Genomic DNA, 438,373 nt, shown 5'->3' on the forward strand with positions numbered 1-438,373 from the left:
TTCCAAGGCACTTTATTATTTTATAACAGCCAATATCTGAAATTCCTCGCAGTCACGCTGTTTGGCCGATGCTTCTTCCTTCCAAGTAGTAATAGAACTCACATACACTATGCACTGTAGAGCATCTTGGTCATGTAGGCTGCCTCATTATTTTCAGAGGCGGCGCAATAACAGCATTTTTTCGCGAGAGCTGGAACCATATAATGTTGCAGCGGCGGTCAGTATTGAGTGAGAAATGTGGTAACACTGTTCGTCTAAGTCCTTTTTTGATGAGCCTATTATCGGGTCGATCTGTTGATGTTCAATTATAAATTGATCTATAATTTCGATTGACTGAGAGGAAAAAGATTTCTCTTAATGAGGAGATGTCAGAGCCGAGCCAATCATCCGTTGTCTGGGACTATTTTCTTCGCTGCACAAATAAGTGTGCGTATCTTGCCTCCCACAAGGTAATGATACACATCCAGGGCACTTAAACAAAATTATTCTATACGAATCTTCCCGTGATCTTAGTCTTCTAAAACAACAACTATCGGCAGACGACCTAGATGCATATAATCGGTCTAGTTACTGGTCTGAAGTAAAAAAACAGATGCAAATTTCAGAAGTTTCATGCAAAAAAATATACTTTAAGGCTGGGCTTTAGGAACAATTTTCCGCCGCTGATACGCTGCAGTCAGCGCCGTAACCGGTATCAGCACAAACAAACTTTGGAACCATACATTACCTCCTGTCATCATTTAAGTCGAAGCTATCACTCTATTCATAACTTAACGTTTTAAGAGTTTAAAATATTGGTTCCAAAATAAAACCAAAAAACGAAAGGCTTCTATCATTATGAAAATAATTTAATATTGGAATAAGAAAGTCATTAATTTGTTCAGAGTTTACTCACTTTATTTTTGTTATTTAAATAGAATAAACCTAAATTATAATAATTTTTTATTATATATATTTTACAATTATGTTATACTTAAATGTACATAAAAATATTTTAGAATGTTTTTAGCACTATTTAAAAGAAAATCAACTAAAATATGCAGAATTATTTAGTACTAAATTAAAAATATTTTTATTCGCTTAAACATAAAATAAAATATAAGTGACTACGTGTTACTCTTTGTGATGAGTGCCTAAACAAGTGTCTCTTATGACTAAAAGTTACAAAACATATTGTATACATTTTTATTATTATTTATTTTTTGATGTATGTACATATATAGCTCTTTATTATGATTGCTATTCAATTTAATTAAAGTTCAACAAATTATGTTCGTAAATTTTCTTTTCATCATCATAAACTCTTGCAAGTCACTGACAATATCTTCAAACAGTCGTTTTGCCGACATGAGCCCTCCTATCAAATATGACGATGGTATACTTATTATAGATAGTTCAATCAGCTAAAAGTCGACAGAACCTCTTCTCAAACTCAAGTTTATAGCGAGATGCACGAAAATCTGGAGTTTTTACACAACTAATTTGATTGAAATGTGTGATTAAAAACTAAACATTTTAAAGTTACTTCAAAACATTTTTTTAGTTGATCGTAGTTGCCACATTTTTTTGTCAGATTGTGGAATTCACGAAACTTACCCTACAAGAATACTGACTATCATATGACTATCATCTGATTGTCAGCAATGTCAACCTAACGATCAGCGCCTCATACAAACTTTCTATCACAAACTTAAGGGGACTTGCGCAAATGTGATGTAAACAACTGTGTACGTGTGAGTTTTTGTCTCCTTCTTATACACCAACATGGCCTACTGATTAAGTATAAAGCCGTACTGCTCACTCTCATTCCTTTTCCTGGATCAGTGCTGACACTCTAACTATCAAAAAGTGTCATAAATGATAGTTTACTGTAGATATCAAGTTTGACTGTTATACTATCATAAATGATCATTGTTATATTCCGCCAAAAACGAAACAATGCTTTTTGCTTTTTATTTACTTTATTTCATTACGTTTTTAATTTTGTACGTGATAAAAGCATACGTGTTTCTTATTTGTTTAAAATAAATATACAATTTATTTAAATTAAAATAACAATGCTAGGCCAAAGATAATAAATAAATAAGAGCCACCAGTCTCCTACGAGTGGCAAGTAACTCGCTGGAAATCAAAAAAATTGATGTCTAATGTTTTCTGTGAGGGACATTTTTAATTGTCTCTCATTTATCCATGCCGTGTAGGAACCTTGTGCAACTGTGATTTTTGGAAAGAGAATTAAATAATTAATTAAATACAGTCGGAAAAATAAACACAAATACTCCACGAAAATGTATAGAAGACATTTATAAACATCTTGTCTCAAAAAAAAAAAGTAGCGACTACCTCAGAAAATATCGAGCAAATGCATACAAAGTAACGAGTGACTGTTCTTATTATATTTATCCTCTTTGGTTAGATTACCAATGGTCTCAATGGAGATTTTTACGAGTTTATAAAAGGAAATTGAAAAATATGTTGCGCACCAATTTGTTTAAAATAATTCGCGATTCACGAGTTGCTTTTAAAATTATATTATATTTACCTATGTGGTCTTCATTTAAGTTCTGTCTTGCGCGGTCTTTTCCTTTGATGGTTGCTATGGTGATTTACTAAGAGCGCTCACGATCTGGTGCATTTTCATGCAAATGTATAACTTTGTTACCTCAGTTAATCTTGAATCGCCTTATTATAATAAGTTATGGATCTAACGAGTACTATACATATGTCCCTAGTTGACACATGTCATTAATCCAATACAACACCTCGGAGCTGTTGTGTTTTGAAAAATGAGCTTCGATCACGGATCGTAAAACATCATACGGGTCATACTATTTAAGGGAAGCGTGATAAAGTTATTATGAATGGATTTGTCCTTTTGGAATCAGTCCAGTTGAAATCAATACCAGTCTTCACAACGATTCCGAAAACTAAAATTTCCTTTTTTGGATTATTTTCCATTTTCTTTATGTGTAGATACTTTTAGGGGTTGAAAAAAAAAAATAATTCAAATACAATTATTTTCTATATAAGTAAACATCTGTACAAATTTTCTAATTAAATAGTTATGTAAGTTTATTTCGGCTTTTTATTTTCTATTTTTCTTAATTTTAGTTTAATATATTTTTCAGTATTTTTTTTAGCAAACAACTAGTTGTAACTGAATTAAGTTCACGCTGAAAATTTGGACTATAATGGACTTTGTCAAATGCGTTTTTGAAATACAACGCACTTTATAGGTTAAAAAGTAATTTATAATTAGGCTGCCCCTATTCGTCGGCAAAGTTCAGTATAAATAAATTCAAGTTTTTTGCTGCTCATCTTTATTTTGGATATCTCCGGATGAATAGCCACTTACAATTACTTTTTCAATAAATAATTTATTGTTATAACATCTAATATAATAATGTTTAGTATATAAAGTTATATTTTTATAAATATATTATATTGTAAAAATTATATTTGTAAAGTTGTACCTAATTGTATATTCATCATTATAATTTCGTATATTAGAACGGAGCGAAAACAATATTATCGTAGTCTAGATTGTAAATAAAACTTTAATTGTTTATATAATAGGCTTTTTATTTTTTTCTAACAAATTTTTACTCTAATATACGCTCTTTGATCGAATTCATATTTATATATTATTTGAGGTATGTTTTAAAATTTGAGCTACATGAATACCCCTTATGCACCACCGCCTTTTTATGATTAAAAACTACATACCTACATACACATGTACACACGCATAAAGGAGCTGGAAAACTTTCGATGACACTGTCAATTGTATTTATAATTTTTCTCCGCTTTTTAGCTGTTTCCAGAATGTGCGTTGACATATATAATCGGCGCTGAATATTAACGCATGTAGGCAAAACAAATTGAATTGAAAAAATCTCCCAATGCGATGATCTGTATGGGCACTCTGTTATGATTACACGGAGGAAGTAATTTGTTATGTAAATTGTCTATACAGCAACAACTTCATAAATTTTCTAATAGGCAAAAATTTTTCTAAGCGAACGAATGGTTCAATTAGGTGGCAAGGCACGCCTACATAATATTGGCATTCCAAGCCATACACATTTGGGCTTGACTCACATTAGAGCACGAGTTCATTACTAACATATTTCTCAATTTTGTAGCATTATTTGTGGATAAACTTGAGAATCATATCGTTCTCAACAAAAAAGGCATTTTTTATATATCGAAAAATGTTGTTTTTCAATTTGAGAAAAAGATGTTTCTCAACTTATACTGAAGTGTGATTCCCTGTTTGGACTCATATGTAAGATTCCAATATTGCAGTATTTTCATGCTCCATTAATGCTTCATTAATACTACCAGTGGTGCCACCTTGAAATACATTTTTGTTACAAACTTCACCTCAACTCGATATCTAAGGGATATCAACTAGAAAAAAGTATTAGATACAGATTTAAGAAATAGAAAATTTCTCTAAGATTGGTGATTAATTTAAGAATGAAGTTGCAAATTAACTAGAAAACTATAAATTTTACAAATTTTTTTAAATGTTACGCAATGATTGGAGAATGGTTTTGGATATCAGCTTGAGAACCATGCTTATACAAAACAGCTGCACCAATCCGATTTACGGACGTTTTAGACAGGTCGATCATCCAGTATATACTTTGACATTGAAGCGAAAATTTCCATATTAATTTGGTGGGACAGAAAAGAACAAAAAAACGGCCAGAAAAAGGACTCTTGTAAAAAAGCCCTGACAGGAAACAAAGTTAATGGCTATTGGTGCCCCATCATAGAGCCACAGTAATAACTATGCCATCAATTTTTTTTCTCTCAAATCCATAACCTTCTGATTTCTCATTTTGACTTGAATTTATTTAGCCATTATTTTCTATATTGTATAAGCAGTTAGGTGATGTTATCAAAAATCGATGGTAATATATATGTATGGTTGTGCATATGGCATGGTTATGACTAGGGCTAAGCTAAGCTACGCCTTTCACTTAAATTACGAAGCAAAAATATACATAATTTATCGATAGTCTGCATCGATAGTAATTAGTATTGGCTCCCACGCTAATTTTCCAGATCGAATATACGGATAACCATCCATGCAACGAAAGATTGAAGTTTGCTCAACAAATCATCAGGACGTTCAAGCCTAGTTCAGAGAGAAGGACTTTAAGCGTCAGGCAATATTAAAATAAAACCTCAAAATTTTGGGTAGACGAGTATATATTACAAACACGTTACACACCAGCTTTTAAGGACCTATGTGAAGCGGTAGCAAAGTACTTTGGTGAGAAATTTTTTTTGGCAAATATAAGGTGGAAACGAATTCACGCTTTGTCGAATGCTATTGGAAAAAACTCTGAGCATAGTTAAGGATTTATCACCATAGTTAGTTGCTACCGAGGGCCATGGCTAAATGTAGGAAGACGTCGTTGGTGAGATAACTTTTTACTGTGGTGATTATTTGTCTCAAGAGCAAACTGTAGCTTCAAAAAATTATATTCACCTCATACCTGCCAAAAATTTCCATTCCAAGGTACTTCGCTACAGATTGACACAGACCCCAACAAACAAATATCAATTTAGTACTTTTCCAGCATTTGGTACATGACTTAACAACGTGTTCTCACTACAACTGTTTTTCATATTACCCGTGACCGATTTAAATTTAGACGCTATGACTTATCCCGCCGATGTTTTGGCATAACTACATATCAAAAGTTTGCAAAAGCTCTTAGTTATCACAAAATGGCAATGGTGAGATTGATGAAGCACGAGCTCCAGACATCGCGCTTCATCCAGAAACATCGTTATTTTGATATTTGAATAGCAATTTCGCAAAACAGCGGTTAACAGGAATATAATAAATCCAATCGGAGCTTTAATTAACAGCCTAAAAATTGATGCATATTTAGAAAAAATTTAAATGCTGCTTAGAAAACAGTTTCGCGTACGATCGACTGAAGGTTTTGCAAAGCATCGAAGATATGTAAGTGGCTTACCTCTGTTGATAATAGAGAAAACAATTTTATAGAAATAACTCTATTCGTAATCCAGCCCAGCATTTGCCTCGATCAATCGTTACATGCCACTCTCAAAAATAACTCGCACCCTTTACTTTATATTTTCTCTCTTTCCATTGTTTCAATTCTCACTCAATGCTGCGGCTCCTTATTGTAGTCCACATAAACTCGAACTACTTCACCAGAATATTTACGTTGTGATGGCATAAAATAGAAATCTGGCGTATCAGAGCCACCGCTCGCATTCAAACGTGGATCTTCACGTGATCTTGATCCCTCACGGTAATGCCGTGCATTGCGTTCATCACGCCCATGCGACGCGCCGTGATTTGTGGATCGTTGTGCACGGCGGTCTTGCGTATAATAACCAGATGGCTGCATATTATGGTGATGATGCTGTTGTTGCGCTTGCTGACGTGGCAACGAATATGCACGTTCGGCATAAGAGCTACGCGTATATGGAACACCACGCTCTGTACTACGATCGCGTTCATAACGATCATAATGCGCATTCTCGTTAGATGCTACAGCAATATTGCTACTACTACGCGGCGCTCGTCCATTGCTGCGATAGTCATGTGTGCCACTTTCATAGCGATTGCGGTTACGTGATTGATGACCACCACCACCACCACCGGCACTATGGCTATTTGTGCCTTCGTAGTAAAGTTGTGATTTGCTGGTGGGTGAATGTGACATGGGTAGTGTAGTTTGTTGACTACCTGAATTGTTTGAGGAACGACTGCGTGATTTTTCTTTACCAGAACCGGTGGCAGTTGTCGAGGTTGTGATGTTCTTCTCTTCGGTCTCGCCATACGGATCGAAGGCGTAATTCGTGTTTGAAGTGAATTCTTTCCAAGGAGAATTGTGTATGAGTTTTTGCTGAAATATTATTGAAAAAAATTGAATATTAATTATTGCTTATAAACTTGGATGGAGCGAGTGAGTCCATTAAACCAGTCAGCATAACCGTTTTTTGTACATATAAAGATTTCAAAAATCTTTTGCGATGAAATTAATTTTTTAAGATTATAGGCATACGAAGGCCGTTTGAAATATGTTAAAAGTTGGCTTTATTTATGCATTGAGTTGAGCTATAAAATAAGGGCATTAAAGGGTTAAAGCCAACATTTGGGAATTATAAGGATAATAGGTTTCAATATTTCAAGGAAGATGGTATACCAGTCATACACTTTGCTTGTTGCTATTTTGTAACATGCCCTATAATTGGTTAATTTATTTTTATATATATGGTTTTGAAAAGTATTATTTTTCATCACAACGTACATTAAGACATCTAAATTAATACAAAAATGATAAACAATACTTAAAAAAAAAAAATAAAAAAAATAAATGTAAGGCGCGATAACCTCCGAAGAGATTTTAGGCCGAACTTCTCTTTCAATTTGCGTCGTGCTCCTTTTTAAGTTTTCCTACAAATTGGCGGGACGGGACCTACTTGTTTTATGCTGACTTCGAACGGCATTTGCGAGGCAGATAAGTTTTCACTGAGAGCTTTTCATAGCAGAATACAATCGGAGTACTTGCCAAACACTGCCGAGGGGCGACCCCGTTTACAAATATTTTCTTCTAATTGAAAAATTTATTTCTAAAATTTTGATGTTGCTTTGCTCGGGGTGTGAACCCCGAACATTCGGTGTGGTAGGCGGAGCACCCACCATCACACCACGGTGGCCGCCAACAATACTTAGATTCGATTTTAATAAATTAAATTTTTTTGAGTTAACGCTAGAGTTCTAAAGACCTACTCAAGCTGAAAGTTGGGCTAAAGTACGTGGATGGGCGGTGGGATTCCGCTATCCATTCTAACCTATTTGGAGTGGGCGCTGCTATTGCAATTGCTTCTAGAACTAATATCCTCTACATTTTTATTTTTCAAGTAGTACATCTAAAAACCTCAAAGCAACAAGTAGCAAGGGAGGTCAAGTTTCCTCCCACCCTCTGCTTCCAAATCAGTAGAGATCTTTTTTGGTGTTCCCGATTGGCGTCAGTTATCGCGAATTAGGAATAGCAGGCCTTTTTACGAAATGATCAAAATAGTTTAGGCGGTTAAGCACCAATTAATGATGATGGCGACCATCGGGGCCCCATCGGGTTAGGGGGCTTAAAATATGTCTATACGGCAAAGGACAATGAACATTGATAACACACTCCCAAATCTTCGAGGAGTGCCATTATCTCTGGAACAGCAGCAACGAGCATCGGGGTTTGTATCTGCTGCTAGAATTATTTTACCCAGCACTCGGTTAAAGAGATATACTAGGTCGGGAGTCCAAGGAAAATTGCAGTTTCAACAGTGGGGACCATAGGGAGAGGGGTTTAGAGGCGTTGGTTTCACATTGCAATTTAAGTGATGGTTAGTATCATGTGGGGACACATTGCAAGCAGGACTTACATTTTGTATGTCGGTATTTCATTCCTCCCCCTAACGGGGAGTACTCTCGCCTCATTGTTTATGTGGTGTTCTGGGGACATAAGAAGACAGCCCGTAGCGGTTTTGAGGGCAGTGTTTTGGTACGCCTGTATTTTCTTCCAGTGAGTAACCTTTAGGCTTGGCGATCATATCGGGGACGCGTAGCATGCAATCGGCCGGGAAATTGCTTTGTAAGTGGTAATGAACGTTTCTTTGCCTTTACACCAAATGCTGCCGGCAATAGATTTGAGGATTTTATTACGGCTCTGGACTTTGGGTACAAAATTGCGGTTGCGTGCTCTCCAAAATGTAGATCCTGATCGAACGTCAACCCAAAATTGTTGGGTGTAAGACAGTCGGCAGCGTAATGCCATCGACGTGGATGTTCAATATGGTCGACATTTGGCGCGTCCATCCTGTATATAAGGTCGCCGATGATTTGGTTAGATATCTGCCTTATCAAATACTCTTTCCTTGTCCCCTTTGGGCTAATAAGTTTTCGTGTATTTGTTCAAGACCAATAATATTTGGTAACTGGGACACATAGATAGAGTTCTAACTAATTTTGGAAAAGTGAGCAGCGGCGTTGTCTCGTACTCCATCTTCTGGTTATGTACGTCATCATTTTTGCATCATTCTGGATTTTTTGCAGGCTATTTCCTCATCATCTCGGGGTAGTTTTGGGGCTATATGTGGATTACAACGAGACTATTTGGAATAATATATGGATGATTTCGTGATAATTTTCGGATTGTTTTTGGATTCGTAACCGGGCGATTTTGGATCTATTCCGGGACTAGTTATTCCAGGTTATTTTCGGGATACACCAAAAACTATAATCATTTAGGGATGTTTTCAGATTAAAAATAAAATAAATATAAGGCGCGATAATCTCCGAAGACATTTTAGGCCGCGATTCTCTGCCAATTTGCGTTGCCGCCACCACATTAATTCAGGATTATATCGGGATTGTGTTTGCAATGGCCGAGGGCCATTCCGAGATGGTCTATGGATGGACTATTCCGGATGATTTTCGTAATACATCCAAAACTATTAGGGTCAGCTTGAGACCGTGTTCGGAAATGAGACTATTTCTAGATTACTTCAGGATTATTTCGAGATTGTGCTCGGAATTGTTTAAGGACTATTTCTAGACTACTTATGAACTATTTAAGGACCGTTTGGGGATTATTTTAGGAACATTTTCGGGGTTATTTCATATTTTTTAAGAGAATTTTATGATTATTTCCAAATTATATTCTGATAGTTTCGAGATTGTTTTAGGACTAATTCGGAGAGTTTTGGAAATCTTTTCGAAGTCTGTCGGAGAACCATGTCGGAAGGATTTCTGCAGGACTTTTTTGAGGTATCGCCGGATAAATTCGAGATAGTTATCGAAACTATTTTAGAAACATTTAGGGACAATTTCGTAAAAAAAAGTGTTGTTGGAGATATTGGGCCCCACCCTTTAAACAAATCAAGTTTTTCCTTCCCTCTGTGCATCTTTGCAGGTTTATCTATTTTGCGATTTTGTGCGCTGTAATTTTGGTACTGTTTCAAGATTATTTTCTGGACTGCTTCGGAATTGTTTCCAGGATGGTGTCGGGGCTATACGCAATAATTTTCATCTTGTGGACGCGGTCGCGGTTATAGGCTGGTATAATTTGTATTCTTCTTTCAGACATAGAAAAATACCTGTCATCTGACATTTTGAAATGGAACTTTCAAAATAACTGTTATATACCGTATTCATAAGCAAAATAGCAAAAAACAAATGCTGACTGGTTTACTGTTACTAAGCATATACACATAAAAAGAAAAAAAGTTAGAAAGTTAGCAGAGAAGGAATGAGAATAAGGTGATGCAAATAAAAAAAAATGAACGTTATATATCGTCAAATTAAAAATAAATATAAAACAAAATCTTTCTTATAATTTTATATCTATTTAAAATTTGAAAAAGTGAAAGGATAAAGAGGAAAAAATGCTAGAGAAATGCGTGCAGTTAGTTATAATGTAAAGGGTTTTAAATTGATTTTTTGTTTTTAATTACCAATGCAAATTTGTAAGTACGGGGCGTTGGGACAATTATCGTTTTAATTGCGCTAGGTATTGCTCAAATCCTTCAGGGTACATAAGTAGGTACATTTATTTTTTTATTACTTTTTTTGGTGGGTTCTCTTAAAGAACATACTAATGCACTAATTTTCAGGTAAATTCATTACTAGTATTTTAATTATTATTTTTTTAAATTTTGGTACGATATTTTCATTTAGTGTTTTTTTGGTTTTTGTTTTGCGTCAATAAAGCTCAAAGTTCACTAGAGGGTTGATAGTAGCGTTGGTGTAGCCGTTGCTGGTAAATTCGCCATTCATCGGGTATTACGTAAACAAGCTTTAAATTTAATTACATAATGAATTTTGTTATTAATAAATATGTAATGGGTTCTACTGTATGCATATGGGGGTATGTTCAGTGTCAAGTGCTTCTTATGATGGCATGTGAAGGTATATTTATTACGATTCTCGATTCTTCGACTTTTTCAAAAACCGCGTTTAGTGTTTTTAAAAAATGTGAATTAACTCTTACTAAAATAAAAGAAAGTGGATAAACCGAATTAAGGACCTGGACAAGTTGATATAGGCCTTACGCCATTGTCATAACAATACTTTTACTTATCCACATCAATTGGTTCTTTATGGTATGGTTATGGCTAGGACGTTATGGTATGACACCATTGACCAATTACATTGTTTTCCATAAGGTTGGTTGGATCAACTGTTTTATATGGATATGGATACGTCAACTTTACCAGGACTTTTATATTTTGAAATATATGACGTAGCGTTAGCACAGCCTAATAATATTGACGTTCCATTCTAATAATCAATGAAACTTTCACTATGTCAATATCATCATCGTTAACAAAAAGTTGGTCTTGTGGCGAATGTTGTCGAGTATCCCACATAACTATGCGCCTCCAAAACGAGCAGAGATAACGATAGGTGTATGTAAGTATGAAAGAAAAGAGATATCTACAGGGACAACGTATATGAGCAAAAGCAAATGGATGGCCTAAGAACCGTAACACTGTCAGACTATAAAATGCTGCGTACTGGCAATCAGTTCAATTTGAAGAGTTGGCTTGTTCAATCAAACGAGCCGATAGTACTGGAAGAGGTCCATAGAAGATCCACAAATCTCAAAACACTGCCCTCAGAAAAAAGTTTAATATTGAAATATCAAAAACCTAAACGTTTCGATTATCCACAGATAGATCATTGGCGCAGAACGAAAAATGAGATATCTGCAACGAATGAAAAAAAGTGGTATGAACGAATTACGGCTTAATTCCACCGAAATTTCTATCGATTTAAAAAAGTGGGAAAAATAATTTTACTCGCAAAGTGCGAAAGCACTCATAGCCAAAGCAAATGCATTAGAATCAAGCTCGCAATGGGTTGTGTCTATATTGTAGTCTGCTATATCCCACCTTCTTCTGATCCTTCGGTATATATGGATCATATCTCCCTGCTGAAAATTGTTAATTAAATGTTGAAGCCCATTGATTCGATGATAGTCATGGGGCACTTTAATCTCCCGCATATATTATGGACCATATCTGACGATGATATTGTACCTATTTCTTCAAAGCTGTCAAACAACGAATTTTTATCCGACATGACTGAACTTTGCCTTAAACAGATAAATATAATTCCTAATATGTTCGGGAGGACCCTTGAATTGGTATTTGTTGACGATACATCAAAATGCACTCTTAGCAGAGGTGAACCTGTAACTGTACCTGAAGACTCTTACCATCCTTCCCTGGAAATAGCATACGAATTCGAAACAACTTCTCTGAGCAGCGCTGTATCTAAATACGACTCTAGTTGCAGATTTGACTTTGCGAAGGCTAATTTAAGCAAACTTAATCAAACCTTATCTACAGTGGTTTGGCCCAAATACGGTGGAGATATTGACCAAAATGTTTCTGACTTTTATACCATCATTTACGGTATTTTAGAAAAACACGTACCTATGCGAAAACGTGTGTCTACCGAACCAGTCCTTCTTCAAATTATTCAAAAGGTCGGGCTCTCACTCCGATTACTTGCAGTACTCTATTTTGCGTCTTAAATATTTTGAATTAAACAAAAAGTGCTATAATACGTACATCTGCAAGATGAAAAGGAAAATAACTTGCAATCCGAAAGCCTTCTATGGTTTCGTGAACTCTGAACGAAGGGTTAAAGAGTTTCCATCTGCTTTAAAATACCAGGAAGATTTGTCTAGATACGACCAAGTTATTGCTAATTTCTTTGCACAATTTTTCAAGTCCAACTATTCCGCTGAACTTAACTCTTTTTCAAATGAATATCCATTTCAACTTAACTCACTTAACACAGTTAATATTCCAGCAATACCTCCTCATGAAGTTTTTTCATATTTAACGTCTTTGAGCGAATCTTACAAGTACGGTCCTGATTTAATTCCCACTTGCTTTCTTAAAAAATGTGCTGAACACATTTATCAGCCCCTAACTGATTTATTCAATCTGTCCCTAAAACGTGGAATTTTTCCTTCTGTTTGGAAGGAATCTTTTCTCATACGCCTCCACAAAAGTGGCAGTAGTTCATGTGTAGAAAACTATCGAGGAATTGCCCAGTTGTCGGTCATCCCAAAGTTGTTTGAAGCTATAGTTACCAACCAGCTAACTTTTGCCATTTCTACTTTGATTTCAGAACAGCAACATGGATTCTGTAAAGGCAAATCTACCATTACTAATCTACTTGTATTCACAACTCATTTTTCTATTGGATTTAGAGAAAATCTTCACACCGATTATACCGATTTCAGTAAAGCATTTGGCAATGTATCCCACTCCTTACTTATCTACAAGCTTAATCGGCTTGGTTTCCAACCTGGTCTCACCCAGTGGATCTCGTCGTATCTCTGCGGTCGAAAGCAAAAAGTTATTTTTAAAAATACTCTTTCTAATGTCATTGATGTTCCCTCTGGCGTCCCACAGGGCAGTCATCTAGGTCCAATTCTGTTCTTGCTATTTATTAATGATATTTGTATCACAATAAAATATTCCAAAATCTTAATGTATGCCGATGATGTAAAACTTTTTAGGTCTTATGCGTCTATCGAAAGACTTCCCTTGCTTCAAGCGGATTTAAACTGACTAGTTACCTGGTGCAACGTGAATTCAATGCCGCTGAACATCAATAAATGTAAATTTATGTCCCTCTCTCGGAGATCTTTGCCTGCAACCTATTATGTAATTAATAATTTTGTGTTCTATCAGTAAACTATTTTGTGGACTTGGGAGTCACGATAGATACTAAACTTAGTTTCAACTTTCATATTAATGGTACTGTCAATAAGGCTAGAGGTGTTCTTTCATTCGTAACACGGTGGTCCAAAGAGTTAGTGACCCTTATGTAACTGAAGCACTTTTCACCACTTTAGTTAGACCAATACTAGAATACGGATCAATAGTCTGGAATCCTAAATATCGAGTTCATACAGATAGACTTGAATCAGTACAAAAGCAATTTCTACTTTTCTCTTTAAGAAATTTTCAGGGGGACTCTGCGTATAATCTTCCTCCTTATACTTGTCGGTTGAAGCTTATCAATCTCTTCAAGGCGTAGAGAAATGCCAGGCGCAATATTTATGGCTAAACTACTGAATGGATTGATTTCTTGCCCAATTCTCTTAAACGAAGTAAACTTTAACGTCCCATCACGAGTGTCAAGACAATACAAACCTCTTCTTTTGAGGCAGTGTAGAACTGATTTCGAATTAAATGAACCTTTTCGGTGTTTGTGTCATGATTCCGGATTCAACGGATGCACTTCTTACCATAAAGAAAACTGTCCTATCCTATCTTAACTTGTAACAAAAAGAAACAAAAACAAGGAAGGACGGGACTGTCTTCGGCTCTGCCGAAGACTTCATACTTTTCATGAATGGGGATGAACAATAATCTTATCCCGTTCGTAATCTCCAAATAGTCGGATGTATAAGATAAGAAATATATAGTGAACAGATGTACATACCTAAACGATTTTTAAGATAAATATAAAATAAAAAGTGGCAAAAACCCCCTTATCTGAACGATCGGTTGTATGGGATATATTATATATAGTCCGATCGAAATGATTTTTACAGAAAATCTTCTATGATATACTAGAATATATATCACCAAGTTTCACGTTTTTGTATTGGAAACTAAGAGAGAAATGACCAAAAATGTTTCTATCTGAACGATCGGTTGTATGGGATAGGTTGATCCTATATACTGTGACGAATATGAGTGACACGAGGTGATACTCACATCCCTAGTCTGATGCTAAGTAAATGAAGTCACAACAGCAATAAAGCAGACAGTCCTTTGTATCTACATAAACGAATAAAACATTATGTCTACACATATGTACGTACACGCAGCCGAGAAGAGATGCTCCCAAAAGTATGCAATTGTAATTGTTGAAGTGTCGCTCACGCATATGAGAAGCTATATACGTGTATCTATAGTTATAATTATATGGCGGCAACTAAGTAAATTCTGGAAGCTCCTAGAAGATGCCACGAGGAAATCAAAGAGTATAAAAGTACCAGCGGTAAAGGCGCTATAATCAGTTTCGATTAAGACGATATCTAGCGAGCAATAGCAGTATTATTTTGAAAGTCAGTTTCATTTAAGCTATCAGTTTGGTTATTAAGCCAGCTAGTTGCAAAGTATAAGTGTTATTGTGAAGTACTTTAATAAAGGCCATTTTTCCATTATTCAATATTGGAGTTATTTATTCAACAGTTTAGTGATACGAACTTAGCAAAAAGGCAAATAAGAGGATTTGCAAGCAAATTCGCTACAATTGGTGTCAGAAGAGGAATTGTTGAATAAATTCCAGAGAACAACAAGGACATGGCAAAGTTAAGTGAATCCCGCAACTGAAGAAGGAGTTGGAGAACCGTGGATTGAATACAACCGGCATTAAACTCGAACTTCAGGCACGACTACGAGAGGCAATGGAATTAGAAGGAATTGATGTTGAAGAGTATGTCTTTCATCTTGATGGCGAGGAGACAACAAAAATTGAAGAGAAAAAGGAAATATCGCAGACAATTACCAACACAGACTTGAACATGATATTGGCTGCAATAACTGCTCAAACATCGACAGTAACATCCAAGATGGAAGCGCAAGAGGCACGTATAACAGAAATGTCATCACAAATATGGCATCTCAGCTGGAATCGCAGGAGAATCGTATAACAGCGAAGATTGAAGCACAGGAGGCACGCAAATGTCACCTCAATTGGAAGAGCAGAAGACATATATGGCATCCTAGCTGGAATCACATGAGACACGTATTTTATAAATGTCGGCACAGATTACATCAAAGATGGAAACACAACTGAAAGAGCAAGAGGCGCGTATATCATCAAAACTCGAAGCGCGTATGGACGAGAAAATAACGCAGTTTGAAGAAAAATTCGAGGCAGAGGTGGATGCGTTGAGAGGTCGTATACAGGAATTGCAACTTAATCGGCCGGCTGCTTCAGCGAGTTATACGAAGGTAAAAACTCCATCTTTTGACGGTTCTGTTCCTTTCCAGGTCTTCAAGCTACAGTTTGAGAAGACCGCAGCAGTGAACAACTGGAATGCGGAAGATAAAGTTGCTGCACTGATCGTGGCATTGAAGGGGCCAGCAGCGGAAATCCTACAGACGATTCCCGAAGGAGAGCGGAACAATTATGAAGCATTGATGGCTGCTGTAGAACGACGTTATGGAAGCGAGCATAGAAAACAGATATTCCAAATTGAGTTGCAAAACCGCTACCAAAAAGCAAATGATACATTGCAGGAGTTTGCTTCAGATATTGAAAGATTGGCTCATCTTGCAAATGCGGACGCACCCGTGGAATACATTTGCTGAAACGGTATCGCATGCACTGACCCAGGAAACAGCCTCACTTTTGAGTAAGCCAGCGTACAAAGGTCATCGCGTGGATGTGGAAAGGCCAGACTAGGTAGACGCAATTTTGGAAGCATTGAAGGATACGCAGCAGAAGAATAATGATGCAGTCAAATGCTTTAAGTGTGGGAAGCCAGGGCATATTGCGCGTTTTTGCAACACCAACCCTAACAGTTCCACCAATGTGGGTGGTCGTAAACGCAGAGCAGAAGGTGATGAGCCAATCTCCAAGACCACTCAATCGTTAAACTAAATCGAGTCAGCCGCAAGTGGTGAGAGCTGGCTCACGCAATTGAATGCCCCATAATCTCTATCTCGCAGATTGGAAGAAGATCGATCAATCTTACTGTTGGAGGACATGTGGACGGAAGGGAACGTTTACTGACTGTAGATACGGGTGCATCTCATTCCATCATTCGAGCGGATTTAGTCAACAAAAAGATAAGACCATTGCTTGGAGCAAGATTACGTACAGCCACGGGAGAGGACATCCAGGTAATTGGAGAAGTAGAATGTGAAGTAGCAATTGGGAACGTCACAGTACTACACAATTTTATAGTGTCAGATATTGTTGATGAAATCATAATTGGAGTGGACTTCTTAATCAACCCAGGCATGAAGATCGACATGCAATGCAAGACGATGCGATATAAGAACATGGATGTACCACTTAATTTCTGCTACGAGAGAGGCTACAGCAGTAAACGAGTACTGGTGGAAGAGAGTCAGCAAATACCACCAAAATCCGAAGCAGTCATCTGGGCAAAGGTTGATGGAGATTGTGGGACAAACAAATTGTGGGTTGTCGAAGCAGCAAACAAATCAGCACCGAGCATACTTGTAGGAAAAACCCTGGCTATGACAAAACAAGATGGACGTATTCCGGTAAGAATACTCAATGAGTTCAAGTCACCATCACCGCTAAAGAGGTTGAGGACGCCATTGGTCGCGCTAAACCATCCAAAGCAGTGGGCCCAGACGGCATAGCCATGCCGATGCTTAAAAGCCTAGGGAAAGAGGGTTTCAAATATTTAGCGCAGGTCTTCAACCTGTCTCTTTCCACCTTTGTCATACCCGAGAAATGGAGAATGGCCAAGGTGGTCCCGCTACTAAAGCCTGGTAAACCAGCTAACATAGGAGAGTCGTATCGTCCGATATCTCTCCTATCGCCAGTAGCAAAGACGCTCGAAGCCATTTTGCTCCCTTATTTCCAAGCAAATTTGCAACTAGCCTCCCATCAGCATGGCTTCAGAAAACTCCATAGCACTACCTCCGCGCTAAATGCCATTAGTACCCAGATAAATTGCGGTTTAAATCAAAACCCCCACCATAGAACAGTACTCGTAGCGCTAGACCTATCAAAAGCTTTTGATACGGTCAACCACGGCTCGTTACTGCAAGACCTGGAAGGGTCTACCCTTCCCCCATGTCTTAAAAGGTGGACCGCAAATTATCTGGGTGGTCGGCAGGCATCGGTGCTATTTAGAAACGAAACATCAAAGCCAAGGAGAATTAAACAAGGGGTGCCACAGGGTGGTGTCCTATCCCCACTTTTGTTTAATTTCTACATATCTAAACTACCTTCACCACCGGAAGGAGTCACAATCGTTTCCTACGCCGATGACTGCACAGTAATGGCCACAGGCCCAGGCCCACAGATCGATGAGCTATGCAATAAAATAAACGGCTACCTCCCTGATCTCTCCAGTTTTTTCGCCTCGCGAAACCTGGCATTATCACCGACTAAATCTTCCGCGACCTTATTTACAACATGGACGTCCCAAATGTCGACCATTTTGAACATCCACGTCGATGGCTCTACGCTACCGACTGTCCTACACCCCAAAATCTTGGGTGTGACGTTTGATCAGGATCTACATTTTGGTGAGCACGCAGCCGCAATTGTTCCGAGAATTCAGAGCCGTAACAAAATCCTCAAATCCCTTGCTGGCAGTACCTGGGGAAAAGATAAAGAAACGCTCATGACTACATACAAAGCAATTAGCCAGCCGATTACGTGCTACGCGTCACCCATATGGTCGCCAAGCCTAAAAATTACCCACTGGAAGAAGCTACAGGCCTGCCAAAATACTGCTCTCAGAATTGCAACGGGCTGTCTTCTTATGTCCCCAGAACACCATCTACATAATGAGGCGAGAATACTCCCCATCAGGGAAAGAAACGAGATGCTGACCAAACAGTTCCTGTTGAATACCCAGAAACCTGGGCATCCCAACAGACATCTGATTGACGAGCCAGCACCGCCTAGGGGCTTAAGGAGTCATCTCCGTAAGCATTTTGAGGAAATACGGCATCTGAGAACACAGCCGTATGAAGCGAAAAAACACAAGCAGGTCCTTGGTGTACTCCACATACAGGCGTCGGACCTTTATGCCGGGAATTGCCCGGTGAACCCAGTACTCAAAGTAAAGTATCCAAAACTTGCGGAAGAGGAACGCATACTCCCCAGGGAAACGCGTGTCACTCTGGCTCAACTTCGTTCTGGATACTGTAACAGGTTAAACTCTTACATATCCAGAATCAACCCCGACATACAAAATGTATGCCCCGCTTGCAATGTGTCCCCACATGACACCAACCATCTCTTTAATTGTAATGTGGAACCAACGCCTCTAACACCCCTTTCCCTATGGTCCACCCCTGTTGAAACAGCAAGTTTCCTTGGACTCCCGTTAGAGGATATTGATGACAGTTTGTGATCGGTCGCGTCTGTTAGGTGGGGCGAAGCACTGCTACAACAACAACAACAACAGTTCAAGTCACCACTCAAACTGACCAAAGGAGCTATTTTGGGAAGATGCCAAGAGGCTGAATTAATTATTAACTGTGAACAGCTCCAGGAATACGTTTCACCTAGTAACACTGGTCTTTCAAATGACATCACGGAATGGACGGAGGGGCTAGAGGAAGATTATGAGAGTAATGCAAAGCAACTGCTCCTAAAGTACGCAAATATATTTGATCAGGATGGTTCCAAACCAGGCCGCACCAATATTGTGAAACATCAAATTGACACTGGAGACGCGAAGCCGATACGTCAAGCTCCACGTAGTGTTCCACTAGCGAAGCGGGAAGTGGTGAGTCAAATTATACAAGAAATGAGCGACAGCGGCGTCATCGAACCATCAGCTAGTCCCTGGAGCTCACCGGTAGTACTTGTAAAGAAGAAGGATGGAAAAATGAGATTTTGCGTGGACTACCGGAAGTTGAATGACGTTACGAAAAAGGATAGCTACCCATTGCCAAGAATTGACGACACTCTGGGCTCGCTATCTGGTGCGGAATGATTTTCCACACTGGACTTGAAAAGCGGCTACTGGCAAGTGGAGGTGAAGGAGGAAGAAAAAGAGAAAACAGCCTTCAGCGTCGGAGATGGTCTTTGGCAATTTACAGTAATGCCCTTTGGACTATGTATTGCACCAGCTACTTTCGAGAGACTCATGGATCAGGTATTGAAAGGACTACATTGGAAAACATGCTTGGTGTACCTGGACGACATCATCGTATTGGGCAAGAATTTTGATGAACATCTTAAAAACTTAGATGAAGTTTTCCAGAGAATAGCTGGCGCTGGTCTGAAGTTAAGTCCCAAAAAGTGTGCGCTGTTTAAAAAGGGAGTAAATTATTTGGGTCACAAGGTAGCGACAGAAGGTATCCGTACAGCGAATGAAAAGATAGAGGGAGTAAAAGATTGGCCAAGACCACAGAATCTGCATGAATTGAGAAGTTTCCATGGGCTGTGCACATATTACCGCCGATTTGTACCAAATTTTTCCAGCGTAGCCCATAGCCTCCATGAGCTTACAAGAAAAAACAAAGTTTTTGAATGGAAGAAGGAGCAAGAAGTGGCTTTCCAAACATTGAAGGAGCGTTTGTGCACTGCCCCAATGTTAGCATATCCGATTCCAGGAGCAACATTTATCCTAGATACAGCTGCGAGTGGATATGCTATAGGAGGCGTTTTATCACAACTGGTCGATGGACAGGAGAAGGTAGTTGCATATTACAGCCGTTCGATTGGAAAACCAGAGAGGAACTACTGTGTTACGCGGAGAGAGCTGTTGGCATTGGTAGAGTGCATTAAACATTTTCACAAATACCTCTACGGCCAGCGATTCCGTGTCAGGACAGATCACACAGCGTTGAAATGGCTTCTGCAGTTCCGTAATCCGGAAGGACAATTGGCACGGTGGATCGAGTGACTTCAAAGCTATGACTTTTCCATTGAGCATCGAAAAGGTAGTACCCATGGAAATGCCGATGCAATGTCACGAAGACCATGTAGTTTGGAATGCAAGCACTGTTCAAAGGCCGAGGCTAAAGAAGACATTATAGATGTCCGGCTAATGACTATAACATGTAAGGATGAATGCGACAAGGAACAACTAAGAAAGTGTCAGCTAGAAGATACAGATCAGTCAAATGTTATGCAAGGGCTCGAACGAAACGAACGACCAAGAAGAGAGGAGATGTCAGCAGAGAGTCCCATTGCGTAGTCATATTGGGCACAGTAGAACAGTTTAGAACTGATATCCGGTTGCTTTCATCGAGTATGGGAGAGTGAGGATGGTCAATGCAAGAAGAAACTGATAGTTGTTCCCAGAAAGAGGATTCCTGACGTGCTCAGCGAGCTGCACAATGGTCCAAGTGGAGGTCATCTTGGAATCACGAAGACACTCGAGAAAATTAAGCAGAGATTCTATTGGGTTGGTTGCCGTCGGTCGGTCACCGAGTGGATTGCCAACTGCGAGGTATGCAACAGAGCGAAAGGGCCCAAAACCCGAAGTCATGGCCAGATGAAGCAGTATATTTCAGGTGCACCATTTGAAAGGATCGCCATGGATGTCGCAGGTCCATTTCCTACTAGCAACCGCGGAAACAAATACGTACTGGTGGTTATGGATTATTTCAGTAAATGGCCAGAGGTATACCCAATCCCAAATCAAGAAGCGGAAACGGTAGAAAAAGTGTTTATAAACAATTGGGTTGCAAGGTATGGTGTACCAATGGAGTTACATTCTGATCAAGGCAGGAATTTCGAATCAGCTGTATTCCAGGAAATGTGTAAATCATTGGTCATTCGAAAAACACGGACAACTGCATTGCATCCTCAATCCGATGGTATGGTAGAACGATTCAATAGAACATTGGAGGAGCACTTAAGGAAAGTAGTAGGCTAGTACCATAAAGAGTGGGATACCCGCATACCATTATTCTTGATGGCTTACCGATCAGTCGTGCATGAGACAACGGGCCAAACCCCTGCAAAAGTAATTTTTGGCAATGACCTTAGACTGCCAGCTGATTTCAAGTTTGGGATAGATGCCAATGCGGAGAGGAATGTTAAGAAATCCACTAGTGATTTGGAAGAAGAGCTGAGAGAGATACACGATCTTGTAAGGCAACGATCAAAAATTATGAGTGACAAGATGAAAGCGAGGTACGATAAAGCAATTAATTCGGAATGGTTTCAGGAAGGAGATTTGGTGCTTTTATACAACCCACAACGAAAAAAAGGTTTGTCCCCGAAATTGCAGTGTAATTGGGAAGGCCTATACAAAGTTGTAATGAAGTTGAGAAGCTATATACGTGCATCTGTAGTTATAATTATATGGCGGCAACTAAGTAAGCTGGAAGCGCCTAGAAGATGCCACGAGGAAATCAAAGAGTATAAAAGTACCAGCGGTAGAGGCGCTATAATCAGTTTCGATTAAGACGATATCTAGCGAGCAATAGCAGTATTATTTGGAAAGTCAGTTTCATTTAAGCTATCAGTTTGGTTATTAAGCCAGCTAGTTGCAAAGTATAAGTGTTATTGTGAAGTACTTTAATAAAGGCCATTTTTCCATTATTCAATATTGGAGTTATTTATTCAACAGTTTAGTGATACGAACTTAGCAAAAAGGCAAATAAGAGGATTTGCAAGCAAATTCGCTACAATACATATAGCTCCGATTAAAGTGATTTTTTCAGAAAATCTTTTATAATATATTAGAATAAATATCACCAAGTTTAACGTTTTTATATTGGAAATTAAGGGAGAAATGGCCAAAAATCGTTCTATCTGAACGATCGGTTGTATGGGATATAATTATATATGGCGGTGCAGTGAAATAACTCCCTAATGCAATAACTACCAACAAAAAAATGAAATAATTCCCAAATATTTTCCATACAAATTGCGACTTATTTCATTATGAAAAGCTCCCAATTCATTGGGACTTATTTTATAATTTTTGCTGGTAATTATTTCATAATGAAATAACTCCCAAATGAAATAATCACCAATAAAATTTCTTTGGGAGTTATTTCATAATTTTTTGAGATTGGGAGCTTGTTCTTTTTATTTTTTACTTTTAATAAATTATGTTAATTTCATAAAAAAAATGCGATTTTTTAAAATAAATTAAATAAAAATAAAAATAATAGACACCGAAAGGAGAGAAAAAGCGCGCTACACCTTAGAAAGCCTTAGAGTTTTGCAAAAAAGAGGAAACACAATAAACAAAAAAGAAGATACAGACAATATCGCCGCCGCGTACCTATTATTTTGTAATTTAGTTTTTAGTATGACAAGTTTACCGCATGTAGGTGGATCGATTTTTCCATTCAATTAACTTTACACAATTTTTTAATATTAAAATATTTTTAAATGCTTAAATGTTTTAGTGAAAATTATGTGTTTCGTTTAATTCCAATTTTGTAAGTAAGAAAATACTTCTTGTACAAACAATATTTAAGTGCAATATTTTAAATTTTAATTCTATATGTATCTGATTGTCTTCTTTGTTGTTTTTTGTTTTATTAAATAAATACAGTGTCACGCTCCTGAAGATGCCAAGGAAAATTGGCGAAACGTCAAGCTGAAAGGTGGAATAATCTTTGTTTTATTTGCACCCAACACTATAGATCTGCCTAGCTTAAAATATACATAAATACATAAATAAATTACGTTTACTTCGACGACACTATTCAAGTTTTCTTGTAATTGTAACTTTTATATATGTACATAATAGTTTGCTGTATTTTTCAAATCTCATTGTAACTGATTATATAGTATAAAGATACCATTTCAAATTTTGATTTGGGATTTATTTCCCTTTTTTGGGACTTATTTCATTAGGGAGTTATTTCATTTTTTTTGGGACTTGTGGTTTCATTATGAAATAAATGGAAAATATTGGGAGTTATTTCATTTCCTTCTTTGGGAGTTATTTCATTTATTAAAGATGGTAGTTATTTCATTTTCATTGGGACTTATTTCATGGGAGTTATTTCATTTGGGAGTTATTTCACTGCACCTATATGGCTCCGATCAAAGTGATTTTTTTAGGATACTTTCTATGATATATTAGAATATACATCACCGAGATTCACGTTTATACTTTCTTAATTGCGGCAGGAATGACCAAAATCGTCTTATCTGAACGATCGGTTGTATGGGAGATATATGTTATAGTGGTCCGATCTTACCGGATCCGACAAATGTCTAATATAATACAAAAATACATCCTGTTGCCAAATTTCATTGAGATATCTCAAAATTTGAGGTACTAGTATGCGTTCAAACAGACAGACGGACGGACAGACGGACATGGCTATATCAATTCATTTCGTCGCCCTGATCAATTCGGTATACTTAATGGGGAGTATATCTTCTATATTTCTCAACTTTACAAACATCGGACCAAAGTTAATATACCATTTCATATTCATGAAAGGTATAAAAAAATGTCGAGTTCTTCTTCTTATACAAAAGGTGAAATTTGTCAACTTGGTATGTCAGATGGCGCTAGTGTCACTTGATTTGCCGTTCTCCATAAAAGGACGTGCAATCTACCCATCATGCATAAGATTGCGTTGAAAAAGTTCATTATAACGCGGCCTTAAGAATAATAAACAAAAGGGTTAAAATAACAGATTTTAGTCATCTTAAGAATAACATAGGGCACCTGGTCATGATAATAAAAGAGTGAGCGCCATGAGCATATGCTTCTCTTCAAGATTACATGATGCATTTGTGTAATATTGACAATCTTTCGCTATTGAATTGACTAATGAAATCGGTTTTTTTTATAGAAAAATTAGTATGATTGATCAGGAATCTGTAATTTTTACGGTATATAGTTGGCCTCAAAACAGTTTCCCTTTTGTTGAAATTACTAAACAAATTTGCGCTCTAAATAAAAAATTCGGTTAAATTCTACCGAAAGATTTTTAAACCAAAAACAACAAACCCAATTTTTACGCGGTTTTATTTAGCTTGACTTGACAGGCTGGCTGGTTAGTTGGCTGGCTGGCACGAATTTTGTAATTGAAATTTAAGTAATTTCCCGATAAGCTACAAGCTTGAAACTTGGAATATAGTTCAGCACCCGATGACAATGCAATAATAAGAAAAAAATCGCCGCTAGGTGGGGCAAGGATCGAGATATTCAAAAAATGTATTAGTGGTTCGAGTTGGTCCATATTTGGAACACATAATACATACATGAATAGAAAGCGTCCTATGATGCCCGATTTGGCTCATATTTGGAACAAATATTACATACAGTCCGGTAGAAGTGACATCAAAATATTTTGGAGTTGGAGGAGGGACCAGCATACATGGCCCAGAGTCGAGTAAAGTCTTTGGAAGGATTATGTATTGAGGACTTAGATTGTAGCAAATTGTCAGGAAAGAGAAGGACTAATAATGAAATGAACTTAATAGAATGAGAAATAATAGGCAATTAAATAAAAAAGATTAAAAACCTGGAAATAAAATAATTTAAAAAAATTTTTAAGCTAAACGGTTTTATTGAAAACAATACTTATATAACGTACTAAAAGCTAGAAAATAATTAGGTAGGTATAGGTACTAGTCAAAACACTCCTCATCAATCTATGGCGTTGATCAGGCAATTAAATAAAAGCGTTGGACGCGTCAAACTATTTATTATTTTATTTAATATTACTATCGTATTTTTTTCGCTGTGCGGAGGAAAACGGAGGAAACATGGTCCCATAAATTCTTTAGTAAACTGTCGCTTGGAGAGCTCAGTAATGGAAGCCAAAGCACCATCCATGGCTAAAAAGGAGCGCGACCTACCTACTGTGGTAGATGACCTTATTTCGATCTGTTTATCGTATTGGCATAAACGTCACTGTTGGTCATATTTTCGAATTTCTTGCTTCCGAAATTTTGCGAAAGTTTTTGTTTGGGTTAGGGCACACGATTACTGGCAGCGGGAATTTTTCTTCTCAACTAACCAAAGAAACATTTCAAAGATTAACTCAATAAACAATTTCGAAAAAAAAAAAAATGGCTAACTGGATAAAAAACAACCGTTAAATGGTATTTAAAACGTTTACTTTGAAGAAAAACATACGTATATCTTGAAAAAATAAACAGGAAACCGGATTGAAAAAACCGAATCGATTATCCTAGCAACTAAATAAACATGCATGTATAAAGCTTCAAACACAATGCCCTGACGCCGCGAAATAAGCGCGACAAACATCGCCTTGTCAAAAATAGAGTCCCCATAATTACATGAAGGTGAACACAATGAACGCCGAGAGCGAAATTTACGCGACGTCATTTTGCGACGATAGATTTATTTCTATCGTCGCCGCCGGGCGTTGACGACAAACATCCCAAGGATTGTTGCTGTTCAATTTTTTAAGTATAAAAAAAGAAAACATAATATCCAAAAACAAATTTTTTTTCTTTACATATAATTTTTAATTTAATTTCTTAACATTTTTGTTTTATTTTGTTAATTTCTTAACATTTTGGGCGTATTTTAGTAGTCAAGTGCTAAAGCAGAGAATTAAAAAAGTTTTTGTTGTTTTCACCTTTATTTCTAAATAATGGCCACTCTGAATAAACAGCGTCAATTTCGCCCGGCATTGTGTTTCAAGCATAAGGTGTTCGATATCTTTAAAAAAATACGATATTTGTGTTTCTATGCAGGATTTGGTTATACTATGTATGTACGTATGTGAGCATGTAATTTGTAACTTAGTGCTGTCACATAAAACGTTATGCATAACTGTTTTTTTCTTCTAAACATATGAAGTGCATAAAACAAAAATAATAAAATAATGAACAATAAATATCGCTCAACTTACTTTTTGTGTTTTGGTTTTACGCGAAGTCTTGCAAATCGTGCAAATCGCTTGTACTATTGCAATAAATACCAAAGCAGCTATTACACCAAGCACTATGTACAAACGCACTTCGGACAGCTCAAAGAATGAAAGTACAGTTTCGTTATCGTTGCTGCTTGTTTTATCTGAAATTAAGGAAATAATTTAATTAATGAAATAATAATGCTGTTGGAAACCTAGTGTAAAAAAAAAACAGTGTTCGTATTTGCACATAAACGTGCCGGGAATAAAGTCTCACTGAACTCAATGCTCATACACATGAGCTGTGCAATATTGAAATAATATTGAGCATACAACTCGTGTGTGTGATATATGAACTAAAGCACATGCGCACGAGTGTGCTCTTTGTTTAAAAATTGCATGCACACGCTCCGGTGTGTGAAGTTCAATTCAATACACTCGCTCATGTAAATGTGCCAAGGCCATGAGTATGCTCAGATTACAAAATAAGTTAAAAAAGCGTAGCTTGACGTATTTGAGGGAGATACTAATTCTAAATACCTTAAAGATGAAAATACCATATAAATATTTTATATACAAAGCATAAACGTGTGCATGTACTTTATTCGAGCCAGCATACACATGAGCTGTGTGCTAAAACTTTTGTCTAATAGCGTACAGCTCATGTACATGAGCGGAAAATATATAAATGCGCTGTGCGTGTGTGCGTAAATACGAACCATGGCAAAAAACGCAACATATGTATGTACATTAACCTGTGTCGATTCGTATGGACGAAAGTTAACCGATATAGCGCCATCGATTTTTCGATAGGATTTGGGCTCAGGAAAATAAGTTCCACTACGCATGCCCAAAAAAATAATTTTCGAGATTGCGAAAAAAAATGGCGACAGGGTAAATTTTTCCACTAAAACATTCCCCAAAACCCAAAAAAATTTTTTTTTTTTTTCAAAAAACTGTTGTAAAAACGTTGGCGATAACAGTTTTTTGAAAAAAAAAATTTTTTTTTTGGGTTTTGGGAAGTATTTTGGTCGAAAAATTGACCCTTTCGCCATTTTTTTTTTTCGCAGGCTCAAAATTATTTTTTTAGGTATGCGTAGTGGAACTTTTTTTCCTGTGCCCGAATTCTATCGAAAAATTGATGGCGCGATATCGGTTAATAAATCCACCCAGTCTAATGTACATAGCTTATTAGCTACTCTCATATTGCATCGATTTTAATAGATTTTCATTAATTGAAATTAAACTGGGAAACGAATTAATGGAGAACGATCTATCTCAGAGTTTGTTTCATGTTTGAGTACATTCTATTAGAATATTTTCGAGATTTCGAGAACTAACATAAATATCTTTGATACTCATGCTACTTAATAATAAATTTTACCTATATGCGCCATCATCACTTACATTCCAATGCTTCAAAATCCAAAAATTGTGGATCAACTGTTAATGATCCCACTTTTCCAGTAGCAATTTTATCTTGTAGCGCTGCCTTTACAATATCGCCACTATTCGCCGATTCACTATTTTCCGCTCCAACTGTATTTGTTGCTAATCCATGTCCTTTCTCATAATCGGCCTTATCGAACAGGGCTTGCAATTTGGCTACCATTGTTGTCCCTTGTCTGTGAAATAGAAAATGATATGCAAAATTTTTTAAAATATTCGGATTATTTTTATGATTCTTTGTGTAAAAATAATTTTTAGGTCTCTCATTACATTCTCGTGCATATTTTCCCTTACCTGTTCTTTCAGTTTAAGGAACCACTATCAAATGCCAAATTTGTATTTCACCCATTTCGGTTCCCATACCCATTCTTCTGATTTTCGAACGCCTAATCAGTTATAGGTAGGCTCTCTATAGGTTCGATTTGATGTCCCAAAGTTTAGAGACGTACATCTCGATGAGTGATGTACTGATATGATGATTTCCACCTTTCACTATTAATCTACTGCTTAACTTCAATGGGGGGGGGGGGGGGCTGTATAATCTATTTGGGCTGTCATTTCAGTGTAAACCTACTGCTACAACAACAACAACCTCGCCAACGACCAAGTTAGAGTACACGTAGCTGATCCGATTGATATAAACCTCGCCGTTGGATTAATAGAGTTTTATTGCTTCAACCGAAAAAATAAATATGAGAGAAGTAACAGAAGCTTAGAGAGCAAATCAGTGAGAACCGAATTAAGGTCTTAACAAGCCTTCCGCTACGTTTGCATCGGAAACTATTTTTTGATCCCTCTAACCTTTGAGTCTGTGAATTTAAGTCACCTTAATCCGCTGGGTTAATTATAAATCTAAAAGCTTCTAATGAATACCGCATAGTACTCTATTAACGGAGTAATGGCTACAGGGAGTATATGCCGTGTGTATGCGGATCTGCAGCATTGCTACATTTTCCTTACATCGGAAGGAGGACGGACTCTAGCACGCATCACGCTACGTAAAAAGTAACCGTCCTAACTAGTCCAAGCGCCATTGTCACCGCTTTTTCACTGCATCGCTACTGACCTTCTATATCTCCGACCGCATTTTCTGATTTTGAGGGTTTTTCGGCTGCTTATAACATTTGTGATTTCATTCTTTTAGTTTATGACTTGACCTCTCTATGCTTTCTCTGACTTTTATGAATATGTTGTAGTTATAGCGATAAGGACACTCTCCGACGTCCTTGGGGAGTGTTATCGATGTTGATGGTCCTTTACCGGAAGCGGATTCGGATCCGGTACGTTCCGGTAACAAACAATATTAAGGTACTGAACCGAACATCTCGGGAACGATTTAGTATGACCACATTCAAAGACATACTGCCCTCCTACCCCCTACATCCATGAGGAGCTTGGGGTCACCAGAGCCTCGGCTGTTAAAGAAACAGGACTCACCACAGGTAGGTTGATAATTGTATTGGAGAAGCTATTTATTGCGCTGGCAACGCCTTGAAAGCGTTATGCTACATAACCTATGGAATCAATTTGGTATTTTAGTCGCCTCTTACGTCAGGCATATCTCCCACGGGTATTCTCTAAGCCCCCTAACACACTGGGTTACTGTCTCTTCAACTATCTTTGTTATCTCTGATTGTTCCCACCATAGCCTGATTCACGTACCATGACTACGGTTTTACACGACCAAGGTATGCTATTTTATGATTCTCCTGCCATAAAATAAACGCATTTAAGGAGTAGAGCGCATAGAAAATCAAAATGCCGTTTCCACATAAAAGGAATATTCCTTATACTCACTTTTCAAAGCCAACAATCTCCGTCTTATAATATCCAGGTATGCTATTTAAAACGCCGTTGAAAGAATCCGAAATGGTCGCTGCCAAGTTGTTAAACTCCACTGAGCCCGGTTTAGGTGCCTCAAAAGATTCAGCTAAATTCATAAGTTTGACGCCTACAGAATAAACGAGTCTATTTGGTGCTGGTGTTGCTGTATTCAAAATATTTTCAAGTTCTGTAAAGAAAAATGGAATTTTGTTATACTAAAACCCCAAAAAAATGCATTCAAATTGCCTTTGCCACAAGATTTAATGCAGACGCGTGTGGCTGAAACCACCGGTGTACGTTCATGTTTGGCCATTTTTTTGTTGACTGCATGAAAAGCGCCACCCAACACAGGGAAGAACAAATAGAGACAATGCTCATCAGTGAATGAAAGATCCTGAAATATGTATGCAAATTTGATATTTTATAAAAAATAAAAACAAGTTAATCCCTCTCGTAAGCCTAACTTATTTACCTGCTCATCATTGCTCACACGTTTACGATCGAATTCCAAAATTGTCACTCCATATTCGATACGTCCCGTTGGTGTGCCAATAATATCTTGACGTACATCCAATTTTGGTGCACCATAACCATTAATCCATGTATCCATTAGGAAGGGACGTCCATTACGATCAACCCAACCGATTATGGCATCGGTCTGTGACATTTTCTCATCATTACTAAAACCAATGCCAGTCCATGTTTTGGTGTTGGATGTTTCAATATGCCAACGCATTACGTCGCCACGTCCAACTGTCTCCCAATGAGCATAATATTCGCAAGTATGATTTTCAGGCTTACAATCGCTTGGATATTTCCAATGACCCATGCAATCATTGTCCAGTAAATTGGTGGATGCCTCCGTCACGCCATCTTTAGTGATGGCTTTTTCTTTTTCTGAAATTAAAATAATCAATACATTGTGCAATGTTTTCTTGTCGATAGTAGGAAAGTGTGAGGAGGATGTTTTTTCAACTCAGAACTTTTAATATTGTTTGGCTTACATAGCGTTAATTTTTTTAATTTTGAAATTATGCACTTAGAAGCTTTTTTGAAAAGTTAAGGAAATTTAAAAAATGCTTCGTCATAAATATATAAGGCAAACATGTGTGTAGTGTAGCTCAAAATACATGGAAATGGACGCATTTGGCTAAACATTTTAACCCATTGACTGCCTAGTTGTCGTTTTGTGCACTTTTTTGTAGAAGTCTGTATAAAATATATTGTAGCCATCTTTGGAAAGTGTAAATGCTATGTAAACTTTATATTTGATTTATGGTCATGTCCGTGATGCCGACGGCGAGTAATGAATGAGGTGTTTGAGCTTTACCCAAATATGAAAATAGTGTAGCGAATAAAAGCCCAAAAGCTTCGCTGGCTTAGGTTACGTTATGCAAATGGATAAAGACGCTATGGCCAAAAATGTATTTACATCGACACTGAAGTTTAGGAAGAGAGGAAGGAATAGTCCATCACTAAGTTGAGGGAGGAAGGTGGAGGGAGACCTGACCTCCTTGAAGTCAGTTATCGCATAACAGGTGACTTGTTAGGAAACGCCCAAAATCGTCAATTAATCGCCAATTAATGATGATGATGATGAAACTTTAATTCACAAAAAAATCTAAATTTTAATATAGAATTTTTTATTAAAGAAGAAAGAAAAGTTATAGATTTTGTCAAACCTAAATGCATAGCGAAATTTCAAGAGGGATCTTTTTTGAAGTAAACTTGTCACTTGCGTCACCTCATCACCATCATCATCATTAATTGGCGCTTAACCGCTTAAGCAGTTTTGGCCGTTTCGTAACAAGTCACGCCAGCTATTCTTGTTTACGATAACTGACGCCCATTGGGAGCGCCTAGGGAGGTCAAATCTTCTACCAACTCAGTGGAGGTCTTCCTCTTTCTTTGTTCCCAAAATTCTGTGTTGACTGAAATATTTTCTTGGCCGAAGCGTCTTCGTCCATTCGCATGACATGGTTCAGCCAGCGAAGGCTTTGGGTTTTTATTCGCTGAACTATAGTCAGATCTGCATAAAGCTCATCGCTATACCTCCTTCGATATTCGCCGTCGACAAATATAACATCATAATCACTAAGAACCACTTTTACCATCTTCTGTTAATTCTAACTGACACTTTATTTGACAGAAATCGCTCGGTGATCTGTGATCTGTAGCGTTAACCGGAAATGCTTAAAACGACAAGAAGGGGGAGGATACTCTATATAGATATGCATTTATCAGAAAATTAAAATGTATTGAAACGAACGTGATGATTACTCGCTTATTCGCTTTCGATTCGTGTCACTGAATTGCCAAATAACTAAACTCAAACATTTCGGTTTAATGTCTTGTAAATATTTGGTGCGATACCTCACATTTGGCGTGGCATGTTACAACCGTCTATACCAGGGATTTGAATTCCTTAGCACAATTGTGCTTTCATTTTGTGTGATAATAAGCAATCACTTTCGAGTTTTGGAGATCCATGGTCTAAACGTGTCTTGCATCAAATTCTCTATTACAATGTTTAAGTTTATCAAATTCTCGTTTAACCTTTTGTGAATGTGGGAGTGGAGGATGAATCAGTTCTTCAATAAATCAATTTAAAATCAACTAAACATCTTTGATATTACCGTTTTAAAGGGAGAAATCCGATTTAAATAAAAATAAATGTAAGGCGCGATAAACTCCGAAGAGATTTTAGGCCGAGCTTCTCTTCCAATTTGTGTCATGCTCCTCTTAATTTTTCCTACAAATTGGCGGGACCTACTTGTTTTATGCCGACTCCGAACAGCATCTGCAAGGCAGATGAGTTTTCACTGAGAGCTTTTCATGGCAGAAATACGCTCGGAGTGCTTGCCGAACTCTGCCGAGGGGCGACCCCGCTTAGAGAAATTTTCTTCTAATTGAAAAAAACTTGTTTCTAAAAATTTGATGTTCCCTTGCTCGGGGCGTAAACCCAGGATCTTCGGTGTGGATGGCGAAGCACGCTACCATCACACCACGGCTGCCGAGAAATCCGATTTGGCGACAAATAATTCGCTAATTCGTTTTAACCCTCTAGCGACCATTTAAATAAATTTGACTCATACCTTTCCCAGAAAAAATTTAAAAAAGGGCCGTCCAAGAAATAGCCATACGGTTAAGCGTTTTTTTAAATTATTCTTCTTAAGACTGCCCTAAAAATATGAAATATCCATATATTCCACCATCTTTCATTACTCGGTTAACAAATTTTAAATGTGTAGAAATAAAGTGAAAGTAAGTACTCATGTAATTCCTACGCTCTGAGTTGGAATTTCACAACCCACGTTATTTGTCATCACTTCCGTGCTAAATATGTATATTACTTTTTGAGAAACTTACCAAAGAAATTTAATTGCGTAACACCTCGTTGCATTTTATGCCCATGATATTTAAGCTCATCGGGTTGATAGAAATCTTTTACGGAAGCAGCTTCCGTTTCGATACCAGAAACTGGAAAATGTACATATTGACCTGGTTCTTGACCCTTTGCCCATATAATATGCGTCAACGCATCATCCAAAGTGTGATCGGTGGGTTCGCTGGCAACGAGTTTCTTGCGGAATATAATTGTCGTCACACCATTCTCTTCATAACCCGTACCAAGTGACAAATCCGATTTTCCACCATAAAATTCATCTTTACGTGGCGTTGAACGATCGCGTGTATAATAATCACCCACACGGCTAGCCATACCGCGCGCCGTACCTATAACTATGTCTGTGCAATCCATGGGATTGAAATCAAATTTTGGTGTATACGGATTCAGTCTTAATTTTTGTTCTATGGAGTTAAAAAGAAGGAGAGAAATGTTTTCAAGGTGAATTGAAATTTTCAACATTTAAGATAACAAAGCAGTGCTGGCTGGAGTGCTGAGTGCAAGGTGCATTCGGCAAAGTTTAGGGGGTGTAAGCGTAGGGTACATATAAATTATGTGTTTATATAATTACCGCTTTTTCTGTCAACTTGCTTAGCATGCGGCTCTGGTGATGGTTCAGGCTCTGGTGTTGGCATAGAAAAAGGTTTTGGCTCAGCAGATGGGATTGGGTATGATTTCGGATGTGGCTCAGGTTCTGGATGTGGTTCGGGTTCCGGTTCTGGTTGCGGTTCCGGCTCTGGTTCAGGATGTGGCTCTGGCTCGGGTTCCGGTTCTGGATGCGGTTCAGGTTCCGGTTCTAGATAAGGTTCGGGTTCTGGTTCTGGATGTGGTTCGGGTTCCGGTTCTGGATGTGGCTCAGATTTCGGTTCTGGCGTTGGCTCCGGTTCAGGGCTGGGCTCAGGTTCTGTTTCTGGGTGCGGCTCTGGTTGTGGTTCCGGTTCCGGTACCGGGGTCGGGGTCGGCTTCGGTTTAGGTGATGGCACTGCTTTTCGGCTCGGTTTGAACGACTTACGTACGTATTCGGTAGTTGTTTCTATTGTTGTATTATATATATGTAATTACAAAGTGGAATGTAAAGAAAGTTTTTGTTGTGGCAATTAAGAAAGAGTATGTGAAAAGTGTTAAAATAAAAAAATATATAAAATACTTAAATAATCAAAACTTGAAAATATTTACATAAACTTGTAGTGAGTGCTTCAATATTCAAATAGCATATATTAACTACTGATAAAGTTGACACATACCTGACGCTTGACGTCGTCTGCGTCCCATCGAGGAACTAACACGATAAGAGACGTCCGTCGTCACCGATGTAACACCTTCCATATTTTCTAGCATATCATCTGCTTTATGTTTAGCAACGCGTTTAGATTTTGTTGCAGTTCTGGAGATTGGTTTTGGTGAGGGTTCGGGTACTGGCTCGGGCTCAGGTTCGGGCACAGGTTCCGGTTCCGGTTCCGGATGAGGTTCTGGTTCTGGTTCGGGTTCTGGATGTGGTTCCGGCTCGGGTGAAGGCTCTGGTTCTGGACTTGGTTCAGGTTCAGGACTTGGTTCAGGTTCAGGACTTGGTTCAGGTACCCTCAGAGGCTCACCGCCTGCTAATGTTGTTTTTGTATCACCAGCATCACGTATGAGCGGAAAATTTTTACACTCAGCATTGAGTGAATTAGGACGCCAGCCCAAGCCTACCCACGAAGTGCTATTTACCTTAAGTACTATTTCAATCTCCTTCTGTTCTTCCAACAAACGCCAATACATATGATAATCTGGTGATAATTGCTTCATCGAATAGACAGTCATGTCTAGCTCGGTCGTGCGATATGGCGATTTTTTGTTACAGCCAATGCCATGCCAGCCAAAATTACAATAACACTGTTTACGCGGCAGTGATGTGCCGTCAATATCGATACATTTGCCTTGATTACCACAATCTTGATTATTGGAACATTCATCTTTGTACTGGCACTGTGGTCCATAAAAGTTTTTGTCACACTTGCAACGTGAAGGGAAATATTTACCATTGCCCGAGCAAGTCTCACGGAAATCTTTGCGATTCTTTATGTCGACATCGGCACACGACCAAAAACGATAACCAGCTGACCATTCATCCGCTTGACGCAGCAAACGTAGCGTGCAATTTGGGCATTCAAAATCTTGTGGTATGTTTACGTAATGTGATTGTGCCCTGAAATAAAGAGAAATTTCGAGTTTTTGGAATAGGTGGCAACACTTTTTTAAACCACTCATGTTAGGTGGCAACGTTTTTTATAGGAACAAGCAGTCTAATTTTAGCTTTTTTGGTCATCGGTCATTGGTCACGCTCTACAAGTCGCTCATCATACTTGCACTGATGTATGGCTTGGAATCATGAACGGTGTGGAGAGAAAATGAGTTGGAAGATTTATGATCCTGTCCGTGTAGGCTTCGGAGCTTTGTTGTTCATTACCTCAACATGACTAAGCCATAAAAGTCGTGGGGTTAAATTTGCTGCACCATAGACCATAATTCTTCCAGAGATATTTTCTCTCGAATACGTGAAAGGTCACCCCATATTATTTTGACACTGTCCATGGATCCGAGCTACAAATGAAAGCAGGTGCAGTAGCTGAAATTTGTTTGTCTAAAGACGGCTTAACTTCTAGCTGTCCACTGCGGCTCTAGTAGCACCTTTTGGCAACAATGATTTTTCTTCGAACCTCGAGGCTAACATTGTTTTCGCTGTTAACTCTGTAATAAAAATATGCGAATCACAGGTTCCCACACTCGCAAGTAGGAGAAAAGTTCCCTCCATAACTCGAGTTAGTCATATATGTCGGTTACCGGGTCATCATTATTCCTTCTTAAGGAATTTGCCTCGGTCTTCAAACCTTCCATCTCCGTTGGATTAACTAGTATAATTGTTACAGAATCCTCGCTTTCAGGCGTTGCAGTCTTAAGTTCAATTCTTCTAAATATTAGTCACGAAATAGAGGAAGGAATGTGCCCTGACTGCTAGGTTAATGCTCATTAGGTCGACGATTTTTTTAAAAAGTTTCTATTTGGGACTTAAGGTTTAACTAATTTAATCAGTTTATCGATATCACGTAATGGATTTTTAATGTTTTAGTCCCTTTTAGAATTCCCTATTCCGACTGCAGAGTCTCAGCCTGACTTTTTTTTTGAGAAATATGCCATATATTAGATTGTCTTGGAAGAACGCTCTATCTCAGAAACGGCTTTAAAAACGCCCTATCTGAATACATAATGGCGTTTTCTAGAAATAAATTCGAACTGGAAGCCGAGTTAGCTCCCAAACCTGACATGCGAAGCTCAATTTTTAATTTTCAAAAAGTTGGAGAGTCAAATGCTTACAAAATATGGAATTTAGTGCTAAGGCATATCCAACCTTTTAAATCTGTTGGCAGTGTTGCCCATAAAAAAAGGACCCGAAAATGTTCCACTGAAGTTAACTGCAGATAGCAATCATTTCCGAAAAAGACCCGAAAAAAGTTCTGCTTACATAAAACATGAAATTTAACCTCACCTACCCGTGGCAAATCCCGTTTCTTTAACAGCCGATGCGCTGGCGACCCCAAGTTCCTCATGGATCTAGGGTGTGGGAGGGTGGTATGGCTCGGGACTATAAACATCGATAACAAGGCTTTCGGGGAGTGTCCTTATCGCTACAACACCACCAACATGAAACGCAGAATGAATATAATATCCGTATACCCAAGAGGACAATTGCCGGGGTCTGGTAGAGATTAGTACGCAGAAAGAATCTTCCGGATAGGATTCAAAGAAAACGACGTGTAGCCCTTGCGAGCTTCCATTGGTCATGGACTCCCACTTCGCTTTGTTTCACGGGCTGTATATAAGAGCACGACTTGCAGAATCCGGATAATTTGCAGAAATTCCTACCACACACAATCCAGAAATAACAAAATCTCGAGAAGACAATATCCCGACTAGGCAAAATCTCGACTACTCCAAATCCGGACAACACACTCCATACAAATTTACCAAAGTTTCGTTATTACACATTACACTTACACAGAAAGGTGCTATGTGCAGAAATACTGGGGATCGCGTAGCCGAAGTTGGATCCGATAAGCGTTATTTTTTTGAGTGCATAGCTGGTGTTGGATCTTGTTAGCGACGATGTGTATAGTTGTAGTTTTTTTGATTTCCCAATTTACATGTTTGTCGGAATTTAGGTTCGAGAGTTGGTTGTGTCGGGATTATGAGTTTCGGGATTTTGTAAGTCGGGATTATGTTATACCCCGCTGCTTATTACTTCTTTATTCTTAAATACTGAATTGAGTAAAACAAAGTTAACTTTAAGGTTCATCTGTTCGACAAAACAATTTTTGTGAACAAAATTTGTGTTAATAGGGCAGATAAATTTTAAAGTTAGTAAGGTTAGATTGAATTGGCCGAGAAAACGGCCTTGTATGCTATTGGTAAGAAAATACAAAACTCCATATAGGTAGCTACGTAAGAAAGGATAAAGAAATAGAGTGGAAGGATATAAAAACTTTTCCACATTCAATAAATTACAGCACAACTTACGTCACATCTGTGCGCACAAATTCCGATTGATTGACATGCGGCGTTAGATCCAACACAGGACGGTCTAATGCGTCGAGCAAATGCAGCCGGAAGCCACCCTAAAAGTAAAAGAAGAAAAAATAAATGCACAAATTAGTGTCATTGCGCAAAACTTTATTTTCAACAGATGCTTACATATATTTTTATATGTAAACTTTACAATTTTTCTCTAATATCAATAACATAGACCATTGTATAAAGCAATATGAACAAAGCTCGCTAATTAAATACATATGATCATATTTATATTTTTTATATTTACTAAATTTTTTTTATATTCTTAAAATAATTCTTATGCCCCGCAAAAGTGCAAGCAACTCCCTAATTAAAAAAACACACAACGTTACTATTATAATAAGCATAGTTGGGCATAATGCACTAAATTTGATCAGGCAAGTCAATAAAACATTACTATTATGGCCTGGCCGGTAAAACTGGAGCTTTATTCACTTAGGCCCGTTTTTTAAGTATTTGGTTAAGCTAAGCTTAAACTAAGTTAAACTACTGAGCAGTTCTTCAGTCACAGTTGGAGGCGGCCTTTGGGGTATGCTCTTTTGTACGGCAACATTGGTTTTTAAACGGTTTTATTTAGGTTGACTCTGTGTGGCGGCCGGCCTGCAGGCCGTTTTGAACGAAATTTGTAATTGAAATTTAAGTAACTTCCCGATAAGCTAGAAGCTTGAAACTTGGAATATAGTTCACAGCCCGATGACAATGCAATAATAAGAAAAAACTACGATAGGTGGCGCATGGCCCGCGATATTAAAAAAATCATATTTGTGGTCCGATTTGGCTCATATTTGGAACAAATATTACATACAGTCTGGTAGAAGTGACATCAAAATACTTTGGAGTTCGAGGAGGGACAAGCATACGTATTGAGGACTTAGATTGTACTAAATTGTCAGGAAAGAGTCATTGTAATAATGAGTCACTAAATGAACTAATTAGAATGAAAAATTATAAGCATTTAAATAAGGACTAAAAACTTAAATAATTAAAAAAATGTTCAAGTTAAACGGTTTTATTGAAAACAATAATAGCATTAAGTAATAATAATACTAAAAGCTAGAAAATAATTACGTAGGTCCTAGGTACTGGTCATTACATTCCTCATCAATCTAGGGCGTTGATCAGACGATTAAATAAAAGCGTTGGGCGCTTGAAATTTCTAAAATTGTGAAGCGTAGCATAACCTGATTAAGGTCTAGTTGGTCTGACTTATACATATATGAATAAATGATTTGTAGAGATATGGGCGCTTGACTATCAATAGCAGTTTGATGCGCCCAAAGCTTTTATTTAATTGCAATTATTTTCTAGATTTTAGTATTATTATTATTTAATGTAAGTATTATTTTCAATAAAACCGTTTAACTTAAAAACATTTTTTTAATTATTTTATTTATTATCTAGATAATTTGTAGATACGGCAACAGTTGGATTTTGTTTACCCAACAAACATGGAAAAAATATTTCTCCAGCGAATTATATATCTAGTTTCGAAGGTAATATCCAATATCATTATTTAATTATTCTTAAACCAGATAGTTCTCGAGTTAATATACACCTTCATTCTCCAATCACTATCCAACCTTGGAGAAATTTTTTAAAGTTTTGAGTTCTCGAGTTGATTATCATTATCAAATTATTATCTAACCTTTGAGAGATTTTGGGATATGTACAGTTTTTAAATGAATATCCAACATATTTCTCCAGTTGATATCCTACATTGGATATCGAGTTGGATACCACCAAAACAAGCAGCTGTTTACTGTGAGAAATAATAATAAGCGTAATTAATCAAAAATAAATTATACATATTTTATTTTATTTTCGTGTAGTATACTGTAGTATAGAATCTTACATTTGAGTCCAGTTAGAGAACCACAAGTGGGAATTAAATGTTTTCAACTTAAATAATAAAAGTTTTTGCTTTATAAAAAATTCCCTCTTTTGCTGAGTACGCTATGATTCTCGAGTTGGGCCCCTGTTTCGAAACAACTCGTGAGGTTTTAGAAGTATGCCTTGTTATCAACATGAGCTCTAACGGTACCCAAGCTCAAATGCTTGTTGGGTATATTCGACGCCATTTCGAACGAACGTGAATAACTGATAGGTTAAATAGGATTTAACCCTGCCAGAAGGACCGCTTAAGCTCAGCTTAACCTTCAGTTAAATTACACTGAAAAACTGAAGAATAAGTTTAAGCGTAGTTTAACTGACAAACTGAGTTGAACTTATACTGAAAAACCGGACTTTACAGTGGGTAAAATTTTGATCAGGAATCCTATTGAAACAAATGTCAGATTTTAAAGCCAAATTAATAGGACTTTTTACTCTCACTAAGTTTTTAGTTTCAGTGCAATATGCCCAACTCAGATTATTACATACATGTTTTGTAAATCAGATTCTAACGTGCTAAATTCAAATTAAACACCCCGGGCATGCAAGCGTGTCGTAGTGATGTTGATTTTTTTTGCGTTTATTTTACTCATTAATTTTTATTTAATGATTTCTGCGCATGCTTAGCGCACGAAAAATTCACACTGTTTTATTATATAAGCATCAACGGCAAAGTACCATTCTAGAGTTTTAAGTAACGTTAGTTTAAGCAGTTAGGTAAGTATATTCTTTGAGCACTGAAAGGTTCGACATTGAAATACAGTAAAAACTAGATACAATAAATTTCCCATGTAGCTTTGTACACAAATAAGAAGTGCAGGGCAAAGAAACATAAAAGGTTTGGAAACAAGTTTTTTCTATTAGACAAACGTTTTTCTAAGCGCGGTCGCCCCTCGGCAGTGATTTGGCAAACACTCCGAGTGTTTTTCTGCCATGAAAAGCTTCCCAGTGAAAACTCATCTGCCTTGTAGATGCCCTTCGGAGTTGGCGTAACACAGGTAGGTCGCGTCCCGCAGATTTGTAGGAAAAATTAAAAGGAGCACGCCGGATATTGGAAGCGAAGCTCCACCTAAACTCCTTTCGGAGGCATATCGCGCCTTGCATTTATTTAATTGGATGTTTTTTGGGAATGCCATTCTAAAAACCTTTCGTATTTTTATTAATAAGCGAGTTAATCTTTAGGTAATGTTAGGTTGAACTGGCGAGTCAATAGAGACCTCACGTAGACTGAATGTGTCCATAGTGTTACCGGAATTTGTTTGACGAGCAAACGTAAGCGCACCAATCAGATGCCACAGTATAACTCCGTTCTCTTGGCAAATACTATAACTTCTCTAGGACCTAGGTTAATTGCTGCCTTGAGATTTTAGTTAGAATAGCCGGCAACTCTGCCGGCCCTAATAGCAGGAGCCTTGACCTCGCGAGCGCATGAACGTGCTCAACCGTTCCTTCCAACAGCTCTCACTTCCTATATCTGCTGTTACTGACGAGGCCTTACTTGTAAGCATGTTACGCCGGAAGGCAGTGTAAAGTTAGTATACCCATAGTGAGCTTTAAGTGTTGTCTCGTTACAGATATGTGCAACTTTGTGAGTCTAACGTAGACCCACATGATCTTAGAAATTCTGTCCACGCCTTTCCTGCTGGATGGACCATATGCAACTCCTATCTCTTTCTGATTTCTACAAAACGGATTGGGCCGTCTTCCGTCGATTCATCGAGTGCTGTGTTTTTGTCAATTCACCGGCCTCTAAGTTACCTTCCATCCCTTATTACCGGGAACCAGGTATAAATGTATGGTCCTGCCTGAGCGAAGTTTTTCCAATGATTCTTTGCATCCCAGGACAATTCTTTGCGATTGTTGCCTTTATCGCCGCCTGACTATCAATATATATATTGACGCGATTGCAGCTTAATCACGCTTCCTCCTGAATGTCTGCAGCTTCCTGTACGGTTACAATTTTAACCTGATGGCCACTTCTATATCGAAAAAAATATATGTATAATAAAGAAAAAGGAGCGAGGTACGAATGGAAATCATATTGCGTATCTTTGAATGTTTCATGGGAGTGTCTATGAGAGACAGTAGGGCGAAGGTCGAAGAAGGCTGGTAGAGAAAAAAAACTGAAGGGTGAATGAGAATAAGAGAGAATAAAAGAGAATGACGGAAGGTGGATACAAATCAGGAACATTTTTTAAATACATGAAAGCAAATGCTCGGGAAAAAGTAAAAATGATTGATCTGCTAGTATAAAATAATAAAATACCCATTCCACGGTGTCAAAGAACTTAAAATATTTCCTCGGGGAATATCTGCGGTAAAAGGCCATTACAATGATAAGATCTGAAAGTTTGAGGGTAAAAAATCTTTTTAGACGCTGTCGGGATGGTACCGCACTAAGTTCGGCAAAGCACTGCCCACACCCCCCGACTTAAAGGGATGTTTTTGCAGTTAAAACAGTAACACTAAAAACAACAATAAAATAACCTATTTTTCTCATTATCGAAGTTTCGCTGTCATTATATTTTGCATGCATCTTTATTATGATAGTTTTTACAACAAAAAATCTATGATCATAGCAGCAGCTCAAACGTCTGACTTAGTTTTGGTTTCTAACACGCAGTTCTTCTTTATATTTTTCAAGCGAACACTAATGAAACCTTTATGTGAATTTCAAATACACAAAGCCTTTTGATTACATTATTATAAATATTATATAATTATTTTTATGAGAATTTTCGCAATAAGAACGTAGGTACAAAATACATTCAGACTGCGAAGATTATGCACTCAAAAAAAAAAAATTATGATTAATGTTTATAATGTAATGTTTCGACACAAGAGATTAAACCGATTAAGAACACATTCCGGTTTCGGCTTAAGTTTTTTCAATCTATTTCGGTTCAGGACCCCTTCTTTAACATTTATTTCGGTTTCGTTCCGGTTTCGGTTTCAAAGCAAAAGTACCAACTCAAGTTTGTAAACAAAATAATATTTATCTATATATATATAAAAAGAAGTGTACATTTTGATTCTCACTCCATAACTCGAGAACGGCTCGACAGATTGCCATGAAATTTTTAGGAAAGATACAGGAAGGAGAGATGATGGTCATTTGATTTTGAAATCCCAAATCGGTTTAGCCATATATATACAAAAATCAAATTCTGTGTGTGTGTGTTATCGCTATGGAAACGTATTTCCCACACATCAATCATCACCAAATTTTGAATATGGGTTCCTTCGATCAACGGGAAGGTTTTAGGCTAAAAATAATTTCGATATATAAAATGGGCGTGGCACCTCCCATACAAATGGAATCTTTGGTACTGCATACCTTTGAAGGTATACATGCCAAAACATTGATTCAATGAGGAGTTATATGAGGTAAATCCCTAACACCACCAAGAAAATGCGGAATTTGGAGAAAGGGGGCGTGGCACCTCACATACAAATGGAATCTTTAGTAATGCATAACTTTGAAGGTATACATGCCAGAACATTGAAATTCAGTAAGGAGTTATATGAGGTCAATCCCTAACACCACCAAGAAAAGGCGGACTTGGGAAAAAGGGGGCGTGGAACCTCCCATTCATATGGAATCTTTGGTACTGCATAACTTTGAACGTATACATGCCAGAACATTGAAATTCAGTAAGGAGTTATTTGAGGTCAATGCTTAACACCACCAAGAAAATATGGAATTGGGAAAAAGGGGGCGTAGCCCTTCCCATACAAATGGAATATATTATACTGCATATATCTGGATGTCGTAATGGTAGAATAATTAAAATTGGTAAGGAGCTATGTGACGTTAAGTCCTAAAACCTCCAGTAAAATGTGGAATGGGGAAAAACTATGGCTGCCGTACAAGCTTAAGTTATTTAAGCACCTCAAATTTGACTGCATTGTTGAGTTTAGCTGTTATGCCTTTTGGACGTTTAGTTATCTGCCGCTGTTAAAAAAATTGTTTAGCTTCAGTCTATCTACATCTTCTATAAAAATCAAATTCTGTGTGTGTGTTCCCTATGGAAACGTGTTTGCTATACTTCGATCATCACCAAATTTGGCTCGAGGTTCCTTCGATCAAGACGAAAGTTGTTCATATTTCAGAATTAAGAATTTTAATTTTAAATTTAAATGTTTTTGTTTTTTGGCTATGCGAAAGAACTATCTTAGCTCCCAAAAATGATCATGTTAACAAAATCAATGATCGCTTTCAAAATCAATTTCCTGGTGAAGTGACGAAATATAAATCGATCGACACAGTTACAGATGAAGATAAAATTGTGAATTATCCAAATGAATTTCTATACTCCTTAGAACCAAAAGGAATGCCTGCGCATATATCAACTTTGAAAATTGGCTCACCAGTCATGCTTCTTCGGAATGTAATCAAAGCAACTATCATCAGCGATAAAACCAATACAATAATATAAAATAAGATACAAGAATAAAATGTTTTAGCAGAAAATTTCACCAAATATGCGTACAAAATTCAATTCAATTTACCGAACAATAAATTAAATTATCAACAAACAAAACAGAAAAAACAACGCAACATCCATTCGATCTCGGGCGTTACAACGTGCGCCTGGTAAAGCTAGTTGAATAATAAATATGAAGGTATATACATATGTATAAGGAAAACAAGTTTGAGCCGTTGGTCAGGCTAGGCCTAGGTTCAGCTAGCTTGGTCTGATAGGCTCAGGCTGAACAATTAGTGAAAATTTTAAAGTAGAAAATTTGGCAGTTTTCCAGCTTTAAAATGTTCATCTCATACAACTATTTTTATTTAAGCCTTTATTCGCCTGTGACGTTTGTAGTATTAATTGAGATTCAACCACTACTGTGTCTTTCCTTCGCTTTCTTTCCCTTCTTTTCTATCCATATTGTGCTCCTTCCTTTCCTTTTATTTCTGTTTCCTTTCTTCTTCCCATTTATTTATTTACTTTATTCGCCGCTCTCTCCTTTCCTCTCTTTTCCATTTTGTACCTTTCCCTTCCTTTCCTTTAATGCATTTCCTTTCATTTTCTATCCTTTCATTTATTTTATTATATTGTAACGAATTTAGGGAAATTCCACTTATTATACACCTTCTACTAACGTTCGTATCGCTAAATTGAATAAATAACTCCAATATTCAATAATGCAAAATGGTCTTTATTAGACAACTTTGAAAGTACTTCACAAACAGTTGAGTTCACAACCAATAGCGTGCTTAAATCAAACTGATTAGGACTTACTCAGCTTCTGCTGCTTTTATACTCTCTGCCCAAATGTCTAGACGTTTCTTTTTCTAGAATCCTCTGCCTGGTCACGAACCATACGCGCGTATATTTGTAGTGTGTAACCATATGCGTGTGTATATGTGAGCGAAGTAGTAGCTGATGATGACATGCGTTTGTGAGTATCTCTCTGCTGCTTGTATGTATGTGTGTACATGATGATTAATTTGTTAACGTACATACAAGTTTGGCAGCTTGCTTTATTGTTATTGCGGCTTTATTTACTTCGTATCAGATTAGTAATGCGAGTATCACTTAGTGTTACTAATATTCGTCACAATATTTTATTTTTTGTTTGATTCTTTTTATCTCATTTCATTTTATTTTCTTAAAATTTTTTTTTAATTTCTCTTAAAATTATGTTGTATGATTGTGTTTATGCATTTTACTTTATTCTACCTTATTTTATTTTATCTTATTTTATTTATTATACTCAGTTGAGCAGAGCTCACAGAGTATATTAAGTTTGATTGGATAACGGTTGGTTGTACATATATAAAGGAATCGAGATAGATATAGACTTCCATATATCAAAATAATCAGGATCGAAAAAAAATTTGATTGAGCCATGTCCGTCCGTCCGTCCGTCCGTTAACACGATAACTTGAGTAAATTTTGAGGTATCTTGATGAAATTTGGTATGTAGGTTCCTGAGCACTCATCTCAGATCGCTATTTAAAATGAACGATATCGGACTATAACCACGCCCACTTTTAAGATATCGAAAATTTCGAAAAACCGAAAAAGTGCGATAATTCATTACAAAAGACCGATAAAGCAACGAAACTTGGTAGATGAGTTGAACTTATGACGCAAAATATAAAATTAGTAAAATTTTGGACAATGGGCGTGGCACCGCCCACTTTTTAAAGAAGGTAATTTAAAACTTTTGCAAGCTGTAATTTGGCAGGAACGTTACTCTTATTACTGTATATACGCTTAATAAAAATTAGCAAAATCGGAGAAGGACCACGACCACTTTTAAAAAAAAAATTTTTTTAAAGTAAAATTTTAACAAAAAATTTAATATCTTTACAGTATATAAGTAAATTATGTCAAGATTCAACTCCAGTAATGATATGGTGCAACAAAATACAAAAATAAAAGAAAATTTAAAAATGGGCGTGGCTCCGCCCTTTTTCATTTAATTTGTCTAGGATACTTTTAATGCCATAAATCGAACAAAAATTAACCAATCCTTTTGAAATTTGCTAGGGGCATAGATTTTATGGCGTTAACGGTTTTCTGTGAAAATGGGCGAAACCGGTTTATGCCACGCCCAGTTTTTATACACAGTCGTCCGTCTGTCCTTCCGCATGGCCGTTAACACGATAACTTGAGCAAAAATCGATATATCTTTACTAAACTCAGTTCACGGACTTATCTGAACCCACTTTACCTTGGTATGAAAAATGAACGAAATCCGACTATGACCACGCCCACTTTTTCGATATCGAAATTGCGAAAAATGAAAAAAATGCCATAATTCTATACCAAATACGAAAAAAGGGATGAAACATGGTAAGGTAATTGGATTGTTTTATTGACGCGAAATATAACTTTAGCAAAAAAATTTATAAAATGGTTGTGACACCTACCATATTAAGTAGAAGAAAATGAAAAAGTTCTGCAGGGCGAAATAAAACACCCTTAAAATCTTGCCAGGTATTACATATATAAATAAATTAGCGGTATCCAACCGATAATGTTCTGGGTCACCCTAGTCCACATTTTGGTCGATATCTGGAAAACGCCTTCACATATACAACTACCACCACTCCCTTTTAAAACCCTCATTAATACCTTTAATTTGATACCCATATCGTACAAACACATTCTAGAGTCACCCCTGGTCCACCTTTGTGGCGATATTCCGAAAAGGTGTCCACCTATGGAACTAAGGATTACTCCCTTTTAAAATACTCATTAACACCTTTCTTTTGATACCCATATTGTACAAACAAATTCTAGGGTCACCCCTGGTCCACCTTTATGGCGATATCTCGAAACGGCGTCCACCTATGGAACTAAGGATTACTCCCTTTTAAAATACTCATTAACACCTTTCTTTTGATACCCATATTGTACAAACAAATTCTAGGGTCACCCCTGGTCCACCTTTATGGCGATATCTCGAAACGGCGTCCACCTATGGAACTAAGGATTACTCCCTTTTAAAATACTCATTAACACCTTTCTTTTGATACCCATATTGTACAAACAAATTCTAGGGTCACCCCTGGTCCACCTTTATGGCGATATCTCGAAACGGCGTCCAGCTATGGAACTAAGGATTACTCCCTTTTAAAATACTCATTAACACCTTTCGTTTGATGCCCATATTGTGCAAACGCATTCTAGAGTCAACCCTGATCCACCTTTATGGCTATATCCCTAAATGGCGTCCACCTATAGAACTATGGCGCACTCCCTCATAAAATAATCTTTAATGCCTTTCATATGATACACATGTCATACAAACACATTCCAGGGTTTCCCTCGGTTCATTTTCCTACATGGTTATTTTCCTCTTATGTTGTCACCATAGCTCTCAACTGAGTATGTAATGTTCGGTTACACCCGAACTTAACCTTCCTTACTTGTTTTTATTTAATTTTGTATTATAATTTTTTATTTAACCTTAATTTATTTTATAATATTTTATTTTCCTAACTAACAAAGTTGTACACACCAACAAAACAAATAAAAACTCCTACTGTAATATTCCCGTTTGTTTTTGTAAACACTTTGAATAGCAGCAAAGAAAATTTTACCTTTACTTATATTTGCTGACTCTCCCGCTATGCTTCCCACAAAACAAGTATGTACACACTCTTCGTTCATTTGCTAGCGAGATCAAATCTGAGTTCGTTTGCTGGTTTTCTAAACACAACAACAACAGTTTCACAGGTCAAATGTGTGTTTGTTATTTGTGTTAGTGTAATTTTTAAATTAATATCTAAGCGTATAACTTTTTTGAAATATTTTTTATTGGCTTGAACTGCCAAGTGAGAAGACCTATCGATTCATATATAATTGTTTGTACTCAAGAATTATAGTTTTGCTTTAAAAGGGGAGTAAAATTGTCAATTTCCTATTTACATAATAGATTACAATAGAGTTCTGTGTTTCCAGTATCTGGTATTTTTGGCAAAATCGTTTGGAACCGGTTCCGCCTTCTTAAATGGTTCCTTACGTACTAAAATAACGATTTTGTTTTCGGTTTCGCTTACGCAAAATAAAACGGTTTTAAAAGGTTATGCTTACTGTTGCGGTTTCATTCCTTGTTAAGAAATAACTTAAGAAGCATAACAAATTCATGTAAAATCTGGGAAATATTTTGAAAATTATTCGTTCATGGCGGCCCCATTGTGTGCTGGATCCTGGGTTCACGCCCCGGGAAAAGCAACATCAAAATTTTAGAAACAAGGTTTTTTAATTAGAAGAAATTTTTTCTCAGTGAAAACACATCTACCTTGCAGATCCGTTCGGAGTGGCCTTACAACAAGTAGGTCCCGCCCCGCCAATTTGTAGGAAAAATTAAAAGCAGCTCGACGCAAATTGGAAGAGGAGAAGCTCGGCCTAAAATACGTCTTTAGGCTACCTAAGTCATGTATAGAATACAATTTTATTTGAAATACAAACTCGCTAGGAGGGCAATTAAAAAATTAGGGACATGCTACAAAAAACAATAAAAAATAGTATGCATTGGACATATAAAAAACCGAGGCATTTTTCTCAGTGTACTCATTTTAAAATGTAAACGAAGAAGTATACAGCAGCAAACAGTAAAATTTAATGAATGAGAACCAAAAAAAAAAGTGACCTGAACGTGAAAAATTGACGTAATGCTTACGTTAATTAGATGACTACACTAAGGGGAAATTAGGAAATTTTAAAAATCAACCGTGCTTTCAAAAACACTGTCTTGACGATTTTAAATATTCATAAATAAATTCTGCAAGCCAAACAAAAAGGATGTGGGTTTAACACCAGCATGAGATAAATATAATATCAGCATCTCCTATGGATATCAGTACATAGTACAATATTTTCCTTTCAATTTGGAATTTTTTTTCAGAATAGGATTACTTGCCAGATATTTTCCATATTTTCGCCAGATGCTTTTATTTATTTGAAAATGATAAACAATCTTAAATAAATGTGTTACTTGCAAAACTAGTGATCAAAACAAGCAAACGAAAAATTTGTTTGAGCTATTTCCAGACCAAGCAAAGAAGTTGGTTTCAAGACGTTCAAGTTTAAGGGAGTTGCAGATGAACTCTCTGCGAATCACTGGAAATCTGAACAATGTGTCAGAAATCAAGCACTTATATTTTTTTTTAAATCTCTTTAATGGACGAGATATCCTATCATTTGTGAGTCGTTTCACAGCGTCTTGATCAAGAATTTTAATTGAAAAGTTTTGAAAATATATAGGCTATGAGTTTATGTAAAAAATAAAGCCAAAATTTCTTCCGAAATACCTCTTGCGGCAGGCAACCAGCAAGTGCAGCGAATAAAGGAGATTTTTTTATATCTGGGAACTATAAACTTCCAGCGATAACGAGAAAAGTATGAAGCTTTTTCTAAGATAGTCTAAGGTTTCTACTTTTTTCTGCCAAACCCAAAGTCTTCGCTGTGTAGCTAATGTTATGCGAATGACACTGAAGTTTGGAAGCAAAGGAAGGAGGATACCTCCACTGAGTTAGGAGAGGCATGGAGAGAATGACTTTACGTCCCTTGGTGCCCCCAATTGGCATGAGTTATCGCGAAACAGGAATAGCTGGCATGACTTGTTACGAAACGTCCAAAGTCGATTAGGCGGTTAAGCGCCAATTTATGTTGATTATGATCAAAGAATGAATTGTGGGATACAGTTAAACATAAAATTTTGATATAATTTTCACAATTAAAAAAAAATTAAAAGATGAATTTTTTATGAAATTTTAACCAAAACACAATGTTGTTTTTTTTTAATCTTTAGGCAGGTAATGTAGTGAATTACCTATCGCCATTTTGCGACCTTTCATTGCTGTTCGTCGTTGAAGATTCTCTATAACTTCAATTTTCCCTCGTTTGCTTTTTGATGCCGGGAAAATACTTTAGTATTTTTTTTATTGTTACAACACAATACAGATAGTTTATGAAGTACTCACTTTCGTAATCTAATTAAAACAGTAATAACATAGCAAATTAGAAACACATTGAGAAATAAGAAAAAATTGTCAACCACTGATTGCGCTGTCGATAAATATTTTCACATATAATAAACACATTGATGTTAAATAAATAAAGTAAACTTTACTCATCTTATATACATATGTATATATAGATGTTTATAAGTGTAAATCACTAAGTTATATGTCACCCAGCTTATTATTGTCCTCTAAACGATCTAAAAGATCCGGGGTTCAACTCCCGGGCAAAGTAACATCAAAAACTTAGAAAAAAGTTGTTTCATTGAGCATGTCTTGCTAATTAAATATAGATATTAATATTGATATTGTGTGAATATTAGCATCACTAAGCTGTTAGTAAATAATCACGCAACAACAAAAACATGAAGCAGCCACTCTTATGTACATGTACACATTAAACGTAGCAACACTTATGTAAAAGGCGACGAAGAGCTATCTCACATACACAGATGTAGTCATCAGCCGAAGTAGTTACTCACACATACACACGCACATGTCTATAAACTACAAATACACATGTAAAGCATGAGGTACAACTGTTCGCGAAATTATTAGACCTTAGGAGAAATGAGTGAACGAGGAAACCGAGAGTATAAAAGCAGCGCATGCTGAGTAATAACGAATCAGTTTGATTTAAACACGCTATAAGTTCTGAAGTATTAGTGTTATTGTTCTACTCCTAAAATAGTAAAAATAAAGCCCAGTTAGCAATACTGAATACTGGAGCGATTTATTAAACAGTTTAGCGATTCCAATGTTAGCAGAAGGGGTAAAAATAACCAGGATTTACCTAAATTCGTTATAATAATAGTGAACAGCGAAAGTACTGCTCATAAAAGCACTGCTATAAACCTAACGTTACTAAGCTTTTGATAGTGCGCCTATAAGTATTCCACGCAAATAGGATTAATAACATATACATAGTAGTGTGTGCCTAATGGTGTATAAAGTAATATCAACAAAGAGGCAATACTTAGAGACCAATTGCAAAACGAACAGCGAGGCATTCATATGGCTGAGTGGATAAAAGCATTTGTCTTTACACTCGTATAAAGTATGAATGTTGGAAATCTCGAGTTCAATACTCAGCTCCCGAAAAGCTAACTGATGAAAGAGTGAAATTCAGAAACATGTCCTAGTAACCATCTTTGTAAACTCTGTAATTTTCCCCTAATACCAATAACAAGAACAATTGTATGAAGGAATATGAGCATGTCTCACTAATTAAATACAGTTTTTCATTTAGGAAATAGTTTTTCTAATCGGGGTCAACTCGGCAGTGATTTGGCAAATTGGAAGAAAACCTCGGCCTAAACCTTGCCGAAAGTAAATTGCGCCAAGTATTTATTTATTTGTAAACTCTCGATCTTGAGAATATTTCGAGTGAGTTTTCTTTGTTTATCCATATATGTATAATATACTATATTCTAATTATTTTGTTATTCAAGTAATTTCGATATTATTAAGCTTTGCACTTTTTCATATTCTCTAATATAAATTTTATACTTTAGTTAGTCGTTATTGAGTTTTAAGGTTGTTAAGTTGTGGCTACGAATATATTTATTAATTGTTGTCAAATATATATACATATATATATATTTTTTTTCAATAAACATGTATTTTTATAAAATAAATACCAAATCTAGTGCTAATGGCATATTTTTGCTTTTTGTTGTGTTTGTTTTGTATAATGTAAAAGCGGATGATGTTTCGGTTGTTAATTCAGCATTGCCGCCGACTTGTTATACTTGTGAAGGTGCAAATTGTTTGCGTGTCACAAAATTAAATACCACCACAGATTGTACGGATCCTCTGGACTATTGTGTAACAATTTTCAAAGGATGTAAGTTGTGATAAAAGCTGAAGTATACAAAATTGTAGTGTGATTAGCGATAAGCCACGAAAACATCATTTGTGAAAAGTTCCGTAAACGAAGGACCGTGATGCTAACACTGGGTACCTGGAAAATGCCATGAGATATACTCTCCGAGCAAAGCTGGGATATAAGGATTACCATAACAAAAAGTTAAACTTCTTTCAATTACGATCCCCGTAATCATATTCAATCATTCGAAAGAAAAAAAAAAGAAGAGTGTGAGGATTTTCGATGACTGCAAAACTAACTTAAAAGAAATTGAAGTACGATTAAGCTCATCGTAATAGGAGATTAAATGATTATGGCCTTGTCTGTGAGTAGATTGTTTAACTAAAAAAGGAATAAACACTTGGCGCAATATACTCGTATCACCGGAAACATTCATGATTAGCGTCCTTTCAAAATTCCGTCGTGCTACTTTTAAATTTTTACTTACACATTTGCTGGACGGGACCTACACGTTTTATGCCAACTACGAGCAACATTTGCAGGCAGTTGAATTTGCACAGAAAAGCTTTTCATGGCAACAATACACTCAGAGTGTTTTGTGAACTTTTTTTTTGTTAATTGAAAAGAGCTTTATCCAAAGTATTTATCATAACCCTCATATGGAAGCAGAGGACTTTCTATTGATAGTCCCAGGCCACCTGAACCTTAATCAGGTTTTGCTACGCATCACATTTTTAGAAATTTCACGCGCACAACGATTTTTTAATTGTCTGATCAACGCCCTAGATTGATGAGGAGTGTGATAACTAGTACCTAGGACTACCTAATTATTTTCTAGCTTTTGGTATTATTATTACTTAATGTAAGTATTGTTTTTAATAAAATCGTTTAACTAAAACATTTTTTTTTAATTATTTCATTTACAAGTTTTTAGTCTTTATTTAATTGCCCACTATTTCTCATTCTGTTTAGTTCATTTAGTGACTCATTATTACAAGGACTCTTTCCTGACAATTTGTTGCAATCTAAGTCCTCAATACATAATCCTTCCAAATACTACTCGACTCAGCGCCACATATGCTTGTCCCTTCTCGAAATCTAAAGTATTTTGATGTCACTTCTGCCGGACTGTATGTAATATATGTTCCAAATATGAGCCAAATCGGACCACAGATACGATTTTTTTAAACTCTCGATCCTTCCGCCATCTGGCGGCGATTTTTTCATATGTCGCTTGCTATTCATGTATGTAATATGTGTTCCAAATATGAGCCTAAACGGAGCACAGGTACGATTTTTTTGAATATCTCGATACCTGTGCCATCTAGCGGCGGATATTTTTCATATGTAGCTTGCTATTCATGTATGTATTATGTGTTCCAAATATGAGCCAAATCGGACCACAAATACGATTTTTTGAAATATTTCGGTCCATGCGCCACCTATCGGAGTTTTCTTCTTCTCATTATTGCATTGTCATCGGGTTCTGAACTTAATTCCAAGTTTCAAGCTTGTAGCTTATCGGGAAGTTACCTAAATTTTAATTACAGAATTCGTTCACAACGGCCGGACGCTACACAGAGTCAAGCTAAGTAAAACCGTGTAAGAACATAGAAAGCAATGCTTTCTCTTAAAAACAGTTAAGTCAAAAGTTGGGGAAAACTTTACAATAGCGAAGACAGAGGAGGAATTTTGAGAACAAAATCTATCCCCAAAATATATAACGACGGATTGAAAAAAAAAAAACACATTCAACAAAGAGATCTGCCTATAATAACACAATGTCCGAACTGTGGTTCCAGAAAAATGGAATCAAGGATGTAATAGGCCACATCCGGCTCAATAAAAAAATAAATGTAAGGCGCGATAACCTTCGAAGAGATCTAAGGCCGAGCTTCTCTTCAAATTTGCGTCGTGCTCCTCTTGATTTTCCCTACAAATTGGCCGGACGGGACCTACATGTTTTATGCCGACTCCGAACGGCATCTGCAAGGCAGATCAGTTTTCACTGAGAGTTTTTCATGGCAGAAATACACCCGGAGCGCTTGCCAAACACTGCCGATGGGCGACCCCGCCTAGAAAAATTTTGTTCTAATTTAAAAACCTTATTTCTAAAATTTTGATGTTACTTTGCCCGGGGTGCGAACCCAGGGCATACGGTCTGGTAGGCGGAGCACGCTACCATCACACCACGGTGGCCGCCAATCCGGCTCAATACCGGGCAAATAATACCGAAAAAGTTAAAAAAGAATTTTCGCGCGAACTTTCTCGGCTTACTTATGCTATTGCTGAAAAGAGGGGTCAGTGAAAGGCCAAGGATATTCGACATAAAGGCCTTCTGGTTTTTGTTCTAAAATCTTTCGAATTGCTATCCTACGCACTCCTAAATAAAGGGGGTATCTTCCGCTCAATATAATATAAAGCTCCTTCAACTCAATTCACTGAGATAAAGCAGTCTAACAAGTATGAACCCTCCAAAAATCACCCAGAGTGCACTAATGAAGCTGAGTGGATGCACAGAAACCTTTTCAGTAGTTATTTTCATACTTGAGTCTAAATACGACCAAACTCCAAGGCATATACACCTAAATCAGTAATTGGACCAATTCTTGCCAATTGATCTTTGCTATGGTAGAATACATTCTATGTGAGTTACTTGGTTAACATACCAAAAAAAGTGCAACGAATCATCTGTGTCCCGTTTACTTATACGTTTGAGCTATTAATTGTGAATGCTACGCTATGCAGGTATTCAGATAGACAGATAAACTTCGATAACAAAAATCCTGATTGAGCATTAACAAGGGTTATTCATGGTCTTAGCGAGTTGACATAAGGTTTGCCAAATTTTAGCTGGCAAGCTTCGTAGGACAATTGGTCTTATCATAAGACTTATGGAACTTAGGGAACTTCCAAAAACTTAGTCAGAATCGGATGAATATATATTAAGGTAGCGTGTAATTTTGCCTTTCAGAAAATAGTGCTTTTTTTCCAATATATTTCAACTAGGCATCTACCAGGTATAAGATAGTATTACTACATACATATGAATGAGGGAAAAGAAGAGGAAACTAAAAGGAAGAAAGTGTGGCAGGGAAAAATGGAGGGGGGGGGGGGTGTAAGAGAAAGAGGAGAAAGGCATTGTGCGAGGAATGAAGTCACAAATAACTGGGAAACCAGGAAAAGAGAAACGCTGAAAGAAGGATGAAGAGTAAATAGTCGAGTAAATATAAGGAAAAGTTAAAGGGAGAATGAGCAAAAGGGAAGTGGATAACTGAAAGGATAGGAGAAAATGAGGAAAAAAAGTTTAAGAAAAGGAGGACAGTGAACGTGTAGAGAATGAAACGGAGGTATGAGGAAAAGCTGAGGGTGAAGAAAAGAAGGAAGAGGAACAATGAGAGTAAGAACGTTACTCTTAAATTGGTTGCTTTGGAATTAAATTTATATTTAATTTGGAATTAAATTTATATTTGACTGAACTGCTACTAAGCAAGAAATGGTTTGCTAGTCCTTAATATAAAAAATTTAAATATTTATTTTCTCTCGCTATTTAAAGTTACTGTTGTTGCACGCGGCTGTTATGCTGAGTTAACGCCAAGTTTACGCCAGAGATGCGATTCGGACTCTCACCCGGAATGCACGAAATGTATCGGCAATCGCTGCAATAATAAAGGACGTGCCGATTTCAAGTGTATTGAATGTAACTCCAGTTATGTAAGTAAATCATAAATTTCCATATCAATAAAATCTCACTTAACTTTCTTTCTTCCTACTCTTATCTGTAGAACAATAAATGCCTCACCGACGTCATCATTTTGCCGGGTGTTGAATGTCCCATACCAACTGCTCCAAATTCCTATTGTTATGTACGTCAAAATACCGATGGTACAACGGAACGTGGCTGTTTGGTACATCAACGTGAGCAACGGGAGTGCCTCAGTAACGCCCAGTGTTCGATGTGTGTGAGCGATTTTACAGAAGCTTGTAATACATACAAAATCACTACTCGAATCACATCTGGCGTAGATAGTTTATTGCGCAATTATAATGTAAATACCATTATCAAGATTTCTTTGATGTTTATTACGGTCTTGCGGTATGATTGATTCATTGAGTAATTAAAATTGTGATAAAAGGTTTTGGATCAGAGAGAGAGAGAGAGATAGAGAGGATAAAATTTACCTACTTTACCTTTAGAGAAAAAGTACAATAAACTAATTATGCAATATTGTTAAAATATAAAACAGCGAAGTTTATCAATTGTGAAAATATTTATATTCTTATATATGGTAAAGTGTCGAAGATTATGTGTAGGTCTTACAACCTTAGACTAAAAAAGTTGCTTCTATCATTAAAAAGAGAGGACTGTAGACTCATGACGGGTATTCTGACTGGGCACTGCCTTCTGGCGTCACATGCCTTTAAATTAGGCTTGGTCACTGATAGCAGATCTAGGAAGTGCGGGTTGGAGGAGGGAACGATCGAGCACGTTCTGTGCTCGTGCCCTGCACTTGCCAGGCTAAGACTCCAGCTAATAGGAGTGATACAGCTGTCAAATCCAGAAGCAGGAAGTGGCTTAAGTCCCAGGAAGCTTCTAGTATTTGCCAAGAGGACGGAGTTATTATATAACATAGGGCCTGGTTTTTGATAGGGGTTTTGAGTTTGGTCGTTAAAACAAACTTCTGGTAACACTACGGACTCAATCGGTCTATGGAGGTCTTTATGGGGCGGCCAGTTCAACCTAACCTAAACTATATACGGAGACTTAAAAAAAAAAAAAATGAGTGCGTCCTTTGTCATCATCAAAATATAGTTTTTAACTGTATGCAAATAATTAATTACAATAAAATAAATTAAAGGACTGGAATAAGAAAGTCAACAAGGTCAATAATGATCAGTTTAAATTTGAAAAATTTAAGAAATAAGTATTTATTTTCTTAAATTAGGTGTAACATAAATTCGAAACTTAAACGAATGCTATTAATTTTAAATTATGCCCACTGCCACATACCATCTGAACCGGAACATCAGTCATCAGCGGCTCATGATAAAAAGGCAAATTTCAGGCAAATTGAACCATGAATATAATTTTTTCGAACAAACTGATCCCTTCTACTTCCCGGAAAAAATTATCGCAAATTCTTATCTATTTACGAAATTTCAGGCAAATCGAGCCATGAGCAGAATTTGTATGAATGGATTGGTCACTGGTCCACTTCCCGGGAAGAACGCCTCACAGGAACACTCTCCGGGTTGCTGTGAAGCTATCCTGCAAATTTGAATAAAATAGGCGAAGTCGTTTCGGAGTCCATAAGCTGTATACAAATATGCATAGATGGTTGTCTGAAAAAATCGTAAAGATCGGACAAAAAATTTTTTTTTTAAAAACTGCATGAATTCACTTGGGACTAAAAATCGATTTCGACAAAAATATGTCCGATCTGATTTGATATGTCTGAGGATTTTTTCAGACAACCATCTATGCCCAATACGTAAGCTTGCGGTAAAATTTGATGTTGCTAGCTGTTAAAATGAAGCAGAAATGGGGCAGAAATGGCGAAAACCTTCTTATTGAACAATTGATTGTATGGGAGGTATATGCTATAGTGGTCCGATCCGGTCGATTCCTTCAAATGTCAAACCCCCCATAAAAATATGCCTGCTTACCAAATTTCATGAAGATATCTCAAAAATTGAGGGACTAGTTTGCGTTCAAACAAACGGACAGACGGACAGGCGGACGGACAGACGGACATGGTTAAATCAACTCAGCTCGTCCCCTGATCATTTTGGTATACTTAATGGTGGGTCTAACGGAAACATATACATAAAAAATTATTTGGAGCCTTGAAAACGAAAAATAGCGATTTCGACCAAAAAAAGTCCCAAAAACCAAAAAAAAATTTTTTTTAAAAAACTGTTGTTGCCAACGTTTTTATCGCATAATTTTACGTGGGATAGGAACTATGAGACAAATTCGTTTTCATCGGCAACACTTTTGCACGTTTCTGAAAAAACCCTTAAAAAAAAAATTGCGAAAAAATACATTTTTTCACCAAAACACTCCTCAAAACCAAAAAAATATTTTTTTTTTCAAAAAACTGTTATCGCCAAAGTTTTTAGCGGACAATTTTGAGTCGGACAAGGTATACATGAAAATTTTAAAATCAAATAAAAATTTTTTAAGGAGGTCATGAAAAAAACCTTAAAAATCGAAGAAAAAAAGTCAAAAAACTCAAATTTTACAGGCTCGAAAATTATTTTTTGGGTATGCTTAGTGGAACTTTTTTTCCTGAGCCCAAAACCTATCGAAAAATCGATGGCGCGATATAGGTTAATAAATCGACCCAGCTTAATACATGTACATACATACACACATACATAAAACCAAATAATAAACTTTTGTTTAAAAATTTTAACCAAACGTTTAAAATTTTTAGCGAGTATTTTTCAAGAGATGTATCGCGAAACAAGGTCTTAACCACTAATAACATTAAGGCCCAGGTTTTCACTACACGTTCACCTCAGCTTGTCAGTTAAACTACGCTTAAACTTATTCTGCAGTTTTTCAGTCTACTTTAGCTGAAGTTTAAGCTTACCTTAAGCGGCCGATCTGGCAGGGTTAAACTCTAGTTAACCTATCGGTGATTTCCGTTCGTTCGTGGCGTCGAATATACCCAACAAGCATTTGAGCTTGAGTACCATTAGTACTCATGTTGATAACTAGGCATACTTCTAAAATCTCAAGAGTTGTTGCGAAACAGTGGTTGAACTCGGGAATCATAGCATACTCAACAAAAAAGGGAATTTTTTATAAAGAAAAAAATCCTATTACTTAAGTTGAATAAATTTAATTAATAACTTGTGGTTCTTTAAGTGGACTCAAATGTAAGATTCCATACTACAGTTTTTTAACGAAAATAAAATGAAATATGTATAATTTAAAAAATAAATAAATGTGACACGCTTTATTAGATTTTAGGCAGAGCTTCTCTTCCAATTTGAGTCGTGCTCCTTTTAATTTTTCTTAAAAATTGGCCGGACCGGACCTACTTGTTTTATGCGGACTCCGAACGGCATCTGCAAAGCAGATGAGTTTTCACTGAGACCTTTTCATGGCAGAAATACAAACTCAGTGCTTGCGTCTCTTCAATCACACAAACATAATTAGATATTTAAAAAGTTATACATTTTTTTGAAGTGTAAATATCTTTGCTCACGGTATGAAGTATCCTGAATGTAAGAGTAAGGTGTAAGCGTAAGCACAACCTTTGTAAGTGATATACTGCATGGGAATTTATTTAGCATGTAAACGGAGGCGTGGTGTGGGGCATTGGTATGCTATAAGGAGTAACAGATAACATATAGATTGGTTACCGGCATGTAACCATTTTGTTATCGGCGTGTTATAGGAACGTTATCGATTTTGTTACTAATTTTTTTTGTCTTGTTATCGATTTGTTAAAGACGACTCATCGGTGTGCACTGAATAAAAACACAAAGTGTTCACTGGCTAGGTCAAATTATGCGAATGGGCGAAGACGATCCCGTCAAGGAAGTATTCCAGTCGGCACCGCAGTTTGAAAGCAGAGGATGGAGATCTCCACTGAGTTGGGAGAGGCAGGCGGAGGAAGACTTGATCTCCTATGGTGTCCCCAATTGTTGTCAGTTATCGCGAAACAAGGGTACCAGGCGTGACTTGAGAAGAAGCGGCCAAAATCGCGTAGGCATTTAGCGCCAATTAATGATGAGGATGATGTCTCATTTGTTATGATTTATGAAACAGATACCGATGAACCTTCAATTTAAAATCGACTACATATTCACAACCGTCAATAACAAGTCGATATGAAACCAATAAGAATGTGACAAGATGATAACAAATCGACGATAGTATTTCGCTATTAGTAACAAACCGATGATAAAACAATAACTTGATTAAATAGGTTATTACCGATAATAAGCCGATGAAGTTCTCCTAATAAAGCCCAATGTTTGGTTCTGGTAAAGTTTGCTCTATTGTGGTTTACTAGCAATCCCTGGTCGAGCTGTAATTAATTTAAAAATACTAGCTTCCTATAGATACACCTGTATGTTCATATCGAGATTCGTGTGGTTGTTCGCTGTGAAGTGTACGAGCATGCTTGCTTTGAGTGGAACTTTCACCACAGGATATTATATGTCACATATATACATGTTGAATTAGATCGAATGGCGAAAAAACCAGTATTCGCTAGCGTTATTTTATTTTGGAAATATTTTCATTTTTCAGGCTTGATTTACATACATTTTTCTGCGTGTTAGGCCCGGTTTTTCAGTAGTTGGTTAAGCTCAGCTTAAACTAAGTTTGCATAAACTCTAGTCAAATTTAAACTCCAGTTAAACTGATGAGCAGTTTTTCAGTCACTGTTTAAGGCCGCCTTAGGGTAATCCTTTTTGTGCGGCAACATTGGTTTTTTATTATCTAGATAATTTGTAGATACGGCAACAGCTGGATTTTATTTATCCAACAAATATGGAAAAAAATTCTCCAGCGAAATTATGTAGTTCCGGTTTCCAACATTATTATTTAATTATTTTTAAACCATATAGTTCTTGAGTTCATATCGAACTTCATTCTCCAATCACTATCCAACCTTTGAGAAATATTGTAAAATTAAAGTTTTCGAGTTGATCTCCAACGTCATTAATATTTTCCAATTAATATCCTATTTTCGAGAGATCTTTTGAAATGTACAGTTCTCAAATTAATATTCAACAAGTTTCTCCAGTTGATATCATACATTGGATATCGAGTTGAGGTGAAGTTGAAAAAAAATCTCCAAGGTTGTACCACCAAAGCAAATATCTCTTTATTGTGAGAAATAAACACCTAATTGATAGCAGTAATGAGGAATAAAGTATCAGAATAAGTAATCAGAAATAAATTATATAGGCGGCCGCCGTGGTGTGATGGTAGCATGGGTTCATGCCCCGGGCAAAGCAACATCAAAATATTAGGAGCAAGATTTTTCAATTAGAACCCACTTTTTCTGCCCCTCGCACAGTGGCCAATTTGGCTTCGCTAGCGGCATTTAATTAAAATTTTCAAATTTGAAAAACCGTTAATTTTTTTTTAACAATCGATAACAAATACATTCACTAGATTTGTATCGATTTTTAAAAGCTCAGCTTACAGCTGATGAACAGCTGTGAGCTGTCAAAGTCAGCACATGTTTCTGCAAGTGTTTTGCAAAATATTTCCGCCTTTTTGATCATCGTTTTCGTATTCGTGTTAAACTTGCTAATTTTATTATTTTCATTAAAAGTTTTATTATATACTAACGCCAAGGTATGTATTATATAAAAAAACTGTGGTTGTGATCTGTGTATACTTATGTTACTTATAAAACGTAATCGTGTTTAATTGTATTAGCAACTCGCCCATTGTAACGTACACATGTTTTTCGTGGAGTAGAACTTTCAAAATTCACCTAGATTCAGTGTAATTTTAAATTTTCCTATATGCGTAAACCATTGTGTGTCCAAAATGTCCAAAATGAACTGCGAGTACCTGCGAGCCTTCAATTTATTGTACTTTTTAGGCAAAATGTCTGTGTCAAAACGCACCCTTTTTTTAATATGGCATGAAGAAGCGATCCCCACCAAGAAGTTTCTCGCCGTAGAAAATTATGTTTTTGGTACCGTTTTGAGTAAAATTACCTATACTCAGAAGGAGCAGTGCAAAAATGGAAAGAAACTGCGCAATTTTGTTAGTAGGCTTATCCAAAAGTGGAAGGCCTGTGGCAGAAGTAAGGTTTCACATGACCATGCTTGATGGTAAAACTTTCAGCGTCATTTCAGAATCTTCTTCGCAAATATGCGGAATCTGCAAGGCTACACCGAAAAATATGAATGACTTAAATTTGGCGAAGAGCTTTCCAATTAATGTGAACCTCTTTCAATATTGGCTATCCAGTCTCCACGCCTGGATAAGGTTTGTTGAATGTATTTTGCACATATCCTATAGAATACCAATAAAAAAGTGGCAAACTCGTGGTGCTGACAAGGATATTGTTGGACAAAATAAAACAAATATACAGCAGGAGCTACGAGAAGAAATGCATTTGTTGGTCGACATACCAATGGCTGTTACTGGAAATACCAACAACGGAAATACGTCAAGAAGGTTCTTTCAACAACCAGATTTAGCCGCTCGTATAACTGGGGTGAACGGCAATTTAATATATCGATTCAGCGTCGTCTTACGAGCACTTGCATGTGGATACGATATAAACACGGAGGCATTCAGACTTTACGCAATGGAAACTGCCGAAATTTTTGTTACTTTATACCCTTGGTTTTACATGCCCTCGTCTGTTCACAGAATTTTAATTCATGAAGCAGACATAATCAATCATTTTTCGCTTCCAATTGGTATGATGTCCGAGGAAGCGCTTGAAGCCAGAAATAAAGATTTCCGATAATCCGTGAAAATAAGACCAGAAAAAATTGCAGAAAAAATACAATGGAAGATATAATTAACGCTCTTTTTGTTTCTTCCGATCCGTTAATATCTTCATTGTCCAACGGCTCATCAATTTCCTATTCCAGAAATATTAGTTTCGATAAGGAAGTTAAAAGCTTGCTTATAATGCATCATTTTGAAGATGATTTCTCTGAATCTGATACTGAAAAATCTGATTAATATTTCTTTTATAATATGGTTTCTCTTTGAGTTGACTTTTTTTTTCTTATTTTATATATGAATATATGGTGGAAAATGTTTATTGAATTAAAAACAAATTAAAAAATTAAAAATAAAAAATTAAAAAAAAAAAAAAAATTTAATTTTTTTTCCAAAAATTGTTTGATTTTTTTCTGAATTGAGAAAAAAAAAATTTTGAAGATAACTTCTTTACTTTGGAAGCTATGAATAAAATGCCGCTAGCGAAGCCAAATTGGCCACTGTGCCTCGGCAGTGTTTCGCAAGCACTCAGTTTGTATTTCTGCCATGAAAAGGTCTCAGTGAAAAATCATCTGCTTTGCAGATGCCGTTCGGAGTCGGCATAAAACAAGTAGGTCCCGTCCGGCCAATTTGTAAGAAAAATTAAAAGGAGCACGACCCAAATTGCAAGAGAAGCTCTGCCTAAAATCTCTTCGGAAGTTAGCGTGTCACATTTATTTATTTTTTAAATTATACATATTTCATTTTATTTTCGTGAAAAAATGTACTATGGAATCCTACATTTGAGTCCACTTAAATATAAATTAGAATAGAAGAAAGAAAAAATTTAGACAACTGCCAAAGCTCGTTGTGTGGATCCATTTCGGGAGCTGCTAAATTCCTTGTGTGTGACACACTACTGTTTATATTTGATATTTTTAAAAATAAGCAACTAAATGAAATCTATGCATTTGCTACTCCAGAGCAGCAGTGACAAAGAAAATTGTGCCCTGCTATTGCTCCGGCTCTTAACATGAACAAAGCATAGAGCAGAGCCTTAGCATAAACAAGTGATAGCATTTCTTATGCTCTGCTGCGAGCTACGCCATATTTTAGAACGGAGAAAATAGCAGAATAAAAACTCCAAACGAATTTTGTAGCGGAGCGGGAGCCATCAAACAAAATTTAATTTTATAAACTCTATTTAATATTGTTATGCAGAGCTTTGTCTTTTCTCTTGTTTTTGTTGTTAGAGTTGATGTAGTGTTGTGGTGTTGTTGTTCTTGTACTTGTGGCTTTATTCATCAGTCTTTAAATTGTTGTTGTAGCTTCTTATTTTCGTTTTTATTTTTATTTCGTTGGAACACAAACCTCTGTTCCCACGTTGCATTGAAAGTTGTTGTAGACAAGTAGTAGTAGCGATAAAAGATAAAGTTGTGCATAACAATGTCCATAATAGTAAATAGTATTAATTTTTTTTGCTCTTGTTCTACTACAGAGAGCATTTCGTTTGTTGCTTTTATTCTGCTAGTCGCTCTGCTCTGAAATAGAACGTAGAACGTAGCAGAGCCTAAGAAATGTTAAAACTTCATTATGCTACGACTCTGCTCTATGCTCTGTTCATGTTAAAACCTGGAGCAATAGCAAAAAAACAAGAGAAATATAGCATTTTCCACCACTGAACTAATGATTTCCTACTAAGTAGAAATATATATGGTTTGTTATTTACTAAAGCCAATTGTAATTCATGATACTTAAAAGGATTAAAATTGCAATATGCTCTTATACGATAAGAAGGCGATTAGAGTTATCTAACGGTAAGTCCCCAAATATTTTGTATTACAAATAAATTCAATGAATTTCTTATATACAAGGTACAGATAAGTTTTCTTTGTTGACTAGAAAAAAGCATTGGTTTTTTTTATTCTTAACCTTTGATTTCGTAATCGTAATTGATTTCAACACATTAATCAAACCTGCGAGTCTACCTACCGAAACGCTCTTCGTGCTTTCTTATTTTACAAAGTTCTGATAATACAGCAGAGATGCCAATCATATGCCACGCGTCTTAAAATTTTCGCCTAAAGTTTACATCATTAAACGGTTTGGGCAAGGTTTCAAGCTTTTTGGAGAAAATTGGAAACGTTTTCATATACTACTAAACTTTCAAAATTTTTTAAAACAAAACTAAAGGGTCTAAGAAAGCTATAAATATAAAATTGTAGTAACTCCTGGTTTTAGGACAATACCAACAAGTTAAAAAATTTAATAAAATAATTAAAAAAAAATTTAAGTTAAACGGTTTTAATGAAAGCAATACTTACATGAAGTAATAATAATACTAAAAGCTAGAAAATAACTAGGTAGGTCCCAGGTACTAGTCATCACACTCCTCATTAATCTAGGGCATTGATAAGACAATTAAATAAACGCTTTGGGCGCGTGAAATTTCTAAAAATGTGAGGCGTAGCATAACCTGATTATGGTTCAGTTGGTCTTACTTATGACTATCAATAGAAATTGTACGCGTCCAAAGCGTTTATTTAATTGTCTTATCAATGCCCTAGATTGATGAGGAGTGTGATGACTAGTACCTGGGACCTACCTAGTTATTTTCTAGCTTTTAGTATTATTATTACTTCATGTAAGTATTGTTTTCAATAAAACCGTTTAACCTAAAAATGTTTTTTAAATTATTTTATTTTCAACTTTTTAGTCCTTATTTAGTTGCCTATTATTTCTCATTCTATTTAGTTCATTTAGTGACTCATCGTTACAAGAACTCTTTCCTGACAATTTGTTACAATCTAGGTGACATAATCCTTCCAAATACTTTACTCGACTCAGCGCCACGTATGCTTGTCCCCCCTGGAACTCCGAAATATTTTGATGCCACTTCTACCGGACAGTATGGAATATTTGTTCCAAATATGAGCCGAACCACAACTACGATTTTTTTGAATATCTCGATCCTTGCGTCACCTGGCGGCGATTTTTTTCATATGTCGTTTTCTATTCATGTATGCAATATGTGTTCCAAATATGAGAAAATCGGAACAAAAATACGATTTTTTGAAATATTTCGACCCATGCGCCACCTATCGGATTTTTTTTTATATTATTGCAGCGTCATCGGGTTCTGAACTATATTCCAAGTTTCAAGTTGTAGCTTATCGGGAAGTTACTTAAATTTTAATTACAAAATTCGCTCACAACGGTTTAAAAATGGACTCTTTTACACACTCTTGGTTTAAAAAAAAACTAAAAAGTTTTAAAAATCAAAGGCAGTTATACGCACTCTAAGCTATTACCTCTACTTTTCGTTGCAAAAGAAATGAGTATGCAAAGCTGGCATCTGAGATACAATAACTCAAGAAAAGGGTGCTCATCACATCGGCATCATCATAGCGTCCCAGTTGTGTAACATAGGCGTTGCCGTACGTACGGCGACCTCTTTACAAGCCTTTTTCGCAGGTTTTGTCCCAATTCCACATTTTTCTAAAGCGAGCTTTACGGTCATCTAAAATACGCGGAGCCCTTCGAACAGATTCCAAGCAAGACAGAGGGTGGCGCATAAGGAGAAAAGATAACATAGATAACATTAATGAAAATTAAAGAGAGCGGAGAAAAGGTGGAAAGAGAGAAACGAAGAGAGAGAAAGAGAAGAAGTATATAAAGAATAATATAAGGAAATGTAATTTTAATGAAAAAAGATAGGGAGGACGAAAACAAGCCTGTAAAGCAGATAAAGTTAAAACAAGACAAAATAAAAAGGGACTATGTTAGGAAGAGAAAGGGAGAGAAATAAGCGAAGACAGGTGTTAAGTCGGAAAAACGGTGGAGCGGAGGTTGCGGATGATAATATGAAAGAGACGATTAAATCAAGAGGCGGCCCCCTATCATGAACGAAGACTAAAGACATGTATTTGAGAACGACTCCTGTTCTTCTAACAGTGGCAAGATACCCAATTGCACAAGCACTTTTTCGTGGCTCTATTACGATGCCCATTATCAAACCATATGGTGTGATATTTCTCGAAGCATTTATTGTACAATATTGGATGTGTTAAAAAAGAAAGATGACTGTAAAGTGTGCACACAGCAGTACGCCACTTCCAAAGACATGCTAATGTTAAAATGGTGAAGAGTTTACATAGCTTGTGTATAAAGAAGAAGGTAGCCCCTATCATAATTGTTTACACGTTATGAAATCGGCTTCCTCTTCCTATACACACTGCACTTTCTTAACATTTGCCTGTCATTAAAAAGGGCGGCCGGTCACAAAAATTCAACTTAAAACCATGAAAATTAACGGACAAAAGCGGCAAAAACAAGGGCGTCCTGCTACGTACTGCAGACTTCAAGGAACACTTTTGGGCAACATACCCAACTTGTAGACCTAATGCCTTCAGAAATAGCCATCCAATAGGCTTGATAATGGGCATGGTAATAGGGCCATTACAAAGTGCTTGCCGAATTGGGTACCCTGCCACTGCTAGAACAATTAGCGTAAGTATATCGAAGGTTATCAGTTTTCGGAGCAGAAGTTAAGATCTCTGTCTATATGACTTTCAGAAAACAAAAAAAAAAAAAGGACTACAATAGTCTGATAAGCCTCCTTCGGATGTTATTCCAAAATCAAAGTTAAATGGAATGGTTGCGTTATTCTCAAGTGACTTTTCGGGAATTACTTCAATACAGCATTTGTAAAGCGCCATTTTTGGAATCGGCACAGCATCGTAAGAAAAGAAAATTGTGCTTTTAAGTAAATCAATTGCCAGCATTTCGGTTAACTCTGGGATTACTCTGAGTTTAGCTTATTAAAGCTGCAATCTAGAATAAATTATCGCGCATTTTGAATGTTATTCAATCAGTTTAGAGAAACATGGAAAACAAGAGGGGAGAGATGGTTAAAGTCACAAACGATAGAGCAGTCAGCCAAGCGCATCCTCCTGAATATCGCCTGGGAGGGCTCGGGCAAAGGTAAAGTCATATCGTCCCGAAGAATGGAGGAATTGAGAGAGAAGATCCCAATCTCTCAACTCCCGAGGGATGATATCCTCAGGCAGATAGTTTTTGAGAAAAGGTATAAATTAGAATTGGGAGACAAGGGTACATGGAAGGAAAACAGAATTGAGAGAATTCAGCAGCTACAAAAAATAGTGTGGTACACCGATTGCTCGAAGATGCCAGTGGGGATTGAATATGGAGTTTTAGGACCCAAAGCCAAGATATCTATACCCCTGGGAGCATAACCGTATTCGCCATAAACCAGTGCCTGACCTGAACTTTCAGAGCGAATACTTCAATGAAACAACCGCCATACTCAGTGACAGTCAGACCGCACTCAAGCCGATCTCGCCGTTTGAAATAAAATCAGCAATGGTCCTTAATTGCGTTGAAAAGCTAAATCAGCTAGGAGAACACAACGTACTACTGTTGGCCTGGGTTCCTTGCCACAGGGAAGTTGAGGGTAATGAGCAAGTGGATAGCCTGGCCAAAGAGGCAGCAAACACGACCCATTGGTACCGAGCCATTATTGCCAGTAGGCCCGCAGGAAATTGGGGGGCATTTATTAGTAGAAGACAGGGAAACGAGGGAAGAACACTGGCGCAATTTGCCAGGCCTGCGACAATCTAAGTTACTGTTAGGGGGTTACAGCACAACTCGATATAGGGCATTAATAGGCCTCTCGAAAGATAACCTAAGAATCCTAACAGCTATCCTTACAGGACACTGTAGACTGAACTGCCACATGCAGAAGCTAGGCATACTACCGAACAACACATGCCGATTTTGTGATCGATCAGCGGAGACGGCGGATCAAATGCTGGAGTGTGAGGCAATCTCAAGACGCAGGGTTAAGTTTATGGGCCCACCATTGTCAGAGCATTCTCACATTAAATCCCTCAAGCCAGGTGAACTGCTAGGGTTCATCAGAGATGTCGGCTTGGATGAGGTGCTCTGAAGAAGCTGAGGGCACAATAGACCAATGATCACAGTGCGATCCTCAATTAATTATCTACCTTATCTAAAGTCACAAACAATCTAACGATGTAAATCACCAGCTGTACACTTGGGGTACTTTTTAGCCAATACTGCTAATAGTAACATAGGACAAGAATGATATTCAAGTACCTGTCTTATTTTCTGCTCTTGACATACGAAGTGCATATAAAACTATTTAGATAAAAAAAAAAAAAAAAAAATGGAAAAACATGTGTAAGTCCACACCAAAACGAATCTTATCTTTTTTTATGAAGATCATGTACAATTGTTTCGCTTTGTTGTGGAACTCTACAAATGTGTAATAACATTATTAGAGAACTTATTAACAAGCACATTGACAAAAATTACTAGATTTGTTTTGAGTAAATAAACTAGATTTAAAGTAAGTGCTGTACTTACAAAAAATTTATATAGGAAAATTACAACTTAGAAGGGCTTCACTCTATTTTGTTAGTTGTAACTATAATTTATAAAAGGAACTCAATTTAGGCGATCTCAATTGAATTTAAGTTTTCATGGCAATCACATGCAATGTACAGCCTACAAAAAATAGCAATTGCAGTAATTTTCGCAACTGTGCTGTTAATCAATTGGAGCCAGGCAACCCACCAAGCAAGGACTTGCTACTCCTGTGAAGGCATCAATTGTCAAAGAACATCGTTGATGGAAGAGCAAACATGTGTGAATGCCTTGGACCATTGTGTGACTATATATGATAACTGTGAGTGTAATTTTTACTTTTAAATGTATATAGCGAACGTTGAGACACTAAAAATTCGTGAATATTTAGGAGAAATTTACCTATCCTAGGGTTGGTAAGCGCAATAAAAGCTTTATAAGGTCGAAGCTTCCGCAACCAAAATATCAACCTCAGCTATGCGAGGGGAATCCTGTTACAAATATGAATGTATCATACATATATTTAGTAGGCGAGGCTCTGGCGACCCCAAGTTCCTCATGCAACTAAGAAGTGAGGAGGGCAGTATGGCCTAGAAGGTTTAATTTGGTCATATTAATCGTTCCCGAGATGGTCGGACTAGTACCGTAATGGTGCTTTGTTATCGGAACATACCAGATCCATATCCGGTAAAGGATCATCAACATCGATACACTCCCCAAAACCTTCGGAGGTCGTTGTTGTTGTTGTAGCGATAAGGACACTCCTCGAAGGCTTTGGAGGTGTTATCGATGTTGATGGTCTTTTGCTGGATGCAGATCCGGTACGTTCCGGTAACAAGCACCATAAAGGTACTAGCCCGATCATCTCGGGAACGATTTGGTATGACCACATGTAATTTTCCAGGCCATAACGCCCTCCTACTCCCTGGGTCCATCAGGAGTTCGGGGTCGCCAGAGCCTCGGCTGTTAATGAAACAGGATATGCCACGGGTAGGCGAGGTTGAAAATTGTGTTGGAGAAGCTATATATAGCGCTGGCAACCCCTTGAGAGTGTTTCCTCTACACAACCCCTTGAATCAATTTGGTATTTTAGTCGCCTCTTACGACAGGCATACCTACTGCGGATATATTCTAAGCCTCCTAACCCGCTGGGCGGCTTTGTCGTTAATATAACAACAGCAAATATGTAGATCTACTTGATTAACCATTGAATGTCTAAGTACTATGCATGGACCTTGAAAAAGGGAGCCACAATATTTTCAATTTCTTTCAGCTTCAATATTTTTTCTTCAAGCTATTGCTTTTGGCAAGATTTGAAGTGAAAGAGATAAAATGAAATTTGATGATGTTACTGAAGATGACCTAGCTTTGCTTACAATAAAGTGACAGACATAACAAACATCCCATAAGTTAATATCCAGACGGGCGCTTAAGGCTGAATCATGCACCCAACTCTTGGATAATTACTCGTGTCATTTTCCCACCAAAGGCGAGGAGGATCAGCCATTTGTATTCCAAAGACTACACACACATTAGCTTAACATCATTTATGCTCAAAACCTTTGAGAGGCTGATAGATATGTATATAGAGTCCGATATGGATGAAAAACTTATCTCCAAAATACAGCATGCGTACACGAAGGGCATGTCGGTAGATACGGCACTGCATACAGTGGTTATAAACATAGAGAAAGCATCGGTATATAAGGAGTACGCCTAAGAGTCTTCTAAGACATTGCCGGTGCTTTCAACAAAGTCTTTAAAAAGGCAATTATGGAGGTTCTTAAGTACATGGAGAACTAAGCAAATGGATCGGCTGCATATTTAATCACAGTGCGGGATGTATGAGGACAGAAAATCGATGGATAATGCCACAGGGCCAGAAAAGTGATAGCCGCTGCTGTGGACGCTGATCATCATCCAACTGCTCAGGCGGTTCGATGAGGGACCCATGAAACTTACGACGTACGCAGGTGATGTTGCAGTTGTCTTAGCTGGGAAGTGAGATCCTACAATTTGCTCTTTGATGGCTCGAATGCTTCGGGATATACATACCTGGGCATCTAATGTCGTGTTGAACGCCAACGCAGAAAATACCGATATGGTCCCTGCAAGGGCAACCTTGCAAAAATTATCTAGCGTCGAAGCTCAACGTGTAGGCGAGAAGTCTTCTACGGCGCTTTATACACACAAAAACGGGATAGTGAGAAGTATGCATACATATTGGGTCCCTGAGCATATGGGAATAGATGGGAATCAATAAGCGGATGAAACGTCTCAATAAGATTGGCCGAGCTTAAAAGAAGTTGAGAACTTCTCCTAACCAAATAAGCAGGAAAGGCGTGGAAGCAAGCGCGGGTCTGCAAAGTGTCGAAATCATATGGATGTCTTAGAATCTTAGGCTAACAAAGTTACTCTTATCATTGCAATGTGGGGATGGGTATACTGACTGGTTACTGCTTTCTGGCTTCACATGCTTTTAAATTAGGACTAGTCAGTGATAGAAGATGTAGAAAGTGCGGATTTAAGGAGGAAGCGATTGAGTACAATTTGTGTTCGTACCTTGAGCTCGGCAGGCTAAAACTCCAACTATTAGGAGTGACACAGCAATCAGACCTAGAAGCAGTAAGTAGCATAGGTCATGGTTTCTGATTGGGTTTATCAGTTTGGTCGTTGATAAAACTTCTGGTAATACTATGGACTCATTCCAACAGTTTTAACTTAACCTAAGACCAAAAACTAGTTAAAACTTAATTTTTTTCTTAATTTTTATTAAATATTAAAAAAAAACTGTATTTCCATTTCAGCTCGTGTTGTAAAAAAGGGTTGCTCACTTGAAGTGCCCATTGAGTTGCGACGCCACTGTAATGCGAACTCAGTTGAATGTCACAAATGCTATTCGGATCGTTGCAATAATTTAGGCCAACGAAATTATCTTTGCTTGCAATGTGACTCCAATAAGGTAAATATCTTTGTATATATAAAAACGAAAAACAGTTTTAAATACATTTTCTTATACACATCAATTAAAACTTTGAATTTGGTTTTTCAGGACTCAAATTGTTCAAAGAACGTTAGCGCCGTAAAGCCATCTCGTTGCCCCTCGCCATCCGCCCCAACTCTTACTGTTTTGTAAAATATGATGGCAGTGCGACAATACGTGGCTGTGCCACAAATGTCGCTGATCAATTGAACTGTTGGTCAGACGCAAGTTGTATGCTTTGTTTACCAGGCGATTTGAAAGGTTGTAACAATGTGGACTTTGCGCCCACTACACCACCAAAGCGAAGCAGGCCATTATCAGGAAGAAGGTCGCTACTGTGAAGAGTGAGACTGAATAAACTCGCTTTTTAACAAAGGATAATATTTAGTTTAAGAATTATTCTTTTAATATATGTATGTAAAAATATAAAAAAATGTGATTGTATTTAATTGAAATAAATTATTTTAATAACACAAAAAAATGGCAATAAATATTTTGACCTCAGATTGGTAAGGGTTTTAAAACTGGTTGCTGTTTCTTCCATTCCAAGAACTAAAAAAATTTCAATTGCCGAATTTGTATTATGTACTCGAAGAGTGCTTGGCAGCTCACATATATATGTGAGCTAACCGTGGAAAGACATGAATCAATCTCTACTTAAGATGGGATCACGTCCGACTAAGATTGAGAGAATTAAAGAGCACTCTTCCACTTAATGATAAAAAGACGTAGACTACTCGACTAAAACTCCTTTCATCAACTTTTTGAAAACATTTTCTCTCAAGCATGTACCAAATCGCAGGCTGATGATGAAGGGGGTTTTGCCCAAGGATACGGTAGCGCTCAGTCAGTTAAGAGTTAAGTATAAAAGTCCTTTACTCATAAGCAAGTTTTAAGCGGCAGATGACAAAGTCGTCAGTTCAAGCAGGCCAGTAGCGGTGAGATCTATGAGGATGTTAAAACTGTCGGTTGTTGTTGTTGTAAGCGAAAAAAGCTACCCGTAGATTTATGTTTTTTGGCCGGACATAAATCCGGCAGGTTCTGATACTAGCAACATCTGCAACATCTGATATATTACAGAATATCTTCTGGTTTGTGGACTTAAGTTGCTTCTTATGACAGGCATGCCTTACAGCGGTAATATTTTGAGCCCCCAAATCCGCTAGGGCTGACAGTGGAATAGATGAATGGGTGACTATTGTCAAAATGACCTACAAAATGGGTGCAGGGTGAATCGGTGGGAAATTGGCTCATCTCCAAGAAGACCGATTAAGTGATAATGAATACGTGGACGGTGGCTACTGTATAGTGAACCGGTGAGTGGTCGAAACGTGTTAGTAAAGAAGAACAAACTATACGTTACGCTAGTACTCTACTGAGTCCTGGTAAGTAACGATGAGTGAAATCACTTTTTAAAGTATAATTCTGTATAGGACCGACCTAAACCTTGGATAGGTCTTCCGGTTATCCGATAAAGTCAAAATCGAAGTAGTTTAGTTATGCCTTGGCAAAGGTTAGCTAAGGACGATGTGGTTCAAAAATTCACTCCCTTGCCATTCACTCTCATTCCTTCGCGGCGTATAAGCTTCAATAAAACACAACAGTGAGTGAACAGAAAAAACACCATCCCCTCAATCTATAATCTCGCTGACTTCCGCTTGGATAAAGGTGCAGTGATGGGACAGGTCGAACTTGTAGCTGAACTCGAGCCACAGAGAGGATACTCTCATCCACCTTTTCTTATACCTTCAGTTCATCTGTGCGCACTGCCTCTGATGAGTTTCCTGCCCTATACGCCTCCAAGTCAAAATATAGCATGTTTTTAATGCTCCGCTAATTCTCAACCGGTTTCTGTGATATTACTGAGCAAAATTAAGAAGAGGAAGATTCCACTTGTGTGCAAGTTTGGAGGGAGGATGATACCAGTCAATTGCAATAGTCACTGTTCAAACATTACAACGGAAAATCACATCTACCGCACTCCAATTTGTTTGCCAACTCACGTGGAAGCCTCACATATTTGGTCAACTACTTATATCATTGTAGGTACAATATGGTTTTAAAAATATCAAAGTATTCCAAGAAATTTCATCATACACAATTCGAGCCATTTGCGCTTAAATGGCTTGAGTAGTAATGTTCGATTGCTTTTCATCATAAGCATCAGCTCAAGTCCAAAACTCTATGATAAACTGTTAAGAAGTTATGAGTGCACCGGCTTGGACTTAAGCGAAAACCTTTTTTACTCTCTTTTAAACTGGTGGCATTTTTTGATATAGCTGGTGCCTTTAATAATGTTCTTCCGGAGTTAACCAATTCGGCCTTACCGAGCCTGCAAATCGACGCAGACTCAGTTGCTTTATATACAAACAGCTCACCCGCATAAAGATTAGCACGAAGCTAGGTAGAAATACCCGTAATAGGCTGGTAAATAGAGGATCCTTGCAAGAAGGTGTTCTCTCTCCACTAATTGGGGTGAATTCAGTTTACTGATTACTTCACACACGTCTGCAATCTAATGGAGACTGCATTATCAAGTTAGTTGAGCAGGAAACTTGGGACTCAGTGTCCACCAGATAGAAAAAGAGAGCCACGGCTTCGTTGTTCTTATGAAAAAGAGCAAATATGCTATGGTTGGCGCTTCTACATGCGAGTCATCAATGTTAGTTCGGTCTTTCTATGAAAAAGGGCGCACTTGCAATGTTTTGAATCTGAGCAAGTCAGGGCTTGTGTACCTTTTAATTGTTCTCCCTGATCACTGCTTTAGATGATCTCGCGTATATTTCCCAGCTGAAAACAAAGGCGACAGTTGAACTTATTGACTCCACCAAGTGTTCTAACCTAACCTATATTAACTTGACTTGTACACTTCTACGTATGGGCGTCATCCGGTCGCAAATATCCTGTGCCAGATAAACAATTTTGCATGTAATTGCAACGACAACGATTTGAACCAGATAATCCAGTTATAAGGCTGGTTCTATTTGGGGGCCAGATAAACTCACATTCCCAAAGTAGATGTCGCTGCTTGGCCATACACATAAAATGAAACACAACAGCGACATCTCCCTACTACAACTCATGTGTACAAAAATATCACGACCTGTGCTTCTCAAGTCTCCCAATTATCCAGAGCATTTCAGTGAGAACTGAGCGTGATACGGAACCAGAGAACTCACTGGATGATGGCTAATGTAACACCCTTTCATTGCAAATAATAAAAATGTTACGTATACGCACCGGTACTCGTATTTTCAGCTACTATGGATATTATTGCGTGTAGTTGGTTGGTAGTAAATGTAAAAAAATTGGTACATGATAAAATTATATTTTTGCCGCTTAGATCTTTTTAGCGATTATGGCTCGAATTGCTCAATATATGTCACAAAGTGTCACTTCATCGCAATCCTTGAGTACTAGTCGTCGAATGTAATCACTGAAGATAAGGAAGCCACAATAAATTCGTTCAAAGTTGTTCTAATATTTCCTGAAAACTTGAAAAAAAAATATATATATATATACAAGGCGCAATATACCTCCGAAGAGATTAAGGCCGAGCTTTTATTCCAATTTTCGCCGTGCTTCTTTTTAATTTTTGCTACAAATTGGCGACCTACATGCTTTACGCCGACTCCGGACGGCACCTGCCAGACAGATGAATTTTCAATTTAAATTTTTCTGCCTTGAAAAGCTTCTCAGTGAAAACTCATATGTCTTGCAGATGCCGTTAGGAGTCGGCATAAAACAAGGGAGCTGCTTTAGGAAAAATTAAAAGGAGCACGACGCAAATTGGAAGAGAAGTTCGGCCTAAAATATTTTCTGAGGTTATCGCGCCCACATTTATTTATTTACCTTTTAATGACAGAAATACACTCAAAGTATTTGCCGAGTCACTGCCGAGAGACGACCACGCTTAGAAAAACTTTCTTCTAATTAAAAAAAAAAATTTCTAAATTTGTATGTTGCTTTGCCCAGGAGTTGAACCGAGGATCTTGGGTGTTGTAGGCGAAGCACGCTACCACCACACCACGGCGGCCGCATAACTTACTTGAAAGTACTTATCTTATATTACAAATATTACATATATACCTATATTAAATTCGTTATCAAATTAATACAACAAATTATCTATAAATATAGGTGGTAATAAAATTTAAAAGATTGTTACGTTGATAAAGCAATACAAGTCGAATGTAACGAAAATGTTCGGCCACACAAAAAAGACATTTACGGAAGCGAAACTGGGAGCAGTGGTATTAATCATATTCAATGTATTTGTTGGCAGTAGCAATGCCGTCATTAAGTGTCACAAGTGTGACGGCATAAATTGTTTACGCACAAGTTATGCAGCGGCAGAGGAGTGTGAAGATACATTGGATAGTTGCGTAACGGTGTTTGATGGTGGTAAGTTTGAGTTTTGGTGTGAAGAAATTCACGACTGTCACGTCATCTGCGTATCGCTCATATTCATGCCTAGTACTAATGGCAATCATAGATTCAATCATAGCTTTTATCACAGAAACAAAGCAGCGATAGTATGAACCAATGATCCCGGGATTTGTGCTGAATAGCACTAGATGGCGCAGTAAACTGGCTACGTAGACAGTAATGCAAATGCCCTCGCAGTTTAAGCAACAATGTGAATCACCGCTGCAATAATGCGATTAGTCAAGGATGAATCCGGTATGAGTCGCAAAGGAGTATGTGACCAATGCCAACTTTGATCTCTTTGTATGAGTTTAACTGTTCCCTTTAGTTTGAGCATGTCCTATGAATACACTAATTCTACCCATTCATACCCAAAATGGATTGATAGGACCAGTCCACTTTGTACCCATATTGGAACATATGAAGACTAATCCCTTTTCGTATTAAAAAGGACGCAAATAGGGGCCAGTCGCATTTATAACCACAATGGTAGTACAATGATACTTTAATGATAGTGGATACTTTCTTGTGTCAGAAGACACGTATTGAACTCGACAACAAAAATTCGAAGGCAGTAAGAAAAATTTTACCTAGTGCAGTGATAGAATATTTTGCCCGATCCAATCAGAAGATGAGTGAATTTATCACTAATGGTTATGTTAATTTGATGATGGATGATGGCTAATGTAACACCCTTTCATTGCAAATAATAAAAATGTTACGTATACGCACCGGTACTCGTATTTTCAGCTACTATGGATATTATTGCGTGTAGTTGGTTGGTAGTAAATGTAAAAAAATTGGTACATGATAAAATTATATTTTTGCCGCTTAGATCTTTTTAGCGATTATGGCTCGAATTGCTCAATATATGTCACAAAGTGTCACTTCATCGCAATCCTTGAGTACTAGTCGTCGAATGTAATCACTGAAGATAAGGAAGCCACAATAAATTCGTTCAAAGTTGTTCTAATATTTCCTGAAAACTTGAAAAAAAAATATATATATATATACAAGGCGCAATATACCTCCGAAGAGATTAAGGCCGAGCTTTTATTCCAATTTTCGCCGTGCTTCTTTTTAATTTTTGCTACAAATTGGCGACCTACATGCTTTACGCCGACTCCGGACGGCACCTGCCAGACAGATGAATTTTCAATTTAAATTTTTCTGCCTTGAAAAGCTTCTCAGTGAAAACTCATATGTCTTGCAGATGCCGTTAGGAGTCGGCATAAAACAAGGGAGCTGCTTTAGGAAAAATTAAAAGGAGCACGACGCAAATTGGAAGAGAAGTTCGGCCTAAAATATTTTCTGAGGTTATCGCGCCCACATTTATTTATTTACCTTTTAATGACAGAAATACACTCAAAGTATTTGCCGAGTCACTGCCGAGAGACGACCACGCTTAGAAAAACTTTCTTCTAATTAAAAAAAAAAATTTCTAAATTTGTATGTTGCTTTGCCCAGGAGTTGAACCGAGGATCTTGGGTGTTGTAGGCGAAGCACGCTACCACCACACCACGGCGGCCGCATAACTTACTTGAAAGTACTTATCTTATATTACAAATATTACATATATACCTATATTAAATTCGTTATCAAATTAATACAACAAATTATCTATAAATATAGGTGGTAATAAAATTTAAAAGATTGTTACGTTGATAAAGCAATACAAGTCGAATGTAACGAAAATGTTCGGCCACACAAAAAAGACATTTACGGAAGCGAAACTGGGAGCAGTGGTATTAATCATATTCAATGTATTTGTTGGCAGTAGCAATGCCGTCATTAAGTGTCACAAGTGTGACGGCATAAATTGTTTACGCACAAGTTATGCAGCGGCAGAGGAGTGTGAAGATACATTGGATAGTTGCGTAACGGTGTTTGATGGTGGTAAGTTTGAGTTTTGGTGTGAAGAAATTCACGACTGTCACGTCATCTGCGTATCGCTCATATTCATGCCTAGTACTAATGGCAATCATAGATTCAATCATAGCTTTTATCACAGAAACAAAGCAGCGATAGTATGAACCAATGATCCCGGGATTTGTGCTGAATAGCACTAGATGGCGCAGTAAACTGGCTACGTAGACAGTAATGCAAATGCCCTCGCAGTTTAAGCAACAATGTGAATCACCGCTGCAATAATGCGATTAGTCAAGGATGAATCCGGTATGAGTCGCAAAGGAGTATGTGACCAATGCCAACTTTGATCTCTTTGTATGAGTTTAACTGTTCCCTTTAGTTTGAGCATGTCCTATGAATACACTAATTCTACCCATTCATACCCAAAATGGATTGATAGGACCAGTCCACTTTGTACCCATATTGGAACATATGAAGACTAATCCCTTTTCGTATTAAAAAGGACGCAAATAGGGGCCAGTCGCATTTATAACCACAATGGTAGTACAATGATACTTTAATGATAGTGGATACTTTCTTGTGTCAGAAGACACGTATTGAACTCGACAACAAAAATTCGAAGGCAGTAAGAAAAATTTTACCTAGTGCAGTGATAGAATATTTTGCCCGATCCAATCAGAAGATGAGTGAATTTATCACTAATGGTTATGTTAATTTGAAAATGAAAAAAATTCCAAAATAATAACCGTAAAGAAAAAGATAATACAGCAGATAGAGTGAACTACAAAAGTTGATAATGAGGATTCATTGCGGCGATAGCCGTTGTCATGTCTAAAGCATAAGAGATCAGTCGCAGATCACTCTATTTAGGTATTAATCGCATGCTTTTTTTCAGGGACTATACTTATTGATATATGCTGGCAGATGTCGCATTAAGCGAGGGCATTTATATAGCAGCCTATGTAGCAGCTTACTGCGACATTTAGTAGTATATAGCTACACAAATCACAAATTCATTGGTTCATATTGTTGCAGCTAATTGCTATACCGTGGAGAGTACTGCGATTGAGTATGTGATTGCGATGATTGGTGAGCGTTACTGTGAACAGCTGTTTATATCATAGTAGCCATCATCCGGTGGCAAAATCCTGAGACAGATAAATGATTTTTCATGTAAATGCAACAAAAACGATTTGAGCCAGATAAATCTAGATAGAAGTCTGGTTCAATTTGTGAGCCAGATAATTTGTTAATTACTTCTTTTTAGTTTGGCAACGCTGCATTTAATAAACCTACTTTTTCAAAAATAGATGTCACTGCTTAGCCTTTCGCCGTATGAGTTAAATAAAAAACAGCGGCGACATCTGCCTATCACATTTCATTTGCGAAAATTTCACGACATCTGCTTCTCAAGTCTCTCAATGATCCAGAGCATTCCCGTGAGAATTGAGCGTAAGCCGGAGCTGTAAAACTCACTGGAAAACGGCAAGTATGTGGTTGCTCCTCTGTCACTGTGCAGTCACAGTCATGGATATCATTGCGACTGACAGCACTGTAAAACGTGATTGTGAACTGTTGTTTGGATCATATTGCTACTCTATAAGTTTGCAATCACAGCTTCGACTTAAAGTCGCTGCGACTGACAGTACTGTTATTGAGACTGCGATTGTGATTTTTGGTAAGCGTGATTCTATACTGACGTTTGTATCATATTTCTCCTCTATCACTGTGCAATCACAGTCACGGATAACAAATGCAGCGACTGACAACAAACAAATAAATTATCCCACCAATTGACAGCTACCGTTTTAGCACAGGGTTGCTTCGGCCAACTTGCGGTGGAATTACGTAGCAAATGTGAACCAACAATGATCAACTGGGATGACGCCGACTTAGATGAGTACGATGAAGCACCAAAATTTATGCATAGCGATTGTTATAAGTGCGCTGGAGATATGTGCAATAATATCAGCGCTAATGGATTTGAGTGCATTCAATGTGACTCGAGTATGGTAATTGCGCTAAAAATTTGATAATTTTAAGTGTGCCGATACGGTACATACCAATTAATTTAGCAGCATTTTTAGTCACATTTGCTTGACTCGCGTGAATATGTATTTGTAATTGGCTTCACTGCATCAAATTTATCGCCAAAATCAAATTGATTAGATTAGCAGTCCAATATTTTTTCGAATCAAATCTATCGACTGATTGTGCGTGCTCTAAACTGGGCCGATTGTTTTACGTAACTGTGACTGAACAGTGATAGAAGAGCAGTATGATCTAAGGCGCTTTTGATAATCAGGTCACGGTAATATTTTCGAATATGTCGCTGCGATTTGTTATGATTGTTGAGTCGCTGTGACAAAATAACAACTACATTAGAATTTTTCAAGTGTAAGGAGCTTTGGCAAGTGGGTTTAGTTCACCAATTACAACGACAATATAGTACTCACATACATAGATATTTAAATGTGTGCGATGCCGCCTGGCCCCGTGAGTTTGAAAGCTTTTGACCTTCTTGATGGCTCATTGTTTTATATAAAGCTCCAGTATGCTGACCCGCCCGCACTAGGTCATTCAACTTAAATATTTTTCCAAAGTACATAGATCTATGAGTTTGCCCACGGTATTTTAGAAAGGGGAAAATTTATTTGAGAAATCGGAAAAGTTCTTCTCTAATGTCCAGAGGTATATATAGAAGTAGATATATATATATACTATAGAATCAGTTCATCAAAGATCCCTATAATAAACTATCAACTGTCGTGCCCAAATTAAATTTTCTGATTTTTCAGGATTCAAATTGCTTCGACAATGCTGAAATTTTGCAACCAAACAAATGCCCCATCGCTAGATCGGCAAACTCGTATTGCTTTGCTAAGATGGAGAGTAAAAGTGTAGTACGGGGCTGTGCAACAGATTTAAAGCAACAGACAGAATGTTTGAATAATAAGGACTGTTTGTTGTGTCCACCATTGGATATTGGTGGCTGTAATAGTGAGCTTAAATTTTCAAATAATAGTAGTGGCGGAGGCGGTGAAGATGATGGTGGAAATGGAGGAGTTGGGGGTGGAAACGGTGCAGATGGCGGTGATAATGGTAGTGCTGGTGGCGGTGGAAGTGGGGGAAATGGAAGTGGTGGTGGAGGAGGCGGTGAAGGTGATGGTGGGATTGGAGGTAATGGTGGCGGAAATGGAGACAGTGGAAATGAAGATGGTGGTAACGGTGGCAGCGAAACCGATGGAAGTAGTGGCGGAAACGGTGAAGGTAGTGATGACAGCGGTAACAACGGTAGTGGTAAAACGGGAGGTGCCAGTGGTGAAGGCATTGTAAGCCTTGCAAATATTGTCTCAAACTATAAGTTACTTACAACCATTGGTGTCATTCTAATAGCAAATTATTTATCTTAAATAAAATAATTATTTTAAAAAAATCGCCAAGAAAATGTATTTCCTCGGAAGTTTTGAAACGCAAAATTGCATAAAGATACATAAGCAAAAAGAATATAAGTAAACGTAAGACATAAAAAAATATGAAATCACAAAAGAAAGAAATGAAGCTTTGGTTATGATTGGTTCCCGAGGCACAATCAAAAACTGATAGTGGCCATCAACGTGTTAAGTTAACAGTTGTAGCGGAATTAGCAGACTTCGTTTCTCCGTACTTTGCCTATCACAATACTAATAGTTATACTAGTAGACGTATTTATAAATGTTCTACATTCGCCGCTATCTCCCCCTTTCTAACTTTCCCAATCTTGCTCCCACAACCTCCTACATCTTACACGCATTGTAATAATTCCTCTCCGTACCCCTCTCTCTTTATCAATATTTCTTTATATCTCTTTTTTCCATACATTCTTCAATTCCATCTGCTTCATCTAGAGGATCACTGCCTTCTATTAGTCTTGGATGATAACACGAAAGACAATATGCGTCTATGGCCAGGTTTGATCTCTTTTGTTTCAGTATGTCCTATGTAAAGACCAATTGTACCTTTTTATGGCTGAACGGACAGGCCCTTTTTATACTCAGTTGAGCAGAGCTCACAGAGTATATTAAGTTTGATTGGATAACGGTTGGTTGTACAGGTATAAAGGAATCGAGATAGATATAGACTTCCATATATCAAAATCATCAGGATCGAAAAAAATTTGATTGAGCCATGTCCGTCCGTCCGTCCGTCCGTTAACACGATAAGTTGAGTAAATTTTGAGGTATCTTGATGAAATTTGGTATGTAGGTTCCTGAGTAATCATCTCAGATCGCTATTTAAAATGAACGATATCGGACTATAACCACGCCCACTTTTTCGATATCGACAATTTCGAAAAACCGAAAAAGTGCGATAATTCATTACCGAAGACAGATACAGCGACGAAACTTGGTAGGTGGGTTGAACTTATGACGTAGAATAGAAAATTAGTAAAATTTTGGACAATGGGCGTGGCACCGCCCACTTTTAAAAGAAGGTAATTTAACATTTTTGCAAGCTGTAATTTGCCAGTCGTTGAAGATATCATGATGAAGTTTGGCAGCAACGTTACTTCTATTACTATATGTACGCTTAATAAAAATTCGCAAAATCAGAGAACGACCACGCACACTTTTTAAACAAAAATTTTTTTAAAGTCAAATTTTAAAAGAAAAGTTAATATCTTTACAGTATATTAGTAAATTATGTCAAGATTCAACTCCAGTAATGATATGTTGCAACAAAATACAAAAATAAAAGAAAATTTCAAAATGGGCGTGGCTCCGCCCTTTTTCATTTAATTTGTCTAGAATACTTTTATTGCCATAAGTCGAACCAAAAATTCACCAATCCTTTTGAAATTTGGTAGGGGCATAGATTTGATGACGTTAACTGTTTTCTGTGAAAATGGGCGAAATCGGTTGAAGCCACGCCCAGTTTTTATACACAGTCGTCCGTCTGTCCTTCCGCTCGGCCATTAACACGATAACTTGAGCAAAAATCGACATATCTTTACTGAACTTAGTTCACGTACTTACCTGAACTCACTTTATCTTGGTATACAAAATGAACGAAATCCGACTATGACCACGCCCACTTTTTCGATATCGAAAATTACGAAAAATGAAAAAAATGCCATAATTCTATACCAAATACGAAAAAAGGGATGAAACATGGTAATTGGATTGGTTTATTGACGCGAAATATAACTTTAGAAAAAACTTTGTAAAATGGTTGTGACACCTACCATATTAAGTAGAAGAAAATGAAAAAGTTCTGCAGTGCGAAATAAAAAACCCTTGAAATCTTGGCAGGTATTACATATATAAATAAATTAACGGTATCCAACAGATAATGTTCTGGGTCACCTTGGTCCACATTTTGGTCGATATCTGGAAAACGCCTTCACATATACAACTACCACCACTCCCTTTTAAAACTCTCATTAATACCTTTCGTTTGATAACAATATCGTACAAACACATTTTAGAGTCACCCCTGGTCCACCTTTATGGCGATATATCGAAAAGGCGTCCACCTATAGAACTAAGCCCCACGCCCTTTTAAAATACTCATTAACACCTTTCATTTGATACCCATATTGTACAAACACATTCTAGAGTCACCCCTGGTCCACCTTTATGGCGATATCTCGAAAAGGCGTCCACCTATAGAACTAAGCCCACGCCCTTTTAAAATACTCATTAACACCTTTCATTTGATACCCATATAGTACAAACACATTCTAGAGTCACCCCTGGTCCACCTTTATGGCGATATATCGAAAAGGCGACCACCTATACAACTATCACCACTCCCTTTTAAAACCCTCATTAATACCTTTAATTTTATATCCATATCGTACAAACACATTCTAGAGTCACCCCTGGTCCACCTTTATGGCGATATCTCGAAAAGGCGACCACCTATACAACTATCACCACTCCCTTTTAAAACCCTCATTAATACCTTTAATTTTATATCCATATCGTACAAACACATTCTAGAGTCACCCCTGGTCCACCTTTATGGCGATATCTCGAAAAGGCGTCCACCTATAGAACTAAGCCCACGCCCTTTTAAAATACTCATTAACACCTTTCATTTGATACCCATATAGTACAAACACATTCTAGAGTCACCCCTGGTCCACCTTTATGGCGATATATCGAAAAGGCGACCACCTATACAACTATCACCACTCCCTTTTAAAACCCTCATTAATACCTTTAATTTTATATCCATATCGTACAAACACATTCTAGGATCACCCCTGGTCCACCTTTATGGCGATATCTCGAAAAGGCGTCCACCTATAGAACTAAGGCCCACTCAATCTTAAAATACTCTTTCACACCTTCCGTTTGATACACGTGTCATACAAACACATTCCAGGGTTACCCAAGGGTCATTTTCCTACATGGTTATTTTCCCTTATTTTGTCTCCATAGCTCTCAACTGAGTATGTAATGTTCGGTTACACCCGAACTTAGCCTTCCTTACTTGTTTATTTTGTTATTTTGCTTTCAACTAATTTAACAGGTATAAGGCGCCCAATGTATAACGAAATCAACAACAAATACGAGAAACCAAGCCGAAGGCAGTTGATCTACGACTCCAACAATTACACTTCTGGCGGATACAGCACTGCATTCGTGTTCGTACGTATAAATGCTGGGCGTAGTGTAAACAAATTTAACGTATTAATTCTAAAATATTCTGAAAATGGATGGGCTAGTTTTTATTCTCGGTAGCTTTCTTTGTATAGCCAAATGTAAGAATTTGTTTAAAGAAAGTTACAGTCCAATACGCTCAGTAGTATCTGAGATAACCTCATTCCAAATTAAAGACTTTCAATTATTTTATCTTTGAATTCGGTATTATCTACCATTTAAAATTATGAGACTGAGAAAGATTCATTTAAATATATGATTCATGATGACAATTTCACCAGCCATAATCCTTGCCCCTCAAAAAAATTTTAAATTTTCTGCTGAAGGTATGTTCATTTCCTACAAAACTAGCTTTTTAGCACTTCCATTGTTAACTTAAATTGCTTTGTGCTTAACAATTGACGGATTATTTTTGATGCGTGAAAAATGCCATGATATTTGTATTGAAATAATAACTGATAATTATATTTGAATGATAATTTTTTTTTTAAATTTATTGTTTAGTGGCAATAATAACTGTAAATGTTGCTGTTGTATCATGTGTAATATGTCAATAGTTTTCAAAGGCTGATAAGCGTCATGGTAAGTTATCTTCTCTGTGACACTTCATTTCAAGTTTACAAGTGTTTCTTTAATGTTATTTTGTAGGCTACATTGGGCGCTGTGTTTTGATTGTATTCTGCCAACTTAATAAATTTTGTTAGATCGAGAAATAAGCTTTCGGGAAATATTTTCTTATCCATTATTTCTTATTTACTTTGACCAAGTTAGTCTTTAGTTTTTTAAATAGTGACTTCAATACTAAGTGTTACATAAAACTGGGTCGAAAAAGGAAGTAGCAGAGAAAGAAACACCATAACCTAAGGGTTTTATCACTTTTTACCCTTCCTTATTTTTATTTTCGGCTTTTTCGCTTCTTTTCTATCTTTTTCTTTACTTTTCTTTTATTTGCCATATTTTCCTATTTCCTGTCTAGATGTTTCTACGATCCCCGCCGAGCTAGTTCAACGGGCATTGTATGTCATGGTGCTCAAATTAAGTAACCGCTATATAGTTTCACCAGGTTAACAGTCGTTTGGCTATCCAAATACTAGACAACTTATGTAAGTATTGTTTCTTGAAATCTAATCTCCATGTTTGGTATTGCTACTGATACAATACTATTGTTAAGTGTTTCAATAAAATTTCTAATTTAGATTGTATTTAGCATTGAAAATATATCAAATTTAACTTTAAATATTCACGAAATGTATGCACATAAATTAGACAGTTTAAAAAAATAAAGTTTTTCTTTTTGCGGCGAACGAATTTCGTTATCTGTGAAAAACAAGGCTAATATCCCTGCCATTGAACAAACTAATTTAACTAAATGAAAAAACTCCTTAGCATATGAAGTTTTTGGCATATAAATTATTTAGATTTATATTATTATATCAGAAGCTTATCAAATAACCTCACTATACTCCACTAGGCGCAACACATCAGCTTACTATTTGGCCTATATATATGTATATAAATACTGTTGCAAATTTTAGGGAAATTCTTGATTACTTTGCACTTCCTATTATCGCTCAAATCGCTGAACTGTCGAATAAAAAACTCAAATATTCAGTATAGCGAAGTCCTTTATTTATCCTTTATTTATTTAAACTACTATGGTAGTAGTACTAATTAATTAGATTACTCGTGTGTTTCACTTACAACATTTTGAAATCAAACTGATTCCTGTTCCTCAGCTTGCGCTGCTTTTATATTCTTAGCCTCTCTCGCGTGTTACTCCAAGGGCCATGACTTTTCACGAACATCCTTATCGAATATTTGCCTATTTATTGGTCGCATTCGTTCTTTGTAACTGTGTATGTGTTGAAGTAATGCCGTCTTCGCTTTTAGCGATTGATTGCATATATTGTCACTGTTTCTCTTTCTTCTTCGCTCTTAGCTTCGGTTTACATATACACATATGTTGATGAAGAAATAGACAGTGGGGTAACGCTAAATCCAAGCAAGTTGTCCTCCTTGTGAGAAACGCTTTCACGGGGAGACACGCTAGATGGGTAGACATTCTGGCAGCTTAAGAACAACGATTCCAAATACCGTCATAAGAAGTTACGTCTGTGATCGCATCCTTATATATCAAAGCTCAGAGGATTCGCGTACCATGGAAATCATACGCGGAGAAGCACAAGTATCAGCCAACGACAGCTCTGAGAGGAGCCTCTGCTTTTCGCAATATTTTTAGGACCAGCCGCACAAGCGATTAGCGGAACAATCTCGATATTTTAGCGATGGAAAGAAGAAGGTTATGGGAAACAAAAAAGCAGACGGATCAAGAACGCATGAAAGTCCTTAGAGCGCAGCGAAGAAACGTTTATGTTGAGGCAGGAATGTTGGGAAAATAAACAACGAGCAGATCGATAGTGAAATTAATAACATATGTTGAAGCATGGAGCACCAAATGATTTGGAGAGGTAAATTACAACGATATCCAAATGCTTTCTAAGGACGAGTACTTCAAAAAATATTTGCAAAGGATAAAAAGTCTGAAGTTCCTAAGTGCGCCCACGGCGATGCAAACGAGGATGATGCTGAGCATTTGCTCTTCAAATGCTAATGATGGAACCAGAACCGAAAATTACTCGAGGGCTTCCTCGAAACACTAATTTCATATAATCCGCACTCTCACAACTAAAGGCTCTTAAAAAACCATAAACATGAAAAGTCACCCTGAAGTTATGCTAAAGCGGCAGGAATTATGGGGAATGCAAAATAAAACAAAAACTTATGAAATTTTCAAGGCTGATCTACGTAGTCACGATAAAAATGGTTTAGCAAAATTGAGGAAAGATTCCATTTTTATTCCCTATACCTAAATAAATTTGTATAAATAGATAACTGTAAGGCGCGATAACCTTTTAGGCCGAGCTTCTCTTCCAATTTGCGCCCTGTTTCTTTTTTCATTTTCCCTACAAATTTTCGGGATGGGACCTGCAAGGCAGATAATTTTTCACTGGGAAGCATTTCATGGCAGAAATACATTCGGAGTGCCAAACACTGCCGAGGGGCGACCGCGCTTAGAAAAATTGTCTTCTAATTGAAACAACTTTTTTCTAAAAATTTGATTTTGCTTTGCCCGGGGTCTTCCGTGTGGTAGGCGAAGCACGCTACCAACACACCTAGACGGTTATAAATAAATTTGTATACAGCCACACTTACGGGTAAGTATTTGTGTATGCGTTTTAAAGCTGTCGAAATGTCTGAAAAAGTGTATGAAATGCTTATTGTCCTCCATCTGGTAAATATATAATTTATAGGCTGTTTCCTTTAATGCCACGTCTACTCCTAGAATAAGTCTTAACTATCTACATATATTTGTAAACAGTGCGAGTGGGTGTGTGGAAATTGGAATGGGTGTAGGAGTGGTGGTGGTAGAGGGAGTGACAGACAAGGTTAAACTAGTCGTCAAATAAAGGCCTCTGAAGGATGTTGGACTGGAAAACTACATACAAATATTTAAAAAAGAAAATTACAAATTTGCTATATCTCCCAATACATTCACCCCGCGGGGTGTGAGAAAGAACGAAAATTCTTGTAGATACATAAAGTTGAAAGATCGGGCAGAACAAAATTCACTGGATCCATTAGTTGTTATATTAAAAATAAATATATCTATGTATACGTTGGCCTCTGGTATTAGCATAATAGTCAAACTGTGACTATACACTTTCTACAAAAACAAAATGAAAACCAAAAAAAAGTAAACCCTATTGTTGGGGAAGAAAAAATTATTTTTTGTTTCTAGCACGGTCTAAATACTTAAATTAATATGTATTAATTTATAGTAAAATGGTTGAAACTCAACCATTACAGGCGGCTCTATACCGTTTCTTTCCTTTCCTTTACTTACCTTTGCTTTCCTTTTCTTTTCTTTTCTTTTCTTTTCTTTTCTTTTCTTTTCTTTTCTTTTCTTTTCTTTTCTTTTCTTTTCTTTTCTTTTCTTTTCTTTTCTTTTATTTTCTTTTCTTTTCTTTTCTTTTATTTTCTTTTCATTTCTTTTCTTTTCTTTTTTCTTTTCTTTTCTTTTCTTTCCCTTTCCTTCCCTTTCTTTTCTTTTCTTTTCTTTTCTATTCTTTCCTTTCATTTCCTTCTCTTTCCTTTATGTTATTCTATTAACTAAGAAAAAGTAGTACACACATTTGATGCAACCAACAAAACGAGTATATACTCCAACTTGAATATATTCGTTTGTTTTTGTAAACCCTTTGCATATCAGCAAAGAAAATTACACATTTACTCATATTTACACACACAAAAACTAATTCTCGCTCTATACTTTTAACACGTACACACTCTTCGTTCAATTGCTCTGGAGATCAAATCTGAGTTCGTTTGCATGAGGCCTACTGGCTTTCTAATTGGTTCCCTTTTCAAGTTAATATTTTAGCGCTATATATAACATTTTTAAAATTTTTTGAATGGCTTGCACTTTTTTTGAGAAGGTTTGTAGAATGGTTTGGGGAGCGAAGTTTTCAAATAAACCTTTAGATATTTGATGATATTCATTCATAAAGTTTTTTTTCGAAACTTCGGTTATCTTTTGAATGTTTTATGACAGCTTTATTAAAGACGTTCTTTTAAGGGTGTTAGCTATTTTATAGAAATATTAGCCCTGTTTTTTTACACCTACATACATGGACTGCTAAGCGTTAAACTTTATTTACACTTCTACAATTGCTTCGCAGAAAATTAGTACTCCTAAATTTCAATACGCATTATACTCAGATGCAACTGAGATGTGTGCCTGTGTTACCTCAACACTACCTCTACGTATTACCTCTGCAAATGGTGTATGTCCACTATTCACTGCAATCGATTCAGCTATAGGTTATACACTATGGCCAAGAGAGGTGTGTCTCTCCGCTATTCGGCACAACCTGTCATGTAGCTAGTTATTTAACCACTGCCGCTAGATTGGTCTCCATTATCTAAGTGATAATAAGCGTTTTTTTTACCCGCAAATGTAGATGTATATGCGTGTAAAAAATACGGTTATTTATGCCGAAATTGAGCGAATTATCATTTTCAAGGAAAAATTTGATTTTGTAAAAAGTACCAAAAGCACATTCTTGTTCACCTTCATAGTAGGCTAACACTTTTAATTTTTCGCTTGGAGAACTAGCATAGCATTGCTGGTTATCGAAATTAATAAAAAAATAATTTAACTTTTTCAAGGCTTCATTGTGTAATCTAAATTGTGATCTTTATGCGACACCCATTGACCTTCTCTAATCGGGACTTAAATGTTATATCTTTCACCGTTGTCTTAACGATTTTTCGAAAACCCTCTTAGTAAGCACACGTGCATTTATTACTTTGCACTTTTTGGCAAAAACAACTATGCAATAGATTATCTTCATACCAATAATAATTATTATTGTATATTTAACATACATTTTTATTTGAAATTTGCTATCGCGTATTGATAAGCTTACAGACATACATACAATGTGTTAAGGATCATAAATATATAATTATTTATGATGTTAAGAAATTGTCAAACGATTAGCCAACAATAATAAAAAACTACAATCGCGTTGGTTAATTAATATCGCACAATTATTTGGTATAGATTGATACGAGTCTATAAAAGGCACTGACCGTTTGTTTGCCAAAATAGTTAGCCGAAAAATTTCGTACGTATTTAAGCGTGTCGGTGTACGTCGGTGGAATGGGCAAAATGTTGCCTCGGAAAATAGATTTTAGCTTGCTGCTAATAGGACTAATGATTTGTTTTTGTATCACAAATGATATTGGTAGGTTATATACTAACATGAATGTGTACAAGAAATTAGATAAAAGAAAGAAAAATAGATTTATCTATAAAATTATCTATAAATTTTCAATCTATAAATGGGCATTATCTATAATAAATGTAAATAAATTTCAATGTGCTGAAGTGCGATGAGGCTAAGTGTGAAATATAGAAAAAGTATAGCAGCAAAAAAAAAAAAAATTAATTGAATAAATTTCGAAATAAGAAGGAATAAACATACATATGTGCATAAAATATTTGAAGATACCAAGTACTCGAAAAAAAAATAATAATAATATTCGTTGTGTATGAAAAAATTGAGTGCTGCATAAATTCATATCAATGTGCGTGCGAGTTTAAGAGGAAATAAACTGAAAAAAAAAACCCCAAAAGAAATGCGCGAAACATACGCTTGTATTCTTAAGGGCTTTTTAATTTTCACCAACTTTAATTTTTTGGTGAATAGTGAAGCTAGAATTTTATCGATTATATAGATCGATCAGTATTCAATTAAGCAACGCAACAGTATGTATAGGTTTAAAACCAGGGACGGAAAATAATTATACTTTTTTTTTTCGGAGTCGAAAAAGTCCTGGTCAAAAAATTGTCCTAGGTGAAAATGTTTGAGTTCCCAGGTATCCCTATAGCAATATCATATCGAATCATGCATCCTTTTTATTTTTCGAACTTTTTCCATAAAAGTCCACATATAAAAGTAAAATCTGTATTTTTATTTTTGGAGTCCGATAGAACTAGTTAAACTCGGACTTTTAAAAATAAAAGTCCGGAAATAAATGTTAAATAATTGATAACAAAGAAGCCGGACTTTAATTTTGGGCTTAAAAAATAAAAGTCCGGATTTAACTTTTATTTCCGGACTTTTATTTTTTAAAGTCCGAGTTTTATTAGTTCTCTCGGACTCAGACAATAAAAATCCGAAAATAATTTTTATCTTGATCCAAATATATTAAAAGTTCAAAATTAATAGTTTTGCAAGGAATTATATTATAAAAGGAATAACATTTTCCGCCCCTGTTTAAAACTCTATATTTTTGAGTTAACTCATTTTAAATCTTGCAGTGTGATATGTGGCGTGTACTAAAATCACGGAGCGAAAAAGAGAGACTTGCAAGACAAGTACTGAATGGGATAGCGAACAAATTTTGGTCTGGATTAATCTTGTGCAAATGAGCCGCAGTTTGAAAACAATCATTTTGATTTTTTTTGCTAACAGAGTGACAGTTCTGTTCTCTCGGAACATAAATAAAAATTAATCAAAACAAGGCTAGATTCACTTCCAAGAAGATCTAGGCGGAGCTACTCTTTCAATTTTCGTCATACTCCTTTTAATTCTTTCTCCAAATATGTGGAACGGGACCTTCGTGTTTTATATCGACCTTGAAAGGTAGCTGCAAGGTAGATAAATTTTCAGTGAGAGGCTTTTCATGGCAGAAAATACTCGGAGTGTTTGCCAAAACACTTTCGAGGGGCGACCTTGATTGAACAAAAATTTAACTTAAACCCGGGGCCTGAACCAGGGATCGTCGTTGTGGTAGGCGAATCACGCTACTACCACACAGCGAAGGCCGCCAAGATCAAAATAGGTTTGCCGATAAACAAGGCTAAGCATATTAATTTAAAGAGCGTTAATGAAAACCAACAAAAATAATTCAGCAGACAAACACTTAGACCTTAGACTTGTAAGAACTTACCTGACATGAGGGGCTAAACTGATAAATTTTTGAAACATGTTTTTGATTTAAATCTGAGCTAAACAAAAAACCTTGCCATTCTGCAAGTGCGCCACATCAAGTGGGCATTTTTTTAATAACGCTGAATCTTTTGGGTTTGTAGAATTTTTTCGCGTTTTATGACATACAAATTCCAAGTCCCTTAACTCACTAGGTTAGCTCCTTAGACCGCTGGCATATAAAGCTTTGCCGTGGCAGTAGTTCTAGTACCAGAAGCATTTTTGAGTTCAGTGCAATAAATTCTAAAAAGTTTCTCGCTGTTCTGACAGAGAAGAATTTTTGAGTTCAGAGCAACAAATTCTAAGAAGTTCCTGGCTGTTATGACCTGGCAATGACGGGTTTATCTAATGTAACAAATTGCAGGATATGTGGGCTGGTATACGGAAGCATTTTTACGACCAAGCATTTTTAGGCTGACTAAATAAAAGTTATGGGCCTCAGACCTGCTCATTTTGATGTATTTAGTTAAATAACTTAAATATTTTCTACAGTTCCTTGTGAAGTTTAGTTGCAAACAAAAGAAAGTAGAAAAAAACCAGACTCCCTGAAGAAGGCGAGGAAGTGCCGAAACGCGTAGGCTGGTAAATGAATTACTAAATTTTTCCTTTTAATTAACTGGCTGTGAGGTTTAACAAAGTAAATAAAATCTGCAATTTCATTAAAATAAGAAAGTTTCCTTCTTTTTCATACTTCATATATCTTTATTAGGTCAAATGGTAACAACCTTACTGACTGTATTACAGGTTATCTCAGTAATAGTTTATTAATTTTAAAATTAGATTTACTGAGATAAGTAATAAGACTCAATGCGTGCCTTAAACAGTGACTTTGGTATGGCAAAGTCCAAATCAAGGCTTCTGAATAGGCGATTAAATTCTACAAGTCTTTTTAGAAGAGGTGGAAAACTGAAGTAATTCGAACGCAGCACTTCAATGTAGAATTTACTGTGAAAGCGGAGAGCTCTGTTGAAAGTCAACTGACCAAATAGCTCTGAGCAGTCAATGGCACCGGATATTATGTCAAAAATAAACATTACGTTTTGAGCAAAACCCTTGACTTCAAGTGGCAAGGCCTTGATAAGCGTGCACCTATAGTGTAGGGTGGCAAAGTTTTAACAAAATGTAGATGTTGAGGAGCAAAGAGGGCGAAGATTATTAAAGATGATTGGGGCATACTCTAACTTTAAACGCTATAAGGCATATATAGGTCTTTGATATCATTAGAATTTCGTCACAAAAAAGCTAAGTCGGTATAAGCCTTTGGTATGAGAAGGTTTATATGATTACCAAAAGTAAAATATGAGTCAAAAATTACGCAAGATCGCGAAACTCATTAATTAGGGCAAGAGTAACATTTGAAATCGAATACATGAAAAAAAAAACACATTCATTGACCTAGTAAATGTTATGGGACAGTATTTACTAATTATATAATAATCGTAGATTATTTTGGAAGGCCCAATTATTGATAGCACTAAGATCTTCTTGCAGACGCAATGCAATGATGAACAGGATATCCCAGAAAAGAGTTTTAAATTGTCAGCATAAAGCAAATAATTAAAATTTTTCAATAAACATTAAGAAAAAAATAGGACAAAGTATGCTACCCTGTGGTCCATCCGAAGTTTGCTGAGAATTATGAAGACTTTGTTTGCTCGATTTCAACAAAGGTAGGACTTCAGCCGCAACAGAAAGCTCGAGTGAAAGCCCATGTTTTAAAGTTTTCACAGAAGTGATTTGTTCGAAACTGTGTCAAAAGCCTTAGAAAAATGCGGCGTCAACTTGACATCCATCTTTAAATGCCGACACACAAAACTATGAGAAAACAGCCAGGATTTCTGACATTCGAACCTCCTGCAATAAAACTATTCTATTGATAGCGAAGGATAAATTGTCTTTAACTACTTTTTCCAAAAAGTTGGGAACATGTTGACAATTCAGATATTGGCCTGTAATTCTTGACTTCATTTTTATTGCCAGACTTGAAGATAAGGGCAATAGACGCCAGAAAATAATTGGAAAATCCTCATCAAAAAAGGAGGAAAGCTATCAAAGATTAACTCAAATTATTCCTCAAGTGAGCAAATTTTTTCCCTAAAATTGTTATACAACTTTCTGAAGTTCTGCGATTCTCAACACTAAAATTTGGTCTATACATACTAAGAACTTATGGTAGTAATATAAGCAATAAAACCTCTACTGTACTGAAATTCTACTGTACTCAAATAAAACTTTGCATTAGGCTTTTTTCTAATCAGAAGTGAAAGAAACTATAATCTTGTTGTAAAAGTTATACATTTCAAAATTAATTTTATGAGCTTTGACAAAATTATAAGTACTTTTATGATTTTAAAGAAGTAGTAGTTTTACTACTTGGATTTTTTTTACTCAAAGGTCCAGAGTACTGTTATACTCAGTAGCTCAGAAAATACATAGATATATAGATATAAACGTATATGTACGTGCATATAGATATGAGATAAGTGGCTTTGGATGAATATGAATTGGCGATGGAAGCAAATGGGGCCACTGTCCCACCACAAAGTTGAAAAAGTAGAATGAAAAAGTTGTATTTCTCGATATGAAGGAAGTTTTAACTATAGCTGTGAAGTGAAGTATTCTCGAAGCGGAATGAGCCTGTTTGGTTTCGATTTCGACTCCGAACGATGTGGCTCAAAGACACCATCGGGCATTTGAAAGGTAGTCTTCGGCCCTTATAGCAACATATCTACACCACTAGGACAGTTCGCGAGCTTTTTCCAGGCTAACGTTTTTGCCATGGTAACGAGAAGAGAGTTGGAGTTTGGTTAGAATAGCAGCTGCTTATAGGCCTTAACCAATTATGAAAATAAGGTTCCACATAATAAGAAAAAAATCCAGACAGGAGTAGGTGCATTTCAGAGAACAATGCTGGCCTCATGGCACTGAATTGCGACTAGCAAAGGCTTTTCTAGAGGAAGGAAGGGGCTGGATGTTGGGTGGAGTATATCAAAGCCATCTAAAATTAGGTCTAATTAAATGGGGTTACAGAAATAAAATGCTGAACAAACTGTGTCTGTTGAATATCCAGAAACCTGGGAATCCCAACAGACATCTGGTTGAATATGCCATACCCCCCAGGGGCTTAAGAAGTAATCTCCGCGAGCATTATGAGGAAATACGGCACCTGAGAATATTTCCATATGAAGAAAAAAAAAAACACAAACAGGTCCTCAGTGATATCCACAAAAAGGCGTCGGACCTCTATGCCAAGAATTGCCCGGCGAACACAGTTCTTTAAGATAAATATCCTGAACTCGCAGAAGTGGAAAGCACTCATCCTAGGGAGACGCGCGTCACTCTAGCTCAACTTCGATCTGTATACTGTTACAGGTTAAATGCTTACTTATCCAGAATCAACCCAACATACATAATGTATGTCCTCCTCGCAATATGTTCCCACATGAAACCAAGCATCTCTTTAATTGCAATGTGTAACCAAAGCCTCTAACACCCCTCTCACCCTTGTCTTCCACTGTATTGGAAAAAGTTTCCTTGGACCCCCATTAGAGGATATGATGACAATTTGTGGGCGGTCGCGCTATTCGATGGGACAAAGCACTGTTACAGCAACAATTAGGGATGCTCCACCAAAAAAATGATAACAGTCGTACTAACAGGTCAATGCAGACTGAAAGCCCCATGCACAATTTCGATCTACGACCTAGTAGCGCCTGTCGATTCTGCAACAGCGAGAAGGATCCTTACCTAGAAAGATACTATATATCCTCGGATCGAAGAAGGTAGAAACTAGACACCTACACTTCCTAAATAAGCGGCGGCTGCTAGATAGATAAACTTTCGCTGAAAAGTATTTTGGGGTACAAATACAATTGGAGTGTTTTCCAAACCCCGGCCGCTTATAAACACTTTTTGTAAAGCATATAGCTTTTTTCGGAACTTTATCCCAGGAAGTATGGTGCATGCTACCTACATACCATGGCGGTCGTTAAAACCGAATTCCCCAATCATTACCGTTCTAAGGCGGAACGAATTCATCATTTCTTTGTCGGTATCTAGATAAAATTCCTGTTCTGAGAAACGATGAAAAAAAAATATTTCATACATTCTCATACATTTTTGTTTGAAATTGCCTCTCATTTCACCATTTCGCAGAACATTTGAGGACCTGATAAAGGCCACCAATTCTTTGATGCCACACTCCGAGAGCTTTCAGGCAGAACTGTCTTTCACCACTTAAGACCGGAAACATGCAGAAGAGAAGATTCGTCGTTCCCTCTTCTCGCCATCTTTGCATCTCGATAAGGAGGTTCCCGGTTAGTACTGCTACAAGTATGGACATTTTATTCCTACTTAGGTTTAAGACGTGATGAGATCAATTAATATCTAATTTTTGGGTGAGTTTGCTTAGATATCTGACTCACTGGGGTTTGTAGCCATCCTTCGCTGGTTTGATGGTAGATGTACATTATCTTACATGTGGCAAAAGGTATTTTTAAGCGTTATTTGTCAGGAACAACCTGCTTGGCTATGCCGTGGCTCTTGAAATGCAAGTGTTAGTTCGGAAGTGCATGAGTAAGAGCTAAGAGATTTCATAACCACTTGGCTGCCGCTAAAAATAAAAATTTCCTTGCCAAAAGTGTCTTTGCCACTCAAGCCGGGGGTTGCCAGATAGCTGATACTTATACGTGGAAGACACTACAATGATCAGGCATTCTGAAAGAAAGTTGGAGGTATCTATCCTTTGAATTAACCCCTCTTCCAAACCTACAGTTTAACTGAGAATAGTTTATATGGAAACGCGGCCTTCCCCTAGTGCCACAAGATACTTGGGGTTTCCAGAAACTTGTCGAATAAATATGTCTATGATAAATTCATATTTGCAACAGGGTTCACCCCGAGTAGGTAAGCTTGACAATTAGGTTCGGGGGTTGCGCTTAACAGCCCCTCGAATCCCAACTGTTGATTGATTTAAAATTCTAGAGTGCCCTATGGTTTAAGTACTCCAAACGGACACGATTCTCTAAAACGCAGGTCTGACGTTGCCGCTGCTCAGTATTCTCTAAGATCTAAGGGTGAAATGTCAAGAATGATCAGAAGAGCTTCGCTTGGCGATGCTATCCGCAGATACTCAGGTTCGAAACTTGGTACCAGTAAAGCTAGCCGATTAAGAATTGGATATACCGAAAGCATCGCACTGTGTAGTCCTGTAATTTTTCTCTTCCATAGAATTAAATAAAACTTTGCTTGAAATGCCTACAATAAAAGCCGTGTTTTTTTACATGTATATACATCTACACTTGTGGGTAAACAAAACGCTTATCATCACTTAGATAATGTTCAGGAGACCTATCTAGCGGCAATTATTGAAGACTAGCGGCGATGGTAAATAACTCACTACGAGAAGGTTGGTACTGAATAACGGAGATACGAACCTCTGTTGGTCATAGTGCATAACCTATAGCTAAATCGGTTGCGATGAATAGTGAACACACACCCTTCTCAGTCATGGAAGTGGAGAATAGTGTAGATATAAAATGGAGAAATACGTTTCATTTGCAACTGAGTATAATTCAAACTGAAATTTAGCAACAATTTCATAAGTATAGATGAAGTTACAGACTTAGAAGTGCATATAAAATTTAAGTGCATATGTATACACATTAGAGATATACGCCGCCGATAAACACCGCCGCCGCCGCCGCCGCCGATTACCTTGTTTTTCGCACGCCGCTGCCGAATGTCAAACAAATCGGCGAGGCGGTGTCCGGCGCCTTACTATATTTTCTACTCTTTTGAATTCACCAAGTTATTAAAACAAAACACTTAAAGAAAAGTTATACATATATAAAAATTTAAATGCTCACTTCGCATAATTTTTTCAAAAAATTAATAAAGAGCAATGAATTTAAATAAAATGTCCCAAAATATAGAATACATATTCAAAATGTCCTGAAGTTGTTAAAAAACAAGTTACCCGAAAAAGATGCCAAATTTTATATCCCGAGTGGTTGAAAGAATAAGGGAAATCAGTGATACAAAATCCTTTAGTATGCTCCAGTGGTTTAAATTCTCCTTTGAAATGATTTTCAGCTTATACTTAAGTTGCATATACATATCTTCAACATCTATGAGAAGGGTTGGAAAAATCACTTTATTTGCCTGACTATAAAATAGCGTTTCAAATCTTAATTTTGATTTTCACACTTCATCATTCGAGATCCTAGTCTCCCGGTTTGATATTTCCTAAAATTGGTGGCCCTATTCCCAACTAGTACCTTGGAGTGAATCACATTGGATATAGCCTATCAACCGTGTTTAAATGTCACCTAGACGTTACGGCTCCTGTTACAAATGTGAATACGTAAGCACATATATTTAGAGGCTTTGTCCTTCGCAAGAACACTCAAAGTGGTGAAGCAAAAGCTTTCTCAAAACAGTCGAACAGATGACCGGGTATTCTGCTACCCTAAAGGGGATAGTCGAGCTAGTCTGGCAACTTAAGGCGGTCATCCATAATGAGCTCTTATATCGTAAGGCCGAAAAATAAGACTATTGAAGTAAATTTATCGAACACAAACGTATGCAAATTTTGATCTACATTTTAAAACTTTTATCTTTTTAAATTATGTAGATGCGCCAAGGATTATACGATTTTCACCCATGAGTTACACAATGATATCACTTGGACTGCTTATGATGTCGAGGGCGGCATCCTTGGCATAATAGTTACTTCCTAATGTTTCAAGGTGTTTTTGTGGTGTAGCTCGGAAGCATAGCGCGACAAAAACATTCGTCAGAAAGTCTTCGGAGCTACACCTAGAGCTTCTAGGAAATTAACGTCGACGAAGGTATGAATTCGAAGTCGCAGTCCTATAGCTTCTGTGCTGGCATATTGTATAAGGGCTAGGATACGTAGTAGCGACTGGTGGTCGGGACTGCTACTGTTCGCACGAAGGGAATTGTAGCTCCTAGAAATAGCCGAAAAAACTGAAGGCGCCCTTTGGTGCGATCAACAATAAGCCAGCATTGATCCTAATCGTTAAAACTGTGCCACGAGAGTCATGACTTTTAATAGACCATCAATAGCAAGCGTAAGTTGCCTTTGTGCGTAACCAACAAGGAGCCACAAATGATTTAAGAAATCGTGCCGACGACGGGCATTATAGTTAGTCCAGAGCATCTCCTTCAGTGAAACTACGCTACAAAAGTGTTACCATTTTAAGTATTTCTCCCTCTCTCTGCAAGAAAATTTTCTGAACGATCCGCGCGAGATGCAAAAACCGCGAATTTTTCTGAATGGCCGAAACGTCGTATTCCTTAAATACATATAAAGAAAACATTTCCAAATATAATTTTTTAAATTTTCGCTTTACAAGCCTCCCAGATACTCATCCGCATGTTAATCATGTTGTTCGTCAAACATACCATTGACGGCAGAATTATGTTTCCATATTCAGTTGTGGACAATGTGATACTCTGAAGTCCAGCCATTCAATTCAGAGGTTTACGCCGATAACTTTGTCAGCACGCCGGACACGCCGCCACCGCCGGTATATGATAGAGCCTATGCCGCCGCCGCCGATTAAGTGACCGGCGTAAACCTCTAATCCACATGTAACAAAAAGAACTCTTAAAAATACTTCAATTAAATTTGAAAAAAAAACCATTCTGAAACAATTTGTTTGCAAAAAACTTGTAGAAAAAAAAAATTGTTTTGTTTCAGTTGCCGCTGCTGACCTTCAATGCTATCATTGCGACGCTGAGGATTGTGAAGATCCAGAGGTGAAAGCATGCACTGCTACAACAGAAAGTGATCAGTGTTATGTACGTTTGGACAACAACAATGATATTATTGGTATGGGCTGTGCCTCAGTGCTGGGCAATCAAACAGTTGTTTCAAATCTAATCAAAAATAAAGAATTATACGTTTGTTCGACGACAAATTGTAATGGCTTTGAAAATTTGCCAGATGCAAGCGATTGCACCAAATGCGATTCGCAGATAGATGAGAGATGTGCCACTCAACCGCGAGGTGTAAAATCCCATTGCGGTGTTGTGCCATATACGCAATGTTATGAGCGTGTTAATCTCGCAAATGGTACGACCGAACGTGGATGTCTATTTGATTTGGCGAGTGAAGACTTTTTCAAATGTGTGAGTGGCGATGATATAAATTGCAGGATATGCGCGGAGAACGGCTGCAATATAGAGGTGAGTGATATAGAAGTTTTAAAACCAGTTTATGTATGACACTGTTATACTTTCAAACGCAGCTAGAGACATTCAGAACTATTTAATCTTATTAACGGCCAAGCAGGTTTAAATAAAACTTTGCACGCAGATAGCGAAATCTAGAAGGATAACTGGACACTTTTTTTTTCAAAAAAGGGGGATCCCGCGCGCCCTGTGAGCAGTTAGTTTGGAGTAGTTTTTTATTCATTTTGTGACTCAATCACGCCGGAATGGTTGAACAGATTTGAACGAAATTTGACACAGAGATAGAAAATGGCGAACAATAATCTACTTGTTTAAAAAAGTGGGGCCGAAATCTTACACCCCTTGGGAACGGTAACTTTTTAATTACTTTTAGCCGATATAACTTTGAACAGTGATATTAAGTGGAGACAACGCCACGCTTATTTGCCCCAGTCCAATACATTTGGTATCATACAGATAGAGTTCGAAGAAATTTTGGAAAAATGAGAAGGGGCACGTTTCCATACTTTCCCATCGTAGCCACTGGAATTTTTTATGAATTGCTATAACTTTAGAAAGATAATATTTGGTATATTGGTCACATTCATCGAGGTCTACCAACTTTTGGCACCAAGATCGCATAGAGTGAACAAGTAAGGACGCTACTGTTTCGGTTGTAACGAAGACTTCATACCATTCATGAATGGAGCTGAGCAATAGTCTTTTCCCATTCGTAATATCCCATATAGTGAACAGATGTATATACTTAAGCGACACTTTTGAAACAAATAGATGGGTACTTTGTGTGTGGATGCAAAGTTTCACATTTCTTGTGGTCTGCATGAGATAGATATGACCATGAATAAAGTACTTGAACAATATTTGACGTATGCGTAAGTATTTGATGAAATGTGAAACTCCAGGAAAAGCACGCATATTCATAAATAAGTCAGAAGTTAGGAGACACCCAAGCTGGTGGATAACAACCATTCATTTAATTGTCTTACACTGGGCTACATACTGTTGTATTGGGATATGGTCAAATCTTCGTTTATTTCAAAGAAGATTAAGTATCTGATAAAATATTGAAACTCCTATTCGATTTGAATATACATAATTCAAAAATGGTAGACAGTCACGCAAAGCATTCCACTCGTGTAAGAGAATAGTTGGCAAAAGCTGAGGCCTATTGTCAAACCTTATGATGTGGCTCTACACAGCGGTCATAAGGCCCATCCTAGCATACGGAGCGCTAGTGTGCAGGAGCACTTAGGTCGTGTCCTACGGGCGCTCCTAATGTTATCCCTACCCAGCTGCCATAGGACCTCCACATACGCCTGAGAGCAAAAAACTCAACCATCAGAATTAGGGAGCCTAGATGATGGAACAAAAAGCCGTATGGTCCCATTAGTATCTTAAGAATGCTTCCCTGCGTGAATTTGACATTGTAGTATCTTTCACCCATATTGAACTTTACTAGGAACTTCAAGGCGGGGCTTCCCTTAAAAACGGATTGGTCAGCCGACATAGTTTACAAGGAAGGCGTAACCGTAATATAAACTGATGGGCCCAAATTGAGCTGCGGTGTTGGTGCGGCGATTTTCTCCAAGCAGCTAAAAGTCACAATATCCCTCCGTCTTCCAAACCTCACCAATAGAGAAAGACATTCTTACTAATCTGAAGAAAACTGCAATTCGCAAGTGGTATTCTACGTGCACCTATATACTTGGTCTGACCTGTATACTTGGTGTGACTACGAATAGAGAAGAATAGAGTTTCTATTGAATATGTCTAGTAACGAGATATCCAGGATCAAAGCCTCTCTAAGAGGGTACTGGCTGTGTGACCTATACGCGGAAATAATGAGGATACTCTTCAATGAAAGGCGTAGGAGCTGCAGTGAGAACAGTTGTAAGGAGACAGTCACCCCCTTCCTGTGCGATTGTTCAGTCCAAGCGAACAGTAGGTTCCAAAGTTTAGAGAGTTTTGTGCTGCCCGATCTAGGGGTGGCGTCAAAATGCTTCACAGTTGGTCATAACTAGGTTTTTCGATATAACCATATGTCTTGAGTAAACATACACATGGTAACTAAATTATGTCATTGGATCCAGGAGAACGTACATCGAAATGGCAGTTAAAGCGCTACCTGGGCTCTGTCTCTCCGTTCTGGCAGCAGAGTAACCAACCAACCAACACAAAGAGACAGTTAAGCCCTACAGGTTTAATGACTACCTCGGAACTGGTTGAAATGGGATACTTGGTATCCAGGTACAGGTTTAATGACTACCTTGGAACTGGTAATCATAATTTTTGGGAAGAGGAAATACGTTTACTGCTCACCGAGACCATGAGCTTTGTATAACTCCGAACGCGCTTGAATAGAAGAAGGTATTCATATCTTTCAAAAACCATTCCTTTTCTAACAGCTAAATGTCATTCAACATTTCGTTTTTGCTTCATTAAACGCTTTAAATCTCTCTATATTTTTCGTTTTCATGCTTTTTCAGATCATTCCCACTGGTCGCGCTCAATGCCAACGCTGCGTTTCCGTTACAGACAGCAGTTGCAGCAGCTCACCCGCTGCGCTTTCCGTTTGCCCGATTTACGTTGAAAATGATTCGTGCGTCTCTCAATATGACTCGGGTGTAACTCAACGTGGCTGCGCAAGTGAACTTCCTTGTAATACAACCGCAAGAAATTGTCAAATATGTACATCCAGCGGCTGTAATATAGCTGATATACAAGCGCGCTCTCAAGATCTATATGGCATATTCCAGGAGCTACCACTCAACTGTAATACATGCGCAGGAGATGAATGTCAAAGCGGTCGTCAAAATTTGCGTAAATGTCAAGGCAACATCCATCAGGATTGTTTGTCCGTATTCGATTCGAATGGTACGTTAGTGGCACGTGGGTGTCAGGATGCACTCGATACCGACTATTTAATACATTGCGATACGCATCCAGCTTTATGTTTCTCTTGTAAGGCAAATGGTTGTAATAATCTCAATCAGGTACCACAAACAATAGATTGTTTATACTGTGATACGACAACGGACACGTCTTGCGTCAATAATGTACTGGCGTTGAATAAAATGCGCACTTGTGCTGAAGGTTGCCTAACAAAATTGTATGAAAATAAAACGAATCAGAATGTGTTCGAATTGGCACGTACATGCTACGAGGATTTGGAATTGGACGATCGTGAAACATGTACTGAGGAGAATAATTGTGTGAAATGCTCGGACGAGAAGTGTAATAAAATTGTATTACCCGCTGAAGGACGTTTATCGTGTTTGCATTGCGATGGTGATGATTGTGATGATCCCATACCAAAATTATGTAGCTCTTATTGGCCAGCTGATCAGTGTTATATCTATTTTGATCCGGTGACGAATAATGCTATTGATATGGGCTGCAAGAGTAGTTTACCTGAGACTGCGATTTTGAATGATATCCTTCATTATTACGTTTGCGATGGTGATGATTGTAATAGTAACGCGAATTTGCCAGAAGCACATTATTGTTATGCTTGTAATTCGGCTTATGATTTGAATTGCATTACAAATCCAGCATCATTGGAAAAAAATGTCACGCTGTGTCAAACTTATCCACATACTGATTGTTATTCACGTATTACCGGTGGTAAGTAGTTATGAAATAACTGAAGGTCTTCTCTCCGATCTTCTCTCGATCTAGTGATATTCCCAGAAATCATTCCATCGAACATAACAACCGAAATCCAAAACCAGGGCTTTAGTAGTGAGATATGTTTATTTTTGAATTTTTTCGGTCTGTAACAAAAACTGAGTGCGTTTAGTGTGATTTATTGCCTATGGGTTCTTTTAAGCTATTAAATTTGCGACCGAAATAGGTTTCGGGATTGGTAAATCTCTCGTAACAGAAACTTATTTTGCAAAAAATTGCTATTCCTCAAAATTTAATCCAGAAAAATCCCATTACGTCCCAATAGTGCACTTTTGGTGGCATACTGTGGCTATTTGCAGGACCATTTTGAAATCATTACCGGATTGTTCGGGGATGATTTTGTGATCATTCCGGTACTACTTTTAGATCATTTCGTGATCATGTTAGATTTTTTTAAATTGCGTTAGGAACTATTTCTATATCATTTGAATAAGGTGTTGGGAAACATTTCGGAATGATGAAAGTCTACTTTGGGACTACTTTGGGATTATGGTGAGGCTACTTTGAGGTACCAGGGGATCATTTTGGCACCATTCCGGATCCATTTACAGATAATTTTGGGATTAATTATATTAGCGACTATCTCGTGATGAATTCCGACCTATTTTGGAATATTTTGGCAGGGATCAAAAAAATATATATGAGTATGAAAATCTATCGGGCTGGATAAATTCCGAACCATTTTGGAATCTTTTGGCAGGGATCAACAAAATATATATATGAGTATGAAAACCTATCGGGCTGTTTTTATTGCCGGATTTTTATCCTTTATCGTTTGTTATGGACGTGTTTTGGCTTGTTGTCGTTAAAAACTATTAGGGAAGTTATCGGCACATTATTGCTGAATTATCGACATGTAATCGGCTTATTATCAATAAAATATCAATATGTCCTCCTTCCTTTACTTTCCTTTCCTTTCATATCCTTACTTTACCTTTACTTTTTTTATGGTCATAAAATAACAGTTTATACGTAGCATCGCAACTCTGTTGCGTTCGAGTCACACATGATCACCCGAAAAAGTCTTCCGCAGTTCAGAGCAAGCCGAGCAATTGTAATGTTTGCGGATAAGAGAAAATCGAAATCTAGGTTGCAGTGCCCAGTTAGCGGCCCAGATAGAATTTACTGCCAATTAAAACGGCAGCAGGTTGAATTCTCTTCTTTATTCAAAAGTTGTTTTCTTTTATACAAAATTTCTATGAGCTAAAATACTTACTTACACTAATACCTACAAACTAAGTACAACACACATATAGATTCAATTCAGTTCCCTGGGAACTGCATTCTAAGCATAATTAAAATTGGCTGTGGAATGTGCAACGCAAGCATAAATGAATCATGTTAATAATTTGTCTACAGTAAAGGCTTGTCGCGGGCAAGCTCTAAACAGTGGCATACCAAGGCTGAGGTTAACATATGACGCACGGTGTACAAAATATATGTTTGTACAAATGAATGAATGTGTCAATAGAATCTCATGCCGTACCAAAGCGAGCCAAAATATACGTATGTACAACTGTATGAATATGTATGTAAGAGTCAATATATTTTAAGACATTCCATAACGGGTTGAAATATATGTTTGTACAAATGAATTAATAACTTAATGAGTGAATGCTACGCAATCCTCAAATCAACTTTCGACCAGCTAAGCATCGGCTGACTTGTTGATACAGTCTCTTTGTCTTCCATGAAACTGCTGCAACATGGAAGTTCGAATATGTTGGTTCTCATCGTATGCACTACCAAAGTAAATTTAGTCATATTGAATCCTTGATACGATGGATCTCTCGAAACGTTTGCTAGGTTGAAATGAATGCACTTAAAGGTGCTTACGGAACTCAAGTTCAATAAAGCTTCGAGTATTAACTTCACCAGTACTCATTCGGGTCTCGGAACAGTGATGGATTCGATGGTGCTATACTCTAGGCTGCCGATAGTATTTAGCCTTACATAGCTCGAAAATATTCAGAGCGAGGTAAGCACTCCATCTGACTGTATCACTGCACCATTACCGAGTTTAGAGTCTTAACTGTAGTTTGTCTTTACTAGTAATTATAGAATCCTGTAACCACAAGAGCACTGGACAAAATGCTATCCTGCGCTTTGACTTATCTTTGTGTCTCACTTCTAACTTCGGATTAAAGTCGGACACTTTTCAGCTACTCATATCACATGTTAAGCAATAAAAGAGGTTCGTTTTGACTTAGGTGATTTTCCTCCAGGTGGATAATTGATGTTTATTGCAACAATTTTCCGTCATCCCTTGTCAAATTTGGTTTGGAGACAAACCGGTTTCATTCAATGGAATGAAAAATTACACTGATGCTGGGCAACGTTGAAACCGGTATGTCCCCAAACTAAATATACATCAATCAAAGAGGGCTAAATGATAAACGCTGTAACTTATCCACTGTAGAGAGCAAGTTTACATCTAGAGTTTTGGAGACATTGCAGCTTCTTACCTGAAAATTTGTAGATAAAAATTACTTCTTTCTCGCCCAAGCAGAAAACGAATTATATGCTCCTTGAGGTAGTCAAGACTTGTCAATCGAAGGTCAATATTTTCTCTTTCCTGGGTCTCCGGATATCAAAGAGAATATACTTGATGGAGTGCTCAGAAAATTGTTAGCAATGATTATGAGTGTCGTGGAAAAGTCAGTTCGATCACCATTGAGAGATTTTATGAAGAAAGAAATATTATTATAGCAACGAATTTGTTTTGAACCAATTACGATAACAGCAAAGTCTCTATATGCCTATAGCAATGTTTTGATATGGAAGGAAAGAGCTTTCTTCCCAAACACAAAGAATCTGCTGTAAAAGCTATAAAGGATATCACAAAAAAAAATCTCTATGACCTAGGACCCAAGCTCCACTAAAACGCCGATAAAATGCTTCAGAAATTCCATGCATGTTCTGGCTAGAGCCGAGCATCTGCAGACTAACACTTTCTATCTCCTCCTCGTCCCTACAGATTCGACAGAAGTCATACATTTTTATATCAATGCTTTCCATGTGTACTTCCATCAGACAGCGTTCTGTTAATATCCCGATCAGTTGACCTAAGGAGAGACGATTGAGGTTGATAAGGAACCTAGTTCAGTTCTCATCTATGGTAGGCCAAGTTTGTCGAGACACCTCATACACACATTAGGAAGTGTTCGCACGTGGCAACAAGAGGAGCGATGTGCCTTAACTGAATGATCTCGGCCTGTTCAGTTGCCTTCCTTACGAGTTCATCAGCGACGCAGTCCCCAGGTACACGACTGAGTCCCGCGATGTACATCACTCTTGTGGTGCACCGATACGTTATGAAGAAGTTATTGATTTGTTAACGTAAAATTTTAATGTGTTATCGATTTATTACCGAAAATTTATCGAATATTTATCAAAAACCATCGGTTTTTTATCGGAAAGTTATCGATTTGTTATCAAAAAATATCGGTTTGATATCGATAAGTTTTTGATTTGTTAACGAAGTGTTGCTAATTTTTTATCACTTAAAACGTTAACGCTGTACCGCTGACTCAATTGCAACCCGTCGATAAGAAACCAATAGGAAGCGGAAAACTTGTAGATAACAAACCAATAATATACTGATAATTCGACGATAATAATCCGCTATCGATAAGAAGCCTATAATAAAACCATCACTTGTCGGTATCGGTTGCTACCGATAGGAAGTATACGAAGTTCTTCTCAAATAACCAAAAATTATATCTTTCTGGGAATTTACCTCTGTTGTTGTTTAACTTGAGCCCCTGATCGAGTTTTAGTTAACTTAAAAACATGAGTTTTCTAGACTTTTTTTGTGTAGCAAACAAATAACTGCTCATATTAGGCCCTCTGTTTAGAGAGAGCATTGATGTGGAAGCGGTACTATGAAAGAGCAGTAGACTAAGCAGTTACTCTGTTCATATCTTGAAGTGTAGAGAAAGAAACTCAGAGTGCGCATAGTTCGATTTTAAGTCGAACATAAGGGAAGTTCCTATGAAAGACCAAAGATCATGATGATAACATCAAGATTTCAAGCTCTAATATAGCGCGTAAGTTAATGAAAGAGGTACCTTCTTTGCCTGCATTTAAATTTATTCGCGATTTAGGCGGCTATCGGAAGCTCTGTGATCAAGAAATGCAACTTCCTATTCGTGTTATGCGGGGACTCCAGGGTTTGAGGTGCTCCGCTCCCACAAGTGGCGAATTCTGTTTATTTAGCAGGTGAGACTCTGGTAATACTAATTTTCTCACGGAAGGAGGTGGTAGGTTGACCTTGAAGGTTCAGTATGGTCACTCCCCACATGCTAGGGCTAGTACTGTAATGGTACAATTTTCTACAAAGTATCGGATAAATATCCGGCAATGGACCATCAACATCGATAAATCTTTTCAAAATCTTTGCGAATTCGCTAGAATAAGAAGAAAGGTGTTATGCCGACCGTGACTTCTATATGATATGCAACTATAAGTTATCTTCGGCTACATATAAACGCAACCTTCCCGATATCAGGCCACGTCGTGAACGGCATGGTTCTTCTTCCCCAGAAGTGCAAAAGGAATTAGGAAAAGAGAGGAAGAATTCAGTCACAAGTCAGGAAATATAATATCAATAAAAGCGATGAGTATGAACTGGATATTGAGGTAAGTGGAAGGTGAATGAGCTCTGTGAGAGGACGTTAAGAGTTAGCCAGCGCTTGGGAACTTGGAAGAGCGGGCACTTGGCATGAGCTTGCAAGCGACTACACACAGATAGAAGACAGTACGCTGGCAAACTTTGCAGGGATAGAACATCGATACTGCCATTGGTGTCAAGAGGAAGAATCTACGGACGAAGTGAAGGGACAGCCATCTAATGTTTTTCTTTCCTTTATTTATAGGCCGCCGTGGTGTTGTTCACGCATCGGGCAAAGCCACATCAATATTTAAGAAACAAGTTTTTTCAATTCGAAGAAAGTTTTCCTCAGCGGGGTCTCCCCTGGCTGATTTGGAAAGCACTTCGAGTATATTTCTGCCATGAAAAGCCTCGCAGTGAAAATTCATCTGCCGTTCGGAGTCGGCATTAAACATGTGTGTCGCGTGTCGCCAATTTGTAGGAAAAATTAAATGAGCACGACGCCAATTGGAGGAAAAGCTCGACCTAAAATCTCTACGGAAGCTATCACGCTTTACATTAATTAACTATTTAAAAATAGAACGCTTAGACCACCTTGTAGGGCAGGTCGTCGTACGACAAAGCTGCATCACTCAGAAGCGCAAAACGAAGGAGCAGAAGCGAGGGAGAATATAGTGAGAAGTCAGGGAAGATAATATCACTACTAGCGACGATTCTGACGTACAGAGTTGAGGTAGTGAATGAAATAGTGAAACAGATATAGCTATCTCACAGTACCGACACATTAGAAACAGCTCGAAGGCAGTTCGAGCAGCGAGAAAGCCTCCATACTGCAACCGGAATGAGGAGGAAGGAACTATGGAGGAAAGGAAAGCCAGCCATAGACTGAATGCGATAAACCGGCTTAATTAGTAGATATACTCTTCAGAGTCGAGGACTGGCACCAGCGCATTCTCCAAATTGTATAGTAGAGATGAAGAACTAAGTAGAGTTGTGTTGAAATGAAAGCCTCTGGCTAGGTATCGAAAAAGTGTGCCTGGTCTATCTCAGGGTGAATTCAGTACAAGTTGGTGTTATTCCATTAGAAGACTGCTTCTTCTTGCAATTTTGCGAGCAAAATATGGTAGAGCAGGATCTCAGTTAATCCTAGTCAATGCTAATTTTTATACTCAGTTGAGCAGAGCTCACAGAGTATATTAACTTTGATTGGATAACGGTTGGTTGTACAGGTATAAAGGAATCGAGATAGATATAGACTTCCATATATCAAAATCATCAGTATCGAAAAAAAATTTGATTAAGCCATGTCCGTCCGTCCGTCCGTTAACACTATAACTTGAGTAAATTTTGAGATATATTGACGAAATTTGGTACGTAGATTCCTGGGCGCTCATCTCAGATCGCTATTTAAAATGAACGATATCGGACTAAAACCACGCCCACTTTTTCGATATCGAAAATTTCGAAAAATCGAAAAATTGCGATAATTCATTACCAAAGAGGGATAAAGCGATGAAACTCGGTAGGCGCGATGAACATATGACGCAGAATAGAAAATAAGTAAAATTTTGAACAATGGGCGTGGCACCGCCCACTTTTAAAAGAAGGTAATTTAGAAGTTTTGCAAGCTGTAATTTGGCAGTCGTTGAAGGTATCATAATGAAATTTGGCAGGAACGTTACTCCTATTACTATATGTATGCTTAATAAAAACAACAAAATCGGAGAACGACCACGCCCACTTTAAAAAAAATTTTTATTAAAAGTCAAATTTTAACAAAAAATTTAATAATCCTTACAGTATATAAGTAAATTATGTCAACATTCAACTCCAGTAATGATATGGTTCAACAAAATAAAAATATAAAAGAAAATTTCAAAATGGGCGTGGCTCCGCCCATTTACATTTAATTTGTGTAGAATACTTTTAAAGCCATAGGTCGAACAAAAATTTACCAATCCTTGTGAAATTTGGTAGCGGCTTAGATTCTAGGACGATAACTATTTTCTGTGAAAAAGGGCGAAATCGGTTGAAGCCACGCCCAGTTTTTATACACAGTCGACCGTCTGTCCTTCTGCTCGATTAACACGATAACTTGAGCAAAAATCGATATATCTTTACTAAACGCAGATCACATAATTACCTGAACTCACTTTCTATTGGTATAAAAAATGGCCGAAATCTGACTATGATCACGCCCACTTTTTCGATATCGAAAATTACGAAAAATAAAAAAAGTGCCATAATTCTATACCAAATACGAAAAAAGGGTTGAAACATGGTAATTGGGTTGGTTTATTGACGCAAAATATAACTTTAGAAAAAAACTTTCTAAAATAGGTGTGACACCTACCATATTAAGTAAAAAAGATGAAACAGTTCTGCAGGGCGAAATCAAAAGCCCTTGGAATCATGGCAGGAACACTGTTCGTGGTATTACATATATAAATAAATTAGCGGTACCCGACAGATGGTGTTCTGGGTCACCCTTGTCCACATTTTGGTCGATATCTCGAAAACGCCTTCACATATACAACTACCACCACTCCCTTTTAAAATTCTTATTAATACCTTTAATTTGACACTCATATTGTACAAACACATTATAGAGTCACCCCTGGTCCACCTTTATGGCGATATCTCGAAAAGACGTCCACCTATAGAACTAAGGCCCACTCCCTTTTAAAACACTCATTAACACCTTTCGTTTGATACCCATATTGTACAAACGCATTCTAGAGCCACCCCTGGTTCACCTTTATGGCAATATCTCGAAAAGGTGGTGATTTTCCCTTATTTTGTCCCATAGCTCTCAACTGAGTATGTAATGTTCGGTTTCATCCGAACATAGCCTTCCTTACTTGTTTGATTTAACATTCTGTTGTACGGCGAATTAGGTTGAATTCGATTTGTTATCACCGTGTATAGGTCCACCACTTACACCCCTTACAACTTTTTTACCACAATATGCGAAATATCTTACTAAAATCTTCACATCTTTTAAAGTTTTTTACCTTTCATCTTTCCCATAGCTGGTCATACGGAACGTGGCTGCACTGGCGCGCTAAATATTAGCGGTTTCCTCACTTGCCACCAAGGATCACCCGGCCAATTTTGTAGAATTTGCACAGAAAGTTATTGTAATGCAAACTCGTACCCATCTGGACGTCAACGTTGTTACCGTTGCAATTCATTAGATGATCCAAATTGTGAGACAAGGCCACAACGGAGTACAAGTACGGTTTGTCCATTATTTGACGAGGATGATTTTTGTATTAGCAAATGGGTTGATGGCATTGTTTATCGTGGTTGTGGTACTGAGTTCCAATGCGAAGAAAACTCCACCTACAGAACTTGCAGTAGCTGTGAAAATTTCAATTGTAATACCGATCTACTAGAGGGTGATTATCCAATTGGCAATCCTGGTTTATTCCAAGATTTGCCACTTAATTGTTATCAGTGTAATGGTACTCGTGCATGCACCGACACTATGGGTAAAATACAAAAATGTGATGGAAATATTTATCAAACATGCGCAACGGCATTTAGTCGTGTTAACGGCTCTGTAATTGGCCGTGGTTGTAGCGATGCATTTACGGACGAATGCAATGATGGTACGACCAGTTGTTACAATTGCAAATCGAATGGTTGTAATGTAGCTACCGATGAATCGCAATATATCAATTGCATCTTTTGTGATGGACGCACCAATGATGATTGTGTGAATAGTGTGAGTGCAGTGCGTAGTAATCGTAAATGTTATGAGAGTTGTGTTACAACTTTATATAATCGCACGAATGACACATCGTCGGTACGCGAAGTAATACGTACATGCTTAGATGATTTGGATTTGGATGATCGCGAAGCATGCGCTTCGGGTAATGATGAGAATTGTAAAGTTTGCTCTGAGAATAAATGTAACACAGTTGCGATTGGTACGCATCATTCATGCTATCAATGTGTGGGTGATGAATGTCAAGTGCCGGTGGCGAAACGTTGTCATGCTGTCGCTGAATCGGATCAATGTTTCGTACGTTATGATGAGCGGCGCTCAATAGTTGAATTGGGTTGTAAAAGTAATTATGATGCAGACGAATTGAAAGAACTTATTGTGGCGAAACAGCTATGGCTTTGCAATGGTGAGAATTGTAATACGATAGATGCAACACCTGTTGAACAAACATGCATTGTATGCAGTTCTTTAACGAATAAAGAGTGCGCAGTGACACCCAGTTGGGTGCAAGTGACAACGAAATGTTCTAGAACGCCTTACACTCAATGCTACTCCCGGATCTTGGATAGTATGTATTTGATAAAGGATACTTTTGTAGATTTTGATTTTGTTAACTTGAATTATCTTCTCTCTTATTAGGTGGTCACACGGAACGTGGTTGTCTGTCAAGCATTCAAGGTGGTGATTTCTATGATTGCTTAATGGGCACAAACTCTACGAAATGCTTGGCATGCACTGGCAAAACTTGCAATTCGCAGGTAGGTCGTATTGAGCTGTTACTCAGCTTACAGTAGGAGTTAATATATATAAGCTCGTCACAGTATGGGATATCATAACCGTTCTTCGTTCCGTTCATTGATAACGTGGATAATAAATCCCGAATCCTCTATTTTTATAGTGAAACTTATTCTTGCGCTTTCGGATAAGCAGCGATCACATCAATTCTGGTCACTTAGTATATAAAGGAGCCACTAATGTAGCGAGCTGATATAGCGCTACTATCATCTACTATAGATCATCTTTGAAGGGGCATACATAGCTTGTGCCAGCTATAGGCTGATAACAGAATAACAGTCAGAAAATTTAGTCTCCACGATATAACATTCTCTTACGAGTTCAGGTTCATTGACTTCACGGCGACTCGCAATATGATCACTATGAGGTTTCAGCATACAAATTTAAATCAGGCTTGGCTGTCTGTTTATCGAGGAACAGAATCCACGACGCCATGTTTTAAGTCAGTTTTCTGAATGTCTACATTCTACGAGGCCAATTTCCTTGTGGTAGCTCAGAAACGAACATCCATCTAGACTGCGAGGAAAGTGCACGCAATGAAGGAAGGAAAGTTGGCGATATAGAAGCTGTTCACAGAATCGACAGCTGGTGAATAATCCACTCGATGAGGAATGTTGCGCTCTCTGAGAGCGCTATAGTGATATATAGAATTTGTCTGACGACCAAACGGAAAACACAATTAGGTACCAGGACTAATGTTAAAAAAATATCGCTCCGTCCTCTTGAAAAATGCTTACACTTTCCTACAATCAAGATAAATTGCTGTTTCTAGATCCGGTAACTCTGCCGCCCCTAGTATATGTAGTTCTGACCTGACGCAGGACACAAACATAGTCTATTAGGGAACTTCCCACATATGCAGCTACTGTCGAGCTGTAATTAAAAAGCGTGTGATGCTAGAAGGCAATGCCCCGTGGGGGATGCCTACTTAGTAGAAAGAAATGTTTTTTAGCAGAACATCTTCATTCCAACTGTTTCAGATTACTTCATTATACGATTTTTATCCATCTGGAAAAAGTTTCCCTTTTTTTGCCTCAAATACGTGTCTTTCTGTTTTTTTTTTTTCAAAAGAAACTATTTGTAAGTTTGCTATTGATGTTACATTGATCTTTGAGATGGACTTCAACTCGTTGGCCTGGCTTAATTTTTTTAGATTTGATTCAAATACCCGAATGCCTCAGTCTTACTTGCTCGGTTTATAAGTCCAACGTTCGGCCGTATTGATTCTCGACCAGTGAAAGAGGGCAATAGTAACGGCTATCTAAAAGAAGTTATTGGTAGCACAATTTGGCGCATACAACGTTTTTTTGCTATTATCCTCCTTTGTTAATTTGTGCTACTTTTTTCCTTTCCTTTTACAGCAGGCCCTCTCCAAAACTCTTTGGTCTTGCTGAAATATTATTTAATTCTGTCATTTTCGCCCCCTCCGCAGGTCTTCCCAGCTGAACGCCGGAGCTGTCAGCAATGTGATTCAAAAACTGACTTGAATTGTGAGAGCGCACCTGAAGCCAACGCCGTTTGTTTACTATATCATCCCGATGAATATTGTACCGTTAAATTGGTCAATGACATCACGTATCGTGGTTGCAGTCAGGACCTAACTTGCGATGGTTTAGATAAGCAAAGTTGTCGTGAATGTTTTGGCAAGAACGATTGTAACATGGCCGATTTGGCAAGTAAAAATATCGGTGAACCAGGTAGATGGCAAGAACTACCATTGAATTGTTATGATTGTGAAGGAGCAGAATGTGTCAGATCAAATGGAGTATTACGCAAATGTCAGCTGAATAATTTGCAAACATGTCAAACTGTTTTCGGCACTAATGATCGCGTAGTGAGACGTGGTTGTAGTGATGTTGTGGATGAAACTTATGATGACTACTGCAATGAGAATCCAAACAAATGTTTAGGTTGTAAATCGAATGGATGCAATAACGCTACACGCTTGACACAATATATTGAATGTTACAATTGTGATTCGGGGCAAAACCCATACTGTGGCATAGATTTTGAAAGTAAGGGAAATGGTGTTAATAAGACACGCAAGTGTCAAGGACATTGTGCTGTTGCATTGCTTCCACGTAGCAGTGCCCCAAATCCTTCATATGAATTGGCACGCACATGTTTGGATGATTTGGATCTTGATGATCGTGAAGCTTGTTTGTATGGTCAAAATAAATTTTGTACAGCATGTAATCGAGATCTGTGCAATATTAAGATAATACCAGAGAATAGACACAAATGTTATAAATGCGTGGAGGAGGACTGTGCTGATTATGAAGTGCAATTGTGTGCTGCCTATAAAGAAAATGATCAATGTTATATGAGTTTCGATAGTGAGAACTCTTTAATGGGCATGGGTTGTCGCAGCGAGTTTGAGGATGATATTATTGATAAGTTGATTAAGCAAAAGAAATTTATATTCTGCGATGGTGTTGCATGCAACGGACCGGAGACAATACCGACGCCTACAATATGCACAGCTTGTGATTCGCGCATTGATTCTCGTTGCGCGACCAATCCGAATTTGGTGACGGACGTGGAACGTTGCAGAGCGCTGCCTTATACAGATTGTTACACGCGTGTGAAAGAAGGTAGGTCTTAAGGGCAAGTATCGAACGAAGTAGAAACGATGAGCAATAGGTAGCCTAATTAAAACGACATGCAATTACAACGATAACGCAACGTTGACGACAAAGCGGACACGTAGCCATGACAAAGCTATGACGAAAAGTGACGTCAGACTTTCGATGATAAAACTATGTATGCATAGCATAGCAAAATGGAAACGAAACAAGATCGACACGATAAAGATATGACAAAGACAACGAAATTAGAAAAAATTTACAGCAGCAACAGGTAACTAAGTGATAGCGGAGAGATAAGAAGGTAAGTAGCAAAATGTAATGAAATATATAACGAAATGATAAAAAGTGACGGTAAAACAATAATGAGATGGCACCAAAATAATAGAAGATATTGAAAGCACAATGAAATTATAAGAAACTGTAACAAACGACAGCGGGAACAAAGCTAAAAAAAAACGATAGGAAAATTGTGATGGAATTGCGATAGAGCTATATAAGGAATAGGATAACGAACAGATAATAAAAAGAAAAACAATAAATATAGGATAAAAAGTTTTAAATGAAATGCAAGCAATAATAAAGGAAGATATAAATTTGCCCGATATCTAAACAATGAGAAACGATAAAGAAATCATAACGAAAAGATAACGGAAGGATATACACATTTTAAAGAAACGATAACGATAGTGTTATTGATAACGATAGAAAATCATGAAAGATAATAAAACACTATTTAAACGAGATCGAAATAAAAAAAAACGAGAGCCATATGGAAACGTAATAAAGGTTAAACGATATGGTATTAAAATAATAACGAAACTGCAACGAAATTGTAAAACAGGAAAAAATAACTAAGCCAGAGAACGTATAACCAAAGAGAACCGCCAACAAAACGAATAGTGGGAAACAGTAAACCATCAAATCGCGGGTAGGTAATTCACCATTGGGGAAATGTGGCATGAAATTCGTCAATTCCAATGCTAGAAAACCTTTTGTCTTGATATAGTAATCACAATTTAAGAATTTTTTTTAACGTTTTCAATAATTTTTTTGTGGAATTTTAACGAAAACACCGCGTTTTTGGTAATCTTCAAGTAGGTAATATGGAGAGTTACTTACCACCAGTGTGACAATTTCTCGTGTTGTCCGTCTTTGATTATTCTCTATAGATTTACGTCTCTGACTAAGCTATTTAAAATTGCAGTCAACTGATAACGAATAAACAACGAAGAGACATTCAAGTTATGTAAAATATGATAACTTAATGATAAAGAAACGTTAGCAAAACGAAAACGAAATTACAAAAAACGAAAACAAACATAAATAACAAAGGAAATATTAGCGGGAACGAGATAAAAAGGAAACGATAGACAAATGTTAACAAAATGATAACGATACAAACTAATATGCAATAGCAAAACATAACAAGTTGATAACAACGCGACAACAAAAATATAAAAAACTACATCAAATCGAGGTAATAATCTAGTTGAGGGGTCGACTGCTAATACGCTACTAAAAATATCGAGAGGAGTCTCAACGACGCGTCTTGACACCAGTATTAATAATCCGAAGGCGGAAGACCAAAATAAAAGGTCGAAACGTTGGCGATAAAATAAAAAAGGCGTTTTTCTGATTCATTGGACTGTAAACCCGAAACCAAAAAAACAAATTTACAATAAATAAAGAAAACAGTCGGTAGTACAAAAATATGAATAAAAATTTTAACTCGTTCAAAAGATATTAACGAAAAACTGAAAAAAAACCCGCGGGTACCTCCGAAACCGGGGGTGGGATCCATAGTATTTTTGCGCAGAACACCTTTCTGCCACGGTGATGCACAATTTTTTTGTGGGTACAACACAACAACAACCACATGAAAATCGCCAACTTCAACTGCAAATATCTCCGGACAAAGACACCTCTCTCGATATTTTTGGTAGCGTATTAGCAGTCGACCCCTCAGCTAGACTTTTACCCATACCGACAGCGAACACGTTCCTGAGATGATAGCGAAATGACAACGAAATATTTACGAAAGAAACAATAACAATATGATAAGAAGTAGAAAAGAACTATGACATAACTACACATATACGATAAACGAACGATTAAAACAGTAAATAAAATATAAAATAATCACAATGAAATGATAACAAGTAAGGAAGGTTAAGTTCGGGTGTAACCGAACATTACATACTCAGCTGAGAGCTATGGAGACAAAATAAGGGAAAATCACCATGTGGGAAATTGAACCTAGGGTAACCCTGGAATGTGTTTGTATGACGTGTGTATCAAATGGAAGGTATTAAAGAGTATTTTAAAAGGGAGTGGGCCATAGTTCTATAGGTGAACGCCATTTAGGGATATCGCCATAAAGGTGGACCAGGGCTGACTCTAGAATTTGTTTGTACGATGTGGGTATCAAATGAAAGGTGTTAATGAGTATTTTAAAAGGGCGTGGGCTTAGTTCTATAGGTGGACGCCTTTTTTGAGATATCGCCATAAAGGTGGACCAGGGGTGACTCCAGAATTTGTTTGTACGATATGGGTATCAAATGAAAGGTGTTAATGAATATTTTAAAAGAGGGGCCTTAGTTCTGTAGGTGAACGCCTTTTCGAGATATCGGCATAAACGTGGACCAGGGGTGACTCTAGAATGTGTTTGTACGATATGGGTATCAAATGAAAGGTGTTAATGAGGGTTTTAAAGGGGAGTGGTGGTAGTTGTATATGTGAAGGCGTTTTCGAGATATCGATCAAAATGTGGACCATCTGTCGGGTACCGCTAATTTATTTATATATGTAATACCACGCACAGTATTCCTGTCAAGATTCCTAGGGCTTTTGATTTCGCCCTGAAGAACTTTTTCATTTTATTCTACTTAATATGGTAGGTGTCACACCCGTTTTGCACAGTTTTTTTCTAAAGTTATATTTTGCGTTAATAAACCAATCCAATTACCATGTTTCATCCCTTTTTCGTATTTGGTATATAATTATGGCATTTTTTCATTTTTCGTAATTTTCGATATCGAAAAAGTGGGCGCGTTCATAGTCGGATTTCGGCCGTTTTTTATACCAATACAAAGTGAGTTCAGATAAGTACGTGAACTTAGTTTAGTAAAGATATATCGAGTTTTGCTCAAGTTATCGTGTTAACGGCCGAGCGGAAGGACAGACGGTCGACTATGTATAAAAACTGGGCGTGGCTTCAACCGATATCGCCCTTTTTCACAAAAAACAGTTATCGTCAGAATCTAAGCCCCTACCAAATTTCACAAGGATTGGTAAATTTTTGGGCTTAAGTGCAGTATACGGACAATTCCAAAATCAAAAAATGAAGTATGAGGATTGATAGACATGGTCAAGGTGAGTATAACTACACAATTTTTTTTGTGGGCAAATGACAATAACAGGAGTTATTAAGCGTCAAAGTTTATATGAAGCATTTTTTTAAATCTAAATTTCGCTTTAAGTATGGAACCGATTTTCAAAATTTTTTTTCATTATATAGTTAGTAAAATTACCTTTCATTTGATATGCTGTTTGTATTCCTATTCCGTAAAATACTTAAAAAATTCGATGTTTAAAAGTGCTATATTATATGTGTATGTATATTTCGTTAATACGTTGGTATTTAAAGCTTAAATTAATTTTCTATAGCGTTAATCAACAATTTTATTGAAATAAATGTATTCGATATGGCGTTATGGTAAGGCGCCATTAATCGATTTTATTGATTTCTATAAGGTTGGTTGGAAGATTAGCTGGACCTTAACAGATGTTTGGAAAATAACCGTATAGCCTTATTGGCATTTTCAAAACATGGTTGTGGTAATTTTATTAGGCTGTACCTAAAAACGCGCAAAAGAGTGCGTACCGTGGCATGTTGCCACGGTTCAGGCAACCACCCGGACTTGGCATGGCGTAGCCCAGGGTTATTTAAATAAAGGTGGCCGAAGGCCGCCAACTCGGAAAGGTGTTCTGCACATAAAGGAAACAAATACCAGGTGTTCTGCGCAGAATTACTGTTAATTTGCCCAAAATTAAGTTATGCTATACAAGGAACAGGACAGTTGGTATTGCATTGATGGGACTAAGGATATTATATATAATTTTAGATGAAAGCTTAAATTATTTCACATCTACCAAACTATATTTTCATATATTTAATACAGCAATTAAATTTAAAAAAATTAAGTTTATAAAAATTTTGATATGTTTTTAAAAAATTATATTATTTCATTCTTTGCAGTTATATACTTAATATATACATCAAATGAAAGGTATTGGAAATACCTATCCAACGACGTTGATAATCGGTTCAATACTTTAGAAGCAATTTAGATTTAAAAAAGCTTATTATGAACTTTGACCTTTAATAACTTTTATTGTTGTTGTTTGCCCAACAAAAAAAATATATCGTTATGTTTCTTTTATTAATACCTATCGATCTCAATTTTTCGTTTTTTATATCAGCATTGTCCGTATACTGCACTTGTTCCAATTTTTGTTCGACTTATGACATTAAAAGTATCGTAGACAAATTAAATGAAAAAGGGCGGATCCACGCCCATTTTTAAACTTTCTTTTATTTCTTATTTTGTTGAACCATATCATTACTGGAGTTGAATGTTGATATAATTTACTTATATACTGTAAAGATATAAAAATTTTTGTTAAAATTCGACTTAAAAAAAAAAAAAATTCTTTTTTAAAAGTGGGCGTGGTCGTTCACCGAATTTGCTAATTTTTAATAAGCTATATATAGTAATAGGAGTAACCTTCCTGCCAAATTTCATCATTATTATTATTTCATCAAATTACCTTCTTTTAAAAGTGGGCGGTGCCACGCCCATTGTCCAAAATTTTACTAATTTTCTATTTTGCGTCATAAGTTCAACTCACCTACCAAGTTTCATCGCTTTATCCGTCTTTGGTAATGAATTATCGCACTTTTTCGGTTTTTCGAAATTTTCGATATCTAAAAAGTGGGCGCGGTTATGGTCCGATATCGTTCATTTTAATTAGCGATCTGAGATGAGTGCCCAGGAACCTACGTACCAAATTTCATGAAGATACCTCAAAACTTACTCAAGTTATAGTGCTTATGGACGGACGGACATGCCTCAATCAAATTTTTTTTGATACTGATGATTTTGATATATGGAAGTCTATACCTATCTCGATTCCTTTATACCTGTACAACCAACCGTTATCCAATCAAAGTTAATATACTCTGTGAGCTCTGCTCAACTAAGTATAAAAAGAATGCGGAATCGAAGTGCCAACAAAAGAAGACGGTAGAGAATCGATAACAGTAACGAAACAATCGCTAAGCGAAAACGAAGCAAAAATATTACAAAAACGTAAAATAAAAACACAAAGAACTCAATGAAATGAAATCTGAAGGCCATTGTAGCCTATATAACCCAAAACACCATAAAACTCTTAGTAACAAAATTATTCCAGTTCTAAGATCAGAGTTATTCTTTTACTGGTATGTTCAAAATATCGTGAGCTAGTCTGTATAGTATTTCTGAGCTACAAGGGCGTTTAATTTAACACAAAAACAAAATTTTCTTATTCATTTACGAGTTTTCGTACTTTTGGTACCTTCTTCAGGGAGTAAGCTGTATTTAGCTTTAGTTCAGTTGGCTCAATAATTAAATTATGCGCAGAAACTTGGAGAAGCTTTTAGGTAATTTATCTTGAGGTAAAAAGCAGAGTTACTCTTCTTGCTACGAGTTTCGGTGCTATTGTTACCTTCTTTAGGGAGTCTATTATACTGTGCTTATACTATTCCCAATCATATATTTCTTGACCATATTGACATTAAAAATCGACTCTGATAAGCATTGTAGTTGGGGCTATGTCTATTTCCTATACAAAATTTTAAACTGCCCTAAATCTTGGGACAGATAACATCGAACAGAAAAACAGCACAAATAGTTTTTATAAAGGGCGTATCGTCAGTAGTCGACAAACCATCGAGGTAGATATATATTTCGGCAATGAAAAAGCGTTCTAGTTAAATATGACCTGGCTAAGCGGATGCGAAGACAACGACAGTGATTAGTACGTTTCCACAACAGATAGGTGAACGCCACGGAACAGCCGATTCTCGTTTGGAGTTCAGAGCTACAGCTCCGGTAGCACTCTCTTAAATTTTGCGGAAGCTTCTTTTGAAAACATAGCAGGAAATGAAGGAGGAAGGTGATTGTAAAATGGAGACGAAGACAACATTGAAAAGAAAAAGATGAAGAGAAGACTGATGCAATGATAAAGATAAAGACCAAAACGAAGACAAAACACACACACGACTACAAAAACGAAGAAATGAATACAGGACGAAGAGAGACGGAAACAAAAACAAAGATTAATACATAGAGATCAGGAAGATAGAAACAAAGGCCAAGGTTAGAACGCAGACGAAATAATGACGTAGAGTTTATTATAACTATTGCATTTTTCTTATCGCATGATAAATCTACTTTTTCCCTCTCCACAGACGGTCACACTGCACGCGGTTGTCTCTCCACATTAGATGCTGACACTTTCTATCGTTGTCTTGTCGGCAACGATACACTCTGCCAAAGTTGCGTAGGTGATAAATGTAATTCACTTGACGTTTTCCCTGCTAACCGCTGGACATGTCAACAGTGCAACTCAGAAGACGATCCACTCTGTGCCACAGCACCAAATAACAATAAAGTTTGTCCAATGTACAATGAAAGAGAGACTTGTATAACAACTTACAAAAATGGTGTCACGATACGTGGCTGCGCATCGAGTCTAGAATGTGAAGATTCAAGTGACAACTCTACCTGCCGCAGCTGTAATACACGCGGTTGTAATACAATCAATTTAGATCGTATACAAAGTCAAGGACGACCTGGTAGATGGCAAGATGTACCAATTACATGTGGTACATGTGAGGGTGAACAAAATTGCGATGGCATTGGCAACTATCGTGTGTGTACTGGCAATTTATATCAAAGCTGTATGACTATCTTCAATGAGGCTGGCAAAGTAATACAACGTGGTTGCAGCGATGCGCTAGAGGAGGCATATTATAGTTTGTGTGAAACGAATCCTGGGAATTGTTTACGTTGCAACTCAAATGGTTGTAACAATGCGACACAGTTGACGGACTATATTGATTGTTTGTATTGTGATGACACAAACAGGAGTGGTAATTGTGTAGAAAATGTCAATGAAGTGAGGAAGACGCGTAAATGTAATAAATATTGCATGACGGCGCTGTATGCCAAATTTGATGAGCTAAATCCTGCATACGGTATAACGCGCTCTTGTTTTGATGATATGGATTTGGATGACCGGGAAGCTTGCGCCGCTGGTACTATGGAGCATTGTCAAGTTTGTGATAACGAAAAATGTAATATGCAGCTGATACCGTCAACGAGACTCAGCTGTATGGCATGTGAAGCGGGTGATTGCGAAAATCCAAAACCCACCACATGCGCCACCTATCGGGCAGATGACCAATGTTATATGCAATTCGATGAAGATGGTAGCGTTTATGCTATGGGTTGCCGTAGTGAGTTTAGTAATGCCGACGCCTATAATCAGCTATCACAAAAACGCGTGCTTTTCTGTAGTGGTAATGATTGTAATACCAACAATAGCATACCGGAAACACAGACGTGCATTATTTGTAGCTCACGCACAGACATCAAATGTGCTATAAATCCGGCGGAGCTTAATTCGACTACACTATGTGCTCGACGACCATACACCGATTGTTATACGCGTGTTTTACCGAGTGGTGTTACCGAACGTGGCTGCCTTTCGAGTTTGTATGATGATGAGTTCGTTGGCTGTTGGAATGGCACTTCGAGCACATGCCAATCATGTTCAGGTTATCATTGTAATAAACAGCTATATCCTGAAACACGTCTCTCTTGTCATATTTGCGATTCAGCCATAGATCCAAAATGTGCATTCAAACCGAATAATGTTAGCCGTTGTCCACTTTATATGGCCAATGATAGCTGCGTCACCGCATACATCAATGATGTGACATATCGTGGTTGCAGTTCGAGCATACAGTGTGATCCAACACAAACGAACACGTGCGCGCAATGTGATGGTGAAGCTTGTAATACAATAAATTTGGAGCGCAAACAAGATGATAATCATGGTAAATGGCAAGATCTTCCATTAACTTGTCTGTCATGCAGCGGTGACTCTTGCTTAGCCATAAATGTAACATCACTTAAGTGCGAGAATAATAACGAACAAGATTGTATGACCGTTTTCGAGAATAATCGCGTTGTGCGTCGTGGTTGCAGCGATATTGTTGAGGCAGAATTTACGCAACACTGCGAATCAGATTGGACTAATTGTCCGAATTGTAAATCGAATAATTGTAACAATGCTACAGCACATTTACAATACAACACTTGCATTTATTGTGATACGAGTAAGAATCAATCTTGTGTATGGGATCCCACTAGCGCATCGCACAAAGTACGATCGTGTCAAGGTGCTTGTATGACTGTACTTTATCCATCGGATGATAGCAATGATCCTGCTTATGAACTCATACGCACCTGTTTGGACGATAAAGAAGCTATGGACCAATTGACATGCGCCAAAGGTAGAGATGGCTATTGTCAGAGTTGCACAGGCAGCCGTTGTAATACTGCTGAGATACCACGCGATCGTCATCATTGTTATCAATGTGAAGGTGATGATTGTGAGGAGCCGCTATTATTTTCATGTCCACTCTATAAATCGAATGATCATTGTTTCACCACCTTCGATGATAGTAATACCGTTATACAAATGGGTTGTACCAGTTCGTTCCGTAATCAAATGTTGGAAACTATTATTGGTACAAAACGTATTCATGTCTGTGACGGTGTTGGTTGTAATTCGCTTGATTCTTTGCCAATTGCTCATCGTTGCGCTGTTTGTAATTCGAATAACGATTACGCGTGCGCGACCAATGCCGCAGAAACGGGCTCATTTAGCACGTGCAGTCAGTATCCCTACACAGATTGCTATACAAGGATAAACAATAATGGTAAGTAGAAAATAAAGAAAGAGGGTCCTACAAGTAGAAAATGTGAGTGCTCAATTATATTTTTTTTACCGCAGATGGATCTACACTTCGCGGCTGTTTGTCTGATTTACCAACAACGGAATTCGTTAGCTGCGTTTTGGGCAACGACAAGAACTGCAGTACTTGTATTGGAGATGGTTGCAACCGTGAGGTAGGTAGGGGAGGAATTTCGATAGAAAAAAAATGAAGCGTAGTAAGCATCTCATCTCATTTAGCTTATGTTAAAGAAAGCGTTGCTACACCGATCGAAGAAGCTCACTTGAACATAATGAAGCTCCGTTGCGGTAGCACATTAAATAACGTTTACATTAGCTAGAGCTACTAAGAGACTCGTCGCTGGATAAATCTTCCGAAAACGTAAATGTTCTGGCAAGAGCTGGACAGTAAGTCATAAAGTTACACGATGTACTTCTATTGGAATAACGGATGTGATGAGAACGTCACCTGTTGATACACTTTATCCTAAGCGGAAATACCTCTCTTCGCTATTCTTACAAAGAAATAAGCAACATTTGCTGTACTAAGGCCCCAAAACCTTTCTGAACCAAAGATCGGAAACATGACAGGGCATGTGAAAGTAAAAAAATACAAGGAAAATCCCATATTGCAGCTACATGATGCAATGGCTCTTCCGAATATTCATAGAACTTTGAGGTGCCATTGTAAACAGAACTATTTGGGAAACAGGGTTCCATATACTGACCATGACTCTGAGATCTAGTTCACGGATGAATGATAACATCTGGATGATGAGCTGGTATATTTGGGCCGAACTTGAGGAAGCTGGCACCAATGGGATGCTACTCCACTATATTAGAGGCAGAAATCCATGCAATAGAAGTCTACGAAAAGGCTTATCTTCAAGGTGTGACCCCAATATGTTGGACAGACAGGCAGCCTTACGTGCCTTATAGTTTTACATAACTAATTTTAAGCTAGTGGATGAATGAACAGAACTATTTGGAAAACAGGGTTCCATATACTGACCATGACTCTGAGATCTAGTTCATGGATGAATGATAACATCTGGATGATGAGCTGGTATATTTGGGCCGAACTTGAGGAAACTGGCACCAATGGGATGCTACTCCACTATATTAGAGGCAGAAATCCATGCAATAGAAGTCTACGAAAAGGCTTATCTTCAAGGTGTGACCCCAATATGTTGGACAGACAGGCAGCCTTATGTGCCTTATAGTTTTACACAACTTCTTTTAAGCTAGTGGATGAATGAATTGCATGTCCTTAATGATCTAGAAGCCAAAATCAAAGGTTTGTTAGAATAGGTTCCCGGACATGAACCGGCAGACTACCTATACAAGAAGGATGCTTTAGCCTACCTAGCCAAGAAGGATGTCAGAGCCCTTCTGTGGACTCATAAAGCCATATGCTATGAAAACCATAAGTAATTGGGAAAGAAAGCAGCTCAGGCAACACTGGATTGAATGCACATGGCAAACACAGGCCAGATAACAACGCCACTGGGCTTTCGTTTTAACTTCAACCCATCCGTGAAGCTGCCTAAGCCAATACCCTAGATAAGTCCTTCGCTCAAACCCTTTCACGGGCGGAGTGCTTCTACGGAGGCAATTTTCATGAAATCGATAAAAACCGTATGTATATTCAGCGCGAAAAATGCCAAGGTTGGTGTCGTTTTAAGAGCGTCGCTGGTAGAAACCGGTGCTGTCGGTTGTTATGACACATTGATCAAAGTCTGATGGACTACCATCTCATTAAGCTAGTGTAGAAACCTTGGGTAGGGTCCCCGGCTTCGACCGATGACCGCCTACACCAGAACACGGCTACAGAGGCCTTCCCAACCCTATCCTTTTCATTTGGATTTCATAATAATTCCTAGATATTTAATGTTATCAGAAAGTACCAAAGTTACTCCATCAGTCCTGAGCACAGTTTTCAGATAGTTTTCGTATAGTTCTGCACCACAATGGCCAGACAGGTTTCGAAACGGACCAGTCTTGTTTTATTTCCTAGGGTAAATGGGAGAGTGCATTTTTAAATGCACAAAACTGAGCTCATAGGAAACCTAGCAAATAAGTCTTCTGTGAGGGCATTTACATATGCCATGTCACGCCCAAGACTGCATAAAAGGTGTCTCAGACTTCTGAGGAAAAATTTTCACAACAATTCGTCGGATGTGAGGGAAGTTGATCTTTAGCTCGTTCTTCCTTTATATAGGAGAAATAAGGAGATATCTGGTTGGGTGTAGCTGTTCTGATCCTTTACGCGCTGACAGCATTCTCAAACCGCGAGAATATTTTGAAGAGGAAGTATGGGCAATTTCATATACTCCTTATCAACCTAGCGGAATCTATGTGGTGGGAATATCTCTAAATGGTGTGGCTTGTGTTCAAGGAGGGTCATGAAAGATTGTAAGGCAGATTAGCCAAAGTTTGAGTGCCAAAATGTATATTGGCATAAGTGGACCATTTGCTATGGCTGAGGACGACCCCTTGCTATTTGGAGGACTTAATATATTAAGATTTTGCATTAATTTGCTATAAATAATGTGACGAATATTAGCAACACTAAGGGATACATTCATCTCTAAGCCGATGCCAAGAGTGACTTGTATGCACATCCATAAATCAATCATTATGTATCTACATAAACGAATCAATCATTAGCTATCATCCGGTGGCAAAATCCTGAGCCAGATAAATAATTTTGCATGTACAACAACAACGATTTGAGCCAGATAAATCCAGATAGAAGTCTGGTTCAATTTGTGAGCCAAATAATTTGTTAATTACTTCTTTTTAGGTTGGCAACGCGGCCTTTAATATACCTACTTTTTCAAAAATAGATGTCGCTGCTTAGCCTTTCGCCATATGAGTTAAATCAAAAACAGCGGCGACATCTGCTTATCACATTTCACGTGTGCGAAAATTTCACGACATCTGCTTTTCAAGTCTCTCAATGATCCAGAGAATTCCCGTGAGAATTGAGCGTGAACCGGAGCTGCAAAGCTCACTGAAAGACGGCAATTATGTCTACACATATGTACGTACACGCAGCGGAGAAGCAATGCACAAACACATGCAGATATCTTATCTGTGATATGCAATTTTAATTGTGTAAGTGTCGCTCACAAACACACGCGCATGAGCTGTGAGAGAAGCTATAAAAATTGTGCATCTGTGCATCAGATAACCAACTAGTAGATTCTGGAACAGAACCGCCTAGAAATATCAACGAGTAAAACAAACAGTATAAAAGGCGACAATAGTAGAGGCGCGAGAATCAGTTTCGATTAAGCAAGCTATCTGTGGAGCAATAGAAGTGTTATTTTGAAAGTACTTGAATAAAGGCCATTTTGCATTATTAAATATTGGAGTTATTTATTCAACAGTTTAGTGATTGGAACTTAGCAGAAGGTTGCAAATAAGAGGATTTGCAGTACATTCGTTACAATAATATCTCTCTAATATCATTGGGGAAAGGAAGAACATTGAGGCTGATAAAACCCGACTCGTCTTTTACATACTGTCGGCATGTGATAAAGTTGGGATGAGACAATTTCGTTATTTTTAGGGTAGAATTCGAAGCCTGAACTTATTTTAATAGCTGAACTGAAGCTACTACTCTGCTAGTATGGCCGCATTCCAAGAAGTCAGTGTTTGGTAGCAGCTTCATAGTATTCAAGCTGAAGCTGAAGCTGTAACCTAGACTTAGTTGTAGCCGACTTTTGTAAGCCTTAAATGCTTATATGGTGCACATACTGTACTAATTTCAATTAAACATTTTTTTTATGAAAAAAAAACAATGTTTCTATCAATCTTTGGACAACCTTTAGTACTGGGAAAATATATGTATTTTAGAAATTGCGATAATGAATGGATGAATTAATAAATTTTTTTCTCAAATCTCCCAAAGGTTTTCCCCACCGATCGTCAACAGTGCTACACCTGTTCGAGCGATGATGATGATGACTGTGTTAACAACCCCACACGCTTATTACCATGTCCTTACATCTCCGACACAGAAACATGCCGCACCGCATATGGCGGTAATATAACGGTACGTGGTTGCAGATCTGAAGTATTCTGTGACACTAATGAGAGAAGCACATGCCGCGATTGCATCGGTACAGCCTGCAATGGCATCGATCTATCACAACTTGAAGAAGATGATGGTTTTCATGGTGTATGGCAAGATCTACCACTTCGCTGTCATACTTGTGAGGGTGAGCATTGTTTGTATTCACTGGGTCCCGCCTACAATTGCAGCGGCAATCTGGATCAAGATTGTGCTACAGTATTCACTGCAAATGGTGATATTCGGCGACGTGGTTGCGCCGATGATGTTGAAAACTACGAACAACGGTATTGTCGTGAAAACCCGCATCTATGTTTCAAATGTAAATCGAATGAATGTAATGACGCCTGGAATATTACCGAGTATGTGCAATGTAATTACTGTACATCTAAACTGGATGAAGCATGCGCAGTCGATCCAGAGCATGGCATATTTGTGAAACGTCAATGTAAGCAAGAATGTATGGTCGCAATGAAGGAAACACAAATTATACGCTCATGTTTGGACGATAAAGAGCAGAATGAACGTTATATTTGTCGTGTCGACGAAGGTGGCACCCAATGTGCTAGCTGTAATACGGCTGATTGTAATGATTTTGCCTACCCCAAGGATCGTCTGAAGTGTCATGTCTGTAATGATCCATCGTGCAGTACGACTATGTCGCTTTATTGTCACAATTATACCACGAACGATTATTGTTTTGCTAAATATGAAAGTGGCAATGTTGAACTGATGGGTTGCGCTAGTTCGCAGAATAGCATCGAGTTGGCCGAATGGGCTACACAGCGTAAACTGTATGCTTGCCGTGGTAACGATTGTAATGAGCTGCAACAATTACCGAAATCAGGTGGTAGATGTTTGTCATGTAATTCGGCGAACGAAGTTGCGTGCGCGCAAAATCCGTTCAACTATGTGGTGACCGAGTCGTGCCCACCGTTGCAAGATGAGTGCGTTACTTATGTGGATGAAGGTTTGTATGAAGTTCAATTATTTTATTTTTATTTTATTTTAATACATAATTTAACTAATTGGCATTGTCGTGCTGTTGTCTGTGCCATGTTTTAAGGGGTGGCTCTCTAAGGCCCGGGTTTTCAGTAGAAGATCAACTCAGTTTTTCAGTTAAACTACGCTTAAACTTATTCTGCCGTTTATCAGTCTACTTTAACTGAAGTTTAAGCTTACCTTAAGCGGCCGATCTGGCAGGGTTAAACTCTAGTTAACCTATCGGTTATTTGCGTTCGTTCGAAACGGCGTTGAATATACCCAACAAGCATTTGGGTTTGCGTACCTTTAGAGTTCATGTTGATAATTAGACATAGTTCTAAAATCTCAAGAGTTGTTTCGAAACAGCGGCTCAACTCGAGAATCATAGCGTACTCAGCAAAAGAGGGAATTTTTATAAAGCAAAAAATGCTATTACTTAAATTGAAAAAATGTAATTCCCAACTTGTGGTTCTCTAACTGGACTCGAATGTAAGATTCCATACTACAGTATTTTCACGAAAATAAAATAAAATATATATAATTAATTTTTGATTAATTACGCTTCATTACTGCTATCAACCAGGTGTTTTTTCTCAGACTACTTTGAGATTTCATCTCCACCTCAACTCGATATCCAATTTAGGATATCAACTGGAGAAATATGTTGAATATTCATTTGAGAACGGTATATTTCTCAAAATCTCTCAAAGGTTGGATAACAGTTTGATAATGATAATAACGTTGGAGTTCAACTCTGAATTTTACAAAATTTCTCAAAGCTTGGATAGTGATTGGAGAATGAAGTTGGATATCAACCCGAGAACTATATGGTTAAGGAATAATTAAATAATGTAATTGGATATCACTTCCAGAACTTGGTATATATTTCGCTGGAGAATATTTTTCTTTTGTTGTTTATTGGGTAAACAAAATCCAGCTGTTGTCGTATCTACAAATTATCTAGATAATAAAAACCAATGTTGCCGCACAAAAAAGCATACCCCAAAAGCGACCTTAAACTGTGACTGAAAAACTGCTCAGTAGTTTAACTGGAGTTTAAATTTGACTAGAGTTTAAGCAAACTTAGTTTAAGATTAGCTTAACCAACTACTGAAAAACCGGCCCTAAATGAACGAAAAATTATTCAAAATTAGACAGCAAGGTTCCACCGGTTCTGAACGAATTTCGCAAATGTCTAGATCCATTATATGGGGAGTGAAATTTTTTTATCCCATGCTGCGCTTTCGCCTACTTTCTAGCATGGTTCTAACATTCAGGCATAAGGTATACAAGAAAAGTACTTGAACTTCTACACGAGCTTTTAACGAGTTTTTTCGCGATATCTACCCGAATTTTTTCTCTATATTAATCTCTCATTTGAAGTTTCAAAATAAAAAAATTAATACTTGGCACGATTTACCACCAAAGATATTTAGGCCGAACTTCAATTCCAATTTGCGTCGTGATCAGTTTTAATTTTCCCTACAACGGGACGGGACCATGTTATGTGAATGAAAAACAAGTAAGGAAGGCTAAGTTCGGGTGTAACCGAACATAACATACTCAGTTGAGAGCTATGGAGACAAAATAAGGGAAAATCACCATGTAGGAAAATGAACCTAGGGTAACCCTGGAATGTGTTTGTATGACATGCGTATCAAATGGCAGGTATTAAAGAGTATTTTAAGAGGGAGTGGGCCATAGTTCTATAGGTGGACACCTTTTCGAGATATCGCCATAAAGGTGGACCAGGGCTGACTCTAGAATTTGTTTGTACGATATGGGTATCAAATGAAAGGTGTTAATGAGTATTTTAAAAGGGAGTGGGCCTTAATTCTATAGGTGGACGCCTTTTCGGGATATAGTTATAAAGGGGGAACAGGGGTGACTCTAGAATTTGTTTGTACGATATGGGTATCAAATGAAAGGTGTTAATGAGTGTTTTAAAAGGGAGTAGGCCTTAGTTCTATGGGTTGACCCCTTTTCGAGATATTGCCATAAAGGTGGACCAGGGGTGACTCTAGAATTAATTTGTACGATATGGGTATCAAATGAAAGGTGTTAATGAGTATTTTAAAAGTGGGTGGGCCTTAGTTCTATGGGTGGACGCCTTTTCGAGATATCGCCATAAAGGTGGACCAGGGATGACTCTAGAATGCGTTTGTACAATATGGGTATCAAACGAAAGGTGTTAATGAGTATTTTAAAAGGGAGTGGGCCTTAGTTCTATGGGTGGACGCCTTTTCGGGATATCGATATAAAGGTGGACCAGGGGTGGCTCTAGAATTTGTTTGTACATTATGGGTATCAAACGAAAGGTGATAATGAGTATTTTGAAAGGGAGTGGGCCTTAGTTCTATAGGTGGAAGCCTTTTCGATATATCGCCATAAAGGTGGACCAGGGGTGACTCTATAATGTGTTTGTACAATATGGGTGTCAAATTAAAGGTACTAATAAGAATTTTAAAAGGGAGTGGTGGTAGTTGTATATGTGAAGGCGTTTTCGAGATATCGAACAAAATGTGGAACAGGGTGATCAAGAACATCATCTGTCGGGTACCGCTAATTTATTTATATATGTAATACCACCAACAGTATTCCTGCCATGATTCCAAGGGCTTTTGATTTCGCCCTGCAGAACTTTTTCATTTTCTTCTGCTTAATATGGTAGGTGTCACACCTATTTTACAAAGTTTTTTCTAAAGTTATATTTTGCGTCAATAAACCAATCCAATTACCATGTTTCAGCCCTTTTTTCGTATTTGGTATAGAATTATGGCACTTTTTTCATTTTTCGTAATTTTCGATATCGAAAAAGTGGGCGTGGTAATAGTCAGATTTCGGCCATTTTTTATACCAATAGAAAGTGAGTTCAGATAATTATGTGAACTGAGTTTAGTAAAGATATATCGATTTTTGCTCAAGTTATCGTGTTAATCGAGCAGAAGGACAGACGGTCGACTGTGTATAAAAACTGGGCGTGGCTTCAACCGATTTCGCCCTTTTTCACAGAAAATAGTTATCGTCCTAGAATCTAAGCCGCTACCAAATTTCACAAGGATTGGTAAATTTTTGTTCGACTTATGGCATTAAATGTATCCTAGACAAATCAAATGAAAAAGGGCGGAGCCACGCCCATTTTGAAATTTTCTTTTATTTTTGTATTTTGTTGCACCATGTCATTACTGGAGTTGAATGTTGACATAATTTACTTATATAATGTAAAGATAATAAATTTTTTGTAAAAATTTCACTTTAAAAAAATTTTTTTTTTAAAAGTGGGCGTGGTCGTTCTCCGATTTTGCTAAATTTTGTTAAGCATACATATAGTAATAGGAGTAACGTTCCTGCCAAATTTCGTCATGATATCTTCAACGACTGCCAAATTGCAGCTTGCAAAACTTTTAAATTACCTTCTTTTAAAAGTGGGCGCTGCCACGCCCATTGTCCACAGTTTTAATAGTTTTCTATTCTGCGTCATAAGTTCAACTCACCTACCAAGTTTCATCGCTTTATCCCTCTTTGGTAATGAATTATCGCAATTTTTCGAAATATCGAAAAAGTGGGCGTGGTTATAGTCCGATATCGTTCATTTTAAATAGCGATCTGAGATAAGCGCCCAGGAACCTACGTACCAAATTTCGTCAAGATATTTCAAAATTTACTCAAGTTATCGTGTTAACGGACAGACGGACGGACGGACGGACGGACATGGCTTAATCAAATTTTTTTTCGATACTGATGATTTTGATATATGGAAGTCTATATCTATCTCGATTCCTTTATACCTGTACAACCAACCGTTATCCAATCAAAGTTAATATACTCTGTGAGCTCTGCTCAACTGAGTATAATGATGCTCCGGTATTTTTATAAGAAGCAGAGGCAGGTAAAAGACGATATAAATTCCCTTGATGTGACCAATTGGCTTCAGTTAACCCAAGAAAGAAGCGCCATGCGCATCCTGTATGTAATAAGACTTGCTGATTAGCCTTAGGCAGTTTCGTTTCTATTTGCATTTGCTTAAAATCGAGAGAAAAGGGATTTAAAAAAAAAAACAACAACAAAACAAAAGGCAAAGAGTGCATTGCGTAGTGTTTCTACAAATATAGACACTTTTTCATTTAGACCCACTTGCAGAACGGCCAGCTAACTTTTTAACTCAGAGCTAACCTGACACGGTGGGTTAAATCAACACATTTTTGCCAAATTTTCAAATTAATTCTGAGCTAAAAAAATAACTTGCTGTTCTGCAAGTCGGCATGACTCTTAAATTTTTTAACTCTGCTAAGCATAATTTGTAATTTTTTTTTTCAAATATTTTTCTTGTGTTCTTTTAGCGGGTCATACACGCCGTGGCTGCTTGAGCTTACAAACCCAGAATGGGCAGAAGCCATGTGAAGCTGGTAAATGCTCTATCTGCACAGGAAACATTTGTAATAATGAGGTAAGTTGTATTGCAAAAAAGAGGATATTTATTTTTAATGAATTATGAAGTGTCGATAAAGTAAGCGGCAATTACGAGCGAGAGCATAGCGTATGTGGAAAAGGTAACAAGAAAGTAATTACTCAGCTATTCCCTTGTTACTGTCACTTACAATACGTTTCGAAGCATATCTGCAACTTCTTCAGGGAATCTGTTTTTGAAAGTACGAACAGATACGTTTTTATTGACATGTTATAACAAATGTGCATTTTTTCTGAACTTACTGAAAAAGATCAAAAATACTTCGGAAGGCGTTTGTTTTTGTTTTAATTAATATAACGAGAACAGTTCTACGAGTAAAAGTTGATTGTTTAGATTGCAACACATTTGAGCCATTTACAATGAATCTTTCTGCGCATATCTTCACTTTCACAAATAAACATGACATATGCGACGATTATCGCTTTGCTTTGCATTCCACAAAACTTCTGTGTAGTCATCTGCTAAAGTCAAGATCTTTGCAAGGGATAATTTGCTAAGCGATCCTTAATGCATTCTCACTTTTAGGCCATGTCTCTATTGTAAAACACCCAATTCGCGAACAAAACATATAATACTACATTTTCTTGTATTTTTTCAGATCTTCCCCTTCAATCGTCTGGCTTGTCACATTTGTAATTCTAACAGTGATTCAAATTGTGCAGCGAGCCCCAATCACCTACAAATTTGTCCAATTTATTCCGAGAACGATCGTTGCGTTACCATACGCACGGATCATATTGAACGTGGCTGTGAGTCGCACTTCGGCAAATGCAATAACACCCGAGTCAATTGTGAGACATGTGAACAGAATGGCTGTAATATAGCTGAATTTACTGATGCTGCACTTACTACAACAGCAAGTCTATTGACAACATTAATTTTGGCTATGTTGGCTGTGTTAGGATATAGATTTAATTAAATGGATTAAGTCAATGCATAAATGTGGCAAAAAAAAAAAAAAAATTGGCATCAAATGAATTTCAAAAACAATAATAATTTTAATATAACTGATTATGAATATCATAGAGAAAATTTGATTTAAGTTTATTTTATGGTAAATTTAAATTTTAAATTATCAGTTTACTGAAATGTTTTTGAAAAATCTTGAGCGTCTTAGCGCGATAGAATGCAATTTCAAATGTTTACTGTTTTTAAAAGGGATGCTATATAATAACGTCTCTATATGTCATGTATAGATGGACGGTACTCATTATGGAAATGATAGAAAACATGTTAAGTAAATTAAGTATAGTTAGATAAAAATTTATTTAAATTAAAAATAAATAAATACAATAAAACAATCTGTTTTCATTTTTCAAACAATTAAGTTGCATAGAAAAATTGATCGTAGCACCACGAGAGAATCCCAAAAGACATACCGAAGCGAACACCAAATGACCCTCAATCCTGAAAGGACTACAAATCGACTCAGAAGTAATTTTTAAGTGACCCTGGAAGAGTCCCAAAATAGTCAACAAAACTTCACAAAACGACTCTAAACTGACACCGAAGTGATCCCCAAACAAGCCCGGGGAACGCCAAAGGAATCGCCAAAATCTTCTCGAAATTACCACAAAATGATACAGAAGTGATCTCCAAATGATCTCCATTATAATAAGCAAAATTCCAAAATGACTCCCAAATTACTTGGGGGAACCCGATAGCAACCCAAAAATTATACCAAAAATACCTCAAATTGACCCTGAAGTGGTGCTCAAATAACCCCGAAGAACCCCGAAATGGTCACCAAAATCATCCCGAAATTACCTTCAAAATTACCAAAAAACCGAAACATTTTTCAAAATTCATTTTAATACTATCACGTGGTCATACATATTGTAGTATGAACCTAAGTGCCACCTTTGTCAGTGGGTAACGGAATGTCGCACTTTTATCAGACATTAAAAGGGCCCACTTTGGGACTACTTCGAGATTGTTTCGTGAACATTTCGGGATTACATTGGAAACAACTCAGGATTATTTTAATGATTATTTCGAAAGCATCTCGGAACCGGTTCCGAACAAATTCAGGATCACTTCAGTATGACTTAACATAACTTCGAGACAATTTCAAACAAATTTTATGACAGGACCACTTCAGTGTTATTTTATGTAAATTTCGGGACAACTTCTGAATTATTCCGAAACTATTTGGAAACGCTTTAAAACTAGTGCATTATAATTTCGGCGTTACTTTAGGTATAATTTCGGGACAACTTCTAAATGATTTCAAGACTTTTTCGGGAAAAATTGGGACAGTTTTGGAACCAATTAGCGATTATTTTCGTATAATTTGATAAATCATTTCGAAACGATTATTTCTGGATCATTTTTAAACTTATTTCAAAACAATTTCATTGACAGGCATAGTTAGTTACCAGATTACTTCATCGTTTTTCAGGCGGAAGTAGTAGCCGTATCCAAAGCAGTAGAAATACTGGAAAAAAAGAGCTTAAGCTACAACCGTGTCAACTGACAGCCCAACAGCAATTAAAGCAATAATCTCGCATAGCACATCATCTAAAAGTGTGTTAAAATTTAATCAAGCCCTAGAAAGAATCGGAACAGGGAGAAGCATAGATCTATATTGGGTCACAGGGCATATGGGAATCGATTAGAATGAAAAAGTGGATGAACTAGCTTAACCCTTTCGGACCTGTTGGGACAAATATATCCCAGAAAAAGTTTTCTTATAACTAAAATCTTAATTTTCCATTTAAACTCATTAAAAACTGTCCCGTCTGGTATATTGAAGTTCGGTTCTGTGGTCTATGTGTCCCGTTATGTTTATTTGTTGGTATAAATTTGTCCCGTTTAGAGCTTGCCGACATTCTCTAACTTTTAGTAATTAAAAAAAATGTATTATAAACCTGTTTGAAAAGGAAATGTTCAAGCATGTTTTGTGTGATGCAGCCGTCAGATCTAGAAGCAGCAAGTAGCATTGGTCCTAGAAAGTTTCTAGTATTTTCCAAGAGGACGTTGTTATTTTATAACAAAAGTCCTGGTATTTTATAGGGATTTTCAGTTTGGTCGTTAAATTAACTTCTGCTAACACTACGCAATTATTAAGAACCCATTTTCAACAATCCTGAATTGGTTATGAAATAGTTTCTAAATATTTCCGAATATAATTCTAAAATCATCTTAAAAGGACGCAAAAACTCTCTCGTATTGATTTCGAAATAGCCTCGAAATTATCCCGAAGTAGTCCCAAAATAAATAACCCCAAAGTGATCGTGAAATTGTTCCAATGTCTTAAAAGAGTCTCACAATGATTCCGAAAATAATCCTAATGTGTTCCAGAAGTCATACCAAAATGTTCGCGAAACAGCTACGAAATATTCCCAAAACTGTTCAAATAAATATCATCGATCGATTGATCGATGTGCGTTAATACATGACACATCGACAGAGTTGGCACTTAGTTCCATATTTGTCGATATGCACACTCAGCCCTCCTTTTAAATTTAATGATTTCGTATATCCAAATGTCTTATGGAAATAGCGATGAGTTCCATTTTCGTTGTATCACTCTATGTGCCCCAGTTGAAATGGAAAAAAATTAATATTAATCAGAATTTTATCGCAGACCATTCATATATAAGTATTTTCATCCGGTATATAATTCAACTTCTTCTTTACACTTATTTCAAAAACCCTCAGGCATAAAATGGAAAGTTTAAGTTGGAAACTACAAAGGAGAAAGAAGGTATTGAGATACATGCCTCTGGGTTCTTCATCCTGAGTAAAAACAGTTGAGCCCCAAAAGTGCTGTAGCATAGTGTTATCAAAAGAAATAATAAAGTGTATCGTAATGTTTTCTAGTTATTAAATCATATCAATATTCTACATTAAAAAAAAAGGTGGAATATACTTTCTCCCGATAAGCATTGCACCAAATTGACAAGTCATAAAAGTCAACTGTTTTACTAGTTTTAATAGCCATAATGATAGATAGATAATCGCCGATTAATTGCGAGTCTACAATATAATTTTTACTTTACTGATAATAACTAATGACGTTGTTTACTCATATTTACCAACAAAATTATATGAATGTTAATGTTTTTACGCATGTCAACTTTGTATTTTGCGCCAATTTACGTTGATAGAATAATGAGTACTGGAATTTTGTCATGCATGAAATTTGCTTCGGCGATAAGACTTTTGAGTGCAAGTCGATAAGTTTATATAACTAATGGTATACAAAAGAAGGTAATTCCAATCAAAATTTTTGACGTATTTGGAGATTTTTGAGTTTCATAATGTTTGTTGTTTTGCTAGAAGCGTTGCCATACCGTTACTGTTTAAGCAAAATTGTGGTTTTTCGGGATGAAAACTTCCTTCGGATGAAAACGCAATTGTCATCTGAGACAATAATAATAAGCTTTAGCACGATTTATGTGCATACATCTATATCTATTCAGAATACAGCAAAACAGTGTATCTCTAAAGTCTGCAGTGAGTGGCAGGTGTTTAATTTGTTACGTATGCGGGACGCTACATCCATGTCAATGCTACAAGGGCACATAATGTGTATTGGCGGGGCTTGCCCCAAGGTGACCCCTGGTACAATGGGCAAGAGAACTTTCAGAACTAGTAGCTAACCTGCAGAGATACAGGACAATGTTCTCCTTAAAAAATTGTTTAACAATTCACGCTTTAAGCGCTACGCTTGAATTATACAATAAATAAAAATGTGGACTTGTACCAAATTTATCACCATTCAATTTCATAAAAATTGCGTTTAAGTATGCTAAACTCTTTAGAAATTGCGGTGTCTGCTTATAAGGGCCCCACTTTGGGAAATCAATTGACAAACGTGTATGTTTTGTTAACATATTCTGAGTAAACGTACGGACACTTATATGGTTTTGTATACTTCAAACCATGTTTCTTCCACCAAAGCAATTTTCGGGAGCTCGAAAATCTTATTAAAAACCTTATTTTCTAGGCTGATATTTCATATTAAAATATTTCCCCTCTACACTTTTTCCTAATCTTTGTATGCTTCATCTATCTCCATCTTCGTCTCATTCTATCTCTTTCTCAATCTCCTTCTCTCTTTTCTCTTCTCTAAAGTTTTTCTTATTCTTCTTCATATCTCATTGCCAGTCCCAGAGGGTGGTATGTATTTTGTTCCAGTCTCATTCCGAGTCTCAGTCCAGTCCCACTCCGAGTCTCAGTCACAGTCTCAGTCCCAGTCCTAGCCCTAGTCCTAATACCAATCCCAGTCCGTCTCTGGTCTACTTCCCGGAAAAAAGCATCGTAAGTACTAATATATGCAAATTTATATACCAAATTTCAGGCAAATCGAATAGGACGTATGTATGTAAAATAGGACGTAGGTATGTGTGTATTATTAATTCATGTCTTTATTTCGGTTTCGCATGCGTATTTATCAGTTTGCCAAGTTGATGCGAATAAATCGAATATCACAATGAAAATTACTTTAAAGCTCTCAGGAACAGCTTTCATTTGATATCATAATACATACACATTCTAGGGGTATTCGGGTCCATGTTTTGGCCTATATCTCAAGACCCTAGTTACCCAGCGGTGTAAAATTTACTCTGTACTAAAGCACACATCAACAGCTTCAATTTGATACCCATAATGTAAAAACACATTCTAGGTGTATCCGGGTCCATGTTTTGGCCTATATATCGAGACCCTAGTCACCAATAGGTATGAAAACTACCCTGTACTAAAGCACCCATCAACAGCTTCAATTTGATACCATAATGTAAAAAGAATATCTAGGCGTTCACGGGCCCACGTTTTGGCCTATATCTCGAGACACTAGTACCTAGGGGTAGAGAACCCGGCCGACTTTGTTCTTTCCGATAATTGGTTTGCTTCGAGCCTCGTCTTCATTTTACACTCTCTATCCCATCTTCCATTTTGCTTCTATTTTTGTCCATTATTTATTCCATTTATCTCCCTTCTATTTCCAAACCCTTTCCCACTAATACTAATCCTCCCGTTGGCATATCCACAGCCACTGCCACCTTCAATTTTAGTTCCACTCCCACGAGGCCTTATGTATTAAATAGGTACTAGTGCGCTAGTAACTAAAATTTTATAGATTTCTTAAATCGGCAGTTTTGGTTTTATATTTCATATTTAACATATATTTGATAAATAAGCAATCTAAAAAACATTGCTACCAGCTTTAAGGACCCTCGACTAGTAGTATGACTTGTTTCTATACACTTTAAAGCCTTTCGCACTGATATCTGCACCGGTCCGTTAAACCGAAAAAGCGGATAAAAGAGTATTAGAATCAACACGTAAAATTTCTCTCAGAATCGGGACCAACGAAATAGTACCAATAAAAGAACTTAATATAAAAGGTAAATGTTTACACTAGTTCGGAACTACCAATAAACCAACAAGTTCTAAAGTATGGTGGTGAATGTTGGCATCACTATGCTGTTAGTAAATTATCACAACAACAAAAACAGCAAGCAGCCACACTTATGTGCAAGGCAACGAAGAATATTCCACACACATAACCAGCAGCTCGAAGTGAAGAGATATCTCACATACACACATGTAGCCATCAGCTAAATGCAGAAGTTGTTACTCACATATACACACGCATATGGCTAAATAACCAAGTATGCGATACAACTGTTCCATGTTCGTGAAAATCTAGACCTTAGGAGAAATATGCGAACGAGCCAACAAAGAGTATAAAAGCCGCGCAAGCTTAGGAATAACTAATAAGTTTTATTTTAAGCACGCTAATAGGGAGGTTAGGTTAGGTTGAACTGGCCGGTCCATGAGGACTTCACAAAGACTGAGTGAGTCCGTAGTGTTACCAGAAGTTTGTTTTAACGACCAAACTGAAAAACCCTATCAAAAACCAGGACCTATGTTATAAAATAATTCCTTCCTCTTGGCAAATACTAGAAGCTTCCTAGGACTTAAGCCACTTGCTGCTTCTAGATCTATCAGCTGTATCACTCCTAATAGCTGGAGTCTTAGACTGGCAAGTGCAGGGCACGAGCACAGAACGTGCTCGATCGTTTCCTCCTCCAACCCGCACTTCCTACATTTTCTATCACTGACCAAGCCTAATGTAAAGGCATGTGACGCCAGAAGGCAGTGTCCAGTCAGAATACCCGTCATGTGTCTACAGTCCTCTCTTTTTAATGATAGAAGCAACTGTGTTAGTCTAAGGTTGTAAGACCTACACATAATCTTCGACACTTTACAGCCCCGCGCTTTAACCCACTTCCTTCCCGATTGGTCGATCATGTGCACCTCTCGCCTTCGTTTAATCTCGCCCAATCTAATTGGGACGTCTACGGAGCAAGCTTCAAGGCATGCGCCCTTTTTAGCTAGTTCGTCCGCTTTTTCATTCCCATCTATTCCCATATGCCCTGGGACCCAATATAGATGTATGCTTCTCCCTGTCCCGATTCTCTCCAGATACTGCTTACACTCTAACACGCATTTAGATGCTGTGCTATGCGAGATTATTGCCTTAATTGCTGCTTGACTGTCAATATAAAAGTTAAGAATAGCTTAAGCTATTCTTTTCCAGGGATTCTACTGCTTTGGTTACGGCTAATATTTCCGCTTGGAAAACGCTACAGGAATCCGGCAGCCTGTAGGATCTGCTTATTTCCGGATAAGCGCAGTATACCGCAGACCCTACTCCTTCCACTACTGTGGAATCATCGGTGTACACATGTATCGCCTCGTCCGCCATTTGCGCACCCTTGCGCCAACCGTCCACCTCTATTGTGGCCTTAAGATCTCCCTCGAAGCACAGATAGGGATTAAGGTAGTCTGTTCGTCTTGTGATTGATGACGCTATACTACTATGGCCATATGGTCGGCGTTCAAGCTACCCCGAAGCACCGAGCCTGGTTGCGGTCGTTAATTCTTTGTTCTTTGCTACCAGGTCTACAAGTGGAATGTGCAGAATGGCATACAGTGCAGCAGCCGGGGTCGTTTTCAGGGCTCCCGTAAAGCTAAGCATCGATAGTCTGCATACCCCCTCTAATTTTTTGAGGTATGTTGTTTTTTGTGTGGCGTTCCACCAAACAAGAACTCCATAGTATAGAATAGGGCTTACAATCGCTGAGAAAGGGAGGACGATAGGCCCCACGTACACCCCAGCATTCTTTTACATGCATAGAGTGCCGTTGAGGCCTTCTTGATTCTCTCCTCAACGTTGAGTTTCCATGACAGCTTACTGTCTAGGATGATACCTAGATATTTTGTGCAAGGTTTCTCCTGTAAGGTCACCCCTCCTAACTTAGGCCTGGTCCAATTTGGGACCTTGTACCTCTTTGTAAACAAGACTATATCCGTCTTTTCCGCATTGACTTTCAACCCAGGTATGAATATCCCGAAGCGCCCGATCCATCAAAGAACTAGTCGTTGGAAGGCACTTTCCACTTATGACAATTGCAACGTCATCTGCGTAAGCCGTAAGCTTTACGGGTCCCTCATCGAATTGCCTGAGCAGTTGGTTGATGACCAGCGTCCACAGCAGAGGTGATAGCACCCCTCCCTGCGGCGTGCCCCTGTCCACTGATTTCGTGGCCTCGTACAATCCCCATTGTGATGTATCCTTTCTGCAATTTAACATGCAGCCGATCCATCTGATTAAGGCAGGATGTACTTTAATGTAATTAAGACCATCCATAATCGCCCATTTTGCAACATTATTGAAAGCCCCCGCCAATGCCCAAGAAGACTTCTAGAGCATACTCCTTATATTCCAGGGATTTCTCTATGCTTATTACCACCCTATGCAATGCCGCGTCTACCGACTTGCCTTTGGTGTACGCATACTGTGTTGTGGAGAGCAGCTTTTCATCCACGTTGGACTTTATGTACACATTTATCAGCCTCTCAAAAGTTTTGAGCAGAAATGATGTTAAGCTAATGGGTCTATAGTCTTTGGGATATACGTGACCGATCTTCCCCGCCTTTGGTAGAAAAGATACATGAGCAGTTCTCCAAGAGTGCGGTACATGATTCAGTCTTATGCACCCATCGAATATTACTTTAAGACATTCCACGACCGCCCTACTTGAGACTTGTAGCATGGCCGGGAATATACCATCTGGGCCCGACGACTTAAACTTAGAAAACGTCTTCACTGCCCACTCGATCTTGGTATGTGTCACCAAGCCCGGCACTACTAGCTCCGTGATCGAAGTGTGAGTGATGTCTACTGGCTCTTCTAAACCATCTCTCGATGGGAAATGTGTATCGAGAAGCACCTCAAGGGATTTCAGTAGGGATGTATAATTGAATTTGTGAAGTACTACGCCCAAAGTAGTCTAATAAAGACCATTTTCCAATACTGAATATTGGAGTTATTTACTCGACAGTTCAGCGATTCGAACGTTAGCGGAAGCTGTATAATTATCAGGAATTTCCCAAAATTCGTTAAAGTATAAAATGTATCTAGTTCAGAACTATAGAACAGGTAATGCAACGTGGACAATTTCCATCGCCAGTCGAAAACACGTAAAATAGATAAATGGCGGCGAACCAGTAGTTAATTCGAGTACACTAGAACCGCAACAGTTTTGAAGTAGAGATTTTCGCTACCGGGCAAAATATAGATAGATAATAGAGACGTTCGTCTGCCCGATAATATTCCTTTCTGCACTGACTGTATGTAACTGCTTTCCCAATAGGCAGAGTCATTTGCGATATTGTAGCTTCTGCAAATAAACAATAAAAAGCTAAAAACACACATATGGTGTCGTTTTAGTGCCTACAATCGACTTAGATGTTTCGATGTTGATAGAACCGTAGCACAGAGGTTCGTGTCTTCGCTATTAAGCACAACTCGTTATGTAGCAAGTTATTTATTTGCCGCTAGATGGGTCTAACTCTCCTTTGCCCGCCTAGCCTAGAGATACATTTAAGTGAAGCTAATATGGGCGTGTTAAAAATGTTTGTATCTTCTTGCCTCTCTAAAAAAACAAACTAGACGGTACCCCTAAGTATACCAAATGTTAATCAAATTGCAACGTAAATAAGACTTTTTTAATATAGGATAGCCCGCGGTCCACTTACCGGAATAAAAATATATCACTGAACGCCTCATAAATGACTGGGCGCATTTGTATGAAATTTGGTTTAGATCCATTAAAAAATCTGGAAAAATGGGCTCTGCCACTCCCCACGCAATTTAAATTTCATCTTGCTAAAAAAAATCCGAGTGTGTTTGGCTCGAAATATTTATGTTTTAGTATATATCATCAGCTAGAATTTTGGAAAATAGGCAGTGCACGTCTCTTATAGGAAAAAATTTAAATTTGCTTTATTTGACACTGGTACTCAATATTTGGTATGTAGTTTCAATATATGGAAGAAAATTGAGCTAGGAATGTGAGTTTGAGTAGGAGTGGGAGTGGGAGGGGGAGTGGAAAGTGGATTAGGTTTGGGAGTGACAGTGGGAGTAGTAGTAGGAACAGAAGTGGGAGTGGGAGTGGCACTGGGAGAAGGAGTATAAGTGGGGGCTGAAGTAGGAGTAGGAGTGGGAGTGGAAGTAGGTTCGGGAGTGGGAGACAAATGGGATAGCGTGTGGACAATGATAACAAGAGGAATGTAATGTAAAGTAGTACAGAATGAGATAGAAAGGGCACAGGTGAAGGGAGGCTAACTTTTTGAATGGAGGCAAACAAATTTTCGGGCAGAAAAAGGCTACCGAACGCGCTAGTTTGGCAACAAAAAATTTTATGAAGTGTTTTCTATACTTTCTATAAAGAGATAATAAACTTAGTCATTTCTTCATTCCAATCAAATTTAATATCTGACATTGTTGAAAGTGCTTTTTTAGCTGTTTGTTGCATTCAATTGAATGAACGTCACACAAGTTTAATATATAATGACTATTTTGCTTACCTTATGTGGATACGCTAAATGCCAAGTGACATTGAACTTTGCACCTGACAGTATAGACGTGCGTATTGTGCCTGAAATAAAAAATAATAAAAATTTTAACTAAAATAAAATCTTTCTGTTATTGATATTAGAGAAAAATTACAAACTTTACAAACGGAGATGGTTACGCGTGTCTGATATCGTTGCCGAGCTTAAGTACGTCGAAGAAAGCCGCAGGCCTATCAAAAGACATTGTAATTAAAAACGCCGCGGGATGTTTTCTTAAGGTATCATAACACCATTTACACAGTGAGGCGAAAATACTTACCAGAAATGAGAGAAACAAAATGCTGAAAAAACAGTTTCTGTTTAATACACAGAGGCCTGATCAACCTAACAGACATCTGATTGAAGAGACCCTGCCTATCAGTGATATAAGGAGTCATCTCCGCAAGCACAATGAAGAAACCTAGCACACAAGAATCGAGCCAAAGGAACATTAAAAGGCCTCTAGATTCATCCAAAAAGAGTCGTGTGATATTACACCAGCCATCAATTAAATTGCAACGTGGAAATAACGTCTCTAACATCCAAATCCCACCGTGCTGAAATTGCAAGTTTCCTTGGACCTCCGGGAGAGGATATCGTTGAAAGTGTGTGAGAAGAAGAAGAAGGTCACATATTGCCTTGTGTATACATATATTTCTTGTGTTCGTATGTATGTATGTCATACGACTGCCTCTATTTTGATTACATTTTTATAATCACCGTGCTTTGCACACAGAGTATATTAACTTTGATAGGATAACGGTTGGTTGTACAGGTATAAAGGAATCGAGATAGATATGGACTTCCATATATCAAAATCATCAGTATCGAAAAAAAATTTGATTGAGCCATGTCCGTCGGTCCGTCCGTCCGTATGCCCGTTAACACGGTAACTTGAGTAAATTTTGAGGTATCTTGATGAAATGGGTCCCTGGGGACTCATCTCAGATCGTCATTTAAAATGAACGAAATCGGACTACATCCACACCCACTTTTTCGATATCGAAAATTTCGAAAAACCGAAATAGTGCGATAGTTCATTACCAAAGACGGATAAAGCGTTGAAACTAGGTGGGTTCATTTTATGGCGCAAAATAGAAAAATAGTAAAATTTTGGACAATGGGCGTGGCACCGCCCACTTTTAAAAGAAGGTAATTTAAAAGTTTTGCAAGCTGTAATTTGGCAGCCGTTGTAGATATATTGATGAAATTTGGCACGAACGTTACTACTATTACTATGTGTGAGCTAAACAGCAAAATCGGATGACGAACGTGCACACTTTTTAAAAAAAAATTTTTTAAAAGTCAAATTTTAACAAAAAATTTAATATCTTTACAGTATGTAAGTAAATTATGACAACATTAAAATCCAGTATTAATATGGTGCAAAAAAATAAAAAATAAGAGACAATTTCAAAATAGGCGTGGCTCCGCCCTTTTTAATTTAATTTGTCTAGAATACTTTTAATGTCATAAGTCGAACAAACATTTACCATAGATTCTATGACGATAACTGTTTTCTGAGAAAATGGGCGAAATCAGTTGAAGCTACGCCTGGCCTTCCGTTCAGCCATTAACACGATAATCATAAACCATTAACCCAAAAATCGATATATCTTTACTAAACTTAGTTCATGTACTTATCTGAACTCACTTTATTTTGGTAATAAAAATTGGCGAAATCCGACTATGATCACGCCCACTTTTCCGATATCGAAAAAATTCCATAATTCTATACCAAATACGAAAAAAGGGATGAAACATGGTAATTGGACTGGTTTATTTACCCAAAATATAACTTTAGAAAAAACTTTGTAAAATGGGTGTGACACCTACCATATTAAGAAGAATGAATTGAAAAAGTTCTGCAGGGCGAGATAAAAAACCCTTGAAGTCTTGGTAGGAATACTGTTCGTGGTATTATATATATAAATAAATTAGCGGTATCCAACAGATGATGTTCTGGGTCACCCTGGTCCACATTTTGGTCGAAATCTCGAAAACGCTTTCACATATACAACTAAAGGCCACTCCCTTTTAAAATCCTCAATAATAATACCTTTAATTTGATACCCATATCGTACAAACGCATTCTAGAGTCACCCCTGGTCCACCTTTATGGCGTTATTTCGAAAAGGCATCCACCTATAGAACTAAGGCCCACTCCCTTTTAAAATACTCATTAGCGCCTTTCATTTGATACCCATATCGTACAAACGCATTCTAGAGTCACCCCTGGTCCACCTATATGGCGATATCCCGAAATGGCGTCCACCTATAGAACTAAGGCATACTCCCTCTTAAAATACTCTTTAATACCTTCCATTTGATACCCATATCGTACAAACATATTCTAGATTGACCCCTGGTCAACCTTTATGGCGATATCCCGAAATGGCGTCCACCTATAGAACTAAGGCCCACTCCCTTTTAAAATACTCAATTACACGTTTCATTTGATACCCATATCTTACAAACGCATTCTAGAGTCACCCCTGGTCCACCTTTATGGCGATATCCCGAAATGGGGTCCACCTATGGAACTATGGCCCACTCCCTTCTAAAATACTCTTTAATACCTTTCATTTGAAACCCGTATCGTACAAACGCATTCTAGAGTCACCCTGGTCCACCTATATGGCGATATCCCATAATGGCGTCCACCTATAGAACTATGGCCCACTCCCTCTTAAAATACTCTTTAATACCTTCCATTTGATACCCATATCGTACAAACAAATTCTAGAGTCACCCCTGGTCCACCTTTATGGCAACCGTATCGTACAAACGCATTCTAGAGTCACCCCTGGTCCACCTATATGGCGATATCCCGAAATGGCGTCCACCTATAGAACTATGGGCCAATCCCTTTGAAAATACTCATTAACACCTTTCATTTGATACCCATATCGTACAAACGCATTCTAGAGACACCCCTGGTCCACCTATATGGCGATATCCCGAAATGGCGTCCACCTATATAACTATGGCCTACTCCCTTTTAAAATACTCTTTTGTACCTTCCATTTGATACCCATACCGTACAAACAAATTCTAGAGTCACCCCTGGTCCACCTTTATGGCGATATCTCGGAAAGGCGTCCACCTATAGAACTAAGGCCCACTTCCTTTTAAAATACTCACTAACACCTTTCATTTGATACCCATATCGTACAAACGCATTCCAGATTCACCCTGGCCCACCTTTATGGCGATATGCCGAAATGGGGTCCACCTATGGAACTATGGCCCACTCCCATTTAAAAAACTCTTTAATACCTTTCATTTGATACCCATGTCATGCAAATACATTCCAGGGTTACCCTAGGTTAATTTTCCTACATGGTGATTTCCCCTTATTTTGTTTCTAAAGTTCTCAGCTGAGTATGTAATGTTCGGTTACACCCGAACTTAGCCGTCCTTACTTGTTTGTGCTAGATTCCTAATTCGGTCCATTTTCTCTCTTTCCGTGTTTTTGATTTGCTTAGCACAGGGCTACTTTTTTTGCTTAGCTTAATAAACTCTATGTCTGGGCTGATTTCTGGGAAACCTTATTAACGGGTAGTGGGCGAAGTTGGGCCTTTTTGAAAGATATTAGTCTTAGTTCAAAAGGAAAATTGAGAAGCAGAGCAAGAAAATGATAAAGAGGTAAAGAGATAGGCACGGGACAGGGGGAAGGAGAGGTAGAGGGAGCAGGAAATGGACAGATGGGCGGAGAGGTAAAGTAAAAAAGAAGGAAAGGCAAGTCTTTAGAGATTGTATATGGAGATGGTCGGGTGTGAAGAGGGGGGCATGTATAGGGAAAGATAGTGGCAGAATAAAAGGGAGGGATGAATTAAAATGTAGGAGAGAGAAGTCCAGACGTATAAAAGAATACGCACAAAGAGAGTTGGTGGACGAGTGGAGGTATACGAATGAAGTAAGAAAGAAAGAGAAAAAAATGAGAAAAAATCGGGAGAGAAAATGTCTCTCCACTACATGAAGGAAGATACAATATTCGAGTTAAGAAGCATTTTTTCGTATTTTTTTTACATGAAAAAAATACGTTTACGATTACTGCCAATACAGACGATATCGGCTGTATTTAAAAACTTCGAAAGAACACTGTAGGGTTATATTTATATTCAACTTTAAATGTACCTACTTTAAATAAATTGAATTTTTGGTTCTTGTTAATTTTTTATATTTCAATTTTGAAATGATTGTTTCAAAAATTTTCATTCTGATATAAAATCTTAAAAACGAATTATTAGCATACATTTAGGAGTCATTATAATAAAGATATTTTATAAAATAAAATAGTGCGTGTATAATAAATAGTGGTATAATTAACATCTACCACAAACACAAAGAGATGTTTCTGAGTCATTTTCAACATAAGCTTAAAATTTAGAAGCCGCTTCTGCCACTATTTTCTTTCGTACGCAGACCCACTCTAATTTTATAGCAAGCAACATTGCTCAAGTGCAACAGCTTTTTATAACTTTTTCAAGTTTTATTCAAACGGTAGTTGCAACAAATGCAATTTTATGTATATTTCTAATTCTAACTACGAATGGTATTACGTCTGTAGCTACATTTACAGGCTACATACGGATAGTTAAGTGAAGTCAGGTTGAGGCCAACGCAGGCAAACAGCCAAGCACACAAGCAACTGCCGTTTTAGCATTTTTCATGTTTGACTAATCAAGCGTGCCAAGCAGCGCAATCAAAAGCCGATCGGCCGAGTATTCGTCTTATAATAAAATCACCTATACTGAGTTCTGCTTTCAGCCAGTTTTTACATTATAGTTGGCCATTCGTTCATTCAAATGATGAATGCAGTTCTGCGTGAATATCTTTTACATCACCTAACGCCCCATACACGTTCTTGCAGTTAAAACTCAGAGATAAGAATTAAATAAATATGTATGTGTACGGTTGTATGTATGTATGTGAGATGTTTTCATAAAGTATAATTCGAACTTAATTGGACCGTTTGACCGCAGTTGTAGGTATTTAGCTCTCCATAGTGTATGGAAGTTATTGCTCTCATATAAATTCAATTTGTTGTGGCTTTGAGTGGTATGGCTAAAGAATTTAACATAATTTGTAGTTATATACTCGTATATAGGCAGTGTTAAACTGAGCCGAACAACGGGATCTGAAGGATCATGTCTTTTAAGCAGCCCACCGGTTCCAGCTGTTATAAAACTCAAAGACAAGTGTAAACTTATGGTTTTGCAATAATCATATTGGGAGAGGTTTGGAGAGCCTAACTACCTCGTGATATAGAAGAGGCATGCATTATACTGCTGTACTACCATTGCGGTAAGCTACTTAGAGTCCTTTATTCTTGAGACGAAGTGAAGAACTAAGCTCGTGTTATGTAGCGCATAATATCGTCTAGTCCAGCAGAGGAAAGAGGGAACAGACTGCACTGTAGTATTACAACAGGCCTCGAGCTTTATGTACAGATCTATTGAGAGAATTGTTTTTTTTTTTCTTATGTGACATTTACTCATGCTTCAAAGAGATCTCCGAAAATAGTCGGAGTGACCATTCTTTCATTCAAGTACTTAAAATTATTTCATAAAATATCATGAAATCTTGTTTCTTTAAATGAATAATTGCGTTTTCTTTCTCTGAATCAACCCATTTAACACAAACATTTCCGCCACCCACATGAAAAGACGGGTACCCGTGCGTATATGTAACATTTGTATTATTATTTGCTAAGAAGGACATTTGTTGTTATTAAGAATGTTTGTTTTATGTTCAGTTTTTCCCTAACAAAACAAGTAATAATTGAATTGCACAACATTTCCAACAGCTCAAAACGACTATGCACAGCATCAAACCCATGAAAGCCCCAGAGCCTGACGTAATGCTCCCGAAGGCAATTTAGTTAACTGCAAATATCTCTTGCACATGTGCAACAAAAGCCTCAAATCAAGAATTTTCTCAACCAGATGGAAGACCGTGCTGGTTTGTTATTACTTCGAACGGCAAATGGGGAGCTCAACTCCCATCATCCTTTGGCCCGCGTTGTACGCTGTTCACCACAGAAAAACTGATGGATAGCCCCTGAAGCAATGCCTCACTCTACAAGTGCTAAACGCAGTCAAGCAAGCCGAGGAAGCGTCCCACCGAGCAAAACTGGTAGTCTTGGCGGTAACGCTAGACGTGAATAACACTTTTAACTCATCTAGGTTGCTATCGCAGCGGTGCAGCCCAGGGTTCGGTACTAAAACCCGATCCATGGAATAGTACTTCCGTTACTCTTCTTTTATTTGACATAGCAGAAACCAAATTCATTTGATTTCAATTGCTTTCACATGGGAAGTGGTAGATATCATTGCAGCAAGAAGCTGTCAGCTGGCGCTCCTTAAACCTAGTCATTAGCAATGTGAAAATGTGGATGGCTGATCACGTTATTCGGCTGGCAGAAGCAAAAGTGTAGATCGTCATCCCAACACAAATGCGGACCCCATTAACAGAAATATAATTTTTGGGTACTAACAATAGAAAAGCGTGCCTCAACGCAATATCCGCGGTTGAGGCCAAACAGTAAGCTAACTGAGCTGACTAATATAAACACAGGAGGCCGAAGCCATATACAAAGAAACTGCTTTCATTAGCCTCGGATTGTAAAGCGACCGCAAGGAGAGGTCGATTTCTTCCAGGCTTAGTTTTTAGCCCGTTAATCCACAGATTGGAGAACACTTCGCCCAATAACGACATGACCTGCCGAAGTGAAAGCTGGGATACTGTCGCAAGATATGTGAGGCTATACTTCTCAGCTAAAGTAAACATAGCCTAGCTCAGTCACGTGAGAGTTGCCATGGACCTCACGTAGCAGGTACAGCGAACTGCGTGGGCCGTAGGAGGTTAGATTTTAATGAGTAGCCTTTCAAAAGAGGAAGGAAGTCTTACGCTCGAAGTGTGGCCTCGAACATACCTTTAAGTGCATTAACCATTTCCTATCCCACTATGTAACTCGAACAAACAAAAACAAAATTTTTAAATAGCAATTACTCAGTAATATGGAAACGCACTTCGCTCAGCCACGTATCATCGCTAACAAAAACAACAACAACAACGTGCCGTCTTCATCAAAAACGAAACGACAAATGAAAAAGTGATACTGAAAATGGCAGAGTGCCGAAAATAATTTGGTTCCAAATCCAAATATAACAAGAGATGAGGAATATACATCAAATATAAAATCCGATTCAGCTAGATAGTGAACTGAGCAAACCGGTTCCTTGAATGCTTGAAATCGCATATCATTAGCAAGGCCGTGTTTGTGGTCTGTTTTAATGTTACGAATTTATTGAAAAACCAGCATTGCCAGGTGCATACATTTTAGGTCACTTGGACATTTTACGACCTTTTCAAGGTTTGTAACAATCTAGACTAAACATTAATTGATTTTTTATTAAAAAAAATGGAAGGAGTTTATGCTAAAACACCACAAAAACAAGAATAAATATAACAACAAGGACAGACTCTTTTACGGCAAACAGAGTACAGAGCACGGTAACACCGCTTTTAGTACCTCTTCGGACTGTCTTCTTATGTCACCAGAGCACCATCTACACAGTGAGGCGAGAGAACTCAGAGAGAGAGAGAGAGAGAGAGAGAGAGAGAGAAAACTAGCACAATTCGTATTCGCGTTGAAGAAAAAGAAGCAAAGAACGAGAGATAAAAAGGTTTTCAAAATGCGCGTGGTCTCGCCCTTTTTATACCCAGCTGTACTTGTACACAGGGTATTATAACATTGATTGGAAAACGGTTGGTTGTACAGGTATAAAGGAATCGAGATAGATTTAGACTTCCATATATCAAAATCATTAGTACCGAAAAAAAATTTGATTGAGTCATGTCCGTCCGTCCGTCCGTCTGTCCGTTAACCCAATAACTTGAGATGTCTTCACCAAATTTGTTACACGAGCTTATCTGGATTTATAATAGATTGGTATTGAAAATGAGCGAAATCGGATGATAACCGCGCCCACTTTTTATATATATAACATTTTGGAAAACACAAAAAACCTGATTATTTAGTAAATAATATACCTAGAGTGTTGAAATTTGACGTGTGGATTGATATTGAGATTCTTGATAAAAATTTGGAACCTGGCACCGCCCACTTGTGATAAAACCAATTTTACAAATATTATTAATCATAAATCAAAAATCGTTAAACCTATCGTAACAAAATTCGTCAAAGAGGCCAATGCGTTGAAGAAAAATTAACGAAATCGGTTAAGGACCACGACCACTTTTATATAAAAGATTTTTGAAAGGGTCATGGGCAAATAAAGTGAGCTATATCTTTGCAAAAAGGAGCTTTATGTCAATGGTATTTCATTTCGCAAGTGGATTTATAACAATAAATAGAAAAAACTTTAAATTTTAGCAAATGGGCGTGACACCGCTCCTGTTATGACTAAGCAGTTTTCTATGTTTCGGGAGCAATAACTCGAAGAAAAATTAGTTGAGAATAGAACCGTATGTATATGTATTATTGCGAAGCCTTGTAACACTATTAAGCACACAAAACAAACAACAACAGCATTTCAAGTATACAGCTGGGTATGTAATGTTCGGTTTCACCCGAACTTAGACTTCTTTACTTGTTTTACTTAAACTCTCTTTACCATTAATGCTACAAATCGAACAAAAATCGATGAATCCTAGTGAAATTCGGTTCCAAAAATGGGCGAAGTTTGTTTGTACCAGTGAGCTGCAATTATTCATCTTTTAAGGTTATTAGTGGACTAAGCAAAAAATGGGAATTAGTGCGTATGCAAATAAAGAACATCAAGCACTTATATCCTTTTACACACATTTACATAGTCATGCTTCGTAAAATGAATAACCGCTCATAAGCCACGAAGCAGTTCAGTACTCAATTAACTTATTGAGCAAAAAGTCAACTGCGTTATACGAAAACACTAATTGGAATAAGTAAGACTAATAGTGAAATAAAATGAATATAGTCATATCTTCTGACGCTAGCAACACAACGATGTGCACGAAACTAAACTGAATACAGCGCCAAAGTAAAACCGACGGTAAACGAAGTATACAGTGTACTACACACGAAATCAAAGTGATATTGAGTTAAAGCGACTGTGACATCAGTTTATACTCAACAATGTCATATATATATCGCTCATTTGTTGCAACGTCGTCATAACTAAAAAACATGACTTTTGAGTTAATAACCTATATAAACCTACCCAATATCATGATCTATGTTGTATAAAAAAATCTTCGCGATCAGTTAAAAATTTAGCACGTGCTATAAAAATGAAAATATGCCTTTATATGCAAAACATATGGCAGTTAAAATCTTTGAATGGCTCTCCTGGAAAATTGTGCTTTTTGAGTTATGACGACGTTGCAGCAAATGAGCGATATGTATGAGACATATGTGTTACGGGGCACTCATATGTATTTTCTATTTTATGTGGTAATCACTCATAGTATTTGTCTGTACTTGACTAAGTACACATTTAGACACAATTTTTTGACTAAGTGCATTAATTTTATTAGTACTCAAAGCAGATCTCTGGTTTGTACCCAGCAGCTGTTTTCTGTTTTTTTTAACGACCTTTAGCATAACGACTTGAATTTGAGATATTTGGTTCGTTTGAACGATGATAAACCCAAAATGCAATTGGAACAACATTAGCCACCGAAACCGAACCTGTAACTTGCTCTCCACTATTTGAGAGATGGTCCAACGACATCGTTTAGAATGCCCTGTGGATTGTCGTGCAAAGAAGCTTAAGCTGCGCAAAATCTTTGATTTGGTGCGGAAACATGCAAACTATAATTCAAACTTTTCCTTAGAAAACATATCTTCAAGACAACATGCAATTACACACATGCACTTATACATAGCGTATGCATGTTAACAGTCATCAATCTTGCAACATTTGAAGATCATAAAAAATAAACCATTCGTTAGTAACTGGCCTAACGAAGAATGCCAAATACAATTGTACAAATTACAGCAATCAGTTGAAAATATTCGTGCAACAATAAAAGAAACTAAACAAAACGAGGGAAAAGAAGTTTGGTACCCGTAATAAGCGCATTTGAGCCACACAATCTATTTTAGCGAGCTTCAGGTGTTGCCATTCAGCACTCAACAAACTGGTCAATAATTGAGGAAAACGAATATGAAAACAATAAAAACAAGTAAGGAAGGCTAAGTTCGGGTGTAACCGAACATTACATACTCAACTGCCAAATTACAGCTTGCAAAACTTTTAAATTACCTTTTTTTAAAAGTGGGCGGTGCCAAGCACATTGTTCAAGGTTTTACTAATTTTCTATTCTGCGTCATAAGTTCAACCCACCTACCAAGTTTCGTCGCTTTATCCGCCTTTGGTAATGAATTATCACACTTTTTCCGTTTTTCGATATTTTTGATATCGAAAAAGTGGGCGTGGTTATAGTCTGATTTCGTTCATTTTAAATAGCGATCTGAGATGAGTGCGCAGGAACTTACATAACAAATTTAATTAAGATACCACAAAATTTACTCAAGTTATCGTGTTTACGGATAGACGGACGGACATGGCTAAATGAATTTCTTTTTTCGCCCAGATCGTTTTGATATATAGAAGTCTATATCTATCTCGATTAGTTTATGCCGTTACGGGGTACCGCTATGCAAACAAAATTAATATACTCTGTAAGCTCTGCTCAGCTGAGTATAAAAAGTATAAATGTGGTCGTCTATAGAGCAAAAGAAATCCATAGACGGCTGAAAAACTAAGTAGATATGTGTGTCAGTCAAGAACAAACCAAAGTATTTCTATAATTTTGCTTGCAAAAAAAAAACTTAAAACCACTTCTTAACCATTTTCCAAAAAGTGGCTTCCGAAGGATCTTAGTCGGAGATTTTCTCAGAAAATGCTCAACTCTCTCTCTTTTCGTTAGTAATGTCTTTCGCACTTCCATAGTGGTCATAATGCAGAAAGCCCATCTTCGCCGCATGCGTGCTTAAGCCCAATCTCCAGTGCATACCGTTTTAAGTTTAATGTTGTCGGGTCTAGATCTACTCAGAGAACCCCTGGTCTTGATGTTGCATCACTCGTGGTACTCTTCTACTATTGCATTGCTTTGTTCTCGTAAAAAATTCGAATTTTCCTCTTTACTTCACTTAAAGAAATAACAAATTAGACGCTCTTATTCTCCCATTTCCTGCTGCTGAGCCACTACGCTTCAGCTAATCAGCAGGGCTCGAAGAGGGGGGGGGGGGGGGGGAGACAGGGCAATTGCCCTGGGGCCCGGAAGGTTTTTGGGAGCCCGGCAAGGCAAAGAAGTATTGACAGCACTCTAACTAGGATTTCATAGATACATATGTACATATTTTGTTGCTACAAAAAATTGTTTTAAAATTGAAAATCTCTAAAAAACACATTTTATTTCGACTATAACTATGCCCCTATCGGTTTGGTCGTATTGCTTTTTCATTTTTGTAAAAACCCAGCAACATCTGTAAATACAGGCTGATAATAAACTAGAGCGTTAATTTGAAAAAATTAGTACACTTGACTTGTTTTGCGAAGCGCAAATTTGTGCAAACATATGAGTATGCCGTGGATAAGTTTACATAGGTCATTGATTAGTTGAAGAAGTTCAGGGATCAATGGTCGATCATACTTCAAGAATGTAAGGTTCTGGCAGGGAGTATAGGAGTTGTGAATACCTTCGCAGAGAAAAGAAGAAAGATAAGAAAGCGCCAGTTCGATGAATTACCTGGCGAATCACCTGAGTGTGATTCGGAAACTTAATTCAAATAGCAAGTTTTTACGTTCTTTTGGACTGCTTGATTAGTAACATGACAAGACGTTTCGAAGCCATAAATGACATTGCGATTAAATTTAGGTTTTTGTGGAAGTATCAGGATCTGACGGAAGAAGATCTCAGAGAAAAGGCAGCGGCATTCTGCACAATTTATGGCATCGATATTTCTACGGATCTGATAGGTAAAATCATTCATCTCAAAGCCATTCACTTAGCAAATTTGGTATGTGATTCGCTGCCACCATTTCAACTTCTGAACCAATTTCATGACTTGAAGATGGAAGTATTATTTCCTAACATCTGCATAGTATTAAGTATATTTCAGTGTGGTTGAAGGGGAGCGTTCTGTTAGTCTATTGTCTCGCGTAGAAAATTGTTTACGTTCTACTGTGATCCAAAATCGCTTGACAAGCCTTGGAACATTGGCGTTGGAGTCCAGCCTTGACCCGCAGTATTAGTTTTGAATCGGTAATTTCCATATATGCAGATCAAAAGGCACGGAAGATTTTCCATGGCCGATTCAAGCTCTTAAAATGTACATCTTATATATAATATATAATGTTTTCTGCTAAACTATAATTTTAAGGCATACAAATTATATATGTATTGATAGGAAATTTTGAATTTTGAACTGCACTGTTATCCATAAATAAAAAAGTTTTAAAAGTCATTTTAATATAAAAAATTTAACATAAAAGTCACACCACTACACATGCACTTATTCATACTATAGACATGCTGTGTGCGTGTACTTGCTTTTTGTGTACTATGCTGAATCGTGAGCATGGCCGAGGAGTTGCTTTGTACACAATAAAAATTAAACAACGAATTGTCTCGGCTCGGCTCTCTGCGGCCCTGCTCATCAGCCATCTCAATTCTCTAGATTGCTGTTTGAACTGGAATCGAAACAATGGATATATCTACAGTCTGCTGCTGGCATTCACCTACTCGCTTGGAGCTAGAACTTGTGTGGCCCAGCTAGCGTTTTTACTGAGGCCTTGATGTCAGAGATGATGGCACTTTCGCCTGTAACATACCTAATTATGACGGAAGTTTGAATAACGTGGAAATTAGACTCCGCGACCCTGTAAACCGAAGTCCATCTTTGAGCTGCCGGTATAGATGATTTAGACTTTGAGACTCTGTACACCTAAATACATTTGTTGTCAGCTACGATTGTACTTCTTTTCCAATCGTTCCTGTTTGTAATAATCTATCAACGCTGTCATCAAACTTAAGATTGCGAACATAATGATTTATTCCAAAATAAATTGTTCCTACTGGAAGTAGATTTTTATACTCAGCGTGCTTCGCACACAGAGTATATTAACTTTGACTGGATAACGGTTGGTTGTACAGGTATAAAGGAATCGAGATAGATATAGACTTCCATATATCAAAATCATCAGTATCGAAACAAATTTGATTGAACCATGTCCGTCCGTCCGTCCGTCCGTTAGCACGATAACTTGAGTATATATTGAGATATCTTCACCAAATTTGGCGCACGAGCTTATCTGGACCCAGAATAGATTTGTATTGAAAATGAGTGAAATTGGATGATAACCACGCCCACTTTTTATATGTATAAAATTTTGGAAAACACAAAAAACCTGATAATTTAATAAATAATACACCTAGAATGTTAAAATTTGAACTATGGACTGATATTGAGACTCTTGATAAAAATTTGGAAACTCATTTTAAAATGGGCGTGGCACTGCCCACTTGTGATAAAATCAATTTTGCAAATATTATTAATCATAAATCAAAAATCGTTAAGCCTATCGTAACAAACTTCGGCAGAGAGGTTGCCTTTACTATAAGGAATGCTTTGAAGAAAAATTAACGAGATCGGTCGTCGTGGACGAATAAAATAAGCTATATCTTTACAAAAAAGAGCTTTATATCAATGGTATTTCATTTCCCAAGTGGATTTATAACACCAAAAAAGGAAAACTTCAAATTTAAAAAAATGGGCGTGGCACCGCCCCTTTCATGACTAAGCAATTTTCTATGTTTCGGGAGCCATAACTCGAAGAAAAATTAACATATGTAACGTATTTAGCGCAATTCCGCTTATTTGCAACCTTGTACTATCGTTCGTATCGCTAACTTTTGAATAAATAATTCCAATATTCAATAATGCAAAATGGCCTTTATTAGAGTATTTCACAATAACACTTATACTTCGCAACCAATAGCGTGCTTAAATCAAACTGATTACTGCTTACTCAGCTTTAACTCCTTTTATACTCTGTGATATCTCGTTCGCATACTTCTAGGCGTTTCTTCTTCTAGAATTTACTACTTGCTTACAAGCTATAAACTACAGATGCACGTTTACAGCTTCTCATATGCGGGTGTATATGTGAGTAACACTTGCACAAATGATTGCCTACTTTTGTGAGCATCTCAGATATATGCATGTGCATGTGTGAGAAATACTTTGCTGATGATTGAGCATCTCTCCGCTGCTGGCATGTACATATGTGTAGACATAATGATTGATTTGTTTATGTACATACAATTCACTGTTTAGTATCGGCTTAGAGATGATGGTATCCCTTAGTGTTGCTAATATTCGTCACAATATCGTAATGAAATTGTGTACAAATATTTTCCTTATAGCAGAAAATATTTCCAGTAAAAATGGACGGGATCGGTTAAAGACCACGGCGACTTATATAAAACAAGTTTAAAAGGGTGGTAGACTAGAATAATAAGCTATAACTTAGCAAAAAATAGTTTAAATCAATGATATTTCACTTATCAAGTTTTACTGTAAGAGGAAATGGGGAGACATTTTTTTTTTAAACGGGCGGTGCTACGTGTTATGTAGAAAAGTAATTTTTCTGAAATGAAATTCACAATTGAAGCTCACGCTAAGTATATAATGTTCGGTTACACTCGAACTTAGACACCTTTACTTGGTGATATTGTTGTGCGTTTGATGTGTATCATTCCATCATTCAGATTCCCAGAGCTGTATTTGCTCGTGATGAGCAGCAGACCCGTCTTCTACGAATAAAGTCCAAGGCCACATTCCTCTGCCCACCTGCTTCGTTCACATTCCTCCCACGCACCTGCTTCGCCAACGTTCTTTCCAAGATTTCGCTCATCACAGAAGTGAAGTGCCATCGCGACATCGTTGGCATACACCGCTACGTTTACACCATTTGTGTGGAGTTTGGCTTGGATATCCTTAATAGGAATGGGCTAAAACAGAGGTTGGAGCACCCCGCCTTGCGGATTGTCTCTACATATCAGCTAAATAACTATTGCTCCCCCCAGATCAGCTGGTATCTAGCAGTTGAGTAGTAAAGAAGAGATCCAATTCCTTATTAGTTCCTCCACCATTACGCTTTCGAAGGCAGATTTTGTTGCGTTAATTTTCACGTTTTTGAAGGCGCCGACACGCCAAAAAACGCGGTCAGAATAAACTGTGTATTCTAAAATGACCCAAAACTATCAGGCACGTCATATTTGATTTCTCCCGAAGTTGGGCTCTAATATATTTACAATCTTACCCTTTTTTTCTTTTTTTCTCCCGAAGCAGGCGAGGGAAAAGCCTTTTCCACTCCCACTCTTTCTCCCATTCCTTCTACCTCTGCCTCTCTCGCCATCTCCCTATACCTCTACTTCTCCCTCCCAATTTTGTCAAGCGGAAGTTGCCGCAAGTAAGTATGCGGTGGATGAAATGCTATCCAGTGGTACCACGGTTATATAATTTAACATCTACTCGGATAGCCAAGCGGTTATCAAGGCCTTGAGTTCAACTAAAATACGATCAAAGGTAGTCTGGGAGTGCCTCACCTTGCTGGAGATTGCATCGAACTATTTTATTATAACGATTATCCGTGTCCCAGGCCATAGTGCTATTCCGGGAAACTAACAAGCGGATGTCTTAGCCCGCACAATTAAACCACATAAAGATAACTGCAGCGATTTCAGGACTCCAATGGCCACCTGTGATACGGTCCTGCATAGATGGGCCTCGAGTCAGCTCAGCAAACGTTAGGCGGACACCACCTCTTGCAGGGTAGATCTTTCTGACCGCAAGTGGTTGGCAGTAGGTCAGCCGAAATAATTGGGTTGACTAAGGTTCATATATCAATGTGCCATCTTGCTGCAGCTGTATGGTGGTTGATGAGGTGTATTCATCGAGTCAATTTGTGCTTTATTGGACAGCTTTTGCCAGAGCGACGCGAAAGTATTTCGGTCTCGACTCACTTGGCTCTCAGGAGGATTTATTCAAGATTGAGATCGGTCTCATTTGAAGCTTTATTGTTGCTACGCAACGATTATCTAAGTAATTGTAGCTAACTATAGTATCACAACGGACATTCGTGCTGTACAAGTGAGCTTTCCCTACCGGGCCAGCTACCACCTTACCTAACCTAAGCCAACCTAGGTATGTGCATATGCAAATATTTCCTAAAAAATGAAAAATGTATTATAAATAATTTCTTAACAAATTTACATAAAATTCCATAACGCTAAAATGCATGACTGCATAAATAAAATTATTAAACATACAAACACATACATACAAACCAACACAAATGCATACAACTATTCGCATAAATTTTCAAAATATTGCATAGAAACCGCAGCATAAAAAATTACAAATAAAAGCAAACAAATATGTACAACAAACGTAAAGGGGGTTTTACGACTATCAAGAAGAGGAGGTATACGCTCAGACGCACTGTATGATATTGCGTAAATGACCAAATGACACACTGACAAGTAGCCGTAACGTGTTAGCATTCATACATATCTACATAAGTGTGTAAGTTTGTATGCGCTTATGTTGGCTAAACTGGTAGTAGCGCGGCCGCCCATCTGAGGCGCTAATTGAACTCTCATATACTAAGTATGCATGCAACATTATAACAGAAAAAAAAACGCGGTAAACCAGCAACATATGTGGCAGCTGCTTAGTGAAGTATGCAACGCTTTTGTGGTAGCAAAATAAAATCAAAACAAGTAAGCAAATCTAATTTCGGGTGAAACCAAACATTACATACCCAGCTCTACACTTGAAATGTTGTTGTTGTTTGTTTTGTGTGCTTAATAATAGCCGTGTTTTTTAACACGCGTATATCCGTTTACGCTTAAGCTTTATATTGACTGCTAAGAGACAAACTATAAATACACCTCTGAAATTGCTGCGCATAAATTTTGTCCTACTAAATTTCAATACGCATTATACTCAGATGTAACTGAAATATGTGTCTTTGTTTCACCCTGTACACTAATTCTATGTATTATATGTGTGTCCACAATTCATCGCAACTGATTCAGCTATATGTTATACCCTATGGCCATCAGAGCGTTGCGTCTCCGCTTTTCGGTACACCCTGTTGCTGTAGCTAGTTGTTTTACCACAGCCGCTAGATGGGTCTCCTAAGCATTATCTAAGCGAAGATAGGCGTTTTTTAACACGCGCAAACGAAACGTATACGCGCGTGTTAAAAAACACGGCTAATGTTACAAGGCTGCGCAATAATACATATACATATGGTTCTATTCCGAACTAATTTTTGTTTAAAAGAAGCAAAACGGATACAGAGGCCAACACCAATTACCTTGATATGGAGATTTCCCTACTGTTTATTTTAAAATAAAGATATAACAGAACAATAATAAAATTAAAGAAAACAAGTAAGGAAGGCTAAGTTCGGGTGTAACCGAACATTACATACTCAGTTGAGAGCTATGGAGACAAAATAAGGAAAATCACCATGTAGGAAAATGAACCTAGGGTAACCCTGGAATGTGGTTGTATGACATGTGTATCAAATGGAAGGTATTAAAGAGTATTTTAAGAGAGAGTAGGTCATAGTTCTATGGATGGACGCCATTTAGGGATATCGCCATAAAGGTGGACCAGGGCTGACTCTAGAATGTGTTTGTACGATATGGGTATCAAATGAAAGGTGATAATGAGTATTTTAAAAGCGAATGGGCTTTAGTTCTATAGGTGAACGCCTTTTCGAGAAATCGCCATAAAGGTGGACCAGGGGTGACTCTAGAATATGTTTGTACGATATGGGTAGCAAATGAAAGCTGTTAATGAATATTTTGAAAAGCAGTGATCCTTAGTTCCATAGGTGGACGCCGTTTCGAGATATCGCCATAAAGGTGGACCAGGGGTGTCTCTAGTTGTACGAATGGGAATCAAATGAAAGGTGTTACTGAGCATTTTAAGAGGGAGTGGGCATTAGGTCTATAGGTGCACGCCTTTTCGAAATGTCGCCATTAGGGTGGGCCAGGGGTGACTCTAGAATGTGTTTGTATGATATGGGTATCAAATGAAAGATGGTAATGAGAATTTTAAAAGGGAGTAATCCTTAGTTATATAGGTGGACGCCTTTTCGAGATATCGCCATAAAGGTGGACCAATGGTGACTCTAGAATGTTTGTACGATATGGGTATCAAACGAAAGGTGCTACTGAGCATTTTAAGAGGAAGTGGGCATGAGGTCTATAGGTGGACACGCCTTTTCGAGATATCGCCATTAGGGTGAGCCAGGGGTGACTCTAGAATGTTTGTACGATATGGGTATCAAACGAAAGGTGTTACTGAGCATTTTAAGAGGGAGTGGGCATTAGGTCTATAGGTGGACGCCTTTTCGAGATATCGCCATTAGGGTGAGCCAGGGGTGACTCTAGAATGTTTGTACGATATGGGTATCAAACGAAAGGTGTTACTGAGCATTTTAAGAGGGAGTGGGCATTAGGTCTATAGGTGGACGCCTTTTCGAGATATCGCCATTAGGGTGGGCTAGGGGTGACTCTAGAATGTTTGTACGATATGGGTATCAAACGAAAGGTGTTACTGAGCATTTTAAGAGGGAGTGGGCATTAGGTCTATAGGTGGACGCCTTTTAGAGGTATCGCCATTAGGGTGGGCCAGGGGTGACTCTAGAATGTTTGTACGATATGGGTATCAAACGAAAGGTGTTACTGAGCATTTTAAGAGGGAGTGGACATTAGGTATATAGGTGGTCGCCTTTTCGAGATATCGCCATAAAGGTGGACCAAGGGTGACTCTAGAATGTTTTTGTACGATATGGGTATCAAATGAAAGGTGGTAATGAGTATTTTAAAAGGGAGTAATCCTTAGTTCTACAGGTGGACGCCTTTTCGAGATATCGCCATAAAGGTGGACCAAGGGTGACTCTAGAATGTTTGTACGATATGGATATCAAACGAAAGGTGTTACTGAGCATTTTAAGAGGGAGTAGGCATTAGGTCTATAGGTGGACGCCTTTTCGAGATATCGCCATTAGGGTGGGCTAGGGGTGACTCTAGAATGTTTGTACGATATGGGTATCAAACGAAAGGTGTTACTGAGCATTTTAAGAGGGAGTGGGCATTAGGTCTATAGGTGGACGCCTTTTCGAGATATCGCCATTAGGGTGGGCCAGGGTGACTCTAGAATGTGTTTGTACGATATGGGTATCAAATGAAAGGTGGTAATGAGTATTTTAAAAGGGAGTAATCCTTAGTTCTATAGGTGGACGCCTTTTCGAGATATCGCGATAAAGGTGGACCAAGGGTGACTCTACAATGTTTGTGCGATATGGGTATCAAACGAAAGGTGTTACTGAGCATTTTAAGAGGGAGTGGGCATTAGGTCTATATGTGGACGCCTTTTCGAGATATCGCCATTAGGGTGGGCCAGGGGTGACTCTAGAATGTTTGTACGATATGGGTATCAAACGAAAGGTGTTACTGAGCATTTTAAGAGGGAGTGGGCATTAGGTCTATAGGTGGACGCCTTTTCGAGATATCGCCATTAGGGTGGGCCAGGGGTGACTCTAGAATGTTTGTACGATATGGGTATCAAACGAAAGGTGTTACTGAGCATTTTAAGAGGGAGTGGGCATTAGGTCTATAGGTGGACGCCTTTTCGAGATATCGCCATTAGAGTGGCCAGGGTGATTCTAGAATGTGTTTTTACGATATGGATATCAAATTAAAAGTATTAGTGAGGGTTTTAAAAGCGAGTGGCCCTTAGATGTATATGTGAAGGCGTTCTCGCGATATCGACCAAAATGTGGACCAGGTGATCCAGAAAATCATCTGTCGGGTACTGCTAATTTATTTATATATGCAATACCACTAACAGTATTCCTGCCAAGATTCCAACGGCTGTTGATTTCGCCTTGTAGAACTTTTTCATTTTCTTCTACTTAATATGGTAGGTGTCACACCCATTTTACAAAGTGTTTTCCAAAGTTATATTTTGCGTCAATAAACCAATCCAGTTACCATGTTTCATCCCTTTTTTTCGTAGTTGGTATAGAATTATGGCATTTTTTTCATTTTTCGTAATTTTCGATATCGATAAAGTGAGCGTGGTTATGGTCGTATTTCGGCCATTTTTTATACCAAGATAAAGTGAGTTCAGATAAGTACGTGGGCAAAGTTTAGTAAAGATATATCGGTTTTTGCTCAAGTTATTGTGTTAACAGCCGAGCGGAAGGACAGACGGTGGACTGTGTATAAAAACTGGGCGTGGCTTCCACCGATTTCGCCCATTTTCACAGAGAACAGTTACCGCCACAGAATCTATGCTCCTACCAAATTTGAGAAGGATTGGTAAATTTTTGTTCGACTTATGGCATTAAAAGTATTCTAGACAAACTAAATGAAAATGGGCGGAGCCACGCCCATTTTGAAATTTTCTTTTATTTTTGGATTTTGTTGCATCATATCATTACTGGAGTTGAATTTGGCTTAATTTACTTATATACAGTAAAGATATTAACTTTTTTGTTAAAATTTGAATTTAAAAAAATTTTTTTTTAAAAAGTGGGCGTGTTCTTCATCCAATTTTGCTAATTTTTATTTAGCACATATATAGTAATAGTAGTAACGTTCCTGCCAAATTTCATCATGATATCTTCAACGACTGCCAAATTACAGCTTGCAAAACTTTTAAATTACCTTCTTGTAAAAGTGGGCGGTGCCACGCCCATTGTCCAAAATCTTACTAGTTTTCTATTCTGCGTCATAACGTCAATCCATCTACCAAGTTTCATCGCTTTAACCGCCTTTGGCAATGAATTATCGCATTTTTTCGGTTTTTCGAAATTTTCGATATCGAAAAAGTGGGCGTGGTTATAGTCCGATATCGTTAATTTTAAATAGCGATCTGAGATGAGTGCTCAGGAACCTACATACCAAATTTGATCAAGATACCTCAAAATTTACTCAAGTTATCGTGTTAACGGACGGACGGACGGACGGACGGACATGGCTCAATCAAATTTTTTTTCGATCCTGATTATTTTGATATATGGAAGTCTATATCTATCTCGATTCCTTTATATATGTACAACCAACCGTTATCCAATCAAACTTAATATACTCTGTGAGCTCTGCTCAACTGAGTATAAAAAAACTTTTTTAAAAATAAGCTTTTATTATTTTGGTTAATAAAATTAACTAAAAAGTAAACAATAAATTGACTCTAAAGAAATATAACACTTTATAAGTTCATTGTAAGCTTAAACGATAATTAGGCTTTTTCGTCTGCGACAAAAAAATTCTATATTGTACATAATTATATATTTTTAACATTAAAACTTTACACCTAAATTATTAAATCTTACAGTTTATATCACAGTCCTAATTGTTCTAATAAAAGCGTGTTACATTACGATAGCATGAAAATGAGATCCTAAATGTTCTTAATTATACCATCAAAATTTAACACGTTTTTTATTAGAACAATTAGGACTGTGATATAAACTGTAAGATTTAATAATTTAGGTGTAAAGTTTTAATGTTAAAAATATATAATTATGTACAATATAGAATTTTTTGTCGCAGACGAAAAAGCCTAATTATCGTTTAAGCTTACAATGAACTTATAAAGTGTTATATTTCTTTAGAGTCAATTTATTGTTTACTTTTTAGTTAATTTTATTAACCAAAATAATAAAAGCTTATTTTTAAAAAAGTTTTTTTTTTCTTTAATTTTATTTTTTACTTTTTAGTTCGTTTTATTAACAAGTAATAGAAGCTTGTTCTTATAAAAGCTTTAAATATAAGTATAGGGGGTGAAACAAAAACACATATATCAGTTACATCTGCGTATAATGCGTATTGGAATTTATTAGTACACATTTTATGCGCAGCAACTTCAGAGGTGTATTTAAAGTTTAAAGCATTGTAAATATAAGTATTGAAGTCATGAGCCTGGGCATTCGCGCAATTTTAGTGATGTAAATTGCATGGCGCCAGCGTCAATGCGGTGCCAGCTCAATGGTAGCTCATTGACGAAATTACTCCAAGCGAATTTTTGACGCTTCTTAGTAGTGAGTGCGTAGTACATTTTACTTGCGCTATTGAGTGAAACGACTTTTGTGTGTCAGGCACGAGTTTGGTGTTATTGGCGCTACTGGCAATGATGACACTGAGCTGTTGACGGTAGCGCTGGTAGTTCAGATTTTGAATCAGAGAAAGAATTGATGACCCGTGTGAATTATTGTGGCTTTGGCCGTGTAAATTATTATGGTGTATTTGTATATTTTAGATTTAATGCACAATTAATATTTGTGTGTTTGAGCGGCCAAATAATAACAGTAGTATTGCTAAAGTGCTGCTTAGTTGATGGAATGTCGCTAATTTCTTAGCGATGATCAGCAGATTGTCAATATTTCGTTCAACGGACGCGCGAAATTGCCACATCTGCTCAAATTTTCCAAGATTTTCCATTCTTGATTTAACTTAAGCTGTTATGCCAATATTTTTCAGCCAGCTTTTTTCAAATAGGTAATTTTTCCAAAAGCAAAATAAATTACAGAAAAGATTACAGGGTTAAACAGCCTTAAAAATTCAGCTATGTTGGTTATACACAGAAATACAACAGAGGGTTGTGTCACCGCTTTTCGCAAGCGTTGAGATTCACCACGCGTGACACGCGTGATTCACCACGTCCAAATATCACAATCTACGGATAGGTACCAGCGGTTTTGTATGGGACTTAGGCTGTTATGCCAAAGTAAATACAAATCTTTACCGATAACTGTGTTATCGATTAATTTATCGAATTCTAACAAAGTAAAATTGCATTGTCATCGGAGTTATACATGTGTGCAAAATTTCAGCTCAATCGGACACCGGGAAGTGTATCAAATTTAACTTGCAAGATTCCATTACAGACAACAAAAGTGAAACTAAATAAAAGCTTATAAAAATACGATTGGTACAAAACTAATTTGCGCTAAGATTTATCTTATTATTTTTACCTACGACCCTTTTTAAAGTGATTTATATAAAAGTGGGCATGGTCATTAACAAATCTTATCCATTTTTACTCGAAATATTTCCTGCTATAGGGAAAATTTGTTCGAAATTTCGTTACGATATGTAAATTTTTCTTCGAGTTATGGCTCCCGAAACGAAGAAAATTGTTAGTCATTAAAGGGGCGGTGTCACGCCCATTTTTTTAAATTTTAAGTTTTCCTATTTCTTGTTATAAGTCCACTTGGGAAATGAAATACCATTGATATAAAGCTCTTTTTTGCAAAGATGTAGCTTATTTTATTCGTCCACGACCCTTTTAAAAATCTTTTATATAAAAGTGGGCGTGGTCCTTTACCGATTTCGTAATTTTTTCTTCAAAGCATTCCATATAGTAATGGCAACCTCTCTGCCGAATTTTGTTACGATAGGTTTAACGAGTTTTGATTTATGATTAATAATATTTGAAAAATTGATTTTATCACAAGTGGGCGGTGCCACGCCCGTTTTAAAAAATTTTTCTAAATTTTTAACAAGAGTCTCAATATCAGTCCACACGTCAAATTTCAACATTCTTGGTGTATTATTTACTAAATAATCAGCTTTTTTGTATTTTCCAAAGTTTTATATATATAAAAAGTGGGCGTGGTTATCATCCGATTTCGCTCATTTTCAATACCATTATATTCTGGATCCAGATAAGCTCGTGTACCAAATTTGGTGAAGATATCTCAATAATTACTCAAGTTATCGTGTTAACGGAAGACGGGCGGACGGACGGACATGGCTCAATCAAATTTTTGTTCGATACTGATGATTTTGATATATGGAAGTCTCTATCTATCTCGATTCCTTTATACCTGTACGACCAACCGTTATCCAATCAAAGTTATAATACCCTGTGTACAAGTACAGCGGGTATAAAAAATACAATAACAATAACAATAACCGCAACAACATAAAATTCGCGGTAACCACAATATTGTATATTCAAAGAAAAATCGAAAGAAGTGCCACTTTCCATTCAACATATTTAACCGTATATGTCGTCTTGATGCATAGTATACAAACACGTACACACACACATGCAAAGATGCATCCCAGCCATACACTCGAGTTTATGTTTTTAAGTTTTTATGGTATAGTGCAAAATAAACTTGAGAAGGACAAGTATATTTAGTACTTGTCGCATTGTTAACCACTTTTTGTCAAAAAAGGAAATTAATCTTCAGCCGTTAGTTTAAATGCCTCTGCACACACGGCAAACGTGACGATTTAGCTGGGAAATAATGTTTAATTCTGGTGTTACTAATTTGCAATGGAAATACTTGTCAATATTGTAGTGAATACAAGCGCAATCAGACACCAAGTTATAATACTTAGAAGCACACTTTTACCAAGTTGCAAAACGATATCAACGGCTTTTGATGAACGGCCTTTTAACTTTTAAATTTTCTTCTATCAAGTGTGGGCGGGTTAGAACCTTGGTATCGAATGTCATGCTGAACATAAATCCAGTAGATATTGCGGGAAAGACGGCCGCGGCCCGGTTGTTGTCGTTGTTGTAGCGATAAGGACACTCCCCGAAGGCCTTGGGGATGCTATATATTGCGCTACACAACCCCTTGAATCAATTTGATATTTTACTCGCATCTTACGACAGGCATACCTACCGCGGGTATATTCTAAGCCGCCTAACCCGCGACCGGTCGTTGGTCATGCTTCATTATATAGGCTATGGTCTTTCTGACTTCGAGCACGCTAGCCTTCCTAACAGGTTCAACTTTATCACTGACAGGACAGACTATCATATGCCGAGTAATGCTTCCTGTGCAACCTTCACCTCAGTCATTTCTCTGAGAGAGGAATGGGCAAGGGACCAGTTAACTTGTGCACATATGGGTCGAAGTTGGACGGAAAGATTGGTGAGGGGATGGGGGGAGGTCTGTAAGCCGCAAGTTTAAGTTGGCTGAACATTGCAGCGTCTTCGAAGCGGAATCTGCCGCGATTAATAACGCGGTGGATGAAATGCTATCCAATGCTACTACATTTAGAGAGTTTCGATGTGGTCATATTAAATCGTTCCTGAGATGGTCGAACTAGTACCTTAATGGTGCTTGTTACCACAACGTGTAAGATCTGTATCCAGCAAAGAACCATCAACATCGATGGCACTCTTCAAAAACGTATAGGAATGTCTTTAACGCTGCCAAAAAAAAAAACAACAACCATCCATGCTATACGTCTTAATATACTGAAAACTCCACCCTGCTGCTTCTGTATGGAGGACGGGAGGTGAAATCATTGAGTTACTTTGCCGGGCTAGACTTTCTGGGATCTCCAGAGGGTTTATCCAAGTTTGAGATTGGTATCATTCGAAGCTTATAAGTAGCTATAGCTTACGCCACCGTCATTTTTTGTGGAATCACAGCGGAACTTCATGCTGTCCAAGTAAGCATCCCCTACCAGAACAGCTACCACCAAACCTAGCCTATCCTAAGTGTTCGTTCTATCTAGATCATTTTCAATACCAAAGCCATTACGTACAGCCATTATATAATGAATGCTATAATACTCCAATCCGTGTATCAAGTGAAGGAATCCGTTCGGAATTTTCTTTTGTAATAATTTTAGGACTATTTCAGGGCCATAAGATGCTTCGGAATCCTCTTTGATATCTACGATTATTTATGGATAATTTCTATAGCATTTCGGCATCATCCTCCGGAATGTTTGGGATAGTTTTAAAATCGCTTAGCAACCATTTGTTTTTGTTGTGTTGATTTAGCACTTTTTGGTTTGGTGATTCGGCATAATTTTTGGTTTAGTTTAGCTATACTTTCGGGTTTGATTCGCTATCATTTCGAAATTTTTCCTTAATCGTATCAGAATTACTTCTTAATTTTTTGAGGCTTGCTTTTCACGCTAATTTCGACAGTGTTTTCTATATAATATCGGGAATTTGCCTTGTCGTCGAAGAGTCAGCACATGCGGGCATGGCCAGTAACATCATTCTGGACAGACGAACTTTCTAAACTACGTCTATTTGCCAACCACAGTTAGTGTCGGAAAAAAATTATCGTAGTAGGCTAAAAGAAAACACCGTCGGCAACAACGCCACTTCTAAAAGGCCAACAGGCTTAACTGGCTAGATCAAGTTATGCACGAAGGGATAAAAAGCTGTGGGAAAACAGGGGATGTGTCAGACCTACACTGATTGTAGAAAAAAACGTGGAAGAAGATTTGATATTAATTGGTGTTCCAAATGATCATCAGTAAACACAAAGAAGAGATTGCTGGTTCTTTTGGATGATGATGAAGAATGATGTAATTAGATAACGACATTAATATGTAATTAGCTAATAACATTAAAATGTAATTTTAATACCCTTAAAGGCAAAGCGTAAGCGCATTTCCAGCTTTGGCAACCACGACATTGTTGGCAGCCATAAATAGGAAATAGCAAAAGACTTCGTTTATTTGAGAACCAGCATTAACAAAAACAACAATGACAGCTCTGAAATCCAGCGAAAAATCACTCTTGCCAATAAATGCTGGTTTGGATAGGCAGGTAATTGAAAAGTAAAATCCTTACTCGGCAAACGAAAATCATCTTCTACAAGTCCTTTATCGTGCCCGTCCTGCTATATGGCGCAGGAGGAGAGACCATGACAATATCAGTTGAAGCGACTGTTGGAATGTTCAAGAGAAAAGTTCTTCGATAGATTAACGTACCTTTAAGCGTTGGCGACGGCGAGTACCGCAGAAGATTTAATGATGAGCTGAACGAGCTATACGTAGGCATCAACATAGTCCAGCGAATTAAAACGTAGCGGCTACGCTGGCTAGGCCATGTTACGCGAATGAAAGATGATGCCCCGGCTAAGAAAGCATTTATATCGGAAACCGCCTACGGAAGGAGAGGAAGAGGGCGGCCCCCACTCGCTGGAAGCACCAGGTAGAAAACGAATTAAACTCCCTTGGTATGACCAATTGGCGCCAGTTAACCCAGCCAAGAAAAGACGAGCACGCCTTTTAGGACGGCCGTAACCGTTGAAATGGTTAAGCACAAATTAAGTAAGTATATATAATTCCCTTGCCTGTTTTTGTGTATGTGTGTAACTTTTTACAACAAACACTACCCTGCAAAAAATAGAGCGACTAATCCTTAAAGAGAGCGGTCGCCGATTGACTTCGTTTGTCTACATTGGGGCAAAATTGATCCCCTCTAGTCGCTTTTGCGTAAATAGGGGGTTGTATGGTTTCTATTAAAAAAAAAAAATGTAAGGCGCGATAACTTCCGAAGAGATCTAAGGCCGAGCATCTCTTCCAATTTGCGTCGTGCTCCTCTTGATTTTCCCTACAAATTGAATGAATTGGTCGAAACCAGTATTATATTTTTATAGTAAAAACTTTTATTGACAAACGCCTAAAAGTATATTTTATATTATAATGATTTTTTATAGAATGAAAATCTTTGATAGTTAAAAAATTCCAAATAATGAAAATAAAATTATTGAACATAAATGATTGAATTCACAAAGTATATAAAGTTAACAGGTAATATGTATAATATAATAGAAACCATACAGGGGTTTTCAGGTTAAAATCTATGTAGCCCATTTTAAGAAACATAAAAAAGCGTCAACGAAGTAAGTTAAATAACAAAGATAATAGAAGATTGATTCGAATTATTTAAGAAAAATGCGGAACCCTATGCCGAACCTAAATGATTTAGGCCATATATTCCATTATCGTCGACCCATAACAATTTTTGCAAGTTTTAATATTGCCTCCACCTTGCGGCCACCGTGGTGTGATGGTAGCGTGCTCCGCCTATCACGCCGTATGCCCTGGGTTCAACTCCCGGGCAAAGCAACATCAAAATTTTAGAAATAAGATTTTTCAATTAGAAGAAAATTTTTCTAAGCGGGGTCGCCCCTCGGCAGTGTCTGGCAAGCACTCCGATTGTATTTCTGCCATGAAAAGCTCTCAGTGAAAACTCATCTGCCTTGCAGATGCCGTTCGGAGTCGGCATAAAACATGTAGGTCCCGTCCGGCCAATTTGTAGGGAAAAATCAAGAGGAGCTCGGCCTTAGATCTCTTCGGAGGTTATCGCGCCTTACATTTATTTTTTTTTATTTTTAATATTGTCTCGTACCATACGAAAACTAACACTTTTTGATGAGAAAAGAGACTAGTCTTCATTCGCTACCATATGGATACAAAGGTGATTGGTCCTATCATTCCCGCTTGGGTATAAATGGGTGCAATTAGTCTCATCATAGGACATGCTCAAACAGAAGGTAACAGTTCAACTCATACAAAGAGATCAAAACTGGCATTGGTCGCATACTCATTTGCGATTCATCACGGCTTCATGCAAAACTAGTCGCATTTTTTGCAGGGTAATAACAAATATTACGTATACGCATCGGTAGCCGTATTTTCATGTGGTATAGATTAGAGCTGCAAAAGTATCGATATTTATATCGATACAAGGTTCGTGGTGCGATTATCGATATTTTTTTCTAAATATCGAGTACTTTATTCCCATTTCTTATTCCTTTTTCTAGCGGCAGAATTACCAGTGTCTAAAACTTTGGTAAGACAAATAAAACATAAATAAATAAAATTACATACATTATGTCAGATTTGTGTTTATTTTAGATGAATACCTAACAAGTTGGTGGCTCTGAATATTGAAAAATTCTTACAAAAGTTTAATGTGAAAGTTACGTTATTTTTTTCATATTATATACACATATATACATGTATTCCTATACATAGATATACACGCAACAGAAGACATCATTGAGTTTGAAGACGAAAATTGTGCTGCCAAAAAGCTACGAAGTACAAAGTTAAGCATTTGGACCCATTTTGACAAAATCAGTAAGAGTATTGCAAAAAATGTTATACAACTAGTGGTAATACGTCCAATTTGTTTCACCATCTAAAACGATCGCATACAACTGCAAATTTAGATTCACATAGCTCGCCAAATAAGATCAATTTTTATATGAAAAAACATATGAAGATCCATCATCACGTAAAAGGCTTTTGCCAGCACCTTACTGGTGTTTAGCCACCGCAGACGTTCGACCTTTTCCCATAGTGGATGACAAATGGTGTCGTAACTTGCATATACCCTCGCTTCGCTGTCTAAGCTACCATCGCGGACAATGTGTTTTATGAAAGTTTCGAAGTTATGACAACAATATTACATATATATATATATACATGTATATATTATATTTACATAAATGTCTGATATATACCTGATATTGCTTTTAAATTGAGAAAGCACTTTTCATTATAACAAAAAATTCGATATATATCGCGATATATCGATAGCCTCCCTCTTAAATATCGAAAATATCTAGTATGCCGAATATCGATACATTTGCAGCTCTAGTACAGATTTGTAATTGGTTGGTTTTTAACAAAAACAACTTTGTTTATATTTAAATATTTTTGTCCGGGTAAATGAACACATTGGCCGTATGTGCGCAGCGCTGAACTAATGCAGAAATATACACAATACAAACATTTTAAGTGCTTTTTATATTTCTTTGTTACGCGCTTCAGGCGACTAGTTGAAGGCGAGAGTGAAGGCAAAACGTCAAAGTGTTAATAAGACAATTGCAACAGAGGCAATAACAGAAGCCACTGCCGTGTTTATGGCTGGCAACAGCAACAAATGCATATGTATATACATATGTGTGTGTGTGCAGCATAATAAGATGTGATGGATGTCAGCATTTGCAATGGGTAGTGGTAATTATCATTAACATCATTATAAGTCTTACTATTGCGCACGTGTTTTGAATGATCAAAAGCAAACAACATTGCCAGTGCCTTGCGGTATGCAGCCTTCAACGGCCAAAACAAGTTGCGCAGGTGCGATGACGCCTCAACCGCATACCTCATAAATACAGGTTACAGATGTGATGTTTAATCGGAATTGGCTTTATAACAAACCAATGAGACGTCGTTAATAAATCTATATTATGGCGACAACTAATTGATAGCACTCCGATAAGAAATCGATGATTTCCCGATAAATTTACATTTTCGAAAGCACGCTCTTAACAAATTGGCAACACTTCGAAACAAATAGATAACTTTTCGATAACATATCGATGACAAAATTGAAAATTTTTTGGTAAGTAATCGATATCTTTTCTTTAGCAAATCGATTAAATTTAACAAGAAATCGATAAATTCTTCACAAAAAATCGAAATCTTTTTGATAACTATTTTATAATATGTCGATAAAGTTTCGATAAGAAACCAATGAGTCGTCGATAAAAAATCGATAAGTCATCCTATAATCTTTGTTAGCGTTCACTAATTTTTAACACTGCCATAACAAATCGATAACTCGTCTATATGTACAATGAATTAAGCAAGGGTGGCCTTATTGCTTTAAATGTATGAAAACATTTATTTAAAGCAATTTTTAATTTATAATTTGTTTAATAGTTTGGGAAAAATTTAAACCATGTGACATCAGGACGGATAAGGCGACAGCTGTTTCGATTATACCTTGTAAATATCTTCAAAGCCTTTTCTCCCGGGAGTGGGATTTGAATCCGCACTCCTACAATGATTGATTTTTTACAAACGCATTCGTTGTTGTAAACTTCGTCTATACCTTTTCGATAGCACATGTATAACACACCTCAACCACAAAGATACCGGCCAACTCACATTTGTCGACAAGTATTCAGGCAACTGTACAGCTCCCTACTAGTTGACCGAATCTTTCCTTCTTTACAATGCATAGAATTCTTCTTAAACGCTCTTTTACAAAACTATGGGGATAAGTTGGATTTTTCCTGAAGTTAAATATCTTAGATTATCGGAGTGAGCTGACTTGTTGGAAGTCATATGATGAGCAGGGACCTTCAAGAACACTAACTTCATTTTGGTAATGCAGAAAAGTTCTCGGTGAAACTTGTGCTCTGTCTCCTAGAGCGAGTTCATGGATCTACATTTCTGTGACCAGTGTACAGTGATCAGCCATGCACCTCGCTCTCAGTAATAGCGCGGGATATTAGCTTGACATACTTAATAAAACGATGAATTGCAAGAAGAATTTTGCAACAACACCTACTAATGCTCTGGATACAATACTGTAACTACCGTCTTTTTCAGTTTGTATGCCCATTTGCGTGTTTGTCATCATTATGACACAGAGTAGGGCGAGATTGATATTTCGGGGCGCTGCGTGTTGAAATTCGTGTCTGTTTAATCTCACAGTATTACATGCCACCAATGCCTTGACATAAGGGATTATTTGTAGTTCCCTAGAGAAAATGTTCATGCCCTGCTTCACATATTGCGAAACCTTTACTGATGGTTCAAAGGCTACCTATGGGTTAGGCGATGTATTCTTTGTTGAAGACAATTTGAAACACGCTTAAGTCTTCCTGGCTGAGGTATTTGTAGTCCACAAGGCCGTAAACTTTGTGGTGGTAAATAGGTGGAGCGATTAGAGTATATTCATATGTGGTCAACTTTAAGTTACATTATAAACATTGGCTAGCTCTCTAACTTCGAGAATGTTAGTTGCCGCTAAATAATGTTGCGCTTAATATAATCTGAATGCCGGGCTACATTGGAGTCCCATGAAACGATACGGCTGATCACTTGGTCAGGCTAGGCTCTGAACACGCCTCTTATGCCTGCACCCAGTTATAGTACTGCCTCCAGTGGGCATCGAAGTGACGATCAGAAACTTTACGAATATTTTGCAAAGTCGCTGCTTAGAAGCATCGAAAGGTGGAAGGCAGTCAAGAATGATGATACCATCAATCTAAGAAATTTCGGTAGAGTGCCTGCTCTAACTGAGCAGAGATACTTTAAGCAAAATGTGAGGTGGTATGATCACATGATCAGGATACATCACAACTCAAACTCCCCTTCTTGCATGAAGAAAGACTAGACGGACCCGTGCGCATCTTGCGCAACAAATATATAAATCTCATGTCAAATATCAACAGCAATCAGCTGTTCTATCAATCAATCATCTATCAATAAAAACTTACATGCGCTTGCGCTGCCGAATGTGTTAGTTCAAATCAAATATTCACAATAGTGCCATAGTACAAATATATTTCTTTGTGTGCTCACAATCGTTTGTTTTTATAATGCCCAAAGCTCGCCAAAGCACGAATCTCCATCTTTACAACCAAAACTTTATTTATTAGATTACAAATAATATATAAGATGTACATTTTCTGTGGAACTGTTTCGTCGTCGCTAGGAGACGAACAGCTGAAATCTGAACTAAAAACAGTGCAATGGATTGTATGAAGTCTGAACGCTGTGCTAGCTGAAGGTTATAGTAGCGGCGCCTAAACGTTGCCGATGACGGAATTTAACAGTTCTCGAAATGGATCTATACAACCAGCTTTGGCAGTTGTCTAAATTTTTTCTTTCTTCTATTCAAATTTAAATAATGTTTGCATTCAAGAAAATATGTATCATAACAATTATAAAATAAAATAATTATTATTAGGCCTTGTGCTCGAGTGGAACTCGCGATCTTAAAAGGTTTTCTTTGCAAGCTTCCTTTTAGTAATTAATCGTTATTCAATTATTCGAGTTATATGCTATTTTGGAGCCCTGGAGTTATACAAGCCCATGCTTCTACTATCTATTGATGTCACTGGCAATAATAATGATGAATTGAACATCAAGTACTTGTTGCTCGAAAGACGTGTTGTTTATTCCATTGATGAACGCTGCAATAAAATATTCAATTCAACAGCCATTCAATTAATCAGTTGGTCAGTCAATGAGTTAGTCATTCAGAAAATTAGTAATACAAACCGCAATTTGAAATGCGCTAAATAAAGCATGCACATTTAATTATGATTATTTGTGTGTACATTAGGGTGGATCAATTCAAAGATGGATATATTCTCAACAAAGCAATGTTCTAGAACAAAACTTGGAACTGGTTTTTTTTGGTTTTTTTTTTAAGAATTAAGTCCTATGTCCTCTTATTGCTCGATCCCTGATATTTTTATGAAATTGAAATCGGTCATGTTTAATTTTCTTGTTTAAATTTATGGCCATTTTATGTAAGAAATCATGACAGTATGCGTCAAAGTCACTCACATTCACATTCTCCACTATATAATGCCAAACATTTCACAAAGGCAATAAGGTTTAATGTCACTCACTGAAGCGAATGAATGCTCTTATATTATACTAGCAGGGTACCCGGCGTTGCTCTAACTAAGAAGGTGTATTTTAATGCATTCCTTCCCGTTACTCAAGTCAAGCAATCAGTATATAGGGTTTTATTGATCTTCTTCAAAATTTATCTCCCAATTGTTCTCATTCTTAACATTTATAATTTCCATATCTTTCCCTCTTCTTTTTAATCACCCTCTACCTCTCTCCTTCTTTTTTCTTAGATCCCTCATTCCTCTAATTTATCATTCTTTGCTTTATTTTTCAAATTTTATTTTGTCACACACAATTCATATTCACAATCTCATGACTTAATCAAAATATTTTGGCTGTACATTTTTTGTCTGTCATCTCATATAGACAGCTACTTTTACAATGGAATGGATAAAATTTAATAAAAACTTTAAATCACTAAATGCAATCGCTTTAATTTTTTCCGAATACAATGCTATGACCAAACAAAAGATCTGCATTTAAGTACGTACATGGGGTATGAGTAACTTTTGCTGACATACAAAATTTGTCGCACCACCCAGTGACGCACGTTAAGTTGAAAAAAAAGTTAATTTAAAATTCTTAGTTCTGAAATATGAAAAACCTTCGCCTTGATCGAAGGAACCTATACCAAAAATTTGGTGATAATTGAACTATGGGAAATACGTTTCCATAGGGATCACACATACACACAGAACTTGATTTTTATATACTCACTAGAAGACCCGTCAGACGTTGTCCTGCCCTAAATTTGGCCTATCTGCATATATTTTAATAAGCTTTTTCCGTCTGACTCTGCCCTCCCCTTCTTCACTTTTTCTTATTCACTCCACCCTCCGCCTTTTTCGTTTCATCTATCTCCATCTTCGTCTCATTCTTTCTCTTTCTCAATCTCCTTCTCTCTTTTCTCTTCTCTCAATTCCTTCTCATTCTTCTGCATCTCTTATTGCCTGTCCCAGAGGGTGGTATGTATTTTATTCCAGTCCCAGTCCCAGTCCCACTTCGAGAGTCAGTCCCAATCCCACTCCGAGTCTCAGTCCCATTCCTAGTCCTAATCTCAGTCCCAGTCCGTCTCTGGATAATTTATTACTCTGTATTAAAGCACTCATCAACAGCTTTCATTTGATATCCATATTGTATAAACACTGTCTAGGCATTCACTGGCCCACGTTTTGGCCTATAATTCGAGACTCTTAGTCACCCAGGGGTATAAAAATTACCCTCTACTAAAACACACTTCAACAGCTTTCATTTGTTTTCCATATTCTATAAACATATTCTAGGGGTACTCGGGTCCACGTTTCGGCCTATATCTCGAGACCCTGTACGTGGATCGCAACCAAACTATGTAGTAACCACTGCGTGAGGTTGACGCAACTTGTGTGAAAGTTTGAACAAAATGGACCGACGCATCTCTTCAAACACCGGCGACCAACCAGATTTTTATTTTTAACACTTCACTATAATATTAAAACAAAATGCAGATTTTCGTTGCTTTTGAAACTCGGCTTAAAAATTGCACATGGAACAACTAAAGACTCTCCTGAAGTAAAAAAAAGTGTCATAGTACCTCTAAATCGCGGGCCTCCTTAGGAGTCCATTGGCCCCAAACATAGTGACACGTGTCTTTTATATATCAAGATATATAGATGCAATTTGGTTCGCATGAGAAAAATGACTCGTTGCGTTATACATAATGATTTTGTGTCCCAAGGTATATTTTCCAAACTTGGGTCTAAAAATACCAATAGCGCGATGCGTTTTAAGAAAAGGCAACACATAACCTAATTTGGTTACTTGAAACTAGAAGCATTTCCGTAGCATTTACTACAAAGTTTGTTAGTGAAAGACTTCCCAACACACTCGCTCCTCAACACTTCTTGAAGATAGCGCAGCTTCTAGCTTTGTCAGAGAATTGTGAAATCAAAAAAATGGTTCACACTAATGCCATACATACTTATTTGGGTCAAAAACTTTGCTACTAATATAAAGTATGTGTGTATCTTTTTTGCTGGTGGCCAACTGGCCCGCAGCAATGAACCACTTTCCTTTTCGGTGCGAGGACGCAAGCTTAATAATTTTAGTTTTAATTATGATTTTCCGTTTATTATTTAATTCGATAATAAATAATTAATAAATTAATTTACTGAACTAAATTTGGAGTAAGTAATTGCAAAAGCATGTTTAATATGAAATTTGCTACGAATAATAAGGAATGGTCTAGAAAATTGTTAATCTACTCAATTCGCTAATCATGAAATCTGCTTACGACCAACCTTGACCTTGCTTTGTACGAAGAAAGTGTAAACAAAAGCGTTCCAGATTTTTTGATAATTTTGAACATGGTAACGAAAGAGAGATGATGAGTGAAAAAAGTGAATTAAAACAAGTAAGGAAGGCTAAGTTTGGGTCTAACCGAACATTACATACTCAGCTGAGAGCTTTGGAGATAAATCACCATGTACGAAAATGAATCTAGGGTAACCCTGGACTGGAAATGGAAGGAATGGAGAGAATGGAAGGTATTAAAGAGTATTTTAAAAGGGAGTGGACCATAGTTCTATAGAAGGTCGCCATTTCGGGATGTCGCCATAAAGGTAGGCCAGGGGTGACTCTAGAATGTGTTTGTACGGTATGGGAATCAAATGAAAGGTGTTAATAATTATTTAAAAGGGAGTGGGCTTAGTTCTGTAGGCGGACAGCTTTTCGAGATATCGATAAAGGACGACCAGAGGTGACTCCATAACGTGTTTGAACGATGTGGGTAAAGGTACTAGTGAGGGCTTTAAAAGGGAGTGGTCCTTAGTTGTATATGTGAAGGCGTTTTCGAGATATCGATCAAAATGTGGACCAGGCTGGCCCAGAACACCATATGTCGGGTACCGCTAATTTATTTATATATGTAATACCACGATACTGTTCCTGCCAAAATTCCAAGGGCTTTTGATTTCGCCCTGCAGAACTTTTTCATTTTCTTCTACTTAATATGGTAGGTGTGACACCCATTTTACAAAGTTTTTTCCAAAGTTATGTTTTGCGTCAATAAACCAATCATATTACCATGTTTCATCCCTTTTTGATATTTCGTATAGAATTATGGCATTTTTTTAATTTTTCGTAATTTTCGATATCGATAAAGTGGGCGTGGTCATAGTCGGATTTCGGCCATTTTTTATACCGAGATAAGGTGAGTTCAGATAAGTACGTGAGCTAAGTTTAGTAAAGATATATCGATTTTTGCTCAAGTTATTGTTAACGGCCGAACGGAAGGACAGACGGTCAACTGTGTATTTAAACTGGGCGTGGCTTCAACCGATTTGGCCCATTTTCACAAAAAACAGTTATCGTCATAGAATCTTGCCCCTACCAAATTTCACAAGGATTGGTAATTTTTTGTTCGACTTATGGCATTAAAAGTATTCTAGACAAATTAAATGAAAAAGGGCGGAGCCACGCCCATTTTGAAATTTCCTTTTATTTTGTATTTTGTTGCACCATATCATTACTGCAGTTGAATGTTGACATAACTTACTTATATACTGTAAAGAAATCCATTTTTTTTGTTAAAATTTTTTTTTAAAAAGTGGGCGTGTTCGTAATCCGTTTTTTCAAATTTTTATTTAGCACACATACAGGAATTGAAGTAACGTTCCTGCCAAATTTCATCATAATATCTTCAACGACTGCCAAATTACAGCTTGCAAAACTTTGAAATTACCTTCTTTTGAAAGTGGGCGGTGCCACACCCGTTGTTCAAAATTTTACTAATTTTCTATTCTGCGTCATAAGATCAACCCACCGACCAAGTTTCATGTCTTTAACCGTCTTTGGTAATGAATTATTGCACTTTTTCGGTTTTTCGAAATTTCCGATATCGAAAAAGTTGGTGTGGTTATGGTCCGATTTCGTTCATTTTAAACAGCGGTCTGAGATGAGTACCCAGGAACCTACGTACCAAATTTCATCAAGATACCTCAAAATTTACTCAAGTTATCGTGTTTGCGGACGGACGGACATGGCTAAATGAATTTCTTTTTTCGCCCAGATCATTTTGATATATAGAGGTCTATATCTATCTCGATTAGTTTATGCCGTTACGGATTACCGTTATGCGAACAAAATTAATATACTCTGTGAGCTCTCCTCAGCTGAGTATAAAAAGTAGTAGAAGGGATTGTCTGTGGCTATGCCGAAGATTTCATACTTTTCATGAATGGAGCGGAACAATAATCTTATCCAGTTGGTATAATCCAAATAATCGGCTGGATAAGATATGTAGAATATAGTGAACAGATGTACATACGAATAATAGCCGTGTTTTTTACACATATATACGTCTACGTTTTCGGGTATAAAAACGCTTATCCTCACTTATATAATGTTCAGGTGACCCCTCTAGCGGTTGTTGTTAAATAAGTAGCTACAGATCGGCTTGTATCGAAAAGCGGAGACACACACCTCTGTAGGCCATAATGTATAACCTATAGCTGAATCGGTTGCGGTGAATAGTGGACACACACCATTTGAAGAGCTAATACATAGAGGTAGTGTAGAGGTGAAATTAGACACATATTTCAGTTGCATCTGAGTATAATGCGTATGGAAATTTAGGAATACTAATTTTCTGCGCAGCAATTTCAGAAGTTTAGATAAAGTTTAACGCTTAGCAGTCTATATAAAGTTTAAGCGTATATGTATATAGATAAAAAAAAAAAAAAAAACACGGATATGGTGTGTCGTATACGTAAATATTTAATGAAATTTGGGGACAGACACGACTACAATTTTCTTATGCAAACAGTAGGTTTGTATGGGGTATATAATTTATATATGACCGATCCCTATGATTTTTTAAGACAGATCAACCTTCTAACTGGTAGGTTGAGGAAGGTTTTACAAAAAAACCTCTTTTCTGAAAAATCGGCTGTTTTAGGGATATATGTTTTAGTGGTGCGATCCGGTTGATTCTGACAAATGTCTAATCTGACACCAACAGATACCCGTTAACAAAATTTCATCAAGATATCTCAAAAATTGAGGGACTAGTTTGCGTTCAAACATACTGACAGACAGACAGACAGACATGGCTAAATAAACTTAGATTGTCATCGTGATCAAATCGGTATACTTATTATTCTCCTTCGCCATTTTATTTTCATGAAAGGTATTAATATACGCAAGGCAATTTTCGAGCTGGGCAATGTTTGTTAGGTCTCCTAGGAAATATTCTAAATATGTGGGTTGGAATCTTTTGATGTCCCGATGTTTGTCTTTGTTATGTAGTCAGACTACAACGCCTGAAATGATTTATATGTATGTATATGTAACATTTGATACACAGATTGCCAATGGTTTATCAATATTTTATCGAGAACTTATCGGTTTATCGATGTACTATCGAAAAGTTTTCGATTATCTGTAGAAAAAATGTCGATATGTTATGGTTTGCTATCAGAAAGTTTTTCGCTTTTCTATCGAAAAGTTACTGATTTGCTATCGAAAAGTTATCGGTAAATTATGGAAATGTTATCAACGTTTCATCAAAATGTTATGTATTTTTATCGGAGTGCTACTAACTTTTTATCGTGTGTTCGCAACTTATTTTCGGCGTATTATCGATTTTTTTACGATGACTCAAGATTTATTGTAAAACCAGATACCGATAAAACTTCAATATATGTCACATCTGCCACCCATAGATAACAAGCCGATAAGATACTAATTAGAAGCCGATAACTCGGCAGTAACAAGACGATAACAAACCGATAACTCGACAGTTATTATTCGCATTGATGCTAAAATAAAAACTTATCGGTATCGGTTGATACCCAAACCATTTGTTGCTGCTAAAGAAACCTCTGTTGTGGCCTAACTTCAACTCCTGGGTGATCGCTAGTAAGTTTAAAAGCATTAGTTTTCTAGACGTACAACTTCATGCAAACCCATCTATCTTCACTTGTTCCTGGGACTCGCGATAAAAAATACTATTTTATCCAGAGCATCATCTTTCATTCGCATAACATAGCCTAGCCAGCTTAGTTGCTGCGCTTTAATTCGCAGGAATATGTTGATGGCTGGGTAAAGGCCTTTCTAACGGTGGAATAATATAATATATTACCCTTTCTTCTGTGGTTGCATAAAGGACGATAATGAGGAATCTTCGAGTCGAATATCCAAATTTTGCCAGAGCGTGGCGCCAGTGCTTCAGCTTCCCCTGAGTTAGATATCCGCAGGATTTTTCTAGATTTACGTAATCTATTGCTATGCTATGGACATTCGTGTTGTCCAGAAGAGCTTACCCTATCGTGCTAAACACCAACAAAGATAACTATAAAGAAATAGTTTCGATTAATCACTAAAGAGAGTGGTCTGCGATTGATATGTTTTTTCTACATTTACGGTTTAATTAATCCCCTCTAGTCCCTGTGGGCATGGTTGGGATTGATCAGTTTGAAATTTATGTAGCCAGTTTTAAGAAACAATAAAACATGAAGTGTGTAAAATAAAATAAAATTAATGGCATTGAATTTATTATTTTAAAAAAATGTGGAGCCCTTTACCGACTATAATATACTAGTAGCATATGTTCTGCTATCGTGTTTCTCTTATTTTTATTTTTCTCCAATCCAAACACGAAAAAAAAATAAATAAAAATATTGTATTAGAGTTTAAAAAAATTTTAAAATTTATAAAAGTACGCGTAGAAGCAGAACTTGTCCGATAGTACCCATAGACGAAAAAAGAGGACACCTCCAACATTGCCAGTAAGGGTACAAAAAGCATGAGGCAAACAGTACCAGTAATGGTATAAAGATGGTAGAAAAATGATGTGTTCGAAAATACTTGCTCAGTAAAAAACAAGTAAAACTGGTATCTCTCTCTATTGAACATGCTCACATAAAAGGGATAAGTGCAACCCTCATAAACATATCAAAACTGGCAAAACAGTCACATATTCCTTTGCGATTCATCCCAGATTTATCTTAGACTCATTCACATTCTTACAGAGAACCCAACGTATAATAAAGTTCTCTTCTTAGTACGAATATAATGAAAGTCCCGAAGTCATTTACAAAAAATATTTTTTTAGTCATCCTAACGTTTTCCTTTTGATTTTTGCAAATAATTTACTAGAGCATTTAAACCCCCTACACTTAAAAAAAAAACTTTATAAGAACTTAAGTAATGGGATTATTGCGCCCCCATATAGAGGATTGTATATTGCACGTATACGTCTAAGTTTTCTAGTCTACTTATATTTTTTATGCGATAAAGTATATTCACAATACCCTACAGTCCTACAGACAGATACAAATAACGGCGTTTTTTGGATTTTGTTACTTCTATGAACTTTTCTTTAGTATCACAAATGCTATTCTGGTTTACATTTTAAATATAGCCTTTAGTTTTCCTTGTATGCTTAGACAATTATTGCAATCATAAATACCATTATAATACATTCTTCTACAAATATATGCATAAATAATGTCAAACTCTAGTCACAAACATTTGTTATTTGATCAATGCATTCAAATCGAAAACATATTTTATTTTATTTAATTTTATCTTGCCCGATGGTCTATTTGACAGCAAAAAAGCTTTACTAACATTTTTTTTTTAAATTCCAATTGTTGTATTTTACATTATTTATGGGTTTTGATATTTATTTTTCATTTTACCTGCATACCTGCATACTTTGCTCACAACAATAGCTGAACAAGCAACAAGTTTGAACGCCACTTTGTCGTCCATAACTAATAAATAAACAACAGGGCTCCAAAAAAACTTTCAGTTATAGTTCCACCGAGATCAATGCTTGACAAGAATATTTTCAACGAGCAGACACGACGTACATAGGACTAGGAAGATATGAGTCCTAAACGCATGTGATTGAGCGGTTTGAGATCCTGGCTGATAGGAATAACGCACGATAATATCCGGGTTATAAGAGAAAATTTGTGGGCTGAGACAATAAGAATTGTGACTTCTACAGCAATAGATCGGCTAGGTGTTCTAATATGAAGATGAGAAATTGATTGAAAGGCTATACATATATTGGCCTTGAACAAAAAGAGCATCTTGCGGTGAATGAGGGCAAGCCATAGTATTTCTTGTCATAAATAAGAGAATCAATCTAGTAACCAGTCAAGGAAAGTCCGTTTCTACGAACACAAATCACACTCTTTATGTCCCTTATCATACCTGCTCGAAATCATCTAAATAAAATCACATTCGGGATTACAATTTTCCATAGAAATGTCCTACGTATTATTTATCAACCTTTCTATAAGCCCAAAGTCGGATATTGACAGAATTTTTTAAACGGTCTGTACGAGGTTAGCGCAGGTATGAAACTTACTCGGTTATGAGCCTCGACTTTGGCAATGTGTGAAAAGGGAAATCTCTACAGAGTTGGAAAACGCAGATGGGTGTTGACTTGGCCTTGACATTACAATGGTAACAAATTGGTAATACTCCGTTAAAAAAATGATAACTTTCCGATAACAAAATGATAACTTTTTGATAACATATGGAAAAATTTTTGATAAATAATTAATAACTATTAAATAATACGTCGATAACTTTTTGACAACAAATCGATAGTTTTTTGTCGAAATCGTTAAGTTTTCGAAAACAAATTGATAAATAGACGATTTGAAATCGATAACACACCTATTGATAACCTTTTGATAACATATCGATAATTTTTCGATTAACAACCGATAACTTTTCCATAAACAATTGATAGTTTTTCGATAATAAATCGATAACTCGTTATAAAGAAGTTGATAGCTCACCGATAATTTTTGCTATTGAAAGCCTTCCCTTGGCTTCGACAACCGTGACGTTAACTGCATTCTTATTCCACTGCTCTTCCTCATCTTCTTCTTCTGTTTCAACTTTCTTACATTAACTTTGTTTCTTTTTCATTTCAACTGCTCCTTTACTTATGTATCATCGATTTGTTTTTCTGTCTTCGTTAATTTCCATTAACTTATTGGCTGCCTAATTTTGCTCTTACCAAATCTATCACCTACATTGTTCCTACATTACGCCACAGTGTAGTGACTACACTTACGCTTACATTGTGAATGCCCCATGCCGTGGAAAAGATATTTACACATCAATAATTGTTAATCACAGTAAATAATCTGAGCTTAATAAAACATGATGTCTTTCATGACGGAACCCGCAAAATCATTTTTATTTTTCTCCTTTTTTGGAGCCGTGATATGTACAAGTACGTGCTCATGAAAAGAAGAGTTGAAGGAAAAAATCGACATCACTTAGGTTCGCAGATGGTGTACGCGCATATTTAAGCAACTTTGTTAAAGCACATGACTAAACAACAAATTGACATGTTTTGTCTAATTGCAATTGAACGCTTGCAAATGAGCATCAGTCATCCTTATAAAGCGTAAAAATGCAAAAGTAAAAAAACATGATATGTACTCATACAAATAAGTATTTAATGTGCAACAGTAATCATATGCATATAAATATCATCGGGGGATGTGCAAAACCGAGTATCAAGCAACTGCAACAGTGTGTAAGTTAAAATTTTTTGGAGTTGCTAGATTTAACATAGATAATAACATAGATAGATAAGACAAAAACATTACTATACTTGTGATTGAATCATCTTTAGTCACAATCATAAATTTATGCTTCACCTCCTCATGTTTTTTCACGATGTGGAGAAAGCTATTATACTTCCTATTGCAAAAAAAAAAAAAAAAACGAATGCTACGTATGCAGGTGATTATAGGCCTATCAGCATACTGCCTACATTTTCGAAGGTATGTGCAAATTTAATCGCAGCAAAAATTTCATGCTTTATCTAGCAAAATAAATTACTCAGTCTATTGCAATCTGGCTTCTGACCAAACCACAGCTGCTCTACAGCAATGGTTAAAGTACTGAATAATGTAAGAACTAGTTTTGATGCTGGCGACCTAATACTTCTTTGTTTACTGGATTTCTCCAAAGCATTTGATTCTGTGAATCATCAGCTGCTATGTACGAATCTAAAGTATTACTTCGAATTTGAGGATAGCTCAGTCAAGCTTATTGCCAGTTATCTTAAGGATAGGACGCAGAAAGTTAAGTCAGGAAATTCTTTGTCGCAGTCTAAACCTGTATATGATGACGTACCACAAAGGTCGGGTCTTGGTCTACTATTATTTAGTCTCTTTGTGATTGATATTTTTGATGTGTGCCAGTATGTCACTATTCATGCATATGCCGATGACATGCAATTGTATTTGTCACGTCGTATTGGTCTTGTTGAAGATTTATGTGTCAAATTTAGTAACGATCTGTCTGCAATCTCTGTTTGGTTTGGTGAAAATTCGTTGAGTTCGAAATGCATCTAGGTCTTATGTTTTGCCTATATGTCATAGTGTAGTATATTATATTGGCTTTTGTGCGTTGTATATTGGCACTAGTCCACTTAAATTTGTTGACAGAGTAAAAAGTCTAGGTTTTATTGCGAGCTGTAAACTTGCTTGTACTGACCATGTCAACAGGGTGGTTAACAATGTTTATGCCATATTACGGAAGTTAAGATTTTCGGCCCTATTTACACCCGTTGAAACCAGGCGAAAACTTGTGTTGCAGTTAATTATGCCGCTTATAACTTACGCTGAGGCAGTATATGCTAAAATGGACTCAGTGACATACAACAAAGTTGCTGTAGCGTTTATCAATGCAACGAGATACGTTTACGGGATTTGCAGATATGATCACATATCTGTCTGGCGAACGAAAATTCTTGGGTGCAGCCTTGAAAATTATCTAGCCGCTAGGAATTGCATATTTATATACAAATTCTTATTATGGAGGAGACCAAATTACCTGTTCGAAAAGTTGAGACCAGTGAGATCACTGAGACATCAAAGTCTTAGGTTAGGTTACTTAACCTCATCTAGACTATTTTTCATTAGCGCTGTTAGATTATGGAATTCAATCCCAGATAGTGTGAAAGCTGGAATAAAAAGATTCAACTACAAGGCTGTAATACTCAAGTACTTCAAAGCTGTATAAAAACAATGCAAACACATTGTATGGGTGTTTAAGATCCCTGCTTCTCTTTTCTTTCCCCTTTTCTCACTTTGATTTTGCCTATCTTTTCTTTCGTTTAGGTTTAATTTATTCTAAATATGCTACTTGGATTTAAGTTAGGATATACATATTTTTACTATTTTATGTTGAATTACTTAGCTGAAGTAGTTTTAAAAGACTATATCTGGTCTTACTCTGTACTAAGTTGTTAAATAAATAAATATGAATTATAGAAATATTGTTTTAGTTACGATGTCGATTAACTTACTTACTTACTTAATTAGTCATGTAAGCGGATATGACCGTCCAACAAGGCTTACCTATGCAGTATTGTAAAAGCTAGATGCGCGGTTATGCTTTGTCCCCGATGCCATACAATAAGAAATACTAAATAAGCGCGAAATTCCATCACGGATATAAAATAATGAAATTTGAATTAAAATTTTTCAAAATAATTCAAGCGAGAAAGAGAAAAAATAGAAAAACACACCAATGCCTGCCAAAAAGTTTAATGTTCAATTAAAATCTAATGAAAATGAAATCTGAGCTGCGGTAAAACACAAATTTGGTAACTATAGTTCAAAACTAGTTACTCCAAAAGCTGTTACAACTCATATGGTGCTGTCTAAACTAGTTTGCGAACAGCGTGGAAATGTTTTAATATTGATAGGAGGCACCAATGCAAGACAAAATTTAACTAACTTAGTTATTTAATTGCCGCTTAACCGTCTAAACGATAATGACAGTCCAACAAGGCGCGCTTCTTCGCTGTGTTTTATAAACAGTCGACCGTCTGTCCTTCCGTTCGGTCGTTAACACGATAACTTGAGCAAAAATCGATATATCTTTACTAAACTCAGTTCACGTACTTATCTGAACTCAGTTTGTATTGGTGTAAAAAATGGCCGAAATCCGACTAAGACCACGCCCACTTTTTCGATAACGAAAATTACTAAAAATGCCATAACAATATACCAAATACGAGAAAAGGGATGAAACATGGTAATTGGATTGGTTTATTGACGCAAACTATAACTTAAAAAAACACTTTGTAAAATAAGTGTGACACCTACCATATTAAGTAGAAGAAAATGAAAAAGTTTTGCAGGGCGAAATCAAAAGCCCTTGGAATCTTGGCAGGAATACTGTTCGTGGTATTACATATATAAATAAATTAGCGGTATCCAACAGATGATGTTCTGGGTCCCCCTAGTCCACATTTTGGTCGATATCTGGAAAACGCCTTCACATAAACAACTACCACCACTCCCTTTTAAAACCCTCACTAATACTTTTAATTTGATACCCATATCGTACAAACACATTCTAGAGTCACCCCTGGTCCACCTTTATGGCGATATCTCGAAAAGGCGTCCACCTATAGAATTATGGCCCACTCCCTTTTAAAATACTCTTTAATACCTTTCATTTGATACCCATATCGTACAAACACATTCCAGGGTTACCCTCAGTTCATTTTCCTGCATGGTTATTTTCCCTTATATTGTCACCATAGCTCTCAACTGAGTATGTAATGGTCGGTTACACCCGAACTTAACCTTCCTTACTTGTTTAATCTAAGTTAAGCAAGAATATGTCTTTGTATGAGGACATATTTATCGCTGATTTTTGTCCATTTATATAAAGGAAGTGCTTAAATATATATTTTTTTATTTTCCTTTTATTTAAGAACTCCACTATATTCTTCCTTCCTTTTATCATCGTTTGCTTATCTCCGTGACTGCGAATATTTCACGATTTTTTGAGACTATTTAAAGATTATTTTATGGACGGGTTCGGTAGTTTTTTCAGGATCGTATATTGGCATATCGTGCCGACGGGGCCGCGGTTATACCCTACTTTTACGAATATGTGAAAGATGATCAGACATTTAAATCTGTACCAAATTAACGTCTCATTAAGACATGATCCTGAATATGTCAGCCCATTTAAGTTCGAGCAGTGTTGTTGCTCAGAATTTAGTGCACTGCTCCCAAGTATGGTTTTGTGGCAGTATACAATAGACCATATTAGCAGTTTAGAAACAGATACAACTAACTAAGTGTACCCTATTGTACTTTTTTGTATTTATTCTATAAATAATTTGGTCATTGTACACGTATGTATAACCGAACAATTACGTGGGAGTTTTGTCAAAGCCGCGTTAATTTCATTTCGCTGGAACAAGCAGAAACAACTTAAATTTCTTATATTAGAACAAATTTGTTTTTTTAACTATTTGAAAATACGGAAATATCAATATAAGCCCTTAACAAGCTTTATATATCGAAAACTTCCACAGTAATGTTTCGAAGCGGCCACAGTGGTGTTAGGGTAGCATGGTTCGCCTACTACACCGAGGGTCCTAGGTTCAACTCCCGCGCAGAGTAACAATCAAAAATTAAAAAAACAAAAGTTTTTTTCAATTAGAATGTGAAAACTCGTGTGCCGTGCACATACCGTTCGGAGTCGGCGTAAAAACATGTAGGTCTCGTCCCGCCAATTTGTCGGAAAAATGAAAAGAAGCACGACCCAAATTGGAAGATAAGCTCGACCTAAAATCTCTTCGGAGGCTATCGCGCCTTGCATTTATTTATCTAAAATTTGCGCGAGTGCAAACAAACAAGATTTCTTATTGTATAGCTTTAATTACATTTTTTTTTGTTGCTTAGAATTCCAGAAAATTTTACCGCAAAATATTTGCTTACTTTTTAGTCACATGACTCAATTATGTAGGTATAAATAGCGGCCACAAAATTTATCTCGGTGTATTTTATACTTAAAAAGTGGTGCAAAAGTTCTAAAACTACAATGCACTCACGCAATAATTTCGCGATCCTGTGTGTCATTCTTAGCTATTTTGTGTCCTATACGAATGGGCAATTTCGCGTTATAAATGGCGCAATTATTAGAATAGAGCAGAGCGCACATTCAGTGGCAATATTTCGTAATTCCGATTATGTTTGCGCTGGCTCCATAGTCACTATTACTCGGTGTTGGTTGTACATATATAAAGGAATCGAGATAGATATAGACTTCCATATATCAAAATAATCAGGATATAAAAAAAATTTGATTGAGCCATGTCCGTCCGTCCGTCCGTCCATCCGTTAACACGATAACTTTAGTAAGTTTTGAGGTATCTTGATGAAATTTGGTATGTAGGTTCCTGAGCACTCATCTCAGATCGCTATTTAAAATGAACGATATCGGACAATAACCACGCCCACTTTTTCGATATCGAAAATTTCGAAAAACCAAAAAAGTGCGATAATTCATTACAAAAGACAGCTAAAGCGACGAAACTTGGTAGATGAGTTGAAATTATGAGACAGAATAGAAAATTAGTAAAATTTTGGACAATGGGCGTGGCATCGCCCACTTTTAAAAGAAGGTAATTTAAAACTTTTGCAAGCTGTAATTTGGCAGTTGTTGAAGATATCATGATGAAATTTGGCAGGAACGTTACTCCTCTTACTATATGTACGCTTAATAAAAATTAGCAAAATCGGAGAAGGACCACGCCCACTTTTAAAAAAAAATTTCATTAAAGTAAAATTTTAACAAAAAATTTAATATCTTTACTGTATATAAGTAAATTATGTCAACATTCAACTCCAGTAATGATATGGTGCAACAAAATACAAAAATAAAAGAAAATTTCAAAATGGGCGTGGCTCCGCCCTTTTTCATTTAATTTGTCTAGGATACTTTTAACGCCATAAGTCGAACAAAAATTAACCAATCCTTTTGAAATTTGGTAGGGGCATAGATTTTATGACGTTAACTGTTTTCTGTGAAAATGGGCGAAATCGGTTGATGCCACGCCCAGTTTTTATACACAGTCGTCCGTCTGTCCTTCCGCATGGCCGTTAACACGATAACTTGAGTAAATTTTGAGGTATCTTGATGAAATTTGGTACGTAGGTTCCTGGGCACTCATCTCAGATCGCTATTTAAAATTAACGAAATCGGACCGTAACCACGCCCACTTTTTCGATATCGAAAATTACGAAAAATCAAAAAAATGCCATAATTCTATACCAAATACGAAAAGAGGAATGAAACATGGTAATTGGATTGGTTTATTGACGCGAAATATAACTTTAGAAAAAACTTTGTAAAATGGTTGTGACCCCTACCATATTAAGTAGAAGAAAATGAAAAAGTTCTGCAGGGCGAAATAAAGAACCCTTGAAATCTTGGCAGGTATTACATATATAAAAAAATTAGCGGTATCCAACAGATGATGTTCTGGGTCACCCTGGTCCACATTTTGGTCGATATCTGGAAAACGCCTTCACATATACAACTACCTTTAATTTGATACCAATATCGTACAAACACATTCTAGAGTCGCCCCTGGTCCACCTTTATGGCGATATCTCGAAAAGGCGTCCACCTATAGAACTAAGCCCCACGCCCTTTTAAAATACTCATTAACACCTTTCATTTGATAGCCATATTATACAAACGTATTCTAGAGTCACCCCTGGTCCACCTTAATGGCGATATCTCGAAAAGGCGACCACCTATACAACTACCACCTCTCACTTTTAAACCCCTCATTAATACCTTAAATTTGATACCCATATCGTACAAACACATTCTAGAGTCACCCCTGGTCCACCTTTATGGCGATATTTCGAGACGGCGTCCACCTATAGAACTAAGGCCCACTCCCTTTTAAAATACTCATTAACAACTTTCGTTTGATACCCATATTGTAGAACAAATTCTAGGGCACCCCTGGTCCACCTTTATGGAGATATCTCGAAACGGCGTCCACCTATGGAACTAAGGATTACTCCCTTTTAAAATGCTCATTAACACCTTTCATTTGATACCCATATCGTACAAACACATTCTAGAGTCACCCCTGGTCCACCTTTATGGCGATATTTCGAGACGGCGTCCACCTATAGAACTAAGGCCCACTCCCTTTTAAAATACTCATTAACATCTTCGTTTGATACCCAAATTGTAGAACAAATTCTAGGGCACCCCTGGTCCACCTTTATGGAGATATCTCGAAACGGCGTCCACCTACGGAACTAAGGATTACTCCCTTTTAAAATACTCATTAACACCTTTCATTTGATACCCATATCGTACAAACAAATTCTAGAGTCAACCCTGATCCACCTTTATGGCGATATCTCTAAATGGCGTCCACCTATAGAACTATGGTCCACTCCCTCATAAAATACTCTTTAATGCCTTTCATGTGATACACATTTCATACAAACACATTCCAGGGTTTCCCTCGGTTCATTTTCCTACATGGTTATTTTCCCTTATGTTGTCACCATAGCTCTCAACTGAGTATGTAATGTTCGGGTACACCCGAACTTAACCTTCCTTACTTGTTAAACTTAAATATACAATGAAGAGTGTTATTATAAATTGACTGTTGAGTGGAATATCACCATTACTCGACGGAACTCCGAATTTCCGAAACATTTCGTGATAGTTCGTTTTCGAAACAGCAGTTGAGATATGGTGACATTCCACAATCGTAGTCGAAATGCCGATGTTTTCACTTGTTTCATGTACAAATATGTAAATTGTTATGATTACGAATAAATAAATAAATGTTTGATTGTATGCAATGAAAATGGTACGCTTTTAAATGCCTTAATTTGTGAGACGAAACTTTTGCCACGACTCTAAAGTTCCCTCGTGTATGAATAGATTATGAGATATTATGAGATAAAACGAAAATTGCGGACTAATTACTTTGAGGCCCTGGCAAATTCCGTGTAAGTAAAACATGTGATCCAACCAACTCTATGAAAGTCAACGTAATCGGTTACTGAAGTCATAGAGAAATGCCTTATTTGGTTTTCCCCCATACCCATAATATATAAATTTTTGCGTTGGCGAATTTATTCACATGTTGGAGATTATATTTTTAGTATTAAAATTTTTAATATTTTATGAAGTTATCAAAGGCACCAATAACCGATGCCAGTATTCATAAAGATTTGTCTACGAATTGGGCGTTATGAATATGGCAATTTTTTCAGGGCTTTAAAGAGCTGATATTTTAACAAAATAGGATTTTACTTTGGCAAAAGGTGTGGTTTGATGTCGCACTGATCGAACTGTTTTGAAAAGCGGATATATTTTGAGAAAAAAAATAAAAACTTGGTGCGTGTTTCCTCCGAGGCGATGTAAGGCTTAACTTCGCTTCCAATTTACGTTGTGCTTCTTTTTAGTTTTTCCAATGAACACAAGCTTATTTGTTATAACCACATGCGACCTTCTAGGCAATACAGCCTTGTTAATAAAACAGGATTCGCCACGGATAGGTGAGGTTGACAATTGGGTTTGGAGAAGCTATATATTGCGCTGGCAACCTGAAAGGGTTGCGCTACACAACCCCTTGAATCTATTTGGTATTTTAGTCGGCTCTTACGACAGGCATACCTACCGCAGGTATATTCTAACTCCCTAATCCGCTGGGGTATGACAAATTCTTGTTCTTATGCTTTGCTTGCAACAAAAGTTGCAAGTTGGCTACTTTTTCATGTCAGCTGTCGCAAGTGTCGCTCAATCTACTATTCTTCATAACAATACGTGCAATCTGCTCATAATGCATAAGATTGAGTTAAATGCGTCTATAATAAAAACTGCTTATGTGACGGGGCTTTAAATTAGTACAGTTTTTAAACGGCTAATTTCTAACTCTCATACCTTATTTAGTCGGCAATTAAGGATGTTTAATGAAATTTTTTATTTATATGTACGAGAATAGACTTCTATCTCCATTCGATGGATTTTGATATTGCAGAGGTGGTGATATTATTCCACTTTGTTTGTGCTTTCTTCAAGTAGAAGCTTTGGATATTCCGCTTGGCTACTGCTAGTGGTATGCCTATTTCGACACTGGTTATTTCGTCGTTCATCTCCGATGAGCCCCTGCGTGCTAGCTCGTCGGCCTTCTCTTTACCCTCTATCCCCCTAAGACCCGGAACCCAGATAACGCGTAGTTCTAGATTGGTGGATAACTGGGATATGAGTCGCTTACAAACCCACACTAATTTTGAGTTAATGTGTGGCGAGGAAAGCGCTTTTATCGTTGCTTGGCTATCCGAAAGGATACAAGCTTTACCAGCTACATTCAAGCCCTCCAGTGATTTACAGGCTTACCAAATCGCGAGGATTTCTGCTTGAAACACGCTGCAGTGCGATGGGAGTCTGAATGATGCAGACAAATCTAGGGACTCATAGAAGACTCCGGCCCCCACTCCCTATTTCATCTTAGAGCCGTCAGTGTAGATTTGGATGTCGTGGCAGGTAACTATGGAAGACAAATGTAGCACAAAGTATGTAGGAGTTATACTTGATAGTAAGTTGTCGTGGAAACTGCCTGTGGAAGTGAGAGCGAAGCGAGCCTCCGTGGCACTATATGCATTCAAGAGGGTGCTAGAAACACCAAACTCTTTCATTGGGAATTTGCGGCAATTGTCAAATCCATACTTTACTATCTATATCTAATATTGGGCAAATGGAATGTATGGTCCCGTGTCTGAGCTTTGAAGAGCACCTTGGGCCACATTTGACACGGAGGGTTGGTGCCATGCTGAAAGGCAGAACATAGTATACAAGTGCTTACGGATGGTTTAATGAAAGTGGTCCGGTCTTCTGTTTGTTGTTTCGATTCAGAGGAGCCTAAAGCCTGCCAGTGCATTGCAGTGTCTTCCAGGCGGAAATTTCAGCGTGAAGTAAGCAGCAAAAGTTCTGGAGGAAACGTGCTTAAGGTGTAGTTGCGTCAAATATATATTGATAGTCAGGCGGCGATTAAGGCAATAATCTCACACAAAACTTCATCAATAAATGTTCTGGAATGCAAAGAAGCATGATAAAGAGATAGTAAGTAACGAAAAGGTCGATGAGTTTGCAAAGGAGGGTCAAACACTGGCTGAGTCGACGATAGACGTCCCAATCCGTTTGGGACAAATCAAAAAGGGGCAGGAGTTGTATACGATCCATCAAGCAGGAAAGGCGTGGGCATAAGCACGGGTCTGCAATATTTCTAAAACATTTGTGCAAATCCTACGATTTTAGATCCACAAAGTAAATGTAAACAAGTAAATGCGTTGGGTCCTATGGATATCTATGTTCTACACACAAATTGCATTTCCACATATGTTCATGGCAAAAATGCTTTTGTAAGTTTAATGCATTCGACAGGCGTTGTAGGCCACAAACATATTTATAAATGTTTTTGCGGAAGTTAACAACGTGTTGCTTTACCATTTGCTGCTTTAGGTCTGTCTATTGACGCGCCCCTTTCGTTCGTAACCCTCAAGCATTGTTGTTGTACAAGTATAAAAAAAAATCGCATTCAATTTAACTAACACCATTGACACTTGCAATGAATCAGCAACAATAGCCGCAGAGGATTAAAAAATGCAAAGCGTGGTGTCGCACATTTCATCGTGTCGTTTGTGTTTGATGGTAATCTATATATTAATACCCTAACAAAATTTCCATACAAACAATTGACAGGCGGTTTCGCATAGTTAGCATGCGTAAAATCATATAAAAGTGATATTAATCGATTCGTATAGATCAGCCGCAATGCATAGGCCTATTTTTATTAACAAGTATTACTCTATTTGTCTATAATTAATAGAAAAAGTTTTTTTAAAATACAAAAATCTCTCCACATTTGGATATTTACTTTCTTGCACAAAAGCGCGCCAAAGCGTACCAAAAAATCTTAAATATAATTAATTTCTGACCTGCCCATTTTTTGTGGCAAATTTCACTCACACGTAAATACATAAGTCTTTATTTAACAGATTTTTTGTTTTTTATTTTAGTTGTTTACAAAAAAACATGAAATTGCAAATAATGAGTTAACTTTTGTTGACACTAACTAATTTATTTATAACAATTAATGGCAAATTTGCCCCAAAATATTTTTGCATTTACAAATTTTATCCTCATTTTAGATAAAGTACGTCTTATACTGAAAAAAAAAAAAAAAAGTTACAAAAATTTAACATTAAATTTTTATATTGTTTTTTATGCTAATTTATTTTATTTCTTATTTTATTTTATTATATATTCTTTTATTTCAACTTAGGTTATTATTATTTAAATGCAACTTGATTGAATCCGAAAATTTCACGTTGTATATTAAATGAAAAAAAACGTCCCAAAAACGTTTTTGATTTTAGGGCAAAACGGCAACCGGCATCATGGCGGCCGTATTGTGTAGGCAGTATATTACCCACTATCTATATATTAATACCATAACAAAATTTCCATACAAACAATTGACAGGCGGTTTCGCATAGTTAGCATACGTAAAATCATATACAAGTGATATTAATCGTTTCGTATAGATCAGCCGCAGTGCATAGGCCTATTTTTGTTAACAAATATTACTCTATTTGTTTATAATTATTAGAAAAAGTTTTTTGTAAATCCAACAATCTCTCCAAATATCGATATTTACTTCATTGCACAAAAGCGCGCCATCTTTGAACAAATTATGTAAGTGCTTTATCCGAAGATTAGAATCTTCATATTTCCACAATGATCACATTAAAACCCGGAAAAAAGTCTAAGTGCACTTATTGCGTTTTTATATGGAACCGTTTGTTCACTTCATTTAATTTCAAGTAATTTCACCATAATTCTATGTCAATTTCATTTGATTTTACATAAGTTTTATATTTTTGTTTAAGGAGCTCCATACCAAAATGTAATAATTACATGTGAAAAGTTTGTAGAAAATTTAAGAAAATACAATCAAAAAGTACAAAGTCTTAGATAAAATTCAAAATTTTACAGAAAAAGTTAAGCTATATTTCCAACACTTGATGCATAGACTGAGTTGAAAAAAATACACGTTGGTCGAATTTCGACCACAGGCGATACTAGTATGTATAAATATACATACATACAAATTTCATGGTTTATCACCTCAATGAAATTTATATGCAATGAAGTACTTAAGTTTATTATTTATAGCTACAAATTCATTTTTGCTAGGTATCTATGACAGGTTTGCCAATGCAGAGCCTTGAGTTTAAGTACATATATGAAAGGCGATACCAAATCGGATTGGCAAATGTAAAGGCAGATTTGTTTTTTGTTTCTCATTTTATCCTTGTGATTAAATTTACAGAATAACTTCAAATTATTGCGAACCTAAAAGTTCGCGCAAAAACCCAACAATATTACTCAGCTGCTGCTTTTAACAAAAAAAAAAAAAAAAAACGACGTCAGTACCCTTTTACAGTCGTTCAACGAAATACGTTTCTCGTTTTGTAGGTAGTTCTGCTTTCAGAAGTATCACAAGTACTCACAATACTAGTAATTAAACCGGTTTCTGTAACAACACATGCATTAATCCTTATTACACGCGCCCCCACTGTAACAAGCGCTGAAGATGGATGGTGAATGATTGCTTAAATGCGTTTCATTTCGTGGACTATTGTATACCTCGAGTGCGTAAATTTCTCAGACATCTCATAGTGAGTTATCTCTATCTTTGCTATATAAAAATATATCTTCCTTCGAGCAAAAAGGCCGATTTAAGTATTTGCACGATTTTCCTAGTTCAAGGCTTAAAATGGCATATAACTCACCGAGATTTACGTGTAAACATCTTTGCTCATGGTATGTGGAAATGCAGAATGTAAGCGTAAGCTAAGTGTAGTGTGGGACTGGCATTCTGTATGGGGGCTAGATAATTTAAACCTAGGTGTAGTCCTTACACTATACCATAGTACTAATGTGAGAAAAAATACAAGACAATGCAAGGAAAGCAAATATTTGTTATATGTGTGTGGTTTAAACAGGCACTCGATTTGTTATCTTAGTATTATATTATCATCGGAAATCCCTCATTACAACTGCGTGATGTAATGTCCCCTAACCTCAGAGTCTCATGGAACTTTGAAGTGTTCATTATTCGAACACAATTTCGAGATTGGTATGCGCAGTTTCAGATACAAATATATAAAATTCATAGAAGGTTTTTCTTAATTTATCGAAAATATAAATTTAAGTGAGTTATCTAATAATTTGGGAAAAATTTAAACAACGTGACATCAGGACGGACAAAGCGACAGCTGTTTCGATTATAACTTGCAAATCTCTTCAAAAGCCTTTTCTCCTGGGAGTGGGATTTGAACCCGCACTCCTACGATGGTTGAAGTGTTACAAACGCATTCAGCGACGTCATGCCTTAGTTGTTGTAATCCCAATTGCCTTCCTTGCATTTTTTTATTCTTTTAGCACAGTACATGCTTTGGATGTAATCATGTGTTAAAGTTATGCTTGTTGGTAAGGCGGTTTCAAAGATACTGGTTATCTTGCTTTTGTTGTATTTATAAAACTACAAAGAATTAGCAAATATTGTGTAAGCAACCCTACTATCGAATTAACAATAACGACCCTGTTGTCACTCTCACTGGCAACCCAGTTGAAACATGGCGATACGAATCAAATTAACGAAGGACAGTAGTAGTTAACGAGAAAGCGAAGCGTACCAATCGGAGAAACTAAAAACGTAAAATCTCATTCTATTAATTAATTTGAAACATATTATTAAACTCTGTAATTGAATTGTTGAATTAAAAACCAGTTCCTCAAATTTAAGAAACAATCTAAAATGTTTCTATAGTTCAGAAGAAGGGATTATTGCCCAAGAAAAGCAGAGTGTGAGTGATTTTGCAAATTATATGTATGCATATACGTACGTGCAATAAAAAATCTCTGTATAAACTGTGTTGGCATAAAATATGCATGAGCTTATGGAAAATATAAAGTTTTGTACTTATAATTGCTTTGCGACATATAGATATATATATATGTAAAGGTGCATGAACATGAATATGCACGGTCGAAAAGTTTAAGGGGCATATTCGTGGTGAAATCCGTTTGCAACATACGTACATACATACAGGTGCAGAACGTTCGAGAAATTACTGACGTCGGTGTGTTAGTGAATTTCATCATATCTTGTGCGCGCATGTTCGGTAGTGTAATTGCAACGCGAATAGCATTCACACCAACAACAACGTAAATATTAGCGAGTAACGACAAAATTTCAAACGTATAAAAACGAGCAAGAACAAACGAAAATAAGTGCGAGCAAATAAACGGCGAAATCGGTTGAACGAAGCAAAGAACCAGGTGGAAAATAAAAGCGATAAAAAGAAACGACTGAAACGAAACGTGAACGGCAAAATCGTAAACAAAACAATAACGAAAATATGGGTGGAAATCAGAAACCAAAACAAAACAAAGTGCAAAGTGAAATGCAGCAGAACGATCAATATGAGGTATTTAAAATTGCCGATATGAAAATCGATCAATTAAAATCGGTATTATCGCAAAGAAATTTAGCAACGACAGGCTCGCGCGCTGAACTTATGCAGCGTTTGCTTGACAACAATGGTTCTGATGAAATTGAGGTGCAAGTGCCACCGGTGATGTCAAGAGCAAATTCAAATGCAAATGTGAGTGCGGGTTCTAATATTCAAGAGCAAATAAACGAGCTTCGGGGCGCTTTAGATAATATAGTCGCGTTATTGCAACAAAGCGTATCGAATCAAAATGTACAAAACGAACCTTCGCGCGAGTCGGTAACAACTCCCATGACAACAACTAGTTTGCAAAGCGGGAATGGGCGAAAGGAATCTATTAAAGAAATAAGTGAAACAATTCCGGAATTTGATCCGACAAACCCCCAATCGCTTACGGTAGAGCAATTCACAGACCGCGTTAGTAGTGTCGTGCAAGCGTATCAATTTGATGAAAAGTGTGTACTTCTAGCTGTGTATAGTAGATTGCGTGGCGTAGCGCGTATGTGGCTCGATGTCCAACCAAGAGTACACACCTCATGGAACGATTTTTCAAATGATTTAGTGGCAGAATTTGGTGTTCACCTCGATGAGGCTCAGATACATCGGGTGATGGGTGAAAATGTTCGAAAATCAAATGAGCGAATTAACGATTACTGTTTCCGTATTTATGCGCTTGGTAGACAATACCGGCTTAGTGAATCCGTGATAATTAATTACATACGCGCCGGCTTACAACATCGTGAACTACAAATCTCAATCGCCGCGATGAGATTTAAAACTGTCAAAGAAATGCGGGAAGTAATAGAAGACTATCTTTCCAATCGTAACAAAATCAGCGAAGTAAAAACTAGAAATGTGTCGGTAAATGGGCAGGAACAACAAACACAGCAAACAACGAAATCATCAATAAAGTGTTATAACTGCAAAGAGGTAGGTCATATTTCTAGTAAATGTCCCAAGCCGCAGCGGCGCGCTAGGTGTGTAGATTGTAGCAAAGTACATGCTAAAAATGAACCACAAAATTGCGGTAAGCGGGGATATGATGTCCGTCGAACCGAAATGTCAAAATTAGATCAGTGCTTCACAAAACCAATCGAAGTTGGCTCTGAAACTTTTAAGGCATTTATAGACACTGGCAGCCAGTGCAGTATGGTGCGGTCGTCGGTAGCTAAAACACTAAACATGACACTCGACAAGTGTCAAACGCAACTAAATGGCTTTGGGGGCGGTAGTCAAGTTATACAAGAAATGTGCACTTTGAATATAAAAATAGGTAAAGCGAATGTTAATGCTATATTCTACGTGGTTGATGACGTATTGTTACAAACAGACTTTCTAATCGGCCAAGATATATTAATGAATAAATCGGTAAAATTCGAAGTAAACGATGGCAAGTCAATTTTGGCAAGCAAACGCGTGGTAGTAGATGGCAGTAGAAATTTCGACGTTGGACAATTGGTGGCAGATATACAAGACCAGTCAAATCGTTCAAAAGTATACGCGGTTTTAGAAGAATTCGGTGATCTGTTTGCGGAAGGCTTAAACGGCATCGGTAAGACGAATCTAATCGAAATGACCATCGAACTTAACGATAATAAAATCATAGCGCAATCTCCGTATCGTATACCGGCACCAAAAAAAGCACTAGTTACAGAAATGATAAATGAACTCGAAACCAACGACATAATAACTAAATCTGAGTCAGAATATGCTAGTCCTCTCGTGCTGGTTAAGAAAAAAGACGGCGGCGATCGCCTTTGCGTAGATTATCGACGGTTGAATCAACTAATGATAAAAGAAATATTTCCGGTTCCAAATATAGAAGAGCGTTTGTACGAAGCGAAGCAGTATAAATTATTTACGGTCTTAGACTTAAATAGCGGCTACTATCAAATACCAATCGCTACTAGTTCTCGGAAGTTTACGGCCTTTATTACTCCGGACGGGTTATATGAGTTCAAAAGAATGCCTTTTGGCCTCAAAAACGCTCCTATAGCTTTTCAACGATTAATGGCGAAGGTTCAGGATAAGACGAAACCAGGCGATATGCTATTATATATGGACGATATTTTGATAGGTGAAAATTCGGTTGGCGAAATGGTAGATAAGTTGCGACGCGTACTCTCTGCCTTAAGACAAGCCGCGCTTACCTTAAACGCAAAAAAATGTACGTTTTTAAAAACTTCTATAACTTTCCTAGGTCACGAAATCACCCCTGACGGTATAACACCGGGCGAAGTGAAGACACAAGCTATATCAGAATTTGCTATACCAAAGAATGTAAATGACGTTCGCCGTTTCCTCGGACTCAGCGGCTATTTCCGAAAATTTGTCCCTGGCTTTGCATTGATCTCTGAACCGTTACGAACACTTTTGAGGAAGGGCGTCGATTTTCATTGGTCATTAGAGCAAAGCAAGGCATATACCCAACTCCAACGCGCATTAACGTCAAAACCTATACTAACTGCTTATCGAGTGGATGCTGAACACGAACTCCACACAGATGCAAGCTCCATCGGGTTGGCTGGTGTACTGATGCAGCGAGAAGGTGACGACATCAAGCCTGTTGCCTACTATAGCCAAGCAACGTCTCCCAGTGAAAAGAAGTTCCACAGTTTCGAGCTGGAAGCGTTGGCTGTGGTGGAGTCGCTTGAACGTTTCAGGCATTACATATACGGCAAGAGTATCGTCGTAAGAACTGATTGCAATGCAATTCAAACGGCAATGAAGAAAAAGGAGTTGATTCCACGTATAGCGCGTTGGTGGCTCAAGATTCAAGATTATGATATTGACATACAACATAGACCTGGCAGAAGAATGGAGCACGTCGATGCCCTAAGCCGAGCTCCAGTGGAAGAATCGATAGAATCAGATACAGCACATTTACGCATATCCAAAGTAGTTATCGACGAAACCGACTGGCTATTCAGCATGCAACTCCAGGACGACACGCTGCGAGGTATCATCAACGAAATCCAGGCTAAGGGTCTATCATCCGACGGAGACTACGTAATTAAGGATAATAGGCTATTTCGGCGAGTAGACCACAAATCGTTATGGGTCGTCCCTAAGACCCTAAGGTATCGAGTAACGCAAGACGCTCACGACCGTGCTGGACACATGGTGGTGGAGAAGACAATACAACGACTAATGGATCACCTCTGGTTTCCCAGGATGCGCAACTACGTTAAAAACTACTTAAAATCTTGCGTGGAGTGTGCATTCTACAAGCATAAGGGTGGGAAAATGGAAGCCCAGTACCATTTCGACGATATTGAGCCCATCCCATTTAAAACTGTTCACATGGACCACCTCGGACCGTTCCCCAAGAGCACTAAGCGAAATGAACATCTCTTGGTCATCGTCGACGCGTTCACCAAGTTTACTATTCTGCGAGCAGTAAAGAACACGTCCACTAAATGCGTAATTGATATATTGAATGATGTAAGTAGTTTCATAGGCATGCCCGAGCGAGTTGTCACCGATCGCGGAACAGCATTTACCTCGCGTGATTTCAAGAGATACTGCGACGACAACAATGTCAAACATATTCTAACTGCGGTGCGAACGCCTCGAGCAAATGGTCACGCCGAACGAACCAATCGCACCATATTATCGATGCTTCTCCCAACCACAGAAAACGACAGGCACTGGGATGAAAATATCCGCAACGTCCAGTGGTGCATCAATACCATGAACAATTCAACTACGCATTGTACTCCCTATGAGTTACTATATGGGTTTCAACCACGCGATATCCTGAAGAACAAAATCGTCTCTAGCCTACATAACAGCGACTATCTTAGCGACGAGGAACTCCAAAACATTCGAACTACCGCAGCGTCGCGAGTTAACGACCAACGAGCAGCCGCTAAGCTACAATTCGATAGAAAATGTGTAAAACCAACGTGTTTTGAAGAAGGCGATTTAGTACTTGTTCAAAATGAACCTCCTAGCACTGGGTGTTCACGGAAACTCGAGCCTCGCTTTAAAGGCCCGTTCATTGTCACGAAGGTTCTCGACAAAGACCGATACGTGATTGAAGATTTACCAAAATCAAAACGCTCACAAAAACATTATACATCTATCTTTTCTGCCGATAAATTAAAAAGGTGGTGCTCATTACCACCCGAAGAAGGAATCGATGATGAACTTGATCGAGACTCTGATCCTGGTTGCGGTAACGAGGTCGTTCCCATTGAGTCGGATGGCCGACTGTAAGCAACCCTACTATCGAATTAACAATAACGACCCTGTTGTCACTCTCACTGGCAACCCAGTTGAAACATGGCGATACGAATCAAATTAACGAAGGACAGTAGTAGTTAACGAGAAAGCGAAGCGTACCAATCGGAGAAACTAAAAACGTAAAATCTCATTCTATTAATTAATTTGAAATATATTATTAAACTCTGTAATTGAATTGTTGAATTAAAAACCAGTTCCTCAAATTTAAGAAACAATCTAAAATGTTTCTATAATTGTATATTTGTATGAATTAAGCGGGGTTGCCCTTATTGCTTTAAATGTATGAAAACATTTAGTTGAAGCAATTTTTAATTTATAATCTTATAACTTTAAACGAGCAATTCTTGTATATTTGTATATTTGTATGTTTGTATAGCAGAACGATCTCGGGAACGGCTCAACCGATTTAAATGAAATTTGGCACAGAGATAATGTATCACCTTCTAAGACATTCTACCTAGGTCTTGCCACTCAGAATGTTTCACACGGTTGCCACATATTCGAAATTAAAAAAACATTGCATGAGATATGCCGATATGGGTATCAAACGAAAGGTATTTCACTCCGCAATACAATAGGAATTTTTTGAGTAGGGTTGCCATTTAGGTTTGCCACCTTCTCGAAATTAAAACAAAATTTCATGAGATATGCCGATATGGGTATCAAACGAAAGGAATTTCCCTCTGCATTACAATAGCGACATTTTTGGATAGGGTGGCCACCTATTCCAAATTAAAAAAAAATTGCATGAGATATGCCGATATGGGTATCAAACGAAAGGTATTTCACTCTGCAATACAATAGGAATTTTTTGAGTAGGGTTGCCATTTAGGTTTGCCACCTTCTCGAAATTAAAACAAAATTTCATGAGATATGCCGATATGGGTATCAAACGAAAGGTGTTTCACTCCGCATTACAATAGGAACATTTTTGAGTAGGGTTGCCATTTAGGGTTGCCACCTATTCGAAATTAAAAAAAATGCATGAGATATGCCGATATGGATATCAAACGAAAGGTATTTCACTCCGCATTACAATAGGGACATTTTTGAGTAGGGTTAAAATTCAGGGTTGCCACCTATTCAAAATTAAAAAAAAATTGCATGAGATATGCCGATATGGGTATCAAACGAAAGGTATTTCACTCCGCATTACAATAGGGACATTTTCGAGTAGGGTTGCCATTTAGGGTTGCCACCTTCTCGAAATTAAAATAAAATTGCATGAGATATGCCGATATGGGTATCAAACGAAAGGAATTTCCCTCTGCATTACAATAGCGACATTTTTGGATAGGGTGGCCACCTATTCCAAATTAAAAAAAAATTGCATGAGATATGCCGATATGGGTATCAAACGAAAGGTATTTCACTCTGCAATACAATAGGAATTTTTTGAGTAGGGTTGCCATTTTGGTTTGCCACCTTCTCGAAATTAAAACAAAATTTCATGAGATATGCCGATATGGGTATCAAACGAAAGGTGTTTCACTCCGCATTACAATACGAACATTTTTGAGTAGGGTTGCCATTTAGGGTTGCCACCTATTCGAAATTAAAAAAAAATTGCATGAGATATGCCGATATGGGTATCAAACGAAAGGTATTTCACTCCACATTACAATAGGGACATTTATGAGTAGGGTTACCATTTAGGGTTGGGGTAGACGAAATAGTATTCTACTTACTCATATTCTATTAAAGCTTTAAAGGAGAATATTAAAGTTATAAATCTTCGTAAAAAAATCTTACACATGATTCGACTTCATTTTCTTAATTTCACACACGCTAATAAAATTGAAATGCAATATCAAGGCACCGTGGCAAATTCTAGCAAAATATATTTAAATGCATATTTTTGGTAAACATGAAATTAATAATTACAATTTCTCACAGATTACTACTAGAAAAATATCTTACCAAGGTAATTTTCTACCGTTGAACACTAGAGGCATATGTTCAATTCGAAAACGACATCTAACCATTTAACTACTTACCAACAGATGGAGCTTAGGGAAGTAAGTTGACATTTAGTTAAACTAACTGATAGTTGTCATTCGTGAAATTTACAAGTTTTTGGAATGTAATAAAATTGTGAGACTTTCATAGTGTATAACTAAAAAAAATGTTTGAAATTAATAATGCGGCGCATGGAGATACTCGACCTAAATAACTTAGTTCTCGATTTCACTAATTATCATAAGAGTCCCTTATACTATATGCTGGAATTACCCATTTCAAATTTTTCATTCCAGTTCATTTTGCGGTTAGTGTTTGATATGTTTTTGAAATCTATTTTTAAGGAAATAAAACATACATATAAAAAAACAAGTAAGGAAGGCTAAGTTCGTGTGTAATGGAACATAACATACTCAGTTGAGAGCTATGGAGACAAAATAAGGAAAATCACCATGTAGGAAAATGAACCTAGGGTAATCCTGGAATGTGGTTGTATGACATGTGTATCAAATGGAAGGTATTAAAGAGTATTTTAAGAGAGAGTAGGCCATAGTTCTATGGATGGACGCCATTTAGGGATATCGCCATAAAGGTGGACCAGGGCTGACTCTAGAATTTGTTTGTACGATATGGGGATCAAATGAAAGGTGTTACTGACATTTTAAGAGGGAGTGGGCCTTAGGTCTATCGGTGGACGCCTTTTCGAGATATCGCCATTAAGGTGGACCAGGGGTGACTCTAGAATGTTTGTACGATATGGGTATCAAACGAAAAGTGTTACTGAGCATTTTAAGAGGGAGTGGGCATTAGGTCTATAGGTGGACGCCTTTTCGAAATGTCGCCATTAGGGTGTGCCAGGGGTGACTCTAGAATGTGTTTGTATGGTATGGGTATCAAATGAAAGATGGTAATGAGCATTTTAAGAGGGAGTTGGCATTAGGTCTATAGGTGGACGCCTTTTCGAGATATCGCCATTAGGGTGGGCCAGGGGTGACTCTAGAATGTGTTTGAACGATATGGGTATCAAACGAAAGTTGTTACTGAGCATTTTAAGAGGGAGTGGGCATTAGGTCTATAGGTGAACGCCTTTTCGAGATATCGCCATTAGGGTGGGCCAGGGGTGACTCTAGAATGTGTTTGTACGATATGGATATCAAATTAAAGGTATTAATGAGGGTTTTAAAAGCGAGTGGCCCTTAGATGTATATGTGAAGGCGTTCTCGCGATATCGACCAAAATGTGGACCAGGTGATCCAGAAAATTATCTGTCGGGTACTGCTAATTTATTTATATATGCAATACCACTAACAGTATTCCTGCCAAGATTCCAAGGGCTGTTGATTTCGCTTTGTAGAACTTTTTCATTTTCTTCAACTTAATATGGTAGGTGTCACACCTATTTTACAAAGTTTTTTCCAAAGTTATATTTTGCGTCAATAAACCATCCAGTTACCATGTTTCATCCCTTTTTTCGTATTTGGTATAGAATTATGGCATTTTTTTCATTTTTCGTAATTTTCGATATCGATAAAGTGGGCGTAGTTATGGTCGGATTTCGGCCATTTTTTATACCAAGATAAAGTGAGTTCAGATAAGTACGTGGGCTAAGTTTAGTAAAGATATATCGGTTTTTGCTCAAGTTATTGTGTTAACGCCCGAGCGGAAGGACAGACGGTGGACTGTGTATAAAAACTGGGCGTGGCTTCCACCGATTTCGCCCATTTTCACAGAGAACAGTTACCGTCATAGAATCTATGCACCTACCAAATTTGAGAAGGATTGGTAAATTTTTGTTCGACTTATGGCATTAAAAGTATTCTAGACAAACTAAATGAAAATGGGCGGAGCCACGCCCATTTTGAATTTTCTTTTATTTTTGTATTTTGTTGCATCGTATCATTACTGGAGTTGAATTTTGACTTAATTTACTTATATACAGTAAAGATATTATATTTTTTGTTAAAATTTGAATTAAAAAAATTTTTTTTTTAAAAAGTGGGAGTGTTCTTTATCCAATTTTGCTAATTTTTATTGAGCACACATATAGTAATAGCAGTAACGTTACTGCCAAATTTCATCATGATATCTTCAACGACTGCCAAATTACAGCTTGCAAAAATTTTAAATTACCTTCTTTTAAAAGTGGGCGGTGCCACGCCCATTGTCCAAAATTTTACTAATTTTCTATTCTGCGTCATAATTTCAACTCATCTACCAAGTTTCGTCGCTTTATCTGTCTTTTGTAATGAATTATCGCACTTTTTCGGTTTTTCGAAATTTTCGATATCGAAAAAGTGGGCGTGGTTATAGTCCGATATCGTTCATTTTAAATAGCGATCTGAGATGAGTGCTCAGGAATCTACATACCAAATTTCATCAAGATACCTCAAAATTTACTCAAGTTATCGTGTTAACGGACGGACGGACGGACATGGCTCAATCAAATTTTTTTTCGATCCTGATTATTTTGATATATGGAAGTCTATATCTATCTCGATTCCTTTATATATGTACAACCAACCGTTATCCAATCAAACTTAATATACTCTGTGAGCTCTGCTCAACTGAGTATAATAACCGGTCTTTGAAGCATACAATGACAATGAATAACGTAAACAACATTACTTTTATTTACAACTAATATTCATAAACTTAATAAGTAAGTGGCCTGCCATAAAATTTGTAGAGAGTGATAGTTATACAGATGTATAATAAAATAATTTTTTTTTAAATGAAACTAAAACAACAAACAAACAAGAGCAATAGACATGTGTAGATGAAATTACGCTAAATAACCTAATATTAAGCTGTTACAAATCCACCTCAAACCTTACCTACTAAACCACATCAACATTATGTTGAACTCATCAACATTAATTACTTTCATACATATGTACATACAAGGAGGCTTGCTTTGTTGCTTTACATTGTGTGTGTGTGTTTTTGTTGTTGGATGTTTATAAGTAAACTAACAGATTCAATGTTCATTATTGTTTAGTTTGTCATTTTACACCATAGTCCAATTTTTTTCCACACTTCACTGTTCCAATGCACTATTTACATATTTACATAAGGCAAGTAGAAATTGTATTACTATTTGATGCAGAAACAATGCAAAAAATGTTGGGAATGAGAGAATGTAAAATAAAAAAAAAAATTTAAAAACATATGAAAAAGATGAAAAGGTGCTATTTGAAGTAGGTAACCGTAACAAAATTATAACAAAAATTTTGTATTTGTTGTTGCTTTTTTTTTTTTTTTTTTTTTGTTTTATAGTGATGTTGTAAATTGTATTGGAGCGTAGTTATATAAAACGTCAGTCACGTTTGTTATGTTTAATTAATATGTAAGTATTTATAATTTATGACACGCTTAATTGAAAATCATTTTTGTATTATTTTAACACTTCTCAATTACGTCTGTATATTTTAGATAATTATGTTGAAGAATTTGGTTTTGTATGCCAATGTTACTGATTGTTTAAGTTAGTTATGAAGAATCAACTCCTTTGACTCCCTTAAATCTCCTGAACCCGAACTATAACCGACAAGTGAAATTCGATATCCCATGCTGTCAGAAATCAGTAATGTCTATAAAAAGCTCCGCCTTATTCCAAGAGGAACAAATAAGATTAACATAGTATTCATGCCCAAAGAAGGATGGACTTCACAAACAAAGTCAAGTGATCTCAAGCCGATAACTCCTATGCCCTTTCTCTTTAATACACTGGAAATGCTGCTGGATGTGCACAACTAGGAGTATGCATTCAGCATGAGTACCTGTCTTAAAGCTCTACCTCACGGTATCAAACCACAACGTATCTAATTGCATGATCAGTTGCCCAACTATCGCCTTCATATTCCCAACCCTAACACTTCGTAGCGAATCATTGGTATTAAATAAGGTCTTATCTTAGTTAGATACGGAGCCTAACCAAGCTCCTTACTATTTTAAGGATAATTGGAGATGGTTGCAAGGTAACTTCAACTTCCCCGAAAGTCTTGGGGAGTGTTATCAATGTTGATGGTCCTTTGCGGGATATAGATCCGGCACGTTCCGGTAACATAGCACCATTAAGGTACTAGCTCGACCATCTCGGGAACGATTTATATGACCACATCAAACCTTCTAGGCTATTCTGCCCTCCCCACCGCTAGTTCCAATTATCAACTGTTATCTACAAGCGATAGGTATCTGCTTGTCACTATTTATTTCGAGGATACTCCGCATAATTGAGGGATGTTTTCAAGCTTATATTTGACTCTCCGCAGAAGACTCTTCGAAATATTTATGCTTAGGTTAGAAAAAGTCAAGAGGCAGTTTATACTTATGGGCGAACAAAGGGAAAACATTCCTACGAAGAAGACCGCATTACTCCGAGTAAGTATTCTTTATTGTCAAATTCCCCAAAAGTGAACTCATCGCATTAAGAGAAAAGCCAACATGAAATATGAAACCATAGCCGCAACTAATCTACCACTAGGGAGCCGATGCCGAAGGGTAGGAGCTGCATCAAGCGATGCATTATATACAGGTCACAATTGCTAAAGGTTAATTTGTCGACACATCAATACCCGATATCACCACTAAGAGAGAAAAAGGTATTTCTTCAAAGAATTTACTAATTATCGACACAGGAATAGCCTTTAACTTCATATCCTGCAAGCCGTAGTCGGTTCTTTATTGCACATGGGATTTGACCGGCTACTCGTAAATTTCGTGAATTAATACCTTACGAGAAGAACTATCGTATCATATCGGGGAGATTACTGCATAATACGCTACTCCTCCGGAGGTACTTTCTTGGAACCCAGCTACTTTGGAATCTAATAATGAGCACCTTATTATTGATGTAAGAACAAACTGGTTGCCAAGTTATGGCTTATGCCAGTAACATAGCTATAATAGCTACAAAAAAAAATTCAGACCCTATAAGAGCCATTGTAGCCCGATTTATTTTTCACAGCGGGCCGACGTTCAATATCCGGAGGTATTTTAGACATAAATAAACATGGCGAGGTTAGGCCCAGAAGGCCATACCTGCCCTACACGCACCGGAAGTAACCGTGAGTGATGTGGAGTTTAAAACCACAAAGAATAAAGAGGTTATGCTAAATCCTGATTCAAAATACCGTATCCTAATACACCTATAGGGCAAGCTCCAGACGAGTTTTGATGCGATTAGTCTGAATGCAGTCCTACCCTGGAACGACATTTGATTTGGCCATACCATTACTGTGGGAGCCATCCCGAAAAGCATCACGTCCGTTGCAATCTACTCCGACGGTGAAGCAGCGATCAAAGCACTTTTGGGCAGGAACACTTCCTCAAAGTAGGCCCCCCTCGCTTAGCCCTAGTCTAATTCTGGACCTCATACCTCTTAGTATACCAGATCATATCAGTTTTCTACGCATTTCGATACCAATTTTTGAAAATAAAAAAAATTATTCCAGATAAATAAGCGATAGTTTTGCAGTAATAAATGGATAATGAATAAATAACTCGTCTGTAAAAAATAGATAACTTACCGATGCCGTTTGTTGTTGATAGCAAGTTTACATATCAATAATTTTCGATAAATTGGCGATAGCGTTACAGTAATAACCGATAGCAAATCGATAACTCTTCGATAAAAAATCGATTATCTTTGTTGTCGATAGCAAATTCTAAACATAGCTAATCGATGCCTTATCTTTACCTCGTTAATACCACACCTACAGCAAACCTACAACACGTCGAAAAGAAATGGGTAACTGGAGCATAACCAGCCGATAATTAAGCGATAATTTATCTAATTTGCTTCTAAACAAATCTTAAACACGCCATTTGGTTTCGGTTAGGGTTTCGGGTTTGACCTCTAATCTATTTTATTTTCTACCCCAACTTTACTTTTTATTTCCTTTCCCTTCCATTTTTTTTTTTTCCTTTTATTTCTTTTCCTTCCCTGGTCATCGACTTAGCTTAGCAAACGCTGGGCGGGTACTATCTCTTGCAAGACTGCACGGTAATGGCAATTGGTCCTAGCACTTTCATTGTTGAGTTATGGTGCAAAATGGTCAACTATAAACCTAGTCTTTCAAGTCCTCGGCGAGCGTATTTGCAGCGGGCACAAAGCAAATCTCTGCAATATTGGACATTTGCGTTTCCTGTCCTTCCCCCGCCTTGCCTTGCTTTGCCCATAATAGCTCTACCACGTTCATTGTTTCTAAAATTTTGCTATAAGTGACTACACTAACGCTCACATTCTAGATACTGTGACCAAAAATGTTTACACATAAAACCCCGGTTGAAAATAGCTTACTAAACACCGAACTCGAATTGACCACTGTCCGCACTTAATAAAAATTTATATTCATTCATGCGGAAAACAGTTTTGCAGTTAAGGAAAAAGTCATAAAATCAATCCGCTATGCGTTACTAAAGATACAATAACAACTCAACGAACGAAGTCAATAATATTATTGTTGTTGATATTTAGCTATCAACAACTAACTTTATACCACATACACAAGTGCAATGCACCCATGCAACACCATATGAAAGTAAACAAAAAGATGCAAACTTCAACGCAGTAAGATGATGCGGACGGAGTAAACCTCTATATTAACATGTGTGTCAGTATGAACGCATATATGGGCACCTGTATCCCCATGCTCGGTGCTGTAATGCCGGTTTTCCCAAATTATTTCCTTAAAATAGGTAATATAATTTTTTTTCTGCTCATACTACTCTTTCATGCTTTTCAAAGCTTTTTCATGCTTTGCGTACTTTTTTCATTTCACTACTTTTTTTTTTCTGTATCCACTGACACAATATTTTTTCATAACTCTTCTTCATAAGCTGTGAACTTTTTCGATTGTCTTTCTTTAATTTTTTTATATGCATTTATTCTTCGATTTTGTAATCGCTTGCTGAAAAGGCGGCTAAGGCAAGTGAAAGTTTTTCACCTGCCATTATCGGCGTCAATAACTAGTTATTACTTGGCCTTTTGATTTTTTTTTGCTTTGGTCATTTAGTTGCCTGATTGGTTGGCTTGTCTGATGAGATGACGATCGCTTGGTGGGTCTGCTAGCTAGCTGTTGCATTGCTGCTGCAACTTGTTTTGCCTGAGGCCTCTGAATATGTTATGTTATGAAAATTGCGTAAATGGCAAGAAAACCAAAAAGCGCATAAATAATAAAATAAAATTAAATTATAGGTTAAATTCGCTAAAATTGGGAAAAGTAATAACATATTTTGTTATGCATACTCACGTTCACCATATGTATGTATGAGCAAGTAGTCGTGTCACAGAGGCGTTCACGCATAAATATTTATGAATATCGCTAAATAGTATTTGTGACTCGTAATAAAAAGGTATTTGTTACGTATACGCAATGGCCAGCTCCATAAGTTAATTACAGTTATATTGCTCGATTACTCGTACGGATAAGAGAAAACGAGGAAAGAAGTTCACTAAACATTGAAGCGCTGTGTATTCATATACAATATCGATTTTTTTTTTCAAAATCAGATATATGTAATTTGAATCAGATTTTAGACATGGAAAACATCGGTAAAGGCTACCGATCGCCAACTAATTTCTTCGGTCAAGCCTGCCGATTGAAAGGCAATCGTTTAATTATACCTTTCATGAACATGAAATGGTATATTAACTTTGGCCCGATGTTTGTAACGTTGAGAAATATAGAAGATAGACTCACCATTAAGTATACCGAATTGATCAGGGCGACGAACTGAGTTGATATAGCCATGTCCGTCTGTCCGTCCGTCTGTCTGTTTGAAGGCAAACTAGTCCCTCAAATTTTGAGGTATCTCAATGAAATTTGGCAAAAGGATGTATTTTTGTATTATATTACACATTTGTCGGATCCGGTAGTATCGGACCAATATAACATATATCTCCCGTACAACCGATCGTCCAGATAAGACGATTTTGGTCATTCCTGCCGCAATTTAGAAAGTATGAACGTGAAACTCGGTGATATATATTTTAATATATCATAGAAGATTTTCTGAAAAAATCACTTTGATCGGAGCTATATATAATATATAAGCCATACAACCGATCGTTCAGATAGAAAGATTTTTGGCAATTTTTCCTTAGTTTCCAATATAAAAACATTAAACTTGGTGATATTTATTCTAATATATCATAGAAGATTTCCTGTAAAAATCATTTCGATCGGAGCTATATATAATATATATCGCATACAACCGATCGTTCAGAGAATGTGGTTTTTTGCCATTTTTTATTTTATATTTATCTTAAAAATCATTTAGGTATGTACATCTGTTCACTATATATTTCTTATCTTATACATCCGATTATTTGGAGATTACGAACGGGATAAGATTATTGCTCATCCCCATTCATGAAAGGTATGAAGTCTTCGGCACAGCCGAATACAGCCCTGTCCTTACTTGTTTTCAGTTGTATTCACGATTTTATGTATAAACCTCTATGCTCACCGTCTGGAGAAATCCAGAAGGTAAGTGTAAGCGCAAGCGCTTGGAAGTGATATGCTACATGATGAAATACGCTATCAAAAATTTATCGATTTGTATCGAAAAATTATCGATTTGCTATCGGAAGGTTACCCATGTATTATCGAAAAGTTGTAGATTTGCTATGGAGAAACTAGGGATAAGTTTTCGATTTTTCATCGCCGAGTTATTGGTTAAATATGGAAAGGTAATCAATTCGAATTTTATTCATTTATAATCGGCTGACTGTCGAAAAGCGATCCATTTGTTAACGAAAAATCATCGATAGTTTATCGGGATGTTACCCATATGTCATCGAAAAGCTATCGATTTGTTGTCGCATAGCTATCGACGAGCTTTCACTCTGACGACGAAGCTAACGATGAGTTATTGAAAAGCTATCGTTTTGTTATTGGAGTGTTGCCAGTTTTTCATCGGCGTATTATCGATTTGGCATCGACGACTTATCCATTTGTTATGAAAAGTGTACTAATAAAACTTCAATATAAAATCGATGACCTGTCTTTAACCAGTCGATAACAATCCGATAAGAAACCAATAGGAAGTTGATGACATGGCGATAACAAGCCGTTAATAAACCAATAACTCAACGATAACTTCACTTTGTACAATAAACCGATAAATAAAATAATACATAACTTGGTGGTATCGGTTGCTAGAGATAAGAAGCCAACCAAGCTATTCTCAAATAGTTCGAAGTTATTTGTATTTAACTTCACCCACTATGCGAACTTTATAAAATTTTAGAATATTGTTTTTCTTGCTGGATGTTTACATATCGAAACTGAGAAGTTCTTGGTACTCACCCCTATTTTTCCTAGCCCTTAACCGATGATCACCCCTTTTTTACGGCAATTATGAAAAACAGAAGTTCTATAGGAGCACTCCTTCTCCCACCATAGGTATAAACAGTTTTCAGACACATATATCAGACAAGTCACCTCCCAGTAAAACCAGAATGACAAGCCAATTTGCATATGGTACTAGTTCTTTAAAGCATATCTCTTGCGCTACTCTATACCACCGGGGTGCTCAGTACTTTAGAATTATTCTTAAAAGCAAACTTACATAAAAGTTTAAGGTGGAACACAGGGCTAACTTGTATTGCCATCGAAGAGAATTTCGTAAAAATTGTGGTCTTTCTCTCTCTTCTCTTCTATAGAGTTTTGGTCGAATGGACAGCACTAGATACGTCCTCTATGATCAAGAAGATGGAAGCTGTTCAGTGATTGTCATTTGTTGGAATTAGTGAGATCTTTCGCATATCAACTAAACTGGCAGTAAATTCAATGCTAAATCTATACTCCGATTACGCAGCTTGAGCAGAAATAAAGCCTTTAGACGTAGGATATAAGGTTATAAATCATATACACTCCAGCACTGTGATAAGCTACAGGACACTGTTTTCTACCTAGGCTGCTATATTCACCCTCATATTCCCTTAAGGCAGATATAGGGTGTGAACAGGCCTGATTACTATTAAGTACTAGTAAAGTTAAATGTGTACGCATACAGTTGTTCCAGAAAGCCAAGGTCTTTAAAAATAACAAGAACAAACACATGTAGGGCTTGAAGTTAATCTACAACAGAGGTTACTTTGCCAGAAACAAATATTTTCGGGATAGCGGTAAGACCATATAACATATCACTTTCAGAGACTACGCTTACGCTAAAAATTATCTTACATTCTGGATTCTCCCATACCTTGAACAAAGATGTTTACAGATCTAAAAGGAGCCACCATGGTGGAATTCACAAATCGAAAACCTTCGCCGGTTAAGTAGGACTGCTTTCAGTGCAGCTAAAGCCTCTAGCGATGAGCAGAATTGGGAAGTATACAGATAATATCTTTAAAATTATAAGCTTGAGCTAAGGAAAGCCAAAAGATTCTCCTGGCGAGATTTCTGTAGCAGCATGGAAACAGTGTCTGAAGAGGGGAGACTCACGAAAGCACTATTATGTTTAAGTGGAGCCATCCGCACAACTGCAACGGAGGCTATGAATGTAATACTGAAACTACTATCCATAGATATAGTAGGCATAAAATACGCAACATGTGCAGCTATTAGGCTGAGGAAATTGACCACATTGTTTCACTGAAACCATACTGAGATTCACGACAGATTCTGCTTACCAGAATGAACAGATTTCTGCAATCCACATACTAACTTTAATAAGGGATACGAGATCTTAATCCCTGAGAGGGAACAGGGGACCCAAATTGGCCCACTGACAGCATTCAGATCTACACAGATCTAAACTGCATAACAGGGTGGGAGGGGGTGTCTGTTCGGAACGATTGGTCATACACAGATCCTTTCGCCTTCCGGATGACTGTAGCGAATTTCAGGCGGAGCTTGTGGCTATGCAAGACGCTGTGGACTACCTAAGGCAGAAGGCAGTCTCTCAGAGGCACATTTATATTTTCTCATACAGTCAAGCAGTGCTGAAAGCCTTTGACTTTGTCACAACTAATTCTAAAACTGTAGTAGGCTGTCGCAGATCACTTAACGTGATGGCTGAACAGTTGACTCTGCATCTGCTATGGGTTCCGGAACATACCAGGTAACGAGATGGCGGATGAGCTTGCAAGAAAGGGTACCTCCCTTCCACTTTCGCTATCCTGGAAGAGGTTGGGCATGCCACTCCCCACCTGCAAGCTCAAGATAAAGGAGGCTCTACTGATGGAAACGGGAGCAAAGTGGAAGCATCATGATAGATGCCACACGGCAAAACTCACATGGCCGGAATAGATCGCTCCGTTGTGGGTCTTCTCACAGGTCGCGTCTGTGTTGGACCGCATGCGTAAAGGATTGGTGCTCCATTTAATGATTATTTTTTAAGCTGCGGCAATGAAGAAGAGCCTGAAACTCTTCGGCATCTACTTTGCGAATGTCCAGCGCTCGGAGGAAGAAGTCAACCTTTCATGAGCAAGATGTTTCTCGTAGATTTGACTGATATAGCAGAGGTCAAGACACGACGCTTAATTAGCTTCAAAAACTCAACGAAGTGGTTTGATTAGCAGAGTAGGAACAAATCCGTGTGGTTTCACAATGGGCCTATAAAGGCCTAGGTGTGCCGCTCCGATGCGGACGCCAGCCACTTGAACCCAACCTAACCTAACCTAAAATACATATTTTTTTGCTTGTCTCCCATGCACAGGCCGTCAATCTATTGAATATTCGCAACTGAGCAGCGGACTGCGTTCAAGAAAAAATTAAAAACCAAAACAAAATCGTATTTGTGTGACAAATTAACAAAAATTAAGATTATAAGATTTAAAATTTCCATTTCAGTTTTATACATCTGCGACGGCGACACTTTTTCGACCTTTGTGTATTTGCTTGATTTTGTAAATCTTATTTAAATCTCTCGGTTTATTGCTCTTTGACCATAACTTTGCTGTTTGTGATTTTCCACACGTCACAGTTTATCTTCATCCGCATACGTGACTGTGATTGTTTGATTAAATAAAATATATTTATTTAATGGAAGTTGTTAGCAGGTCGTGAACTATTTGCTTATGGTTTTCCTTTTCTAAATAATAAAGACGTGGCGAATGTCATATAAAAGGCTCAAAGTTGAATATCACACATATTTAGAAAAATTGTTGAAAATCCTTATATTAAAAACTAGAAAAAAACATACGATGACTGCCACCGCCATGCTATTAAAATCATGCTGGGCGACTTTAAGGCCAGGATGTGCAAAGAAGGGGTTTTTGGTCCTTCAGTTGGAAAATTTAGCCTCCACGATATAACATCTCGCAATCAATAACATCTACAGATTTCAATAACCTAATCCCCTCCTCCCCCCACGCTTTTATCATAGCTGGTGACTTTAATGCTTGGAGGTATCTTTGGGGCTCAGCCTAGGATAACTCCAAGGACCGCGCGATTGAAGACTCTATTTTAGCTTCCAACTGCTTCGTCCTAAATAACGGATATCCTACTCACTTTTCCACCCATTCCACTTTCACCCACATAGACTTCACTATTTGTTCCTCATCCCTCTCTTCTAAATTGTCTTGGCACCCAAGCGATGACTTTCATGGCAGTGACCATTTCCCTATTCTTACCAAAATCCATACCCATCGCCCATTAACTTATTTCAAACCCAGACCCGTTTTTAAAACTAACCTTGCCGACTGGGAAAAATTTAGCGAATCCTGTGAATCCCTCTCGTCCTCCCTCTCCGTTTCATCCAACATCAACCAGGAAACTTCCAATCTCACAAAATCATTCGTTCCTCAGCGAACCTATCCATTGCTCTAACTACTACAAAACCTATCAGGCTTGCCCCTGTGTGGTGGAATAATGAGCTTTCGTCATTAAGGGATAAAAAACAACAGTCATGGCATGAATTTAAACGCAGTCCCACTTTCTCTAACCTTATTCATTATAAAAAACAGAATGCTCTTTTTCGACGCAATGCTAAAATTGCTAAAGTTCGCTCCTTCCAAGATTTTACAATATTTCTGCATCATCGGACACAAAAAAATATGGTCTGACATTAAGAGACTTACAGGCCTTTCCTCCCGCTCCAATATAACCTCCCTTAATTCCCCTCGGGGCAATCTATTTTATCCTCAGCATATAGCCTTAGAACTTGCCAACCATTTCTCCTCTGTTTCCTCTGACTCTAATTTCCCTCTCGAGTTTGTCGCATCTAAAATGGCCTTGCTTAATTCCAATAGAACTCCTCCTTTTTCCTTATCCCCTTCTGCCAAACATTTCGAAGCCAACTTATCACTATCTGAACTTCAATCAGCTCTCTCAGCAGTCAAAGGCAAAACACCAGGCTTTGACAAAATATCATATCCTATTATTAAACACCTACCCTTATCCCTTCAGTCCCGTCTGTTCGATCATTACAACAACATTTTCAATTCTGGCTACTACCCCCACCTTTGGAAAACTAGTTTCGTGATCCCCATCCCTAAACCTGGAAAGCCCCCTCTTGAAGCTGCCAGCTACCGTCCAATTGCCCTACTCCCATGCTTAGGCAAGTTGATGGAGAAAATGATTGCAACCAAACTCGCTTGGTATGTTCACACAAACAAACTAATTCATCCGAAGTAGGTTGCGTTTAAACAAGGTCAAGGAACAATGGATGCTCTCTTCCCAAGGCCGTCGGTTCTATGTATTGGAGCGACTCGGGATTTTTCCCGACCAAGGACTGCCCCTCGCCGAGGCTAAAAATATGGTCATCTGGAATGCCAGGTTCCAGCATATGAAGATAAACCAAGCTAGCTACTTGGCTGTATCCTAATTAACGAACACGAAAGCAGATTGATCACGTAGTGATCGACGGCAGACGTTTTTCCAGTGACCTGGATGTGCGCACTCTATGAGTTACAAAATGTCGACTCAGACCACTACCTTGTGTCAGCCTAGATACTTGTACGCCTCTGTGCAGCAAAGAAAGTGCGACCAGTGACACAAAGAAAGTTTGCCATCAAAAAGCTGATGATTATTCCACTCGATTCTCATACCTACTCACTGAGAGTAAGAAAGAGAAGGAAAACACGCTAGGCAGAACAGCGTGAGTGCGAGGAGCTTCTGATTATGGCTGATGGGTATGATGCCCGAAAATTCTACCGAAAAATCGCGCGGATGACGGATGCAGGACTTGGTAACTGACGTACAGAGTGTGCTAAAGTTTTACAATGAATACTTCTCTTCCCTGCTAGCTAGCGAGAAATAAAACGAACCCGATACCCCAATCAATCGCCGATGATAGAAAACACGTTCCAGCATCCTACAATGATGAGGTGAGAATAGCAACATCCCAGCTAAAGAAGGAGGAACAAGACGCCAGGTAATGACGAAATACGCGCCGAGATATTCAAACATAGAGACGAAGAGTAGGTAAAGAGCATGCATCAACTTCTATGCAAAATATGCTCGGATGAAAGCATGCCTCCAGATTGGAAAAGCGATCCCGCAGACCCCGCCAATTACCGCGGAATTAGACTGCTTAATATCGCGTATTATGCTCCATCTAACGAAATGTGTGAGAAACTGAAGACCATAGTCAATAAACTGATTGGACCTTATAAGTATGGCTTCAGACCTGTTGAAGCTACTATCAAACCACATTTTCATGATGCACCAGATCCTGGAGAAGACTCACGATAATAGAATCGACATTCATCATCTTTTGTCGATTTCAAAGTAAACTTAGACAGCGCGAATATAAGCTGCTTGTATGGTGCTATGTCTGAATGATAGTTTTCTACAAAGCTAATGAGGTTCTGTCAAATGACGTTGAGCAACAACACCAGCTCCGTAAGGATTGAGAAGGAGCTCTCCGAGCTATTCGAAACTAAACAAGGCTTCAGAGAAGGTGACTCGCTTGCATGTGATTCATTTAAAATAATGCTGGAGAAGATAATTTAGCAGCAGAACAGAACTGTGATGATGGTAAAAGCTATTATAAGAGCGAACAATTACTGGGTATGCTGATCATATAGATAGACAAACGCACTGTGAGTTGTGCCTTCTTTGGATTAGATAAGGAAGCAAAAAAAGTGGGTATTGCGATAAATTAAGACAAGACGACATCCGTGGAGTAATCCAAGAAAGAATTGGCACATTCGCGCAGCCACGTCACTATTCAAGGATACAAATTCGGAATTAAGAAGGAATTGGTCTTTTCGGGAACCAGCCTTAACAGCAAAACCAATGTCAGCTTAGAAATAACTCTTGCCATGAAGTGCTACTTTGGACTGAGTAAGCAATTGAAAAGTAAAGTCCTCTCTCGATGCACAAAAATCACGCGCTACAAGACTGCTCATCATACTTGTCCCAATGTATGGCTCGGAATAATGGACGGTGTTCAGTGAAGACGGAAAGATTCTTAGGGTGTTAAAGAGAAAAGTTCTTGGGAAGATGTATCGTCCTGTCCGTGATGCCGACGGCGAATATCGAAAGAGGTATAGTGATGAGCTGTATGAGCTCAACGCAGATATGATTATAGTGCAGCGAATAAAAACCCAAAGGATTCGCTGGCAAGGTCATTTCATGCGAATAAACAAATACGCTCCAGCCAAAAAAGTACTTCAGTCGACAATGCAGTTTGGAATGAGAGGAAGGAGGATACCTCCACTGCGTTGGGAAATGGATTGAATTAATTCTAAAATAAAGCGTTTTTGAAACAAATCCCAAAACAGGGCATTATTCAATGAAATTAGATGAGATAGGGCGCTCTCGAGATGGCAGCTAAGCTATTTACAAAAACAAAAAAACATTATAGTTGGTTGGAACGTTTCCATACAAATCACAAATTTTAGAAGCCTTACAGCTTTTTAATACTGCTAGCACCAACCAACAACAAATACCCGCCCACCCAATAAATGATTCAAACGCAAACGGTTTTTATTTAAAAGTACCACCCTGCGACACCGAAGTATTTCATGGTGGATACGAAGACTGGCCATCCTTTAGAGATATGTTCACGGCAGTCTATAAAAACCACCCTAAATTATCACCCGCTCAAAAATTATACCATCTACGCCTGAAAACAAAAGGACAAGCTGGGCTTATTGTAAAACAATACCCACTGAGCGATAATAATTTCGAGCTTGCCTGGGAAGCGCTCAGATCTAGGTACGAGAACAAAAGGATACTCGTCGACAACCAACTTAAGACGCTGTTCAACCTACCCACAATATTCGCAGAAAGCGGAGAACAAATACAGAAGATGCAGACAACAATCAACAACTGCATGTCAACCCTTAACACCCAAGGAATCCCGACAACGGACTGGGACCCAATCCTCGTTTACCTCTGCTCATCCAAGCTGCCCAGTGAAAGCCTTTCACTATGGGAACAATCCCTCAGCTCCCGAAAAGAACTCCCACTTTGGGATGATATGAATAAATTTTTGACCAGCAGATACGAGGTAGTAGAGAGAATCAGTACCTATCGACCAGGCAAGGCGAAACCCCAATTTTCGAGTTTTACGCCACGAACGGTGAATCAAAACTCGACCCAATCTAACAATAATAGAACCCATGCATATCACACGGAGTTCAATAAAACGGCTTCGTGTAGATTATGCAATCAATACCACGCAGTCAAATCTTGCGTTAGGTTTAGAAATTTATCGGTATCAGACCGAATCAAATTTGTGAGAGAAAATAGTTATTGCGAAAACTGTTTGTCTACGTCACACCCCAAGAACGAATGTAAAAGTAGTTTCACGTGCGTTTATTGCCAAAAGCGTCATCATTCGCTACTGCATTTGCAGCCCAAACCCCAACAATCACAACCAAACCCCAGAGCTCAAAATGCCCAAGCCGGCACCCCTAGGAGAACGGACGACGAGCGAGCCTCAACGTCAAAAGCCGCCGCAAGAGCCACCTCCTCCCAACAATCTCAAGACAAAAACCCGGTTTCTTCACTCTTCTCGAGTAATCATGGAACCACCCTATTACCCACAGCAATAGTATCAGTATACTTTGCTGGCGAATTTCATAAAATTCGTGCCCTAATAGACCAAGGTTCACAAAAAACTTTTGTATCATCCCGTATACAAAAGGTTCTTGGTCTACCCACAAAAGAGTCGCTCCACCAGATATCTGGAATGGGTGGAACGGTTGTGAAAAATGCCAATAAAGTCTGCCAGATAACATTCTGTTCAGCAGACTTAACCCAAATGATAGACGCACAAGCAATAATTTTGCCCAAACTAACGAAGTTCTTGCCCACAGTCAGAGTTTCAAGCATCGATCTCGAAGAACTGACCCATTTACCGTTAGCCGATCCGCAGTATTCGATACCATCAAAAATCGATGTGGTAATCGGCAGCGATATCACCCCGCAAATCCTCACCGAAGGGCTCCTACGAAATGTGAGTGGAACATTACTTGCCCAAAACACAATATTCGGATGGATATTAAGCGGCCCTGTAGCTGAAAAGGTATCAACCTTCAGCACTCATGTCACGGAATGCACCGATGACCCCATCAATCAACTTTTGAGACAATTTTGGGAACAGGAAGAAGTTCACCAAACCCAACAACGATCAGCAGAGGATGAATACTGCGAAGCACTCTACCGGACAACCACAATTCGTGAGGAAGATGGACGCTACAGAGTAAAACTACCTTTCAAATCGGAATTTCCAGCCAATCTGGCACTCGGTCATTCACGACCCGCAGCACAACAGCAGTATATCAGCATCGAACGAACCCTCGAAAGAAAACCCGAATTAAGAGACAAATATTTTGAAGTCCTTAATGAATATTTAACCATGGATCACATGGAACCCGCCTCCCAACAAGAGATAATTAGAGATGGTAAATATCTATCATTTTATCTACCCCATCATGCTGTCATAAAACCCGACAGCAAAACCACAAAAGTGCGAGTCGTCTTCAACGCATCAAAAATGTCGCATTCTGGCAACTCGTTGAACGACGTCCTTCATACAGGCCCCATTCTACAAAATTACTTAATGCTCGTCATACTTAAATGGCGACTTTATAAGTTTGTTTTTAACGGCGATATTGAGAAAATGTATCGCCAAATACGCATCCATGAAGAAGATAAAGATTTTCATCGAATCGTTTTTCGAAAACACCCAACTCTGCCGATAGAAGATTTTCGACTAAAAACAGTTACCTTTGGTGTAAATTGCGCGCCGTATTTGGCGATTCGAACCCTTCACCAACTCGCCCACGATTGTCAAGACGAATATCCGCTCGCTAAAAACATTTTATTGAATGAAACTTATGTTGACGATATTTTGTCCGGCGGTCATGATATACAGTCCACTTTGAACTCTATGACTCAAGTTATCGAAGCTTTAAAATCGGCAGGGTTCCCTTTGAGGAAGATGTCGGCAAATCACCCTGAAATTTTAAAACCCGTTCCCGACCCTGATTTGCTAGACGTCGACTTCCTTAAATTCCATGATTCGAGTTCCACAAAAACCCTTGGAATTCAGTGGAACGCGCTAACCGACACCTTCACCTACACGTATGATCCACCATCAGCAGAAAACACGACTACAAAAAGGCAGATTTTATCAGCAGTTGCAAAACTGTTTGACCCCGCAGGATGGCTTTCACCAATAATGATTCTTGCCAAAATGTTGCTGCAACAACTCTGGATGGAAGGAACGGATTGGGACGAAGACGTGAAGCCCGGAGCTCTCGAAAAATGGACCTCAATTTATGAAAATTTACCTCATATCAGAGACATTAAAATCCCTAGGTGGGTACAGTATTCCCCCGATAAACTAATCCAGCTGCATGGATTCTCAGATGCTTCAGAAAAAGCATTTTGTGCCTGTATATATTTACGAGTACAAACCCATGAAAATAAGTTTTCATCCCATTTGCTAGCTGCTAAAAGCAAAGTAGCACCCCTCCAAACCGTGAGTCTTCCACGGTTGGAACTCTGTGGAGCAGTTTTACTCTCCAAGTTAGTGAAACAGCTGCGAAGTGAGCTGAATCTACCCCAACACGAACTCATTCTCTGGTGCGATTCTGCCATCGTACTGGCCTGGTTAGAAAAACCACCCCATACCTGGAAAACGTATGTCGCCAACAGAACCTCTGAAATTCTTAAGAACGTCGACAACGCCACTTGGAGGCACGTTTCCAGTAAGGATAACCCAGCGGATTTGGGCACTCGAGGCTGCAAGCCTCAGGATTTAGTCCAATGTCCATTATGGTGGGAAGGACCTAATTGGCTTATCAATCCATCAACTTCGTGGCCAAAGGATATTTCTCACCACCCAACTCCCCCCGAACAACGACATGTGGAAGTATTCCACACCCTGCAGGAAGAAAATATAGATATAATCGACCGTTTTTCGTCATTTTCTCGAGCGCTTAGAGTCGTGGCCTATAGGTTGCGGTTTATCAAGAAAGCAAGGAAACTGAAAGTTCCAGCCACGCTTAACCTCACCCACGCCGAAGTGAATGATGCCAAAATCAAAATCATCATTCAAACTCAACGGAATCATTACGGAGACACGATAGAGCTGCTTCAAACGTCAGGACCCTTACCCAAAAAGAATACCCTTCTGACATTAAACCCCATGCTAGATGACTCAGGAATCATGCGAGTTTCTGGAAGATTAGCATATGCCACCTATAGCTTTAATGAGCGGCACCCAATTATCATACCCGAAAACTCTCGATTTTGTTCTCTTCTGTTAGACTTCCTCCATTCGAACTTGCTGCACGCCGACAAACAGCTGATGATCCGAATGGTACAGCAACAGTACTACATTCCACGATTGAAGCAAAAGGTCAAAAAGCTCGTCTTCCACTGCAAAACCTGCACCATCTATAAACAGCAGATGAAAACGCAGATAATGGCAGCCTTGCCACCCGAGAGGTCAACGTATTCCCTACCCTTTCACACAACAGGAGTCGACTTTGCTGGACCATTTATGGTAAAAACTTCTCCCCTTCGCCGAGCTTCGTATGTCAAAGCTTACGTTTGTGTGTTCGTCTGTTTTTCCACAAAGGCTGTTCATTTAGAAGTGTGCTCTGATCTCACCACGAATGCCTTCAACGCAGCCTTTGCCCGATTCACTGGTCGCCGTGGCCTACCCCATCAGATATTTTCTGACAACGGAAAGACGTTCGTCGGCGCACAACGCGTATTTCAAAGGGAATTCACCACATTTCTCAAGGAAGTCGCTACAGACGTCGCAGAAAAATATGCAACTCACGGATTCTCATGGAAATTCATCCCACCATACGCTCCACACATGGGTGGGCTATGGGAAGCGGCCGTGAAAAGTTTCAAGATACACTTTACGAAAGTAGCAGGAAACCAGAAGTTCTCCTTCGAAGAGCTTACTACCCTCTTAGTACGCATAGAGGCGGTCCTCAACTCCCGACCGCTCTCCCCTATGTCCGAAGATCCAATGGATCCCCTAGTCCTAACCCCAGGGCATTTCCTACGAGGCGCGCCACTCTTATCACTGCCGGAGCCAACTGCAGAGCATCTCACCCTGGTCAACAAATGGCAGAAACTAAAAACGCTTCACCACCAGTTCAGCACACGATGGAAGAACGAGTACCTCAAGGAGCTGCATAAGCGGTACAAATGGAAATGCCCTCAACGCAATATTCAAGTTGGAGATTTAGTCGTGGTAAAGGATGATTTACTACCCCCGAACGAATGGCGTTTGGGACGGGTAATCACTTTACACCCTGGATCGGATAACCATGTTCGAGTTGTGGAACTCAAAACACAAAACGGACTAATAACCCGAAATATTGCCAAACTGTGCGTGCTACCAACTGCCTAGCAGTTCCAACCCTACCTCTGGTACCCTCTGCTTCATGCCCCTAGCAATCTACATATAAGCTACTCTCCCCAACGTATTTTTCTAACCCATTTTTTGAGAAATACGTATTTTTTCTTTTCTTGTCTTTACAGGACCCGCAAATCTATGGGGACCCAGAAATGCCGGCTATGTGGGCAGCGACACGCGCTAAGGCAGTGCCGGGCGTTCCTCGCAATGAAGCCTGAGGAGCGCTACGAGTGCGCGAGGAACCACCGGTACTGCATCAACTGCCTGGCAGTGTCACACAGCACCGGGGCATGTGACTCCCCGTCCAGCTGCCGAAAATGCTCCCTCGGCCATCACACGCTCCTACACAGAGCTCGACGCACGCCCACCAACCAGCGTCGCACTGACAGCGGCCCACAGCGCGCAACAACAGCCCAACATCGCCAACGGGCAACTCAAAGCCGGTCGGCTAGACAGCGCGACGACAAACTTCGTAAATTAGTAGCCGAGGCACGAGCAGCCTTAGATAGGGTTGATGCCGCCCTGAACCCATCAACGCGTCGGGCGGGGGGGGAGCATGTTGAAGACATGATCCAATTTTCGGACTAAGTCCACCCCCCTCCGTCTGGCAACACCCGGCCAGTGCGGCCAAGCGCAGGCAGTGCAGCTCAGCTGTGGCTTGCCAGCCACCACGGCTCTCACTCTCATTGTTTTCAGTTTGTCATTAACTACCAGCCCGTTCGCTACGCATCGTCAACAATATTCGTTTGCTATACTACCGCCCGCCCACCGTCGCGCATCTTTTAATATTTAATTAATTTCCCATTTATTACTTTGTTTGTAATTGAAAGTTTTGAATGGTGAATAAAATACATATTTTAGTTTAACTCCGCGCCTTCTTTCTAAATACCCATAGTGCTGCGTTAGTGCAAAAATAATTCCGTTGGTACGGGAATGCAAATTTACTTGTTGAAAAATTTATATGGGTTTTTTGATGGGACTGTACCTGTTGGTAACAGTGAGTAAGCCAATGAAATATTTTGCCGTTTAGGCTTTTTGATTTGGGTTATATACCCAGGGTCCGGATCTTTAGATCGGAGGGGTATATAAATTTTGGGATTTTAGATTTGGGGTCCGTACGTTAGACGGAGGGAATATATATATGGGAATATATTGGGTAACGAGAGTACTTACTCAGACATTTTTATATGAGCTGTGTGTGACTTGTTGGTTTTGTGTTGTCCTTTAACTTTGGTTGTAATGTGCTCCTCGTTGATATGCTGTGTTGTAATGTTGTACCTCTTTTATGTTGTGTGTCTTTTGTGTAATGGTGTAATTGTAATATATGTCTTTCTTTCTTAATTAAGTTTTAACAAAAAAAAATTTTTTCCAAAATGTATTTTTTCTTTTTCCAAAACCTTTTTCCTTCTGTATATATTAATGAAATTTTTGTTGCACTAAGCACTTTTGTATTTTTTCTTTTGTTTTGCGGGCAAAAATATTTAAAAAATTCCCACTTTCTTTTTTCGTTATTTTCCAAAAAAAACTATTTTTTCCAAATAATTATATTTTTCTTTTCTTTAAAAATTTTTTTTTGTTGTTTTTTTTTTTTTTGACCAAACTTTTTTCCAGCACTTTATTCTTTAGTTTTTCTCCGTTGTTTTCACCAAATTTTGGGTTTTGTTTTAAATAAAATTAAATTTTTATCAATTTACCCTTTTTTGCTCGTATTTCAGATTTTGTTAACTTTTATGTTGTATTTGTATGTAAAATTTTCTCTTTTTGTTTTATTAAATTTTTTGATTTCTCAATTTTTTTTCCTTCACACCTTAATTTTTTGTTTTTTGTGCACATATATGTATGTATATATGTTTTGTCCAATTTATTTGAAATAGTTTTTGGTTAAGCACTTCTATAGTTTTGTGGCCGTACCGAACCGCGTTTTATGTAACAATTGTTTTTGTCTTACTTGTTTTTATTATATTTGTGTTTTTTTCACTTTTTACTTTTTTCTTTTGCCGCTGGTTACCTTTTTTGGCACAAAAGGACCATGTTTATTTTTGCACTAACGCAGCACTATGGGTATTTAGAAAGAAGGCGCGGAGTTAAACTAAAATATGTATTTTATTCACCATTCAAAACTTTCAATTACAAACAAAGTAATAAATGGGAAATTAATTAAATATTAAAAGATGCGCGACGGTGGGCGGGCGGTAGTATAGCAAACGAATATTGTTGACGATGCGTAGCGAACGGGCTGGTAGTTAATGACAAACTGAAAACAATGAGAGTGAGAGCCGTGGTGGCTGGCAAGCCACAGCTGAGCTGCACTGCCTGCGCTTGGCCGCACTGGCCGGGTGTTGCCAGACGGAGGGGGGTGGACTTAGTCCGAAAATTGGATCATGTCTTCAACAATAGTAAAAAGTTTGCTGTACAATATGTATTCAAACATTCAATAAACATATGGATAACACTATCAAGAATGAAAAAGGTAGACAAATGATGATTACTTCAAACCTGGACCAATGATAATTGACCATCTCATGAAATAACATTCGAGTGGGAGCAAAATAAGCAATGTGCGAAAAAAATATATATGTATATAGACAAGCTATGTAATCATTTATTTAAAAGATAACATAAAAATAAATTTAAGCCATACAACAAACCAGACATAAAAAACCAAAATTTGCAGATTTTTTGCATTGAGAATATGCAAACAACCCAACATACATGCATACACACAATTATTTAAGTATTTCTCGTGTACAGAAAAACCAGTAATATTTCCCACGAAACTCGAGCAAAACAGAAATCGCATGCATGATATAAAAAAAAATTAAAAAAAAAGATCTTGAACAAAATGCACAAAAAAAAAAAAAAAAAATTGTTTACGTTGGTCACTTGCTGGTTGTTTGTATGGAAATTATATGCCCAACATATTCTTATAGATAGTCAATTGATCTGATTTATTGAAAAGCGGCATTGTTGTTAGTTACATTTGCTTATGTAAAATCGATTACATAACTTATGTGATTAACTTTGTGACATTACATATGCTTTCGAAATGCATGCATCGCATTTGCGTTAACTGTTTATAGATGAATATAAGCAGTGTGTATGTTTGTATAAATATACTAGCATACCTGACACACTTTGTTCCGCCCGAAAATCGTTTTGCCTAAATTTCAAAAATGAGCCCCGCTTTCTCTATTTACTCTCTATCCAATACATCTCTAATTTATCTTCAATTTTTCTTCTTATTCTTGTCCATCCCTTATTCCCTTAATATTCTTCTCGCTCCAGCTTTCATGCCCACTTCCAATCAGAATTCCACTCCCACTAACATCCCCACTCCTAGTCCCACACCCAGAGCAGTCCCAGTGCCACTCCCATTCGCTCTACCTCTCTGACCTCAATTACCTCATACATGAAACCTCTATAAAAAATATTGAATACATGTTTTACCTGACCGACCGATTTCAACATATTTCCTTTTAAAAAACCAATACCAAACGGTATGCCAATAACGCCAGAAACATTTTTTGAATCGCATTCATCTTTAGACATAAGATATAAATAGATCATTGAGCTGTTCTCCGATGCATACACATTCTAAGTAAATAGAGGCATTTGCCATATTGTAGCTTCCGCAAATAAAAATTAAATTGAATATTCTTCCCGGGTCCACGTTTTGTGCTATATCTCGAGACTCTAGCCTCCCAGCTTTTTAAAAATTATCCTGTACGATAGCACTCATCAACAGCTTTCATTTGATATCCATATTGTATAAACACATTCTAGGGGTACCCTGGTCCACGTTTTGTGTTATATCTCGAGACTCTAGCCTCCCAGTTGTTTAAAAATTATCCTTTACGATAGCACTCATCAACAGCTTTCGTTTGATATCCATATTGTATAAACACATTCTAGGGGTACTCGGGTCCACGTTTTGGCCTATATCTCGAGACCCTAGTCACCCAGGGGTATGAAAATTATCCTCTACTAAATCACTCATCAACAGCTTTCATTTGTTATCCACATTGTATAAACACATTCTAGGGGTAATCGGGTCCACGTTTTGGCCTATATCTCGAGACCCTAGTCAACCAGGGGTATGAAAATTATCCTGTACTATAGCACTCATCAACAGCTTTCATTTGGTATCCATATTGTATAAACACATTCTAGGGGTACCCGGGTCCACGTTTTGTGCTATATCTCGAGACTCTAGCCTCCCAGTTGTTTAAAAATTATCCTGTACGATAGCACTTATCAACAGCTTTCGTTTGATATCCATATTGTATAAACACATTCTAGGGGTACCCGGGTCCACGTTTTGTGCTATATCTCGAGACTCTAGCCTCCCAGTTGTTTAAAAATTATCCTGTACGATAGCACTTATCAACAGCTTTCATTTGATATCCATATTGTATAAACACATTCTAGGGGTACCCGGGTCTACGTTTTGTGCTATATCTCGAGACTCTAGCCTCCCAGTTGTTTAAAAATTATCCTGTACGATAGCACTTATCAACAGCTTTCATTTGATATCCATATTGTATAAACACATTCTAGGGGTACCCTGGTCCACGTTTTGTGTTATATCTCGAGACTCTAGCCTCCCAGTTGTTTAAAAATTATCCTTTACGATAGCACTCATCAACAGCTTTCATTTGATATCCATATTGTATAAACACATTCTAGGGGTACCCGGGTCTACGTTTTGTGCTATATCTCGAGACTCTAGCCTCCCAGTTGTTTAAAAATTATCCTGTACGATAGCACTCATCAACAGCTTTCTTTTGATATCCATATTGTATAAACACATTCTAGGGGTACTCGGGTCCACGTTTTGGCCTATATCTCGAGACCCTAGTCACCCAGGGGTATGAAAATTATCCTCTACTAAATCACTCATCAACAGCTTTCATTTGTTATCCACATTGTATAAACACATTCTAGGGGTAATCGGGCCCACGTTTTGGCCTATATCTCGAGACCCTAGTCAACCAGGGGTATGAAAATTATCCTGTACTATAGCACTCATCAACAGCTTTCATTTGGTATCCATATTGTATAAACACATTCTAGGGGTACCCGGGTCCACGTTTTGTGCTATATCTCGAGACTCTAGCCTCCCAGTTGTTTAAAAATTATCCTGTACGATAGCACTTATCAACAGCTTTCATTTGATATCCATATTGTATAAACACATTCTAGGGGTACCCGGGTCCACGTTTTGTGCTATATCTCGAGACTCTAGCCTCCCAGTTGTTTAAAAATTATCCTTTACGATAGCACTCATCAACAGCTTTCATTTGATATCCATATTGTATAAACACATTCTAGGGGTACCCGGGTCCACGTTTTGTGCTATATCTCGAGACTCTAGCCTCCCAGTTGTTTAAAAATTATCCTCTACTAAATCACTCATCAACAGCTTTCATTTGTTATCCACATTGTATAAACACATTCTAGGGGTAATCGGGTCCACGTTTTGGCCTATATCTCGAGACCCTAGTCACCCAGGGGTATGAAAATTATCCTGTACTATAGCACTCATCAACAGCTTTCATTTGGTATCCATATTGTATAAACACATTCTAGGGGTACCCGGGTCCACGTTTTGTGCTATATCTCGAGACTCTAGCCTCCCAGTTGTTTAAAAATTATCATGTACGATAGCACTCATCAACAGCTTTCATTTGATATCCATATTGTATAAACACATTATAGGGGTACCCGGGTCCACGTTTTGTGCTATATCTCGAGACTCTAGCCTCCCAGTTGTTTAAAAATTAGCCTGTACGATAGCACTCATCAACAGATTTCATTTGATATCCATATTGTATAAACACATTCTAGGGGTACCCGGGTCCACGTTTTGTGCTATATCTCGAGACTCTAGCCTCCCAGTTGTTTAAAAATTTTCCTCTACTAAATCACTCATCAACAGCTTTCATTTGTTATCCACATTGTATAAACACATTCTAGGGGTAATCGGGTCCACGTTTTGACCTATATCTTGAGACCCTAGTCACCCAGGGGTATGAAAATTATCCCGTACTATAGCACTCATCAACAGTTTTCATTTGATATCCATATTGTATAAACACATTCTAGGGGTACCCGGGTCCACGTTTTGTGCTATATCTCGAGACTCTAGCCTCCCAGTTGTTTAAAAATTAGCCTGTACGATTGCACTCATCAACAGATTTCATTTGATATCCATATTGTATAAACACATTCTAGGGGTACCCGGGTCCACGTTTTGTGCTATATCTCGAGACTCTAGCCTCCCAGTTGTTTAAAAATTATCCTCTACTAAATCACTCATCAACAGCTTTCAGTTGTTATCCACATTGTATAAACACATTCTAGGGGTAATCGGGTCCACGTTTTGGCCTATATCTCGAGACCCTAGTCACCCAGGAGTATGAAAATTATCCTGTACTATAGCACTCATCAACAGCTTTCATTTGGTATCCATATTGTATAAACACATTCTAGGGGTACCCGGGTCCACGTTTTGTGCTATATCTCGAGACTCTAGCCTCCCAGTTGTTTAAAAATTATCCTGTACGATAGCACTCATCAACAGCTTTCATTTGATATCCATATTGTATAAACACATTCTAGGGGTACCCGGGTCCACGTTTTGTGCTATATCTCGAGACTCTAGCCTCCCAGTTGTTTAAAGATTAGCCTGTACGATAGCACTCATCAACAGATTTCATTTGATATCCATATTGTATAAACACATTCTAGGGGTACCCGGGTCCACGTTTTGTGCTATATCTCGAGACTCTAGCCTCCCAGTTGTTTAAAAATTAGCCTGTACGATAGCACTCATCAACAGATTTCATTTGATATCCATATTGTATAAACACATTCTAGGGGTACCCGGGTCCACGTTTTGTGCTATATCTCGAGACTCTAGCCTCCCAGTTGTTTAAAAATTAGCCTGTACGATAGCACTCATCAACAGATTTCATTTGATATCCATATTGTATAAACACATTCTAGGGGTACCCGGGTCCACGTTTTGTGCTATATCTCGAGACTCTAGCCTCCCAGTTGTTTAAAAATTATCCTCTACTAAATCACTCATCAACAGCTTTCATTTGTTATCCACATTGTATAAACACATTCTAGGGGTAATCGGGTCCACGTTTTGTGCTATATCTCGAGACTCTAGCCTCCCAGTTGTTTAAAAATTAGCCTGTACGATAGCACTCATCAACAGATTTCATTTGATATCCATATTGTATAAACACATTCTAGGGGTACCCGGGTCCACGTTTTGTGCTATATCTCGAGACTCTAGCCTCCCAGTTGTTTAAAAATTAGCCTGTACGATAGCACTCATCAACAGATTTCATTTGATATCCATATTGTATAAACACATTCTAGGGGTACCCAGGTCCACGTTTTGTGCTATATCTCGAGACTCTAGCCTCCCAGTTGTTTAAAAATTAGCCTGTACCATAGCACTCATCAACAGATTTCATTTGATATCCATATTGTATAAACACATTCTAGGGGTACCCGGGTCCACGTTTTGTGCTATATCTCGAGACTCTAGCCTCCCAGTTGTTTAAAAATTAGCCTGTACGATAGCACTCATCAACAGATTTCATTTGATATCCATATTGTATAAACACATTCTAGGGGTACCCGGGTCCACGTTTTGTGCTATATCTCGAGACTCTAGCCTCCCAGTTATTTAAAAATTATCCTCTACTAAATCACTCATCAACAGCTTTCATTTGTTATCCACATTGTATAAACACATTCTAGGGGTAATCGGGTCCACGTTTTGGCCTATATCTCGAGACCCTAGTCACACAGGGGCATGCAAATTATCCTGTACTAAAGCACTCATCAACAGCTTTCATCTGATATCCATATTGTATAAACACATTGTAGGGGTACCCGGGTCCACGTTTTGGCCTATATCTCGAGACACTAGTCACCCAGTGGTATTAAAATTATCCTCTACTAAATCAATCATCAACAGTTTTCATTTGAAATCCATATTGTATAAACACATTCTAGGGGTACCCGGGTCCACGTTTTGGGCTATATCTCGAGACCCTGGCGTCCCAGTTGTATGAAAATTGTCCTTTATTATAGCACTCATCAACAGCTTTCATTTGATACCCATATTGTATAAACACATTCTAGGGGTAATCGGGTCCACGTTTTGGCCTATATCTCGAGACCCTAGTCACCCAGGGGTATGAAAATTATCCTGTACTATAGCACTCATCAACAGCTTTCATTCGGTATCCATATTGTATAAACACATTGTAGGGGTACCCGGGTCCACATTTTGGCCTATATCTCGAGACACTAGTCACTCAGTGGTATTAAAATTATCCTCTACTAAATCAATCATCAACAGTTTTCATTTGAAATCCATATTGTATAAACACATTCTAGGAGTACCCGGGTCCACGTTTTGATCTCAAGACCCTAGGCACGTAGCGAAAAAAAACGTAGACGTTGGCCGATTCTCAGACCTACCCAATATGCTCACAAAATTTTATGAGAATCGGTTCAGCCGTTTCGGAGGAGTTTAGCCTCTAAAACCGTGACAGAAGAATTTTATATATTAGATTAATCTGCCCAAATAATAAATTTTCAACAAATCGCACCATCCTGTTTCACTTTACGAAATGAAAAGATCCTAAAGTTTATGCTTGTCGAAGAGCAACTCCCATACTGAATTTCATGCAAATCGCTTCTTATATAGGATTTTTCGAATAGGTCGGCCACTGCTTCACTTCCCGGAAAGAAGAAATTCCGCAAATATTCACTTTTTTAAGAGGTATCACTGTACTGAATCTTAACAGAAATTCGCTTTTTATAACCCGGTCCCTGGCCCCTTCCCAGAAAGACGATTCTCAACTATTAACTTTGTCAAAGTGGTACTCCTGTTCAGAATTTCAAGCAAGTCGCACCACAAATTCAATTTTCTGAAATGCGTTGGTTTTTGAACAACATTGCAGAAAGAAAAGTTTCTCAAATATTAAGCCAGTCAAGGAGGTAATTCTGGCCTAAAATTCAAGAAATAGGTCGGCTCCTAGTCTACTTCATGGAATGAAAAGTTTATCAATTATGACGAAAATCGCACCATAAATTTGATTTTATAGAATAGATCGGTCCTTGGCCCACTTTTACAGAAGAAAAGCTTGCCACATAATAAGCTAGTCAAGAAAGTATGTCAATACCACATTTCAAGGAAATAGCACCGTATAAGTTAATTTTTTTATAACAGTCCGACCCCTGGTTCACTTCCTGGAAGGATAGGGAAGGAAAGACTCTAAATTATAGATCTAAAGCATCCTCAAATTCCATTGAACACACACACAAATTTTCATCAAAATGTGTCGTTCAGTCATTTAGATGGAGTTCTGTGACAAAAGTACGTATAGAAGAAATTTATGATTAAGATAGGTCGGCCACTGGTCCACTTCTCTGCATGAAAAGTTCCTCAAATATTATCTTGGTCAAAAAGATCCGCTGTACCGAATTTCAAGCGAATTGACTATAAACAAAAATTTGTTGGGAATAAGTAGGTCCACTTCCCGGAGCAAATTGTGATTTTAAGTCATCCTTAAACTCCCTTGAACAGATACACAAAATTTCTTTAAACTCAGTCGTTCAATCGTTTAGGAGGAGTTCTGTCGCAAACGCACGTACAAAGTAATATATGTATATTAAGATGTATGTTTGTATGAATATTTAAATTAATATTTGAGTTAAAAGCAAACTTTTTAGGCTACTTTATTTTTCTCCAATTTTCTTCTATCTAAGTGTGTCCTACATTAGAGTCTGGAAAAACAAAAATAATCCGATGACCCATCAACATAATGTAAAATGCTAATAGCTTTTCTCTGCCTTTTATAATACATACAGATCGGGAGTGAAGATTAAAAAACTATCGTAAGAAGACGAACGAAGTTTTACAAGCCAGTATGAATACAGTTGAGCACTTAGAGGCTCTCGAAAATGCATTCTAAACTATTTTCTTCCACTACGGAAGTGCTCTGTATAATCGTTATTGTAGCCAAAAAAGCGCTCTCCGGAGGTTTATTTGTGTTTAGAGTCTTTCAACAGTATCTTAGCAAATCAGCCGGGGTATCTCGAGAGCGATTTCATTTGAACACCTCTCACTTTTCGCGTCATCACACTGCATATTTATAAAAGGATTCGCCTCCACCTCCGCCCACTGTAGATTACACATTCATGTCGTACGAATCCCACTAATCTGGCACTTGACGAATACGGAAACTTATCTTAATATATCTGTTTTTATACCTTTCATGAAAATGAAATTATATATTTATATATTAAGTTTGGCGCGAGTCTGAAAATTGGAAGTCCTTACAGGAGAAGAGATAGACCCGCCAATAAGTATACTAAAATGATCTGGATGACGAGCTGAGTTGATTTAGCCATGTTCGTCTGTCTGCCTCTTTGTGTGTCTGTTTAAACACAAATTGGTCTATCAATTTTTGAGTTATCTTGATGAAATTCGGTGAGCGCATATACGTATGTAATACTCCTATATTGCTAATACAATATGCTTGCAATTTATTTTGAACTCGAAATCAAATAAAATAATTTAAAAAAAATTTTGAGATAAACGGTTTTATTAAAAGAATACTTAAATTAAGTACTAATATTACTAAAAGCTATTTGTCGCGTCCCACGCATTTATCTAATTGTCTGATCAACGCCCTAGATTGATGAGGAGTGTGATGGCTAGTACCTAGGACCTGTCTGATTATTTTCTAGCTGTTAGTATTATTATTATTTAATATATGTAAGTAATCTTTTTAGTAACACCGTTTAACTTAAACATTTTTTTTTTATTATTTAATCAAGTTTTAGTGTTTATATAATTGCCTATTATTTCTCATTCTATGCCACATTTTTGTAAGGACTCTTTCCTGAAAATTTCTTACAATCTAACTCTTGAATACATAATCGTTTGCTTGTCCCTCCTCGAACTCCAAAGTATTTTGATGTCACTTCTACCGGACTGTATGTAATATTTGTTTCAAATACAAGCCAAATCGGACCACAAATACGTTTTTTAATATCTCGATCCTCGCGCCACCTAGCGGGATTTTTTTGGGTAATTGTTTACTTTAGCTTACAACTGCTAAAACCCGACCAAAAATATCGGGAGAAATGTCAAAAGACGCTCCTTGCACGCAGGATCACGAATCCGAAGGCGGAAATTCAAAATTTTATTTCGTTTCGGAGATACTTGCAAACAAAATTGAAAATTTTCATGTGGTTGTTGTTGTTTTAATGATTTTTTAGTGCCCACAACAAAAACTGTGGGTAAAAATGTTTTGCGCGGATATAGTTTTGGTCTCGAAGCCGGTGTTGGATCCACGCAGGGTAATTTTTTATAAGCGCGGCCGAACGCCGAATTGCAGAAAGGTGTTCTGCGCAAAAATACTATGGATCCTACCCCCGGTTTCGAAGCGCACCGGGGCCGTTTTTCGGTTTTTTGGAAATAACTTTTGACAGAAATAAAATTTTGAATTTCCGCTCTCGGGTTCGTGGTCTTTTTTTTTCGAAAAGAATATCGCTTCCATATGTAATATGTGTTCAAAATAAGAGCCAAATTGGACCAAAAATACGATTTGAAATATATCGATCAATGTGCCACCTAGCGGAGTTTTTTCTACTTTCTATTGTATTTCTGAACTAAATTCCAAGTTTCAAGCTTGTAGCTTGTCGGGAAGTTACTTAAATTTCAGTTACAAAATTCGTAAACAATGCTCGCTATACAGAGTCAAGCTAAATAAAACCGTCTAAAATAGACAGCCTGTTTATGAGTGTACTCAGCCTGTAGCAGCAATATAGAAGTCTTACATATATGGCTCAACGGGTCGGACCAATCTGTAAGCGCAAATTAAATAACTCAACAAAGCGACTTGAGATAACTTGAAGGCTGACAATGAGAAACGTTTGGTGCAGTAGATTTCCACTTAACTGAGTTTTTAAATTTAAATGTTTTCGGAAATACATTTAGAGTGGTGCCTATGTTCCATAAACTTCGCTGCTATATATAGCAAACATCATTAATTTTAACCCATCAACGTAGAGAGACAGAAACAATCATCCAGTAGGTTTTTTAGCTCAGTACCACTCTCCAAAGTAGATTTATCCAAAGCAGTATGGCCACACAATGGACAAAAAATGAAAAAAATTATCTGGCTCACAAATTGACTTCTACCTGGATTTATCTGGCACAAATCGTTGGTGTTGCATTTACGTGCAAAATTATTTATGTGGCTCAGGATCTTTGCGACCGAATTTATTTACCCATACATATATGATGCACAAGTACTCTAATTGTAGCTGATGGTGGCCTTCACGGGTAACAAACAATTGACTGCACCGCATGCAATTACAAACGAAAGAGCAACTTATAAGTTGAGGAAGGATATAGGACGTAAAAGACCTTTGCAAGCTTTATTCTTAATATTTAGTTATTTTTGAATAAATGAAACACTGGTTTCAAATATGATCCAATTCTGTTAATAAACACGGCTTTAAGTAACAACTTGACTCAAGCGATAGTATCATAATAAGAACAAATATGTCAGACCTGAGTTGCACTTATATTAGATCGGCTTAAAAAATTAAAAAAAAAAAAAAATCTCAATTGCTATTACTGTCTAAAAATAGTATCGATAATCGTAAAAAAACCGTTAGTATTGCATAGCCCTTTTGTTTTTCATAATTTAAAGCACCACCCCAGGCTATTAAGGTAGATATTAGCGTAAATAGATTATGGAAACAGAAAACGGTAGTTTCCGAGAAAAATCAAAAAAAGGCGTTAAACAAACAAATTATAATAAATGGTTATAACAGCAAGTAAGTGCAAATTCATGAAAGTGTACATGCTACATACATACATTTCTTAACATAAATATTTTGTTGTGTGCTACAGTGAGTTAGAAAAAGGTTCGGTGATGAAATAAGAGTAAAAGTATAAATAAAGAGAAATGATATCAAAGAAACCAAGAAGAATGAAACAAAGTAAACAAATAACATTAAGGGATTAGTTTTTGAATATTTCAGTATTATCGCTGGACACTCTCAGGAAGGTTTCGGAATTTCTTTGGTGATAATTTTGAGTTATTTTCAAGATAATAGCTGTGTTTTTATACTCAGCTGAGCAGAGCTCACAGAGTATATTAACTTTGTTCGCATAACGGTAATCCTAATCGAGATAGATATAGACTTCTACATATCAAAATGATCTTGTCGAAAAAAGAAATTCATTTAGCCATGTCCGTCCGCCTGTAAACAAGATAACTTGAGTAAATTTTGAGGTATCTTGATGAAATTTGGTATGTAGGTTCCTGGGTGCTCATCTCAGCTATTTAAAATGAACGAAATCGGCTACAACCACGCCCACTTTTTCGATATCGAAAATTTCGAAAAACCGAAAAAGTGGGATAATTCATTACCAAAGATGGATAAAGCGATGAAACTTGGTAGGTGCGTTGAACTTATGACGCAAAATAGATAATTAGTAAATATTTGTACAATGGGCGTGGCACCGCCTACTTTTAAAAGAAGGTAATTTAAAAATTTTGCAAGCTGTAGTTTGCCAGTCGTTGAAGATATCATGATGTAATTTGGCACGCTCGTTACTCCTATTACTGTATGTATGCTAAATAAAAATTAGCAAAATCGGATGACGAACAAACCCACTTTACAGTATATAAGTATATAAGTAAATTGTGCCAACATACAACTCCAGTGATATGGTGCAAAAAAATACAAAAATAAATGGGCGTAACTCCGCCCTTCTTAATTTAATTGTTCTAGAATACTTTTGATGCCATAAGTCGAACAAAAATTTACCAATCCTTGTGAAATTTGGTAGGAGCATAGATTTTATGACGATAACTGTTTTCTGTGAAAATGGGCGACATTGGTTGAAGCCACGCACAGTTTTTATACGCAGTCGGCCGTCTGTCCTTCCGCTCGGCCCTTAATACGATAACTTGAGCAAAAATCTTTACTAAACTTAGTTCACGTACTTATCTGAACTCCCTTTATCTTGGTATAAAAAATGACTGAAATCCGACTATGACCACGCCCACTTTTTTGGTATCGAAAATTACGAAAAATGAAAAATTCCATAATTCTATACCAAGAATGAAAAAAGGGTGAAACACGGTAATTGGATTGGTTTTTTGACGCAAAATATAACTTCAGAAAAAACTTTGTAAAATGGGTTTGACACCTACCATATTAAGAAGAAAATGAAAAAGTTTTGCAGGGCGAAATCAAACGCTCTTGGAATCTTGGCAGGAGTATTGGTCGTGGTATGACATATATAAATAAATTAGCGTTACCCGACAGATGATGTTCTGGGTCACCCTGGTCCACATTTTGGACGCTATCTCGAAAACGCCTTCACATATACAAGTAAGGCCCACCTATAGCACTAAGGCCCACTCCCTTTTAAAATACTTATTAACACCTTTCATTTGAAACCCATGTCATATAAACACATTCGGGGGTTACCCTAGGTTAATTTTGCTAAATGGTGATTTTCCCTTATTTTGTCTCCAAAGCTCTCAGCTGAGTATGTAATGTTCGTTTACACCCGGACTTAGCCTTCCTTACTTGTTTTACATCTATATACATATACACTTAAACTTTATATGGACTGCTAAGCGTTAAACTGTATCTACACTTCTGATATCCGTGGCACTTGATCTGTCAAAAGCTTTTGACACAGTCAATCAACGCACGCTACTCCAAGACATAAAAGGCACTCACCTTCCCGCTTGTCTAAAAAGATGCACCGCTAATTATCTGACTCGTCAGCAGGTTTCGGTTTAATTTAGGAACGAAATTTCTAATCCTAGAAAAATTAAGCAGGGTGTTCCACAGGGTGGTGTCCTATCCCCGCTTCTGTTAAATTTTTACATTTCAAAACTCCCTTCCCTACCAGAAGCAATTACAATCATTTCCTATGGTAACGACTGCAGGATTATGGCTACAGGACCTGGCCCTTCAACTGATGAATTAGTTTCTAAAATAACAGCTATCTCCCCGATCTTTCCGGTTTCTTCACCTCGCGCAACTTGGCATTATCACCGACAAAATACAAGGCCACCCTGTTTATGAGGAGGAAGGAACAGATGTCGCAAATATTGGACGTACGCGTGGATGGTGTCACATTACCGACTGTCGGTCACCCACAGATCTTAGGGGTAATGTTTGATAATACTCTAACCTTCAAGGCTCATGTCACCGAGATTGTTTCTAAAGTACAAAATCGCAACAAAATCCTCAAATCGCTTGCCAGCAGCACATGGGGAAAGATAAAGAAACGTTGCTAACCACGTACAAAGCAACTGGCCGGCCGCTCATTAGCTACGCGTCACCACTCTGGTCACCTGGTCTTAAAATTACACACTGAAAAAGGCTAGTGAGCTGTCAAAATACTGCAATCAGAACTGCTACCGGATGTTTCTTTATGACCCCCGAACACCGTCTACACAATGAGGCCAAAGCGCTCAATATTAAAGAGCACGAAATGCTGAAGAAGCAGTTCTTGATTAATTGTCACAAACCAGTATATCCTAGCAAACAACTGCTTCATTTAGCACCGCCCCAAGGGAATTAAGGGAACATCTCCTAAAGCACTATGACGAGATTCGGCACCTGTCAACACAGCCGTTTGACCCAGGCAAGCATAAGCAGGCCCTTAGCCAAATCCACACAGAATCGGTAAACGCCTTTGCCAGGACGCGCCCGGTGAACCCCGTTATTAATATGCAATATCCCACCCTTGCAGAAGAATAAAGCACACTACCAAAGGAGACATGAGTCACCCTGGCCAAACTTCGTTCTGGATACTGTAACAGGTTAAATTATGGACATGTACCAGAATCAAACCCTACACACGTAATGCATGTCTTGCATGTGATGCGTCGCCACATGACACCAGCCATCTTTTTACTTGTAATATGGAACCTACGCCTCTAACACCCATCTTCCTATGGTCTGTCCCTGTTGAAACAGACAGTTTCTTTGGACTCCCGTTAGAGGACATTGATGCCTTTTGTGAGTAGTCGTGCCCATTAAATGGGGCGAAGCACAGCTAATACAACAACAACAACAACTTAATGCTACTATTTACCAGAACATACCGGATCTATTTACCGGGAAAAGGACCATCAACATCAATAACACTCCCCAAGGCATTCGGGAGTGTTTACAACAACAACAACAACAACAACAACAATGCTTTATTTCAGGGACGACGGATATTCTGCTATTTCAATATATATATACAGTTTTTATACTCAGCTGAGCAGAGCTCACAGAGTATATTAATTTTGTTCGCATAGTGGTACCAGGTAACGGCATAAACTAATAGAGATAGATATAGACTTCTATATATCAAAATGAGCTGGGTGAAAAAAGAAATTATTTTAGCCATGTACTTCCGTCCGTATATCCGTAAACACGATAGCTTGAGTAAATTTTGAGGTATCTTAATGAAATTTGGTTTGTAAGCTCCTGGGTACTCATCTCAGATCGCTAATTAAAATAAACGAAATCGGACTATAACCACGTCGATATCAACAATTTCGTAAAACCGAAAAAGTGCGATAATTCATTACCAAAGATGGATAAAGCGATGAAACTTGGTAGGTGGGTTGACCTTATGACGCTGAATAGAAAATTAGTAGAATTTTGGACAATGGGCGTGCCACCAACCACTTTTAAAAGAAGGTAATTTAACAATTTTGCAAGCTGTAATTTGGCAGCTGAGTATATAATGTTCGGTTACACCTGAACTTAGCCTTTGCTAAAAAAGTATGTTCTAAAATGCACCAGATATATATTCTCTTCCGCCATATTGACCCATATTGACATGAAACCTTCCAGGACAGAATTTTGCGCCAAAGTAAATTTAAAGGTCCCAAAACTTTTCTCCTGAGCTTTATATATCAGATTGTCCGAAACGATTTGTAAGAACTTAGCCAGCGAATGTTTTACGACTGTTCCGATATCGTCTACTACGAAAATTTCGAAATTAAAACATGGTGAAGTTGTTTTTGTGCAAAGAATGGTGAAGTTGTTAGCCAATTCCGTTTACTTTTAAAACTTATTATTAATGAATGAAAGCATATGCTTTATCCCTTGAGTTCCTACAATCTTAAGTTACTTGTAATTAGTTTTAAGCATACTCTGTAGAAATTTGTTTTGATCTAGATTCAATAGAGGCGTAATAAATAAATAAATAAATAAAATAAATAATCTCCTAATGCAGTTTTGTTAACAAATTGTTTCATCACCCACTGTTTGCATATGTGGCTTAGCCAAAGGTATTTAATGCCAAATATTTGCACATACTCCCATATATGCATATCAAAAGAAGAAAGAAAGCTAAATACCTGCCTATATGAAAGATACCAAAACACAACATACATAAACATACCATGGCAATAAGTAGTGATCGTTACGAGACGCCAATATTGAGCGCCCAAAGCAAATACACTTACGTTTCCGATTATTTGTTATTCGTCTTAACAACAACCATATATTTATAGATTGGCATACAAAACAACCATACATAAATGGTAATACCTACATATTTGGTTATTGGATAATTGAAACTCACCTTTTGGCATGCCACACGGTCCCTTCGTACGTGAATTATCCAAAAAATCCAAATCATATTTGCGCGCAGGTGGATAAGTAAGCGCTACATGAGCCTCGCCCAACTCCAGTATGGAACATACAAATAGGCAGACAAACAATGTTGCAGCGCTAAAAAATACTGCTGAAGATTTTGCTTGCAATAGTTTTACTGTTGACCGTAGTGCGGGTATTGTCGATTTTGGCGAACTGGACAAAACGCCTATTGGCTTAAGACGCTGCCGGCGGTGATTATTATTATGCGCTGCATGCATTGTTGCTGTTTCTGTTATTTAACAGTGTTGCTATTATTTTTTTTATAACTTTTTTGTGGAATTTTTGTAGTTAAATAATTTTAATGAAATTTTAATTTTTTCACAAATTTGTTGCGATTTTATAGCACTGCAATAATATTTTCTCTTAGCACTTTTTACACAAATTTGATTTCTTAAAATGCATTTTTTTATAAATTACATAAAAATTTGGTGAACCTGTTATTCAGAAATTTTATTTATAATTTTTTTTGCTATTATTTATCACTGTTATGTTGTTTATTTTGTATATGTCACGTTCATGTGATCACTTAATTTTCATCTAAATAAGAAAACAATTTTTGAATTTCTCAGTTATAATTTAATTTATTTTTTAGCACTTCATTTGCTTATTTATTTCTTGGTGCAGGTAGATATTTAATTATTTGCTTTAATTTATTTATTTGAAAATTTTTTTTACTGGCTGTCTTCATTCTTAAATCATTAAATGCACTGATATCCAATTTCTTGGACTTAATACAAAGCTTTGATGAAGCCGCAGATTGGCTTTTGTTTTTTTTTCCTTTTGGGGTTTTGTCTGAAAAAAGCAGAAATAAAATATTATTAAAAAGTGAGTTTTATCTATCCATAAATCTTATAAAATAAAGTCGCCAAATACCGCTGTAAGAGCATCAATTCATACAGAATGCTCCGATCTTAAAACGGCTTTTTGCATTTGAAAGCTTAGCTACGTGAGATGGACGTTTTCAATATAATTTGAAGATATATATTATAGGGAATGGCTTTTTGCAAAAATGTTGCAAAAATTAAAAAAGTTTATATTTACACAGCTATAATTTAAGTTGTGTTAATTTTATAAGCTTAAAGGTCGTAGGTAAAGTAAAGTAAAAGTAAAACTTTAAAATACTGAATTTCGTTTTGCATAAAAAATAAAATAATTAAAAGAAAATTTTAAGCTAAACGGGTTTATTGAAAACAATAGTTACATGAAGTAATAATAATACTAAAAGCTAGAAAATAGTTAGGTAGGTTCTGGGTACTAGTCATCACACTTCTCATCAATCTATGGCGTTGATCAGACAATTAAATAAAAGCGTTGGGCGCGTAAAATTTCTAAAAATGTGAGGCGTAGCATAACCTGATTAAGGTTCATTTGGTCTTATATATGATTATCAATAGAAATTTGCCGCGTCCAGCGCTTTTATTTAATTGTCTGATCAACGCCCTATATTGAGGAGGAGTGTGATGACTAGTAACTAGAACCTACCTAATTATTTTCTAGCTTTTAGTATTATTATTACTTCATGTAAGTATTGTTTTCAATAAAACCGTTTAGCTTAGTACTATCCGGATAGTACTATCCGAATAAGCGAATAAAAAATTCGAATATTTATTATTCGGACTATTTGAAATGAATAAATTTATTCGTTTATTCGAATAACGTTTATTAGAATATAATTCGAAAATAATCCCACCACTACTTTCTATACATGTATGTATTATATGTTCCAAATATGGACCAAATCGGACCTCAAATACGATTTTTTTGAATATTTCGATCTTTGCGCCACGTAGCGCCGATTTTTTGTTATAGGTCGCTTTCTTTTCTTGTATGTATTATGTGTTCCAAATATGAACCAAATTGGACAACAAATACGATTTTTGTGAATATCTCAATCCTTGCGCCACCTAGCGGCGAATTTTTTCATAGCTCGCTTTCTATTCTTGTATGTATTATATGCTCCAAATATGAGCCAAATCGGACAACAAATACGATTTTTGTGAATATCTCGATCCTTGCGCCACCTAGCGGCGATTTTTTTCATATGTAACTTTCTATTCTTGTATGTATTATGTGTTCCAAATATGAGCCAAATCGGACCACAAATACGATTTTTGTGAATATCTCGATCCTTGCGCCACCTAGCGGCGACTTTTTCTTATTTTTGTACTGTCGTCGGGTTCTGTACTATACTCCAAATTTCAATTACAAAATCCGTGCCAGTCAACTCAACCTAAATAAAACCGTTTAATAATAAAAAAATATATGATTCACTAATATGAGCGAAGATGTTTAAACAAAAATAACATATGTATTAATAAAAATAATAAAATAACATATTTTCTAAACAAGGCAGTGCGTGTGTTTGTTCGCTGTAAACTGTGCGAGGAAACTTGCTTTGAGTGGGACAGTATCACATAAAACATACATACATACATGTTGAATCAAACCGAATGGTGAAAAAAGCCTGCATTCGCCAACGTTATTTTACTTCAACAGCACATTTATAGGTATATATGAATGTATGTGTGCATGTATTTTCATTTCATATCAGCTTGACATATGCACATATGTATATTTTTATGCATATTGCCAAGTTCATGCAACATTTGTGGTTAAGAATGCGCACATTTCTTGAAAAATACTCTTTCGTTAAAAATTTTAAACATTTCGTTAACATTCTTAAACAACAAAAGTTCTGCCTTCTGGTATGTTTGTATGTACATGCTAATGTTTGTGCACTAAGGAGATTTAATATATCTCTAAACAACTGTGCCGCTTTTATTTAAATTTGCAGGGTCGCATGGCAGCAATCGAAAGAGTGTTCTGTTTCAAAAAAATTCTATTCATTGGTTTATTGGAATGAAGTTTGATATACATGTAGGTAGCCTTTTGCTTAGATTAGTTTTTATTATACTTCTTTTCCGGAAAATGGACCGGGACTGGTACTGGATTGGGCAGGGCCTGTCACTAGGGATAGTGAGTGAGGAAAAAGGCGGAAAGAAAGAAAGAGACGCAGGGAAAGAGAAAAACAGAGGGGGAGGGAGTAAAAGGATAAGCAAAAGCCGAGTAAGTGGGAGGGAGAGTAGGAAGTATGAACTTCTTAACACTTGTGCAGATTGACCAAAGTAAATGTAGAACAATGTCTTACGGGTCTGCTAGTAAAAATACAAAAGTAGAAAGTAAGTCTCTCCTAATCTTCTTCTCCCTATCACTCTCCCTCTCTCCATCTGCCTTCCAGTCTCCCTCTTTCCTTCTCCCTATGCATCTATCTCTCACTCTCCCTCTCTAACTCCTTTTCCTTCTTCCTCTCCTTCTCCCTTTCCTTTTTCTTCTCCATCACCCTCTCTATCTCTATCTTCCTCTCACTCTCCCTACTCCTCTCACTCTCACTGTCGCCCTCTTCTTTTTCCTTGGTTGCTAAATTAATAGTGTATAACATCAAGAACAAAACACATTTTGAACTAACTGCTTGTTGTCCTTTTGTTTTTCATCCTAAACCACAAGGCCGATTTGGATGAAGTTTGGTGTGGTTTCAAGGGGAGTTGAGGATGTTTTAGATTAACAATTTGGCCTGGGAAGTGAACCAGGGACCGACCTATTCAAAAAAATACTTTGGCCAATATAATATTTGAGAAAGTTTTCATTTTTGGAAGTGACTAAGGGGTCGACCAACCTGTTCTAAATAAGATAGTGTGTTCGAATTCAGTGAAACTTTGTGCGTGTGTTCAAGGGGATTTGAGGATACCTTAGATTTAAAATTTGGTTTGGGAAGTGGACCAATTTATGATTGGGGTTGAGTGAAATTTGGTATAGGGGTATTTCCGTTACTAACTCATTATTTGAGAAACTTCTCTTTCCGGAAATTGAAGCTGTTCCAAAAAATTTAAAAATCCGATTGTACAAGTCGTTTTTGTGGGCCAATTCGCTTGCGATTTGGTAAGAGGAAACTCTTTGCATAGCTTAGTATTTGGGAAACCTTTACTTCCGGCAAGCGGACAAGTGGCCGGCCTATTCGAAAAATTTCTATTTATGGTGCGATTTTCTTGTTGGTAGAGGTGCTCCTCCTAGACACACTAAATATTTAGGACCTTTTCTTACTGGCAACTGGACCAGGGGTCAACCTTTATTAAAAAATCGTGTTTATGGTGCCATTTTCTTGACTTTTGGTACAGGGGTACCACCTTGACTAAATTTCTATTTGAGAAACATTTAAAAGCAAGCAACCAAGAGAAGAAAAGAAAAATCGAGGGAGGTTGAGGGAGAGGAACGAACTAAGCGGGAGTAAAAGGGAGAAAAATCGAGAAAATGAAAAGGGAGAAAATACGGAGGAGAGACGGGGATCAAACATGGAGAGGAGAAGGAAGAGGCAGGAGTTTACAAGCAGTTTTTTTCAGAAGCTATAATTTTACAAATGCCACTATTTATTGGTTAAGAAGATTCATCAAAAAAGGAACTATTATTGGGCAGCGCAACGTCACAATTATCTATCTATATCTTATATGTAAAGATCAATGCGATTTTAAAAATTGTACATTTGTTAGTGTCATATAGTTTCATAGTGGTTTTTAGAAATAAAGATATTCCATATTTCGTTCGGAGATTCGATATATGAGGAAATTGAGGTGATAGAGGAGAGAGTGAGAGGGAAACTAGGAGCATCAGTGGCAGTGGTAGTGGGACTAGAAGTGGAAGTGGGAGAGCTTGTACGTGTAGGATTGGGCGTGCCAACTAAGCGATTTTGACGGTTTTATAACAAGACATTCCACATATTCCTATTTCGTGATAGCTGACATCAATTGCGAGCACAAAGGACGACTAAGTGTGCTTCCCACCTGCCTATCCCAACACAGTGAAGGTCTTTGTCTTCTTCTGGTTTAAAACTGTCTATTGAAATCATTTTTTGGTCGGAGCGTCTTCGTCTATTCGCATAAAATAAGGTAGCCCGCGAAGCCTTTGGGCTTTTATTCGCTTCACCGTCATTTATTTCCGCATAAAGCTTATATAGGTCATCACTATAGCTGCTTCGATACTCGCCGTGATTGCGAGCCATACATCAGAACAAGTATGATGAGCGGTCTTGTAGAGCGTGAATTTTGTATGTCGAGAGGGGACTTTACTTTTTAAGTAAGGTAAGACGGCGTGAATCCGGTGATTCTTTCTTGAATGCCAGCAAATACTTCATTTTGTGCTCATTTACCGCAAGACCCATTGTTTTGAATATTTATCTAATCCACAGAAGGCGCCTTTATAAAGGCCTATAATATCAATATCGTTAGCATACGCTAGCAATTTTTTTTGGGTTAAAGAAATTGTAAGAAAAGGGATTGTCTTGTCAGAACCCTCGTTTGGTTTCGAAGTACCCCGCAGTTCCTTCCCAATATTTGCAGAGCTTGTGGTATTGCTAATCGTCACTTAGCAGAGCCATATAATTACCTTGAAGGTAACTTAAACTCAGACATATCAGCATACAAGCAACTTCTTTTGAGCGCTGTCAAAGTCTGCTTTGAAGCCAACAAAAATATGATGTCAGTCGATTCTCTAATCGTGGGCCTTTTCCAAAATTTGGCGCATCGTGACGATTTGGTTGATAGTAAATTTTCTACGTCCGAGGACGTGCTGATACAGATATTGTCACTTCTTCGCTTTGCCAACTGGCACCAATCGTCAAAACATCAATTGAATCTAAATCGCTTTCCACCTGATCCTTCCAGCGGAGCGGGGGCGCCATCTTATTAAGCTTCCATAGGCGGGTTCCGATAAAAATACTTTCTTATTGCTCATAAGGTCCAATCAATTCTTAGACTTTGGGCTTCAGTTTTTCGCACAGTACGCTAGATAGATCCTTAAAAGCCATACTAAATAGGCTGATGCCATGGTAATTAACGCGGTTTGCAGAATTGCCTTCCTTGTCCAGCTATAATTTGCAAATGAGTTAATGTATGCTCTTCACAAATGCTTCCGTTTAGTCCGTTATTATCCGGTGCCTTGTTATTCGTGATCGTCGGGTGGCGGAACGTGTTTTCCATTATCGGCGATTGGGGTAATGAGTTCGTTTTCTCTCTCGCTTCCTCCACAACTGAAGCACACTGTGGGTCAGTCGCCAGGTCGCCATTATCAGTCAATTTTGTTTTTTAGAATTTTCAACCATCAGCCAGATCAAAAGCTCTTCACACTTACGCCATTATATGAAGGCTCAATGATTCATACACTTAATGAAAATTTAGGCCCACTGTGCACCGGGCACTTTGTTCACAAACTAAATATCTGCATACATACATTTTAAAATATTTACATATTTGTTTATGCAAGCGAGCTCTTTTAAGTGTACTTAACTTAATAAGCAAAGTTCACGCATTCCATTCCATTTTGCTGTACTAACATACATACCCAAGGTTATAAAAAAGCTTCTTAAGAAGCGTGTGAAACTGAGCGATCTTAAAATATTTTTCTTTTATTTTACTTTTTTCTACGATAATTTTTAATTAAAAACCAATGTAATTAAATTCAGATACATAATTAATTATTTCAAATTTCAACATTAAAGTTAAGGGCAAATTATGTATAACGCAATCAGTAATTTCTTCTCGCGTTAACCAAAATTCCTATCATATAAGAGCATTCATTCAATGAGTGACACTAAACCTGAATACCTTTATACAATTTTTGGTATTATATAATGGTAACTGTGAATAACTGCGACGCGAATTGTCACGACATCATACATAATCTGGCCCTTAATTGATTTGTGTAACGAATGAAAGACAAAGAAAATTGAAACAACTTTATTACCAGATTAAGCATATCAAAAAAAAAAAAAAAGAAAAACCAAAACCAAAACATTTATCACAAAGAAACTACACCATGAAAATCACATACTTAATTGAATATTTATAAAACACACAAATGTAGCACTTTAAACGTAATTTGTGTACAAAAAAAAATATAAAAATATTTAAAACCGAACTAAATGTCATTGGGTGCAGAAAACAATTACTTAAAACGCTGTCACCGCCACCTCCACACCCACTACCAGATTATGGTAAGTGTCAGCAAATCTGTCGTATGAATTTTCAAAAAAAAAAAAAAAAACGAACAAGCAAAAGAAGTAAGGACGGTACTGTTTTAGGCTGTGCCGAAGACTTCATACCTTTCATGAATGGGGCTGAACAACAATCTTATCCTATTCGTAATCTCCAAATAATGCGCTGTATAAGATTAGAAATATATAGTGAACAGATGTACATACCTAAACGATTTTAAGATAAATATAAAAAAATTGCAAAAAACCCTCTTATCTGAACGATCGGTTGTATGGAATATGTAATATATAAGCTCCGATCGAAATGATTTTTCAGGAAATCTATGATATATTAGAATATACATCACCGAGTTTCACGTTTTTATATTGGAAACTAAGGGAGAAATGGCCAAAAATCTTTCTATCTGAACGATCTGTTGCATGGGATATATACTACATATAGCTCCGATCAAAGTGATTTTTTTAGAAAATCTTCTATGATATATTAATATAAGGAATGACCAAAATCGTCTTATCTTAACGATTGGTTGTATGGGAGATATATGTTATAGTGGTCCGATCCTACCGGATCCGACAAGTGTCTAATATAATACAAAAATACATCCTTGTGCCAAATTTCATTGAGATACCTCAAAATTTGAGGGTCTAGTTTGCGTTCAAACAGACAGACGGATGGACAGACGAACGGACAGACAGACGGACATGGCTATGTCAATTCAGTTCGTCGCCCTGATCAGTTCGGTATAATTATTGGTGAGTATATCTTTTATATTTCTCAACGCTACAAATATCGAACGAAAGGTAATATACCATTTCATGTTCATGAAAGGTATAAAATTGCCAATACTAAACAAAAACATCCAGTAACACATAAATTTTAATATATTTAAACTATTCTAGCAGTTAAACATTGTTTGAATATTACCTATTTTTTATACTCAGTTGAGCAGAGCTCACAGAGTATATTAACTTTGATTGGATAACGGTTGCTTGTACAGGTATAAAGGAATCGAGATGGATATAGACTTCCATATATCAAAATCATCAGGATCGAAAACAAATTTGATTGAGCTATGTCCGTCCGTCCGTCCGTTAACACGATAACTTGAGTAAATTTTGAGGTATCTTGATGAAATTTGGTATGTAGGTTCCTGAGAACTCATCTCAGATCGCTATTTAAAATGAAAGATATCGGACTATAACCACGCCCACTTTTTCGATATCGAAAATTTCGAAAAACGGAAAAAGTGCGATAATTCATTACCAAAGACGGATAAAGCGATGAAACTTGGTAGGCGAGTTGAACTGATGACGCTGAATAGAAAATTAGTAAAATTTTTGACAATGGGCGTGAAACCGCCCACTTTTAAAAGAAGGTAATTTAAAACTTTTGCAAGCTGTAATTTGAAGATATCATGATGAAATTTGGCAGGAACGTTACTCCTATTACCATATGTATGCTTAATAAAAACTAGCAAAATCGGAGAACGACCACACCCACTTTTAAAAAAATTTTTTTTAAGTCCAATTTTAACATAAAATTTAATATCTTTATAGTATATAAGTAAATTATATCAACATTCAACTCCAGTAATGATATGGTGCAACAAAATGCAAAAAACCGTGTGAAATTTGGTAGTGGCTTAGATTCTGGGACAATAACTTATTTCTGTGAAAAAGGGCGAAATCGGCTGAAGCCACGCCCACTTTTTATACACAGTCGGCCGTCTGTCCTTCCGCTCGGCCTTTAACACGATAACTTGAGCACAAATCGATATATCTTTACTAAACTCAGTTCACGTACTTATCTGAACTCACTTTGTATTGGTATAAAAAATGGCTGAAATCCGACTATGACCACGCCCACTTTTTCGATATCGAAAATTATCAAAAACGAAAAGAATGCCATAATTGTATACCAAATACGAAAGAAGGGATGAAACATAGTATTTGGATTGGTTTATTGACGCAAAATATAACTTTAGAAAAAAACTTTGTAAAATGTGTGAGACACCTACCATATTAAGTAGAATGAAATGAAAAAGTTCTGTAGGGCGAAATAAAAAAACCCTTGAAATCTTGGCAGGAATACTGTTCGTGGTATTGCATATATAACTAAATTAGCGGTATCCAACTGATGATGTTCTCGGTCACCCTGGTGCACATTTTGTTCGATATCTGGAAAACGCCTTCACATATACAACTACCACCACTCCCTTTTAAAAGCCTCATTAATACCTTTAATTTGATACCCGTATCGTAGAAACCCATTCTAGACTCACCCCTGGTCCACCTTTATGGCGATATCTCGAAACGGCGTCCACCTATGGAAGTAAGGATGACTCCCTTTTAAAATACTCAGTACCACCTTTTATTTGATACCCATATCATACAAACAAATTCTTGAGTCACCCTTGGTCCACCTTTAAGCCGATATCTCGAAAAGGCGACCACCTATACAACTACCAACACTCCCTTTTAAAACCCTCATTAATACCTTTAATTTGATACCCATATCGTACAAACACATCCTAAAGTCACCCCTAGTCCACCTTTATGGCGATATCTCGAAACGGCGTCCACCTATGGAACTAAGGATCACTCCCTTTTAAAATACTCATTACCACCTTTTATTTGATACCCATATCGTACAAACATATTCTTGAGTCACCCTTGGTCCACCTTTAAGCCGATATCTCGAAAAGGCGACCACCTATACAACTACCAACACTCCCTTTTAAAACCCTCATTAATACCTTTAATTTGATACCCATATCGTACAAACACATCCTAAAGTCACCCCTAGTCCACCTTTATGGCGATATCTCGAAACGGCGTCCACCTATGGAACTAAGGATCACTCCCTTTTAAAATACTCATTACCACCTTTTATTTGATACCCATATCGTACAAACATATTCTAGAGTCACCCCTGGTCCACCTTTATGGCAATATCTTGAAACGGCGTCCACCTATGGAACTAAGGATCACTCCCTTTTAAAATACTAATTAACACCTTTTATTTGAAACCCATATCGTACAAACAAATTCTAGAGTCAACCCTGATCCACCTTTATGGCGATATCCCTAAATGCCGTCCACCTATAGAACTATGGCCCACTCCCTCATAAAATACTCTTTAATACCTTTCATTTGATACACATGTCATACAAACATATTCCAGGATTACCCTCGGTTCATTTACCTACATGGTTATTTTCCCTTATGTTGCCATCATAGCTCTCAACTGAGTATGTAATGTTCGGTTACACCCAAACTTAACCTTCCTTACTTGTTTTAAGTTCATTTTTGGTCTTTCGGATAGTCGTTTGATAATAAATGGGCGTAAGAAATGTTTATGCTTGCCAGTTTATGTTGCATTTAAGACCCAGCTTGCATCAGATTTTAGGTCAAAAACTGAATTCTTAATCGAAAATTAATTTTGATTGTCTTAATGAAGTCGCAGGTGCACTTAAAAACTATTGAGATAGTTGTGACAATTTGGATATTTTTTATGATATTTTTAATAAAGTTTGCCAGATTTCCTAATGCTAGAATCTGGTAATGTATTTCCAGTCGCGACGATGTTTAAAACTTCAATTTGTTGGAGTAGGAGCCTCAAACCTCTGATTGCCAATGCATTATCTTAAGTCGACAAGTATATTTTGTTATCGTGGCAGTAACAACCGTTGTATGAGGTAACTGGTGTAGACACAGATGAATTATATGTTAAACAGGATTGCATTGCTGCACATCGCGGTGAGGAGCTCTACCTCATGTCATTTCCATATTCAACAATATAGCAACGTCCTCCTTATCAGATTCTTGGCATTTGCTATATGGCTGTGATGTCAGCCTTTATATTCACGAAAGCAAATGCAGATAATCATCGGCATGTTTCTTCATAAACATTCAAATCATAATCTTGAAAACGTTTGCATTGACCATTAACTTGTTGTTACACCCATTATTGATTAGTGGTGTGTCTTTTTAATCCAGCTCACAATCTGAATATGGAGTTAGTAAGTAACATCAATATAACCATCCGTTCGCTTCAAGGCAGATGCGCGCATGGAAATACACTTTCTTGGCGAACAGACGCTGCAAATCTCAGTATGCTCTTTTTCGAGTGTGTCGAAGTGGCCTTCCCAAGGCTTCCTCTCTTTCAATGGTGACCTTAGGTGTCACACAGATTGGTTAGTGCATCTTGCACCTATAAACCCAACATATAAAGGAAGGACACCATTTTAAAAATTTTGATGATAACTCTCCGAGTTATAAAAAAAAAAAAATGAGGAGAAAGGGTAATAATTTAATAATGTTTGCTAATTATTTTTATATTTGGCCGGGATTTCATGAATGGATTTTGTTATAAATAGTTGGAATTTAGTAGTGTCTGTATTATTTATTTTTGGTTGTGTAAGTCGGCACTCTATTTAGTAGGATTGATTAAACAGGGATTATGTTGTACATACAAATAATGGTCAAGCACTTTTTTCGCCAATGCGTCGGCTCTGTCTTAAAGCAATTACATATCCCTTCAAAAACTCTATTTTCAAAATAATTGATATGAACGACACATTCTTTATCCCACATAATTGAGATAGCTGATTAAACAATATTTGTTCATGTAATTAATAAGTAATCGAATGTTTGGCATTCGAGAGAAGACTTCTTCAGTAATTTGCGGTAATTGCGGTGGAATTTCTATGAGCTGCATACTGCAATGACAAGTTTCTGAAAAGCTGGTACGGTTTTCTAATTGCTATAAAATATAAAATATTACTACCAAGAGCCGAATTCGACAGCAGATGAAGGAATATACTTCTATTTATCAACTCTTTAATAGATATTTTATCGAAAAATGATTTGTTAAACGACACACTTCTCTAAATAAAATTTTCAATAAATTTGTTTTCATCTAAAAATTTACTTGGTAAACGGGATACTCGCATTGCTCAGCCACTCAAGCAATTTCCTGTTTACACTGAAAATTTACTTTCTAAACAGCATGCTAACATGACCAACTTTTCAATCAATTTCTTGTATGTTCTGAAAATTGGCAACATGAGATTCACTTGATCAACTGTTCAATCAATTTGTTGGTTATTCAGAAAATTGACTTTGTAAACCGTGATTTGGTAAATGGGATCATCGCCTTGCTAAACCATTCATGCAATTTCTTGTTTATACCGAAAAATGATTTCATAAACGGGATGCTAATATTGATCAACTTTTCAATCAATTTCTTGTTCTGCTGAAAATTGACTTGGTAAACGGGATACTCGCATTGCTCAGCCATTCAAGCAATTTCTTATTTATACAGAAAATTAACTTTCTAAATGGGATGCTAATATTGGTCAACTTTTCAATCAATTTCTTGTTTCTGCTGAAAATTAGCAAAGTGAGCTTAAATTGATCAACTTTTCAATCAATTTTTTCGTTATTCGGAAAATGTACTTTGTAACCCGTATACTTAAATGCAAATCCGTTTGTAGTACAATTTTCAATGAGTTTGTAGTTTCTCCTAAAAACTTATTTGAGTAACGGGTTGTGAAAAATTGCAAGCAGCAAGGTTGCTAGATATCCACAGTAAATTTGATTAATTGATTGGGGTGGAAGAAATTTTTAAAAATTCTTTTTAAATCATATTTTCGCGCAACGGAAATTAATCAAACAATTCTTCAGCGTCACAAGTTCTTGAGATCCCTCACATAGAACGTTTAGGCTTTGCAAACTTTTAATAAAATGGCTATTTCTTTCCTCATTGCTGTCTTATCATATAAATCGAAAAATTCATGTATAGCTTGGAAACCTTCATTTATTTATACCTAAATACATCTGGGAGAGATTGGTTCAGCAATTTTGGTTGCATTATGGATTTGAAAAGGATTTGTTTTTTAAGTTGGTATGATCAAGTTTTACAATCAATTAATTCGATTTTATTTATAAAAAAGATGTAAAGTTGATAAACTTTTCAGTCAACTGTTTGTTGGATTTTCTCGTCGTGCCAGAAAAGCATGCAATAAACTTGATACAACGATAAGTTTTGAATCAATTTCTGTGTCAACATCTTTTGTTAACTAAAGCTTTTTTTTAATTAATGGCGCATTAAACTTATTTTAATGACGAAATAAAATTTCATTAATGAAAAATTGATTGTGAAATTGAAAAGTATTAATGAGTGGGTGCACTTTTTGAAAACAATTGTTTATGCAACTCCTCATACAACTGAAATAGATCTAAAAATTGATAAATTTTTAAAAGCTTTTCAATTGAAAAAAAAAATTTTTGAAATATATTAACTGCCTGTGAATTCAATTGTCCTTCCCAAATTGACCAATTAACAAATCGTAATTTACACACATACAAACGAAATTTTTCAAATCGACCAATTTTGCCAATTACAGTTGAAAAACCAAATTGTTGCATGAAACTTAACAGCTTTTAAAGCTTAATTTAACTCAATTAACAATTAGCACGCAACAACAATAAAAAAAATTGTATATAACAAATAAACTCACAAATACACATACATATTAATAAAAGAAAATAAGCCATAAAAGGTTTTGCAGTAGATTAGCCGAGTGAGGAAGAGACGAATATAGTGTAAGAGAATAATTGAAAGCTGAGTTAGAGACCAGAAACTGAAAATAAAACAAAACAAAAAAACTAATAAAAGTGCATAAGTAAGAGTGAAATACCAAAAACAGCGACTACGTCTGGTCAGTGGCATGCATATTACAACAAATTAGAACGAAACTAAATTACTTCACGCCGCATTTAAGTGCTAATCAATACAATTAGAGCAACGAATTACGTAAAAATGCTAAAGAAGTAAACGAACATAACAAAAGCGTAATAAAATATATTACATACGCACATATGTATTTACATATGTACATGGTATGTATCCAAAACAATGGGATCACAACAAATGAAGAATTTTCAGTTTGTGTTTTAATATCTTAGGACGAAAATGTGAGCAATATTGCACTAAAAAAGTCCGCGTAGTTTTCAACTATAAATTAAATATATTTAAGAAGTCATGAGCTTAACACCGGCTTATAATAATTGAATTTCAATTATTATGTTTTCTAAGAGAAACTGAAAAGAAAGAAATATTTACTGGCATATTGCGATGGAACCATTTCGAAACCCGCCAACGTAATAATCATCGGGCAATTTTGTAATGTTATCAATTGAAATTTTATTATTGAAATTCAGTTATTTTAAGCCGTTGTTAAGTTTATGAATTCTTAAATATAAGTATAAACTGAACACACCACACCAACAAATATATATAAATATAAATTAAATATTTTTTTTAACAAAAAATTGCAAATTTATTTCAATTGCATTAAAAAAAAACGAAAAGAAAAAAAACAATCTGGACATTTGGTTGGACCAGCGGCTAAAAAATATCAAACGAAAATCTCCAACTAAGTAAAATAGAAATTCTTTGCATAATCCCTTTAATTTTAGGCACTCTTAACTCACTACCAATCTTTGATGATTACCAATCTTTTCTCGTACCGGAAGATTTGTTTTTTCCTCCAAATGTTTTCTTAATTAATCTCCGTTTAGCGATATGCTTTATTTTAAGTAATTTTTTTACTCAAATTAACCCACTGCTTAAGCTGCTATTTTGTTTACTAAAAAGAAACCGAACATAATCAAAAAATACTTGTGCTTAATGCCAGAACAAATTCTGATTTAATTAGTATTTTTTTCTGCAACGTTTTGTTTTATAGTAAATCTGACTCAATTTCAATTTGATTAATGAAAAATTTTTGTAATAAACAATGTTGTGGAAATTCAAAACAAGCGACTGTATTTACAACCGCTATACTTAGTTGAGTTAAAATCAGTTCGTTATACTTCGACAAGGCACGTTGTATTAATTAAAAAGCAACTAAAATAAAAATGTTAACAGGTTTACAACAACAAAGTATTAAAAATTATATACTTAATATTTTAAGCGAAGAATGTTGTTTAACTGGTTTTGAGTGGCAGCGGTCAAATGCGTTGAAAAAAAAAATTCAATAATATAAAGATATATATATATACATGTATATGTATATACAAATATTTAATACCCACACTTTTATAAAAAATTATGAGTTTGTTAACAGCTTCACACACACAGTGTTAATGATTTTTTTATATATACAAAAGCAGATGACAATTTTAGCACTTTCAAACTAAAGTTAGCTAGCATGAGTATGTCATATATTTAAGGTACTTGAACATTTTTTTTACTATCAGAAAAATCTAAGATTTTCTTTTTTTGTATTTTGTTGGCCTCTGCCTAATTTAAAAAGCGCATTAATGCATCAAAACAATCTTAATCGTGAGTGAAGCACGAGCTTAAAAATACTGAAACTTACGTTATTAGGTAGAAGCTACTATGAGTATTGATCCTCTTAATCTAATGTTAATAAAGATTTCTAAATACAAAACTGATAAGTTTCTGCAGCTACTTTTTTTAAATTTACTATGAGTTAGCCTTTCAGAATAAACAGAACATATGTACGTCCGATGTAGGCAACTAAAATCCAACCAGAAGATAAGAAAAGTGAATTTATAGAACAAAAACTGGTAGATGTTAAGGGAAATCATTTTCTATATTTTTGGTGTTAACAGATTTTGTTTTTTTTTTGCTTCAAATTAATTTTAAAACTATAAAACAACATAATATTTAATCAATCAATCAAGTTCGTTTCTTAAGTCTTTCGTCCTTAATATATTTATCTTCCCAAAATATTAAGTCTACTCAAATTTATGGATTGATTACTTTTTCATTTAATGTATATTACATTTCATAAAGCTTTGAATATTTTTTTGTCGTCTTATGCAAAAACCGCTTAAATTGACATAACCAAAAGCTATGAATGGCATGCGATATATAATCGCCATATTTGGCATAATAATTAGAGATCGTACCCCACCGACTTTTTGTTTTGTTTCGTCTTCTTATGCAAATTTTTAAATGAAAAATATAAATAGTATACAAAAAACCAATTGCTGTAGAAAATCTGCATTAAAAACGCAATTGAGCTAAAAATCTCTAAATCAAGGAAATGAAGGGGCGACGGTCGCTTCTATGCCCAGTTAAAGCATGGCGTGGTAAATACCTGCTGTTCCGTGATAGTATACTGGATTTAACTAGCTATAATCATCGTAGGCTGTTTTTGCTCTGGAGCTATCGAACGGGGATGCTGAAGATGAACTGAAAAGGAAGGCAAATAGCAAAGGTTAAAGGGCTTATTATATTCCCCGTATGCAAGGCTAGAGTTAGAGAAGGATAAAATTCACATAACCGAAATCGTGGCAAAGGCAGTGGGACTAGAACAAGCAGGTGATGGTACCACCGCGAAACTGGTTAATTTCGAAAAAAATTACTACCCATTAGGGTGGAGTGATACCCTATGGATTTTTTTGTTTGTAATCAAGCAATGAAAAGTTGTCTTTATAAGAGTTAGCCAAAACCACCAAATATTATTTTCGTAGTATGGGGTTTTGAGGGGCCCCCGCCCCAAGAAGTTGAGCAAAATAATCGCGATTTTACAAAGTTCATTATTTACATATTTATTATATTTCTTTTTTAATATACATAGCTTTAGTAAAATTACATATCATAACTAAAAACGACAATTTTTAAATGGTGTTTTACAGTTTTTTTGTTGATAATAGTATGTTTCTAATCAAGTGTATAAGTAATAGTTTTACAGGCACATAGAAGGCTATGCAAATCACGAGGCTTTTGGATCAATGAGCACAATAAGAACAAGCGAAGGTAAATCGATGACAGAAAAAAAATTGTACCTACCGTCTTTTTCAAAGTTTAGTTGCGTTGTGGCACCTCAAACATACTATGAGTGAAATACAAATTTTCAACCTTATTTCTGGTCTAGAAAGGCTGCTTTCTGGAGGTCAGTCAAAAGCGATTTCGAAAAAAAATAAATTCACCCCACCCTACTGTCCATATCCTTAAAACTTCCCTTAACCATTGGAAAGCGTTGTTGCGGTTACAACAACAACAGCATTATCCACGACTACTATACTGAAGGCAAGAGCCATAAACTTCAGTACACCAAGCAGAAGCAGAGAAATAGACGCGACTACGGAGAAATAACGACAGATATCACGGCGGCATCTTAAAAGCACCTCTGAAGCCAACACATAGTGGAAAGCCTTCAAGAATTCAATGATAGCGACCATTGATATCGCTCCTTTGTACTAAGCACTCAAGAACAAATATAATATTAACGATATATGTCTAGAGAAGGAGACATTCCAGACCAAAAAGATACAAAGAGAAAAAATTCGACAGAGTACGGCAAAGGAATAGTACAGGATTCATGATAAAGGTGAAGACCATCTCAGAGCCCCAATGACTGACTTAGTTAATAACGCGTTCTGCAATTCTAAAGTGACAGAAATTGACACAACTTTAGACATCTTAATCTGAAAAGTATGACAAGAAAGCCGGTGCAGATTGAGATTTAATACGATAGTTCGGCGCGAGATTGCAGCACTAACGCTATTTTATGCAGGGCTTCTAAAGCGCGTTATGGGCACGTATGTAAAAACTGAGCATTATTCCAAATACCATGATATCACCAGCGCAGTATCTGAAGCTATTCTAGAGATGGTACTGGGATCAATTCCTGGTGATCTTTTTTAGAATCTTAGCTGTGGCGAAACTTTCAATCTTGAAGAATTCGGACACACAGAAGTACATATGGTACTTATAATGTCCTCAAAAGACTGGCTACACACGTGCTACCTCCCTCTTCCATACGCAGTTGGCAGTCGTAACTAAAATGCACACACCACGAAATACTTGGTTCTCAGGCTTACTTTACGAACTGGCATTGGATATAGTTGCACATAAGGCGATCCACCGTTTTCGCCTCATCGTGATCTTAAAATTTCATAAAACATTGAGGATATGGCAATCCTCGCTTTCTGCATGCCAACCTATAAGGCAGTGCCAAGTTCAACCCCCTGTAGTTTGTAGTCATCTATAATTAGCTTCACGGTAGATGTACCCTTTTAACATAAGATTAAATGTTGAAAAGGGTATATCTAAATACTCTTTGTCTGCTTTTTTGCGCCCTGTCTAGCAAATTCGTTTGCAATACAGTTTTCCTCAATATCCCAGTATCCCACGGGCCATGTGAGGTGTTCACGGCTCTCCTGCAGAGATCGGCAATAATTTACTATTGGATCAGATATGAACGAGTAAGATCCAATGGTTTTTTCTTTTTCGAAACCTCCACCTTCCCAACCTCTATCCGGCTGTCGAAGAACTGTGATCCCAGAAATCTGAGCTTACTTCTCTGAAGCGCCGGACATCGGCAGACAAAGTGGCAGATCGAATTCTCTTCCTCCTCATCCTGACAGCTACTGCGGTATTCGCCACCGTCGGAGGATTGGTGCGATAGCACAATGACCTGTGATGACACCCGTAAGGACCCTCACTGTAGATTTGTTCAATTTGAGAAAGAAGCATGTGGCTTTCCTATCCAATCATGGAAGGAACTTGAGACTGCGCAGTCAACCCTTTTGGTCCATAGCAAGTCCGCTGCTCTGTTTTCATATTCCTCGATTCTCCCCAAGACATAACCCAGCGGCGGTCGAACGGAGCTGTCCACCTCACTTATGTCTAAATCGGAACCTTGCCTAGCCATCTCATCCGTGAGTTAATCCCCTTCAATACAGCTGTATCCAGGGACCCAGGAAAGAGAGACATTGCGATGACTCATAGAAGCCTCTGAGGCTCTACATCTCCGCACGATATCCTATTTTATCATGTTGGACTCTAATGCCCTTAACGCGGCTTTGCTGTCAACATATATTGTTACGTCGGTGTGGGAGACCACACTATCTTGAAGCAGCTTTGCTGATCTGTCTATGGCATAGACCTCGGCGTGGAATACGCTGCATGCGTCAGGAAGTCGGAATGATTAGCTTAATTGTAGATGTGTTGAGTACTTCCCAAATCCAGCTCCCTTTCGAGCCGTAGGTGTTGATCGTGATGCCCCTGCTATTGTCTAGACCTAATTATAATTCTTCCCTTCTCAACCTGGAAGTCCAAAACCCCTGTGATGTGGTCGGTTTTTGATGTTAGGTCGGTTATTATTCCGTCTAATTGTTCCTGGCGGCCACCATGGTGTGATGGTACAGTGCTCCGCCTACCACACCGTATGCGCTGGGTTCACACCCCGGGCAAAGTAACATCAACATTTTAGAAATAAGGTTTGTCAATTAGAAGAAAATTTTTCAGCGGGGTCGCCCCTCAGCAGTGTTTGGCAAGCGCTCCGAGTGTATTTCTACCATGAAAAACTCTCAGTGAAAACTCATCTGCCTTGCAGATGCCGTTCGGCCTTAGATCTCTTCGGAGGTTATCGCGCCTTACATTCATTTTTATTTTTATTTAATTGTCCCTTCGTCATATCATCCAGAATCGTCGCGTGTCCATGCTTAGCTGTTTTCCGCCTGTTGGATTATCGTAGTTGTAGAGCTACTCTAGCGGCTTATCCCTGCATCCGGTAGTTAACGTAGTGTAGTTATAGACAAGCCTTAATCCATTTTCTCTAGATTTGGTAAAAAATGTATATACAATTTATCAACTCAACTTTTTGGGATTATACAAAATAGTCTATGCATACCAGCACACATATACAAAAAAATCAAGAAATTCCACAAAAGGCATGACAATGATAAAATTTGTTGGCCTTTTTAACAAGTGACCACCAAAACACAAACGACCGCGGCGGCTAACGCTACCTCATTGTCATCAGTTTTCAGTTAATACTTTACGCCTATTAGCTTGTTTTTATGTCTATATATACGTACGATGCATAAACTATGTAAAATATATGCATTTGGTTAGGCGTGTAATCGTAATAAATGTTGAGTCAGCGCATCAAATGAGTGCCAGACAATGGACGGCTCATATCACCACAACTCAAAACAGCCAACCAAGCCAATCCATAGCCGAGTGATTGTTTGTAAGTTTCCAACTGTTGACGTTATTCTTGAATGCTAAATCCATACTACCAATAAGGTCATATCAACAAATACATTGCTGCAGCGCTGTTACAGTTGCATATGTAAATATTGTTGTTGTTGCAACACGAGCGTCACTGCTACCAGATTATTGACATTGATCCAAATACAAAACGAAGTGAGACTAAATAAGAGGCAATAAAAAAAAGAAAAGTTAAACAAAAATTGTATTGTATGTATATATATTTATGCGTATGCAAAAATTCATGCTTATAAGAAGCTTTGTAAAGCTTAGCAATTTAAGCTGATTTCTAAATTGGCGCTGTAGTATGAATTGTTTTCATGCAAATTAAAATGTTTTCTCGATATTTGTTGGTTTAAGATTTGTTATTGCGTAAATTCCTCACTTCTTTCTTTTCAGCGTTGTTTAAGCTTAATTTATTTATTTTGATTTGTAACTTGTTCGCTTTATAAAGATGCTTGTCATCTACATATAAAGCAAGGTCAGTAGGCGTTTTATGTTGCTTACGCTCGCGTGAAAGTCCATTGAGCTCTTGAATGACCGTTAGCGTGCGTAGACTGGCGAGAAGCTTTTAATTGCGCGTCCAAAGCATGCTACGAAAACAGTAATAATTATAATACTAAGTTGTGTATACTTGTATGTATGTATTTTTGTATGCTAATACGCTCATTGACAGCTATGAGTACTCTAATAAGAGGCGTTATTGTCTCTTTGCTGGTTTTACAAATATAAATGTACTAGTTTTACCCGGCGTTCGCCCGAGATCGAATGAATGTTGCGTTATTTTTTCTGCTTTGTTTGTTGATAATTTAGCTTATTGTTCTGTAAATTGAATTGGATTTTTGCGCATATTTGGTGAAATTTTCCTTTAAAATATTTTATTATTGTGCAAAAATAAATAAATTTTTTGGTGTTCCAACTTTAGAGTAAGCAACATATAGCTGGCCACGGGAAAAGCACAGACTCTCTAAATTAAATCCTGAAACAGTAAGCGATTGTCCTTGTGCTTTGTTGATTGTAATTGCAAAAGCAAAACGTAAAGGAAACTGTAAGCACTTAAAATTGAATGGCAAATCTGTAGGAATCATTGAGCTCCGTGGTATGAGCACATCTTCCCTTTTGCCCTTTACTGCTGGTGATTGTTGCTGCGATTACACTCGGCATTAATTTCTTAACACAAAGTCTGGTTCCATTGCACAATTTTGGTAGGCTAAATTCCGAAGAAGCATGATAGGTGAGCCAATTTTCAAAGCTATTATATGCGCAGGCATTCCAGATGGTTCTAAATAGTTTAGAAATTCAATTAGATAATTCACAATTTGAGCTTCAACTGTAACTGTGTCGATCGATTTATATTTCATCACTTCACCAGGAATTTGGTTTTTAATGAGATCATTGATTTTGGTAATATTCATTTTTGGGAGCTAAGATTGCTCCTTCACATAGCCAATTGTGATTCTTGAAATTGACGGAAATATTTGGAAAAACCATTTTTTCCATGTCTTTAATGCACGATTGCACTTTGCAAAAATTTGATGGGAATGATATCTCATTTGTTGTACGATCGATTGGAAATTTTCCATAACCTGTATCCAAAGGTTGCTTAGCAAATGTCTGAGCAGATGCATCTTTAAGTAAATGAACATGAATGTTTGTTGATAAACTAATTTTCTCCACCTTTCTCCAATGCGGTGACGCTTTAAAGCAAGCATTCAGTTCATCAAGAGGAGTTGATTTCTGAATGAATGGCAGAGTCGCCTGCAAATAAAATAAGAGCGTTTTCCATTGGTTCATTTATTCCTTTTAAATCTCGCAAAGTACGATCTTGGAAAAAAATTATTTTCAAAAGGCTTGTTGTTGCAGCTTCTTATGGGTTACTTATCGGTTTGTTATCGACGGGCTGGCAATGTGCCATCGGTTATTATATTTAATTTTAACTGTTATCTGTTTTATAGCAAACCAATAAGCCATCTTTAACAAATCGATAACACTTCGATAACAAATCGATAATTTTTTCGATAATAAATCGATAACACGTCGATAAGAAACTGATAATAAATCGACAACTTTTTGATATCTAGTTTCAGGTTCGAATCGTAATAAATAATCGATAACTTTTCGATAATAAATCTATAATTTTGCGGAAAAAACCAACAACTCGTCGATAAATAATCTTAAACACATCAATAACATTTTTTTAGTTTTTTTTTTAGATATCGATAACTTTTAAATAATTAAATAATAACTTTTCGATAGCTACATAGTTTCAGGTTCGAATCTAAGTAAATAGTCAATAACTTTTCGATAATAAATCGATAACTTTGCGGAAGAAACCCAACAGATAACTTTTAAATAATTAACCTGTAACTATTCGATAACTAGTTAGGTTCGAATCTAGAGAAATAATCGATAACTTTTCGATAATAAATCGATAACTTTCCGGAAGAAAACCAACAGCTCCTCGATAAAAAATGATTAACTCATCAATGACATATTTTTTAGTTTGATTTGCTATCAAAGTGCATTTTCTAATCTATAACCGCGAAACAAGAACAAAAGACTTAAGAAACGAACCTAATTTAATATTTTGTAACTTTCCGCAGCGTCACAAGTCTCAAGGTAAGAGTAGTTAACACTTTTGAGACGCACATACATACATAAATTTACAAATAGGTAGGTCAGGAAAAAAGAACGGGTGTGCGATGTTGGTGAGGCTTTGAGGAGAACAAGGGTTCCGCGAACTCTCACACAAAACTTGGCGCCCACCCTGAAACAAAGTTTTGCTAAGCGGGGTCGCCTTCAGCAGTGTTTGGCAAGCACTCTTAGTGTATTTCCACATTGAAAAGCTTCTCAATGCATATGCATCTGCCTTGCAGCTGCCGTACGTATTTGGCCTAAAAGTCCCGTAGCGCCAATTTATAGGAAAATTAGGATTGGTCAATGATAGTAGATCTAGAAATTGCGAGTTGTGCCCCGCGATTATCAGGCTAAGAATAAAACTTCTGGTAACACTACTCATTTAGTCTATGTTAGGTTCTCACGGACCAGCTAGTTCAACTTAACCTCATCAGACTTATTCCTTTTGGAAGTCTTACGGAATCGTTGCCCTTGTTAAAAGCAGATAAACTTTGGATGCATCTTGTAGCACTTGCTCGCCGCCACTAACCACGTGCCTAGACTACCCCCTCTCGATCATCTGGCCAGCTTTTGGCGATCACCCACCATTTTCTCATAAAATTAGTATCCGATACCGCCCGCTCTAAACTGCTCCATACAGCTTTTCTTCGCTTCTTTTGACCTCCCAACACTCCAGGTCATATGTGTGTGTGTTAGATCCTAACTCAACATTACCATGATTGTTTTCATTAGCGGTTTATATGACATGTGTTCGACCCTGATTTAACTAAGTATTCCTCTGCCTTTAGTTAAACATTCTTTTTTTGACCTCCGAGGAGAAAAAGGTCGAGGTTTACTTAAAATTTTAATGTTTTATCAAAAATTGGTAGGACACATATTATGTAGTTGTATGATGACTTTGAATGTGTTTTGAAAATATACATTTTTGTGAAAAGCTTTTTGTGGCAGAAATACACTCGGAAGGTTTGGGTAGCATGGCTAGATCACGTCATTTCTGGCGTTGGCGTAATTTTTAAGTGTAGGTAAAGAAATTGCATGTCTGTCTTGCTTTGTTACACCACAACCAAAATCGGCTCGCATCAATAAATAAATAAATGAAGGAAAGGAATTTATAGAAAATTTTCGTAAGCTATTGGCAATTGAAAAATCAAATAGCTTCAACTTACTAAATAAGTGAAGGCATGCGTAAGTGGGCTAAATATCGTTATATTCACCCTTAGTATTATTAAAATATTTTTTACCCAACGATTAAATGCAATTGCACATACACACTATTTTACTGTTAGTTTTTGATTCATTTTCTAGAGTTTTATTAATTTTCTTGTTAATCAATTTTTTTTTGCGTCATCTTTTTTCTTTTTGTTTGCATTTGTGATCAACCAAATGGCAAAACGGCTGTGAGTTGTGTAATCGTACCGGGTACTACTGCTTAATGTATGGTAAAATGTAGCAGCAACAACACGTAAACAAACAAACAGAAAACACTATTTGTTAAAACAACAACAAAAAAATTGATTCAATACTTTAAATGCATGAGCTGCAAATGAAAACAAAGAAATATTCAAGATTTATTTTAGCTGCATACATATATTTTTTACAGCTGACACACAATTACAAAGGCAAGAGCAAATAGCAACAACAGCCACAACAAAAACAAAAACGCAATGCAATGGTATTGTTGCAACAATATCAATTGCACAAAAAGCCACTTTGCTATATGAATTAAATGCACTAAAGTGAAGTGGAAACTTTAATAATGGCTTAAATGAAATTGGATACAAAAAAATTCTTTAATAGTAATGCTACTGAACTTGCATTATTTCAAAAAATTGTAATGGTAATTGAAATGAAACTGTACTTATGCTAAATGATAGCAACAGGATGATGCTTGTAAAATTATACTAAAACATGTGAACAGTTATGCAAATAGAATTACATTACAACTGAATTTTAGTACCTGTGCAATCAAGATTGTTTTGATTTATGGAGATAAAGCGAAACTGTATTTAGAATTAAATGTTTCGAAATAAGTAATGCTAATGAAAGTGCAGTAATCTGAAATATTTCAACGGTAATGCAAATGTAATTGAATTAAAATCAGACGTAATTTTACTTTCACCTCACGTAAATTTTGAAATGTAACTACAATAAAGAAATTAATGCATAAAGCCGACGCAAATACATTGAAATATGATTATAAATTACACAATTCAAAAACATGGTAATGCTAAAGAAAATGAAGTTGTATTAAAAATATTTTTCATATCGGTAATGTTTATGAAATAGCGTTGCGACAAATCTTTTGTTGATTACATTAAAAGCATGAAGCGATATACTAAAAAGTGTTAAGAGTATTGCAAATGGAAGTGCACTGCGATTGAAATGCATTAATAATGTTAATGATATCAATAAAAGACTAAATGTAATGAAAACGAATGTGTGCTGCAAGTAAGAATTGAACGCTAACGCAAATGGTATTGCAGACAAAAGTCAGTTTTGAGTTGTAATTAAAGTCACATTGTAGTAAAAAAGGAATGTAAGACGATAAGGAAACATAATTTGCTTAAAAATCTTTGTAATGGTAATGCACATGGAGTTTCAGTACAAAAAACGTTGAGCAATAGTGTCGTCTTAGAAAAAGTTGCATCGTAATGCAAATGAAATTACACCACAAGTCAAAATTTGGTGCTAGTTTAAATAAAAATGGAATAAATTTAAATTTTCAGTTGTAATTGAGATCGAATTATTGTAAAAGAGGAATGTTTTAAGACAGAAAAAATGTAATTGCTCAGAAATTGGTTGTAGTGTTATTGCAAATAAAAGTTGAGCAATAGTAGAAATCACACTAAAAATTTGCTAATGGAGTTTAATTACAATGAAATTACCGTGATAAGCCAAGTTAAACTAAAAAGGTATTAAATAATTCAAATTAATTTGCACTACAATAAACATTGAATGCTAATGTAAATTAAAGTACAATGAAGCTTAGTTTTTAGTTAGAATTGAAATGGAAACGCAGTAGAAGAAAAATATGTAGGGATAAGAAAAATGAAATTGCACTAGTGTAGTTGTAGTGGTAGGGGGTTAAGATACTTGGCTTGGATATCATACGTGGTTCTAGGCTCTGGATCAGGGACTGGTATCAGTCTTAGACCGGCCATAGTGACGAATTGTCACACGTGATTGGTTGTCACGTCCTGCACGAGGTGCCCCTGCTTCTACTGATAATGGCGGATCTAGAGAGGACAACTCGATAAAACCCGCACCCCTGAGTCATTGTGCCGAGCTCAGGGGAGGGAGGACCCTGTTAAGGGTCAAGATCGGTACTCAATGGTGACGAACCGGATTGTTAGGGACTTGATTTTGACTATGGATAGGAATTGATGACTTTGGGCTGGTAGGTGCAGTATTCTGCCACCTTAGTAGGTCGGGGTGAAACCCTATCGAAATGGCTGGTAGGCTAATGCTGCACCTGCCCACGTCCCGTTAAAACCGTGGCGGGCCTCAAGGTACGTTCCGGCTCCGTCGCCGTTAAGTTGGTGGTGTAGGTGCGGTTGAAGATTTTCCCGCTTTGCGTCCGGTCTGGCTCTGAACGCATTACTCATAAGGTAATGCGTCAACCCTCGCGTGGCCTCCCTGCGCAGCATAGATAACCACGGGACCGTTGAAGGGCGACTACACAATCGGCTCCGGATAGCGGCCTTGAGGGGGGACTTCTTAGAATGGACACGAAGACGAAGAAAAAGGAGGGTAGGAGTGACGGCGAAAGTCGTCATGGTGCGGGGGACGCGACAGGTGCGGAGAGTGCTCCGAAGCAGGTCGCCGCCAGCCGGGAAAGCTCCCGGCGGGTCAAAAGGGCTGATCAGACGGATCAGCGCAGGGGTTTGGTTTCAAACCCCGTAGGTACGGGTAGTTCGGTTAGTGGAGGGGTGTCGAAACCGACACCCAATGTAGGCCCATATGGGGCTGTGACAGGGAAAGGCAGAGGTCCGACGAATGCGACGGAGCAGCCCAGTACTAGTAAGGAAGCCCTGTCGCGAGGAGCTTTCCCAACGGGAGCCCTGGGGTCGAAGCCTGCCGGGAAAGGTAGGCGATCGACGCCGCGTAGGAAAGCTCTGGGTGATCGGCGCTTAGCTGAGAAGATCTTGGAGCGCTACGGCGGAAGGGATGCAGCTCAGATGTCTGAGAAGCATTCCCGGACGCTGGAGTGGGCCAGGAGCGTCGTAGCTTGCGACGACCACACACCGGTGTCGAACGATGCGGGTGAGCAGCAGGGTTTGGGGGCTATGAAGCGGCAAAGGTCGGATGAGCGGAATGCCTCAACGACAAAAAGGGCCCGAGGAGGTGGGGACGCAATTTCGTTTAGCGAAATCGCTAAACGTGCAGGCTCCATCACCCTCGGGGTCCTGGATAGGAGTAGGGAGGATGGTGCCATCTCCCGAGAGGAGTGGCCGTGGGTCGCCAGCGCCATATCAGCGGCCTATATGACCGCTGTTATGGAGAGCCCAGGTACGCGGCCATGCTTCGAATACTCGGGGTGGTATCATGGTTTTAGACTGATTACTTGTGCTGACGAGCGGTCGGCCTGTATCTTTAAGAAAATAATTTCTTTGGTAGGGGAGGTCTGGAGGGGGGCCAGACTCGAGGCCGTGGAACGGAGGGATCTCCCCCTTCGACCGAGGGCTCGGGTGTGGTTGCCTGCCGGGCCATCTCAGCCGGAGAAAATACTCGAACTAATGCGTTACTGCAACCCGAACCTTCCGACGCATAACTGGAGGGTCCTCAGAGTAGAGGAGGCTGTTGGGCCACGTCGGCAAGTGCTGATTCTGCTAAACGCAGAGTCCACCGGTCCTCTCTCTGACACGAGGGGAGTTATCTCCTATGGCCTCGAGCGTGTGGTTCTTAAAATCTACCACGCCGATTCCAGGGGGGATGGTTCCTCTCCCACAGAGACTGTTCGGGAGGTGGAGGCGTCCGCAGGGGAGCCAGTACCCATGGTTTTGGATGCTGACTCCGCTAATTTGGACAGCGAAAGCACTGTTGACGTCCCGTCAATAGCGGGATCTGTCATCAGTGCTAGTCGTCTGGATGATAGGGCCGAGGAGGAGCTCCTGGCCTCCGAGGGCGAATCATCGATGGCGGGATCCGTCATCAGTGTAAGTCGTCTGTTGGGGGAGGAGGAGGACCTCCTAGTCTCCGAGGGCGAAGCCGCCAAGGATGGGGTGCAGAAGAAGAAGAGTGGTGTTGATGGAAATCCGTCAAATCAATCTTCAGCATTCTAAGGCGGCTTCCGCAAACTTGTTGCTCTGTCTTGAGAAAGGCGGAGTGGATATTGTCCTTGTCCAGGAGCCGTGGCTGAGTAGTAACGGCGGAAAAATTTCTGGATTAAGGACGGGAAAATTCAACACCTTGGTGCATGGGGAGGCAGGTAGGCCTAGATCCTGTGTGCTTATTAAAAAGGAATTTAAAGCTTTTATTCTCTCTAATTTCAGCAATGCTGACGTAACCACGGTCTGCCTCGAGCGAGGCAGTAGCGAATTGTGGGTGGTCTCAGCGTATATGCCCCATGGGGACGTAACGGGACCACCGCCTGTGATACTGGGCGAAATCACCGCTGAAGCAAGGCGGAGAGGTGTTGGCGTAATCATAGGTGCCGATGCTAATGCACACCATAGCATATGGGGGAGCTCGGATACGAACACCAGAGGTGAGTCTTTATTTACTTTTATTGTAGATGAGGGACTTTGTATATGTAATAGGGGGAATGACCCGACTTTTATTACTGCGGTAAGGGAGGAGGTCTTGGACCTCACCCTGGTTAGCAGAGAACTGGAAGATCGGATATCTGGATGGAGGGTTCTCAACGAGCACTCTTTCTCTGATCACCGATATATTCAGTTCTCGGTGAATGAAGAACGTCCCGGTAAAATATCTTTTAGGAACCCTAAAAGTACCAACTGGGACCTGTATTGTAGGAAGTTGGGAGAGCTATTGCCTGAGGCGCCTATCGCTGGTTCGGACCTGTCCGAATCTGAAATAGACGATCTGGTGGAAAACTTCACCTTGGCAGGCAATAGCGCCTTTCAACAGTCCTGCCCACTGAAAACTTACAGGGGGAAGGGCAAGCCGCCCTGGTGGTCTGATTCCCTTGACGACCTAAGAGCGTCCAGTAGGCGGCTCTTTAATAGAGCCAGGAGGAGTAGACTACCCTCGGACTGGGAGCTCTATAAGGTGAGTCTGGGGATTTATAAATATGAAATAAGGTTAGCCAAGCGGGATTCATGGCGAAGCTTCTGTGAAAACGTGGAGGGCTGCAATGAATCCGCGAGGCTTAGAAAAATACTCTCTAGGAATCCCGCCCCTCGGGGGTATCTGAGAGATGATGGTGGGGACTGGTCGATGAGTAGCGAGGAGTCCCTGAGACTTTTACTGGACAATCATTTTCCCGATGTCCCAGTTGCGCAGGGATCTTCGCTTGCGTGGTCGGCGGTTGCTGGCCATGCAGAAATGCCTGCCATCCCACTACGGGAAAGTCAAATATCCTGGGCTATAAATTCGTTCAAGCCCTATAAGTCACCCGGTCCGGATGGCATCATTCCTGCGCAACTTCAAAGGTCTTTAGGGATTTCCTGCCGCTGGTTGGCCATCATCTACACTAACTGCCTCAGGCTTAACTATATCCCTAGGTCGTGGCACACGGTTAGGGTCATCTTCATTCCGAAGGCCGGCAGGGGCTCTCATGTAACACCTAAGGATTTCAGGCCAATCAGTCTCTCGTCGTTTCTTCTTAAGACGCTTGAGCGGCTGATTGACCTGTACCTACGAGAAAGGATACCTGGGGGGTTACTGTCGGCTTCACAGCATGCGTACTGCAAAGGCAGATCGACGGAAACGGCTCTCCATTCGATTGTAAAGCAAATAGAGGGGTCTCTAGAACATAAAGAATATGCTCTGGGTGCCTTTCTAGACATCGAGGGGGCTTTTAACAATGTTCTACCGGGGGCAATCGAAAGAGCTCTGGTGGGTTTAGGAGTCGAAGCGGCTCTGGTTGAATTTATTAGCAAACTTCTATGCGGCAGAATTGTCGCAGCGGAGTGGGGAGGAGCCATAATAAGGAGGAAGGTGTGCAGGGGCACGCCACAGGGAGGTGTCCTATCTCCTCTGCTCTGGGTTGTGGTAGTCAACGAGCTTCTTGTGGAGCTGGAAGCCAATGGCTGTCGGGTGGTTGCCTATGCAGATGACCTCGCTATCCTAGTCAGGGGCAAATTTCTGGGCACCCTGCGCGATGTTCTGCAGGGATACCTGGATACTGTGGCTAGGTGGGCTGAATCATGTGGAGTGGCGGTCAACCCGGGAAAAACAGAATTGGTTCTTTTTACAAGGAGATATAAGATACCCGACTTCAGAACTCCTTCGATTGGAGGGGTACCGTTGGTGCTTACTGACAGGGTTAAATATTTGGGAATTGTTCTGGACAAGAAGCTGTCCTGGAGGCCCAATGTGGAAGATAGGGCCAGGAAGGCCGCGGTTGCCTTGTACTGCTGCAGGGGGGCTATCGGAAAGAGATGGGGGCTCTCGCCAGGAGTAGTACACTGGCTTTATGAGATGGTTGTCAAACCGATTCTGCTATATGGGGTGCTGGTCTGGTGGAAAGCACTGGACACGGCGAGCACCTCCAAAATGCTAGTGTCAGTGCAACGGACGGCGCTTATCGGCATCAGTGGCGCTATGAGAACAACACCTACCTTGGCACTGAATGTCATGCTGAATATACATCCAGTAGATATTGCGGGAAAGGCAGCCGCGGCCCGGTCGTTGGTCAGGCTTCGTGATATGGGTTATATGCTTTCTGATTTCGGACACTCTAGCCTTCTTACTAGTTTCGACTTTATCCCGGACAGGACGGACTATTGCATGCCGGTGGCCGCTCCCTATACAACCTTCACCCCAGTCATTCCCCCGAGGGAGGAGTGGAGAAGAGGAATTATCTGGGGCATGGGACCGGTTAACTTGTTCACGGATGGGTCGAAGTTGGACGGAAAGGTTGGCGGGGGGGTCTTTTGTCAAGAGCTAAATGTAAGCCGCAAGTTTAAGTTGGCTGATCACTGCAGTGTATTCCAAGCGGAAGTTGCTGCGATTAAGGATGCGGTGGATGAAATGCTATCCAGCGCTACTACGGTTAGGGAATTTAACATCTACTCTGATAGCCAAGCGGCTATAAAGGCCTTGAGCTCAACTACAGTGCGATCGAGGGTGGTCTGGGAGTGCCTGACCACACTTGCGATTGCATCGAATTATTTTACAATTAAGATTATCTGGGTCCCGGGCCATAGTGATATTCCGGGTAACTGTCAAGCGGATCTCTTAGCCCGAATCGGTACAACTGAACCGGATGAAGATGGCTGTAGGGATTTCGGGATTCCGCTAGCCACCTGTGGATTGCTCTTCCATAGCTGGGCCTCGAGTCAGCTCAGCAAACGTTGGGCGGACACTACGTCTTGTAGGATATCAAGATCTTTCTGGCCGAAAGTGGATGGCAGGAGGTCTGCTGAAATAATTGGGTTCACTAAGGCTCACCTATCAATGGTCATTGGGGTTTTGACAGGGCACTGTCCCATGGGTATCCATGCGGTACGTCTCAATATATTGGAAACTCCATCCTGCTGCAGCTGTATGGAGGATGATGAGGTGGAATCACCAAATCACTTTATGCTTGACTGCCCAGCTTTTGCCAGAACTAGGCGAAAGTATTTTGGTCGTGACTCACTTGGATCTCCCGAGGAGCTATCCAAGGTTGAGATCGGGATCATTCGGAACTTTATCGTTGCTACCCAACGATTCTCTAAGTAGTTATATCTACGTCACCGTTAGTTTAGTTTATTATATGTGGTATCACAACGGACCGTCATGTTGTCCAAGTGAGCTTCCTCTCATCAGGGAAGCTACCACCCAACCTGACCTGACCTGAGTTGTAGTGGTAATGCAAATGAAATTTCAGTAAAATAGAACTTCAGTGATAATACAAACTTCACTAAAAAATTATAGTAATGTAAAGGAAATTGCACCCAAATCCATAATTTGGCGCTTCTTTAAAAGAAATTGCAATAAAACAAACCTTTTAGTAGCAGTGCACTAAGTTTTTAAGGCAACTTACCCACGCATGCCCTGTACATATGTATATATGTAACTAAAAGCTCCACCACATAAGCAGTTTTTCATATAGATGCATTTAACTCCATCTTATGACTTATGAGTATATTGAACGTAGTTTTATAGAGAACGGTAGACTGACCGACACTGACGCCATCTGACATGCAAAAGTAGCCAACTCCCAACTTTTGTTGCAAACAAAGGATAAGAAGAAGAGTTTGCAAGTGAAATTGTTTTTCCTACTCATTGGTTACTTTTCTAAAATTTTTCGCAATTAAAACTGCAATACAACAAATGAATACGACACAAAAGTATTTTTGTTGTATAGGGAGAACTTTTATAACAGTGCTTTGCGAAAATGTGTATGTGAATGGGCAAGGCGAAATAAACTTCGTTTGCCAAGTCTGAAGTTCTTTCGTTTTTATAAACGCAGCAGCTTGGTTGATTGTGGTGATGTTACTGGAATGCATAAGCTTGTGTTAAACGCATCTATGTGAAAAAATTCATTGTGCCGCGGCCTTAAGAGCAACAGTAAATTGTACACACTTGTTCATTTGCTGAAATATTTGTTTTGTTGCCTTTGTTTTTGTTTTATTTTTTTTTTTACAAATTTTCTTGCCCAAAAGCCACTCATGCATTCATTCACATCTTATGGCAAAAGTTGAGGAATTGCAACACCAACAGTAACAATAATAATATGCATACCCCTTGCATATACTCATAAGGAGACTTTAGCGCAACACAATTGGTAAAATTATTTTCAACAACAATGCTGCACAATGTAAACAAACAACAAAGAAAATAAAAATTATTGCAAAACAAAAAATCATATAACAAAAAAAAAAAAAAATTTACTAAAGCTGCAGTTGGCTCAAGACAACATTGTTTGTTGTTGCATATTTACTTTGCTAAAACAGTGTGCGTCAAAAGAATGTATACAAGACAATTTTGTATGCACCACAATTGCTTTAGTAAGGTTGCATTGGATTTCATTACATTTGGCTGTATATTTTTGTTCTTCCACAAATAGTTTCCGCCCAAAATTTATCTCTCTGTATCACACCTGCATGACGTTTCTGTCAGTGTGTTCGATGAAACCGAACTGCTCAGCCGCGATTTATAAATGTATTTCTTTTGAAGGCTTAGCTGGTAGTTTGGTGGCTACACTATATAGGTATATCGGTATTTCGGTTGCTCCATACCACAACGCAACTAGTTCCCTCATGTTGCTGCCTTGATACCATCTGCCAACTACTACAACTTGTGAATACTCTCTTTAGTTCTCCTGCTAACTTAGTCGAGGACTGACAAGCAGCAGTTGCCGACAACGGGTCACCCAATATAGTAATAATTTTGTATATTGATGTGGCAGTGAAAAGCTGCTGTCCTTCTAACGTCTCAAGCTGTATATTTTCCTTTTATCACATATGTAAATATTTTTTTGAGCAACACACTGTATACATTTAGTATATACTCTAAGACACACTTGAGCATACATATATGTGTTATTACAGAAATCCACTAAGGTGTTCTTGGCCACTTTGGCGAGCATTGCCACTCTACACTATAAAATGCAAGTAAAATTGTTTTAAGTTATTTTTGCGCGCCAAATCCACCGCAAAATGAAGCGAAATTCGAGTTTCAGCTGTGAAAAAAAAAAAATTGTAAAATTATTTGTAAAACGAATTTTTTGCAGCTGTACCAAATGCGGCACAGGCGTTGAAAATATTGTTCATGAACATTTTGGTCGATGTTGGATGAAGGTACATCAACGAGAAGAAAATAAAAACGAGTAGCAAATGCTTTTACATATGACTACTTTACCATGGTTATTGGCCAATATATGACAGTGACAGAGTTTAGTTTCTAAAGTCATTATATAAAATTTCACGCCGTGAAATTTTTAAAAGCAATATTGGCCTTTTGCGCTTCGAGTAACAAAAAAAAAAACACTTATAATTAATCAAATTTTTTAGCGCCTCGAATTCGATTACTTGTCAGTAGGGATCTCTAACTATACACTCCTTTGGAAAGAAGTTTTGAGCTAGAAATCTTGCTTTATCTTTATTTTATTTTATAAACATTTTTCTCGTATTAAAGGCAGGAGATCTGTTGAGAAAGATTTTACTGCCTGAAATTGGTTTCCGGAAAAAGTCAGCATATAATATTAAAATGGCTTCCAAAACTCGTTATCCGATCTCCATGAAATTTTGTGGATAAGTTCGAAAAGTGGGTTCAGCCATGCAGTCGGGAAATATAAATATATTTGGCTCAGATGCGTGATATTAAGGTTGTTATATAAGCAGTCCCCTATATGGAACGTATTAAGAACGTAATAGACGGTAATTTGCCTCCGTACTTAAAGAGTAACTCCAAATATGTAAAAGATATGCATTCTCTAAATACTCGAAGCAAAAATAACTTCAACCTACCAACTTAAAAAAAGGAAGCATATAAATGTAACTTGTATTATAAGGGATAAAAATGCTACAGCGAGCTACCTAATGATATCAAATCATGTAATGCCAATAAAAAACAAAAAATTGTATATTTATTGCAAGACACTACCATTTTAGTACTGTATAGGCAGGCTTCCATAGAATCAATAAAAATGTATGCCGGCTAAGTATTCTGATATGAATCGTCTTCCAACAATTTCCCTTCACATCTCTGATGCGCATACAATAAAAGTCGCCGAAGCACATATTGCAACGCATCCATTCGGATGTCGCCTTCGTGCTTGTTTGTAAACGGCCTTCATACCAGAGATAACTGGTATTAAAATAATGTTGGTATGATTCGGAGATTTGCCACAGTTCAGCACCATACGATAGCTCATGGATATAGGTTAGGGTTATATGTTAGTCTAGTTAAGACAATTATATATATATACAATGTAAATTATTATACATTGTAAATAAATATAAACTAGGCTTAATTAAGCTGTAATAAATAAATAAATAATAAGAATATGAATAAGAGCAGGAACAGGAATGGCATTAGGAATTTAAATAGGAACATTTATAGCGGTAAAAATTATGAGAGTAATTGGAAAATGGGGGTAGAAAGTCTGACGAAACTTAGAGGAAGCAAAAAGGAAGGCAAATCTGAGAGAGAAGCTGAAAAAGGGAGCGTGTCATTATTCTGTAATACAAAATTCTGGGTGAAAACATTCTGCAAATTGCAAAAAAATTCTGCTTTTTCAAAATTCTGCATGTTTAATTCTGGAAGTCAAAATTCCGGAATCATGGCATGGCGTAGCCTGTGTTGGATCGGCTAAGGGTTATTTTTTTAAAGTGCGGCCGAAGGCCGCCTACGCAGAAGGGTTTACTACGCAGAAGGACTTGGCATGGCGTAGCCCAGCGATATTTTTTATAAGCGCGGCCGAAGGCGCAATTTATCAAAATAATTACATGAGCTCTTTAACATTGTTAACATTATATTTTAATACAGAATTTTGTAATACAGAATTTTTTAATACAGAATTTTAGAAAGCAGAATTTTAAAAAAGCAGAATTTTAAATAGAAGAATTTTGTTTTTAGAATTTTGTATATACAGAATTTCGACACCAACCCGCTGAAAAAGCAGCTGTGGGGGAAGAGAGGAGTAAAAAAAGGGCTGAGGGTCGGGTAAACGAGCAGAAAAAGGAAGTGAATGAGACGAAAAGGGAGTTGTGAGAGCAGAGTATAATATTTAAAAGTGGGGAGTCCTACTTTCAGACATTGCAATCTCTGCGGGGGCTGTTTGTAGGAAGCTAATAAATTGTGCGGCTACCGTGGTATGATGGTAGCGTGCTCAGCCTACCACACCGAATGCCCCGTGTTCACACCCCTGGCAAAGCAACATCAAAATTTTAGAAATTCTAAGCGGGGCCGCCCCTCGGCAGTGTTTGGCAAGCATAAAACAAGTAGGTCCCGTCCCGCCAATTTTTAGGAAAAATTTAAAAGAAGCACGACGCAAATTGGAATAGAAGCTCGGGCTAAAATCTCTTCGGAGGTTATCGCGCCCAAGATTATTTATTTATTTAATAAATTGTGAAAACTGAAGTTTTAAATTAAATTTTAAAATAGGGTAGTCAAAAAAAAATACAAAAATTTGAATGCGCTCTTTTTTCGATGCCGTTCTTCAGATATCACAAGTTATTGATTTTAATGACGGAATCAATTTACAATTTGTATAGTAACTGAAAAAAAGATAAAAAAAAAAAAAAAAAAATAGAAATTAAAAAAAATATATTATACCAAGCGCGTAAGGAGTAAAGCAAAACCTTGCAATGCCCAAGGCAACAAAAGCAACTAGCTACAATAAATAACAGTTAAAACAAAACCAAGAAAAAAAAATTACTGCAACTTGCAACAGAGAGCAATTTAAATCAAGAGAAGAACAAAACTCACAAATACTAAGACAAATAGTTTACATGCTATTGTGGATAAAAATGTATATAAAAAATTCATAAAGTTTATAAAAGATAATTTTTTGAAAAGTAAAATTTGAAGTTTGTGTTAAAAAATTGTAATTACTTTTACTAGAGGGTATACATATATTTAAAAAGGTAACAGAAAAGAGAAAGGATCTTTTTATAAAAAATTTGTTTAGTTTAAAATCAGTAAATTCACCTACTTATCTAATGATTTTTATACTCAGCTGAGCAGAGCGTAACGGCATAAATGTACCCCGTAACGGCATAAACAAATCGAGATAGATATAGACATCTATATATCAAAATGATATGGGTGAAATAAGAAATTCATTTAGCCATATCCGTCCGTCCGTCTGCCCGTAAATACGATAACTTGGCTAAATTTTGTGGTATCTTAATGAAATTTGGTACGTAAATTTCTGGGCACTCATCTCAGAACTCTATTTAAAATGAACGAAATCGGACTATAAACACGCCCACATTTTCGGTATCGAAAATTTCGAAAATCCGAAAAAGACGGATAAAGCGATGAAACTTGGTAGGTGGGTTGACCTTATGACGCAGAATAGAAAATTAGTAAAATTTTGGAAAATGGGCGTGGCACCGCCCACTTTTAAAAGAAGGTAATTTGAAAGTTTTGGAAGTTGTAATTTGGCAGCTGGGTATGTAATGTTCGTTTACACCCGAAATTAGCATTCTTTGTTTTATTTCGCTCCACCCTTTTTCTAAAATTTTTAAGCAAATATAAATAACTGAGATGAATTCCTTGTAAGTATTTGTGCATTTGCCGGTGTATTTGGTTGAATTTGTATTGTGCAGATAGTTGCAAATATGTCGCATACGATTCCGTTACATTTCTTACATTGCATAATAACATCACTAAAAGCAATAATGTGGCATCAATTCGTCTTGAAAAATGTTATGAATGAACAAGCCACTTTCAACTTCTTTTAGCGTTTTTCTCATACCTAACGATGATACATTTTTTGTTTTGTTTTTTTTTTTCGTACTTAAGTAGTTAATCTGCTAGATTTTTAATTAACGCCGACAAATTTAAATTTTACGCCTAATTTAGTCTTAATGTGTCTTAATGTGGCAGCAAAAGATTATGTACAAGAAGTCTCAAATTTAATTGCTGTTTTAACAAAAAAAAAAAAATTATAATATTTAAATTCAAACAAATTGCTTCCCCTCTTAAAACAAAATTTGTTATCACTAAAAACTTACTTTAAATTAAGGATGTTTTTAAAATAATTTACTTTCAAAATTTTTCAGCGCTGCTCAGGTTTTCACAAGACATTTTGAATCGGATTGAATCCACATCCTACGACTCTAAATACCCTATCTCAAAATTTGTTCCAAAACTCCCTAAATGGGTATAAATAAAATATTTTCAGAGCGTTTTCGAGCCTGCAGCCGACATAGGACACTTCACTCAGCAGATGCAATAAGCCAACAAAAAAATAAAAATAAAATAAAATTAGAAATTGTTGATTGTCCCAGAACTTTATATTCCAGCCTTAAAAGAAGAGTGTACTTATGTGCTGTCTTGCAACACAGGAATTATTTATCTATTTATTCTAAAACCTCGAAAAGCTCTTTTCTGCTTAAGTGATATTGTAATCGTTCCGAATAAACCTTTACGTAGGAATACCCTGAATACTTTCGTTTGATACTACGTCGCGAGGTGCGAATGTTCCAAATAAGTATATAAATATTCCAAATATAAAAACTGATTCCATAAATATGTAAGTAAATTGAGAGGAATGTACTTAACACGCGTAATGAATAAGTTAGCACATCCAATGAGTAAAATTTTTCATTCTGGTATTTATAATATTTCCAATGCTATTTTTAAATGAGTCGATTTTCTTGTCTAGTTTTTAACGTTCAACCATGAATTTAAATTTATATTGAGATTTCGTATGTTCATAGGTTTGGTTTTCATACAAATTTCATTTGTTCAGCCCATGAATAGATCCAGCTTTATTAAATAAATTTACCATACAGTCGAAAAAAGTTATACTAAGGAATTACGCAGTTCAGCCCAATCCGTCAAGCATTATATGGAGAATTATTGCACACAAAGTCATGTTTTAATACCGATATTTACAGGTTAATTATGCCAATAATTTTAACGGATTAACCATCACAACTTTCCGTATTTTTATACTCAGTTGAGCAGAGCTCACAGAGTATATTAACTTTGATTGGATAACGGTTGGTTGTACAGGTATAAAGGAATCGAGGTAAATATAGACCTCCATATATCAAAATCATCAGGATCGAAAAAAAATTTGATTGAGCCATGTCCGTCCGTCCGTCCGCCCGTTAACCCGATAACTTGAGTAAATTTTGAGGTCTCTTGATGAAATTTGGTATGTTGGTTCCAGAGAACTCATCTCAGATCGCTATTTAAAATCAACGATATCGGACTATAACCACGCCCACTTTTTCGATATCGAAAATTTCGAAAAACCGAAAAAGTGCGATAATTCATTACCAAAGACGAATAAAGCGATAAAACTTGGTAGGTGAGTTGAACTTATGACGCATGCTAGAAAATTAGTAAAATTTGGACAATGGGCGTGGCACCGCCCACTTTTAAAAGAATGTAATTTAAAATTTTTGCAAGCTGTAATTTGGCAGTCGTTGAAGATATCATGATGAAATTTGGCAGGAACGTTACTCCTATTACTATATGTATGCTTAATAAAAATTAGAAAATCGGAGAACGACCACGCCCACTTATAAAAAAATTTTATAGGACTAAGGCCCACTCCCTTTTAAAATACTCATCAATACCTTTCGTTTGATACCCAATTTGTACAAACGCAGTCTAGTCTGGTCCACCTTTATGCCGATAACTCGAAAAGGCGACCAGCTATACAACCCCCACCACTCCCATTTAAAACCCCCATTAATACCTTTAATTTGATATCCATATATTACAAACACATTCCAGAGTCACCCCTGGCCACCTTTATGGCGATATCTCGAAAAGGCGACCACCTATACAACTACCACCACTCCCTTTTCAAACCCTCATTAATACCTTTAATATGATACCGATATCGTACAAACACATTCCGGAGTCACCCCTGGTCCACCTTTATGGCGATATCTCGAAAAGGCGTCCACCTATACAACTAAGTCCCACGCCCTTTTGAAATACTCATTAACACCTTTAGTTTTATACCCAAATTGTACAAACGCATTTTAGAGTCACCCCTGGTCCAACTTTATGCCGATATCTCGAAAAGGCGACCACCTATAGAACTAAGCCCACGCCCTTTTAAAATACTCATTAACACCTTTCTTTTTATACCCATATTGTACAAACGCATTTTAGAGTCACCCCTGGTCCAACTTTATGCCGATATCTCGAAAAGGCGACCACCTATAGAACTAAGCCCACGCCCTTTTAAAATACTCATTAACACCTTTCTTTTTATACCCATATTGTACAAACGCATTTTAGAGTCACCCCTGGTCCACCTTTATGCCGATAACTCGAAAAGGCGACCAGCTATACAACTACCACCACTCCCATTTAAAACCCCCATTAATACCTTTAATTTGATATCCATATATTACAAACACATTCCAGAGTCACCCCTGGCCACCTTTATGGCGATATCTCGAAAAGGCGACCACCTATACAACTACCACCACTCCCTTTTCAAACCCTCATTAATACCTTTAATATGATACCGATATCGTACAAACACATTCCGGAGTCACCCCTGGTCCACCTTTATGGCGATATCTCGAAAAGGCGTCCACCTATACAACTAAGTCCCACGCCCTTTTGAAATACTCATTAACACCTTTAGTTTTATACCCAAATTGTACAAACGCATTTTAGAGTCACCCCTGGTCCAACTTTATGCCGATATCTCGAAAAGGCGACCACCTATAGAACTAAGCCCACGCCCTTTTAAAATACTCATTAACACCTTTCTTTTTATACCCATATTGTACAAACGCATTTTAGAGTCACCCCTGGTCCAACTTTATGCCGATATCTCGAAAAGGCGACCACACCTATAGAACTAAGCCCACGCCCTTTTAAAATACTCATTAACACCTTTCTTTTTATACCCATATTGTACAAACGCATTTTAGAGTCACCCCTGGTCCAACTTTATGCCGATATCTCGAAAAGGCGACCACCTATAGAACTAAGCCCACGCCCTTTTAAAATACTCATTAACACCTTTCTTTTTATACCCATATTGTACAAACGCATTTTAGAGTCACCCCTGGTCCAACTTTATGCCGATATCTCGAAAAGGCGACCACCTATAGAACTAAGCCCACGCCCTTTTAAAATACTCATTAACACCTTTCTTTTTATACCCATATTGTACAAACGCATTTTAGAGTCACCCCTGGTCCACCTTTATGCCGATAACTCGAAAAGGCGACCAGCTATACAACTACCACCACTCCCATTTAAAACCCCCATTAATACCTTTAATTTGATATCCATATATTACAAACACATTCCAGAGTCACCCCTGGCCACCTTTATGGCGATATCTCGAAAAGGCGACCACCTATACAACTACCACCACTCCCTTTTCAAACCCTCATTAATACCTTTAATATGATACCGATATCGTACAAACACATTCCGGAGTCACCCCTGGTCCACCTTTATGGCGATATCTCGAAAAGGCGTCCACCTATACAACTAAGTCCCACGCCCTTTTGAAATACTCATTAACACCTTTAGTTTTATACCCAAATTGTACAAACGCATTTTAGAGTCACCCCTGGTCCAACTTTATGCCGATATCTCGAAAAGGCGACCACCTATAGAACTAAGCCCACGCCCTTTTAAAATACTCATTAACACCTTTCTTTTTATACCCATATTGTACAAACGCATTTTAGAGTCACCCCTGGTCCAACTTTATGCCGATATCTCGAAAAGGCGACCACCTATAGAACTAAGCCCACGCCCTTTTAAAATACTCATTAACACCTTTCTTTTTATACCCATATTGTACAAACGCATTTTAGAGTCACCCCTGGTCCACCTTTATGCCGATAACTCGAAAAGGCGACCAGCTATACAACTACCACCACTCCCATTTAAAACCCCCATTAATACCTTTAATTTGATATCCATATATTACAAACACATTCCAGAGTCACCCCTGGCCACCTTTATGGCGATATCTCGAAAAGGCGACCAGCTATACAACTACCACCACTCCCATTTAAAACCCCCATTAATACCTTTAATTTGATATCCATATATTACAAACACATTCCAGAGTCACCCCTGGCCACCTTTATGGCGATATCTCGAAAAGGCGTCCACCTATACAACTAAGTCCCACGCCCTTTTAAAATACTCATTAACACCTTTAGTTTTATACCCAAATTGTACAAACGCATTTTAGAGTCACCCCTGGTCCAACTTTATGCCGATATCTCGAAAAGGCGACCACCTATAGAACTAAGCCCACGCCCTTTTAAAATACTCATTAACACCTTTCTTTTTATACCCATATTGTACAAACGCATTTTAGAGTCACCCCTGGTCCAACTTTATGCCGATATCTCGAAAAGGCGACCACCTATAGAACTAAGCCCACGCCCTTTTAAAATACTCATTAACACCTTTCTTTTTATACCCATATTGTACAAACGCATTTTAGAGTCACCCCTGGTCCAACTTTATGCCGATATCTCGAAAAGGCGACCACCTATAGAACTAAGCCCACGCCCTTTTAAAATACTCATTAACACCTTTCTTTTTATACCCATATTGTACAAACGCATTCTAGAGTCACCCCTGGTCCACCTTTATGGCGATAACTCGAAAAGGCGACCACCTATACAACCACCACCACTCCCATTTAAAACCCCCAATAATACCTTTAATTTGATACCCATATCGTACAAACACATTCCAGAGTCACCCCTGGTCCACCTTTTTGGCGATATCTCGAAAAGCCGTCTACCTATAGAACTAAGCCCCACGCCCTTTTAAAATACTCATCCACACCTTTCGTTTGATACCCATATTGTACAAACGCATTCTAGAGTCACCCCTGGTCCACCTTTATGGCGATAACTCGAAAAGGCGACAACCTATACAACCACCACCACTCCCATTTAAAACCCCCATTAATACCTTTAATTTGATACCGATATCGTACAAACACATTGCAGAGTCACCCCTGGTCCACCTTTATGGCGATATCTCGAAAAGGCGTACACCTATACAACTAAGTCCCACTCCCTTTTGAAATACTCATTAACACCTTTAGTTTGATACCCATATTGTACAAACACATTCCAGAGTCACCCATGGCCACCTTTATGGCGATATCTCGAAAAGGCGACCACCTATACAACTACCACCACTCCCATTTAAAACCCCCATTAATACCTTTAATTTGATACCCATATCATACAAACGCATTCCAGAGTCACCCCTGGTCCACCTTTATGTCGATATCTCGAAAAGACGTCCACCTATAGAACTAAGCCCCACGTCCTTTTAAAATACTCATCAACACCTTTCGTTTGATACCCATATTGTACAAACGCAGTCTAGAGTCACCCCTGGTCCACCTTTATGCCGATAACTCGAAAAGGCGACCAGCTATACAACCACCACCACTCCCATTTAAAAGCCCCATTAATACCTTTAATTTGATACCCATATCATACAAATACATTCCAGAGTCACCCCTGGTCCACCTTTATGGCGATATCTCGAAAAGCCGTCCACCTATAGAACTAAGCCCCACGCCCTTTTAAAATACTCATCAACACCTTTCGTTTGATACCCATATTGTACAAACGCATTCTAGAGTCACCCCTGGTCCACCTTTATGGCGATAACTCGAAAAGGCGACCACCTATACAACCACCACCACTCCCATTTAAAACCCCCAATAATACCTTTAATTTGATACCCATATCGTACAAACACATTCCAGAGTCACCCCTGGTCCACCTTTTTGGCGATATCTCGAAAAGCCGTCTACCTATAGAACTAAGCCCCACGCCCTTTTAAAATACTCATCCACACCTTTCGTTTGATACCCATATTGTACAAACGCATTCTAGAGTCACCCCTGGTCCACCTTTATGGCGATAACTCGAAAAGGCGACAACCTATACAACCACCACCACTCCCATTTAAAACCCCCATTAATACCTTTAATTTGATACCCATATCGTACAAACACATTCCAGAGTCACCCCTGGTCCACCTTTATGGCGATATCTCGAAAAGGCGTCCACCTATAGAACTAAGCCCCACGCCCTTTTAAAATACTCATCAACACCTTTCGTTTGATACCCATATTGTACAAACACATTCTAGAGTCACCCCTGGTCCACCTTAATTACGATATCCCGAAACGGCGTCCACCTATAGAACTATGGTCCACTCCCTTTTAAAATACTCTTTAATACCTTCCATTTGATACCCATGTCATACAAACACATTCCAGGGTTACCCTGAGTTCATTTTCCTACATGGTGATTTTTCCTTATTTTGTCTCCATAGCTCTCAACTGAGTAGGTAATGTTCGGTTACACCCGTACTTAACCTTCCTTACTTGTTGAAAATAAAATTGTTGGTTAAAAATTTTATAATTTCTTAAATTTTTAAAATTGTTAAATATGTATTATTATTTATTTGCTCTAACTAGTGACTAAAGCGATCCATTAGTATATTAATTAAGGCTCCACAATAACTAATCACCGTCATCACTTTTGCTTTAGCTAAACTACCTTTATTTATCAAAATTAAGTAGCAAAGTAAAGCGCATATCAAAATCTAATTTATTTTACTGGTTTTGCTCGTTTCATAATTAACGTGCGGTGGTTTACGTTTTTTTGTGTTAAAGATAAACAAAAATCAAATTCAAATTCAGCACCAATGATGATATTGATGATACAATCAATCAACTAACCTTGAAATTTTTTGTTTACGTGCATGCCATCATCTCTGTTTAAGTTTATATATAGCTTGTGTGAGTTGTGTCTAGTTGTAAGCGATGTTCATTTCAGCGATTGTGATTCGGAATTTGCCAAACCCAGTTTTTGTTTAAAATATTTGCTTGTTTATGTAATATAAGTGTACCTTGTTTAATAAAAGTTTGGAAAAACAAAAATATTTTTAGATATTTACATTCTCAAAAACAAAAAAAAAAAAAAAACAAGTAAGGAAGGCTAAGTTCGGGTGTAACCGAATATTACATACTCAGCTGAGAGCTTTGGAGACCAAATAAGGGAAAATCACAATGTAGGAAAATGAACCTAGGGTAACTCTGGAATGTATTTGTATGACATGGGTATCAAATGGAAGGTATTAAAGAGTATATTAAAAGGGAGTGGGCCTCAGTTCTATAGGTGGACGTCTTTCCGAGATATCGCGATATAGGTGGACTATAGAATGTGTTTGTACGATATGGGTATCAAATTAAAGGTATTAATGGGGGTTTTAAAAAGGAGTGGGTCTTAGTTGTATATGTAAAGGCGTTTTCTAGATATCGACCAAAATGTTGACCAGGGTGACCCAGAACACCATCTGTCGGGTACCACTAATTTATTTATATATGTAATACCACAAACAGAATTCCTGCTATGATTCCAATGGCTTTCGATTTCGCCCTGCAGAACTTTTTCATTTTCTTCTACTTAATATGGTAGGTGTCACACCCATTTTACAAAGTTTTTTCTAAAGTTATATTTTGCGTCAATAAACCAATCCAATTACCATGTTTCATCCCTTTTTTCGTATTTGGTGTAGAATTATGGCATTTTTTTCATTTTTCGTAATTTTCGATATCGAAAAAGTGGGCGTGATCATAGTCGGATTTCGGTCATTTTTTATGCCAAGATAAAGTGTGCTTAGGTAAGTACGTAAACTAAGTTTAGTAAAGATATATCGATTTTTGCTCAAGTTATCGTGTTAAGGACCGAGGGGAAGGACAGACCGCCGACTGTGTATAAAAACTGGGCGTGCCTCAACCGCTTTTGCCCATTTTCATAGAAAACAGTTATCGTCATGGAGTCTATGCCCCTGTCAAATTTCAAAAAGATTAGAAAATTTTTGTTCGAATTATGGCTTTAAAAGTATTCTAGACAAATTAAATTATAAAGCGCGGAGCCACGCCCATTTTTAAATTTGCCTTTATTTTTGTATTTTGTTGCACCATATCATTACTGGAGTTGAATGCTGACATAATTTACTTATATACTGTAAAGATATTAATTTTTTTGTTAAAATTTGACTTTAAACATTTTTTTTTTAAAAAGTGGGCGTGTTCTTCATTCGAATTTGCTAATTTTAATTTAGCATATATATAGTAACTAGCCTTTACCCGCGGCCCCGTCCCCAAGGAGAAAATAAAATATATGTGCTATTCACGTTAGCCTGCTTATCAAGCTGTCTGTTTAAAAATTTTTTCTGTCAATGTATTTTATTTTTTAATACAGTAAAAAAAAGAACTAACTGAGCTGATGGGCACGCTTAGATGAATAGTACAATACACTTTTTTCGAATTAAAAAAAAATACATTTTGTTTCTAAGTTAAATTAATTGATATGACAGGGGTGAAAGAATTACTACTCATAGAACAAAGGAGTGAAACTACAATTAGCTAAAACCAAAAAGAAGTTTTTAAATGAAAGCAGTGTTGCTTTTTCGGGTATTTAGTTGGTTAAAATATTACAAAAATTTTAATTAAAGTTGTAATAGTTCGTTACAGGATTCATTTAAAAATATAACGAAAAAGCTGTGATATATTAAAGATAAAACATACCGAATTTTAATTACGAATAATTTGCCGTAAATCCACGGCCATGTGTGCTGAATTACCGGTTTCGAAGAGACCTAAAATCACACCAAATAGTCACGAAATGATGCCGACGGGATCCTGGACAAATCTCGAAAACTATCCAGAAATGATGCCGGAATGGTCCCAAAATAATCCCGAAGTAGTCAAGAAAAGTCCCGAAATGACCCTGACGGGATCCCGGACGGATCCCGAAAACCATCCAGATTTGATTCCTGAACGGTCCGCAAATGATCCCGATATAGTCCGAAAAAGTCCCGAAAAAACTCTGACGGGATCCCGGACAAATCCCGAAAATCGCCCAGAAATTATCCCGGAAGAGTTCCAAAATGATTCCGAAATAGTAGTCACGAAAACGGCCCGAAATGACCCTGACGGGATCCCGAAAACCATCCAGAAATGACTCTGGAGGGATCCCCAAATGATCCCGGAAAAGTCCACAAACCATCCAGAATTGATCTCTGAAGGTTCCGCAAATGATCCCGAAATAGTCCCGAAAGTCACGAAAAACTCAGACCCATCCCGAAAATCATGAAGAAATTATCCTGGAAGGGTCCCAAAATTACCCCGAAATAACTCCGACGGGATCCCGGACAGATCCCGAAAATCATCCAGAACTGAGCTCTGAAACGTCCGCAAATAATCCAGAAATAGTCCGGAAAAAGTCCCGAAAAAACTCCGTCGGGATCCCGGACAGATCCCGAAAATCACCCAGAAATTATGCCGGAGGGGTCCCAAAATGATTCCGAAATAGTCCCGAAAAAGTTCCGAAATGACCTTGAGGGGATCCCAGACCGATACCGAAAACCATCCAGAATTGATCTCTAAAGGGTCCGCAATTTATCCCAGATAAAGTCGCGAAAAAACTACGAAGGGATGCCGAACAGATCCCGAAAATCATAGAGAAATTATCCCGGAAGGGTCCCAAAATGATCCCGAAATAGTCCCGAAAAGACGCGAAATAACCCTGACGGGATCCCGGACGGATCCCGAAAACCACCCATAAATGATCTTTAAGTGCAACTGACCCCGAAATAGTCGTGAAAAAGTCCCGAAATAACCCGGACGGGATCCCAAAAACCATCCAGAAATTATCGCTGAATGATCCCCAAATGATCCAAGAACAGTCTCGAAATTCCCTGACATTTTCCCGAAAAAGTAAAAAAATAAACCCGACGGGATCTCGGACGGATCTCGAAAACGATCCAGAAATGATGCCGGAAGGGACCCCAAATGATCCCGAAATTCCCCCGATGGGATCCCGGACGGATCCCGGATCATCCAGAAATGATGCCGGTTGGTACCCCCAAAATGATCCCGAAATAGGCCAGAAATGACCCCGTCGGGATCCCGGACGGATCCCCAAAAGTATACAGAAATGATGCTGGAAGGTGAAATGATCCCCTTAAAGAAAGATGAAAAATGAAATGATCCCCTTATAGTTCCGAAATGATCCTGACGGGATTCCCGACGGATCCCGCAAACTATCCAGAAATGATGCCGGAAAGGTTCCCAAGTTATCCCCAAATAGTCCCAAAATTACCCCGACGGTATCCCGGACGGATCACGAAAACTATCCGGAAATGATGGCGAAAGGGTCCCCAAATGATCCCGCATTAGTCGCGGGTTCCGAAATGACCCTGACGGGATCCCCGAAGGATCCCGGAAACTATCCAGAAATAATACCGGAAAGGTTCCCAAGTTATCCCCAAATAGTCCCGAAATTACCCTGACGGTATGCCGGACGGATACCGAAAACCATCTAGAAAAGTGGCCGGAAGATACCCCAAATGATCCCGAAAAAGTCCTGAAATGATCCAGACGGGATCCCGGACGAATCCCGAAAACTATCCATCTAGGTACCCCAAATGATCCCGAAATAGTCCCGAAATGACCCCGCCGGGATCACGGGCGGATCCCGAAAAAGTCCTGAAATGACCCCGACGGGATGCCGTACGGATTCCGAAAATCATCCAGAAATGATAAAGGTAGGTACCCAAATGATCCCGAAATAGTCCCGAAATGATCCCGACGGGATCCCGGACGGATCCCGAAAACCAACCAGAAATGATGCCGGTAGGTACCCCAAATGGTCCCATATATGACCCCGTCGGGATCCCGAACGGATCCCTAAAACTATCCAGAAATGATGCCGGAAAGGTCCCCAAATAACCCCCTAATAGTCCCGAAATTACGCCAACGGAATCCCGGATGGATCCGGAAACCATCCAGAAATGATGCCGGAGGAGACCCCAAATGATCCCACTAAAGTCCCAAAATGACCCCGACAGGGTCCCGGACGGATCCCGTAAACCATCCAGAAATGATGCCGGGAGAGACCCCAAATAATCCCGCAAAAGTCCCAAAATGACCCCGACAGGATCCCGGACGGATCCCTAAAACTATCCAGAAATGATGCCGGAAAGGTCCCCAAATAACCCCCTAATAGTCCCGAAATTACGCCAACGGAATCCCGGATGGATCCGGAAACCATCCAGAAATGATGCCGGAGGAGACCCCAAATGATCCCACTAAAGTCCCAAAATGACCCCGACAGGGTCCCGGACGGATCCCGTAAACCATCCAGAAATGATGCCGGGAGAGACCCCAAATAATCCCGCAAAAGTCCCAAAATGACCCCGACAGGATCCCGGACGGATCCCGTAAACCATCCAGAAATGATGCCGGAAGAGACCCCAAATGATCCCGCTAAAGTCCCAAAATGACCCCGACAGGATCCCGGACGTATCCAGAAAACCATCCAGAAATGATGCCGGGAGAGACCCCAAATGATCCCGCAAAAGTCCCAAAATGACCCCGACAGGATCCCGGACGGATCCCGTAAACCATCCAGAAGTGATGCCGGAAGAGAACCCAAATGATCCCGCAAAAGGCCCAAAATGACCCCGACAGGATCCCGGACGTATCCCGTAAACCATCCAGAAATGATGCCGGAAGAGACCCCAAATGATCTCGCAAAAGTCCCAAAATGACCTCGACAGGATCCCGGTCGGATCTCGTAAACCATCCAGAAATGATGCCGGAAGAGACCCCAAATGATCCCGCAAAAGTCACAAAATGACCCCGACAGGATCCCGGACGTATCCCGAAAACCATCCAGAAATGATGCCGGGAGAGACCCCAAATAATCCCGCAAAAGTCCCAAAATGACCCCGACAGGATCCCGGACGGATCCCGTAAACCATCCAGAAATGATGCCAGAAGAGAACCCAAATGATCCCGCAAAAGGCCCAAAATGACCCCGACAGGATCCCGGACGGATCCCGTAAACCATCCAGAAATGATGCCGGAAGAGAGCCCAAATGATCCCGCAAAAGTCCCAAAATGGCCCCTACAGGATCCCGGACGGATCCCGAAAACCATACAGAAATGATGCCGGAAGAGACCCCAAATGATCCCGCAAAAGTGTCAAAATGACCCCGACAGGATCCCGGACGGATCCTGTAAACCATCCAGAAATGATGCCGGAAGAGACCCCAAATGATCCCGCAAAAGTCCCAAAATGACCCCGACAGGATCACGGACGGATCCCGAAAACCATCCAGAAATGATGCCGGAAGAGACCCCAAATAATCCCGCAAAAGTCCCAAAATGACCCCGACAGGATCCCGGAATGATTACGGAAAGGACCCAAACTGACCCCGAAAAGGTCCCGTAATGATCCCGGAAACCATCAAGAATTTATCTCTCGAAGGTACGCAAATGATCCCGAAAGTACCCCGACGGGATCCCGGACGGATCCCGAAAACCATCCAGAAATGATGCCGGAAGGGTCCCCAAATGATCGCGAAATAGTCCCGAAATGATTCCGGAATAGTCCCGAAAATGTCCCAAAATAACCCCGACGGGATCCCGGACGGATCCCGAAAACTATACAGAAATGATCCCGGAAGGGTCCCAAAATGATCCCGAAAAAGTCCCGAAATTACCCCGGCGTAATCCCGGACCGATCCCGAAAATCATCCAGAAATGATCCCGGAGGGTCTCGATATGACCCTTACGGGATTACAAATAAGGTGAAGCTAATTATAAAACCATGTTAATAAGGCAGCAGGCGCATTGGAGCGAATAAAAAGTTACATAGAAACATACAGGTAAAGCTAATAAAAGCGTGCTAATAAAAACAATTGATGGAGGGCGGATGGCGGGAGTAGAGGAGAGGACCACTGATCGTTCCTCCAAAATTGTCTAGATCTCGTTCTGTATGTACCAGATACCAAAAACTATTGATTTAGGAGAAAATTTGTATTGAGTTATAACAATTTATAGATTTTACACCAGAGGGGGTGATAAAGGGGGGAGGCGGGCGGAAGGTATCACTGCTTACTTTGTAAGCCCTCGACTTATTTGACCCCTTGAGTCTGTGATATTGGTGAAGGCCAATATACGTAAAGTTATAATGTGTAAAAATTATTGAAAAATAATTTCTCGAAGGGGTCGTGGGACCCCCACCCCTCTTTCCATGTTCGAAAAAAATTTCGCTAGTAGACAACTGTCTGTGTCCCAAATTTCATCAAAATCCGTGTAGCCATTCTGGCGTGATTCAGTCGCAAAGACGAAAAAATATAATAATTAAATTATAACTGTTCCTAGGGGGCGGGGACCACGCCCCTTTTCAAAAATATATAGTTAGTAGATCCTTCTAGACTATTGGCTATATGTGTGCAAAATTTCATCCAAATCGGTCCAGCCGTTCTTGCGTGATTGAGTCACAAAGACAAACGTCTGGACAAACATCCAAACATCCAAACATCCAAACATCCAAACATCTTCACATCCAAACTTTGCCATTTATAATATATACTAGCCTTTACCCGCGGCCCCGTCCGCAAGGAGAAAATGAAATATGTGGGCTATTCACGTTAGCCTGCTTATAAAGTTATCTGTTTAAAATTTTTTTTCTGTCTAATGCATTTTATTTTTGTAATTGAGTAAAAAAAAGAACTTTATGAGCTGATAACCTGATAGGATCCCAAAATGATAACGAAATTATCCAGAAAAAGCCACGAAATGACCCCGACGCTATTGCGGACGGATCCCGAAAACCATCCAGAAACGCCCCGGAAGTGTTTCCAAAAGTTCCCGAAGTAGTCCCAAAAAAAACCGAAATGACAACGACACGATTCTAGACTTATCCAGATAACCACACAGAAATGATGCCTGAAGGGTACCAAATTGATCCCGAAATAGTCCCGAAAAAGTTCCGAAATTACCCTGACGGGCTCCCGGACGGATCTCAGAAACCATCCAGAAAATATCCAGGAAGGGTCCCTAAATTATCCCGACTAACTCCAGAAAAAGTTCCGAAATGGCTCCGAGGGGATCCACGATGGATCGCGAAAACCATACAGAAATGATTCCGGAAGGATTCCAAAATGATCCCGAAATAGTCCGGAATTGACCCAGATGGGATCCCGCACAGATCCAGAAATGATCCCGGAAGGGTGCAAAAACTATCCCGGAAAAGTAACAAAAAATCCCGAAATGGCTCCTACGGCATCCGGGACGGATCCAGAAATGATCTAGGAAGGGTCCCCAAATGATCCCAAAATGGTCCCGAAATGACCCTGATGGATCCGGCAAACCATCAAGAAATTATGCCGAAAGGGTCCCAAAATGATCCCGAAATAATACAGAAAAAGTCACGAAACGACCCCTAGAGGATCCCCAAATGATCCCGTATTAGCCCCGAAAAGGTCCCGAAATAACCCCTACGGGATCCCGGACAAATCCCGAAAACCATCCAGAAATGATGCCGGAAGGAATCCCAAATGATTCCGTAAAAGTCCCGCATTGATTCCGACGGGATCCCGAACGGATACCGAAAATCATCCAGAAGTGACGCCGGAAAGGTCCTCAAATGATCACCTAATAGTCCCGAAATGACCCTTAAGGGGTCATGGACGGATCCCATAAAACATCCAGAAATGATCCCGATATATTCCCGAAGAAGTCCCGAAATGACCCTGACGGGATCTCGAACGCACCCCTAAATGACCCTGACGGGATCCCGGACAGATCCCGAAATCCATCCAGAAATGATCTTGGGAAGGTCCCAAAATTATCCCGAAATAGTCTCGGAAAAGTTCAGAAATTATCCTGACGGGTTCCCGGACGAATCCTGAAAGCCATCTCTAAATGATCCCGAAAAAGTCCCGAAATGACCCTGACTGGACCCCGAAAGAATCCCGAAAACTATCCAGAAATGATGCCGGAAATGTCCTCAAATGATCACCTAATAGTTCCGAAAAGACCGTGACGGGATCCCGAACGGATCCCGACAAATATCTAGAAATGATGCCGAAAGGGCCCGCAAATGATCCCGTATTAGTCGAGAAAAAGTCCCGAAATGAACCCGACGGGATGCCGGACGAATCCCAAAAACCAGCCAGAAATGATGCCGGAAGGGACACCAAATGATCCCGAAAAAGTCCCGCAATAATTCCGACGGGATCCTGAGCGGATACCGAAAACCATCCAGAAGTGATGCCGAAAAGGTCCTCAAATGATCACCGAATAGTCCCAAAATGACCCTGACGGCATCCCGGACAGATCCCGAAATCCATCCAGAAAAGATCTTTGGAGGGTCCCAAAATTATCCCGAAATAGTCTGGGAAAAGTCCAGAAATTACCCTGACGGATACCGGACGAATCCTGAAAACCAATCTTAAATGATGCCGAAAAAGTCCCGAAATGACCCTGAAGGGACCCGGAAAGGATCCCGAAATCTAACCAGAAATGATGCCGGAAAGGTCCTCAAATGATCTCCCAATAGTTCCGAAAAGACCCTGACAGGATCCCGAACGGATCCCGACAACTATCCAGAAATGATACCGAAAGGGCCCGCAAATGATCCCGTATTAGTCGAGAAAAAGTCCCGAAATGACCCCGACGGGATGCCGGACGAATCCCAAAAACCATCCAGAAATGATTTTGGAAGGGACCCCAATGATCCCGAAAAAGTCCCGCAATTATTCCGACGGGAATCTGAACGGATACCGAAAACCATCCAGAAGTGATACCGGAACGGTCCTCAAATGCTCAGCTAATAGTCCCAAAATGACCCTGAGGGCATCCCGGACAAATCCCGAAATCCATCCAGAAATGATCTTGGGAAGGTCCCAAAATGATCCCGAAATAGTCTCGGAAAAGTTCAGAAATTACCCTGACGGGTTCCCGGACGAATCCTGAAAGCCATCCTTAAATGATCCCGAAAAAGCCCCGAAATGACCCTGACGGGATCCCGAAAGGATTCCAAAAACTATCCAGAAATGATGCCGGTAAGGTACTCAAATGACCCCCTAATAGTTCCGAAATGACCGTGACGGGATCCCGAACGGATCCCGACAACTATCCAGAAATTATGCCGAAAGGGTCCGCAAATGATCCCGTATTAGTCGAGAAAAAGTCCCGAAATGACCCCGACGGGATCCCGGACGAATCCCAAAAACCATCCAGAAATGATGCCGGTAGGTATCCCAAATGATCCCGAAATAATCCCGAAATGACCTCGTCGGCATCCCGGACGGATACCGAAAATTATCCAGAAATGATGCCGGAAAGATCCACAAATGATCCCCTAATAGTCCCGAAATTACCCTGATGGGATCCCGGACGGATCCCGAAAACCATCCAGAAATGATGCCGGAAGAGCCCCCAAATGATCCCGAAAAAGTCTCCAAATGACCCCGACGATATCCCGGACGGATCCCGAAAACCATCCAGAAATGATGCCGGAAGAGCCCCCAAATGATCCCGAAAAAGTCCCCAAATGACCCCGACGAGATCCCGCACGGATCCCGAAAACCATCCAGAAATGATGCCGGAAGAGCCCCAAATGATCCCGAAAAAGTCCCCAAATGACCCCGACATACTCCAGAAAAGGTTCCGAAATGGCTCCGAGGGAATCAACGGCGGATCGCGAAAACCATACAGAAATGATTCCGGAAGGATCCCAAAATGATCCCGAAATAGTCCGGAAATGACCCAGATGGGATCCCGCACAGATCCAGAAATGATCCCGGAAGGGTCCAAAAACTATCCCGGAAAAGTAACAAAAAATCCCGAAATGGCTCCTACGGCATCCCGGACGGATCCAGAAATGATCTCGGAAGGGTCCCCAAATGATCCCAAAATGGTCCCGAAATGACCCTGATGGATCCGGCAAACCATCAAGAAATTATGCCGGAAGGGTCCCCAAATCATCCCGAAATAAAACAGAAAAAGTCACGAAACGACCCCTAGAGGATCCCCAAATGATCCCGTATTAGCCCCAAAAAAGTCCCAAAATGACCCTGACGGGATCCCGAAAGGATTCCGAAAACAATACAGAAATGATGCCGGAAAGGTCCTCAAATGATCCCCTAATAGTCCCGAAATGACCGTGACGGGATCCCGACAACTATCCAGAAATGATGCCGAAAGGGTCCGCAAATGATCCCGTATTAGTCGAAAAAAGTCCCGAAAGGCCCAAGGCGGGATCCCGGACGAATCCCAAAAACCATCCAGAAATGATGCCGGTAGGTATCCCAAATGATCCCGAAATAGTCCCGAAATGACCTCGTCGGCATCCCGGACGGATCCCGAAAATTATCCAGAAATGATGCCGGAAAGGTTCCCAAATGATCCCCTAATAGTCCCGAAATTACCCTAATGGGATCCCGGACGGATCCCGAAAACCATCCAGAAATGATGCCGAAAGGGTTCCCAAATGATCCCGTATTAGTCGCGAAAAAGTCCCGAAATGACCCCGACGGGATCCCGGACGGATCCCGAAAACCATCCAGAAATGATGCCGAAAGGGTTCCCAAATGATCCCGTATTAGTCGCGAAAAAGTCCCGAAATGACCCCGACGGGATCCCGGACGGATCCCGAAAACCATCCAGAAATGATGCCGGATGAGCCCCAAAATGATCCCGAAAAAGTCCCCAAATGACCCCGACGAGATCCCGGACGGATCCCGAAAACCATCCAGAAATAATGCCGGGAGAGCCCCCAAATGACCCCGACGATATCCCGTACGGATCCCGAAAACCATCCAGAAATGATGCCGGAAGAGCCCTCAAATGATCCCGAAAAAGTCCCCATATGACTCTGACGAGATCCCGCACGGATCCCGAAAACCATCCAGAAATGATGCCGGAAGAGCCCTCAAATGATCCCGAAAAAGTCCCCATATGACTCCGACGAGATCCCGCACGGATCCCGAAAACCATCCAGAAATGATGCCGGAAGGGTCCCCAAATGATCGCGAAATAGTCCCGAAATGATTCCGGAATAGTCCCGAAAATGTTCCAAAATAACCCCGACGGGATCCCGGACGGATCCCGTAAACTATACAGAAATGATCCCGGAAGGGTCCCAAAATGATCCCGAAATAGTCCCGAAAAAGTCCCGAAATTACCCCGGCGTAATCCCGGACCGAGCCCGAAAACCATCCAGAAATGATCCCGGAAGGGTCTCGATATGACCCTTACGGGATTACAAATAAGGTGAAGCTAATTATAAAACCATGTTAATAAGGCAGCAGGCGCATTGGAGCGAATAAAAAGTTAGATAGAAACATACAGGTAAAGCTAATAAAAGCGTGCTAATAAAAACAATTGATGGAGGGCGGATGGCGGGAGTAGAGGAGAGGACCACTGATCGTTCCTCCAAAATTGTCTAGATCTCGTTCTGTATGTACCAGATACCAAAAACTATTGATTTAGAAGAAAATTTAGATTGAGTTATAACAATTTATGGATTTTACACCAGAGGGGGTGATAAAGGGGGGCGGGCGGAGGGTGTCACTGCTTACTTTGTAAGCCCTCGACTTATTTGACCCCTTGAGTCTGTGATATTGGTGAAGGCCAGTATACGTAAAGTTATAATGTGTAAAAATTATGAAAAATAATTTCTCGAAGGGTCGTGGGACCCCCACCCCTCTTTCCATGTTCGAAAAAAATTTCGCTAGTAGACTACTGTCTGTGTCCCAAATTTCATCAAAATCCGTGTAGCCATTCTGGCGTGATTCAGTCGCAAAGACGAAAATATATAATAATTAAATTATAACTGTCCCTAGGGGGCGGGGACCACGCCCCTTTTGAAAAATATATAGCTAGTAGATCCTTCTAGACTATTGGCTATATGTGTGCAAAATTTCATCCAAATCGGTCCAGCCGTTCTTGCGTTATTGAGTCACAAAGACAAACGTCTGGACAAACATCCAAACATCCAAACATCCAAACATCCAAACATCCAAACATCCAAACATCCAAACATCTAAACATCCAAACATCCAAACATCCAAACATCTTAACATCCAAACTTTCCCATTTATAATATATATTAGATTAGATATTAGATAGTAGTAGCGTTCCTGCTAAATTTCATCAAGATATATATCTTCAACGAATGCCAAATTACAGCTTGCAAAACTTTTAAATTACCTTCTTTAAAAGTGGGCGGTGCCACGCCCATTGTCCAAAATTTTACTAATTTTCTATTCTGCGTTATAAGGTCAACCCACCTACCAAGTTTCATCGCCTCAGCCGTCTTTGGTAATTAATTATCGCACTTTTTCGGTTTTCGAAATTTTCGATATCGAAAAAGTGGGCGTGGTTATAGTCCGAAGTCGTTCATTTTAAATAGCGATCTGAGATGACTGCCCAGGAGCCTACATATCAAATTTCATCAAGATACCTTAAAATTTACTCAGGTTATCGTGTTAACGGACAGACGGACGGACTGATGGGCGGACGTGGCTCAATCAAATTTTTTTTTTCGCTACTGATGATTTTGATATGTGGAAGTCTATATGTATCTTGATTTCTTTATACCTTTACAACCAACCGTTATCCAATCAAAGTTAATATACTCTGTGTGAAAAGCACGCTGAGTATAAAAAAAAAAATATATCTATGGAATTAAATGTCTTTTGTCATAATATTGATGTAAATTGCCTCTGAACTCTTTGCTATTTGCCATACGCATTAGTATAATATCAACAAAAGACTTAAGCAACGAACTCGAATTTTAACTTATTATTTTTTTGCTCTTTTCGAAGGAGATTAATTGCGTGAGTGACTGACGTTGAAAATATTTTATTGACAGTTTGATTGATTTTTATTGTTGTTCAATTGCTCACTTATTCTACCCTCTGTTTAAGATTTGATGACTGTACTCTAATGGCTTAAGTAAAATATTCAAAGCTATTTGTGTGGAATGCAGTAATATTATAAAATAAATGTTGAATAAAAGCAAATAATATTATGCTTCTTTTTTTATTACAGTAAAACAGCTCTTTATATGAATGAATAAAAAGCTTTTCTAACTATTTTATATGCACAAATATTTTTAAATTTTAAATTACTTACTCTTATGACTTCATCGTTCAAATTATAAATGAATACAAATATATACATCAGCTAACACAAGATTGCAGTGGCAATTTGTATCAAATTTCATCTGATAAACAGTTTTCCTCTGAATACTTTAAGAAAAATATCCATGAATTTTATGACATATACTAAATAAACCTATCTCAAAAAAGTTTCAGAAAAATTTTGAAAACTGAAGTAAACAATTCCACTATTATACGTACACTCAGAAAGAAACACTTACCTAAACTGAGGAAAACAATTTCTAAAAAAAATTTAATCATATGTATTTTAATTAGCGAGCTTTGCTCATATTGCTTTATACAATGGTTTTTGTAATTGATATTAGAGAAAAATTGTAAGTTTACAAACGGCGATGGTTACTAGGACATGTTTCTGAATTTCACTTCTTCATCAGCTAGCTTTTCGGGAGCTGAGCGTTGAACTCGAGTCTCCAACATTCATATCAGTGCAAGCCTTTTTAGCTGCTACGCCATATGAATGTTCCGTTGTTCGCTGTACAATTGGTCTCTAAGAGTTGCCTTTTTTGTTTATATTCCTTTTGATCACCATGTAGGCACATACAGTCTGTATGTAGTTTATTCCTAATGGTGTGGATATGATTTTTAGGCGTGCTTTTTGAAAGCTTAGTAACATTTGTTCGGATTTTTACAGTATTTGTTTTTAATACTTCCGCTGTTACTATTATATCAATATGATCATATGTATTTTAATTAGCGAGCTTTGCTCATATTGCTTTATACAATTTTATTTAAATTGAGAAAAAGTGCAATATAATGTAAACGTAGTTCTTATTGTGGTATATGTATCTTTTCGTTAAACAGAAGAAACATTTTCCTCAAATTTTTTCAATCAAGGATACTTGATTGAGAATATCTCACAATCTTTACATGTATGAGTTGGCTTAGTGAATAAGAATATACGACTTCAAACCCACGGCCATCACAGTTACACAATTGAATTTTAAAAATTTTTAAATAATTTCTTCATTTTTAACCAAGGAAAAAAGCATCTCATTGTTTGAAAAATTCGCTTCGCAAAAGCAATCCATCAATTTTAGGAATTATTTTGATAATCTCGCTGCCAATTTTTTAAATAAAACTAATGGTTTTTGTTGTTGATTGGCGCAAGGGTGCTCAAATGACGGACGAGGCGATACATGTGTACGCAGATGGTTCCAAAATAGTGGAAGGAGTAGGGTCTGTGGTATACTGTGCTGATCCGGAAATAAACAGATCCTACATGCTGCCGGATTACTGTAGCGTTTTCCAAGCGGAAATAGTAGCCGTAACCAAATCAGTAGAAACCCTGGAAGAAAATAGCCCAAGCTGCAATCGTGTTAACCTTTATATTGACAGACAAGCCGCAATTAAGGCAATAATCTCGCATAGCACAGCATCTAAATGCATGTTAGAGTGTAAGCAGTCCCTGGAGAGAATCGGGACATGGATAAGCATACATCTGTGTTGGGTCCCAGGGCATATGGGAATAGATGGGAATGAAAAAGCGGATGAACTAGCTAAAAAGGGCGCATGCCTCGAAGCTTGCTATGTAGATGTTCCAATTAGACTGGGCGAAATTAAGCGAAGGCGAGAGGTGCACATGATCGACCAAGCAGGAAAGGCGTGGGTTCAAGCGCGGGGCTGTAAAGTGTCGAAGATTATGTGCAGGTCTTACAACCTTAGACTAACAAAGTTGCTTCTATCATTAAAAAGAGAGGACTGTAGGCTAATGACGGGTATTGTGACTGGACACTGCCTTCTGGCGTCACATGCCTTCAAATTAGGCTTGGTCAGTGATAGCATATGTAGGAAGTACGGGCTGGAGGAGGAAAGGATCGAGCACGTTCTTTGCTCTTGCCCTGCGCTTGCCAGGCTAAGATTCCAGCTATTAGGAGTGATACAGCTGTCAGATCTAGAAGCAGCAAGTGGCTGAAATCCTAGGAAGCTTATTTTATAACATAGGTCCTGGTGTTTGATAGGCCTTTTCAGTTTGGTCGTTAAAACAAACTTCTGGTAACACTACGGACTTATTCAGTCTATGTGAAGTCCTGACGGACCGGCCAATTCATCCTAATCTAACCTAATGTTTTTTGTCATATTTGACTGCAGGGGTATTTCATAGTGACGAATGAGAAATTTTCGACGCTACACAAATATTAAGTTTTGAAATTTTATCACATTAAATGGAAAGCCAGGCCCAAGTCGTGTTATACGATCCGTGATCCAAGTACACTTTTTAAAACGAAGTAGCTTTGATATGGTGTATTGGACTAGCGAAATATGTGAAATGGTAGCTGCCAATACTCATTAGGTACTTAGCTTATTATAATTTTTATGAATTTTTGGACAGATGCATATTTAGTTGAGTGAAATTGCTTTTCGATACGTGATTGTATAACACGATTCGGGCACATATTTGATAGGAATCTAATGAACCATAAAACTTCGGTGTATGGTTTTCACGCAGAGTTGCCATTTTTTAAGAGTGACAAGTAGGACTACAAAATCACCCGCTTATGTCAGTGATATAAAAGTTCTCAAAATTGGTTCCACCGTACTTTTCAATGTGAAAGTAATCTCTTAATTGTACCTTAGAATAACTTTTATATTTATCAAAACTGAAGCTAATTCTAGCTTGTATCGGATGGAATTAGTTGTATTGTAAACACATAACGTGTGAATAAATTTCAATAGCCTGCTTCGCTGTAAATTTTTTATTTTATTCGAAATCAGACCTGCTAGATTTAAATTTGCATTAGTAATCAATTAATTAGATGCGTATTTTAATGGCCAATGACTGTTTCAATTGTTTTCCGAAAAAATCAATTTTTAATTGATTGCGATTAGAAAAAAATAAAAAATAAATATGTTATACCCAAAATTAATATATCCACTATGTTGTACAGATTGTTTTGTACATCCAAGTACATTGGCGGTGTATAGGTACATACATACCCACCCACAAATAATCGTGTCATTTATACACGAATTAAACCTCTAAAGAAAGACCATGTTTTCTTGAAGGGGTTTTAAAATATCCGGCTTAAATTTTTTCATAAAAGTGAAAAATTCCAAACACATTTGTTTACCTATCATACAGTATTTTTTCAACATGGTTGCATATTTTCCAAGAATATATACATATATATATATATATGCTCAATATGTTGCATGTATCTACATATATGCCTCGATAAGCGCTTACGATTTACTATTAGAGCTAGCGATTCCTTCTCGAAAACAAGCGAGATCTTCGAGACCCGAGAAATCGAGAACTCGACTTCTCGCGAGATTCTCATGTCTCGAGCTACTCGTAAATCTAGCGGGCTTCTCGACATTCTTACTTAATCGCTGTATGGACAGTAGCTATACACTTGGTTTTTTTTACTTGTGGCTTTTTTGTTGATAATATTGCTTCAATGTCGTTTAACTCAAAACATATTTATAATACGTATAATTATTTTTCAACGAGACATCAAGAACACGGCTTCTCTCGAGATTCTCGAAACTCGAATTATTCGTAATACTCGCGATCTTCTCGACTTTCAATTCAGTCGCTGCATTGCCAATTTTCTATACATTTCGGGGTTTTTACTTGTGGTTTAGCTGACATTTTGGTTTCTGCTCCAGAAGAAATCATAAGCTCTATATCAAACAGCCAATGAGTCGATTAAATTGAATGTCGAGAAGCTCGCGAGCCTTACGAATAATTCGGGATTAGAGAGTCTCGCGAGCCTTATGAGTAATTCGAGATTCGAGAATCTCGCGAGCTCTACGAGAAATTCGAGATTCGAGAATCTCGCGAGAAGGCGAGACTTGCGGGAAATCTCTTCCCGAACATGTTCGAGAAATAGTAAACTCTATTTACTATTATATCCTAAAATGTACTTGTATGTAGAAATTACCCTTTCTTTCAACAAAGAGGAAAAAGGATCAAAAAAAGTAAAAAAAAAAAAATAATCAAAAAGAGTTTTTCAATAATCGTAAAAAATCATAATTTTTTTTTTTGATTATTTTTTTAATCTATTGGAAAAATTAAAATAATGGCAACTAATCATTAAATGGTTTTTAAATAAAATAATCAATTGAACGGTAATCATTACCATTAGTAATCATTTTTTAACAGGTCTGTTCAACATACATACTTTATAAAATATGGTTCCTAGAGAATAAGTACTTCGTCGGATTTTTTATGGTTTAAAAGACAATCTTTTAATTTCAGTTTCTTATTCGTGATGTATTTTTGGCGGATTAACCATATAACTGATTATGCCATATCACATCATGCTAGTTAACTAATCAATATATATTGAGTCATGATATTAGAATTTGTTTTATATGTTTTATAAATCCGAGTATTCTACAGTAAAAATTTGTTTCTAAGTAACCCATATGTGCCAACTTCAACTACTTTACGACCTATCACATCAAAATGAGTCAAATTATATGTAGTCATATAACACTTGTAGTGCACTTAAACAGAAAAAACACTTACATTAATGAGGAAAACATTTCGTAAAAAAAATATAAAAATCTTTTAGATTGCAGAAAATTTAAATGGATTGAGTAAGAATTTCCAATATTTGTAGAAAACTTTTCATTCATTTGAGAGATAATTTTTCTTAAATTTTATCAATAAAAAAATTTTTTTTTAATATTTTTCAAAATATTGTAACGAATATTAGCAACACTAAGTGATACTATCATCTCTCAGCCAACACTAAGCAGTGACTTGTATCAACAAGTCAATCATTATGTCTACACATATGTACGTACACGCAGCGGATAGAAAACGCACATGCATACATCTTACCTGAGATGCGCTCAAAAGTAGGCAATAATTTGTGCAAGTATCATTCACATATACATGCGCATATTAGAAGCTATTAACGTAGTTATAGCTGCTAATTTTATAGCTGGTAACTAATTACTAGAAACAGGACCGCCTAGAAATATGCCAACGAAACCATACAGTATAAAAGCATCAACAGTTGAGGCGCGACAAGTCAGTTTGATTTAAGCAAGCTATCAGTTGCGAAGTATAAGTGGTATTCTGAAGCCCTTTAATAACAACAGTTTGGTGATTCGAACTTTAGTAGAAGGTTGCAAAAAGAGGAATTGCTCTAAATTATTTACAATATTTACATGTACGAAAGAGCTCAGTGGTTAGAGCAACTGACTATGAAGTTGAGAACTCGACTCAAAATCCACTGCCATAACAGTTGCATATTTAATTCTATTTTTAAATACACACTTATTTATTCCTTAAAAAATTCTTAAATCTATAGAAAAAAAAAAATATATTGATTTGAAAAAAAAAAAAAAAAAAACACTTGCCTAGGTTGAGGAAAGAATTTCTATGTCGTAAGACCAATACCATTTTTTCTCTTTTTCATATCTATTTACCTCAATTTTGGGAATTTTTTCTCGAGTGTGGTGACATCATACCAATTCATTGTTAACTAACCAACATAGGCAATTTTGGTGGCCTTTTGTTGGCGTTAAGCAACATTGATGTCGACTTTCTGGTGGTTAATTTATATACTTGTACCCAAGAAGAACTCTATACTTCATTCTGCTTATTGGAAGTAATATAATGATTCTGCATGACTTAGAAACAGCCGAAAATATGCGTACGTTATCTGAAAAATCGACACTAATCGCAACACAATGGAGTAAATTCTGTCACATAGACATGAATAAATTTAAACGCAACTATTCTAAAAAGCCTATGATCTTAAAGCACGTGGTTATGCATATGATCTACTCATCGTTGTATAAGGCTGAATAATTTTATGAAATTTTTTTGCATGAATGAAATTAAAAATTGGAAAATTATTCTGATATTTGAACAATCATTTATCATCCATTCACTTAATTAAGTAAGAAGATCCACACATTTATTTCTATTTTATATAAATATTTAAAGCATGAAAACAGCTTATTTATCTGAACTTGCATTACACCTGCAAACATATACATCGATACCATATAAGCTTGCCTATATTTGAGACAAACAGCTGCGATGTAAGCACAAACACTTTATTGCAAAAAAAATAAGAAACTAAAGATTCGCTTCAAGGTCATCCACAGAGCATTCATTCATATAATAAGTGAAATCAACACGAAATATGAAAACAAATCTAAAAATCAGTGAACAACAAATACAATGTAGCGCTACTGAAGCGCGTTAAAAGAAGAAGAAGATGTATTTATTATTGCTCTAAGACAATTTTACTAAACTGCAATGTCTATCTAGTAGTAGCATTATATTTATTAATGAACTTAGATAACATGGCAATCATCTTCAAATAGTAAAAAATAACGACAAAAGCTTAAAATCATTATATTATTATAAGTTATGGGCTGCACCAATGAATTGCGTCAGTTCTAAGTTTTGCATTATACAAAGATTAAGCAATATGCCGAAGGGCGTATCGCTTCAGAAAAAGTAATTTATTATAAGCTATGCAATTCTTTTATTTATTAGTATTTATATTTTTTTCGTTATTCTTCTAAGTTGGCTAAGTTATATGCTGCGTTAATTCCTCCTCTTGTCAAATATAAGCGGTTCGAATTGATGAAAATCGTTAAGAGCCGACATAATCGGAAACAAGTTTACAAATCGTTACATATCCGATAAAACCAAAGTCTATCCAACAAAATTTGATTGACAGTTGAATGTGAGTTGAAACAAACAGAATTAACCCATTGTGGTACAACTCTTACTAAGGTTTAATTTTAGTTTAATTCAAGGAATAACTGAAACGCCGTTTGAAATTATTTACTTTGTTAATAAAATTGATGATGATCAGGGGTAGGATTTTAAGGCATTTGCCTATATTGTCTGATTGGTCCTATCTGTGAATGAAATCAATAATTATTCGTTTGACATCTTTTTTATTAAAAATATAAATTTTTGTTTTGCCTTTTTTTGTGACTTTTTGATTTTATCGCCTTTTTCCGCCTTTTCGAGGTGCTTTGCCTTTTTATATTTACAATGCTTTGTCTTACAGACTATTTATATAAAATAGTTTTAATTTCAAGATTTTCAAGTGCAGAACATAGTATTATTTCAGGATGATTTTAAATTACTTAAAAGTTGGATTTTAGAACGTAGATTTATACCGATTTTCTCCTTTATAAATAAATGCGTTTTTTTAGCTTTTTTGAAAATTCATTTTGCTTATTTGCAAATTTTGTTGCCTTTAAATCCTAACCCTGATGATAATATTACTCCTGGCAGTTCTTTACTTATACCTAAGAGTTTTATGCGAAAAACAGAGTCATTTTTAATGTGAATTCGATTACATTGATAATATTGATTTCTATCTGCCCAGCCTCTCCTTGTCTTAAGTTCGCAATTATCTTTAAATATTCAAGATAGTCAACCAGTTTACTTCTGTTAAATAAATACTGAATATTAAAAGAATTGTAGATCTCGCACATGGCTATTGGAAGACATTCCTTATCCAATAGCACATTCACTAATCAAAGTCTAAGAAGATTAGCAGTTTCAATAAATTTAACCGAAAACAAGTTGGTGTTAGTGGGATAAGTTCCACAGATAAGGTACCATATAGAAAATTGAACCACATTTATACTCGTTTTAAAGGTAACCCACATTCTTCTACCAACTATTAGATGAGACAATTTGGCTCTGATAAGTGCGTTCTTCGAACATAAGTTTACAAAAGAGGTTACCGATTATGTACGGATAGGATGAAGGCCTGCCTTTGATGCCCATCGGTTCTTCTGATGGAAAATCACTACAAAAATAAAAAGCTACAGAAAGTTTGTAAGATTGTCAAATTTTGTTTTCAAATGGGTTAAAATAATTTTCAAATTGATATTATAGTATTTTATATATTATACTATTGTTCGTAAAAGGAAAAATGTCAAACTCAATCACCCTTTTTTCAATACGCTTTGGATTAAACCGATGAGAATCTAAAAAAATACATTAATAACATTTATAGGACTCGTAGTTATTAAAATAAAAGTGGAATGACTCACAAAAGCTAGATATAGTTGATAAAAATCTGTAAATAATTTCTAAATACTGAGAAATGATAGATGTCGTTATATATCTGCCGATGAAAATGGACACCAACGTGATTTAGTTAGGTGCCAATTTTCATAGCCTAAACGAACGAATAACATCCAATAAACATGATTAAAGAAAAGAAATATTGAAAAAAGTCCTTAACGACAACAAAATTCGACATAAAAAAACACAAGTCGATAAAAGCTATCGTATACACTTGATTTGAAAAATTCCTATATCTTAGATAAATTTCGTTAAAAACGACAATAATACCAAATCTATAAAAAAAATATCAAGCTGAAAAGAATCTGAAAAGGTTGTATAATTTAGAAAAACCTGTAAGGATTTGTAATTTTATTGTCCATTTTTAATGCATTAAAGAATTTTTATGTGTACTACAATTTGTTCACTGTTCAACGAGTTTAAGAATTAGCATGCTTGTGTGGCTTTTCGTCGTTTTTTAATAAAAGGGAGAAACTCCTAAGCATTTTGTAACTGGACCTATGCAAACTAGTCTCAAAAACGTTTTCGAAAATATATTTGAGATTGCTTTTCACAGTTTTAGTAGCAAGATTTATAGAAATTTTTCCCAAAATATGGAATATAAAAAAAAAAACAAGTAAGGAAGGCTAAGTTCGAGTGCAACCGAACATTACATAGTCATTACAGCTTGCAAAACTTTTAAATTACCTTCTTTTAAAAGGGGGCGGTGCCATGCCCATTGTCCAAAATTTTACTAATTTTCTATTTTGCGTCATAAGGTCAACCCACCTGCCAAATTTCATCGCTTTATCCGTCTTTGGTAACGAAGTATCGCACTTTTTCTGTTTTTCGAAATTTTCGATATCGAAAAAGTGGGCGTGGTTATAGTCCAATTTTCGTTCATTTTAAATAACTATCTGAGATGAGTGCCCAGAAACTTATATACCGAATTTCATTAAGATACCTCTAAACTTAGTCAAGTTATCACGTTTACGGACAGACGCACCGACATGGCGAAATTAATTTCTTTTTTCGCCCAGTACCTTTTTGATAGTTTAGTTAGTTTATGCCCTGACGGGGTACCGTTATGCGAACAAAATTAATATACTCTGATAGCTCTGCTCAGCTGATTATAAAAAAAATTCACTGACAAAATGGGGAAAGAACACTGCATGTATTGAAAAAATCAAGCAAACTGGAAAAGCAATTTTAATTACCACTTCTATGACAAATGTAGCGATACTCCTGTAATGATATTAACAGATATAACATTTTTGATTTATTAATTATGGACTATCAGCTTTTATTATGGGGCCGTTATTTAAATTAAATATAATGGGATAAGGGCTTAACTTGAATGAGACGAGCAAGCATGAATAATGAATGTCGACATTAATTAAGTTTGTTGCCCTAATACTTGTAGGATCAGCAATGCTACTTTTCACAATTTACATCAACATATGCATTGCATATGCATTTTATATGTAATCAAACAAAACTAAATTTTTGTCAATCAAGTTTGCTTCTTAGGTCTATTGTTTCAGTCATGCCAAGTATGCTTTACGTAGGTGTGGTGGTCGGTCGGCTATGTATAAATTTTCATTAATTAAATATTTATAACTATTACCATTATATAAATGTATTTATGTACATATGTATATCGGCATTTCGAGATTTTAATTAAAAAATTATATCTTTGAGCGTAAGTCCGAAACTTATTTGATTAATTGTTACAGTATAATCTTGCATATGATCCATCAAGCAGGAAAACCGTTTATAAATGCGCGGGGCGGCAAAATTCATTAGATCATGTGCAAATCTTACGATATTAGACTCAAAAACTGGCTCATATCTCTGAAGAGAGAAGACTTAAGGCTCACGATGGGCATACTGACTGTACACTGCCTTCTGGTGTTACATGCTATACAAGTCGTCAGTAACAGCAAGTGTAGGAAGTGTGAGCTGCAGGAAGAAACGGTTGAACACGTTCTGTATTCATGTTCTGCGCTCGCCAGGTCAAGGGTCCAGCTTTTAGGGGCGGCAGAGTTGCCAGAGCTAGAGGAAACAATTAAGCTGGGTCCTAGAAAATTGTTAGTATTTGCCAAGAGGACGTAATTATTGTATAACATATGTCCTGGCACCTGAATGGGGTTCTTCCGTTTGGTCGTCATACAAGTTCTGGTGACACTATGGACACACTCAGTCTATGCGAGGTCTTTATTGACCGGCCAGTTCAACCTAACCTAACCGAATGAAGAGCAGGGCGAGGAACTCCCCACTATGGAAGAGCGATATTAAGGACAGTGGAACGCCCAAATTTTAGCTGATTACTGCTGGAGCGCTAAGAAGTGTGCTCCTGAATTAATTAATAAGAAAAACATCTCTAAAAAGAAAATTTAACGTGCAGTAATTGATAATAATGAAGTTTATTTATTGAAAAAAAAAAAAATAAATTATATTTTAATAAATACTTTACTCTTTTACTGAAAATTTCAGAAACTAGAGCTGCTAGGAAAACTCGGCTCCTACATTCGAAATTAGGGTAAAAAGTGCATTGAAAATCATGCATAAAATACCATGCAACAGAACATGTGTGGACCAGTGTAATCGATAACTTTTCGACGACAACTCGATAACTTTTCGACAACAAATCTAAAAAATATCTATACTTTTAAATAACAAATGTTTAACTTTTCAATAAATAATCAATAAATTTTCCATAATAAAGCGATAACTTGTGATAACAAACCGATAACTCGTGGATGAAAAATCAGTAACATATTGATAACTTTTGCTTTCGATTGTCAATTTATAACACATCGCTAACAAACCGAAAACTCATCGATGGCAAACCGTTAACACCTCTATAACAAATTGATAACACGCCTTCCTATTTTAGTTGTGACCCTTTTTCGTTCGTTTCCTATCCCCTCCTCTTCTAATTTCCTTTCGTTTCCGACATTGCCATTATCGATATGATTATTATACTACATCGATCTTTCTACACAGCATTGGTTTTAGTTTAGCAATAAATATTTATTAAACTCTTCTCACAAGTATTTATAACCAAAACCAATAAAATAACCAAAATAGCCAAAACAACACATTTTCTGCCGACAAATTTAAGTGTAAACAACTTAAGGCTTTGCGCAATATGTTATTGAATTGCGACTGTTTTATTATGCTCTTTTAATATATTTTTTTAAATGCTCTACAAATGAAAAATTCTCAGGTATCTTTTATTTAATTTTAGGCAATAATATGACATGTGCTGCATTCTGTGCCCATTCACGTGCACGTTAATCAAAATCCCATGACATACTTACTCATTATTATGAATACGAGGGGATATGTGTATACAGTTGCGAACAGAAAAATAGCAGTGGAAACTTTTAGAAAATTGCATCAGTTATATTCTTTTTTTTATTTATGTTAATAAAGAGCAAAAATTAATGAATTGTGTTAACAATTGTGCAGACCAATCTCAAAAACATATGCCAGTAATTTCGAAAATTCGGCAAGACATGAAGTTAAATTTTTTTAAAAGATTTTTTTGAATTTTTTGGAATATGCAATTTTGTACCACAAGAAATTTTATTTCAACAAAATATACGTTTTGTGTCTCTAAAAACTCGCATTGATTTCTGACAATTTTTTTCTTTTTCTTTCAAACAAAAAATTAAATATGAGTCCTTCGTATGAAGGCAAATCTAAAACAGCCTTCGGCAAGAAAAATTCTCCAAAATTAATCAAAATATTGTCAGACTAGAATTCATTAGGTTGCAAAAGTGCATGATCAAATAAATTCTGAAAATTCATAAATTACATACAGACTTCTCGAACTTTCGAAATTTTTCGAAAACATTTTTGAGATTGGTTTGCATAGATTTTCGTTACACAATTGATATAATGTTTCCCTTAATTAGTCGAAAATAAAATACAAATAAAATATATTTGATGAAACTAAAACTTGCTACTGCTATCTTCTTGTTCGCAGCTGTACATATGAATATTTCAGTATATAAAATTTGATTTCTAGCAGAGTTTTTTTTTTCTATATTTTTTATGCATACTTCTTCTTCTTATTCTTCTGCTATTCGTGACAACTTACATATTTATGCTATATAAGTTAACTGTTTAAAAAAACCAATCTACCAAAAAAGCATAGCTGTTGGAAACTTCCAAAATACAATAACACAAGAATGTAAATAAATTCTATTTTAGTTTCTAAGCGTAGATAAATGTGTGAGATGAGAGAAAAACACTAACGAATTTAATGAACAATTCTTTTATGAGGCTGCAGCAAATCGAAAAACTAATTGGGTGTTCTAACTTTCTAAAACAGGTTAATTTAACCTGCTCGCATATGAGAATAGATATGTATGAATATATGTATGTAAAAACAATAGCTTACAACCAAAGAGTATGCAGCCTCATAATAATGTAACATTCAGTATCAAAAACTATTTCAATAAAAAATATATTAATACATGGGTTAAATTAGTTTGAGTGGTATGAGACCACATAAAATATCAGTCAAGTAAGCTATAAATACAAAGCACATAGTTTTGAATAGTACTGATCTCGACATTTGATACATCTATGGGAGATCAGAGTAAACCGGGGTCAAACAACTTTCGCCTACTTTTAGAGAAAGCTATAGAGACAAGCATAAAATGTTGCGATGACTGCATCTGAACATCTTCCGTGCAGCTGCAAGAGGAAGATTAGCCGTCATGTTGAGAGGTATTGCATGTAATACCAATGATTAGTGGCCTGTCAGCACCACAATCACCAAGAAGAAATCTGCTTTGGTGAACAGAATTATTTTGACAGACTGTCTATATACACTCACTGCCAAAAGAAGCATTTCAAGCCGATGTGTCTGTCGAGCTTAGTCGACGTCTATATGTACACGAGCAGACTGCAGATGGTAAGCGTCTCTACAATCCTCTTTGGTTGGTTCAATTGCGAAAATTCCCCTGATATAATCCTTAGTCGCGGAACTCACATCATGCTAAATTTAAAATAACTCCAGGTAATCGCAATCGAGGTGGAACTATCACCGCAATGAAGCTCAGTGTATGCTAACTTCTTTAATCATAGTAGCTCTCCCCAGCATCCCATCAACGGCATTCTTAACCATGTCGAGTTCCTTTTGGAAAACACTTGCGTCTTGCATCAAGCTCCTCTTGGAAAGCCTTGTCACCAACCTTTCACTTTTAAATTCGAATCAAACGTAAGCTGTTTAAATGATCCCTCATCTCTTTCTTTTCTTAACGTAAGAAGCTGTTAAAACTCGCTGAGGGGGTAGTATGTGGCACATATAATAAGTTGCAGTTGATAGGAATCAGGGCGTTACTTAAGTGAGGGGCGCCAAATGCATGTCTCCAGGACTGATAAAAACCCGAGCATAATTAAATCAGTATCCATAACTGGACACGGTGTCCTAGAAGGTAGATTAGGTTCCTTGCGATAATGAAAAAAACTGAAATAGCAGAACTATGCAGTAGGTGGCCAGAAAATAGAAAAATTTGATCCCAAAATCGTAACGGTTCATGTGCTTGAGATATTCATTATTTATCGTCCGATTTTTTAGATAATATTTCTTACCCTGATAATCACGTCGGTTAGCAGAATCGAGAATGTTATACATTTATATATCTGCAAAGGTAAAGCGACTATTATACAGTCATCAACATATTTTATAGATAATTAAAAACCTAAACCTGAATTTTAACGAAATTTTATATCTAATTTGAACATGTACCTTATTTATAACTACTGTAACTAAGTTACATATATATATAAATATGTACATTGAACCTTTTTATACATTACCATTTGGTGTATAGCTATTATATTTAAGACTCATGAATTACGTTAAATCCATGAATTATATCTATATTTATATCTATTATAGTATAACAGTTCACACTTCGCCGCTCTGACAACCCCATCCGTGAGTTGACAGATCGGGTTGGTGTGTACATACATATTTACATATGATTTGTTTTGACATTTGCTTTTATATTATTATTCGAATTTATCCACTCGGTGTGACTGCAAGAAAAGTATTAAACAAAAAGTTTGTAAGAATAAGTAAAAGTTAAAGTTGTGAAAATAAGAAATAAGGAACGAAACCTCATTAAAATTTATGATTATAAAGTTTGTAAAGAAATAATATTCCACTTTAATATGGAAACCGTTGCAATACATTTCATCGAAACAAGTGAATATTATACAACCAAAACCCCTTTGAATCCTGCAAAACCTTTAACATAAACCACCGGCACTCTCCAGCCACTCTCCAGCTATCACCAATCCATTCGACACCGCCGTGTCCAGCCATCGCCGGAGCAGCCAGGTAAAGGAAGCCACACCAGTGAACAGTGCTCCTCGAGCCAGTGGTCCTTCGAGCCGGACCAGTACGCACGAGTACGCCCAGCTATGTAATTAGGTGTATAGTAAAAAAACTGTAACAAAATTAATTTATATATATGAATACTTGAAATATGCAGGATTTATTTTGTTTTCCAATATATTATTATAATATTTTGTTTTTTATATATCTTATAAATAAGTACTAAATATGCTTGGAAGAAAAGTCAACCACAGCTGCTTGTAAATCTTATGCCATACTTTGGATCCTGAAGATTATTAATTAATCGTCTTGTCCAAAATTTTAAAAATTCGTTATGAATACTTTCGTCAGCTTGTTCAGACCACAAACCGCAACCTTCCTCTTCGTCCAAACATTCAAGAAATTCTTGAATATCGCTGAAACTATATGAATTTTCAAAGTTTCACTCACATCAAGAGCAGTGAGAGCTTTCTTGAGATCTGTCTTAATTCTCGTTACACAGAAGACCGACTTCAAAATTTCGTCCATGGCTCTAAATGCTGCAACGAATGGAATAAGTGATAATTCTCCACTCACGATGCTACAAATTTCAGGATTTAATAAATTTTGCTGATTCCTTGAGTAATTTTCTGCAAGCATTCCCTTCAAACGCTTCTCCTTGGTAACTTTTCGACACCAGACCCAGGTTTTGAGGCCATAACGGGGCTTTCTCTCTGCATAAGCGCGGTACAAGGCATTTCCAGAACATATGATTTACGAAGCCTTGCAATATATGGAGCTCTGGCACTACGCATTTTTCTATCACTCTGAAGTCATCTTGTTCATCGAATAAAGGTGGATTGATAGAACTTCTACTATGAACAGAAGTTTTTTCTTACCTCATAGTAATACAAATTGTTCATAATCGTGACGAAAATCGCCATACGTTTTAGCGGCCAAGAGTTCATGTTGTTGTTGTTGCTGTAGCGATAAGGTAGCTCCCCGAAGGCTTTGGGGAGTGTTATCGATGTGATGGTCCTTTGCCGGATACAGATCCGGTATGCTCCGGTAACACAGCACCATTAAAGTGCTAGCCCGACCATCTTGGGAACGATTTATATGGCCACGTTAAACCTTCAGGCCATCCCTCCTTCCCCACCCCCAAGTTCCTTGAGGAGCTTGGGGTCGCCAGAGCCTAGTGAAATTAGTGAAACAGGATTCGCCGCGGATAGGTGAGGTTGACAATTGCGTTCGGAGAAGCTATATATTGCGCTGGCAACCTGAAGGGTTGTGCTACACAGCCCCTTGAATCTGGTATTTTAGTCGCCTCTTACGACAGGCATACCTACCGCGGGTATATTCTGACCCCCTAACCCGCTGTGGGGGCCAAGAGTTCATCTGCCATTTCTATGTCGCAGTTATCATTTCCTATTGGGTCTACATCTGAGATATTCTCTATTTCCTTACGATCTCGCACATCTTGCAGTTTTATAAAGCAATAAGGACAAGGAAAATTTGCTGTGGCTGTTTGTTGCCCATTCACGAGAAGCAACAGTTTGAATTCGGACACAAATTTCATAGAAATATCACTGATTTTTATGAGATCAAATAATATTTTCAAATTTTCGTAGGCCTCTTTGATGCGCGGTACAATACCTAACATAATCAACTTGCGTACACTTGATAATCTTGCTCTCCTTCCGTGATGAACCTTCTTCATGTAGATTTTCAGAAACGTAATATTCTGGAATAATGAACACTCTGCAAAAATCGCGAGCACTCCATACGTGCATGTATGGAGTACTCGCTATGGACCAACCGAGTGCTCCAAAATTTATCACAATTCATACAAAAAATATGGTCCAAATAACATTGCGATGTCCTAGGAACGGGCCATATACTCCAGTTCCGCATTACATCAGAGTAATCCATGGAGTACCCACAGTCCAATAAACATCGTGTAGTGATTACAATGGTAGAAAACGAACAATGATCGGCTTAAAATATGTTCGTGTAGAAACATGAGTTGGTCAATTGCTGCATTACAGTGGAGTATAATGGTAAGTACTCCAGTGGACCACATGATCCAACGATTTTTGCAGGGAATCGGCTTACAATGTGTTCGTGAAGAAACATGAGTTGGTCCATTGCTGCATTACAGTGGAGTATAATAGTAAGTACTCCAGTAGACCACATGATCCAACGATTTTTGCAGGGCATACAAATTTTAAAGAACCCTTGTCCACCATCAGCCACAACTTTGACTGAGTAGTTACCAATCAAACCACGTCTATCCACTACATTTTCTAAAGGTTCTTCTGCGCTACTCCAGATTCTCCTAACCTACGTGATAATCAGGGTAAGAAATATTATCTAAAAAGTCGGACAATAAATAATGAATATCTCAAGCACATGATCCGTTACGATTTTGGGATCAAATTTTTCTATTTTCTGGCCACCTACTGCATAGTTCTGATACTTCAGTTTTTTACGTTATCGCAAGAAACCTAATCCACCTTCCAGAACACCGTGTGGAATAACCTTTTGGATAGATGGCTTCGTAACTTCAGTAAGAAGCTAATGGGAAATAACGCTCAAAAAGAATATGAATGATTAGAGGGAGAGAGAGAGTAACATAGCAAAGACATATTAGATACAATGGAGTAGTGTAAGGTTAATTTGTGGTTGTTTGCGTATATGAACAAATCAAGGGGAATAAAACAAAAACTCGTAGAAATAGTAAACCGTCTCTTTGCCTGGACGCAAAGTCGTATGGAGTTACAGAGATGATACAACGGATTCATAAGTGCGCTAGGTGGGCTGCGACATATTCCGCCGAAGCAACATAACTTAGAGGAAATACTACGTAGAAGCCTCAACTGTATATAACATGATGAAGCCAAATGCAAAAGCAATGGGTTAAAGGAATGAATATCTATCTGTTGCCATACCATGCAAATGTGAATAAAGTCACTCATTTATAGGAATAAAAGAGCACTACAATACAATTAGGAAATATGGGTTAACGGGAGTTAGGCTACGCGTTGTGGAAGTCTCTTATATGGAAGCTCGATTAGCGTAAGGGAGATGCAGTGGCTCGCTTTGCATCCAACTTGATAATATAAACGTCCGAATAAGACAATGTGTCTGATGGGGACCAGGACTCATAACAGGCAAAAGGAAACCTTAACTCCTTCTAAATACAAAAAGCGAAATAAATGTAAAATTGAAGATCACTTATCGAAAAGTTATTGATATACTATCAAAAAGCTATCCAAAAATCGATTTATTCTTGAAATTTTAACGGCTTTTTATACAAAGATGTATCAAAGTTATCCACATAGTATCGAAAACCTATAAATTTTTATTAAAAAGTTACCGATTATTTGTCGAACGTCAAATGTTCCATCAATTTGTTATCAAAATGTTTGGAATTATTAAAAAAATGTGTCAAATTGTTACCAAAAAGCTATCGGTTTGTTACCAAAAACTAAACATTATCTAATGAAAAGGTAATCGATTATGTATCGAAGGTTTATCGATTATTTTAAAAAAAAATTATCGATATGTTTTCAAAAGGTTTTCAACTTGTCATGGAAAAGTTTTCAATACCTTATCAATACTTACGATTGCTCGTATTTGTTAGAGAACAAATTTCTCGCAAGCGATATTTTCAGCAGAAGCACAAGCAAAACCACCGGAATGCATAGAATACTACCAAAGCAGCAACTTAATTCAATGACGCGAGACTCACGAGATTTATGAGTATTTCTATATACGAGAATCGCTCAAGAAACCGAGCGCTCGATTTTATGGATGAAAAATTACACGAACCGCGTATATACTGATAATACAGTGACTAAATTTAATTGCGAATATCCTGAAAGATTTACGTATATTTTAAAATATACATATGTGAATCCCGCGAAAAACCGAGTTCTCGATTTATCAGGTCTCGAAACCAGGGGCTGAAATTGTTATTCCCGTTATAATATAATTCCTTGCAAAACTATTAATTTTGGACTTTATTTGGATCGAGATAAAAATTATTTTCGGACTTTTATTTTTTGAGTCCGAGAGAACTAGTTAAACTCTGATTTTTAAAAATAAAAGTCCCGCTTGATAACTAAGAAAAGGTTTATCCGAAATAAATTTTTTTTTAGTTCGGATAAGCCGTTTCTTTGTTATCAAGTGGGGCTTTTATTTTGGCCTTAAAAAATAAAAGTCCGGATTTAACTTTTATATCCGGACTTTTGTTTTTAAAAGTCCGAGTTTAACTAGTTCTATCGGACTCAAAAAGTATGTGGACTTTTATGGAGAAAGTTCGAAAAATAACAAGGATGCATGATTCGACATGATTTGCTATAGGGATACCTGGGAACTCAAACATTTCCACCTAGGACAATTTTTGACCAGGACTTTTTCGACTCCGAAAAAAAAATAATTATTATTTTCCATCCCTGCTCGAAACTCTCGCTTGTGTTCGAGAAGAAAGCGGAAGCTCTTATCAAAATTTACCTTTTTGATACCAAAAGTTATTTTTAGTCATTGGTTTGTTATGAAAAAGAATATCGATAAAACTTCAATATAAAAGCGAGAAGCCGACGCGGCGATAAGAAACCAATAAGAAGCCGAACTAGCTGTTCTCAAAAAGGGCGAAATAATTTGTTTCTGATGAAGTTAACTTTGCTGTGCTTTAAATTTTTAATAACCTCTAGTTAACTTAAAAATATCAGTTTTACTATCGCTTGATAATAACGGCTTTTTTCTTTACTTCCCAATAACTTGTAAAATGTAATAAAATGAAATCTGCTTTCTGCCACAAGCGGCATGTACTAACTTTTTTCAATTTAGTTGGGGAAATCTCAGCACGAAATTGTAAGTTTCTGTATTAGATATCAGTCCAGTACGATAAACAAACTTACGCATTTAAAGTAATTTAAAATTAAAACTTACAGTAATAATAATAAAAATCAAAACAACAAACCAACATTCAAACGCAAGACTTAAGACACGAACTTGTTGTTTAGGCTGCTTTGCTGTTGGACTGGGTCGCTATTTTGTTGTTTTTGTTATATTTCATACATATTTACAGCTAAATGTATTAGGTTTTTATATAACTTTTTTAATTTCTACGCATATTTTTCTGACACTTTTTTTAATCAAGGCAATGTTCAATAATTGTAATTTATGCCAACGTATGCAGATATTGGATTAACAAATTACGCGCGCTTTATTTAATGAATATCATTAATTGAATAAATTTACTTGGCTCCAAAAGATGAAAAAGCTGGTACACTATGTATCAGCAATAAAAATATTCTCAAAAAGCAGGAAATGTAGAGAAAGGAGCAGAATCAATAAAAATATACGACATTTCGACATACATAAACATGCTTATGTACTTGTCATGTATCGATATCGATATCAAATCAATTTCTTGCGGCATTTTTATAATTATAATAATTTTTCTAAATGCTTGCTCATGCTTAAATCACACGCTTTGTAACTTAGTGCGTTAAAGCAGAAGTAAGCGATCGACGTTGGGTGGCACAATCACGCACGAAATGCGTTTTTTTTTTATTGACGAAATTGAATTATTTTCCTTATACATTTTTTAACTTCTTGCTGTTGTAGCTAATGCACGCACTTATAGGCCGGTTGCAATGCATTTTCAATTTGGCCAACGACAAAGTGTTTAACACATGTACGTAGATATGTATGCTTGCGCGTATGTACATACTAAATTATGCTGTAAAGCAGTGCTGCAGCAACGAACATGAAAATCCAAAGTAAAAAAACTTGCTATCGGCAAAGTTAAATCATAAAAGGTAAAATTCAACTTTCACTTGAAGCGTATGCTACTGGCCCGGGCAACAAAGTTGCAAACAAGTAACCAAAACAGCGCGTTCAGTACTAGCATTTAGCTCTTACAAATTATAAGTGTCTACGCATAAAGGTAAAAAAAAATCAAAAATCATAGTACACACATAAGGATGGCTAAGAAGCAAATATTGCTCAAGTACAATAAACAAATTTTTTTTTCTTTTTAATTTGAAAAAAAGGTTAAAAACTTTATTAAAATTCTTTATCAAACTTAAGTAAATCACTAGAAAATATGTTTTCATAAACCTGTATTTCTATTTGATTTTTTGCGGCTTTCGGAAACAAATCTAAAAATTTTTATTAAGACAAATTCGAATTAAAATTTTGTTTTAAGTTCTCTGGTGATTTAAAATCGTAAAATACATACAAAATATTGGAGAAACTAAAGTTTCTGGGAATTTCATTGAAAATTAAAAATTTGTTTAATACTTTATTTTCAAAAAGTTTATTAAGCCACATTTAAAAACCTAAAACTTTGCATAGTTAAAAAAAAAAAAATTATCACAAATGTGTGCTAAAAAATTTAAAAAGAAGTTATTTGAAAATATTCATTATTTACTGCTTCAAATGTGTTTTATTTTTCTTTAGAAATTTTATATAATCTTTGCAAAAAAAACTGGAGAAAAAATAGATTTAATTTGTTTTGTTAAAATAATTTTGGAAATTGAAAATACAAATTAACTGAAAACTTGTATAAAAATGCTTCAATAAATTTAATACAAAATTTGTATTTTGGTATGAATTTGTTGTTGTTGTTTTTTCGGCATTCATGGTCAATATTTAAATAATAGTCAAGCTCTGGGCCAGATCAAATACAGTTAGCTTAATGTGAAAATTTGCTAAGTCACTTTTTAAAAATTTTACAGGAGACGAAAAAAAATGAATAATTTTTGAAATAACTGTTTTTTTCAAAACTATGAATGAGGATACCTTAGTTGCAATACTTTTGGGTGTAGAAGCTTTGAAAAAGATAAATAAAAATCATGTATGCTAACCCAGTAGCTATTTTATGGCTTAGCACAATTTCTGCACTCAAAACAAATTTTTTCTCCCGACTTAGCACTTTTTACTTAATATGTTTCCCCATCACTTCTCCCCTCTAATGATTGAAACATAACACTAAAGGTATATATTTCACAAAAAATGCTATTAATTTTTCAAACTATTTCTAACGGTTTTGATCTAAACTCTTTTGCCGGATGGTGCGCAGACAATAATTTATTTTTAAATTTAAACAAATGCTGTGTTGTGTCTTATTCCAAAAAGACAACTGCCACATACTTTATCTACAAACTAAATGCTAAATCTCTAAATAATTTTCAAGAGAGTAAGGACTTGTGTGTAAGTTTTGACTCGAAACTCTCTTTTTCTAGTCACATTGACTTAATTGTTTCAAAATTTGTTGCAATGGTTGGGTTCAGTAGACGTAACACCAGTGACTTTAAGGACCCTATGACGCTGAAGGCACTTTATATATCCTTGGCAGAAGAGGCCTTGCATAATACTAAATAATATGGAATCATTTCTATGAATCTAACTCCTATAAAATTGAGAAAGTTCAAAAAATGTTTACAAAAATTGCTTAACCTATGCTTCACTGGCTAGACGGCCTCCCATCATATACCAGCAGGCACAAATTGCTTGGTCTTCAGGCTTTGCATGACAGAAGGACTTTTTTCTCACTCATGCTTGCATATAATGTAATAAACTTTAGTAAGAATTACTCTGATTTATCTAATTTGTTCATTCCATATATTCCACTGCGTGATCTTCGGCATAATAGATTATGTATCGAAATAACTCATAAGACGCATTATGCTATGAATGAACCTATAACTAGGTCTCTACATCTAGCAAATCGATTGATCGAAATAACACTATTATTAATTTTAACCCATTAAGTCCTGAGCATAGAACGCCTGGAGCAATTTCAATGAAATTTTCTGTGGCCATATAAATTGGTCCAATTAAGAATAAAAAACCAAAAAAAATTTGCTGTCCTACCCCATTAGGGTGGTGAAGCACGTTGCGTACACGCAACGTTAGGTTTTAATGATATACAAATTTTTAATTTTAGTTCATTTATTTATTTTTACAAAAATTATTTCTTTATGTGAAAATTCAAAAGCAGTAAATAAAATGTTGAAAGTAAATAAAATATGTTTAATTGTGATATTTGTCAAAACATTTTGGATGAAGCCCGCCTTCACATATATTGCATATATATTTGGTTTGACTTGTGCAAGATCGACAGCGTAAACGCTTTTCTGTCAAAACGGGTAGGTGAACCAAGTGAGGTTTTTTTTTGGAGCAGCGATGTCAGCTTGTTTGCGTTTAATCTTACTTACAGGCACTTCGAGCAAAGTTTCGGCAAAAAAAACTCGAAACTCTAGCTGTCCCATAACATGAGCGTTTTCCTGTTTTTCAACAGACAGTGTATTTTCCAGGCATTCAACATGGCTGAATCTAATGCATTTGTTTTGAGTGGCCAATACCATTTTCTCCACGGATGCGAATTCTGTAATTGCTCATTGCGTTGTCAAAAAGGTCCACACAACCCATGTTTCTATAATAGATGTATGGGACGTGGGATCGATATTGCCATGTTTTTTTCGCCTTTCTATCATATCGATTTACATACTTTATTAGTAGCGCTGTGCTCCAAATGATTGGAAAGAATAGTCACCACAGAATTATCGTTCCATCGTACCGCAATAATTTTATTATTTTCATCGAATGCATGGTCGCTGGATCCGCGAGGAGTTTTCTTGAACTTTTTTATATCTGTAATTTCTGCACCACCAGCGCGATTTACGCGCACAGTGCCTGTTGCACAGTAGCCCTTTGTAGTTAGTTGAGACATAAGCTAGTAAGATGTGAAAAAGTTGTCAAAGAAAATTCGGTGTTGGTTTCGCTTACATGTGTCAATATTTTCAAGAAGTTGTAACACAATAGACTGGCCAAGACCTAAGTTTATATCTCTTGTAAATGAAGCTCCGGAATAGTGTATAAAAGCAAACAGGTATCCCTCTGCGGAACATAGACAAAAGTATTTGTATCCAAATCGTATTGGTTTGGATTTCAAAAACATTTTACATGAATGCCTGCCGAAATATGCTATCATTTGTTCATTTATCGAAAGATTGGGAGCAAATATACCGAACTGTAAGAATTTGAAAGTAGAGCATTCAGAGGTGTCACTTTGGAAAATTTGTCGTTTGCATCAAGCTTTCTATTGTCACAAACATGGAAATATTTCTTTATTCGTTGAAACCTATCGTGGCTCATTGCAGACTTAATTATTGGACTTCCAAGAGACGGGCAATTTGACCAGTAGCTCCTTATTGATGGCAGTGTATTGTATCCAGTAACATAGAAAATTCAAATGAACATTTGAATTTTTGTATAATCTGTGGAAAATTATGTATCACTACAATCTTTATTAGCGTAGTTATTTGTACTCTGCACCAATAATTCAATCACTTCATCATCAATAAATAATTGAAAAAGCTCTTAAGGGTTTAGTGTTTCTAAACTTAAGACGGTTACAAATTGCACCACCATTTTTTATTATATGTGTGCTTACCCAGTTCCTCAAAAAAAGTTCCATAATTTTCAGATGAAGAATCCACAGGCTGTTGAGAAAATTCATATTTGGAGGACTTACTCCACTTAGGTTTTTCTGGCATAAGAGCGGACTCTCCAAGTTGATTTTCTTCAATTTTATCATTGTCGTCATTAAACAAACAACTGCACCAGCAACTTCTCCAGGAATTTCCTCGGCTTGATCTGCAAGCAGTTGATCATCTTCGTCCACATCTTCTGTGTCACTAACTGCATCTACAGTCTCAGGCGGCAGCAATATCATTTGAACGGAATCGGCGTTTTTTATATTATTCACGACCTCATCCTCTTCGTCCGATTCATTGACTATATCTTCTATATCTCGTTTAGATAAATATCTTTTTGAAAACATTTTGTAAATAAAGAACGTCACACTTTTTCTTAACAGAAAATGTAAATAAACAATATCAGCCGATCACAGGGCTGAGTGCTGCCGGTTGATAAAATGCATAGCGTTAAGTCCTAACGTTGCATTTGCGCAACGTAAACATTTAATTGCATATATATGCAATATGTTGCAATATAAAATTTTCAAAAATTAATTTTCAGGTAATGCTAACAAGGAGATTTTTTTTACTTTTAAATTGATAGTATTTTTATTAATTTAACAAAAAACACACAAAAAAATGCTGGAATTGAAACCAAAATAAATGTGTATAAATCTTTACTAAATTCAAGTATAAGTATAACACATTTTAAACAAGTTAATTTTTTATTAAATTGTAGTTGTTTTTTCGTTAAATTTTCCTAAAATCTGTGTAATATATGTGAAGTTGTAAACGTTGCGCAGACGCAACGTGCCGGGCTTAATGGGTTAATAAATATGTAAATTTAAGCGTGAATTGTTTTCTATTTTTAACTAGTCTGTAAGAAAGCATGTAGTTATCGACATGTAAGGATTGAAGCAGATTATGGTCAGAGCAAAGCATTAATCAAACACCAAAGGCATGTCTCAATTGGGTGAATACAATTTCAAGGGGTTGTGTTCGCGACACCTTCAAGGGGTTGCCAGCTGTTTCATTGACAGCCGAGGCTCTGGTAACTACAAGTTCCTCATGGAACTAGGGGGTGGGGAGGGCGGGATGGCCTAGAAGGTTTAATGTGGTCATATAAATCGTTCCCGAGATGGTCGGGCTAGTACATTAATAGTGCTTTGTTACCGGAACGTACCGGATCTATATCCGGCAAAGGACCATTAACATCGGTAACACTCCCCAAAGCCTTCGGGTCGTATCTTTATCGTTAATACAACACAAAACAAAGCATGCGCGCACAAAGAAATGACTAGTAATTCAGATTGATATTATTGACAGGTTGACTTAGCACATTTTTTTAACACCTGACGACTTAGCACATATACACATCATTGCCCACAGCACGTAAAATTAAAAATTAAATTATTTTTTTGTGATCGATGTATTTTGAATTCATGTTTAAAGCTGCATTAAAAAAACCATTTTTCAAAAAAACTGACTTAGCACATTTTCACATTAAGCAACGATTTATAGAAATTTAAACCACAAAATGATTATGTGTAAATATATATTTGTAAATTTTTATTTATGTCGATATTTCGACTTCATTCTTGACTTCGGAATGGTAAGAATTTAGTATATGATCTTTAAGACACATCTAGAAATTTTGATTAAACAAAATTCGAATTAAAATTTTATTTTAAGTTCTTTGACGCATAAGATTGATACCAACTCTTAAAATATAGATAGTAAAAATATTGGAGAAATTAAAATTTTTTAGGATAGTTCAATGAAAATTATAATTTTTTATACTTAAAAAAAAAACATTTTAAAAATTAAAAACAATTTACAGTTAAAAAAATGTTTGCTAATAAATAAAAATAAAAAATTATTTGAAAACAAGAAGACATTTTTTTTCTTAAGAAATTGTGTATAAATTTTGCAAACAGATTTTATTTAGAAAATAATATTTTTAATTTTTTCTTAATGTTTTGCATTTAATTAAAAAAAGAATATATAGTGTTGGAGATTGAAGAAGTAAATTAAGTGTAAATTTTCATTAAAATTATGCAATAAACTTTTTTTAAATTTTGGCAGTTTGGTACGAATTTAGTATTTAATTTCTGAGACAAATTTTGAAACCTTGATTAAAACAAATTTGAACGAAAAACTTTGTTTAAGGTTATTTGTTATATTATTTTTATTCCAAACTTACATTTTAAATCAAGAACTTATTCACACAGTTTTTTTTTTAACTTTGTCAACGTTTTCGCAAAAAGGTAACCAAAAAAAAAACCAATTATTTGAAAACATTTATTATTAAATTTTTCAAAGTTCTTCTGCATAATACACAAACTTGCCAAATCAAATTTCTTACTCAAAAAACTTGTTTCTTCATTTTTGATGTATCTTTGTTCCGAGCTTGAACCCAGGATCTTCGGTGTAGTCTCTCCGACCAAGATAAATTGTATAAATTTAGTTATTAATTTTGATTCCAACCTTTAAAAATATATTGGAAAATTTGAAGTTTTTAGAAAGTTTCATCGGAACATTCAACATTTTTTAAGTTTTTGTTTTATTTTTTTTTTTTATATAATAAAGAAAACACTTTAAAACCTGAAAACTATTTACACTATTTTTTAAAAATAATTGTGCACAAATTTTTGTTAAAAATTAAAAAAAATTATATGAAAATATTTATTATTTAATTTCAATATAATTTCGTCTGAATTTTCAAGTCTTCATAATAAATAATGCATAGAGACTTTTTTAAAATAGTTTCTTAAGAGATTTGATTAAAACAATTTTTCTCCAAAATATTTCTGACAAATTTGAATTAAAATAGTTTTTGCAAATATATACCACAGTATTTTTTACACTCTCTCCAATTTAAGAATGAAAAATAAATAAATGTAAGATGCGATAACCTTTGAAGAGATTATAGGCCTAGCTTGTCTTCCAAGTTGCGACGGGGCCTACATGTTTTATGCCGACTCCGAACGGCATCTGCAAAGCAGATGGGTTTTCACTGAGAAGCTTTTGATGGCAGAAATACACTCGGAGTGTTTGCCAAATTACTGCCGAGGGGCAACCCCGCTTAGAACAACTTTTTTCTGTTTGAAAAAACTTGTTTATAAATTTCCGATGCTGCTTTGCCCGGGGCGTGGGCCCAGGATCTTCGTCGTGATCGGCGGAATACGCTATCACCACACCAAGGGGGCCGCCATTTTGTGAAGTACTTAAAATTTATTTAATTTAAGTTTCGCTGAAAAAGTATTAAACATATGTTTTTCCATACAATGCAATTATTTAAGAATTTTTTAAGAATTTCAAATAAATTTTTAAAACATGCATAAAAAAATAAAAAAAAATATTTAATTTTTTTCAAATTTGAAGTGCACTGAAAAACAAGCGACACAATTTTCGTTAGAAGTTTTATATAAGTTATTAAATAATTTTTCAAGAATTTAGGTAAAAATATAATAAAAACAAATAAAATAAAATAAAACAAAACAAACTAAAATAAAATAAAACAAAATAAAATTAATTTAATAAATCAACACTTCAACCATCGTAGGAGTGCGGGTTCAAATCCCACTCCCAGGAGGAAAGGTTTTGAAGAGGTTTACAAGGTATAATCGAAACAGCTGTCGCCTTATCCGTCCTGATGTCACGTTGTTTAAATTTTTCCGAAATTATTAAATAAATTATTAAATTAAGTAATTATAAATAGAATACAAAAAAAAAAAAATTTATAAAATAATATAAAAAAATAAAATTTAATAAATTGGAATGAAACAAAATACAATAGAACTATTCGATAGTTTTCAAAAATAAAATTATTTAAAAATTTCCAAAAATATGTATGTATGTGCCAAAATATTATGTAATCTTTAAACTAAAAAATGTTCAAAATTTGTTTATTTTTAAATATGAAAATATTTTGTTCTGCCCGATTGAAATATGCCCCTTTTCCATATAGAAAATGAGGCAGCCTAATGAACATATGAAGTACACATAAACAGGTGAATACTTAACAAACTACAATGAGTGCTTAGAGCGGTTAGCAGAAAAGACAATATTTAAAACTTATAGAAAAAATTGTAGTTGACGCAAAAGAAAAATATTTGCTGGATAAAAAAAAATTTTTTTAAATGGCACACACGTGCATTCCACCAGTTTAAAAATTCATTATTTAACACATTTACCAACATTTTATGTTGCGTTTGTAAGTTTAAATGTGGTAAAAAGTGTTATTTAGTGTGGTCTTCGACAGCTTTTTCTTTATGTTAGTTTTTCTGCCAATTTATTTATTTGGCGTTAATTATATGCGGTCAGTCATTTTCGTAATTGAATCGGTAAGCATCGCACTTTAAATGTGCAACGAAATTGTAAATACCTACACGCGCACACCAACAAACATAGTGGGGGAAAAAGGTGTGAGTGAAAATTTTAGTTTAAAATGAATGAAAGCTATGAAATGCAGTTTTTTTGCGCAGGCGCACATTTTTATACTCAGTTGAGCAGAGCTCACAGAGTATATTAACTTTGATTGGATAACGGTTGGTTGTACAGGTATAAAGGAATAGAGATAGATATAGACATCCATATATCAAATTCATCAGTATCGAAAAAAAAATCGATTGAGCCGTGTCCGTCCGTCCGTCCGCCCGTCCGTCCGTCTGTCCGTTAACACGATAACTTGAGTAAATTTTGAGGTATCTTAATGAAATTTGGTATGTGGGTTCCTAGGCACTCATCTCAGATCGCTATTTAAAATGAACGATATCGGACAATAACCACGCCCACTTTTTCGATATCGAAAATTTCGAAAAATAGAAAAAGTGCGATAATTCATTACCAAATATGGATTAAGCGATGAAACTTGGTAGGTGAGTTGAACTTATGGCGCAGAATAGAAAACTAGTAAAATTTTGGACAATGGGCGTGGCACCGCCCACTTTTAAAAGAAGGTAATTTAGAAGTTTTGCAAGCTGTAATTTGGCAGTCGTTGAAGATATCATGATGAAATTTAGCAGGAACGTTACTCTTATTACTGAATGTCTGCTTAATAAAAATTAGCAAAATCGCAAATTTTTTTTAATTCAAATTTTAAAAGAAAAGTTAACATCTTTACAGTATATAAGTAAATTATGTCAACATTCAACTCCAGTAATGATATGGTACAACAAAATACAAAAATAAAAGAAAATTTTAAAATGGGCGTGGCTCCGCCCCTTTTCATTTAATTTGTCTAGGATACTGCCATAAGTCGAACAAAAATTTACCAATCCTTGTGAAATTTGGTAGAGGCTTAGATTCTAGGACCATAACTGTTTTCTGTGAAAAAGGGCGAAATCGGTTGAAGCCACGCCCAGTTTTTATACACAGTCGACCGTCTGTCCTTCCGCTCGGCCGTTAACACGATAACTTGAGCAAAAATCGATATATCTTTACTAAACTCAGTTCAAATACTTATCTCAACTCACTTTGTATTGGTGTAAAAAATGGCCGAAATCCGACTATGACCACGCCCACTTTTTCGATATCGAAAATTACGAAAAATGAAAAAAAAATGCCATAATTATATACCAAATACGAAAAAAGGGATGAAACATGGTAATTGTATTGGTCTATTAACGCAAAATATAACTTTAGAAAAAAACTTGGTAAAATGGGTGTGACACCTACCATATTAAGTAGAAGAAAATGAAAAAGTTTTCCAGAGCGAAATCAAAAGCCCTTGGAATCTTGGAAGGAATACTGTACGTGGTATTAAATATATAAATAAATTAGCGGTACCCGACAGATGATGTTCTGGATCACCCTGGTCCACATTTTGGTCGATATCTCGAAAATGCCTTCACATACACAACTAATCTCGAAAAGGCGTCCACCTATAGAAATAAGGCCCACGCCCTTTTAAAACACTTATTAACACCTTTCGTTTGATACCCATATTGTACAAACGCATTCTAGAGTCAACCCTGGTCCACTTTTATAACGATATTCCGAAAAGGCGTCCACCTATAGAACTAAGGCCCACTCCCTTTCAAAATACTCATTAACACCTTTCATTTGATACCCATATAGTAAAAACAAATTCTAGAGTCACCCCTGGTCCACCTTTATGGCGATATCTCGAAAAGGCGTCAATCTATAAAACTTAGGCCCACGCGCTTTTAAAATACTCATTAATACCTTTCATTTGATACCCATATTGTACAAACGCATTCTAGAGTCACCCCTGGTCCACCTTTATGGCGATATCCCTAAATGGCGTCCATCTATAGAACTATGGCCCACTTCCTCTTAAAATACTCTTTAATACCTTCCATTTGATACACATGTCATACAAACACATTCCAGGGTTACTCTAGGTTCTTTTTACAACATGGTGATTTTCCCTTACTTTGTCTCCACACCTCTCAACTGAGTATGTAATGTTCGGTTACACCCGAACTTAGCCTTCCTTACTTGTTTATACTCAGTTGAGCAGAGCTCATAGAGTATATTAACGGTTAGTTGTACAGGTATAAAGGAATCGAAATAGATATAGACTTCCATATATCAAAATCATCAGTATCGAAAAAAAATTCGATTGAGCCATGTCCGCCCGTCCGTCCGTCCGTCTGTCCTTTAACACGATAACTTGAGTAAATTTTGGGGTATCTTGATGAAATTTGGTATGTAGGTTCCTGTGCACTCATTTCAGATCTCTATTTAAAATGAACGATATCGGACATTAACCACCCCCACTTTTTCGATATCGAAAATTTCGAAAAATCGAAAAAGTGCGATAATTCATTACCAAATACGGATTAAGCGATGAAACTTGGTAGCTTAGTTGAACTTATGACGCTGAATAGAAAACTGGTAAAATTTTGGACAATGGGCGTGGCACCGCCCACTTTTAAAAGAAGGTAATTTAGAAGTTGTGCAAGTTGTAATTTGGCAGTCGTTGAAGATATTATAATCAAATTTGGCAGGAACGTTACTCTTATTACTATATGTTTGCTTAATAAAAATAGTAAAAACGGAGAACGACCACGCCCACTTTTTAAAAAAAGTTTTTTTTAATTCAAATTTTAAAAGAAAAGTTAATATCTTTACAGTATATAAGTAAATTATATCAACATTCAACTCCAGTAATGATATGGTACAACAAAATACAAAAATAAAAGAAAATTTCAAAATGGGCGTGGCTCCGCCCTTTTTCATTTAATTTGTCTAGGATACTTTTAATGCCATAAGTCGAACAAAAATTTGCCAATCCTTGTGAAATTTGGTAGAGGCTTAGACTCTAGGACGATAACTGTTTTCTGTGAAAAAGGGCGAAATCGGTTGAAGCCACGCCCAGTTTTTATACACAGTCGTCCGTCTGTCCTTCCGCTCGGCCGTTAACACGATAACTTGAGCAAAAATCGATATATCTTTACTAAACTCAGTTCACGTACTTATCTGAACTCACTTTATATTTGTGTAAAAAATGACCGAAATCCGACTATGACCACGCCCACTTTTTCGATATCGAAAATTACGAAAAATGAAAAAAAATGCCATAATTATATACTAAATACGAAAAAAGGAATGAAACATGGTAATTGTATTGGTCTATTGACGCAAAATATAACTTTGGAAAAAAACTTGTAAAATGGGTGTGACACCTACCATATTAAGTAGGTGAAAATGAAAAAGTTTTGCAGGGCGAAATCAAAAGGCCTTGGAATCTTGGAAGGAATACTGTTCGTGGTATTACATATATAAATAAATTAGCGGTACCCGACAGATGATGTTCTGGATCACCCTGGTCCACATTTTGGTCGATATCTCGAAAACGCCTTTACATATACAACTACCACCACTCTCTTTTAAAAGCCTCATTAATACCTTTAATTTGATACTAATATCGTAAAAACAGGTTCTAGAGTCACCCCTGGTCCACCTTTATGACGATATCTCGAAAAGGCGTCCATCTATAGAACTTAGGCCCACGCCCTTTTAAAATACTCTTTAATACCTTCCATTTGATACACATGTCATACAATCACATTCCAGGGTTACCCTAGGTTCTTTTTACAACATGGTGATTTTCCCTTACTTTGTCTCCACAGCTCTCAACTGAGTATGTAATGTTCGGTTACACCCGAACTTAGCCTTCCTTACTTGTTGTTAATGGTTTTGGCCTTGTTTTCGGTGTTGATTTTCATTGACAATTTAAAGATTACGTAATAGGTAGCAATAACTTGTGGCTTTGCACTAACCAACCCGATATTGTTAAAATAAAATAGGTTCGAAATAATCAAATTTTGTCCGGAATTTCTTCAAACATTTTAAATACCAATAATCTTAATCCTACAAATGAAAAACTTAAGAAACGAACTTCGTTTTTAAAAATTATAATCAAAAGAAAGACTTGAGATGCGAACTTGATTTAAAAATTAATTTGGGTCATATTCAAATATGTAATACTTCTATATCACTACTACTGAACTGTGCAGCCTGTCAAACATTGCAGTACAGATATACAACGAGAGAAGGGGACAAAATCTCAAGGCTGTCGTTAAATTCTTGTATAAAAGGGGCTTAAATATATGTATATTTCAACAAGCCGTCTTGCTTCTATCAATATTGTACATTAGGCTATTTCGTTCTCCAAATTAAAAAGTAAGCTTTTGTTTTCCATTAGTATTTTAAAATTTTTATTGTTTTAAAAACTCCACAGAATAGCATTACCGATTTGTGCTGAGTGCGCAGATATACGTATGTAAAAAATTGTATTTGTTGGCCTTTTCATTGTTTAATAGACTAAACTGAGATTTTATAATAATTAATATGCAGATGTTGGGTAAAGGGGATAGTGACCCGTTGTTACCCCTTTAATACTTTTTTTACACACGCTACTACAATTCACTAACACTAACAAATCCGGTGCATGCGCAGAACATACATTTGCACAGTTTCAGCAAATAATGATTGACAGAAAAGTTGCACATTAGGAAGATACGAAGGTACTGATATAGAAGTATTATATATATGGTCATATTACGAATGTAACGGAAGCGAGCTGAACGAAACCTGAATCGCAATCTTTTCGACGTATCGGTATCAAAATCTAAACATATATCATGCAAACGAGCGACTTAAGAAACAAACTTGGTTCTGACAATTCAATTCAAATCAAAAGCTTAAGGCTACAATTTGTTTTCAAAATTTACTATCGCTAGTAAACGTTATCGATAAGTTATCGATCTCTTGTCCATAAGTTATCTGCTTGCTATCGAATAGTTATCGATATATTGTATAAAAGTTATCGATACGTTATTGAAAAGCTATAGAAATGTGGTCAATTTTTTATTGGAGTGCTACTAATTTACGGCTTGTTATCGTTTTGTCACGATTTTATATCGAAAAGTCATTGTTTCGTTATCTAAAATTGAACGATTTCTTATCGGAGTGTTACCCATATGTTGTTAGCGTGTAATCGATTTGTTATAGACGACTCATTGGTTTGTTCTAAAATAGGTACCGATACAATTTCAGTACAAAATCAATGAAATATTTTCAGTACGCCGATAACAAGGCGGTAAGAAAGCGATAAGAAATCTATGACCCGCTTATAGCAAGCCGACAACAAACCAATAACTCGATAAGCAGCCTAGGAATCACTTCTCGAAAAGCCTGAAATTATTTCTTTCTGGTAAACTTACCTCTGTTGCGGTTTAACTTCAACCCCATAGCGAGCTTTATTTAACCTAAAAACATTAGTTTTACAGACATACTCTTGTAAGGTTACACATCGAACTTTACGAGTACTTTGTTCTCACGCTTTTTTTTTTTTTCTTTCAGGCAGCTGGTGCAGCGCCTCGTTCGTATAAGAAAATGTCTATCATCATTGGCGCCAGTATTTTTCAGCAAAGGAATAAGACACACCTATGAATTTGAGACCAAAAGTGATGGAAGACATGGAATTGCTTGGATGGATTGAGGGGTTGAGCACCAACTTATACTGATGATGTTCAAATAAACTTATAAATATGGGCCTGTGACACCACTGAATATATCCATTTTATTTTCGAAAATATCTACAAAATACGAACAGTAAAAACAATAACTGCAAACAAGCTATATACTCATTTATCGTTAATTTCGAAAAACCTTAAGTTTGTGAATGAATTTTAAGCAATATACCGCATGTTATTTTTTGGTATCTTGTAATTTGATTTTTTTCTTTTATTTCTTCTTAGCTACTTCGATTTAAATAAACAAAAAATTTGAATATGTATGGGCTGCATATTTGTCTGTATGAGTGCGGTTATTTCTTATTTTTATTTTGGCGAGCTGATTCACGGACTATCTTTGGGTCTTTGTTGAATTGAAAAATAAAATGTTGTTTCACTTCACGATCTTCGAATTGATTTTCTTTTTTTTCATTTATATGGGGCTTTCCATGCTAACTAACCCACCCATAAAAATCACAAATTTCGTTGAATTAAGGCCCGGTTTTTCAGCGCGAGTTTAAACTGCAGTTAAAGTTGACTAGAGTTTAACCATGCCACTTTGGCCGCTTAAGCTGAGATGAGCAGCAACATTTTATGTTATCGAACAAAGTGGCAAGGTTAAACTCTAGTCAACTTTAACTGATTCTATGCGAATGAAAGATGACTCTCCGACTTACCGGAATCCGCCTATGAATGCAGAGAAATAGGGGGCCCTCTACTCCACTGAAAGGACTAGGTGAAAAAGTATTGAAATTCCCTTCGTGTGACCAAGAAGCAACATGGACAGCCATAACCGTTTAAACGTTTAAGCGCCAATTAAATAAATAAGACTATTTCTTCGAAAAGAGTAGACATGATTTTTTTCTTCTCAGAAATCAACATTTTCTCTACAAACCCTCAATTTTTTTTGATCACAACATTTCATTTTCAATTTGTGGCAGTTGGTGATGCAAGTTCGTCGGCAAAGTAATTTGGCATGGAAATCCTCATGTATATAGAAGCTTGTAGCTTCTTCCCTTCTTTGAATAATTGAAAATAGATAAATTTGTACAAAAATACGTAAACTATTTGAGGTTGTCAAAAGCTTTTGCGGCTGCACTTAAGTATATATCCCACTCATTCATAATAATAATAATAACAACAACAACACAGCATGAATTCAAGAAATACACTTGAACCGTCATCATATCGAATTGATGCTTTGATTCTTTCCACGATTTCATTATGCCACATTACAGAGGTTAATGCTATTTATTTCAGCTTAGCTTACTTCTTCCTTACATAAATACAAATTCCTTGATATTAATCTTGTACACATATGTAGGTAAACATGTGCCTGTGTGTACTTATGGGAATTAACATTCTACATGTTCGGTAATAATTAATTGTCATTTTTTTCTTCTTTAAGTTAACTCCCTGAAATGCGTGTTTGCTATTGGTGCCCACACACAGAAGTTCATATGCAAAATCTGTATTTAAGATAAATGTTTTTAAAGACTGGAAAAGTACATAGGCTTGGCTTTTATCTTGTTAGAAGAGTCAACTGAAATGCCTAAATTTCACAACATTCTGCCAGGAGATCGAAATTACCTAGGTGGAAATTTAGGCTGATCGATGTCGCCAGTACTAAAGATACGAAAGATAGAATGCTGTCTGCCGCTTCAACTTTTAGGGAATTTAATATTTACTTGGATAGGGAGGCGGCCACCAAAGGGCTAAGAACAGCCATCATGAAGTTGACGGTTTTAAGCTGTCATCACTCAATGTTAATCGAACTAACTATACCTTTCATGAACATGAAATGGTGTATTAACTTTGGTCCGATGTTTGTAACGTTGAGAAATATAGAAGATAGACTCACCATTGAGTATACCGAATTGATAAGGGCGACGAACTAAGTTGATATAGCCATGTCCGTCTGTCCATCCGTCTGTTAGTTTGAACGCAAACTAGTCCCTTAAATTTTGAGACATCTCAATGAAATTTGGTACAAGAATGTATTTGTATATTATATTAGACATTTGTCGGATCCAGTTAGATCGGACCACTATAACATATATCTCCCATACAACCGATCGTTAAGATAAGACGATTTTGGTCATTCTTACCGCAATTTAGAAAGTATATACGTGAAACTCGGTGATATATATTCTAATATCTTAGAAGATATGCTGAAAAAAACACTCTGATCGGAGCTATATATAATATATATCCCATACAACCGATCGTTCAGATAGAAAGATTTTTGGCAATCTCTCCCTTAATTTCCAATATAAAAACGTTAACTTGGTGATGTATATTCTAATATATCATAGAAGATTTCCTGTAAAAATCATTTCGATCGGAGCTATATATAATATATATCCCATACAACCGATCGTTCAGATAAGGGGTTTTTTTTCATTTTTTTTATATTTATCTTAAAATCGTTTGGCGGCCACCGTGGTGTGATGGTAGCGTGCTCCGCCTATCACACCGTATGCCCTGGGTTCAACTCCCGGGCAAAGCAACATCAAAATTTTAGAAATAAGATTTTTCAATTAGAAGAAAATTTTTCTAAGCGGGGTCGCCCCTCGGCAGTGTCTGGCAAGCGCTCCGATTGTATTTCTGCCATGAAAAGCTCTCAGTGAAAACTCATCTGCCTTGCAGATGCCGTTCGGAGTCGGCATAAAACATGTAGGTCCCGTCCGGCCAATTTGTAGGGAAAAATCAAGAGGAGCACGACGCAAATTGGAAGAGAAGCTCGGCCTTAGATCTCTTCGGAGGTTATCGCGCCTTACATTTTTTTTATTTTTTAAAATCGTTTAGGTATGTACATCTGTTCACTATATATTTCTCATCTTATAAAGCGCATTATTTGGAGATTACGAATGAGATAAGATTATTATTCAGCCACATTCATGAAAGGTATGAAATCTTCGGCACAGCCGAAGACAGTCCTGTCTTTATTTGTTTTTTTTTTTTAATTTTCTGTATTTCACAATATAATGACATCACCGGTAAATGCCATGCTCATCTACAAAACTATAACTATATTAAGACTAACGTTTGCTACTTGCCTTTTTGCTTTTAGAAAGATTGACTGTCATTGCTTTGCTATAGGTTTTTATAGAAAAGTTACCAATTTTTATAGATTATTTGTCAAAAGATTTCCGATTACTTATGCAAAAGTTATCTTTTTTTTATCGAAGTGTTACCAATTTGTTATGCGGGTGCTATCGATTTGTTGTGAAAAACATATCGATTTGGTATAGAAAATAATCGCTTGTTCATCCAAATGTTATTCATATTTTTATCGAAAGGCTATAAATTTTTTATCAATAAAGTATTGACAACTTATATAAAAGTTATCGAAATACCATCGATTTTCGATCGACGAGTTATCGAAAATATATCGATTTATTATTGAAATTCATTTTAAATATATCCATATAATATCAAAAATCATCGATTTGTTATCAGCGTGTTATGCCTTTATTGTCGGTTTGTTAACGAAACTTACGGATTTTTATCGAAATATATTCCATTTTTTATGAAACTAGGTTCGAATATAACTCATTGAACTGTAGACGATGTAAACAGTGATTCCTCAAACACGTAGTAAATCAAATATATATGGACAAATCTGTAGTAAGTCACTGTTTGAGTGTCACAAGTTATATCGAATTAATAAGCATTACTTAAAATTCACAACAAACCATTAATTATTTCATAAGCCACAACCTCACAGAGTCATAAATTTATGCGCAATACCAAGTTGTTAAACTAAAAACTTCATAAACATTGTACATCCACGTTTTTGCTACTCATTATTGACATTCTTGAGCTCACCATATAAATAGCCCTCCCACTGATTCACAGTGATGTTGGTGGTAATAACCAATTAACAAATTTTTTGGGCTAGAATAGCAAGCAGCACTTCAAAGGCAAGAAGGGTATAACGTGCTGATTTCTCGTACATATATGCATTAGTATTAGGGTGCGCCTTATATTGCAACTTTGTTGGGTAAAGCAAGATGATCTTTTTAAGTATTCGGTCTATTATAAATAAATCTAGCTAAAAAAAAAACAAGTTTTTAAATAATATAAAACCAGAAAGTTAAAAATAATTTCAAAAATAAGTTTAAAATAATAATGAACGAAAAATACTAGTATGTATTAATGTGAAAAACAAACGTTATGCGCTCGATATAGGAAAAATGTGGCTTTGTGTGTGTCCACGATTCATTGCAACCGATCATTCATCTATAGGTTATACACTATGTCCAAGAGAGGTTCGTGTCTGCGCTATTAAGCACAACTCCTTTTGTAGCCAGTTATTTAATTTAACCACTGCCGCTAGTCTTCAATAATTGCCGCTAGATGGGTCTCTTTGCGCGCGTAGCCTAGAGAGTTACAAACATACAAGTGACGCTAATGAAGGGTGTTAAAGGACTCCAAAATTAGATAACGGGAAGGCATAATATACAGTTATTTTATGAAATTATTCCCAATAAAAATGTGACAAAACCGTTTACCAAAACTTCTTACAAAACTTCTGAAATATCACACATCCATAAATTTTTTAAGTTCACAGGTCTTTCCATTAGGTGACTTTCAAAAATTTTAGAAATAGTTTTTTGACTTTAAAAACATTTATAGCGGAGGCGTTGGTTTGTGTCTCAACCAAAGATTATGTGCAAACTAATAAGGCAAACCCTAACCTACATAGACAGTGTATCACTGTATCACGTATACGCTCACCTTCAAAATGTTATAGACAAGCGCACAATAGCTTAACCAACTATATGCAGTCAAAACGCCTTCTATCCTCCCTCAAGCAACAAACAAATAGGTTATAAGAATTTGTGTTGGCAGTCACTGCTATGCGCAAAAAATGTTGCAGAGCAAAAAAAAATTTTGTTCTTTGTCCTAAAGTTTATTTCATGATTTTTTGTTTTATTATAAACAAAAACGAAAAGAAAATAGCTTTTTTCGGTGTAAAGTTTGCTTTCGTAATAGTTATGGTAACAATATTTTATTTTTAATACATTAAAAAATACCGCTCGATTAGAGTGGGGTTTTAACTTTTACACAGTGCTACTAGATGACGCTAGAGTGATAAACAACGATCAGGTGTTTTGTACAAATCTAGAATAACCTAAAATATCGTCGCGAAAGTGCAAATAGGAAGCTGGTGCTTTTTTTATACATATATGTTGGCAATTTATTAAAGTTCGAGATATAAATTATGAATTAAATACATCTCTCATCCTCTGTGAAGAATACGAAGCATATTTTGCCTATCCTGTTTGGAATCAGGACAAGACATTGGCTCCACAGGTAAGCAAATTTTATTTAAATAATAAATTAAATAAATTAGACATATTGATTTCTCTTTCTATATTTTAGGTTGTTATCAAGGTGAGAAAAGATCTATGACATTCCAACATCAAGAATCTGGCGATAACCAAAAGACCACATTAAAGACTGCTACTTTTGCATTGTGAATCCGAGTAAAAGACGTAGAGGTAAAAATGCAAAACCTATCAAATATCCTGATCTTGAATCTTCTTCTGCTCTAGTCGCACACGATCTGGCATGACCAGTAACAAAGCCACCGAAAAAATTATCGCAGGGAAGTGGCTCTTCTCTTAAATATAAATAAAAATAAAAATAAAATAATTAAAAAAAAGTTTAAGTTAAACGGTTTTATTGAAAACAATACTTATATTAAGTAGTATTAATACTAAAAGATAAAAAATAATTAGGTAGGTCCTAGTCATCACACTCCTCATCAATCTAGGACGTTCATCAGCCAATTAAATAAAAGCGTTGGACGGGTCAAATTTCTATTGATAGTCATAACTAAGACCAACTGAACCTTAATTAGGTTATGCTACGCCTCACATTTTTAGAAATTTCACGCGCCCAACGCTTTTATTTAATTGTCTGATCAACCCCATAGATTGATGAATAGTGTGATGACTAGTACCTAGGACCTACCTAATTATTTTCTAGCTTTTAGTATTATTATTACTTAATGCTATTATTGTTTTCAATAAAACCGTTTAACTTAACATTTTTTTAATTTATTTTATTTCACAGGTCGCTTTCTATTCATGTATGTATTATGTGTTCCAAATATGAGCCAAATCGGACCACAAATACGATTTTTGTGAATATCTCGATCCATGCGCCACCTAGGGGCGATTTTTTTCATAGGTCGCTTTCTATTCTTGTATGTATCATGTGTTCCAAATATGAGTGAAATCGGAGCACAAGTACGATTTTTGTGAATATCTCGATCCTTGCGCCACCTAGCGGCGATTTTTTCTTATTATTGCATTGTCATCGGGTTCTGAACTATATTCCAAGTTTCAAGCTTGTAGCTTATCCGGAAGTTACTTAAATTTTAATTACAAAATTCACACTGGCCGTGCAGCCTATCAAGTCAACCTAAATAAACACGTTTAATAATAAAAAATGTTAGGCGCGATAAACTCCGAAGAGATCTAAGGCCGAGCTTCTCTTCCAATTTGCGTCGTGCTTCTCTTGATTTTCCCTACAAATTGGCCGGACGGGACCTACATGTTTTATGTCGACTCCGAACGGCATCTGTAAGGCAGATAAGTTTTCACTGAGAGCTTTTCATGGCAGAAATACACTCGGAGCGTTTGCCAAACACTGCCGAGGGGCTACCCCGCTTAGAAAAAATTTCTTCTAATTTAAAAACCTTATTTCTAAAATTTTGGATGTTGCTTTGCCTGGGGTGCGAACCGAGGGCATACGGTGTGGTAGGCGGAGCGCGCTACCATCATACCACGGTGGCTCTTCTCTTAGTTCTTATAAAAGCAATGCCGATAACGAGTTTTTACCGTCACCAAAACAACCAAAACATCATTTCATCACTACTGAAGATTTTAATGATTTGACTAGAGATTTAAATTTACCAAAAAGTAAAGCAAAGCTTTTTGGCTCTTCTTTGAACAACGTTATCAAGGCCAATATAAAGAAAACATGATGGAAGACTATATTTGGGGTTTATTGAGGGATAGTACCTATGAACATAAGCGAAAAAGTAAAACTGTATACTTTTAAATCATTTTCCCCTTTTTATTTGTAAGGCATTTCGATACTAAAACTTAATAAAATATTCGTTCAAGCGGTTTCCTAAATAGGAAAGCAAACTTTTTTATACCATATATTTTTTTCGTCAAATTACGACCCAAATGCTTTGAAGTCAAAGTAAAATTTTGTGTTGACTCGTGTTATTCTTGCACTGCATGCACTACACTGCCAAGCAGAGTAACTCCTTTAAGTCAAAGGAGTTTGGCATCTGAATTGTGAATTACAGATAATATGTCTCGTGGCCTCGTACAATCCCCATTGTTATGTAATCTTCCTGCAATTTAACATGCTGCCGATCCATCTGGTTAAGGCTGGATGTACTTTAATGTAATTAAGACCATCCATAATCGCCCATTTAGAAACATTACTGAAAGCCCCGGCAATATCCATGAAGACTCCTAGGGCATATCCCTTATATTCCAGGGATTACTCTATACTTATTACCACCCTATGCAATGCGGTGTACGCATGCTGTGTTGTGGAGAGCAGCTTTTTATCCACGTTGGACTTTATGCACACATCTATCAGCCTCTCAAAGGTTTTGAGTAGAAATGATGTTAAGTTGATGGGTCTATAGTCTTTGGGATACACGTGACCAATCTTCACCGCCTTTGGTAGGAAAGCTACACGAGCAGTTCTCCAAGAGTGCGGTACATGATTCAGCCTTATGCACCCATCGAATATTATTTTAAGCCATTCCACGACCGCCATACTTGAAACTTGTAGCTTGGCCGTGAATATACCATCTGGGCCCGGCGATTTAAACTTAGTAAACGTCTTCACTGCCCATTCGGTCTTGGTATCGGTCAACAAGCCCGCCACTACCCGCTCCGTGATCGAAACCTTTTGAACTGCCTTCGACCTACTTCTACCACCTCATGGGCCCATTCCAAGCGCTCGGTCTCCAATTCTGTTGGGTCGACCCCTACTCCCAAGCGTTTTACAATTCTTAGTGATGCACGGCACTGCGAGAGAGCTCTTTTACATCCTCTGCTCCGTACTGTTCTCCACTCTTCTACTCCGTTTTCATTTGTGTGCATCTCAGACATAGAGTTTATTGAATCAGCACTATTTTCGCTCCCCGAGTTCGACACATCGCTTAATGCGTATTTGTCGTCCTTGGCTTGCGACTCAGTCGTCCTCTTATCATCGTCCTTATTAGAATTAAGTAATGAGTCGTTCATCTTGGTCGTACGACCACCTTCCCGACAAGGCGGGCTCAGCGGTCCAGTATTTAATACGGGGAAAGAACCATCTGCCACAGTAGCGCCCCTTACTGTGGTAAGGTATCGGGAAGGCTCCGTTCGAATACAGCCGAATTTATCCCCTGGCTGCAAATCGTCCAATCGGCACGGTCCGTATAATACTTTGGATTAGGGTAACAAATCGATAATTTTTGATAAATAATTGCATCAATAAGTGCCTGCAGCACCGCACTTAAAATACGCACAGAATGCCTCCTTATGACATAATAACTACATGTACTCAATGAAGCATAATTTCCTAAAGTTTGCAGAATGAAATTCGGAACTATCTCAAACTCTTGACGCTACTCCTCTTCCAGGAAAACAGGGATATATTTAAAAAAGATTTTAATAGATTAAACTATTATCCAGACTTAGCCCCGAACCTACTCGATTTATGTTCTGCAAATGCAGTATGACCGCATAAAAAACTGCTCGCTTTATAACAACATGGAGGTAACTCTTCAAGCAGAAATTTTTATACTCAGCTGAGCAGAGCTGACAGAGTATATAAATTTGGTTCGCATAACGGTACCCCGTAACGGCATAAACTAATCGAGATCGATATAGACTTCTATATATCAAAATGATCTGGGTGAAAAAAGAAATTCATTTAGCCATGTCCGCCCGTCCGTCCGTCTGTCCGCAAACACTATAACTTGAGTAAATTTTGAGGTACCTTAATGATATTTGTTATGTATGCTCCTGGACACTCATCTCAGATCGCTGTTTTAAATTCACGAAATCGGACTATAACCACGCCCACTTTTTCGATATCGAAAATTTTGAAAAATCGAAAAAGTGCGATAATTCATTATCAAAGACGGATAAAGCGATGAAACTTGGTAAGTGGGTTCACCTTATGACGCAGAATAGAAAATTAGTAAAATTTTGGACAATGGACGTGGCAGCGCCTACTTTTAAAAGAAGGTAATTTAAAAGTTTTGCAAGCTGTAATTCGGAAGTAGAGTATGTAATGTTCGGTTAAACCCGAACCAAGGCTTCCTTACTTCTTTACTGTCCAACCGAGCGGAGACTGTTAGTTTCGTGGTACTTGCTTTAGGGTTTGTGGATACTCCATCAATTTACCTAAGCAGGTGTCACTCTTTCCACTTTCTTATCACAATAAGGCCCATGGTCGACATACTCCGTTGATATTCTGTCAAAGTTGGGTAGAGTCTATTCAAGCATTCAAGCATATCAATCTCCGCACGCCTTTCGGTTGATCATTTATTTTTCTACAGTAGCTTCTGTTCGAGTCTCGTTCGCCTACACCAGCGCTAACACACGTCATACTTTGCAACTGCTTCAGCGCTCATCAAAAATTTCAACACAATTGCAATTATGTAATACATTTTAAGATGATTTTCATCAAAAGAATTTTTTGAAATCTAAAACAACCTTGAATTGGTAAACACAGCTGCCAAGTGTGCATTTTAAATTAAACAAGTAAGGAAGGTTAAGTTCGGGTGTAACCGAACATTACATACTCAGTTGAGAGCTATGGTGACAACATAAGGGAAAATAACCATGTAGGAAAATGAACCGAGGGAAACCCTGGAATGTGTTTGTATGACATGTGTATCAAATGAAAGGCATTAAAGAGTATTTTATGAGGGAGTGGGCCATAGTTCTATAGGTGGACGCCATTTAGGGATATAGCCATAAAGGTGGATCAGGGTTGACTCTAGAATGCGTTTGTACGATATGGGTATCACATGAAAGGTATTAATGAGTATTTTAAAAGGGCGTGGACCTAAGTTCTATAGATGGACGCCTTTTCGAGATATCGCCGTAAAGATGGACCAGGGGTGACTCTAGAATGCGTTTGTACGATATGGGTATCAAATGAAAGGTGTTAATGAGCATTTTAAAAGGGAGTAATCCTTAGTTCCATAGGTGGACGCCGTTTCGAGATATCGCCATAAAGGTGGACCAGGGGTGACCCTAGAATTTGTTTGCACAATATGGGCATCAAACGAAAGGTGTTAATGAGTATTTTAAAAGGGAGTGGGCCTTAGTTCTATAGGTGGACGCCGTTTCGAGATATCGCCATAAAGGTGGGCCAGGGGTGACTCTAGAATTCGTTTGTGCAATATGGGTATCAAACGAAAGGAGCTAATGAGTATTTTAAGAGGGAGTGGGCTTTAGTTCTATAGGTGGACGCCTTTTCGAGATATCGCCATAAAGGTGGGCCAGGGGTGACTCTAGAATTCGTTTGTGCAATATGGGTATCAAACGAAAGGAGTTAATGAATATTTTAAGAGGGAGTGGGCCTTTCTGGACCAGGGGTGACTCTAGACTTTGTTTGTACGATATGGGTATCAAATGAAAGGTGTTAATGAGTATTTTTAAAAGGGAGTGGGCCTTCGTTCTATAGGTGTTCGCCTTTTCGAAATATCGCCATAAAGTTGGACCAGGGGTGACTCTAGAATGAGTTTGTACGATATGGGTATCAAATTAAAGGTATTAGTGAGAGTTTTAAAAGGGAGGGGTGGTAGTTGTATATGTGAAGGCGTTTCCAGATATCGACCAAAATGTGGACCAGGGTGACCCAGAACATCATCTGTTGGATACCGCTACTTTATTTATATATGTAATACCTGCCAAGATTTTAAGGGTTTTTTATTTCGTCCTGCAGAACTTTTTCGTTTTCTTCTACTTAATATGGTAGGTGTCACAACCATTTTATAAAGTTTTTTCTAAAGTTATATTTCGCGTCAATAAAACAATCCAATTACCTTACCATATTTCATCCCTTTTTTCGTATTTGGTATAGAATTATGGCATTTTTTTCATTTTTCGTAATTTTCGATATCGAAAAAGTGGGCGTGGTCATAGTCGGATTTCGTTCATTTTTCATACCAAGATAAAGTGAGTTCAGATAAGTACGTGAACTGAGTTTAGTAAAGATATATCGATTTTTGCTCAAGTTATCGTGTTAACGGCCATGCGGAAGGACAGACGGACGACTGTGTATAAAAACTGGGCGTGACATCAACCGATTTCGCCCATTTTCACAGAAAACAGTTAACGCCATAAAATCTATGCCCCTACCAAATTTCAAAAGGATTCGTTAATTTTTGTTCGACTTATGGCGTTAAAAGTACCCTAGACAAATTAAATGAAAAAGGGCGGAGCCACGCACATTTTTAAATTTTCTTTTATTTTTGTATTTTGTTGCACCATATCATTACTGGAGTTGAATCTTGACATAATTTACTTATATACTGTAAAGATATTAAATTTTTTGTTAAAATTTTACTTTAAAAAAATTTTTTTTTAAAAGTGGGCGTGGTCCTTCTCCGATTTTGCTAATTTTTATTAAGCGTACATACAGTAATAAGAGTAACGTTCCTGCCAAATTTCATCATGATATCTTCAACGACTGCCAAATTACAGCTTGCAAAAGTTTTAAATTACCTTCTTTTAAAAGTGGGCGGTGCCACGCCCATTGTCCAAAATTTTACTAATTTTCTATTTTGCGTCATAAGTTCAACTCATCTACCAAGTTTCGTCGCTTTATCTGTATTTTGTAATGAATTATCGCACTTTTCCGGTTTTTCGAAATTTTCGATATCGAAAAAGTGGGCGTGGTTATAGTCCGATATCGTTCATTTTAAATAGCGATCTGAGACGAGTGCTCAGGAACCTACATACCAAATTTCATCAAGATACCTCAAAATTTACTCAAGTTATCGTGTTAACGGACGGACGGACGGACGGACGGACGGACGGACGGACGGACATGGCTCAATCAAATTTTTTTTCGATCCTGATTATTTTGATATATGGAAGTCTATATCTATCTCGATTCCTTTATATATGTACAACCAACCGTTATCCAATCAAACTTAATATACTCTGTGAGCTCTGCTCAACTGAGTATAAAAATGTATGTATATATTCAAACGCAGTTGCAATTGAAAGACTAGGTAAATATATTTTATAATTAATTACTTACAACAACAAAGAGCTTTGAAAATATTGTTATCTAACTGCGTTGGTGACTTCATGCCCACACATACATACATACCCATACACATGCAATATATAAATACCAAGCAAAATAACAAAGATGACGATGACACCCGCATTCAGGGAACTATTATTAGCAAGCAAACAACAAAAACAAAAAAAATAAGAATCTGCACTGCACTTCCGTCAACCAAATTCATCACGACTTGCATTATAATTTTCATTTAAAATTTAATATTTTTTTTCGCTAACATATTGCCTGTCCACAAACTGTGCCTGCGTGTGTGGGTGCATTGTACTTAATAAAGTTTTTTTTTTTTGGTATTGAAAGAAGCCTTTAGAATTGTTAAAATGTTACGCAGGCGAAATACTTGCATACATATATTAATATGTATGTGACGATTGTAGTTAAAGCGCATGCCAAGCCAGTCAGACAATGCGCACGTCAGTCAGCCACTCAAGAAGAGTACATGTAATGCACTGTGGGATAGTCGGCTTGTTTTGTTTACAAAAAAATAAAAACCTTCGAGGATATGCAGACTGAGCTTCTCTTCGCTTTTGCGTCTTCGAAATGTTTCTTACAAATTGGCAGGATAGAACCTACATACATCTTTTATGAAAACTATGAATTTTCGCTGAAACGCCTTCAATGTCTGAAATACACTTAGAGAGTTTGTCAAACAACTGCTAGAATCTGATTGTGGTATCATAATACAGCCGCTAGTTACCTTAAGCGATGCAATTGGGGAGTTAAGCTTAGCTTTGTTTGGCTTTCGTAGTGTATGCCTACTTTTTCCCTTTTATTTTCTAGCAGGATATACCTTCTCGGGATTCCGCTTGAGAAACGCCAGCCGAGTTTGGGAGATGGCTAGTCCGACTTCGCAGTCAATTTTGGATCAGAGTGTGCAGAGTAATATTATCGTCTCTCCGGGCTCTTCTCAATGAGATAACTACTTCAAGGTTCCTTTCATATTTTAGTCAAGACATGAGGTAGTGTGATGTTTTGTTCTCACACAAAAGATCACTTAGGATACCAATGTTGTTATGTTGCTTCTCGTTCTAGCACCCAGAGGCTGTGATCCAACATAAAGCTAATTTTATTATAGTCAAATTAGTGTGAAAGCCCAGCGGTTGCTGGTGCAGGATTATGTTTAGTACCTCCGTTGAACACGACTTAAGTGCTTCCGTTACCACTGCACAAGCTGCTCGTTATTTATTGTTTAAATAAATAAATGTAAGGCGCGATAACCTCCGAAGAGATCTAAGGCCGAGCTTCTCTTCCAATTTGCGTCGTGCTCCTCTTCATTTTCCCTAAAAATTGGCCGGATGGGACCTACATGTTTTATGCCGACTCCGAACGGCATCTGCAAGGCAGATGAGTTTTTACTGAGAGCTTTTCATGGCAGAAATACACCCTGAGCGCTTGCCAAACACTGCCGAGGGGCGACCCCGCTTAAAAATTTATTGTTTAGTTTTTTGGTATTGTGTCGCGTGTCAAGGGTAGGCCACCATAATATTGTCCCATATATTAGCATAGCTATAACGAAAACTTTGTATTGGTTTTGTTTCAGGCAGCAGTTCTAGCTGCAAGCATTGACCTTCCTTGTTGGTTTATTGGGTTTCCAGTTAAGCTTGATATCTTTTACAACGCCGAACAACTTTATTTTTTGAGAAAGTAACACCTCGGTGACTTTGAAGGAGATTAATTGAAGTTGCGGGATAAGGTTTTGTTAACATTAAACTGAAGCACTCCATCTAGGATTTAATTTAACTTGGAGGGGAGCTTCATTTACTCCATTTATATTGAGTCCTTACTTACTTACTTACTTACTTAATTGGCGCTTAACCGTCTAAACGGTTATGGCGGTCCAACAAGGCGCGCCAGTCGCTCCTTCGCTCCGCCAACCGGCGCCAATTGGTCACACATATTGAGTCCGGGTAGTATTTTTTCGAGTGCGTAGACCCATTGTCTTGGAGAAAACACACTTCATACAGTCTGGGTTGTTGTCAGCACATTGTCTCGATATCTATGTTATCGAAGGTTCTGTTATACCTGAGAAGGATGTTAGATTGAATGTGGCAATCTTCACCGTACTAGACAATTAAAAAATCACGCCAGTTACCCCTACTTAGCTTAAAATGATGGCGATTGTATTTGGATCAAGTCATCTTTCCTCGTATCTCTCAATTCACTGGTAGTATCTTCCCTCTTCTGCTGTAAAATACCATGTCGTAGGTCTATATTATGCCCCGGAGTAACTCGAAACCTCTGTATGGATCGTCTAATCTCTGCTAATTATTGCCTTTTATCTATGACGGCAGAAGCGCTGGCCCATAGTGTAATGCAATAGGAAAACTAACGCGTGCTATGCCATTAAATTGTATACAGAGTTGCTAAAGAGCCTCATATATTAACTGTTTATGTACATAGGTATGGAAGTACCTCTGTATGTTCAATGTGTATACAAACATATTATGTAAATATGGCATTAATATTGATTGCTTACAACAATAACAAGCGCATCCGTTTCAGTGCATATTACATTATATTTAAGTGATTATGTACCCTGCAGTCAAACCAGTTAAACTACCTCACAACTATTAAGAACTCCTTAGCAACTATATTATTTTCCCAATAACAACAACTGGTATCCAGTATAGTTTTGGCGACCTTTCTGAGGTCCTGAAGCCTGAAAACCCAACAAAGTTAACAACTGGTACCTTAAGCTAGTTCAAAATAACAACCGGATCGTATATTAATCATGGTAAAAGAAAACAGTTTTATCTCAGCACTTGTCAAATTAGGTGCGGAACAAAATTGGTTTTGGCGTTGTGCCATCTTCAGTGAAATTTTTCTTTCTTCTAAACCAAATGAATCAGTCTACGAGCATAGTACTCAGCCCAATACGGAAAGCATTGATTTGAGATAGAGTTGATAAGGAATCATAAACCTGTTGTTTTGTTCCAACGACTGAAAAAGCACAGACACAGTGACAGGAAATTGCATTGCCAGATTGGTTGTGACAGCATTTGAGTTTCGTCCTCAATCATGCTTAACAAGAATGACAATAACAAAGCCAATCATAGCTTCGTAAAAAAAAAGTTAGTTGTGATGTACCCATGAACCTGTGATTTAGACTGTGATTAATTAGTGCAAGATTTTGCAGTAAACTGCGACTGCACCTTATACTGCCACATTACTGGCTATGCAAACTACCACGCTAATAATTTACTGCGACCCCAACAGTATATAACAGCGCACGTCACGGATTCTTTGAACTTGCGTTCTCGCTGTTAATGCTTCTGCTGGGACGAGAGCTGCGATTTGGTCTGTGGTTTAGTATTGTCGCATATTACAGTGACTGAAAGATCACAATAAATTGCTATTACAGGTTCACATAAATCGCCATGATTGACGGAATGTGATTTGGTCTTGTTCGCAAACGCGACTATTAATAATTTATAAATAAACACCCAAAAAGAGCTCATAGCTGTGACTTCGACACTGATGATGGCACAACGCCGAAACCGGTTTGTCTCAAAACCAAATTTGACAAGGGATGACGGAAAATCGTTCCAATATACATCATTTATTCACCCTGTCGGAAAATCAACCAAACAAGATAAGTCACTTGTGTTGCGACTTAATATCACTCGATGTTGAAATAAACACTGACTGCTACACATAGCGCTGCATAGTCTTCTATATAAACTGTCGCTTGCAGCTTACTGCGACACCCGGCCATGTATAGCAGTTTTGATACATATTCCCGCAGGGAATTGATCTAGCGTGACGAGCACTGAGATGGAGACTGTGATTGCGATGATCTGTTGTTGTGATTATGAACTGCGTGTTTGTCAATAGAACTCTTCTATCATTACTAAGACAGAGTTAGAGATATAAACCGCTTCAAGTGAAAAGAGATCGCGGCATATTTTTTTGTTCCTAAAATATCGTGGGATCTGCCTACTCAATAAGTAGCACTTTTGCCAGGAACAGCTATGGTTAAATAAATATCTTTGTCGAAATAGCGCCAGTTCAGCACCTTTGGCATGAGCGTCAAAATTCTAGTCGTAAACAAGTATTTTTCTCAACAAGTTTTATGTTTCACTGCATGCTATATAAGGATGCCTGAGCGCTCACGTAATCCAGTAACTCCGTTGAAGAAAACACCTATGCAATTGCCAATAATATTCAAATATAAAAATCTAATTCAAAAAGAAATTGCGAATAGTATGCATATTGAGTGACAATTTTATCAATATATTCGACCTATCAATTTATCCATAGTTCTCATCAATTTGCGGTTACCGCTTCATGCAGTGTTGTTTTCAACGCCATACACATACACATACACACAAACCAGGGGCGTAGCCACGGGGGGTTTTAGGGGTTTAAACCCTCCCCCTTGCCTCTGGATAATTTGATATTTTAAGTCATTACAATTCAAATATTTCATGTTTTATGTCTATGTTAATAAATTTCTTTATAATTCTGCTACGTATTAACTTTGTTGGTGATATTATATTTTTAATATGCAAGCATATGTATGTACGAAATCAACACTTATATATTTTAATCATATTCTGTTTCATAATAATTCTACAATTTATTAAATATACAAATGTACATGTTAACTTTTACTATAATTTCATAAAGAAGTTTCCTTGTAAATTTGCCTAACGACCATCTACATACATATCAGAGAACAGCAAAAATCGAACACAACAACGTTCGGCAACAACGGCAACTTGATCGTGTTCAATGAGCCAACTTGCTTAAACGAACGTAATCGACATTGATTTAAAATCAACCAACTTATTGCATGCGTGAATATAATCAATTCAGGCGTTTGCTCGTTTGCCTCAACAGCGATTACATTCATCGGAATGAAAAGGCAAATATTTTTAACATTTAAATAATGTTAAATTTACAGCATTTTTTTGAAGTACACATTTCCTATTTTGAAATATAATGCAAATTTGATATTATTTTCCTTTAGAAAACACATTATTATAATGTAATATCTACATTTTTTCGCATGTCAAAAACACATTTCAAAAATGTAAAACTCAAATTATTTGATAAATGAAAAATAATGTGTTTTTCACATTTTAAAATATAAAAAACACATTAGTGTTTTTTCCGTGTAGATATGACTTTTTTAAATTAAATTTTTTGCTTTTCGATAAGTCTCTTCCTTTTGAATTTTATATGCGTATACGTTAGATCTCAAGCATAGGCTCAAAAAGCATGAATTCTACTTATTCCTGAAGGAGGTACTTCGGTTTTTTTTTTTATCAATTTACCTATGATTAATATTACAGGAATGTGATTCTGTGGCTTTTCCTAATGTTCATGTGTTGTTGAAAAGCTTGTGTACGCTTCCAGTAACAACGGCAACGAACGAGGAATCTTTTTAAACTCTTAGGCTGATTAAAAACTATTTGAGGAACACGATGAGTGAAAATCGATTGAATGGCTGTGCATCACTAAGCATCCACCGCGATCAAATTGCTACCGTTGCACATAGGTAGATTTTCAAGTTTTAGGAGGCCAAAAATATTTTATTGCCTATATCTTTTTAAAACTGTTTAATGAATGAAAAATTATAATAATTTATGTAATCAATCGGTTATATTAAAAAAATAGATATTACACTGTGTAACACTAAAAAAACCTGCGCAGTGAGGCTATATTTCATGTTGTACAGCAAGAAGTGTAATAACTTAGTTCTGTCTTTATCTAGGGTAAATCTTTAATTGGTTTTATGAAAAATTATAATAATTTGTGTAACTAATCGGTTATATTAGAATAGATAGTACACTATGTAACACTAAAAAATACCTGCGCATTGAGGCTATTTTTCTTGTTGTACAGCAAAAATGGTGTATCAAACCCGCTATCTAACCCCCTATCTGCAAGTATCTGCAGCTAGGTTTAATGCAGTTGGCAAGCTAATTGTGCCAAGTACCATGTTCAAAACTAATTTTCACGGACGGACTTGGAAACATAACAAAACTGGCTTTGAACACCAAAAATAAAAAAAATTTAATTTTTTTAACATCCTAAATAAAATAGGTTCTTTATCAATTTATAACTTTTAAAAATCGCAAACACCATTAATAATGTTACTATTTACCTGAAATATCGGAATCCATCACAATTACTCAATTCAATTGTCTCAAAACTTAAAATAATCACGTTAAAACATGCGATTTCACGTAGGCTAAAAAAAAACTATAACACGCATTTCAGAAATAGCTAAATTCCGATTATTTGACAGCTAATACCAGGTATGCGATGGCTGGGAAGGGGTAGAATTATTGTTCCCCTGTCTAGTCTTAAGCTGTGGGAGTGCTTCTTTTTGTAGTTGTGGCAACTTTCAGAAATTCAATTATGGCCGCCTAAATGTCTAAAATCTACCTATGTGCGTTGGTGAAGTTTTAGATGATATGGCAAAGAAAAGCCGACGCATGCGCTTGAGTTTTTAATGTAACCTTTTTCATATCAAATTCTAAATACACGTACTTCAATGTTGAAGCTAAAGACAACATTTTTCTTATTTATTTAATTGAAAAAAATTTTTTGACTACGTAATTAAATATTAATAACTAACTTAGCAGTTTCACTGTCAATCAACGTCAAGTAAAATGACCAAAGTACGAGTCTACAAAAGTCCTTAAGCCTTTCAGGTGGCAAATAAATTGTAAAAAATTTACTCAGCAACAATTATTTATAAAGTAAATCTAACGACTCATCATTATACTCGAAGATCGCTTCTGTTAATGCATCATCATTATTATCACTGTTATAGAAATACTAATACTAGGTGATCTTGGCAGTTGCCCTCCGTTCTTCTTTCGTCGACAATTTATAGGTTAGGTTTGGTTGAAGTTGCTGCCCGAGGGCACACTTAGGCCAGTGATGGTAGGCCTGTTGTAATACGACGAAAAGACACCATTAACTTTTCTCTTCAAATCATTTTGAGAACCTGAAAAAGGCTGCAGGATCTTTGACGCCATGTCCCACAAACTGACTGAGATTATCGGAAATGGCTAGCTCCAAGCGAGATCAACACCTGTTCTACCTTAAATATTATCCCTGATCAGTGGAGGTCGTCTCTTAAGCTGATACTAAATTCTCTTTTTGATAGAAAAACAGCTTTATAAGTGATGTTTACACATTCTTTTTATACTTATTTTCAAATCGGTTTAGTTTATTATAAAACAAGTAAGGAAGGCTAAGTTCGGGTTTAACCGAACATTACATACTCAGCTGAGAACTTTGGAGACAAAATAAGGGAAAATCGCCATGTAGGAAAATGAACCTGGGGTAACCCTAGAATGTATTTGTATGATATGGGTATCAAATGGAAGGCATTAAAGAGTATTTTAAAAGGGAGTGGGCCATAGTTCTATAGGTGGACGCCTTTTCGAGATAACGCCATAAAGGTCGACTAGGGGTGACTCTAGAATGTGTTTGTACGATATGGGTATCAAATTCGATATACTAATGAGGGTTTTAAAGGGGAGTGGTCCCTAGTCGTATATGTGAAGGCGTTTTCGTGATATCGACCAAAATGTGGAACAGTAGCCCTGCCATGATTCCAAGGGCTTTTGATTTCGCCCTACAGAACTTTTTCATTTTCTTCTACTTAATATGGTAGGTTTCACACCTATTTTACAAAGTTTTATCTAAAGTTATGTATACTTTGCGTCAAACAACCAATCCAATCACCATCTTTCATCCCTCTTTTCGTATTTGGTATAGAATTATAGCATTTTTTTTTCATTTTTCGAAATTTTCGATACCGAAAAAGTGGGCGTGGTCATAGTCGGATTTCGCCCAATTTTAACACCAAGATAAAGTGAGTCCAGATAAGTAAGTGAACTAAGTTTAGTAAAGATATATCGATTTTTGTTCAAGTTATCGTGTTAACGGCCGAGAGGAAGGACAGACGGTCGACTGTGTGTAAAAACTGGGCGCGGCTTCAACCGATTTCGCCCGTTTTCACAGAAAACAGTTGCCATTATAAAAGCAATGCTCCTGCCAAATTTCGCATGGATTGGTAAATTTTTGTTCGACTTATGGCATTAAAAGTATACTAGACAAATTAAATGAAAAAGGGCGGAACCACGCCCATTTTGAAATTTTCTTTTATTTCTGTATTTTGTTGCACCATATCATTACTGGAGTTGAATTTTTACATAAATTACTTATATATTGTAAAGATATTCAATTTTTTGTTAAAATTTTACTTCAAAAAAAAATTTTTTTTTTTTTAAGTGGGCGTGTTTGTCATCCGATTTTGCTAAGTTTTATTTGGCACACTTAGGTAAAAGTGACAACTGTAATATATCTGTAAGAATTCTGGCTAAAAAAAAATGTTAAGAAACGCATAAATCCTTTGTGGCATTGACTATAAATTTTGGTGCGTACAAAAATCATTTGTTAAAACTACAAAAGGCATAAAATTCTTCGGATTTTTTTCTGATTGTAAACCAGATTTATCAAAGCAAATCACTTCAGCAAGATTTGTAAAGTAGAATCGGCCTAGCTAATTTTGATCGGATTCGAAATAAAGTAAAATCGTTATACGCTGCAGCAGATAGATAGTTTTAGAATATTCGTGAAATATTTTATAAACCTTTTCATTCGACAAAGGGCATGTAAGAAAATTTTTCGCTACCCACCTGCAGTTTTCATAGCACAAATAGATCCCAAAGTAGTAGTAGGAGTAATGTTCCTGCCAAATTTCGTCACGATATCTTCAGCGACTGCCAAATTACAGCTTGTAAAACTTTTAAATTACCTTCTTCTAAAATTGGGCGGTGCCACGCCCATTGTCCAAAATTTTAAAAATGTTCTGCGTCATAAGGTCAACCCACCTACCAATTTTCATCGCTTTATCTGTCTTGGGTAATGAATTATCGCACTTTTTCGGTTTTGCGAAACATTCGATATCGAAAAAGTGGGGATGGTTATAGTCCGATTTCGTTCATTTTGAATAGCGATCTCAGATGGGTGCCCAGGAACTTACATACCAAATTTCATCAAGAAAGCTCAAAATTTACTCAAGTTATCGTGTTCATGGACAGACAGACGGGCGGACGGACGGGCAATGCTAAATGGATTTCTTTTTTCGCCCAGATCATTTTGATATATAGAAATCTATATCTATCTCGATTAGTTTGTGCCGTTACGGGGTACCGTTATGCGAATAAAATTAATATACTCTGTGAGCTCTGCTCAGCTGAGTATAAAAAAAATACTTTTATCTTACCTTAAGTTTCCTTTTTGATCGACTCAATGAGATTGCCAAATTTTATTATGCGTCCACTTGTCTGTTTTAAGTACCTACTACAAGCTTCCAAATTAGTTGTTTGTGAAATAAATACACATTTTTTTCTATTCTATCAATTAACATTTTTTTTTTTTGTATTTTTTTGTTTGCTTTTTTTTTTTTCAATCAATTTCACTGGTCAGTGCTGTTTTTGGCTGAATAATGTGTTTAACTAAGACAAAACCACAACATAACACTACACAACAATAATAAGCCCTTTCTTGGGATTTTTTTTTTTTTTTTTGTATATTAGTTTTATTAAATACCTAAAAGTTTTCAAAATCGAACACTTTAAACTAAATTCCTAGTCTTATTTTTTACATATATATAACCTTTCAAAACATATTCCAATGCATAAATAAAAAAAATTGTTGACAACTTGCGTTTCGATTGTGAAGCAGCACTTGGTCGCGTAGTTGTTGCACAGTGGGCTTTAATCAGAAAAAAGTGGCAATAAAATAAATCATGGCTTCTCTCACGTAAAACGTGGTATTTAGTGTAACTAATTTTGATGATTTCCAGACACTTTCCAAGGTTCCATATGAGGAGAGTTTATACGATGTCCGAAACTTTATTAACTTTTTCTTAGTGCTTTTCTTTTTATTTATATTATTTTAGAATCGTATTTTTTTGGAAAACAATATGAAAGCGTTGTACAACAACAGGATATTTGTAAACAGATCGATCATCATAGGAGTTCGGGGTCTAGTGAACTCCCGGGAGAAAGGGCTTTGAAAATATTTAAAAAGTGTATTCAATACAGTTGTCAACTTCGCCGTACCGACGTCGCGTTGTTCAATGAAATCGCAAAATAATTTAATTAAAGCAATTTAAATAAATCCCTCCAGGTCTTAGATATTACATTTTATAAAGTTAAATTGTATTTTTTTAATTGACCTTTAGTACAAAGCCTTCATTTTAATACATGTAATTTTTATTTATGTTTTTATTTACATATGTAACCGTGCTGCCACCTTGCATGGTTCCGCCAAGCTAAATTATTTTAATTTTAAAGAAAACACATAAACCATAATTTTTTTAATGAAAATTTAACAATTTCAAACTTGTTTTTTAAAGATTTGATTTTGGAAGTCTTGATGAAATTTGGTTTGTATTATGAATATTCAAAAAATAAAAATATATATTTAGTTTTACATTTTTGTTAATTTTTCTGTAGAAGGTATATTTTTTATAATTTTTTTTTTTTATTTTTAACTTAAGTTATGTAAAAACATAGAAAGGGTTTAAGCCAAATTTATTAAGATATTCTGCCATTTATTGTATACGGCTGCCTTAGAGCATTTTTTTTATATTGTTTTAATATGATTATTACAGGGGAATAAAACTAATGTTTGTAAGTTTTTCATGTAATATCTTACCATTTAACTTTCTATTAACTTTTTTATACTCAGCTGAGCAGAGTTCACAGAGGATATTAATTATGTTCGCATAACGGTTATCTGTAACGGCATAAACTAATCGAGATAGATATAGACTTCTATATATCAAAATGATCTGGGCGAAAAAACAAATTTATTTAGCCATGTCCGTCCGTTCGTCCGTTCGTCCTTGCGTCCTCCTGCTCGTCCGTCCGTCTTGAGTAAATTTTGAGGTATCTTGATGTAATTTGGTATGTAGGTTCCTGGGTACTCAACTCAAATCGCTATTTAAAATGAACGAAATCGGACTATAACCACGCCCCCTTTTACGATATCGAAAATTTCGAAAAACACAAAAAGTGCGATAATTCATTACCAAAGATGGATAAAGCGATCAAACTTGGTAGGTGGGTTGACCTTATGACGTGGAATAGAATTAGTATTATTAGTATTTTAGTAGAATTCTTTTAGTAGAATTAGTAAAATTTCGGACAATGGAAGTGGCACCGCCCACTTTTGAAAGAAGGTAATTTGAAAGTTTTACACGCCGTAGTTTGGCAGTCGTTGAAGATATCATGATGAAATTTGGTAAGAGCGTTGCTTCTATTCCTGTATGTGCTGAAATAAAAATTTGCAAAATCGGATAGCGATCACGCCCACTTAAAAAAAATTTTTTTTTTAAGTCAAATTATAACAAAAAAATTGATTATCTTTACAGTACATGAGTAAATTATGTCAACATTCAACTCCAGTAATGATATGGTGCAACGAAATGCAGAAATAAAAGAAAATTTCAAAATGGGCGTGGCTCCGCCTTTTCTCATTTAATTTGTCTGGAATACTTTTAATGCAACAAGTCGAACAAAAGTTAACCAATCCTTGTGAAATTTGGTAGGGGAATAGATTCTATGCGACAACTGTTTTCTGTGAAAATGTGCGAAATCGGTTGAAGCCACGCACAGTTTTTATACACAGTCGACCGTCTGTCCTTCCGCTCGGCCCTTAACACGATAACTTGAGCAAAAATCGATATATCTTTACCAAACTTAGTGCACGTACTTATCTGAACTCACTTTATCTTATTATTAAAAATGGCCGAAATCCGACTATGACCACGCCCACTTTTTCGACATCGAAAATTACGAAAAATGAAAAAAATGCCATAATTCTTTACCAAATATGAAAAAAGGATGAAACATTGTAATCGGATTAGTTTATAGACGCAAAATATAACTTTCGAAAAAACTTTGTAAACTGGGTGTGACACCTTCCACATTAAGTAGAATAAAATGAAAAAGTTCTGCAGGGCGAAATCAAAAGCCCTGGAAATCTTGGCAGGAATACTGTTCGTGGTATTATATATATAAATAAATTAGCGATACCAGACAGATGATGTTCTGGGTCACCCTGGTCCACATTTTGGTCGATATCTCGAAAACTCCTTCACATATACTACTAAGGGCCACTCCCTTTTAAAACCCTCATTAATACCTTCCATTTGATACCCATGTGAAACACATTCCAGGTTTACCCTGGGTTCATTTTCCTACGTAGTGATTTTCCCTTATTTTGTCTCCAAAGCTCTCAGCTGAGTATGTAATATTCGTTTACACCCGAACTTAGCCTTCCTTACTTGTTTAATTTAGTTTTTTTTTATTTTTAAAATTTTTTTATTTATATGTATTTAATTAATTTCCAGATAATTTCTCTCTAATACTAATAACAAAAACAATTGTATAAACTAATATGGGCATGTCTCGCTACTTAAATACAGATAATAATATTGATATAATAGTGACCAGCGGAAGTACTGGCTATAAAAGCAAGCCTACAAACACAATGTTACTAAGCTATTGACGATGCAATCATCAGCAAAGTAGTTCTCACACATACACATGCATATATCTGAGATGCTCACAAAAGTGTGCAATCATCGGTCGAAGTATCATTCACATATACACGCGCATATGAGAAGCTATAAACGTGCATAGTTATAGCTGGTGAGTTTATAGCTGGTAAACAAGTAGTAAATTCTAGAAGAAGAAACGTCTAGAAGTATGCGAACGGCACAGCACATAATATAAAAGGAGCAAAAGCTGAGTAAGCACAATCGGTTTGATTTTAGCACGCTATTGGTTGGGAGGTTAAGTGTTATTGTGAAGTACTTTCAAGTAGTCTAATAAAGACCACTTTTGCATTATTGAAAATTGGAGTTATTTATTCAACAGTTTAGCTATTCGAGCGTTAGCAGAAGATTTGGAATAAGCGGAATTTCAGTAAATTAGTAACAGTATAAAGTATGAATGTTGGAGATTTCGAGTTAAATTTTCAGCTCCTAAAAGCTAGCTGATGAAGAAGTGAAATTCAGAAACATGTCCCAGTAACCATCGCCGTTTGTAAACTTTGCAATTTTTCTCTAACAACGATATATTAGTTATATTTTATCATTCTCTTTCGCTTGTTAAAACATTTTTTTATATATAATATAATTTTTCAGATAATATTTTACAATTCCTTATTTTTTGTTGTTGTTTGTTTTGAATATTTTTTTGTTTTTGCTATCATATATTATATTTTTTAACTTTTTAAATTGTTTTTTTCCATAGTATAATTTGTTTTAAATAAAACGTTTCTATTATATTTTTTATATTTTGTGCTGTTTTGTATTGCAAATTTCTTTGTTTTTTCCATTTAATATTTTACATTTCTTTTATTTTTTTACTTTGTGGTTTTTCTTTTGGTTTTCAAGCGCATTTTTGTTTTAAGTTTTATTTAAATAAATTAACTATTTATAAACAAATTTTGCACCTCGTTAAATGAATTGTTTCTAAAATCTTTTTAAGAAAACTAAGGACAAAACTTTTTTCTTTTAACAGTTTTTATATGCATTTTCTTGTTTATTTTTATTGCAAAGATTGTATATATATATATATAAATTTGTTTGTGTAATAAGCGAGATCAGAACTATTTATTTTCATATATGATTTTCTGCATATCAATGAAAAAACATTTTTTTGGTTTTTTTGTTTATCATATTTTTTAAGTAAACATTTTTTTGGCCAGTATAATTTAATGTTAAATTTTTAAAGCAGTTTTTTAATACTCATTTATTAAATTTTTTGTTCCAATTTTTCACAAGTTAGTGAATAAAAGTTTTTTATTGTCCTTATTCATACTTAAGTTTTTCTTTAATTTCATGCTTCCAGTTAGAGATTACACTCTAGGGGTGGTACTTTTTCTATGAAAAAAACTCGGCATCTCTAAGACTTGTTCATAATTACCGATTATCGAAAATGAGGATAAGTTCGTTATATGTTAACAAGGTCTTACTTTTATGACTATTTTAATAGGATTAAATAATTAAATAAATATTATACAACTTTTTAAAATGACATTTCCGTACAAATTTCAAATTATAATTTTTATTTTTTATAAGTAAGGGAGTAAATTTTGAAAAATCTTTTATGAATATTTAAAAAAAAATTTATGTATTTTCAACTCTTTGCCGTTTCTTGTAACTTTTCTAAAATAAGAAAAGAAAAAAAATTGCCTTTATTTACCACAGTCTCGAATTCAAACTTAAGCCACTTTCTGTAGATTACAACCCACTGTAAATTGTTCATTAAAAAAATAATAATAAAAATTCGCTAAAAAATAAAGCTTTAAATGTACAGACAAAAACCTCAACAACAAAAAATCTTTAACGTACTAATAAAAGTCGCCAACGTGTACAACAACAACAGCGCGCTTCACTACAGCACTTAAACTCTACATTCCAATAAACGAGGCAGCATTCAATAACACTCGCAACACACCTGAACGTGCGTATGTATGTTTATAATTACGTATATATATATATATATTTTAATGTGTCTCCCCAGTATTTGTAATGCTTGGCTGCGCGAGGGGGTTACACTATTATTAACAACAATTTCATAGCAGTTTCTTGCTTGTTGTAGCGCACAGCGTACTTTACTCGCGAGCGTCTCAGAAATGACTGATATTAGCCGCATTGCATAAACCGGACCAAGCTTGTAAGTAATATCTAAAGAAAAGCTCAGAGCGAGTGCCAACAAGTAGTGTGAGCGTAATTTCTTGTTAATTCATATATTTGTATAGGCCAATAATAAACACAAGAGAGCGATATATTGAAATAAGCCAAGTTTTTACTGTGACTTCAACTCTGATTGAGAAGATATAAGCTACAACAAGTAAGAAAGGCTAAGTTCGGGTGTAACCGAACATTACATACTCAGCTGAGAGCTTTGGAGACAAATTAAGGGAAAATTACCATGTGAGAAAATGAACCTAGGGTAACCCTGGAATGTGTTTGTATGACATGGGTATCAAATGGAAGGTATTAAAGAGTATTTTAAAAGGGAGTGGGCCATAGTTCTATAGGTGGACGCCATTTCGGTATATGGCCATTAAGTTGGACCAGGGGTGACTCTATAATGTGTTTGTACGATATCGGTATCAAATTAAAGGTATTAATGTGGGTTTTAAAAGGGAATGAACCTTAGTTGTATATGTGAAGACGTTTTCGAGATATCGGACAAGGGTGACCCAGAATATCATCTTTCGGGTACCGCTAAATTATTTATATATGTAATTCCACGAACAGTATTCCTGTCATGATTACAAGGGATTTGGAGTTCGCCCTGCAAATCTGTTTCATTTCTTCTACTTAATATGGTAGATATCACACCCATTTTACAAAGTTTTTTCTAAAGTTCTATTTTCCGTCAATAAACCAATCCAATTAGCATGTTTCATCCCTTTCTTCATATTTGGTATAGAATTATGGAATTTTTTGAATTTTTCGTAATTTTCGATATCGAAAAAGTTGGCGTGGTCATAGTCGGATTTTGGCCATTGTTTACACCAAGATAAAGTGAGTTCAGATAAGTACGTGAATTGATTTGTGTAAAGATATATCGGCTTTTGCGCAAGTTATCGTGTTAACGGCCGAGCGGAAGGACAGACGGACGACTGTGTATAAAAACTGGGCGTGGCTTCAACAGATTTCGCCCATTTTCACAGAAAACAGTTATCGTCATAGAATCTATGCCCCTACCAAATTTCACAAGGATTGGTAAATTTTTGTTCGACTTATGGCATTAGAAGTATTCTAGACAAATTAAATTAAAAAGGGCGGAGCCACGCCCATTTTGAAATTTTCTAATATTTTTGTATTTTGTTGCACCATATCATTGATGGAGTTGAATGTTGACATAATTTACTGATATACTGTAAAGATATTAAATTTTTTGTTAAAATTTGACTTAAAAAAATTTTTTTTAAAGTCGGCGTGTTCTTCATCCGATTTTGCTAATTTTTACTAAGCATACATATAGTAATAGGAGTAACGTTCCTGCCAAATTTCATTATGATATCTTCAACGACTGCCAAATTACAGCTTGCAAAACTTTTAAATTACCTTCTTTTAAAAGTGGGCGGTGCCACGCCCATTGTCCAAAATTTTACTAACCTTCTATTCTGCGTCATAAGTTCAACCCACCTACCAAGTTGGACATCTTTGGTAGTGAATTATCGCACTTTTTCGGTTTTTCGAAATTTTCGAAATCGAACAGTGGGCGTGGTTATGGTCCGATTTCGTTCATTTAAAACTGCGATTTGATATGAGTGTCCAGGAACTTACATACCAAATTTCATCGAGCTACCTCGAAATTTACTCAAGTTATCGTGTTAACGGGCAAACGGACGGATGGACGAACATGGCTAAAAGAATTTCTTCTTTCACCCAGATCATTTTGATATATAGAAGTCTATATCTATCTCGATTAGTTTATGCCGTTACGGATTACCGTCATGCGAACAAAATTAATATACTCTGTGAGCTTTGCTCAGCTGAGTATAAAAATATCGAAATATTAGTGATAGGTAAAGTGCATTTGGGAGTCGGTTATAAGAGTCCCGTTCCAATAGGTACGAAGTACGTATGGTGCCATTTCTGCCTTCTGCTAGGTACAAGAAGCTCGTGACGTTCAATAGATTATATTAGGTGGAGCTGACTGATCATTATAGGTTAGGTTAGGTTAAACTGGCCGGTCCGTGAGGACCACACATGGACTGAATGAGTCCACAGTGTTACCAGAAGTTTGTTCAACCAGAACCTATGTTACAAAATTACTAAATATTAGAAGCTTTCTAGGCCACTTGCTACTTCTAGATTTGACAGCTTTATAACTTATGATAGCTGGAGTCTCAGCCTGCCCGCATTTTCTACATCTGCTATCGCTGATCGAGCCCAATTTAAAGGCATGTGACGCCAGAAGGCAGTGGCAAGGCAGAGTCTACAGTCCTCTCTTTTTAATGATATGAGTAACTCTGTTAGTCTAAGCTTGTAAGACTTTCGACACTTTATAGCCTTGCGCTTAGGTCCACGCCTCTCCTCCTTTACTGGTCATGTGCAACTCTCATCTTTTCTTAATCTGGCCCAATCTTATTGCGAAGTCTATGGAGCAAGCTTCGAGGGATGCGCCTGTGTTGGCTATCTCATTTACATTTTCATGCCCATCTATTCCCATATGCCCTGGGCCTCAAAATAGATAAATGATTCTCCCTATCCCGTTTCCTTCCAGGGATTGCTTACACTCTAACACACTTTAAGATGCTGTGATAGGCGAGATTTTTGATTTAATTTTCGACGCGGTAGCAGTTTAAGCTATTTTCTTACGGTATTTCTACAGCTTTTATTACGACGACTACTTTTGCTTGAAAATGCTACACTGATCTGGCAGCTTATAGGATTTGTTTATTTGTGGATCAGCACAGTATACCGCAGACCCTACTAATTTCTGTTTACGCTATATTTTTATGTCCGTAAGGTCTGCGATCACGCTGCTCCGAGGCAATGAGCCTCACTGCAATTGTTAACGCTATGTTCTTTGCCACCAGGTCTACATGTGGAATGTACAGAATAGCATACAGTGCAGCCGTCGGGGTTGTTCGATATAGACCTCATGCAGAATGAAGGTGTCTATGGCGTTACCAGAATCCTTATTTTTTATCGTTTACCATACGGCTTTATCTACTTGGCTTTTTAATTTCAGCTCCTCGAGGTTCATTTCTACCTGATGCTTCTTAGTGGCAGAGACACGCTCTCTACTCTACTCTTGGCATGCTATCACTATTTCCCTCCTCTTTCTGCTGCACAGCTTGTTAGCTATATCCCTCGTCCTCATTGGAGTCCAAATGTTTTTCAGAATTAGATGAAGACATCTTGCCAAAGCAGCAAGTTTACTATACGGTCCTGATACTAGTTCCTTTCCAATTTTTGAATGCAGATTTACAGCCTCTAGCCAATCACTACATATCTTCTCATCCCGTACAAATCCTCTTCATCCACAAATCCATAGATGTACCGAGGGTTTCGCGCACTAATTTCATTTAAAATATTTACCTGTTTATACCATCTATTTGCTCCCTTCCGATCACCGAGCTCACTGGCTCACCACTTACCTCGCTTTCCAAACTTGTCTAGTAACCCCTATGCCTATCTCTTTTCTTCCTTACCTTTGTTTTAAATGTTTGTATTCTTCATTTTGGCTATACGTACACGTGTTCGACAAGACGTGCTTCTTTAGGCAGCTTGGCATTGGGATCACTCCGCTCAAATACTTCCTGGTTGAAATGCGTTCAATCCGCACGGTTCGCCTAACAGACTTTTTTTAGCGCTATGTTCATTTATTCATAAACAGCGTATCATTTGTACTCCAATTTCATAGGAAATACCTAATTGGCGTTTAACCATTTAAACTGTTATGGCCGTCCATCAAGGTGCACCAGTCGCTTCTTCTCTCTGCCAACCATCGCCAATTTGTCACACCAAGGGAGTTTAAATCGTCTTCCACCTGGTCCTTCCAGCGGTGTGGGGGCCGCCCTATACCCCTGCTTCCATAGGCGGGTTCCGATAAAAATACTTTCTTGGCCGGAGCGCCACCTTTAATTTGCATAACATGGCCTAGCCAGCGCAGCCGCTGCGTTCGAATTCGATGGACTATATTGTTATATATAGTTCGTACAGCTCATCGTTAAATCTTCTTCGGTACTCGCTATCGGCAACGCCTAGAAGTCCATAAATCTTTCGAAGAACTATTTTCTCGAACACTCCCAGAGCCCTTTCATCTGGTGTTGTCATGGTCCATGGATCTGCATCATATAAAAGGACGGGTACGATAAGTGACTTGCAGAGTATGATTTTCGTTTGCCGAGAGAGGACTTTACTTTTCAATTGCCTACCTAGTCCAAATTAGCATTTATTGGCAAGAGCGATTATTCGCTGGATTTCAGTGCTGATGCTGTTTCTAGTGTTGATGCTTGTTCCCAAATTTACGAAGTCTTTTACTATTTCGAAATTATGGCTGCCAACAGTAGCGTGGTTGCCAAGGCGCGTATGAGCTGACTCTTTGCTCGATGACAGCAGGTACTTCGTTTTGTCCTCATCTTTTTCCAGTTTGGAGTAGGCAGAACTAACAGCGCGGGTGTTTAGCCCGATGATATCAATGTCATCAGCATATGCCAGTAATTGCACGTTTTTATAGTATATTGTTCCAGTGCGGTTAAGTTCTGCAGGTAGTATAATTTTCTCCAGCATCAAATTAAAGAAATCGCATGATAGGGGGTCACGCTATCTGAAACCTCGTTTAGTTTCGAACAGCTGGGAGAAGTCCTTCCCAATTCTGACTGAGCTGATGGTGTACTCAACGTTCATTTTGCACAGCCGTATAAGTTTTGCGGGGAAACCAGACTGAGACATAGCGGCATATAAGCAGCTTCTCTTCGTGCTGTCGAAGGCGGCTTTAAAGTCGACGGAGAGGTAATGTGTGCGGATTCGTTTTTCGCGGGTTTCTCCAAGATTTAGCGCATTGCGAAAATCTGGCCTATGGTTGATTTACCAGGTCTTACGCCGCACTGGTAAGGTCCAATCAGCTGATGCACAGTGGGCTTCAATATTTCGCACCATACACTTGACAGGACATTATACGCGTTATTAAGAAGGCTAATTCCGCGTTAGTTGGCGCAGTTTGCAGTATCTCATTTCTGGTAGACTGGGCAAAGAACTCTTAGATTCCAATCGTCGCGCATGCACTCGTCCGACCACTGACTACCGGCGCAGTACAATTTTGACATTTATCCATCGATTTACAAAAACAAAGTAGATGGAACTTTTAGCCATGCTTCCATATCGATGCTATATATGGGAACACAAATCATGTTGGCGGGCACTATTAGTACTGTAAGGAATTTTGAGAAATTCCTGATTATTTTTCAGCCTCTCTAAATATTCAAAATGTTCTTTATTTACAACTCTATTGTAGCAGTAGTACTTCACAATCACAATACTCGCGTACCTCACTAAGAGCGTGTTTAAAATCAAACTGTTTCCTTATTCCTCAGCTTGCGTTGCTTTTATACTATCTGTTGACACGTTCGTATATTTTTCTTAAGGTCTAGACTTTTCGAGAATAGCTGCTCATTTATTTCTCCTTTATGTGTCTGATATTCAAGTTTGTCTTCTTATTATATGCGTGTGTATGTGTAATTACTTCCACTCTTAGCTTCTGCCTACATGTATGTATGTGAAATATTCTCTTTGCTGTTAGCTTCGCTGTTTGCATACACATACATGCTGCTTGCTTTACTGTTATTGTACCTTTATTTAGTAGCAGCATAGTGATGTATCGTAATACTAGGTTCAAACACACACCAAATTGGCAATTTATACTATTTGGGCAATTTATTACGCAATTTGTCATATAATAAATTGTAATAATAAATTGCCAATTTAAAAAAAAATTGCGTAATAAATTGCTTCAAACTGCAAATGCAACATTGTAAAGTGTGTTTATTGAGTATATTAAAAGTCAGTTTCGCATGGCTGAACTATATGGTTGGCTCATCTCATCAGCTGATTTTATGTCTTTCATTTCACTGGAGTAGGGACTGTCAAAAGAAGATGGCAAAATCAAAATGAAGCCAAAACATTGAACACATTTTCTTACAACACACATACATTTCAAAGTTTTATGTTTTCATTTCATTCCATGCACCTAATACCAACACGCACATTTTGACAGTCTCAACAAAGATATGTTCTTACTGTAGAGATGAGCCAACCAGCTATCAAATTACTATTGTGTAAGCTAAATAGAGTTGTATGAACACCACTCAAGTTAAATCGAAATAGCCTCAATTTATGCTATGTACAAACACACACCAAATTGGCAATTTATAACATTTGGGCAATTTATTACGCAATTTATCATATAATAAATTATAATAACAAATTGCCAATTTAAAAAAAAATTTCGTAATAAATTGTTTCAAACTGCAAATGCAACCTTATAAAGTGTGTTTATTGAGTAGATTTAAATGTCAGTTATACTATGTTCAAACAGAAAAATAAATTGAGATAATTTCGATTTAAATTGAGTGGTGTTCATACAACTCAATTTAGCTAACACAGTAGTAATTTGATAGCTGGTTGGCGCATCTCTACAGAAACAACATACCTTTGTTCAGACTGTCAAATTGTGCCTGTTGGTATTAGGCGAATGAAATGGAATGAAAACATAAAACTTTGAAACTTTTGTGTGTTGTAAGAAAATGTGTTTAATATTTTGGTTTCATTTTGAGTTTGCCATCTTCTTTTGACAATCCTTACTCCAGTGAATTGAAAATAATCAAATAAGCTGATGAGATGAGCCTAGCATATAGTTGAGCCATGCGTAACTGACGTTTAAATCTACTCAATAAATACACTTTACAAGGTTTCATTTGCAGTTTGAAACAATTTATTATGAAATTTTTTTTAAATTGGCAATTTATTATTAAAATTTATTATATGATAAATTGCGTACTAAATTGCCCAAATGGTATAAATTGCCAATACGGTGTGTGTTTGTACATAGTATTAAGCATGGCTCAATTATATCGTTGGCTCATCACATCAGCTGATTTTATTTTTTTCATTTCACTGGAGCAGGGATTGTGAAATGAGGATGGCAAACTCAAAATGAAACCAAAACATTGAACACATTTTCTTACAACACAGAAAAATTTCTAAGTTTTATGTTTTCATTACATTCCATTCGCCTAATACCAACACGCACAGACTGAACAAAGGTATATTGTTGCTGTAGAGATAAGTCAACCAGCTATCAAATTACTATTGTGTAAGCTAAATTGAGTTGTATGAACGCCACTCCATTTATATTGAAATTGCCTCAATTTACTTTTCTGTTTGAACATAGTATTAAATTGAGTGGTGTTCATACAACCCAATTTAGCTTACACAATAATAAGTTGATAGCTGGTTGGCTCGACTCTACAGAAACAACATACTTCTTCAAACTGTCAAAATGTGCGTGTTGGTATTAGGCGAATGGAATGGAATGAAAACATAAAACTTTGAAATTTTTGTGTGTTGTAAGAAAATGTGTTCAATGTTTTGGCTTCATTTTGAGAATCCGTAACCCAGTGAAATGTAAAAATTAATATCAGCTGATAAGATGAGCCAACCATAGAGTTCAGCCATGCCTAACTGACGTTTAAATATACTCAATAAACACACTTTACAAGGTTGCATTTGCAGTTTGAAACAATTTATTACGAAATTTTTTTTAATTGGCAACTTATTTTTACAAATTATTATATGATAAATTGCGTGATAAATTGACCAAATGGTATAAATTGCCAATTTGGTGTGTGTTTGTACATAGTATAATGCCAATATTCGCCACAATGCATACGTGTTCCAGAAACAGTTAGAGTGGCAACTTTTTAATGTTTTTAAATAAAAAAAAAAAAAACATTTGTTTAACCCTGATTTTACCTTCACTTTTTCATTAGTTGCAAAGAATTTTTACAGAATTGTGCACAGATTTTTTTAAGAAACCTAATTTTTTCCTTTTTGCATATTGCTTATTAACGATATATACATAATATAGCTTAAAATATATATTTATTTACATAGATCGCATAAAGATATTTCTATATCGCAATTATAATCAGCGTGCTAAATTTTGCATACCATAAACAAAATCGGAGGGCGATTTTTGGATTCTGTGAAAATATGTTGCAAATCGGTGAAAACCAAGACGGAGTAAACGCTTGGTTAAAATTTTCACAACAAAGCAGTGTAGGTGTTCCACCCGGAGACAAAGAATTGCTTAATACCTATGAAGTTTATAAAACATCTGCGGCTACAAGAGCGCTAAAGAGTGAAGCTATTAAAAAGTTATGCGCAGATGCTCTTATTAATCCGCCAGGACTCGGCCCACTTTCGTACTTAAGCGCAAAGGCGTTATCTAAACGTTTCGCACCTAATGAGCTACCAGCAATGTTATTAGAAGATCCGCTCCTTATGCGCGCCTACTATGACGGTTTGGATATTGAATTACCATTAGATAAGTGCTACTATATTGATGATGAGAAGTACTGGTTCCGTTATGTTGCGACCAAACATAAAGATAAATGTTTGCAATTACAACAGTTGGATTGGAAAAAGCTGGCTATAACAATGAAATTTGAACAATATTTACAACAAATACCAGCTGAACATTATAATGATATCGAAATGCGTAGTTTAGCTGATAAAATTAAATATTATGTCATCGATCTACATGTCGAACACTTGCAATCGATACATGAAACGACGCTGATGCGTTATCTCAAACGAGATCCGTATGATTCTTCCACTTCATCGGCTATGACAGAAGTCTTCTCGAGTACTACGACGGTATTTCCGGATGAAGAGGAGGCCGGTGAAGAGGATGAGATGTTGGATGAAAACTCTCAGCGTACAAGTGCAACATCGGCAATTAGCCATAAATTGAGTATGATTAGTGTTAACACCACATGGAGTTGGAGGTTACGATCAATTATAATAGATGAATCTTGGTATGAGCAACAAAAAATCTTAGATGCGCAAGCTATTAAGAAAAATAAAAAAAATGCACATTTCCTAAAAAAACAACGTAGAACTCAACGTCAACTACAACGTAGTGCTAGAGAACAGCAAGAAGAATTGGAACGTGAATTGGCTGAGCGCGCGGCGGAAGAACAAGCTGCTTTGGATATGATAGCAAAGAAGAAAGAGGGACGAAGAAGAAGAAGAGCGGGCGCATTTAGCGTATTTGATTTGGATATTGAACCAGGATCAGATGAAAATATTTTCAAAGATGAATCCGATGCACGTAATCCTGAAAAATTAAAACGCTATTGGCATCTAATGAATAATCCTGAAATTAGCGAATATTGTCATCATATAGATTTACGTTTCATAAGATATTTTCAATATTTATCAGCATTGCGCATCGAGTTCAATGGTCCACTGCCACCATTTAAATACGAAAAATGGCATTTTGATTTTAGTACGCGGGATATAGAACGATTGGCGGAGTAAGTTCTTTACAATTAAGTATTAATAGAGAACGACCGAGCAGCGATTTTTAAGGTAGACCAAAACTGAACCTTGGTTACAGGAGAACTGAAAGCGAAACACTGCTGAGACTAAAAACTTGGAGTAGAGATGCAGAGAAGAGCTGAGTCCCGGTCGTTCTCGAATATGCTTTCCTATATTTAAGTACACTCAAAAAAACATAAATTTCTCATAATGAGGAAACGGAAAATGATTTTTCGATAAAAGAGTTTTTTCCTAAAATTAGTACACTAATATCTTAGAAACGAAAAAACTTTCCTTTTTTATGAACGATCGGCAGTTAAGAGTAAATCTTAGACCACTAATGGCTACATTGTGCTACCCTAAACGAAACGATCTGTGAGTCTTGCCTTACCAGTTACAGTAGGTAGAACTATTTCGATGAGTCAATAAATTTGTATATCGCCCTTATTTGCATACCTCTGTAAGATCGTCGAGAAAATAACCGCTTTGCACTCAGGGCCAGACAATGGTAAAGCGGATGTTGCACGCATTGCTCCTTAAAACTAGTTCGGCCGACGAGTCACCGGGGTGACTATTTAATATTCTCCCCTCAAAAAAAAAAAAACATATTTTTAATAAATTTTTTTAACTCATTTTCCGTAACATCCTAACTTATTGAATTTGAGTAGAAACAATACAAAATAAGGTTTTAATAAGTTAATCATAGACAACTGTGACGGGTTGCAAACTTTTATTATTTTTCTGGCAGTCACCGGGGTGACTGCGTCGGCCAAAACGAGTTGTAAAAATTAATACCTGAAGCTGCGAACCGCCAATTTCCTGGTACCCATATAAGGGTGACATTGAAGTGGTGTGATTGTGCCAAAATTAAAACATGTTTACATTGCAAAATTGTTCAAATGCCTGCTACTTTTGTTCGAAATTCTGTATTCAAGGCTATTTTATTTACAAACAAGTCAATAGGTGCAATATAATGCCAATTTCACAGAGGCTTAATGAAGTAATTAGTGAAGTTTTCTACATTAAAGTCTGCTTTGCTTGGTGCTTCGATTTTTATTGTCAATGTAATAAATGACAATCAAAAATAAATTATTCTCAATAGTTTACGAAAAATAGACATGTGAAAAAATTCAAAATTTTATTTTCGCTGCATTTGCTGCAAAAGATAATATGGCTTTTTCGAAAATAGGCACATATTTGGTTAGGTGCATGCATTTTATTTTGATCGTATTTATAGGTAAGAAGGCGACATTTTATTCATATGTATTTAATTAATTTCCAGATAATTTTTCTCTAATATTAATAACAAAAACAATTCTGTAAACCAATATGAGCATGTCTCGCTACTTAAGTATAGATAATAATATTGATATTGTGATGAATATTAGTGACACTAAGTGATACATCACTAATCTGAAACCAAGTAAATAAAGCCACAACAACAATAAAGCAAGCTGCCACACTTGTATGTACGTAAACAAATTAATCATTGTCTACACATATATCCATACAAGCAGCGGAGAGCAACGCACAAACACATGCATGCATCTGAGATACTCCCAAAAGTATGCAATCATTTGTGGGAGTACCAATCACATATACACACGCATGGGCTCTGCCAGAAGCTATAATAATAGTGCATCTGTAGTTATAGCTGAGAAAAGCTGGTAAATAAGCTGGTAAATAAGTAGCAAATTCTAGAAATAGGAACACCTAGAAATATGTCAACGAGGAAACCAAAAAGTATAAAAGCAGCACCAGCTGAGGCACGAAAAAATCAGTTTGATTTAAGCACGCTATCTGTCGAGAAGTAGAAGTGTTATTGTGAGGTACTTTAATAAAAACCATTTTGCATTATTGCATATTGGAGTTATATATTCAACAGTTTAGTGATTCGAACGTTAGCAGAAGGTTGCAAATAAGCGGAATTACCCTAAATTCGTTACAATAGGTGTCAGAAGAGGAATTGTTGAATAAATTTTAGAGTTGCAGAGCACAACAAGCACATGGCGAAGTTAAGTGAATTAAGCATCCAGCAATTGAAAAAGGAGTTGGAGAGCCGTAGATTGAATACAACCGGCAATAAGATTGAACTTCAAGCACGGCTTCGAGAGGTATTAGAGTTGGAAGGAATTAATGTAGACGAGTATGTCTTTTATCCTGATGTGGAAGAGCCAGCGACTAAAATGGAGGAGAAGATAGAGACTCCGAATCCATTGGCAAGTGTTGACATTAACGCGATACTAGCAGTGTTGAACCAAATATCGTCACAAATGTCTTCTCAACTGGAAGAACAGAAAACATATGTGGCATCCAAGATGGATCACAAGAAAAGCGTATTTCACAAATGACACAGATCACATCCAAGATGGAAACACAGTTAGAAGAACATAATACATATATGGCCGAGCAGTTGAAAGCACAAGAGGGTCGCATATCTTCGCAGCTGTCAGAACAGGAAGCAAGGGTATCATCAAAGCTGGAAGCACAGGATACAAAAATTGTGCAGTTTGTGAACAAAATCGAGGCTGAGGTAGATGCTTTAAAATGTCGTATACAGGAGCTGCAACTAAATCGCCCATTTCTTTCAGCAAGCAATACGAAGGTAAAAACTCCATATTTTGATGGCTCTGTTCCTTTCCACGTGTTTAAGATTCAGTTTGAGAAGACCGAAGCAGTGAACAACTGGATTGCTGAAGATAAAGTTGCTGCACTATTCGTGGCATTGAAAGGATCTGCTGCTGAAATCCTACTGACTGTTCCCGGGGGAGGGCGGAACAACTACGAAACATTGATTAGCGCTCTAGAGAGGCGATACGGAAGCGAACACGGGAAGCAGATATACCAAATAGAGTTGCAAAACCGCTACCAAAAAGCTAATGAGACTTTGCAAGAGTTTGCGTCGGATGTTGAAAGATTGACTCATCTCGCAAATTTAGACGCACCCGTGGAATACACCGAGAGGGTGAAAATTCAGAGCCTTATAAATGGCATACGGGACGTCGAAACGAAGCGAGCTACATACGCAAACCCAAAGCCAACATTCGTAGAAACGGCATCACATGCTCTGATTCAGGAAACAGCATCGCTGCTGTGTAAGCCAGCGTTCAAAGCACGCCGTGTGGAGGTAGAAAGGCCAGACTGGGTGAACACAATATTGGAGGTACTGAAAGGATCGCAAAAGCAGAGTGAAAGAGTTATCAAATGCTTCAAATGCGGGAAGCCCGGTCACATTGCACGTCATTGCGATCTTGATCCTAGTGCTACTTGCCAAAGCAATCCATTAGAAGTTCTCAAAAATATTTTTATTTTATTACATCACCAAGCATCTTAAAATAATATCTCTGGTCATTCCCACATGAACGGCCATTATAAGGTTTTCTCCGTGAGTGAACTTCTACATATGACCCCAACCTCCTAGGATCTGTGGGTCGACAGAATATCACCCCTCCACTGGTTCACTACTTAGTAGTTATTATAGGATGGAGTTATAAATATAGCGACTTATAATGTATCCGCCGATTTGATGCTGATAAACAGACACGGCAAAAAGTATTGTAGGCTTATGAGTAATTATGGCAGCCCTGCAAAATCTCCACTGACGGACACTTTCAGTTCACCCAGGCCAAGAGATCAGCCTAACGTGGACGACTCTGTGGTGATTGGGCATATCAATTTTCGGCTATCACCGAGTTAATGGCAAAATACTCCACCCCCAACCCTGCCGTTAAGTCGGAACCGATCCGTGATCAGGTTCACAAGCCTCTCGTCCATATTAATTCCCAACTTCATTCATCCCTTAATGAAATATGAGTTGTGAATGTAGACGGATATTGATCCGGTATGCTCCGGAAACTAGCTACATTAAGGTAATAAACGATTTGATATGACCGCGTTGAACCCTAAGTTTGGTGATTTTAGTCGCTCCTTATGACAGGCATGCCTACCGCGTGAGTATCCTAAGCCCCTAAGTCCGTTTGCAACATTTTCGTGAAGCTACCAGCTAGCTATACTATGTCGAATAGCAGGCAGTATCTCCCCTTATACATGTGGTCTTCATTAGTTAACCCATACCGAGCGCTGACTTAATCTTCTTGTAATTCATTTTGCCCTTCGGAACACAAACTAAGCAAAATATTTCAAGTTTGCCATATACACTCAAATTCAAAAACATTAGGTCCAAGAAGCCTTTGAAGAAAGACGGAATCTGCTAGGGTTGCTGAATTCTCTCAGAATCTTTTTATAGCAGAACTAGAAGTTTATTCGGAGAGCCCGCCATTAAAAAAAAAATAAATGTAAGGCGCGATAACCTCCGAGGAGATCTAAGGACGAGCTTCTCTTCCAATTTGCGTCGTGCTCCTCTTGATTTCCCCTACAAATTGGCCGGACGGGACCTGCATGTTTTATCTCCGAATGGCATCTGCAAGGCAGACGAGTTTTCATTGAGAGCTTTTCATGGCAGAAATACACCCGCAGCGCTTGCCGAACACTGCCGAGGGGCGACCCCGCTTAGAAAAATTTTCTTCTAATTGAAAAACCTTATTTCTAAAATTTTGATGTTGCTTTGCCCGGTGTGTGAACCCAGGGCATAAGGTGTGGTAGGCGGAGCACGCTACCATCATACCACGGTGGACGCCAATTAATATATATTAATATAAGAAATTTTTCATGAAACATGTAAAGAAATGTACTTATTTCTTTGATACAAAATAGTACTAAGTTTAATACCACTTCAAAAAATATCCTCTTCTTTTCTTCCCCTTTCTCTCATCATCCGTTTTGTATGGGAGTTTTCAAAATAGGCTGTCACTACATAGACCACCTTGTCGTTATTACATTATGCTTTTTTACTAAACTTTTTACTCTGAATAAAAAAGGTAGTTTTGTAAAGAGGCAAATTGAGTTTCAGAGCGGGAGTTCAAGATGGCGGATTAGAAAGAGAAGCCACCAACGTCAGTCACCTTGTAATTGCATCATGATATACAATTATCATTCCATACAACTGATTGTCAGATTTTATAAATTTTTGAAATTTTATCAGATTATTTTTCAGCTCCATTAATGAAAGGTAGGGCCCTTATTTTATGCCCCTGGAGCTAAGAGCGGTCGAAATGACAGCTGCCAAATCCTCTACCTTCTATCGTTAGGCACATTATGCTCATGGCGCAACGATACAAGGTGGCAGCATGGAACAGCTGATAATACCCTTTTTTATTTGATTTGATACATCAACTCCGGTGTCGTACGATTTTGACGTTTGTCCATCGAATTTACAAAAACAAAGTACATGGAATTTTTTGTAGGTATGCTGCCACCTTGTATCATTCTGCTATGATTATGCTGAACTGCTTACCTTTTGTTCGTCGGCTCGTTCATTTCGATGTCATTAAAAATACTTATTTTGATGGAATATTCTTATTATTGAACTTTGAATTTTCTTGCAACAAATTGTGAAAATTTGCACCAGTGGAGAAAATTATAAGTGAAATAACTAACATTCATTTCATACAGTAAACGGGGATAAAAATATGAATAATTTTAGTTCACTCCTTTTTATTCAATATTATTTAATTAACTGCAATAAGCAAAACTTGCCGGTTGCAAAAACTGAAGCGAATAAAATACTAAAAGCTAACATCATTAAAGTTTGTCACATCACATGGCCAACTAGACTGGCAGTGCCATATTGCGACATCTGTCGGTAAATAGCTTCTGTTACTGGGTGTTTGGCTTAGATAAGTGTCAGCGGTGACACCTGTACGAAAAACAAGAAAACACTTCAACATGCTATACCATGCTGCATGTGTATACTACAGCTAACTAGAATTTAATCCTGTCATATATAGTGTTGTTCCGAAACCACCTTGTACTCGATACCCGTACTCATTTAAAAATGATCAAGGAATATTATCAATGCTAAATATACGATACTAGGTAGGAACTCGTATCGTCTTATAATTAAAAATGGATGTGTGTGCTTTCTAGCGTCCAAATTACCCAACTGATCTTCACAAAATTCAGGATAGGTTCACGTGGTCAAGCAGTATTTTTCTGGCTATATAAAGTTTTGGAAAAGTGAGCGGCGCCACGCCCACAGCCAATAGAAATTTCAGATCGTTGAAAATCCGAGTCTATTTTTCTCTTGCATACTCATAATTGAGTACATATATGTATGTACCTTATATATCAATATGTATAGAATTTGGGAAAAGTGGGCGGTGCCATGCCCACATATATGGGTACGTGTAGATGTCATTTATATCTGTGGTACAATATACACACATATGTTTTGCATAGGAATGAAAGAGCACGCATTTTCACTATTATAAATAAAAATTAAAGTGTATGTGTGTGTGACCTATGCAGAGCCGCAGAGAGCCGAGCCGGGTCCCTGGGACAGTTCGCGTTTACGGGCTCCCCTAAAAAATAAACTCAATCCAGTAAAAAAAAATAACATAACATACATAAATTTTTCAATTCCAATTGTCAGTTTTATCTAATATATAAAATTCTTCTGTCACGGTTTTAGAGGCTGAACTCCTCCGAAACGGCTGAACCGATTCTCATGAAATTTTGTCAGCATATTGATGAGTGCTATATTACAGGATAATTTTCATACCCCTGGGTGACTAGGGTCTCGAGATATAGGCCAAAACGTGGACCAGGATACCCCTAGAATGTGTTTGTACAATATTTATTTATTTATTTATTTGAACATATTTGTACAAGTAAGACTATGTCTTTTAGATAGTACATCAATCAGATCTTACAACTACAAATTACATATAAAGAGGAGTTTTCTTGAAGAATAAAGGTAAAGTAGATAATAACATTTAAAAAAGAAAATCTATTAATTTTAAAATTAATTAGAATTATATAATTTAAAGTAAATTGCTGCTAGTTTGAAACATCTGGCTTTTCTGATTGCTTTCGTCTTGGAGGGTAGTGAGTTCCAAAGACGGATTGTACTGATGGATATGGATGTCAAATGAAAGCTGTTGATGAGTGCTATAGTACAGGATAATTTTCATTCAACTGGGAGGCTAGGGTCTCGAGATATAGCCCAAAACGTGGACCCGGGTACCCCTAGAATGTGTTTATACAATATGGATATCAAATGAAAACTGTTGATGAGTGCCATAGTACAGGATAATTTTCATACAACTGGGAGGATAGGGTCTCGAGATATATCCAAAAACGTGGACCCGGGTACCCCTAGAATGTGTTTATACAATATGGATATCAAACGAAAGCTGTTGATGAGTGCTATAGTACAGGATAATTTTCATATAACTGGTAGGCTAGGGTCTGGAGGTATAGCATGGACGCGGGTACCCCTAGAATGTGTTTATACAATATTTATTTATTTGAACATATTTTTACAAGTAAGACTATGTCTTTTAGATAGTACATCAATCAGATCTTACAACTACAAATTACATATAAAGAGGAGTTTTCTTTAAGAATAAAAGGTAAAGTAGATAATAACATTTAAAAAAGAAAATCTATTAATTTTTATAAGTACATTGTGTGAAAGGAGCATCCTTGGCCCATTAGTTGAATTATCAATGATAGAATTATATAATTTAAAGTAAATTGCTGCTAGTTCGAAACATCTGGCTTTTCTGATTGCTTTCGTCTTGGAGGGTAGTGAGTTCCAAAGACGGATTGTACTGATGAATATGGATGTCAAATGAAAGATGTTGATGAGTGCTATAGTACAGGATAATTTTCATACAACTGGGAGGCTAGGGTCTCGAGATATAGCCCAAAACGTGGACCCGGGTACCCCTAGAATGTGTTTATACAATATGGATATCAAATGAAAACTGTTGATGAGTGCTATAGTACAGGATAATTTTTATACAACTGGGAGGATACGGTCTCGAGATATATCCAAAAACGTGAACCCGGGTACCCCTAGAATGTGTTTATACAATATGGAGGTCAAACGAAAGCTGTTGATGAGTGCTATAGTACAGGATAATTTTCATACAACTGGGAGGCTAGGGTCTGGAGATATAGCCCAAAACATGGACCCGGGTACCCCTAGAATGTGTTTATACCATATGGATATCAAATGAAAGCTGTTGATGAGTGCTATAATACAGGATAATTTGCATACAACTTGGAGGATAGGGTCTCGAGATATAGCCCAAAACGTGGACCCGGATACACCTAGAATGTGTTTTTACATTATGGGTATCAAATTGAAGCTGTTGATGTATGCTTTAGTACAGAGTAAGTTTTACACCGCTGGGTGACTACGGTCTCGAGATATAGGCCAAAACATGGACCCGGATACACCTAGAATGTGTTTTTATATTATGGGTATCAAATTGATGCTGTTGATGCTTTAGTACAGAGTAAGTTTTACACCGCTGAGTGACTAGGGTCTCGAAATATAGGACAAAACATGGACCCGGATACCGCTAGAATGTGTGTGTATTATGGATATCAAATGAAAGCTGTTGCTGAGAGCTCTGAAGTTCATTGTGATATTCGATTTCGTCGCATCAACCTGGCAAAACTGATAAATATGCATGCGAAGCCGAAATAAAGACATGAATTAATAATACCCACATACTTATTTGCATACGTCCTATTCGATTTGCCCGAAATTTCGTATATAAATTTGCCTATATTAGTATTTACGAAGCTTTTTTCCTGGAAGTATAATAGAGACGGACTGGGAGTGGGATTAGGACTAGGACTGGGACTGAGACTGAGACTCGGAGTGGGAACGGGACTGAGACTCGGAATGGGACTGGAACAAAATACATACCACCCTCTGGGACTGACAATAAGAGATGAAGAAGAAGAAGAAAAACTTGAGAGAAGAGAAAAGAGAGAAGGAGACTGAGAAAGCGATAGAATGAGACGAAGATGGAGACGAAGCGAAAAAGACGAAGGGGGGAGTGAATAAAGAGATCAGGAAGAAGTTTAGAGGGGTAGGGCAGAGTTAGACGGAAAAAGCTTATTAAAATGTATGCAGATGGGCCAAATTTAGGGCAGAACAACGTCTGCCGGGTCTGCTAGTTTAATATAAAATAAGATTTACTGGAGCACTTACAAAAATGAACTGTTAGATTTCATTGTTTGATTTACTTACATTAACTTTTTCTAAATATTTATATTTTAAGAGCTTGAATCATCCAAGGAAACCCTTCCGTGCTTTTTGGTCTGCAAGTATGAAAATTACCTGTTCAAAACCAATGATGCGGGCAAGGCTGGACTCCAACGCCAATGTTCCAAGGCTTGTCAAACGATTTTGGCTCATAGTAAAACTTAAAAAATTTTTCACGCGAGACAATAGACTAAAAGAACGCTCCTCTTCAGCCACACTGACTGGAAGTGTACAAAATATTCTTAATGCTATGCAGATGTTAGGAAATAATACTTCCATCTTCAAGTCATGAAATTTGTTCAGAAGTTGAAATGGTGGCAGCGAATCACATCCCAAATTTGCTAAGTGGATGGCTTTGAGATGAATTATTTCATCTATCAGAGCCGTAGAAATGTCGATGCCATAAATCGTGCAGAATGCCGCTGCCTTTTCTCTGAGCTCTTCTTCCGTCAGATCCTGATACTTCCACAAAAAACTAAACTTAATCGCAATGTAATTTACGGCTTCGAAACGTCTTGTCATGTTACCAATCAAGCAGTCCAAAAGAACGTAAAAAACTTGCTGTTTGAATTGAGTTTCGGAATTACACTCAGGTGATTCGCCAGCTAATTCATCGAACTGGCGCTTTCTTATCTTTCTTCTTTTCTTTGCGAAGGTATTCACAACTCCTATACTCCCTGCCAGAACCTTACGTTCTTGAAGTATGATCGACCATTGATCCCTGAACTTCTTCAACTCATCAATGACCTGTGTAAGCTTATCCACGGCATACTCATATGTTTGCACAAATTTGCGCTTCGCAATGCAAGTCAAGTGTACTAATTTTTTCAAATTAAAGTTCTAGTTTATTATCAGCCTGTATTTACAGATGTCGCTGGCTTTTACAAAAATGAAAAAGCAATACGACCAAATCGATAGGGGCATAGTTATAGTCGAAATAAAATGTGCTTTTTAGAGATTTTCAATTTTAAAACAATTTTTTGTAGCAACAAATTCTAGTTAGAGTGCTGTCAATATTGCTTTGCCTTGCCGGGCCCCCAGAAACCTTCCGGGCCCCAGGGCAATTGCCCTGTATAAAAAAACTAAAAAATAAGTGGTATACTAGGTGGATGGAGTAGTAATAAAAGTAGCAGCAGTGTAAAAGTGGAGGTAGGAATGAGTGGGAGTAAAACAAAAGTTTTCAACTTGCTATATGTGCTTTGGTATATACATATTTTCCGCATAAGCGGTTTTTTAGGTGCTCGAATTAGAGGGAGTGAAAGTGGGAGTGAGGGTGGAAGTGAAAATGGGAATGAAAAACGAAGTAGAACTGAAACAAAAATTTAAATTCGCTATTTCAATGTAATTATCTTAAGGGGTATACAAAATTTGATATATATATAAATTCTATATATATGAGGTTGTTCAGGTGGAAGAGGTAGAGGCGTTGGGTTGATAACGCGAGTGGTAGAGGGGATGAGGGTGCGAGTGACACAAATACTTAAATTCGCTATATCTCCGTAATAATTTTGAAGGGAGTATGCAATATTCGGTATATATGTACATACATATATAGATTCTATAAACATATTCTATATATGGAGTAATTTAGGTGGGAGAGGTAGAGGCCGTGGAAGTGGGAGTAGATGTGAGAGTAGGAGTGTAACAGACGTGTAAATTCGCGATGTCCCGTATCTAATACGTGGTATGAAGATTTCATATATGATGTAATTAAGGTAGTAGAAGCCGTGGAAGTGGGGGCAGGAGTGAGATTATGAATGAAACAACAGTATTTGCTATAAATATTCCATATATGAAGTAATTAAGATGGGAGAGATAGAAACTAGAAGAGGGAGTAAAAGTGGAAATGCGAATAGGAATAAGAGAGGGAGTGCAAATGGGAGAGGGAGTCGTAGTGAGAGAGGAAGTCTTAATGGGAGTAGGAGTAGGAATGGACTTAGGCGTGAGAGGGAGTGGGAGAACTTGATTGATAATGGAGTGAATACAAAGGAAATAAAGAAAGGATAGGATTAAGAAGAAGAAATTGATAAAAAATACTAAAGTTGTAGCAGAGAACGTATAAAAATAGAGAACTGCCAACAGAACGAATTGTGGGAAACAGTAAACCATCAAATGGCGGGTAAGTAATTCACCATTGAGGAAATGTGACATGAAATTCGACAATTCCAACGCCAGAAAAATATTACTTTGTTGTAATGAACACAATTTAACTATTTTTTAAAGTTTATAATAACTTTTCTGTTATTTCAACGAAAACACAGCGTTTTGTGCTAATCTTCAAGTAGGTAATGTGGTGAATTACCTACCACCAGTTTGACAGTTTCTCTTGTTGTCCGTCGTTGGTTATTCTCTATAAATTCATGTCTCTGATTGTAGTCTATTTAATGATATAGAGAGCGATAGAGAGAAGGGAAAACACTATTCAAATATAGGGCAAGAATATATCTGACAAATGAAGATTTTGTTTCTAGTTTGAAAATTGTGTGCACAACTACACAAGCGACATAAGTGAATCATGTATTTTGATGTGCCGATAAAACTTCATCAGCATTTCCAGCATAGAATTCAACACAAAATAAATAAGTGTCATATAGGTATCAATGAAATCTACTGGAGGCGTTATTGGGCATGATTAATCGGTACCTCGATAACTAAAGGCGGTGACACAATGACATTTTTCATATAGATGCGTTTAACACAAGCTTATGCATTCCAGTAAACTTCAGACTTGGCAATTGAAGTTTATTACGCCTTGCCCATTCACATACAAAATTTCGCGAAGCACTGTTGTAAACATTCTCCCCATACAACAAAAATACTTGCTATCATATTTTGTGTCGTATTTGATTGTTATATTCCCGTTTTTAATTGTGAAAAATGTTAGAAAATTTACCAACCAGTGGGAAAAATAATTTCACTTGCAAAGTGTGCCAACACCCTTAGCCAAAGCAAATGTCAAATTCTCCTTCTTATGATTTGCTTGGAACAAAATTGGGGAGTTGGCTACTTTTAAATTTCAGATGGTGCTAGTGTCGCTCATTCCACCATCCTAATATACAAAAAACTCGTGTCACAGGTTTGAGGCCAATGGACTCCTAAACTACTGAACCGATTTTGAATTTGTTTTGCACCCCGTGTGTAGTTTGATCTAACTTGAAATATAGGAAAGGTATCTGGGGGCTCGCGATTTAGAGGTACTATAACATTTTTTTAATACAGGAGAGTCTTTAGTTGTGTAGAGGGTAATTTTCATACCCCTGGGTGACTAGGGTCTCGAGATATATGCCAAAACGTGGGCCAGTGAATGCCTAGACAGTGTTTATACAATATGGATATCAAATGAAAGCTGTTGATAAGTGCTTTGGTACAGAGTAATATATTATCCAGAGATGGTCTGGGACTGGAATTAGGACTAGGACTGGGACTGAGACTCGGAGTGGGACTGGGACTGGGACTGGGACTGGAATAAAATACATACCACCCTCTGGGACAGGCAATAAGGGATGCAGAAGAATGAGAAGGAATTGAGAGAAGAGAGAAGGAGATTGAGAAAGAGATAGAATGAGACGAAGATAGATATAGATGAAGCGAAAAAGACGGAGGGTGGAGTGAATAAAAGGATTAGGAAAAAGTGAAGAGGGGGGAGGGCAGAGTCATACGGAAAAAGCTTATTAAAATGTATGCAGAGAGGCCAAATTTACGGCAGGACAACGTCTGCCGGGTCTTCTACTTCTCCATTAAAATACATGCAATCTACTCATAATGCATAAGCATGGGTTAAACTCATCTATACGAAAAACTGCTTATGTGTTGGAGCTGTAAGGAGTTACTTGTGCGAGTGACTAAGAAAAATACTCAGTACTTAGGCAAAGTATTCGAGTTTGCACTCATATTGGTACAACACTAACCACATATTATACTTAAGCGCAATTTTTAGGTTCGAATTAAAGTTGTTGTTCACCGACTGATACTCATCGTGAGCGGACGTTTTTGCTTTGACTGTGCTTTTCTCTCTCTTCTTTTACTGAAGTTTTTTTTCACTTTCCCGCCAACGTAGAAAAACGTGTGTGATTTATATTCTTTTGATCTCACTTTCGTTGTTTTGTGTAATATATTGGTGGTAAATATAGTGATATAATGGACCCCGGGCCACCAAACTTGGGGGACAATCGGTACGCCTTGCTTGCCGATAGTCCCAAACCCAAAAGGAAAAAACCGACATATACACCTATAACCTATCCTAGCCTCCCCCAAAAAAAAACAAGAAAACCCAAAATACATCACCATTGCAGCATCCGATCCATCAAAACCTCTTTCGAAATACTCATGCTTTGCCGTGCACAAAGCCATAGAAGGTATAAGCAAAGAAGTTATCTCAATTTCCGAACTACGTGACGGTAATCTGCTACTATTAGTGAAAACGCCTGAAATCGCACAAAGATTCATATCTACTAAAAAACTAAGTGGAATATGTGAAGTGAAAGTCAATTTCCAAGATAATCTCAACTTCACAAAGGGAACTATTTTCGCACCGTGCCTGAATGACGTTCCTGACACGGAAATCATCGAAAACATGAAAGACCAAGGAGTTGTTGCTATTTATAAATTCAGGAAATTAGTAAACAATGTGCAAGTACCTACAGGTGTTGTGCTCCTAAATTTCGACCTTTATAGTCTGCCTGAAAAAGTGAATGTTTCTTGGCGCACTGCCCACGTAAGACCACATTTCCCGAACCCCATGAGGTGCAAGTCATGCCAACTCTTAGGGCACACAATAAAACGATGCAACAACAAGCCTGCTTGTGTTACTTGTAACTTCCCCCCTCACGGAAAAGATGACTGCTCTCGAGTTCTTTGTGCTAATTGTGCTGGCGACCATCCGTCATCTTCAAACACATGCCCACGTTACCCCCAAACAAAAGCAATTCTCAAAATCAAAATAGAGAACAAGTGCACTATGCGCGATGCAATTAACATTCATAAAGCTCAAGCGCCTTCCCTTCCTAACATCTCCTTCTCACAAGTAGTAAAAGAAAATGATATAAAAAAGAAAGCTAGCAACAACGATCAAAATACAAAAAGTACAGCAACATCTTCAAATAAGAATACTAAAAATACAAATTCTAACCAAACCTCAAGTTCAAATAAAGCACAAAGCAATTCCCCGCATATACATCATAATTCAAATCACACACCCAACAATACCACAAACAACGAATCCCTTAGCATCTCCAAAGAGCAATATAATGCCCTCTCTTTTTTCGATTCTTCTTTGAATCACATTTTCAAAAACATTAATACCAACGCTGCATTAGCGAACTCTTCCTATCAACTCATCAGCGACCTCCAATCTCAATCTATCCCCATTCCCTCTTCCTACGAATACCAACCCAACATCTCACTACTAACCCAACCAACAACATTAATTAACAGCACATCTCTTACTGCAGCAAATGATACTGCAGTACCTCTCACTACAGATAATTCACAAGAAAACTGCATGACAGTCTCTGATGAAGAGTTTTAACTCTCCTCACTTGTCATACTTTTTTCTCTTAACCTTTAAAATGTTTAAAGTTTTACAGTGGAACCTTAACGGGCTCTACAACAATTACGCCGAATTAGAAATTCTCATTAAAGACCAAACACCAAGTTTTATTGCCTTGCAAGAAACACACATTGCCGCGAATAAAGACGCAGCCGTGCCGCAGAAATACACGGCTTATTTTTCTAACTTGACCCAAAATACCTCTAACAAACAGGGCATAGCTGCTTTAATCAAAAAGGGAATTCCACACAAAGTTGTGCCGATTCACTCAACTATCTCTGTTTTAGCAGTGGAAGTATGCGTTGGCTTTAATATAACAATTATTTGCATATATATCCCGCCTCATCAAAACTTTACATTAGCAGAGTTAAAACATATTTTAAATTCAGTATCCACTCCCATTCTTATAGTGGGGGACTTTAACTCGTGGTCTCCACTCTGGGGCTCGGCACTTACCAGTTCTAGAGGTGCTATCTGAGAGAATCTCATAACTTCAGAAAACTTAATAGTTTTAAATGACAAGTCACCCACACATTTTTCTACGCATAAAACCTTTACGCATGTAGACTTATCTATTTGTTCGGCAACTATTGCCCCAAAGCTTACCTGTCGAACGCTCGACAACTTGTGTGGCAGCGATCACTTCCCAATCGTTACGGAATTAACCACTCCCTGTTCAGCCAAAGTCTTCCCAAAGCATAAGTTTTTAACTCACAAAGCGGACTGGCCCAAGTTCACGGATCTCATAACCACTTCCGTAGCTAATATACCAGCGTCAAGTAACGTTAACAAAGAGGCTGCAAACATTGCTAAAATCATACGTTCCGCGGCCCATCTCTCCATACCGCAAGCCACATATAGGCCGCGTAAAAAAGTGGTGCCCTACTGGTCTCAGGAGTTAGAAAATTTAAGGAACACAAAACAGCAAAACTGGAAAACGTATAAAAGAACGAGATCAGTAGAAAACCTCATATTATACAAACAATCAAACGCAGCTTTTCGCAAGAAATCGAAAGAAGCGAAACGGGATAGTTTCGAAAAGTTAACTTCAGCGATAACACCTAATTCAAGTACTAAGAAAATCTGGTCGGACATAAAAATGCTCACAGGAACTTCTTCCCACACCCCTATCAATTTTATCAGTAGCCAAAACGGTCCAATTTACGACTCTGCGCTAATGGCTGAGCACTTTGCATTCACCTGGTCCGACTACTCACTTGACTCAAATTTTAACGATATATTCGTCAATAAGAAATACGAGACCCTAGGGAACGTATACGATAAGCCTAACGCTCCTATAGCAATCATTGAGTCTGACGTATCTCTTCTAGAATTCGAAGTAACAATTTCCAAACTGAAAGGGAAATCTCCAGGTCTGGATAGAATTTCTTATGAAATGTTAAGAAATCTACCATCTGTGCTTAAACACAGGATAGTAAAGCTTTATAATAATATATTAACGACTGGAGTTTTCCCACAAGCCTGGAAGACAGCCTTAATAGTCCCGATTCCAAAATCAAGTAACCCTTCCACGGAAGTTTTGGACTTTCGACCAATATCTCTAATAAGCTGCATGAGCAAATTACTAGAAAAAATAGTATCGAAACGTATTATGTGGTATATAACGAATAACAGCCTCGTAAGTCCACATCAAGTTGCTTTCAACGAAGGGCAAGGTACCACCGATGCCCTATTATACTTTGAAGACTCTTGTGCTGCTGCCTTATCAAACCGTAATCATCTATCAGGATTAAGCCTCGATTTCGAAAAGGCTTTTGATCGCATCGGAGTGCATGTCGTGTTACGTCAGTTGAGCAAATGGAATTTCGGTTCGAAGCTTTACAACTTTGTAAAATCATTTTTATCGAATCGAAAATTCAAAACAAAAGTAAACAATTCCTATTCAAACGTGCACGATCTGTATAACGGAATACCCCAAGGGTCCCCCTTATCAGTTACTTTATTCACTATTGCTTTCGATGAAATAAGCCAAATTATTTCAGCACATCAGTCTGTCTCGCATATCATGTACGCCGATGACGTTTTGGTCTTTTCCAAGCTGAATAATTTAAATTCTGCACAAAATATTTTTAATGCAATCTTGTCAGATATTGCGACCTGGTCGCACTGTGCAGGAGCAAACTTATCACTTAACAAATGCAGAACCTTCCACATTTGCAGAAAACACAAATGTAATAGCCTAAACCTAGTTTATAATAATATCAACATTACAAATGAGTCTAGCATAAGATTTCTAGGTATAATTTTTGACAAGAACTTCACATTTAAGGAACATTGTGTATATTTAAAAAAAAGCTTAGCTGCCAGGTTAAATATAGTTAAGTATTTATCTTCTAAACGGTGTCTAATTCACACGGAAATTCTTATCAATATCACGCGAGCTCTGATCCTTTCTAAAATCGATTATGGATTGCCAGTATACGGAAATTGTTCACAAACTAACCTCAAAATGCTGTGCCCCACATACCACGCGGCCGTTCGTAGGAGCATTCGGGCTTTTCCAACATCACCTATCCGTTGTATCCTAGCAGAAGCTGGCCTTCCAAGCATTAATGAAAGAGTAAAATACGCGACAATGCGGCTGATACCTAAGTTATTTTCATGCAAAAATAGTCTTCTACATCAAGCTACAGTCATAACGGCATCCGCTAAGAAGACACCAAAGCGTAAAACGGCTATATTTAGGTGCATAGAGTACGCCAGAGAATTAGGAATAACAATCTTGCCACAAATTCAACCTGTGAGCAAAGCGCCCCCTTGGCATTTGAAGCACTCTTCATTCATGTTATGGTTAAAAAAATTTCCCAAAATGAGCACAAGCTCCACTGAATACCAGCGCCTCTTTATAGAGTACACTGCCCCGTTCCGAAAAGACTGGAAATTCATTTACACCGACGGCTCCAAATCCTCCGAGCACATTACATTTGCCGTTACTCACGCGGACGGGAGCACGATCTCAGCTGGAATACTTCCAACCTATTGCTCAGTTTTTACAGCTGAAGCGGCAGCCATCCACAATGCTTTAAAATCAGCTCTCGTAGCCAAAGAAAAAACAATTATCTGCTCAGATAGCATGTCCACAATATCCAGCGTTATGAACACTACAAACCAATCTGCCCTAATATCGGATATACGCAATTTGCTTATCGGCAACGATGCACAACTAAAAATAATGTGGGTCCCGGGCCACGCAGGCATTAAGGGAAATGAACTGGCTGATCAAAAAGCTAAAGACGCCCACAAACAACCTCTCTTGGGTTTTGATTACATGATAAGAAAGGATATTTTGAACATTATAAATAAGTATCACAATTCCCAAAGAATCACTGACTGGAGCACTTTTCAACACCAATACGCCGAAATCAATCCCACAGCCACCAGGGCCATTTACCCATCAAATTGTCGTACAGGCGACATAACTGCCTTTGTTCGCCTCCGCATAGGACATACAACTGCCACACATTCTCACCTACTTAACGGAGGGAGGCCAATGCCCTGCCCATACTGTAAAACAGCACCTCTAACAACGAAACATCTTCTAGACAACTGCGAATACTTCAAAGAAATTAGAGAATCGTTATTTAACAGCGGAAACCCGTCAGAGTTGCTAAAATCTGTCTGCAAGGACAACATCGAAAAAATTGCAGAGTTTTTGATCAGAGCTGACATAAGGAAAACTATTTAAATTAATTATAAGTTTAGAATTACACTATCACCCCAATGCCAAATAATCTCTTCCGGGGAATTTCCCCCATCTCCATTCCTTCTATGTGGGAATGAGTGGGTACCCCTGAAGGGTTTAGTTGGTATTGACCTGTCTAACTATCTTACTTCCTTTTTTCACACAATTAAATTATTCTCATTATTAATATCAATTATTAATATATGCTGTAATAATATTTAAGGCTATAAGATCTCTTTTAATTTAAATCTAGCTTAGTAAACCATATTTTATTAGAGAGCGAGCCGAAAGCCCTGGCAGCTAGCGCTCCTTTTTGTATGTAGAATAGTAATTTTATTGCTATTGTTCATTTAATAAATAAATAAATAAAGTTGTTGTTAAAGTTAATCTCAATTTAAACCTGCCAATATGGCCAGACTGCAGTATATGTACTACAAATACATAACACTGGAATCCGAAGTAGATTCCTAGTTTTGTAATTTTCCTTCATTTTCTTTATATACATTTTGATTGGAATTTGCCATGAGTTTTAAAGAATTTTTATACATACGTTTCTGTTTTAGAAGATTTTTTTTTTGTTAATATTTTTAGCTAATTAACTGATTTTTGCGAATAATTAGTAACATCGCTAATATTCTTTTGTTTACACATGTTAATGTAATAGAAAATAGTTAGATCTGCAAAATTGAAAAAAAAATTTGTTTAGTCCTGCAACATCCTGTGTTTAGTTACGTGAAAAATGCATAAACTGCAGCGCTCCACTGAAGTGAAAAGTGAATTTGCAAACGAAAATAAGCGGAACCCATGTTTGAAATTTGCACAACAGAGCACTGTGGGTATTCCTCCCGACGACAAAGAATTGATTAATGTTTATGAGGTTTATAAAACGTCTGACGCTACAAGGGCGCTAAAGAGTGAAGCTAATAGACAGTTATGCGCAGATGCGCTAATTGATCCTCCAGGACTCGGCCCGCTATCTTACTTAAGCGCAAGGGCATTGGCTAAACGTTACGAGCCCAACGAGTTACCAGCAATGTTGTTAGAAGATCCGCTCGTTATGCGCGCCTATTATGACGGTTTGGATATTGAATTACCATTAGAAAAGTGTTACTATATAGATGATGAGAAATACTGGTATCGTTATATTGCAACGAAACACAAAGCCCTAAGTTTACTAACGCAAGAGAGGAATTGGAAAAAAGTTGCTATAACAAAGAAGTTTGAAGGCTTTTTGCAAGAACAGCCAGCTGAGTATTACGATGACGTCGAAATGTGTGCATTGGCTGATAAAATTAAGTATTGGATAAACGATTTACACGTCCAACATCTAAAATCAATACTGGAAGCAACGCTAATGCGCTATCTCAAAAAACATGAATACAGCTCGTCAACTTCATCGGGTATGTCACAGAGTATATCGAGTAGCACATTTCTCGAAGAATCGTTTGAGGAAGAAGAACAACAAAAATATAGTCATAGTGGGTCTTCGGATTTAAGTAGAACATTGAGTATGACTAGTATTATAACCACATGGAATTCGGCATTGGAATCTTTGAATTTAAGTGGTTCTTGGTATGATCAACAAAAAATTTATGATGAGCAAGATATTAGAAAAGATAAAAAACATGCACATGATATAAAAAAAAATCGTAGAGTTGAACGCCGTAAGCAACGTAGTATAATGAGCTACGAAGAAGCCTTAAGGCGTGAATTGGCCGAAAAAGAAGCTGAAGAGAAATCGGTTTTGGAACAGTTAGCCAAAAGAAAAGCGGCAAGACGTAGGAAGAAATCTGGTGATGAAACAATCAGCATATTTGATATGTCAGTGGACCCGACTTCAGAAGAAAATATCTTCAAAGATATATCGGATGCACGTAATCCTGCGAAATTATTGCATATTTACAATGAAATGCGCAATCCCAAAATCCCTGACCTTTGTCATCATTTCAATTTGCGTTTTCTTCGACATTTTATATATTTATCAACACTACGCATAGAGTTTAATGGTCCATTGTCACCGTTTAAATATGAAAATTGGCATTTCGACGTTAGTACGCGTGATATAGAAAGATTGGCCGAGTAAGTTTAAAAAAAATAAAAAATAAATGTAAGGCGCGATAACCTCCGAAGAGATCTAAGGCCGAGCTTCTCTTCCAATTTGCGTCGTGCTCCTCTTGATTTTCCCTACAAATTGGCCGGACGGGACCTACATGTTTTATGCCGACTTCGAACGGCATCTGCAAAGCAGATGAGTTTTCACTGAGAGCTTTTCATGGCAGAAATACACCCGGAGTGCTTGCCAAACACTGCCGAGGGGCGACCCCGCTTAGAAAAATTTTCTTCTAATTGAAAAATCTTATTTCTAAAATTTTGATGTTGCTTTGCCCGGGAGTTGAACCCAGGGCATACGGTGTGATAGGCGGAGCACGCTACCCATCACACCACGGTGGCCGCCAAGTAAGTTTAAAGATAAAAAAGTATTTCGGGCAACCATCGAGAAAATTTGGGCCGAGCTACTCTTCTAATATGCGTCGTTATCTTTTCAATTTCCTCTACAAACGGGACGGGACGAGATCTCCCTGTTTTTGCCGACTTCGGACTCTGATGAACTTTGACTAAGAAGCTTTCCTTGGCAGCAATACAATCAAAGTGTTTGCCACCCCACTGTCAAAAGGAGACCCACCTTAGAAAATTTTTTTCTGTAACCTTTTCTTTTTTTTTGTTGATATTGCTTTGCCCCTTGACTTAAGTCCACGCTACCATCACATCACGGCGGCCGTCGTTTGTGATATGTAGTTTCAGTCTCAAGGCTGACTTCGAATGTGGTATTTCAATACCGCTACGGACTGTCTGCTCATGTCCCCAGAACACGATCTATACAGGTGCGCAGACAGTTTCTGTTAAATACCTAGAAATCTGGGAATCCTCAAAGACATCTGATTGAAGAGGCCCCGCCTCCCTAAGTCCCTGGGAAGCAAGCATTATGAAGCAAGCATTATGAGGAAATACGGTACCTGAGAACTTAGCCGTATGTAGAAGAAACACACAAAAAGATCCTCGGTGATATCCACAAAAAGGCGTCGGAGCTCTATGCTAGGAACTACTCGGCGAACCCCGCTATTAAAGTTAAGTACCCTGAACTCTCAGAAGAGGAAAGCAATCTCCCCAGGGAGACGCGCGTCATTATAGGTCAACTTTGATCGGGATGCTGCAACAGGTTAAACTCTTAAAAATCCAGAATCAATCACGACCTGTGTGTGTGTGTTTGTTCCTACTTGCAAGGTGTTCCTACATGACACCATCTTTTCAATTGCAATGTGGAACCAACGCCTTAAACAACCCTCTCTATCTGGTCTACCCGTGTTGAAACTGCAAGTTTCCTTGGGCTCCCGTTAGAGGATATTGATGGCAAATTCTGAGTAGTCGCACCTAATGGCTGGGGTGGAGCACTGCTACAACAACAACAACAGATTTAAAAAGTGGACAAATCCTCCAAGGAGCATAGTAAGCCGAATTTCCATAACTAAGAATAAGTAGTCTTATGTGGTTATGGTAGACCGCCTGTCATCCACTTTAGGTCGGAAACATTTCGCTTCCCTACAAGGGAAACTGCTTGCCCAGGGTTCCCTTAGCTAACTTGAGGAGTGTTCGTAAGACCCCCCTTATAATTTATGGCAGCTCTTCCGGCGGGATTATGAGAAGCAGTTACATAATACCAGTCTTCGTTTAGGTTAGGTTGGACTAAGAGGACGCACTGGTGTTCAACACACAAGCGCAGCCACTTCTGCGGTTGGAAAAGTAAACAAGAAGTGAGTTGAGATTCAGGGAATAGAGAAGGATGCCAATAAGATGGAGAGAAGGTAGAAAAGATAGTAAATTAGTAGTTTATTGGATGATATAGAAGTTCCACTTTTAGCATACTAGCAAACCATGTTCCGTCCTGCCCAGCTACGATAGTTATTGTAATAACAATTTGTACTTTTCCAATTTGTGGTGTGTAATTTTAGGAATTTGTTCTACAAATTGGCGGAAATACTGTAAGTTTCAAGCCAAATACAAACGGCGTCTGATAAAGCCTTGGCGAACCCATACCAGGTGGTGGCAAAACGAATTTAACTAATTCGCCGTGCAGAAGAATGTCAAGTCAAAAGAAAATTTTCTTTGATTACCTGATATGTAGTCATGTAGTACAAGGCGTTGTATGGAAAATAATCAAGAAGAAGCAATCAGCTGTCGGGATAAGAGTAACAACACCTGGTGCTGAATTCTCCTTTCGTTGGGAAGATTTTTCTGGGCAGAAATACACTCGTCGTCGAAATTTCGTTGCTATAGACTAAATAATGGAGTAAGCCCCAATGGAATCTATAGATGCGACCCCGCTAAATATCAGTTGATGATTTAAGTTTTGAACATTTTTCTCTATTTCTTTCATTAGCCACTGAATGTGATTGTAATTCTCAACTCGTTTTTTATAAAGACAATACGCTACAAAGATTACAACCACATAACTCATGCTCAAAGCCAAGCTGTTAGTTACATATATGTTATAGCGCAGAGCGTTTCCCTTCAGACAACTTCCGATGAATTTCGCAAGGGAAATATATCATCAGTACATCATCTTGAAAAGCTACGGAACAGGTGCAGTTAGGAAAACATATATTTATATACTACACGCAGATATCACAGTAGAGTTCTTAAAGACTTGTACGTTTATAGCCTTTGAAATGTTTAGAACTTGCTTACAGAACACTTTTTTCGGAACTTTTTCAAAAACGCCTCAGTGTTGTATTGAATAGCGCCGCATCTCAGAATTTGGTTGGAGTACGCTCTAATTGGCAATAACGTTCGGTTACACACGAAAATTTATGTTTTTTTTAGTATAATAAAAAAAATTAAAAAAAAATGTGTTTTAAATTTAATGCCTGTCAATATACGATATCCTTTTTTTTACAGCGCCCTGTTATCTCTGGAACAATTAAAACTATTTAGCCTTCGTAATAGTCGCATGAATGGCAAAAAACTATACATTATCACCAAGAGCCTTAAATATATTTACACTTTGCAAAGTGTTGACTTTAGCTATAACAATTTAAAAGATGATTGTGGTGCAGCTCTGTACGAACTTTTTCAACGAACATCATCCATCAAATCACTCGAATTGGCTGGCAATGAATTGGGTAGAAACTCAATTGGGGAGCTTGCTATGGCGGTGGGCTCATATGAAGGCGTATGCCAGTATTTGGGATTAGGTGGAAATCCGCTCGATGAGCAATCCTTAACTTTATTGGCATCTTACATATTGAACACAAATCAAGTGCGTGAATTGTGTTTGCGTGGTGCAATGGTAACCAGCGAAGCCGTAAAGGAGGTTATTGCAAATAAACTAATACGTCATCATTCAACGTTGCGTGGCCTAGATTTATCGGCAATTACAATCGATTATGATGCGGCTTGTGTGCTGCTTAGCGCAATGATTTCGAATTATAAAATTCGTAAATTCGACATTCGATGTTGTCATATAGCACCCGACTTGGAGTTGGAATTTGAAATATTGGTTAAGAGGAATAAATTTCTCTTTAGTTATCCAGCAATTGGTGATACAAAAAAATCGATCGATTTTATTGATGAGTCTATTGCTAAAACGAGGTAAATGTAATGTTTTATTACAGCAGCGTATACGAAAATAGTATTGGCAATTTTTATCAAATTTCGCGACTTAAAGTTATTTTTTTTTATCATTTTCAATAACTTAAGAAAAAAAAACTAACATTGATGAAACTAAGCATACCAATCTCGAAAACGGTTTCGAAAAATCTCCTGATTTTTTTTTTTGAGTGTACAGTTTTGTAGCTCAATCAATTTTAGGAGGGCAAAGTACCAGAAAATTTAAAGACCTAGGGTTTTATTATGTAACTCGATTCGAATGGAAATGCTATTTGATAGCTGTCAAATCACATGCTTTTTTTTCAAGTGCGAAATAAATTATTTCGAATTGAATTAAATAGGTCTTTCAACGTTCGTCTTGATTTTAAGAATTTTTTTCCCAATGGTGTCTTAAATTTTGGAAAACCCTTCGGAAAAATAGTTATCAAAACTCAATAGGAATATCGAGGCTAAAACTGAGTGGACTACCAAACTGCATACTGAAAAAATTCAGAAAAATCAAAACAAATAGTTCGAAATTTTCGTAAGATTTTTGAAAAGGGGTTTGCGACTGGTTTGCATATTTTCAGTTAGAAAATTCATGGAATTTTTTACTTAAATTATCGAAAACAAGTAGTAAGGAAGAAACTAATTTGAAAAAAAGTGTTAATGTTGTTTTTGTGTTCGCTTTTTGTTATGTTTTAGTATATATTATGTTGTTTATGTTTATGTTATTGTTCATATTATGTTACATTACTTTATCTCTTTTAATGCTAGCTATGTTATGTTAGCTCCTAACTTATGCTGTTATATAAGTTTTTCAATTTTATTATATTTTAATTAACTTAATGCTAAGGTTTCTTATGTTGGCTTATGCCATTTTATGTTAGCTATCCTATTTAATGTTATGTTACCTAATGAATTTTTTTCTAATGTAATTTTTTGTTGTTTCGTTATTATACATATTTATGTGGTACAGTATTTTCCTTTGTGTAATATGTAATGTTATTTAAGGGCATTTCATATAGCGAATGTTGCTTTATGGACTTATGATGCCTGGTGTGGTGTTATGTTTTGCTGTGTTAATTTGCCATTATGCCATAAAATGTTTATACGGCTGCTTATGCTTTGCTTGTTGTTAAGAATGTTGTGTTATTTTTTTGCACGACTCTTTGTGTTATGTTATGCAATACCATGCTATGTTAACTAATTCAATTTTATGTTAAGTTTTGGTTTGCTTTTTGTTTCATTGTTTAATTTTTTTATGTTCAGCTATGCTATCTTAAATCTTAGGTTCATATGCTTTATTTATTTATACTTTCTCTTAAGCTATGTTATATTAAACTCTACAACGTTATATACATATGTATGTTTGGTTCATATATGATATGATTTTATTCTATTGGTTAAACCATTATCTAATCAAATCGTTCTTAATTTTTTATCTTAAAAAAATCTGCAGAAACAAGATTCTACTTCGCGCTTTAGAAGAAGTCGAAAATAGGGCAAAATGTTTGAAAAATCGTGAGCCTGAGTTTCATCACAAATTTAAAAAGACCAAAGTAAAACCAAGATTAGAGCGTGATGAACACTCATCGTTGCACGAGGACGATGACAAGTTCACTGAAAATGTCCATGAGGAACTTGGAGAAGAAGAACAAAGTATGACGAACTATTCAATATATCGTGAGGATCCAAATACATTTGACAAAAATGAAATTATAAATCGTTTTTGGTACTTTGAACCACCTAGGAAAATACACAATGTAACGGTATAATTTGATAGCAAAAACTTATTGTTTTTATACGAATAAAAATTGTAATGTGTGCGAAAGTAAAAAAAAATTAATTGTTCTCTATTACTTTTGGTATATAGCTTTTTATTACTAGCTATGGACTGTTTCGTGAACATTTCGGGAACACTTTATGATCACTTCGGGATTCTTTAAAGGATCATTTCGAAACTATTTTCATGCAATTTCAAAACCACTGCTGGATTATTTTAGGTATCATTTCGGGACAACTTCTAACCATTACAGGATTACTTCTGAATAATTTTCTGAATTAGGTCGGGCTGGCTTGGCCAGTTTCAGGATCATTTTAAACTAAGTTAATACTTCGGGGCAGCTTCAGGATCATATCGACACTATTTCGAAACCATTACATTCTTATATGATCTCTTCGGTATTATTTAACGTATTATTTCGGGAAAATTTCAAAATAATTTTAAAACAGTAGTACTATATTGACACTTACAACAAGTTTGGTGTGGAGTGAGCCTGCAATCTCAAAATGTTCTCAAAAAGTGACGCTGAAACTGTTTTAAAATTGTCTTGAAAATATTCCGCAAATAGTCTCTAACTGATTCAGTAGCTATACCGAAATGATTCCTCGAATAATACAGAGGTGATCCTGAAATCATTATAAATTGGTTGTGAAATTGTTTCGAGCTTATAAGTTGAGGTGCTGGTAATTCGAGTATTAAGTACGTATATATTGAATTGGAACGCCCGGAGGTACTCTTTACTTTGAAATTTGAGATTTTTGAGTTAGCTCCCTTGTTCATCTAGATGTACGATGTGTAGCTATCATTTTTTGAGTGAAGCAAAAAATTTTAAAAATAATAATTTTTCGAGCAAAAAATTAAACTCGAAATTATTACGATGCCTGAACTGAACTACCCAGCGACAATTTTATTATTTATGCTTAAAAACAATCGATTAAAAAATTTCACCTGCTTATAGAAAAATTCCTCCTCACGTGCAGCTTCTATTTTGCCAAAAGAGCCACCGGCTTCGCGTATGGAACCGCCACCGGCTTTGCCAGCCCCACAACCCAAATCACCGATTTGAGACATTAAACGCAAACTAATGAAATACAATTTTAAACTTTAGTTGTTTTTTTATACGTATGCACTTTTTAGAATTATATAATCCACGACATTTATTTCGTATGAAGAAAATTTCGATTAACTTACTGTTGTTGTAACGGTTTTACGCTTGCTACTAAACGACGTGTCAGCATTTTAGGCTTTTTTATTTTGCTATATTATTTTGAATTTCATATTTTTTTTCTTAATATATGTACTAATTTATTTATAAATAGCTTTGTGCACTAATCGCTTGTGTTTTTACTTTGCTTTGAATTTGAATTGGCAGTATTCACTTCGCTGCTTGTTCGATCACGGCATGTGGCCAAATCTTGTAGAATAATTCTTTATGTGTTGAATTACAGCAGCTTTTCTATATTTCAATTTGCGCCTAAATATATGCTACAAAAGTGAATTCTTGATTTAGGGATGCCACACATAATTTTAATTGCGCCTGAAAATCATTACGAAAAAGCCTAATTTTTTTCAATTCCCGATTATAATGAAGAAATTCCTTACGTTAGTTTTTTTATACATGCTGATTAGCAAACAATCACTAAACTAATGATGTTGCTTCAAAGTTCTTTCAAGGGATGACATACCAGTCTGTCTTCAGATAGCATAAGTTATTCCTACTTTCAATTTCGTCAATAAATATTTTTTTTGTTTTCGATATTTTAACAAAGGTTTCAATCAATTTTGTAACTAAAACAATGCAAATCAATCTTAGAAATGTTTCCGAAAAATTCGAAAAATATTTTCGATTATATCGAACTGTTCTCTTTGTAAATTTTTTTCCTAATGGTGTTTCAGACTTTAGAATTGTTTAGAAAACCTTTTTGAGATTCGTTTGCATAGTTTAAGTTAAACAAGTAAGGAAGGCTAAGTTCGGGTGTAACCGAACATTACATACTCAGTTGAGAGCTATGGAGACAAAATAAGAAAAATCACCATGTAGGAAAATGAACCTAGGGTAACCCTGGAATGTGGTTGTATGACATGTGTATCAAATGGAAGGTATTAAAAAGTATTTTAAGAGAGAGTAGCCCATAGTTCTATGGATGTACGCCATTTAGGGATATCGCCATAAAGGTGGACCAGGGGCTGACTCAGGAATTTGTTTGTACGATATAGGTATCAAATGAAAGGTGCTATATGTGAAGGCGTGTTCGAGATATCGCCATAAAGGTGGACCAGGGGTGACTGTAATGTGTTTGTACGACATGGGTATCAAATAAAAGGTGTTACGGAACATTTTAAGAGGGAGTGGGCCTTAGTTCTATAGGTGGACGGCTTTTCGAGATATCGCCATGAAGGTGGACCACGGGTGACTCTTGAATTTGTTTGTACGATATGGGTATCAAATGAAAGGTGCTAATGAGTATTTTTAAAAGGGAGTGGGCCTTCGTTCTATAGGTGTTCGCCTTTTCGAGATATCGCCATAAAGGTGGACCAGGGGTGACTTTAGAATATGTTTGTACGATATGGGTATCAAATGAAAGGTGCTAATGAGTATTTTAAAAGGGCGTGGGGCTTAGTTCTATAGGTGGCCGCCTTTTCGAGATATCGCCATAAAGGTGGACCAGGGGTGACTCTAGAATGAGTTTGTACGATACGGGTATCAAATTAAAGGTATTAATGAGAGTTTTAAAAAGTGGTGTGAAGGCGTTTTCCAGAAATCGACCAAAATGTGGACCAAGGTGACCCAGAACATCATCTGTTGGATACCGCTAATTTATTTATATATGTAATACCTGCCAAGATTTTAAGGGTTTTTTATTTCGCCCTGCGGAACTTTTTCATTTTCTTCTACTTAATATGGTAGGTGTTACAACTATTTTATAAAGTTTTTTCTAAATTTATATTTCGCGTCAATAAAACAATCCAATTACCTTACCATGTTTCATCCCTTTTTTCGTATTTGGTATAGAATTATGGAATTATTTTCATTTTCCTAATTTTCGATATCGAAAAAGTGGGCGTGGTCATAGTCGGATTTCGTTCGTTTTTCATACCAAGATAAAGTGAGTTCAAGTAAGCACGTGAACTAAGTTCATTAAAGATATGTCGATTTTTGCTCAAGTTATCGTGTTAGCGGCCATGCGGAAGGACAGACGGACGACTGTGTATAAAAACTGGGCGTGGCATCAACCGATTTTGCCCATTTTCACAGAAAACAGTTAGCATCATAAAATCTATGCCCCTACCAAATTTCAAAAGGATTGGTTAATTTTTGTTCGACTTATGGCGTTAAAAGTATCCTAGACAAATTAAATGAAAAAGGGCGGAGCCACGCCCATTTTAAAAATATCTTTTATTTTTGTATTTTGATGCACCATATCATTACTGGAGTTGAATGTTGACATAATTTACTTATATACTGTAAAGATATTAAATTTTTTGTTAAAATTTGACTTTCAAATTTTTTTTTAAAAGTGGGCGTGTTCCTTCTTCGATTTTGCTAATTTTTATTAAGCGTACATATAGTAATAGGTGTAACGTTCCTGCCAAATTTCATCACGATATCTTCAACGACTTCCAAATTACAGCTTGCAAAACTTTTAAATTACCTTCTTTTAAAAGTGGGCGGTGCCACGCCCATTGTACAAAATCTTACTAATTTTTTATTCTGCGTCATAAGGTCAACCCATTTACCAAGTTTTATCGCTTTATCCATCTTTGGCAATGAATTATCGCATTTTTTCGGTTTTTCGAAATATTCGATATCGAAAAAGTGGGCGTGGTTATAGTCCGATATCGTTCATTTTAAATAGCGATCTGACGTGAGTGCCCAGGAATCTACATACCAAATTTCATGAAGATACCTTAAAATTTACTCAAGTTATCGTGTTAACGGGCAGACGGACGGACGGACGGACGGACGGACATGGCTTAATCAATTTTTTTTTCGATACTGATGATTTTGATATATGGAATTCTATATCTATCTCGATTCCTTTATACCTGTACAACCAACCGTTATCCAATCAAAGTTAATATACTCTGTGAGCTCTGCTCAACTGAGTATAAAACTTTATTGAATAAAATAAAAATAAATACTAAGCCTGATAACCTACGAAAAGTTTCTAGGCCGAGCTTCTCTTCCAATTTTCATCGCGCAACTTAAATTTTTCTTACGAATTGGGGGGACGGGCCCTAAATGTTTTATGCCGACTCTGTATTTTTCATTTATTTTTAACATAAAAAAAAATCTGAAGATTTTGTTAGAAGAATTTTTAGGGACCTATAACTTGAACTTTTTCGGATCAAAATTCGTTAGGCTACAAAAGTGAATGCTGAAAAATATACAGAAAGCTCTAAATGAAAAGAGAATTTTTCAAATTTTCGAAAACGTTTTCAAGATTGGTTTGCATAGTTTCAGCATTGTGTCATTCGGCTATCTGAAAATTTTTCACCAATGTTGTCCCCTAAAAAGTGTTGTTTTTTTTGCATTTTTAAGGAGTAAAATATGGTGGTTTTAGTACTTTTTTATGCAAACCGTAGGTGAATATCGATGGACCTTTACGGGATTTAATTACAGAGATTTATATTTGGGTATCTTTGGTGTGGGCTTCTATACGTAAGGTCGTGCTTAACTATTGCGTTCATATTATTGATTTTTCCATTATATAAGTATGTTTAATTTGTTCCAAAAAAAATTGAAACAGGTCTTTGTTAAAACAAACTATTTGAATTAGCGTCATATCCAACAAGGATTTTCGCCTGTGCAGCGCTACTGAAGACTTTCGAGAAATGTGCAAGAACACCAAAACTGTCGTATTACACCTTATTTATGTAAACACTTCGCTAAAACAATGGATTTCTAAATACAGTTACAAAAATACAGTTACAAACTATTGTTGCTTTGGCCTAAAAATTAGACCACAACGATAAGAGGAATGTTGCAGTTATGGATTGTAATTTAGAACATATGAATCCGGCTCAATCGGATTAGCACCTTCTGATTCTAGGCCGACTCCTATTATATCGCCTGACATATTTTAGTAAATAATAACTTGGGAACATTAGTAATACATCATAAATTAACTGCCAAGAGCTTATGGGAGATCTTCTGATCAAGTTTGTTTGATATATTAGAAGGTCATAGGTTTTACTTCCGACTCTCAATGTCAAATCAACAGAGCAGATGGAAAGAACAACGCATTTTTAGAGATCGAAGCACATTTAAAAGTATTACGATCACTTCCAAGTGTGACTGTAAAACTTTTCATCGAACCCGAAACCCATTTAAGTGCGTAAAGTTCCTACAGTTCAAATATATAATGGATAACACCTCTCCCACTTATGTCCGGTTTTTCGATAAAAGCTTCAACTGCAGTTTAATTTGAGGTCAGTTTACTTTAGACGCATTATTGAATTTTACTACTCATCGCAGTTTAAATTTTTAATTTTATTCGATGTAGTAATATAAGTTCACACTGCTCCTGTGTATCCCTTTTGTATTGGCATTAGATTGCACTGATATGCTGAAAAAAAAAACAGTCTGTAATGGCTTTCGTAGCAAGGCATTTGTTTTTCTACTCCTACTTTTCCGAAGCGGGTAAACATTTTACCCTCTTGTGACCGTTCAAAATACATCCCTACCGTTTCAGATAGCGTACATCTTCTATCTCTTTTTCTTTACTTCAATTGGTGATTCCACCATAAGTTTCAGTTACAAACATGTTTTCCTAAATTATTTAAAATAAAAAAAAAAAACTTATTTGACGAAATCTGATCTAAATGTTTGCTGCAGTACATAGAGAAATGAGTTACGCGTTCAAAAATTATTTCAAATGGTTAAAATAAATTTTATTTAATTAATCGAAATTTAAAAATTATAAATATGTCTTTCCATAGCTATTTAGCTGACAGCGGAAATCGTATACATATAGATTTAGTAATAAATAAATGCTCAAAATATATACAAAAATTTGGGGTCACATATATACATAAATATGAAGGTCAATAGCTACGCGCAAGCCCTTAAGGATTTAACCGTTATTTGTACTTTCAATCTATTAAGTGAAGTGCTTTTGTTGCTCTCTCCACGAGTTTTTATGTACGAACTGGATTTATCCAACATTTTTGACTTTGTTTAATTTAAGTTTCTTTCTTCTTCAATTAGCATTTACTTGTTTGTGTCAGTCATAGAGGTGCTTGTGTTCGTACAACTCTTGCATTGGTCTTTTTTAAATTTCCACAATTTTTTCCAGATTATTATGTATGCACTTGCAGGGATATTGAATCAGAAACAACACGTACATATATATAAGCTCGAAAAAAACGAAAATAAAAATTTAAAAAAGCCAAACTGCATGAATTTCATCAAAAATTGTGTTCGCTTATTTCGTTTCTTAATTTTCCTTTTAGTTTTAATAAAAACGAATTTTATGTGAAGTAAAATGGGTTCACTTATAATCTGGTATTTGGCGCATTTTCGGAAATGTTTCCATTTTGTCTGCATGTTCGTCTTCTATCATATGAGCAGATCTCATTTTGAGCCCCTCCAAAAATTTCTGATGAAGTTCTGAACGCATTTTATTCTCAAGACGACGTAAGTTTTCTGCTTCCTGGAGAGGAGAGAGTATGAGAAGTTAGCGAAAGTAAGTAAAAAGAAAATAGAACGAGAAAACTTTGAAACTTTGTAGTGATGCGAAAACCCATATAATAGAAAACAATGGTTTTTTTTTGCACTAGGGTTAATAGATGAGGACTTAATACATTCCTACGCCCACGCCGAATCTATACAAGGTGGTAGCAAAAGGAATCGCAACCCAATTCGCTGTGCCCCAGAATGTCCAATCAAAGAAAAATTAGCTCTGATTTTGTTTTAATAACATTCTGCTGTACCCATTTTTACCTTTAAGACGAATTATTGTTTGTGCAGGTGCCGCAATGAAGTTGCTTTGCCCATAGCTTATTAAGTTCTATGCAAGATATAAAAATATGAGCCTCTGATAACCTAACAAATCAACTAAATTTACGATCAAGGCGAATCTATAAAACATTCTAGAATTGTTTTAAAACGTTTTTAAGATTAACTTTCAAACAAGGTGAATTCATACCAGGTGGTGGCAAAGCCAATTCAATCAATTCGCCGTGCAGAAGAATTTCAACTAAAAAGAAAATTTTCATTGATTCCGATTAAAGCTGGAGACATTGGTGCTTTATAGGTAACCGTATCGGTAACCTTATAACAGCTGATTCGACCAAACTTATGAGATTCAATGCAATCGATTATTTGTGCCGCTAAGGTCGTAACCGTATCGTAGCCAACCAATTGGGTTTTGGTTTGCCGTCGTAACGATAAACAGCTGATTACGTTAGGGATACGGATACAGCGATACGACATACGGCACCAATGACTCCAGCTTAACTGACATGTTGTAGTATAAGGAGTTGTATTGCAAAATAATCAAAAAGAAGCAATCAGCTGTTGGGATAACAACACCTGGTACTGAAACCGCCTGGATCAACAATCAAGACGACTTAATTTGAATGAACTCGCCTTACATTCATAGCTTTAGAAGCTTTAAATGGAAGAGTTTTAATAAACTACAATAAAATGAAACAACCAACTGTACTGATTCACTATGTAAATTGTTTGCATTTATGTGCCTGCATACGAAGTAAATCTATATATAAAAGGTGGCAGTCAGAATCAAGAACCAATTCGCCGTATACTGGAATGTCAAACGAAAATCAAATCTGCTTTAGTTCGCACAAATTTTCCCAAAATGAATTAAGAAAGATTAAAAGGAAATAAATCCGGCGAATTCATTTACTACAATACAAAATATGTTAAAACTCGCCTAGATATCGGAATTGATCAAACCCGAAATTTCTATATCTCTCCTAGAAGACATTCAAGGCGAATCTGTGCAAGCAACAGCGAAGCGTATAAAGAGCCAATTCTCCGTACATGGAAAGGTCAAGTGGAAAACAAATTTGGGTTATTTTACTTTCCTGCTATCCTAAGGTCCCAGATTTTGCCAAAAAAAATTGCAAAAACAAGTAATAAGCCAAATGTCATACCACCGCCATGTAATGAATTCGACTTTGTGACATCAAAGCAACTGCCTACTTATTACCAAGGAAGATACAAACCCATCTGGTAGCTTAGAATGGCAGTTAAAATAAATAAGGCATATTCCAAAGCGAATCTATACAAGCGAAGCCAACTAAACCCTACTCGCCGTACAGCGCAATCTCAAATCAAAATAAAACTAGCATTGATTTCGTTATACTGACATTTTTTGTATAAAATTTTGCCAGAAAAATCTCAAGAACAAGAAATCAGCTGATGAGAATTCGCCTTGGAATATTATGTTTTGATTTGGTATTGGGTATAAATTCGCTTTGCTATAAAACTGTGTGCATTCACCTTGGAGTTTACCTAACCTACAAAGTGAATATATACAAGGTGACATCAAAGCGTATTTAAAGCTAGCAGAATGTCAATGAAAATTTAAGGTATTTCATCCATTGGTCCCAAATTTTGCTTGGCAAACCGCTAAAATAAGCAGCCACCTGCCAGCAGGCTATTACCTTGAGGACAAATCGCTTTGTTAGTCACGGTGTGCTTCCGAAACACGGCGAATAATCTCATTTATATCACTCACTGCGCTTGGAATTTGATTGATTTCTGAGTGTGTAAATGTGTTATTGATCTTCTTGGCAGAAGCGAATTCAGTATAAGGTGTTGTTAGCCCATCATCTTCTTCTTGATAATTTTTAAGCAATGCCTTGGTACAGCAATATGTCAGTGAATCGAAAGTGACGAAAATTTTCTTTAAACTGAAAAGGCAAATCCATACCATGGGTGGCAAAGCGAATTCAACCAATTCATCGTGCAGAAGAATGTCAAGTCAAAAGGAAATTTTAATTGATTCCGATTAACTGACATGTTTTAGTACAAGTGGTACTGAATTCGCCTTGCCTTATATCGAGGCAATGGCAAAGTGAATTCAACCCAACTTTCGGTGCAAAAGGCGTATTAATTTCGATTAACTGTTATATTATTGCACCAAAGCGTTCTTGATTTAGAAGAAGCCATCAGCTGTTGGGATAAAAACACGTGATATCGAATTCCCTTGGGATAACTTCATCTTTCAGTAAATAGATTCGCCTTGGTCTTGACACTTACCTCCGTCAAAAAGAATAATTCTTCTCCTGAATTTTTATGCTTATTCATTAATCCTTGCTGGTGATGAGGCTCATAATGGCTTTGCCAATGGGATACACGACTTATAACATCTTTCAATTCGCTCGTATCATATCCTTCATTACGCATTGCTTGTTCGCGGACTTTCAACATTAATTTATAATCGTTTAATTTGAAATAACTTTCCTCCTTGAAACCGCCTTGTAATTTTTCCAAACCACCGCCGGGTATAAAAGGGCTATATTCGTTATTGAAATATCTTATTGCACAAGATCTGCAAGAGAACACACACACACACGTAAAGTAGAAAAAAAGATTTTTGTTGCGTAAATTTTGCATGGCTGCCAAACTTACCCCAACAAATTTTTATTTGCACCCGAAAGGCTGCGTTGAATATATCTTGACAACATTTTTTCTAAAAAATATATATTTTCCCTTTTTATTTTACAAAATTGTTGAATTTCCGAAAAGTTTGTATAGAATTTTAGTGACGTAAATTAATAAGATTGCTGATGTCTGTTTTTGTGATTTCTAGATTTACAGTAGAGAGTTTGTGTGACATTTTTGATTGCTGTGTCATTTCCGCCTTCGGTTTCAGATGCGGAAGTTGCGCTTTCGTGTTCTCTTCTGGTTTCACCTTGAATTGCCGTTTCGTTGGTTATAGATTCGGTTTAGGTTTCTATTCTATTTTCACCTTTCTGCGTTGTACACAACATTTTTTTCAGTGCACAACAACATAACAACAACCACATGAAAATTCAACTGCCAATAACTCCGGAAAGACATTTTTCTTTTCCTTCTGATTATTGTTGTCGAAATTAATACGCGTCTTTTAACACCTCTCTCGATATTTTTGGACGAGTATTAGCAGTTGTTGTTGTTGTAGCAGTGTTGCGCCACATCCAATAGGTGCACCCGATCACAAATTGTCATGAATGTCCTTTAACGGGAGTCCTAGGAAACTTGCTGTTTCAAAAGTAGTGGACCATAGTGAGAGGCGTGTTAGAGGCGTTGGTGCCACATTACAATTGAAGAGATGGTTGGTGACAAGTGGGAACACATAGAAAGCAGACGACCCTTGTTCTAAACTTTTACCTAATTTTTAGTTTCTATTTTGATTGCTGTTTTGGTTTTAATTTTTATTCCGGTTCGGCTTTGGATTTCACTTCCGATCTCGGTTCCCATATCACCATGATTTTAAATTGGCGCTCAACCAGTCATTGACGCTATTCTCGTTTCGCCATAAATTTCACCAACTGGAAGTACCAAGGGAGATAAAGTCTTCTTCCAACTGTCTCTTTCAACTCACTCTGAGTGTGGATTTCGTTGTGTACGGACGTGTTTTGTAGTCGCGGACAGTTGTGTTAAGAAATTCAGTCTGTGCTTTAAGAGTGTGCTTAGTGTGTTTTGTAGCAAAACAAAGGGGCGTAAAAACCTTTGTTTGTGTGATTTATTGAAAGTATTGGACTTTTGGGGCCCCAAGTTAGCGGTCAGTCGAAGGTCAATCTCCGGCGGAGCCCTAATTTTTGTGCGCGTGTTTTGGTTGCTACCAATTTTCGCCCTAACCTCAAAGTGCTTGCACGTGGAGGTATACTTGTGTGTGTGCGCGCATTCAATCGGCTGTGAGTGAGTACCCAGGTGAAAACTTGTGTGTGAATACACACTGTTCCGCTTGGGACCAGTGTTGGACTACTTGCTCAGTGAGCAATTGTGGACTGCCTGCGTAAGGGGGCATAAACCCATACTCAAATTAGTGGCAGTATCAGCTGTAGCGTTTATAGTCTGCCCGTTCAGCTCGGCGTAGCTTCGTGCCGGTCGACTCGTCCCCGATACGGGGAACAGTGTTCCGTCCGTCGGGGCAGTGGTAGTGACCACGTCAGCACTTTGCTGACAAACAGTGTACGAGCTACGTCACCGCGCTTTTGCTATAGCTGACGGGTTGGGCTGCTACTGCTGCTGACCACTGATTCTGAGTGGTTATAGCCCTCTAACCTAGGGCGGCCTGCATTCGCCCAGTGGGCATCGGTTTTTTCTTGGTATATACTTCCACAGCCGTGTCGTATAAGTTATTCGCCTACCCTCCAAGGAGGAGCGGGATAAAGTCGTCGCTAATAAGAAGTTTTCCGGGGTGGGTTTAGAAGTGTGCGAAAACCGGAAGCAAGGCACTAGGGTGGTCATTCGGGGGGTTTACGCGCAAATCTCCCCTGATGAATTCATGGAGGAGGTCTTTCGTCTGAACCTCACGAAGGTTGACCCTGAGTGTCAGAAGTCAGAGGTTAGGCTGATCAGTCGACCTTGGAAGGCAGACGTCGAGGGAGCAACGGTGACTGTCACCCTGGAGGGACCGGACATGTTAATGTCCCCCCTCTTGGATGCGGGCCGTTGCTATGTCAAATGGTTTTCCTTCCCGGTTCGGCCGGAGAGTCAAACCTACAGCTGCTTCCGTTGCCTGAGTTTTGACCACCAGGTGAGGGACTGTGGGTTGAGGGCTGCCGTCTGTCGGAGGTGCGGACAGGAAGGGCATATTGAGGCAAAGTGCCCTAATGGGGTGCATTGCCGAAATTGTGCATTCAGGGGCAGACCCGCCGCACATCTTATGATGTCGGCGGAATGCCCGACATATGCTGCCGTTGTTGCCCGTGCACTCGCCAGACATTAATGGGTTTAGTCCTTCAACTCAATTGTCAGGGAGCGTACTCCGTTGTGTGTGAATTGGGGGCGCGCATGGCTGAGGAGAGTTGCAGTATTGCCCTGCTCCAGGAACCCTACACTACCATTGGTGTGGTGAGAGGGCTTCCTGGAGGGCTTAGGTCCTTTTGTGACCTTCGGGGCAATGCTGCGGTTGTGGTGAATGAGCCTAAATATGAATGCTTGTTGTTGAATGCATCTGAATGGGGAATATGTGTGAGCATTGAGGGCTCCTTCGGGAGAGCCGTCTTTGCAAGCATATATTGTAAGTTTGGGGAACCCATGGAACCATATATCTGATACCTCGATACGGTGCTACTACTGGGGAGTAGCACGCCAGTTATCATTGGTGTGGATGCCAATGCCGTATCCCCCATATGGCATAGCAAAATATCCAGGAATTCTCCTGGATATGCTAGTCATGGACGGGGCGAGGCGTTGGGCGAGTGGGTACTCACCTCTCACGTTCATGTTGTGAACGAACCGAGTGGGTGGTACACATTCGATGGGCCCATGGGCAGGAGTGACATTGATGTTACTCTCATGAATGAGCCAGCAGCGAGAGCGTTCAGTTGCGGATGGAGAGTAAGGGGGGGTGAGGGGATAAGCGACCATAATCTCATTGAGATTGTGGTTGCTCCCCGTACCACCCCGGATATGCTTGGTACGCCTGCCGTAATGGGGTGGCGTACTGCCGGGGCAAATTGGACTCTGTACGGGTTATACGTCGAGCAGGAGGTGACTGCTACACCCCTCGATGTATTTGCAGAGCTCCCAGTAGATCAGCAGATTGCCCTCTTGAACGCCTGTATCTGGCGGGTCAACGACAGCATGTTTGAAAGGTGGAAGAAGGAGCGTTTTCGCTGTGTCAGGTGGTGGACGCGCGAACTGACCCAGAAGAGGAGATCTGTCAGGCGCCTGAGACGTCGGTTTCAACGCGCCCGGCATATCGATTCCGATGGTCTGTCCCGGCTTAGAAGTCAAGTAAGTGTGGAAACGCGTGAATATAAGAGAATGGTTGTAGAGGTGAAAGAGGAACAATGGCGCAACTTCGTGTCAGAAAATTCGAGCGACCCCTGGGGACAGGTCTACAAGATCTGTAGGGGTCGCCGCCAGACCGAAGTTAATTCCCTCCGTGTGGGCGAGCGAACAATATCAACATGGAGGGAATGTTCAGAGCTGCTTATTGAAGGGTTCTTTCCTAGGGCGGAGGTCCAGGTACCTCCCCTTGCACAAGACGTACCTGTACCTCCACTAGAAGTTGAAGAGTTGGATTATGCATTTGGCCTGGTTAGGTCTAAACGGTCTCCGGGTTTGGATGGAATAAACGGAGAGATGTGCAAGTGTTTGTGGAAGTTTATTCCGGAATACTTGGAAGCCGTTTATGATAAATGCATATGGGAGGGTTACTTCCCACGTGAGTGGAAATCTGCTAGGGTTGTCGTTCTCTTGAAGTCGCCTGACAAAATAAGATCTGATCCTCGGTCTTACCGAGGTATCAGCCTTCTTCCAGTGCTTGGTAAAGTGCTGGAGAGGGTTATGGTTGAGCGGCTTCAGGAGCTAGTTGGGGGTAGCCAGTCGGATAGAAAGTTTGGGTTCAGGAAAGGACGCAGCATTGAAGACGCCTGGATGCATGTCCAAGACTGTGTAGAGAGAAGCTCCAATAAATATGCCCTTGGCATATTTATTGACTTCAAGGGGGCGTTTGACTTCCTGCGCTGGGACAGGGATATCGAGCGGTTAGTGGAGCTCGGCTGCCCAGAAATTTCTCTTTGGAAGAGCTATTTCTCGGACAGACGAGCTACTATCGTTGGTGCCCGCGAGAGTGTGGAAAGGGAGGTGGCTCGAGGTTGTCCGCAGGGATCCATCTGTGGTCCATATATATGGAACATGATGATGGACTCCTTGTTAAGGCAACTCGAGCATCTTTGCAAATTCTGCGCCTATGCGGATGACCTCCTCTTATTAGTAGGGGGGGATTCCCGCGCCAGTATTGAGCGTACCAGCGAGTCACTATGTCAAGTAGTGGCTGGCTGGGGCGCCCATGTTGGCGTAGAGATTTCGGTGGACAAAACTGTGATGATGCTGCTCAAGGGCAGATTGTCACAGAATCGCCCACCGGTTGTCCGCATCGGCGGGGTCAGCATCAGATACGCGACGAAAGTCAAATACCTGGGGCTGACAATGGGTGAGCGAATGAACTTCCTGCCACACTTGGATGCTGTCAGGGATAGGATGCAGAATGTTTCGGGGCAGTTACGACGAATCATTCGGAGTGACTGGGGCCTGAGTCGCCGTGCCGTTCGCACAATATATCGTGGCCTATTCGTAGCATGCGCTACTTTTGGTGCCGCCATATGGTACCGAACGGTCATGACTGCTCATGGTCAGAGGCGCGTGCTGAGCATACAGAGGTGCATGATGCTCCCATGCTTGCCCTTGTGTCGTACCGTTTCCACGGATGCGATGCAGGTGCTTCTTGGTGCACCCCCTCTCGACCTGGTGGTTATACAGCTTGCTGTTTCCTTCAGGCTGAGAAGGAGGGCAAGTTTGCCGCTGTTGGAGGATGAATGGGCCGCCGACGATAATGTGGAGAGTGGATGGTTGGAAAATAGGCGTCCATTAGAAGGGGTGGTTAGAGGGAAGTGGCAGGAGCGCTGGGACAATAGTCCCAACGGCAGGGTTACGTACGGGTACATCCGGGACGTTTCATTTGTGGCGGAAAATCCAGACTTCAGATTTAGTCTGAGCCTAGGTTTTCTGCTTACTGGTCATGGTCCTCTTAATGCATTCTTGCATAAGAGGAGCTTGAGCGAAACGGAGGGGTGTGCATGTGGGGCTGCATATGAGGATTGGTTGCATGTGTTGTGCGAGTGCCCGGAGTACTCGGACATAAGGGATTTGGGTAGTTGTGGGGTTAATGTTGACGAAGGTAGGGTTGATGTTAGTGGAGCGCTCTCCACTAGTCGGACTATTGATTTGCTCAATAGGTATGCTTTTGAGGTGTTTAGACGGAGGAGACGTGGTGGTGACCGTAGTGGTTAATTTGTGTGTGTGTTCGTGGATGTGGGGGGGGTTCTAACCCCACCTCACCCCTAGGCGGCCGGTCCGGAGTAGGTGGATACTCAACCGGAAGTGGCTTCGGCTGCGAAAGTCAGACCAAGACTTTAAAGTGGTACCACGGGGAACAGATAGCCCGCGGAGCTTGCTCCGTTTCTGTTCGGTTGCGGTTGGCCCCTTTGGGAGCATCGTGGTGGCTGTGGTTGATATCCGAATGCGGTAAGAGTTGGTCAGCTCGAATGTGGAGTTGCATTGCAACCGGGTGCCATGACCCATAGAATGGAAGAGGTGTTAGATAGGCCTCCAACCCCACCAAGGTGATGATGTGTCCACTCACATTATCGATTGGTACCAAGGTAAGCGAGCCTTGGGGGCTGGTCAGACCCGCTTTGACCTGTGTACTTGGTACATGCGTGAGGTTAGGTCTTCGATGACAGGCACTCACGTAAAACCTACACTCGCTGTCTCTTTCAACTCACTCTGAGTGTGGATTTCGGTGCGAACGGTTGTGCTTTGAAGTCGCGGACAGTCGTTTTAATAAATTCAGTGTGTGCCTTAAGAGTGTTTTTTGTAGCATAAACAAAGGGGCGGAAAGAACCTTTGTTTGTGTAATTAGTGAAAGTGTTGGACATTTGGAGCCCCAAGTTAGCGGTCAGTCGAAGGTCAATCTCCGGCGGAGCCCTAATTTTTGTGCGCGTGATTTTGGTTGCTACCAATTTTCGCCCTAACCTCAAAGTGCCTGCACGTGGAGGTATACTTGTGTGTGCGCGCATTCAATCGGCTGTGAGGGAGTACCCAGTTGAAAACTTGTGAGTGACTACACACTGTTCCGCTTGGGAGCAGTGTTGGACTACTTGCTCAGTGAGCAATTGTGGACTGCCTGTGTGAGGGGGCATAAACCCATACTTGTATCAGTGGCAGTATCAGCTGTAGCGTTATAGTCTGCCCGTTCAGCTCGGCGTAGCTTTCGTGCCGGTCGACTCGTCCCGGATACGGGGAACAGTGTTCCGTCCGTCGGGGCGGTGGTAGTGACCACGTCAGCACTTTGCTGACAAACAGCATACGAGCTACGTCACCGCGCTATTGCTATAGCTGACGGGTTGGGCTGCTACTGCTTCTGACCACTGGTTCTGAGTGGTTATAGCCCTCTAACTTAGGGCAGCCTACATTCGCCCATTGGGCATCGGTTTTCTCCTGGTGTATACTTCCACAGCCGTGTCGTGTAAGCGTAACCAGGTTTGCTTCTGGGGGCAGTCGCTTTGTGGAAATGAAGGGCGGTGCAAAATAGTGCCCGGGCCGCGTTCTGTCTGAGGTCGTTCTTCGACGGCCGCTGATGGGTCGACCTGGGGAGAGGATAAAGGGGTAAGTTCGCGGCAGTTTTTAAAGACGAACACCGGGAAGGCTACCGCTGTACAAACCGGTCGCAAAGAGAAAGAGCGGAGAAGAAAGCGGGTAAGTCCGGGATACCGGTGGCGTCGAGGAGGGCGCCCACCTCGAAAATCGCTGAACAGGGGGGCAAGGGCGGGCCGAGTAAGTCCGCGAAGTCAGAGGATGAGGAGAGTATTCTCCCGAAATCCGACGACGACGCGGACTTACCCAGTCTGCCGGAGTCCGGGGTATGTCCCTTAAGCTGGGACAAATCGGATGTAGCGGGGGGTGCCGGTTTCGTTGCTGAGTCCGTGGTGACTACTGTCGCTGGCTCCTCAACCGAAGGTAAAGCAGCCGATGGCGTGCCAGAGATTGCTGCTGACGGTGAGGATGCAATCGGCGGTAGTGTAACTGCGGGCAAAGACGCAAACGAGTCGGTGAAATCTTTAGGGAGGGAAAAGCGGCGCAGACCTTAAGTTTGCGGAGAGGCTGATGGAGGTTTCCTCAGAGTATGAGGCCCTCCTGATGACGGGTATAGCCGGGAATGCCCGACTCCGCGGACAAATTGAGGCGATGTCACTACGGGGCGTAATGCGGGGGGGTGCATCCCCACGCAGCGGTGCATCTGCCACCGCAGATCGTTTGGCGATGCCGCCACCGAGCACGACGGTCCCGGCTGCCATCGTACCTGCGCCTGCTGTCCCAAAGCCGCTCCACACCTGGTCGGCGGTCGTCAAGGGCGGCAAACCCGGGGTTTCTGCAAAAGAGGTAGTGGAGAAAATAAATAAGGAGGTTGGGCCGACACTTGGTGTAGGAGTGCACCAAGTGAAACCTGTGCGGTCTGGTGGGGTAGTTATTTGCCTACCCTCCAAGGAGGAGCGGGACAAAGTCCTCGCGAACAAGAAGTTTTCGGAGGTGGGGTTAGAGGTATGTGAGAATCGGAAGCAAGGCACCAGGGTGGTCATTTGGGGGGTTTACGCGCAAATCTCCCCTGGCGAGTTCATGGAGGAGGTCTTTCACCTAAACCTCACGAAGGTCGACCCTGAGTGTCGGAAGTCAGAGGTTAGGCTGATCAGCCGACCTTGGAAGGCGGACGTCGAGGGAGCAACGGTGACCGTCAGCCTGGAGGGACCAGACAAGTTAATGTCCCCCCTCTTGGATGCGGGCCTTTGCTACGTTAAATGGTTTTCCTTCCCGGTTCGGCCGGAGAACCAAACCTACAGCTGCTTCAGCTGCCTGAGTTTTGATCACCAGGTGAGGGACTGTGGGTTGAAGGCTGCCGTCTGTCGGAGGTGCGGACAGGAAGGGCATATTGAGGCAAAGTGCCCTAATGGGGTGCATTGCCGAAATTGCGCATTTAGGGGCAGACCCGCCGCACATCTTATGATGTCGGCGGAATGCCCGACATATGCTGCCGTTGTTGCCCGTGCACCTCATTGAGATTGTGGTTGCTCCCCGTACCACCCCGGATATGCTTGGTACGCCTTCAGTAATGGGGTGGCGTACTGCCGGGGCAAATTGGACTCTGTACGGGTTATACGTCGAGCAGGAGGTGACTGCTACACCCCTCGATGTATTTGCAGAGCTTCCAGTAGATCAGCAGATTGCCCTCTTGAATGCCTGTATCTGGCGGGTCAATGACAGCATGTTTGAAAGGTGGAAGAAGCAGCGGTTTCATCGTGTCAGGTGGTGGACGCGTGAGCTAACCCAGAAGAGGAGATCTGTCAGGCGCCTGAGATGTCAGTTTCAACGCGCCCGGCATATTGATTCCGATGGTCTGTCCCAGCTCAGAAGTCAATTAAGTGTGGAAACGCGTGAATATAAGAGAATGATTGTAGAGGTTAAAGAACAATGGCGCAACTTCGTGTCAGAAAACTCGCACGACCCCTGGGGACAGGTTTATAAGATCTGTAGGGGTCGCCGCCAGACCGAAGTTAATTCCCTCCGTGTAGGCAAAAGAACAATATCAACATGGAGGGAATGTTCAGAGCTGCTTATCGAAGGGTTCCTTTCTAGGGCGGATGTTCAGGTAGCTCCCCTTGCACAGGATGTACCTGTACCTCCACTAGAAGTTGAAGAGTTGGATTATGCATTTGGCCTGGTTAGGTCTAAATGGTCTCCGGGTTTGGATGGGATAAACGGAGAAATGTGCAAGTGTTTGTGGAAGTTTATTCCGGAATACTTGGAAGCCGTTTATGATAAATGCATATGGGAGGGTTACTTCTCACGTGAGTGGAAAGCTGCTAGGGTTGTCGTTCTCTTGAAGTCGCCTGACAAAATAAGATCTGATCCTCGGTCTTACCGAGGTATCAGCCTTCTTCCAGTGCTTGGTAAAGTGCTGGAGAGGGTTATGGTTGAGCGGCTTCAGGAGCAAGTTGGGGGTAACCAGTCGGATAGACAGTTTGGATTCAGGACAGGACGCAGCATTGAAGACGCCTGGATGCATGTCCAAGACTGTGTTGAGAGAAGCTCCAATAAATATGTCATTGGCATATTTATTGACTTCAAGGGGGCGTTTGACTTCCTGCGCTGGGACAGGGTTATCGAGCGGTTAGTGGAGCTCGGCTGCCCAGAAATTTCTCTTTGGGAGAGCTATTTCTCGGACAGACGAGCTACTATCGTTGGTGCCTGCGAGAGTGTGGAAAGGGAGGTGGCTCGAGGTTGTCCGCAGGGATCCATCTGTGGTCCATATATATGGAACATGATGATGGACTCCTTGTTAAGGCAACTCGAGCATCTTTGCAAATTCAGCGCCTATGCGGATGACCTCCTCTTATTAGTAGAGGGGGATTCTCGCGCCAGCATTGAGCGTACCAGCGGGTCCCTATGCCAAATAGTGGCTGACTGGGGCGCCCATGTTGGCGTAGAGATTTCGGTGGACAAAACTGTGATGATGCTTCTTAAGGGCAGATTGTCACAGAATCGCCCACCGGTTGTCCGCATCAGCGGGGTCAATATCAGATATGCGACGAAAGTCAAATACCTGGGGCTGACTATGGGTGAGCGAATGAACTTTCTGCCACACTTGGATGGTGTCAGGGACAGGATGCAGAATGTTTCGGGGCAGTTACGACGAATCATTCGGAGTGACTGGGGCCTGAGTCGCCGTGCCGTTCGCACAATATATCGTGGCCTATTCGTAGCATGTGCTACTTTTGGTGCCGCCATATGGTACCGAACGGTCATGACTGCTCATGGTTAGAGGCGCGTGCTGAGCATACAGAGGTGCATGATGCTCCCATGCTTGCCCTTGTGTCGTACCGTTTCCACGGATGCGATGCAGGTTATACAGCTCGCTGTTTCCTTCAGGCTGAGAAGGAGGGCAAGTTTGCCGCTGTTGGAGGATGAATGGGCCGCCGACGATAATGTGGAGAGTGGATGGTTGGAAAATAGGCGTCGATTAGAAGGGGTGGTTATAGGGAAGTGGCAGGAGCGCTGGGACAATAGTCCCAACGGCAGGGTAAGGTACGGGTACATCCGGGACGTTTCATTTGTGGCGGAAAATCCAGACTTCAGATTTAATCTGAGCCTGGGCTTTCTGCTTAGAGGTCGTGGCCCTCTTAATGCATTCTTGCATAAGAGGGGCTTGAGCGAAACGGAGGGGTGTGTATGTGGGGCTGCATGTGAGGATTGGGTCCATGTGTTGTGCGAGTGCCCGGAGTACTCGGACATAAGGGATTTGGGTAGTTGTGGGGTTAATGTTGAAGAAGGTAGGGTTGATGTTAGTGGAGCGCTCTCCACTAGTCGGACTATTGATTTGCTCAATAGGTATGCTTTGGAGGTGTTTAGACGGAGGAGACGTGGTGGTGACCGGCCGGTCCGGAGTAGGTGGATACTCAACCGGAAGTGGCTTCGGTTGGGAAAGTCATACCAAGACTTTAAAGTGGTACCACGGGGAACAGATAGCCCGCGGAGCTTGCTCCGTTTCTGTTCGGTTGCGATTGTCTCCTTTGGGAGCATCGAGGTGGCTGTGGTTGATATCCGAATGCGGTAAGAGTTGCATTGCAACCGGGTGCCATTACCCATAGAATGGAAGAGGTGTTAGATAGGCCTCCAACCCCACCAAGGTGATGATGTGTCCACTCACATTATCAATTGGTACCAAGGTAAGCGAGCCTTGGGGGCTGGTCAGACCTGCTTTGACTCGTGTAGTTGGTGCATACGTGAGGTTAGGTCTTCGAAGATAGGTACTCACGGTAAACCTACACTCGCTGTCTCTTTCAACTTCCTCCTCTGGGTTAGGGGTAGTAGAATGTGCCCACGGCAGGCATGCCAGTCGCAAAAGGCGAATATAACCCACAAAGTAACAAACTGCCGTCATCGTATTAGTGACGAAAAGGGTTTGTACTGATGGTTTAATTGGTTTGTGGTTGATCTTTGGATCTTCACACTCCAAATCTATCAGTGCACCCTAAAACCGTAACGTATGTACTCGAAAGGGAGCAGGGTGGACGCTTGTATCACCCTGTAGGACCTAAAGCATGGTACTTATAAAAACTGCCACCGCGGGAGCAGGAAAATAAGCCGCGTGATCTGAATTCTTCAGGTATCACCTTCCTGTCCTTGGATGGCTCCCTTGTGGGAGCATCGCGGTGGCTGTGGTTTCATATCGTAATTCTGGGAGGGTAACCCAGAATGCGTAGGATCACCTCCGTGGAAGTTCGCTTCTTCGTTGGAGTTGACAGTTTTCTCTTCGGAGTAATGCGGTCGCTCCAGCCGCCGAATCAGACAATATAGTATTCTCTTCGGAGAAATACTGTCTTCTTTGGTGGGAGGGCGGCAAGAAAGTTTACTCACTTACTTCTCACATGGAGTAAGCTGCCCGAGTACGTGCTAATCTGCGCAAAAGTAATTCAAAGACGCTTCTGCGGAACGTCAAAGAAAAGGTTGGTTACATCCCTAAATCGGACACGTTGTTTAAAAAGGATGTATAACAGGAAGATTAAAAACGATGCATAATAGGAAGAAAAATATGGTGAATATTTTGATGATATACAATGGCGGGTTTATTAGAGTTGTATAAATGTAGCAAATAATGTCGAACGTTGCATATAACTGAACTGCTTCAGACTGGTAGTTCAGTTGCAACAGGGTCCCTCGTCGTGGAAAATTATGGATAATTGAAAGGGTAGGTATTTCTCACGCTTCTTTTTGAAATTTTTGGAAACTTCTTTGGACCTAAGCATATGATCAGGCATACGATCGTAGTACTTGTGATTAATGAGATGCGTCTTCAGTGTAGTTTGTAAGTACCTATGTTTCATTCATTGGGAAAAGACTTTCTGGCTTATAGATGGCATCGGTAGTTATACACGGAGAACTGACGTATGCTGACTAAGCGCATCAGTAACTGTGGCTAATGAGATGTATGTAAATGTGTAAATGGCCTAGTAACCATGATTAATGAAAATGGTGTATCTTGCGAGTGGGTGTGTTAAGTACTTGTGAGTATGACTGTCTCGTGGTACATGACATTGCAGCCAGATATACTCACAACGAACGAACATTTCGCTTTATAGATTACGCCTAAGTAGTTTTTCATGGGGAAAAGTCATTTTAGATCTTATGGATTACGTCGTTGTAGTTAGTTCTTAGCGAAAGTGCGTTTTGGATCATATGCCATATAAAGGTTGTATCACATCCCTAAATTGTGCTCCAAATTCGTGGTGCTTTGACAGATTTGCTCAAAATGCCCCTAATACTTGTATTTAAGTTGTGGGACTGTAGCATGTATCTGATCTATACACACAGAACATATTGCAAGCGAATTACTTGTGAACAGAGAAGAACGTACTAAGACCCGGGGTGGAGTTGCCTAACAACCGGATGCCATTAACCATAAAATGGCTGGAGCTTGATACACTCCTACCTTACCAAAGTAAGGACTTGTAATTGAATCGCCCGATTACAAGCAAATTGGTACCAAACGATTCGGCAAAGAAGTGTTGAGAGAAGACAACATAGCCGATAGTTGGGCCATTGATCATGCAGTAGATCCGTGTTTGAGACCGTGGGGTTAAGTCTACAAAGACAGGTATTTCCGTTATAATTCACTATCGACGGTCTCTTTCAACTCGAACGGTTACTACTGTTCACGATCTCAGGTGTATTCTGAGTATTCAAAGGTGTATGTTGTTTGTATGCTTGCCGTTGTGTCTTACTATCTCTACGGATGCTATGCAGGCTTTGATAGGTTCGTCTCCGCTTGACTTGGGGGTTTTAGGAAAAGGAGTATCCTTCACATTGAGAAGGCCTTTGAGCATGCCTTTGTTGCTGTGTGCATGGTGTACTGACGATGATGCGGAAAAGGGTATTCAGTAAATAAGATTCATTTGGAGGGGGCTCTTATGTCTAAATGGCAAGAACGCTTTGAAAGTAGTTATAACAGCGATGTTACGTTCGAATACATCTGGAACGTTTCATTTGTTGCAGAAAATTCAGACCTCAGATTTAATCTGAGTCTGGGTTTTCTGCTAACAGGTCATGTTTCTCGTAATGCTTTTTTATATAAGAGGAGCCTGAGCGAAGGGGAGGGTTGTGTGTGTGGGGTTTTGTGTGAAAGTTGGGTGCATGTGATGTGTGAATGTCCGGGTTGGTGACTAATGGTGGTTATAGTGGTTAATTGTGTGTGTATACGGTTGGGCTCCAATCCCATCTCACTTTTATTTTTATATTTCTAGGCACCGTCCGGAGTAGGATGATACTCAACCGGTATTGGCTTCGGCTACGGGAGTCAGACCAAGACGCTAAATTGGTACGACGGGGAGCAGTTGGTCCACGGAGCTTGCTCCGTTTCTAGTTATTTGCGGTAGGCCCTGGGGTTCATCATGGAGGCTATGGTTGATATCCGAAAGCGTTAGGAGATGGTTAGCTGGAATGTGGAGTTACATTGATGAGCCCCAGAATGGTAGAGGTGGTAAATAGGCCTCCAACCCCACCAAAGTGATGGTGTGCCCAATCACACCATCGATTGGGACCATCAGTACACCTTCTTGTAGAGTGGATGCGTGCTGTGTTATGAAAGAGTCTCCTAGACATGACAGGATACTTTTTTCATCAGAAGTTGCTCCGCGAATTTCAAATGTAGAAGGCCAAATATTATGTGCAATAAGAAATAAATTATCGGTTGTAGATAGACGTTATTTAATGCTGCTTAAAAGCAATTCTTTTCCCTATCCCACTAGTGACGGCGCGGAGTATTGTCTCAATGGATTCGCCTTTGGACTATGCGCGATGATAGTTTGCCGGTTTCTCTTTGTGCATGCTGATCCTAATGTGTACAGCCAGCAGTCTTTCTAGGCTTTGTTTTTGAAGCCCGCCCTTCTTTGGGTATGAGTACTATCCTTACTTTCGTCCACCATTATGGAATATGGCAAGGTCTTAGGCAGACATTATAGATTTCCCAGAACATCGGATATAGAAGTTCTCTTGCCCCTTCTAGTTACAGGGTATGATTTTTTTGTAGCAGTTCTTGCCCCCAGGGACACATAGACTTCTTTATTATGATACTAGCATACCCTCGCCCGCTTCGCTAGGCGATAAATTCAATGATTTGCTGAAAGAAAATAAAATTAATACGAAACAAAGCAAATTCTTTGAAAAAATTTCATTCCAACTTTATTGTAACACCCTTTGGTAGACAGCGTTTTTTTGGTTTTCCATCTTTCGCGTAAATGAATAATGACGATGGTTGGTCTACTCGTGAGCAAGCTACATACAATTGTCCATGAGAAAAAATTGGGTATTCTAAATTAATACCGCATCTTTGTAGAGGCTGTCCTTGCGCCTTATTAATTGTCATAGCGAAGGCAAGGCGAATCGGGAACTGCAAACGTTTGAATTCGAATGGTAAATCCGTCGGAATCAGTGGAATTCTGGGTATCAAAACGTCTTCTCCTTTGTATTTCCCTTTCAAAATTGTTTCTTCGATAACGTTACCAATTAGCTTCTTCACAGCGAGTCTGGTACCGTTGCAAAGTCGTGTCACATTAATGTTGCGCAGCATAATAATCGGTGCTCCAATTTTTAATCGTAAATTATAAGGTGGTAGGCCTGGCAAATGGAGTGAGTTTAAGAATTCAGTTCGATAATTTACGACATCATCTTGATCAGTAATAGTGTCCATTGACTATATAACTATGTCACCAGGTATTGATCCAGAATAGCTGCATTTATATCATTGACGTCTTTATTTTTCCCAAAATTGCTCTTTCGCTGAGCCAATCATAGTTTTTGTCAGGTACTTGTACTTGTGCTTGAATTTTTGAAGTACAAGTAAAGTACTTGTAAGTACTTTCGAAGTACTTTGGTAAGTATTGAACGGTTTTGAAGCGGAGCAACCGGCACCCTTACGGTCATCTAACTTTGACAAAATGGTTGAAGAAGAGCTCTACAGGTATTTTAATGATACATCAACAGATTTCAATATGCTTCAGAGTTATCCTCTTATGAAGGACCTATCACTCAAAATGAATACACCCTCAGCTTCCTCCGACCCAGTAGAGCATTTATTTTCTTAGCAGGCATTGTTTATAGTCCTAGAAGGCAACCAATAACGGACTTTTCATTTGAAAAGCTAGTAATAATGAAGGCAAATACAAAACTACTTTAATATTGTTAGCTGTTGTACAATTTATACTTATTTAATATGCAGTTTTACTTCTGGTTGCTTTCTAATATAAATTTTCTTCATATTTGGATTTTCCATTTATGAATCAAACTAATATTTTTTATCAGAAAAAGTACTTTCGTGTACTTTCAAGTATTTCGTAAGTATATATACTTGTACTTTCGGATTCGAAGTACAAGTACTGTAGTACTAATACTTTGTACTTAGATTTGAAATACTTGAGTACTTGTACTTATTTGGTACTAGTACAAGTATGTACTGAGTACTTTACAGGTCTGGTTTTTGTAATGTTGAACTATGTTTGGTAATACACTCTGTATCAATGCCTCTTTAGACTGTGCAAAAGTGCAGAGAATTATGAGGAACTGTAAGCATTCCTGTTGGGTCGACAGACATTTGGCCATTTCCGATTTTCAGTAATTACTGTGAAAATTCAGCTGCTGATGGATAGTTTTGTAGTTAACACGTACGTTTGCAGTAAGTGTAAGCGTGTTTACATGTCTCCATAAATACGATGATTTTAAACATATATTGGGATCACAGGTAATGTTTGCCTGAAATCTCCAGCCAATAAAATCATGGCACCTCCAAAGACTGTTTGGCTTCCTCGTAGATCTTTCAAAGTTCTATCAAGTGCTGCCAATGATTTCTTGTGTACCATAGTACACTCGTCCCATACGATGAGCTTACATACTTTAAGAACTTTTGCAATTCCAGATGTTTTCGAAATATTACATATTGGTGTTTCATTTACCTGCATATTCAAAGGCAACTTTAATGCAGAATGTGCTGTGCGACCGCCTTCCAATAATGTAGCCGCAATTTCGGAAGAAGCGAACATCTCGAAACCGCCTTCACATATACAACTAAGGGCCACTCCCTTTTAAACCCCTCATTAATACCTTTAATATCGTAAAAACAAATTCTAGAGTCACATCTGGTCCACCTTTATTGCGATATCTCGAAAAAGCGTCGGCATATAGAACTATGGCCCACTACCTTTTAAAATACTCATTAACGCCTTTCATTTCATTCCAATTTCGTACAAACATATTCCAGGGCAGTTTGGATTGCCTGCGGAGCTATTCAAGTTCGGCGGCGAGGAGTTGGTAAGGCGCATGCAGCAGCTTCTTAGCAAAATATGGGCGGACGAGTGCATGCCCGACGGTTGGAGTCTAAGTGTTCTTTGCCCAGTCCACAAGAAGGGGGATACTGCAAAATGCACCAACTATCGTGGAATCAGCCTTCTTAATATCGCATATAAGGTCCTTTCAAGTGTATTGTGCGAAAGATTGAAGCCCACCGTGAACCGGCTGATTGGACCTTATCAGTGCGGCTTCAGACCTGGTAAATCTACCATCGACCAGATTTTCACAATGCGCCAAATCTTGGAAAAAACTTGTGAAAAGAGAATCGAGACACATCACCTCTTCGTCGACTTTAAAGACGCCTTCGACAGCACGAAAAGGAGCTGCCTATATGCCGCTATGTCTGAATTTGGTTTCCCCGCAAAACTTATACGGCTGCGCAAAATGACGTTGAGCAACACCATCAGCTCAGTCAGAATTGGGAAGGACCTCTCCGAGCCGTTCGAAACTAAACGAGGTTTCAGACAGGGTGACCCCCTATCGTGCGATTTCTTTAATTTGATGCTGGAGAAAATTATACTAGCTGCAGAACTTAACCGCACTGGAACAATATACTATAAAAGCGTGCAATTACTGGCATATGTTGATGACATTGATATCATCGGCCTAAACACCCGCGCTGTTAGTTCTGCTTACTCCAAATTGGAAAAAGAAGCGGTAAAAATGGGTTTGATGGTGAATGAGGACAAAACGAAGTACCTGCTGTCATCAAGCAAAGAGTCAGCGCATATGCGCCTTGGCAACCACGCTACTGTTGGCAGCCATAATTTCGAAATAGTAAAAGACTTCGTTTATTTGGGAACCAGCATCAACACTAGCAACAACATCAGCACTGAAATCCAGCGAAGAATCAATCTTGCCAATAAATGCTACTTTGGACTAGGTAGGCAATTGAAAAGTAAAGTCCTCTCTCGGCGAACGAAAATGATACTCTACAAGTCACTTATCGTACCCGTCCTGCTATATGGGGTAGAAGCATGGACCATGACAACAGCAGATGAAGCGGCTTTGGGAGTGTTCGAGAGAAAAGTTCTTCGAAAGATTTATGGACCTCTACGCGTTGGCGATGGCGAGTACCGAAGAAGATTTAATGATGAGCTGTACGAGCTATACGCAGACATCAACATAGTCCAGCGAATTAAAACTCAGCGGCTGCGCTGGCTAGGCCATGTTATGCGAATGACAAGAAAGTGTTTCTATCGGAACCCGCCTATGGAAGCAGAGGTAGAGGGCGGCCCCCACTCCGTTGGAAGGACCAGGTGGAAAACGATTTAAACTCCCTTGGTGTGACCAATTGGCGCCGGTTGGAGGAGCGAAGGAGCGACTGGCGCGCCTTGTTGGACGGCCATAACCGTTTAGACGGTTAAGCGCCAATTAAGTAAGTAACTATATTCCAGGGTTTGCCTAGGTTCATTTTCCTACATGGTGATTTTCCCTTATTTTGTCCCCAAAGCTCTCAGCTGAGTATGTAATGTTCGGTTACGTCCGAACTTAACCTTCCTTACTTGTTTTATATATAGAAGAAGATATGCGTGGGAAGGCTCGGTTTCAGTTAATGCGGTATGCCATTTATTGGCTTTGGAAGTACTCGCAAAAGGATAAGGAAATTATAACAACAAAAAAATTCTAAAAACCGGATTAAGATTTTTAAATGCCATGTCTGTTATTGCAAATATTAGTCACTTGAAATCCTTTTCACTTCAGCGGGTGATGATGAGTGTTTAAAAAAGACACAAAAAGCTTTTTTATTGAAAACGATTTGTCAAACAAATTTTTTGTCCTATAAATCATAACATTGAAGACATAGAAATCCCAACCTTAATCGCAAATGTTTTTCACCAGAATGGTCAGCGGCTTTATTTACTCTAAAAATTCCAAGTAAACCAAAAATATTTAAGCTTTTTGGAGCTTTCGCAGAAAGCTTTCGGGTTGGATGTGAAAATCTGTAATTTTCTTTTTTTTTTGAATTTGCAGCAAAAATGCAAACAATTCAAGTCAACAGCAGCAACAACAACACTCGTCTGCACAACAACATACGTCAATACAACAATCAGCCAAATCGCCGAAGCCTCATAAGAAATCGGACAAATGCAAACGTTCATTATCGAAAACCGATTCGAAAAAATCGATTTCGGAACTATCAAAAAGCACGGCAGCAAAGGATCTTACAGTCGAAAGACCCTGCACCAGTTCACATAGCAATACGTGGAACTACAACAGCACCAATAATAACAACAACAATACCAACAACGCTAGCAAAGAAGCGCCATGCACATCGAAATCAGCCACACACAAACCGCCAACCAAAGTGAAATCGGGCAGCTGGAAGCGATCGGAAAAGCAAATAACCGGCTATAATAGCATTTCCACAACCGGCAAGAAATCAAAATCATTACGTAAACGTTCACCAACTTGGCTAAAATTTCCCAATACGCCAGTAATGATAACCGAAAAGGTCACATATGTAAGTCCCGTGGACTGTACATCGGTCTGTCGTCCCGGTACACTCTACTCGGATGTACTCTTTGGTGCCGGCTCTTCATGTTTGGTAAAAATTAAAACTTTAACGCCACGTCGCAATGCAAACAATGCACAAAAGAAGCTCACCAAAGCGCTACTCAAATGTGGCGGCACAGAGAATGAAGCTGCTTCGGGTAGTGATGCCGAAACTGATCGCACTGAACTTTTTCCTAGCTTGAATGGTGGTGGTGTGTCTGCCGCAACACTTTCGAGCTCACCGCTTTCAATGGCTACAGCAACAACAACGGGTACATCGCCGGATGATAGTCCAAGGAAAATCTGCAACACGCCATCACCTACCACAGTTTCACCAATTTCGGACTCCATTACAACATCGGATGCAACAACATCTGCTGCAATAAACTATGCTGCGTTCGCAACAAATATGAACAAAGCGAGTTTGTCCAAATATGATGTGAGGCCCAGCAACGGTTTATCTCTCAGATGTACGGATGATGTCGATGTCGTTACACTCTCCGAACCGAATTGTAACGGTAGTAGTGGTGGTGTTGCTGGCATCAATGCTGCCTTTATTAATGGTTTCAATGACAATTCTTACGGTAATTATTTGGAACATCATTCCAAGCAAATTAACGGTACATCTGACGCTCCACAGCCGCCATTGTTAAGTCCGAAGCCACAGTTAGTTACAAATTTAGTTAGCGCTACTGGTAACGGCATATGTGATGATGCAAATGTTATACGCGAATCTGGTTTGCATCCAGATTTCGTGTCCGTTTCACGCAATTTTCCTCATCTAACAACAAAACCGTCTTTTACCATCGACATACCGCAATGGAATTTTTTGGAAGCGGATGTCGGTGCAGATGCTTACCCGAAGTTCCTTTGCCAATTTGACGATGAACATTATTTGAAGGCGGAAAAGATGGCGCTACTGGGTTTGAAGCTCGCCTTGGGTAATGGTAATTCTAGTCTACAGCAGGGCAAGTTTAAATTTTGAATTAGCAATCCAGTTTGCTGGGTTTGTTACTTGAAACGCTTTTTTAGAAATATAAAAATTGTTCCAAAATTTTGTGTATAGTAAGTGGGACTTTCAATTGAATTTGAGGACTGGTGCCTCAAACTTGGGCTTATTTTGTATGGAGTTAGGTCTGGGCAGCATATAGAGTCTACCGTTTATACTGCAGTAAACTAGGCCGGACTACCCGATCCCGCGAATTGTACTTATTGCTAGATGAAGCAGAATAGGGCAGGTCTATCGGTACTCTAACAGCTTAGATAAAGTGATCTGAAGTCGAACCAATGACGCTGCAAAATGAACATTCCTGTTGTTGTTGTTGTTGTAGCAATAAGGGTGCTCCCCGAAGGCTTTGGGGAGTGTTATCGATGTGATGGTCCTTTGCCGGATACAGATCCGGTATGCTCCGGTACCACAGCACCATAAAGGTGCTAGCTCGACTATCTCGGGAACGATATATGTGGCCAAATTAAACCTTCAGGCCGTCCCCTCCCTCCCCACCCCCAAGTTCCATGAGGAGTTTGGAGTCGCCAGAGCCTCCTCTGTTAGTGAAACAGGATTCGCCGCGGATAGGTGTGGTTGACAATTGGGTTTGGAGAAGCTATATATTGCGCCGGCAACCTCAAGGGTTGCGCTACACAGCCCCTTGAATCAGGTATTTTAGTCGCCTTTCACGACAGGCATACCTACCGCGGGTATATTCTGACCCCCTAACCCGCTGGAGGGAATGAACATTCCTCTTGCCGGACATCATTATGAATAGGAAATGGGACAGCGAAGGAGCACTGCGTATATTCTTTATAGCCGTCGCCGTTCTTGTTTTGAAATTAATGAGAGTACTGCTATCAAAAGACTGGAAATCGGCAGGCGGTCGGATGCTGGGGAAATCAATGGCTGCCAGTTGACGAAGCTTATTAGCGCTACTCCTACGATAGATATATCTGGTGAGGTACGACAGTTTCCTGTCACTCGAGTGGCGTTTCTATTTCTTTACTTGCTATTCGCTTTGGAACTTTAAAACCGTACTCTCGGCTGTCGAAACTACTGCACATTGGGAGAGAAAACTAAAACAACTGATTTTCTAATTTAAAGTTGCTATAAAATCTGTGTTGTCATGAATTTTGCTCAGATCTATTTATAATGCCAAGAACCACAACTCTGCCTAATTTTTAGGTTATACCAATAATTTTTGGTTGATGGCGTGCATAACTTTAAAACAATCTGGTACAAAATGTGAGCGGAGCCGAAATAGTTTTGCAATATTTTACCTAATATTTATTTTGCGTTGTAAGGTTAATCCGCATCATCGGATTAGCTGTGAATGGCTTCATTGTTTACATATTTCCGAATTTTAGATATCGAAAAAGTGGGCAAGGTTATATACCCGGGGTACTAATAATCCGGCTATTATTATTACCCGCTCTAGTTACTGTTGTTTGAGTTTTGTTCGATTTATTGGCTTATTAGAATTATAGAGGGATCAAATAAAAAAGGGCGCGCCCCTTTCCCAAAATTTGTAAACTGTCTTACTTTGCCCCATTATAACACTTACTTAATTGTCTCTTTTGTCCTCGCTCACCATAAAACCACCTTTTCCGCTTCTTTTTAAACTTTAGTGTAAGCAGAACTTACAGTTCGAGTAATCAAGCTGATAATTTCAATGTCGTTAGCATACGCCAGTAATTGCACGATTTTATAATATAAAACACCGTTCCATAGCTGTTAAGCTCTGTAGCTAGCTTCATTTTCTGCAGCATCGAATTAGAGAAATTACACAATAGGTGATACCCTATTTGACACCTCGCTTAGTTTCGAACGGCTCTGATAGGTCCTTCTGCATTCTTACTGAGCTGATGGTGCTCCCCAAAGTGATTTTGCACAGCCACATAAGATTCCATTTCATACGGCCTTGTTGCGGTTACTGCTATTCTGAATTCGACACAGACGAGTGGAGATCACTAGTTTCGTCATAATCGATTGCGGGCTCGGATCATAATCTTCCCTGGGTGCTTCATCGCTCTCTTCATTTAAGAGCGCGGAAAAGTAGTGTCTCCATAATCTAAGCACTCTATGGATAGCGGTTACAAGGTCGCTGTTAAAAGCTATTTTTCCTTCGCTTTTTTCATCATCAAAATACACTCGTTTCCCTTCTCACCTCGTGGTAGTTGTTTCTGTAGTGATAAAGATTCTCCGGAGAGCGCGAAAAGAAATTGCTTGTATGCTGCTATGTCTGAATTTAAGTTCCCTGCAAAGATATACGGCTCTGTTAAACGTTGAGCACCACAACCAGATCCATAAGGATTGGGAAGGAACTCTCCGAGCCATTCGAAACCAAATGAGGCTTATGACAAGGTGACTCCTGTTCGTGTGATTTCTTTAACATAATGCTGGAGAAGATAATTCTAGCAGCAGAACTAAACCGCGCTGAAACAAACTTTTATAAGAGCGGACAATTATTGACTTATGCTGATGATATAGATACTATAGGTAAAGAAGCAAAAAAGTGGGTCTTGTGGTAAATGAACACAATACGAAGCACTTGGTGTCATCCATGAAACTATCGGTGCCTTGGCAGCCACGTCACTGTTGACGGATTTAAACTTGAGAGTGTTAATGATTTCGTATATTGGAGAACTAGCAAAAACAATGTCAGCTTAAAAATAAAACGGAGAATAACTCTTGCCAACAAGTGCTACTTTTGACTGAGTGGGCTCTTGTAACGTTAATTTCTCTTTCGACGAAAAAAAATCACGCTCAACGAGTCGCTCATCATACCTGTCAAGGGAAGTTAAGATGGCTCTTTGAGTGCTCGAAAGAAATCGTATAGTTCTATTCGTTATGTCGACGGCTAATATCGAAGCCCTTATGCAGATATGATGGTAGTACAGCGAATAAAAACCCAAAGGCTTCGCTGACTAGATCACGTTTTGCGAATGGACGAAGACGCTCCGGCCATGAAAGTATTTCATTAGACACCGCAGCTTGGAAGTGGAGAAAAGGGAGACCTCCCTGTGTTGGGAGATGCAGGTGGGGGAAGACTTGACCTCCCTTAAAAAAAAAAGATGTAAAGCGTGATAACCTCCGAAGAGGTTTTAAGCCGAGCTTTTTTTTCCTGCAACTTGATGGAACGGGACCTAGATATTTTTCACTGAGAAGGTTTTCATGGCTGAAATGCACTCGGACTGCTTGCCAAATCACTGCTGAGGGCTTATCCCGCTTAGAAGAACTTTCTTCTAATTGAAAAAACTTGTTTATAAAATTTTGGTGTTGCTTTGCCCGGGGCGTGAAACCAGGATCTTGGGTGTGGTAGGCAGAGCATGCTACCACTACAATACGGCGGCCGCTTCCTTTGGTGCGCTCAATTGGCTTAACTTAGCGCGAAATAGGGATAACTCGCGTGCCATGTTATGAAACGGCTAAAATCGCTTAGGCTGTTGATACTTAGAACATAGTTCAGATCTGGGAGACATTGCAATGCAAGTGTAAAAAAATCCGCTAGGTGGCGCACGGATCGAGATATACAGAAAATTAATTTTAAAATGGAAATTTTGCGATCGACTTTTAATTAACTTCTGGGTGATCCATTGACTTGAAACTTAGCACGTAGTTTGCGAGTCGATGGCACTACAATTCGTGACAAACAAAATGCCGCCAAGTGGCAGACGAATCGGGATAAACAAAATCCCTGAAAATCTCTGATAAAACGCAAGGAATTTTGCGATCGATTTTTAAGTAACTTCCCGCTGAGCTAGAGACTTGAAACTTGAGCCGCAAGTCAGAAACCGATGACAATGCAATATTTTAACAAAAAAATCCGCTAGGTGGCGCACGGATCGAGATATTAGGAAAATTAATTTTAACTTGGGAATCTTTCAATCCGTTTTTAACTAACTTCCCGGTTACCTAGAGACTTGAAACTTGGCACACAGTTCGAGGCTTGGTGACAATACGATCTACATAAAACAGAATTCCGCTAGATGGCGCGCTAAGTGAGATAATTACAAATCCTTGAAACATGAGGGGCATTTTGCAAACGATTTTTAAGTAACTTCCTGGAGAGCTGGAGAAATGAAACTTGAGCCGTAAGTCAGAACGCGGTGGCAATGCAATATTTGATCAAAAAAATTTCGCTAGGTGGTGCATGGATCGAGATATTAAAATAATTATTTTTGATTTTGGAATTTTTCAATCAATTTTTAACTAAGTTCCCGGTGACCTAGAGACTTGAAACTTTGCACACAGTTCGAGGCTTGGTGACGATACAATTTACAGAAAACAAAATTCCGCTAGGTGGCGCGCTAAGTGAGATAACTGCAAATCCTTGAAAAACGAGGGGAATCTTGCGATCGATTTTTGAGTATCTTGCCGATGAGCTAGGGTCTTGAAACTTGGGCCTTGGGTCAGAAACCGGCGACAATGCAACATTTGATAAAAAAATCCGATAGATGGCGCATAGTTCGAGATATTAGGAAAATTTATTTTAATTTGGGAATTTTTCAATCCATTTTTAACTAACTTCCCGGTTACCTAGAGACTTGAAACTTGGCACACAGTTCGAGGCTTGGTGACAATACAATTTTCAGAAAACAAAATTCCGCTAGGTGGCGCGCTAAGTGAGATAACTACAAATCCTTGAAAAACGAGGGGAATATTGCAATCGATTTTTGAGTAACTTCCCGGTGAGCTGGAGATATGAAACTTCAGCCGAAAGTCAGAACCCGGTGAGATAGGGACTTGAAACTTGGGCGATGGGTCAGAACCCGGTGACAATGCAACATTTGATCAAAAAAATTCGCTAGGTGGCACGCGGATCGAGATAGTAAGAAAACAAATTTTAATTTGGGAATCTTTCAATCCAGTTTTAACTAACTTCCCGGTTACATAGAGACTTGAAACGTGGCACTTATTTAGAGGCCTGGTGACAATACAACTTATAGAAAACAAGGATCCGCTAGGTGGCGCGCTAGTCAAGATAACTGCAAATCGTTTAAAAACGGGGGAATCTTGCGATCGATTTTCGAGTAACTTACCGATGAGCTAGATACATGAAACTTGGGCCGTAAGTCAGAACCCGGTGCAATGCAATATTTTATCAAAAAAATCCGCATGGATGGAGATATTGAGAAAATTAGTTTTCAATTGGGAATCTTGCAATCGATTTTTAACCAACTTCCTGGATATCTAGAGACTTGAAACTTGAAATATAGTTTAAAACTCGGTGACAGTGCAATGTTTGATCAAAACAATTTGAGCAACGTAACGCACAAGTCGAACTATTTAGAAGATTAGGCCATATCTTCATGGCTAGCCTCCTGATTGTTGCAGTTGTAGAATTCCACCTCGTTGAAGGACCAACTAAATGCCCGTCCTTGCATACTTTTAGGCATACGCGACTTTCACCATGATTCTTTTAGACTTTCAGGCGTATGTTAATTTCACCACGATTTTTAGCTGTGCTGACAAGCGAGGTGGAATTCTCTTGTTATGATGTACATTCACCAGCAAAGAAAATTCACCAAATCATCAATTGTGTTGAACTTACTTCCTCAACAATTGTGATCAAAATCACCAACATCGATTGCGTTGCACTATTCGGCTTCGCCAATTATGAAAATAATCGCCAACAAGAATCATTTACCACATTCATCCTCTTTGTCCAACTCACCCGCTCCACCAATATCAAGAACATCGAACAGCTGTAATAAATCACCGATTAAAGCTGGAGACATTGGTGCTTTATCGGTAACCGTATCGGTAACCTTATAACAGCTGATTCGACCAAACTTATGAGAATCAATGCCATCGATTATTGGTGCCGCTAAGGTCGTAACCGTATCGTAGCCAACCAATTGGGTTTTGGTTTACCGTCGTAACGATAAACAGCTGATTACGTTAGGGATACGGATACAGCGATACGACATACGGCACCAATGACTCCGGCTTTATATGTTGCACACATACATCTTTCTACAGTGACCTATGCCGAATATAGATATAGACGTAGTACGACCGAGCAACGTCAAAGAGCGGGTAGCTATTTTGAACAAACAAATAAAGATAAGAATTTTCACTTAGGAATTACTTAAATTACTAATCAAAGTTGCAATTGCCTTGTTATAGGCAGTACTATAAAATTGAAAACAAAATGATGATAAAAAAATTTTAAGGACAACCTTTATACAAATGGACCAAAAAATAGAAGCAATTTCTCCTTTAATACAGACATAATCTTGTTGAATTTTAACTAAAAAACTTTAACAATAGCTCTTGTAAAAGAATTTTGGGATTTAAAACTATAAAGGAGGAGCGCAATCTTTCAATTTAAGGCAAACTATGCACTTGGGATGACCTAATTGATTATTTACAATTTAAACACGCGCTCTACCTTCATAATTTTAAATCCCAAAATTCTTCTACAAGAGCTACTGTTAAAGTTGTTTAGTCAAAATCCAACATGACTATGTCTGTATTAAAGGAAAAATTGCCTTCTATTTTTTGGTCCATTTATATAAAGGTAGTCCTTAAAATTTCTTATCATCTTTTTATTCAATTCAATTCCAAGTAATTTCACCATCACTCTATGTCAATTTCATTTGATTTTACATATTTCTTATATTTTTGTATAAAGAGCTCCATAACAAAACGTTATAATTACATTTGAAAAGTTTTTAGACAATTTTAGAAAATACAATCAAAAAGTACAATGTCTTAGATCAAATTCAAAATTTTTATGAAAAATTTAAGTAAGTTAGACCAGTTTGCTATATTTCCACTAACTGCTTAACTATTAACGCATTATTGCACTACCCCAACACTGGATGCATAGACTGAGTTGAAAAAAATACAAGTTGGTCGAATTTCGATGACAGGCGATACTATTATAATTAATACCGATACAAATTTAAAACTCAAAGGCAACAAAAAATCCGGCTTAGCCAATTATGAAAATAATCGCCAACAAGAATCATTTACCACATTCATCCTCTTTGTCCAACTCACCCGCTCCACCAATATCAAGAACATCGAACAGCTGTAATAAATCACCGACTTATATGTAGCACACATACATCTTTCTACAGTGACCTAAGCCGAATATAGATACAGACGTAGTACGTCCGAGCAACGTCAAAGAGCGAGTAGTTATTTTGAACAAACAAATAAAGATAAGAATTTTCACTTAGGAATTACTTAAATTACTAATCAAAGTTGCAATTGCCTTTTTATAGGCAGTACTAAAAAATTGAAAATAAAAATATGATAAAAAAATTTTAAGGACTACCTTTATACAAATTGACCAAAAAATGGAAGGCAATTTTTCCTTTAATACAATTATAGTCTTGTTGAATTTTGACTAAAAAAACTTTAACAATAGCTCTTGTAAGAGAATTTTGGGATTTAAAACTATAAAGGTGGAGCGCAATCTTTCAATTTAAGGCAAATCATGTACTTGGGATTAACTAATTGATTATTTACAATTTAAACACGCGCTCTACCTTCATAATTTTAAATCCCAAAATTCTTCTAAAAGAGCTATTGTTAAAGTTGTTTAGTCAAAATCCAACACGACTATGTCTGTATTAAAAAAAAAACTGCCTTCTATTTTTTGGTCCATTTATATAAAGGTAGTCCTTAAAATTTCGTATCATTTTTTTATTCAATTCAATTTCAAGTAATTTCACCATCACTCTTTGTCAATTTCATTTGATTTTACATATTTTTTATATTTTTGTATAAGGAGCTCCATAACAAAACGTTATAATTACATTTGAAAAGTTTGTAGAAAATTTTAGAAAATACAATCAAAAAGTACAATGTCTTAGATCAAATTCAAAAGTTTAATGAAAAATTTAAGTAAGTTAGACCAGTTTGCTATATTTCCACTAACTGCTTAACTATTAACGCATTATTGCACTACCCTAACACTGGATGCATAGACTGAGTTGAAAAAAATATAAGTTGGTCGAATTTCGATCACAGGCGATACTAGTATATTTAATACCGATAAAAATTTAAAATGCAAAGGCAACAACAAATTTATCCATATGGAT

At 37.7% G+C, this 438,373-nt stretch overlaps 6 protein-coding genes and 1 pseudogene across 22 annotated transcripts; 5 read left to right on the forward strand and 2 right to left on the reverse strand.

Moving 5' to 3' along the window:
• Positions 1-875: 875 nt before the first annotated feature.
• nahoda lies at positions 876-365,421 on the reverse strand. Of its 17 annotated transcripts, none has more exons than XR_010951298.1 (14): positions 360,006-364,194; positions 246,922-247,787; positions 145,525-145,595; positions 37,817-37,914; positions 34,510-35,450; positions 33,837-34,298; positions 33,229-33,669; positions 30,332-30,756; positions 30,106-30,253; positions 29,833-30,046; positions 27,994-28,211; positions 26,587-26,750; positions 6,003-6,905; positions 876-3,925 (listed from the first exon to the last, which is right to left on the reverse strand). XR_010951298.1 is itself a non-coding variant. In XM_067775817.1 (14 exons), exons 3-14 carry the CDS (start codon positions 247,211-247,213, stop codon positions 6,156-6,158), a joined length of 4,224 nt encoding a protein of 1,407 aa, XP_067631918.1. In that variant the 5' UTR covers positions 247,214-247,787; positions 360,006-360,220; positions 365,260-365,421; the 3' UTR covers positions 876-6,155. The 17 variants fall into 17 exon arrangements, 12 of the variants coding, with proteins under 12 accessions (XP_067631918.1, XP_067631916.1, XP_067631913.1 ...); XR_010951299.1 differs by having other exon boundaries at positions 876-4,413; XR_010951297.1 differs by having other exon boundaries at positions 876-5,149.
• On the forward strand, positions 51,760-56,265 carry LOC137247059 (uncharacterized). Its single transcript, XM_067778127.1, has 3 exons — positions 51,760-52,092; positions 55,631-55,788; positions 55,860-56,265. The coding sequence occupies exons 1-3, from the start codon at positions 51,864-51,866 to the stop codon at positions 56,178-56,180; spliced, it is 708 nt and encodes a 235-aa protein (XP_067634228.1). The 5' UTR covers positions 51,760-51,863; the 3' UTR covers positions 56,181-56,265.
• On the forward strand, positions 68,978-72,232 carry LOC137243678 (uncharacterized; annotated as a pseudogene).
• LOC137247060 (uncharacterized) lies at positions 75,181-81,636 on the forward strand. Its single transcript, XM_067778128.1, has 4 exons — positions 75,181-76,295; positions 77,952-78,215; positions 79,989-80,200; positions 80,987-81,636. Exons 2-4 carry the CDS (start codon positions 78,014-78,016, stop codon positions 81,599-81,601), a joined length of 1,029 nt encoding a protein of 342 aa, XP_067634229.1. The 5' UTR covers positions 75,181-76,295; positions 77,952-78,013; the 3' UTR covers positions 81,602-81,636.
• Positions 90,525-135,929, forward strand: LOC137245324 (uncharacterized). The gene is made up of 11 exons (XM_067775809.1): positions 90,525-90,648; positions 100,124-100,611; positions 103,104-104,241; positions 111,949-113,217; positions 113,289-113,407; positions 114,877-116,038; positions 122,547-125,087; positions 125,162-125,277; positions 129,021-130,152; positions 134,507-134,613; positions 135,233-135,929. The coding sequence occupies exons 1-11, from the start codon at positions 90,564-90,566 to the stop codon at positions 135,551-135,553; spliced, it is 8,478 nt and encodes a 2,825-aa protein (XP_067631910.1). The 5' UTR covers positions 90,525-90,563; the 3' UTR covers positions 135,554-135,929.
• A 41,144-nt stretch (positions 365,422-406,565) lies between the features above and the next one.
• LOC137247061 (uncharacterized) lies at positions 406,566-410,446 on the reverse strand. The gene is made up of 3 exons (XM_067778130.1): positions 410,288-410,446; positions 409,916-410,207; positions 406,566-407,339 (listed from the first exon to the last, which is right to left on the reverse strand). The coding sequence occupies exons 1-3, from the start codon at positions 410,341-410,343 to the stop codon at positions 407,178-407,180; spliced, it is 510 nt and encodes a 169-aa protein (XP_067634231.1). The 5' UTR covers positions 410,344-410,446; the 3' UTR covers positions 406,566-407,177.
• An 18,208-nt stretch (positions 410,447-428,654) lies between these two features.
• On the forward strand, positions 428,655-430,307 carry LOC137247062 (uncharacterized). Its single transcript, XM_067778131.1, has 2 exons — positions 428,655-428,704; positions 428,801-430,307. The coding sequence occupies exons 1-2, from the start codon at positions 428,655-428,657 to the stop codon at positions 430,305-430,307; spliced, it is 1,557 nt and encodes a 518-aa protein (XP_067634232.1).
• The last annotated feature ends 8,066 nt before the right edge of the window (positions 430,308-438,373 follow it).

Source organism: Eurosta solidaginis, chromosome 3 (assembly GCF_040869045.1).
Source record: "Eurosta solidaginis isolate ZX-2024a chromosome 3, ASM4086904v1, whole genome shotgun sequence".
NCBI lineage: Eukaryota > Metazoa > Arthropoda > Insecta > Diptera > Tephritidae > Eurosta > Eurosta solidaginis.

Excerpts from the sequence above, each read along its gene's own strand:
- LOC137247061 (XM_067778130.1), bottom strand. The coding sequence starts at position 410,343 with ATGTTGTCAAGATATATTCAACGCAGCCTTTCGGGTGCAAATAAAAAT. Across the intron at positions 410,208-410,287 it reads GCAAATAAAAATTTGTTGGG|ATCTTGTGCAATAAGATATT; the intron begins GTAAGTTTGGCA and ends GTTCTCTTGCAG. Across the intron at positions 407,340-409,915 it reads AATTATTCTTTTTGACGGAG|GAAGCAGAAAACTTACGTCG; the intron begins GTAAGTGTCAAG and ends TCTCCTCTCCAG.
- LOC137245324 (XM_067775809.1), top strand. The coding sequence starts at position 90,564 with ATGGGCAAAATGTTGCCTCGGAAAATAGATTTTAGCTTGCTGCTAATA. Across the intron at positions 90,649-100,123 it reads TTGTATCACAAATGATATTG|TTGCCGCTGCTGACCTTCAA; the intron begins GTAGGTTATATA and ends GTTTTGTTTCAG. Across the intron at positions 130,153-134,506 it reads CGTTACTTATGTGGATGAAG|CGGGTCATACACGCCGTGGC; the intron begins GTTTGTATGAAG and ends GTGTTCTTTTAG.
- LOC137247059 (XM_067778127.1), top strand. The coding sequence starts at position 51,864 with ATGTATTTTTATAAAATAAATACCAAATCTAGTGCTAATGGCATATTT. Across the intron at positions 52,093-55,630 it reads TGTAACAATTTTCAAAGGAT|TTACTGTTGTTGCACGCGGC; the intron begins GTAAGTTGTGAT and ends CGCTATTTAAAG. Across the intron at positions 55,789-55,859 it reads TTGAATGTAACTCCAGTTAT|AACAATAAATGCCTCACCGA; the intron begins GTAAGTAAATCA and ends TCTTATCTGTAG.
- LOC137247060 (XM_067778128.1), top strand. The coding sequence starts at position 78,014 with ATGTTCGGCCACACAAAAAAGACATTTACGGAAGCGAAACTGGGAGCA. Across the intron at positions 78,216-79,988 it reads CGTAACGGTGTTTGATGGTG|CTACCGTTTTAGCACAGGGT; the intron begins GTAAGTTTGAGT and ends ACCAATTGACAG. Across the intron at positions 80,201-80,986 it reads TTCAATGTGACTCGAGTATG|GATTCAAATTGCTTCGACAA; the intron begins GTAATTGCGCTA and ends CTGATTTTTCAG.
- nahoda (XM_067775822.1), bottom strand. The coding sequence starts at position 247,213 with ATGCATGCAGCGCATAATAATAATCACCGCCGGCAGCGTCTTAAGCCA. Across the intron at positions 35,451-37,816 it reads TTTGTGCGCACAGATGTGAC|GGCACAATCACATTACGTAA; the intron begins GTAAGTTGTGCT and ends TCTTTATTTCAG. Across the intron at positions 33,670-33,836 it reads GCAAGTTGACAGAAAAAGCG|AACAAAAATTAAGACTGAAT; the intron begins GTAATTATATAA and ends TTAACTCCATAG.
- LOC137247062 (XM_067778131.1), top strand. The coding sequence starts at position 428,655 with ATGTTTTTCACCAGAATGGTCAGCGGCTTTATTTACTCTAAAAATTCC. Across the intron at positions 428,705-428,800 it reads ATTTACTCTAAAAATTCCAA|CAAAAATGCAAACAATTCAA; the intron begins GTAAACCAAAAA and ends TTGAATTTGCAG.